We start from the raw sequence: 538237 nt of genomic DNA on the forward strand, positions 1-538237 counted from the left end.
TTGGTGGCCTGAGAGTGCGCCTACCAACTCTTGCTGGTAGCTGCTCTGACTATTTTGCCTAAAATACTGAATTAACTTTAGGAAAACCAAATAAATAATCACAGCTACACGTCCAAATCATTGTGGTTTATCTATGTGGGTTTTGGGGTTTTTTCACACTTAATAATAAAAATAATGTACAGTTGTCTTTATTCTTTACTGGACCCAAACAGAATGGAAACACAAATAATAAGGTGCTTTGAATGTTCTTTCTTTTTTCTTGTTGTTGTTGTCGGGGTTTTTTGTTTGCTTTTTTGGTTGCTCTGTTTTAAGACTTGCTAGTTACTAAGTGTGTTGTGAAAAGTGATATTAACAAACAACAAATAGCACTTTTCACAGCAGTTTTACTCAGCCCCAGTAAGCCTGGGGACAAATTAAGCCCTGGATAGGGAAGGGGATACAGAGGCAGAGGGGCCCAGGGGTGAAGGGGCACTGGGAGAGGCAGTGGGGGCCACGGGTGATGGGGGAGGGGGAGCTCGGGGCCAGAGCTCGCTACCGCACAGCCAGAGAACAGACCCCAAAGCCCCACGCCAGGGGACAGGGCCTGGGGATAAAGCCCAAAGCTCCATGGCTAGAGCCTGCCACTCGCCACCCCAGGGCTGACATCCGACCCCTCCGCCCCCCGGGCAGGTGGGGAACTCACTGGCTGCCTGCTCCTCCAGCTTGTGCGTCTCCAGAGCGGGGCAGGGCCTAACCACTGCTGGTGGCCCCTGGGGAAGGGCTGCTGGTCCCCTCCCCAAAATCACCACCCAGGAGACTGCGGCTGCAAGAAAAGCCCCAGTGGTTGCATTTGAGAAATGCTGGTCTAAGCGCACACTCTTGCATGCTGTATCCTCCATTTCTCTGTCAGCCACATGACCACTGAGAGCATTTCAGGGAAGGGATTTTTTGGTGGTGGGTTTAAGAAGCAGCGCACTGGAGAGAGCTCAGAGATGCCAAGAGCCACGTGCGGCTGAACCTCTGAGCAGCCTGTTGGTAGGAATACACACTGAGCCTCAGTGCCACGCAGCCGGGCCTGGTGACGGCGAAGCACTAGCGGGAGGGTCAGCTTCACTGCTGCAGGCATCAGTGAAGTCACACGAACAGGACCCAGTGGACCGGGGTGGAATACTAAAGGGGGGGGTCACACAGAAAGTCGACTAGCTGCTCTAACGACTCCTGCCATGTGAGCTGAGCTAGGACTGTGCCACCAAATGCAGACAAAAAGAAAAGGAGGACTTGTGGCACCTTAGAGACCAACAAATTTATTTTAGCATAAGCTTTCGTGAGCTACAACCTGGGTCCTGAAGTGGATTCATCCCCTCCATAGAATAGACAGGCACCAGGGGCCTGGATCCACCCCTCCCCACAGTGCAGCCATGCACCTGGGTCAAGATCTGAATTCACCCCTCCACACAATGCAGCCACACACCTGGTGCTGATCCATCCCTCTCCACAGTGCAGCCACGTACTAAATCTGGATTCCATGTGCCACCCGCGCCACGCTAAGTGCAGACACGCACCAGCTCCAGAGCCATCCCTCCCCAAACGGCCCACACATACACCAGAGTCAAACTTGCCCAGAGGCATTCAGCTCTGGCAAAGCTGCCATAAGCCCATCTGGAAGGCTAATGATTAGCCCTAGTGTATCATGCCACGCTGCAATCCCTGTGGTACAAGTGTTCCCAGAGGATAGCACACGCTCACACATCCTCTTTCCCCACTCTCTCCCTCCCTTACCTTCATGAGGCGTCTCTATGCCCCGGGGGGCTGCCTACCTCTGCCTCCAGTTTCACCACCAGTGGTGTTTAACCATTGTGACCCTGTGGGTGGAGTGCTCCAAGCTCCAGGGATGGTGAATGAGCAGTGACAGAGCTGAGATGCTTGGCAAAGGCACCCCAATAGGCTGGGAGCCCCAGATGAAGGAAAGGAGCCTGAAGTGTTTACTGCAGAAATGTGGCTGTATTCTCAGCTTCTCCCAGCAAGAGGCGCTGTGTGGGTGGTGGTCGCTCTTAGCACGTGTGATGAAAGTATAGTGCAGAGCCCAGGCAGGACGAGTGGCACTGCTCCAACTACAGAGTCTTTGCCAAGCGAAAACTGTTGTATTGCACCTTTGTGTATGAGCTGCAGACATGCAGGAGGCAGGCAGCCCTCCTGGGGCGAGAACATAATTAAAATGCTAATGAACCTGACTCGCAGAAAGGCTGTTCACACTGAGTGTACCTTTTTGAAATGGAAACAAAAAGTGCTAACTGTAAACAGGGACTAAAGGCCCCTTTCAAAAGGCTCCTGTGCCCAGGGATGGGCCCTTCGAGAGCGTGTGCAGCAGTGGAAATGCTGCCATGTATCAAGCGTGCCATTGCGGCTCCACACACTGATGAGAGTTCTGACGAGCCACGGACAAAGGAGAAGCAGCTGGGTAAAGCAAGAGAGTGCGCTTGCCAGGTAGCAAGCCAGTGGGGCCTGCTTTACAGAGGCATGAGTTTGTGGTTAAGGGAATGGACTGGGACTCAGGCGATCCGACCTCTGCCACCAACTCCCTCTATGGCCTTGGGCACATCACTGCATCTCAGTCCTCCATATGTCAAGGAATAATGAGCCTTCCAGTCTCCCAGCCTTCTCCTGTCATGTCTGTTTAGATCGTGAGCACTTTGGGGCAGGGAGTGCCGCTAGGTGTAGGAATCTATCATGCAAGGGCCCCTCACCTCAGGTAGGGCCTTGGGGCAGCATGTATAGTAAAAGGGTACAGTTCACTTACCCGCACCTTTTAATGCCTGTAATTGAAGTATGAGTTGTATTGTAGCTGCCCCACTCACGGGTGCAAATGGCTGGGGGGGTGAATGTGCCGCTTGCACCTGCCGAAAGCGAGGCAGGCTGTCAATGCTTTTTAAAACTTATGCCCAAGGTGCTCCCAGTCTGGGCCAGGCAGTGGAGCACAAAGACAGAGCTGTAGGCCGGAGTAGCTGAGGAAAGGATGATTGGTGACACAGCCGGGGGCCAGGAGCAGCGATGCATGCACCAACTGCACCATAACTGCATGGTGTTCAGTGAGCACACCGTGCTTGATACCTTTGCAACAGCGCTGCTTTATTCTGTGTCTGGTGCCACCTGGCTGGGTGCAACCAGCACCCCACTGAGGCTCTCTGGCTGGGATGCTCAGTCCCTAATATCCCATGCCTGGTTTACAGCTCTGGCTGTCTCTAACTGCTGGGATTTAGGGTATGTCTGCATTGCGGTCGGGTGTGACCACAGCACGTGTAGACATACCCACGCTAGCTTTGACTTAGCTACCGCCAATAACAATAGCAGTGAAACTGTGGCAGTGGGGTGGGGGGGGAGGGGGCTATACATTCCTGCCACATCCCTGGGTATGTACTCATCTGACTGGCCCACACAGCGACATTGCGGTTGTCATTTGTGCTAGCTTTAATCGCATTGAATCAAAGCTAGCTTGGGTCTTTCTACATATACGCCAATCTCACTGCCGATTGCAAGTCAAGCATCCCACAGGTTCCCTGGCCAGCCTGGGACAGAAGACAATGTGAATGTTGGAGAAGGAAGGGGAAACAGGCCCAGGGCATAAAGTAGCGGCAAAGAGAGGCTGCAGGCCCAGTCCAGGGGAATCTGTGCTAGCATAAAGTGATGTCCTCATGCTAGGTTCTAGTCATAACTGTGGTGGTCATATGAGCAAAGCCCTCACCCTTCCCAGCTTTCTCCCTCCACATATCTGTTTCTCCACCTCACTGTCCCCTTTCACCTCTGCTGATCTACTGCTTTCAACTGGAGTGCCTGCCCGGGAATGCTAGCCATGAGGCGCAGAGTCACCGTGGAGCTTTTTGTCATGTTTAGTCTTTAATTAATTGCCAACTGGCGCTGACACACCAAGGGAGAAGGGATCCCAAGAAATCAACGGCAGCAACTTCTGAGCTTTTTAAGGGCCACGTGGACTTAAGCTTCCTCGTACTGTCCTCTACGCCGGCACAGCCGTTCCCTTGAGAGGCCAGCATTGGTTCGCAGGAGGGGTGAGGTTGTGGGCAGGTTCAGTTGCTGGTCCAAACTAATTCATTTGACAGCTGATTGATTGATTAAGTATGAATAAAACTAGCCACCAAAAGGAGCCCTTTGCTCCACCCCTGAATTGTTTGCAAGCCATCCTCACCTTCCCAAATTAGCATCCCTTTGTGCTAGCTATTATATATACACAGAGAATGAGAGACACTCCCTGCCCCTAAGAGTTTATAATCTAAATAGACACTGGATGGGAGTGAAAACAGAGGACTACAGAAATTAAACAACTTGCTGAAGACCCAGCTAATCCATGACATGGCAGAGCCTAGAAACCATAATTCTTAACACAGCAGTTAGTGCCTTATCCACTAGACCACATCACTCTCCAAGAATCTGTCTATACTACAAAGAAAACCCTGTGGCAACAAGTCTTGCCACTGGGGGGTCAATTGACTCAGGCTCATGGGCAAAAAATTGCAGTGTAGCTGTTTGGTCTTGGGCTGGAGCCTGGCCTCTGAAACCTAGCAAGGGTCTCAGACCTGGGGTTCAAGCCTAAACCCAACCATCTACACTGCTAGTTTTAGTCCCACACGCATCAGTTGACCCTGGCTCTGGACCTCAGAGCCTTGGGTTTTTCTTTGCAGCACAGACAGACCCTGAAGGGCTCTGTACCCATTGAATGGGTGGCACAAACAATTTGCTGCCTATGACCTGTTCATTTCAACAAGGCCCTCTTAGCAATTGGATCTCGCTTTATAGTGTTGCCTTTGTCAATAGTTTTAAAAGGGGCAATAAATGACAACTGGCCCTTTAACAGTACGTAACAGCCATGAAGTGCATGTGTTGTAGAGGGTTATTGAGTTGGCTTGCTCTTTGGGGTGGGGAACCATCGTTTAGTTCTGTGGGGGTCCTGGGCCATGACTGGGACTCCAATTTGCATTACACAGATAAATAAATACTTGTGGATGGGGATAGTCATACCACGGATAGCCAAGCCCCTAAGACCCTTAAGGTCAACCCCCTCCCCCCCCCACCTGTGTGTGTCTTCATCAATACCCAGCAATCAGGACTCTCTGGGTATATTCCAGGCTAAGAGGGTCCCTCACAGTCTGCCTAGTGCAGCCTGTTGATTTACCCAGGTAGAGTATCTGCCCCAAAAGCATAAAGAATTTGCTTGGTCTCAACTTATACCCATGAAGACGTCAGCATAACAGCAGCACGAGTGGAGTGACCCAGGCTGGAATAGTGGAGGTGCTGGATAGCAGCAGGGCAGGCTGGGGTGGGAGGAGCGGATGCATTAGTGCAGGGACTCAGGGTTGGACAAGTAGGACATGCTTCAGTTGAACACCGATAAAACCATAACTGTGGTTGATCTGGCTCATCTGTGTGTATTGTTGACATAGGTGTTACACTTATAAGAATGTGTTTAGTCTTTAGACTTTATTGAATGCTTCTGAACTGCTGAATTCATTAAGCTCATTTATAGCAGTTATATCTCACCGTGTAAGGTAATATTTGAGCAGTTGTATGATGAGCCTCTGTGACTGTAAATCACCAGGCGGCGGGAGACATTAACTTGTGTGAAGTGCTGGTCTCCAACAGAAGGTGTTACATCCTGCCCAATGGGAAAGGTTCATTGACACCAGACGGATTATCATGGGATGTTAAAGAGGACAAAAGACCTTTGTGGTTCTTCCCTCCCTCAATGAAGAGGCATCATACAAATGGATTCCTTCCGTCAGCTGAGTTTGCTGTTCAGAGCACAAGGGAGGAGGGGGATAAAAACTCCTAACAAGAAGGAACTGGGTCTCTGTGGTGCTTGAACTCGGGGCGGGGGGCAGGTTTACAAGGCATAAGCAGGAGATCCCCAGTGCTCAGCCTGGGTTAGTCCTAAAGCCCCATTAGAAGCTTCTATAAATAGCAAGGTTTTTTTTTTTAACTTAAGAGTGTAACTCATTTGTGTGGCTATGTTTACCTGCTGTAACCTTGTAAATTACTCTCATTTCCTTTTCCTACTTAACAAATCTTTAGATAGTTTAGTAAATCGGCTACAGATGTTGTCTTTGGTGTGAGATCTAAGGAGCAACTGACCTGAGGTAAGTGACTTGTCTTTTGGGACTGGGTTGTAACCTTAATATTGCAGTGATTCTTGATGTAAGGGATCAGCTACCACAAAGGCGGGCTCACGTGGATGGTGAGCTGGATCGGAGTGCTCCATGGGGACTGTGTGACTCCATGTTAAAGCTGTTACAGTGCCCGAGGAGTTTAGACTTGATAATCGTATAGAACTCAGAGCCAACTGGGGGGTTGTGCCTGGCTTCCTAACAGTCTGCCCTGAGGTTGAGCCTCACGTTCTTGGGTCACTGCAGGCAGCTTTACAAGCTCAGAGTGATTTTTCCCTAAATCTGGTGTTTAGAATCTTGCCTTTCATTGCTAACCAGCCACCACTGACTGAGCCATGTCAGACACATCAAGCGCTTCCTTCATCTCTCCTGGCACCATTTCCCTGTGCACCTTCCTGCCCACGGGGCTCCAGCAGAAAAGGCCATTTAGGGAGGCCTGCAGGCACCTTGCTGAGGAATATACCCTGCTCATCTTTCAGAACTCACTCCTTCCATGAAGTGAACAGTCATTCACACAAGCTTATTAAAAAACTGAAAAGATCACCACTCAAAACCATAAATTGAACGATGGGAAGTAAATAGGTGCTAGGTACTGAAGCAAATGAGACCTGGAGGGATACAAGAAATTGGCCAAGAATATAGATGCAAAAATGAAAGCCAAAGATCTTCAAAGAACTTTACTTAAGACTTTGAACAAAAAGAATGGGGAAAAGAAGTGTACACAGTGGTGAAACCATGGGACAGAAGTTCCAAAGATATGGAGGAAGTGAGGTTAATCAAAGATGAAACTGATATGGTGTTGACTGATGACCATCACATAGAGGATTGATGGAAAAGGTATTCTGAATGACCTTAAATGAAGAAAACTCAAGAAGGAATGCAACATCAAAATGATTGGGGGAGGGATAGCTCAGTGGTTTGAGCATTGGCCTGCTAAACCCATGCTTCAATCCTTGAGGGGGCCATTTAGGGATCTGGGGCAAAAATTGGGGATTGGTACTGCTTTGAGCAGGGGGTTGGACTAGATGATCTCCTGAGGTCCCTTCCAACCCTGATATTCTATGATTCTATGATTAGGAGCAGTTTTAACCCCAGTGCTGGGGCTAAGTTGACAGCCTTGCAGACCGGAGGCCTTGTCTGGCTACAGAGCAGGCAGCATCAGGGCAAGCTGCTCCCACTCCGCTTTACCAGCACGCCTCATCCCTGCTCTGAGGGAATCTCACATGGAGGGAGAGGACAGGAACGGCTCTAGCCATTTTGCTGCAGCGGCCGAGCCAGGAAACCCCCAAACAGTCAATCACAGCGCAGAGAAAAAATAAAAAAGCCCCAGGATGTGACAGCTGCTGGAAGTGGGTACCCCAGGTGACCACGCTGCTTGTTCGCCCCTAGAATTGGCCCTGTGAGAGGTTTCAGAGTAGCAGCCGTGTTAGTCTGTATTCGCAAAAAGAAAAGGAGTACTTGTGGCACCTTAGAGACTAACAAATTTATTAGAGCATAAGCTTTCGTGAGCTACAGCTCACTTCATCGGATGCAGAGAGGGTGGCTCTGTCTCCATGGCCCAGCCTATCCTTGGCCTCTACTGCGTCTGCCAACCAGGGGGCCTCTCAGCATCCATTGGGATGAGAGAGGAATCCGGCGCTTTGTATTTCAATGGAGCCTCTTCAACTGCAGCCCGTTCAATCCACTAGTGCAGTCAAGGCCCACACCTCACCTCACTCATTTCCAGGCCAAAAGGGACCCTCATGAGCATCTAGTCGGACTTCCTGCAAAACACAGGCCAGGGACCCTTCCCCCAAAATTCCTGGAGCGATAAGGGCTGGTTGAACTAGAGCACATCTTTCAGAAAGCGAGCCAGGGTGGGAGCAGCAAAAGCCCAAGTGTCTCAGGGTACGTCGGGAGGTGTAAATTCCAGCTCGAGGAGCCATACCTACACTAGCTCTGATCTGTGTGGCAACACAAGCAGCCACTTGGGTACACCCCTGGTGTCACAGACAGGTATGTATTCGGGGGAGCTAGCTCCTCCCACACCACCATGGTGACACTATTTTTAGCTCTCTAGCTTGCTCAGAGCTAGTGTGGGTATGTCTCAGTGAGCTGGGAACCACATCCCAGCTCAAACTGTAGCAGTGCCCTCAAAAGCCATTGAAATTTATGCTTCTAAATCACTTGGTTACATTTAAAAATCTCACCTGTGACCTTGAATTTCACGCCTTCACATACTGGAGAATCCACCGTATCCTAGGCACTCTGTACGGCTTTTCAGTTTTAATGGAGAAACACCAATAAAATACCCCAGGACAAAAATATCTAAGAGCTTGTCATGCAGACTACAGGGATGTGATTTCTAGAGCTCACAAACGTGTGGTGCATTAATTAATCCACGTGTCCCTCTATTGGTGGTGGGTACTAAAGGTTCCCTATGCCATTTTAACATAGTGTGTTACTATGTTAAAGTACACAAGGGAACATTACAAAGTGACCATTCATTACAGTACATACTGCTGTAATGAGCAATGTATAGAATATACAAGGACAAAGTCTTGCATCCTCCCAGATTTTTGGACATCTTCATAAATCTCAAAGTTATCAACATCCCATGAAATTAACAAACCCTGAAGAACAAAAGCCCTATTAATAAACCTCCCTTAAAAATGTGCACCTTATTTCTAGCCTGAATGAATCTCATTTTCAGCTTCCAGCCACTGGATCTTGTTCTGCTTTTGTCTGGTAGATTAAAGAGCCGTTTGATAGTAGAAACCTTTTCCCCACACAGGTACTCATCGATTGTGATCAAGTCACCTCTTTGCCTTCTTTTTGATAAGCTGAAGAGCCTCCCTTGAGCCAGCCAGCAACATGTACCAATAAAAAGACAAATGCGGAGTGCAAAACCATGGTCTTTTATTAGAAAGTTCCTTGTATAAAAATGATCATGCTCTATACTTTTCATCGAATAATTAATAAACATCCAGGCACTGAACTTAGGGGGTTTTTTTGTTGGTTTTTTTTTTGATTGGTCAGTACATAAAGCAGACATAATTCAATCCATATGGTCATCACATACATCAATTGTACCACCTATAGAAATCAGCACTTTGAACACAGTCTAGATTTTATTTTAATTTTTGTTGTTTATTTTTTTTTAAATCTTTAATTTTTTTTTGCAACATATAGAACTTGGAGAAAAAGAGAGAGAGAAAGTGAAAAGAGGCAGAGGAAGAAGAGAACAAAAGAAAAATAGAAAATGAACAAAATAAAAAGAGAGAGAAAGTGAACGAGTCTTCACAACCACAAAGGATCTCACAAATTGTGGAAAAGGGAAAAGGTATCTGCATTTTTTTTTTATTTTTCCAAGATACAGGAAAAAATCCCCCAAAGATTTATTAAAGTCTGTCACCTCTGCCCCACTGTACGTGCACCCTGGTCGGTTGTTCCTCTTCCTCCTCCCGAGAGGCATGAGTTTTGATGTTGGTTGGTTGGTTGGTTGGTTTTTTTTGCCAACGTTAATGGCCATCTTCCCAAGCAGCATCCTCCACCAGCCCAGCCAGTAGAATTAGGCACCCACAATGCCGTCTTCCAATCGAATCCAACTTCCCCACCCCCTGACTTCCTGCGATGAGCAATGCAATTCAACTCTCCAGCTTCTCCTCCTCCTCCCCAGCAACTCCTCCCGGGGTGGTTATGATCAGCTGGAGTTAAATTGCATGATTGCTATAGCTGACGTAAGTCTGTTTGGTAGCCAGAGCTGGAAGGAGAGAGAAACCACATATGTATCATTAATGAAGCCTTCCCATACCGTGACCTTGAACAGACCTTTATGCCACTACAGCTTGGGTGGGCATATGAGATAAGGCTCAGTCTCTGCAGTGGTGCTGGAACCATTTTTATAGTGGGGGTGCTGAAGGCAGAAACCATGTATTTGGGTTGTAATTGCTAGTTCAAGCCGGGGGTGTGGTAGCACCCCTAGTTCCAGCACCTATGAGTCTCTGAAGACTGCCAGGCAGAGATACATCCTGCTGCATCCAGGGTCAATTCTGAAGCTCCTTGCAAAGGCAGTGAGCCACGGCCTAGATTGCAGAAGTGCTCAGCTCCCGCTGGACCCAAGGAGAGTCTCAGACATTCAGCACCTCCGCAAAGCAGGCTGTGAGACCCCAGTTCTACAAGGCCCAAGATGCAGGGGGAAGACCTCCCTCTACCTGCCCCACACAGGATGCAGAGGGTGGAGTCTCAGAGGTGCCAAAGGTGGGGAGAGAATAAGCCGAGCATCCAGAACAGGTGCCTGTGTTTGTGGAGGGAGTTCAGGGAAGAGTGGAGGGAGGTTTCATGGGAAACAGGACGAGGGGGGATCCAGTGATATACTCTAGCCAGTGACAAAGAGGGAGATCATAGAATCATAGAATATCAGGGTTGGAAGGGACCTCAGGAGGTCATCTAGTCCAACTCCCTGTTCAAAACAGGACCAATCCCCAACTAAATCATCCCAGCTGACTCCCATGTCCTGACTCCCTGGGGGATCTCAAGCCACAGAGCTCCCAGCCACCAGGAGGCAGCTGGTATTTAACCCTTGTGACACTGGACTGTGAGCAGCAAACATCATTCTAGCCCTGGTGGGGCCCACAGAACCGGAGACAGTCTTCCTGCAGCCGGTGGTTTGGAAGCCTCACCTGAACAAACCCTGACTACTGATAATTGGGGCATCTCTGGGTGTTTGGGTCTGGCTAGACTAGGGAAACGTGCACTGGCTGCAGTTGTGGCAATGAGGTTACACCTGTGCAAACCCCTAACGCAGGCACATTGCACCCATGCAACACAGGGCTTGCAACACGTACAACTTGCCACCCCCTCACATCAAGCTGTAAGTGGCACCCGCGGCAGTTCCGCCTTGCGCTGCGGCAGCTCATCCGCACAGGTGTAGAAAACAACAAACCCAGGAGAGCGAGTGCCTTAGGCGAATGGCCTGCGTTTCATGAGAGTGGAGCTTGAACGGCGACTGAAGTCAGCGGGCTGGCTTCTCAGCTCCCCCTGCTTCTTGCATAGTCAGGTACAGCAGTGTAATGTGCAAGCAAACTCTACCCTTGGAGCATTCCCAACCCTCTAGACATGGGTGCAAGAGGAAGGGCGGCAGAGAATCAGGCTCAATAGGAACAGCACCTCTGACAATGAGCCGCTTGGTCTCCAAGTGCTGATCCATGACAAAAGTTCAGGAATCAAACTCCTTCAGCAAACACCACTCTCTTAGTTTTAGGCCAAGCCCCAAGACAAGGGGGTTTTAAAAGGAGTCCAGACTGGCAGCTTTAGCCAAACATTTAAAGAAGCCATGCATCCAAATACCATTTAACCCGTAGGATCCTGATATTAACAGGCTAAAGTGAGTACGGTGCTTTGAAAAATGGATATTATTATTTCTTATTTATATTACCCTCATGCCTAGGAGCCCCACTCACTGCCCAGGACCCCATGGTGCTAGGGGCTGGACAAACACAGAATGAAAAGTAGCACCGCCTATGTATGAATACCATCAAAAGCCCTGCAAAGTGTGAAGTCAGATTATTAATATTACCAGCCAGAGCAGAAAGTTCATCTCAGATTTAGGCTCTTATGAGAACTGAAGCTGGAGCAGACCCACTACAAAAGCCAATATACTGCTCATTGTGAGCCCTGCTGGGCAGAATAAGGCAGGAGCGGGCTGTACCCAGCTCCTCACTCTCTTGTGTGGGCCACTGGCATTGCCAAAGATCATGTGGAGGTGGGGCATGAAAACAGCTGCTTCTCCCACTCCTGGGCACGTGCGCGGGGAGTGAGTGGGCAGCAGTGGGCAAAACTTTGGCTCCATCGTATCCCTCCCCTCCCCAACCACACCAGCAAGTGCAGCAGAGCTGGACCCGAGAGTCGGGCCCACGCTTTGGGGACAATCCCTCAGGTAGCCTGAATAGAAGTGAGCGAAGGCAGAGTCAGAAGTCAGCGAGCAGCTACACTTGGAGAATCGGGCTCATCCTGAGCAATTCACCTCTCCCCTGCCGTGGGTAACAAGCGTTAAACTGTGAGCGATTTCCAAAGAAAAGGCAAATGATTTCCCAGGTTGGTCTCAGGGCGCCATAGTTTGCATGAGTCGCAGGTAATTAAAGAGACATTTCCCAATGGGAACCTGCTTCTTTTATGGTAACAGATTAACCTCATGGGGACAGAGAAAGCCCCCGGTCACCCCCCACCATCCCCACATCCCTGCTGTATTGGCCCCTTTGAAGTTCCAGTGTGAACACATGGGCCTGATTCTCAGTTACCCTAAGGAGCTTTAATACTGCTTGAATAGGAAAAATTGGATCCCTAAGAAGCCCCCCCCCACACACACACACCTTGGACTCAGCTCCAGCTGGTATAGAGATGGTGTAAGGACTCTACCCCAGCCCTGCTCCCAGCTCCCAGCATTGGGGATGGATCAGGGGCATGGCCAGAATCCCCCGCAGTATGGCTGTTCTCCACTTCTCAGGGCCCAGAGGCTGCTGTAATTTACACCAGGAGCTGGGCACGGCTCCACATGGCCCCAGAATATGGGGAGCACAAAGGTGGCTTAAAATCACCTTTGCTTTCCCCTCTCTCCACTTCAAAAGCAGGAATGGGGTAGCCAAGAAGCAAGGCCTGTAACTCTATGGGATCATCTCTGGGGCCGAGCAAAGCTCGGGGGGCGGTTTTGGTTTCTGCAATACTCTGAAAATTGGGATTTGGTCTTGAAAGAACCAAACTCCATGGGCTTTGACCCCAGGGTCCATCTTCACTGAACCCCCTTCAGGTATCAGGGTGTGGAGTTCAGGGGTTTCTCTCAAGGTCTGGAGCATTGAGACTAGAGAAAGGGCTGGATCAAAGCTTTAGAACTGAACTTTTGGGAAGTTTCCAGGTGCGTCTGGATCCAAATTTTGCAGACAGCACCCAGATCTGTATTGCAAATGGGCCCAGGTCCGAGCTCCCCGCTCGAACCCATCGGGAAAGCAGGCCTCTGCAGGGTGGCAGGGTGTGTGACCCAGCTGAGGGATGTGCGACTCGCTTGTTGAGCTGCCCTGCTAGCAGAGTAAGAGCCCTGCCTAAAGATTTTGAGTCAGTTTTGCTGTCTCGTGGTGGCAGATGAAGCCTGTAACGCCACAAAAACTGGGACCTTTTGGATTTAGATATGGATTCTGGACACCCAGGTTGCTGCTGTTAGTTGTACCAAGGCAGTGCAGAGAGGCCAAGTCCCCTTGGTGCTAAGCCCCGTTCAATGTGATGGTCCCTGCCCCAAAGTGCTAACAATCTCTGTTAGTTCAGCAGTGTTTGGATCTAGGGTTTTGATTGGGACAATTCTGGAGACGGAGGGCCTTGTTTTCCTCTGACTGACACTGGGGTAAATCAGGAATAATGCCACTTCAATCAGTAATGTTGCCCTGTTGTTAAACTGGTGTAAGCGAGAGCAGCACCAGGCCCACAAGCATGGTCGAGATCCATAACTCGGAACTGTGGTTTTGGTTCTGATCCATCTCCAATACACGGGGGATGGCACCAAAACCTGGACTTCCAAACTTGGAAGGAGTTTGGCTCTGACTATTTCAACTCTGGGCCAGATCCTCAGCAGGTGTAAACCAACAGAGTTGCATTGATTCGGACAGAGTGATGTTGATTTATTTACCCCAGCCAGGGATCTGGTCCTTTCTCAAACCCCTTCCTTTAAAAGCTAAGGATGTAGGTGGCACTGTAAACAGATCCCTTTGTGCAACAAATTGGAGGCTATTTATTTGTCCTATAAATGATATGAGAGAGAGAGAGAGAGGATGGAGTGTGTGTCCTGCTCTGTATTTCAAGAGGGATTCTAATTAGAAGAGGGTCTGTGGAAAAGTTCTCCTCTCCAGTGAGATTACTTTCATATGAATATGCCCCGGTACGAGCCCTCAATTACGGCTTTAAGGGGAAATATCTCCAGCTGGAGGAAGCTGGAGCTGACCCTTCCTTTGAAGAAGATCAGAGCTAGTGGACCAGCCTCCCCCTCCCTTGTCAGTTTCAAAAGCCTGAGCATCAGCCTCCCTGCATCCCTCTGATCTGTTTCAAAGCTCCGGCAGAGGTGGGGCCGGCGCAGTAAGGGACAGAGCCAAGACTGGGAGCCTGAAGCCGGAGCCGTAACACTGAGGGGGGTATGGCAGTGCTGGAATTGGTCAGGTGGAAGGAGGGGAAGGGTACAAGCGCAGAGGGAGAGCAGGAAGCTTGTATCAACCCACACCGCTCAGATTCGGTGCTCGGCTCCCAGGTCTCAGGACAACCAACCTAAAGGAGGGTAAAGTCAAGGTGCAGATCCCCACTCGCTCAGTCACCAGGATCACCTTCATTTCAGGCTCCAGCTAGCACATGCATGGGTGCCAGCACATGGCCTCATTTCCCTAGATGGCTCGTCTACAGGGATTCAACCCGGGACCGCTACATAAAAACAAACAAACAAAAAACCCCAACGATCTGACTGCTGTCTGAGCTAAAGGGCCAGGTCTATCAGAATGATGATCTTAGCACATTCATAAACCTTTCACGTGGGCTGGCCACGAGCGGGGAACAAAGACGTGCTTGGCCAGTGCCTTAGATCTCCAAATCGAGATGCGCCCTGTGCTGCTCAGCAACCCTAACCCACGAGCAGCCAACCTGTGGCCCAGTGAACATATGCAGCCCTCAGGAGGCCTACAGTGTGCCTCACAGCTGCCTCCCCAGCTAACTCTGGGGATGGTTCAAAGCATGAGCTGCTGCTGCTGGTTCCCACTCGCTTGCCACAAACACAAGTAAATATTAGGGGCCTGCACATTTACAACTGATTAAAAATGTATATATGTAAATGTCTATGCAAATCTGGTGCAGCCCTCCGGCTCCTTGGATGTTGCCATCATAATCCTCAGTGAATGGGTGCAACCATTCATAAACAAAGAGGGGAGAAGACAGAGACACCATGGGAAAATTCATGAGCGCTCCAGCCCATAAAACACCAGAGAGGAGCAAATCCTCCTTGCCTCCCACCCACAGCCCCACCGGGCAGTGTTCGAGTCTCTGGGAGGCAAAGCTTGTCACGGAAGGCACCAGGTCAGGAGAGGATGGTCACAGACTACGGGTTCCATTTTCAGGACCTATCTTAAACAGCCCTCCCACCCCCCAACCTTTTTGGTTCTTGCCATTTTGTAGGTGCAGTTTAGGTCATTTAGATGCATAGATTAGACAAGACCAAAGAGAGGGAGAAATTCCTAGACTACTAAAGACAGACAGGCAGATACCTTGATACCAGAAGACACCTAGGTGTTATAGACAGACAGAAGCACCTCCTTTCCAGGTCTAGATAGGCTCGTGGTCATCCCAATTGCATGAACAGAGCAGATTATGCTCTGTGCCCACATATTGTAAATGCCCACAAAATAAAGAGACTGTTTTTAAAAACCCAACCTTAAATCTTCCTTATTTATCCACAGTGATTTCCCATGACTTCCCCCCACCTTGTACATGGTTAAGGCTGGGCTGATATCACTGCCAACTGGTTGGCAGCTTTACGGTGTCTGAGATAGGGGATGGCAATTAATCCCCGAGGGGGCGTCCATCCAGTCCTCGCTCCCTCTCTCTCTCTCAGCCTTCCCAGGATTCCCTCACCCTTTCCCGCCGCAGCTCCAGCAGATTGTGGCAGTCAGAGACTTATTTATTTATTTCTCCCCCACCCCTCCACCCGGTGCCGATGCGTCCTTGACAAATGAACCTTATTGAAGATTTCAGACGCTGTTATCCTCAGATAACAATTAGATGGGCCATAAGAAATTGGAGCTGACAGTGCTATTTGTTAGCTGCAATGTTTTCATAGCCAATCTGCTTGCAATCAAGCCCTGTAAATTATTTATTCTGTTGTTTATTTAAAGATACGTGACCTGCCAGTGACAGAATGAAAAACAGCCCTTCCCGTGGTTGACAACTCCACAGTCACTCCCGTCCCTCAAATTAATAATGCAATCAGCTTCCTGAGACTGTCCCCGACACGCCGCGGTGCCAGCTTTCTATTCAGGCTGAGCACCCACATTGCAAATGCAAGACACATTGGAGCCAGAGATACTGCAGAACGGAGCGTTGCCTCTCACTGCTGTGTGCTTCCACCAGCTGGCTGATAGATACAGCTGGCAGGGGCTCCCATTGCCCACCACCTCAAACATTGGATGGAAAGTGAACCGGGTCAGTTCCTAGCTCCTGTGTAATCCTGTCGCTTCATCTCTCTGTGCCTCAGTTCCCCCTCTGTAAAATGGGGTAATAATTCTGTCTGGTCTATTTAGACTGTCAGCTCTTTAGGGTAGGGACTGTCTCTTACTATGGGTCTGTGGAGGGTACAATGGGGCCCTGCTTTTGGTTGGTTTCCATAATGCAATCCCCCCCCACCATAAAATAGATCATCGCATTTTGGGGGTGGAAGACCTGAGACGAAGTAGGGCCTAGGAGTGAAAGCAGACACTGGGAGTCCAGAATTTTGGATGCTATTCCTACTTCTGCTACTGATGCACTGTATAGCCTGGGAGACCACAACCTCCCAGTGCCTCTGTTAAATGGGTACCTGACCACCTAACACAGTGGGGTGTTGGGAGGGTTATTTTACAAAGTGATTGCATGGAGCCTTGAAATCCTTGACTTAAAGATGCTATACCAGTGCTAAGTATTGTTATTGCTCTGGCAATAGCATCTCTGAAAGGGGTAAGTCAGGGCAACCCAATGGAAAAGCAACATCTTAGGAGCAAATGTTGAATAGTGGGACATAGTCCAGGGACTCTGGGACCCAAACTGATATAGTTCAGAGGATCCAGACTGGGGTGAGCCAAGATATTAGTGTAACACACAGAGGAGCTATTAGAGGGACACATGATCACACACACTTTGCACATCCTCCTGTTGCTGGTGCAGGCTGAGAACTAAAGGACAGACAGCTTCTGGAGTCAGGTATCGTGGTAATGCATAGCTCCTGCTACCCCGGGATCTCCTAGTGCTTTGTACAGGCAAGGACGCAGAGAGAGGCACAAAAGTCAAAGGAACCCTGTAGTGGGTGATGAGTCACAAACCAGCTAAATGGACTTTGGAGGGAGTCAAAGGGGGACAGGGGAAAGAACAAAGAAGTCCATTGAAAGGCGTTCCGATACCTCAGTGATGAGAGGGGTACAGAACGACACACAGAATAGAACAGAACAGAAAAGAACGGCCCTTACTGCAACAAAACAAATTTTGTCTGTCGGACTTCGGTGGCTGCAGGGGAGGCAGCACAAAGGAAGGGTCAGAGGGGTCTGAGCACAAGGGGAACTTGGGACCAATCTAAAACCACTGAAGGGGAAGTCACAGGAACAACTCTGCCATCAGTTAGCACTAATTAAGGCATCCTGGCCAAGCCTCCTCTCAGACTCTAACCTGGAAGGGGCATGGGCAGAAGCCATGGAGAAAAGAAGGTACAGATAATGAAACCCAAAGGGGGGCAAAGATTGTTGATATATCTGTTTAAAGCACATGAAGGGGGGGCTAGGTAGATAGATATTGCAGGTATGACAGACACATTACATCAGAAGTACAGAGAAGAGATGATTAGATAGATAGATAGATAGATAGATAGATAGATAGATAGATAGATAGATAGATAGATAGATAGATAGATAGAAGTAATGATAAATAGGGAGAGAGGGAGGGTGAAATGAAAAACAAACCATGAAATTGCATGGAAAAATATTTACAGTTTCTATCCTGGTTATGTTGCAACCCACAAATTTCACCTCTCACGAAATGTTAGCGAAATGGCAGATTTCTCACCCAAACACAGGAGGATTCCATTCCCTGGCTGTTTTGCTATGAAAACTTTGCCCCAGTGGAATGTCACATTTTGAAATTCTATCCATTTCACAGTTTTTGACTCTTTCTTGCTCACAAAAGTTCTTGTTTTTGCAAATTCAAGCCAAAAAGGCGCAGATTTGGCTTGGCTGCGTTCTCCAATCCTCCTGAGCCAGACTGTTAACCTTTTCCTCCCACTGGAGGAGCAGTTCCTCACCCATGCAGTCCCACTGAAGTCAAAGCAAAACCCTTTGTCCCAACCTGCCCCACTGTGAATAGCCCACACAGTCAGACAGCAAAATCAGCACTAGTGATCAGCCATGCTATCGGTCAACAAAATCTCAGCCCTCTTGGAGTGCCTCCGTGCTAAGTGCCCTACATTATAATGTTCATAATGTTTATAACGGCTCCTTTGGTGAGCTGTCATTACCAGCTTTCCCCGTGTATCTGTAGTATCAGAACAGATTTATAAAAAGAAAAGGAGTACTTGTGGCACCTTAGAGACTAACAAATTTATTAGAGCATAAGCTTTCGTGAGCTACAGCTCACTTCATCGGATGCATTTGGATGCATCCGATGAAGTGAGCTGTAGCTCACGAAAGCTTATGCTCTAATAAATTTGTTAGTCTCTAAGGTGCCACAAGTACTCCTTTTCTTTTTGCGAATACAGACTAACACGGCTGCTACTCTGAAACAACAGATTTATAGTGCCTCTTACAAAGCAAGAGCATTAGTAGGTTTCTAACTTATTTTTGGCTGACAATGATCTTTACGGGATAAAGACACAAGAGGGGCCCACTGGAGGGCTGGGAAGCGCCAGGAGCAGAGTGGAGCATGTGAGATTAGACGTGGGGGAGGCCCTGTCTTTCTGAGCATGGTTGTTACGGTGCAAGTGTGGGGCTTTTGGGGGTCATAACCGACCCGGGCTCCCTGCAGGCCCATATGCCATTTGACAGCTTTGCCTGCAAGTCTGAGGCAAGGTGACAGGCACCTACAGCAATCTGCTCTATCTCTTGCCAGGAATGACAGGGAACCCCCAGAAATGCTCCAGGCCTGCTCTTGGCATCACAACATGGAATGAGAGCATCCATTATTTACAATAAGGGAGACACAAGCAACTCTGTGGTCTGACAGGACACAACCAAGCCGGCTTGAGGGTTAGTATTATGCTGCCCATGACTGGATGGATTTTGGCAGTCCTCCTTGAATGGTGTACGAGTTGGCGGTTGTCTCGGCCTCTGTTGTCTGGGGTTTAAAGAAGCTACAAGGGTTATCATGGGTTCTTCTTTGCCTTATAAATTAGAGAGCTAATTTTGGAGGCAAAGGTGGTGAATTCTAGTCTCCATACCACACTGTGTGTGGCTCAGTGGACAATAGCAGGGTGTGAGTATATGAGGCCATGGATCACGCCAAGGAAGCAACGCTGGCAATAAAGACACAGCTGTTGTCCGCCTCACTGCACCGTCCAACATTAACCACAAAACCCGAGTATTATGACAGCCGTGCAAACAGAAGCAGGGAGAGGTTATGTGGTTTGTGCAGGATCACAGAGGGAATCGGTGCCAAAACTGGGATTACAATTCCAGCTTGCCGAGCTTCCAGGCCTGTGCTCAGACTTCACCTCTACCATATGACCATGGTTATGAGCAGCTAGCCCGCAGGGGCATGCACAACACAGCAATACAAGAGAGGGCCTGATTCTGCCCTCCCCTGCACTCCCCTGTACCGCTTACACCTCTGCCGAGTGTAAAATCTCTACGGAATCAGAATACCGCTGTGCCTTGCAGCTGGGGTAGCATTTTACACACTTTGCACTCATGGAAATGGCAACCTGAGGTGCAACAGAGGGAAGGAGCAGGTCCAGGAGTCTTCCCGCAGGAAGCCCTGGCTTTCAGTAGCATCAAGCGCACACACAACCCACTCCAATCTCCCACTGAAGTCCATGAAACCTGCAATGATAGAGCGCTTCTGGCAATCAGCCCCTGCACCGGGATTAGCCTCGGTTTGTTATTCTTCAGAGCGCTCTTGGGATCCCATCCCAGGGGAGAACAGAGGGAGGGTTGCTATGGAAAGAAACTCATACCGATTTTTTTTTGTCTACTTTCCATGTATTTGTTGGGTTTGGTCATACATGCTGCATGCACATTGAACCTACAGGGAGCCTAAATGGGAACACAGAAACTTTATTGTTCATTACTTGTATTGCGGTCCCCCTAGGTGCCCCAGCCCTGGAGCAGGACCCCATTGTGCTCGGAGCTGTACAAACACAGTGCAAAACAACAGCCCATACCCCAAAGATGGACACTTTATGACAAGAGACAACAGGTGAATACACACAGACTGGGGCATCTAAGGAAACACCAAGACAGTACCGATCAGCATAACAAGCTGTGGTCCCACGGCTGCCTAACTGTGTTTACTATGCTGCACAATCATACCAATAGAGGAAGACAACTGGCCAATCGTTTTTAAACGATATTGGAGGTGGGTCAGAACTAAATCCCCGGATCCAAACTCCCCTGAAATTTGGGAAGCGTAAAACCCAGATCATCTTTGCAGCCTGGCCCCATTCACTAATATTAATAAATGACTAATAAAAATGACTAGATTATTAATGTATTTATACTACAGCAGTAGCCAGAAGCCCTGATTAGGATAGAAACCTCATGTGCTGTGCGTCTTATGATGGGGGCCATATCTCATGATCCTTAACATGTTTGTCCTCACAACACCCCTGTGAGGTAAAGACATGCTATTTTATAGGCAGGGAAATGAGGCATAGAAATGCTAAATGACTAACCCAAAGTCACAAAAGAAAATCTGTGGCAGAGAAAGGAATTGAACCCAGGTGTCCTACGCTAGATCCCTAACCACTGGTCAACCTCTCTCTCTTCTGACTATTGTATTTTAGGGAAAGAAGAGAAAGAGAGAGAGAACACAACAGAAAGGAAGGCTATTCATTGTGCATTTGTACAGCACCTTGCACAATGGGACTCAGCTTGGTTGTAGTTTTTCGGTGGTATCATGATACACAGGTTAAATAACACCAGTACGAATAATGCAAACCTATGTGAAATCTACAACCTATGATTTGCCTGGGGGGATTCACACAGGTAACAAACCAAACACCATTCTTAGCTCAGATGAATTGTCGATTTGCTAAAGGGCCAGTGACAAGTCCCAAGCTTGAGATTTAAGAGAGTTTAAGGAAAACAAATCAGTTCCCAACGTGACAGTCTTGGTATTTCATCTGCTACAATGTCATCCTCCATGCTCTACTTTTTTAAGTCAATTTTTACCAGGGGCTTGCAACCTTTCCAGACTACTGAACCCCTTGCAGGAGTCTGATTTGTCTTGAGTACCCCCAAGTTTCACCTCACTTAAAAACTACTTGCTTACAAAACCAGACATAAAAATACAAGAATCACAGCACAATATTACTGAAAAATTGCTGACTGTCTCATTTTTACCATATAAAATAAATCAATTGGAATGTAAATATTGCACTTACATTTCAGTGTATAGCATAAGAGCAGTATAAACAAGTCATTGTCTGTAGGATATTGTAGTTTGTACTGACTTCATGAGTGCTTTTTATGTAGCCTGTTGTAAAGTAGGCAAATATCTAGATGAGTTGATGTACCCCCGGAAGACCTCTGCTTAGCCCCAGGGATACACATACCCCTGGTTGAGAACCACTGATTTGTACAACCTATCCAGCAGGGCTCCGGCACAAAGCCCACCGGGAGATATTTAAAATTGAAAATGCTGGATTCACAGCCCTGGAGATTGGAGTCCTCTGTCCACAGCATAGCTGCAGTGCTAGCTTCCCCTTCACTGTACCACCAAAGAGCCTCACCCCGACCCGCAGGGACCCCCTCTGAAGGGGAGCTCATGCCATGGCCTGCTCAGACTCAGAGACTTTAAGGCCAGAAGGGACCATCGTGATCATCTAGTCCTTGGAGACTGGCAACAAAAGGAGCCCGCAAGTTTCAATTTATGGTTGTGGCTTTTGTGATGGGAGGGGACAACGATCCCACCTGGGAACCAGCGGCATAATCTGGATGATCTAACACATTTTATCCACCTTGAGTGTCCATGAGTCTGTGGCTCGGTGAGTTAAAATGCACTGGGTCTGGAGTTCATGGCCCGGGCACCATGTGACTATCCACCCTCCCAAACCTCAGTAGCTCACCACAGGTTACTTGTATCTCTGTGGGGGGTTTAGGCGAAGGCAGGCTCCAAAAGGGCTCCCTAAGGCATTCAGAAAAATCAGTGAAAGCTGTTAAGCCCCAGTACGCAAACATGGGAAATACAAATGCAGATTCGAAAACCCAGACAGAGCCCTTTGGGACAGGTCAGCTAGATGACTCTTCGACCAGAGCAACAGGCAGGGGCACTGATTGATTGCTTAACAAGCAGCTTCTCCCAGCTCCAAGGGCAGGAGAGGGAGGAGGGATGAGAGAAGCCATTCAAAAATTAAAACCAATCCATATGCCCTCGCAAATTAAAAACCAGCCAAGGCATTTTCAGTTATGAGGCTATAATTAGAGAGCAGCCCAAATCAAGTCCCTGCACCTGGCTTCTGGGGATGGTTAGACCCGGATCTGAAATTTGTACCCCATCTCTAGCTACTGAGGCCATTGCCTTGGGGTTCTGGGGATGATGGAATCCACTAAAGCATGGCTCTTTTATCTCTTGATCCCGCTTCCCCCACCCCCTGAAGCCGGTGGGCATCTTTCCAGGGATTTTCAATGGGAGCTGCACTGGGCCCATAATTCCAGACATTAGAACTCCTCAGTGTCTTGACACATGGATTTCACAGCTGCCTGGTAAAGGGCCCCCATCTCCTCTTGTTAAAGCCAATGGCATGATGCCCCTCGACTTCCGTGGAAGCAGGACGGGGCTTATATGCAGTATTGTGCCAGATGAAGTTCACCCCTTGTGCCGAAGAGCCACCCGAACCCAACACAGCACTTTCTCTCATTCTGAGGGCTGGAGTGAAGCCTAGTCGCTGTGCTGACCCCTCTGCCCAGGGCTGGATGTCACACACAATGTGCTTTACAAAGGAACGAGCTCATCCTTTTCGCTGAGTCGAATGGAGCAGCCATAGTCACCCACTGGCAACCCACGCACCACCAAGGAGCCTTGGCCCAGTTTCCTTGACAGCGGGGAAGGTTGGCCATGCAGGTGAGGGGATGTTACCTTGCGTTTCAAGATTTTCACACAGTTCTGATTTGGCTTCTCCGTTGGGTCGGAAACCTCCCTTCTGAGTGAATTTGTTGGACATGGTGGCAGCCGTCACCACCGCCTTGAGGCTGCGTTTGCGCTTGGGGACGTTCTGCTCTGGATGGAAGAGGATGATATACACCTTGGGCATGTACAGCATGCCCAGCGAGACGGAGGCGCTGAGGCTCACCGAGATGGTCAGTGTCATGGTCTGGATGTACATCTGGAAGACACAAGGTAACGCACTCAGGCCTGCGAACCCCTTTCCAGACACGTTAATCCCCCCTTCCCTCTGCAACTTCCTCTACATAGAGAAACATCCAACTAGGGACAAAGACAACCGAGAGGAGAGGGGGGAATGTGGATAAAAAGATGATGGAACAATCAGTCGGGGTTGGAAATGAGGATGGATGGAGCAGGTGGAGATCTGGAATAAGGCTAAATGGAGAGAAATAGGCAAATGGAAGATCAAATGAGCAAACAAACAATGGGATGGATACAAGCATTAAAAATGGCTGTTTTGATGGGTGGGTGATGGATGGAACATAGGGCTACAGAGGAAGTGGGGTGTACAGATGGGGGAATAAAGGGTAAGGATGAGACAGAGAAGGGTTTCTGCTTTCTAAAGTAAGGATCTTGCATTTTGGTGGATCTGTTTTCCATAACCGCCTCTTACAGGGCCGAGATTAGTCTTCAGGCTAAGGCCAGGCTCAGGTCTCAAGTGCCCCAGTGTAAACCTGGAGTAACTTAAGTGACCTCAGCATAAACATATAAAATACAGGAAGCAGCCGTGTAAGGTTCCCACCCCCCATCCATATGATCACCCCAACGTGCCTTAATGCTCTGGCAGGACTGCAGGTGAGCTTGCACAGAAGTGACAATGCTGAGGTGAAAAGCACCCTTACCCAAATTGAGCCCTCCAGCTCTTCTCCAGAGCAGGATGCAAGACATTTCAGCTTCCACTCCGCATGCCTGTGTTGTGTTATTCATTGGAGCTTCTGGAAGGCGGTGGGGTGGGGAAAGAGCTGTTGGGTTTAACTTAGAGATGGGATCAATCCATCCAATCGAAATGGGCATCTCCAGAGCTTTGCTGGAATGAGGGTGTGTTATGTTGTGCCCCAGTTTATCAGTGTATTAGCAGTGCTGGGGTGGGATCAGTACCTCTGTCACTTTACCACGGGAGTCAGCAATGTGGACTCTGGGGGAGGCTGGGGCGGGGGGGGGTGTGTTGCTGGCGTGCAAATGGTTTCATTGCCCTGGGAATGTGATTGCATCAACAGGTTAGCATCCCCAGGGCTTGGTTCATCACTTCAGAGGAGTGGGGATAGGGGTAGGGAGATCAGATCGAAATAGTTCAGCTATGAGAAGGAAACCGAGAGGGGAGGGGGGATACTTGAGCATCAAATGGAAGTCAGGACTGAAATCATTATGGGATAGTTTGGGTGAGAGAAGATAGATAGGTAAAGATATTTAATGTGTGCATTGAAACACAGAAGAACATCATTTTGTCTGCCATTGCAGGGGCCTCAGGCACTGGTGCACCTCAGTCCCTCTTCTCTGCCTGTGGCACAGAACAGTCTAGTCTCCTGGGGGCTGTCATTGGTTGGTCTAGTTTCCGTTGTTGGGTTTAAGGTGCAGGTGCTGAGGGATCTTGCTGGCCTGTGATGTACATGACATCAGACTGGATGATTTGGTGGCCCCTTCTGACCTTAAACTCTGTGACTCTATTTGGCCTCATCTCAGGGTCAGCATGTAGGAAAACAACGCATCGCTTTGCACACTACTGATGAAGGCCTGGTCGGGTAGCTACTGCAGGGCTCTGGGCGTCAGGACTCCAGGGTTCTATTCCCATTTTCGCCACTGACAGGCTGTGTGATTGCAGGCAAGCCACTTCCACTCGCTGTACCTCCGTTTCCCTCATCTGAAAAATGAGGCTTCTGATCCTGGAACTTCCCCATTCCTCTCAGCCACTTTGTGCTTGTCAGATGCATTCAAGTAGCATAATGCATCGCTGGGCAGAAACCACCGACAGCCTTCCCCGTACAGTGTCAGTACAGACATGGCAAGCCAATTTGTCAAGACACCAGCGGCAAACACAAAGTTTAGAAAGCCCTAGAATCACTCGAGAGAGAAGCAGAGAGACGCCCACACCCTCTACTACACACATCCCCTCTCGGAACAAGACTCAAACCTACATATGTGTGTACCAATGGCAACAGATGGGGGCTCAGATACCCCTGCGAAGGACATGGTATGGAAACCTGACTACAAAAACACATGCAGGCCCCTCCAGCACCCACACACTCCCTTCTCCTGTGCATACGGATGCGGCCCTGTCTTCTTTCAACAGGTAATTCTCATTCACTAGCTTGCTCCCTGAGCCGTTGGAATGTTAGTCACATATTACACACTGACGTAGCCTTTCTGCAGTCAAAACTAATTTCACGCTCACTGTCCAGGACTAACGGTGACAGATGTTTTGCAAAATGAAAGCCCATTAATCTGACTGTAGAATAATCCATTTTTCTATCGAAAGGGCTTGGCAGGCACCTCGCAAGCTGGAGATGTGTCAATCAGATGGCGTCAAGAGGGGGAGCACCCACGTCTGGCCCTATCACAGCCAGAGGGCAGGGCCAGGCAACCCCCTGGCTCCCCAGTTATATGTCCCTCCTCCCTGCTCAGCCCCCTCTTTGGCATCATTTTCCACTTGCATCTCCCTGCCCCCGACCACAAGTTCTGGATTTCAGGCTGGCTCCAGATTTGTTCCTGGCTGTGAACTCCAGTTGCTAACAAGGATTCAAACAAGGTTCAAGACAGTTTCTGAACTTCATCCTCTGGCTCAGCTGTGGCATGGTGTCTGCTTTATACATTTCTCATGTGGATTTTAGCTCCAGCAATAGGCGTGAGGATTGACAGCATTTAGACAGTGCAGTCCTGGCTGATGGCTCACGGATTAGGGCACTACCCTGGACTCAGGAGACCCAACTGCAGTTCTCTGCCCTGCCATAGATTTCCTGTGAAACCTATGGCAACTCAGGATGTGACTCGCAAAGGTATTTAGGCACCTAACAATTAATGGGAGTTAGGTGCCTAAATACCTTTGCAAATCCCACCCTTAGCCTGTCTGGGACTGTTGTAGGGCTCTAGGAGTCAGGACTCCTGGGTTCTATTCCCATTTCTGCCACTGACAGGCTGTGTGATTATGGGCAAGTCATCTCCCCAGTCTCTTTGTGCCTCAGTTTCTCCAGCTGTAGAACAGGGATAATAGCACTTCCTATCTCATGGGGTGTGGAGAGGAGAAATACACTAAAAATTGTGAGATGCACAAATACGACAGTAAAGGGGCTGTATAAGCATCTGAGAGAGAGAGATTACCAGTGGCACTAGCTCACCTGCACTGATCTTTGACACTGTGTTTCAAACTGAGCTGGAGTGAGCCACATATATGGAACAGAAGGGAGTTTGGTGTCCATGGCTCATTCACTCCTCAGCTCTTCTGACACTGCCAGCGTGCTGGTGGGATTTGCAAGTGAGCCTGGCTGTTAGGACATGCAAATTCCATACAAGAGGACCAAGAATTCCAAAATTCCCCAGGCTGTTAGAGCACCGCCTGGCAGGCCACTTTGGAAAAACCACCAGGTAGGAAAAATTCTGCTTCTCTCTCATAATTTCCCTGCCTCTCTTCTCCTCTTTTGGCTACTAAAGACAATTTTGCATGAAAAAGCATCTTCCATTTATCTGCTCCCAAGGCAGGTTAGCAGACTGGATAGGCCAAGACTGACTCTCGCCCCTGGTAAGTAGAAAACCAATACCCCAGCATGCCCTGGGGGCTACCATGCAGATTGGGGGCTGCCATTTTCCAGTATGATTTAAAACCAAGATCTTGACCACTCCGGGTCATTACAGGTCCCACGGTACTTTTCATAGCAGGACAGGCATTAACCCTGTGTGTTGCCTGAATACTAGTTTATACTGGTGCTTACATTCTGCCTCCTGCAGTTTCAACTGGACACCACAATAAACAATCACACCTTGAAGAACTCATCTCAAATAGGGGCCATCAGACGGCCACCAGCTCGCTCCATTTCTGATCACTGCTGTCCTAGGCTAACGTTGAACTGGTGACCAGATCCGGAGCGGGACTTGTTACAGGGATGGAATAATGTAGCGGGAGGGGGAGCAAAAGCATCAGATAATCATATGGGTCAAAATTTTCACAAGTGGACCATAATTGTGGCTGTCTCAACAGCCCAAACTGAGACACCTCAGGTCTGATTTTTGGAGGTGCTGAGACTCCCCTGGCTGCACTTTTCCTAAGGTTCCTGCTTTTTAGGCCTGCTCAGCCCACATCCTAGATCTTGCTGGCCAGACAGTCACTGACACTCCTTGTAGAGCCTCCCCTAGAATCCAGGTATCCTGACTGCCAGGCGCCTGCTCTTGCTATCAGTCTCCAATCCCTGTGTGCAAAAGCAGTTCATCTGATTGCAAATGAAAGCCCTGCCATTCTAGCAATGTAGCCTGAGTGAGCCTCACACCTGCTGAGCAACGTTACCCCACTGTGGGGGTCAGCAGAAGGGATGCACACCCACAGCAGGCTCCAGCTACCCAACAAGGTTTGCGGAGGTCTGGACAGACGTGGAGCAGTGGAGATCAGCAGCTTTCATGAATGCTCCTCTCGGCTCTCTCATCCATAATTCCCCCTTCGCGCGTGATGGATGCCTTTCAAAGAGGATTCAGATCAGCAGTGATTCATTTTTGCTTCCAAATCCTAAGACCCCAGGTCTCCTGGGGCTGGAGTGCTGCAAACCTGCCACTCCATATTGTTGCTGCAAACAGACAGCTGCGGCAGTGACTGGGTTTTGTTCCCCCCCATTTTCTCTCCAGACTCAGACCCGGCACAAGCATCGTGGTGGAGGCAGAAATGCAGCAATTACCATGTTTCCTGCCTAGGCCTATAGATCAACTGCCACCTGAATTTTTGACTCTTGGTTTTAAGTGCAGATAGATGGCACTGGAGGTTAGAATCACTCAGGCAGCCTAAGTGCAAGCTTTCCACAACCAGTTCTTTTGGTGCACCTCATTCTTCGTCTGCAGCACCCTGTTACCAGAGTCCTGGGCTCCCACACAGTTCTACCAATGCCCCTCAATCCTGACCAGCACTATCCCCTGATATCCTGGCCCTCATTTTAACACATACAGTTCTGCCAATGCACCTCACCATCGACAAACAGTTCCCCTGCCCCCCTAATCCTGAGCAGAGCCTGCCTGTCATGTCTTTGAACAGTACGCTGGTTTTTGCAGACTAATGTCCACTGATGGAGACCCAGCAGACTCATTCTGTTTGTGGCCCAAAATACAGTTCATGGACCAAAATTTCTGCTCTGAGTTACCCAGGTTTTGAGCCAGAGGCTATCAAGTCACCCTGGATGTACATCAGTTTAAGTGAGGTAAGAACCTGGCTTCAAATCATCAAGCACCCAGAAAGGTAAGCAGGTTGGAACTAGATAGCATCCGGAAAGATGTTCCACATATCTAACTCAGCAGTACACGCTGGATCCCAAGTCCAGTGAGGCAAATGGAAAGACTCCAATTAATTTCAACTGGCTTGGGGTCAGGTCAGTGCACTAAAGGACAGGCCTGCTAAGGCAACGAAGTATGTTGGCTAAGGAAGAAAAAACAGATCACAGCCAGCATACAGGCTGGAGCAGGAAGTGAGACACTATACAAGACCTAAGCCCTGCACTCAAAGTAACAAGGAGTGTGACTGATTTCCAGATGCTCTGAAAGACTTTCCCAGTGACTGATGAATCCCCGTGAGCTCTGGTGATGCATATAATCCAACACCCTCTGAATGTCCCCACAGACACACACACACACACACACACACACACACTGCAAACAACAACAAAAAAGGGTTAGTACAGATTGCTACGTGTGTCATGTACAAAAGGGGACTCATGTTGAGATGACTGGAGCATTATCGCGCGTGTCAGGCGACGTTGGGCTGTTAGCAGCAATTAATACAATAGGCAAGGGAAGGGGAAAACAAAAAGTTATTTGGATTCACTAACCATGAGGGACTCCAGAGGAAACAACGGCTTAATGATTTCACTGCCAGCCAGGAGCTGGGCAGTTGAACCAGGCTGGCAGCCTTAAAGGGACGCTTTCAAGACAGACATCATGGGCCATATCCCCACCTGCTGTACATGGATGTAGCTCCATTGCAGGGAAAGGGTCAGATTGATTCCCCCCAGCTGGTTTAAACTGATTTAATTCCATTGTAGCCCTGGGCCCTGATCCCCAGCTGGTATCAATCAATGTATGTTAGCTGCTGGTCTGACTCTATGGGCCACTTTCTGCTCACACTTACCCCACTGCAAATCCAGACTCATTCCCTTAAAGTCAAGGGGCCTGATTCTCCTCTCACACCAGTGTAACTCCACCCACTCCAATTTCGCTTACACCAGCAAAAGCAAGAGCAGACTCAATAGATTTATAGCAGTGTAACGGAGAGCAAATTTTGCCCACTGGGACCAAATTTGTGCTTGGTGACACTTCCCATTGAGCTCAGAGATTCATTTGGCCCTGTATTGCTAATAACTCCTTAGCCGACCCAGATGAAAGGGTTTTAAAGCTCTAACTAAAGAATCCCTTATGTTCTTGGAATACTGTTTGCATCCCACTGGTCAAATACATTTGCATTCAGAATCCTTAGGCCAAATCCTCAACTCGTATAAATCAGTGTAGCTCCGCTGACCTTTTTCTCTGTTGACTTGGGGTGGCCAAGATGGGGCATGCTGTTCAAGGAGAGTGTATGCAATTATGGGATTGTCAGTATTATTTTGTCTCCTACGCCATACATCTCCTAACATTCTGTTTGCTTTTTTGAGCACCACTGTGCCTTGAGCAGAGGTTGTCATTGTGCGGGCCACAACGATGCCCTGGTCTTTTTCCTGAGTGGTTACAGTTGCATTTACGACTCAGCCAAGTGCGGGACTAGTTCAAACTATTCCCTCTAGCACACATCACCTTGCATTTGTCTCCTCTGGATTTCATCTACTAGCCTGCTGGCTGTTCACATAGCTTTGTAAGAGCCCTCTGAAGCTCCCCACAGTCCTCTCTAGCCTTGATCAACATCAATAACTTTGTCTCCTCTTCCTGTTTGCCTCCGTTTCCAGATCAGTGATAAATATATTTAACAACACTGGACCTAGCATGGAACCTTGAGGCACCTTGCTGGTAACCTTCTGCCATACTGGAAATTGACCACTGATTGCTATCTTTTGTTCCCTGTCTCTTGGCCTGTTTCTATTCTGTGACCGTACTTTGCTTCCCACTCCGTGACAACTTAGCTTCCTTAATAGCCTCTTGGGAGGAACTTTGTCCGAGGCTTTTAAAAAGTTACATCTTCCAATTCTCCCTTATCCACTGTTTGGACGACACACTCAAAGAACTCAGACCCCTCTCTGGCGTAGGGCCTTCTAGATCATGACTGGCCCCCTTGAGTCACGTGTTGAAGCAAATAGGCAGCCAGTGCAGAGATCAGGGCACTGGTGTCTTGTGCTCAGAGTGACTCAGCCCACGTAGATGGGCTGTTGTGGTTGCTACATTGAGCCAGCTGGCCTGGACTCTTTTCAAGTGCAACCTGAAAGACTGCGCATTGAGTTGATACAGCCTGGTCCTTTCAAAGGACTGAAACACTGCAGTGAGGTCAGCCAAGTCACAGCCTGCAGATGAGCCCCAGATGAAACAATCACACTACAGGCCAGTCCCAGAGGATCCAAGAGCAGCCCTGAACCCAGGAGGACACCAAGGCTGCAAAGCCTCTGAGCGACTTACCAACAGCAGGTTTCAGAGTAGCAGCCGTGTTAGTCTGTATTCGCAAAAAAGAAAAGGAGTACTTGTGGCACCTTAGAGACTAACAAATGTATTTGAGCATAAGCTTTCATGAGCTACAGCATGCATCCGATGAAGTGAGCTGTAGCTCACGAAAGCTTATGCTCAAATAAATTTGTTAGTCTCTAAGGTGCCACAAGTACTCCTTTTCTTTTTTACCAAGAGCAGGGGTTCTCATCCCAACGAACTGAACCGGTGCCAGGGGGTCATGACCACCATGCCCCTCCCACATTGTTAAATGGAGCATGACCCTGGCTAGATGGGGAGTGGGGTGTGTCCCTGTATGGAAACAGTGGAGAACCATTGCTCTAGAGAAGCAATGTGTCTAGTGGTTAGAGCAGGAGACCTGGGTTCTGTTCCCAACTGTGCAGCCCGGCTCTGCACCTCAGTTTCCCCACCTGTACAATGGGGATAAGATGCTGACCTACCTCCCAAGGGAGCATGAAACTGGATTAATTAAAGGTTGCGAAGCGCTTTGAAAGTGTCTTGTTACTCCTTTCTCCCACACCCCACAGTACTGTGCTGAGCGCGGGAGAGCCATGCCCTGACAGCAGGAAGGGCACTGAGCCAATCATATGAAGCTCCGTGAAGAAGTAAACGATGCTGCTAAGCAATGGAGAAGCCTCGAATAAGGCTGCTTTGCACTTACTCACCAGTCGCACTTTCCATCCCAGAATCTCACGTTATTCTGCAAAGTTAGATCAGGCGGAGAAACTAGCTACCCTTGGGTTAAGTGCCCCAGGCCACAGAGGGAGTCCATGGGAGAGCTGGAAATGGCACCCCAGCTATATCTACCACCCATATATTTGTGTGGTGACATTGTGGTTCAGAGCCATCTTACCTAGTGGCCTGAGATCTTTTGATGTGCCTGCCTACATCATCCTCTATGTATCCAAAAAGTTCTGGCTGCACCCAATAAGGGCAGGAGAGCAAAGAAGCTTTGTGTGGATTCTCTGATCCCATCCCAGACCATGATGTAGTTTAGCGCAGCCTCAGGGATACTCTATTACATCAGGGCCCTCCCAAGGGTCATTAATGCAGCCAGGGATCATTGGATCACAAATTTCAGAGTAGCAGCCGTGTTAGTCTGTATTCGCAAAAAGAAAAGGAGTACTTGTGGCACCTTAGAGACTAACAAATTTATTAGAGCATAAGCTTTCGTGAATGCATCCGATGAAGTGAGCTGTAGCTCACGAAAGCTTATGCTCTAATAAATTTGTTAGTCTCTAAGGTGCCACAAGTACTCCTTTTCTTTTTGGATCACAAAGGCACCCCAGCCATGCCCCTTCCTTCTGGCCACTGCTCCTGGGCCAGAGCCTGGGAAGGGGGCAGCCAAGCCAGTAAAGCAGGAATGGCACCAAGAGGCCACACAGCAACCCAGCCACTGGGAACATTCAAACAGCCATGTCCCCTATTTTCGCCTGGCATCAGTTCAGCCCTGATCTCCCTCCCCTGTGCTCTCTTCACTCAGTCCAAGCCCCCTGTCTGGCTGCTGCCCCATCCCATTCTGACCTGCTCCCTTGCCAGCCCCCGGGTCTTTCTCCAGATTGCACTCCCCTTCGCAACCCCATCTGCCCTACCATCTCCCACCTTCCGCAAACCATCCTTTTCCAGGGGGCTGGAAGCTATGAGCCTCCTAAACCTTTACACACAAAGAACATTAGAAACAAACAGCAACAAAACGATGTTGCCTCCAAGCCATGAGCACCAGCCTCCTGAGAGCTTGAGCTAAAGCCACTGACTTCAATAGGAGTCTTTCCATTGGCTCCAACGGAATCTAGATCCAAACCTAAGTGACTGCATAATCCCTCTGCACTCTTCTTGGTCACGGAGTCATAGATTTTAAGCCTAGAAGAAAGCATGGTGTCTGACCACCTGCAGAACACAAGTCTCATCGCTTCCCTGAATTAATTCCTGCTTCAGGCCCAATAGCAGTGGTTATACAAAAATAGTCTTTTAGGAAAAACCTCCCATCTGGATTTTAAAAACTTTCAGTGATGGAGAATTCACCACAACCCCTGGTAAGTTATGCCAATGGCTAATTACCCTCCCTGCTAAAAAATTCCACCTTATCTCAGTCTGAATTTGCCTAGCTTCTGCTTCTAGCCATTGGATCAGCTTCCATAGTTCCCATTGCCCGGCCAACCGCACAGCGCCCATCTCGGGTGCTGCTAATCCACTGCCTGTCACCAGCACTCAATTCACTTTAAAAACCCACAGAGTAGTCAGATGGCCTCAGACCTAGTGTAAATGGGTGCAACACGTGGGAGGTCAAATGGGAACACAGGCATGGTAGGAGGTTGAGCAAGGGGAGCTAATAAGTGGAACAAATAGATAAATTTCCACTGGTTGCTTTTAAATTGATACCCATCCACTAAATCCTTTGTATCATTACCCCTCCATACCCATCCCCCAGACGTTCTATCTTGGGGCTCTGGTGATATGGACAAGCCACCCGAGAGTCCCTTTCATGATTCATTTCACCAAGAGCCATTGCTAAACAAACAAGTGACCAGGTTTTATCCTCTTCTCTCCATCTGTGAAAGCAAATGTGATAAACAGAGAAATTTACAGTGATTCTGCTCTTCAGCTTCTGCCTTATCGGAACAGGAAATTGTCTCATTCTTTAGATCCTCTGTTATTGCTATTTCTGTAATCCGCCAGCATCTGCAGGGATAAGAGGCTCCTTTGAGAAAGGGCTTGGGGACTTGTTATAACAATATTACACCTCCATCCAAAGTTGTAGACACGGGGGGGAGGGGGGAAATAAAATTGAGATCTCATCTGACTCCTTCAGTAGAAAACAATGAGCCAGCCTTGCTCACATAACTCCGATGGGACTTGAGCACAGATGCTTTGAGGAAGCGTCTAGGGTTTAATCTCAGCTACTGGCAGAAAAAAACTGTGTGTGCCTGCGCACACACCCATCTGCCCACACACCATTAAGCCATTTTAAGGGGGCATCCTTAGACCTGGGGGGCGCTATATTATTTATCTTGTGGTAGCACCTTAAGGTCCCATTAAGATCAGGGCTCCACTGGGCAAGGCGCTGTTCGTATACCCCCACTAAGAGACGGTCCCGTACCCCAATGAGTTTACAGTCAGAACACATGAAGGATTATCATCTCCAGAGGCACATGCATGCTAAGTGATGTGCCCAAGGTCACACAGGGAATCCGTGGCAGAGCTAAGAACTGAACCCCTGTCTCCCAGGCCAGCACTGTAACCTCAAAGGCATGGATGAAGTAAGCTGTAGCTCATGAAAGCTTATGCTCAAATAAATTTCTTAGTCTCTAAGATGCCACAAATACTCCTATCATTTCTCTCAGCTTCCTCCTCTAATAGTAGTAGACTCTAGTTCCACCATCTATACCTGCAACAGAAGGCCCAAGGTTGAAACAGCATTCTCAATAAGCCTCGGTTTAGCGGGCAGAACAGCAGAGACCTAGATCCACAGACAGATGGGCAGAGGGCTCAGGTGTAATACCACCTGTGTGGAGCAACTGCTGCTATGTACGAGTGCTGGGTGTAGCTGGTGAACCCAAAGGGTCACACAGCCAAGCGGGACAGAGCAGAGACCTGTGAGGTGCAGGTGCCAGGTTCACGTGCTGTTAGACAGATGCAAAGATAAGAAGGAAAGAACTGTGTTTAAACACAAGCTCCCATGGAGAAGAACTTGCCGGCCATCACTGCGAACTTGAACAGAACTCCACGACTCGGAGGGGCAGGCAAAAAAGCTTCATTCACATTTTTTGCCCAGTCGGGTCCAGGAGCATGCAGAAGACTGATCTATGTGAGCTACCCCAGCTGCAGAGCAAAAAGATGCAGGGCCCGGTTTGGGTGTAACGGTGGAGAAAGCGGAGATCCGGGGACAGGGGCGAGAGGCAACTCAGACCCCTCGGATGTTTGGAAATGCTCAGGGAAGTGCAGGTGCAGCATCCGAAATTGCTTTATCTGAGGAAGCAAAGGGAATATCGGCCCCTGCTGGGGTTTAGATGTGAAATTAAAGTGGGGGGAGAGGGACTGTCAAAGAGATGCCAATTTTGACCATCTTCTGATTGGGATTGTTGAACGGAAACTAAGGGAGTTAGGCACTCTGTCTTCCTTCCTCTCCGGTGGAAATATCAACTTTGCCCCCCTCCCAGCCCTTTATGGCAGCTTGGCATACCGCAGCTATAGAAAATCCATACCAAGCAGATGCGTTCCAGAGCCAACCGTCCCCAGCAGGGGAGCGCACGCACAAAGGGAACTGTTCTCTTATAGGTCAGTGGATGCAGAGGGAGTGGGGACACGTTGACGAGAAGCTGCGACTGTGTTGCCCCCAAAGGGAGCTCGGAACAGCGCGATGCTAGCCTCTAATCAGCTTGTTAGCAGCTTGAGCGCTGGGGAGCCCGGCACAGTACGAGCCCCTAAAGGGAGGCAAGCCTTATCGTTGAATTGCTACTTGACAGCCAGCTTTTGGCAGCACTAAATTATCCCATGACAAGCAGCAGTGAGGAGGTGAGCAACCTTGCGCATAATCTACAATCATTATCATTTCCATCTTTATTAACCACAGTGTGCCGAGCACATTACGGAAGCTTTAAGGGAGCTTTTGTTTTGCAATAATTCCTTAAGAAACCTACTTTCTTGTTAGTATCTCCCCTGCCAGCTCATCAAAATGGAAATGTTGCTCTAGGCCCCATTTATTTTCTTTAATTCACCTTCCCACTTTTAACCAGAGCAGCTGGACTTGGTAGCAAATCTCACCTCTGGTACCTGGTGCTGGAAGGTTTAAATTGCATGGCGGGGTCTGGGTTCATCTGCACGCTCTGGTGCCCTGGCAGGTGCCATCTCCCCAGGAGGGATGTTTAACCACATGCAACAGAGAAAAGGATCTCCGTTTAAAAGCTCATGGCAGGTTTCAAAACGACTGCAGGGAGCTCTCACAATGTAACAGGTTCTAATGTCCGAGCCTTCAAGAAGCCACTACTGAGTACAAGGTGCCACTGTGACTCCCTGCACAAGTGCTACCCCATCCTGGTAGCTGGGGTGGAGGCAGACAGGAGGGCATGTTCTGGCAGTTCCCTGAGAGCAGGCTCTGGATCAAGGGAGATTCCTCCGCCAGCCCACTCTGGTGCAGCAATCCCCCACCAGCAACCGCCAGAAAGTGCCTGCAGAAGCCTCTTCAGTGTGGGGGTGGACCTAGCACATCATGGCACGTGCAACATCTTCAGAAGAGCACACGGCGCTGGGAGAGCAGAGGACAGAGAAGGGAGTGGAGGAGGTGGACCCTGAGGTAAGAATCAGTGAGGGTGACAGCAATGTGATGGGAGGAGCAGGCCTGAATCTATTACCTACCGCACCCTGCCCACCACCTCCAGCTCACCACCCTGGGAAGGGCCTTGAGATACAATCGGGTATAAGAGGCACCGAGAAAAGACCAAGCCTGATTAAGCTTTCCACTCCTGCAAGAGAGAATCTAAGCTGGCAGCCAGGAGGGAAGAAAGTGAGATGGGGAAGGGCTCATCGGTCACAGATTTCAGTGGGATGACAGCGTAGAGGTTCATTGCCACAGACCACAAGCTGGGGCAGGGAGCGTCTGTGGTGGTAACTTTGAAACTGGACTTCTTTTCTGGCTGGGAGAGAGAATTTGGTCATCTCCATTGACAGATATTTTCTTTATCAAATTCAGGACTCTCATTCTCACTTCATTACAAAGGGAGGTTTCTTTAGAGCTAACTTTACGATGAGAAAGTTGATACCATCAATAGAGAAATACAGAGATGCCATAGACAGATAGATATTATACAGAAACCATCCATAGAAGCTGTAGACAGATGTCCAGATAGACAGACACCATCATAGACAAAAACCTTAGACACACAGATACTATAATACACACACACACACACACCAATAGATAGATAGATAGATAGATAGATAGATAGATAGATAGATAGTGAGACACCTAGAATAGCCAGACAGATGCCATTGACAGATGCCATAGAGACACCACCAATAGATGCTGCAGTCAGACAGACAGGCACCTAGATAGCTAGACAGACAAATAATTACAATCTCAATCACAATTTTTCATTTTTGATAGCATTTCTCACCCACACTGCTGATACAGTGACACTGCTAGAGGATAATAGGCACCCAAAGTCATAGACACAGCTATTGAAAATGTGACACTCCTCTACAGAGAAGAATTCTAGGCTTTGAGTATCACGAAGGGTAGAACGAACGCTGATCAGTGCCTCCTTTTAGATATCCCTCCCACCACACATAGTACTGCTCAATGACATTAATAACCATTGGTTATTGCAGTACATCATAGTGCTGGAGTTAAAGATGAGTAACCAGGCTTAGATCGTCTCCCCAAGATGAACGGAGCAGAATATCGGAAGCAACACACACTTTCATAACGAACAATACTGTTCGTTAACCACGCTCCTTTGAGAATATGATTCCCAACACTGGTCTGTCTGTATTACAGCTGAGGATCCGGCCCAACTTGCTTCTATCTACACTGACTGCATAGTTACCTTTAACATCATATTAGTCAGCAGGACTCCTTGGGGTCATGGCCTGACACTACTTAATTTGCTACTGAAGACAAGGCCCAGAAGTGATGGTGCCTGGAGCAAGAGGGTTATGTTTTCCACTCGCCCTGTTCTCCACTACAAGATGAGCTCTCTCCCCCACCACAGCCAAGTGGAGGAATGTGTCACAGGAGCTTGCGTTGCCAAAACACGCAGGTGTTAATTAAAATCACAGCAACCCCATAATGGAGTGAGAAGCGGCAGAGTCAAGGGGCTGTTTTTCCTCTTCTTCTTTGTCTCTCTCCCCAGACCTCTTGGGCTGGTAATGCCGAGAGTGTCACCGTTACGCAACTTCTCCATTTTTCAGTGAGTTCACTGCTGTGCAAAGGCACCCGACTGGCAACCTGGGAGACCTCTGTTTATACACAGTGCGTGGGCGGTGGCATGGCAAGCTTCCCGGGCACACACTGTGCCTTGAAACTATCCAGGGGGGTGCTTATTGCATGGAAATTGGGGTGGGGAGAGGGGAGGAGAGAGGATGAATGGAAGCAGAAGAGGGCAAGGCAGAGAGGAGCTAGATCCAGGTTCTGCTCCCAGCCATACCACTGTCTCCTGGCGTGACCTCGGCCAAGTCACTTAGGGTATGGCTCCGCTTCCAGCTGGAGACGTCAATCCCTGCCTGAGGAGAAGCGCTAGCTCCGATCGAGCTAGCCTGCTAAAAATAGAGGGATAGCCACGGTGGGGTGAGCAGCAGGAGGGGCTAGCCACCCCAAGCAGGATATCATCCAAGAGGCTGACGTGTATTTGGGGTAGCTCACCCCTCCTGCTCCTGTTTCTAGCACAGCAGCTCCCTCAGAGTGAGCGCGGGTGTGTCTCCTCAAGCCGGAAGGGACACCTCCAGCTCCCGGTGTAGATGCACCCTAAATCTCTCGCTGCCTCAGTTCCCCATCTGTACAACCAGGAGAACGGTCCTTCTTTGGTCTGTCTTGTCCATTTAGATTGTCAGCTTTTACGGAGAGACAGTCCCTGCCCTGGGGGTATGTACAGCACCTGGCACAATGGGGCTAGGCACCCCCAGAACACAAACAAGTCACTCCAGTTAGATAGCAGGAAAGAGGAGCTAAGGGTCTCATTCTCATCTCCCATTTGAAGAGAGTAAGGGGAGACCAGGGTCTGTGGGTCCATCCATTCCTTGACCTGTCTGTTGAGGCTGCCAGTCACAAGCTACTGAATGTGGAAACTTGGCCTTTAGACACTGGGTTGAGACCTGACTCCTGGGTGGCTATTTGCCCTTGTGCTGGAGGGTTACAAGATCCTTGGGCGTGGGAGGTGGCATGTTTCCAATGCCCCATGCTTCGTATTAGGAGGACATAGCTCACCCCCGGGCTGAGCTTAAGCACAGAAATACCAGCCAAACAGGATGGTATTTACCTACCGCTGGCTGGGAATCTCCCCAGGATTCCTAGCAGAACCACCAGCCATTAGCTGTGTTTCCAGAAACAAGGTTACTCTTGGGCTCAGGCAATGGTGGGCAGCCAGAACACATGTAGCAGCAGGACACCTGGCCCCCTTACAGCTTCTGCTCAGAGACTCAGCATCCTGACAATGGCAGCAGTCAGGACCAGCGGCACTTCCCATTTCTCAGCACCAGGGACCTTAACAATAGTCAGGGAGATGCTGAGTCACCCCTACCCCCGAGAGGCACACTCGGGAGCTGAGGATGCTCAGTGCCACGCAGGATCTGGCCTTTAATCTGTAGCTTAAGCAGGAGTGGAGGGAGGATGAGTGAAGTAACGGTGTAAGCCACTGGCAAGTGTCTCCCTTGGTGCCCAATCCTCAGAGGATAGGAGTATGCTACAGCCGCAGGGAGGGAGCTTTAGCTCAAGCTGTAGCAAATCGTCCTTTTAGCTCTGGAAGTCCACAGCTCAATCCCAAGTGTGTTGGCCAAGATGGCGGGCATCACACGTGTGGGGGCTCATCCAGCCAGAGAGGGGGACCTATAACACACGTTCACCAGTGGGTTATATAATCAGACTAGCACCAAGAAATAGGAGGTGCTGCTTGTCCATCTGGAGGGCATATACAGGTTGGGTGAAGGGGGCCTTTGCATCTGGTTTTGGTCAGTGTTAGGGCACTGGGGTATATTAAGGGCACTGCCAATAACTGTGGGGGTGAGGGCACAGCCATGAACCATCAGGAAGATCTCCCACCCATGCCCACTTGGTCTGCACATGCAGGAATGGTGCCAACAGCAGCCAGACTCCAGATGTGCTGGGATGCTCAGACTGGGGAGAGGGTTGTGATACCCATCGACTGTGGGAGCAGGAATCTTCAGGTGCTAGGGAGAACCATGCACGGCTATCTCACTCGCCCAGGCTCTGTCTCCGCCAGACTCCCTTCATCCTGGGCCACAGTCCTGTGTGTGACAACTTCAGCCAGCACTGCCCAATAGGATCCACACTGCCTGCCTTTCAACACAGCCCCATCTGACAGGGAGGAGATGGGGAGGAGTGCAGAAAGAGAGAGAGAGAATGAGAAATATTGGGGAAGAGAAAGTAATAAAGAGACACACACAGGGAGAAAAGTGAAATAAGAGCACAAGAAAGATGGTGTGAAAGACAGAAGGGGGCAGGAGGAAAGGAAGACAGAGCAAGAGGAAGAACCAGCAAAGGCAGTGAGTTCACTCTAGTCTGGCAGGTCTCCAGTGGGAGGGGGAGCTCCCTTACCCACTGAGATCCAGAAGGCTCACAGGGGGAAACCATCACCCCTCGCTCTGGACATGTTGCTCCCCGCACCTTGCATTCTTATCCTGTTAAGATAAGAGCAAAGCAGGGGAGATGGGGCATGAACCAAACCCACAGGCTCCCCCCAACCTGCCCGTCCCTCTTACCTTTTCTGCCGACTGTGACGTCCCGAAAAATATGGGGATGAAGGCTAACCAGACGATGCAGGTAGTGTACATGGTGAACCCGATGGGTTTGGCTTCATTAAAGGTCTCCGGAACCCCGCGGGTCTTAATGGCGTACACAGTGCACGTCACCATGAGGAGCATGCTGTACCCGAGCAAACAGATGAGGGACAGGTCAGAAATGTCACATTTGAGGATACCCCGGGCAAAGAGGGGGTCCGTAGTCCGCTGGTCCTCAAAATCAATGGTGGAGTGAGAGGGGTCCACGATGAACCAGACGCAGACGCCCATCAGCTGCAGGGAGATGAGGCTGAAGGTGATGACCAGCTGGGAGGCGGGGCTGATGAAGCGTGGGGCGCTGACTGACTTCTTGCCCTGCTCAAAGATGCGGTAGATGCGGTTGGTCTTGGTGAGCAGGGCCGCGTAGCTGATGCTCATACCCAGCCCCAGGAAGATACGCCGCAGCGAGCAGGTGCCCATACTGGGCTCGGCGATCATCAGGAAGGTGGTGGCGTAGCAGAGGAAGATGCCTGTCAGCAGCACATAGCTGAGCTCCCGCCCCGAGGCCTTGACAATGGGCGTGTCGTTGTAGCGCACAAACGTCACCACCACAAAGAGGGTTGCGATGATGCCCATGAGGGCAATGAAAACGGGCACCACGGCCCAGGGCGAGCTCCACTCCAGCTTGACGATGGGGATGGGGACGCAGCTGGTGTGGTTCTCGTCGGGGCGCTCGTTAAAGCGGCACATCTTGCAGTGGAACTCGTCCAGCTGGTACTGGTAGCCGTCGCAGCGCTCGCAGTGCCAGCAGCATGGGATGCCCTTCACCAGCTTCTTCCTCTCACCTGGCTTGCACGGCTTGCTGCAGATGGAGCTGGGGAGCTGGTGGGCCGCACCGGGCCAGTGCATGCGCTCTATCTGTAGAAAGAGAGAGGAGAGGCCTCGCTGATCAACAAGAAACTCAGTTCTTTGAGTGCACAAGGGGCAGGTAACAGACCCGCTGTGAACACAGTGTGGACAAGTGTTAGGTGAGCTTGCCTCAGGCAGCCCGAATGATGCATCTCACTCCTGACCTGCCATCTCCTTGGCTATTCTATCCATGGGCTCTCCAAGAGCTTTGCAGCACCCCCGGCTATTCCGGTCCTAAATTCCTTCCCCCCAGCTCTACCATTACTCCCCATTGCCCCCCTGCTATTCCGCCCTTTCCCCCCATCCTCAGAGCCCCCACACACACTGCAGCTCTACAACACACGTGTTTCCTGACCTGCACTCCCTCCTATGCTTCACCCTGTTCTTCCTTCACCTTTTCTTACACACAGACTTGTTTTATGAGGGGGACAAGTATGAGCAGGGGCATGAAGCTGAATCCCCCAAACTCATGTCACTGGTAGCCTAAGGGCTTGTCTACTTGGGGAGTTTAAACTGGATTAAGTCAAGTTAAAATCGAGTTAATCCACTCTATCATTTGTGTACCTGCAATGCCGCTGCAAACTACTTTGGCAGTCTCCCAACAGCTACCCCACACTGCTTTGTGCATGACCTTTACTGATCTCCCCTGCTCGGGGGTCAAGTTGACCAGATGTTCCCTCCCCACTGTATATGATGTGTGACAGGGTCAGGCCAAATGGCTATAGGAGAGTAATAGAAGGCAGATATATTAGCCCCAGGCTAAGTAGGTCCCTTTTCCCTGGGTAAGGTAACAGGGAAGGTTCCAGAACAATCAGGAACCTTCTGGAGACAATTAAGTTAGGCTGATTAGAACACCTGCAGCCAATCAAAAAGCTGCTAGAATCAATTAAGGCAGGCTAATCAGGGCACCTGGGTTTTAAAAAGGAGCTCACTTCAGTTTGTGGTGTGCGTGTGAGGAGCTGGGAGCAAGAGGCACTAGGAGCTGAGAGTGAGAACGCGGACTGTTGGAGGACTGAGGAGTACAAGCGTTATCAGACACCAGGAGGAAGGTCCTATGGTGAGGATAAAGAAGGTGTTGGGAGGAGGCCATGGGGAGGTAGCCCAGGGAGTTGTAGCTGTTGCACAGCTGTTCCCGGAGGCTCTCTAGACAGCTGCATTCCACAGGGCCCTGGGCTGGAAGCCGGAGTAGAGGGCGGGCCTGGGTTCCTCCCAACTACTGGTCAGACACAGGAGGAGTCGACCTGGACTGTGAATTCAGAAAAACAGCCAAGCTGAGGGCTGCCGTGAAGCTCCAAGGCGAGTAAATCCGCCAATAAGCACAAGACCCACCAAGGTAAAGCAGGAACTTTGTCACAGATGCTACATTTTGTCCATTAGCTCCTGGATTCAAATAAACTACAAACAGCTGTGATAATACCCAAGAAGCCCTATAGCACGCCTCGAGCGGCCACGTGGAGCCATGCAAAAGTGCTGGATCCCATCGGCAGCTGGGGAGAAGCTCCGATGCTGGAAGCGCTCATGCCAGCCACTGCCATAAAGACCTTTTTTGTGGACATTGCTGGGCAGATGACCGGAATGCCAAACCGCGCTAGGTGAAGAGCAAACAGCCCAGGAGAACATATGTTAAAACAAGAGATGACAGGAAAAGGTCCAGCGGGAAACATGTAACTGGTCCATTTTTTGAGGCGCTGGACAAGACTTTGCAGAATTACATGACCACCCAACCCAGGCAGATAGTGGACCCTCCTGCCCACTAACATCACCTGTCCCCCTCCAAGGATAACCAGCAAGACTCATCGGAGGATGAGCTCAAGGAGGACAATGAAGAAATTTCCCAGGAATGCCAGGATCTCTTCGGGACCAAGTACACCTTGATGCAAGCCATGTGGAAGACAAGCCCCATTTCTGCCTTGCAGCAATCAACCCCAATTCCCAGGCAGTGCAGCCAGACTGGAACTGAGGAGGCTGATCCTACGGAGGGAACCTCAGCATGTACATTTTTATTATTATAATTTTTTAAATAATGAAATATTTAAATGTTAATGTATTATGATGATGCCATCCTACCATGCTAGCTTCTGTTCTAGGCTCCCCATGGCCACCGTCATTGTAGACGGTTGTGAGCAAGAAGCCTTTCTGAAGCTGAGGTCCCCGCCTCCCTCCAATCGATCCATGTTTTCTGTTTGGACCCCTGGCTCCCCTTTCCAAAATGGTGGCTCTGCTGGCCAAGCTATCAGCCTCCATCTCATGCTAAAGCCCCAACTATTGACCATTTTCAGACCCACATTTTAGGGGGCACTTGCCCATACCTACTTTCTTTTCCCCTTCCCTCAGTTGTCCTGCCCGGCAAACACCTTCCCTCCCCCTCACACCTTGTTTGCCAGTTCACAATGGTGGCTGGCAACATGGCACAGCTGCAGCCTCTACCCCATTGCCACCTGTGGCAGATTTGCATAATGCCTATGCCTAGGGATGTTGTGGAATCTCCATCACTGGAGATTTTTAAGACCAGATTAGACAAACACCTGTCAGGGATGGTCTAGATAATAGTCCAGCCATGAGTGCAGGGGACTGGACTAGATGATCTCTCAAGGTCCCTTCCAGTCCTATGATTCTATAATGGAAACACCCCTTTATGTAACAGGAGATTGTGGTTACAGCAAAAGAAGTTTTTACGTGAGATAGACATGAGCATTGTATGCCTGTAAAGCTACAGAGAGTACAGCTTGCCACTGAGGTAGAAATGCCCTGTAACGTGCATTCTTACAGTGAAACAGCTTTGCTGTGGGGATAGAAAAGCTTTTCATGGCTTTTCACAGGCTTACATTCAGAAAGATCGGGAACATTGAATGCTTCAGGCAATCATTGTGAAAGCCTATCTATTTTCCTCTGCACTTTCACCCAATCTGCAGGGGCGATAAAGCAAAATTTAAGGCTGGAAAAATTCTCAGTTTTTGTCTAGACATTATGAGGATCGGCAGCACAGCCATTCCCCAGGATAATTCCCGACTCCTGTCCACTCCTGCAGCACTTCCAGGGGACCATCTCGGGGAATAACTTCCCAGCATCTCTCATTGGTTGGCCCTTCATCTTCTTAAATAAAGACATTCTCTGCCTTTTAGGCCCGGTCTACGCTACAAAACTTAGGTCGGCAGAAGTCGCCCTAAGTTGACCTAATAACGTATGCGTCTACACTACCAGGTCCCTTCCACCAACCTAAGTCGCCTGTAACATTGACTTCTGTATTCCACATCTGCAAGAGGCATAGCACTTAATTCAATGTTGATGGGTCAACAGAGAGGCAGTGTAGATGCGGCGCCAGTCACCTGCCTCAGCAAGTCACCCAGAGTCAGCACAGCCTAAAAGGGAGGTATCCAGCTTGCCCCCATGTTCACCCAGCTAATCCCTCTGATGCCACATAAGCACCTCTGAGGCAAAACCAACCCGGGAACATAATTCCCAACCGCAACCCCATTAAATCCCCCTTCCCCAGGTGCCAAGATACAATGGCAAAGCCGAACAGACAAAAATACCAATGCACACATCATTTACCATCTCCGAGGTTCCCCCAAGCCTCAGAAGAATCGCAATGGGTAAAGCCAGAAATAGATACAAACCCCCCACACAAACACTGTCACAGCCTCTCTTAAATACAAACAATAACCACTTGTGATTTATTTACTACTCCCACATCCCCGGCACCTGCCCTGGCCAAGCCCCCAAGGACAGGGACCATCAATGGCTAAGCGTCTGACCAACATCAGGGGAGGGGAAACTCCTGATGAAAAGTTCACGGACATCACTGGAAAGCCCCCAAACTGCTGGACACAGCAGAGAGATGAGGGCAGTATCTGAGGATGGAGAGGGAAGTAGACAAGGACATCTCCAAGGAGATCACTGCAGTGGCCAAGGAGAGTGTGGCAGTTGCCAGGGAAAGCATCGTCATGGCCAAAGACCGTATAGAAAGACAGAGGGAAATGGAGAGGCAACTCCTGGAAGTGATACAAAGCTAAAATGCCCAGCTGCCGCATGGATTACTATTTGGGCAGTAGGCAGTAAAGTCCTGCAAACCGGCACCCCAGCCACATTATGCAGCCCCTGGGCAATATAGGCCACTGGCAACAACAACAACTCATCCCACCATGCCACCAAATTGTGCTCCCAGAGAGGCCATTCTCTTCACAGACCGTAGCCCAGGACATTCACAACCATGGCAACTGGGACCCCAGCTCTTCTGAGCCCTCTATCGCCCCTGGTAACATCAAGCCTTGGCACTCCACTCCAGAAGCCCGTAAACCAGAAGAAGCAGAGCCAAGGGGTATACTCATCTATGGCTTTAAGTCCCCCCGCCACCCCTTGCATTATGCCCCGTTCTTGCTGCTCTGTTTCGTGGCTAGTTTAATGAAATGGTTCCTTGTCGCTACAGAATAGACTGCTTTTTAATGTGTCATTTAATAATTAAAAGCCATTGGTTTATTATCATTTCAGTTCAAGGTTCATTTCTCTTTGTTACATATAGATTGTTTAATCATGAAAACATTTTTCACGAGGTGCTGACTGTTCCTTTTCCACAGAAAGTCCTTCAGTTTGCACTAATTCATAAGGTTTCACACCACCAGGCAGGCAAAGACACAAGATACAATAGGGACTGCCACAGCATTGCATTCCCACGACTCATAAACCCGGAACTGCTCAAAAAACTTCCAACTCTCCCTCCCCCCGGGTTAACAGCTGGATGTACAGCTGCATGACTTCAGGCCTGAGACTCAGAAGAAGAGCAACCTGACAACATTGCCCCGGCTGCTTGTATTTTGTATTGTACACCTGTTGGCTACTGCAGAATACAATGTGTTGCTATACACTTTGAAATGTTTGTTTTTAAATGCTGTTTCCAAACTAGTCCACCAACAGCACCATCTTCCTTTCGAACAGCCAAACGCACACACTATTGCCATTCACTGAGACAGTAGTGAAACAGCTCTTTCCTTCTGTCCAAGCAGCCTGCAAACGGCTTCATTAGCCAGGGAAGCAGAGGATGAACTGGAGGAAATGTCCACGCCGTTAATGTCTGTAGTGTTCCTGGGGACAACCAGCCCTTTCTCCATTAAGGTCAGTTAAGCTGAGTTCCAAAATCTCCTCGCATTGTGATCCCTTGCAGAACATCCTGCGTTTATGTCCGCAAATCTACCACGGTGGACAACCAGCCTGCAGAGCACCATGGAGAAATACCCCTTTGTGTTTATGAATTCTGAACCCTGAGTGGGGGTAGAGCAAATAATAGGCACCTGGGTCCCATCAGTTGCCTCAATACAGTTTGGGAACCTATGTGCACAAAGCCATCAATCAACTCCTGACCATACCAAGCTTCAGAACCCGGTGCTACAATCTCTCTTCCATGGCTTCACACACCTGCATGACAATAACCCCAATGGTCAATCTCCCTGCACCCTACTGGTGCGCTATGGACCGATTGCATTTGTGGGTGGCCAGCTTCCAGATGCCAGTGGTGACCCATTTCTCCATGGATATGGGGCACCACATGTTGGTATGCTGCTACTGCAGCTCCCGGGGTTAGTTCAGCACATATCTCAAAAAAGGTTGCCTTCTCCATCCTGAAATTCTCTCGCAACTTCCTGTTAGCTCAGAACAAACTTTCCCCACCAATCCCACACCCAAAAGTGTCGCAGCATGCTGTGAAGCTGCTCCAGGAATCAGTCCAGTACTATCACTTGCTTGGGGTCTTCCTCGGTTTCTTCATTCTCGCCCCGGTTCCACCAGCACTGAAAACCCTCCTGCTGTTGGAGGAGCTGCTACTGTGATATCAACTGGTCGCTGGTTCAGTGGGCCAAGTCCAAAGCCAAATTCATCCGGCTTTGAGTGCTGAAATACCCCTCAAGTGGCCACTGCATATTCAAGGTTGCCAGCACAGTGGCGTGGAGAATTGTTGGGTCCACGCTGGCTGGCAGAACTTCAAAAATGGCGCTAGCCCCCCCCAAAAGAAAGTACGGGGTGGAGACAGATGAATCATGGGATTTTTTTTTTAATGTGAATTCACCTGGCTGCTGCACTGCATCCCAATATTCACAGTGCGAAAAATCCCAGAATGCATACTGCTCAGCAGTGAAGCAAAGCACCATGGGACAGCCTCCGAGAAAGTCATGCCCTGAGTCTGCAGCAAACCGCCTCCATAGGTACACAATGACATGCACTGATAGAGGGCACACCATCCCATGTGCACGCTGCTTGCATATTGCATATGAACTGACGCGCATCAAAAAGCTGCAGATGAAATCCCCCAAATAGACAAACTGTAAGATAGATAGAACTCCAGGTCCCCAGATTGGCAATGCTAGTGCACTCGTCTCCTAGCACGCCGCTCTCTGCTCACCATTACAGAAAACTGTGCAAGAGGGGGAGCTCTGAGGTCCAAATTATCTCAGCCGTCACAGAGGGCAAATGGGCTCACATGGGCATAATCACTGAAAAACGCAGGCTCTAGGCAGTTAATTGTTCCCTCAAGATGGGTCGAGCATCTTTTATTCTGAGTGGGCAGCTTGAGAGGGTCAGAACTCAATACTTCCTACCCTTATAGTCAGTAGGCGTAGTTTGACTTCTGTATTTGGAGGGGCAGCTGCAGTCAGACCAATGGGGCTGCATGCGGGGGCGGGGGCAAATTCCATGCCTGCTGGAGGTTTGCAGTTTGGGGACAATGCCCACCTGCCCCCGTCCCCAAACTACACCCATGGACTATCCATGTTATCCACTTAGCTTACGTCTATACTTCAAGCTCGGCGTGTGATCCACAACTCAAGGAGACATACCCGCGCTAGCTCTGATTGAGACAACATACTAAAAATAAAGTGTAGCTGCAGCAATACAAGCAGCGGGAGGTTCTAGCCTCCCCAGGTACGATCCCATCTGCAACTATAGGGATGTACTCAGTGCGGCTAGCCCCTCTTGCTGTGGCTACAGTCTATTTTTAGCGTGCTAGCTCAATCAGAGCTCGCGCAGGTCTGTCTCCTTGAGCTAGGAATCACACCCCAGACTGAAGTATAGGCAATGCCCTACGACACCTCTTGGGGCATGGATAAGAAGAAAGAGCACTGCAGTTCAGAAGACAAGACTACACACCAGAGCAAAATAGCCCCTCAGCAGAGCCGGTCAGGAATTTTTTTTGACAAAACATTTTTCCATCAGAAAATACTGATTCGCCAAGGCTGAAACTCTTCATGGGGAAGAGTCAGTTTCAATGAATTTCCTGTTTCGAAAAGAGTTGGGGGAAAAAGTTGATGTGAAATTGTTGAAATGTCTGTTTAAGACGTTCTTGAAACCAAAAAGAGTTCCATTTTCCCATTTGAAATGACTTCTCCTTTGAAATTTTAAACTCGTTAAGTTAATTTAAAGAAAAAATAAAAAGGCAAAATCGAATCAGAATGTTTCCACTGACCCAATCCAGGTTTGTTTGTTTTTTAATTTTCACTTCATGAAAATTTTCAGGATTTTGACTTTTTGTCCAAATGTGCAAATGAGATTTTTTTTGAAATTTCAACAACATTCTCAAGGGACAGGAAAACGTTCTGCTGCCCAGATCTCCCCTTAATATTGCCAGAGCTACTAGCATTTAAAAAACAGGGGGAAAGATTAAATTGTTGCCTGAAAACCTATTCTTGGCTTCGATGATACAATAATCTACATATTCTATGAATATACCGCCATCCACCCCATGATGCCAAAGCACACAAATAACTTTACAGACCATACAGGGACCATTTCAGCAGGCACTGAATTGCAGCCACCTCTGGGGTGAAAGGCGGCAAAGACTACAGGCTGAGAATCATTGGTTTCATTAGTCCCCATTCAAAGACCCAACACAGACCAAGCTGTGAGCCACAGGGGGAGAACGAGCCCCAAGGCTCAGAACAAGGCAAGGGGAAAAATAAATTGTTTGGCCTACGTTACAAAATTGTGGCAACTTTTTCTTTGAAAAGCTCTTGCACCCCCCTGCTTTCAAGGAGGGACTTGCAATTAGACAGGGGAATGGTCTATGTGTCAGTGATGTGCCTTTTACCATCCGTGTGAAAATCAGCCTGATTTGGGCCAAATTATAAACCCTTGGGGGAAAAAATAAGAGTGGAAAAAGTAGCATGGGACCATGTAAGGAAACACAATATCACGATGCAGACACATAAGGAGGGTTGAATTAATGTAGCACAAGCAACTTCAGCTCTGGCATTTCCTACCTTTTGACTGCTTGATTTTGCAAACTTAATAATGTTCTTTTTATATAGGGTTGGTTTGTTTATTGCGGGGTCTGATATATCTTAACGGTGTATCAAGCACAAGCTGGGAACAATTCGGCACAATTAGTGGAATTGGTTGGTGTGTCTAATTTCGGAATTCCCAGTCCCTTTAAGCCAGCTGCCATGTCACCTCTCTTCGACTAGTACAAAACAATGCTCCCTAATGGAAGCTCTAGGGAAGCAGGGATAAAGCTGTTGCCCAGTCTCTTTGCTGGGACCATCTCCACTGACTCCACAGCCAAATGCAAAACCAGTCCAAGGTCTTACTTTTAAGTGCAGGTGATCGGTCCAGTGCCCAATGACTTTGTACTCAGCAGTGGAGTTTTTGATCTGGTATTGGTAGATGTCATAACGGCCAGGTGCATCTCCGTTCTCGTTAAACGTCACCGGAGTCCCAGCAATGCCTACAAGACAGGAAAGTTTTAACGTCAGAGCGTAAAGCAACATCTGCTCCAGTGCTGTGCAGTGTGGCTGACCCATCTAGCGCAGTGTCCAATTCAACTCCTGCTAAAGTCAATGGGATCTTTGCTATAAACTTCAGCGGAGTCCTTAGATCAGAGGTGCTCAAACTATTGTCTGCAGACCACTGCTCCATTCAGGTGGTCCACAGATGGTTCCCTCTAAGGTGTGTGCCTGTGCAGTCACACCCAAGAGAATGAAGGGCTAACTACCTAATTAGTGGAGCCACACAGGCGTGGCTCTGCTAATTAGGTGCCTGGACCCTGGAGAAGACACACCATGTACGGTGAGTTGGTGGTCTTGGGGGGAATAGAGGGTAGGTGGGAGGGGGCAGTGAGGGGAGAAGAGGGGTTGGGGGGAATTTGGGACGTACAGGGCTGCGGCTGCCAGGGAGAAATGGCCCTCCTTCCCCGCCTCAGCAAAGTGGCTGCCGCAGTGGGTGAGAGACCCCCTGCTTCCCAGCCCCAGCTTGGGGGCTGCTGCAGTGGGGGAGAAAGGGCACATCCATCGCATTAGAAAGGTAAGACTACGGATATTAAAATATGAGTTGTGTGCTTTTATTTGTAGAACAAAAAAACTTTATTTATTATTTAGGTTTTTTTATATATAGTGCTTTTATTCAAAGCACTGTACAATAGTTAGCTAACAGTACAAACAACATTTGGAAAGATCATTAAGTGGTCCGCCGAGACCCTCCGCAATTTTCAAGTGGTCCGTGGAAAAAAAAGTTTGAGAATCACTGCCTTAGATTATTTTTTTCTTCCATGGTCTCTTCACAGTGTCATGCATTCTGGTGACATTTGATAAATACAATTAAAAAAATAAACCAGTCTTGCAAACCTGCCAGGACAATTTACCAGCCTGTAGAGACAAAGGACAAACAGATACTTAGCTATTTGGTGACCATTAATTCAATAGTGAGACAATAATACATTTGCCTTCTAAACAAAGAGCACACCTGTCCCAATTTTTATTATTAACATTTGGCTAGAAGTGCCTGGTTTGATAAATATGTGTAAACAGAAGTTTCACTCCATTTAATAAAATCACAGAAACAACACACCCTAGGAAGTATAAAGGGGCTCCCTCTTCAAATTGCCAACATCCTTTTAAACAGAGAGATTTGATGATTATATTACTGAAGAAGGTTTCCCTAAACAAAAGCTCACTGTTGTACTGATGAGAGTAGAATTGTAGAAATGCAGGGCTGGAAGGGACCTCGAGAAGTCATCGAGTCCAGAACAAGTAAACCTAGAGCCTCCCTGACAGGGGTTTATCCAACCTGTTTTTAAAAACCTCCAATGACAGGGATTCCACCACCTTCTTTGGAAGCCTGTTCCAGAGCTTAACTACCCTGATAGTAAGTGTTTTCCTAATATCTAACCTAAGCCTCCCTTGCTGCAGAATAAGCCCATTACTGCTTGTCTTACCTTCAGTGGCCCTGGAGAACAATTGATCACCATCCTCTTTGTAACAGTCATTAGCATATTTGAAGACTTATCAGATTCCCCCCCCCCCCGCCTCCGTCTTCTTTTTTCAAAATTAACCACACCCAGGTTTTTTTTTTGAACCTTTCCTCACAGGTCAGGTTTTCTAAATCTTGTAGCATTTTTGTTGTTCTCCTCTGGACTCGCTCCCATTTCTCCACATCTCTCTTAAAGCGCGGTACCTGGAGCTGGACACAGCACTCCAGCGGTGGCCTCATCCAAGCCAAGTAGAAAGGAACAGTGACCTCCCATGTCTTACTTCTGACACTGATCGTTTCATCTCTGATATTTACCCACAAGGATTTGTAAACTTGTTTAAATGTCCAAAATAAACAAACAGATAAAAAAACAAATCCACTTGCACATGCAGATGAAGATCATGAAAAAACAAAAACGCATGGAGTCAGATCCTCAACTGGTATATGTCAGTGCAGCTCCTTTCAGCAACTGGCCTCCTCACCTGGCCAGTGGGTGATTAGAATTTGGCAAGGCTGAAATTAATTAATAAATATCACATCATCAGTGCCTAGCTATTGCAGGGAGGGGATTGTTAGAAATTCCTTGGGCCTGATATGGAAGGCTGTTGGCCTGGCAATGGCAGAACCATTTGGACAGACTCTGGGGCTGGTATCCCCCAGCCGCGCACCTTGTGCAGTCACTCTTAGGCGCTAACTCAGCAAGGCATTTAAACAACATGCGTAAGTCCATCCGTCTTCAGCAAAGCATGGCGCATCACTATTAGGAAGTGCTGAAGACTCATGGCCTCACAGCCTGCATGGTCTCACACCATCTCCAGATGTCTGGAAGTCTCTTTCCTAAAGCACTGAATAATAAATCCATATACAGTGTCAGGGTATTGTGACGCTATATCATTCATTCAGCAGGAGTGGTGATCTCCTCTCAACATTCAGCTATGGAGCTTGGCAAGGAAAAACAACAGCAAAGCATCTCTCGCATTTAGATACAGGCTGAGCGAAAAGGAACTTCATGAAATGGAGGGGTTGGAAGCAGTGGCTACAAGCAGGCTTAGTCAAGACAGATGCTGTGCATAATTTTTCTGCACAGTTCTGCTGGTTGACCTCAATCTTGACCCACAGCCTCCCTCGCTATTCCAGCCACAGGCTTCCCTCTGCAAGCACTTAATCCTGACCTGCCGTTCTCCTGCTACTCCAGTTCTGGACCTCACACAGTTCTGCCAACTATATCTGAAGAGACACAGATAGTGCGGGCAACTGACCGACCCATCCCTACCCCTGCTCCCTGAACACCTCCTGCTATCTGATTCCTGAGGTTGGGGCTCTACTCAACACAGGCTGCCAGGCAGGCACCATGCTTTGTGATGCAGGCCGACAAGGAGCAGAGATTAGTCATTAGGCTCCTGTAACTCAAGGCAGCCTTTGGATCCAGGCCCCTGGGGCTGCACTAACCCACTGCACTACTGAGCCCTTCAGATAAAGAAGCAGGGTTTGATTCAGACTTGAACTGCACAAGGGGATCTCCATTGGGGTCAGTGGCCAACAGAGCGAGGCAGAGGAGCGGGGGAAGAAATATGATGGCTTGCTTTACTGACGGTCATGTTGGCAGCCCACTCCACACTGGGCATGCCGGTCAGGGCGGACACCCTCCATTTGCAAATGGCAACTCAGCTGCCGGTCCCTCCCCTCCCCACAGCTCATTATGCTTGAAGTACAGACAGAGTGATTGGCTTTGACATTTCCTGCCACTCATGTGCAGCGGGAATTGCCCGAGCTTGGCACTCAGGGACGTAGCCCGGGAGGGAGAGTGGGTGGGACCCGGGATGCAATACAAACACTTCAAAACAGTGGCAGCCAATGCTCAATCTCGGATCCACACCAGCTGCTTGCAGCACAGAAACATTTCCTGCAGCACAAAGGGGATGGCTGCTGGAAGTGGGAGTTTTGCTGCCTGTGGCTTTGCCACATTTAAAAAAAAAATTACTTTAAAGTAAAATCAAACGAACGGTGCAAATAAATATGAACACAAGAAGAGAACAGAAAATCAGGCAAGAGGGGAAGAAGGAAAAATAAATAAGGAAGACAGATTGCAGAGGAGATTGCAGGGGAGAGATAAATAGAAGTAATAAGAAGAAAGGGACAGAAAATGTTAATTAAAGAGATATAGTACAGGGAAGAGATGAGTTTCCAGAGGAGATCTGAAGGAAGACAAAGCTGTAGCAGAATGAAGCAGACAAGGAGCTCATTTCAACAAAGGGGGAGAGGAAAGAGAGAAGGAATGGAAGTAGAACAAGGAATAGAAGCTAACAAAGGAAGGGTGGTGCTGTGTTAAGGCTTGAAGCTAGCACTGTAAAGGATCCAGGTTCAATTCCTGCTGCTGACTCCCTGTGTGACCTTGGAAAAAAAAAAACACCAGAGTTTTCAGGAAGGGTCAGTTCCTATTTCGCTCCTTAGATAAGTGGCCAGTGATGGGATTTTTGAAAGCTCCTATGTGACTCAGAGCACAAGTTTCATTGACTTCCTGGGTGCTCCTATGTCACTCTGGTGTTCTTTAAAATTCCTAGCTTTAATTTTCAGAAGCACTCAGCAGCTTGGGTGCTGAGCTCTTTTGAAAATCTGCTTCTTAATCACTCTGTGCCTCAGCTCCTTTTCTATAACATGGGAACAATAATAAAACCATGGAGCCTATTTAGATTGCAGGCTCTCCAGGGCAGGAACTATCTCTCACTATGTGTATGTGTTTCTCAGCTGGGGCTTCTAGTTCCTGCCATAATATACATAATAAATAGAAAGTCCAGGTCGGGAGCAGAAGAGACCTGGTTCCACTTTCATTCACAGCCCTGTAGATCTAGAGTAAACTCCAGTGACTTTAGCAGAGTGCTTCTCTAGTCACTGAGAGCATAATTGGTCCCTGTTCCTCTCTTACCGCCCCCAATTCCCCCACCATGTTGAAGGCCAGGTGGCCTGACCCCCTGCAGACAGACAGACCTGAGAAGTTGACGTTGCGGATGTACTTGAGCAGCTCCACGCCGTCCACCGGGTCCATTCTGGGGCAAAGGCCGACCTTGCCGGGACACAGGCTCTTGTGCATCTTGTGCAGGGCATGACCCATGGCGTACACGGCGTCAATGACGAACTGCACCTTCCCCTCCTGCTCATACGAGGAGTCCTGGCCGATCCGCTCGCGGTCTGCAAACACACAATGCGGGGCCATAGCAGCACCAGTTCACTGGTCGCTCCCCTCAGCCAATCCCACCGAAGCCACCACACTTCCCACACACTGGGATTGGTGGAGCCGGGAGCTGCCAATGGCCTCCCCCATTTCCTAGAGTTGTTACTGCAAGGAAAAACTGAACTCGGGTCCGAGGGAGTTTCCCCAGAGTCAGCATATGTTCTCTAGTCCCTGTGGTACCAAGTATCTGGGATGGGGATGGTACTACTGTACCTGGGAGCGCGCTACAGACATTTATTGCTGCTAGAAGAAGCTGGCCATTCTGCCTTACACCATTCCTGATACAGCCATGCTTGCGGGGTCTAGTAATGTAGAAAGGCTCTGATTTTAAGGGTGGCTCCCATTAAGTTCAGTCAGAGGTGCAGATGCTCAGTTGTTCTGAAAACCAGGCCAAATAATAAACGGTCAGGAAGGATGGCCTTGCGGTTCAAAGCAGTGGGCAGTGGACTCATGCAATCTACTCCCAGCTCTGCCTCTGACCTGCTGTGACACCTTAGACCAGTCACCAGGGGCCTGCTTTTTTCTGAGCAGATGATGTCTTGCAAATCCCATGACAGCGACTGTAGCTGGAGCTGTGGGTTCCCCACATCTCTGAGAATCTGCCCTTTTAATCTTTCTCTGCGCCCCAATTCCACAACTGCAAAACAGTCATTTCTTTGTCTGCCTTGTTTATTTTGACCATAAGCTCAAAGGAGCCTCATCAAACCAGGCATATGTAGAGCACCTAGCACAACTGTTACAAATAATAGATAAGTCCTATCTAAATTCCTAGCTACAACCATTACTCTGATTTGAATACTCCCAAATACTGAGGTATATGTAATCCTGATCTGAAGTTTATACTCTGAGCACATCTCCAACACTAACATATATTTCTCTGGCCGTAACTGTGAGCTGCTAGACATCGATTGTGCAGAAATTCCCCTAGGATGCATAGCAGCATCATTTAATCACTTATAGTTGTGTCGCACTTCCATCTTAAACACTGATCTCTACTCTAAACCCCATAAAATTCTTCAGCTAGTTAGAACTCATCTTTCCCAGCCAGGAAGTTTATGGTACATAAACTTTACATGGTAAACAGCATCAGGGTGAAAATATAGTCCAAGCAAGCCACAATCTCTTCATGCAAATTGAATGAGGCTGCAGTGGACAGTTCTGAAGCTGCGGCAAACTATAGCCAGTATCCAAAGCCCGAAGTCAGGTACCCATGGCTGGAGTGGAAAGATGTCATCGCACTGCACTGCAAGCACTGCATCAGAGAGATACCTCCTCCAGCTCTGCCAAACTTCCCAGTACTGCGATAAACATTTCCAGGAAGTCCCACCTTCTGGAGGCAAGACATCCAGGAGCATTAGAATAAGCTGGCAGAGCCTCTGCAAGCCATTAAAAGTGCAGAGCTTGTCACAGTTCCTTCCTAGTCAGTGTGATCACCATTATACAGGAGCCCTGAAATACTTAACTGGGAGGCAAGTAATGTGTTGCCCAGAACTTATTTGGTACAACTAGACACGGTTGGAAAATGTCAATGAAAAATCAAAAACTGAAACGCTTCAGTTCAAAACCAAAATATTTCAGTTCTGAAATGCCACCGTGGTGCCTAATGGGAGTTGTAGTTCAGGTGCCTCATGTGCCTCTATAGGCCGGGCTCCCTGTTGGACTACATCTCCCATGATGCATAATGAACCACCCTCCCCCCCCATGAATGGAGGTGATGCTACAGTGCATCCTGGGAGATGAAGTCCAATGGGAGAACCTGGCTTATAAGGCAACTGAACTTCAACTTCCAGGAGGCACCACGGCGATATTTCAGAATCAAATTATTTTCATTTTCAGCCAAAACCCACTTCTGTTTCCAGGTGTTCTCTTTTTAGACAAAAAACTGAAATATCCCAGAGAAGACAGATGCAGTTCATGTAAAATTCCATTTTGTTGAAATCCCAATTTTCTGTCAAAAACCAGTTTAGATCGAAAATTTCTGCCCAGCCCCTGAGCAGAAGACTTGATTCCTGATTGCCCATGGAGAGTCACAGCACTCTCACTTCACGATGGGAAGATGCTGCCTGTACGCATCTCCCTGGGGAGCTCAGGACTGTGGCTAGCTGCTAAATTCAGACCCCGTCCTGATCTTCTCCTCCACTTCAACCCTGGGCCTGGCCTATGGACTGTTTTATTTCCACCACACTAGAGCTGTCTGCAATTGGCACTGGGCCACACGGCACATATTCTCTGGCATCTCTGAGTTCACATATCCCAGTCACAGCTTGAGCTACAGCTTATGCAAATATTATTCATCCTCTAGCATGCTGCGCTCATCAATCTCACCATCAGCTGTGACAGTATCAGTCTCTCGGGAGCTATCCGCAGTGTCAAGGGATGGTCTGTACAACATCCATCACTAGCCACGCATCCTCTACCATGCTCTCCCCATCTCCCTCCCCACCCCCCTTGAACTCTCCCTCCCATCCTGCTCCCCCACCCACCCTCTTCGCTCCCCCAGGCGCTGACCCACAGATTGATTCCTCACCTCTCTAGCCAGCTCTAGATGGTGGAATCATTCAAGTGTGCGGTAATTACCAGCGACAGCTGCCTGCCTCTCCCTGTCATAACCGCTCCTAATGGGACTTGAAACATGTTAATCATTTAGCGAAAGACACCGATTAATGTAACATGCTGTTAATTAGAGCTAAGAAAGAGTCCCCCGTGGTATGGCGCTGCGACAGTGGGTGTCCGATAGGGGTTTTCCCACTACTCCGGCATCACAGCCAATAACAGAACCCTCCAGATGCCCAGCTGAGTGCCACCTAGCGCAGGGGGCTAAAGTCATGGGAGCTCGGCAAAGCAGATGAGGGCTTTCACACAGTGCAAGGATAGGGATTTGTGAAGTGAGGGCATGTGGGGAACCAGCTGAGGGGCCATTCAGCTACCAGGCGTGGTAGGAATGGTACTAGGGAGACACTGTGTGGGGACAGCAGGGGGGGTGAATTTTGGGGGTGTGGTGCCCTGGATTATACATGTCAGCAGTTCCTTCCAGGGTGGCTGATTCCAGGCCGGGCCTTAGGGAGACCCTGTGTGGTAACTCCAGGCAGCACAGGCTGGGAGCTAGAGAGCCAGAGAGAACCACAGGGTCTGTCCGAGTCCAGCCGCCTGAGTCAAGAATCCCCTTTATATTCACTACGTCTCTTCTCTACCGCTGGAGGGCTCTAGGAATTAGGCTATATGTGGCAGTCCCTGCACGAGGGAAAAATGTCCCCAGGCCACTCAGTACCCAACCCAGCGAGGTGCATGCCTCAGGAGATTGCAGCGGTAGATTAAGATTTGCAGCCAAGGTTCAGAAGCCTCCAGTGCCTTGAGATGTGCTTCTGTCACCCCCCAAGCCATGGTGTAGCTGCGGGTGATGAAGGGTCTCTGCTTCTCCCCATTTCTGAGCAGCACTGGCAGCAAGTTCCCAGCTCCTCCACAGCACCCAAAGGGGCAGCATGCTGTGGTGAGGGAGAAGCTGCAAAGCACTAGGAAGAATCCATCCTGCACTACCTACTGGATTTCCCACTCCGCTCTGTCTTCCCCACCCACCCAATTGTGCGAGGAACCAGGCCAAAAGCCCCCAAGATGTGCCAGGGGGGAGCCCCAGTGATTCTAGCCACAGCTAAGCCACAGGGCAATGCGAGGTTTGATCTCCCCTCAGGCAGGCCTGGACGGGAGTCCCCTAGAGAGGCAATGGCTAAAAGCCTCCAGGTTTGGTTATACAACCCCAAGCCTAGAGATGCTTCATGAGAAGTCATGACCCTTTTGGGTAGGAGCAGGCCTGAGCAGAGAAGTGACTCTCCGGGTTTGATCAGGTGGGGGAATCTATGGTTACAGGTCAGGCCTATATCTCTTTTCAAGCAGGGCTGGTTTGGAATCAAGTTTCTGCAGCATTCACATGGCTCGTTCAGAGTCCCTGGGGGGAAAACGCACCCAAAATTGGAAGTCATCGGCTCTTCTGAACCTGTAACGCAAAGAAAATTCAGGGCAGGCCCCAGAGGGATGGGAACTGAAGTGAAACGTCCCCTCTGCCCTTGCAAAGCAAAACTGACGAGGCACTGGGTTCAAAGCCAGGCCATCCAGCTGGTTCTGTGAGCCGCCACTTCGCTGCCAGGCTTTGAGCACATCAAAGCCCTGGGAGGAAGGGAACATGAAGAGCGTAAGCAGCACAAAGGCTCCTGCAGGTGGCTATGTCCCCCCAGGCAGAGAGCCCCAGAAGAGCCGAGGAGAAAAGGAACACTGAGAAAGGAACCCTGCTTGTTTAGTCTGCAGAAGAAGAGAGTAGTTGGGGGTGGGATTTGATAGCAGCCTTCAACTACCCAAAGAGGATGGAGCTCAGCTGTTCTCAGTAGTAGCAAAGGACAGAACAAAGACCAATGGTCTCAAGTTGCAGTGGGGGAGCTCTAGGTTGGATATTAGGAAACACTATTTCACTAGGAGGGTGGCGAAGCACTGGAATGGGTTACCTAGGGAGGTGGTGGAATCTCGATCCTTAAAAACCTCTATAGGCCCAGCTTGACAAAGCCCAGGCTGGGATGATTTAGTTTGGGTTGGCCCTGCGTTGAGCAGGGGGTGGGACTAGATGACCTCCTGAGGTCCCTTCCAACCCTGATCTTCTATGAAATGTGAGCCTCCCTGTGCAGAGTTGGAAGTCGGTGCAGCATATGATTAAAAGGCACCTGTCCCATGCCGAGACCGGCTGGCACTGGTCCTCGCCATGGTTCAGGCCATGATGCTCTCACCTCCCGTCTGTTCTCCCTGCCTCCCTCTTGGCACGTCTGAGGCGAGTGGAGACAGCACAGCGTGTCTGATGGCCAAGCCACACCTGAGCTGCAGCCAGGACATAAGGCGACGGTTTGGTCGTCTGAGGAGGATGAGACAAAGATAACACAGAGAGAGATAAGGGAGATTCTGTCTTACAACTGGGAGCAGTGTTGACATGTGTACCCTGCAAGTGCTCTCCCAGTCCCTTCCAGCAGGGGCACCGCATGCGCTCCCCAAGTAGACTGTGTTTGTGCTGGGTGTGCCCCCTGCCCAGGCTGGGTGGGGACTCGGGCTGGAGGAACAGGAGAGAGCAATAAGAAGGAGAAGCTGCGGAAGAGAGAAGGAGATGGAGACTCAATCTCAGGCTCGCACAATCGCCCAGTGGCCCGTTCATCAGCTGGATTTGAACCTGGGACATATCACCAAAGGACAGGCCTGGGTCACTTGAGCTAGAGGAGTAGCTTTGTTAGCTGGTAAGAGAAGTAGGCTGTTGTCCTCTGTGTGACCAGCCACCAGAGGGAAAGGCACAGTGTGGAAGCATGCTCCTCTTGCTTGGAACCAGAATCCCCTCTGTGCAGCTGAGCCAAGGCCATCTTTGCAACAAAGCCCAAATCAGCTGTGCTTTAACTTTTCGGCTACCAAAGTTCTGATCACAAATGAAACAAAGGGGCCAGTCCTCAGCCACTTTCCCAGTGAGCTTGAACTCCTCTCTTTCTGCCCTAGACTATTCCCCTTCCCCACAAGCACGTCTCTCTCTAGGACATCATGCACTGCACTGGATGCCACCAGCCTCACTGCCTGTGGCGGCTGGCCAGCCAGGACCATTTGCTACAGGATGCTGCGATTCTAGGTCTTCTGACTGCTCAGAGCCTCCCACACATGACTGTTGGGAGAAAAGCCAGCAGCAGGGGAGCTGCATTTGGTTACTTGCAGCTGCCTACGGGACTCCTCGCACCACTTCAGACAGTGCGGACAATGGAGGACACCAGGGTACTGTACCTGCAGGCTGACCCACATAGAATCACAGAAATGTAGGACTACATGCTTTCTGAGTAGCTAGACCTTGTGGCACACAGCATAACTCATGGTTCTCATGGGAGGTCTCCTTGAGGGCTGAGGCCTCAATGCATCCTGTTTAGGTCCTAGGGTTGTCCTAGGGATGGCCTCCCTTTATTCACACCCTTCCTCCCTCATCTCTCCCACCCTGCGATACCCCTCCCCCATCATTGTTCCTGAACCATCTACACTCTCTACGTTTCCCACTTCTCTGGAGCCAGGGCAGAGGTTTCTGTTCTGCTTTTCTCTGTACATAAATAGCCACCATAATACCTCCAATATCTGTGATGCTCCATTGAGATTAAAGGGCCAGAAGCCAGGAAGAGCAGAAGTGAGAGAGAGCATGGGGTGCACGTCCCTGGGGGTAACATACAGCATCACTTCAGCCACCCACAATAGCATCTGCCTGCCTGGGCAAGCAGAAGGGAAGAGAGAGTCATAAGAGTGATGTGAGCCAGTGTCCCTCTTTTTCGTGCCTCTCTCTCCACCTTCACCTCGGAATGAGAGCATGGACGCATTCAGCAACCCGCATGCCGGGCGAACCAAGCACTGAAACAAATGGATAGCGAATGGACCAATGAGAAAAGATTGCATCAAGGAGGCAAACTTATGGCCCATTCTTTGAAGTTATCCATATGCTCATGGAGTACATGGAGATTACTCATATGAAACCCATCAAGTTATCCTTTCTTCCACACTATTGACAAGGGCGATTAATCTTCTCCCTCAGCATAGGGCCCTTCCATGCATTCATCTCTCAGCAGGCAGACAAGCCACTCTATCTTGCCAAGATAGTTACCCATTTTAAAAAAGGGTATAATAGACTTTACTCCAAAGGTAAGCACCAGGGGTTGCTCCTCCAGCGCCTGGCTATGTGGGGCTGCTATCTTCCAGACATGCATGTTACGCCACCACAGAACACCAAGCATGTCATATGCGCATTGTCCATCTGTAGAATGGGGATAAGAATTCAGCCTCGACTTTTTAGATGACAAACTCTTGTGTGCAAGGACTATGTGAGTACGGTGCCTAGGACAATGAAGTCCTGATCTGAACAGGGGCCTTGTGCACTCGTGAAAGGCTCTGGATCCTGTTACAAATCACCCATGATGTTCACTTTCCTGGCACTAACTGGCCCACTGGTTGGCAGCCTAAGCACAGAGCACAAGGACTGAATTCCTTCTTATCACTAAAAGGGCTCCCTCAAGTCAAGATTGAGCTACATTAGCCAAGTTGCTCTCCTGCTGCTTCCATTGCACCTTGTGCTGTAGATAGGTGGACGTCTCTGGGACTGTCAACCCAGCACCTTTCATCAGGAGTAAAATGTTTTCCAAAAGGAAATGAGGTTATGCAGGGAGAGGAAAATGCAGATCAACGAACAGAGTTTTGCAATGCCATGTTCCAGACAAGAGTACAATAATTCTCTCTGAAGCTCTCAGTAGATTAGGATGGCGAAGCCAATATGATCCTGCTGATTATAATAGCAGGGTCGTGCATCGTTCCACCGGTCTGATAATTAATTTTCAAGTTTGCGATGCGTCTAGCTGGGCACCTGTCCAAGAGCAGACGTAGCTATATTCTCAAGTGAGGCATGAGAAAGGATTAGCAGCAATTCTGATCACATCCCCGGAACTGGCTTTCTGCTGGAGTTAATCAAAATCACTCCTCATACTTCTCTTGAGAACTGAAGTGATGGTGCTCCAGACCACTGGTGGCTTCTGTACCACAACCTCTCCTGGCGTGAGCGTCGCCACGGAAAATAATGAATGGTCACAGGCCAATAGGGAGGCATCCACACACTCTGGTCTCTGCTTCTCCTTCAGATGATCCTGTAGGAAATTGGGCAGGAGCAAGGGTTGTGGGGAGCTGACATCAATTCCAATCCTGGCCTCTCCCAGCAGGAGGTGCTGTATGGAACGGGTCAGGCATACTGGACATGGAGGAGCTCAAAGCTACTCCAGTCCTGGCTTCTCCCAGCCAGAGGCCTCTTTTTCCCCTGGCGGAGAGTTTCCCTGCGCAGGGAGAGCTCTTCACTGACTGGGCCACGTAGCGCAAAGTAGCCTTAGCGGAGCAGGGAGTCCTGCCCTGGCTTTCAGCACTGGTACAGAAAGCAGAATTGGGACTCAGTTTCCCCTTCCTTTCCTGGCTTCCTATGTGCACTAGCAATTCAGCAGGGCACCACAGTAGCTGGTAGCAGTGAGCCAATTTCCTAGTGGGAGTCCAGCTTTAGCCTGAATTTCCAGAGCTGCTGAGCCCCTGCCACTCCCACTGACTTCAGGCAAAGTCGCAGGTGTTCAGCACCTGTGCAACCCAGACTCCAGGTACATCAAGTCCCACACCTAAAACAATGGAGGCATGAGCAGCCACTTTAGAAACCAACTTGCCCACAGTGACAAACCTAGTGCTGAAGCCCAGATCCCCAGCCAGGGCTCTCTCTACTCCCTCCAAGCCAGCCCCATCCGCCTTCTCCACTTAAGCAACAGGTGCACAGGACAAATCCTCACATATGTTCGCCTGACTGATACATGCTGTGGAGGGGAAAAAACAACATCATGCTATCAGCAGGAGACCAGGGAGGAACAAAAACAAAGGCGAAAGAACATGAAGAAGCTCAGCCCCCAAAAATCCCCCCTCCATCCACATTAATATTCAGCATGCATCCATCAGTAGCCTGATCTGAGCCACTTCACAGCTGCGTGGAGGATCCCCAGCCCAGTTTCAAGGCAGCATTAACATTCAACCTTGCAAAAGTAAGGTCATTAATTAGCTCTCTAGTAAAACATAGCCAGTGGCCTCTGGGAAAACCCTTCTGGCCTGGAGGTGTCTGCTTAGTTGGGGTTCCGAAAACACCCCCTGCCACACATCCTCCTGTCCCCCCTCAAGATTCCCATTACTACCCTTCTTCTGGTCCCCAGCGAGCCCTGCTCCAACCCTCTGCAGGTCTCATTACAACAGCGCCCCCCACACCACCTCCTTCTGTACTGATGAGCCTGTGAATTATTCAGAGGCACCAGCAGGCAAGGAGCCTCTTTGGCCAGTCTGCACGGGCCACACTGCGTGGTAGAGTGAGAGAGGAGTGCCGGGAGCCACTGCCAGTTCAAAGCCAGAGCATCTGTAGCTTCTGCTTCTATGGGAGATGTGGGTCTGTGGGAGACGGGTCCTGGCTAGACCCTGGCGAGATGAGAGAGGAGTCTTGGCTAGCGAGGAAAAGGGTCCCAACTAGATGGGAGAAGAGCACTGGCCTGGTCCCAGCTAGATCCTAGCCAGACTGGAAAGGAATCCCAGTTTGTGAACGGCTGAGAACCACTGCCTTAGGCGTTCCAAGTGAGCGTAGGCTGTGGGGTGGGTCACAGGGGGACTATATGACAGATGCAGGATTTCTCTTGCCCTTTAGGGGAGTGGGGGTGTTGCTGGAATGAGAGTGGTGAGAGGCGGGAGGCGACCACAGGAATCGGCGGTTATGCAGAGCAATAAGGGCACTCATCTCCCGTTGCTATTAGAGGAGGTAAATTCACCAATACATCACAGTGATAACACCACACACACAGTGTGAAGACATTCTAATTGTGTCCTGGGGCACAATAAGCCAGACAAGAAGAGGCAGGAGTGACAATTGGGGGAACCAAGTCACAGAGGATTCACACCCATCAAAGCGCAGCAGCTACCGTTACTACGGAGACCGCAGCCTTTGTTTGCAGGTTGTAAACTGTAATTGAAACGAATTTTCAAGGTTGAGATAATCAGAAGCCCCTAAAAAAAAAGGAAAAGGAAAGGAAAAGGGGGGGAAAAAAGAAAAAAAGAGAGAAAGGGAAAGACAAGAGGAAAAGAATTTCATTTCAAAAAGCTGTTCCAATGGACAAAGAAGACTACAAACAGCAGGGGGTTGCCATACCTCGGGGGGGTCCGGAGCGGGGGGGTGTCATCAGTGTATTTTAACACAGCAACATTTGCTCTTCATGTATCCAATTAGGAAACTTCTCCCCAACTCCTCTCTGTCTGCCTCAGCTGAACATACATTTCCAGTCCATACGATGCTCTGATAGTGGAAGGCCCGTCTCCCATTGCACATACCCTGTTTAATGCTTCCCAAGGATGCCTGCCAACACACCAGGGGCCGAATTCTCTACTGGGCAGTTTTTTCAAGGGTTTGGCCATCACAGGCAGGACTACCTTTTCCAAATAGCTCCGCAACTCGCACTGGGACACGGATGGGCAGATATTCTCCAGAGCTCAGTGCCCAATGTGCAAGGCTGGTAGACCAGATGCCAGCTTTTGCCAAGGTCCTTAGGCCTCAAGTGAACACTCTCAAGAGCATAGCTGGAAACCAGTCTGATTCACCTGTGCATGAGCATTGCTAAAATGGATCGTAACAATGTTTAGTGTTTAGACTTCTGCTTGTAAGTTGCTGCACGTGTTAATTTACTTATAATATCTGAAACCCATGCTACAAGGTAATACTTAAGCATCTGTTCTGTAACTGTAAAACCAGTCCAGAAAGAAACATCACTGAGTGCAAAATACTGGTTTGCACCCATGAGGAGGGGTTTTCTCTAGCCCATCAGGAAGGCCTATTGAATCCATTGTAAGCCAAGGACTTCGCTGATTGCTCCCAGCACACCCAGGAAGAGGGGGACAAGCCAAAGCGCTTGTCCCATGAGCCTGGACCCTAGAGAGATGGGGATAAATGTCCCTGTCCAGAAGGAATTAGGGTCTTTTTATGCCATTTGAATTCTAAGGGGCAAAGATTCCTAAATCTAAGCAAGAGATACCCGGGATTAACCTGGGTTAGCCCTGGAGGATTTATAGCCCTGGCATATTTCAGCGGGTCTCTCACTATCTGAAACCCAAGATTGCAACACATTTGTGTGTGTATGGTTACTGTTTTAATCTTGTAAATCACTCTTCTTAGTTACTAAATCCTTAGTTAGTTTACTATAGGATTGGCTACAATCGTTGTCTTTGATGAGAGATCTAAGGTGCAAATCAACCTGGGGTAAATGACTAGCTCTTTGGGACTGTGAGCAACCTGAATATTTTGTGATCTTTGGTGTAAAGTGACCATATATCCAAGAGTCGAGCTTGCCTTGGTGGCAAGATAGATCAGCGTACCCAAGGGCACTGTCTGTGACCCCATGTTAAGACTGCAATAGTGCCTGAGAAGTTTACATGTGTTACTTGGTTGGTGAAATTTAAGTATAGAACCCACAACCAGTTTGGGGTTTGTGGCCTGCTTCCTAACAGTCTGCCCTGAAGCTGGTATTCTCTCTCATGAGACACTCCAGACAACATGACACAGGGCTCTCCTGGAAATCTGCACACTTATTTTGGTGCCTAACTGGGAGCTGAGCTCTCTTGAAAATCTGGCCCTAAGCATAATGAACTTTTGGGTTCATTGGAGCCATAAGATTCTCACTCTATTGGTTCAGATTGGGAGGGGATTTTTTTTTTTTGCAAGGGAATGAATATGACTGTGGATGGAGTCTTTTCTGGCCATGGTGATTATAGTTGAAGTAGCTTGCTGACATTCTGACTGTTGTGGCTTGTTATTATGTTTTGACCAGCAGCCCGTTTCCCCGGCTAACCCCTGCCCCGAGACAGATGATGACAGAAATGTCATTTTCGGCAGCTTGACTGCTGAGACAGACTGGAAAGCTCCTTCTCATATGAACCAGTGTGGCCAAAATCTAATTATTTTAATAGCAGGCAGAAGTTCAGTCTAATGATCTGAGTGCAAGGCTAAGAATCAGGACTCCTGGGTTCTATTCCCAGCTCTGCCACTCATCGCAAAACCTTGGCCAAGTCACTTTTACAGTTATAATTTGTTTCTATTACCATAGTGCATAGAAACCCCAGTCACGGCCCAGGACCCAGTTGTACTAGGTGCTGTCCAAACACAGAACAAAAAGACAGCCCCTGCCCCAAAGAGCTTACAAATCTCTGTGCCTCAGTTTCCCTATTCATAAAATGGGTAGAATACAGGGATGTTGCGAGGCTTCATTCATGAATAGCTGTACATTGCTTTCATTTCCTCAGAAAGAAGGGGATAGAGAAGAAGCAAAATGTTATTTAGTATGACTGAGGATCTGCCATGACTTAGATCCCAATTCAGGAAAATATTTCTGTTTGGGAACATGCTTATATGCAAAGTATATGCTTTCCTACATTGGGGACTTATTCCCCAAGCAAGAGCAATGAAGTTGGGGTAGATCTGGATTCTGTGGGCCAGATCCCCAGCTGATGTATATCAGCATCAATCTACTGAAGTCAACAGAGCTACCTGATTTCCATTAGCTGAGAACCTGGCCCTAGAGCTATAGGATTTTGATGCAAGAGCAATTGAAACACAGCAGTCTGGAGAGAGTTTCACTGGGAGATTGAGGGTTTGCTCAAACCTAAGGGAAAACCCAGGGGCATGAACCCCACACAGAACAACTCCAAAGGAAACATTTTCACAACCCTGGGAAGCAAGACCAACCAGCTCCAGGCATCCAGATTATTTATTGCCAGCTGTAAAGCGCTATTATTACCCTTCTCTGTTTATCTGGTAAACAATCCTTCTGGAGACAATTTATGTGCAGAGGGATTCAGATAATTTAAAGACGATCCCTAGGATATCTGTCCTGGCTCAGGATTTCAGCTGCCTCTGTTAATACTGTGCCCTTAAAATATCACAATGCTACATTATTATTAAGATTAAGAGATCAGCAGCTTGTGGCAACTGACAATGCAACCAGTGGGTCACTTCCTGGTGCTGGGGAATTCCCAGAGCCAATATCGCTGATGTGTTCCTTAAAGTCATGCCCATGTTTTGCATTTCATGAAGGCACAGACACTATGCAAATATCAGCGTATGCAGACAACACAAGCACCGCTAAGGGGAAGAGACAACAGGAAGGAGAGATGGCAAGATGGAGGAAGGAAAGAAGGGAAATAGAAAGGATGCAGGGTATAGGGGAAACAGATAGCCCTGCACCACAATTTGTTTCCTTTTCCTTTTGTGTTTTGTCATTAACAAAGCCTATAAACTCTTCGGGGCAAGGTTTGTCTTCTTAAAGCTTGATGCCACTCTATCACCATGCTTCATGTTCGGCATGCTGGGTGAGAACAGGTGAGGATTCCATGTCTATTAAACCAAACCAGAACTGTATTTCTATTTCCAGAGCTACTCCACTTGCAGCTTAACATTTCCAGCCATGTGCACACAGACTGACTTCATAAGAACATAAGAACGGCCATACTGGGTCAGACCAAGGATCCATCTAGCCCAGTATCCTGTCTTCCGACTGTGGCCAGAGGGAATGAACAGAACAGGTAATCATCAAGTGATCCATCCCCTGTCGCTCATTCCCAGCTTCTGGCAAACAGAGGCTAGGGACACCATTCCTGCCAATCCTGGCTAATAGCCATTGATGGACCTGTCCTCCATGAATTTATCTGGTTCTTTTTTTACCCCTGTTATGGTTTTGGCCTTCACTACATCCTCTGGCAAGGAGTTCCACAGGTTGACTGTGTGTTGTGTGAAGAAATACTTCCTTTTATTTGTTTTAAAACCTGCTGCCTATTAATTTCATTTGGTGACCTCTAGTTCTTGTGTTATGAGAAGTAGTAAACAACACTTCCTTATCTACTTTCTCTACACCAGTCATGATATTATGGACCTCAATCATATCCCCCCTTATATCTCCTCAGACTTCCCGCTGCCTCAACCAAACTCTTCCCCCCTGAAACCCATGTTCCTCTGCTTCCAGGTCCCCCGCAGGCTACAACACAGCACTTGCCACAAAAGGACCTAGATCCCTGCATGGGACCTGTAGGTGCTACTGGAATACAAATAAATAAAAAGGAAAAAGGTCCAGCCAGTGTGTGAGTGGGGGGATTTTCTTAAATGGTTCCATGCACATGCCCCAGATGCAGGGACCTGGTTTCGTAAAGCCTTGCACCATGTGTGGTCATTTCTATCTTTCTGGTTTCCACAGGTGTGAATGACAACATGTGGCACGAGACAAGGAGTCAAATGCAGCATCTACTCTGGTGGCGCTAATGCAGCCCGGCCAAGCATCTTTGACAGGAAATAAGGATACACGGTTCCTTCTGCAGCCCTTGTCAGGGACGTGCCACATCCCCAAGTGTGATATGGGGCTGCACATCTGATTTAACACCATAAACACATCATTGTTCATGGTACCTGGGGAAAGAGACATCACAGCCCTGTCAGGTCCCAGGCCGGGGAGGGGAGCAAGGGGAATTTACTACTGGGAGGGGTGGGGGATGGCCATGGCTTTCCTCCCCAGGAGGCATGATGCAAGCACCGGGCACTGGAACAGCAGCTGTGCAGAGCCATGGAGATTCATTACCTTGGACATGTCCACAAAGGGCTTGATCCTAGGGGATACTAAGTACCCTCTGTCCTCACTGAAGCCAAAAGGAGGTGCAAGGGGCTCAGCATGGCTCAGCTCCATTGTTCGTGGCCACATCAGGGGATCTCTCCCCATTTCCTTTCCCTTCATTGGGTTTCACTCTTTGGAAACCTACTCGGAGAAGCCGATTTACAGTCTCAGGGCCCAGAACCCCTTTCCCACTTGATGGCACAGCCCCAAAACCTGCTATTTGTTTATCTCCCAGATGCATTAAGGACCAGAACACTTGGCCCGGTGGATGCTGGTTCTGAGCTCTTCTGAAGACCCAGACCCACAGGGTGTAGGACCAAAGGTGAACACTTGGCTTTCACGCATCCCATAGGACAGCCAGCAGCGCACATCTCAGGACTTGCCCTCCTGACATCACACCTCCATCTCGCTAGCATGGGGACATCTCACACATGGGGCATGGTCCAAGTGAAGCCACACCGGCGTTGTATCCACCAGGAGATGTCAATAGTGGCATTGCTATCAGTGGGACATGCAAAGCCTGGGATAGAACCAGGAATCCTGAGTCCCAGCCCCCTGCTCATTCCTAAACAACACTCCCTGCCAAAGCCTGGAATAGACCATAGTACACGTGGCTCCCTGCTGCCTGCTCCCCGAGCCAGGAATAGACACCAGGTGTCCTGATGTCTAGTCCGACACCCTAAACAGTGCCTCTTACATTGCAACTTTCACCAGATGAAGACGCTGTGCAATATTCCTGCCATTTTTAGAACAAGCCCAAACACACAGTGCCTGGAGGAGAGCACTTCTGGTGTTTGAGATGATTCTTGCAAACCACCTTGATACACTCGTAATGCACAGACACAGATGATGCAGGCATCCTGTTCAGACCCAGAGAGCTGAAGGCAGATTCTGTGGTGCAGGCAAAAATGACCAGATGAAAAATAGCTCAGTAGCTGTTCCAGAGAGTGGACCCATGAGTCGGGTGAGGCTAGCTCGGTTTCATCTCATCTCATTTCACACTTGGCATCTTTTACATGCCCCTGCTGCCTTTGCAGAGACGTCAAAGCCTGGGCCTCCCTCGGTTCCTGCCTCCTAGGAGGGGAAAGAGATGTCTGTCTTACCAGCTGCAGCCAGGCTGATAGGGGGGAATCACCCTTCCGGATGCAGACAGAGCAAAACAAAGGTTATTTTGGTCAACTGGGTGCAAACAACACGTTTCTCAATTGAGCCAATTGTCAGGTCACACATCTAGGAACAAAAACGGTAGGCCATTCTCACAAGATGGGGGACTCTCTCCTGGGAAGCTGAGACTCTGAAAAAGACTTGGGGATAATCAGCTGAACATGAGCTCCCTGTGTGATGCTGTGGCTAAAAGGGTTAATGTGATCCTGGGATGCATAAACTGGCGCATCTTCAGTAGGAGTACAGAGATTATTTTACCTCTGCATTTGGTACTGGTGTGACCACTGCTGGGATAGCGCATCCAGTTCGGATGTCCACAGTTCAAGAATGATGCTGAAAAACTGGAGACGGCTCAGAGAAGAGCCACAAGACTGATTAAAGGATTAGCAAACCTGCCTTACAGTGCTAGACTCAAAGAGCTCAATCTGTTTATTTTAACAAAGAGAAGGTTAAGGGGTGACTTCATCGCATTGTCTAAGTACCTATGTGGGGAACAAATAGTATAATGGACTCTTCAGATCTAGCAGAGAAAGATCTAACCTGACCCAACCACTGGAAACTGAAGCGAGACAAATTCAGAGTGAAGAAATGTGCACATTTTTAACAGGGAGGTTTAATTAACCATTGGAGCAATGTACCAACGGTTGTGGTGGATCCATCATCAGTGGAGATTTTAAAATCAAGACTGGATGTTTTTCTAAAAGATCTGCTCTAGCTCAAACAGAAATTCATTCAGGGGACTCCTATGGCCTGTGCTATACAGAAGGTCAAAGTAGGTGATCGCAGTGGTTCTTTCTGGCCTATCATCCAGGAATTTAGGAAACCAGACCCTTGGCATAAGAGGCAGGACGGAGGTTGGGAGCAGGCCGAGCCGGGGCATTGCAGGTTGTTCTGTAGCACCCCCTACAGCTTGCTCAGCCAAAGCGTGAATGAGTTCAGAAAGGGGACAGGGCGACTGGCCTGAGAAAGGACAGGAACGGAAGGAATACGTGGTATTTCAGGGAGTCTCCGAGAGGCATATAAAGAAACTCCTACACAGGAAAAATAAAGAAAAGCTACTGGTAACTCAGGGTTCTTCAGTAATTATTACTACTCTAGGAATTATGGTAGCTCCTGCATGCCTCCACTGAGATCTGGGCCATACTGTGCTGAGCATTGTACAGACCCTGCATCAAAGGCCTGACAATGCAAGCAGCCGAGACACAGGTTGGGAGAAAAGGCACATTGTTACCTCCACTTTACAGACAGGGAACTGAGGCAGAGAGAGAGATTAAGGGGCAGATTTTCCAAAGCCCCCCGGCTCTCCTGAAAAATCCAGCCCCAAGGTCATCCATGAAGTCTGCGGCCGAGCCAGAATTGAAACACAGATCTCCCCGTCCTGTGTCTTAGCCTTGAGACCATCCTTCCTCTTGTAAGCATGCTCCCTTCCCCATGTGAGCCATTCACTGTGCACGCGTATCATCCTGGGCTACGACGGGGTGAAATACAACCAAACTGGAAACCTCCACAACTGTGAATCTGTGTAAGTTGATCTGATCACATGGATGGAGAGGGGCAAAATACCAGTGAGATTTCATGGGTATCCACTCCAAAACAGGAGCCTCTTCAAGGGAAATGGGCCCAGTTAAAAAACTGTCAGGATTTAATTGAGATGAAGATCCATTTGCACCTTGAAACAGGCAGAAATTCTAACCTTGGTGCACTTTGGTGCAACACCATCCGCCTTGCTGACCTCCCCCCCCAAAAAAAACTAACGTCCCTGAATCATAAAACAGCTGTGGGCAAAACCACGCATTTTCCAAAATTTCACATCCCCTCCCCCGCACCTCAATCAACATTTTCAGCACCACCCAGCACAGACCGCCCTGTGCAGGGTGGGCTGGTAGAGACAGACTCACTCCCTGCCCTGCTGGGTTCCCCTGTGGCATGGCACTCCAAGAGTTAAGATAGTTTCCCTTTGGGACTCAAGGTGAGCTTGCAGATGTCCTGAAATCTCTCCTTGTCTCAGTCCGAGAGCCCAGCTGTTATCTGTCTTCCCCCAGCACCAGGCAAGCAGTAAATCTCTCCAATCCTTCAGTAAACATGTCACTTCCTTGAGCCTCCAACCGTCACCTCAACGGCAGGGCTGTCAACAAGACAGATTCCCTATTTGCCTTGTTTACTGCTTTCATCCCTAGCTGGCCAGGGCTACAAATGCAGATGGTCACATGAGAAGGGGAGGTCAGGGTGGTGGTTGAGTGCCAGAGTCCTTTGTGGTCAGGGACAGGAAGGGACCCAGGCTGGGATGCACACCACTGGTTGGAACAGCCCAGCTCCAAAAGACGATGGGGCCCAATTCTCCCCTCACGCCTGTGTCACTTTCACACTGGAGTCACTCCTGCTTTACAGCAGTGCAAGGCAGAGGAGAATCCCTGCAAACGCACACCTTGCCTCCTAGAGGTGCAAGGAGCGCCCTTGGCTTCCATTCTGCTGGGGCTTCCTGGGCCCTTCAAGAGCCCCGTCCTCATAGCACAGTGGGGAGAGCAGGCTCATACCGAACAAGCACCAGATGCATTTGGACTCCCCTGTAATGCCCATGGGCCTGCAGTCCATACCAGGGCAGCACACAATCAGATACTGATATCTAGACTAGGCTTCAGACTGCCCATGGGCAGGGGCCATGTCTGCCTCTATTCTGCACCGTGCTGACACATTCCCCCTGCCAGCCATGTTTCCCTGGCTCTGTCTGCAGCAGAGGAAACTGAAGCACGGAAAGTAACATTTTCTAAAGTGTTTAAGTGACTTAGGAACGTCTATCCCAGTGCATGCTGGGCTCCAAGCAGTCAGGCACTAGCCTGGCACGGAACGGTCCCAAGTTCAGCTCCCTTCTCTGCCACAGACTACTTCCAAGTGTGACCTTGGGCCAATCATTTCGCTTCCTTGTGCCTCAGTTTTCTATCTGTGCCCCGGGGATAGCAGCCCTGCTCTGTTTTACAGGGGTGTCAGAAGGATAAACACATTAAAGACTGTGAGATGCTCAGATAGGAAGGTGACGGAGTCAGATAAGTATCTTAGAAATCTACCCTTCCTTTAGCCCCCAACAGCCAAACATGATCAATTGGGCAAAGGGCTCTTGAGTCCTCCTCCACAAACCCATGGGCCGTAGGCCAGGGCCAGACCAGCAAGAGGGTGCTTTCCCTCTAGCCAGCAAGCAGAGGAAGTGGCAAAGCACAGGCAGGGAAGACATGCCTCTCTCTGTGACTTTCCTGTGATGTGCCCACACACAAACACGGATGCAAAATGACGGATTCCCTGGTGCTCGCCACCTTTTGCCTCCAGCACCAATCAAAATATTTCACTACATAAAACTATTTAGACTCATGGGGAAATGCAGTGAAACGTTGTTGTTAGAGGGGGGAAAAAAGAAACCCCGGAGATGCTGGCTGCCATGAAAATGATACTGAGTCCTGGAGCCAGGGGCACAGAAAGTGACTGGAGCCCTTTATCTCCAGTCTGTCACCCCGACTCATGCTTCTTCTCAGACGCCCCATTGCAGCCGCATTCACAGTGGTTCAGAGTACTTGCTAGGGGGCAGGGAGCTAGACTGCGTGTGCTACCTGAATGCCAGAATCTGCAGCAAGCAAAGTGGCCCCCAGCATGGGGCCAGATACTCAGTAGGTGTGAATCAGTGCGGTTCCCTCACCACTGCCGGTTTATGCCAGCTGTGGATCTGGCCCGAGAGGAAGCATTAATGCTAACCCAGCGCAGGGCCATCTTAGGCGTGCGGCTGGAATCAGTTTGAGGGTACATTGGAGAGAGGGTGAGATCATTGCTTGGGGCCACAGAGCGTAGGCGGACAAGGTGGCTGTGATTCTCAGTGGCCCCCAGGCTCCTTCACACACACCCTGGCAGTGTGAAGGGCACTTGGAGGGAGCGTAAATGTAATTTATACCAGATGTAAGGCCCCTTTGTGCTGCCGGAGCAGCATAAAGGAGCCTTGGTGTAAATGGGAATCAGACTCTTGCAGCACTGTAAGTCAGAGAGAGAGGGATGGGGAAAGGCAGGACCAGCAGACACATAGCGAGTGGGTTCATACTCAGCTGTTGTAAAGGGATGAACCCTGTGGCGCTATACCAGTTGACACCAGCAGGGAAAGCGGCCAGCCAGCTCTCAGGAGAGGTGAGTGCTGATGAAGTTCCCTTACCCCAGCCCTGCAGAGAATGTTTGCCCACCTGCTGCGGGCACGTGTCTCCGCCCAGACCCACCTGTAGGCAGGAGTACAGGCTCCGTGCTCCATTCAGCCCTTGTTCTCTCTACCGAGGCTGCTGTCGAGCTAGACAGATAGTGCCAGTTGTGAGGGCGGCTTTTAGCTCTGGCCCTGCAGCGATGGGCACGTAGTAAATGCACGTACTCAGATAAACCACAGTACTGCCCTTCATCCAGCAGCGTCTGTGCTGAGAGCTCCCAGCTCGTTTCACCAAACAGCTTACGGAAGCATCACTAAACCAAATTCCAGCCTGGGGGTGGGGGGTGAAGTGTTTCCTGCCCTATCTCCAGTCCCCTTTGCAACGTGCATGAACATGAACATGCTGCCAGAATGTGAATGGTCGACACGGTGCTATCGATCAAGGCACGACCTCATTGGGCAAGTCATACAGGAAATTAGCTGCTTACACCAAAGGACTACAGGCAATCACAGCCATTCACAGGCAGAAGGAGGGGTCACCCAGTCACCGGTTGCAGCTTGGGCTCTCAAGCCTTATATGGGTTTCAGAGCCCAAGCCACAACATCCATACTGCTAATGTTAGCACTCTAGCGCAAGCCCCACTACCACAACTCGGTATACCGCCCTGTCAAGACGCAGTGTAGACATGGCTTCGCTGAGTCTGGGGTTGAACTTGAGCAGCTAACCCAAGTTAAATACTGAGTTGCTGTGACTTCACTCCTGTTTTAACTTCAGTGTTAGCCAATGTGGGTTAAGTATGTGCCTTTTATTTGCAGGGCGGACACACACTGAATGGTGGTGGATCTGTGCTCCCAGAAAACAGCGCTAAGCACTTCATTGGCTCTAGGTGGAAGAGGCAGAGGGGACACGGGGATGATGAGAAAAACAGTGCACAGCAGAGAGAGATGGAATGAGAATGAAGGCACGCACATTTCAGAGGGTGTGAGGGGGTATGCAAACAAGTGCATGTGCAAACATCTGAGTGTGTGTGCATTAAAGCATGGCTGGGTGTGCACTCACATACATGCAGATGAGTGTGATTTGTACAGTGGTTACAGCAGATCTGTATGTGGCACATAGAGGCTACAGCATATGGAGGACACCATGAGCGCCATGTGTAGGTGCATATGAGCGTGAGACTATGCTCACAGTCACGCCCAGTGCACCGCCGAGCTGACAGTTTTCGAAAGAGCCCCATGTCTGTCTGATCTGGGTTGCTCGCCTGGACAGTTTTCAATGCATGGTCTACTTGAAAGACACGATGCAACTCACGCTGTGGCTTTCCCAGCTGCGCGTAAAGCATTAAACACTGAACAGGAGCAGAGGGGGCTGGGAGAGATTCCTGGCTGTCAGCTCCCATTTCAGAGGAGAATCAAAGGCAGCTCCACACCAATAGGGAGCAGAACCATGCAGATCTGAGAGACTGGAAGAGGAAACCAAAAGGAAACATTTTTAAAGCCGCTCCAAGTAGTATGAATGTCTTGAATATTTTCTCTCATCATCTCGCGGGCTGGAGGCACATTTCCATGGTGCTGCCTGCCTACCCGGCACAACTCTCTAATCTGTCTGAATGCATTTTTTAAATAAACCATTTTAAACGTGTTTTCTCAAGGTAATAACGAAGAAGACACCAACGACTCAGAGAGGATCTGTGCAGATGAGTCTGGCTGATGCTGCAGTGGTGTAACAGAAACTTACGAGCAAACAAGAGGAAGAATTAGTGCAAAGGGAAATTAATGCCTAAGGGAAGGGCTGTTTGGGGGGAAGGGGACCTTGAGGAGAGAGCAGAAAGGCTCCCAAGGAAGGAGAGGGGATCTGGAAAAGGAGCTCTAGGGATGTGATTAGTTAAGTGCAATCTATGCTATTTTACTGCTCATGGGAGATGCAGGATTCCACAGCTTCCCCATCCAGCAGACAACATATCCCAGTCCCGTCATGCCACAACCCCTGCTATTCCTGTCCTGAGCCCCCACTGCCCTGCCAACATACCTCAGTCCTGACCAGCAGCCCTCCCTGCTATTCCAGCCTCACACCTTCCACCCTCCTCTGCCAATGCACATGGCTTACAACCCATATAATACATGCCTGCTTCTCCAGTGTCTACCTCCCAGACAGTCCTCCCCATGTACCCTAATCCTGACGGCAGTACCTCCTCACTAGCCACATCCTTCGTTCCAGCCCAGCTCTGCTAGTGCACCCTAAACTTGATCTACAACACCCCTGCTATTCCAGCCCTGGGCTCCCCATACAGCTCTGCCAATGCACCTCAGTCCCCACCTACAGCACCCCCGGATATTGAAACACTAGACCCCCCCCACACACCCCTCTGCCACATCACCTCTTTCCAACCCTATCCTTCTGATCGTCTCTGTAGGGTAGAGATCGTGAGAAGCTGAGCCCAACTGCACTAGTAAGGGTGCAGTTCATGATATGCACAAATGCCCACAGAGTTGTATGGGTCATAGGATGGCAATCTAGGCCCTGTTGCATGAGCCCCATTTGACCCCAGATGTCCAGGGCTGTCTCATCTCCTCTTACCCAGCAGAGTGACCCATGAACACCAATGATAAACCCCACTGGGCTTCTTCCTGCTGCTCCTGTTATCTTAGCAGGCTGCTCCCATGTAGTTTCACCTTCCCTCCCTCCTGGGACACCACAGCGCCCCTTGTTACCCGGTCACAAAGGGCCCCCTTCTCCCCTTCCTTCCGGCGCTGGCCTTATGGGGCTTTGCTCCAAACCCCTCCCGCTCCCACCCCGCCTCTTACTTGTGCATTTCTTGATGTTGGTGCCCTTCTTCAGCGCATGCCGACTCAGCTTGCAGTGGAAGTTGTCCTCCCAGAACTCAGCAAACCAGATGTTCCGCCGGTTATTGTCCAGGGTCCGGCTGGAGAAGTATCGGTCGAAACCTGCCAAGGGAACAGGAGAGGGAAGCGTGAGATCCTAGAGCCAGCTGGAACAGGCACAGCTGGGTCTGAAACAGGCTGGAGAGGGAAGAGGCAAATGGGTGAAGGGACCATTCCAGGCAACAACAAAGATCCAGTGGGCAGAAAGTGACAGAGTGGCTAGGGAGAGGTGTCATTGCAGGCTACAGTGGGAGATGAAAGCCCTCAGCAGCCCCTCCCATCTCTGCATTCTGCAAATCTGGACCCAAGGGTTGCGTGCACTGGGGTAATATTTAGGCCATTTGGCCAACTTGTAGCTTAGAATGAGGGAAAGGAACTGGGACCAGCTGGGACGGGCTCTGGGAAGGGAGGATTCTGGGCCGGTTGATATGAAATGGACTTTGGAGGCTTTGCCATGTTTTACACCAGCCAAGGATCTGGCCCTCTTGAGTATAATCCTGAGAGGAGAAGACCTGGACTTGGATATTTCACAGAATCACAGAAATCCCGTCTGTAAGGGACCTCAGGAGGTCATCTAGCCCATCACCCTGAGCTGAGGCTGGGCCAAGTAAACCTAGACCACCCCGACAGGTGTTTGTCCAACCTGTTCTTAAAACCCCCCAATGACAGGGATTCCACAACCTCCCTACGTCACCTGTTCCGGTGTTGAACTATCCTTAGACTTCAAAAGGTTTTCCTAATATCTACCTTCAATCTCCCTTGCTGCAAACTGAGCCCATTGCTTCTTGTTCTACCCTGAGCGGACATGGAGAACAGTTGCTCACCTTCCTCTTTACAACAACCTTTTACTTAGAAGGCCTGTTATCAGGCCCCTCCTCAGCTTTCTCTTCGCTAGACTAAACTTGCCCCTGGTCTTTCCTCCTATGTCACGTTTTCTAAACCTCTTACTTTTGTTGCTCTCCTCTGGACTCTCTCCAATTTGACTACAGTTTCTTCAAGTGTGGTGTCCAAAACTGGACACAGTACTCTAGCTGAGACCTCACCAGTGCTGAGCAGAGAAAAATGATTACCTCACATGTCTTCCCTATGCCACTCCTGTTAACTGACCCCAGAATGACATTTGCTGTAGCATCACATGGCTGACTCAGTCATTTAGTTCTTCACTGCAGCCCACAGACGTTTTTCTGCAGTACTGCTGTCAAGCCATTTATTCCCCCTTTTGTATCTGGGGATTTGAATTTTTTTTCCTTCCTAATTGTACTACTTTGCACTTGTCTGTCTTGAATTTCATCTCGTTGATTTTAGACCCATCCTCCAATTTACCAAGACCATTGTGAAGTCTAATCCCTGTCCTCCACAGTGCTTGCAACCCCTCCCAGTTTGTGTCATCCGCAAATTTAATAAGCGGACTCTTCATTCCCTCATCCAAGTCATTAAGGAAACTGAATGGTATTAGACACAAGACAGACCCCTATGGGACCCCATTAGATAGATTCTCCCAGTTTGACAGCAAACCATTGATAACTATTCTTTGAATTTGATCTTTCAACCAGTTGTGCACCCACCTTATGGTAATTTCATCTAGAACATATTTCCCTCATTTGCTTATAAATGCAACAGCATATATAACCCACAACACTTCATACATCCCCAGTGGGCAAGATAAGGTTACTGCGAGCAGCTTGACACAAAGTCTTCCAGAAAACAAAAAAAACAAAAAAACCCCAGGAGTGTACTGGCCCAGTACATGCAATTGTGTCTCCTTGAACAGCTGCAGTGACTCTGCAGCTTATTATCTCACAATTAAGTTTATTTCCCCCACACTCCAATCCCAAACCTGGCCCTTTTATGCAACTGCAGCTCTTGGAATGGATTCTGGGTACAACCACATGGGAGAAAAACCTGTACTAGACCCTCTGCCCTTCCCCGGAATGGGCCATGAGAATAGCATCTGCCAAGGCCCCATCCACCAATGGGAGCCATTGGTATTAATACATAGGGTCAGATTCTGATGTCCCCTTATGCAGGCCCAGAGAGAATTGTTGAGGTCCCACGGCTTATGGGGGAAGGATTCCAGGAGCCTGCAAAGGGAATGCAACCCCATACCATGCCCCCACAGAGCCCATGGCAGGAGGACTACCTCCACTGAGGATCCCGAGGGGATGTGGGAGGCAGGAGAGAGGTAAGGGAGGACCTGGGGCAGAAGTCAACCCCTCCATGGATCAGCTAGAGGGCTGCTGTTCTGTTTCTTCTCCCCTCCCAGCCCCACAACCTGGTGGCTTACACTGTGCATTAAAATGGTTTCCCCCAATGCATGGGATGCTGGGGACAGAATGTAGGTAGACGCTCAGTCGGCTTTTGTTACAGTCCCTTGCAAGAGGCAAGAGCCAAGATAAAGGAGGGTTGAGAGAAAGCCCAGAAGAGGCTGGGAACAGCAGGTAATTAGGCAAGGCAGTGGTGGAACAGAATTCAATGCAACGAGGTGCAAGGCACGGCATGCTGGAAGGAACAATGTGAACCATCGCTACACAGTGATGGGGTCTGAATTACCTGTAACCTCTCAGGGAAAAAAAAATCCAGGTGCCATTGTGGAGGGGTCTGCTCTCTGCTTTGAAAAGCCAGCAAGAAGCATTCAAGGCACCAAGAACAACACGGGAAAGATGAAGGCATTATAGAAACGGACAGTACCATTCTCCCACTAAATGCCATGGGGCAACTCCCCAGCGGGTGCAAACTGGCACAGCTCTCACCATCAGCAGAGCTACACCGATTTACACCGGTCGAAGATCCGTTCAGTCATGTAGTTAGTTGTGCTGACTTTCTCTCAAAGGAGAGGGCAAGGATGATTAAAGGCATCCGAGTGGGAGAGCGCAAAGGGCGTCTGAAGCGGGAAAGAGGAAAAATATGACAAAAGACAAGCACGATGGACGGGCTGAAAATAACGCAGCGCACAGAGAAGGCTAATCAGGCTCCTGTTTCGCTGATTTCCCCAAGGGCCCCGTGACAGATGTTTCAAGTGCTCAGCACCAGCAGCTGGGGCAGATGTTGGACAGAGCTTGGCACACTCTCTGCTCGGTGGAAAAGCTGGTCCGGATGGTGGGTTCTGCACATGTCGAAGTTTGCTGGCCCTGCTGTCCATTCTCACATGCCCAGATCTGCATGCTCAGATCTCACAAAGGCAGAGCAGTGTCAGTGTCGCCATTTTACAGACGGGATAAATGAGGCACCGTAAGGAGACGCAATTGGCCCATGGTCACACGGCGAGTTGACAGCAGCAATAGAACCCAGGTCTTCTAATTCCCAGCCCTCAACCTTACCCACCACCCCTGGCAGCCTCCTATTTGTCACGCCGGAGTACGTCTCCACAGCTGCTGGGAGGGCACTTCTCAGCGCAGGCAGACATACACACATAATATGGCCACGGCAGCACAACTCAAGTAGCCACCTGAGCACAACCCCAGTGATACGAGTCCGGTCCTGGCTCTCTGCCTCCCTTTTCCCTTCCCTTTTCACCTGCCTTTGAAACATGAGGTCCAGGGAAAGGCACTGTCTTAGAATCATAGACTATCAGGGTTGGAAGGGACCTCAGGAGGTCATCTAGTCCAACCCCCTGCTCAAAGCAGGACCAATCCCCAACTAAATCATCCCAGCCAGGGCTTTGTCAAGCCTGACCTTAAAAATTGGTTAGTCTCTAAGGTACCACAAGTACTCCTTTTCTTTTTGCAAATATAGACTAACACGGCTGCTACTCTGAAACCTAAGGAATCTTGTCACCGCAGTGCCCATGTGACTCCCCCAATGTCAGTGGGAGTCGTTTCGTTTGTGCAGAGAGACAGATACTGATCCTTGGACCACACGTCAAAATGCAGGTCCCTGGGGTAGCATCTGCCCCCAGGTTCCGATTCAAAGATGCCACAAAGCATACGCAGGTATGGACACTGAGGGCCCCTGCTGTGCCCCTGGCCCTTTCACCCCATTGCTCTGCAGCCACTGCCGCAAAGGGCAGAGACCATCAGTGTCCTGCCCCCAAACCTCGGGGAGCAGCTGTCAGAAGCTTTCAGCACATCAATGCACTTGGCGGTTCAGTCTCTAGACGGGTTAGTGATTGACGGTGGGGAGCGTAATGTGCCCTGACAAGCTCTGTGTCTTGCAGGCATTGTGCTGACCAGGGAACAAACAAGGGAAAGGAAATTGGGGTCTTCAATGTAATGGGGAGCCGCTGCCCATGGGAGAGGCAAAGGGGCCCATGGGGGATACAACGCAGGACCTAGTAACCACATGGCTTTATATAATATCGATACCTGGGTTAGGGGTACTCAGCAGATCCCAAACTCAGATCCAGACCTAGGGTTTCCCAAAGTTCAGGAGAGCGTTGGGAGCCAAGGCTTTGGTTCAGATCATTATAAAGGTGGAGCCAGCCACAAGGCACCCAGCCAGATCTGGCTGGGACTGGGAGCTTCAGGATCTTTGGATCAAGAGCTGAAGAGCCACAGAATAATTATACTTTAAAACAGTTACGCTGTGATGGCAGCAGGATACACACTGGCCAAGTCAGGAGCTCTTCACACTCACATACACACCCCAGCTGCTGCATCTTCCACCCCACCCATCTCTGCCCCTCTCGTGGCAGCTCCTGGAAGGGGAAATCCCAGCCATTCCACCCTTATGCCACGCAGCAGATGCAGGGAGCGCAACTCCCAGCACTTCCCGCAGCGCTAACAAGTTTGCGCAACATCCTGTATGCTCCCCAACAACAAGTGCTCTGCTCAAGTCTTGAGCATAACGAGTGGGGCATGGCTCAGCCCCCAGAGCTCTGAGGGTGGCACGGGAGGCTCCAGCCACGTGTGACTGACGTCAAGTATCACTGATGGATCCGCTGAGTAGGATATCGCCCTTTGCTTCATGTTCTAAGTTACTCGGTCATGTTGCAGAGTGCTATTAAACAGCTGCCCTCTTCCACTGCAGAGGTGGCTGCATTTCAATGTTGGGCAGTCATTCCTGTGAGATTATGTTGTCCTTCCACAGCACCTTCTATCCATGTATCTCACAGCACTTTCCAAACACTCCTTAACTAGTTCTCCGACCCGCCCGAAGAGGCAGGCATTAACATCTCTGTTTTACCAGGGGGGCGAGGAACTGAAGAAAAGGGAAATAAACTGATTTACCCAAGGTCACACAGCCAGACAGTGGGAGAGCTGTGAATAGAACCCAGGAGGCCCCCCTGTGCTCTAACCACTGGAGCATGATGCTGTTCAAAAGGCCAGATCCACAGTGCTGCTGGCAAGGGGGCAAGGGCCCAGCTGAGGGTCTGGCCCACAATCTGCAAAGTTCATAGGGGTCTTTATGCCGCCGGGGTTCTTGCTGCTATCACAGTGCTGTGTGACGGTGCCCAGACTGTCACACAGGAGCTTCTCATTGTCATTCTCCACGATGGCAGAGGATGTATAGAACCTGGGAAAGCTGCTGACTTTGCAAGCAGTGCCTTGGCAGGGTCCTGGTCTACTTTACCACCTCTGACAGCGGCTGAGCAAACACCTTGGCCAAAGAATTGGGACTGCACCAGGAAGGGGGAAAGGGCCTCAGCCTCAGCTCTGAGCAGGGCAGAGCCGGAGTGGAGCCATATCCCCCATCTCTAGGGAGCTAACGAGAGGGGGTGGCCCCTTTAAGGCTGAGCTGGCTGGGCATGAAAGATGGGGGTGCTTCAAGCTTCCCAAGTGTGAATGCTTTCCTGGATGGGGAGCCTGGCGTTAGGGTAACGGATCTGCTAATAGTGCAGCTCTCACCCTGTGCGGAGATGCCCTCAGCTAATGTTCAGCGGCCACCCACCCAGAGCAAACGAATGATGATACTTTATTGAATAATTCACTGCAATAGTCCTGATAATGCCTTCATTTGCCAGCCTTTCATCCACTTCGCTTGGGATCCATCACTCACCGTAAAGCTTCAGAATAATTACTGGGCTCTTCAAGAGGAATTCTCTAAGCCGAGCATGTGTGAGAGAGGGAGGCAGAGGCTCTCTGCATTCTGGAGAGGCACAGAAATCCATTTCCAGCTCTTCCTCCTCCCCTAGGGAGTCTGCCTCGCACCCCTACCAACAGGGCATGGAAATCCAGTTCCAGGGTACTTCCTCCCGCTGCCCAGGGCTACACCTAGATTTCTTCCCAGGCGGGAACTTGCCTTATTCTCCTCGCTATTCAAAGGTCATTGCATGATCAAGGGAGCCTTCCATTTTTGGGCGCTCCTGCAGATGCACCAAGGTTTGTGTATCCATGTGGAATGGATTCTGGACTTGCCTCTGCTTGGTGCAATTGCAAAGGGGAAAGGAGAGATGCAATGGTATAACCAGGTGAGTCGCAAGGCAGAGGGGACAGGCAGCTGGGCAGAGGGAATGGGGTGGCACAGCACAGTAGAGTGGACAGGGAAGGTACGGATGAGCCGTACTTCAGAGAAGCAGTAGGGCTCAAAATGGAAAAAAATAAAGTGACGGTATTCACCCAAATCCCACCTACTCTCTTAGCTCTGCCCACCAGCCTACCCTGAGACACAGCCAGGAGGAGCTGCAGACTCCAGTCCCACGTACCTTTGACAGACACACGCTTGGGCAGGATGGTGACAGATCCCTCGGCCACCTCCTCTAGGTGGAGCACAGGGGAGATTTTGGAGCCCCAGCTGTCTGAGCCCATCCAGATGAAGTGCCCGGTCTGGTTGGCCCTCTTCGCCGCCTCCAGCACCCTCCTGTGCAGAGAAAAGCCAAAGAGCAGGTTCTGAGCTTGTAGCCTTTGCACCCAGGTCAGTGTGGGAGAGAGAAAGCAGGGGCACGATCGAGCACCTGAACCACTCTAAGGAATGTTTTCTAAGCCTATAATCATTCTCGTGGCTCTTCTCTGAACTCTCTCCAATTTATCCACATCCTTCTTGAATTGTGGGTACCAGAACCCGCCATAGTGTTCCAGCAGCCATCGCACCAGTGCCAAATATAGAAGTAAAATAACCTCTACTCCTACCTGAGATTCCCCTGTTTATGCATCCCAGGATCACATTTGCTCTTTTGGCCACAGCGTCAAACTGGGAGCTCATGTTCAGTTGCATATCCACCGCAACCTCCAAACCTTTACAGAGTCACCGCTTCCCAGGAGAGAGTTCCCCCATCCTGTAAATGTGCCCTACATGCTTTGTTCCTAGATGTACACATTTATAGTTAGCCATATTAAGACACACATTGTCTGCTTGCCCCAAGAGGCTCAGATCGCTCTGAATCAATGACCTGTCCTCTTTATGAGGAAGCAAAGAAGACCCTGTCAATATGGCTGTTGATTAAAAAGTGATTAAGGGAACACAGGTACTTGGCAAAATAAACATCCCTATATAAATGAGCAGGTCGGGAAGATGAGTATCCCAGGGCCCTGAGGCCGTTACTTCTGGAAAGTCCCAGGAAACGGAGGAAGCAGTGGAGGATGGGGGATTGTGTGTCAGGAATCAGGGTCTGCAGCAGAGCTAGTCTCCAGGCTGCCTCATTAATACAGCTGGTCTGCAGCAGGCTGCCGGATTAGTCACAAAACCCGACTGGCTGCAGAGGTCAGCAAGCTGGCTCATAAGCCAGCAGCAGCAGCTCGCTGGCTTCTCAACACTCATGCTGCTTACCACTGCACCTGCTGTCATGTTACCTGGTTCCTGCTGCTCCCGCCTTGCCTCTGTCCTGCCCTTACCTTGAACCCTCATTGCCTGCTACCCTGCTCGCTCCAGTTCCTGCCCTGATTTGACCCTTGGCTCTGACTCCTGACTATGGCCTCTGGCTCCATCCCCTGGTACCCAGTTTCTACCTCCAGGTTTTCCCAGTGGCTTTGGCTCCCGACAACTGACTACAGCACTGACCCAAACACGAGGCCTGCTTCCCACTCCCTCCACAAGGCTAGATGGACCTCACCCTGGTCAGCTGATATTACGGTACCAGTCTTCAAGGGGAAAAACAGAAAGCCTGGCAATTACTGTGGTGTGAGTCTAACTTCATCCCCTACAAAATGATGGGACAAATATTTATTAAAAAATTTAAGTCACAAGAGGAGGGGAGAGCCGTGGTCAATATTTTAAGAAAATTCTGCTCTCATTCTGCACCCCCATCTGAGAGCAGAATTTGATTCTATGGGCCAGATCCTGAGCTGCTGTCAATCAGAGCAGTCCCACTGACTTCACCGGAGCTGTGTCAAGGATTTGTCTAGGCACAAGTGTGTACTGGTTTGTTAAGCCGCTGCAGACCTCTAATTTTGTGTTAGGAGTGGCTGATTTTAGTTTAGCTGAAACCTGTTCCTCATCAGTTTAACATCACTCCTTCAGTGACACGGGGGGAAACTTGCCAGTAGACCGAGCCTTACGCTCTATCATACAAACCTGTTTAAACCAAAATGAGAGCATCCACACAGCCTTTGGCACTGGTTAACGAGATCAGTTCAAACCAGCGCAGCGCGGCATAAAGGCAGGCCCTGATTTACACCAGCAGAGGGTCTGACTTTCTGCCTTTCACACCAGGCAAACTGGATCCATTTGGGTCAATGGCATGACAAGAAAAGTGAAGAGAGGGTGTACAGCAGATGCAATGCAGTTGGGCTTGATACAGATGTGTCTCCTTGATTCTTTTAAATGGGGCTCTGTTCTTCCACTCTCTTCCTTGCTATCTCCATCCCCTTTCCTATCACACACACACTGTCTGTCCCCCTTCCTGCCATTTACCCCTACCCGTCTCCAGCCCTTTCCTGCCTGCCTTTACAGCTGCTGGGCACAAGTGCTGCCCAGGGAAAGAGGTGAAATCTCCACTTCCTTTCTGACTAGACCCAGTCCTGCCCTGCCACGTGCTATCCCTTTGCACAGACACAAAGGGAGCAATGACATGCTACCCAGTTAGAACGGTCCCCACCCTGCCCAGGATGGAAAAGACTGTGCCAGCAGCAGGCCAGGGGAGAAGGACACCCCTGGTATTTAAGCAGGGAAGCGCTGCAGGCAAGAGCGTTATTAAATATTTCAGAGCGTTAGGCAATCAGTGGACAATTCACTGAATAATTTACCCTGCCCTGTCCTTCCATTGGCGTCTACCCTGTAATTCTAACCCAGACTGCAGTGCAGGCATGTTTATGGCCGGTGGGCAGGAAGGCAGGAGGGATGGGGTGCAAGTGAAAGAAAGAAAGAGGGAGGGTGGATAGAGCAAGTGAGGGGCAAGAAAAGGGGAGAGCCAGGAGGAGGAGAGACTATGCTGAGCCTGAAAGTGGGGAGGATGCCAGAGGGAGACGACCCTGACCCACAGAGCATGGGGCTGGGGTTCATGCCCATCTCTAATGAAGAGAGATGTCAGTAGGCCATAGCAATGGGTAAAGCGAGCAGGTGAATTGGGGCACTGCAGTGAATATTGCAGCCAGGGACAGGGAAATGTACAGAGGCCCCAGCTGAGCATGCAGCCAGCCAAGTCCCCGACTCCACCACACAGCTGCAGCTTCATTGCACCCTCCCGAGGGAGCTGCGCAGAGAGACTGGCTCTCCAGCCCTATTTGCATACTTACTGAAGGTAATTGAATTCCCCCTTTAATTACTGAACATTAGGGAAAATCAGGTTACACAGCAGCAGGCTGGAAAGGCTCCAGCGCAGAGGAGGGGGTTTCATGCATGCAGGGAGGCAACTCGGATCAGCCTCGTGAGCCGCTGGAGTGAGAGAAATGTTCCTACCGGCAACCACTGAACTGGGCACTGCCAGGTGATCAAGTGCCACTCAGGTAGCCAGCCACTGCCAAACTGCTGGTGATCCTTGCCACCCAGCACCACCCCTCTCTCCCCAACCTTGATCCTCAGCTAGTGCAAACTGGCATCTTTCCACTGAAATTGACGCATGCCAGCGAAGGATCTGATCCACGGACTTCAACGAATGGTGCCGACTTACACCTGCTGGGGGTATTTCTTTGAAATGTTCTGCGCCATGATTTTTATTGCATGGCGCTCAGGTACATTGTAAGCTTTGGGGCAGGGCCCGCATTCCTCCAGATGTTTGTACAGACCCTGAATCTCTGGCCTGGTCTCACTGATTTCGGCCTCCCAGGCCCTGAAACGCGACCTCCTTATTCTCTCCAACTCCCTTGAGGGCTTGATCCTGAGAGACACTGAATACCTTTGCCTTCCAGCGATGTCAGGAGCACTCAGCATCGAGCTGTCTCGGTCTATCTAAGCTCTTATAACAGGGCCCATCAACCTCAGCAACACCTCTGTCCTCTCCTATTCCCCTTACTTGTCTCATCATCTGCCCCTCTCCCTCTTTTCCCTGCCCTTCCTCCCCCATTAGCCTCTATCTGCAGCGTTGCACAGGTAACTAGGGGGGCCCTAATCCAGAGCTCACTGATGAGACTGACTTCATCGCCTTTTGGATTGAGCCCTAGGTGCACTGTTGGGAAGAGAGTTTAGGCACCCCCCACCCCCAGTTGTTTCTCATTAAGCATAAAGGCAGATTTATGACTCACACATCCTATGTCATGGATTTAATTACTTGCTACCCGAGTCCAGATGGCATTATTATATTTGTTTTAAAAGCCACACTCCACTGAGCCGCAGGGATGCCGAACATCTGTGACCAACACTAGCTGTGTTGCCACTTCCCTTGCTCCAAGCGCTGGCTCCCCCCCAGTGCGGTGACAAGCACAACGATCACCCAAGCTGGATGGGAGGGTCAGCAAGTGGCACAATCCCAGCCCAACCACGGGACTCAGACCAAGCTGATTGCCATGTTTGGGGTCGGGAGGGAGTTTTCCTCCAGGGCAGATTGGAGAGGCCCTGGAGGTTTTTTTGCCTTCCTCTGTAGCATGGGGCATGGTTGACTGGAGGGAGGCTTCTCTGCTCCTTGAAGTTTTGAACCATGATTTGAGGACTTCAGTAGCTCAGACATGGGTGAGGTTTTTCATAGGAGTGGGTGGGTGACATTCTGTGGCCTGCGCTGTGCAGGAGGTCGGACTAGATGATCAGAGTGGTCCCTTCTGACCTTAGTATCTATGAATCTAAGTGGCTTTGGGAGGGAGTTGGGGGCAGCTGATGCACACTGGTCTGGCTGTGGATTTACTTCTGTTGGTTCTTTCCACTTGGGGTATAGGACCAGCTCCTAAGCAGGTGTAAATTGGTGTCATTCTGTTGAAACCAATGAATGGAGCTACACCAAATGACACCTGGCCCTTAAATGGTTTCCACCATAGTTTTTATTCCAGGTCACTAAATTAAACTTTAAGCTCTTCGGTGCAAGGACTGTGTCCTGTGTCTAGCACCTACCACAACGGGGCTCCGCTCCCGATTGGGGGCCTGGCATGCGACCACAATCCTAATGAAAGGTGATTAGTTTGGTCTGTTTTTGAATTACCCTAGTACCTATGAACCCTAGTGAAGAACCAAGACCACCTTGTGCTAGGCACTGCACAGCTTTCTGACAGACACATTACAAAAGGGTTAAACACCCATGCTTCGGCTAACTCCTCAACTGGTGAACGTGGTTGCAGCTCCATTAATGTCAATTACATCAGCAGAGCAGGTGGCCCATAAAGAATAAGCGAGCTGGTGTTGCATGCATCTCTACTGACCGGTAGGCAAGGGGCCAGTCCCCGATCCCATTTACACTGCTGTATATCTGGAGCAATCCCACTGATGTCAGTGTTATTCCTCTGGTGTAACAGTGCTGCATCTGGCCAGCAGTGGGTATCAGGCTGCTGCCGCACAGAAAAAAACAAAAAAAAACCAAAACAAAAAAAACCATTTTCCAGGTGTGTACGCGTGTCAGTGAGTGCTAATGGGATGTAATTCCCCCTTTACACACACCCCTCGCCTGGGTAAACGTTTACAAACCCCTGTTTAATGGTGCTTGCCATTTACACAGCAAGGTAAATCCCAGATTCCTCAGCGCATAAGCAAGCGAGTGTAAATGTCAGGTTTTCAGACATTTCTATTAAGGAGGGAAAAGAAACTTGGATCGTTTGCATAGCTGATGTAAACTGCGTTAAAATCTCAGTTTACCCACATTTACATAATGTTTGCTGATTAATAAATTAGACACTTACAAATATCAGGTGTAAATCAATGTGAGTCATTAGGCTCCGTAAACAATGCAAGCCACCATATGTCACCTTGATTTCTCTGCAGCCTGTAGCCCTGCAGCTCCCCACTGCACGCAGGGATGGAGTATCTTCTTAAGGGACTCAAGTGGGGCTCCCAGAAGCTGAGGACCCCAAAACTAGCAGCCCCTTCTGGAAACCTGGGTCTAAATGACTTGCCCGAGGTCACACAGAGTCAGTGGCAAAGTCAGGAACAGAATCCTAGAGTCCTGACTCCGGATTGCTTCTCTAACCATTAGCCCCCACTCTCCTCATTATAATTATGTATCCTATGTACCAAATACCACCAGCGCGTGATGTGGCCTGTAAAACAGGCTACCGGGTCCAAGGAGTGCTAAGGAACTGTAGGATACACTGGGGGGGTGGACAGCATCAGGAGATACCAATACACAGAGAACCTTGTGTTCCCCCTCCTCGCTTCATGTGGCTTGCCCCCCACACCATCCCTAGGCTAGCCCATTATCCACTCACCTGATATCGTCCTCGTTGGCAAAGATGATGACAGCCCGAGCATGGGAGGTCTCCAGGAGACGGCGAATGATCTTATCAAACTCTCCCGCCTTGGGCTCCCGAGGTATCTTCACTGACTGGGCCACGCACACTCCCCCTGCGGGCGGACAAGACACGGCACATTTAGACATGCCTTCGAACCGGCCGGCCCTACGCAAGCTCCCTTTGGGGGTGTCATAAAAATAAAGGGAAGGGTAAACACCTTTAAAATCCCTTCTGGCCAGAGGAAAAACCCTTTCACCTGTAAAGGGTTAAGAAGCTAGGATAACCTCGCTGGCACCTGAGCAAAATGACCAATGAGGAGACAAGATACTTTCAAAAGCTGGAGGGGGGGAGAAACAAAGGGTCTGTCTGTCTGTATGATGCTTTTGCCAGGGACAGAACAGGAATGGAGTCTTAGAATTTAGTAAGTAATCTAGCTAGAGATGCGTTAGATTATGATTTCTTTAAATAGCTGAGAAAATAAGCTGTGCTGAATAGAATGGATATTCCTGTCTGTGTCTTTTTGTAACTTAAGGTTTTGCCTAGAGGGATTCTCTATGTTTTGAATCTAATTACCCTGCAAGGTATTTACCATCCTGATTTTACAGAGGTGATTCTTTTTACCTTTTCTTCTATTAAAATTCTTCTTGTAAGAAACTGAATGCTTTTTTCACTGTTCTTAAGATCCAAGGGTTTGGGTCTGTGGTCACCTATGTAAATTGGTAAGGATTTTTATCAAACCTTCCCCAGGAAGGGAGGTGCAAGGTTTTGGTGAGGATTTGGGTGGGAAAGACGTTTCCAAACAACTCTTTCCCAGTAACCAGTTAAACATTTGGTGGTGGCAGCGAAAGTTCAAGGGCAAAGGGTAAAATAGTTTGTACCATGGGGAAGTTTTAACCTAAGCTGGTAAAAGTAAGCTTAGGAGGTTTTCATGCAGGTCCCCACATCTGTACCCTAGAGTTCAGAGTGGAGAAGGAACCTTGACAGGGGGGAGACCTAATTGCTGGGGGGCGGGAAGAAGGGCTCACTCTTGGGTCCCACATGCTTGAGATCTACACATCTCTGGAAGCGGCTCGACCCTGGAAATGGGCAAACCTCAGCACCCCCTGCTGCTGATGGCAGCACACACGGCCAGTGCAGGACTGGAGCATATGGGATTTGCATTGCAATTGCCTGTGTGAAATGCCGGTTATTTATAACCCAAGGAAACCAGCAAAAGACCAGTGTGAGGACATTTAACATGGATAGGGGAAGCAATTGCCAACATGCTCTGTATTACAGCAGCACCTAGAGGCTCCAGTCAGGATCGGAGCCCCATTTTGCCGGGCGTTGCACAAACACATAGCGAGAAACTGGCCCAGCCTGTAGGAATCTAGGGTTACATGGGACCTACATACATTATGGTTGTAAGGAAGTTTGGATGTTAGCATGAAAAACAGGGTCCCAGCATGAGATCAAAGAAAATAAAATCCTGAGAAAGAAGAATTGTTGAGTTAACTTTGCAGTGACCTGGGGAATACCAGCGTTATCATTTTTAGGGCTGGGGCGGAAGTAACAGAAACAGAGAGCATGGTTAACTGGGAACCTGCTTCCTAAAACTCCCTCATCTAGCTTTGGTTAAGGGCCAATAACCAGTAGTAATATCACTTGTTTATTATAGTGTATACAAAGCAAGGTTTTTTAGGGGCTCTTTAGCAGAGCTTTGCCTCACCGTCTGGAGTCACGCCATGATGCAAGTTGTCTCCCGGGCCTGAACCTATTGTAATTATGTTGGCCAGCGCTTATAAGTGTGTTGTTGCTAGGGCATAGAAAGCCGTATATGCCTGTATTGATATTTTGGATGTAACCAGCACCAAGTGGCCTTTAAGACTAACAAAGGAATGCATGTGTGGAAACTGAGTCACGGTAATGATTCATAAACTCCTTAGGATAGTTATTTCCAACACTGCCCCAAAAAGCTCACAGCCTAAGTAGACCAGGCAGATGGCAATGGGAGAAGGGCAGTACGGCCACCCCCGTGTTATGGACCAGGAACTGAAGACGTGGAGAGATGAAGTGATTTGTCCCAGCGAGCCAGTGGCAGCACCAAAAACTGAGCTCAGATCTCTTCTCCTACCCTGTGTCTGTTTGGTGTATAAACTGTAAGATCATTGGGGCAGGGACCATCCTTTACTCTGTGGGTGTGTGCACACAGCACCGCCACCTAGCACAACAGGGCCATGATCCACATGGGGCCTCTGGATGTGACTGGAATAAACAACAATCATCACAGTGCCATTGTGAGCGTTTGAGCCCTTCCTCAGCCAGAAGTACTGGTGACTTCCACAGGGCTCTCTTTCTCTCCCCTCCTTCGGCACCAGGGGCTGACACCTGTTGACTCTAATGGGTCCCTAGTGCTCTGAATATATTTGCTCAGTGCGTTCTTCCCTCCTACGGTGCATGCCCGGGAAGAGACAAATATCTTCCCATTATTTCCACTGCCGCAGATTGTTTTTTCACACATCACTTTGATTTGTATCATCCTCCCTTTGTCGTGTTACTCCCTCCGATCAGCCGTCTCGAGAGCTAAGCTCTACCATCCACCTACTCCTTTTATTATCTGTCATTTCAAGCCATAACTGCTCTCTCCCCTCCTAGTCTCAATTCTTCAGCAGTTCCCCTGTCTCCAGCGTCTCCTCCAAGACTTCCTCTGCATTCACCCTTTCCATAATCTCAGATCTCAAAGGAGCATCCCCTCCTTGCTTTGCCACTCTTCATTCCTGCTTCCCAAACAGCTTTCAGCGAAGTTCATCATTTCGCATTCTCCTTTTTGAGTCCCTGCCCGGCTTCTTGCAAGTGTGTGTGTGTAAACACACCTTCTTGATTTCAGACCTATTGCCTGAGGCTTGGCCCCTTAGGGTTCGAGCTCCCTGTCCTCCCAGAAATAGGCATCACCAGTTTAGCCCCTACTCTGGTTAGTGATGGAGCAGAGATGTACTGTTCTAGTTACATAATGGCTCTGGAATACTATGGCAATGGGGCCATTAGAAATACATATAATGTATGTACAATTATGATATATTTGTATTATGGTAGCACCTAGGAGCCCCAGTCATCGATCAGTACCCTACTGTGCAAGGTGCTGTACAAACACAGAACGAAAAGCTTACAATCTAAATCATAGGGCCAAATTTATCTCAGGAGCAACCCCATTGAATTTTAAGAGAGATGGGGTTGGCTTATAATCCGCAGTTATGTCAGGTAGGCTAATAAGGGCTTTCCATCATCATGCTCCAGGCCCCTATTTAGGTCAGGAAGAAATTGAACAAAAGAGCTCAGCGCCAAATGCACCAAAATAAGCGGGGCAGTTTTCCAGCAGGGCTCAGCTCATGGGCTGCTGAGCTCTTTGAAAAAGATGGCCTTGATTGTGGGTGCAGAATAGCCAGCCCTTAGGAACACTGGGTGAAATTCACCCCAGCATGAGGCCCATGTACCAAGTCCTAGGAGTTTAAATGGTGCAAGGCCTCAGGCTGGTGCCTCCATCCAGGGGTGCATTTCACACCTTGCAAGGGTTTCATGTATTCCCTTGAAGCATCTGGCCACATTCGCTGTAATAGACAGGTGACAGGACCAGATGGTTCTCTGACCTATTCTGTGATAGCAGTTCTTCCACTTGTCCCTGGACTAGAGTGACCGCTCGATCACAAAGATGGGGACTCTGCAATCCTACTCACCAAGCCAGCTGCTGAGCATTTGAAATAGCAGCTAATTAAAACTTAAAAAAATAAGAGAGCGAGAGAGTGAAAAGAAAATTGGATGAGTAACCATGCTTCTGTCTGCTGGGCTTTAACCCTGAACGCCTGCCAGCCCTGGCCCCACCAAAAGCCAACAGCTCCTCACTGCAACTTTTTGGCAGGCACCAGTAAAAAAAAAAAAATGGAGAAAAGAGATGGGAAGAAAATTAAACATTCCAGGACCTTCTGGATATAATTGATGGTCTCAATTTGCATAGCAGTAAATGACACGGCTGATGCCTCGCCTGCTGCTGAAGGATCCCCGCTTAAGCAAAGGTCAGAGTAATTAGCACACAACTGCCATTGCAGAGAGATTTCCCAGAACTCCTGTCATCCAGAGAGGACAGTCCCCTCCTCCAGTGGTGGCCGTGCAGCAGGGGAATGACAGCAAGGGAACAGCAGAAGGCACGGGGATGCAAAGAAATTCTTAAACCGGAGCAGTCATCCAGCTGGCTGGGGAGCTCCCAGAGCCAGATCATCAGCAGGCAGAAGTCAGCGCAGCTCCACTGATGAGCAGCTTGCCCCCTGGCTCAAACCTGCAGCCTTACGCATGAGATTGGGTTATAAGTGTTATTTGTAGAGCCTAGGAGCTCCAAGTAGGGACTAGGGTTGGTGGGGTCTTAGGGACCATGGCTATTACGTCAGTATCAGAGCAAATAATAAAACCCAGTTCTTATCTAGCACTTTTCATCAGTAAATCTCATAGCTCATTCCAAAGGTGGCCAGTAGCATTATCCCTCTTTTACAGATGGGGAAACTGAGGCACAGAGCAGTGAAGTGACTTGCCCAAGGTCACCCAGCAGGCCAGTGGCAGAGCCAGGAATAGACCCCAGGTTTCCTGAGACCCAGTCCAGTGCTCTATTGACTAGGCACACTGCCTCCTATACCATTATACACTCCTACAGCACCCGTCATCTGAGGATCCTAAAGCACTTTACAGTTGGGTGACATTCACGCCAGTACCGCTGGCCTGTGCACCCCTTTGGTCCCACTGGAGGCATTAAGTAGCCTTTAAGCAGTGCTGACACCTTGTGCTGGTCCTCTGCAGGAGGCAAACGCCACATTAACCCCACTCCCACAAGGTAGGCAAGGCTTATGATCTCCCTTTTACTGATGGGGAAACAGAGTCACGGGAAGGAGATGCAAGCAGTCCATGGTCCCACACTGAACCAGGGACAAAGGCAGGAATAAGCCCATCCTTGCACTAGATCGGAGAGCCCTCCAAAGACAGACCAAGGGAAGGCAGGGGACACCGGGGGGAAAGGCAGATGATTCCAGAGCTGTTTTATTAAGCTGATCAGATTGTCCCTTTTTCCCCCCTTGGGGACAGAAGGGGCTCTGATCTCATTGACAGCACAAGGAGAACAATCAGACCAGTCAATATCATCACATGGATCCAACATGGCATCACCCCTAACATGCCCTGTTGCGCTAGGCGCTGTACATGAGTGGTAAGAGACTCCTCCATGCCTCTTCACCAGCTCTTCCCTCTCCTCCCTCCCTTTTCTCCATCTGTTGCCACCTTGGGCTGATCCAGATCCAACGATCTGCCATTGAGAGCCTTTCCGTTATCTCCTGTGGGTGCTGGATCAGACTCTTTGGTTAGCGCATGGAGACGGGGTCATCTCGCCTCTCCTTAATTCTGCCTCTTCTAGCCTCAGTGTCTCTCTCTATGTATCTCTTTCCCCCTCTCCCTTCTCACCCTACCCCTGGCTAGGCCTCCTCCATTCAGAGAAAAAGCCATTTGCAAGGTGCTCATTTGCTTGCTGGCTGTAATTGCCGAGCAAAGGAGAGAAATGGCATCTCCCTGACAAGAGGAGCCCCTGGAGGTGAAAGGTTAATGGAGAGCAGCTCATGAATAACCATGAGCACAAAGCCATGCATAGGCCTTTCATAAGGTCCAGGAGGCAACATCCCATAGGCACTGAATGCAGGGGTCTTTCTTGTGGTGGATTCATGGCTGCCCCCACCTTATGCCATGGAGCTAGCTCAGGTATTCCTAAGGTGTCTCTCCCTTGGGTTTCCAAGCATCATGTCTTGCTACTGAAACCACATCCTGGCTCTTCCTAGCACAGCACAAGATCCACCCCTAGGTCTTCACGTTGTGTGCAGCGCTGCAAATGCCCCCGGGGTCCAGCCAAACAGACACACATCCCTGTTTATGACTGAGATAAGGCTGAGTTGTGCATATGAAAGACAGACTGACAACAGGCCCCTGTGCACCTGTCCGAGTGTGTGATCTTGCTGTGCACAGATCGCTCTCCGTGCGTGTCTCTGTCCACAGCTGGGTCTCTAGATTTGTCTCAATCTGTCTCCTAGTGCACAGCATGATCTGTGCATGCGTGTGCACTGATGGAAGAGGAATAAGCCCCATTAGAACATGTGGCACGGACGTGTAGCAGGATGAGATCTGGGTGTGTCAGCGAGTCCCCAGGGTAGGCAGGAATGGGTAGCCTGGCTCAATCAGGAATCCCTCAGAAGCCCCTAGGTAACTGTTAAATCCCGACCCCCTGCATGTTATTGGCCACAGAGCCATGGTAACCCGAAGGCTCCCCAACAAGGAGTCATAATTAATTATTGATCTCTGCACTTTTCCATAACTCACTACTCCACAGAGAGCTTTCTCCCTTCCCTTCACAGCAGGTTGCTTCTAGGGACCAGAGCTGGTCGGGCATCTTTCCACAGAACGGTTTTCTGCTAAAAAATTCTGATCTGTCAAACCCAGAACTTTCTGTGGGAAAGGATCAGTTCGGACAGACGTCCTATTTCCAAAACAAAATTGGGAACAAAAAAGTGTTTTAGAATTGTCAAAAGGGGTTAAAATGTAAACGTTTGGGTTTCCAGTTCAAAATTTAAGTTAATTTATAGTTAAAAAAAAAAAGTTTATGACAGTTTGACAGCGATACAAAATGTTCCAGAATTATCTAAATGAAACAATTCTGTCGACCCAAACCCAATTTTTGTGTTTTCCGGTTTTCAGTTTGCAAAAATTTTCAAGGTTTTGACTTTTCATCCTGAAAAAGGATTTTATTTCTTTAATTTTTTTTTTTTTTGAAATCCCAGAATGATTTTGTGGGATGTGAAAACAATTTCCTGCCCACCTTTGCCAGGCACCACATTGACTGTGCCTGGCAGCGTGAGTGGCAGGAATCCACCAGCTGCTTCTGTCATCCCTGTTTCAGAGTAGCAGCCGTGTTAGTCTGTATTCGCAAAAAGAAAAGGAGTACTTGTGGCACCTTAGAGACTAACAAATAAATTTGTTAGTCTCTAAGGTGCCACAAGTACTCCTTTTCTTTTTGTCATCCCTGTGTCCCTCAGCCTCACGCCCCCTGGAAAAGAGACACAGATCCGAGGGCCAGGAGAGGACTTGGCTGCACAGTCAGTCTGACTTAGTGTCAGTCTCGTGGGTGCAGCAGAAAGGGACAAATCCCACCCTCATTCCGTTCCTTCCATTACTCAGCTCAAGTGCACGGTGCTGCCCAATACAAAGCCATCTCCCTCTCCCCTGGGAATCCAGTAGATCAGTGGTTCTCAAACTGTGGGTCGGGACCCCAAAGTGGGTTGCGACCCCATTTTAATGTGGTTGCCAGGGCTGGCTTAGATTTGCTGGGGACCAGAGCCAAAACCCAAGCCAGAGGGCTTCAGCCTTGGGCGGCGGGTCTAAGGTTACGGGCAGAAGCCCTTGGTCTTCGGCTTTGGCCCCCCAGCCTGGGACAGTGGGGCTTGGGCTTTGCCCTCCCCCCACCCGGGATGGCAGGGCTCAGGCAGGCTCAGGCTTCAGTCCCCCTTCCTGGGGTCCTGTAGTAATTTTTGTTTCCAGAAGGGGGTCACGGTGCAATGAAGTTTGAGAACCGCTGCAGTAGATGTTGGACTGGGATTTGCTCCATCACCTTGGGAATGGCCTATGGCGGGCATGGTCTGAGAAACTCTGATGCCACCTCAGGTTATCACCGGCGCCCAGAATCCAGGAAGCTGCCTTGGCGTCTTGCAGGAAGAGCATCGCTGACAATCAGGCCCAGCAAGGTCTGAGCGTGTTAGCTTGGCTAGTCAGAAAGCTAGTCGCTGCGTGGCAACAAGTGAGTGACTGCTAGTCCCAGGTGACCCCCCAAAGGTTTGTACCATTCACATTCAGAGACACCCACTCCTGCCATTCAGAGGTCTGAGATATTTTCAAACTCTCGGTAATGATCCCCAGCTGGAGCTCAGGGACGCAAGACTCAGCTCCTTGTATTTTCTCCAGCCTGGCTCAGCAAGCCCCAGCCAGGAGATGTCAGAGAACAGGAGGTTGGTTTAGGAGCCGTTCGAGTCCCAACACCTGCTGTCTGTCACCAGGCTCTAAGCCTGGAACTTCTGAGCACCCCTTTGAATAACACACAGAGCATGGCAAGTCATGCCACATCCTCTTACATTTAGTTTGATTCAGGCTAACAGGCAGGGAAGCTTTCAACTACACAATATCTATGATTCTCTCCTACTGTCAGTTTCCTACACAAAGCTGGGGAGCAAACAAGCTAGGGACGCATCAGTGTATGCAGAGCTTCGTCTGGCTTTCCTCTCCTAATGGGAATTCCTGTTTGCTACAGGATCACAGGCCGGCAGATGCTACAGAGAGCAGAGAGTCATCCACTCCAAACCCAGCCTGAGATCCTCCAGCAACGCCCCTACTGAGGAGCCTTGAAAGATAAGAGAAATTGAGGCACAGTGCCACACAGCCACTCCTGGCCATGAGGGGGTATGCAGCAGGGGGCCAGCCCCGTTGCATGCAAACACACACATTTGCACACACACACACACAGAGGTATACAACAGCTAACATACCATTGTGTGTGTGTGCACCCACATGCAGGTGTACAAACCCACTCCAAATTCTGGTTGAACAGTGACAAAAAATGTATCTTTGCAAATATTCTACTCAGAAACTGTGGAATTTGCTGAATATGACAAGCTCCTGTTCAACACAACCACACTCACATAGATACATCTGCACATGCTCATGCCAAAAAAAAAAAAAGGCACGTGTACTGCACATGCTGTCCTCCTGAATATTTTTGGAAAGCGAGTTGGTGAAATAGCATTCCATGTACATACACACACCCCCTTCAAGAAAGATATGGGAGGGGAATTTTTGGCATGGAATTCAAAACTGACACCCCCTTGCTGAAGTCTGATCTCATTTATTGGATTGTAAACTCTTTGAAACAAGGACCGTCTCTTTGGGTCTCTGTTTGTACAGCCCCTAGCACAATGGGCTCCGGCTCCAGGACTGGGGCTAGTAGCCGCTACTGCAATACACATAATAAATAATCACAGTTTATACCGGTGTTTTACTGCTATAATTCCATAGTTTTCAATGAGGTTATTCTGGATTTACAGCGCCATGAGAACAGACCAAAAAACACAACCCTGCCCAACCATCAAATCATGCGCCCTTCCCAGCCCAAATTCCAACAGCGATCACACCCCACAGCTGGCACTAGGGCAGAAACAGGAGGATTCCACCTGCAGCTGGGGGTGGGTGATGGAAAGAGGCAGGATATATTATCTCCTTTCACAAATAACGGGATTTGCATGCTCAGAAAGGGAACAAGTTTGCAGGGACAAATCTACAAGGGTTTTACTAGCAGACACACAGATGATGCAAGCTTTCTCTGTACCCCCACCCCATATAGCCCATCCAGTATATTAGACACCTGTGGAATACAGGAGAGATGCATTCAATTGGACCAGAATCATAGCACAAAAGACCTGTCTAATATCAATTAGTCTTCAGAGCACCTAGAAGCACTAGTAGACATCAGGGCCACATTGTGCTCGGTGCTGTACAAACACATAATGAAAGATAGTTCCTGCCCCGAAGTGTTTACAATCTAGCTGGACAAGACAGACAAAGTGTATTATTAGCTTCATTTTACAAATGGGAGCACCGAAGCCCAGAGAGATTAAGTGACTTGTCCAAGGTCCCATAGGGTGTTGGTGGCAGAGCCAGGAGCTGAAGCCAGGTCTCTATACTCTAAGGGTACAGTACGTCTATACTGGAGACACAGGTGTCATTTCCAACTCAGGTAGATGTGCATATGCTAGCTTTAAATGAGCGAGTGTGTTACAAATAGAGTATGGCCACAGCAACCGTGTACATAGAATCATAGAATATCAGGGTTGGGACCTCAGGAGGTCATCTAGCCCAACCCCCTGCTCAAAGCAGGACCAGCACCAACTAAATCATCCCAGCCAGGGCTTTGTCAAGCCTGACCTTAAAAACCTCAAAGGAAGGAGATTCTACCACCTCCCTAGGTAACCCATTCCAGTGTTTCACCACCCTCCTAGTGAAGAAGTTTTTTCCTAATATCCAACCTAAATCTCCCCCACTGCAACTTGAGACCATTACTCCTTGTTCTGTCATCTGCTACCACTGAGAACAGTCTAGATCCATCCTCTTTGGAACCCCCTTTCAGGTAGTTGAAAGCAGCCATCAAATCCCCCCTCATTCTTCTCTTCCACAGACTAAATAATCCCAGTTCCCTCAGCCTCTCCTCATAAATCATGTGCTCCAGCCCCCTAATCATTTTTGGCACCTTAGAGACTAACAAATTTATTAGAGCATAAGCTTTCGTGAGTTACAGTTCACTTTCCACCAAATGCATCCGATGAAGTGAGCTGTAGCTCACGAAAGCTTATGCTCTAATAAACTTGTTAGTCTCTAAGGTGCCACAAGTACTCCTTTTCTTTTTGCGAATACAGACTAACACGGCTGCTACTCTGAAACTAATCATTTTTGTCGCCCTTCGCTGGACTCTTTCCAATTTTTCCACATCCTTCCTGTAGTGTGGGGCCCAAAAACATAGCAACATAGCAAGGATTTCTGTTGGGACTGTATTTGGGCAGTTAGCCTAAGCCTCCACCTTTGCCATTATGGTACACGCCTATTTCTAGCACCCTAGCTCCATCAAAGCTAGCATGAGTATGTCTGCCTGAGCTGGAAATTATACCTCCTGCTCCAGTAACCCTAAGGCCAGCGTCTGAACCACAAGCCTCTCCTTCCTGTCTGCTCAGCAGAGTTGATACACTTCAAATATAGCCAAGTACAGGCTATTTTTATGGGAGGAAACTGGGCCAATTTTATGATTGTTTCCCATATGGGGAGGCAGATGGATGGAGAGGAGGAAGTTGGATAAACAGATCCAGGACAGGCAGACAGACCAGCAAAACCAGAGACACAGAGCCCAGCAGTGTCAACAGATACTGGATGATCCGCCCCACAATGAGTTATCGGGCTGGCTAGCCCGCCAGGCATGGTGCCGAGCCTCCGGGCAGGCTGGGACTAACACTTGCTTACGCATCAGAGACACCAGTTCTTTAAGGAGCCCCCGCAGCTTAATTATTGTTTCCATGGCAATTAAGAGAGAAAATCCAACATAGACTCTATGTTTGCAAACTGCTCCCTTTCATAAAGTCCTGGCGCACACGTGCAATCACACTTGGATGTACACACACACTTGTGTTTGCACACTTACACCAACACACACGATCACACTTGGATGTACACACACTTGTATTACACTTGTATATGCTCACACATATACATGCACACATTCATAAGTCCACGTTCCCAAAGTCACTAGTCTACCCACACAAGTGCTGCCATATACATACACAACGCAACCTGCACACCAGCTTGTGCACTCAGGGTGCAGAGGCAAGCCCAGGGCTCTGAAATGCAGGCTGTCACAGGATGTCCTGGAGACCCATACCCTTCCCCAATTGCAGAGAGTGTCCATAGGCAGCCCACACATTTTAGGTCTCCCACCTTCATTGGGTCTGGGCGGGGCTGTGTTGGAGCCCATCACCCCAGTTTGCTTGTGGTGGGGAGCTGCATTCCTGAGTGATCAGCACCTACTCCACCCCAACACCCAGGGATTGAGCATCACCCTACCTCTGTCCCCACAAGGAGTTGAGAGTCTGAGTCCACGTATCAGGGCATGTCGGCAGGGAAACGCTGTCACCTTCTATCTGATCACCCAATGCAAAAACCTGAGCACCTGCCAGATGAGAGTATCAGACAAGGCAGCATGTGCTAACCCCACACAAGCAGCATCAGCTCCATCCCACAAGCCCTGTGGGTCGCAGCCTGGCAAGAGACCAGCCTCTCTCTCCTGCACGACATCAGCAACCTAAGGGACTTCTTCTCATCTTCACTGGCATGTTACTCCGTTGACTTCTAACTCCTTGCTGTCGTCCCCAGCTGTCACACACGCTAACTGGCTTAAGCTCTGATTCCACCATGGCTAGTGCTGTGCTGATCACACTCTTTACTGCGGAGCTTGGCAGAGATTCAAGGAATAGGGTGAGATTTTCCCCCCTCCATTACACTCCTCCCTCTGTGGAGCCCAGCCAGGGACTCCCAGGCTCAGCATCAGAGTGGCTCCGTCTAGCACATCGCCCTCTCACTCACAGAAAATGGTGGGTTCAAGTCCCGCTGCTACTAAATTAGGAAAGAAAAAAAGTAATTAAATTGGCAGGTTTTAAAAAAAAATACAAGACTAGAGAATGCAGCATGTGTTTTGCTCTCGATTCTGCAGTGCAGGGTCCCAAGGGCAGGCAAGGCAAGTGTCCAAAATAACAGCCTTTGCATCAGATCAGGCATGATTTTTACCTGCTCCAAACACCCTGTGTGTATCAGTTTCACCCACCCACTGTCTGTCCTCACCAGAGCGCTGCAAGGACAGCGGGAGTGAGCATCAGCCGAGGGAGCCCTAATGAGGAGGCATCTGGCCTGATCGGGAGCTCCTTTGGAAAAGAGCGGCTGGCCTCCATATGTCCTACATTACATCAGAGACCAGCAGTGCGGGGGACAGCAACTGCACAAACAGGGTGAATCAGGGGGGCACCTATTATCACGTGCAAGTCGAGCCTGCTGAAGGGGTGGAGTGGGAATGCGAACTGCCGCAACTGGCATAACAGGGCGCGTGGGGAGGTACCGAACAGTTTACTGAGGCCTTGAGAGCTGAGGGAGAGAAAGCCATCTGAGACAGACACAGTGCGAGAGGTGGGTGTGGCTGAGTGGGTGAAAGAAGCAGAGTGAGTAACACGGCTGAGCGCTGAAAACAACGCAGCAAAATAATGAGGGGAAGCAGCAGTGACCAAAGGGAATTAGGCCAATGACGCTGGCGGCCTTGGGGGGAGGGAAGTTTCATGCAGAGCCAATTAAAGCCGGGGAGGGGATGGATTTTGGAGCTGGCTGATCTGTTTAATGACGGACATATATTGTGCAGGGTTGGCGGCGAGTGGTCTAACAGAATCAGTCATCCATCCCGTGCCTTCTTTACTTGATCAGAAGCACTCTGGGGCAGGGACTGTCTTTCTGGGTTTGTCTTCACTGCACAGTTAGCCTGGGTCATTGGCACTGGGCTCTGAACAACCAGGTGCTGTTTGTTCTCTATGCTGAGATGCTCTAGGATTCCTTCCCAGCCAACTGTATCAATTGCAGGAGAACTTGTCTGATCTGCAGGGGAGTTGTGGGAAGGCACTGGAGGACTTTCAGCCCTGGAGCGATTTCCCTACATCCTCACTGCAAAGTGGGCAGGTTCCAGAATCATTTAAAGTGCAACCCAGGCTCTCGCCTGCCTCCCCAGCTGGGTCAGATAGCCCAGGTTTAAAACACCTCCACACCCCAGCCAGGGGGCTCTCTGTGTGGACAGTAGGGGGACCAAGGGTAAAAGCCGGGTAAAGAGCCTAGGTTGACTCTGCATTGAAGATATATCCTTCTGTGTTTGTACAGCACCTAGCACCCTGGGGTGCTGGTCCATGACTGGGGCTCCTAGGTGCTACCACAACACAACTAAACAATAAATAATAATGTCTCCCCAGTCCAGGCTAGACACAGGGGGCTCCTGTGCAGTGATATAGGAGCATAAACTGGGAGCTAGAGAGAACCACAGAGTCTGTCTGTGTTCAGCAGCTGCAGTAAAGAATCCCCTTTATATTCACTACAGCCAAGTCCAGTCTGGACCATGAAGGATACCAACAGGGGGTGCTCTACCAAGGCCCAGCAATCCCAGTGAGCCATGGTGAGATGAGAGCAAGCAGAGGGGTGCTTCCCGAGGGAGCCCAAAGCTGAGATCTACAGGAGACTGCCTACATGCCTAGGCAGGTTCACGTGAAAGGAGAAGACATCAATGGAGGAAGCAACGATTTAGGAATACAAGGCCACAGGTGAGGAGCCTGAATGACGTAATAAGCAGTAGTCAGAGAAGACCAGCTGCCTCGCTATTGTGGAGCGTTTCGTAGACATCGCAGCCCGAGAGAATTGTCAGCAGGACCATGTGTTGGCTTTGTGGTTTTATAGGGAGCAAAGACCCAAACAAGGCTATCGGCAAGTCAGGTTTGCCAGAGAGAGAAGGGCCCCAAGAGAGACTGTGCGAGGCCGGGTTAGCTATGGGGGTGAAGTGTTTCTTCATATATTTCAGCGGCCGTAGACCCATTAGTAAATAAGAAGGGAGACTAAATCAATGGTGATTCTGAAACGGTTGAGATGCTGAGGAGCTACATTAAATCAGCCTAACACAACAAAACGGGACATGGACAATTAGGGGGTAAGGAAGTCCTTGTCAATGGGGCAGTTGATAGGAAGCAGGTGAAGAAATACAGGGGGAAACTGAATATATACACAGCAGCTGCTCTGAGTGATGCACCTTGCAAGGCCTTAGGAAAATTAACTAATGTGCCATTGGCTGCATGGGGCAGCAGAGGAGAGGGTGGGAAAGCTAGAGTAGTACCAATCTTTAATAAACAGGGGAAAGCCTGAGCCTGTCCATTACTATCTAGTTAATCTAATGCCAACTCTTAGCGAAAGGGAGCAGTAAAATGTTCAGAGAGAAAATAACTGATCAGGATAAAGAGGAGACGGTATCCAATGAAAAGTACACAGGAGGGGCTTGCTAAAAGCAGCTCATACCAGAGAGTCGATAAGCTTTCAAAACACAGTCTGAATAACAGAATTAGGGCCTGATCCTCCAAGCATTTAAGCATTTGAGTAACTTTACTCAATAGAGAAGCCCCATTGAATACATAGAGATTGCCGAGTTGGGTCAGACCAGCTGTCTATATAATCTGGTATCCAGTCCCCAACAGTGGCAAATACCAGTTGCTTCGCAGGAAGCTGTAAGAAACCCTGCACAGACAGCTATGGTATAACCTGTCCCCAGGGGAAAAAAATTCTTCCTGTACCCTATTAATTAGAGGTTTTTTTGTGCCCTGAAACAGTAGGATTTATAGCCCTTCTGGAACTCTTCATTTATTTTCTGTGGTGACTCAGGATGTCCTTGTTATGCATATAAATGTTCCATCCTTTAAAAAAAAAAAAAACCTGTTACATTCTTGGCCCATATGATGCCTTGTGGCAAGGAGTTCCATGGGCCAACTTTGCATTGTGGGAAAGATTACCCTTGCTCCCCTTAAAATGAGCTTCCTTTCAGTTTCACTGAAGGCAGCATTGCCAACCCTAAGCATGCCAAAATCATGAGTCAGGCCCCCCAAAATCGTGAGACTGGTTTAAAAATCGTGAGCTCTTCAAATAATAAATGTGGGTTTCTGTTTGTTTTGTCTTCTGGGTTTTGAGACAACATTTTAAAGTTTTTCTCTGCAACTACAAGAGCTAGAAACTTTTTTTATATATAAACATGACAGCTGAGATTCTCTTATAATTGCATGACTCCAGGAGCTGGTGTTTTAACAAAAACACCAGATACTGCAAAGCTTGCAATACAAATGCAAGAGCTGGCAATGCTGTACATGTCCCCTTGTTTCATTGTGAAAAAGGATGAATATAAGCTCCTGATTTAACATTTCTACCACTGGTTATTTAATATGCCTTTATCATGTCTCCTCTAAGCTCAACTGTCCCTACCTTATCAGCCTGCCTCCATATGGCACTATCCACATGAGGCAAGATACGCACATGCTAAGTGGCTGCAGGAGCTAAGCCTTAATGGGTAAAAGACATAATGTTTTCAGATTTTTAATAAAGTTTCATTATAGATCTTCACATAATTTTACTTGGAAATTTAATTCGAAATTGACTGGGTTACAAGTACCACTGCACAGGCTAGAAATTAGTTGCAGGAATGTAAACACTTTAATGCTAGGCGGCACTGTGGTGAGCAGAGAGAGATGTCCCGTGGGGCAAATGCAAGAGACAGGTGCTACGGCTGGTTTTATTTAACTTCTTTATTAATGACCTGGAAAAAGAGGCAAACAGTGGGCTAATCAAGTTTGCAGATGAGATTAAACTGAGAGGTGTTGCAAGGCCCAGTGAGGACAGATGAGCAAAGGGACCTAGGGAGTTAGCTGTATTGGCAGGACACAACTGGAAATAAAATGCAAGCTTCTCAGTCTTGGAGAAATGCGAACAAATAGAAAAATAATCCATGGATTCACAGATTTTTATGGCGAGAAGGGACCATGAGATCATCTTGTCTGATTCTCCTGTATAACACCAGCCAGAGTTTCACTCCTGTAGCTATTTCAAATCAGAAGAACGGGCTCAAACAGTTGTAATGCCCCCGGTGACCTACGGATGAGAGCACTCAGCAAACTGGATGGGAATTTGCAATGCTGTACAGCTGGGAAACACCCAAGGGGCTAAAGATCACATTCCGGTCTTTGGGATGCTTATGCAAACCCTGATCCTGGGGAGGTGCCTCTCAATAGTGAAGGAACGAACTAGAAAGTGATGGGTAAATGGGGTGGGGCTGGACGTCCCATTTGGAAGCGACTTGATTCTCCGCCTGCAGCGTTGCCATTCACTCTATACACCTGGCACTGATTAGAACAGTAGATGGCACTGTGCCCACCCATCCCTTCAACCAGCACAATCCCTATAAATAAGGGGCAAGAATGGATCCCTTTTCCCAGGCTCCCCTTTCCATGGGAGCAATGTAAAGAGGCGACTGCAAGGGCCAGAATCTGTCTCCATCCATACCTATAATTACATGGAGACAAAAAGAAAAGGAGTACCAGTGGCACCTTAGAGACTAACAAATTTATTAGAGCATAAGCTTTCGTGAGCTACAGCTCAGCTCTAATAAATTTGTTAGTCTCTAAGGTGCCACCGGTACTCCTTTTCTTTTTGCGAATACAGACTAACACGGCTGCTACTCTGAAATACATGGAGACAGACTCTGGTCCCCGCAATAGCTCCTTTACACAGCTCCTGTGGTACAAACGGGCCAGAAAGAATGCCTGCGGAATTGCCCCAGTGCAGGAATGGGGTGGGGTCACATATCTGGCCCTACCCTACTTCTCCCCACAGCCCCCAGGGTAGGACCATACCAGGACTTGGCCAAGGGGGGCAGAGCAGGGACAGAAGGAGTATCAGTCCATGCTCTGGTCCAGCCCAGAGACAGCCATAAGTTAGAGCAGCCCATGAGGCTGCTCTAGCTTACTCTAGGCACTGGATCAGGCAGAACTAGGGAAGTGACCTGGGATATACCTGCTGGCAGCTGCAACACAGATATGAGAGAGAGATGCCCAGGACTCTCTCTGCCCCAAACACTGGCAGCACTCAGATGCCCTGGGTATCTGCTGGCTGTACCAGTACTTGCTGTACAAAGGCAAAGGGCAAGTGAGAACAGAGAAGGGAGCTCATCTCTCTCCTTTCTCCCCACGATAGCCTCCATGAAGCTTTGCAGCCCACCTGCTCTAGTAAACCCAGTCCTAAATCTGCATGAAGAATTGCAGTGAGATACACACCCCTCCAAGTTACCCAACTCCCAGGGGTCAGTGGGCAAACTGGTGCACCTCTCCACTGCACAGCAGCCAGCATGCAGGAGTGGTATCTTAGACCAGGAAATGTGACCACTTGTGTCATTTGGCCACAAATTGTAACATGACAGTGGAGGGAGGTGGAATATAGGAGGGTGACAGGCCAGGTGGGTTGTTTTCAGAGACTGTTTGCAAAGCGTCTCTGTCTAGATTATTAAAGTCTGCACCACGTCCATTGCTGGCAGCAGAGCTCACTCAGAACAAAAAAGCAAGAAGAGCAGCCAGTGTCCAGCGAAGAGGCTGGCAGAGGCAGCCCCCCAATCTATTGCCTGTGTAGACGGAACCACTGTAGGTGTGTCTCAGAGCAGCCACAGCCATCAGCATGTTCTCTCCTGTTTTCCCCACTCATTTCCAGAGCTGCCCAGAAAACTTGCTTGTAGACACCATTCCGGTGCTATGTTTACTTGCCATTATATCATTTGACCAGCAGATGTCCCCGTGTGCTGCAGAGAGTTCCAGGCAGCGTGAGGCCCCTGGTAAACACAAGACAAAGCTGGCACTCGAACTATGTGCAAGCCTGTTTCTGGCTCTGCAATTACAGCGGTTTTCTTTAACAAAACACTTCTTCCGTAAGCAGGGCTGAGTCCTCACATCACAACAATCCCCAGGGAGCTTCCTAATGTGGGAAGGTGCTGATTAGTGGTTACTAGCTCTCTTCAGCACGTTATCTCTGGGTATGACTGTAGCCCAAGGTGATCCTCTTTGGACTTTGAAGCAAAGATGGTTATTCAGAAGCATGTGATGTATATCTGCTGTTTGGATCCCATTTGCCATAAGCGCACGCACACGCACACACACACACACACACAAACACACTCTCACTCCATCATGAGCCTGTAACCAAAACAGAGCCTGAAGTAATTCAACTTCACAACCCCACATGTAAGTTTGGTGTGGAACCTGAGGCAGAGAGAGATGAAATGACTCATACACAGCACTGGTTGGATTCGAACCCAGGTCTCCCGACATTCAGTTCTGCGCCTTAAGCATTTGGCCCCTCAACACGGTGAGCAATGCACAGCTCTACTAGCATGGAGAGAATCCCAGCTGGCACAAAGCCAGCTGCACAATACATTACTCCAGCTCCCTCAGAGAAGAAGTGTTGTCAGGAGTGAGCAGGGCAGGAGCTAGCCCGCTCCCATTCAGACACACGGGACTCCGTGCCACCAAAACTACGGGCCTGATCCACGGTCATGCTAAGGCCCTTTTACACCACTGTGCTGTGAGAGCACAAAGAGTGGTAATGGCCCCCTGAGAAGAGCCCCTGCACTGGGGCTTCCCTGTTTGGGATAAAGGCTCTAACAAGTGGCTCTGCTCCCAGCCCCACCAGCAGAGGCATAGCCAGACTGCAGCGCATTTCCGCTGCCCATATAGGGTCACAGGCCGCAAGAGGTGAAGCAGCCCTGAGGCTGCTCTAACTTATCCTGGGAGATGAGCAGGCCCCTGCGCCACCCTAGAATACGAGCAGGACAAAAGTGGCTTCAAGCCATTCCCCCAGGCCCTCCATTTAAAGAGAAACAACACACTTCCTCCAGCTGGGTGGGCAGCAGGTGGAGAGACGGGGTCTGCTCACTCCCACATCTCAGCGCCACTGTTTGAGGCAGGAGGTCATCAAATAAAACCAGCCACAATTTTCCACTCGGATGATCTGCCCATTTGGATTCTCTCTCCCCTCCTGGGAACTTGAGCAAAGCAGCAACTGCCCTAAAGCTGAACCGCTGCAAGGCATCAGGAAGAGAAGGAGGCTGCAGCACCTTGCAGTGCCATCTAAATATAGCTGCTGCTGCTGGATCAGCTCCCAATTCTCAAGCAAAACTAACACAGAGGCTGTAATGGGGCCAGGAGTGGGAAACTGTCAGGCATCTGTCTGCTGCGATCCCCTCCCAGAGAGGAAAGACTCTTTCTGTTAAAGAGATGCTGCTGTTACCAGGGAAAGGACTGAAATTCCTCTCCAAGAGGGCCAGGCACCACCCACTCCCTCCTCACAGCTTCATTACCATGCAATAAACTAGCCAGAATGCGTGCCCCACTGCCCTCTGCTGGGAGGAACTGGATCTGCTCAACTGCATCCCATAGGCCCTGCAGTGCTAATACCCAGCAGAGATTCTCCTTTGGCATATGCATCAGGGGATTGCCTTTTCAAAGCGTGAGCTCACACCCTCCTAGAGTCAGAGTTTACAGCCAGAAAGGACCACCAGATCATCTCATCTAACCTCCTGTGTAACACAGGCCACTAACAGCACCCACCAAAACACATCAACTGGAATTCGACCAAAGCGTTACAGTCCTCAGGAGCTAAACTATTACATGCCACAGGCAGAGAACAGGAACAAGCAAGGTACAGGGAAGTGATTAAATGAGATATACCCAGCGATTCTAGCAATTGACCCATGCCCCATACTGCAGAGGAAGGTGAACCCCCCATCCCACCCTGGTCACTGCCAATCTAATCAGTTCTGACCCCTGCTGTTATAGTCTGGTGACAGCCATGAAATATTAGGTGGCACTGGAGGGGCCCCATTTCTACTCCTTTCATTCCCTGGGCTGGTGGAAGGGGAGAGTAGAACCTGCTCAGTTACTGGGAGGAGGAGAAGTTTGCATTAAAAGATCCACAAGTCAAATCCACAATTGCTGTCTGCCCTGGGAGCAGGGGGCAAAGGAACCCAGGCATGCAAGAACGGCGCTGGGCCCAGAGGGCTATAAAGAAAGAGATTCCAGACACGTGGATGGACTCAGGACCCAGAACCGCATTTGGAGGAGGAGAGCGGATATTCCAGGGACTAGCATCCCGTCATGGCATTCAGCAGGATGAAGGGGTAGGACATTTTTGCTTATGTCGGCTGGCCTCTGACTGCAAATGACCCCAGTGACCTTTGCCATCTGAAGGCAGCTCCCTTTAGCCTCCCTGTAACAGGCCGCTAGGCCTCGGGACTCATGCATCCCAGAGTGGCTGCCACGACCCTTTCCAACCGGGAGCCATGGCTGCAGGTCACAAGCTTGCCCCTAGTCATGTGCCCTACAAGAAGCCCCATTGAAGGCATCCTGCCTCTTAAGCTGGGGGTCAGATAAGAGAGAGCCAGGCTCACCGATGGGGGCCTCTCCCCAGAAGCCAGGAAGGGCTATCCAAAGGGGAAAGACAGACCTCCCGCTTCGTAGCTGTGGAAAGCAGGAAAGGTCTGTTCCTAGGGGGCCTTTTGTTATTTTTTGAGCCTTTTTCTCTTCTGACGCTTAGTAAACCCTCCTTGAGGCAAGTGCCACGGACCTATACTTGAGTGTGTGGCAGCCCGTGCCGGCACATTTGTCCACCCGTTTACACTCAACGTACAAAATAGCTGCCTTAAGTCCCCAAAGTCCCCTTCAGCCTCCCAGCTGCAGTGAAATACACAACACACAGCCTGTCTAACTAACCAGTGGCATTGTCCAGGGACAGCGTTGCTGATTCCAGTGCATGGCAATCTGGTACACGCCACACATACAGTGCCCTACGTCTGAGCATCACAGAACATCCAGGCAAGGCAACGCTGTTTGTGCAAAAACTACTGACTAGCTAGTGAGTCTGGCATTGTGAGCTGAAAGGGTTAAAGGGACACATTTCCTTCTAGCTTCCCAGAGCCAGGAAATGTTCCAGAAGGGCTAGAAGCTATTGACTAGCTCAGTGGTGGAACAGAGAATTAGTATTAGAGAAATCTCTGAGTCTCCACCTTAGCTTCAGAGGAGGGATTTTCACGAAGTAGCACTTCACACCTAGATATGCTCAATAAACCAGGGCTGGGCTGCCATGCAGCACCTGCTCAGGGGTGGGGAGAAAGATGGGGCCATAGTGGTCATGCTGAGATGGGCAGGGCTCAGAAGCCGAAAGAAGCCCAAGACATGACATTCATATGCGGAACTGGGGGGGGATGCAGGTGTGGCTTTGGCTCAGTTTGCTGGAAGGTCAGAGGCCATTGGCAGCACCTGGAACTGTATTCCCAGGTTTTGCAGATGGTCTTGAACCTGGGCTTTATCTACATTTTTTGAGTCTGCAAAACTGGGGCATAGAAATCACACTGAAGCAGGCTGACAACAGGATTCCCAGTCATTCCCACTGGCTCGATCACAGGGACTGCCTTTCTGGGGGCATTTCTACATGTCTGGATCCAGGAAGCACTGAGGCATGCGGCAAAGATGAAAAACAAGAGGGAAGCTTAAGTTGGGGGATCCGTCCAGGCAGAGGGAGTCGTCATGCGTTGCTGGGCCCTCAGCAAGGGCTGGGTTTTGTTTAGGTTTGGAGTTTGAGTCTATTCTTGTTTCATTTAGCAATGAACCCAAACCAATCCCCCAGATGTAAGTCCCCACCCTCCCAATATTGGGGTTGTTTGAAATCTCACCTACCTGACCCCAATTTGGCAAATGGAGCCTATCTTTGTAATGGTCCAAACCAACACACACCCCAACGTCACACTTTGGAACATGCAAAATCAGGCCCCAGATTTTGAAAACGATGCCTATTTCATAAGGTGCTGAACCCATCCCTCCTCCTCCAAGTTCTGCACACCAGCACCCCTCACCACTGCCTCCCCCTTCCCCGAAATATGGAGCATTCCAACTCCAGCTTCACATTTTGGTGTGCGCAAATCAGGCGCCAGGTTCTGAAAACAGTCCTTCTTTTTATAAAGAGCGACCCCACCCCCGGAGTTCTGACCACCAACCCCCACTTCATCCTGACCTTCAGACCGGTCCAACTTCACACCCCAGCTTTGCAGCTCTAGCCAGTCTCTAATTTTATCCAAGCTCATGTGTGCCCATCCCTTAGCTGCCTCCAAAACTCTCAGTGCGGGAGTGCCGGGGGCTTCCGGCTTGTATTGTTCCAGAGTGAGTCATTCCTCTCCAGAACAGAAGCAGCTGATCTTCTAAAGACACCAGGATAGTGTCACAGAATAAAAAGTTTCAGAGTATCAGCCGTGTTAGTCTGTATTCGCAAAAAGAAAAGGAGTACTTGTGGCACCTTAGAGACTAACAAATTTATGCATGCATGCATCCGATGAAGTGAGCTGTAGCTCACGAAAGCTTATGCTCTAATAAATTTGTTAGTCTCTAAGGTGCCACAAGTACTCCTTTTCTTTTTACAGAATAAAAAGGACTCTCAATTTTCCTATCCCTCTCTCAAGGACCACTCGACCAGCAGCTGCGGGAACATTCTCCCGGTTGCAGAAGCTTCTCTCTTTCTTTCGCTGACATTGGTTTACAGAAGTACACAACTACCAGCTTCAGAATAACTCATGTTCCGCTCCTGTTCTTGGCTACCCTGGATAAATTGTGTATGTAGATGAGGTGAGCAACTTGAGTACCCATCTAGGTCCTCATCCGGCCCCATCCTCAGTGTATTTGAGCTCTTCACAGTCATCACATACCTCTGTGAGGCAGGGCAGGGCTATTACCTCATTGTACAGATGGGGAAGTAAAGCAGAAAGACTAAGTGACTCACCAAAGATTGCTGATTCCGTGACTCCAATTCCACACAACTAACAGCATGGGGGAAGCCTGTTGAAAGGGCAAAGCCTGCAGCAGGGGAAATCAGTATACACATTGGATACTTTGACTATATACTCTGGATTTCCATTGGCCAGCAAGCACTGGAGTCCACAGGGGAGCTGTCAGTGCAAAGATCAAGGGAGCAGCCCCAGGATGAAAGTCACTCACGTCATTTTGATAAATGCCACAGTGGAAAAAGCTAGCGCCAATATCAAACATTACTGCCCTGTAGGATTGCACTGGGTGAAGAATGGTCACATTTTCTCAATGGAAATTACACACTCACCAGCTGTCTGTAGGAATCAATGTGCTACACCTCCACACTTGCAAGAAAAAGGAATCAAAATAAATGGATAAATCATGCCGCCTTCCTATTCAGGAGGGAGCAGGACTCCTGCTTTGGGAAAGGGAAAGGTCCCAGGAAGGGAAGCTGGTCCAGAGAGCTGGCATCCAGCCGTGTCCAACTCCACCCGTGTCCCAGAGTGCACTGGGTGACTTAACCTGCATCTCCCTCCCCAGCCACAACCACCACCACATTCACAGCAAGCTGCTGCCAGACACCCATGTACCTGCAGCTAAGCGCTGACAGGGAGTGTGGTATAGACAGAGCCGAGGGGGGAGTGGACAAGTGGGGCTGCATGGGGGTGGGGGGCATGCTGTGCAGAGAGAACTGGAGAGGAGGGGCGCACAGGTGGGTGAAGTGGCAGATGGGGTGTCATGGAAGGAGCAGAGGGAAAGGTTACGGGTTCAGGCCATGGGGGGCATTGTGCAGACACAGTCAGAGGCTATGGAGGTAGAACTGGGGCAGGCGGGGCGCACAGCGAGAATAGCTGAGTGGGGGAAGTCACGCAGAGGCGAGGGCAGGAGATACCAAGGTGACAGGTACTGAGGGAGGGATGGATGGATGGAGCAGGTGGAGTCAGTGGTGGTGGGGAGGGCGGGGGGTAGTTGGGCAATCCTCAAAGCAGAACAAAACCACAGAATATTTCATCTTTGCAAACCCGTTTACCTAGAGCAGCCGAGGTTAATGCCTGCATTATTCATGGCCTCTCGGCGCCACACCAGGAAGGGAAATTGCTGAGTGATGTTCCTAATAACTTAGCACAGAACCCATTTAGTCAAAACACTTCTATAGAGAGAGAGAGAAATAGAGGAGGAGGAGGAGGGACCCATCTCACACCTGTCCTTTTCTTTCTCTTCCCCTTATTGAAAATCAAAGGGGCGAGTGGGATTCAAATCCTCCTTTCTTCACAAGGCAAAGACCCGCCCTAGCTGTTCCTCTCACTTTGCTGCTTTGGGGATTTGCAGGGGGCTGGGAGAGGGGGGTCAACGTCTTCTTGGGGAGAGGTGCCAGGTTGTCAGCCCTGATTGTGCTCTGGTTACACCGTAGCGTGCCCAGCCACAGAGCACTCTGCCCTGGAGGGATCCCCCGCTAGGGCTGAGAGGGGGAGCTCAGGCCCCACGGCCAGCCAAACTTGGGCTTCTCTGCTGGCACCGGGGCTAACTGAAGTGGTGGCCAACACCCAGGCCCAGCAAGCTCAATTTATAGAGCCCGCTCCACAGAGGGCCAAAAATTCCACAGTGATCTAGGCCAAGGTTTTTCAAGAGCGACGAGGGGTTTAGGGGGCCCAGCTTGGCACATCTCAAAGGGGCCTGATTTTCACCAGCCCCTCTGGAAATCAGGGCACTTCAAGGCATCTCCAACCAGGCATCAAAAATCATTAGACACCTTTGAAAATTTTAGCCCTGGGGGGCTAGATTTGAACTGGCAGCAACACTCCCCCAGCATCCTCAGCGATTTGAAGGGTATTCCACACAGGCTTCCCTACACAGAAGTGAACAAGGCCAGGCTGAAATTGACCTGTTACGAGGTCGATCTACAGCGATGTAGAACCTGTTGAAGAATATGAGTAATAGCAACTCGGGGCTGAGTGCCCCTTCCCCCCCGCCCGGTTCACATACACAGGAGTTAAACTGCTTTCCTACAGAGCATCCTTCTGCTCTTCCTGCCATAGAGGTGGGACACACAAGGTCAGGGTGAGAGAGATTCCAGCATGAGACCTTTCAGCTCAAACTTCAACACTTCCACCTCCAGGGTCCTGCTTTCTAGCCCCACCTCTAAATTTCCCTGCTGGGTGGTTAAGTCGCCACATCTCACTCTCCAGGAGGTGACAATTCCCAGAACACTTTTTCCTCTCCAGGACTGTGTGCTTATCCCACGCTCCCACAATTCCAGGGAGAGGAGTAGAGGAGGGGACACTGATAAGAGGAGAACTTCAAAGGGTGAGGGATTTTGTTCAGTGAAGCACCCAAAGCTAATCATGCTGGAGACAGGACTCAGACTCCGAGTTTAGATCCAGGCTTTCCCAATGTTTGGTGGATTCTCGGATCTAGGCTCATACCTGAGGCTAGAATCCAGAAGGGGATTTGAAGCAGGGACTTCTAGCTCCCTGAACTAGTATGCTATCACCAAGCCCCCCTACAGCAGTGTTTTGCTTCCTGAGCAGGTTTGGAGCACTCACTGTAAGAGAAAGGCTCAGGACGCCATTGGGGGTCAAGGCTGAGCTCATAGCAGGCCAACCACGAAGTTCGGCTCCAGAGCAACAATTTCCCCAAGTTTGGAGGCATTTGAATGCGGGGTTCAGGTTCTGACTCCTCTCTTGTCTGTATGCCTCTAGGAGGAGGACAGGGGACTGGCTAGAGGGACCCACATTGCCCTGGAGCCGGAGGAAAAGGCGGAGACTTTGTGGACAGAGAAGCTGCTGGTGCTAGCGGTGGATGAAATATTCAGGAGCTCACATCCTGAGAAGTGGAAACTGACAAGCAAAATGAAATGCTGGAAATGTAATTACCAGAGGAGGCCAAGCATGTCTCCCTGCCGGCCGGCTGCAGGCAAGTCCTTTATCTAGCTCATGAAATGACTTGCTTAACAAGTGGACATCAGCTAATAAAGTTATTTTCCTCCCTTCTTTGCCCCCTGGTCTAAAAGCAAACTGCCCTTGGGTGAAAAGGAAGCCAGATCCCCACACCTGTCCATGCACACAGACCCAGGTGGGCATCTGTCCCTCCGAGAGCTCACCTGCGTCAAGAACTAGATGAAAAAGAGCTTCAGTACGGGGAGCCATGTTCGGCAGAGATGCAGGTAGCATGTAATAGCCACAGATTCTTGCAGCTGTTGCATGCAAGTGGCTCCAGGTGACTGGAATTGTTTGTATGTAGCATCGGCTGCAGAAACCAAGCCCCCAGGCATCAGTTGGGCAGAAAATAGGTGCAAGTGGCAAAGGCAGTGCAGCTGGCACCAGTGGTGCAGGGGGTCGTGCAAAATCGGTACAGCTGGTGCCAAGACAGAAATCCAGTTCAGCCCCATATAAGCAGCAGCCACTCCAGCTGAAATCAAAGGCAGTTGTGCCTATTAACATCAGGGTCCCAATTAGGCCCCAGCGGTGTTTGTAAGTGAGGTGTTGCTTTAGCTGGCACCACCCGTTAGTCATTGCTCCTGTCCCACTCCGCCCCTTGGCCTGTAAGCAGCAATCGCTTGGAATAGGGATAGCTACACTTATTAGCCACCTATACCCATTAACTCCCTCTGTCTGGCCAGTTTACACCATCATTTATGGAGTATCTCCGCTGAACTGGAGCCAGAGGAGAAGAGGAGAAGGCAGAGCCTGTGTAGACAGAGAAGCCGCTGGTGCTAGCAGAGGCTTCCACAGGAGCAACATCTGCTTACTCCAGGATGCTTTTGATCAAAATATCCATTTGATCAAAACATGTTAGATTAATTGTCAGCTCTTTGGGGGGGAGGGGGCATCTTTTTGTTGTGTTTGTACAGCACCTAGCACAATGGAGCCCTGATCAGTAGCCACCCACATGGAATTTGGATGGAGGAACACAGGTTGCAGGAGGGAAGAGTTTGATAGAAGTAGGAGGAAGTCAGTCTGTGTGCACATGGCTAGAATGCACACTGTAAATACCTCTCTTAATAAAAAGAGAATTTAGTTTTACAAGCAGGGAGTCCTCTCATGTGACTACCCAGCACATGGTACAGGAAACAGGAGCCCAGTCATGGACCAGAACTGCTACTGTTATACAAATAATAACTATTACTGCTATTCCAGCCTGCCCCAGGCCTCGAGCCTGGAGAAAATGAATGGCATAGCTGGGCACGGTAGAGCAATACACTTCTTAAAAAACTGCAATAAAAAATGATGATCTCGGAAATGATCCAACTCAAATACAATCACCCTTAATTTCACAGCTATTGTGTTCTTTGCAAATCCAGGTACCAGTGCCCTGGGATGTGGATGGCTCCAATTAAGAACTGCAGCAATGCAATATACCTGGGCATGGAGCCTTCAGAGCTTAGGAAACTCCAGGTAGTACAGAACACTGCTGCAGTGTCTCCTCCACAACACTGAGACCCGTCTTCCACTGCTTCCATAGACCTTACATTCACGTTGCTTAGTGCACGACTAGATCGCGCTCAGATACTATGGTGACGAGCACCGCATAAGAACATATAGAGCATGGAATTTTCAATAGGAGGGAGTGCGAGTCCTGATATCAATGGGAGCAGCACACTTAGAAGGGCTAAAAAAACGAAAACAAAAAAATCATCTGGGTGCCCAAATGCCAACGCTAGCGCTCCAAGGACCCCTCTTGTGTTTAGGAGCTGGAGATAATGAACTCTGGGAGCCTGGCACTAATACTCCCGCACGTGAATCCAGCAGAAGCTGGGGGTGTGGATCCTGACAGTAGTTCAATGGTGTGCAGGTTTTAGATGCCAGGGGAAGAACCCAGGCACAAGTGTGCTGGCAAATGAATTCTACTGTGCTTAGTGGCTGGGGCTGTCAACCCTCGCACGAGCGCACCAGTGTGTGACACTTCCCTGCACCTGGAGGCTGGGGCCGTCAACCCTTGCACGAGGGTGCCAAAGTGACACACCTTCCCGGCACTGAGAGTCTCCCAGCTCAGTGTGCGGAGGTGTAGAAATCTCTGAGGCTTGTCTGTGCTTGGGAAGACGGCTCCTGTAATCTTCTCCCCCAGCCATTAAGATGGGGCTCTCTGCTGTGCCACTAAAGACTCTGCGAGCCAGGGCTCCAGGGATTCTCCTCATTAAAGTAGGGTTAATGTGTGTTGTCAAACACAGGTCAGGGTTTAATTTGCAGCATTATGGGCTCTGTGGGAGCCTCCGCTGCTTGGAGAAGTTCACCACTGAAGTGCCCTCTTGATTGCAGGTAGATAATAAGCTTTTGCTGTCTCTAACAGACACCATCAATCAGGGACAGGTTTGTCCAGGCTCCCTGCTGCAAGGAGCCCCACAGAAGGCTGTGCAATCAAACAGCCTGGGGAAGCCACCATGCCAGGGGGGCATGGGAGGTAGAGTGCAGAAGTTCAATTGGATTGGTACCAGGGGGCTGGCAAGGGAGCATACCTTAAAGCCTGCACTAAGCTTCCACTGCAGGAAAAGGACCCAGGGCACCAGCCATTTGTTTCTGTCCCCCATAGCTGTGCCTAGCAGGGGGCAATTTAGCTTTTCCGATTGGCTGAGCATAGCCAGGCTGTGGCAGCACTTTGTGAGAGATTTCCCGATCTTCAGAGCGGCTATGATAGGCAATTTGGGGGTGGGGGTAGGGGGTGCATGCACATGTGCGTGTGTGTACGCAAGCAATTTTGGGAGGCAGGGAGGGGGCACTGGAGTGGCTTGGCAGGTGAGCCCACCTGATCCTGTACTGCTGGCACATCTGGGTTGGAACATAACAGCACACAGCAAACCTCCTGCACATCTTAGGGCATGAAATCAAGAACCAGCCTGGATTTTTTTGCCCAGGCCATTAGCCTAGAATGGTTATGCTCTTGTTTTTCTGTGTGCTGCACCTTTAAAGACACCACGTCCTCTGCCGTCTGCAGAGGCAGGAGGGCACTGTACACTGACCACCATGCAGACAGTCTCAGAACAGCATGCGCAGCCTCGTGTGGACTTTGCTTTTGTTCTTTCTTGATTCACAGTTTTTCAGGCTAGAAGGAAAGTCAGGCAGGTGGAAGGTTTCATTTGCTCTTTGAGCATGGAGCAAGGTAACGGGGTTAATCACTCCCTGCTCTGGGAAAATGCCCCCTGGGATCAAAAGCAAATTTCTTTCAATCAGGGCAGGACAGCCAGTGCCAGGAATGCTTGCATCATCTCCGAGCTGCAGATGGTACATGTGTGGGCCTGATTGCAGACAGCTGAACCTGGGAGACGGAGTTAAGGAATAAAGGTACCCAGACCAACAGGATGGATGCACCTCGGCAATCCTCAGGATGGTCAGCTGCAGACCAAATTCAACCCACTGCCTGCAAACCCTGACTGCATAAACCCATGGGTCTGTGTGTTATACAACTCCCTCCATGTCTGATCCACAGTGGGTCCAAATGTGTTACAGCCCGCAACCGCAGCAGCTGGCTCTTTAGCGCCAGCTATGCAGGCCCATGCTCATCTCTCTGGAGATCCTCAGCTCAACCCCAGCATGCTGGCTAAACCGGTGCCCGGGACATTTATTCCTGCGAACGCCCTGGGAGAAACTCATCTAACCCCTGGGAGAAAGGGGGTGCATCGCCTATTGCTCTCTGGTGCCCCTGCTGATGCAGCTAGGGGAGGCAGTCAAGGTGGCTGTTCCCAGCCCTCCTTGGCCAGGGAAGGTAGCACTGGGATTGAGGACAAATGGGAGCGGGGGGATTCTCCAGAGACATTTCCCCAAATATGCATGGGAGGAAATTCAGCCAGGAAGTGATACAGAGGGGACGGTGTAGCTAGGTGTGTTATTTACAGTCCTGGCCAGTGGTCTGTTGCGTCACTCTGAGTGCTAGGGCCCAGCAGTGGGCCCGCAGGCCGGAGCTGTCAGTGGGAACATCCGGCTTCTCCCGTGGCAGCATCACATCACATTAATCAGGTAGTGCAAATCAACCGGGAGCTAATACTGTGGATTTAATCTCCTTTCCCCAGCACCTGTGCTCCGTACCTGTCTCGGGCTCCCTCCCACTCCACTCCCAGCACCTCCTTCCCTCGCTTCCTAAATGGGTCCATTTAAATTAGATTTTTGATGCCCGGAGTCTTTTAATTGGCAAGTCGAGGCTTGCGCTTCCCTGCCCCGGGATTCATCACTCATGTCACTTCAAAGCCTCCAGGAACCAGCTCATTAGAGAAGACGTCACTGGCGACAAATCCTGCTGCCCTTATGCCATCCAGGCTCCTGCTGGAGTCAGCAGGAGTTTGCCTGAGAGCAAGAACTGCAGGACGGGGCCGGCTCTGGAATTGCAGCTGCACAAAGAGAACTTGGGGCCCGGGAAGGGAGGCTACTACAGTGTTATTCACACTGGGATTCCAGCTGCAGGTCACAGGGCACCAACGTAAACCATGACGAGGTTAGGGCTTTGCACCAGTGCAGCAGGGCCTATGGCAGAAATCCTGGCCTAGACAAAGCCTGTATTGGAGTCTCCTCCTCCCTAACCTCACCCAGGCAGGATTGGCTCTCACAGCAGCCATGGGAAGTTGAAACAGGGTGACAGGAAACCCTGAGGGAGGCTGGGATGCTCAGAAAAGACACCAGAATCTCAGGTGTCCTTGCTGAACAAGCCAGACCTCAGGGGACCTGCACTGCTCAGCTGGAGATGTCAGGCGAACCAAGCTTGAAGTTCACACAGCTTCCTTGCTGCCAGACCAGAAACAGCATCACAAGGGCTGTTCTCCTGACTCTAGCTCCCCACCTGCACCCTCCTGGAAATCCAGAGCCTGTCCAGGCTCCAGAGGAGCCCTGCGGGCTAGAAACCAACTAAGCTAATCACTAGCCCTCAACTCAGTCTTCTGGGAGCTACTCTCCGTCCCCACCCATGTTCCTCCTGTAGACAAATCAGCAATGCCCTTTGCTAACCACTTAAGTTCTCTCACGTTATTCCTACAGAGTTAGCGGGGGGGGGGGGGGGGAGCTGAGTGCTGAGTCTCACTGCCAGCCTTACAGAAGGATGCAGTCCCACTGAATGCAGTGGGCTTACTCACCCCGGTGAATCAGACACAAACATGGCTCACAGAATCAAGCCCTTCATCTTTCTTCGTTATTGAGTTTTGCAGGAGTGAAGACAAAGGCCAGACTGTGAATAGCCCCAGTGCCCACACAGCCTCCCACTCCTTCCATGGCTCATGAAAGAGCTGATCATGATAGCCGTCCCCGTGAGCAAGGACTGCACCATCCAGGGAACAAATCGCCCCAAAGGGTGAGAGAATTGGGGAGGGGAGCAGCGGAGGCCATCACCCTACCCCGCTTTACCATGCCAACCTGCAAAGTAGCACCAGCTCGCTGCCGAATGGATGGCACAGCCCATGTGCATTGCCCCTGTGTGCAGTGTCTCCTGGATGCCATCTCTCCCGGTGCTCCCCAAGGGGCAGAGGAACTCCACAACACCCCCCGCAGGGCTGTGTGACAACTACACAATCCAGCTCCAGGTAAGGACTTCAGGACAGGGCCCCGTTTTCTCGCGCTGGAGGAGAGCTGGACACAGCCGCAGGTGGCTGGGAAGAGCTCTGCAACAGATCAGGCCAGTGATGGTCACGAAGGGAGAACCCAGAGGTGGCAGCTTCTGCTACTGCCTGGTGAATGTGCTTGCTCTGTCCCGCTCAGCACAGAGCAGGAGACAAACCAAACAGACAATCAGTCAGCTGCCCAAGCCCTTTGTTAAGCCCTGCTCTAATCCCTCCTTTCTCCTCTCCAAGCCCTCATGAGAGTGATACCTGGATTGGTGCTGCAGCAGTCTCCCAATGCCTGCTGCTGCAAAGCCGCCCTGCCGGCCAGCTCACTTCCCCGCAACACCAGTCGGACGAGCATCCAAGGCTAGAGATGGCAGAATCGGAGCTGGTGGTGCGATGGGCAGGCCACAAGGTCTTTCAGCAAGCGCAGACAGGCCACGTCTAGGCTACAAAATCACACCAACTTCCTTACGTCAGCACACAGCCACCGCAGTTATCAAATAGCTTGTGCTCACTTGGCTCCTTGTGTGGGTGGGGCATGTCCTCACCAGGAACACTTATATTGACTGCATTGTCAGCATGGGGCAGTGTGGGGCAGCTCCCGAAAGCCAGCAACGGTCAACATAAGCAACTCAGTGTCTCCACTGATACTGCGTCAACCTAATTACGTCCACCATGAATCTACGCCAGTCGAGGGAGTGGGGGATGTAGGGTGCTGTAGAGAGGAATTTACTTCGGCAGGAGCCAAATTTAAGTGAAGACGCTTCCACAATTAGTTCGACGCAAGGCAGCTCAAGTCGACTTAGCCCTGTAGCATAGACACGCCACAGGCTAGCCCATAGCGTTCGCTGGGGAGACAGCACTTTGGCTCGGCTTACCACACTCAAGTTATTCCACTCGTGCTAGCCTAGCTAGAGTGAGGCCTGCTCTTTCCTGAACACTGACATCGGCATCCCTCCACTGTCTCTCAGCAGCCATGTCGACCCAGCTACTGCCTCTCGAGGAAGTGGTTCTCCTGCCGCTGTAGTGAGCATCCACATTCAAGAGCTGCAGCTGACCCTCTACAATATAGACATACCCTGAGAGGGAAGAGAGTAACCATCCTGTAAAACAAGCTGGAGTGATTGCATTTGCAGAGGGTAATCGGATTGGTCCAGTTGGGGATTGGTCCTGAGGTCCCTTCTAATGCTGATATTCTATGATTCTATGATCAGATTAGCAGCTGATGAGTTGTGGTAACTTGAGCTGCTGTATCCCTACTGAATTACTGGCTCGGCAACAATCAAAGTCCATGACCAATTAGCTTAGCTAGCTTAAGCCTAAAGCACCACTTAACTCACGCTAGAGACTTTTGTGTGTGGACGGGGTTAGGGGCAAAACTCAAGTTATTGCTGGAGCTAATGCAGTGAAGACACACCCGAACATACTGCAACCCACTCTCAGAACACAATGGCTGCTGGATTCTGCACCCAGGGATCATCCTTAGAAATGCACAGGACATAGAAAACCAAAAGCATCATAGGATCAGAGCTGCAGGCACAATACAGGCAGTGTCCACATATGCTTGTCTACAAATGGTTCCACATTTTGTGACACACCAGAGCTTGTGCATCCCACTCATTCTCCAAATTGAAACAAATGGAGACGACCTGAAATCCCGGCTCCTTTGGCCCCCCGACAAGACCCTTTCCAGGGGTAAGCACTGCACGAGTGTGGGTCGCTTGCAGGGATTTTCCAAGAGGCTGCCCACTTAGCAGGTCTGCATAGACGATCCAGGAAACAGGATCTGCAAACATCTGCAAGCCTGGACTTTTGAGGGTGGGTCTGGCTGCTTGGCAGATCTCCAGCTCTATGCCACCAGGGTTACCAGCAACCCAACCTCATGCTCATTGCTCATATTCTGCAAAAAGGTGGTCTTTAAAGCTGTATAGCTATGCACCCCATACTGCCGAGAGGGAGTAGCACTAACTTATCAGTCAGCCCAGTGAGTCCCATGGGAGGAGTGGGGTAGTCAGCATCCCAAAGAAAGGAAGTGTGTTCTCACCATGTGTTGGCTAACAGGCAGTAACATCTCAGTGAGGACAAGGGAGTTGTAGTGTTAATATGCATTAGTAGGCCCAGGTAAACCCTATTCCTCCCACCCCCCAGGCTTTACTTTGACCTGCTGACATGTGAGGAAACTACACACTGCCTTGTCTTCACTATTACCACCGGCCAGCTAACACATGGTAAGATACCACCTTTCTTCCTAATGTGGACACACCTTAAGGGGGACACAATCAACCCTTAAATGTCTCTCTCCCAATCTAGCTCCAGAAGGTATGTCTATATTGTACACTAAACCCCGGCTCTAACTCAGGTTTGAGCCCAAACCCCGCTTCCGTCCACACATACATCCATCGGACGTGGGTCAGCCAGCAGTCAGGACACAGGTCCTGGGACCCTGCTAGGAGGTGGGTCAGAGCCGAACTCCCATTGAGACTCAGAGCCCATCCCCCTCCTTTTGCAGGATGGAGGAAGGTGAAGCTGCCGACGTGAGTCAGAAGGTCTGCCTAGTGCAGGATGGACATCTTAGCACGGCTGAGACCCCCAGATCTAGCAATTGTAAACCCAGGTATACAATGCAATGTGGATGCTTGGAAACAATAAGTCCACAAGCCCGGGTCCCACAGACCCAGGTTTACAACACAGTGCAGACATACCCAGAGTGACTTCCATCAGTGCCTTTTTGCAACACAGGTTCAGTAGGGCAAGAGAGTGACAGAACTGGGGCAATAAGGCTAAATATTAGGTAGCTCAGCATGGCTATAGTGCACCCACGTGCCTCTCCCTCCTGCCCTCCCTCTCATCACTGGTTACAGACAGATCGCTGGCATCTTATGCCTCCCTCTCTCTGCAACTCATTGAACTGCTGCTCTTTTAGTGTTTTGAAATCTCATCAGAGGTTATGTATCTGGGCAATTTCGCCTGCTTTTCAACTGCCTGCGTCGCTCGGCTAAATCAGTGATTAATGAATTTGCAAATAATAAAAAGGAGGGGACTGAAATGTAAAACCTCTCAGCAGAAAGCCTGGGGATGGAAGGTGGCATGCGGCTCAAAGGCTAACCTGAGTTTAACACGCCAGCCTGGCAAGATGGGACTCACGTGGGAAATTCAGATTTTACACAGATAATACCATAGTTTTTGATTTGAGAGGAAAGATGGTCTTGTGTCTAAGCACTACCCAGGAGCCCTGAATTCAATCCCTGCTTCTGTCTTAGTCCCTTCAAGGCAATTTCACCAGATCCATCGACCCTCATCTGATATGTCCCCCTCACCCTGCTCCACTCCAGTCTCGTCAACCCCACAAGTTCAAAAAAATCACAGGTCCAGGCCACTCTCAGTTGTTCCCTAGGTAGTACCAGAACAACAAGAACCTTCCCTGCCTGTAAAACTTGGATAATGCTGCTTTCTTCCTCCCTGCCTTTGTCTCCTTGTTAGTTTCAGTTGTAAGTTCTCTGTGGCAGGAGCAGTGTTTAGGGGACCTTTTGTGTGACGCCTGGCTCAGTGGGTCCTACTCTTGCTTGGAGCTTCTGTGTGCTACCATAACACAATGTAAAATGGAAGTGATCCATCTGAATTTCCAAAAGCCTCTGAGAAGGGTCGGAGACCGACAAGATGGGTCACAGTTGGTAGCAGCCACATCTTCCCACCTGCGGCTCTTCCAGTGCACCTCAAGCTTATTCATTCTCTGTGCTCTGGTATTAACGACACAGAGCCAATTAGTGCCAGCTGGGTGGGGGTTTCTGTGATGGGGGGCACCAGTCTACTAGTAACCAGGCTGAGACCTGCCAACCCATGTCACCTAGACACCCAAAAACCATCCTATGCTAAGGATCTATTTCTTTCTTCCCATGTCTGTTTAGGGACGCACAAGCTAGTGTGACCATCACTCTCGCATGATGCATTTATTTGGGGGGGATTTATGCAAGTTGTATATTTTAGATCTAAAGATAGGTCAAAAAAATTCAATTCAATCCCCAGCTGAAATGGTAAAACATTCAGATTCAAAGTCCGCAGATCCTTCTTCAATTCTTTTTTTGGATCTGGGTCAGAACCAAAACCCAAAGAGGATCTATTTCCTGGCTCTAATGTGTCTGAACACTCCACAGGACAGCTTAGATTTGGATTGCTAGTTCTTCAGAGCCCGGACTATTACTCTCTGATTGTACACTAGCTATCGAAAGGGTCCCTATTCTTGGTGGGCCAATAAATACTACCATAGGTTAATGCATCTGGATTTGAAGCCAAACACTCCCCTGGATTCCTCCAAACTAAGGCCAATGCACCAGCTTCAGCCAGCTCTAGTGGTACCTCCTTGACCCTCATCGTTTTCTACCTCTAACATAAGAAAGAATTATTTTAAGGCATGATACTAAGCAGCTGAGTTAATGGGAAAGATCTATGCCATTTAAAGCACCGGACCTACACACTGGCGGTGATTTGCAGATCTCTGCCAGTGAGACTGATAACTTCCCTTATCAGAGACCTACTACAACCAGGGAACGAGGATGATGAAGGAGCACGGAGTTGTACTGAAACCACTGTGCCACTCCCACCACCTAGCCCCGTCCATCAGAGGATCTCAAAGCACTTAACACACTTTAATACATTAAACCTCACAACTCAGAGGGAAGGTCTATTACCCCTGAGCTAGAGTTGGGTGGAATGTTTCTGACACAATGAAATTTCACTGAAACTAGAGCATTTTAGCTTCACTGCAGACTTTATCCAAATTTTTTTTGGGTCTTGGGGAGGGGAGAGAGTCCCCTCTTTCACACACCCTGTTAGGTGGATAGTTGGGACCCTGCCCTGGGATGTGGAACGCCCAGGTTCAAGTCCCTGCTCTGACTGAATCAGAGTGATCTAGGAAGGAAAACTCTGCTTGGAATCAGGCCAAATATGGCCTTGAAGCTAGGTCTCCCACATCCTTGGCCGATGCCGAATTACCCCTCTACCCACCAGCTGGGGACACGCCACCTCTTACTGAAACAGACGCAATTCCGTCTTCCCAAAAGCATCCAAAAGGCTCAGTTTCATTCCCATATGGAATGGAAAGAGCTTTCAAACCCTCGGAAGTTGCTGCGGAACAGAATTGCCATCCTCAGGTCAGCTCCACCCTGTGCTACAGATGGGGAAACTGAGGCACAGAGGGATAAGTGAATTGCCCAACAACTCACAGAGAGCCAGTGGTACTGTCCTGACCATTCCCTTCCCCAATCTGACTACAACTATCCAACCCCAGTGATTCTCATGTGTCTCTGTGACAGGCGGCAAAGTCAGCGTTTTACTAAAACTGCCCTGGTTTTATAACTGTTCAGTACGCTTCATTTTCTTGAACGGGCTGCTCTACATCTTCGGGCCTATTTCTGTCTGAATGGTGTTTAAAACAGTCTTTTAAAAGCTGATTACATGCGAGTACAAAGCAAGTGTCCTTCAGGAGAGAGAGGCATTAGGAAGAACTTAGCAAGACAAGGGATGTTTGCGAACTAACCTAGGAGATCTTTGAGCAAGTTTGGCTTAGGATGGAACTTGGAAATGGCTTTAGTGAATGACAAGTGTCCACCTAATCCACCCAGTAGAGATTCCCCTCTCTTGATAGACCACAGGACAAGCAGCAGTCTGTCAAGCGAGGCCCAGGGCTGGACAGGATGCAGAAGGAATTTCAGTCCACGATTGACGTGCACTGGCAGGACCACGTGCAGGGGCCCAGAATTGCATTAATAGGGGGGCAGAGTTGCAGGTCCCGATTCAGGCGCACCGGCTGAGCAGTGCAGGATAAGCTCACACAGCAACAGCCTCCCTTGCCTGGCAGAGCTATTTTCACAAGCAGCCAAAGGGGTGGGGGGGAAATTAAGTATGAAGGAAAGAGTACCACTCCAACTCTACGGCTGGCCTCCAGATATCCACCCAAGAGGAAGGGTGGCCTGGTAGCTATGACACCAGTGTGGGGCTCAGAGATGGGGTTTAATTCTTATCACTTTAATTCTTATCGTGTGACCTCGGTCTCGCTCTGTGCCTCAGTTTATCTTCTGTAAAATGGGGATTAAAAACCTCCCCTTTTTCCTATCTTCACTTTGTTTTTAAGCTCTTAGGGGCAGTCTTGCCTCTCACTGGGTGTCTGTACAGCACCAAGCACAGTGGGGTGCCGACCTTGATCGGGGACCATTTTTGCTCCTGTAATAAAAATATTTTGTAATATTAGTTACCAGCTCTGGTCAAACCAGGCAAGTGCACGTCCCCCAATTGCTCTAACCAGGTGACACAGTGAAACCTTGACTCTGCTAGCCTGAGTAAAACAACGTATTTCACACAGGTCCCCATCTCAAGGCCACTTACGTACTCCCACTCCCTTTCTCGCTCCCCCCCCCCAACCTCCGAATCTCGACTAGAGACCAGACAGCTCCAGAGAGTAGAGCAAGGTCATTTATAATAGAAACGAATGAATTAGTCAGGCACAGAAAAGTGCTGGAGAGAGGTAGGAGCTGCTGTAATATCTATTAAATGAGATATACCAGGGTCCTAAAAAGCCACACACCAGGGGTCCTACCACACTTTAAATACAGTAATAACAATAACAATCAGAATAGCAAAGAAGTCTGTATACTGTACCTGAACATATACACCTTCCTAGGGTAATGACCGGATACCATTATTCTGTGTCTACACATGGCCAAGATTTGCTAAACTGACTAGTGATGTGGAAAGCTGGTGTGACACCACCAAGCTGGCGTGGCTTTGGGCTAGCTGGTGCCTCAGTTTCCCCTCCCTCTGGTTGGATCTCCCAACCTTCCAGCCTGGTTTGGTTGCTCCTGGGGCTTGGCCCTATGACTAAGTTGTTCAAGTCCATCCCTTCTGGGGTTGCTAAGTCCAAAACAAAATACAAAAACCATCTTCCACCCCAGCCTCAAGCTGGGCACAGCCCCTCCAGCCTGAGGGTGTCTGTCTGTCTGTCTCCCTCCTCAAGCTCCAACACTCTTCAGCCCCCATCCCCTGGGGTTCGCTCTCACCCCTCAGCCCCTCCTGGACTCCCCTGAGTCTCTTCCTGCTCTTTCCTTGGTCTCTTAGAAGCTGTGGAGCCAGAAAGCTAATTCCCCCCTCCCCACTCCTACTCCCACCCTGTTTAGCCACCTGACCTGCCTGTTTTGGTGACTTTGCTCATTTTCTCCCTATTGCTTCTTGCTCTGGTCCTACTGATGGAGAGGAAGATGGGTGCCAGGCTGCCTCACTCTCTAGTCCTACTGACTGAGATGGGGCCAGCTTGCAAGCCAGCCAAGTCCCTGCTCTACTCGGCTCATGCTGATGGACAGCACCGCACCTGGTGTCCTTGAACGTGTGACTTTCCTAAGCACCTCCAAAAACCAGGGCTAAATGAGCTGCATTGAGGCAGAGTCAGCTCCCCCCACCCACTGGGCCATAAATCACCCAGCTGGCACCTGTAAGATAAAGCATCTTGTGCAAAGAATGCTCAGCAGAGGCTCCGTTCCACCAGCCACACTCGGCAAACATAATCTTCCTCTTCCAGCCGAGCAACCTTTGCTGAGTGCCCTTCTCCGAGTGAGCACGCTGGCTCCACTGCCCCTCAGCATAACCTTTACCTGCCAGCACGCTCTGGCCTGGCTTTTGAGAGACCACAAAGAGAAGCGGCACACCCCTTTCTCAGCCAGAAAGAAAGGAGCTGACAGCTTGGCATATCCTGCCAGCCTCTCTGTTGGACAGCACCTTTGTGGTTACAGAGCCTGAGCAAGAAGCACTGCCCTGCTTGCCAGCTCCAGGAATGGGGCAGGGAGTGGGAGGGTGAAACAGGTGCTGACAGAGGAACTTCTGCCCTGACTGAAGTTTACTCTGCAAACAGGGCCTCTGAGCCTCAGAGCAAAGAGCCAGGGAAAGCCCTGGTTAGGTCAAAGCTAGCTCAGATATGCCTATGTGTGCAGCGTACCCATTGTGAGAGGGATAGATGACACCAGGGGGCAAGGGAAGAGGACAGTTTCTCCCTGAGATGGTGAACTGAAGGCTCACAGCCCCTCCAGAACCGAGACAGGAGGACAGCTGCCTCTGAACACAACAGTGGGGTAATTAACGAGAGATTTTTCTGCTGTGAAAGATCAAGGGATTCAAGCCCTTTACCAGTATCTTTCATCCACACATCTCCAAGCACACTATCACTGTCATTCATTGAGCTTAATAAACCCCAACTCCTTGAATGAAAAAAGGATTACCTTATTTTACAGGTAGGGACAGTGAGCCCAAGAAATACATGGGGCCAGGTTTTCAAGTGCTCAGCCCCCACAACTGGGCCCAGATTTTCACTAGAGCTCAGCTCCCATGTAGGAACCTAAACAAGGGCCAGATTTCCAGGAGTGCACAGCATCAGTAGCTCCCAACAGAGCAAGGAAATGGTTAATGGAACCCAGGAGTCCTGATGTCTGATTGCCCCCTCTAGTCACACTGGACAATGCTCCCTACAGTCAGGGCTGCATGGAGCAGATTGTTGGCAGGGTCACCATTCAGACATACTGCCAAGCGTGAGGGTCCTCAGACAAACAGCACCAGAAGTGTAGGGAATATTCTCCCTGAATGAATGCGATTTCTGGAAGGCCACGTAACATCCTGCAAAGGACTAGGACTTTGGAACCACTGGAGTAGCACCCACCCCCACGAAGCATCTATCCAAGGCCCAGTCCATACTGGGCTAGCCCACTGGAACCATGTAAGTAATACTGGGTCATCCCCCACCAGCGCAGATCCACTGGATAAAGCAGTTAGGTCTTTGTGTTAATGCTAGAGCCAAATCTGCAGGCTCATATTCGGGCAAGGTCTCATTGAAGTCAATGGGAGTAAAAAGAGACAGTGATGGGAGGCGCAGCTGCTCAAAGCTCCTTGGTTGCAAAGGGACTCATTCCAAGTCCACTGAAGTCCATGGGAGTCTTTCCCTGGACATCAATGGGCTTTGGATCAAGACCAAAGTGAATAAGGATATTTGCCCACTGACTCTACCATATTAACAGGCTGAGGGTGATCAATATGCAGCACCTTCCCTCTCTCTAGAAGCTCCCACGTGGGCATATTAAGGTAATTTCCTATCAGCCTGTTATACAAGCCAAGGGGAAGTCTCCTTTTTGCACAGAGCCATTAACAGGATCAAGCAGGCGCCGCATTCTGGCAAGAGCTGGCACTAATTTATGGGCAAGGCAGCAGCACGACAGAGGCCACGGGACAAACACCGGGGAGGTTAAGATGCTCCCCAGGCCTCGTATATCTCGCTAAGCATTTCACCCAGGGCGCTCTGCCATGGCAGTGTTGGGAGTGGGAGAGATGGAGGGAGCAGCAAACCCCAGGCCATGCTGGCAATGAGCGAGGGGGCACAGTACAAACCCCAGATGGTGTTCTTCCAGGCCCTAAAATTGGGACATCCCTAAGGTGGGATATTAAATTCTCTAATTGACCTGGTAAGCTCCCAACTCGGTTCAAGTCCCACAAGTGACTGAGATGGCCCCCATTGCACAGCACATAGGTTGCCTAGCCTCCAAGGGACAGATTTATGGGCCCAATCCTTGACCCCCTTGCCCACCTGAGAATGTGAACCAAAGCCCGATGAAATCAGCAGGAGCCTTTCCATCAGGGTGTGGGTCAGGCCCTGGCAACAGTGTAATAACAGCTCTGTCCAAGGTGCTGAATTCAGCTGGACAGCAGCAGCTACTGCAGTAAACGGTCTTCCAGCGAGACTCAATAATTGAGTGCTGGCTGCACAAGAACAGCAATCTTTGAGAGGAAAGGGAGCCAACTTCTCCCCACAAACCATGCAATACTGCGAACGCTACCCTTCTTTTGCCATCGGGCTGTAGGCTGTGCACTCCAATTCCTACCTTCTTTGCTGGTGGGCCAGAAAAAGTTGTGCCGAGAAAAGGAGAGCACCATGTGCGCGCCTTTAGGGAGCTACCAGGGGGCAGGTGATTGCTTCTCTTCTCCATTCATCCTATGTGCCTGATCTATAATCGCAATTAGTTGTATTAGCCTTGTGCCAGGGTTACAGGAGGCAGTTTACCAAGGTCAAGTGCATGGAGGTTTTGTTTTATTTTAATCTCAACAAGATTTATCTGCCAAAGCAAACCTCCGTACGCCTGTGATTAGATAGGTAGAGATTTCACAGCTGTGCACTGCAAAAACAAAAACACACAACTTGAAGCCAACTTGAGAATGAATGAATTCCTGAGTTACCATCAAGGCAATGAACTACTGCGAGCTGGTGTGAAATCCAACGGAGTGTAATTAAAACACAAAGGAAAGTTGGGGGGGGGTATTTGTTTTTCTGCTACCCACCTTCTGGTTTTGTAATGCCACCCATCACCATGGTAGCTGAACAGCTCTCCTTAAGTGCATTCCCTGAACAATGTTGCAACAAATTCCTTATGCAAGGAAAATAGGTTGGTGTTAATAAAAGTAGAGGCAATAGTGTTGTCTAATGGATAAGACACTGGGTTGTGAGCCATGTGAACTGGTTACTTGACCTTGAGCAAAGTCACTCACTGCTGTGTGCCTTGTTTTCCCCATCAGTTACATGATCATTCCCGCACATTCACTTTCCACCAAGCATTCATGCTGTAAAGAGCCAGATTGCACAAGGCAATTTTAGGGAACAAATACCACAGGGCTGTGAATATGGTGAAAGTGAGTTCATCTGAAAATCCAAATGAGTATGCATGGGAAGTATGTTTCCAGTATTTGCTCACTTTGGTAATTACACTCTGAAAAGAAAAGGAGTACTTGTGGCACCTTAGAGACTAACAAATTTATTAGAGCATAAGCTTTCGTGAGCTACAGCTCACATTTGGACTAATGCATCCGATGAAGTGAGCTGTATCTCACGAAAGCTTATGCGCTAATAAATTTGTTAGTCTCTAAGGTGCCACAAGTACTCCTTTTCTTTTTGCGAATACAGACTAACACGGCTGCTACTCTGAAACTCTGAAAAGAGACACTGAAAAAAAGAGTGGCATTGGATGGTTCTAAATCCATTCTCTTTCAGTGATTCCCATACCTAATTTGCTTAGTTTACGAGTCTGAAGATTATATTGCTAACTGCCAGTGCCACAAATTCAGCCTGTGATCTGAAAATCACTGTGTTCTTTTTGTCTTAGATGCCATTGTTGATTATCTACGGACGCATTTCCAATGAACCTCTCATTGGAATATCTAGGCGCAAGTTACAGAACTAGGAATTGCAGATCGAAGAGTCTTCATGTGGAAAAACAGAGAAACCTCCCATTCAGCTTGGACTGATTGTTGCTGTGATAAAGATCAAGATAAGGCAGCATGGTCTAGTGGGTAGGGCACTAGACTAGCACTCCTGAGACCAGGGTTCTCATCCCAGCTCCTGATAAGCTGAGCATCTTTGTTCAAGTCACTTCCCTTCTTCTTCATGTCTTTGTTTCCCCTCCCACCCTTTGTCTATTTAGACTGTAAGCTGTTTGGGACAGGTGCTGTCTCTTACTATGTGTATGTACCGTGTCTAGCACAATGGTGCCCTGATCTTGGTTGAGCTACCATAATACCAATAATAAGGAGGAGTCATTTTTATAGCATCACCTTTTCCAGTAATGACAATTTAAGTGCTCGATCTTTACATCAGATGGGCAACCATGTGTTAAAAAAAGAGCAAATGATCCTGCAACACCTTTGCATGCATTGTCACACTGGTTGTTTGTGGAAGTGACTGATTAGCAATCTCCCAATTTCCATGCACAATCATGGCAACTGCATGCACAAGTCTGACCTGCAACCCCACTCCTATCTCATTTATACCTGAAGATGTTATAGCTGCCAAAACCTCCATTTAATATTATCCAAACCTTCTTTACATTCTCACTAGCTGAGTCACTTCTTTTACATGACATGCCGAGACACTGAGCACAAGTAATGAACCCAGCTCAACTGGAAATAGACAGACATGAACGAATGCATCATAAATATATATCGGCCTCTTGAGGAAAAATATAGAAAACCCAGTGAAGGATAAAACAGGATGGAGGGAGAAAAATGACAATATGAAATTGATTCAGACAGATGACTAAAGAATCTTGCATTTGGCTCGAAATATTACTCTCTTCACAAAATAGAGAGCTGCACATTATGAAGCATTGCATAACATGTGTTGCACACCGGTTAAATTACATAAATATAAAGCTAATATTTCATCTCAATGTGTTTGGTGATGGAGTGAGAAGAGGCCAGAGAGCGTGCATGTTTGCATATCCTATGGCATTGCAAGCGGGCTTTGTCCTTTCCCTGCCCAGAGCGTTTGAAGCAGTGTCGACTATTCTGGGATCAAAGACAGACTCGGATATGACTAGAAGAGGGGGCTGGGAAGACGTCCCAACTTCTGGCTCTGCCCTTACACACTGCCTATAATAGGCCAGGGGAGGAGGCTGGATGCCTGGGCCATGGTGGCCCCGCCTGCGCTTGCCCTTCCCGTCCCTGCTCTGCCCCTTCCCCACGGCCCGCACCGCTGCCTGGTAAGTCCCTCCTGTCCTCCACTCCATCTCCCCCTTCCCGAGCTCCCCACATCCTTCCTCTCCTCCACCCCACCTCCCCGTGAGAGAGACACCCCGCCTGCCACATCCCTGCAGGTGGTGGGGGCCTTGTGGGAGAGGAGGGACATGGGGAGTGGGGGGGGTGCCAAGAGGGGCAGGGCATGAGGCAGAGCAGAGGTGGAGTGGGGGCAGGGCCATGGGCAGAAGAGGTCTAATGGGGAACTCGCCTCTCACAGGGGAAGCTACACCCACTGTCCATGGCTCTGCCATTAATTTCCTGGGCTCTGCTCCTGGCTCTGCCACTAATTTCCTATGCAGCCTTGGGCGGATACCTTCACACACCCTCGTGCCTTGTACCAGCCTGTAAAAATTAGAAATACTAGCTGCCTTTGTAAAGCACTCAGGATGCACTAGGATAAAGTGGTGGCTGTTAAAAGCTGCAAACAATACAGTCTGAAATGCACAACAACTTTACTGAACCCACAGACTTACAAACAAAACAAATTATCCTATACTTACACGGCAATAGATGATGCTCTTTCAATTCTCATCTATCCACACATATACCAATGCTGCTTTCTCAATATACGAAATAAACTGTACTACTGGCTGGTAACTATTGGTAAATATTGACTTTTTAATGGCCAGTCCTGGGTCAAAGTTTATCTTATCCTGGTCTTGCACCCATGGTCCATCTGGTCCAATGCCCTGTCTCTGACAGTGGCCAGTACCATCTGCATCAGAGGTGGGTGCAAAAAACCCTTCAGTGATGGGACAGTCTGCCCCCAGGGGAAGCTTCTGCTCAGCTCTTTAGTAGGTTTACACCCTGAGGCAGGAATGTACTTGCAACAGCATTAATATGAAACTTTGGTAAATACTGTAATGGAAGGTCAAGTTGATAATGCACCAGAAAGAAAACAGCTTGAATGCTTCCTGGTAACTACAACAATGAACATCACCACATTATGAAAATACAAATGTACTCCAAAGACTCAGGACAGGCATAAAGAATTGAAGCACAGCTGTGTTATGGAGGAGATGGCAGGCGTGCACACATGCAGAGGGAGTATAAAGGCACACCAAGAAATTTGGGACTTTAATTTTAAATATTTTGCTGAGAAAGATGCCAGGAAAAGGCAGCATTGCCTCCCTTCGATTATTCCAAGGAAAGCAGGCTGCCTGTTGACTGAGGCATAATATAGTGATCCAAGCTGATTTCAGGTAAACTTTGTGGCTTGACAAACTGCCCAAGTCTCATTCACACCACTCTGGCTGTGTAAAGGAGCTTTGAAACAGGAATAAATTACATGCCTCTTTATACTACCAGAGTGGTGTAAAGGGGCCTTAGAGTGAAGAAAAACCTGGCCCATATGTATATTTTTATATATTCTTTATTCACTTAAGCAGGCTTGACACCACTGTAACTCCACGGGCTTCAGTGGGACCACTCCATATTTACACCAGTGGAAGAGAAAGAAGAATCAGGCCCAACCTATTTTCTTTGTAGACGCTCAGCATGTTGAGCGCACATTGGGCTCTTGAAAATCTGCCGGACTCTGCCCCCACTGAAGTCAATGGGAGTTTCTGAATCATTGGTGTCCTGAGCTGGACCAACACGGAATCCTTTTGAAAATCCCACTCCTATCTCGACGGTCCGGGGGCCGGGTTTTTCAGAAGAGCTCAGCTTCCATTTACGCCCCGAAATAGGGGCCAGATTTTCAAGGGACACTTCTGGGCAGAGTGCCACATGCAGCTGTGGGGGTTGGGTCCTTCTGACAACATGTCCTCAATGAAAACGAAACAGACCTGCATCTTGGGGCTGATCACACATTCCTTGATGGCCCAAGCACTGACACCCCTTGATGCATATGTATCTTGTATACAGGCATTTTACTCCGCCAGTAGCTGTAGGCCAGATTGTAAACACTCCAGCAGCACTGCTTACTGAGTAACTGCTCACCATGGTGAGTGACCCAACCTGGCCCGTAGGGTATTGTTTTATTGCTCTGTAAATAAGTGTGTTCCAGTAATTACAGCAGGGTTCCTTCCGATCAAACAGTGACTAATTACACGGCAGTTATACTGTAATTACAGTGTAATTAGGCTCTCTCATAACCAAATTAACACTAATTCACATAACCAGAAAGTTAACTGTATAAACGAATTGTGGCACTCAGTCTTTGGTTAATGCATGTGTATCTAGACTCCGGGTACATTAATTTACACTGTAATTGCTAAATCAGATAGTTAACTGTCCAGTTACCTACAATTATCACAAATTCATTTGTCTTAAACCACAGCCACGCTCAATTTGGAGGATGGCTCTAAGTCATTATAATCATTGTATTGGGAAGCCAAAAGGGGAGTCAGGATTCCTGGGTTCTTATCCCGGTTGTGCCATTGGCTCACTTTGTGACTTTCAGCCAGACACTTTCCCTCTCCACCTCTCACTCCCCCAATGGGGAAGTGAGACTAATAGAAACAGCTTTGCCACTGGGCTGCTCAGGAAAGAGACTCTCGCTTCTGTGGCTCCCATCACATCATCTCCCAAAACAGCCCCTGTCGAGTCTACCCCACACCAACCCTCAACATCTGGCTGGATTCCCTGTTGAGTGCAAGGGCGGAACATCACTGACTGCAGTGGAGTGGCATCTGCTTATGCACCTATGGCGAAACTCCCCCTGATGCAGACATGGAGGCCTAGGCATCACTCTTATCCCAGGGCTCAGTGACACCGTCCCTCTGCACAAGCGTGAACTTCATCCCTCGTGCAGCTGGCTCACCAGGTCTAATCACTACGCGATTTCAGCTTATCACATGGGCACTCACATCAGACCGAACTTGTTGCTTAGTGGGAGCCAAGTCATTGTGGGGTCACGTGACCTGCTTGATCTCCGGAACAAAGCAAAGAACCAAAGGGAGGCAAATAATTTGGTCCCTTAAATATCCCCCTCATTACAGAGCCCTTCCATGGGGACAGCAATGAAAACGGACGACTTGCCATATTGGATCAGAGCCACGGTGCATCTAGCCCTTGGCATGTCCAGTATCCTGTCTCCAATGGTGGCCAGTAATAACTGCTTCAGAAGAAGGTAAAAGAAACCTTTCAGGAGTTATGCAGTTATGACCTGGATGCAGACCTGGGTTCCCTTAGCCCGTACCCTAGCCTCAGAAGCCCCTTGAAACCTGGCAGGCCTTTCCTCAGAGCCGTCCCCTTGCTGTGCTGAATTTGCGTTGGAGCAGACAGCACTCCTGGCAGTGCCAGCATGATGCAGCAAGGACAGGTGATGCTGAAAAGATTTATAGACGCCTCTTTGGCAGAGGATGAAGCTGATGGATGGAGAAGGCAGGTGAGGGGCTGAACACACAACCTCCAAGGTGAAGCAGAACTGTAACCTTGGGTTCCCCCTTCTTGGGGAGTCCATAGATAATTTAGTTCCTCAGCTAGTAAATGCCACATTAAGGGCCTGATCCAAAAGCGGTTGAAATTTATGGGAGTCTTTCCACTGACTTCAGATCAAGTCCTTAGGGAGGACCAAATTCAGGCCTCATAGTCTGATGCCATAACTCTCGAGGAGGAACTTCCAGAAGCATTTCCCTCTCCCTACCCCGCTCCAGCAGCCCCAGCTCCCACTGAGAACAATGCAGGGTCCTTGCAAGTGAATCTGTTGGAGCTACATTTAGCGTCAGTCCACCCTAAGTAGAGCTGCAGCTTGCCCCAGTGACACGCCAGTCCTCTCTCGACCCTAACAGGCAGAACAAGGCTCAGCTTCTGGAACTCTGCAGATTCTTGCATTAGTGTCTCCTTAAGGGAGAAAGAGCAATTACCCAGCACCACCTTGTGAAGTCTCTCCAAACAAAGTCCCCTGAGTATTCCAACTGATCCCACCAGTGTCTGCACTGAGTCAAGAAACCCACCTTTCCCAGGTGCTGAGCCCTTGCAACTCCCATTGAAATTCACCCCATAAGACCTTGAGAACCCTGTCAGAACCCAGCCCCAGAGAAGGGAGGGAACCACCAAGAGGAAACTGTAGCTCCCACAACTCAGGTCGGCAGGTAGAAAACAAACTACATTTTAACACAGCCGAACGCAAGGTCATACATGGAGGAACAAGGAATGCAAGCCACACTTCCAGCATGGGGGCGGGGGTGTATCCTGGAAAGCAAGGGTCAAAGTGGGCAAGCAACTCAACATGAGCTCCCGGGTAATGCTGCGGCAAAAAGGGCTAATGCGATCCTCGGACATGTAAACAGAGAAATGTCAAGCAGTAGCAAGGAAGCGATTTTAGCTCTGGATACGGCACTAGTGAGGCCAATACTGGAGTGCTGCATACAGTTCTGGTGTGCCCATTTTGAACAGGTTATTGACAAACTGGAGAGAGTGTGCAGAGAAAAGCCACAAAAACAACTGGAGGGCTAGAAACAAAAATATGCTTTACAGTGAGACTGAACAAGCTCAATCGGTTCAGTTTGTCAAAAAGGAGACTCAGTGACGACTTAGTTATCATGTATAAGTACATTCATGGGGAGAAAACAACAGGTACTAGAGGCTCTTTAACCTAGCAGAGAAAGGCACAAGAACCGATGGCTAGACATTAATGCCAGACAAATTCAAATTAGAAATAAAGCACTGATTTTTAACACTGATGGCGATTAATCATTGGAACGAATTACCAAGGGCGGTGGTGGATCTGCCATCTCTTGAAGTCTTCAGATCAAGATTGGAGCCTTGTCCGGGAGATATGCATTAGTCAAACATCCATCCTGGCTCAGTACAGGAGTAACCAGATGAAATTCTCTGCTCTGCATTATGCAGATCAGACTGGATGATCTAATGGTTCCTCCTTTCTGGCCTTAAAATCTGTCAATAACAAATACCACTCACTCAGGGTAAGTCTACACTGCAGTTAAACAGCCCCTTATCCGTAGCCTCATGAGCCCAAGCTGGCACAGGCCAGCCTGACGTGTCTAATTGCAGCATAGACATACCCTCAGACTCTGTTTTGGAGGCAGATCTCTAAGAAAGGGCTACCGCACTGGGGCAACATGCCTGAGCCACAGGACAGCAAAGCCACCCTGCGGGGACAGAATCCAGGTGCCATTTGCCTTTAAAATAAAGCCTTTGCATCAGGCACATGCATCAGGAACGGAAGCATCAGTCAGCGGCCACTAGTAGAGGCCGGATGCTGGACTTGAGGGATTAGCGCTCTGATGCAGTACTGCAAATCCAATATTCTTAACACCTCCTCTACCACTGCCCCCACCACCAGCATGACAGACTGTCTCGCTCCAGGGAAGGTACTCACACAGCACCAGGGGAATAGGGTCCCCCCCACCTGTACAAGACGGGCAGAAAAGAGCTCGTCTCTTGGATGGCAAATCTGTGCGAGAGAGAATGCAAAGCGACAACAAAAAACGATTACTTTCCCCTTTATTCCTCTCATTGTCAGGTGATTTGTGTTATCATTAGGGTTCAGATGGGGCTGCTGCTTAGCACTGACAAACCCCAGTCGGGTTAGCAGCTAAGCCTTTAACGGAGAGCAATAAAAACCCTTTTTCTACGCTAACACCGCACTCCCTGCCTCCCTCCCCCTTTCTCATGCACACCCAGCCTACATCCAGACAAGCAGTGATACATACACAAGCCCTGTCATTCATACACCTATGGATTCACAGATAATTTAGTCACTTGTTCTCACTGCTATGTGCCACATATTCCTGGACATTCATACACACGTTCAAAGTCTACAGAGATGCACCCAGACATACACACTCTCTATTACACACACACACACCCCTATGTGCACACCCACCCCTATGCACACACCCACAGGTTCATACCCCCCAGGTATATGCAGAAACGCTGACAATCAACACGTACACACAGTGCTAGATGAGGACACCTTTTCCCTGAGTAACACACATAGACCCGCTCACTTATGTACAGATGCAGGTGTATACACACAAAGTACATTCCCCCATACATCCACACAATCACAAGTACTTGTGCATCCAGGAACAGCCACATCTGCCTGCTCTGAAGCACACACGCACTCACGTAAGACTGCAGACATGCCAAAACATTCTGCTTTTCAAGTTAAAATCCTAAAGAGCAGCGATTCCCAGTTGAATCCCTAGATGGACATTTCTGCATACTAAAAGCGCAGCCGGTTCTCAGAGCCACTGGATTAATGCAGTTCCTATTTATAGGGCTCTGATTAGAAGCTCATCACCTAGAAGTTTTTATTCCCGTTATCCATTTATAAGGCCGTAACACAGTTTGACTTGCGCTAGATGGACCGGTGTCCCACAGATCTTGCCAGAACGTAATGTGCCATTCAGATACAGTTAAATTAGTAATAGGCAGCCGTCGGTGCATGGCAGGACTCTAACTGCCTCTGAAAACACTCTTTAGTTCTTGACTCTCCATGGATTATTATGCAGCAGATAGCCAAAGAAATGCAGAACAGGGATAGGCCAAGCCGAGCTCTCCCCACAGCCAGTCCTACATCAATTTCCTGTAGCATACTCCTGCTAAGAGAGGTTAGCTCCGAGCGAGCACCCCGCAGACAGCATTGCAGTGCCTTCTGTTGGGAGAGGCTGGAACTCCCCACGCCTGGGCAGCTCCTCCCACCGTTTCCTATGGTGCCTTCTGTTGGGAGGGGCTGGGTGCGGAGTAGCTGTGAGATGGCCTCCAGCCAGTGAACTTGCACCACTGTTACAGGAGTGCTCGGTATTTGCATGTATGTCAATAGTTAGTTAGTGGATAAGGTGCCATATCAGCTCTTAACAACAGCGCCTCCTACTGACAGAGGCTGGGACTGGAATAGCTGTCTGTTCTTCCCTTCCCCACCCCCTCTGATTGCTCCTGCAGATTTCCCTATAGAGTCTCCTTCTGGGAGAGGCTAAGACCTCATTTCCACCCCACCCCTAAAGAAGTGGGAGAGCTCCTGTCCCACTCCTTTCAGAGACTCCTGGTGGGGGACGCTAGCACTGGTGTGACTCAAAGCTCCCCCTCCAGGACTCCCATGTTATTCTCCACAGCAGCCCCTCTTGGGGAAGGCTGGAGCCGCAGCAGCTGCAAGCTCCCAGAATGCAGCCAGCGCTCTCCCCTCTACTGTCACTGGCGATAATCCTTTCTAAGCATCCAGTGGCACCCGTCAGCCGAATGCTTTTCACCCGTCAGTCAAATCCTTGCAAAGAGTTTTGCTGAGCACAGACTTTCAGGCTGTCCAAAGTCTATAGACAAGTTAAAGAACCTGCCCGCAGAGATAATTCCACTGAACTGGGAGAACCAAGCAACAGTGCCAACTTTATTTTCCGTTAAAACCTGGTAGTGTTTGTCTGAAGTCTTCTCTCCTGGAAAGTGCCCCGCCCGGTGACTGATCTGGAAAGGCTGGGAGGTTGGAATAGGCTTACTGGCTGGGCCATAGCAAAGCCCCAACTTATTCCAAGTCTCCTTACACACAGCAAATGAGTTTCTTAGCTGCTAACTTACTCAGAAAGAATGATGGGCAGCAGACACTACGGTCCAGAAACTTCTGTGGACGGACTCATAGATTCCAAGACCAGAAGGGACCATCCAGTGTGATCTCTTGCCCAGCAAAGGCCATAGAGCTGCCCCAAAAAGAGTTCCAACAGCAGATCTTTTAGAAAAACATCCAGTCTTGATTCTAAAGTCGCCACTGATGGAGAACAGAATCTAGATCTCTTGCTGGTGCCCAAAGGATGGACTGTGCTACCCCCTGGGAACGACATAAGCTCTTTGGGGCAGGGACTGTCTTTTTATTCTGTGATTGTACCGCACCCGGCACAATGCGGTTCTGCTCCATGACTGAGACTTCTAGGTGCTACCCAAGTACAAACTTTAATAATAACAGGAGTCACTGACTCTGTAGGGCATATTCTGTCTTGATTTACACCTTGTACAACCCAACTAACGTGGGAAAAGTCAGCAAATAATTTGGTCCTGTGTCTTGAGATAAAATGTGTTGTGATGTGTGCATGCCATCACCAACTTGAGAACAGTTGGGGTATCTCTGTTGGCAACTAAGCACCAGCAATCAGACTGGAAACAAGACATACAATTTGTTAGTCTCTAAGGTGCCACAAGTACTCCTTTTCTTTTTGTGAATATAGACTAACATGGCTGCTACTCTGAAACCATTTTTAAACTGTGAGAGTAATTAACCACTGGAACATGCTTTCTACCCTTGTTTTGTTTCAATTTCAGCCATGGGGGTTCCTCTCTTGAAAGGGGGAGCCGCTAATACCAGAACAGAGATGGCATCATTCTGCCAATGCCACAAGGAGGGGGAGAGGGGAATGTGCTTGTGCTGTCACGGCGAGTTCAAGATGGGGGCCTAGCATCCTAATCAGCCTGAGCCACAGGGAGCTTGTTTCAGTGTAAGAGGGAAGGGGGGGGGGAAATATTCCCCACTGCAACAGCTGGGTCGATGACCTTGCATCCCTGCATTGTCGTGGCTGTATATCTCAGGACACTGTCACAAGTCTGCAGCCCCGTGGACACGCAGGGAGTGAGGGCTCAGCTGTAGTGAATGTGAAGGCATGGTCCAATGAGGCTGCTGGGCACTGACAATCCCTGTGCTTCTCTCTGGCTTGCCAACTCCCAGACTGAGGCAGCCTCTGCTACTCCGGACTCCAACACCAGGTCTCCTCTGAGTCCTGGCCTGGATCACACAGTACCAGATGGGGATAAACGACAAAGGACTACATTGCTCTTGCAGACAATTTCTCCCTGAGCCCCTAACATTGCTCCTCAGTGTCCCAGCCCTCCACCCCCCATCTCACTGGCCTCCAGGAGCAATAGGCAGCGCAGCTCACACAAAGAGTCTTAATCAAGGCTTTTAAATTTATGTCCTGCCTGGTTCATCGTTGGTCCAGAATCATTTTTTTTTTAAATCCCCCAGCTTTAGCCACTCGTTGCCAGCCTGCAAAGGGATGATTTATACTTCAGGGAATGAATCAATACAATATGGGCCAAAGACATCTTTAATCTCACAGAAGGATTAGGCTGCAGAGGGGGACGTCAGCAGCAGCCCACAGCCGTTCCGTTCAGATTTCAATTTGGAGATCGGCGCCTCTCTTTCTTCTCTCCCTCTCCTGCCTTCCTTCTTTTCTTGTGCCGCAGCTAAAGAAGTTGGAAACATCAAACTTCATTTAGCAGGCGGGCCCCGCTGTAAGTGGCTGGCTATTTTGTCCGTGCTAGCGACACAGAAGGGTGCCCAGGTACCGGGGGCTGCCTGGGGAGAGACCCCGTTGGAAGGAGAGGTCAGAGTTAACAGGAGAGATGCAATGCTCCACTGGTGGGGGGAGATGCAGCCCCACACTCTGGGTCCGTTTGTCAGCTGTGAAAGTGCAAGGGGGCCACAAGGTATCCAGGCAACACTCCCCATGGGGAATATCCCCACTGGCACATGCCCCTTAGGAACCACCCTGGAGCCGGAGGGGTGTCAGGGCAGGAGGGGGAGGGGGTGGCTCGTCTTAGTCACTCCAATAGCTCACAGTGGCTAAGCAGCTGCAGACAGGTTAAGTCTGCCCCCAATGCAACTCTCACCTGTGCCAGGGGCTGCACCAGGGGAGGGGCATTGCCACCCCACTGGTCTCTGCACATTCCCAAGGATGACTTGAGGCCTATATACCTGCCTGGAGAAGAGATGCCCACAGCAGAAGCCAACAAATAAGGATTGAATTGCCCCATCACCCTGCAAGGCTGCAGAGCCCCCAAGCCAGGATCAGGGCCCCTGTGTAGTGGGGACAAGGACCAGGAACGATTGAATAGGAGATGAAATCCCCCTCTCTTCCCAGGAGAGTGGTTCCTCTCTCTGAGCCAGGGGACCTTTTGATACCGGAGCTAGGGTCTTCCTCCATCCTCGGAAAGGGTGACCCCTCCCCATTAGGGTGAGAGCCCTTGGAGGGGGAGAAGAGGAGTAAGGGAGAGGGCTTGTCTATCGCTTCATTCCCACCCCGCATTGCTTCTTCCTCCCCAGACTGCTAGAGTTCCCTTCGTCTCACAGGGCCTGCCCAGGTGGAGCCCAGACGTTGAGTCCCAGCCATCGGGGATGCCTCACAAACTGCCGTTCCCCCACAGACTGTTGCTGTGACCTTTAGCGGTGCAATTAAAAGTGCTTAGGTGAGCTTTATGGTGGGATTCTAGCTGCAGGGTGGTACCAATGTGGAGCACTTGGTCACTATGTGGTCCGCAGGAATAAGCAATTACAATACGGTTGATAGGCCGAAAGCACATATACAGAGGCATTAGCATGCATTAGGCTATTTGGGGATTTAGCACGGGGAAAGAGGAAGAGGTGGAAAGAGGGATAAATCCAGAGACCCTTGTTCAGGCGAAACTCCAAGTGGGCCCAACCCTGAGCAAGCAAAGACAGCAGGATCCGTCCCATTCCACATACATTTCCTCTCTCCAGCATAGGCCTCGTCTCGACTCGGGGTTCTAGTCGCTTTTCACGCTGATTATTCCCTTCGGTCTGACTCTTCACAGGCCCCATGCCAGACACTAGCATCTCTCGATTGTACCTGGGTCCTGCGCCGGACCCTAAGGCCCCCTACGGTGGATCATGACTGAGGTTGAATTGTATTAGCCTAACCACGTGGACAGAGCTTTATGTTATGCTACCACACAAGTCCCCCACAAGCTGCCCCCCCAATTCAAAAGCTGCCTAACCCCCAATGCCACAGACGGGCCTCAGGAAGCTGTAACAATCTGCCAACAGGCCGCAGTGGTCGCTGTTTCCCAGATGCCAACAGGAGCTTCCCAATTCTGCTGTGCCGGCAACACGATACGGGCCTGGGTGCAGGCTAATGTAGCACCTCCAATGGGCAGCTGTTACCACAGCAGACTAAGCCACAGCTGCTTCACAAAGTTTACACTTGCATTTGGGGACAAGTGCCCCTAGGATGATCCTTAAAGCACAAGAAGCTTCATAAAAACTAGCCCTTTCCCCTTCAGTCATCACCTCTGTCTTTGCTAGCTAGCCAGAGAGAGGCCATTCCTCACCTGCTTGATGTATTCAGCTGTATGGACAGATCAGTGACGGAGAGAGATTAGAGGTGGGCCTAGAACCCACGTCCTTCAGCTTCCAAACTGCAGATGTTGCCATCCAAGCTTAAGGACTAACTCAACCCCAGCTGTATCCAGATACATTCTACCCCTCACTTCCTTGCAGTTACCGACACCATGACCCATAATGCAGCTCACCCCAAGAGATCCAGCTGTATTTTGCTCCCAGACCCCATGGCCTGTATCTCGGCAGGAAGTTCACTCACCATCCTCTCTGGACTTCTGGATGAAGGCCTCCACCCCACTCTCGCCGTAGCTTCCCTCGGAGGCTAAGGTGGAGACGTAATTCCACTTGAGCTCCTTGACTATGTCCACCATGGCTTGGGCCTGGTAGGTGTCGGAGGGCACAACGCGGGAAAAGAAGTCATACCGACTGTTGTCGCTCAGGTCGGGGGCAGTGGAAGCGTAGCTTATCTGGGGTATCTGCAGGGGCAAGGAAAGAGAGGTCACTGAAATAAAGAGGAGCAAATTGCAGGAGCCTTAGACCACAAGCCATCTCACTGACATGACACGGGACGGCTTGAGGGAGGGCACACAAATCACACTGCAGGTGCAACAGTTGAAGAAGGCAAGACTGGGGTGTTGTGGATATATGAAGTACCGACGGATGAGCCTTGTTGACTCACATTCACAATCATTGTCTACCCTTGTGTTTTAAAACCCATTCCCACCCCTCAAGTCTTATTTTTTTAAACCGATTTTTCTCACTATTGGAATAAGTGCACCATCGGTCACCACTAGAGATAGAAACCAGGACTTAGATTCCCAACAATACTGCACCTTCCCAGGCACTAAGATATGTTCACCAACCCTTGGACTTCAAATAAGGGGGCTGGGAAGGAAGAAAACAAAGACTTTTGCTTGCATGCTACCAGGGGATACTCCAGTTCTCCCTCCAGCAGCAGTTCTTCAGCAATCCGATCTGGGCTTCTCCCAGTCACGGTACCGTGAGGACTCTTGGGTGCAAGCAACTCAATGCCAGCAGAACTCCAAAACTTTTTCCCAGCTCTCTACCAGTACCTGAGCAATACAGGGGGTGGAGCTGGGGAGTGGACAAGTGTTTTGTAGATGCATCCAGGTGCAATAAGATCATAACTGTGTTCTTGTACAGAAACTTTCCATCCACATCTGAAAGCGCTTCAGGGGAAATGATACAGGCCTGCCTTTATGTTTTACAGATGGAGAAACTGAGGCATAGACTGGAAGTGACTTGCCCAACGTCAAACAGCAGATTAAGAATAGAACCAGGAATGGCCCTAGCTGTTCTGCTGGCCTGGGTGGAGGAAAACATTTTCACACAGTCCACACCAGCAGCTAAGCAAAAATCAAAAACACACCCTGTGGATATTGGCACTCAGGGCATCCATTCTGCTCGCCTGCCCATTGAGCTGGCGCTGAATAGAACTCTGGTCTCCTTTGGCCCAGTCCAACTCCCTCTCCAATGGGCCACACATTGGCAATTGTTTTCAAGAACTCTTAGGGGAAGAGTGAGATCCCAGAGGACTAGAGAACGGCAAACAGTACCTATCTTTAAAAAGGGGAACAAAGAGGGCCCAGGGAATTATAGACCAGTGAGCCTAACTTCAATACTTGGAAAGATACTGGAACAAATTGTTAATCAATTTGTAAGAACCTGGAGGACAATAGGGTTATAAGGCATAGCCAGGATGGATTTCTCAAGAACAAATCATGCCAATGCAAGCTAATTTCCCTTTTTGACAGGATTATTGGCCTAATGGATGGGGGGGAAAGCAGTAGATGTGATACATCTTGATTTTTAGAAAGGCTGTTGATACAATCCCCCATGACATTCTCATAAGCAAAGTAGGGAAATGTGATCTAGATGAAATTACTATAAGGTGAGTGCACAAACTGCTTGAAAGACCATACTCAAAGAGTAGCTATTAATAGTTTACTGTCCAACTGGGAGGGCATATTCTGTCCTGGGTCCAGTACTATTCAGTATTTTTATAATGATGTGGCTAATGGAGTGGTGAGTACGCTCATAAAATTTGTGGATGATATCAGGCCAGGAGGAGTTACAAGCACTTTGGAGGACAGGATCAAAATTCAAAACAACCTTGACAAATTGGAAGAATTGGTCTGAATTCCACAAGATGAAATTCAGTAAAGACAGGTGCAAAGTACTTTGCTTGGGAAGGAAAAATCAAATGCATAACTACAGTACAGGGAATAATTGTCTAGGTGGCAAAAGGGATCTGGGGTGATAGAGGATCACAAACTGAATATAAATCAACAACGTGATGCTAACATCATTCTGGGGAGTATTAACAGGAGTGTTGTATGTGAGATACAGGAGGTAATTGTCCCACTCTACTCAGCACCGGTCAGGCTGGAGTACTGTGTCCAATTCTGGGTACCACACTTTGGGAAAGATGTGGAAAAACTGAAGAGTCCAGAGGAGAGCAACAAAACATGAGCAAAGGTTTAGAAAACCTGACCTGTGAGGAAAGGTTAAAAAAAAAAAGGGTATGTTTAGTCTTGAGAAAAGGAGATGGTGGGTTGACCTGATAATTTCCAATATGTAAAGGGCTGTTATAAAGAGGACAGTGATCAATTGTTCTCCATGTCCACTGAAGGCAAAACAAGAAGTTACGGGTTTAATCTGCAGCAAGGGAGATTTAGGTTAGCTATCAGGAAAAATAAACTTTATTATTAGAAGGATAACTAAACTCTGGAACAGGCTTCCAAGGGAGGTCGTGGAATCCCCATCATTGGAGGTTTTTAAGAACACATTGGACAAACACCTGTCAGGGATGGGCTAGGTTTGACTTGATCCTGCTTCAGCAAAGGGGGCTGGACATGGTGACCTCTTCAGGTCCTTTCCAGCCTGTCATTTCTATGATTCTATGCTTTCCAAATACAGCAGCCAGAGGCCAACAACGCAAGGAGAAAACAGAGTGAGGGAAGATGAAAAGACTGAGGGATCTTGGTTCCAAGTGTCACAACTTTTTGACACTCCAAGGGCTTTGATCCTTGCCAAAGACCTGAGCTCTGGAAAGCTCCTTGCACTGAGGAGCTTGGGAGAGGAAACAAAAAAGGACAGGAATATTTTTCTCCTCCTTGCTCCCCGATTAACAGAGTCGGTTTGATGACACATACAAAGAGCTGGGAGGGGGAAAAATAAAAAACACGGTTGCTCCTTTGTATTTTCTCCCACAAAAGTTCTTGGCTTTGCAACAAAGCCAAGCAGATGGGGAGACTTCAGAGTCTCCTCAAGAAGAAAAGAAACCAACCCTCTTCTCCTGAAAAATACAAGAGGAAAAAGAAGAGAACATAACAAATCTAGATCAATTCTAAACCCTTCTCCCAGGCCCTGCCGGAAAAGAGAGGAACTAAAGGGCTTGTGCGAGCCAGGTCTGATGCTGCCTAAACAGCCGGCAAAACGGTTCTGTGATGCTTTAGTTTTTCCCACTTTTTATCTCCTCTTTTCTCTCACCAGTTCCTCCTCCGCCCACGCTTTGAGCCTAATTATATCGATCTTCAAAGGGGACAGCCCTGAACTCCCAGAAGAGCATGGAGGGAAAACCAAAGAGCAACTGAGCTATCAACAAGTCTCTTTGATTGCCTTTGGAGTAGCATGGGAGCTCTGTGCCTGGCTGGCTGACAGAGAGAAGTTAACATCTCCCACATCCCCCTTCCCCTCCCCAGCTTTCTGTGTGAAGTATGCTCTACATTGGCCTGTCAGGCCACTTTGATCTCCTCTGTGTGCTCTCTGCATACACGAGAGTGTAAACATTCTTCGCCAGTCAAGCTTAGGACCATTTCTCAGCTGACAAGGATTGGAAGCAAAAGTGCAACCCCAGAGAGCAGACACCCAGCCTTAGTACAGTCTATATCACCACTAGCAGCCCAGGATGGCAAGAAAAGCCCCCAAAAGGCTCTTCCCGCTGACCTTGCCCACTCTCAGAGAAGGGGAGCAGCCAAAAAGGGACTGGGGTGGACTGATAACTTGGGGCAACTCAAGGGGGACAAGGATGGGAGGGAGGTCCAGCCATTTGACCCCTGGGAAAGAACTCCACCACAGAAACAATAACAGCAGCTCCCCATCAGGAGAGGGGAGGAACCACAAAGATTAACTAAATGGGGGCGGGGGCGGAGGACAACCAAGGAAAGGCCCGGGGAGGGGAGTGGAGGCAGCCTATTTGAATTCTGGAGAAGATGGGTGGAGTCCACCAGAACAAAAGGTCCGCCCCACTCAGTCAAAGGTGGAGGCACAGTACCCAGAAATCAGGGACAACCAATGGAAAAAGACAGGGATGGGGTGAAGGTAAGACATACCAAATAAGGCAACCGCCAAACAGAGAATCCCAGACAATGCCAAGAGGAACTCCGCATGCCAACCATGATAGCAAGACCCCATAGCCTTAAAGAGCCTCTCCAGGGTTTAGTTTTGGCACAGTCCACCATCCAAGCAAGCCTGGGGGAAGGAGGGGGCCCTGACTTCACCCTCTGCTAGGTGTAGATTCTGAAATTATCCCCAAACAAAGCAATAAATATGCCTTTAAAATTAATCAGAGCTGACTTGCATTGAATAGTGCATTAGAATGATTTATAATCTTGAGCTGCTTAGCACTTATATAGCACTTCAAAACGCTCTGCAGACATTAATTAATCTTAGTGATAGAAAAGGCCTATTAAATCAAGTCCATTCTCCCCTCACCAACCCGCTGTTCCCTTACAGAAGATGTATCCAACGTTCAATTGGTCTTGCTATCATGGTTGGCAGGCGGAGTTCCTCTTGGCATTGTCTGGGATTCTCTGTTTGGCGGTTGCCTTATTTGGTATGTCTTACCTTCACCCCATCCCTGTCTTTCTCAGCTACAGTTTTGTTGGCTTCAGGCTTATATTGCTACCGCGCCTTGTTTCCTAAAGCATTTTGCAAACAACGCGTACAGGAATCAATCCCGCCACCACTTAAATGCAGCCACCTCTGAGGTGGAACTCAACAGCTGTCTAACAGCACACAACAATACAGTGCAGCACTTGAGGGCAGGAAGTGAAGAAGAACAGAGGAGCTCAATTAAAACTTCAGGGGATTTTTTTTTAAAGACCTGGGGAAATGTAGTTACCCGAGTTGGAGTCTTGCCAGGATATGAGGGTATCACTCTTTTGTAGCCAAAAAAAAACTGAATTGCTCAGGAATCTTTAGTGAAAAGGATCAGGAGCTGGGTTTTGCATCTCATCTGAAAGATAGTCTGGCAGTACAGTGTACTCTAACACCAGCTAGAGCAATGGTTCAGAACAGATTGAGAGCTGGGGTCGCAAAGGAATGTTACCAAAACCCATCTTTCCCTTCTGGAAGCCAGGAGTCAAATCTGATTTGGGTTACCAAAACCATCAGCTTCGCAGCTACAGCCTAAACCTTTGTCCTCCATCCCATATAGTTTAAAATCAGGGAACAGCCCCAGAAGACTGCTAGAGGTTATAGCAATGCTGCAATCAGCACAGGCTACTTGGATATATACTGAATGCAGGCAAATTGGCACAGGCTGTGCTCACTCTGAAGGAGGCATAACACCTAGGTCAAGCAATCAGGTAGCCCACGCCTAAAAGTGGAGGCAGAGGGAGGGATAGGTCAGTCTGACCTGAGCCTGGGGAGCAGATTAGATGCCCAGAAGCTGCGTGCTAGGCTGTTCATAATGAAAGCTACAAGATCAAGCAATTGTAGCGTTGGCCCTGAGTTTGATTATACGCCCCCTCTAATTATGGGTACACATGAAGTGGATTGCTCCTGCATAACTAGTGGTGTAACCCAACGCTCTTTAGGGTGATCAGCCACAACCCGTTCTTGCCTGTGTGTTTCAAAAACAGGAATCTATAGGCCACCTTCCTGACAAGGCAACTGATAGGAGGTAGCCTGGCAGAGCTATAGGGAAGACTTGTACTAAGTGGGGCACTCAAATGCCCTGGAATCGAGAATCATATTGGTACATAGCATGGACCTCAAGGGCAACATAAACTTGTACAGAAGCAGGCACTCTTCCCTCCCAGAAATCAACGCACACAAGCCTACGATTTTCTTGTATTTACGTTGTCCTTGATAGATGAATAGAAATTACTTGTTGGCTGAGTCACCAACAAATGAAAACAAAGACCCAAGGCATCCACAGAGCCATTAGAAGGGAACAGCAGACACGGGTTGTGGTCTGTTAGAATAACAGAGCAAAGACTGCATGCTTTGGCTCAGGCAAAAGCTTCCCACTGAAGTCCTCCGGCAATGTACCCCCAGGACTGCCACAATGGGGTGTCTGCATCCCAGAGCTCAGGGGTTAAAAACCCAGCTGAGAGTCTCACTCCAGTGAACAGAGGGGAATGGCCAACCAAGTCAGAGGTTATCCTGCAAAGGAACACCCCAGCATCCTTCATTCTTGCCTTTGACCCAAAAGGGGCAGCAAACAAAGAAAGCTCTCACATAAAGAACCCCAGATGGCAAATCCCCATTTCTACCAAATCCCATAGTGGGTGTTCCCCTGACACACCGCATTCCCTGTGGCCACAGCCCTCTTTTCTCGTCTTCCTCCTCCTCTCTTTCTCACTCTAGTTGGCTCTTTTCCCCTTGCTGCATCTCTCAGATTCTCTTATTTATTTATTTGCTTTTCTCTTTCACTCTGCCCCTCCCCATTAAATGTAATGCCAGTGTTGTAAGCCCACGACTCCACCAGAATGTTAAAAGGCCCTTGTAAAGTGGTGGCTTCTGTTTTAACTACCTGGAGAGAGAGAAACTTTATCAGGGCACAAATAGGATTATTCTGTGTAACAATCTGCTTTCTGCTCCATTCCAAGATGCTGTGCTCTGCTTATTGGATATCTGTGACCAGAGAGTGTGTGTGTCTGTGTGAGACGCGTCATTGAAATTCTGCTCAGCCAATAAAGCGTTCATCTTGTAACTGGTTTTCAGTTGGTGGGGAGGGGGTTGTTTCCTGTCTCCATTTCTCCTTCCTTCCTTTCTCATGGAGACAGAGATGGTGGAAGTTGTACAGTCAAAAATGACACACAAAAAAGAGGCATTGCATGTTTTGCAAGAAGATGAGGGTGGGAAGGGATAAGAGAGAGAGAGAGACAGGAGGAGTGCTGGAGTAGGCTGTGTGTTTGTGTCCGGGCGTGCATGTGTGAATGTGCCCGCATGGGTGTGAGTTTGCATGTGTGCAGGAGTGAACGAGGAACGAATGGCTGTGAAGTTGATTTAGGGCATGTGACGAGTGCAAGTTTACATGTGGGTTAGCGTGCCTATGTGAGTTTGGATGAGTGTGTGCATCTGGATTAGAATGGGCCACAGACAAGTGTGTGCAGGTGCGTGCATCTGGATTAGAATATGCCACAGATGAGTGTGTCAGAGTGCGTGTGAGTGGTAGGGCTGTTCCGATGCAGAGGTTGGGTTGGTAATGTCAAAGTCCCTGCTGTCAGGTCACCCCCTAGAGCAGAGGAATTATGGAAAGACAATGCAAAATCCAATTTGCTGCCCATCTTTCTTCCAAGCATCAATCCACCAGGCCCACAGCTGCTTAATGGAGTGCAGCTCCCACCTTCTCAAGCTCATCATAAACTTCCCAGCTACACTGAGACCCTTGTTGAACTCTGCCTTTGTAAAATGGCCTCATTTTAACATCCCCTGACACTAGAGAGATTTACAGTTAGGGAGCGGGAACAAACCAAAGAAGGAGCTATGTGCTGGTACCCAGGACTACAGCTGCGCAAACAGATTAGTGGTTGGCAGGCAAGTCCCAAAAAATTGTGTGTGCGGAAGGAGGGGTCCTTTTGGGTTGCCCCAAAACCAAATTTTTTTAAAAAAAATCAGCAAATCGTATAGTTGGGGGGAAAAAATAAAAATGGTTTGGGCCCAAACCAAACTTTTTTTTTTATGGTTTTATATGAAATGGAAGGAAAAGTCAAGATCAAAAGCCATGCTGCAGCTGAAAAATCCAAACGGTCCCATTTTGATCATGTCAGAATGGAACATTTCAACTCCTCAGAATTTTTGTTGGTTTCTCCCTGAAGGAGCAATTCAGCGAAAACAGGACCAGGTGGCAAAACGCTTCAGTGTCACCAAATCTAAATTTTTTTGCCAAAAATATTTTCAGATGAAAAAGTTTCATCCGGCTCCACCAAGACCCAACATAATGCGTGTCAGCATCCCCAACCTGTAAGATATCTACCTGGCCCCCATCACCGGTCACATCAGAGCACCTCCCAATCTTCAGTGCATTTATCTCACGCTGCCTCTGTGAGACAGAGCAGTGCTATTATCCTCCATTTCTGAGAGAGACTAGGGGACTTTTGCTCAAGGTTAACACAGGAGTCCATGAGGAAGCAAGGAATTGAATTCAGGTCTTTCCATTGTAGGCTAGAGCTCTAACCACTCAACCATGCTTCCCCCGAAGGAGCTATCTCACCTGTAGACTTCAGTATGCCCTGGGCACTTAGTGGCCATGGGCTGCTCAGCCTCAGTACATTCACAGTGGGCCTATCCTATCTCACACATCTCCAGGGTCTCAGGATCCAGGTGAGTTTCTAAGCAGAGGAGTCTGGGCTCCCAGCCTTTCCCCTCCACGCCCTCCAGCACCTGCTTCCCAGCGGCAGCCTCTCCTTCCATGCATTAACTTGGAGCTCATTGCGCATTGTGCCTTGCTCCTGATCCCACGAGCAGGAGCCTGCACAAAACCCTGGGGCTCAGAGAGTCACACATCTCTGCTTTTGTCTCTTCAGATCGAAACCCCACCAGACGGAAACAAGAGCAGCCCTCTTCCCAAGGGAGAGGCTGCAGGAGCAGGGGCAATGAAACAAAAGAAAATGCCCTGGTTGAGCCTGCTCGGCTGCTTCCAGTGATCAGCCTCGGGCTTTGAGATTCATCCACTGACACAGGGCTGGGCTGGCTTCCCAAAGTGGGCTTGGGAAACAGCACGAGCAGAATTCACACCAGTCCATTCCAGACTCATCTCACCCAGGCCAGGACTTAAGGAGCTCCTGTGTAGTGAGGCAAGGCAGCCCAGGCTAGGAGCTAGAGAGAGCCTGAGTCGGTCTGTGTCCTGTAGCCTCAATAAACAATCCCCTTTATATTCATTACCGCGGAGACCTGTGTCTTCTCAGCTGCAAGTCATGTCATAGATGCATATATAGACATGGCCAGTACACCTGCACACACACGCAGTTCCCAAGGGAGAAATGGGTGCCTGCATCCCAAATGAATCACTGCTATGTACAGAGACACCGTGGCATCACTGGGGATTGAACCCTGGTTCTTCATGGGCAAGTCCCTACCATTGGAGTCAAAAGAGCGCCTTCCCTCACTGGGAATACATAGCAGGTTGTTATTGCCAGGCAAGATGACACAAACGGAACAAGTGTATTACACCCACGGACATCTACAGACATGCCAAATGCACACAAGGTACATACACAAGGTGGAAACCCAAATCCTCACACAGTTCCCATATGAAATATGGATGGGCAAAGAGAAAATCAATGGGTATACACCAAGATAGCCTTTGACCTCAACTCAGCTGGATTTAAACTTGACTTTGATCACAAACTTCAGTGACCTCAACCTAGCTTCTAAGGAGTCCCTTGTTCACACATCAAACTGAGCAGGATTTGCTACATACAGCTGATGTTCTCTATACGAGTGGCCCAGGACTGCAATAGCAGAGGGTGCTGCAGGTCAAGATTAAGTGCATTGGGAGAGTTGGGGGGCGGGGGTCCTCACTACTGGTATAGCAGAGGGTACTCAGGGCTACGATTAAAGTGTGTGGCAGGACTGCATAGGAGTTTGCAGAGCTATGCCTACTTTTAGGCAAAATGCCATGAGTCAAGTCCCTCTTTTGGCAAATTTGGTCTGCAGATTTTGTTTTAGCCTGTTACTAAACTGAGCGTAGGAAATACCTGTTGATCTGCAAGCTACAAACTGTAAGCTCTAGTTTAAATAACTGAACAAAGAAACCGAGGGACTTTTCCTCTATAACCTGCTTTGGATTCGGGGGGAGAACAGCGGAAATAAAATGCCAGTTCCCAAATTACAGTTTCATAACAATTCTTCTGCCTGGGTTTTTTTTCCCCTCCTTTTTGATCTCTTGTTCTACAATAGCCTAACTCCCAACATCAGCTATTTTCTCAGATGAAAGACAAAAGTGCTTTTAGATACATAAAAGCAACCGCATGCAGGGAATTCAAAGTTTTTAAAAGAAAAGAAACAAAGGGGAAAAGATAATTCTACTGCAAATAGAGGCAGCACCTCCTGAAACCCCAAAAAACCTGAAATACAGCAGCGTCTGAAATCCAGTCTCTCTCACTGCACGACCGAACACTGATCCTCCTGAACTACTATCAGCATCAGAAAGGGCTGACATCCCGTCCTCTCCCAGCTTCTCAGCAGCCGCACGATTCCCTATTCCCCCAGAAGCCAGAAGAGAGATGGGGGAAAACCCATTCCGTTCCCATTAAGAGCAGAGGATGCAATAAAGGAGGCCTTGCAAAGGTTTGACACCACCATCCTCCACTTATCTTTATTCAATAGAGATATTGATGAGCAGGTTCCATGAGGAGAATCCCTGATCACCTCCCCTCCCCATTCCCCACTCCTGACTGTCTAAGGACAGAGGTGTCAGGTAATCAGCAACTGACCCAACGCCATCCACTCCCAGGACCAGACACCCAGCTGGAGTGCGAGGAATTCCACTGAAGTAAATGGGGCAAATGTTCAGTAACACCAAGGCCCCTTTATGCTGGTAGCTGGGCATCTCCCTGGACGATATATTGCTGGCATAAGAGATCAACGGGGGCCCTCGATTCCAGCTCCTAGCATAGACAGCAGGTCAGGGTGAGAAGAGGGCATGGCTGGAGAGCAGTATTCTTCACTTGCCCTGCACAGCCATGCAAAGCAGAGTGACCCTAAGGCTGTACGCTGGCCATCCCCAAAAGATGGAGAGCACAAAGACCCCTTTTGCAGCCCTCCCCTCTGCCCATCCCAAGCACATGAGTGGAGCTGCTGAGAATCAGGCCTCACAGAGTTACACCAGCTCCCCTGTGTGATCAGTATATACTGAAGTCAACTGAGTTATTCTGGGAACAACTGAATGGAGAATCAGACACTCGTTATCTTAATCAGAACAGACCGAAGCTCAGTACAGAAGGCCCTTTGCCTTGGGAATCCCATCAGATTCACCTGCAGAGTTAGATAGCATATAGGGAACCCCGGGGACTGCAAGTCGTCTTTGGCGTGAAGTGGTGAGTAACATTTCCTATCAAAGGATCATTGTGAACTACCTTAAAAGCTGCCTCTCCCTCCTGACAATCAAAATGAAAAGGTGCTTTGATTTCTTATGTATTTCATTACGGCCAGTTTATGAGCTAATAGACCATTTTTATTTAATAACAGTGGAAGGCACCAATTTAACTGAATCAATTTCAGATGGAAGAAAATTAGACAAAGACAGCAATTTTCTGTTATCCCACCAGCTGAGGTTTGCAGGGATGGAATTCTTGAACTTAAACCATCAATTTGAGCCCCAGAACAATTAGCCAAAGCTGTAATAGCTGGGGAAAAAAAACAAAAAAAAAGAGTTTAAAGGGAAATTTCAGGACCAGATGTCATAGCAGCCAGAGGAAAGTCCCCCTGTAGAACAGGACCTGGAGTCACAGAGACCCTGAGGGCTGTCATCCTGATTATGAACAGTGATCAAGCAACCCATTTTATTTCCGTGATTCATTTGGAGGATTTTGTGGAGTCCTGATCTCGTCTGATCAATACTGTGATAGCAACTCCTAAAAAACCTAGCCAGAGAATCCCAAAGATGTCTTGTATCCTTAACAGAACCCCAAAATATTGTAATGATTAGTGTAGACAGCACCTCCACTGGTAGATGGTGCTATATCTTTATTTTAGTATTAAGCTGTTGTCTTGTATGCAAAACACAAAATTTCCAGTAAGTTCTTGGAATGTCCTGGCAACAACGTTTCATTCCAGAAAGTAGAGGAAGAAACCAAGGGTTTAGATTTGATTCTGACCAACAGGGTTGAATTGGTAGTGTAACTGAAGGCAGCAGGCAACTTCGGTGAAACTGATCATCAAATGATAGATTTCACAATTCTAAGGCAAGGAAAGAGTCAGAGCAACAGAAAAAGGACAGGTTTCAGACTAGCAGCCGTGTTAGTCTGTATTCGCAAAAAAGAAAAGGAGTACTTGTGGCACCTTAGAGACTAACAAATTTATTTGAGCATAAGCTTTCGTGAGCTACAGCTCACTTCATCGGATGCATTCGGTGGAAAAACAAATTTATTTGAGCATAAGCTTTCGTGAGCTACAGCTCACTTCATCGGATGCATTCGGTGGAAAATGGACAATGGACTTCAAAAAGCTGATTTTAACAAATGCAGAGAACTGGTAGGTCAGGTCCTATGGGAAGAAAATCAAAGGGAAAAAGGAGCTCAGGAGAGCTGGTTGTTTCTCAAGGAGCCAACACAACTGGAAAACTATCCCAACGCAAAGGAAAGACAACAGTAGTAAGAGGCCAATATGTCTCCATCAGGAGCTTTTTAATTACCCGAAACTCAAAAAGGAATCCTACAAACAGTGGAAATATGGACAGATTGCTAAGGAAGGGTACAAACGAATAACATAAACATGTAGGAACAAAATCAGAAAGATGAAGGCACAAATCCTAAGGCAAAATCAGAAAGGCTAAGGCAGAAACCCTAAGGCACAAAATGAATTACACCTAGCATTGGACATAAAAGACTGTAAGGAGTTATTTAAATACATTAAGAGCAAAAGAAAGACAAAGGAAAGCGTAGGTCCTCTTAGCAGGGAATGAGATAATAACTGATGACATGAAGAAAGCTGAGGTGTTTAATGCCTATTTTGATTCAGCCTTCACTAAAAAGGTTAATGGTGACCAGATACTCAACACAGTTAATATTAACAAGGGAGAAGGAACACAAGCCAAAATAGGGAAGAATGGGTTAAAGAATATTTGGATAAGTATTCAAGTCCATGAGGCCCGATTAAATTCATCCGAGGGTACTTAAGGGACTAGCTGAACCAATCTCAAAACTATTAGAAATTATCTTTGAGAGCTCCTGGTGGATGTGTGAGATCCCAGAAGATGGGAGAAGGGCAAACATAGTACCAATCTTTAAAAAGGGAAACAAAGTGGACCAAAGGAATTATGGACCAGTCAGCCTAACTTCTATCCTGGAAAGATACTGGAACAAATTATTAAAAAATCAATTTGTAAGCACCCAGATGATAATAGGATTAAAAGGAATATCTAGCATGGATTTGTCAAGAACAAATCATGCCAAACCAATCTATTTCCTTCTTTGACAGAGTTCCTGGCCTAGTGGATGCAGGGGGGAAGCAGTAGATGTGATACATCTTGATTTTAAGGAGGTTTTTGACACAGTCCCACGTGACATTTTCATAAGCAAACTAGGGAAATGTGGTCTAGATTAATGCACTGTAAGGTGGGTACACAACTGGTTGAAAGACTGTACTCAAAAAGAGCAGTTATCAATGGCTTGTTGTGCAACTGGGAGGATGTATCTAGTGGGGTCCAGCTAGGGTCCAGACCTATTGAACATTTTCATTAATGACTTGGATAATGGAGTAGAGAGTATACTTATAAAATCCGCAGATGACACCATGCTGGGAGGGGTTGCAGGCACTTTGGAGGACAGGAGTAGAATTCAAAACAACCTTGACAAATTGGAGAATAGGTCTGAATGCAACAAGATGATATTCAATAAACACACATACAAAATACTTCACTTAGGACGGAAAAAATCAAATGCACAAATTACAAAATGGAGAATAATTGGCTACGTGGCAGTCCTGCTGGAAAGGATCTGGGGTGATGGTGAATCATAAATGAATGAGAGTCAGCAATGTGATGCAGCTGTGAAAATGGCTAATATAATTCTGGGGTGTACTAACACAAGTGTTGTATGTAAGACATAGGCGGTAACTGTCCCACTCTACCCGGCACCGGAGAGGCCTCAGATGGAGTACAGTGGACAAATTGGAGAGAATTAAAAATGGTCAAAGGTTTAGAAAACCTGACCTATGGGAAAAGGTGGGGGGAAATGGCCATGTTTAGTCTTTAGAAAAGACTGAGTAGGGACCTGACAACAGTCGGCAAATACATTAAGGGCTGTTATAAAGAGGATGGTGATCAATCTATGTCCACTGAAAGTAGGACAAGAAGTAATTGACTTAATCTGCAGCCAAGGAGACTTAGGTTAAAATTAGGAAAATCTTTAACTGTAGGGGTAGCTAAGCCATGGAATAGGCTTCCAAGGGAGGTTGTGGAATCCCTGTCATTGGAGGGGTTTAAGAACAGGCTGGAAAAATACCTGTCAGGGGTGGTCTAGGTTTACCTGGTCCTGTGACAGTGCAGGGAGTTGAACTTGATGACTTCTCGTGGTCCCTTCCAGTCCTACATTTAATAGGCAGTGGGTTTAAAACAAATAAAAGGAAGTATTTCTTCACACAATGCACAGTCAACCTGCACCAGAGGATGTTGTAAAGGCCAAGACCATAACAGGGTTCAAAAAAGAATTAGATAAATTCACCGGTCCATCAATGGCTATTAGCCAGAATGGGCGGGAATGATGTCCCTCACCTCTGTTTGCCAGAAGCTGGGAATGAGTGACAGGGGATGGATCACTTGACGATTACCTGTTCTGTTCATTCCCTCTGGGGCACCTGGCACTGGCCACTCTTGGAAGACAGGATACTGGGCTAGATGGACCTTTGGTCTGACCCAGTAGGACCATTCTTAAGTTCTTATGTACATTTCTACGATTTTATGGTGTTGTGGCTCTGGCCTGAGTGTTAACAGAAAGTTGAGTCCTGCCTGCATGTGCTGGAGTTGATACTTGCTCACAGAATCGTGTGGATTTACTGGTTTCAGACTAGCAGCCGTGTTAGTCTGTATTCGCAAAAAAGAAAAGGAGTACTTGTGGCACCCTTAGAGACTAACAAATTTATTTGAGCATAAGCTTTCGTGAGCTACAGCTCACTTCAACGGATGCATTCAGTGGAAAATACAGTGGGGAGATTTATATACAAACACAGAGAACATGAAATAATGGGTTTTATCATACACACTGTAAGGAGAGTGATCACTTAAGATGAGCTATTACCAGCAGGAAGGAGTGGGGGAAGGAGGAAAACCTTTCATGGTGAAAAGCAAGGTAGGCCATTTCCAGCAGTTAACAAGAACATCTGAGGAACAGTGGGGGGTGGGGTGGGGGGAGAAATAACATGGGGAAATAGTTTTACTTTATGTAATGACTCATCCACTCCCAGTCTCTATTCAAGCCTAAGTTAATTGTATCCAGTTTGCAAATTAATTCCAATTCAGCAGTCTCTCTTTACAGTGTGTATGATAAAACCCATTGTTTCATGTTCTCTGTGTTTGTATATAAATCTCCCCACTGTATTTTCCACCGAATGCATCCGATGAAGTGAGCTATAGCTCACGAAAGCTTATGCTCAAATAAATTTGTTAGTCTCTAAGGTGCCACAAGTACTCCTTTTCTTTTTTGTGTGGATTTACTGTGACACTGCAAGTACTACAATATCTAGGCTGTTTAGCTGCACTACAATATCTAGGCTGTTTAGTAGCTAGGATCAGGAAGCTGCCAATAGCCCCAAAAGGCCAATGAACTAACTAACAGCATCTCTACTGCCCTGCTTATTCCAACCACCCATTCAGAAAGAGTCTTCCAGTGGCAACATGACAACAAATGCCTCTGCATTAATCTAGAGTCCTAGATCTCATGGGGTCAGTGCAGGAATCATTGGGTGAAGTTCTATGGCCTGTGTTATACAAGAGGTCAGACATCACCATAATGGTCCCTTCTGGTTTTAGACTCTAGAAATCTTAGCCAGGGAGACCTCAATGGTGTATGCAATGATGTGACTTGGGGGTTCTGTGCCCTGGCTATTCCCTGGATGCTACAAGGTCTGTAGAGACCTCAGGCAGCTGAGTCCAAGAGAGGACAGCTCTTAGGAGCTAGGGTGTCAAATGGCCCAGGAAGTCACTCCTTGCACAGGGCTGTGCACCAGTGCAGGGAAAAATAAGACCCCTTCTCTATCTCCTCCCCCTTCCTCAAAAAGGAATCTTCCCTTCTGTTCAATTAACTCTCTCCACCCCTCCTTCGTTACGACACGTCAGACTACAATTATCTTCGCCCCTCAGAAGCGAAGTGGGAGGTGGGAGTAGGATGTCTACCAGATATGGTTTTAGGAGCAGCTAATTCCTAAACATAATTATTAATTTCAGGCTTATCTTATGCTAACCTCTGGTTCACAGAGAAGATGGAATTGATTTAATTAGAATTTCCATCATCAAGCAATTTGGATCAGAGCTTTTAATTAGGGTAGCGTAATAAACCACAGGGGCTGTTGGAACAAGGGTTTCTAATTGATGCCTGCTGGCCTTTTTAATCAGCGCTGGGAGGTAAGGCAGTCTCCTCGCACAGCCCACTACCTCTACCAACTCCCCGCAGGATATGCCGGAGATCTGGGGTGGTAAATCTGGCCTTGTGAAGTGCGATGGGCCAAACTGCAGACCCTACCCTTTCAGGCCACCTTCAGGGAATCCCCATGCGCACGTCCCACCAGTAAGCGTTTCGCGATGGTTGTTCCAGTGGCCAGCAGAACCCTCTGAATAAGGGTAGCTGGGTCCCAAGCAGACCGCAGGTTGCAAACACATACGAGCTCTCTGTCAAGGGATATAGAATCACAGAATATCAGGGTTGGAAAGGACCTCAGGAAGTCATCTAGGCCAAGCCCCTGCTCAAAGCAGAACCAATCCCCAATTTTTGGCCCAGATCCCTAAATGGCCCCCCTCAAGAATTGAACTCACAACCCTGGGTTTAGCAGGTCAATGCTCAAACCACTGAGCTCTCCCTCCCCGCCTCCTAAGTATCTGAGCACCTTCAGATGGGGTCACCTTCAGATCCTGTGACCTGGGCAATGCTGTTGAAGAGCAGGTCAGTCCAGCCCGGTCAATGTTTTTCAGTATGATCACTGATCTTTGGGGGCCCAGCTTGGGACACCTTAGGGGGCCATTTTTCATAGGTGCTGAGCATCCGTGGCTTCATAGGGAGGTGTGGGTGCCCAGATCTTTCTGAAAATCAGTCCCCTCAGCTGTCTCAAGTTGAGCTTCCAAAAATCTAAAGGCACCCAAAAAAATCAGCGTGCAGTGAATATTTTGCCCCAGGTGGCCACTGGCCAGCGCCAGGCGCTTCCAAGAAAGGACCTCATTGCTTGATGCTGGAGCAAGGGCTGGAGGGGGAAGATTATTCCTGACCCCACATGGTAGCCAGCATCTGCCCGAGACTGATCTCCTCTGGGAACCCCCCCTCATGGGGATAGAAGCTCTGTGACTATGCATGGGGGAATCATTTTGCTCTCCCTGCCAGCATCGTTTCTAATGAACCTGATCCTGTAGTCACTGCTGATGGGCCCATGACTCCCAGCACTGGGTGTCTCCACCCTCCATGCCCTGGAACACCAGTTAAGCTGCAAGACCAGAGTAACCTCCACACCCCTTTGTGCCTCCCCCGCAAGGGGAACCTCCCAGTGCCCGGCCCACCTCAGGGAACTACTATGGGTGGCCAGAGAGAGTGTCCTGCAGAGCCAGGCAAGTGTTGTTTTCACTGAGTCACTCCCCCCAGCCCTCACTGCCATGCAGACATGCCCCAGAGCCACTGTCAGCACCCACAGTGCTCCAGGTAGGGTAGGATTCTCAGTAGCCCCCTTCCTGTGATCTCCTTTGGGATTAGCGAGACCACTGGGCCGAGAGATCTCTAGGGGCCATGGCAGCTGCTGGGCTGCATGCCAGGCCTAGGGACCACTTGCATGAAACACCTCCATCTCCCTCCAGCACGCTGGACCTGGGTATCCCCACCAGAGTCTCAACCAGAGAACAGGCTACGCAGCGGGTACAAACTTCCTGCAACTACCCCACCCCACACCTAGCTGGACCTACGGAACCTGGGCACGCCTCCATCGTCACAAAGCAGCCTGTTTGCTGGTGCCACCCTTCACAAACGCTCCCTTCCCAACCCACCCTCCTCGATTACTTCCGACACTTCACCTGCCAAAACAGGAGCATCCCCAAAGTAGGGAGCGGATCTTTCAATCTCCTCTCAGGAAGAGGTGCAGGTCCTGGTGTCTAGCCTGAGGAGGGGGAGGAGCAGTTAGTTATACGTCCTTACCCTCTGGGAAAAGGCAGGCTCGCCCATGACCTGAGGACAGGGCAGGCCATAAGAGCCCAGCAACAACGGTGTAAATCAAGAGCAACTCCATTGACTTCGGTAGAGTCACTCCAGCTGTGGATGGGGGGGAAAAGAGGTCAGAATCTGGTCTTCTAAACCTTGACAGGCCCTCGATCCACCCCCCTGCACGAGAAAAGCTGGAAACGCATATTAATGCCCACAGACCAACTGCTGCTGAGTTATTCCTGATTGACACCAGCATAATTGACAGCCAAGCCTGGCCCTGAATAAAGACAGAAATATGTTTTCTGCCAGGGAGCCCAGATGTTTTAAAGGATGGGCTTTTGAATGAATATAGGCCTGATCCTGCCATCCCTTACTCGATCAAGTAGCCTTTACTCACCTAGGTTAGTCCTGTTGACTTCAATAAGGCTGCTCTTGTGAGCAAGGACCACGCACAAGAGTCAGTGCTTGCAGGATTGGGGCTTAATTCCACACAAAAACACTTTATTCAATCCCTTCGCTAAAGCATTAGGAACCAGATTTATCCCTGGTGCAAATGCCAGTGAAATCAACGAAGTTACAGCAGGGATGATTCTGACCTCCCTATGTGTTTTCTTAGAAGTAAAAGAGATGGGGGGAGGGGGCAGAGGGGAAGGGAGATAAAGGGAAGAATAGATAGCTCAGACTCTACCACTGAATCGAAAGGGCTAACAAAAGGATCAGGGAGTTTTGATGCAAGCTCAGAGGAATTACTGAAGATAAGAGAAGCAGAGAGAGAGAGAGAGAGCGCATGGGAGAGAGAGGAAACAAGATTCTCAAATCAGCACTTGTCCTATTTCATAAGTGAAATGTAGATCAATAAATTACACTCACTTTTCGAGGTTTAACATGCTGACTCCATAACCTTGTCAAGCGTGATACATCAGCCAAGGAAAGGGGGATGCCAAGCCAGGAAAGGGAGCCAAGCCAGAGAAGAAACACATCGGCAGGGCATAAGGCAAGGTAGGAAGGAAGCTGTCGCCTCCTTCCACCCTTCCCATTCTCCAGGGGGAGAGTCAGGCATCTTAATCCCTTCTCTCTCTCCCTCTCTCGGGCCTGGAGAGAGCTGCAGGGTCTTTTGCTTATCTCCCCCTCTGGCTCTTCTAAGAAGTCTGTTCCTCCCCCCTTATCAGACTCCTTGCAGGTAAGCAAAGGGAAATTGCTAACCTCTAGGCCTGGCTCCCGCACCAAGATCCAGGGAGGTGGTGGGGAAAGAACCCCCATTCATCACATCAGCCACCCTGTGCAAAAGGAGATACCCGGGGTCTGATCTGCAATAAAGCTGAGCGTTCTGCAGCTCCACAGACTTCAGCCCTCAGTGCCTCTGAAAGAAGCAGGCCCCCGAAGCTACTGTGGTACTTTTGAAGGCAATTAGGGAGTTTGGAGTGCAGTTGGAGCAGCACAAGATCAATTCCCAGCTGTGCCACTGACTGCCTGTGTGACCTTGGGCAAGTCAATCAGTCCTTCCATGCCTCAGTTCCCCAGCTGCACAATGGAGAAGGCTCTGTCCTGCCTCACAGGGGGCTTGCGAGGATAAATAGGTTAAAGATAGTAAGATCCCAGATACTGTGGTAATGTGGAAGCTGTATAAGTATCATAGATAATTAATTGACCTAGCTCTACCCAGCAGTGAAAAGCAGCCACCTCTGGAATGGACCGTGGCAGCTGTATAACACATACACTGTATGGGGAGGAAGCACCGAAGTGTCCTATATCCCATGACTCTATCCCACTGTAATTAGATGTGCCTTTGGGCTAATTCATTAACAAATACAGGGTTTTTAACCGGTTGTGGGTAAATCCAACCCCGGAGCTCCTTGCTGAGAGGGTGGACAAATAGATGTGCAAGCAACAACAACAAAAAAATCTTTTCTACACAGTTGATTGATCCAATTCTTTTAAATATGCCCCAGAAACTGCTGCTTTTGTTATCTTCCTCCATTTCAGTGAAACTTCGAGGGCCAGATTCTCAGCCCATGTAAAGCGACGCATTTCCAGTGCCGATTTGCACCAGCTGGGGCTCTGGCCCTGACCGTCTGCACTGCATCATTGAATTATATGGGACCTATTAAAGAAACAAACAATTGTAGCCATTGCAAGATCTCTCGAGCCACCAGCACACCTGCTGCAGGGCATGGGGCCATCTGCTAGCCCTGGCTTACGCTCACTGTGTCGACCGTGAAACTGCACATCAGTAGGTTTCTGATGCGAACATAAAATCTGTGCCAATGAAGCAAACCTTTCTTTACAGACGGAGATAGCTGCTGCCCTCAGGCTGCTCGGAACACGTGACTTTCCCAACAGCGGTAGCACCTGTAGCCTAGGACGAACACCTGAAGTTTCCATCGTCTGTCTATGGAGTATTTACATCTTCCTGCAAAGTATCAGCTACTAGCCCCGATTGAAGGCAGGCTTCGTGCAACAATAGGCGACCTGACCCAGCAGCTCATCATTCCTCTGTTCAGCCCTCCAGAAGGTGGAAGGGGAAATAAATGCCAGGGACGGGGGGGGGGGGTTCCTGATTAATGAGAAGCCAAGATAAATTCTCTCCAGCCCTTGTGCATTATGTTGGTGCTTGCCCGCTGCACAGCTGGGGAAGAGAGAGCTGGAGAGGCTGGAGTATGCTCAAGGCCAGGACTATATCTCATCTCATCTCTTGGTGCAAAAAGCAAATGAAGTGAGGTGATCAACTGGCAGGAACATGGCAGATCCACCAAGCTCCAAGCGAGGTATAGATCAAGAAGGATGCAGGGAAAACAGGACCAAAACTCCATCCACACACACATCCCCTTCAAGTCTCCAGTCTCTCGGGGGCTCTCAGCACATGTGCCGATTGCTTTGCCTTCCAGTGAGGCCTGTCAATTTCCCCATCAGTCATCAGACACCTGGTTTTAATGTATGGAGACCGGCTTTTGCTGTGGTGCAATCAATAATTAAGATCTAAGGTAATTGGATATTGCAGCCGGCCTCTTATTTCAATTAAGATCTAAAGTAATTGGATATTGCAGCCGCCTCTTATTTCGTCGATAATGCTGTACATACTCTGGAGCTCTCCCTTCCTTGGAAAAGACTCTGACTTCTCTTCTGCTTTGTATCTGCCTTCATGCCCTTTTCCCATTTTCAAGATGCCTCCATTTTCTTTCTGGCTTAAATTCCAGCACCTCAATACAGCGGCTATTGGAGCTATATAAATATGGGAGATTCGACAGCTACTCTCTGCCCACTGCCACCTCACCCTTGAAAGAGCAGTGACCAAAAGAGCTCTGGGGGACTGGTGCTGTTGTCCCTTCCAGGTGGCCACAGAAATTCAGTTCCCTTCCTTCCTTCTGCCTTTCCATGGGGCTGTATGCAGAAATCCAGAGCCAGAGCTATAGAGGTGAAGAATTCCTCAGCTCTCTCTTTAGAAGCAAGACATGGACTGGACATGCCCACCTGGAATGGGCTCTGGTTACAGCACACAGGAGCAAAAGACCTGGAAATGGATTTTTGTTTCTCTCTGTGTGCAGACGTTGGTAGGGGAAGGGATTGCAATTGAACCCAAACCCGCCTGGGAGCCCAACCGGAGAGGAGAAGATGAGCTTGACAGACCCAAGAAGCAAAGCAACTTTGTGTAGTGTTTCCTGAACAATGCCGCTCCAATGCAAAGCAAAGTAAATTAAACCAGGAGTCTGACATGGAGTCAATGAAGCTAAAAGATGGGAGCCCAGCTAAGCTGTGAGGGATGTAAGCATCACCCGTGTATCTAGAGCATACATTTTCCAAACAAGCATGAAGGGAGGAGGCATAACCCAATGTCCTGAGCATAGGACTGGCAGCCAGGAGCTCCTAAGATGTCATCCCAGCTCCAACAACAAATCCTGCTGCTGTTGCCTTGGGAGTGTTGCTTCGTGTCATTTAGATTGTCAGCTCTTTGGGGTAGGAGCCATCTTTTTGTTCATCAAATCATAGGACTGGAATGCACCTTGATAGGTCATCTAGTCCAGTCCCCTGCACTCATGGCAGGACTAAGTATTATTTAGACCATCCCTGAAAGATGTTTGTCTAACCTGCTCTTAAGGATTCAATTGCACACCCTTCCCCTCCCAACGTCTGCACCCAGTAACGGAGATTCCACAACCTCCCTAGGCAATTTATTCCAGTGCTTAATTACCCTGACAGTCAGGAATGTTTCCTGATGTCCAATCTAAACCACTCTTGCTGCAATTTAAGCCCATTGCTTCTTGTCCTATCCTCAGAGGTTAAGGAGAACAATTTCTCTCCCTCTTCCTTGTAACAACCTTTTATGTACTTGAAAACAGTTATGTCCCCTCTCCATCTTCTCTTCTCCAGACTAAACAAACCCCATTATTTCAATCTTTCCTCATAGGTCATGTTTTCTAGACCTTTAATCATTTTTGTTTCTGTTCTCTGGACTTTCTCCAATTTGTCCACATCCTTCCTGAAATGTGGTGCCCAGAACTGGACACAATACTCCATTTGAGGCCTAATCAGTGTGGAGTAGAGCGGAAGAATTACTTCTCGTGTCTTGCTTACAACACTCTTGCTAATACATCCCAGAATAATGTTCACATTTTTTTTTTTGCAACAGGGTTACACTGTTCACTCATATTTAGGTTGTGATCCACAAGGACTCGTTCTCTGTCCATACAGTACCTAATACAATGGGTTCTGGGCCATGAAAGAGACCCTAGATGCTACCATTATACAAATAATAGTAATTCCCCCTGCCTCAGAGACCCATAATCTCCCCGCAGGAGGAGGTGTGAGGAAGTTCTGACTGCATAGCACCCTCCTTCAACAACACAACACACACACGCAAATATTTAAAACCAAAACACCCCTCCCATGATTTTCCCATCAAGGAGCAAAAGGAGAGAGAGACACATCTGACAGATATTAGTCACAGCGCTTAATGCACGACTGGAGAGGGCTGAGATACTAGGCAGTGATGAAGGCGGGATAAGAACGTGAACAGAACACAATCAATAGGATGATTCACAGAACCTAGCACAGGGAGGTGAGCCAGAGGGGGGGGGGTTATCCCCGGGCGGGGGGGGTGGATGCTCCCAGCATCTCCCTGCCCCAGGTTCTCTATTACGTATTTGTATTGCCATAGTGCCTCGAAGCCCAGGGGCATAACAGGGCAGAAGGGAAGGGGTATAATGGCAGACCCCCTTCCCTGCTGATAAGACAGAGGAGCAACTGGAACAAATTTGGGTGGTGCTGCAACCCCTACCTTTGCAATCCTTCCAGCACCCATGGACACAGGGCACTCCCAGCCCCTGGGGAGCAGCAGGCCAGGAACCCCCAGGTCCCAGGAGAATGGGAGGATAGGATGTGGGCTTTTGGTGCTTCCTGGAGAAGGAAAGATGCTGTTCCCAGAACTGCCTGGCATCTGCTGGGGGTTTGCTCTGCAACCTGACAGCCTCTTTGGGTAAGAGCTCAGGGCTGGGTGAGAAGACCACGGAGCTGGGTGTGGGGCAATGTGGGGGGAAAGAACAGAGACAGGTGTGGGGCAGTAGGAGGGGAGCAGGAGTGGAGCTAGATGCAGGGGAAGAACATGGGTCTGGGTGGAGAGACAGTGTGAAAGAGCTTTGCTGGGCATGGGGGAGGGGCAGGGCAAGAGGTCAGTGTGGGAGCATTCTGGGCCCCCACCTTAGGAACATTCTGGTTGTGCCCCTGAAAAAGCCCCAGTCCTGGCCCAGGATCCCATTGTGCCAGGCGCTGTACAAACACCGCAGAAAAATGGCCCTTGCCCCCAAGAGACAACAAGTGGGGACAGACAGACGGGGGAGCACAAGGAAACAATGAGACAATATTGGCCGGCAGGATGGGCCAGGGTCGCAGCACCCTAGTCAATTCCATGCTTTTTGTAGGCGGTGGGGCAAAGGAGAGTTTCAAGAAGGGGGCTGAAGGAGGGAAGATCTCTCTACTATGGAAAGGAGCTTTAATTCCAACCATAGGACCCAGGGTAGCCACTGAATCCTCCATGCCCACTCCTCTCCAGATTTCAGATTGCTTTGGTTTCCCACTGGCGGAGCCTTCCACCTTCGGCTGCTGGGACCCTGGTGCTTGTGCTGACACGGACCTGGTGCTGCAAAGTGCTTTCAAGATGAAATGCACCGCGGAAGCACTAAGTCCCGCTGTGCAAATGAGGGTCCATTTAAATGACTAACGGAGAAAGGGACAAGCCAGTCATAAAAGTACCCTCCCACCACACTAGGAGGGGAAGCTGTGTTAGAAATCCAGCCAGGTAAAAGGAACAGCTTCGAACAAAGGGATGAATTTCCCATGCATCAAACTAATCCATATTTCATGTGTGTGCTGAAAGGAATCCCCATTAGAAGGGATGGCAGATCTATTAACCTTCCCGGCAGTACCGGCTAGGATTGTTTTATGGCCAGTTCTAACATATGCAGCTATTCGAGCCAAGCTAAGGGCCATCGCTTCCATTGATTCAGGATGTACCTGCAGGGGGCAGGCAGTCATTTCTGGGCACCTCCATAATAATCGGCAAGGCACGTTCTGGAGCAAGGGAAGGTCTTCTGCTGACACATCAGCTATCGGGCAAGGTATCAAACTAGATAAACTGATGGCTGGGCAAATCCTACTGGCCAGATTCTCAGTGCCACCTGGTCTCTGCTGAAAGGAGTAGCCACAAAGGAACAGGCTGTGGCTTATTCCTGATTCTGGAGCAGATGCTATGCTGGCTTCAGCATAGGTTAGAGCAGTCTCAGGGCTGCTTTAAACTACACCAGCTGGCTATGGCCCCCGAGGCCATTTCACCAGCCATGGTCACTCGCGAGCCCCATATGAGAGATCACGCAGAAGCTGTCAGACCCATTGCACTGGCAGAGTGGCACAAAGGGATGACATAGCAGATATGGAACCAGTGTAGCCGGATGGCTCTGTTCCACAGAAGCAGGACACCTGGTCACCCAGCAGCAACGGCGGCGGTAGACACGTGGCCCGTGCTCTGGAGCGGTGCGTCAAGCAGGCTGCCATCTGCTTTGTTTCCCTGCTAATCAGGCCCTTATTCTTCTTTGTCTGATTATGCGCCCCAAGTTCTCAAGTTGTGGGGAGGAGAATGGAAGGCTTCCCACAAAGGGAACGGGGGCTTTCTGGAGCCATGCAGGTGGATTTTGTTTGTCACTAACTGGTTGGGAGGAAGAAGGGGAAAACAAAAGCAAGACGAAAGTTGCAAGGAAAGAGGTTTGGTGGGGCTGCGTGCGGAGGCCGGCTCGCTTGAGCAGCCCCGGGGGTGGGGGAGGAATGCAGCTGCTATTTGTTTTAATAATCCCAGTGAAGCACAGGGAAATTCACAACTGCGAAGAGAGCTGGAGATTAATCAGTTTTCCCTGCACGATTTCCACCTTCCCATCTTAATGAAGGTTACTTATCCACTAAGTGAGAACACACAGCTTGACTGAGGTTATTCCTCCCTCCCTTGTTCTCAGGGAGGCTAAACGTCTGGCTGCATTCTCTCTCTATACAGAAACTGAAGGGAGGCAGGATGGGGGTTTATTAAAATGGTGCCTCGGAGCGTGTTCGGGGGGGGAGGGCGGGCAGGCAGCTGGCTCCCGCGGTTTGCACTCAGCGCACAAGACCCACCGAAAACAGGCAAGGACACTCCGTTGCCGGCCCCTCCAGGCCCCTGCAGCAGAGCAAGATTGCAAGCCTGGAGGGAGGCGAGGGGCTGCCGGCACATACCCACATCCAGAGGCAGGCAAGCAGTAGGAGGAGGGACTATGTACAGGAGTAGACCCTGCTACACCCGTTTATTAGCGCTGCTCTAGGGATTATGGTGGGGCAGGTCTCTGGCCTGTGTTACAGAGGAGGTCTGACTAGATGATCACACTGGTCTCTTTGGGCCTTGGAATCTAGGCATTGGGGTGCACTTCTTCCTGACCCCTGTGCATTGGCACATGTGGAAGCACCCCCTTCCTACGTACATGCAAAGCAAGAGACCATCTAGCCTGGAAGCACTGCTAGTCAGAGCCCCTCCCTGCTGGAGTGCCCACAGGGACTAGCCTAGGAACGCTGACTTGGAGACCTTCCAGCTACTCCCCTCGCAGCCTCGTCCAGAAGGACACTGCAGGGAACAGGGTGGGGGCACAGGTGCTAGCAAGCTCCCAGATATGCCAATCCCAGCCTTTGCCAGCAGAAGTCACTATAAAGGCAGAGGAAGGCATTCACAGCTACTCCCCCAACTGGGTGCACCACGAACAGCTCAAGTATGACCCATATAGGACAGCTGTTGGCCACCACGGAGAACAAAGCTGCTTTTGTCTCATGCAGTTTTTCCTAGTAGCAAAGTGGAAGGTGCTGGTTACAGGGAACCTTCTGTCACTCCACTCCTAACTCCTCCATGTATGATGAACCAGAGTCCGTCTACATCAGGGGTAGGGAACCTATGGCACGCGTGCCAAAGGCAGCACGCAAGCTGATTTTCAGTGGCACTCACACTACCCAGGTCCTGGCCACCGGTCCAAGGGGCTCTGCATTTTTATTTAATTTTAAATGAAGCTTCTTAAACATTTTAAAAACCTTATTTACTTTACATACAATAGTTTAGTTATATATTGTAGACTTATAGAAAGAGACCTTCTAAAAATGTTAAAATGTATTACTGGCACGCAAAACCTTACATTAGAGTGAATAAATGAAGACTCGGGACACCGCTTCTGAAAGGTTGCCGACCCCTGGTCTACATCCTACCCAAAGCTCGGCCTCTGGCCCCAACTATTATTACTTATTTGTGTTACAGCAGCACCAGCGGAGGTCAGGACCACATCACGCTAGGCGCTGTAAGTGCACATAATGAGACACAGCCCTTCCAGAGTTTGCACTCCAAACAGACACATCAGACAAAAGTTGGGAGGGGAAACTGAGGCACGAAGAGGGGACGTGCCGAATCAGAGAGAGAATGCAGGGCTCCTGGGTCTGCGGCCAGTGTCCTAGCCACCAGACCATGCTGCACCTCAGACTAGCCTTTTACCCCTGAACAAAATCTTCCAGCAAAAGTGTGCACATACCCCCATGAATGCAGGCAGCTGGCAAATCCTCCTTTAGCTGAATTATTTATTCCATACATTGTTAGCATGCTAAAGATAGCGGCTCCCTCTAGGCTTCAATTAAAACATCAAGAGCATCTATTTGTCTAACATGTCTTCCTAAGACACACGTTCTCCCCGCGCAAGAGCATCCTGGACATCAAGGGATGTGTGCCCATTTCCAGTCTGGCTGACAGCCTGTCTGCTTGTCTCTGTGCCTCACGGCAATGGCAGGGGCAGGAATGCAAGCTATTTCAGAACAGTGGACAGCACCTCCTAAGCTGGGGGTTCTTTGAAACAACCGGCACTGTTCCAGTTCAGAGCTGGGCGACATTCACAGCGGTGGACACCAGAGGAAAATGGGAATCGGTCTTGCCTTCCTGCCTTTTGCAGACAGCAGCATATTACAGCTTGAATAATAAAAATTAGAGGAGGAAAGCTACAAACCTGCACTAGAGAGTGAGGCCATTGCTTGGCCTTGATCCACGTCATGCAGCAAAAGGACAGTCGCCCTCCCAGCTAAGTATCCTCAAAGGTTATGCTTGAGCACAGGTATGCAAGGGCAAGCACTGGGCATCATGGCTCCCCTGACAGGGAGCAGGCCCAAACCCCTTGCACACCTGCTCCCATAAAAGCACAAGGGAGAGGGGTCTGTGTTATGTATATTACAGGTTTCAGAGTAGCAGCCGTGTTAGTTTGTATTCGCAAAAAAGAAAAGGAGTACTTGTGGCGCCTTAGAGACTAACAAATTTATTTGAGCATAAGCTTTCGTGAGCTACAGCTCAAAGCTTATGCTCAAATAAATATGTATATTACAGTAGCACCAAGAGGCCTCCACTGAGATCGGGGCCCCATTATGCAAGGTGCTGTCCATATCCACAATAAGATGTTCCCTTTTCTGAACCACTTACAGATGCAATACACAAAACGGAATCGTTATCTCCCTTTTGCAGATAGATGACTGAAGCACACAGACGAACGACCAGAGAGACAAAGATATTTAGGTGCCTAAAGACATAGATAGGCACCTAGTGGGATTTTACCAAAGTCCCAAAGCGGGTTAGGCGCCTAACTCCCATTGACTTAAATAGGGGCAAGGTGCCCCACTTGAAAAATCCACCTAACCAGCTGTGGCCGTGCTGCAGGTCTTTTATTGCAGTGTAGGTGTTCGCTTAGGCACGGTCACATAGCAAATCAGTAGAACAGCTAGGAGCAGAACCTAGGTCATCTTAGTACGAGTCTAGTGCCTGACCCACAAGATCACCCTTCCTCCCCTCGGGTCTGGCTGAGGAGACCCAGGCAGAGCGTGGTTCATTGTCCCAACAAGGAGCTTAGTGTGTTCCCATCTGAGGCCTCACCCCTGCTGGGACACAGAGGCCTGGCATACAGGCAGCACTGCTCTCATTAAAGCAGGATCAGTGGCCCCTGCTCCCCATCCAGACTTTTTAGCCCAGTGCCACTATGAACCATGGCAGCCCTGTTTGCAAATAGCAGCACTCCCACTGCTGCCTCTCTCCCCCACCCCCAACCATATCCCTGCCCCATTTGCACATACCAGTGGCAGCAGCCAGAGACCACAGCACTGCTCCTGACTTTCTAGATTTTTCCCATGTGTGGCGGAAGGGCACGTATGCAACCGGAACCTTCCGCTAAGAGTGTTTTCAGCATGGGAATTTCCTTGTTTTACAGCGTCACAGTTGGGATTGGGATAGTGTGGTGAGGTGGGGGCATTTGAGGGTGTCAAGCAAGACAACTTGGGGGAAGGAGTGGTTTTGATAAGGGAGATGAGCATGGAAGATCGCGAGAGCTGGCTGGAGGGGGAGCATGCTTTGAGGAAGCGACAGTGAGCAAGCAACAGATGAGACAGGAGACTGCAAGCTCTCTAATCCTATGAAATTTTCTTGCATACCAAACCACCAGGGCTGATCAAACCAGCATGCAGAAGAGGCTCCACATCTGAAAGCTGTTCTGCTGATGTACAGCTTTAATTAGTCCATAGCATCTAATAAAGGGCACTTTATTTATTCATATAGAAACAAAATGACAAAACACACTCTGAACAGCAGCTAAAAACCGCTCATCAAATATTGAAAGTGCTGGCGGGATGCGTAGAAATGGTAGTTGCTCCTGCAAGCTAGACCTAGTGACGATGCCTCCCACCTGTCCTCCGCTTTTAAGTGAAAGGCAAGACCGACTTACCAGTTAGGCAGCTCTGAATTAGCAGAGTGCCAGGAAAGCCTTGGGCTCATGGTTTATGAATGATGAACAATGGCAGGGAAAGTCTCTCTCATCTGGGTTGGTATAGCACCTAGCACAAAAGGATCCAGGTCCACGACTCAGGTTCCTACCCACTATGGTAATACAAACACCTATGGCAGAGCTGTGGGCCCCCTGGCCTAGCAGAACTGGGATTGCTGCAGATCAGGAATGAAATGCATCAGAAGAGCTCATGGGCCTCCCAGAACTGGGACAGCAGAGAGGTTTGTATTTCATGAGTCTGGTGCATTAGCCAAGCATGAGAGGACCTGGGACTGGAATAGTGAAGGTGACAGGCAGGGGAGAGGGGCTCAGAACCAGAACGCGGGTGGAACTAGCTCATAAAGGAGGTGAACTAACAGAGCTGTGTGAAAACAGCCTGCACCGAGCTTGGCTGAGTCTCCCATTCTGATAAGATCTAAAATGCACCCCCAAACATTTAAAAATAGCAATTAGAAACCAAGGACCAGAATTCTCCTGTGCATTTGGGCTGCTTCCTGCAGTGCCACTGGGAGAAAGCAGCTGCAAAGCCAACCCAACCAGACCTCCCCGTGGTCTAGAGCTGGTGTTGCGGTTCCTACCTCCCTACCCCTTCCTTGTGATCTGTTCAAGAGGCCTGGCCATAGGAAACAGGGTGTTTTCCAGGTTTCCTTGTATTGCAGCAATCCCCAGCTGTCTGAATCACCACTTGGGGAAGTTACATGAGGAAAGTAGCTTGGCTCATAGCTGATCCAGGATCTGGGGAGTGCAAAGATGGCTCGGATGAGGATCTGGATCGAACATCTGTAAGGGAAATTCCTTGGTGCTGTTGCTAGATTAGCTTGCTATGGCATCTCTCTTCCTTCTGGGATTTTATAGCTGCATCAATGCAAACCCCACACACATACAGACAAAGCTGCCATTTGCACCTGTGCAATTTTTCCCCATTCCTGGCACTGATTGGAAGGGGGCAAATTCCCAACACAGCTCAAGAATTGGCTGATAAACCCTGGCTCCAAGAATCCCTCCTGTCTGGTTGAGAATTCCCAAATCACAAAACATCGGAGGGTGGGAGAAAGGAAGGGAATCCAGTTTTCTTGAAATTAGCTTGTTGTACTTTGTAATTGATTTTGTATCTGTGTCACTTACCAGGCTGCCTGACAACCATCTCAGAAAGGCATTTAAGCCATTTAAAATAATCAAAGTACTCATAAGCCACTTAACATTTCCCAACACTTCGCACTTCCTACAAAATCCCCCGGCCATACCTGGCCGTAACTAGGAAACATGCTGAAAGGGAAGGGTTGAATGGACTCTCAGGCCTTATCCTTTGACAGGTCGTATTTGTTAGAGGAGACGGTTATTGCATTTTTCATGTCCCTGTTTCCACTTGGATTCCTCTGTTCTTCAGGCTGTGGCTCTGTTATTCTTATTTGTATTGCAGAAGAGTCTAGGCGCTCCAGTCATGCACCAGGGCCCCTCTGTGCTAGGTGCAGTACAAACACATGGCTCTTGCTCCAAAGAGCTTCCAGTCTGAGACAACAGACTACAGATGGATACAGCAAGGCAAGGGAGTACAAGCAGACAGTAGTGGGCAGCATGCGAGGCAGTGGTCTCTACACACCAGCAGCCTAACCAAAGTCAAGCTTTCTGTAGGTGTCATGGCAAGGGAGCATTTTAACATTTCCATTGCCCTCACAGCATCCTCTCCAAGCCCCCTGGATACATCTCACATTCAGTAATTACCGGCTGCTGTTCCTCCATCTTCACAAATCCTACCCGACTCTGCATCCCTTTTTCACTACGGGCTGGATCCTCTACCTCGAGATAGCCCCTTTGCACTGCTTCAGTGGCAAAACATGGGCCATAACTTGGACACATCTCCACAGACAAGGATTTTCTCTAATAAAAGTGTAGCGGGGGGGAAGGCACGCCAGCTTGCACAGGAGCCAGACCCCATCCTCTTCCCCCATAGTGCATAGCAGGCACAGAGGAGGAGCGCAAAGGGGCATGGCCAGAGATGACTGTGCTCCAGCATTCCCCAGCCCGTGCACAATCCCTTAAGAGCCATTACCAGCTAGAGTACTTTAGAGCAGCCTCAAGGCTGCACTAATGGACCCTGGGACCAGTACAGAACCAGCCCCAACCCCATCACTAATTTGTGCAAGGAGAGCCACTGAGCTCAAGGCAAGTAAGCACTGTTCAACGTGAGTGACGGTTGCTGAATTAGCCACAGACATTAGCAATGGGAAAGAGCTATCTCCTTGTGAGTGCAGGATCGTTCCCTGCAGTCTGTTCTCCAGGCCGACTATAAAAGACCATCCCTTAGGAGACCATTCCATTGCCTAATAGATCAGGCTGCTGCTCAGCATCATTAGCAGCCCAAATGTTTCCTAAAAGCTCTGAGTGTCTCCTGTGTTTCCTGCTGCTTGTGTCAGAGAATCAGTCACTCTCAGGAAAGCTGAGTTGATGGCAGGTGCATTTTAGGGTGGGGGGGAATTTTCGCCCATTTAATTGCTTTGGGGGAGGCTGATTAAGTGGTGCATGGATCTGATACAGGAGATAGCCCGGATGCCCTCCATTGGCCAAAGGAGCAGGAGAGGGTGGGAGGGATAACAAAATGTAACCAGGACAATGGAGGTTTAATCCTGTGAGTCTTCCTATAAAATACAGGGGACACATCCCCAGCCGGTGTAAACCAGCATTAACCTCCGTTCCATTTAATGCAGCAAGGCCAATTCACACCAACAAAGGCTCTGGCTCCAAGGACAGAGAGGCCTCTTTCTTTTCAGCTTCCCATTCTCGTTGCCCTTCCCTACTGGGCCAAGTAGGGCCCCGATCCTGCAGCACATGGCGCACCTTCAGTCACAGCTGTCCTCGATGTAGGCATCGGGAGGCACTCAGTGCGTCACAAGATTGGGCCTTTGCAGTGCCAAATTCCCCATTTAGAGACAATTCTGTTTCCAGGCCCAGTGACTGGTGCATTTCTCTGTGCTCCTTCTCAGCTCCGGACTTCACACAGGGGGCAGTTCGGATGCAGACAGCTGTCTGGGGGCCCCCCATCGCGAATATACACATACATGGATGTCAATGGGAGTTCTGCCTGTGTGAGGACTACAGGATTCCACCCGTACGGTTCAGACAGAACTTGGGGCAGTGGTGTGTTTTAATGAAGCTGCATAGGTAGTTTGGGTATGGGAAGAAGGGAGAAGCTGCTGAGGGGTAAGTGCTGTAAATTTGCACTGTCGATTGCACAGCGCGCCTGACAACACTACCCCATGTGTGTTCACTGTAAGCTTGGTGGGGCTCCTTCCTCCAGTAAGAAAAAACCCACAAGGTTCATGTTTCAGGCTGCGGCCACGAAAGGCAGCCATGTGCCTCATACTAGCCAGGATTCCGAATAGAATCCAGTTCCAAATGCAAGGGGTTTTCAGTCACAAATTTTCAACTCCCCAAAACCTAAAGTGTTTCAAGGTTTGTTTTTTCAACTAAAACCACCCAAAAATATTTGCTGAAATCATCCATTTCCAGGGGGATTTTCCATGTTGATGAATATGCCCATATGCTCAGGGTTTAGCTGGGGTCGGGAAGGAATTTTCTTCCAGGGCAGATTGGCAGAGGCCTTGGAGGTTTTTCACCTTCCTCTGTAGCACGGGGCACGGGTCACTTGCTGGAGGATTCTCTGCTTCTTGAAGTCCTTAAACCATGATTTGAGGACTTCAATAGCTCAGACATAGGTGAGGTTTTTCGCAGGAGTGGGTGGGTGAGATTCTGTGGCCTGCGTTGTGCAGGAGGTCGAACTAGATGATCATAATAGTCCCTTCTGACCTTAGTATCTATGAAACAAGCTATTTTTTCATGAAAAAAATTTCCAATGAAACATTGACCAGCATAACCATTGATGTAAATCAGGGGTAGGTGAAGGCAATGGAGTGAAATCTGAATCAGGCCCCATAAGGACTCATTATTATTCTACGTGAGTTCAGAGCAGATTTGGATCTCAAGCTATGCCCCCTGCCCCACTGAGCAGAAATAGGGAAACCCTTTTGAAATAGGGAATTATACAGACAAAGGGCCAAAATCCTGACATCCTTCAAGGAGGTTCTACTCCAACCTTACTCATTCAGGCTCCTATTGGCTTCAGCGGGAATTTTGCTTGCGCTAGAATGGAGTAAATCTTGAGTAATAGGTGAGCTGGGATCTGACCCAAGGAAAGAAGAACAGAGCAGTGATTGATTTTGGGACAGAGACATTACCACGTAGGGCCATCTCTGTTCTTTGGTTCTGTTGCGGGGAAGGGGCAAACCTCACAGTTTTGATGCAAGAGCAGGGGTGGGCTGGGAGTTGTATTTTCATAGAGTGGAACAACATACAGCAGGACAGATGGGCCTAAAGGAAAAACGTGACTAGAGTAACCTTCAGAGGGTGTTAGCTCTGCCATCAGAGGAGCTTGCAACAGTACCTCTAAATGAAATAAGGAAGGAGGAGATGAAAGACAACAAGGCCACGCATTAAAATGCCAATGTAATCCAGTTCCTCAGAAGTGAATGCAGCCGCATCTGATGCAAACTGGCTGCAGAGGACAGGTGCTTTCCTTCAAATCAAAGGGGGTGTGCACGCACTCACCTAGCCCTGAATCAAGGGGGCAATTCTGCCTGGAATCCGTAGGCTCTTCTGTTTGGTTTCCAGAGCAGCATGCTTAGAAGATGACATCTGGACACATGAGAGAGTGTCAAACATCCCACAACACGTCAAGAACAGGCATGGTTTGGGGCGAACCTCATTTGAGAGAAGGCTTGGCCCCTTCTCCTTGCTGCCAACCTCCATAAAATGCCAGCCAAGTGGGCTGAGTACTATCTAAAGACAGCCTCTCATAAGGGCCCACAGACACTGTGGTGATGAGTTTGGCAGACACATCTAAGTAGAGTAAGTTCTACACCGATGGACTGGAACAGGGTCCAAGGTACAAGAGTGGCCTTTTGAGACAAAGTGATAACAGAGGAAGCATTCTAACAGAGCACAATACGACAGTGAGATATTGGATCCACGTGCAATGGGAACAGTACTGGGTATGTCTCCCCTGCAGCGACTGCAGCTCGCACGAGAGCTAGCTCACCTTTGTCTAGCTAGCTAGCAGTGACGCCACAGCAGGCTTCACTGTGAGCTCTCCTAGCCCTAGGCCACTGGGGAATTACATGAGTGGCTAGTCTGTGCTGAAGCATCGCTGTTCTGGTACCTGATCTAGGTCGATTCAAGCTGGTTGGGTTATGCGTACGCAGGCTGCACGCACATGTCTCCAGTTGCTACGTAGACATACCCTCAGTGATGCTGTGATGGGTGAGGTGTAATGATCTCAACAGAAGCACCCCTAAGTTGGATCTGAACTGTCTAGACTGCTTAGGCAGACAGAAGTGGGACAAAGATCTCCCAGTCAGAGACTCTTACTGATGCTTTCTTGCAATGAGTTAGGTTAGTCCAGGCAGTGCAGAGCAGGAAGGGAATTAAACTCTCACAGCTAGACCAGTTATTTTACCCCAACTGGTTCCCCCATCCCCAGCTAGAACAGGGATATAAGATCCATCAAACCTGGGATCCTGCTTCCAGTGGCGGCCAGTGCCTGCTCCTTGAGAAGATGGTGATCCGCTGCCATAATGCATCTGACTGAATGTATCCAATCCGGACCTACCAGAGAGGGATGCCTTCCTGACTTCTCCACGTCAGAGACTATCAGGGGCACACAGAAATTATGACTTTGCAAGCACAGGTCTGGGAAGCAGGACTTCTGGGTTCTTTTCCTCTCTGCACAGCCTCTCCGCGTGATTTGGTGCAGGTCGCCAACCGCTCCGTGCTCATGGAAGCAGTCCCAGTGAAGTCAGCAATTAAGAGCTGCAGGCCCTTTGACGGAAGGTTTATCCTGGGGTCCCCATCTGCTCAATGGGGACATTGACACTAACCTGCCTCTCGAGGACGGGGGCTTGGAGGTTTGACTCATTCGTGTTTGCAATGGCTTAGATAGAAAGTGAGGGTTCAAGAGAGACACAGACAGCTGAGCTCAGAGCCTATCCTTTCAGGGTACGTCTACACTGCCATACAACCCCCACGGCACCGAATCTCAGATCGTAGGTCAGCTGACTCGGGCTCCCAGGGATCAGGCTGCGAGGCTAAAAATTACAGTGCAGATGTTTGGGCTCAGGCTCCAGCCTGAGCCCTCAAACTAACCACCCTCACAGGGTCCCGGAGCCTGGGTTCCAGCCCAAGCCTGAACATCTACATGTCAATTTTATAGCCCAGCAGCCCAAGCTGGGTCAGCTGACCTGGGCCAGCCACAGCCATGCCGTGGACATATTCTGAGTGCAAAGAACCTGCTCCTGTTACAACCTTGTGTGGAGGCATTTACCCTTCTCAGCCTGCCTCAGAGGGGGCCCTTATGGAGAAAGCCCATCTTGGGCCTCGCCGCAATTACCTCCAACAGCTTTGGCTCAGCCCCGAAAGCAGCAGCAAGCGTAATCACAAACAATTTAATTCTGATGAAATACCACTGCAGCAGCAACCACATCTGGTGCGACATATGCCCTGGAGCCAAACAAACAATGCCTAGACCCAATGCTAAGCCCCACCTGTCACTCACATGCACTCTTCCTTTCCCGGAATGCAAACCGTACTTAACGGGTCACCCAGAGATTGCCTTCAGGCCTCGAGGAAACATGGTGCTGCAGCCAAATTTCCGAGATCAATAAAGATTCCTTAGGTACCGTGCATACAAAACAAGAGGCCGGCCTGCTTAGCGAGCATATCCAAGCTAAGCTACCACACCTGTCCATCAGCCATGGGGGGACAGGGGTACTGGCTGTCAGAGAAGGGGAGAATTCAGCAAGGGTTTAAAATTAGTTCAGGTGGGGAGTTCTGTTCCGCATCCCACCCTTGCTGGCTATGATCAAAGCGGATACCTGGAGGAAGAGAAGCCTCCATGAGATGGCAGAGCATGGAAGGAACAGCTGACATCCTGCTCACGTTCTCTTGGGGGCCCCAATCCAGCAAAGTGCATGCTTAAGCTTAAGCGTTCAGATTCCACTGCAAATAAAACACTTGTTTTTAATTAAGCCACCACAAAAGACTCTCCCCGGAACAAAAGGAGGAAGTTGCCTCCTTAAGATCTCGCTTTTAGCTGTACAATAATTAGGCTTTGTTTATTGGTTTTACCGCTCCATTTAAAAGCTTTTCTTTTCTCTCTCTATTTTCCTCCCTCACGTTTCCTTTTCCCGTTTTATTTTCAATCACTTTCTTCTTACACAAAATTCTTGCATCTGCATAAACAACCCCTTTACCACCACAAGCTGCTCACATGTCCTGACTGATTGAGCTGACTTTAGCTCCAGCCCTCAGGGCTCCTTTACCAGCAACTCTCTCTGCAGGATGCTCTCCAGCACAAGGAACACTTGTCCGATCTTTGCGTGGTCTGAGCGTTAAAAATTCCCCAGGCTCCAAGATCATGGGTGATGGGAGGGTGATTAGAATCACACAAAAATTCGATGGGGAGACCTCCCGCAAAATTCAGCGTCATTTCACTGCCCGGAAATGTTAGTTTTCTGCTCAGGCCTCAGTCACGCAATCTGATCCTCATGGGAGGACCCTGGTTCTGTCCCATCGACTCTAGATACAGGGGGCTTGCCTGCCCCCTATAGTCTCTCCCCCACTGTAAACCCCTACATTTTAAGTGTAAGCTACTATGAAACTTCAAACTACAAGGCACATCAAGTCCCCGTGCCTGTGGCTCACTTTATTGTCAGCTAACAAGATGCCAAATAAACTCAGATACCAGAGACTAACCACCTAAGGCTTTCCCAGCTGGGAGGGGAGAGGACACACTCTCCCTCTATTATAGCCCTTGCTGGCTATTATGGAGAGATCCCCCGACCCCTTACCCCGGTGTATCAATTCTGCACAGAATTTGAAGAGAGAAGCACAGGTCGTAGAAGAAATGAGTTTGGAGAAGATACAGGGGAAGTCAGTCTGTGTGCACATGGCTAGAATGCTGTTGCAACTGCAGCATCTCCGTAAACAATTCTCTTAAAGAGACAGTTTCATTTTACAAACATGGAGTCCTCCCACGTTATTTTCCACCATACAATAAATGAAACACCAGAGTTTCTCTGAGCCTTGGGCCTCTCCTGGCTGCTGCCCCTGCCTAAGAAGCAGGAAGCCTTACATTTGGCTTCCTGTAGGTCACATGCCTATTCCTCCTCATATGCTGAGACTACAGCCCTGTTTTAGACAGCCATAACAGGCACACTGGGACACATGCATGCACTGCAAGGCCCAATGCTACACAGATTCAACACCCCCTCCCCCCCACACACAGTCTGCATGGCGTAGGAGTTTGGGGCAGGCAGAAGGAGAAGACGTCACCCAACTGGAATCTGGGTCTCTCCATGGACTGGAGCCCATGACTTTGCAAGGGACCAGATTTATTTGATGCAACCCTGCTCCCAGAAGAAGAGTGGCTACTAACAATGGTCATCGTCTAGGTCAGATCACAGCCCAATGCCAATAGAAGCTGGTCACCACAGAGGGACCGGGCGCGAGCAACACTGTTTGTACTGGAAAGTGCCCGGTTCTTTCCAATGCACTGAAGATCAGAAAAGAAACCACACAAGCCCCCTCAGCCATGAAGCAGGGCAATGTGGGATAGCAGCAGGAAAACCAGGTACACGAGCTGTGCTACTGCATTCAGGACCACTTTCTATTTTGTTGCTAAAAGGACAGAGATGGATACTGAGACTGAGTTTGAGTTGATACTGAGCCCTAAGAATACCCCAGTGCATGTAGCACGGTTGCTATCCAATTGGGGAGATTGTGTACACGGACAGGGAGAAAGGGCTCTTCCACAATCGTGCTAGAGGAAACAAAGGCTACTTAAGCACCCAATTTAAACTCAAGGAAAAAGATCAGAGAGATTTTCCCACACGATGCATGATCAACCTGTGGGACTCATTGCCACAAGATAATGGGGGGGGCAAAAACCTACCAGCATACAAAGACTGGATGTTTACATGGATCATGAGAATATCCAGAGTTCTAACAGTGACAGATGAAAAACAACCAAGAGCTTGGTGAGCAATCGAAACCTACCAGTTAGACCTTGAGCAGGTTAACAGCGAAACAGGCTCCAATTATTGGGGGTCAGGAAGAAACTTCCACTGGGAGCAGGTTATCCCACCTCTGGCTCCTCCAGGGGAGCTCTTGCTCCTTTCCCTGAGGCAGCTTTTTGCTGGCTACAGTTGGAGACAGGGTACTAAACTAAGTGGTCTGCTCCAGTGTGGCAATTCCTGTGTTCCTCTAGCACAGGTAAAGCAATAGATTAATTCCTGCAAGGTGTGTCAAAGCCATATTTTAGGCCTTGTCTACATAAAAAAAAAAGGGATGTAAATTTAAACTTATACAGTTATACCAGTATAAGCTCCTATTTGGAGGCTCTTATTCCAGTATAAAAATGCCTGCCTTTGGTGTAGCAGATGCGGATTGGAAAAGGGGTTATGCTAAACAGAAAAAAATCCACTGAGACCAGAATAAGGGTCCACACAGGGGTTCACATGGGTATCACTACATCAGTAGAACCATTAAAACTTTCCTGTGTAGCCAAGGCACACCGAGACCTAGGTTCAATTCCCTGCTCTGTCACAGACCCCCCCACCCCATCCCGTGTGACCCTGGGCAAGTCACTTAGTGCCTCTCTGCCTCAGTTCCCCATTTGTACAATGGAGTAATAGCCCTGCCCTGCCCAGGGCAGTTGTGAGGATAAATACATAAAAGATTGTGAGGGGCTTAGATTACACTATGGTGGCAGAGGCCAGATAAGCACCTAAGACAGACTGAATCCTAGACAGGTGTTGTGCATCCTCCTTCCTGCCACTTTTACATGGCTCTTTGCATAAAAATAAAAATGGACTGAGGTTAAAATAATAAAAATTAAAGAACATTTCTCCTCTCTCCTCCACCTGTCTCTCATTCTTGCCTCTTCTCTCCCTCCCTCCCCATTCCTCTCTGAAGCGAATGCATTCAATCTTTTTTGTCTCAGCAAATGGCTTTTTAAGTTTTCTCCCATTCCCTCCAATTTATATTATTTTAATTATTGAATAACCCTCTCGCTCGTCGTCTGGAACATTAACGCGTTTTTAAAAGGGACCCAGGAAAAATCAAACTCCATCAGTGATCTGTTTTGCTGTCTCAGCTAACAGTCTCCAGCTCTTCCAAGAGAGCACAACACTCATTGCAGCTTGTGGGGCAAAGGGATGAAGAAGAGAGGGACAAAAAAAAAAATCTTGGAGAGAAGACAGTGAATTCCAAGATATGGGAAAGGAAATAGATGCCATGAACCAGAGCTGGGAACCTGCACTCTGGGCGAACAGTTTGCTCTTGGTCCACGTTTTCTGCTTGTAGATATTCCACTGCAGCTGCTTCTGCATTTACATTATATTTACATTTATCTATGCACATCCCTATATCTCTGCCAGTTGCTGCTAAGGGGGATCTTGTTCAAACACACTTTCTAGCCCAGGGACATTACCATGTATAAATAAGTGCTCAGCAAGAAAGAAAGTAATTAAAGAGTCCCTGGAATTCTACTGAGATTACATGGAGGTGGGGACAAAAATCAGAACAGAACTGTCTGCATTAGAGACAGCCCCGTTCACCCAGAAGGATCAGAGTTTCAAGACTCTTCATTGTTCTTTGTATTACAGTGGCATCTAGGATTCCAGAACACCATGACTGTCCACCCCACTTTTGTAAGAGACAGACCCTTTCTGAAATGCTTTACAATCTAAATGGCACAAGACAAATAATATTAATAAGGCTTAGTTCTTATCTAACATTTTCATCCATAGATCTCAAAGTGCTTTATAGTATCCTTACCCCATTTTACATATGGGACACTGAGGCACAGGGAAATGACATGATTTGCCCAAAGTCACACAGAAGGCCAGGGGTAGAGCTAGCAATAGAACCCAGGTCTCCTGGATCCCAGCCCAGTGCTTTATCTGCTAGGCCTCCTCCTGATTTTACACATGGGGAAAGTGAGGCACAGAAAAGTCACATGGCTACTCAGTGTCACACAAAGGCTTCACAGGGGAACCAGGCATAGAACCCAGAGGTTCCTATGGTAATGCCACATCCTATACACCAACCAACAGGACAGCCACACAAATGGCTAGACCAAATGGCTAACAAATACTACTCCTGGGGGAATTCTGTGCCACTGCACATGCGCAGAATTCATGTCAGGCACAGAGTTTCCCCACCCCCCTCAGAAAATACACTGAGCCAAGAAATGCTGCAGTTCTGCCTTTCACCCCCAGAGGCCAGAACAGCCCACAGCCAGCTGCATTCATCACAGCACCCTGCCCATGGAGCCAGGTTTCGACAGACAGAGTGGGGCACCTGGGGGTCACAGACCCAAGAGCTAGTGGGGTGATAGCATTGAGCCAGGGGCTGAATGGGAGGTGGGCTGCAGGGCCACATGGGGACAGGGCCAGATGTGTCTGACTCAATGGGAGAGGCTTGGGGTCAGCCAACATCTGTATGGGGGAGGCTCCCCAACTCCCTTATGATCCAACTCTCCCCAAAAATCCTGTTCCATACTCTCCCACCCACACCCAACAACCCTCCAGGTTCACTCCCAGGCTCCATACCTCTCCCTCAGCTCCTCCGTTATCCTGACTCCCCCAAGCCTTTGAACTGTTTCTGAGGGGTGCAGAAAATACATTTCTATATTGTAGTTTAAATGAATTACTCAAAGTTCTGTATTAATATGCCTAGTAAGGAATCTATTTATCAAAAAACATTTACCTCAAACATTTGTGGTTTGTTTGTTTTTTTCTTTCTTTCTTTCTTTCTTTCTTTTTTTTTTTTTTTTTTGGTCTGCATTGTTACAGACATATTTGCTGACAGGTATTTTGAAAGAAATGACCAAAATTATTGAAAACTGGCATGATTATATTGTGCTATTTTGACAAATAAAACATGCAGAATTTTAAAATATTGTGCGCAGAATTGTTTATTTTTTTGGCACAGAATTCCCCCAGGAGTAAAATACTAAGCCTGGCAATAAGATAACACACACTAGGTGAGAGAGAAGGTAGTCAGATCAGCTACTAATAATCCTCTAAGAGGTTGAACTAGGAAGGGTAGGATACTTAGAGACCTAAAGTAAATAATAATTTTCAACAAGGGGTATTGATCCATAGGAACTTATTAGCTAATCCATACCTTGCCCTTCAGAGGGACAAAGCTAGACCAAAGTAGAACCAAAATACCATTTTTGACCTTTCTCATCCAACTCCCACAAGGCATGCTGCACCTGCGGATGGACTTCGGAGCCACAAGCTTTTAGCTCATAACAGCAACAGAGAGGTGCCAAGAAACATCAGTCCATCATGTGGCTATTCAAGCTTTGCATACATTTCTCACAATACTCTCACATGCTACAAATCCCAGGAGCAACAGGACACAGTGAATCCCCTTCATCTTCACAATGGTGTCCTTACCATGACTCTGTAACAGATAGCTGCTTTCATCTCCCAGTGATAAACAGTTCAAGCTATGGCAATCATTCTGCTCCTCAGGAATTAAGGGAAAATATGATCTCAAGATTTGGGTATATAATCCATAGCCCATTATCCAATCATCTGCAATAACTGGTGTCATGATGATATACATTAAAATGCCTCAGTGTGCTATCTGTTTGCAGGCAGATGAGTTGAGAGCATCCGTCTATAGATGACAACTGCATGGAGGGAGTCTCAAACTTATCTGACTGCTGCCATCGCAACCATGAAAGATGGGAAGGGCTTATCAGCCCACAGAACGGGAGAGCAAACAGAGCCCTGGCAGAATTGTTTTCCACCGCTTGTAGTCTCCACAGTTAGCTCGAGAGAAAGGATCACCTTGGAGTTAGGGCTCTGCATTCAAACTTGGGAGATCTGGGTTCAAATCCCACCTCTGCCACAGACTGCCCAGGTGACTTTGGTCAAGTCACTTTATCTCTCTGAGCCTCATTTCCCCATCTGTAAAATGGGGATGATAATCCTTCCTTTCTCTCACCCTTGGCTCATCTTGTCTGTTCAGAAAGTGAGCTGTTTGGGGGACAATGTCTATACACAGGGCCTTTACAGGTAGGTCTATATTGCAATCTGAGGTGCAATAGTGCCTCAGGTAGACGTACCCCAGCTAGCAGGGCTAAAAATAGCAGTGTAGACAAAGCAGCAAGACAATAGCAGTGTAGACAAAGCAGCTTCAGTGCGGGCTAGCAAAGCGGGTATGCACGCAGAATCCCTGCAAGGCTTGTACAGCCCACGCCACTGTGGCTGCACCACTATTCTTAGCCAGGCTAGCATTAGCCGGTGTCTGTTGACCCATGGTGCAATTACACCCCCAACTGCAGCACAGATGTACTCCGAGGGGCTTCGGTCATACCAATAATGACACAGGCTGTAAAGTCAAACATTCCCACGGTAGAAATGCCAGCGTTTAGGCTGCCCTTGCAACCTTCAATCTGTGCCCTTCTGCACATGCATTACAATACAGTCTATACAGCCGGTCTGTGTAGCCATGGGCTCTCTCTCCCCCATGCCCATCTTTTACAGCCCATCTTTATTTACCCAGCAAGCTCTGCTGGGCTGGTCCTGTCCTTTACTTAGGCCTGGTCTACACTGGGGGAGGGGAGGATTGATCTAAGTTACACAACTTCAGCTACGTGAACAACAGAGCTGAAGTCGACGTACTTAGATCTACTTACCGCAGCGTCCTTATGTGGTAGGTCGACTGCTGATGCTCCCCCATTAATTCTGCCTGCACTTCTCACTCCGGTGGAGTACCGGAGTCGACGGGAGAGCACTCGGCAGTCGATTTAGCGCATCTTCACTAGACGTGATAAATCGACCCCTGCTGGATCGATCCCTCCGGATGTAGGTGTGGACATGCCCAATTATGCAGCAACTATCACAGTGGGACACAATCCCATAATGCCATCATAGGAACAGTAGAACGCATCTCACCATTTGGAAGAGTTTCCGACATGCTTGTTCTCTCCTAGGAGGGGTTATAGACTTTACCAAGTCCCTCCATCTGCTGAGCAGCCACCATAAGAATTCAGTGGAACAGTATTTTATTAAAAACCCTGCCAATGACCTCCATGGAATCCGTGCATGACTAAGGGCTGTGTGATGAACAGCTCAACTGGCCATTAAAACACTCTGACAACACTGCAAAAAGGACTCCTGCAAGTGACTCCTAGGTTGATTTCTGTTGTGCAATTTGTTCATCTTAGTAAACCAGTCTCCAGATGAGATCTGAGCTCCTGAAAAGGTTACCTGGGTTGGAATTTAGCCACTGGTGCTAACAGACCTGCTTTTATGAAATGCGCCCCGGGTTTGTTGGCTTTTGTTGTTTTATTTTAGAAGAACTCATGTGGTCAGGACCTCAGTTTTATGTCTCACCCCTAAGAAGGCATCTCTGGCAGCGCGGGGCACTAGCTCATTACCGACCCTGAGAGGAAAAGCATAGCCTGCTAAATCAAGTCCCCTTCTTGTGCCACCCTGGGTTTCCCTTGGAGGTCTCCCATCCACATGCACACCAGGCTCCAGCCTGCTAGTTCAGGAGAGCTGCCAAGTTCATCACCCTAGGCAGTAGGAATGCAACCAAGCAGCAGCATGGCAAGGAGAGTAGAATATGAGTGAGGGGAGGAATTTGCAGGTTGTCCCGACAGCATAGTGGTATCACCAAACAGCGGGGTTTCCAGACGAGGTACCGACTTTTCTCACTTCACTGTACAGTGCAACAAAACTCCCCCACCCCACCCCCAGGAAATTCACAGCTGTTACTAGGCTGACCCTGTGGTCACTTTGTAGTAGGTCTCTGATCACCCTCACTCCCCACTCTTACAAGCACACACCCCTGCAATTTGAGCTAAAGGAGAATCTCCATTAGCAACACCGGGCTTCACCATGCTCACAGCACCCCTAGCAGGTGCAGAAGTGCTGTCATCCCCCATTTATAAATCATTAGGAATTTGGCCATAACTCTTTCAAAACTTGCCACGGGACCTTTAACGACCTGAGAGATCAGGACCTCAGTTTCAGACCTACTCTGGGAGCTGGCACTGCATGGAATCCTGCTGGACTATGGGGAACTGATCAGTGCCATCCACTGAACCCCCAACTCCATTTCCTATGGTGTGCCCATTCTTTCCCTTGGGTTCCTCATCCCCCACCTGTTCAGCTTGGGAGATCACCCCCCAGGGCAACAGAGCAGTGTTTGTATTTTGAAACTGGCCCTTCAAATCCATTTCATCAGTTTCCTTCTCTCTCATACCTACTGGCAGCATGTCCTCCCAGACACCGAGCTCTGATTAGGCTCCCAAAGTATCTGAAGACCAGTTGTCTCAATAATGAAGCCGCAAGGCCACGAGGCACCAGGGAGTGCTCACTCAGAGGGACACCAAACACGCTTAGCACATTCCACCTGTAACCCCACAGGACTTTGCTCAGCCAATTGTCCACATGCCGCAGAGAAAGGAGACGCTGCACGCCTGTTAAGCAGGCAGGAGGGGTGGGATTCAGATACTCATTCTGGGTGGAGAGGGAGGGACCACAGGACCAGATCAGCATGGGACCACAAGGTAAACATATTTTACCCTGATATAGCACCTTCTATCAGGGAGCGGGAACCCTGCTCTGCAAAAACCAGTGAGTTAATTTTGCTGCCTGGAGGTTATTAGCAACCTGGTGTGTGTGGGCACTGCCCTCTAGTGGAGGAAATAAGAACTGATCACCTGTGTGTCACAGGCCCAACACCACCTGTGATTCGCTTGTAGCTCAAGCACAAGGAGCTTTGGAACGGAGAGGCTCAGAGCTCTACCCCAGACCAAGGGTGCTGGTACTAGGGGTGCAGCAGCACCCCCTGACTTGACGTGGTTTCCATCATATCCAGGGTTTACAGTTTGCTTCCATGGTTCTCAGCACCCACACTATACAAACTGTTCCAGTACCACTGCCCCAGATGGTAGAAGAGGCAAATGTCTGTAACATATATGGGCCCCCAGCTAATCAGCATCTCAGAATCTTTACTGTATTGATCCTCACCTGCGATGCCCAGCAGTGCTATTAACCCCATGGTACAGATGGGGAACCAAGGCAGAGAGACACTAAGTGTTTTGCCCAAGGTCATGTAGGAAGTCTGGGAGAGCTGGGCATTGAACCCTAGTCTCCCAAGGCCCAGGCTAGCACCCCAACCAGTAGGCCAGCCTTTGAGTGTCATTATTGCCAATTTTACTGACCCAGGAATTTGCAACTCAGAAGTGACAGGACTCGCCCAAGCTCACACAGTGAATCAGTGGCGGAGCTGGAAATAGAACCCAGGAGCCCTCATGTCTCCATCACAAGGTCATCCCTTCTGCCTCTAAAACGGTCAGCGAAACGTGAACCAGGTAAGCCGCCCCCGCAAGGCGAAGGAACTCGCCCCATGCATGGGGCACTGATCTCCCTCCTCCTGCAGGTGAGGAATGCCTTTCACACGGCCAATCTCCCGTTCCCTTCACCCACACCAGCCGCATGCATATTTCTCTCATCTGCAAAGAGCCCTACAATAATCCCTCCCCATGCCCTCTGCAGAGCATCCAATTGCATTAAAATCAGGGACACATCAGGAGAGAACAAAGGGGTGGGTGGGGGAGCCATTTAACTAAAGGTATCATCATTGCGGGGGCGAGGGGGGAGAAAAGGGCAGAACCAGAATCCCCTGGAGAGGTGGGGGATTCTTTGGACACCCGCAGAGAGTTCACACTCCCCTCCCGCCCACCTTCTTTGCTTCCCCTGCCTGGGAGGGAGCAGTTAGTACAGTTCATTATTGTTAAAATGCCTGCAATACTTTGCTCTGAACGGTCGCTGGTGGGTTAGTTTAGCCGCTACCATCAGTCACCCCATATGCTCCTTTCCCCGGCCACAAAGGGGGGTGGAGGGAAGGCGGGAGGGATTCCAGGCAAGGCAGGGGATGGGACATTACCTTAAACAAGCGCAGAATGTTGGCCACCATGATGGAGACGGAGCTGCCCGAGGCACCAATCACCCCCACCACGCGCTCCGGCTTGGTGATGATGGGGGGCCCACCATTAACACACCGCACCTCAGTGCTGTCCTTCTCGATCAAGGCCTGGACAAAGGTCAGCGACTGCTCCAAGGCGTGGGTGTCCCGGGAGCAGGTGTCCAGGATGCGAGCGCCCAGGGTGATGTTCGGGAGCAGGTCAGGGTCATTGTTGATGCGATCCAGGGCAAAGAGCATGGCCTCCAGCCGGTGAATGCCCTTCTCTTTCTTCAGCTCACCACAGGCCTTGCCCTCGGTGCCCCGGCCATGCACAGGGAAGAGGCCTCCCAAGGTGATGTCCCCGTCGAGGCGGATGGAGTTCATGTGTGGATGCCCCTGACCCCTTGGTTTAGCCGAGCCGGCTGGGTTCCACCAGCAGCTGCAAACACTCAGAAGTAGGCAGAAGGAGAGCTGCTCCATGCAAAAAGATCCCCAGCTCTTCCCAGGCATCGCCAATAACACGCCGAAACCCTGCCCCGACACGCAGCCTAGAGAGCCATGCGGCACTGAGCCCCCTTTGTCTCCCGGCCTCCGCAGCCCAGCTCCACCTTGAAGTCTTACCAGGGAGGGAGTGTGGGGGGTAGCTTCTCAGAGAGCCAAGGAAGAGGCAGCGTCAAGGCCGGCTGCAGCCTTTCCGAGGGGACGCAGCATGGTTTCCGTCTCCCCTCTCGATCACTTTCCCATCAGCAGCTCTGGTCTGCTCCAGCATCCATCTTGCAGCAGGCAGCCAAGCACAGGAGATTCCTAGGTTGGGCTGGTTTTTACAAAGTCCTTTGCCCGGCCCTTTGGAGGATTCCAGCTGAGCAGCCAGAGGAAGGCTCTGGGCTTTGCATAACTTTCCGTTAAGGAGAAGAGGGTGAAGAAATAAACCAACCAAAACCCTCTGTTCCTGTCTCCACAATCCTTGAAAGGGATAAAAAGAGAGAGAGAGAGAGAGAATTAAATCATGGCATAAAGAGGACATCAGATATTCAGATCTTTCACCAGGGAGCTCAACAGAATGACCCTGTGGTTCTCTCTAACTCCCAGCCTGTGCTGCCCAGTGTCACCGCGCTGGGTCTCTCCCTAAATTCTGAGCTAGGCTCATCAGCCACAGAAGAGATGCTGACTGCTCTGGGAGGGGTTTGTCTACACCCAAGGATCTCAAAGCGTTAATTAAGCCTCACGCCTGACTTTGTTAGGACAACATTATTCTCCTCCTTTTACACATGGAGAAACTGAGGCACAGAGAGGAGCGGCAACTAGACTAGTTACACAGCGCTAGCGGCAGATGGGCGCAAGCCACGTTTCCTCACACCCCAGCCTCATGCTTTAACCTCTAGGAAATGCATCCTCACTGCTGTCAGGCCTGAGGGTGCATGCATTACACCAATGTTAACTGGAGTTCTCTGGGCTGGAGAATTACAGGGCCAGGCCCCGTTTGCTAACAGGCACCATGTCAGCTACAGGAGCTAATAATCTGCTGAGCTGGGACAATGCATCCCTCCTTCCACCCATTGGGATGGCATTTGCCCTCAGTCTATTCTTTTGGGCACTCACCAGCTCTCCAGAGCCAGCTGTTTTCCTCTAGTCTGTTCCCTCCCCTGCTCAAAGTTACTCGGATCAAGAGGAAGCATTGTATGCTGGCAGTGGTAGTCCTTGCGGACTGGGCTTCTGTGGTCACAGACGCCTCATAGTAAATCTGATCGTCAGGCCCCACTTTGGATGCTGCTGCTTATTGAAAGGCTCTAAAGAAGAGCAAGGAAGCAGAAGAAAAGGAACAGGATTGGTGTATGGTACAACCCTGACCTCAGAGAGAGACATCTATCTGCGAAGAAAGCCCCTCAAGAGTACCCAGAAGTCACCTACTACAGGACAGGCCCAACAAAGAAAACAACAGAACGCCACTAGCCATCACCTTCAGCCCCCAACTAAAACCTCTCCAACGCATCATCAAGGATCTACAACCTATCCTGAAGGACGAGCCATCGCTCTCTCAGATCTTGGGAGATAGACCAGTCCTTGCTTACAGACAGCCCCCCAATCTGAAGCAAATACTCACCAGCAACCACACACCACACAACAGAACCACTAACCCAGGAACCTATCCTTGCAACAAAGCCCGTTGCCAACTCTGTCCACATATCTATTCAGGGGATACCATCATAGGGCCTAATCACATCAGCCACACTATCAGAGGCTCGTTCACCTGCGCATCTACCAATGTGATATATGCCATCATGTGCCAGCAATGCCCCTCTGCCATGTACATTGGCCAAACTGGACAGTCTCTACGTAAAAGAATGAATGGACACAAATCAGACGTCAAGAATTATAACATTCAAAAACCAGTTGGAGAACACTTCAATCTCTCTGGTCACTCGATCACAGACCTAAGAGTGGCTATACTTCAACAAAAAAGCTTCAAAAACAGACTCCAACGAGAGACTGCTGAATTGGAATTAATTTGCAAACTGGATACAATTAACTTAGGCTTGAATAGAGACTGGGAATGGATGAGTCATTACACAAAGTAAAACTATTTCCCCATGGTATTTCTCCCCCCCACCCCACTCCCCACTGTTCCTCTGATATTCTTGTTAACTGCTGGAATTAGCCTACCTGCTTGTCACCATGGAAGGTTTTCCTCCTTTCCCCCCCCCTGCTGTGGGTGATGGCTTATCTTAAGTGATCACTCTCCTTACAGTGTGTATGATAAACCCATTGTTTCATGTTCTCTGTGTGTGTGTATATAAATCTCTCCTCTGTTTTTTCCACCAAATGCATCCGATGAAGTGAGCTGTAGCTCACGAAAGCTTATGCTCTAATAAATTTGTTAGTCTCTAAGGTGCCACAAGTACTCCTTTTCCTCCAGGAGAAGTTGTTAGTCACAGCTGAACACAAATCCTAGGGCACAACCTTCTGTTCCCTCCTTCCTAGAGCAACTCAATGCAAGTGTGCGAGCAGCTCCCTCCACCGTGTCACCCATCTCCCCCAGCTTCAGCAGAGATACAGGGTCCTGGGGGGAGGCAGCGCTGCCTACAGGGGAACAAATGTGGACATTCCTCAATCATGGAGCTGAGAGACTGATAAGAGCCAAGCAGAATGCAGCCAGGATCCAATCGGCACTCACGCCCCTGACCTGAGGCTCGGTCTGCAGTTCCAATCCTGCAACACTTCCCCGCTCCACAGGAGATCTACTCAATCTCCTCCTTTCTAATCACAGCTGGTAAACAGCAAGGGAGAGAAAAATCTTCCAAGTACTTTTTTTTTTTTAAATAAAGTCACCCAAAATTGCATGGCCTGAATTATTGGTTTATATTCAGCCAGCCTTGCAGCATTCCTGGTGGTACCATCCTGAGCTCCCACACACACACACACTGCCAAAGAACCTCCAGGCTGACCGGCCTTAATCAGAGCTGGGCGAATAGAGCGAAAGAATTCGATCGCCCCGATCCACGGGGATTCACGCCCTCCCTTGTGTTTGCCAGTGCGCCAACACCGGGGCAAGCAAGGGTCTAGTCTCGAGAACTTCCGCAGAAAGCGAGAGCATCAGCGGAAACATTTGCTCACTGGGAGGTGAAATTCAATCCTGGGGCCAGCCCTTGTGTAGAGGGTGAATTCCACCCAGTGGAAATATTCTCACTGCTATATTTTATTTAGATTTCTATTGCTACTAATCCCAAAAGAGGCAGCTATGTAATGCTCTACAGAAGACTGTCTCCTGCGGGCGACTGCACCAGGCATAGGGCTGCTTCGTTGTTCTGTGGGAGGGTTTTATCCTGCTGCCTATCGCCATAGTATCCAAGCGACTTCACCGTAAAATCAATAGCAATAGCAAAGTCCCTAGCAGACTCCATGGAGTCTCTGGCTCTTCTCCATTTGCAGGGTAAAAACTTGGCTTAGGGCAGGGTTTGAGGTTTAGAAAAAAAATTTAATTAATGATTTTATTAATTTCTTTCTTTTTGGCTGGTGCCATTTAAGAGATGTCATTGCAGGGAGTGTCATTCTTATCTTTACAACTGTTGGACCAGATCCTAATCAGATCCTACGCACACAACCCATTTGAGGGGATAAGGGTTCGTAAAGCAGCAACAACACACATACAGACGTGGACATGTCTTGCAAAGGGACGCAGCCTCTGAAATTTCTTCTAGCGATGGCTGCTGCACCTCTGTTCCAGAAAGCCCTCTTTCTCCATCCCAGAAAAATTCACCCCTTTATGCTCTAGATGCATTCCACCAACACATCCGGCACAAATCCAAAGAGGGGAGGCAAGGGGCACTCAGTATATCCATGATGGATGCACACAGTCAGGTGCTCAGCTGGTATGAATCCATGTAGCTCTGTTGATTTCAGTGGGGCAATGCTCCTGTACACCAGCCCTGAGACTCACACCTCGATCTGATCTGCCTAGGCTAGTTCTTCATTGCATCCCGCACCCTGGTACCTGATGCCAGCCTGAGTGTTTCAGAAAATCTGGCTCTATGTAACTCATCATGGCCTCCCTTCTACACTGCCCCACCACACAAGAACAGGGGGTCATACAGTGACACATGGATGGTGGGTAACTTGCATAAACGCAATCTAGCTAGACAGTCCATCTCCATGATTCTGTCACACACAGGATTCATAAAAAATTATTACAGAGCAACTGTCCATCTGCCACAGCAACAGCTGGAGCTATTCAAGAACTGAGGCTGGGGCAATCCAATCTCAGACTTCAGGGAACCAACTGGAAGTGTAGGGATTTTGTGGGAGCATTGCTTATTCTATCCCATAGCATTGCCTCTTCCCAGCATTCAAAAATCATTCATCAGGCTTACAAACCCCATGGGATTTTAAAATAGAATATGTCTGAGGTTTTTATTGGCCTTTTGAGCCTTTAGACTTCATGTTTTCGAGCTTTTCTCCACAACCCACAAGGGCTAGAAACTTTTTTTTTTTAAATGTAAACTAAGATTGTCATGCAAGAACGATTCCAGGAGCTAAAATTTCAAGGGGGGGGGGAACCCCACCAAAAAATGGCCAATGTGCAACACTGCTTCAAACATCCCCATGTATCTCCTGATACAATTGGCCAGGTGCATTCTGAAGAGCGTTGAACTTCCTTGAAACCGTAAGGTATTGGGGATGTCTAGAGCCAAGTATTGACAAAGGACTGTCAATACTTGGCTGGCCTTAGCTACGAGCTAATTTCATTGTGGCCTTTAACTCCTTTGTGAGGCTTTGGAGGCTAAAGCTGCCAGGACCGATCTGCCTGCAACTGAGCAGAGCATCTGGACTGCAAGAAACTTCCAGCAAGAACTGGTTGCTCCCAAAAGGGTGTGAGCATTTGGGTCAGTTCTCTAGGGGTGGAGGCCTGGACTTTGGAGATGGAGTTGCTGCAAGCTTTGCTCAAGGGAGGACTGCAGAATTTGACTCCCATTATTATATCTGCTCACAGATCTATAGGCCCAGAGTCAGTCCCAAGAGGAGGGAGGAGATAGGAGAAAATGAAATATTACATTCCAGCACCAAAAAAAGAGTCTGCAAAAGAAACATCAAAGTGGAATCATTTTAGCATTAACAATTGATCCCCCTGAGGAGACGTAATTAAAGAGCAGCTCAGTTCTGGAGAGCGGCCCATTGAAAATAGCACTCTGGGGTTCCCGATTTATTGTCTCGGCAACTCCAGATTAGATTTGTTCAGCCCCACAAACTCTACCTGGGCTCCGAGAGTCAAACGGTGCTTTGTGGTACCTGCACCATCACCAAGGATGCAGTCCCCCGCCTGGATTGTATCCTCAGCACAATGTACAAAGAGGACCCTCTGGGTGCTGACATTGGCCCTCCAGTGGGGAAGGGAGGGCTCATTTTCCTGCACAGCACTGCCCCTCATCCCTACCCCTCAGGCGCTGCAGACCCCTAAGGCCCTGCATGGCTCAGAGGTCTGCACAGAGAGAGGAGGATAGAGACAATAAGTCGCGGGGAAGGGTGGACAGGGTTGCAGGGGACACACCGTCCCCAGGCCTAGGGCTGTTTTATCTGTTCCATAGAGCCAACCCCCAGCCCCCAAGGGGAGCCATGTGGCTAAGGAGTTGCAGTGGGGGTGCTTGTGGACCAAAGTCTACTGTGGAGGCACAGGGCCTCAAGGTAGAGGGCACTGGCCTTCCACAGATCCCTTGGGATTCCCCAGGTTTGGCTTCATGGCCTTTTCCTCCAGGGGGAGGGGGTGTGTGAAAATGAGTCCTCCCCCCCTCTCGATGCCCATATGGGACAGCCTCAGAGTCCACTTCTCCCATGGACTCCTGCCCCCATTGGTCTTTACCTCATGAGGGGATGCAATCACCCAGGCGTTTTAAGTAGAGGGGATTGGGAAGGGAAGCACAGCTGCCCCTCCCATGCTATAAAACAGGGGAGCCCACCCCCCCATCCCTGGCTTGGGTACAGCAGGGCTTCCACACAGCTCCCCACCCACCAATATGCCAGGTGTGGCCCGAGAGTCCCCCACCACCCCATCCCCATCCACTGCCAGGGCTGGGCAGTGCCTGCTAGTCAGGACACTGCTAGCACTTGCACTGAAGATGCATGAGCCAGGCCAGAACCCGGCTCCCTCTCCCCCAGCCATGCTGACTCTGCAGGACGAACAGGGAGCAGGAAAGTCCCCATTTCCACATCTGCACCGGGCTGGTTATTGGTTACATGTGTCCACAGCTACCATCTTTCTCCCCTGATTCAGTGACTTAGCAGGAAACGAGCTAAGTCTTTTGCCCTTGATGCAAAGAGAGGAACCACATGGGCATGGCAGCATCCAAATCCCCTTGTTTACTGACTATACACAACACATCAGGCCTCGCCCCACCTACACATGGGAAGCCCCCAGAAGAGCAACGCATAGAAGGCAGCGAGCACCAGTAGAGGGTTCACAAGCTATTTAAAGGGATGCTCCTCAATTCCTGAACACTGCACTAACCAGTACGATGCAGGTTGTACAGTGAGGTAAACCATCCAGCTCACTCGAGCAAAGCTGGAGGGTTCCCTCTGTGTTTACACTGAGGTGCTTGAGAATAAAGCAGAAACTGGCCCATTGGGCTCAATGGAGTGGATCCTGCTCGGCTCATTGATCTAAGCAGCAATGCTGATGCTGACACTTCCCTTAGCACAGTGTCCATTTGTGTGGACCTGGTGGTTTCACACCTCACCACATACCTTTCTTCCATTGCCTCCCAACCCCCGTCTGGTCCCTGCTCAGGTCTTCAAGTGACTCTGACCTGGGCTGCACTTAGCTGCTGTTAAGTGATGCCGAAGCAATACGGCATTACCTCCCCACCCTGCTGCGTGAGCATGCCAGGAACCGCTCCTTTCTCCATCAGTCGCGATCCAGACTCCAGCTCCTCTCCTTCTCCCGGATCAGGTCTTCTTTAACACTTAGCTCAGGGTGGCATCCATGTGTGGGAGATCGCAGGGGATGAGGAGAAGGGATCCCTCATTTTCTCCACCATTTCCCAAATCAGACTCCCTCCCAGAGGGACCTCATTGCACCCCACCCTCCTTCCAGCTGCTGCGGACTCACATGGCCCCTTTGGTAATATGATGTGATCCCTTGCACGGGACCCATGCTCCTGTCAGACCAATTGCTCACCAACAGCTGCAAGACAAAATGGCGCCCTCATCCTGACCCTCCCTGCCTGATTCCCACACTGCCTCACAGCAGAAAGGCCAGCTCTGCCCGTGCCCGGCGTGACCTCAGTAGGGCTGGACCCTGGTCCTGCTAGGGTGCTTCACTTCCTCCCGGGGCTGCAGACACTAAGTGCCCTGTAGGATTGAACCCCCAGCAAGCATGAGATTCCCCATAAGGGCTCCCATGAGACCACCAGCTCAGCCCATCAAAAGGGGCAAGAGAGGACAGCTGGTCTTGTGGCCTGGCATGCAGAAAGACCTGGGTTCAGTTCCTGTCTCTGACACAGATTCTCTCTGTGACCAGGGGCAAGTCACTTCTTCTCTCTGGGCCTCAGCTCCTTCTCTTTAAAGTGGGGCTAATAACACTGTTTTCCTCCCACTCTCTGTCTGCTCTATTTAGCCTTTGGGGCAGGGACTCTCTTTCACTCTGTGTACATGCAGCCTCCAGCACAAAGAGGCCTCTAGAAGCTACTGGAATACAAACAACAGAGACAGTGCTACCCTACCACAGTCAGCTTCGCCCGCAACTCCAGGGGAATCATCTTTCTGGGTCATACAAACCCCACTTCCTCTGTCTCCATCCAGCCAACTCAACACTTCTCCAATTAATTTCCATGCTAACTGCATGTAGAGGGAAATTTGTATCTGTACTCTCAAATTTCCCCTGTAAAGTGACTCTGAGCTGGCAAATGGGCATGAGATGTGGAGTGTGAAATTATCTAGGATGCTGGTCTCTGTCAGCATCTTTTTCATGAAAGCACAATTCACTGAGACTCCCTGAACACACATACATCCCTTACCATAGCTTAGATTTCCCACGGGCTAGACTCATTCCTTCATGCCTGAACCACGCACATCAAAATATTGCACCAACCTCCGATTACACGCTCCCTTCCCAAGTCCCATGGCCGTTCATCATTTCTCACCCGCACCAGTCTAACGGGAGCCCAGATCTCAGTGCTTTCTGCTCCATTGCCGTTTTCTGTGAGAAGATGTAGGCGCTGCCCTGCTTATAGCACTCGTAAACAGAGAGCTGTTCATATCCCTGGGTAAGCAAGCTGACCCACAATACTCCAGCAGCAGTCACTAGCACTTATGCTTTCACAACAACATCTTGCAGTGTAACAGTACAGTGGTCCACATGGGCTGATGGTGCAGGGAGAGCCGGCTAGTTATCACATGGTGCTGCCACTGCAGGTCTTCAAGCTCCTCACTGGACGAGCAGGAAATAAGGAGAGGCTACCCAAGCGGTCCATATTTGGGAACACCATTCCACGGGGAGGGGAGGAACCAGGAGCTGCCCTGCAGGGCCTGTGTGAAGCAGGGGGTTTTCTGGGGGTAAGAATTCAGCTGCAGAGACCACAGGTGGGTGGGGCCTCCATTTTGGTTGGCAGGGGTGGGACTGTGGGGACCATCGGAACAACAGGCTGTGGCTACTGGGCTACATAATGTTTGAAGACAGGAATAATTTAACTGCTCAGAAGCATTCATAGCTTGGAATGTAAAGACCACCACAAGAGCCACTAAGGGGACTGAAGCTGCCAGAGGGAGAGGAGGGTCCCGGGGAGCAAAGGGAGATGATAGGGCATCTAGGTAGAACTTGCAGTGGGAAGGAGGAGCAGGGGACCAGATAGCAGAGAAACAGGAAAAACAGGGGAGTGGGAGGAAGGTGTCCACAAGACTGGCTTGCTGTGAAGAATTAGTCCAGCCTTGGAAAACAAGTTTGAGAACCCCCTGCCACATCACCTTTCATCCCAAAGCACTTTACAAGCCTATTATCTGTCTACACACCCCAGCATAGCAAGGCAGCCACCTCTCGGGCATACCAAGCAACTTAGAACAGAAAGCGATGAACAAGGATTCATTTTAAGGAGGCAGAATGGGAAGTTACCAGAATCAGATCAAAGCACTAGCCCCAAAGGCCCGCACTCTTAAGGACCATGGGCTCTTTAATGGCCACAAATGATCAGGAGATCCACCTTACGTCTCCTGCGAAAGATGAGCCCTGTGGTACAGAGCAGTGCCCTTCACCACCATGCTCGGGCATTGACTCAGAGGGAAGAGCACCCACACAAAGATAAAATGCACCTAACGGTTAGCGTTTAAACCGATTCCATTGCTAGAACCTAGGGAAGGTGCATCCCTTCTGCTAAAGCCTTCTCTGGGCATTCACATTCCACTGTTCCTCACCCTGCCAGCTGGGCTGTGATGCCTCGCAAGAGTGCTCCAGCAGTTTACACATGCAAATGGTATCCCCTGTGAGAGATCTCCCCCAAGCCAGTCCCTCTTTCCCCATTACCTGCATTGAAAGCTGGGCAGCAACAGAAGCCCCGGCTCATTCCCATCTCCCCACCCCCCCCAGGTTTGGCACACGGCGGGGAGGGAAGGCTGTGGCATAATTGCATGTTCTGACTTTCCCCATTGGTTCTCATAGCCCCCGGGGATCTCAAAGCCTGACACACAAATGGATCACTCTAGGGGCTCGCAGCTGAGCCAGGCCCAACAGTAGCAGCTGGGTTTCACCTGGGGTGATCTGGGGGCTCTCAAAAGGATCCCTGGCTGCAAGAAACTCCTCCCATTATAAAGCTATTTCCTGCTTTCTTTTTAAGCACTCTTCCATCCTCAACCAGAGGCTGCCCTCTTTCCCCCCCACTCAGTTCATTTATGTCCTTGTTTAAGTCCAGCTCACTCAAAGTGTACTGAATGTGAGCCCCATCTAGAGAAGGCAACAGCGTCTGGGACTTAACGCAGGGGACTGGGAGACAGAACTCACCCCCGCTCGGACACTGACTCAACATGTGATCTTGGGCAAGTTGCTTCACCTCTGTGCCTCAGTTTCCCCACTTGCGTGGTGGAGATAATGCTTGACCTAGCTGAGGTTTGTCGTGGGTAGCCACTGCAAGGGCCCCAAAGCAATGGGCCAAAGAGCACGTCATATACTTAGCATATTATAACAGGAGGAGGTCATTGGTCTTGTGGCTAACACAACAGTCTGGGAGCCAGGAGTGCTACGTTCTGTTTTGATTCTGCCCGACTTACTGTGTAGCCTAGGGCAAGTCACATGATCTCTTCAGTTGTGAGTCTCAAAACCCACTAGGGGGTTTATTGCCCTCCTTATCTCATTGATATCCAGGCATCCATGGGCCTCAAACATCAATCGATTTGTCTCCACAACCCTTCCGGCCCAGTGGCTGGAGCACTGGACAGGGACTCAGGAGCCTGAGTCCTAGTCCCCACTCAGCTACTGGGTGACTTTGGGCAAGTCATTTTGCCTCTCTGCTTTGAGAAGCTCCACCTTTGTGCCTCAGTTTCCTCATCTGGAAAATGGGGCCAATGATTCTCACCCACCTTTACAAAACCTCTGAGATACGGGGACGAGAGACGCTGGCTATTCTCAGGATGGTGCATTATTAATGAAAACCACAGAAAAACAGAGAGGTGGAGCAGGCAAATACATTCCCTGAGCGGGAAGCTCTTGACTATTTAGCACAAGGAAACAGTTTCATTTAATCATGTTTTAAACACAGAACTTGGTATCTGAGCTAGATGCGTCGGGCCAGATCCCCAGCTGATGTAAATGGGCACTGCTCTGCTGAAGTCACCAAAGGACCTCTCATTTACACCACCTGAGGATCCGGCTGATCTGTGGCTTTCCCGGATGGGAGGGACCCTGCCTGAACTAACCCCAATAAGTTACATATGTCTCCGCCTGTCAAAGCCTCTCTGAAGGCCAATTTCCAAAGCATTTCTGACAGCTGGGGCTTTTAAGCAATCAGAATTACCCAGAGCCAAGCTGTTTGCTTCAAAAGTGAAGGAGCATCTGAGCTTTGCTGCATGAAAGCTTCTGATTCCCAGGCTGCCTCCGCTGTATTTTCAAAGTAAATTCCCAGCCAGAAAGCCCTGGATCTCACGCGCTGGGAAGACGTGCTTACCCCATCGTAATAGTGCCTCATGGTCCTAGGCAACAGAGGCTTGGCTCAAAGATGCAAGTATGGAGAACCCAGTGATCCAAAACCCTGGACCAGAAGTCCTGGACACCCAGGACAAGGGGTTTGTGAGTTTCAACCCTCAACAAAGTTCTGCAATGATGGGACCGGGCAGCACAAGCCAGTGGAGTCATGGGAGTCAGGTTCTTCTTCCCATCTTCCACTGACTTGCTGCTGAACTCCGAGAAAATCCCTTAGGGCCTGATTGTCTCAAGTGCTGAGCACTTAAATGTAAATACCTTCCTGGGGAGAAAATACCAGGTACTAAAGGGCTCTTTCAGTAAAACCTAACAAGAAAAAGTGTCTGGAAGGTTAAAGCCATACAAATTCAAATTAAGAAAGAAGGCACATAGTGAAAGGTGACCAGGACAGTTAGCACAGGAAGTGGTTGATTCTCTCCAGATGTCTTCAAATCCAGGCTGGTTGCCTTTCTGGAAGGTACACTTTAGGCACACACAAGCTCTTAGGCTCATTGCATGGGTAACTGGACACCAGTGCTCACTACACTTTAAAAAAAAAAAATCAGGCCATTAGCCTCTCTCTGCTTCAGTCTCCCCACCTTTAAACCTGGCTAGTGATACTTTCACTATCAGCTTTCAGATCCATGAATGGAATGTGCCATATAATCTCATTACTGTCCTATACCCGCATCACCTCATTGACTGGCCGAAGAGGAATGATGGCCTTGTATAATGAGGGTTGACCTAAATCTTCGTCACAAAAGAAACCCAAGCCAAAGATTAATTTACAACAAAGCAATCAATTGTTTCGATTGACAGAGCTACCCCAGCCAGGCCTGAACTTCAGAAAGGCCTTGTCAATAGGACCGGATTTAATTAAGCAGCAATAGTAGCAGTTCTCACAGGGATGAAGTCTGAAGTGGTGTTTCTCCCAATGAGGCATCCACCCTATTGCTGCATTAGGCAGAGTGAGCTCCCAGTTCTTTGTCGGGACTTGTGGGCAGTCTTTGATGTTACAAGAGTGCTCTGGGTGTGAATAGATGTCACTAGTAAGTTGCCAGCAGATGGTTCTCCAGAACATGTAGCGTAGCTATGGGTTCTGCAGGACCAATAAAACTTCTCGTTGCACGCTGCAAGTGGATTCCTTTGTGTAGCTCTTTACATCAGCTCGGGACAGTTTGCACCAGTGCACATGGGGGATAAACGCTACCCTTATGTTCTGGTAGCACTTTACACTCCCCCTGCGGCGATGCAAATAACAAGGCAGGGTCCAGGAAAATGGAGAATCAGGCCCCAAAACTATCACCAGTAGAAATGGCCATAGGCCCAAACGCTGGACCTAGACACTCCCAACCTTTAGGGAAGCTTAGCGTTCAGAGCCAATCACTGAGGAGCAGACCCGTTTCTCCTCACTCCTGAGCTAAAGGAGAGCGGCTAGCGATCTATTCCATGACTGCGGGAAACCATAGATGGTGAGACTAGACAACACAATCAGGGCTCCAGGGAGCACCACGGGGTCTGTCTGTGTCCAGCAGCCTAAAATAATTGCTTTTATTGCCAAGTCCTATCTCCCCTGCCACAAAGGACTGTACAACCAGTGGCTACTTGGCCAAGCTGACTGAGCTTGGGATCCACGTCTAGGTAATACACTCGATTCACCCTGGATCCATAATATTTTTGAGACAGGTGAACAAAGTTAGTTTTCCCTTCATCACTGGTTGTAAAAGGGTAGTTGAGATTCTGTGCCTGGACCGGTATGTTGTCCTTGCACTCTTGCAATGCTGAGCTAGATAAATATTCATTGTTTGATCTGAATAATAAATCTTGCATGGGTACATAACTCCTGGAAAGCTACAGAATAAAGCGTTTTTATGCACATGCCTAAGCTAAGCATGCAACACTGATTGATTATTTGTATTCTGGTCGTGCCTAGAAACCTTAATCCAGAAGAGGACCTAAATATATTGAAAAGGAGTACTTGTGGCACCTTAGAAACTAACAAATTTATTAGAGCATAAGCTTTCGTGAGCTACAGCTCACTTCATCGGATGCATCCGATAAACGCATCCGATGAAGTGAGCTATAGCTCACGAAAGCTTATGCTCTAATAAATTTGTTAGTCTCTAAGGTGCCACAAGTACTCCTTTTCTTTTTGTGAATACAGACTAACACGGCTGCTACTCTGAAACCTGTAAATATATTGAGTGTTTAGAACCCAGATATCCTGAGTCCCAGCCCACTACCTTAACTGCTAAGCTGTCTTTGCTCTGTACATTTAAGTAGCTTGCCCAAACCCACCTGTGTTACAGATTGGTTAATTACACAGGTAACTATCCCTGCACACATACGCACAAAGACCTGGTTCTCGCATTCAAACCCACATTTTGATGCACAAATGCAACCGTTGTAGGTTCATCAGAACTTTGCAGGCCTGTTTAGGGACCTGTAGTTAAGGGGGGCAGCCTTCCTTATACATTCTGTGAATATACAGGAACCACATCTTCCCCCACCAAAATGCAGCCACTTCTGGAGTGAATAAGGAGCTTGATCTTGGCATTGAACCAAATGTAACAACTTTTTGTTCTATTAGTTAACATACTAACAAGTGTGGGTTTGGTTTTAACACTAGGGATGCGCAAGCTAGAACACGCTTAAGTGCTAAGGGCCTTGACACTGAGGAGCGAGGGACCCACATATGCAACATTCTCTGCCCCAGGAAGCAGGAATACTCTCTGCTTGGTGAAGCAGGTGCAGAGTCCTCCTCCCCCGGTGAAACCCAGACACTCAGAAGAGACAGGGTGGTGATCTAGGAAGAAGAGATTCCCCCCAGACTCCCACCAATCATCTTGTATGCCACTTGCCCTTGCTAAGCATGGGCAGGGCCCACAATACAGGGGGCAGGGGAGGGGAGGGATGTGCCCAGGATCCCTGAAATCCCTTATCTAATGATCTCTAAAGCATCCCCATGTGGCTCGCCCTTTGATTAAAGACCCATTCGGCAGCCAACCATTCTGTGGGTTTCCTTCTGAGTGACCCAAAGCCCGTCTCATTGGTTCAGACTGCAAATGCAACAAGCCAGAACATTTCTGCACAGTGCAAGGAGGGCTGGGCAGGGCGAGACACTCTGCTCAGCTGGTCCCAGCTTCTGTGACATCAGCCACAAAACCACGAGGGAAATATCCCAGCCCTGGAATGAGGCCCAACAGCAAAGGTCAGCAGAGCCTGGAGCACCCAGAAAGCTGCTTCCCTTTTAAAATAAAATAGTTTCCCTCCTGTTCTCTCTCTCTCTTTTTCATGTAACTTTTGATCATATGAGCTGAATGAGCTGAAGGTAAAAATATCACAGCAAGTAACAAAGAGGTGCAAATAATGAGAGGACAAGAGCTCCCCTGAATCCCCCTCCTGCTCTCAAGTGAGATGCTACAAGGAGCCAGAGAGGATCCAAGGAGTGTGATGGAAATGGGGCAAAAAGAAAAGGAGTACTTGTGGCACCTTAGAGACTAACAAATTTATTTGAGCATAAGCTTTCGTGAGCTACAGCTCACTTCATCGGATGCATTCAGTGGAAGTGAGCTGTAGCTCACGAAAGCTTATGCTCAAATAAATTTGTTAGTCTCTAAGGTGCCACAAGTACTCCTTTTCTTTTTGCGAATACAGACTAACACGGCTGCTACTCTGAAACCTGTCATTATGCAAGGAAATGGGGCAGGAGAGGAGTGATTCCCACCCCTCCCCGCAAGACACACACACACACACACACCCTGACCCCTCTCCTCTTGCGCCAAAAAGAGGATACAATCTTGAGTCTGAAAAGGCAAAACTGGAAAGTGACTTTCCGCCCCTACCCCCAGCTCTAAAATGACCAATGTGCTTCAGAGCCCTAGCTGATTTCCTCTGTTCAGAGTCTGCAAAGGGTCCAGATTACCAGGCTGTTACCCGCGGCTCTCCCCATCCATTCCCCTGGATTCCTGCAGTTCTGGGAAACTGAATGAGGATGAAAGCAGCACTGGGTGGGAGGATGGGGAGAGAGGACTTGGAAAGTCTAACATACTCAGTGGATGAATAATTCAGCTGCTAACAGCTTTACTGGGGACTCTTCCCCTGGAGCTAGGCTATTCTTTTATATAACTGTATCTTACATCTAGATGGCAACTTGCATCCCAAAGCACTTAAACAAGAATCACACCCCCACTGAAATGCACCCACCTCTGGGCGGGGGGCGGCAGTTGCACAGCACGTAGCACGCTAATGGGGATGTGGGAGAGCAGGTATTTTGGATAGGGATAGAGAGGCAAACCCCCGCTCTCACCAAAAGTGCCACTGGATGCAGACGCATGGCAGAGCTGCAAATGCCCAAAACCCCATGCAGACCGAACCTCGCCTCTGAAAGCTGGCACAGAGTCATTTGGATACCAAAGCCGGCAATTCCACTGAGTCAGGGGGCCAGATCCTCAGCTGGTGCAAGTCAGCTTAGCTCCATAGGTATTTCACTCCTGCTGCAAAGCACTCAGCTATCTCCTGCATACAGCAAGGCCTAAATATCTGGACTCGGGGGTGAGTCTGAGCTGCAGAATTAAGATGGGGGGGAATCCTAGTTCAAAGGCATTGGGATATTGCAGCAGCGGCTCTAGCCCTGGGGCACCCATCCCACCCAGAAGCATAAGAAAAGAAAATCAGAGTTAAATAAACAGATCCCCCATCTTTGTGCTCTGCACCTACCCCAGCGCTTGCCAAAATGATACAGGAGCAGCTGTTCAAGGGTGATTCTGCTCATTCCACCAGGGGATCCATACAGGCAGCTGTATGTGACAGCCCATGAGTCACTGTACAGGACTGAGCGGCTAAAGCAAAAGCTCCCCTTCCTGTTCACCATTTCAAAATACAGCATCGGTGTTTGTCCAGCGCCTAGCACAACGGAGCCCTGATTTGTTTGAAGCCTATAGGAACAACGGCCATGTTAGTGTTACATCCGCAGATCTAGAATATTGTTTGTCCCCCATCTCAGGTTTTCGGTTACAAAAAAAAACAAAAAACACCACAGAGCTGAAAACACACAGAAAGTGTGTGATGGTGTATTTCCCCTTCTCTGTTTCCACTCAGCTCAGCTGCAGCTGAGCTATTTGGACAGCGAGAGAGCCTGGGATTTATTCACGGAAGCCAGAGGAAAGCAAAGCACAACTCCAGCCTCTCCACACCAGAGGAGCGCTTGATCAGCACATAATGAGCCCATCTTGATGGATCGTTCTATTTCAAATGAGACATTCGCCCCCCACTCCCGGCTCCAAAGGCTGGATCTGAAATCTGACAAAAGGCACAATAACTAATCAGATGATGTGTGCATTTCCAGGTTCCTTGGCTGTAAATACCCAGCTCTGGTTATCGCTCAGCCATAGTCAAACCCACTTAACGAACATCAGGAATTTCACAAGTGGATATTAATGCTGCTGGCCAGTTCTGGTCTGCCTGCTCCATCTATCCTGCTCGGAAAGAACTGCCAAGTCCACTTACCCCGCACTGAGCACCCCCCTCCTAGGCTGGCTTTCTGTAACTCGATTATCAATGGAAGCATTCGGAGAGCGGCTCAGCTTAATGTTATTGAGCCGTTAATTAGCATTTGTTGGTGTCAGCTCCTTGCCTGGGAAGCAGAGGAAAAGTGCCATGTGGGAATGGTACCTTAGGCTGGATCTATGCTAGGGAGGGTTGGACCCTTCATTCCCAACGGGTGCAGCTCCACTGGTACAGGCTGTAGTGTGGGCAGGATTTAGGATTTTAACACGTGGTCATCTAACCTGAGGCCACCTGAGTCCTGTCAACACCACAGTCTCCCTAACAGATACCACCATAGGGGTGGTCTTTGAGATCTGACACGTCCGACTGCAAAAATACCCAGCGTTTATAGTGCTTCTCAGCAGTACTTGCATTGGTTGTGCCTGTTCCTTGAGAGCACAACATGTGCCAGGAACCACGCTGCAGTTCTTGGGCACAGCAGTGGGCGAATGGCACTTGGCTGGGAGATGGCATTATCCCATGAGGGGAGATGGAAGCACCGGGTTATGGAGTTTTTAACATCTCTCTTTCAATGTTTGGCAAAACGGCCCACTTTAGTGTCTCCAGCGCACAGTTGGGTGGCACTTCCTGAGGACAATGCCATAAATGATGAGTTGGAAAAGTGCTTGGGATACTTGGGCCATAGGACAGCAAGAGGTGGGGGGGCAGGGCAGAAGCAGCAGCGTCTAGTGCGCGGAGCACACCGCTAGGAATACGCTAACCCTGGCTTTAGCTTTGCCCATGACTCACTGTAGGAACTTAGACAACTCCCAGCCCTTCTCTGCCTCAGTTTCCCCAAATGAAGAGAAAAATACTAACCCACGTCACAGCAATGTAGCTAGGGTTTGTGTGTCCAACCCAATGAGGTTCTGAGCACCCTCAAGCTGAGGGACTGAGTCCATCTTTACACAGTTCTTTGCAGCAGAGCCCCGTTTACATGCTAAGGGTCAGATCCTCAGCTGTCATAAACAGCTATAACCACCTTGACTCCAATGGATCTCTGGTAATTTCCACCAGCTGAGGACCTGGCCCTAACTGTCCATTATTCTATATAGCCCTGCCATCCTGCCTGCATCTTGTCCTCTATAGCGCACCTAGGCTGTCACTGGCGTCATCCCGATGTATTCAGACCCATTTTTACGTGGCATCATTTCTCACTCAGCTTGATTGCAATGGCCTTGAACACAGGATGCTTTAAATAAACCACTGTGTTGCATTAAGTGCTGGTGGTTTACAGCTGTCGCTCTAGAGGGTTCATACTTCCCAGCCTGATTCGTAGGCCCCTTATGTGACTGACTTCCCTGTTTGCATCTGACTGGCCAGCTCCTCTAGAGAGGTCTCTGCCAGCTGCTTACAATCAATGGTTTCCGTAGCAGGCGTGTTGTCTGATAGCTGGAGGACCAGGAGCTGGGACTCACTCAGAGCCAGTGACTCACTCAGGCCCATCACTTAAGGTCTGTCTGCACCAGAAGCAGAGGTGTGGCTGCAGCCCACAGACATATCCAGGCTAGCTTGAGTAACAATAACATGAAGCCATGGCAGCCCGGGCTGTACAACGCACCTAGGGCCCTGGGTATGTACCCTAGGCTAGCTCATGCTGCCTCAACTGCTCTTGTTGCTGGAGCTGGCTAGACCACAGCTAGCTTGGGCATGTCTCCACGTGGTGCAATCACACATCTGAATGCAGCACAGACAGGACAACAGCCTCTGTGTTCCCCACCCCTCCACACACACACCTGTTACACAGGAATATCATACTAAACCCAGGGCCACCCAATAGTTCACAGCTGTCACCATGCCACCCCTGTGCCTGTGGCCACTGGGAACTTCACAATGACAGTGAGGGTAGAACCCAGACCTTCCTGCTCCAAAAGCCCTGCCCTCTGTGACGGAGAATCTCCATTAGCTGTTCACCATACAGGACCTATGTCACACAGTTCCATCCAATACAGGGCAGTGGTGCTTACGTACATTAACCAGTCCATTATAGCCCTCACCTACCTCCCAGGAGTGATAGGCGATCTCTCTTTAGTCATCTGTAAAATAGGATACCCGTCCCTCTTAACACACCACTACCTCTCATGAAGCACTTGGAGATCCCCAGCTGAAAGCTGCCATCTCGGTACAGAGTATTATTGCATTGTCCCTGCTGGATTCAAGGGGGCTCCCATCTGACTCCAACATCACTGACAAATGGTGCAGTTGTAGCCCACTCACTGCAGTGCTCTGTCACGCTCTAGCGGAGGCCAGGGCTGCAGATACAGAGCCTGCTACAGCCCTGGCTAGCAGAGTCGGGTCTTTTGGCTAAGGCAATAGAGGCTCCTGCTTTTCAGACCAGAGCTCCTGGGTTCAATTCCTTCTGCCAGTGAGATCCACCCAGAGACATGGTGTTATTCAATCAAGTTAATCTGGCCCTACAATGCTCAGTGCTCACTGAAATCAATTGATGGTGTGGCCACTCAGCATCTGTGGCCAACAGGGATTGATTTCCAGGGTCCTCAGGGCCATGTTTTTAAGGATTCAGCATCCGTAAGAGCTCTCCTCCCATTTAGGCACCTAAAGAAAGACCAGATTTCAAAGACAGTTTAGCCACTCAGAAGCTGACGTCGTGACACCGACAGCCGGATTTTCACAAGACCTCAGCACCCAGCATCCTAAACTCTTGTGAAAAATCTGACCACTCATGTTGGTGCTGGGCTCTTTTGAAAACTTTGCTCCACCTGCATAATCTTTTCCATAAAGGGCAGTGAGACGTGGACTGGGTGAGCGGCTCTGTCCTGGCTGCTGTGTGGTTGTTTCCCTCGTGGATAGCTTTATCTGGTGACAGGGACAAAGAGGGAACAATGTTAACAGATCTGCACCTTCCATTTGCTCAGCTTTCCGTAGTCACAATGTGCTATGCAAACCCACCAGAGTATCAATAAGTCAGACACAGGTGATGGGAATTACGGCAGATCTTGGGCAGCGAGGCTTCCAATGCAAGGGAGTGGCCAATGCTTTGCACTTAGACAGTAGCTGTGGCTTGTCCCAGCTACGTCAGATTCAAAGATGAGGTCACAAGATGATGAGATCCACTCCCAATGCAGCACAAGCACTTCAGAGCCAGGGGAAACAGTCAGGCCACAGTATCCTCGCGCTTAAGCAATGGAGCTAGACATCAACTTGCCAGGCCAAATTCCACCTTCAGTTTAGATTGAGTACACTCCTTACAGGGCAACTTCAAGGGCACTTTCATCCAAGCTCTCAAAGCCCAAAGGCACTTTGAAGTCAACAAGGGTGCAGACGTGCAATTTGAGCAGAATTTGGCTTTCTCACTGTATCCTACAGACAGACTCAGGGCACATTCTCACTCCCATGTTGCTGCTGGAAAATATTCTAACTTCTGCAACAGAGGCTGACTTCATGCCAAACACCCCGCGAGCTGGCTATAGGGGTCTCCATTAAAGTGGGGTTCTGCTCTGAAAAGCAGCTATGTTACAAATGTCTTCCTCCCTGCAGGACTAACAAACATCAGCAGTTACTTTCTTTTTCCTCCTGTTTAGCCAGCTGAGCCAACGCAGCTCTGGGAGAGGGAAGCAGATTCCGCTCCGGCTCATGCAGCACTACCAAAATTGTGGGCAGAGTTTGCATTGCCGAACCAAGTTCTACCCTGCGTTGGAGCTGTCTAGACAGGCCCATGGAATCATTTGTAAAGGGACCGCTTAGGGTAGCAAAATTAAGTCTATTCAAGACTGCAGGCTGGGAGCTTGCTGCTTTATTTAAACTGCATCACAACAAAGCAGGGGGAACTAAATCAGGAAGTAAGGGAATGGTGGAACATAGCTCTCCCCTAAAATACTCCGGGTATCTCAGTTAACCCTATCATGACCACTTGGCTACAGAATCTGTTACCAATGATAATTCTGCATGAGTAATAAAAGATACCACTTCTCCCCCATCCCCACTCCCAGCTTGAATCCCAGATTTTAGGGTGAATTTTCAGGGCTGGCAATTAGGGGGAAATGTCTTTTTAGCCATCAACTCAGCAAATGTGGCATGAAGGTGTACACTTGAAGCTTGTAGTGCCTTGTCTGCAGAGGTTTCGGTCAAACTGTTCTTGAAGGAACCAATCTGCTCCCAACAAAGGTTTTTCCATGCGATTTCAAGCAGACTGTACTGCCTGTCCCCACGGGCCACCACTAACAGTTAAACTTCAATTCCAGAGCCTTTATTGCCAGCCCTGATGTATCAAGCAGAAGACACCTGGCAGGGTTATTCAGACCTCAGCTGGAGATGGCAGTTCCAGCAGCAAGAGGCCATCCACTTTTGACTTGTAAAGAGAGCCAATTTGGTCTGGCAATTGTTGAGGGAATGTTATGCTACAGAGACTGCACTGGCACAGATATGTTGGCATAGACAACAAATATCGCACCCCCACACTGTCCGACTTCACGGAGCAGAAGCCACATTGCAACTACTGTGCTACCAAAAAGTCTCTGGGATACCAACCACAGAGCTCCCAGTAGAGGCAGTGAGAATTATGGGGCCAGATCCTGGTTTCTTCTAAGTCAGTGGAAGTTCGGCTGTGAATGGGAGCAGAATTGAGCCCCTTTGAAAAGCTTGGGCAAGTTCCTCACCTGATGGAAATTAATATTAACTTCAATAGAGACATGTCAATGTACAGCAGCTGGCCCTTAAGATGTAAAAAGTAACACCCATACTGAAGCCACATTGTTTGCCTGATGTCATAAATATAAAGGGAAGAGTAAACACCTTTAAAATCCCTCCTGGCCAGAGGAAAATCCCTTTCACCTGTAAAGGGTTAAGAAGATAGGATAACCTCGCTGACACCTGATCAAAATGACCAATGAGGAGACAAGATACTTTCAAAGCTGGAGGGTGGGGGGAGAAACAAAGGCTCTCTCTGTCTGTGTGATGCTTTTGCCGGGAACAGAAAAGGAAGGGAGTCTTAGAACTTAGTAAGTAATCTAGTTAGATATGTGTTAGATTCTGTTTTGTTTAAATGGCTGAGAAAATAAACTGTGCTGAATAGAATGGATATTCCTGTTTTTGTGTCTTTTTGTAACTTAAGGTTTTGCCTAGTGGGATTCTCTATGTTTTGAATCTGACTACCCTGTAAGGTATTTACCATCCTGATTTTACAGAGGTGATTCTTTTACTTTTTTTCTTCAATTAAAATTCTTCTTTTAAGAACCTGATTGCTTTTTCATTGTTCTTAAGATCCAAGGGTTTGGGTCTGTGGTCACCTATGCAAATTGGTGAGGATTTTTATCAAGCCTTCCCCAGGAAATGGGGTGTAGGGTTTGGGGAGAATTTTTTGGGGAAAGATGTTTCCAAGCGGGTTCTTTCCCTGTTATATATTTGTTAGACGCTTGGTGGTGGCAGCAATAAAGTCCAAGCGCAAAAGGTAAAATAGTTTGTACCTTGGGGAAGTTTTAACCTAAGCTGGTAAAAATAAGCTTAGGGGGTTTTCATGCAGGTTCCCACATCTGTACCTTTGAGTTCAGAGTGGGGAAGGAACCTTGACACCTGACAAGTGAAATGGGCACAAACACAGCCTTCAAATTAGAGGGGTAGAAATTCAGCGAGGGACCAGAAGTGGTTAGAGGTCCTCATTGCAGAACAGTTAAGCTAAATTCTTCCACAACACCATAAACCAAATGGCCCTCCTAGTGCTTTCAAGAATTGGATCATACCCAAAGGGAAAACAGGAGCAACTGTGTGATTGCAGAAGACAGAGATCACAGGATTTCACAACACCAGGGCAGTTCTTTGCATGCTACTTACCAGCTCTAGGAGGGGACAAACTTACTCTGAATGCTGCAACCACATTGATTTCTGTGCACTTACATCCATGTGATTGGGAGCAGAATTTGGGCTGGGGTTCCCAAACGGTTATGATTTAGGTCACCATAACAGCTCTGCAATACAAAGTTGAGTTTATTGGAGCTGTATTGTAACACCGTCACATCACACGGATGTGTCCCCCACCCCGTGATTTCAGAGGGATGTAGAGGCATTCATTCAGCTTCACCAGCCTGTGCAAGGTAGGAAGGAAAATATCACACCCAAATTACAGATGAGTAAACTGAGGAACAGAGAGATTGAAAATTATTTGCCCAACTCAATGGCTATTAGCCAGAATGGACAGGGATGGTGTTCCTAGCCCCTGTTTGCCAGAAGCTGGGAATGAGCGACAGGAAATGGATCACTTGATGATTCCCTGTTCTGTTCATTCCCTCTGGGGCTCCTGGCACTGGCCCCTGTCGGAAGACAGGATAGTGGGCTAGATGGACCATTGGTCTGACCCAGTATGGCTGTTCTTATGTAACTTCACCCACCAAAGTCACCTGTTGAGCTGGAAATAGAACCTAGGAGTTCTGCCTCCTAGTCTCCTGCTCTAACCACTAATCCAAACCTTTACAGAGCTGGAGAGCAGAACCTAGAACTCCTGCCTCCCAGGCAGGGACACCATTTCAGAAAAATTTGGGGCAGCAGGGACTGGGGGGGCAAAGCTGTGTCAGCATATAGAAAATGTTATGTTAATATGTTATCTCCTGTGACATCGGGGGAGGCAAAAAGTGGAGCATATACACCTGTCAGAAGTCTGAGGAAGTGCCAGACTAAAGGTCTGGGGAGACAACTGCCCCCCTTGACACATAGGAAATTATGCCCCTGCTCCCAGTCCCCCACTTTAACCCCTAAACCACAGTTCATCCTCCCTACTGGAAAGGGGCGCTGCCAATGAAATGATCAAAATCCACTAATCCTAAATAGCATGGACTCCCCAGTGCGAAAGCTCAACAAGGAGAGATCCTCCCTTTGTTCCGTTGCTGCAAGTGTTGTGAGTTTAAACCAGCATCAAGACCCTTTTCTCCACCTGCTAATTCTTTGGAGAGCGAGGGCCATCTTATCAAAGCATAATATTCCAATTACCTTGCACTAGTTTTTCCCCACTTGAGAGGCTATTATGGGGGACTTTGCTTTGGCTGTAGATTTTGCTGCCAAGCCTGTGTTAAGTTTAGCAGAAGTGGGGCAGGGCAAGAAGTAGTCAAGAAATGGCTTAAACAAAGTGGAAACCTAAAGAATTCAGGTTTAGTAGCCCAGTATTTGTTTGCCTAAGCTAAAAAAGTAGCCCCAGGGCTATGAGTGAGTTCTTAGTAGAAAAACACAGACCCTGTACTTAAACAACAACAAAATTAATTAAAATATGGCCCCAATTCAATGATGTCTGGATTAACTAGCATGGCCTGTACCATGAGCTCTTACGTAATGGTGACCCAATTAAAAAGAGCTAATATCTACCTCCATTGGATGTGGTCCAGCTAATGGCCACATCTTCTGCATGCTCATTTTTTAAAAGGAAAGCAGAGTGCTACTAAGTAGAAATCTCTGAACCATACTGTTCATAATAAAGTTCATAAATAATAAACAACATTCCAAAGGAAAGTAGCAGCCTTCATTTAGGTCCTTATAAAACTATTCTCCCCCCCCCACACACGTGGGGCCTGACCCAAAGCCCGTTGAAGTCAATAGAAAGATCAGGCCATCTGAATATATGTAACTGCAGGCAAGTTCTCCCTCTCTTGTTCTTTGTAAAACAGAGCCAGTTTTAATCCCTTGCTTTCACGGATTGTATCGCACTAAAAAGGAACATCGAGGAGGACTGGGAGAACATATCAGCCAGAGATCAGAGGATTTCACAGAGCGACAGGCAGAAAAGCAAAGCAGGGTTTCTGATTTGAACCAGCTGATTGTACTAATAAACAATCCCAAGCGATGCATGGGAGTTGGAAGAAGTCGGTCTTCATTTCTGCATGTACAAATGCAATGAAACCTTTACATTAATTTTTGATAACCACTCGCTAACTGGGGCAGCTCAGGCCTAGAATGACAGAACTGCCCAACTTTCACCTCATCAGAAATCATCAGCCACAAACAGGGGCCCAAGATCTTGCTACATGCACAGGCACATCGCCCCCACCCCATGTGCAAGTCCCAGGATATCACTGTATTATTAACTGACTTCCCCCCTTCCACACACCCCTTTTCTAACCAGCCATCTCTGGCAAGGCAGTTTCAGTGGAGCATATCCTGATGTCCCCAGAGAGGCTTCTTGCTAGGCCGTGATGTGTAATGCATGTGCTTGTAAAGTCCTTACATTTCAGAGAGGTGACACCCTTATTGCTACAACGGGGACAAAGGGGGAAAGAGACTGACCGAGCCAAGCAGCAACAGCAAGATTAAGAGGCCATCTGAAAATTAGCGGAAGAATACTCAGGGTGGGAGAAGAGGAGAGGGGTATTTTATGGTGGTTTACGATTAGGTGAAGCTGTTTTCAGCACATTGATTTTCTTCCACCTCCTTCAAATATTCAGGAGATCGAAAGACAATCAGGCAAGCAACGCAAAAGTTGAAAAGCACATTTTTCCCCCTGGTATTTTGTGACAATATTTCTGGGCCTCGGCTGACGGAGGAACTGTCAGCCAATAGCCCCATGCACTTTCCAGTCTGATATTGACAAGAGGCCACGCAGGGCTTAATTTGCGGCAGGGCTTGCCAGGGCTGAGCCCCAGCACTTCTGGGCTTGCTGTATCAGTTACCAAAGTAAAAAAATTGCTTGAGCCCTGGCATCTTGTTCATTACAAATTAAGCACTGAGGCCATGGAAAGCAGTCAGGGAAAGGGATTGGGACTGCAAGGATCATTATGGGGGGGGGGGGGGTATGGATTTTGTTTTGAGTGTAAACTTCTATTTCACTTCCCTCTCTGCTTTTTGTATCTCTAGATCTAACACCAGAATATCTGAGCCTCTCACAATCATTTATCCTGACAGCAGCCTGTGAGGTAGGGAAGGCTATTATCCCTATTTTACAGATGGGAAATTGAGGCACAGAGAGACTTGGCCAAGGGCACATGAAGCAGGAAATTGAAGCTGGGTCTACAAAGTCCAAGGCTAGCACGCTAACCATGGAGCCAACCCTTCCTCCCTTAGAGCATGTTATGAAGCAGGAAAGCTGCCCAAACTGATGGGAGCCGGGGAGAACCTGCCTTCAGAAGCAGCTTGTGCTGGCCATTGTGGGAGACAGTGTCTGACCTGGTATGACCTACATTCCTCTGATTTACCCCTCACTCCCTTCAGAGAGCTTCCACCCCAGGACCAAACTCACTGGCGAAATGGCTCCAATATCTGAATGAAGGAGAAGAGTGATGTATTCCTGGCAGAAGAAAAGGAGCACTGCATCTTGGAGCATGTTGTTTTGGAACTGCAGCTGGGATTGAGGTGGGGGGTCCCCTCCTCACCCTGTCCCCTTCAGTCCTGAGCTGCACTGCAAGGCAGGGGTGAGCCTTTTCCTGGGCCAATGCCTTCTCTCCCAGAGCAGCAGGAACTTCCACAAGGAAGGAGCCCTCGACTCAGGCTCTCCCTGGTAGTTGAAGGAAACAAGATGCTGTAGGAGGAATGGAGAAGTGAGTTGAGCTCTTGATCTAACTGCTAGTATTTCCTTGAGCTCCTGGAGGCATTTAACGGATTGGACGGTCTCTCCTCACCCACAGGCTGTGCCTAGGGCAACCAGCCAGTGCATGGGACCTCCTCCACTTCTCTCCTCCAACCCAGCCTTGTATTGTTCCCTCTTCAAACCCAGAGACAAAGGTCAGCCAGCAACAAGGATGACTCATCCCTGAGCCTCCTAAGTGCAGACACAAGCAAAATGATGGTGGTGGTTTTTGGAGACAAAAGTGCTCTGCTAGGGATGAGCTGAGCACAGCAAACTTATGACATTTAAAATACATTATAATAGAAAAGTGGGGGGTGAGGGGGAGAGACCAGGTACCAATCTTTGGGCTGTCAGGTACCAATCAGATTTTCTTTTGAAAAGAAATCCCAGCTCTGTTGTTACAACAGCTCTGACTAGAGAGAGAGCCACAGCCCCGGAAAGAAACACACACAGGGATGCGTTTGTACCCAGGATACAGGCAAGGCGCGGATCACCAGCACCTCTGGCTTATTGGAAATGTAAAGGCTGTTGGGAAGCTAGGCTCATGCCCCTGCTCTTTACAGGCAACCGAGATAACACCTGGCCTTCTCATACTCCATTTACAACCGAGATTTCCCACTGGCCGAACAGGGGCAGCTGCTATTTCCTCTACTATGGCAACACGCCCCTTGCCCTTCTGTTGTGGGTGGAAGCCCGGAGGGCTCGAGCCCAGGGCAGCAATGCCAAGCGGATGCCAGGGACGAGACAGCCTGACCAGTAACTACACATGCCTGGATCTATTGGACCGGTCCACACTGAGAGTCACAGTCCGCGGCTCTCGCATTTGCAATATCTTCCCCAGCCTCCCTTCGTATTCACTCCTGCAGAAAGCACTGGGAAACGCGTCCCTTCCCCTAACCGCTGTGATAGGATCCCAGCTTCCGCTAGACGGACATGAGTTAGCCGGGGGACTGAGCGTGCAAGACAAGAAGCAAGCAAGCGGGGGAGAGGGGGCGAGGGGGTGTTAGCGGTTAGCAAAAGCCAGACTGATTTCCAGTCCTGGAGCCACGCTCTAGGGAAGGTGGCGGGGCTAATTACCAGGCAGGATTAGCCAACCAGACCTGCAAGGCGCGGGGGGGCGGGGGGGAGAGAAACAGTCCACAGCACGACTGAGGGCGCTGCGGATGCAAACTACTAACGATGCAAATTAGTTGAGGAAAGAGTGAAATTGAAACAGCCAAGCAGCCTCGGAAAGCACATTGAATCCGGCTCACCCCGCCAGCGTCCAGTCCGGTTTCAATCCTCTCCTCCTTAGTTCCTTTCATTTGTTTCCCCTGGCTGCCCAGGCAAGCATCTTTCTCCACGTTAGGCTCGATTTAATCCTTGTTTAAAGTCTTTCTGCTGCACCTTAGATTGGCGCAGTCTGCCTCCCCATCCCCTTAAAAATGTTATCGGGGTTCAAACAATACCTCAATATTGATACAGATGCCACATTAAAATAACAAGGGGGAGAAGGAACAGAATCCAGCCTGCTGCGGAAGATACATCTTGACTTAAGGTCTTTCGTGTCTGTTCTTTTGCTGCATCTCTCTCTGCCCCTGTGGTATTGGGGTGCTGTTATATTTATGGCAGGAGAGGGAAGGGTTCCCCCTCACCACCACCCCCGTCCCGTCCCCTTCCTGTTCAAACCTTCAATCCCAAGGATGCGTTGCAATCCATCAGCAGGACTCTTCATCGCCAAGCCAATGTGCTGATGGCTTCATTAGCATGTCCTCGAACAAGCAAAGCCCCCAGTTCAGAGGTAAACCGTCTTCCCACTCCTGCCCCCCCCATCGAAATAGTAATAAGGATCGGATAGCTGAATGGGACCTAGCTCTCCCCCCATACACACACCTTGTTAATTGCAGCCCTGCAGGTCAGATGCTTTCCAGAGGGGGCATTTTTGGTCTCGAAGAGAAGGCGACCTGTCCTCGGGATTGCTTCTTAAAAGCCACTTTTGGCTCATGGCGAGAAGCCCCGTCCGGCCTGACTGAAAACCCCACCCCACAAGAAACGCACCGACGGGGATCAAGGGGTGTGGGGGGAAGGGGGGGGAGAAATTGAAGAACTTACCCCTCCGCACCCAGGCAAAGTTGGGCGAAATCCGAATCCTCTCGGCGCTTTCCAAGCCCCTGGCTTCCCGGAGCTGCCTCGCAAGGAGCTGTCCACGGATCCTAAGGTGCTGAAGCCTCTGGCTGCCTTCCCACCCTCCCCTTGCCTTTTGCCCAGCGGCTCAACCGATGGCAGTTTTCACCCGTCTCCTTCCCCGAGCCTTACAGCACCCAGGGCAGCCCGGAGAGCAGTGGCTAATTTCTTTGGCTTGTTTTCCCTGGGCACGGCCAGTTCCCCGCTCCGGCAATAGTAATCTCTGAGCCCTTCTCCGGGGCTGCAACGGAGACCCGGCTTCCTCCACTCTACGCCTTGATAGCAAGGAATAATGCAGGCTCGGTCCTGGTTTTGTGGGGGTGCCAGACCCCCCCTACACACACCCCCCCTTGGACAAGCCGGCGTAGGTACACACGGCTCACCCGGAGGAGCTGCCCATTTGCATGGCGCTGAAAGAGATTCCCAAGCCAGGCCAGCCAGATGGGGAGTTGGATGCGGGGTGGGTGGGAGGGGGCTCTGTTATCGACCCCAGATCTTGCTGAAAGAAAGCTGTATTCCAGGGGCAATGAGGTGAACCCGCTTCCGCCAGCGCGCGTCATCCAATTGCTTTATTAATTTAAAAGAAACCTTTTAAATTTGACGCATAAGGAGGCGGAATTGCCGCTGGGGGGGGGAGAAAAGGGGAGCTTCTGGCTGGCGTCGGGGGGGAAAGGAGAATCCTGGCTGTCCGTCAGCGGTTGATTTAAAACCTCAAAAAGTCCTCCAGGAAGAACGAGAGAGATCAGCTGCGAGGGAACGGTCCGTGCATCCTCCCGCCCCCCAGCACCGCAAAAAAAAAAAAGAGAGAGAGAGAGAGAGATGTAGATGTGCCAGAGGAAGGGAGCTGCAGTCAGGCTAAACTAAATTCAGTCGGATAACATCTGCTGAGCAGCATACATAGCAGCCAGCGAGAGCGAGCGAGCCTTGGAAGTTTTGCAGTGGGAGCTACGGTGAAGCCCAAGGCTCTGATTGCAGCCAGCCTTTTAAAGCACTAGTGCACCTTGGCGGTGGGGAGCGAGAGGATCGTGTGTGCAAATGCACTTCACAGCCACCCTACACCCATCCATAAAGCCCGACGCACACCCCCTCCACGCACAAACCCTGACACGTCTCACACCGAACGGCCCCTCGGCATCTCTGTCAACCCACCCACCGGAAAGCGAAGGCAGGGATTCCATCAGAAACCCTCCTTCCCCTCCGCCCATCCCCACTCGGGCCCCTTTTCAGATAGGGCCGTCAAAACAATGCACCCCTCCCTGCCAGGTCTACAACTTGAGGCTAGTTGGCCATGCTAGGACTCCCTGCTTAGAACGAACCTCCCACCCCCCATTCTCTAAGCTCCAGGAAGGATGGGATTGAGAGACAACCTCGTCCCTTAACATTTCTAGGACATCTTTTCACCCCTTAAATACAAGAAACGTCTGGTTAAAATCAAGACATGTTGCTGTCTCTAAGGAGGTTGGGTACCTGGCAGTATGTGTTTGATAGACAGATCATTTAAGCAGCAGCAAGTGCCTGTGGACAACAACTAATTTTCCGTGAGTATTTTTACAGTAAGTGGTTACAGTGGTTACAACGCTCAGACTTCTTGGGGTCTAGTCATGCCTCTGCCACGGTTCAAAATGAAGAGTGTTAAGAAAGTCCCTCCCCGTGCCTCAATTTCCCCACCTGTAAAATGGGGATAATTGTATCGACTACCACTCAGGAGTGCGGCAAAACTTAAGCAATCACTCTTTACAGAGAGCACTTTGAGATCCTCAAATGAAAGGCATTATAGGAGGACACTCTTTAGGGCAAGGAGTGTGTATGTGTGTGTGTGTAAATCTCTCTCTCTCTCTCACACACACGTGGGTTCTGATCTCTGGGTCTGGGTCCCCCAGGCACTCCAGCAGTATAAATAAATAATATTTTTGTTTCCTGCACATGGTCAGCATCGCATGTGGATTGAATAATGTCTTGTTTTGCTAATAAACCAACTCATTGGCAGACTCTAGTGGCTCTGAAGAAGTCCTTGCGGTCTATCAATTCATTAATGGGGGGGGGACAGGAAAGAGGCCCCTAGTAATAACCATTGACAGAGCAACTGCTTTAATCCATCATGGTAATGACCGGTCGCTAATCGATCACTAGAGGGCTTCTGAAATGTGCCTTTCACTCCATAGCATGGTGCTCAGAGACAACTGAAAGCAGTAACTGGAGTGTGTACCAAAGTATCTCTTTAAGCCACCTAAAGCAAAAGGAGTTAAGAACACAATAGAAACCATGGGCTAGATGCTCAGTTAGTGTGACTGCTCCATTGACAGCTGTTTACCCCAGTGAGGATGTGGCCCTGCATTGGGAGTCACTAATTTGATTGGCTTCACCCTTTAAAGAGTGAAAATAAATACAAACCAACTCTTAAAATAAAGGCTTAGAGCTTGGTTTTCACCTACAAAGGTAATCAGGACTTTCTGAAGTGTGCTTCTCAGGCCTGCCTGAAATAATATATCTAGGTATATAGCAGGGAGCTTGAGCACATATCAAGATATCTTATGCTCCAATGTAGGGTTAAATAAGATCCTTCATAAATAATACCACCACCACCACCAAGCTCTTATATAACCATTTTTCATCTATAGATCTCAAAACATCAAAGGAGATCAGTATCATTACCCCCATTTCATAGGTGTGGAAACTGAGGTATGGAGTGGAGACACGGACTTGCCCAAGGTCACCCAGCAGCAGAACCGAGGTCTCCGTGGCCCTGTGCAGTGCTCCAGCCATTACCTATTGTTACAGAGCTGGATTTTCAAGACTTCAGAGTCTGATATTTGAATGCTCAGAGGCTGGACTTCCCAAAGAGCTCAGAGCCCTTTGAGGAACTGAAAGAGCACCCAGCAGCTCCCAGTAACACACTATCAGCAAGTTGCAACAGAGCCTAGCACCCAAACCCATGTGTTCTTCTGAAAATAGCCCCTATTCCTAATGAAGCCAATGGCCACATTCTAATTGACTTGGATGCCTGCAGGATCATGTTCCTAGCTTCAGCCCTGCAGCTTATTTTGTTAAAATGATCTCATTTATAGAGAGCTATGGTAGTTGGAATTTTTATTGCTGTTCTAGTCTGGAAGGAGAAGGCCTGAAATCAAATCAATCCCCAAAGCCTCCCAAAACGTTCAACCTGTAAAGTGTGTGCAAGTAAGAGGAGATTCAGACCCTTTAGGCCAACTCTCATTCATTTACACCAGTGTAAATCCAGAGTAACTCTACTGAAGGCAGTGAAGTTACTCCAAATCTACACTGGCATACTTGGATCAGAATCTGGCCCTTTAGGGGTTGTTGTTGGGCTTTTTTGTTTTGTTTTTTTAAGAATTGAACATCTCATGATGGAAAGTATAGTGGGCCATTTCAATGTTATTCTGAGATGGGGAGGGGGGAAAAGAACCTAAAGAGAATAAAATATCTCCAGACATTTTAAATAGCATATAAATTACTGCTCCCAGAAACAGCCTTGTTCACCTGAATACATCCTGCAGTCACTATGCTCCAACATGCCTGGTCCCAGAGGCCACAAGGAGCCACTCTTACTTTGCTCCTCTCAACAATGGCCAGGCTTCTACTTCTACAAATCCCATTGATTTCTAACAGCTGCAGGATCAAACCTCTCAGCCTGAGCGCTATTGGAATCTAGGGCACTCTCTCCAAAGGCAGGGAGACTGCATGGGACCATAGTCCCACCTCACAGCCTGCCCAGTATAGGCTGCACCCTGCCCCTTCTGCAATGGGCGTGGAGAGGTCAGGCTCCCATAGGGCTGATGGCGAGAAGTCTGGTCTGAATGGCCCCCTCCCACCTGCAGCAGCTTAAGGACATAATATAGTCCTTGGGGCTCCTCTGAACCCAACCACTCCCATGAGAAGACCCTCACTTGGAAAGATCTGCATCAGGAGGGGCTACTTAAAACAACCATCATCCCAGTGCAAGGCATTTGGTGGGGGTCAGCGACTGACTGTGGGGATGGGATGATCCTAGAGACACAAGCAAGCCATTCAGCACCCTGCACCAAGATCTTTATCGCTGTCAGAGGAGCTTCCCTAGAAGACAATGAAAGCCTGGGACGTCAGCCAATCAGGCTGTGGGAATTGCCTCACTCATCTGAGAAGAATACAGAACATTTGCTCCCAACAGTGTCTCTGTTGAGAAGGGAATGTCACCACATGAGCAGCTTAGTCATGACTGCAAGGAACACAGAGAAACAGCCCTCTCCTCCCCCGACCCTTACAAATCCAGAATATGGGGTGCTCTGAGCCAAGCCCCAGCCAGAGCTGGGTGGAATGGCAAGTTTACGGCTGGATTGGGACATTAGGCAGCCCTGAGCAATGGGACGGTTACAAAAAGGGAGCTAAGAGGCTAAGGAAATGACGGAATAAGCTGTACTCCCCACCCTCAGAAATATCTATAGGAAGTGCTGAGACTCTCACCCAGTTTCTCCAGTTTTCTCCTTATCCTTGGGGGATTAAGCTCAAGATATTCTGGCCAAGACTCCATCCACTCCCCATCCCCGTTCCATGAGGGCAGGAATCAGGAATAGAGCCCCGCTGACTCCCGCATGCCTGGAATCAAGGTTGTGGCAGCCCAAAGTAGACGTTTTACTTCCTCCAGGTGAAAGTCCAACTCCCATTGCAAAAGCTGCCACCAGAGCTTGCAAATCACTCATTAATGTGATTTTGGAGGCCCACCTGCCGGAGGCAAAGATCCTGGCCCTCCACTGCAGGAAATGGTGACAGTTCTTGTTTAAAAACATTCAAGTGACGACTGTCCCTTCCCATCAGTTTAAATAAGCGGCTACTAGAAAACACCACTGATTTTAAAGTAGATTGACAGCCCTGGAGGGCTGTAATTCTCTGCAAAATGGGTATGCCCAGACAGCCCTACTTTCCCCCATGCCAGTGACTCGATACCCTGTCCTGGAGGGGCTTTATCTTTGTGTATTTATTAACATGAGCTTTTCTATAATGCTGATCATACTATCAGATCAGCTCACAAGCAAGCATGGCTTTAACCTCACGTCAACCCTACCAGACAAGGAAGGAGGAGCTATTCTAAAGGTCAGTGAGTTATTCACTGTCTGTTCCCATTCAGTCACTGGCATCTTGGCTGGAAGCTGCCAACAGGGACCAGGTCTGGTGGTGGTTTTCACAACACCAACCCGGGACTGGATGGAGTCCCAGCAAACTCAGTTCCCACAAGCCAGTGAACAGCCAGCGATGGCACAAGTGTCAGTTTTCCTTGGTGGCAAGTAAATTCACAATGATGAGCAAGAGGTGAAAAGTCTCCATATCCCATTGCAAATCCTTTGGTTGTGGTCCCTGTGTAATAAGGACAGTTGAATAGAGGAAAACAAACTAAAGATCTTTGGTTTGAAAGAGGACAATGTCTTCATTAGACATACATGCGCGTGCACTCAACCATAAGATAAGGGTTAGATTAGGGCAAGAATCCCTGAGTAAAGACTAGATCATGTTTGTTCCATCTGACCTTAATCTGCGAATCTGCTCAGCTGGTGACACATTCTTCTCCCCCAGTTACCATATGGTGAAGAGTTCCTAGCTGACTGTTGGCTCTAACACTGCTTGGGGACTCAGTAGGAACAATACAAATACCCTGAGTAAGTTCATGCTTGGGATAATGAACATGCCTAGATACTAGAGTGGTGGACCAATTGGTCCAGCCCCAATCTGAGACCATAGACAAGGGGCAGCTGGAATCAGTGGAGGGAATGGAAAGCTTGGAGTCAGAGACCTGGATTCTATGCCTGGCTGTCAACCTTGGGCCAGGCCTCAAGTGATTGGCCCAACTCCCATTCAAGTCTTTCCAGAGGGATTTGGGTAAAGCTCTTAGTTTCTCTGCGCCTCATTCAGTCTGGGAAAACAGCACTTACATGCTTGACCCAAGTGCTTTGAGAGCTACAGATACAGGCACATGGTAAGAGGAAAGTAAATTTCATCTTTTCTCTAGTAGGCTAAAGCAAGATAAGCCAATATCATAGTCAAACATAGCATCATGACCACAAACAGGTTTAAGGAACAGTTTTCACCACAAATAGCATCATGCAACCAACCCTATCTACTGCATGGGCAGTGGAGAACCACCTTCCTCTTAAGCATCACATACCACCCACTGCCAGAAGCAGATCGTTGGAAGCGATGTACCATTGGATACAGTGGGACAAATAGTTTCTTCCTACATTTAATTCCACAGGCAACTGTGACAGAAAAAGAACCAATTCCAAAGCAAGGGATTGTGGTGGAAGCTTTAAGTTTTCTCCTCTCCTTTCCCACTGTGCTTGTCTCTCGGTCATCCTCCCTCCCACTCCAAAAATCCCAAACAGCGGATTTCATTCATTCTGCACCCATGCCATACTTTTCAAAAGGGGCCACTGATTTTGGCTCCTCACCTTGAATCACAGAGGTGCTAAGCCACCGTCACTCCAACTGAAGTCAGAGCTTCAAGTGCCCAACCAAAAAAACCTCAGGCCACAGGGGCCTCAAACTAGGGACCCAGAAAGATTGTTACTCAGATTTATGCAACCACATTTTCCAACGCATCCTATGACACCATCACTTCCTGATTTTCTCCAAGACTCACAAACAGCACATCCCCCTTCAAAACAGCTGGGACTTCTCCTCTTTCTATGCACTCTCTGACGGCCTGGAGTCAACCATCCTCAACATGGGTGTCACAAGCAAAATGTCAAAATACAATTAACATTCAAAAACTTGGTTCATCCCAACTCCCAGTATACGTTGTGTCATTCAGTGGCATAATATCTCCCGGCAGAAGCAGAGAGGCCTAAATGTGACAGACGGGGGGGGGGGGGGAAGCATGTTTAATTCTGAGTGCGGTGGTCGCAGGGAAAAGACAAGATTCTACTGCAATAAAATAAAGGTATATGTGTTTCATGAGGATTGAGTGAAGCACAGTCTGAGTGGGGATGTTTTTAAGATAATATTTTTCCTTCATCGCAGACTGCTCATCTTCAAAGCTGTTGGGAGCACACAGGAAGTGTTTATCAAATAATGCAAAAATGATTGCTGAATGGGGCTGCGGAGATCCGATTCTTCAGACAGCTGATCATATTAAAAAGAAAAAAAAAAGGATAAAATATTCAAAGTGAATTCAGTCCCATCAGCAAATGGCTTGCCGTACGCAGTATGAAATACAATATTCATCATCCACAAAGATCGATACGGCTTCATCATAGTCAAATGACAGGAATTCAAAACAGATCAACTGCTGGCCCATCTTGGGAGGCAGGGCACTAAGCCACTAGAGAACAACCTCCCCTGTGGTGGGGTTTGCAATCCAGGGGATAGCTTGTGTAAATGGGAATAGCGCCACACACCCTGCTGGTTTTCACCTGCTTGGGAGCTGGCCCTGTAGGGTCTTGGCTCTGCCATACTTACTCGCAGTGGGAGTCATTCACTCCTGTGCAAATGGCAAACACCAGGCCTATGCAACATGTAAACCGGAGGGACCCAAGTGCCAGCCTTCTGAAAAGGTTGGGAAATTCCACTGGCTCCTTACTCCGCCAGTAGTCCAACTGACTGCAAATGGGGCTAATCCCAGAGGAAGGTACCACTCCCAGCAAGCGGCAATGGCCATAAAGTGCCCATCTTCACTGATCTCTGCATGGATGTACACCTGCAGCCAATGCAAAGCCCCATTGACGAGGCCCAGGTGCTACTTAATCCTTCATTCCAGTGGGGCTTGGCACAAGGATCCACCCACAGCGAGCATAGTGCAGGATTAGGGCCTGTATAAACGTATCGCCTTCACCGAAGCCTTAGATCAGCAAAGCGCAGGGACCATTGGCACCAACTCCTACCCAATTTAAAAAAAAATCGGTACGTACAAATATTATCCAGCCTCAAAGTGCCTGGCTCCTTTCCAGCCCCGAAGGTCATTTCGTCCACTGGCTCATATAATTTCAGGATAAGCATGCAGAGGTGCCATCTGCAAATTTTCTTTAATAAAAGGAAACCACATCATATGGCCTGGTCTCTTCTCCTCTGTTCTGCAGAAATAGTTCAATGATTTATGCCAAAGCCATCACCTCATATCCCTCTTTATGTGTCAGTCAAAAAAAGTCTGAAACGCACAAACACTGGCTTTTTCCTATGGGTTCCCTTTTAATTGTGTTTGACTGGATTTGGTACATAGCAAATTCCCTGCTGGTAAGAAGAATAGGGGAGGGGGCTAGGAGGGGAGACAAATCTAATTCAAACCAAAATATTAATAGAACTATAACTAGGCATAATATCCACACAATTAAAATCATAAAGGGTCCTGGCAAGAACATGCGTGCACATATATGTTTCAGGACGGAGGGGGCATTGCTTTTTAAAGAGCATCCCCCTTGTGAGGAAATAGAAGAAAGACTAGAAATCTTCTCGCTCGAGTTGCCACAAGATCAGACAGAGGAACGAGGCATTTTGTTGTTCAGTTCAAGGCTCTTGTTCTGTGCCAGTGACTCAGTGGAAGTCAAAGAGCCAATTTCTAAAAGGGGGGGAAAAAAGAAGTGAAGACAAAAAGATAAACACAATGCCATTTTTGTTCAGCTGTTTATTAGAGAAGAGTGCGCTAGATGCTCAGCTGGAGCAAAGCAGGGAAGCTACATTAAACAAAGAGCTGGACCCATTAAAAAAAAAAGTTTATGCTAAAAATCTTGGGTGAGAGACTCAGCTCAGTTTTGTGTCGCAGCTCTGTCAGCTTCAATACAGTTACGCCATTTGATGTCTAAGGACCAGATATTCAGCCAGCGTAAATCAGCATCTCTTCATTTGAGCCCATGGGCCCGATCCCCAACTGGTGTAAACCATCGTTGGTCAATGGAGTCAACAGAGCTACATAGAAATTCTCCAGCCTAACATCCGGTCCAGCACTTTGAAATCAAATCAGCCACTTGCAAAATCCAGCATTTCTAAGTTTTGCAATGAAAGCCTAGATTTAAGTTACCAAGGGATGTGGGGGTGGGGTGGGCAGGAGGGAGAACAGATCTGCCAAAACATTAAATAGATATAAAAAAAATAAACAGGCAAAAAAAAATCAGTTTCCAATTTTTTTCTGCGAGAAAAAAAAAACTCCTACACACAAACAGTACATGAATGTGGGTAACAGATATGGATATTTCAGTGAATAAGATGGCTCTCTTATTGGATCAACATTCACACATCTAGCCCATGCTTCCCCAGAACAGAAAGAATAACATGATGCTGCATGTCAGACCATTTTTCGATAGATAGAGATAAAAAAACCTCGTATGTGCCTCATGACTCAACTAGATCTCTATGGAAAGAGTTGCATTTTAAGCATCTGGGAATCATGTGAAGGAATCAGTAATGAAAAGAGGGATGTCTGTTCTTTGTCTGACACCTCCTCCTCTGGAGTCAGCGATAATCACTGAAGAAAGCAGTGTCAACTATCTGCCAGGTTTCCGGGGGGGGGGGGGCTGTGCAGAGAGCTCTTGGGAGTCCTTCTCCCCCACGCCCGCATTACTTTGCAAAGGCTGGGATGCTACCCAGACTCTTTGGTGCGTGCAGAGCAGGGAATTCTTTTGTGGACTGAGGCGCCGTCTAGTGCTCAGATGCATCCTGTTTGTTTGGCTGGATTAGTTGAGTTTGCATCCAGGCTGCAGCAGGGCCAGTCTGAGCGCCTCCCTGCGCACAGATGCCTGCTGAAATCCACAGCTTCCAGGTGCAGGCAAAAGTTTGCTCCCATCACATGAAAAGTGCATGGAAGAGGTGAAAAAAGAATGAGGACAATAGACTGCAAATGCAACAGCATCTGTGCATGGAATGATACAACATCCCTACACCGAATCATGCACTCACATTACACACAGGTATGTGTGTGTACACACACTCATGCAAGCGTGCAGACCTACAGATGTTTGCACACCCACACAACCTGTGTGCTGTAGAAGAGGAGCCTGGTCTATGACAAGGGGCCTAGATGCTACATTAATACAAATAATAAATAACTTGTGGGCAAGTTCACAAATACACCTGATCATTGTAAAGTTTTATTGAAAGAGTCCCCTAGCACAGTGCTTCTCAAGCTATCTGATGTGGGGGATCGGTAAATTTTTTTTTTCCAATGTGCGCGCAGACCAGCAGCGGATGGCTTGCGGACCGGCACCGGTCTGCGGACCACCACTTTGAGTAGCACTGCCCTAGAACTTGTGTTTCAGGGGGTCCTGGACAGCAGAAGGAAGGAAAGAGAATGTGCCTGTCTTTAAGGATAAAGCTGTGTGTCCTTGAATGAAGATGGGAACATCCACAATCAATCAGGGAGCAGCGGTAACGGGTACCCTCCTGCAACTGGGGCTTGAGACTTGAATGACTCAAGCAGTTGGGCTTTAAACCTTCCCCTTGCCAAGCTCTCCCACTGGCAGGAATTGCTCTGGCGGACATTCAGCTTAAAATTTTCCCTTTGGTCATTGTCATCCTCTAAAACACGTACCCCCTTGCCACATTATGAAAAAAAAGGAGTGGAGAATCTATTCTGGAGTTTACTGCACCTTCACTATCTGTTTGAGCTGCTCTGCGAACCCAAGGCAGAATAAAGCAATAAGTTTCTTCTCTTCAGCAACACTTCCCCCTGAAGGCGGAACTCCTGTAAAGAGAAGCAAACTTGGCTAGCACATGCCTTGGATAAAACCAACTTCAGAGACTCATCCCAGAGAGGCACGTCTGACATCCTCACTTCTGCCCGCATCATTTTCATAGACCTAGTCCCAGAAACACTTGTCACTGAAGGATGACACTGAGGCCACTGCACCTTGTGAACTAGTGGATCTAGGATCACACCAAGAAAGATATGAGGAGTATTGGGTGGGAGCTTTGAGTGTTCCCCATATACAGGACTGGGACTTTTCTGGGAAGTTGCCAGGTAGTGGCGAGCCCAACAACAGGGAACAATGCCTAATTAAATTGTACAGCCAGATTTCTAACAACAAACTCAAGCATTCAGCCAACACACATTGTGTGGACACCGTGTAACAATCTTTATAAGAGTCCATCATCCTCAGCATTGACTGTTCAGCATTTATCACCTGTGCAATCTATAACATGCCAGATATTCCGTTATTAAAGAACCAGCGCAGCTGCTTCTAGCAATCGTTTCAGAAAGATGACTAATATGCTGGTAAGGAGGGTCTCTTGTCTTGAAGTGCAATCAAACTGTGTGTGGGGAGGGAGGGAGGGAGGGAGGGAGAGGGAATAAAAAAAGTTTGGTTTCTGGAGCTTGAGCAAATAGAATGACAGCCTTTAAATACCAGGCACCAAAGCCCAAAGATACCATTGCCTGTGATTTTCAAATGCTTAGAGTTGGCTATATGAACACACAGAACCACACCCATACCCACCACTGCAACTCCAAACGCTCAGCTGGGAGCTCAGAATGCTCACCCCAATTCCCTAGGAGTTCAGAGAGTCAGATCGGAGACCCGGGGAAATGCCCCTCCAATCTAGGATTAGTCCCTACGCTAAAAGCCTGACTCTCCCTTGCTCCATTCCCGCACCAGGGCCAGGCACACAGAGGAAGAGGCAAAGTTGGCTTTTTGAGGCACCTTTGCACTCCACATGTTCTGGCCCTGTCCACCACCATCACCCCCACTCCCCTTACGAGCAGCCTCTCAACCCATGTGCCATGAGAGGCAGAGAATTGCAACACTCTCTGGCTTTCTATCTATGCCCCCAATCCAGGGGGAGGCTGGGACCCTTTATGCCAGCTGGGGAAGATTCTCAAGGGCCCTTTTCACCCACTTTAAGGCCCCTTTGTGTGGCCAGAAAGGCATAAGAGGGGACTTTAGCTTAACTGACAATCAGCCCCTAGAGAGACAGTGAGTGAGGCAATACCTTCAGACGCTGGTCCATTAGAAGATATCACCTCGCCCACCTGATTGCTCTGATATCCCAGGACCAATATGGCTACAACACCACTGCATCAGCCCCTATATATTTTAATGCTTTTACCAGGTCACTTTTAAACATTCCAAGCCATGGGGCTGCCATCATGTCCCTTGGGGAGATCATTCCAGCCTTACAGCGCCCAGATACCACTTTAATGGGCAACCTCACAGAAACTTTGATACAGCTCACCACTAGGAGGCTTTCCCTGATATTCCACTTACGTTTCCCTTTGCTTAATTGCAACTTATTCTTCCTCGATTTACCCACTTGTTCTGCCCTGCCTACCCAACCCATCAGCCAGATTCCTAGTATCCCAGTTAGAGAGGAACAGGAAGTCACATCCTCAAAAGTTAGGAAAAAAGGTTGACATTTAATTCTCAAATCAGAACAAAACATCACATCTTGGAAAAAACCTGTGAACCCAAGAAACCCAAAGACAATTTGGATTGGGTCAAGCAAAACATTTCAATATGCTGGATTTCTGTTTAGAAGCTTTATTTATTTACTTTTTCAAAAAAATTAATATAGCTGAACTAAACTCTCAAACCCCAAAAAATCACTTCGTATTGAAATATTAAGCTTTTCATTTTCAAAATATCAAAACTGGACATTTCAAAATGGTTTTGAATCAGATTGGTGTAAACCAACTTGTCTTCACCAACCGTTTCAGTTTTGACAAATTGACATTTTCTGGTGGAAAAAGCTTTCCCTTAGAAAGTTCCCAACCTGCTCTAATCCTGGTATTATTTGGGCTGTCGGATCTTTAGGTGCAGGGCCATCTTTTGTTCTGTGTCCATACAGCTCTGAACACAACGGGCCCTGGGTCCATGACTAGGGCGCCCAGTCACTGTTGCAATTAATAAAGAACATTTAAGCACATTATATCACCTCTGTATCAATATGTTCAAAAGTCTCTTCCTCCACATTAACATTTTTTGCTACTACAATAGAACCTCAGAGTTACAAACACCTCGAGAATGGAGGTTGTTAGTTACTCTGAAATGGTCATAACTCTGAAAAAAATGTTTTGGTTGTTCTTTCAAAGTTTACAATTGAACACTGACTTAATACAGCTTTGAAACTTCACTATGTAGAAGAAAAATGCTGCTTTTAACCACCTTAATTTAAACGAAACAAGCACAGTTTCCTTACCTTGTCAAATCTTTAAAACTTTCTCTTTATATTTAATAGTTTAACACAGTACTGCACTGTATTTGCTTGCTTTTTTTTTTTTAATCTCTGCAGCTGCATGATTGCATACGTCTGGCTCCAGATGAGGTGTGTGGTTGACTGGTCAGTTCATAACTCCGGTGTTCGCAACTTTAAGGTTCTACTGAAGCCTTAGAGTCACTAAATTTGTCACAGGAATTGGTTTTTAAAAGCCTTTTTTTCCTCTGGAGGGCAGATGCTTACATGGTTCAAAACCAGTGACAGGGTTTGAAAGAAAGAGGCTATTTTGGGTAAGCGATTACTCCATTTTTTTGGTCAAACAACAAAGAAACAAGAAAAGCTGAAACAGTGTTAAGTCTCAGAGTAGCAGCCGTGTTAGTCTGTATTCGCAAAAAGAAAAGGAGTACTTGTGGCACCTTAGAGAGTAACAAATTAGTCTCTAAGGTGCCACAAGTACTCCTTTTCTTTTTGCGAATACAGACTAACACGGCTGCTACTCTGAAACCTGTCATTATGCAAGGCACTGAATTTAGCCGTATAGAGTGGAAATCTGTCAACTTCATGAAAAAACTCGCACAGATACAGACAGACATCATCTTCCTCTCCAAATGCAAACAGATGGACATCATACCGAAAGGACTGAAGGTAAAAAATCCATTACAATCTACATACCATACAGACTATGCTGACAGCTTGTGCCACACACTCTCAAAGAAACTGCGGAACCACCTGATCAACATCCTCTACAGCAAACAGGGAAAGATTAGTGTTAAGTCTGAAATACCTCCCATTGTGCACTCTTAGCACATTTTTGATAGGGCTCAGAAGAATGCATGGCCTAGTTCCGAAATTAGACACCAAAGGTGGAGAATTCATGGAACCTGTTCTATTAAAAAAGCCAGCTCTGCTTTGTCCGTACCTTGGAAGTCATTCGTGAATCCTGTGTAAGTTGTACATTTAGGGGCCCAACAAGGATATTTAAGAATAGCAAGGGGCCAGACCCCCAGCTGGGAGAAGCCAGCTCATCTCCACCAATGCCCATTTATGCTGATTCACACCCGCTGAGGATCTGGCCTGAGACTTTGCTGGTCTCTTCAGTGAAAAAAAAACAACACATCACCCGTTAGCCGGCAAAGGGGACCAGTTGCTGCTCTCAGCAGAAAGGCCAAATAACCAGAGATGCTATCCATGGTACCCAATGCACTTCTGGAAGGTGATCCAGTGATGGGTGCAGGATAAGAACTTGCATAGGGCTCAACCCTGCAAGGTACAGAGTACTCCTCCCCCATCCAGCAAAGGGTTTTACTTTAAGTACTTGAGTGGGTGCATTCTTGCAGGATCAAGACCTAAAACTGGAAGGACTGCGTGGGCCATGGAGACTCATCCAAAGAGTTTGCATTGAGGCACATCAGCAGGGAATCGAGCAGGGCAGGTTGTCCTGCTGGTACCTAGGTTGTCCCTGTTCAGTGAGCGAATAGTTCTCAGTCTCCAGGGCTGTCAGTCCAGAAACTTTCCCCAGCACTAAGTGTGCATAGATTTAGTAATGAAGTGTTTGAACAGCCAGCAGGAAATGCACAGCCAAGGGTGCAGGTCACCTGACTGCAGATCACCCAGCTGCACAACAGATCCATCCTTAACTCACACCTTTGGGGGTATTGGGGACCTCAAGGAGGAGGGTGAGCTAAGGGTGCCATCCCTGCCTGTGAGCTGCTTGGCCCTTGTCCGGCAGCCTCTCTCTGTACCAAATACATTTCTAGAGCTGCAGGATTTTGCTGGGAAATCTTAACATACACCCAAGCCACCAGCACATCACCTCTGCCTCATGATGAGACTGAACTGCTGAGGATGCAAGGGAGAACTGGGACTGGCTCTCTGGGGATCATCCTGAAATGGACTCTGGGGTGAAGCCTTGATGGGTGGAAAAGAGCCCTGTGTGGATTTTTGTTCCCACCTGAAGCAGTCTCCCCTCCTCTTTGCAAATGGGCAGACAGAGACAAGTCAAGTCACTGACTAAAGGACAAGCAGAGACCAAACTGTTAGGCGGACACAGGGAAATCCACGGGTTAGCCAGCAAAACCCTCTGCAGTAGATTGAGGAAGTTAGAGGGTGAAATTCACCCCCAGCAGAAAGGCCATGCAAGCAGCATCTGGCCCTGAGATCGCAAGCTCCTTGGGGGTGTGGAATCTTCACATCCCAAGCATACGTACAGCACCTTGCGGCCCGGATCCCCGATTAGAGCCTCTGGGTGCTACAACACTGCAAAGACCCATACACCACTTAAGATAGGACTTGAGTGGATTTCACCCATACAATGAATGAGACTCTCTTGGTGCAATCCGTGAATGGGTGAAACCCAGCAGCTGACCAATCTCAGAGAGAGACCAGTGCCTCTTTCCCTCCAAACCCTACATGCAAAACTAGAGGAGAGGAACCTTTGGTGATTTCTGCACTACACTAGACAGGGAAGAGTACAATCATTCTTCATACGCCTCTCAACCAGGAAAGGCAGACGGGGGAGCCTCATATGGAATTTGCAGGAAGGGGGGATTCTATTAGCGCCTGTCATGGTCCCTTTACAACACTAACGAATCGAGGCCACGGGATCAGAGAAGATTATGTTAAAACTTACACTAATTAACCATCACAGCCAGAGAGAGCTGGAGGAAGGCGAGCACATCTCGGCAGGAAAGCACACACTCAGCAATTAGAACAATTCCCAACTTCGCTGCGGATTACTCGGTCACATTCAAATGAGGGCAGAGGATCTCAGCCCAGAGCCATGCGGGAGGCTTTGCAAATACTTTAGAAGGGCCGTGTGCCCATTTACACAGGCTGGTGGAGAAGTAGGGGTCTGATCACCCCTTTGCTCACCAAGGATATCTGTGCTGGCATCAAGTGTGTGATTGATAGCCCTGAGGAGTGCAACTGTCTATGCTTCCCCCACACTTCCCTACCAGCATGCCCCAGCCCCGACAGTGGGACCACATCTGAGACAGAGGGGTTCAGTCTCTGTGTCCCATTCAGTCTTACTCAGACTTTAAGATCAGAAGGTATCATTATGATCATCTACTCTGACCTCCTGTACAACGCAGGCCACAGAATCTCATCTACCCACTCCTGTAATAAACCCCTAATCTATGTCTGAGCTATTGAAGTCCTCAAATCATGGTTTAAAGATGTCAAGGTGCAGAGAATCCTCCAGCAACTGACCCATGCCCCACGCTGCAGAGGAGAACAAAAAACCCCCAGGGCCTCTGCCAATCTGCCCTGGAGGAAAATTCCTTCCCAACCCCAAATATGGCGATCAGCTGAACCCTGCGCATGTGGGCAAGACTCACCAGCCAGACACCGAGGAAAGAATTCTCTGTAGTAACTCAGATCCCACCCCATCTAACATCCCAGGCCACTGGGCATATTTACCGCTAATAGTCAAAGATCAATTAATTGCCAATTGTCTTCTACTGAAAGGGCCAGCCACTGGAACCAGACCACAATGGGGACCCTTGTTACCAAGGCCTGGACTGACACATGTGCACCCAGCAGACAACAACCAAAAACAGCTTCCCATCACTCCTGAGCTGGGATCTGAACCACGGACCTAGAAATGAATGGCTCAGCAGATTGTGACTGAACCCTGGGGCTAACCTTACCCCTCTGCAATTGGCTTAAAAAGGGAGCAACCCCACACCCCTGCCCAGTCACCTCACATCCACAGCAGTGACACAGTGATGTCTTCCTCCATTATAGATCCCTCGCGGGATTCACGCACCTCACCAGAGGCACGAGCGTGAGGGGTGAAAGGTAATCAGATGATGCATGGAAGCCAGCAGCTGCTTGCATCTGAGCAGCTAACTAGAGACCAGGACCCCATGGGGCAAGGTGCTGTCCAGGCACATGGTAAGTGACTCGAAGAGCTTGTGATACAGACACACTAGACGAGGAAGCCTTTGGATCCCTGTGTAACAGGTGAGGAGCTGAGTCTCAGGGAATCTAAGTGGCTTGCCCAAGGTCACGCAGGAAACTGAATTTAAAAAAAAAATGAAATAAGCCAACGCTGAGTTTAGAAACATCCCTGTTCTCTTCTCCCTTTGGCTAGGGAGCTGGAGCAGCAGCCATGCTGTTACAGTAATAACATGAAGCCAATGAGTATCAAGCCCTGGAGGGATTTCTTCCAGTGCCCAAGTGACAGAGCTGGCTAATAAGCACAGAACGTTGGCCAGGCGAATATCAAGAGAGCTGCCATTTGTTTTAGGCTAAATATTGTGCAAAGCAAAACCCATTTTCATCTCAATTTAAAAGCAGGCCCAGGGCGATGACTGGAGGGGGCCGTTATTCCCTGCCTATTATTTTTAAAATGTCATCTCATGGACAAAGCTGCAGGAGACTCAAGTGGGAGCTTACAACTCCTACCTTATGCTTTAAAAGGGCTTCCACGCGGCATGCACCACACAGCCCAGTGCTGGCAGAATGACAGGGGGCTCGACACATGCTTTAAAGTGACACCTCTGCACGCAAGGGCAAAATTCACTCGTGCACGAGAATTACACCAGAGATAAATCCAGCCCATAAGATTTTATCCCACCCACGGAGTCTAATATACCTTCCAGGCCTAATGTAAGTGGGTGCAACTCCACTGTGCTTCCTTACACCAGGCCTGAGTTTAGCCCAGTCTCCATTTCCATTCCTGGTCTTGCAGATTACCAAGAAAGCGGTGCATAGAAGCAATCCGTTTTACAGCCTGAATTCTGGCCCACTAGAACATTAGTCTGTGTGCGCTGCCCTTATGCATCTGAGATACAGAGCAACAAGGGGAACCCTGGAGACCCCGTTTTAAGACACAATGTGTAACGAGCCATTGCTGGAGTGGTACAGTGATCACGGTTGTTAGTGTGGCTCAGACCTAGCTCCTTCAGCACTGCTAAAACTCCTTCAGATGCCTAAAAAAGGAACAGGCTTTTGTATCGGCAGGGAGCAGCTATTAGGAATGACCTGGCTACACAGAACAGGCAATGGCAGCACACATGGAAGGCATCTCAGGCATCCCCTCGAGGTTATCTTTTCACTGGGAAATTTGTTTCCAGCACGCCAGGCCCACTAGGTATCGTTTAAAGTTTTCCCCTCAGCAGCAGGAGGAAGGATGGGGACTGGGATTCAAGAGAAGTGGATTCCACTCTGGGCTACACCACAGATTGACCTTGGCCAAGTTGCTTCATCACACCGTGACTCAGTTTCCCCATCTGTAAAACAGGGCTAATGATCATCCCTTTGTCCATTCAGACTGTCAACTCTTCAGGGCACGGATTCGCATGTCTGAATAGTGCCTAGCAGATTCGAGCCAATATGGGAGCCCTAGGCACAAACTGTCATGCATCATAAAATAATCAGCAGGGCGATGAATTATCTTGGGTGGAGTGGAAGCTGGAGGCATGGAAGATCCACGAGAGAAAAGCAGCATCTTCAGCTGGATTTCTCCCGTGGGTGCTGCCCTGCAACCCTGCCTAGTATGCTGCACAGTGTTGGGTCTCTTTTTAAAAGAAAAGAAAAGAAAAGAAAAGAAAAGAAAAGAAAAGAAAAGAAAAGAAAAGAAAAGAAGCTTCCCCTTTCCCGCGGACGTGCAATACTCCAGAAACGCGCTCGTGTCCTCAAACTCTGGCTCGAAAGATTTCCGGAGAGAGAACAGACACATCATTAGGGTTTCCATTTGATGGGTGGGGGCTGTTTCCACCCGCAGCAATCATTCGGTAGCAGTTTAAAACAAAAAAACAAAAATGCAGCAGCAGCATTTGTAGTAAAATTAACTGTGACGGCCAGACAGCACATGCTCCCTCAGCTCCTGACAGGATGATTAGAGAAAAATCTTTACACATTAGCCAAAGCAAAACCTGTGAGGGGAAGAAAGGGGGAGTTAATCCACTCAGACTGCTGCACCTGGTCAGTCCAGTTTACAGAGGAGGTAGGTGTAGTGGGTAAGCTATTAGCCTCAAAGTCAGGAGGCCTGGTTCAATTCCCTGCCTTGTAAGAATCCCTGCATGCCCTCAGTCAAGTCACTTGACAGCCTTTTGAAAGCCTGGTCTTGGCCGGGGGGGGAGAGGGGGGGAAAGTGTGTGTTTTAACTCAGGTTCACTAAAACATGGTAGCCACTATGAGGTAAAAATCCTAGCAAAGCCCAGGTAGTGTGTAGTTTTCACATGAGTTAGCAGGCTGAGGGATAGATATGGGACCTAGGCTCCCCCTTGATCTTTAATGGGACCTGCTAACTTGGGTGAAAGCTACAGCCTGCCTAGTCTTCACCAGGCTTTCACCTCACACAAGCCAGCCCAAGGTCAGAACCCATTTTTTTTCCTGGTGAAGATGCACTCAGCCCCTGTGTATAGATGGGAACTGAGCCAGTGGGGACAACAGCCCTGCCCTGCCTCACAGGATGGTGCGAGGATAAATGAAGGTGCTTAGATACTATGGGGATGGTCTAGGTGCATTAGGTCCTACCTCAGCACAGAAGGCTGGATGTGATGCCCTCCTGAGGTCCCTTCCAGGCCTACCTTTCTATGGTGCTTTTTATATTCAACAGGTTATGACACTCTGGACTCCTCTTCCTCATGCCTCTGAGAGAAGATGGGGTCATTCAGCGTTCTGTCCACTAGCTGGTGGAGGTAACGCACGAGAGCAGCTCTTCTTTGGCTCAAAGGGCCTGCCTTCGAGTCCTCCTGACAAAGTTATACACTTGAGGATTGGAGTAACTGCTGGCTATGCTGGCTAGCTACCTGAACACTGCTGCAAGATGCACAGAAAATACCAGAGGACACTGGTATTGACTATTTCAGAAGCCCCTAGAGGCCACAACGGAGACCAGGGCCCACAGGGTTAGGGGCTATACAAACAGAGTGAGATGGGCCCTGAGTTTACAATTTAGCCTGCTTTTACAGACGGGGAACTGAGGCACAGAGTCTAAAGCCTGGTCTACACTTGGAACGTAATTCGACACAGCTGCAGCACTCAGGGGTGTGAAAAATTCACACACCCCACAGTGCTATAACTAAGCCAACCTAACTCCTGCTAGAGACGTAGGTAGGTCCACAGCAGAATGCTTCCAGTGACGTAGCAACTGGTGCTCAGGGAGTGGAGTTCTTACAGCGACAGGAAAACCCTTTCACTCATTGCAGACGGCATCTATGCTAAGAGGTTATGGCAGCATAGCTGTGGCACCGTAGGTATAGTCCCTGTAGCGTAGACAACCCTTAAAATGACTCACCCCAGGTCACCCAGGGAGTCTGACAGAGCCAGGAAACAAACCCAGGTCTCTCCGGTTCCATATCCAGTTCTTCAACCACAGAATCCCACCCCGCCCCCCACACCTAATCCTCGCCAGTGCTCCTGACAGGCACCAGTGATGAGAGAGAGGAGACAGCCCTGAGAAATAATAGCTTGTGTTCTTTTTGGAACTTTTTCATAATTCATACAACCATCTCCCAAAAGAAAAATCCTCTCAGGCATAAAATATTCATGTCCTAATACTTTGTAATGAAACAGCCTCCTCCTCTGGGCACACCCAAACCCTCAAGGCCAGCATGGATTTTCCTTCATTAAAGTAATTATGTTTCTTATTGATTCAGCGTTATGATGAAAAGGCTGCACTTTGGGAAGTAAAACAGCACAGCCCTTCTCTCTTTCTCTCTCTCGCATTCCTCAGTGCTCTAGAGCTGTTTGCCCAAAACCTGTCTTACTTTTAGGTCTGCTAACTTTATTCTTTACTGGGGCTGTAGAAACAGTGTCTCCAACCCCAAGCATTAAAAACAAAAACAAAAATCCATCGGGCCTCTCAAAAACCATGAGATTAGTTTAAAAGTCATGAGATTTTTAAAAAAATATTCTGCATTTTTCCTTTGCCTTCTGGTTTCTGAGCGATCAGGGGACACACGAGTCATGTCCAAGTGTCTCTAGCCCCTGTGGTTGCAGAGAAACTACCAGTTTTGGTAAATGAAAGCTGAGATTCTCCTAACATCACAGGACTCCAGAAGCTGAGGCTTTAAGACACACACTAAACGTCGCAAGATTTGGTAATGCCATGTTAACTAATGCAGTCCCAGGTGGCCACCAGTTGTAGGTTATTCTCTACTTCCCTTCCGAGTTCAGTTTGGAGACAATCCCATTCTCACCTTGGACCCAGCCATTGGGGATCCCTTTCTTCCCATGAACTGAGACAAAAAAGGGGCCCTTCACCAGTAAGTCAAGCCAGCCCCGCCCCCCCTCCATCCCCCCCTCCCACCACCAGGGACAGAATCTCTCTTCCAGTCTGGACTAACCTTCCCTCTCCCTCCCCGCCAATCATCCAGACTACCCCATTTCACTCAGGACAGACCAGTCCTTGGTTCTACATTCCAACCCCCGCCCCCACCACCACCAAATGCTGAGATCTGAAAGGCTCCCATGTTAATCCGCACCTCTCTTACCCCACTCACTCGCTCTGAGCATCCTGGCACCAGAAGGGTTAAACACAAGGAGAGGAACAAATGTATGGGAGGCTAAATAAGAAGCTGCTGGTTCCCTTGCCTTGTACTTGGTACCAAGTCAGGCCATCCATTTCCCTCCCGTACAGCACCGGCTCCCCACGGCTCCATTCCTTGCTCTCCTGTCCCAGCTCTGCAGCAGATGACAGTATGTGCCACCCACAGAGCCAGCTCCACCGTGGCGGGGTCCGAGCAGGCTCTGCGTCCCCCCCAGGCGGGCTCCACACACACACAAAAGCCATCCAGGAGAATGGTTAGGGTGCTGGTAGAGGGGAAGGGGGATGCCCCCCACTCTAGGAGTCCAAGCTCATTGCAGTCACGGGTCCAGCTGCACCTTGCGCCCGCTCAGGTGGTGTTTGGCCAATTCCATTGTGGCGGAAGAAACCAGCAGCAGCTGAAAGCTCCCCAGGGACAGCCCGTCATCATGGGAGCTAAGGAGCTAGAGAAGCAGCTTCCTCACTACCCCCTTCCCCGACCCCTCCCCATGAGCCCTCCAGGGACCTCCTGCAATGCCTCTCAGCACCTCCCCACCCAAAAAGTGCACCAGAACCCCACGCTTCAGTACCCCCACCCCACCAAACCACTATCAAACCCCACTCCATTACCCCCAGCAGCCTACAGCCCCCCCAACAATAGGCTCCCATGAACCCATTATCCCCCTCCCTCACCCCACTAGCCACCATAAACCCCCTGCTCCATGATCCCCCCAATAGCTGCCAAGAGCCCCCCATTACCTCCCAACAGCCCCTAAGGAACCCCTCTGCCCCCCCATGTACCAAAACCCTTCCCTATCTCTCTTCCAGCTGATGAAACCCTTCAGGCCACCCCATCAGCATTCCTCTACCAATGAGCGGCCTTGACCCACTGAGCCATCAAGCCCTCTAACCCCTAGACATGGACTACAGGCATCTGCCCAAGGTCTCATCCCCATTTGAGCCCCAACCCCGCCAAAAAATGCTCACCCATATTGGAGGGGCCACAATGCCCTCCTGCCGGCCCAGAGCTGCCCATAAGCTGCATTCCTGTCATCAGCTCCATCTCCATCCCTCTCTCACTCTTCAGCTCTCCCTTGGGCTCCCATCCGTCTGCCAAATGAGCCACTGGGTATTACTGACATGAATCCCAGGGACTGAAACGCTGCCAAGGAAACCTTCATCGATGGCAAAGGCAAAACCTCCCTTCAACCACTCCCGGCTCTGGAGCATTGTGGTCTTGTGGCTCCCCATCTGCAAGGATCCTGACCCTCCTATATCCATCTCCACCCCCCTTTCCGTGGCATCATGTTCCCAGCTGATCCCCCTCCCTGACCTTTCCCAGCCCATCTCTCCACCAGCCCCTTGGACTAGAGAGTTTCCCAAAGAGCTCTGCTCCTGTATAAGGCACCCAGAGAAGAGGTTGGGTTTTCAGAACGGCTCTGAGCATTGGGTGCTGAGCCCTTCTGAATATCTGGCCCCAACTGTGGGGGCGGAGCACACAACAGTCTGGTCTTTGTCCTCATATGTGAGCAGTTAACAGAGCTCCTGTCTGCTGTGTGTCAAGGATAGAGGTGATTTGGTTAGGGAATGGGGAGAGCAGACAGATGGGAGGATTCAGGGGGGCAGCTGCACCCCATTCCCTGCACACAGTCCTAGATTTAATTACACACAAAAAGCTACATGAAGATTGCAAAGCCAAACACTCCAAAGTCAGCAAGTGCCCGAATTAAGGTTGCATGTGCTTGTCCCTCTCCATCAATGTTGGAGACAGAAGATGTTTTGGTCCCCCACAGCTCGCTGTCTAGAATGGCAGCGAGTCCCAAACTTATCCCAGAGCACTTGATGATGCTGGCTACATGGGACCAGATCCTCAAGGGTATTTAGGCCTATGGGAATTTGGCATCTTGGAGGGTCTGAGCCATGGGACTGGTTCTCTTCATTTCCAGCTGTTGGGTTGCATTTGATGTAGCTGGGGAAACATTCAGGGCATCCCTAGGTTGCTTTTCCATGACAGCAGGGGCTAGAGTTGCCTTCAGGGATATTCTGTGATCACTAATGGTAGGGGAAGGGCCCACAAGACAATCACTATTAAAATGTGATCCTGCCCAATCTCATCTCCTTTTCAATGGCCCAAGCAAAGGCTCTTCTGCATTCAGAGTCAGGTCCTGTTGGGTGCTGAGCATCCAGAGCTCCAGCTGATAACAGGAGCTCAGCTCCCCAGCAATCAGACTAAAGGGGACTTAAACGGAGACATCCAAAGCAATGGACCACTTGATTATTTGAGAGTATAATTGCTTAGGTTTTGGAAGAGGAGTTACACCTTCTGCTCAAGGAAAGGTGGGCTTGTGGTTAAGACAGGAAATTTGGGCTCATTTCTGAGCTCTGCCAGATACTTCTGTTGTACCTCTGTGCCAGTCACTTACCCTACCTATGCCTCAATTTCCCATTTATAAAAAAGGAACAATCCTGTATTCCTCCCACCCCTTTCCGGGCTCTTGCTATTCAGACTGAGCGCTTTTGGGGGCAGAGCCTGTCCTTTACAACATGTTTGTGCAGCACCCAGCACCATCTCAGTTAAGGCCTCTAGGTGCTACCATAACACAAATAACTGGGTGAGACTCCCTTGCTTTGGATGGGACTAGGCTGGCTGCAGATCTCAGAGCAATACCCATTAAGGAAGACTATCTCAAATTAATCCTGCTTTTCCTCCATCTTAGGCCTTAAGTGCAGTCAATCAATGACTGCCACAGAAAAAAAAATCAAGTGGTTCAGCCAGGAGCGTTCGGATCCGGGCTTTCAGTCCATCCTATGATGAAGAGAAGAGCCATTCGCACTGTACAGACCATGTCATGCCAGCTCTGGTTGCGAAACTACCCCAAAGGGGAGGGCTTTCAGATCTAGAAGCAAAAGAGTGAGCGAGCTGCACTGGGACAGATCCCGGGACTCTGAGCAACATGAGAATCGGAGCGATGGAAATAGTTCAGAGCTGCATCCAGCCATCCTGGCCCACATGATTAATCCCGTTGATGCCAGGAGCAGGCACAGAGTTCTCCTCTCTTGGCATCGCTCCTGCCAGCAGCATTCTACCCTAGCCACCCCTGTCTCTTCCCTCCCAGCTCTTGCTCGTCTCCATGAGGAGAGGCAGGCACGCTGCCAAGTAGGGTGTATCCTTAAGGAACCTCTCCTTTCTTTCCTTGTCTGGACGGAAGCCAGCGCTCCCGACACCAAATACCTCCCCAGAGCAGCAGCACAGCCTGGGGCCGCATCCACGGAAAGAGTCAGGAAGGCTTTCGCTGCTTCCCTCCCCCAGCCAGGGAAAGAAAGAGGAAAACAGCAAGGCTGGGGCTGGGAAGTGCTTCAGGGCTGGGACCATTCCTGGGAAAGAGGGGCCTAGAGCCTAGGCACAGAATTACCACACTGCCCTGTACGGGCTCAGCTGGAGGGGGCACATCCATTTGTGCAGGTCAAGGGAGAAGAGAATAGACTTAATACAATAAGGGAGCTACGGTGCCTTTAAGGTACTCTGGGTGGAGTGGAGCGGATCTTCCCCATGGGGGAGTGCCAGGGGGCACTGTGTGGGAAGCAGCATGCATTCTCCTTCCCAGCCCACTACCTCTCTAAAGGGCTGGGCCGCCAACCCATCCCCTCCCAAGGAGATCATGGCAAAAGCCCTGTATGGACCTTGCGTTTGGAGGAGCACAGAGACCACAATGACCGGTGGCCTCTGCACTGGGGGGAGGAAGAGGTACTAGAGTGAGGGAGGGGTTTTCCAACCTCTCCTTCACACACAGCACGGATTCCAGCCTCCCACTGCAAATTCACTGCAAGCCATCAACGTTCAACATGCTGTGGATTTTTTTTTGTATCAAGTTGCAGGGAAGAGGAGGAATGCTCCAGCTAGATGTTTCCCTTTCTGCAAGCAGCTGTGAAATAGTTGAGTCATTTTTAAAAAGCAGCTGTCATCATTAGGCTCCAGAGTTACCACCCAGAACGGAGATTGTCTGTACTTCTCACAGCTGTTTCAGAACCTATGCAGACACAGCTTTCATGGGGGTGTAAATGAGGAGTAACTCCACTGAAGTCAATGAAGTCACACCACAGAAAATAAAACAAACAAACAAAAAATCACCAAGTTGGGCAGCGAATTCTGCCCAAGATGACAATACAGCAGTTTACAGTCAGTTCATGTTTTCAAATTTAGCTTAGGGATGAGGGTTAGAAACAGACACATGTACCCCAATGGCTTGTCTAACAGGATTTCTTGTGCCTTTAACTATATCAATTTGAGACAGATCTAGTTGAAGTGACAACCCCCAAGTGTGGGTGTATAACGATGCTTACACGGCTATAGGTTATTCCCATAATGTCAGGGAACAATACCAGCTTAAGACACCTTTATATCAATAAACCTGCATCTACGCTAGGTGTTGTACTGAGTGAGCTATTTTGGTTCAAGTCCCTTTGCTAACACCAGTACAAAAGACTATTTAAGATCAGGCCTACATGAAATAGATTCTGCAGTACTGTTCGGCTTGGTAGCTGCAGAACAATCGGCTGCTCACAGCCGGCTCTGAAGGATTAAATCTTCTGACTAAGGAGATAGTCCCCATTGTTTCACAAGCTGCAGTTCCATCCAGAATACAGGCAAGCACGGAGATATGTACAAAGAGGAAAAAAAGATATACCTGACTTTGCGATCAGAGAGCTACACTGTATCTATACAGCTTAAAAGTAAATCCTGTCTTGGAACACAGTTAAAATGACAGCATTAGTTTAATTACTCCCATCTTGTTCAGAGCGATATGAACGCTAAAAAAACATGGCCCAGATTTCATGGTTTTTCACACTATAAGCCAATTAAAAAACTGCCTCTGACAACAGGTCTGCTTTAATTACTCAAGCTTTGCCTTGAACTTGGAGAATCAGGAAATATGTGTGTAAACACACACACACACACACACCACCCCCAATCAACACCTTCCCCCCGCCCCGCCCCGTGATGGCAGTGCAAGACACTTGGATACAATGCTGACCTCCTTCAGTGGGTGGATTTCTAACACTAGTAGCAGCAAGAACTTTAACAAGCCCATGTAAAGAGACCCCAGTGCATGAGAAGCGGAGAAAGAATAAATCAGGTACATCACACAGCGAAGAGGCTCCTTGCCGAACCCCAGCGGTCAAGCAATAAGAGAGGGAGACGTCTCTGCACGATCATGTGAGATGGCGGCATAAAACCAGACAAAAAGCCACAGGAGACAGGTTAAAAAAAAAAACAAAAACAGATTGATGGATTACTTTTCACCAAACAATGAGAAATGATCTGGAGAAACTGATACACAATGTGATCCAGGATTAAGAGTCCACTTTGGATGGTGCTTAAAATGGGTTCACGTGGCTTCTGCTCCAGTTCTACCAGGGCCTTGGTTGTCCAGACTCATTGCACAGTAAAACAGAAGCCAGAATAGGGCCCAAGGCAAACACACAATTGAAATGTCAAAGCTCCAGGGTGTTTGGACCCAGGATTCTGGTGCAGCCTATTTATAAGGCTGGGACCAATTGCAAATTTCAGAGCCACCCCCAGGAAAAAAGAATAACTGAGGCTAGGGCACAGGACTGGGAGGCAAGAGAACAGAATTCTGGATCTGCTACAGACTCCCTCTGCCTTGGGTCAGTCACTTCACCGCTATGCCTCAATTCCTCTATCTGTAAAATGGGGTTAATAATCCTTACTCCTACCTATCAGTTTGGTCTATTTAGATTGGAAGCTGTTGGTGTCAACAACTGTCTTACTCTGCCTACAGAGTCACCAGGGCTTGGATTTTGATTAGGCATTACACTGCAACATGAACAACAGACCAGGGTTCCATGCCTAGACTTCCAAAGCTTGGATCTGGGGTTCTGACTAGAACAGATGGCTTCTAGAAAGACAGATTCCTTCCCCCTCTCCGCTGCCCCGAAACATCTGGAGGCGATATATCCCTTTGTTTTAAAAGAGGAAAATGAAGCTCTGCAATAGAGAGACTATGCCAGGCAGATGTTGCTTTTCGCAGCAGCAGGGATGGGAGAATGCCATGGGTTTTGATGGATACATTTGAATAAACACCAAGAAGCTCAGTGGCTTCACTATATCTTACGCAATCTCTCCGCACCTTGGGGATCAGACTGGGAATCTCGCCTGGGTTTGGGGAGGCTTCTGATTCTTCTTAGTCCCTGTTGAGCCAGAATTAACCTAAGAGGAGCCTGGTATCTTTCCACATCTGGACTGGGGCTTGGGATCTCACCATGCCAGGTGTCCACAGTACGACAGTGCCTGCCTCAAAGCGCTTCCAACTCCCATCTGCGCCCTGAGTTGGAAATGCCTCCCTGCAAATCCAGATCTTGCTTGCAATGCGTAGGAGTCAAAACGATGATATTCCCGATCTCCGAGGCGTGAAGCTATGCCCAGCCTCTCTGCAGATGTAATATCCATTTGTATCCTTTTGATCTTTAGGCAAGACTTGCATAAAGATCAATACTGATTAGAAAAGAAAGAAAGAGACCAGGATTTTTCTGACAGAACTGCCAGATGCAGCTGGGTCTCTCCACTTCTCACAAATACTTCTCACATCCCCAAATACAGGTGCTGCCCTCAGAACAGAGCTGCTGATGAGGCAGCAGAACAGATTCCAGCCAGCTCTCCCATAGCGCGCTCGCTCTGTGGGGCTGATGCAAGCCAAGGCTTGTTTGTGTCAGTCAAGTCAGTAGCTGTGGCCCTGCACAGCAAGAATGCCAGTGTCTGGGGGGGGATAGTGTAGGAACTGAACTTCCAGCACACCATGTTATGTCATGCCGCAAGCCAGACCAGACGACATTATACTGCAGTCATAAGATGATCTTGTTATAGCATATTTCCCCCCTGCTCACCAATATGACAAATGTGTCGATTCACACAGAGGAGCAGACAGGCATTTTTTTGCTCCTGGGTCAGATCCAGCTCTGGCGTTATGGACCAAATCTGAAGCCCGTTGGAGTCAATGGAAAGATTGAGCTTTGGATCAGTAAGGTCAGTCTCATCAATTTCAGCAAAGCTGCTGCTGTTGAAGCCAGGGGTCAATGTACATAGGCCAGCACCTCCAGAATCCCTGCAAAAGGGAGTGGTGGGTGGGCTTCTGGGAGTGCAGCAACCCCTCGAGCACCCCATAGTCTCTACCTGATGCTCCCCTTTGTGGGGGGGGAACCTCATGCAGGAGGAGTAAGGGCTGCAACAGTCCTACGGGCAGAAAGGGGCAGTGATGTACAGAGACGGGAAAAGAGTAAAAGCAGGGAGATAGGAACTGCAGTGTACACGCAATAGAGGCACAAGTCAGCGTCCTGGCAGGCTGGCTAGCACCAGGAGAGGCGAGGGGCACCAGTCATTAGCTAGGATCGCTTCAGGAACTCAACAAGGCCAGGCTAAGGAGGGCAGCTCATTTTGTTTTAAAAAAAAAAAAAAGCTGCAGGTCCGGCTCCACAATGGATTTGACTAGTCCAGCCCCTGCTCTCAGGTACCCGCAGAGCAGTATAATCAGAGGCAGTTCTGGTCCATGCACAGCCCCTGGCAGAACACATGATTCATCCTGCAATCCCTTGAGCACGATGGCGCGTGCTGGGAGGTGCACTGCACTTCATTAGTTTAATTTTATTTGCTTGGCAGGTGAGCAGGAGCGGAGAGAACAGAACTCAAGCTCTCCCCCCACCCACCTGCAATCCACGCAGCCAGTTTCACAGCGCAGGGAAAGGCAGAATGTACAACAGCAAGGCACAGAAGGGAAGGCCAGGATGGACTGGGGGCTTAGGAGATCTGCATTTAATTCCCAGCACTGCTGCCATTTCTCTGTGCCCTGGTTCCTTGTCTGTTCTCCCCGCTCTTATGTGTAAGGTCAGTGGGGCAGGGAGGGTGTCTTCCTATGCGTCTGTACAGTGCCCTACACAGTGGGGCCCTTGTCTTTGTTAGGCATCTCTAGACTCTTCTGTAAAAGAGAGAGAATCTCACGCAAGAGCCTGCTGTACTGGTGGCTGGGTGAATTGCATGGATGTGATCCTTCTTTCAGCCCCAGACACTGGCACCAGAGGCTGCTGCCTTAGAGGCAAAAGCCCTGAGCCATGCTCAGAGCAAGGCAGTTCTGGGGGAGTCTACACAATACACTGCAATAAAACCTTGCAGCGCCAAGTCTTTCCAAGCAACTTTCCAAGGAAGGGCCCCAAGGGCAGAGAAGTGTCCAGCCCTGCTGAGCTCAGTGGCCATTAGGAAGGCTGGGAAGAAGAGCCCTGCATTTGACAATAGCCTCCACAGCCAGATGAGCAGAGAGCGGACTAGGCAGGTCAGACGGGTTTCATGGTGGGAGGAGGCTGAAGGGCAGCCAAGGCTGGTGTTGGGGATGCCTGCGAATGGGCCAAGCTACAGGGTCGCTCTTTCCTCTGGGGTGGGTCCCCTTGGGTCTGCTCTCACCCTAGTGCAGGCCACTGAGGAACAGGCCAGGGCCTGCTGCCTCCGAGAACCAGGCTGGGAAACAGTCACATTAGGGGCCTGTAGCTGCAGGACCCCAATGGCCAGAGTCTGCCCAGGGAGCCTGCACCCGTCCCGAGCAATACGGCCCAAGCCGTGCCATGGGGACCGACAGGGAAGTTAGACGTGGGATGTAGCAGTAGCCAGCGGTGCGAGCAAACCATGGAATCTACTAGCTGGAAACACTCCCGATCATTCAATAGGAGCCGGTCACACCTCTTTTTGGAAGCGGACCTGAGACTGAAATAAGATACGGGGAGACTAGATTGCTAGCATGTCTGACGGCACAGGCAGATGCCAGAGGATGGGGGCTGGCAGGAGCCAGATGGACAGCCAGAGAGAGGGATAGGAGAGAGAATAGGAGACGCACAGGCACCAGGAGGGATGAGCCACAGCTGTGAGGCTGCTCCACACAGGCTCCAGCCATGGCACTGAGGCGTCAGCCACATGGCACTCCAGGGACTCGGAAGGGACCAAGCACTTCCTAGGCTGGTTAATTAACAGGAAGGCACTTACAGCCTAGCTCCAGCGGGCCACCATCTCACCTGCTGGACCGAGTCAGGCCTGATTTATTGCCTGGATGGGAGACCTGCAAGAAAAATCCAGCAGGCTGCTGCAAGCAGTGGTGCTGGCTCTTGAGCAAGTGGTTCTCTCCCCTGGAGTCGCAAAAGACTCCATGTCCCAGCCTGGCGAGGGGTCCACCCTGTGCTGCTGGAGGCGCAGCCACTCACGAAATGCAAGATCCCAACCACTTGGTTATTATGGACCCCAGGGCGCTCATTGGAACAATTGAGGGTATGAACCTTGCTCCAGGCCAAATTTCAGTTTGAGCACTTGCATCCATTTGAAACCGCAGCAGGAATGGAGCAAAGTTCTCACTTTGTAGCATGGTGTTGCTGTGCACTGTTTTACAGTGGCTGCGCCCCACCCTAGAGGTGGCTGCATTTCAGCAATCTGGCATTCCCTATATAGAGTCACTGATGCATTCCTTACTCACTGAAAGGCACTTTGCAAATGTACGCTGTTACTACACATAGACTACGCTAAACAAATCTTACACAGGAGCTCAGAGTTAGTGACAATCCTGAGCCTAGGTCAAAAGGAAGGATGGTCTTGTGGTTAAGTCACTGGGTTGGGACCCTCCATGAACCTGGGCTTCAATTTCCAGCTCTGCCACAGACTGCCTGTGTAGCCTTGGGGAAGTCACTCAATCTCTCTGCCTCAGATAATGTGTGTTTTTGCTGCATTGTCTACTCTTAGACCAAGTTCTAGGAGGTAACATCTGTCTCTCATGATGTGCATGTGGTAATGCAAACCATCTAGTACTCTAGGAGCTGTTGTGATACGAAAAATTATACCTGGGGCATTTAAGTCCTGTGTTTTGGTTCAACCTGTTGTAAAGCCAGGAACCTGCTACTAAGGAGCTCCAACCTGCAGAAAATTGGGCAGGGGGTGTTTGGGCCTAGACTTTAGTGCCCATCTCTAATAATTTAGGACAGGATGGCTCTCGAAGGGGAGGGGTCACTAAAGATTCACGAAACAGGTCTTTGAAGCTGCACACAAGACTGTTCCTTGAAACCAGGGCTTAGATCTATTTTAAGGATCATTTGACACCAAGAAGCCGCAGGCTGCCCTCAATCTCTGCCCGTAGCTCTCACTCCCTTGCTTTGAGAGGCTTTTTCCTTCCGCAGCCTGCTCGTTGTGCTTCGTGCAAAGATGAACGGCACAAAAAGGTTTGTGCTTCGTGCTGCAGGCAGGAGCTGGAATCTTGGCAGGTGAGACAGGTCCACACGGCTGGGCTGAAAGCCAGCAAAGGTGCAGGTCAGTGGGGACAAGAGCTGGGAGTGAGCCCACAACGTTAAGCTCCGGACCCAGACTTTCCTGAGACTCAGGGCTGCTTGGATCTGGGGTTTCACCTTCTCCCGGGATTCCAGAGATGATGGCAGAGTTTGAGAAGGGCCTCGGTGATTTATTCCTGTGATTCAGATTGGCTCCAGATTTCAAATACCCCCAAAATTCAGAAGTGCTCAGATCTGGGGGTCTCTCTCCATTCGAGCCAGCAGCGGAATTCCAACCCGGGTTCCAAATGCAAATATACACACAGTCTGAGGCTGTTCGGATTTGGGATTCCAGTTCAGGCCCACTGAAATCAGTGGAAGCAGGAAGGCTGGTCCAGTGGTTAGGATACTGCCCTGGAACTGCGGACACCTGGCGCAATTCCCAGCTCTGCCACAGACTTCCTGAGCGATCTTTGGCATGTCCCTTCGTCTCTCTACGCCCCAGCTCCCTATGTGTATGATGGGGCTATTAGCACTGCCCTACCTCCCGGGGGCGTTGTGAAGACAAGCATTATGAGGTCCCCGGATGTTACAGCGATGGAGCCCTGCAATAGATAGGTAGAACTCATTAACCCTTTGGATCTTTTTGTGCCTACAGTTCGTAGTGGTTCATTCCAATCGTCCCATCAGCCCGTGGTCCCCCTGTACTCCCAGAGCCCCCTCCCTCCACACTGCAAACACTGTCCTGATCGGGCTCCTTTGAAACAGAGCAAGAGTTGCTTAAAAAAAAACCCTCTTTCAATCAATCTACCCGCCCTTCACTCCAGCCCTCAAGTCCCAGCTTCACCTTCAGTTTCCTTGCAGTCCAAAGCCGATGTGAATGGGGAACCTCTGCATAGAGACCGCTTATGCATCTGTGATGCCTAGGAAAGATCAGCCACTCCTTCCACTCCCTGCACTAGCTGCTCCCAACTGCAGCAAAACCTGACTTATTGCTGGGGCAGTGGCAGCTCCCATGTGCAGCACAGATTGCAAGACGGCCCAGGACTGAACGAGGGAGGCAGCTACGACACTACAGCCAATGAGCTTGCACATAAAAACAACCAGCTCTGAAGTGTATAGATTAGAGCCTTTGCAGAGAGGAACCAGGCTTGACTTCCAAAGTGCCCTGAGAGGAAGGACCACCCCATGGTGAAGGCACTGACTAGAACTCAGGAGAGCTGAGCTCAATTCCCATCTCTGCCACCGACTCCCCGTTTGACCTTTGGCAAGTCACTTCCTCATTCAGGTCCCCACGTGGAGTACTCTTCAGTTTTCAGGGGCTGCCCGTGCATTGCCTAACACAATGGGACCTCTCCAAGCTACCATAACACTGATGATCAATCCGGGGGGGTGGAGGTGTTGGAAGGAGAGTCATGAAAAATTAAACATTTTGCCCAATAAAAATCAATCAATACAATAAACACCCTCCCCTCATCCCCCACAAGGAGGGACAGATCCGCATGACACTGCAGAGTTGAGACTTTAACTACTCATCTCACCCATGAATGACTATGCTTGAAAGCAGATGGTTTCATTTAGGGCTGGTATACATTCCCTGTGTCAATGGAGGTTTAACACTTCATCTCCTATGGAGGAAGCACTGTTGGGTTCTTAGGCTCATTCATCAGCAAGAAAGGCCCAGGTTTGTTTTCAAAACCCCTCATCTGCACCTCCCACCCCTGCTCAGCCATGCAGAGCCACCCTGCTCCATGCTGATTTCCTGTCTGTTCCTCCCCTGGCTTCACCAGCAACATACAAGTGAACAGTTGCTAAGCAAGTAATTAATCAGTTCGAGAGCCATCCAGGAAGGTAAATTACAATCTTGGAAACTCCCACTAAGCTGCTTGCATGATGGATGGTGGGAGACTGGAGTATGCAATAAACTGCAGCTTACGCAATAAGCTGGGGAAAACAGCACCAGGGTGGCCCATTGGCCTGCACACTCCACAGAGGAGTCCCTTCTTCCCCTGGCCCCATACTACATGCCTGCACCTGACACCGGTGCAATACATCCGCATGACACCCGTTATTAGCTGCATCACCCACAAACACCTGCACCGCCCAGACGAGAACTTGGCCCTTCCTTTCTGGCACCAGTCCCTATCTCTCGAACTGAAGGAGATCTCCATAGTGAACAGGAGCCGTCCCCAATCATATGTGTACAGCACACACAGAGACCCATTTCTGGCTTCCTCCAACCCCTGCATCAGCTTTATCACAGCAGATGGCGAACTCCCTAACTGCCCACCATAAGGACATGAATCTGGGTTCCCCTTCCTGCTCTCCTGCTCGTATAAAGAATCACTCTAGGACACGGAGACTCATACACTGGGGCAGAGATGCTCTCCCCATCCCAATGGGCTGGGTTGTAGGTGAACAGCCTGTGGTGATGGCTACTGGGGGGAAGGAGGGGAGTATGCAAAGTAGGGTAACCAGATGTCCCGATTTTATAGGGACAATCCCAATTTTGGGGTCTTTTTCTTATATAGGCACCTATTACCCGCCCCCGCCCCGATTTTTCACGCTTGCTGTCTGGTCACCCTAATGCAAAGGGACCACCCTCAATGACAGGATGGGGCTGGAGGAGGAGAGCCCACAACTTGACTTCACAAAGGGCCCTAAAAAGCTAGCATGAGCCCGAGCCCAGGGCAGGCTCCAAGTTGCCAAGACTGCAGTAAACACCAAAGTATCAAACGGACATTGGGGCTCACTAGAGTCAGAGCACATAGTTAATTCAGAGCACTGCACACCAAGGCTCAATGGAAATCGACAGGAAAGGTTCCCATCAGGATATAAGGAATCACAGTCCCACTTAAACAGCAAGTGCCAGTCATCCAAAACAACTTCAATTACAGCAAACAGGCTTGTCTTCCACACAGCTTGAGCTCCAGCTTTGCAGCTGGCATTTTTTTTTAAATCAGGCACTATATGCTGTCTGGAAGTTTATGCAGCACACAGAGACATCTAGCAGCTGAATCATATAACTACAGGTACATATGAATACACTTTCCCCTCTCAAACCCCATGGAAACCTGTGCTAAAATTTGACATGCACCCCTATTTTGATCAATGAAGCATCTTCCCCAAACCACTGGCCATTTGCCTGTTGTACCCTTTCTACAGGGCTTTGTTATATTTAAGTACCAACTCTCCTTCACCACCACCCCGCCCCTCAAAGACATAGCTAAAGAGTATCTGATGCATCTTTGAGCATCAAGACATAGACCCAAGTAGATAAATCTGGGTCAGGATGCTTTCCCCAAGCCATGCTGGGGTTGTTCAGAACCAAGGCTATGGGCCCATCTTTAGCTTAAGAATGGCTTTCCTGTGGAGTCATCACATGACATTTCCAATACTACCTCCCTGTTTCCTTGTGTTCCCAGTCTGTCTGCCTGTAGCCACTTGTGATCCCTTTTCTTAATCTTAGAGTGTAAGATCTTTAAGGCAGGGGCTGTCTTTGTTCAGTGTTTGTACTGCACCTAGCACAACGGGACCCTGACCCACGATTGAGGCTCTGAGGTGCTACCACAACACAAATAACGCTCCCATATCATTTCAAAATGAACCACCCCATGCTATGCCCTAGTGACACCAGATTCTATGGCTGTACCACACAACAGTAGCTACTGCAGTATTCTCCTGCTGTATTAACCTTCTGTTACCCAGAAGCAGCTTGGATCAGATACTAAAGATCACTCTCTTACCACGACGCCAAGGTGTCATACTAGCTTTCCACCACAGGACCATTAAAACACATCGTGCCTCAGTTTCCCTTCCTCACAAAATATGCTGTCCAGGACACCAGCCAACTACAACAGTTTTCATCCATTTGACTTCAAATTAAACCTCCCATGCAGAAAGTTACCCGTTGCCTCATGTTCATCTGATTTCTCTGCAGACTAAGGGATTCGGTCATTGCCAACCCTGCTCATTTCCCTGACTTTCATTAGGCTCAAGGGTTATCACCACACGGAGATGAACGCAAATGAGTGCCTTCCCCAGTTCAGAGGGAAAGGGAAGAGCTAATTTTCAGGAATAGCTGGGGTCTGAGTAGCAGCAAATTCACAGCAAAAGGGGCTGTTCTTTTGTTTAAGGGCCCTGAAAGCCGAGCTCTGGGGCGTAGATATCAAGCACTCCCTTTTCTCTCTTTGAACCCATCTCTTATGGGAGTTAGCTCTTAACTGTATAGGCAGAATCTCAAACACAACCCTGCTTACCTTGCACAAAGGGAAAACCTCTCCATTCATGTCTCCTGTTGACTTTCTGGCCCACAGAGAGCAGCCAAGCCCACCAGCTCTAAGCCACAGATACCTTACTCTGTACAGAAAGCAGGCCCTGCAAATTGGGAGTTTATGTAACTGTACCTCAAGAAGCTAAGCCTTCTGGGCTAAGTGATTCAGCTCTAAGGCTGTGGCTGAAACACTTCATTTGCGTGTGAGCTAGCAGCTGGCTGGTGTTACACCATGGGTTAGGCCTGGCTTGAGCATGGCTTTTGTCTTGGCATGACTGTATTGGTCATGGATGTGATTTTCTAGTGAGATATTAGTTCAGCACTTAGTATGGATGCCACTATACTGGTATAGCTGCCTCTCCTTCCTGTAGATGAATAAGCTATACCGGTGAGGGTCCCGTGGTTAGCACACTAGCCTAGACCATAGGAGCTTCTGGGTTCAACTTGTACTCTGCCACAAACACTCTGGATGACCCTGGGCAAGTCACTGAGGCCCAGATCCTGAAAGATATTTAAGCTCCTTGAAATCAATGGGCCTCAGAAGACTAAATACCTTTGAGGATCTGAGTCGTTCTGTGCCTCAGTTTCCCCTTTGTAACATGGGGCTACCCTGCCTCACAGGGGTGTTGTAAGGATAAATACATGAAAGATTGTGAGATGCTCAAATACTCCAGTGAGGGGGGCCATATAAATACTAAGATATCTAGACGCTCCTTATGCCAAGCTGTGGTCTTGCCTTGCATTTGAGTGCAAGACTCAACATGGCAAATTACATGTGGGGAAATTATCCAGGAGCCTGTATACTGGGAACAACAACGCGACCTCTCCTTGTCATTAATACATCCTCTGGGCTGGCGTTACCTGCTCTGCTGGCACTCCTGCTTCTCTTAGCTGGCACGGCTTCCACTCCTAAGTGACATTGACTACTTTTCTGGCCTCTGGCGCTGCTGTTTCTCCTGGCTGCTGGCATTGCCAGCTTGTCCCTCCTTCCTCCTGGTTCCCGGTTTCTGCCCGAGGCTGGCAGGAGGATTTGGAAGCACTTCGCATTTTCAGGCCCAAATTGTCACTAGGTACACATCCCTCCACCACAGAATCCATGAGGTTGCCCCATTGGTCAAGGACACAGCTTTTGAGTTGAGTTCATAGGGTAGCACAGTGTCTTGGGCACCATGATTCGCCAGTGTTGTTAGGTCACATTACCATACAATCTCACTCATAATAATACCTAGCGCCTGTGGAGGACTTTTCACCAGTAGGTCTCAAAGCACTTTACAAAGAAGGTCAGTATCACTATTTTACAGATAGGGAAACTGAGGCACAGGAAGCAATTTGCCTGGGCTAGTGGTGAAGCTGGGATTAGAACCCAAGTCCCCTGAGTCCCAGTCCACTGCTCAAACCACTAGGCCAAAAGAAAACATGATAAAAAGCAGCCATGCTATCTCATACAAGGGCTCCATTCTTCCCCTGTGAGCTCTGACTCCTATGAGAGATACTCATATCCGACCGGGTATGGTGGCAAACAAGGAAGTGCTAACTTCTCACCCTAGAGGAAGAACAAAATAGGACTAGATTTTCATGGGTTCATCCCCCCGCAGCTGGGGCCAGGTTTTCACAAGCACTCAGCTCCCAGTGTGTGACACCTAAATTAGCAACCAGCATGAACAGCTCTTCTGGGGTGGACATTTCCAATGCACTCAGCTTTGGCCCAAACTCCTAGCCATGGGGCCTAAATCGGAGCTGAGCTCTTCAGACAATCTGGCCCTCCGTGCGCCCAATTCCCCGCTGGCTCCTACCTTGTGCCGTCTCCGCAAGGTGGGCGTGTGAAGCACGCTACCCGATCAGAATTCGCTCTGCGTTCATTGTGCACAGGTGCAAATGATGCCACAAGAGCCCAGGCAGGGGAGAACTAGAGCCCCCGGGGGGCCAGCTCCTGCGGCACATAGAGTGAATGCTGCAAATGTCATGAGCACATAAAATGGATTGGCAAGAGCCAGTGGCGGGCCCTGCCCAGGAGAGCAGCTCTGAGGCCCAGATGACTCCTACACTGTAAAGCAAAAATCTTCCCAAGGGAACAGAGAGCACATATCCCACAAGGGAATGTAACCTTATTCCCTTGCATTCCACAAGCCAAATCGCTGTACATCCTCCCAAACAGCTAGGGCTGCCGTGCCCCATTTGCACATTAGATGGCAGCAGGAAACCACAGTCTGGTGGATGGACTGTATGGTTCATCTTTCCTGAGTCTGATTAATTGTTTGTATTACAGTAGCAGCTACAGGTCCCAGCCAAGATCACTGTGTCCCATCATGCTAGGAGCTGTACAGACACATAGTGAGAGACAATCCCTGTCCCAAAGAGCTTACAGACTAAATAGACAAAGAGTGGGAGGGGAAACAGAGTCAGAAAGAGGTGATACACTTGCCTCAGGTCAAGCGGGGAACAGAACCCAGGTCTTCTGAGTCCCGGGCCAGTGCACTATCCACTGGACCATATTGCCTCTCCCTGTTTTAAAAATATTATTTCATTTTGCCTTTTTATAGAGTGTACTTCATCTGAGGCTCTCGTTAAAAAGTTACGCCTCATAGCCCCTCTGGAGGCAGCTCAGTGTCATTACCCCCATTTTTTCAGATGGAGAAACTGAGGCCCGGAGAAGGGCAATAACTTTCTGAAGGTCTCATCACACAGCAAGTCAGTGGCACAGCTGGATGCGGGTAAAGTTAAAAACACAAAGCTCAGAAACCTCTGAATCCAAACTCAACCTGATTATTGTTGATGATTTGCTGCATGCTGGTAGCATGTAGAGTGCCATACAGAGCATAGGAACACAGGTTGCCAGACTGGATCAGCCCATGGGTTCTTCTAGAGCTAAACTCTTGCCATCAGTGATCTCATGTGGCAATGAGTTCCACAGGCTAACCATGCTGCATATAAAAAGTAGAGAATGGCACAGTCAGAGGAAGACTGAGCAACACAGAAAATTAGAATCAGCTCTTTAAAAGCCTGTGCATCCCCTAGGCTCTTTGCTTTTGTGTCAGTGCCTGCACTGCCAGTGCTAGTGGAAGTTCAATCCGCGCATGAGTTGGGTCAGTATTGGTATTCCCCTTTTGCTGGGTGTGGGGAGGGACAGACACAGAGGGATGAAGTGACTTGCCCGAGGAAACAGAGTGAGTCAGTCACAGATCCGGCATGGAACTTAAGGGCTCTTCTTCTCATTAACATTCCTCCGGACCACATTGTCCTTAGTCCTCTGCTTGAAGGCTCTTGACAAATTTACACACAGGCACGCACACGCAGACGCTCACGCACACGATATTTGGGATATAGCAAGGATGGCAAGTCAAGCACTTGCTTAAATATATTGGGCCAGACTCTCAGCTGGTATAAATTGGTGTTGCTCTTAGAGTGACCAGATGTCCCGATTTTATAGGGACAGTTCTGATTTTTCTTATATAGGCACCTATTACCCCCACCCCAATTTTTTACACTTGTTATCTGGTCACCCTATTTGCTCTATTGAAGTCCAAAGGCCTTGAAATCAATGGTGCTATGCGGATTTACACAGCTTGAAAGCAGCCCTGATCTTGTCATGCACTTATCCACCGGGCACGTGCTGCTATTGGCACAAAGCAATGCCATAATATCAGTAGCAATTAGATCAGGCTGAAAATTTTCCAAGGGAATGTTTTTCTGTCGGAAAATGCCACTTCATCAAACTCAGAACATTCCACAGCAACATGTCAATTTCAAGGCAATTTCATTTAGAACAAAAATCCAAATGGAGCATTTCAATCAATCCAAAATGTTCCGATTTGACCTTCTCAGAATGAATTGTTTCGAATTTTCATTTCAAAATGCCTTTTTATATCCAAGTTTATTGTATATTTTTTAATTTTATTTTTCTATTATGTTTATATTATACCAATCACAACACCAATTACCAATTAGAGAACAAATTACAAATGACCAGTGACAATGCAAATTACCAAACCAATTAGGTACCAAATACCAAACCAATTGCCAAATTATACAATCAAATAAAAAATCAAATCCAATGGAAAAATAATAAAAATAATATATTAATAGGTAAAAATTGAAACATTTCAACTGATCCAAAATGCATTTTATTGTAAATTTTATGTAGCAGAAACTTTTGAAAGTTCAACTTTTCATTCTGATCCAGAACTTTTTTATTTCCCCCCAAAATGCTGGTATTTCCCACGGCCACGGAAATTCCAAGTTTCGAACAGCTCTAGTTACAATGTTTGAATACTGCCACATGGAGTGGGAGTATTTTTTAAATTATCCCACATATCTATTTCTTTTTCTCCCTTCTGTCTCCATTTTGGCCTTTATATTATTAATTAAAGGTCAAATCTCTATCACCAGATCGGATGAAACCTGCTGAAAGCGACTCAAACAAATCCAAATGCATGGTGGAAGCTATGTTTTTTATCATATAATTCCTGAGTTTTCCATCATCTCAAACGGAGGTACTGTATTAAGGAGAAGTAACAGCACGGTAAATATTTGGGGGGGGGAGGGTGATGAACATTTTAGACATATAGCTGCAGCTTAAGGCTTATTAATTATTTGCAGTGTGGTAGCACTTAGGGGCCCCAGTCATGGATCAGAACTCCAGTATGCTAAGCATGGGCCTGTCTTTCTTTTATTTTCTCTTTAAAATAAATGTCAGTGAATTTGAGTGTGGGTGAAAAGCGCTGAAAGCTTGTAAGCCTTGATCTTACATGGGGTTTCTGGGTATTCCTGTAATAAAATAATAATACATCAGGTGTCAAGTTTACACCCCCTTAAGGGCAGAGCGATGTAAAGAGGCCCTGGTGTAAACCAAAATCGGGCCCTGAAGTCTTTTATTTGAAGTACAGCAGCAGAGTTAGCAATTACAGGGGAGTTCAGTCTCTTTGGCCATTCTGCTGCAGCTGCTGAAAAAGAGACCACGTAGCACCAATTGAAGGGTTTTCTGATGTAGAAACTTGTCCCGGTAGCAAATTGGACTGAAACCTTCACTTCCCCGACCCCAGCCCATTTCACACAGTGAGACTAGCCCCTCACTACTGATGTGGGCTGGACTCAGGTCAGCAGCCTAGAAGCAAGTAGTTCTGCAAGCCATCAGCCAGATGATGAGATGCTGGGTCCCTGATCTTAGCCCTTTTTTCGCTCCAGGGGCAGAAATAATGGTTAATCCTTTCGGAGGCAGGGGCGGGAGGAGCCTTGAAAGAGCTGTAACTCTGAGCAGGGTCTGCAGCAGGTTAGTTTATGTCATAGAGCATCCGTCATTCCCAGCAGATCAATGGTGCTTTGTACAATGTGCAAAAGGAGATGGACTCCTGGGTCAGACCACAGGCTTTGAAACACTGGGTCCAACTTGACTTCCTTTGACTTCAGTGTGGGCTCGTGCCAGGGCTAGTTTGTATCCGAGCAGGTGTGCAGCGCCTCAAGAGAGTCTGATTTAGGTAAAGCCACAGAATCAGCTGGCGCAGGGCCCCTATGCTGGGGGGGGGGAGAAGAAGGAAGGGTTGCACTGGTGCAGCAGATGTGTACTAGTGTAGTACCAGTGTAACTACATGAGTACAAATTTCTCCTGTACAGACAAGCAATAATAAACTCATTTAGTTGGGTGCTTGTTTTTACTTCCCGGTTCTCCGTCCCTGCCTCCTCCTTTCTCCGGTCTCGTTTTTCCCTTTGTTCCCACCTGTCTCTCCCTTCCACCTCTCCTCGCTCACTCCCTGGTGTAAATCAGTGTCACTCTGTTGGAGGGACACGGGCTGAGGATCTGGCCCCGGCATCCGTCTCCTTTTCTTTGTTCTTTTGCCTTCTCCATGCTGTAATAGCCGGGGGGGGGGAGGCAAATTCTCTGCGGGTGTAAATGGGCACAGCAGCTCCACTGACATCAGTGGAGGCTTCTTCTGTCTCTTTTAATCCCTTTGCTCCTTCTCTTCCCCTGGCATTATCCCCATCTCTCAGTCCGCCCGCTTCCTGCCTATCACCTGTAATTCTCCCCCCCACACACACACACCCCCGCCACCTCCATTCCCGCCTCGCCTCCCCTGAGTATTTGTTCTCCAGTCGCCTTCCTTCCAGTTTCCTGCAGGAGTCCCAGGCCAGTGGCTGGCCTCGTGTCTGAGTGCTGAGTCACCCCTCATGACCAAGGGGTGACTCACAAAAGGGAAGTCCCTCCACCAGGGTACTTTTCAAACCGGAGCTGAGTAAAAGGGAAAGTGTCAAGGAATTTGGCCTGGAAGAATGTTTTCTTGGCGCTGGGACAAGCTCTCTGTTTGCCTGAGTTATTCCCCTTTGCCACAGTGAACTTGTGCGACTAGCGGAGACCAAAAGCCCGGGGGCGGCAGGTTGGGACATTGACCCAAAACAGAGCAGCTGCAGGAATCCAGCTTGAAGTTGAGAATGCTTCACAGAAACACAAGCAGCCGCTCAAATATTCCACAAGCTTTTTTCTGTTGCTATTGCCAGCGGGCCTGATTCTTCACTGCTTTGCATCCTGGCATAATTTACACCTGGGCAAGGGTTTAAAAACAGTCCCACCACCATGAGTGGAGAATGCTTTTTACACCTACTTTGCACAGATAAAAACGACTGCCCATAATGCATGGCCAGGGAGAATCAGACGCAGAAGTGCCATCCGCTGATATTTTGATGGCAAGCTCCTTAAAGCAGGAACCTTGTTTCTTTGTTTACCTCTAAAGCATTAACGAATGTTAGGTGCTGGATAAATAAAAATGTTGCACAGCTCGCTGGAAACTGTAAAATCGAATTGCATATTTGAATCTGATGACAGATAATGTGCTGGCTAGCGTATGTGTGTGTGTTGCCCTCCACTGGGTGGAGTCAGAACTGCTCAGCTATGTATCATAGGCCTTATACTGCTAATGGAGATTCTCTGTCAGCACAAAGGGTAGAGGCCAGTGCTCTCAGAACAGGACCATCTGTGCAGTATCCCTGCTGCTGCGAAGTTCCCTGTGGCTGTGGCAAACAGCACAATGAGACAGATGATGTTGTAGCCGCTCGTGGATTTGCTACAATATTTTTCCTCTAGCTTAGTTTGGATGCTCCATTTGCAAGAGAACACCTCTGAGCCAAGCACTGAGTCCCCAATTAATTGTCCCTTTGCATTCCTCCTTAGCAGCATTCCCCAAGTTAATCATTTTCCTCTCTGGCCTTTTTACAACTCTTTGTTAGTATCCCTCGTGCCAGCTGGCTGGGGCTGGGGGAGGATTTGTTCAGTGGGAGGAGGCTGGCAGGTACATTCTTGTGTACAGTCTCCAAGCTCTGCCCTCCCACCCCCCATCCTCTTGCTGGAGCACTTTGCTCCCAGAGCAGATTCAGTCTCCCCCATGCTGCCTTTGTGACTCATGCTGTGGTTAACCCCATGAGGAACCAAGGGCTCAGGTTGACAGGCCAATCTCAGTATCAGGCTTGGATTCCAAGCTCCAGGAGTAGGAGGCCTTAATGCAACTTATCAGCTCACTAGCCTCCAAGCACATGGCAGCAGCCTCAGATACAGACTCCAGAGGGGGTGCTCATCTTCACCAAGCCAAAGGCGTGTGTGAACCTCACCACCCAACGTCCTTACTACCACTGCTTTGTCAGACAGGCCTGCTCCAGAACCACATGTGAGATAATGAACACGCAGGCACCAATATGCATGCACACCCCGCCCCCCCAACATACATGTGCACACACACCATGCCTCAACATACCGGTGCACACATCTCAAACTTTGGGGAAGTTCAGCTCCAGCTCCATCATTCGCATTTACCATGTGGAGCTGCAGGTTCATCGCTTCCACCAGCCTGTGCTTTGTGGCCAAGAAGGTTGCCCAACAAAGGCTTCATGTTAGCAGGAGATGAGAGTGAGTCTATCTCGGAGCAGGCTGAGGGATGGGAATATAAAGGTCATTCCATTTGTGGGAGGAGCTCGATATTTCAAAATTTGGTTTCATTCCTGTTTGGAACAAACCCCAAAATTTTCAAAATTCTCTGCAAATGGGAATGGAGCCCCGGCTCTTGGGCAGCGCACTCAGGAGGCTACTCCAGAGCCCCGGATTTGGAAGCCCTGGTGCCCCTTGCCCCAGGGCACTCTGAATGCCAGGGCTGACCCACAACTCTGCATCCAGAAGCCCTGGCATCTCTAGCAGCCCAGAGGCTGCCCCAGAGATGCACAGGCAAGCTGGCAGGTTTCTGTCGGAACTTCATCAAAATTGAACTGTCTCTGCAAACTGTTTCCATTTCAACAAACTGGAAAATTCCAATGACAAGTGGTTCATTAAAATGTTCCCAGTCAGCTCTACCTAAAAGCTAGAACTCTCTTTCTTCCTCTGACTGGAAACCACATTTTAACAGAGAGATAATCTCAGGGGTGCCTCCCATCCCATTCCCAATTGTGTAACATCATTGCGAACAATCCAGCAATTGCTTTGGATGGAATAGTGTAGTACTGCCTGTCCCAGGCATTCAATGATCATGAGTCAGGCCCCCAAAACCCGTGAGACCAAGATAAAAAACTCGGCTGAAAAACTAATAAAATCTGGGGTTCTTTTGAGTTTGCCTTCTAGTTTCTGAGCCTTCACAGGTCATGTTTTTCTCCACAACCACACAAGCTGGAAACCTTATGAAAGAAAAAAGGAAAGAAAGAGAGAAAAGGAAAGAAAAAGAGAAAAAAAGAATTTTTCATGTAATCCAGTGACTCCAGGAGTTTGAGCTTTAACAAAAACGCCACCTGTTGCAAGCATAGGTAACACTGTAGTAGCAGAAGAGTAGCTGTCTTTAATGGAATTTTGCAGCTGGAAGCAAAGGGGAGGGGCCAGCACCTTGTGACCAGTCAGCTCTCTGCAGACCACCACGTGCACCCTGGACCGCGGTTTGAGAAATACTGATGCAAAGTGATAAGGAGACAGCACCCAGAGGAAGCATTTCTGCAGCTCAGCTATGAGATCACAGCTATAAGATCACAGCTATACCAGTTTCTCTTATTAGTACTGGTAACAACAGGGTGGATAGAAATTGATTTTTAAAAACAATAAATAAAAATCAGATTTTTTAAATTTAAATAAAATACATTTTTCTTTTTAAAAATGCACCTCCTTAAAATTAAATTTGAAATTATGGCAACCTATGGGAAGGCCCAAATTTACTGTGTTCTATTAGAATGATCTAAATAAATAAATGCTGCATCCATGAGCACTCCTCAATATTTAACAAGTTTTTTAATTATATACAGAATCAGGGGAAAAACATCTTTAACTTTTGAGGTCAACTCAAGCTGATGAATTTGTCACCATAGCATGTGCTGTGTTAACTGTTTCTATGATTTTCAGTCTTCACAATGGAGCAAATGCTGGCATTTAGATTTATCCAAAAGTAAGTACTTTCAGTTTCTGGTGGACTGAAAAGCATTTGCCTTAATTACTCTGGCTTTCAGTTTAACTAGAGGATGCAGAGAGAAAACTTTCTTCATTTGGACTAGTTGAATGGAAAAAGCAGGAAAGCTTGTTTTCCTCTTCCAGTCTATGAATAAAAACCAGGTGGGAGAGGATGAGATCTACTAATTCTAAAAAGCTGAAGGACATAGAGCCAGGTTTTCAAAGGACTTTAGGCATCTAAAGCTATAGAGAGTCATCTAGAGCAATTTTCAGAAGCACATGAGAAGATTAGATTTCAGTAGAGTTAGGCACCTAACCCAGTTAGCCACTTTTGAAAATTGCACCAAGCATCTATCTGCATCTTTAAGCATCTAAATACCTTTGAAATTCTTGTCCTTGGGAACCAGAAGCAATCCGTCCATTCACCACCTGCAATTAATACTTCCTTTGTTTAATAAATAAGTTTTAAATTTAAAACATGTTTTGATAAACTTACTTTTTTCTCTTCACATATCCAGTACATGACAGGTAGTTTTATTTAACTAATTAAAAATAATATTGCACATTCCCACTGAATTCTCATTTCCATCCAAATGCCGCTTGGCACAAATCCCAAGTAAAAAACCATCATACAAAATGCATCATTCACCATTTTCTAACATCATAAAAGATAAAAATCTGTATACACATATGTTAAACTACATAAATGCTTAAATAAATGTATATAGATATAGTGTTTGCTCCTGCTTAACAAAAAGAAGTCCCAAATTTAGTCCAAAGTTAATTGCAAATCAACATATATCTAGATATACTTGGTCCTGTCTAAATGCAGGGGATTGGACTAAATGACCTCCCAAAGTCCCTTTCAGCCCGACATTTCTATGATTCTATGTTTTCGTGGTTATACCAACCAATCAGAATGAACACTTCCCTAGATAAATAAAAAGTGCAATGTAAAATGAGATTAAAATCAACTATTTAAACCAAGTGTTTCTGTCTGATGAGTTAAATCATGATTTAAATGGCTGATTTAAATCAATCCACCCTGACAAACAATGAGATTTATTTGAGCATAAGCTTTCGTGAGCTACATCCAATGAAGTGATCTGTAGCTCACAAAAGCTTATGCTCAAATAAATTTGTTAGTCTCTAAGGTGCCACAAATACTCCTTTTCCTTTTGCGAATACAGACTAACATGACTGCTACTCTGAAATGAGATTTATGAAGCATTTTCGTCTGAAAGTCTCATAACGCTTCATAGATTAGACATGCAGAAATCACTTAATATCTGAAATCCAGCTGCCTCTTGGATGGAAAAAATGCACAGGAGCAACTGAGCGGGAGAAAGGAGAAGTTGTGTTGTGGGCAGAAGGGTGTAGAGTGGGGAGGGACTTGGGGAAACAAAGGCTCAGGAGCGGGCAAGGTCCAGGGACAAAGACAGAGTGGGAGGGGGAAAAAGAGATGGTGTGGGTGGACCCAGGGTACAGAGTGGGCAGGGCACAGGGATTTTTAAAACTAACTGTCGCTTAGTTGCTCAGAGGAATATCAAGTGATACCTTCAGCAGGAACAGATTTCTTTGTTTTATTTAAAGAGATGGACCCCAGCTACACAATTTGGATCAGAACCTAGACTCAAACTTCCCCTAGCCTGCTGCATTTAGTATTTCAATCAAGCCCATTATGGGGATCCGAGCTCTGGGATGTTTCGATGCAAAATTTCAGATCAAACCAGACTCATCTCTCAACCTTTAACTTTTAAATCCTGGGCACATGGAGGACAGTGGCAGCTAAACTGTACAAGCTCAGCTGGGCCTTTTCCTAGCATCCCCCAGCCCCTGCCACCCACCCAGCCACCCACATGCTTCAGAAATGCTTCTTTCCTCCTCCTCCAGGAAAACCCCAGCTCAGCAGACTGGCAGGTGTTAAGAAGCAAAGTGCAGCTCCTGGATAAACAAGCATTGAAGCCAGCAACAGCTCCCAGCAGAATAGATACCCAGGAGCCTGGGGGTGGACGGTGGGGATTTTTATGAGTTAGTACCTAGCCTGTTTGTGCATGCATGGGAGGAGGAAGGGATAGACAAACACTCTAGTAGACGTGGCAGGGTAAATAGATTGTCTCCCACTGTCTCTGGATTCCCGCTGCCAACTCCCTTTTAGGCCTGGCAGTAAAATTCAGGCTCATCTTATGAGTCAGAAACGATTTCCAGCACCCCTGTCCCTTCCCACTGACCCCGTGCCCCATTGGTACAATTAGGGTCGGATTTGCAAGGCACCTCTTGCTCCCATTCAAGTCAACTGGAGTTGCAATTGTTCAACACTCCTGGAAAACCAGGCCCTTCAAGCCCTGGTGATTTAATCATGTGCATTATGGCACTGCCTAAGGGCCAACCAAGAATGGGGCCCCATTGTGCCAGGCACTGTGCAAACACAGAGTAGTAGACAGCCCCTGCCCCGAAGAGGGGTGAAACTAGGGTGCTACATCTTCTGGGCTTGAACGCAAGTCTGTTTCCCAAGGAGGCAAATCCATTGGACAGCCTCAGCGAGCCAAATTCTCCCACAGCATAACGCAGCATTGCCACCTCTTGGGATACTGTCATTACTCTTGTGCTATTTGGGGATTCTCTTAAAGCCCCCAGCTCCCAGAGTCATGTGATTGAGTAATATATATATTTTTAAAGTATATTCCTCACCCTTGTATTTTGGGGGGAAAGCCTGAAAACATGAATTATAAAGGTTCAGAAACCAGCAGGCACATAAAAAGAAACAACTTTTAAAACAAATCAAAAATACTCTTGATTTTGAAGCCAATCGGATGATTTTTAGGGAGGCCTGACTAGCTATTTTTGAACACTTAGCGGTGGCAATACTGTAACTGAGATTGAGGGGGTCACGCCAGCAGAGAACTTGGCCCAGCGATACCAAGCCAGAGTTCCAATGTCAGGGAAGGATTTTCAAATGCTGAGCAGCACCCAGAGTCAGAGTCAGATTTTCTGAAGAGCTCAGCAACCCATATGCTGAGCTCTTTTTCACAATTGGGTCTCCCATGAGGGTGCTGAGCCCTTAGGAAAATTCTGGCCAACCTGGGGAGGCTCAGACAACAATATAAATACATCCTGAGCAAGGCAGACTATGGGGTATAAAGCAGAAATGGGGTAACAGTCCCACCAGACTAAGCTTTTCCCAGAGCTCGGGTCCAGCACATCCCTACTGCAGAACAGCTGAGGGCTGGGAGATGGCTGGGGAAGTGACACAGAAGTATTTTGTAAGCAGACAGTACGTCTGTACATATAAAGTTCCCACATTCCTCTTGAATCAAATTCCCACCTGCAATGCCACCGTATGGGGCTTAGTTGCAACCATAGCTTATCCAAGAAGCAAGCAACCAGGGATAGCTGTGCCATCATCAGGGCTCCTCAGCAGGACCCAGGAGTAGCTTTAGCTGGTGGAAAGAGAACAGATATGGACGAAATAAGACTGTGTCTGTGCTGGCAAAATGGGACTCATAATTCCTCACCAGAGCAGCTCCACCTACGGGAGTGCTACTGTAGACAGGGCACAGGGGAGCCACCTAGCTCAGTGGTTAAAAGACGGAGCCTGTCTACACTACAGCCTCCACGACCGATAGAGTTGCATTGCCGAGGGATTGTGGGTCCCATTTCTACCTGTGTAGAAGCAACCTCAATGTTTGCAGAGGGAGGGATGGCCCAGGTGACTGGCAGCCACTCAGACATGTCTGTCTGTCTCTCGTGAGTCCCCCAATGACACAGCTATTTCTCGGAAAAACCCCAGCAATGACAACAGAAGAGTCATTCAGGGAGGGGGCTGGTGGGCTCTCCCAGCGTAGCTCTAAGGGCAAAGAATTTATAGTGCAGATGAGGTCTTTGATTGTTCCAAAGTCCTGGCCACAGATTTTGAAGGCATGTTCCCCAGGCTAGTCTCACTGGGACTAGCTTAGTAAGGGAAGAGCTGATGAACCATTCACAACTATCATAGGTACCACACTTATTAGGAGAGGGTGGGAGAATAGGCTGGCTATGGGAGGTGAGCTAGAGTGCGCTATAGGACCAGGGTGGGTACACCGTAGCAGGGAGGTGCATGCCTTGGCGTGCTCTCATTCAAATATTCATACTTATTTGCAAACAGCTCTTTCTGCATTTGAGGCCTAACCCCAGCTAGGAAATACACCTTCGACTGCAGTGCTGAAGTACCCTTCCCCCCACCTCTATCTTAACACCAGTCCAAGATGAGACTCCCACATGCTCCTCTGATACATCCCCCGTAGTCAGCACACAAAAGCTCACAGATAAACACATGACTCACCTGCCTGTCTGGATATCTAGGCTCCATCAGCAAGGACTCATCAGCTGTACTCTAATGCATCCGATGAAGTGAGCTGTAGCTCACGAAAGCTTATGCTCAAATAAATTTGTTAGTCTCTAATGTGCCACAAGTCCTCCTTTTCTTTTTACTCTAGCTTAGTGGCTCTCAGCCTTTCCAGATCACCATACCCCTTTCAGGAGTCTGATTTGTCTTGCATACCCCCAAGTTTCACCTCGCATAAAAACAACTTGCTTTACAAACTCAGACACAAAATACAAAAGTGTCACAGTCACAGCACGCTGTTACTGAAAAATTGCTGACTTTCTCATTTTTACCATATAATTATAAAACAAATAATTTGGATTATAAATATTGTACTTACATTTCAGTGTATAGTATATAGACCAGTATAAACAAGTCATTGTACGAAAGTTTCGTTTGTATTGACTTCGCTAGTTTTTACGTAGCCTGTTGTAAAACTAGGCCAATATCTAGATGAGTTGATGTCCCCCCTGGAAGACCTCAGCGTACCCTCAGGGGTATGTAGGTACCACTGGTTGAGAATCACTGTTCTATGTCAATTGCAAGCTAGCAGGCTTGGCACAGGAATCACTGGGAGAGGTTCTCTGCCCTATGTTGTGCAGCAGGTCCCTTCTGCCCTTAAGATTTATAAGCAGGACAAAACAACGATTCAAGTGATGCAACATAGGGCAGCAAAGAGCCGGACAACAATGCAGGGAGTACGGCGTTACTGTTATTTCCCTGAGTAGCCCTGACAACGCACTTGGAGCTGCACCAGACACAAAGATAAAAACAATCCTTGCCCCCAATGAACTTACATTCTGATAGAAGCAGTGAGCCCGATCCTACCCCTATGTTAAGGGAGCTACACACTGCTTTGCTGGCACAACACCAGTTCACTCACCCCCTGGGGAAGGGCACATCAGCAGGCAACCCTGCACCCCTGAAATCCCTATTGGCTGGAAGGCTCCTTTCTACAGCACTTTGAGATCCTTAGATGAAAGGTTCCATTTATTATATGACTCTCGTTTATATTGCAGCAGTGCCCAGAGACCTCGGCCAGGATTTCGTGCAGGCACTTAACCGTTAAGCATGTGCTGATGCATTTTGCTGGATTGAAGTTGTAGTGTCCATGAAGCCCAGACGAGGTGGTCATTTCCTGGAAGTGGCATAGGAGAGGTTGATTCAGGTACCTGTAATAGTTCTGACTGTGCCTCTAGGGTTTTCACAAGGTGACACTTGTGCACCCTCCAAAGTGATATTGACAAGTGACTATATTTTTCCACCGGTGCTAGCTTTCTGAATCAGCCTGGCAGCACCTGGTACATTCAATGACACTGTTACAGCAAGAGTGCCTTGTACATGGTAGCCTGGCTGAGATCCAATCTAATGCAAGGTCCATAATAAGGTTGTTCTACGTAGACAAAGAACAACATTATATGTGTCTCCATCGTAAACACCAGATTCACTGTGGTTGGCTGGACCCTCCACGTAAACATTAACAAACTTTGAACACATCCTGTGTGACCAATATTAGTCAGCCAAGCTTTTCCATGAACATTGGGACAGCAAACCAGCACGTACATTTCAATCATGTTTTCTCTTCCAGGGATGGACATTGTGAAGACACATCAAAGGTGTTAAGAAAGTCATGGATAAAGTGATTCATTAGTTCACGTCTGCGCTGTAGCTATGCTGATTTATACCAGTGAGAGCATCTGGCCTGGAGAACATTACCACCCAAGGAGCTCATTATTTATTATGGCTGAGAAAGCACATAGCTGAACCACAACAGCAGAGGAATGTCGTTTGAACGTAGTTTCTCAGTTAGTTAGTGACCTCGTGGAATGACGGCTACCCTGGGAAATCAGGAAAGCTGGGTTCTAATCATGACACTGACCTGGAAAATGACACTCTGTGCCTCAGTTTCCCCATGCCTCTAAAATGGAGACAATGATGCTGCCCCACCTTTGTGATTTATGGCTAAAAGCCACTTAAGTGCAACTTAAGTGCAAGTGCAACTTATTATTAAGAACATCAACACATTGGAGATAATGCTACTACTGGCCTCCCTTGTAAAGCACTGGGAGATCTAGGGATGAAAATAAGTGCATGAGAACTAGGTAGTATTAATTATTACTGTTATTATTATTATTGCATTCCTTTAAGGAAGACTGGTCTTGGGGTTAAGCCATTGGCCTAGCACTCAAGAAATCTGCGTCCAATTCCCATCTCTACTAAATACTCCCTGTACAAGCTGGGGAGAATCATTTCATCTCTCTGTGGCTCAGCACAGTTGGCCAGCTCTCAGCCTGGGCTCATCCATCATCTCTTGCCCATGGGTCCCCTCCATCACCTCTATTCCTGGGCAAGCTCACTGTTCCCTGCAGGACTTGAGTTCACTCTCCTTTCTGAGTCTAATTTCCTCCAGTCACCGGTGCTGTTCCTTGGACTAACAGACAGCAGACATCCAGATCCCCTCTCAGGGTCTGTCTGCCCTAAAACAAAAGGGTGAAGAGGAGGCGAGTCACTGCCTTGATCTGGCTAGAAGGTTCCCTACCAGTCTCTCTTCTTGGGCAAACCTCCCCCTAATCTGGGGCCTGCTTCACCCTTTTAAGCTTGTCTTCTTCAGCTGCAGCATGCTCTGCAGATACACCTAAGTGGGATGCTCACTTGGCTTGGTGTAGAATACTTGTAGAATATTTGGTCAGTCATTCTGCTGTGACAATAAGATTTTATATATTAAAAAAAAACAGTAAACAATGAATTCACATGACTGTGGCTCTTCTGGGCAATGTTGGTTGCTAATTTGGCTCTGAACCACTGAGGTCTGAGGAGAACTGCTCTAGGTGTTACTGTAATATACATCATAACAGCACCTTGCTCCTCAAAGAATTTAAAACCAAGATTCTTCAAAACCCAAAATTCTCAAACTCAGGGGCCTAAAGTCAGGCACCTATTTAAGCACCGAATAACAGATTTAGATGCATAACTTAAGGTGCCCACATTCAACGGTTTTGGCCATTGTCTATATAGATCACCTCACTCACTATCTAAACGCAACTTCCTCGGGAGTAAAACACAGCAGCTCTCTAACAGCACAAAGCTACAACAGCTTAGTGGGGACAGAGAGCAAAGGAGAACACTGTATCCAGACACAGCAGGGGAGATTTAACCAGGCTATCACGCTTAACTCCTGCAGAAAGTGCCAAAGGACCTGTACTCGCTAGAGCCGGAAAGAAAATTTCACACAAATTTGGAAGAAAAACAAAGGGAATTTTGTGAAAAAGTTTCGGAATTTTTGTTTCCCAGCCAATTCTGCGTTTTAACAGCGACAGCCAAGCAGCAGCATTGTAGCTCCTAGCTCCCTCGTGGGGCACTGACTCAGAGGGAATATCCAAGAAGGGACCTAGCCAAACCCGGCTGAGTTTGGAAGACCTACCAGGACTGAAGCCTACATTAGCATGGCTCTCTGCCTGCCATAATCAGCTGGACTCTCCTATTATTGCTTCATTGGCTTGGCATCCTTCCAGATGGCATCTCCCAACCAAGCAGAAATGGAATTCTACGGATTTTGCCATTTCTGAAAGAACATGGTGGTGGGTTCCATGCAGTGTTCCCACCCCTTGGACATGACATCTCCCCAACTCACAAGCACACGTGTTAGCTCTTCGCTGGGTATCTGCATTCTCCACCCTACACTTTCCCAGTGGCCGGTGGCGTGACAGTACATGGGAGGCAAGGGTCCCAGCTGTTCGCTTTCAAATATAGCATCCACTTTTGTTGGCCGTTTCCTTCATTTTTATCAATAATTAATTCCTCCTGATAGCAAAACTCGAAGCATTTCTGTAGCTGCATTTAGCACAAGTTGACGTGCCCAGAAGCGGGGTAGTGACGCTGCATTAAGTGTCACTCTTCAAGAGCTTCCCTTTTGATCCATTCTGTCATTTTACGTAATTCCCAAGACATTGTCTCATGACCATCCCCTCTCACATACCCTGCTGTAAATAAGCAGCACATCTGCTAAAGCCAGTGAAATTGCACTGCAGTAAAACCAGTGCGAGTGAGAGCAGAATCAGGCCCCCCGAACCAAAGTCTAAGCAGTTGCACCAGAGTAAATCCAGAGTAGTTTCATCGAAGTCAATGGCAGGCTTTTCTGAAAGAAACCCACGAATACCATGTCTTCCATCGTGAATATTCAGGAATTATTCCTTGGGGGAACAAGTCTGTCTAATGGTTAGCACAGTGAAAAATGAGTCCAGAGTACCTGGGTTCTTCTCCTGACTCTGTTGCAGATGTGTGGTTAAGGCAGTGGATCGAGAGTCAAGAAGTTTGGCTTCAACCCCCCCACAATTCTGAGTGACATTGGGCAAGTCACTGAGGGACAGATTCTGATACCCTTATTCTAGCAGAAGGATACTCAAGTAGTAAGGGCACTGTGCTGGAACTCAGGACACCTGGGTTCTATTCCTGACTCAGCTACTGGATGGCTGTGAGCAAGTCACTCAACCGCCCGATGCCTCAGTTTCCCCTTCTGTACAATGGGGATAACAATAGTGACCTCCTTTGTAAAGCACTTTAAGACCTACTGATTGAAAGTGCTCGATAAGAACTAGGTGTGATTGTGGCTCTGCCACTGGCCTGCAGGGTGACCTTGGGCAAGTCATTTCCCCCTCCCACTATTTGTCAGTCTTGTCTATATAGACAGTAAGCTCTCCGGAGCAGGGACTATCTCTCACTGTGTCTATGTACAGCACCTAGCATAAAGGGCCCTGATCAATGTGCCTCCATTTTCCTATTTGTAAAATGGGGATAATAATGCTTCCTTTGTCAGCCTTGTCTATTTACATTGTAAGCTCATGGGGGCCGGGCCTATCTCTAGCTATATGTTTACAAAGCTCTGAGCATAACTGGGCCCTGAGCTCTGTTAGGGCCTGCCAGTGTGACCATAAAAGCATAATAATGACCACAGGCATGTCCCTTCCCTTCCCTGTGCCTCAGTTTGTCCATCATCAAATGTGGCACCTTAGAGACTAACAAATTTATTTGAGCATAAGCTTTCGTGAGCTACAGCTCACTTCGTCGGATGCGTTTGGTGAAAAATACAGTGGGGAGATTTATATACACACACAGAGAACACGAAACAATGGGTTTTATCATACACACGGTAAGGAGAGTGATCACTTAAGATGAGCCATCACCAGCAGTGGGGGGGGAAAGGAGGAAAACCTTTCATGGTGACAAGCAAGGTAGGCCATTTCCAGCAGTTAACAAGAACATCTGAGGAACAGTGGGGGGTGGGGTGGGGTGGGGGGGAGAAATAACATGGGGAAATATTTTTCTTTGTGTAATGACTCATCCAGTACTCCCAGCTATCTTCGAGACACCACTGACTTCCTGAGGAAACTACAATCCATCGGTGATCTTCCTAAAAACACCATCCAGGCCACTATGGATGTAGAAGCCTCTACACCAACATTCCACACAAAGATGGACTACAAGCCGTCAGGAACAGTATCCCCGATAATGTCATGGTTAACCTGGTGGCTGAACTTTGTGACTTTGTCCTCACCCATAACTATTTCACATTTGGGGACAATGTATACCTTCAAATCAGCGGCACTGCAATGGGTACCCGCATGGCCCCACAGTATGCCAACATTTTTATGGCTGACTTAGAACAACGCTTCCTCAGCTCTCGTCCCCTAATGCCCCTACTCTACTTGCGCTACATTGATGACATCTTCATCATCTGGACCCATGGAAAAGAAGCCCTTGAGGAATTCCACCATGATTTCAACAATTTCCATCCCATCATCAACCTCAGCCTGGACCAGTCCACACAAGAGATCCACTTCCTGGACACTACGGTGCTAATACCCAATGGTCACATAAATACCACCCTATATCGGAAACCTACTGACCGCTATTCCTACCTACATGCATCTAGCTTTCATCCAGATCATAACACTCGATCCATTGTCTACAGCCAAGCTCTACGATATAACCACATTTGCTCCAACCCCTCAGACAGAGACAAACACCTACAAGATCTCTATCATGCATTTCTACAACTACAATACCCACCTGCTGAAGTGAAGAAACAGATTGACAGAGCCAGAAGAGTACCCAGAAGTCACCTACTACAGGACAGGCCCAACAAAGAAAATAACAGAACGCCACTAGCCGTCACCTTCAGCCCCCAACTAAAACCTCTCCAACGCATCATCAAGGATCTACAACCTATCCTGAAGGATGACCCATCACTCTCACAGATCTTGGGAGACAGGCCAGTCCTTGCTTACAGACAGCCCACCAACCTGAAGCAAATACTCACCAGCAAGCACACACCACCCAACAGAACCACTAACCCAGGAATCTATCCTTGCAACAAAGCCCGTTGCCAACTCTGTCCACATATCTATTCAGGGGACACCATCATAGGGCCTAATCACATCAGCCACACTATCAGAGGCTCGTTCACCTGCGCATCTACCAATGTGATATATGCCATCATGTGCCAGCAATGCCCCTCTGCCATGTACATTGGTCAAACTGGACAGTCTCTATGTAAAAGAATGAATGGACACAAATCAGACGTCAAGAATTATAACATTCAAAAACCAGTCGGAGAACACTTCAATCTCTCCGGTCACTCGATTACAGACCTGAGGGTGGCTATCCTTCAACAAAAAAACTTCAAAAACAGACTCCAACGAGAGACTGCTGAATTGGAATTAATTTGCAAACTGGATACAATTAATTTAGGCTTGAATAGAGACTAGGAGTGGATGAGTCACTACACAAAGTAAAACTATTTCCCCATGTTATTTCTCTCCCCCACCCCACCCCCCACTGTTCTTCAGATATTCTTGTTAACTGCTGGAAATGGCCTACCTTGCTTGTCACCATGAAAGGTTTTCCTCCTTCCCCCCCCCCCCCGCTGCTGGTGATGGCTCATCTTCTTAAGTGATCACTCTCCTTACAGTGTGTATGATAAAACCCATTGTTTCATGTTCTCTGTGTGTGTATATAAATCTCCCCACTGTATTTTCCACCAAATGCATCCAATGAAGTGAGCTGTAGCTCACGAAAGCTTATGCTCAAATAAATTTGTTAGTCTCTAAGGTGCCTCAAGTACTCCTTTTCTTTTTGCGAATACAGACTAACACGGCTGCTCCTCTGAAACCTGTCATCATCAAATGGAGAGAGTAATATTTACCTGCTTCACCAGAGGGCCAAGAGACTGAATTAAATGTTTGCACCTTGAGTTTGTCAGCTGAGCAGCTCTGGAGAAAAGCAAATGATTATTGTGTCAAGCTATAGCTTTCTGCTGCGCCCATTAATGACAGTTGTGTGCCATAAGCACAACAGTGTTTCATTGCCTCTGATAACTGGCCATCTGTGCCTTTGCCCATCACGTCAGCATGCCGTGGAGGAGGCGTCTCGTTTGTAATTGTTCTAACCATTCGGGCAAGCCTCCTCCACATGGGACGTGCAAGAGCCAATCGGGCGTTGGTGCCGGTGCAATAGGCAATGGCCAAACAGGGGCTGAGTTTTAGCATGAACGAGGAGTTAGGCTCTGAACTACAGTGGATGTTGCCTTAGGAGAGGAATACTGTGCAAAGCTGATGTGGCACCTGGCCTTTAAATGGCGTTAGAATGAAGGACAAATGTAATTAATTATTCTCTACTTGTTCCAGAATAATCACGGCCCCAGTGAGGGAAGAGGAACCTTTTGCTCAGTTTCCAGAGAAAGGATGGGCTTGTTGTTATGGCGCTGGACGGGTGCTCAAGAGAGATATGTTCAAATCGTGGCTCTGTCAGAGATGTCCTGCACAACCTCTGGATCATCTGTCCTTGTCTAATACCAGGGACTGGGGCCCCATTGGGCTAAGCTCTATACACACATATAATGAAAAGAGGAGCCCTGCCTCAAAGAGCTGGGTTGCCTCACAGTCCAATCTCTCTATATCCCACCTGTACAAGAGGATACCACCCCCTGCCACTGATTTCCTGGATGACCAGGGGCAAGTCACTTAATTGTTCTGTGCCTCAGTTTACCCATCTGTTAAATGGAGATGCGAATCGTAGAACTGCGGGGCTGGAAGGGACCTCAAGAGGTCATCTAGCCCTTCCCCCCCACACTAAGGCAGGATTAAGTATACCTACACCATCCCGGACAGTGTTTGTTCTTAAAAACCTCCAATGACAGGAATTCCACAACCATCCTAGGTAACCAGCTCCCGTCCTTAACTGTCCTTGTTAGCAGTAACACTTCTCTACCGCACAGAGGTGTTGTGAGCATACAATCATTAACGTTTGTGAGGTTCTCAGATAGTACAGGGATGGGGCCACATAAGAATCTAGCTAGACAGACTCACTACAGGAACGATAATCTCGATAAATGCCGCCTTCACTTGGATACAAACAACAACAACAGACTCCCAGCACCCCACTCCAATTGACAAGCAGGCTCATCATCAGAATAACTACCGTCTTTACTGGGGGGTTGAGCTTTTCATTCTGCAAACCACTTCACAGGAGAAAAACCTTCTCATGGACCTCCACCAGTCCACCACTTCTTGGTTCTCAAGACCACTCATTCTGCGGATCCACACGAAGGGTGGGACAGGTCACTGATGACCCATTGGCTACTGCTTCACAAGCACAGCCTTATAAAATCCAACTGCAAGGTTGGTTATGACAGTTGTATCCTGAACCGTCACATATGGGAAGGGTTTTTCTGAGCTACTGCAGACCCAAGGAGAATGACTATCAAAAGCCAGAGCCAAAAAAATGTCACCGGTTTCACACAACTGAAAAACTAATATATCAGCTCTTTGGAGTAAAGTACACAGGCTCTGAAAAGCACTTCCAAAACAGTCAGAGAAACAGATCCAGATGTATCACACCATCCATCAAGAGATGGCTTGAGTTCCTTCAGTTAATCCAGCTTTGAAAATGCAAGACAACCATCAGCCTGGAATGAGTCTCAAACTCAAGAATCCTCATCTAGGACTAACATGTTCCTTCTTCAGGCCAACCTTACCACCTCTCCATCGAAATCAATATGAGGTTTGGTCCTTCTTAGGCTTTTGAAAACCTCAGCAATAATTGTAGTGGTCGAATAATTACATTCATAGACTCATAGGGTGAAATCCTGGCCCCAGTAAAATCAACTGGAATTTTGCCATTGACATCAGCAGAGCCAGGACCCCCTCCATTGCAGTGAGGTAGTCATCTAGTCTGGCTTCTTGCATAGCACAGGTGTAGGGATTTCACCCAACAGAAAGAAATGTTCCTGGGCATTTTGGAAAGAGCTTTGGCCTAAATGTTCCAAAAATGACCAGTGATTCTGGGTGCCCATCCTGAGATGGCTGATTTTCCAGGGGGGTTGGATGCTCACCACTTTCTGAAAATCAGCCCCTTTTAAAGGTCTCTCAAGTTGGGCCTCCAAAATCACTAGTCACTTCTGACAAGTTAGGCCTTGAGTATTTTTTTCCCCAGGAGCCACAGCCAGGATGGGAGCTGATCTACTGAGAGGGATTCCTGCATGGCAGTCTCACCTTTCAGTCCCCAAGAGCATCGCCATCTAGCAGCTAGACAATTGCAGGTTTCTCTCAGACTATGGGGCCAGCCCCACTGGTGAAATCCAGACTGGGTCTGCATGGGACCTGAAACTCTCATCTTATTTTTTTGTTATGGCTTACAGTCTTGCTAATAATTAAATGCCAAAGGCTGCATGTATTTTCGATTGGCACGGTCTCTTACCCTAGCATGCGTACATGCAGCACTGAGCACCCTGGGACCCAGACCTCACTCAGGACACATAATATTGCTATGACTAACTGTGTCTTTGTCCCAGCACCAGCGGAAGGCTCTGACATTCATCCAGCAGGGCTGTGGGCACTGCATAGCTGCTGACCAGGGTTGCACGGGCTACTCCCCATCACTGCAGCATTCGCACAGAGGAGCAGCGAGCCTGTCTCCTCTCAGTTCTCAGCGCTCCCCCTGGTGGTAACCAGCCAGTGTGCAGCACCCGGGGCTGAAGAAGGCCCCAGCAGCTGGTGTCTGCCTCCGGGCCCTGTCAGCAGGGAGGTGGGTAAGGAGAGTGGCTCAGGTGTCCAAGGGGCTCAGTGGAGGGGAGAGACAAAGTCTCAGTGGAGGGTGAACAGAATCAGGGGGATGGGCTCATTGGGGGCAAGACGTTTAGGGGGAGGCACAATGGGGGGACAGGGTCGTGGGTGGGTGAGGGGCTTGGGGGGGTGCACAATGGGGGGATAGGCTCAGCGGGTGGGCAAGGGGCTTAGAGGGGGTGCACAACAGGGGGATGAGCTCAGTGGGTGGGCAAGGGGTTTAGAGGGGGTACAAAATGCAGGAACGGTCTTGATGGGGGGAAAGAGGCTTATAGTGGGGTGCACAATGGGGGAGAGGGACTCAGCATGGCAGAGGGTGGGATAGGTGGCTGCAGGGGGTAATGGGAGACAGGGATAGAATAGGTAAATTTCACCAGAATCCCCCCCACACACACAATCCCCAAGGTTCAAGGCTTTCACTCCCCACAAACCACCCCTCACCATCAGGCTGGCTCCCTCCTCCAGTTCCTCCTTCCCCGTACTCCCCAGGCTGCTCTAAGTTTCTATAGTTAATTGACAGGTTTCAGAGTAGCAGCCATGTTAGTCTGTATTCTCAAAAAGAAAAGGAGGACTTGTGGCACCTTAGAGACTAACAAATTTATTAGAGCATAAGCTTTTGTGAGCTACAGCTCACTTCATCAGACAGATCACCATAAGGCTTTTTGAATGCTGCATCTCATAGTTGATCTATGTGAATATGGTCTCCAGCATGAGCCAAGGTGGGGTCTGAACTCCTTTGCGATGATTAAAAGGAGGGGCATGCCAGTAAAAAACAAGAGAAAAAGGAGGATGACAGGGCTCTGAGTTAGGACTCCTGGGTTCTCTGTGGCTCTGGGGGCTCGTCTCATCACCTCTGTGTGCCTCAGTTTGTCCATCTATAACATGAGAACATCATTGCTCACCTAATTCCCAGGGCAGTTTGGTTTCATTAGTGTTTGGAAACTCCTCCAATAAAAGGCACCAAAGCAGAACCAAGTGTTGTTATTAATCTGGCTTATTGGCCTTGAGAATGAACCATCCACCAGATAACCAGTTCAGCCAGGAGCGCCCTGCCCAAATTGTTTCTGAAACGCTTGAGCACCCATTTCAAAGGGAAGCAGACAGTATTTTCACTTGTGTGAACACATGAAGAAAGAGGATGGAGACCGTGTTCCCAGAGGGTCTGGTTGAGCAGAGAGTCAAAGCCTCCTACTGGAGAGGTGTGGACGGAGCACCAGACTGGGAGCCAGGAACTGTAATTCACACTCTGCTACTGAATTTTTATGTGGCCTTGAACAAGTCACTTCACCTGTGTGCTCCAGGTTATCCACCTGTAAAATGGGCATAATCAGAATCTCCTATTTCACAATGCAGTTGTGAGGATTAATTATTGTTCCATAAGACTTTGAAGATGACAAACTCAATACTTATGTTCATGTCCTGTATTATTACATCCTCACTCCAGTATCGGCACACCAGCTCTTCCATCCCTCTCGATCACTAGCTGCTGCTTCCACCTGCTCTCTGTGTTGAGATCGACGGTTCTGCCCTCCCTGCTAAGGGTACTTCGTAAGGTTTCTCTTGGGCACCCTCATTTCCTCACACCAGTTTGTTTCCACTTGACAGTTTCACGTGGGAGTTTGTGTGCTGGCCTCAGGAGTATAAACCTCTGATAGTGTGGCCTAATCACATCAGCCACACTATCAGAGGCTCGTTCACTTGCGCATCTACCACTGTGATATATACCATCATGTGCCAGCAATGCCCCTCTGCCATGTACATTGGCCAAACTGGACAGTCTCTACGTAAATGAATAAATGGACACAAATCAGACGTCAAGAATTATAACATTCAAAAACCAGTGGGAGAACACTTCAATCTCTTTGGTCACTCGATTACAGACCTAAAAGTAGCAATTCTTCAACAAAAAAAACTTCAAAAACAGATTCCAACGAGAGACTGCTGAATTGGAATTAATTTGCAAACTGGATACAATTAACTTAGGCTTGAATAAAGACTGGGAGGGGATGTGTCATTACACAAAGTAAAACTATTTCCCCTTGTTTATTTCCCCCCCTACTATTCCTCACATGTTCTTGTCAACTGCTGGAAATGGCCCACCTTGATTATCACTACAAAAGGTCCCCCCCCCATCCCCTCACCCCGTGCTCTCCTGCTGGTAATAGCTCACCTTACCTGATCACTCTTGTTACAGTGTGTATGGTAACACCCATTGTTTCATGTTCTCTGTAGTATATAAAATCTCCCCACTTTATTTTCCACTGCATGCATCCGATGAAGTGGGCTGTAGCTCACAAAAGCTTACACTTTAATAAATGTGTTCGTCTCTAAGGTGCCACAAGACTCCTGCTCTTTATGCCCCAACTGTGTCCTTCTCATTGTGGTGGAGATGAGCTGTGGATTGGTGATTCCTCAGATCTCTTTGGTGGTGACAAAGTATCTCCATCCAATGCCCAGAATTTTTCACGGGCACTTATTCTCTCACACATCTAACTTTCTAGCTCACATTTTAATAGATCTCCAATAGTCACAGCCACGTGTTGGCACTGAGGTTACGTCTACGCTGAAAATTCTCAGTTTTCTCTCTTGGTACTATAGATCTGTGGTTTACATACATTGTATAGTTTAGTCAATGTCTCTCCCAGCCTTGGTGTCACTTCTTTTTTGAGGTCTCTGCTGGATAGTATGGTGCTGCCCAGGTAAACACTGTTCTACTTTATTGGTGCTTTTTCCTTCTAATATGATGTTACTGCTTGATGGGAATATCAAGGATGTGTGTTTTGGCTTAACTACATTTGAGTCCTGCATGGCCTGCAGTTTTTGCCAAGTCGTCTATGTAGCTTTTGGAGGGTGTAATATTAATAGCTGTCAATCAATATCAATCACAATGTATCAATAGCCCTCAACAGTGAAAAATCCCCTATGCAGCTTTGCAAATATCTGCCTTCATTACCAGGAAGGGGAGAATGGAGTTGTAGTCTTTCAAGTGATGTTCAAAAGGATCGCAACAATTCTGTCTCCCTAACTTCTCTCTGTCATTTCAACTGAATATGGTATATTCTTCATTTTTGTTTCGTGTTGCAGACCCAGAGCAGCTGCCACATTCCAACTCAGAGGTGGCTGCATTTTAATGATGGATGAATGATCCACTGTATATATCTATACAGTATATCCACTGGAATATACATGGCTAAGATTTTTAAAACAAACTAGCTTTTAGAAACTGCAGAACACCCGCTCCTCTGAAAACTAGGCTCTTTTAATGTCTCAGGCTGGGCACCCCAAATCATTAGTTAGTTTGGGAAACCTGTCATAAATGATAAAGAATTATAAAGAATTATAACATTCAAAAACCAGTTGGAGAACACTTCAATCTCTCTGGTCACTCGATCACAGACCTAAGAGTGGCTATACTTCAACAAAAAAGCTTCAAAAACAGACTCCAACGAGAGACTGCTGAATTGGAATTAATTTGCAAACTGGATACAATTAACTTAGGCTTGAATAGAGACTGGGAATGGATGAGTCATTACACAAAGTAAAACTATTTCCCCATGGTATTTCTCCCTCCCACCCCACCCCCCACTGTTCCTCTGATATTCTTGTTAACTGCTGGAATTAGCCTACCTGCTTGTCACCATGAAAGGTTTTCCTCCTTCCCCCCCTGCTGTTGGTGATGGCTTATCTTAAGTGATCACTCTCCTTACAGTGTGTATGATAAACCCATTGTTTCATGTTCTCTGTGTGTGTGTATATAAATCTCTCCTCTGTTTTTTCCACCAAATGCATCCGATGAAGTGAGCTGTAGCTCACGAAAGCTTATGCTCTAATAAATTTGTTAGTCTCTAAGGTGCCACAAGTACTCCTTTTCTTTTTGCAAATACAGACTAACACGGCTGCTACTCTGAAACCTGTCATAAATGATAGCCAGCTAGCTAACCTAGCTCTATAAACACACACACACAAATCCCCATTAGTGCTATATAAAAAATACAAAATTACTAGTCATAAATGAACAATAGCTTTGTCAGTTGCAATGGAAGGGGAGCTGCTCTGTAAAAGTTTAGGAATACTGGGAGTTGGCCAGGTTATTGGGAAGTTTACTGTAGAAAGGAAAACAATGATTCAAGGGAAGCCACCTCTACTCCCGGTAAACACTTTGGTGTTGTTAAGAGACAATACCCAAGATATTAGCTGTGAAGATTCGATCTCCTGCTTCTAGCCAAGTTGCAAAACTTGTTTTGCCACCCGGAGCCAGAGGTAATAACCAGAAGATGGGACTGTGGCTGGATAAAAAAGAACTCTCTTTCCCCGGGGGAGGCAGTTGTTGGGAAGCTGTTCAGACTCTCAGACACCTTTTGTGTGTCTGAAGAAGCTAGGCTTGCTTAGGTCACCATCACAGGACAGCAGGGCTTTAAGCGAGATAGACGTGCATGTAGACTGTGTGTTGCTTTAAAATCCTGTTTCTCCAAATGCTGCGTTCTGACTGTTGAAATTCAACAGTTGGTCGCCACCAGTCACAGGCTCCCGAGGGGAAGAACCACAGGTGCCAAACGCAGTCGGACCCGCTGGGTAAGCCCAGTCGATAGACTGGGTGCTGTAGGCCAAGGCCCGGTCTATGAGTGGGAGAACTGTGATATTCCACCCCAGGAGAGGTAATGGCACAAGGCCTGATAACTGAAGGTGTGACTCAGAAAGAAGGGGAAGGGGACAGAAGGGCAGCCAGCCCTGTCATCTTGACAGCAACAAACCCCACAAACCCTCTTATGTTGCATCTACCCAACAATTTTAGAGCAATCTCCCACTGTTGCACTAGCGTTGGTGCCATTTCACCAGCGAGATCAACAGTGGGGGGTGCTCGTATGCACAGGGCTAAGTCATTTTTACCACCATGCCCTGTCCGCTCAGAGCAGATCTAGACAATACAGTCGTATAAAACTGCCAGCATTCGGTCTACCGCTTCCACTGGCATTAGAACCAGTTAAGTTACACTGTTAATGCAGCAGTGGAAGGCCTCCTTAAAACGGTCCATTTAGACAGGGCCCCTGCCTCTCAGGTCTATCTCTCACTTTCACCTATCTTGGCACACCAGCCTTTTCCCCCTCTTCTGTTGGGGATAAATGGAATAGGAATATGATCAGGATGGCTCTGTATCTGTGCCCACATCCACTCATTAGCTACTCTGTTTGATACTAAAGTTGGATCAACGTATGGAACACTCACATAAAATGCATCATCCCCAGTTTCCGTTCCATTATGTAAGGCTACATGACACTGCCAGCTTTAAAGAGCGACTCTTGGGGTGGTGTGCTCAAAACTTCACCTACTTTAATAAACCGGGGGGGGGGCGGAAATCTGCTAGATTCTTAAAGCCAAGTTCTGCTCATTCACACCAAAGTAGCTCCATCAGAATGATTCCAGACTGGCACCAGTTTATCCAAGAATAGAATTTCCCCTTGAAGATTCTTTTGTTTTTAAAATTGTCAGTTTCAAAACATAGCTACTATTTTATAGGACCCACTGAAAAACAAAATTCTGGGCTTCCAGCTGTTGGCTGTGTAGTAGAAATTCCTTCCCGCGCAACCCTGAGCCAATCTGTAAAATGAGGATAGTAATCCTTCCTTTAAAAAAGAAAAGGAGGACTTGTGGCACCTTAGAGACGAACAAATTTATTTGAGTATCAGCTTTGGTGAGCTACAGCTCGCTTCATCCGATGAATGCTCACGAAAGCTGATGCTCAAATAATGTTGTTTGTCTCTAAGGTGCCAAGAGTCCTCCTGTTCTTTTTGTGGATACAGACTAGCACGGCTGCTACTCTGAAACCTGACCCTTCCTTTGTCGGTCTTGCCTATTTAGATTGTAAACTCTGTGGAGCAGTGACCATCTTCTACCATGGCAGCACACAGTGCTCAGCACAATGGGTCCCTGATCTCAGTTAGGGCCTCTGGATGCTGTAAGTGCAAATAATTAATAAACCATATTGTCCAGCAAAAACTCCTCCCACAGTCATGGTGCCTGATGCGGTACATGAACCAGAGTGCTTTGGCTGATGAGTCCCAGTGTCATCTGAAGCTATTTATGAAAGAATCCCATTATAATTTCACCTCTGCTATATAGTCAGGGACACAATCAGGTTAAAAATATTGCTTAACAAACAGTTCCTGACCTGCATTGGTAGGAGTACCTAGAAATTATTAGCACAAAGGAGGGTTTTTTTAAAAAATACCTTTAATAACGTATGCTGCTCAATTGCTTTCCGCCTTTCACTCAGCTGGGACGACAGGAAAGTGGGTCATTTTCATTTTTGTTTCTAGGCAGCTTCACTTTCTGGTTTTGCAATAGCCCAGGGCTGCAATTTAAGGGCTGGAAACTCTTGAGGTAAATGTTTTAAATCTACATTTGTAAACGTTGCTTTATGGAGGCAGGTTCTCCAAAGAGCTCATTTTTGTTATGCATCCGATGAAGTGAGCTGTAGCTCACAAAAGCTTATGCTCTAATAAATTTGTTAGTCTCTAAGATGCCACAAGTACTCCTTTTCTTTTTGCGAATACAGACTAACATGGCTGCTACTCTGAAACCTGTCATTTTTGTTATGATCAGGTTTTGTAAGCCCTTCTATTTTTCTTTATAAATATTACACCTACAGCCTATCAATGCAGTGTCTTTTTGGTTTTAGCTCAGAAAAGAGGAAAATTAGATGGCAAAAATAATAGTGAAAAAGATATTTTGGGCTATACAATGCATTGGCTTTTAAGCATTGATTCCAACAGAGAGTTCTGCTTAAAAACAGACAGCAAGATATGGTTTTTTTATTTTCAACTTTCCATGTGGGTGTTGTAAATATAGAGAATTTTTTAGCCTTGTGTTAAGTAGTTGACATTGTCGCGTATAATCTACAGGTCTCTTACCAAGCACCCTATGAATTCCTCCACGATCCTGTATTTTCCACAGGACATCATTATAATTAAAAACATATATTATAGTGCTGCGTGGTGCATTACTGAGCAGTCTCCATTTGATGAATTCATTGATGGACTGTAGAAGTAAGTAAAAAATCATCACACACACACACACACCCATCATAGTCACATTCCTAGATCTAAAGAGAGTGCCTGAAAGGACACATTTTTAAAAAAAAATCTCCAGTCAGAATGGCAGCACTTTAAACTCGCTTTGCACAGGTGTAAATAAGAATACAGATTGCAAAGCTCCAGAGAATCAGATCTATTGTGATTTTATTATTTACTCTTGCATAGCACCAGGTGTATTTCTTTTTTTCCTTTTTCTTTTTTTTTTTTAAAAAAAGTTCCTTCCCTGTGTTACTAAAGCTTTATATTATAAAAAAGTAGATTTAAAACAAAAAGCACATCAGGGGGCTTGCTTCTTGTCTCATCTGCACTGGTATAAATTGAGATAAACACTATAATATGGGCTTGATTCTTCTCTCAACTCAGTGTAAATCAGGAGTAACCCCACTGAATTCAGTCGAGTTACCTAGTGTAAAACTGGACTGAGAGGATAATCACCCCAATATTTACTTTTTTATCATTTGTCCCATTTGTTTAATTTTTTTCCTGCATTTTGCTAAACATTAAAAACAGACTAATCAGTTTCCCTTTCATGTTTAGTCTGTTTCACTTTCCAGCGGTCAGGAACAATATTATGTGTTTAAATTAGGAACATACAGGGGAATTTGCAAAGGATTTTTTAAATCAAAACCAAAAAGCCAGGATATGCTTGTTTTCATTACATATATGTATTTGTTTTCTTAAGGTCATGAAAAATATCCTATTCAAAAGATAATAGCAATTTACAATTTGGCATAACATGTTAATTTTGTATTGGGGAAAAAAAGCTTTTATTAAAAACATACAACCCAAATCAAAAAATGTCAGATGTCCGTGCCTAAAGTTAGGCGCCTAAATCTACATTCAGGCTTCTAAGGGTGAGTTTTTCAAAAGGGCCTAACGAACTGAGAAACGAACGTTACCGATGTTCAGTCTGACTTGTGATTGGAATTTTCAAAGGAGTCAGAGAGTTAAGTACCCAACTCCCATTTAATTGCAATGGGAGCTCAGTACCCAACTCCTTTAGGTTTCTTTAAAAACAACAACGCTGTGTTCCTACAGGGTTTATGCGCTTTTGAAAAGTACAACTAGTAGTTGTATTGCATTAGTTCCTAGGAGCCCTAGTCAGAGACCAGGACTCCAGTGTGCTAAGCACTGGCCAAAAATCCTGTCCCTCCTATAAGAGTGGCCTGATTTCCAGAGATACCGAGACTCTCAGCTCCCATCTAGATCCATAGCCCTGATCCTGAATTTTGCACTGGTGAACCTTTGTGGCTCATAGATTCATAGATACTCAGGTCAGAAGGGACCATTGCAGGCTCAGACCTCGTGAGCGCTACAGCTACTTAGCACATCTGAAAATCCAGCTACTTCGATTTATGTTCCTAAATCTTTATTTAGGAATTTAACTTTAAGCATGCAGATTTGAAAACTTTGGCTCTCAGAAATATCTCTGCCATTTCAAATGAACAAGACAACGAAACAATTTTAAACTAACTGCAGAATTTGAAAACCAAAGATGGAGGAAGAGCCTGGATAGGAAAATGACCCTCAGAAAAAGAGAAGCTGATTCTATTCATGTTCGTTATCCAAGCTGGGAGAAATTCAAAACAAACAAAGACCATAAAGAGGGACAAGTGAATTGGATTTTAAAAATTCTTTTTCACTTTTAATAGACTGATGCTATAATAACCTAGGTAAAGAAATGGGTGTTGTTTACAACAATAAGAAAAGGAGTACTTGTGGCACCTTAGAGACTAAAATTTATTTGAGCATAAGCTTTCGTCAGCTACAGCTCACTTCATCGGATGCATTCGGTGGAAAAATACAGTGGGGAGAATGCCTCTGTTGAAGTGAGCTGTAGCTCACGAAAGCTTATGCTCAAATAAATTTGTTAGTCTCTAAGGTGCCACAAGTACCCCTTTTCTTTTTGAGAATACAGACTAATACGGCTGCTGCTCTGAAACCTGTTTACAACAATGGTTCTGAAAAAAAGGGGGGGGGGCTGGTGGTCCGGGGCTGGTCACATGGCACTGCCTTTTCATTATTTCCAGCAGTTAAATCACATTAAAATAAGCTAAAAATACATTAACTACATTCCTACTTTCAGAGTAACAGCCGTGTTAGTCTGTATTTGCAAAAAAGAAAAAGTGGACTTGTGGCACCTTAGAGACTAACAAATTTATTTGAGCATAAGCTTTCGTGAGCTACAGCTCACTTCATCGGATGCATTCCAATGCTCAAGAAAGCTTATGCTCAAATAAATTTGTTAGTCTCTAAGGTGCCACAAGTACTCCTTTTCTTTTTTACATTCCTACTGTTACTTTTCCACATAAGCAATTGCTGTAGCTACTACAAAGATGTCATGCAATGGCGAACATGGGCCAGAGGTGGGCCTGAACAATCACAAATAAGAGGGAAGATGGCCACAAGACAATCTATGAATATGCAACCCATGCTGTGAAAAAGTTCCCTACATCACACTATATTGCCCTGATTCTTCGTTCACGTACACTGGTGCAAATCAGGAGTAACTGCACTCCACTGCAGTAAGAGAACATATTCACATCCCCATCCGGTTGACGCTGACTGTATCCCTTTCATAATTATTATTTCTATTACAGCAGAGCCTAGGACCACCAATCAAGGACCAGGTAACAAAATCAGGTCCTGCCCCAGCTTACGATCAAAGTGATTTTGTATATTTAAAAAAAAAGGCAATGTATTTTAAAAACGGGGGGGTTCAAAGCTACCTGCGAGCATCTCTCTAAAAAAATAATAAACAGCACCTCAATCTCAGAACCACGCTACTTTTCCCCCAGCAGGATGCCCAACTACTCAGGAATCATTTCTCCTTTAAACAAAAGAACAATGTGGGGGGTTTCTACCCTCTTAATATTTATATGTATAAATGACAGCTCTGAAAAATAGTTCTCTTCTTGTCTCCTCCATCTGACCAGGTTTGTTTTGTTAAGGGGAGGAGTGGGAGGCGGATCTTGCTGCTTTTTTTGCTTCTTGCTGGTTTTTTACTCTTACCCACTTTCCACCCACCTTCTAACATTGGCTTTAACCGCAGCAGCCCTTTTAAATCACCCTTCCCTTCCCCTTCTTTGCATCTTCCCCACCCACTGGTGATGGCGTAGCGTAGCCTCTGCTGGGCTCCACCCCTCCTCAACTGGAAGGGCTTAAAGCTCCCTTTAGCTTAGCCTGCCTGCCCTTATTTAATTTGGAGTGTGATTTTGCTATTTTTAGCAGCTGGATTCCCTCCAGTAAGGCTTGGAGGGGTGTTTTCTTGGTTTTTTTTTTTTGTCCCTTTCCTATTTCCCCCTCTCTGCCCCCCCTCCCCGTGCAAATGATTTTGACCCAGCTTCCTTCCTCTTGGAACAATTTTTTTTATTTATATAAATAAGAGCGCCCTGGCTGGTCTGTATATGTGTGTGAGTGAGTCTCTCCTTGCCTGCCTTCTTGTTTCAGATCCGCATTTGCAATCAGCAGCAGCCAGAAGGGGGGTTTTGGTTTAATTTGATCACAACACAGACACACAAGGAAAACACACACACACACACACACACCCCACACAGATCCGAGATCGGGAGCAATTGTGAGTGTCTGGCCTTTTTTTTTTTTTTTCTTTTTTTTTTTTTCCTCGTTTTGTTTTGGGTGGAGGCGGCGGGGGGGGGTGTTAGTAAGTTGGTGTTTTGTTTATTTTGATGATTATTTTGAAGTCGAATGGGCACTGCTGGGGGGGGGGGGAGGGCCAAAAAAAATCATTTGCAAATTGCAAATCATCATAATGATGAATCCTAGTGTTTACAATTTGCAGAGAGAAGCCAGCAAGGCATGCGGGATAAATATGCCCTTTGCTTTTAGTCTTACCGTGCCTTGCAAGAAGGGGAGTGGGGAGGGCTTCCCCTGGGTTTGGGGTGGGCAGAATCTGCAATGCTACCTTCTTGCTACCCCCCCTCCCCTTCTTTATTTTTTCATCATCATCATCATTAAAGCACCTGATGGGGAGGGGGAGGGGACGGCTATTTCTTCAGCAGGCTGGAAACCCCCCCCCCGAGACAGCCGCTGAGCGCCGGGGAAGGAGGAGGAACAGCAGCCGCGACAGGGGGGCGCCCTGGCCGGGAGCTGCGAGCTCGCAGCCGGCCCCGGGTCGCTGGCGGAGCTCGCTCCTGCCGGGCTCGGGTGATGGGCTCCTGTCCCCCCCCCGCGAGCTTTGCAAATACGCACACTCCGAGCCGGTTTCATTTTCAAATCGCGCGACAGCACTTTCCTGCACCGATTCCTTTTTTTGGGGGGGGGCACGGCATTTCTGCCAATAGCCAGGCAGAGCTGGGGGGGGGGTTGGTTTGCTTTTTTTCTTTCCCCCTTTATTTTGCAAAGAGCAGGTAGCGCATTGGGCTCGCAAGAAACCCCTCCTCCTCCTGGCCCTTTAAAGGGGCCGATTCCCAGAGCCATGGCTCCCTCTCCAACCAAGAAGAGCCTGTGGTAAATCCCCTGCTGTGTTTTGGGGTGCCGGGGGCGGGCGGTGGACGCTTTCCTTGGGATGTCCATTCCCTAAAGGGGTTGCTTGCCTGCTTGTGTTCTGGGGTGCTGGGCCGTAGGGGTGCAGTGTTCCCCACATGCTGTGGTGGGTTGAGCATAGGGCAAGGGGGTACTTTTTATTTCTGCAGGGCTGGGGCTCATTGATTTGCCCAGCGGGCCGGGGGGGGGGTTTGTTCAGTGGGAAATAACTTCCCCCTGCCTGCTCTCTAAGGTGTGTCTCTCTCCCTAGAGGTGCTTTTGTGGGGGGGGGAGGTCTCTACCAGGGGTGCAGGAACAATTTGTATAGTTGGGGTGCTGAGAGCTATTGAAGCAGGCTTCAATATGCATCCGATGAAGTGAGCTGTAGCTCACGAAAGCTTATGCTCTAATAAATTTGTTAGTCTCTAAGGTGCCACAAGTCCTCCTTTTCTTGAAGCAGGCTGTAAACCCTGTCTGATAGAATCCACTTCAGGCCACGGGGTGCAGCAGCAACACCCCCCGTTCCAGCCGCTATGGGCTCTACCTGACGCCCAGACTTCCCTTCCCGCTGGGGGGGTTTGGTTTCTTTATAGGTCCAGAGAGGAAGAGATCTGTTGGTCTTTCCTTCAGTCCCATTTAGGCGTGGTGATGGGGTGGGGGCCTTCCCCACTGTAAACTTTACAAGGTTTCTTTCCACTCCTTCCTCTTGAGGAGGGGTCTAGACCATACTCCTGAAATCAAGCCATTCTTGCTGAGGGTGGTTTTGATTATAACCTCTAGGACAGAGATCTTCAAAGGTCTTATCTCTGCCTGTGCCCCTTCACTCCCTGCCTTTATCATGCTTGTTTTAAAGCAGGGGTTCTCAAACTGGAGGTCATGAGCTGTCAGCCTCCACCCCAAAACCCTGCTTCACCTCCAGCATTTATAATAGTGTTAAATATTTAAAAAGTGTTTTTAATTTATACAGGCGGGGGGGTTGCACTCAGAGGCTTGCTGTGTGAAAGGGGTTAGCACTACAAAAGTTTGAGAACCCCTCTTGTAAAGGTTTCAGAGTAGCAGCCGTGTTAGTCCGTATTCGCAAAAAGAAAATGAGTACTTGAGGCACTTTAGAGACTAACAAATTTATTAGAGCATAAGCTTTCGTGAGCTACAGCTCACTTCATCGGATGCATCCTCTTGTAAAGGATAGCCGCTCTAATAGAGCGGGGGGGGGTCTTCAAAGCAGACCCTTGGAATGTTAGTCAAGTTAATAGGGAGGGAATTGCATGCACCTTTTGTCCTGAGCCCCTCCTGGGCTCATCAGTAAAACCAGTTTTTATTTATTTTATCCCCTTGCTGTTGGGACTGCCCTGCTCTGCCTTCTGGGTGGTGTCCCTGTGAGACTGCTCTGAGAGGACTTCTTGGGTGTGAAGAGACTGAGATCTAAGCAAGCGATTGTCCCCGTGGCTATTGCTTTTCTTTTGCTGTTAAACTGCGAGGTGGCGACTAGGGCTTGGATTGGCAGGGCTCCTGTCTGGTGCAAAGGAGCTGTGAAATCAGTCCCAGGTGTGGAGATTGGGGAGAGAAGCAAAGATTAAAGGTATGGAACAGCTTCCAAATGAGAGATTAATAAAACTTGGACTTGTCAGCTTAGAAAAGAGATGACTAAGGGGGCGGATATGATAGAGATCTATAAAATAATGACTGGTGCGGAGAAAGTAAATAAGGAAGTTTCAGAGTAGCAGCCATGTTAGTCTGTATTCGCAAAAAGAAAAGGAGTACTTGTGGCACCTTAGACAAACAAAATTTGAGCATAAGCTTTCGTGAACATGCATCTGATGAAGTGAGCTGTAGCTCACAAAAGCTTATGCTCAAATAAATTTGTTAGTCTCTAAGGTGCCACAAGTACTCCTTGTCTTTTTGTAAAGAAGCGTTTACTCCTTTTCATAACACGAAACAAGAACTAGGGGCCACCAAATGAAATTAATAGGCAGCAGGTTTAAAACAAAAGTAAGTATCTTTTCACACAATGCACCACAGGAGTCAACCTGTGGAACTCCTTGCCAGAGGATGTTGTGAAGGACAAGATTATAATAGGGTTCAAAACAGAACTAGATAAGTTCATGGAGGAAAAGGCCATCAGTGGCTATTAACCAGGATGGGCAGGGGACAGTGTCCTTAGCCTCCGTTTGCCAGAGACTGAGAGTGGGCAACAGGGGCTGGATCACCTGATGATTCCCTGTTCTGTTCCTTCCCTCTGGAGCACCTGGCATTGGCCATTGTCAGAAGACAGGATATGGGGCTAGATGGACCTTTGGTCTTACGAATGCCATGTCCCCTCCTCAGGTGCCTGCCAGTTATGTGTCTCTGCTATGCTTTAACTTCCTGCTCCCCTGGCTGCTGAGATTTAGGCCGGAGAGCAGGGAGACAACCATGTGACCTGACTAGATCCTCCCACACCACTGACATCTTCTCTTCATAAGCTTAAGGCCTGGTCTGCACCTAAAAACTTAGGTAGACCTATTTCACTCAGGGCTATGAAAACCTGTGTGCCCAGAACACTGTATGTAGTTAGGTTAATCTAACCCCTGCTGCGGGTGCGGACGTAGAGAGAAGGATTCGTCCCTCAACCTAGCTACTGCCTCTTGGGGAGGTGGATGAATTATGCGAATGGGGAAAACTCTTTCGTCGACACAGGCCACATCTATGCTATGTCACTACAGTGGCGTAGCTGAAGCATAGACCCTGTCTTAGACAGGGAAGAGACCTGTCCCATCCCAACACGGGTATAGGGCCATTTCCCAATGCAGCATAATCCTGTAGTGAGATTGCCTGTTAGGGCCCCTGCAAAAACTGGCTGGGGGCTCAGCCTAGAGGACCTGCAAATCTCTTCCTCACGGGTTCATGCAGCTCTTGAAGGGGTCCATTGGAGGGTAGGACCATCTACTGAGAGGTTTCAGAGTAGCAGCCGTGTTAGTCTGTATTCGCAAAAAGAAAAGGAGTACTTGTGGCACCTTAGACTAACAAATTTATTTGAGCATAAGCTTTCGTGAGCTACAGCTCACTTCATCGGATTTGTGTCTCTAAGCTACTTCCTGGCTCTCCTTCCCTCCATGGCAACACAGCTCCACCAAAAACCTTGCTCTGGGGTCAGAATGGGGACCAGGAACCCTGAGTTAGCACTGTGGGCTGTTTGCTACAGGGCTGAGCCCTGCCCCATGCAGCCCCTGAAGAGGCTGCATATGTTGTGGGTCCAGCGCTCCCCACGCCTGCATGCCCAGATTGTCCGAGATGGAAGGGGGTGCTCAGAGGATGCATCACATCTGACAAGAGTCCTGACTTCTTAACTGGATACCCAAGTAGCCAAGAATTTTACTTAAAAACATTGGGACCATATTTCTGAGGGAGAGAACCTTGTAGTGAGTAATACATAGGGGTGTTTACATGAGGCTGTGGCTTCTGACGTTTACTACTTGTGAGTCACTTCCACAACTGACCATGAGCCCATATGTACTGTTTTAAAAAGCTAGAAGGTCTGTGCATTCAGGATGCGTGCATGGGGTTCCTTGGGCTTTCATCCCACCATGCAATTTGTTTAGAAATCTGAACTTCCCAGCTTGGCCATTTCAGGCTGTAGCAGCGAAGCCCTGCTGAGGACGGCTACATGCCCATCACCAAGGACAATAACTGTTGGTGTGGAATTTGAGCAACCCACCCGTTACAGAGGGCAGTTGTCTGCAAAGGGGACCCTGTTCAATTGATATAGCTGGGAGGGTAGATGGGACTGACTGTTGCTTGACGTAGGCATGCAACAGTGTTGGAAAGAGCTTTGTCCTCTCTGAACACAACTTGCAAAGTCAATTGAATGGGATCCAGTTGCTGACAACCAATATCATTAAGCACCTGTTTTCCTAGGACATGGATTCTCCACTGGGGGGTTGTGCACAGGTTTCAGGAGGTTGCGATCACCCTCTTTCTTTATAGATGGGAGGAGGGTCCTTGAAACTTTGTTACTACGCTAAAGTATCCGGATTAATCTTTACCAAGGTGTTAGCTACCTCGAGTTGGATAGGAATCCATTAACTCTACATGGTCTAGTGTAGACTACGTTAAGGCTTCCCTTGTGATCAGCTGGGGATGAGTTTGCAAAGTGCTCTGCCACAGATTTATTTAGACAAACTACTTTAGATGCTGGTGTCACTTGTTTTAGTGAGCTCAAAGGCATTTTGCTGGGGGTGGGTTTTGTTTCCTGACTGCTGCTGATCCTTTTGGAATTGGACCCATTCTAGTCGCTGCTGACTTGGAGGGAGGGAAGTGTTAGACATTATTCTGAGCACTGGTGGCTAGTGGCTTAACTGCTAGAAAAATGGACTTTTTTTGAGTGTGGTTGGGGGCATACAGAGAATTTGGAGTTGCAGGGAGTCCCTGGTGCGTGCAATAAGTGTGCAGGGCACTGCACGGCTGGGGGAAGGGATAGCAGCGGCTGTGGAGGGCAGGGTGCAGGGGAACCCCAGCTCCACCCCCAATGCTGGGGGCAGCAACTGGAGGCAAAGAGCATGAGAACCGAGAAGAGCCTAGGCCTAAGCAGGGGAGCCAGCTGGGGCTGCCCAGGGCACTTCTTTCTGACTGGCTTTAACAATGGCCCCAAGGTGAACTTTGCACCACTTCTCCCTCCCACGCTCCACCACAGAGGATATAGTTTGGCTCCAATGCTGCAGGGAATTGATTCAGAATAAATATTTTGGGGCAGGGACGGTCTCTGTACAGCACCTAGCACCATGTCGGAACGTGCTCCCCCCTTCCATCCATTTCTCAGCCTGGCAGGATGTGAGCACGGCTAGTGCAGGATGCATTTTGCTCTGTATGCCTTAAGAGCTGCCTGTGACTTTGAGGGGGACAGTACAGAGCTGTGGAATAGCATCAGAAGAGCCAGGCACCCTAACTAGGCCAAGGTGTGGATCCTGCCCACATTTGGGGTGGGGTATTGTTGGGATCAGCATGAGATACAGCGGAGTTAAAGGTGGGTCTTGTAACAAATGCACTGGGCTGGGATTTAGAAGATTTGAACCCTGACTACTCATGTGCAACCCAGGGCAAGTTTCTTCCTCTCTCTACACCTCAGTTGCCCCTCTGCAGAGCAGGAGTAAATAATCCTTTGCTCGGTCTTGTTTTAGGCTGTAAGCAATTCAGGGCAGGGATGCTCTCTTACTATTTCACACGTACAACACCTAGGACAGGGGGGTCCTGAGTTCAGCAATACGAACAGAAGCATAAATGCACACTGGAGTATCTTCTCCAGCAACCTTAGGGAAGTGTTCCCAAGACAAGAAAAGGAAGCACTGCACAGAGCCTGAGTTAAAAACCTATCAGAAGAGGATCAGCCTGAAAGATAGAATTGGTACCTGGAAAAGCCCTTTGAGGTCCTACCTAGACCATCTCCCCATCAAGGCAGGATTATTCCCTGGTGGGGTAATCTGTGCAGCCTACTTTTAAGTGCCCTAAGCAATGGGGCTCCCACCGCTTTCCATTGGGAGACTATTCCACAGCCTTCATGCATCTTGCTCTTGAGGCTTTTCCCCGTAGTTCTGTCTGAGTGTGCATTTACACTTCTCTACCTGTGTAAATAACTAGAGGGTGCATGCAACGAAGGGTTGCTGGTTAGCACTAGGCATAGCAGGAGGAGACTGTATATAATTCACTCCCTCCTTCACGGAGCACTCCTGACATCCCTGCCGTTCCACCCCACCCTGACCTAAGCAGTGGGGTGTGTGGACAACTACCTGCAACAGAGAGGGCCCAGACTTTCAAAAGGGGCCTCTGATTTTGGGTACTTGCAGAGAGGTGGGCAAAGGGCGAGGCACAAAAACCTTCATGTTCTGAAGGAACCACCAAGATTCCTTGCTGTGCTGTTCCCCAAGAAACGTATTGCTGACAGATCCAACACAGGTTATTGTGGGGAAAGAAGGGCAAGAACTGGCGCAGGGGGCAGGGGAGTGCAAGATTCTGATGGGACATGGCAGATGCACTGACCAGTGACCCCCAGTTTGTAATTCTGACTGCTGGGTGGCTTTCCCTAGGACACCATAGACTATTAGGGTTGGAAGAGACTTCAGGAGGTCATCTAGTCCAGTCCCCTGCTCAGAGCAGGGCCAACACTAACTAAATCAACCATGCACATGACCCTTCCCTTCTTTGTGCCCCGATTTCTCCATCAGTATCATGGCGATGATTGTGGCCTATAGAACAGGGGTCATCTAGACATGTGTTCTGTACTTACCCTTTCCTCTTCTTTTCTTTTGTCCTCTGGAAGAAAGACGATGAGTGAATCTAGTGCAAAATCCAGCCAGCCCTTGGCTTCCAAACAGGAGGAGGACGTGTCTGAGAAGAGAGGGCGGGGACGACCCAGGAAGAAGCCGCAGGTATGGAGAATTGCTTTCTTCCATGTTCTTAGAGAGGTGCTCTACAAGGCATGCAGACGGGAGGTCTGTGGGGAGAAAAGGAAAAAAAAAAAAAAAGGCATCTCCATGACTGACTTGCCACCGGGGAGGCATCACCTATCTAGCATGCTCTGGTGGTTACATCCAAGGACTGGGAGTCAGGGCTCCTGGGTTCTCTCCTCAGCTCCACCACTGCCTTACAATGCGTGGCAGCTTTGGGCAAGTTTCTTAACTTGTGATCTGCAAAATGAGGCTACTCCCAACATCAGAGAGGGCTGAATAGATACTTATCGAGATTTCATCCCAAGATCTAGCATGGGGCAAAGAAATAGCTTCTATTGCCAGGTAAGATTAAATTCTGGCTTCCAAGCTGGGGCCAAATGGCCTTCTCTAGAAGGACTTAGGAGGCAAGGCAAGGCAAAAAGACAGCAGGAACTTTCAGTGAAGAGTAACATTTACCCTAGGGATGAACACAAGAAAACAAATGAGGCTCCAGAGAAGGTACTTACTGGAACTGGGAATCATGCCATACGTCCAATTTCTATACATGGGGGGGGGGGGGGCTCACCACCATGGAAATGAACACATGCATAACTTCTCTCCTGGATACAAACTTATAACCCCCGACTCTCTTTGCTACATGTGGACAGCAGAGACCCCCTGGAACTTATTATAGAGTAAGAGTTTGGCAGGATATGTTCTCTGCCAAAATTTCCTCCCTCTAAGCTGCTCTCCTCTGCACCAGTGGTGGTAGGTGTATAGTTTTTGAGTCATTTGGAGTTATATGAGCATAATGTTCTTCTCCTTGCTGTGCCCAAAGGGCCTCAGGAAACTCCAGCTAAGTAAAGACTATGGCAACAAGATGACCTTAGAGGCTTTAGCTACAGTAGGGAAACTTACCAAAAAAAAAATCCCACCTGTTCTACCTCTAGTTCAGCTGAACTGAGGGGAGTCATAATATAGACAAGACTTCTGCAGCTGAACCAAGTTTTATGATCATGGTAGTTAATGAAACCTGCTTTTTCAGCAGGTTTAACTAATGCTGATTAACTAATCAGTCCTGCTGAACCAGTGGGAATTTTGTTTGTAAGTTTCCTCTCATGTAAGGCCCAGGCACGAACTCTTTGATTTCTCTGCTCTCTGCCATGCAGCCAACATAATTAGTTAGCCAGCTAGTTATAACTCTTATGGCAGAACCTGAAACATGACTGGCTAAACCTGCAGGGAAGGGAGAATTCCCCTGCCCTTCATCTGGAACTGCAGCAAGTAACTAGCCACCAATAATCCCCTCAAACTTTAGGACCAGTTGGGTTCAGCTGAGGATGGTCTAGTGCCATGTGCAGATGAGGCTCTGGAAGAGTTTTGCTAAGCAGGCATGTTACTGGAGCAACCAAAGGGCATACGGCAAGTCAGTGGCAAAGCTAGGAAGGGAATCCAGGTGTCCCAATTCCCATTTACTGTTCTAACCCCTGGAGAGTGTCATTCCTCTGATCCCTTTATTGTTGCAGTATTACCTTAAGCATAAACCCAGGGAGCTGGGGAAACACAGGGAATTGTGAGCACATCTCATTTGGAAGCACAGAGTTTAACTCTGCTGTCAGCCATTGCAGTTTCTCCACATTGACACCAGCCTAACCAAGATCAGCAACTGGCCCATGGTATCAATCTTTTAACTGCCCTGAACCAGCTGATCCCAGCTCCTTCCTCTTCCGGCTGGTGGAATATCTCCCTCGCAGGGCTCGGATTGGTGGGGGGAGGCAGTCACTCGGTGGAGGTGGGGGCAGGGCTGCGGGTGTTGGATTACTGGTTCGCTAATAGCTGCAGCTATAAACGGAAAGTGCCTGGGTATTAGAAACTGTAGCGGTGACACCAGAATAATGCATAGTTCACAAGATTGTTTTTTGTACGAGTCTCCCAGGCGTTGAAATTTCAGGGTGCTCTTTCCTGGGCGAGGGGCTCTTGGGTTAACTGTTTTAATTTTTAAAGGGAGCTATCCCAGTGCCTGCTCCAGAAATCAGCCCCATGGCGTGCTCTCCGACGTCCCCAAATCTGGGAGGGAAAGCAGCCTCTTCTCGGCAGGTTCATGCCTTTCCTCCCCCCCTCACCGATGGCCCGTTCCATCGAAATCCAGGTAGCCCCCGTCTGCTCTGTCCCACGTCCCTCCTGTGCGCAGCCTGACAGGTGTGTTCTGTCCACAGCAGAGCGCGTCACCTGAAAGCAGAGCGAGTCGAAGTGCAGGCCCACTGTGGCCAGCTCTTCACTTCCAATTCCCACAGCCCTTGGAAACTACAGGTCCCAGCATGCATTGTTCCCCCTTGATCTGCCTCTGCTGCAATGCAAACACTAGCCAGGTGTTTTGGTTGGCATCTGTGTATTAAGATTGAGGGGGCGGGTGCAGTGCCGTGCTGTGGGCATTTCTGTAACAGAGGCCCAGTGGCATGCCTGCTCCTCCAATGCCGGGACTCCCATTTATTCTGTTTTGCTGGGATCCCTTCCTGCTCTTAAGTGCAGTGGGATCCCACTTGGATGGGCAAGTGGGCTGTGAACAGACTGCGCTTGCCCCAGCCCTGCCTCTCGGCGCTGGTCACTGCAGATCTGGGTGTCTGCTGACAAGTCCTGTCCTTTGTCTCCAGCAGGAACCCAGCGAGGCACCAACCCCCAAGAGACCACGTGGCAGACCAAAGGGGAGCAAAAACAAGGCCACTTCTAAAGGCAGGGTAGGTATGGGAGGCAGGGGAAACTACACGACCTTCCCCATCCACTGCTTCTTAATGGCCATTTAAGATTGAAGCGACTCCTTGGCATTTGGGCACTGGGAGCCTGGGGGTGTCTGGTCACAAGATGTCCCTCTCCCTTGGATTTCTTGGGGGCCAAAGTGTAGCATCCACAGGATTTCTGTTCTGGGAAGCAGGAGGTGACGGAACTTCCCGCACGCACACACACGCACATGCAGTGGGCTCAGTGGTAAGATTTCTACCCCAGCTGTGCAGACAAACAGGCTTTGGACCAGACAGATGGGCACCCAGAGTTTTGCAGGGAGGAATCTCCTGCCCCTCTGGAGAGTCCTAGATGGCCTTCCCCGTCACACGAAGCCGGTTGCATCCAACTGGGACAGCTGGTGACATTTGTTAGTCGGTGTCGGCATGAGCATTAGCTTCGTGTGCAGCATCGAGGCAGCTGGGGTTTGCATGGCTGAGGGTGGGCAGGGAAAGAAGGTCTCCCTGCTGCATGGGGCCCCAGGCCTTTCTCCAGGGAGGAAAGTGGGGGTGGAGCAGGGAAGTCTCTTACCATAGACTCTGGGCTGCGATCAGAGGGACGAGGGGAGGGCTCACACCCCATCTTCTGTTTAATGGCAGCCTTGAGCATCCCACCATTATTCTAGCCAGCTGCAAACGGTGGACGAGCCCCAAAGGAATTGTGTGGGGCAGAGGATAGAAGGAGGCTCATTTCTGAGCACATCCCTCCAGACCCAGACTCCACAGCCGCTTCCAGTCATGTGCTTGCTCCAGCCATTGCTGTGCACGCGCCCCCTGGATCTCGGCCCCGACAGGGAAGGAGTTCAAGAGGGGAGCAGTTCCAGAGGGATATTTTCCCCCAGTAAATGGGAAGGTTAAATTGGAAGGGGGAGGCGAGAGTTGGGATGCCTGGGTTCTATTCCTGCTGTGGGGGTCCTTGGACAAGTCACCTGTGTCTGTTTGCCCACCTGTAAGATGGGAATAAGGATACCCATCGCACAGGACTGGCGGGAGGTGGGTGGAGGGCTTTGAGATCCTTGCTTCATAGAAGGATCCAGTCTTATAGCTAGGGGGATGCGTAGGGAGGAATCTGTGGCAGCAGTGACCCAGAAGCAGCGTACTGGTTCTCCTGGGGTCACGTGTGTGTGTTAGTGAGGGGGATGAGGTTACCAGCTTCCTTCAGGCCCCCACCCGCCTCCCCAGGAAGTCTTGGAGGACAGAATGTATAAATGACAGAGTATGAGACATCGCTGTGCTTATCCGTGGGGGGAGGGATGGGGGAGAGATAGACAGAAGGTTCAGGGAATGTGGTATGTGTGTGTGTTTGTGTTTTAAAGCTGTTTTGAAAACACGCGACTCATATCCTGCAAATTTCTCTGAGTCATGGGGCTGGGGCCTGGCCGTCGCATGCAGGAAAATAACTCTGATGGGGGGGGTGGAGGGGGAATCTAGCTCCATGGGGCCATCTTTGTGTCCAGCAGCCCAAGGGCAGCCTGGGAACTGCCCCTCGTGTGATGAGTTTGACGGGTGACAAGGGGGAGAAGAGGAACGGTTGTCGTGACATCTGAGCTAGAAGATAATAGAAATCAAAGATGTCCAGGGAAGGAGGCGAGCGTGTGTTTCTTCAGTCCCCTCCGTGGATTTAAAAGTTCTCTCTGTGTTTAGAAAGCCGCAGTAACACCTGGGAGGAAACCTCGAGGCCGGCCCAAAAAATCGGTAAGTGGAACCTTCCTTTCCTAATCATTCTCCTCCGGGGCCCGATTCTGCCAGGTGCGGAGCCCCCCTCTGCTCCCAGTGAATTGAGAGCGTGCAGAGCCCCACAGAATCAGGCCCTTGTACAGATACAAGGTGGGGAAAGAGGCCTGCTTCTTGCAGGGAGGAAGCCAATCTCGGGTGAGATCGAGAGTAGTAGCATGAAATTCATCTGAGCCTCTTGTGTCCAGAGGATCACGGTGAAGCAGTCCAGGTATTCCACACTGTAGATGGATGGCTTCACTTCTGCACTGTAATAAGAGCTGGTCTCTGTTCTTGGGGGCTTTCCAGTTGGTGGGGGGCTAATGCATGTACTGACACTGGCTAGTCTGCATGGGTATCTGTGCTCGCCAACTGCTGCGCCCCATGCCATAGCCCCTGTACTGCTGATGGGAATCTCCTTTTGCACCAAAAACTGGGCCTGAGATCTGTCTCTTCTGTCATTGTGAATTTCCATGAGAACCATGCAGTTCGATGTGGTCCCACGCTTGTTCGACTACTTTGCAACCACAGTAGCACAACAGAGCGTGGAAGGGGCTGGGGTGCAAGGAGCTGCGTCTCTGGGCTGGACATTAGCAACACAGGCCATGCTCTAACCGAGCAGCGGGCATGTGGTTGTGTCTTGGTACTGGAAGGTCCTTGGGACTTCAGCTGTAATATAGCAGGGGGGATGCAACCAGATCTCGGGGCTGGAAGTTCCTAGGGCGGCAGCATAGAATTAGCAGACGGGTCGCAGTCCTGCATTCGTGCCAGATGTCCTTGGAAGCAGCACTGTGGTATACCTTAGGGGTGTGATGCAATGTACTGCGGGTCAAGGGGACAGAGTCACATCCTGGTGCCGGACGACGCCCAGGGGAGTACAGCGAGGGGACGGGTGTCTCACTGCCAGACGGTTCCGGGGGGGGGGGGGTAAACTGTAATATGGTAGGTAATAATCCACCTCTCCATGGTCCATGATGACTCTAAATGGCTGTAATTAGCTCAATGATCTATGCCTGCTCCCTGGAGTGACTAACAGGAAGTGGCTTGTTCTCTTCAGCTAGCTGGCACAGGCCTGCCCAAGGCTTTGTGGTGTGTTACCAGGGTGGCATTCCTGCAGAGTGAGTGTGCAGCAAATTCCCTCTGCCCCCATATGTTGCTCCTCTTTCTTCCCTTTCCCAGCCACTGAGGATCTCTGGCTGTAACAGACCCTCCCACAGTGCTTGGCAGTCTGAGCTTCCCCCAGCAGCGATAAGCTACTGCAGCAGCCCCACCCTTCCCCTGCTGTAAGCTGCTATCTGCTGCCCTAGGGAGCACTCTGCTGGCTTGGCAAGCTCTGCAGAACCATGGTTTTCTTGCTTCTCTCCGGGTTAAGGCAGCACTGCATGCCTCTTCCGCTGGGTCCCCTTGTACAGCCAGCTTGAATAGCCTGGCAATTTGGGGCACCCTGTAAAGAGTACTTGAATTCCTCCCACCTTCCCCTAACTGCCCCACGGGCTCCTCTGCATCCCCCCAGCCCCCTGAGGATTTCAGTCTTTGCGGTCTCCAGCCACCACCTCCAGTTTTCCCTTTCTTTGTACACCCCGTAAATTCCTCCCTGGTGTAACTCCATTCAAGCTAAGCATTACGCCACTGTCAGGGTCACATTGCATAGCAGACCCCCCACCCAACCACCCACCTCAGCCCTTGGCAGAAACATCCTGGCTAAATGTGTCATGCTCACCTGCTGCTGGTTGGCTGTAGTGACCCCACATCCAGAGAAGGGGAGGGAGCCTGGATAGTTGGTTTCCAATATCTTGCACCACTGCTGCTGCTTGCCACCAGATTTGGAGGAGTCTCCTAAATGCAGCTTTGAAGGGAGTTTGTCTGGAAACTCAAGATAAGGGATAACAACGTACGTGGTGCACAGTGCACTTGGCCACTCGCTCTTCAAGACTTAGGTTCAAATCCCAACTTGGATAACAAGAGGGGAAGACTTGTTCTAGGCCTGTCTGGTAGAAAAATGCCTGTCTTGCCAAATTCTGGAACCATCCCTGGCTAAATGAGGCCCGAGATGGGAACAGCAAGGGGTGGGCTTCAGATCTAGATTGAGGTGCATTCATAAAGCCACAAGGGACTGTTATGATCTAGTTTGACCTCCTGCACAATGCAGACTACACAAGTGTCCCCAGCATTCCTGTGTGGTGAAGGGAGGGAATTGGGGTGCTTTGCCATGGCAACAGCAGCTGGGGGCTGGTCTGGCACTGCAGGGGGTCTAGCGCAAAGCTGCATCGCTGAAACTTGCACAATCCCTGGCTCGCTAGTGTTCTAGAACAAACATAACAGCCACATTGGGTCAGACCAAAGGTCCACCTAGTCCAGGATCCTGTTTTCCAATGCCAGGTGCTTCAGGGAGAAGGAACAGAACAGGTAATTGTCAAGTGATCCACCAAGCTCACCTCCAGTTATTTTTAGGGTCTTTGGCTTTGCAGGCTCCCCTGGGGAGCTGTTACCTCTACACCCGAAATTCTCCAAGCGAAAGCAATGTCTAAATTGAAAACGACTCAGTCTGCAAACAGGTCCTTGGCTTTGCACAGCTGCAGGATTTTCTAGCCGGCTTCCTCACTCTCCAGGTGGGGCTGCCAAACCCCTTTTTCTATTTTGGGTTGCCCTGGCACGCTGGTTAACCACAGTCTGTTTCCCAGGAGTGGAGAAGGGTTAACCAGGACCCATCACTCCCTTCCTTCCTTCCTTCGCTAAGTGAGAAGGCCTGTGTCACTGGAAAACTTTGTATGGAATTGGCAGCTGCTTTCCATGCCGGCTTCAAGGGTTTGGTTTTTTTTATGAATGAAATGCGCGGAAGTGGAGGTTGCTGACTCAGGGCTGACTGTGAGGGTGACTCAGACTGGTTTGCGAGCGTGCATGTCTCTTTAAAGAGAGCCAGGCAGAAGAGTGCATTTCAAGGAATGCCTTAGCTCCCCGGCTCCGTTTCATGCCAGCGCTGGGGCACTCAGCCCAGGGGTTCCTGCCAGCAGTGCTGACGCGTGCTCCCTGCCGTGCAGGTTTGGGAGGTGGGGTGAACAAGGGAGGGTGCTGCTCTCCAAGTGGGCGAACAGAGGTCGATTGCGAAAGGGGAGGAAGAGCAGGGTTGGTCTTAACAGGCATGTTGAGATTCCAGCTGCTGCTGGGGTCCCCTCTTGTGGCCTCTGGGAAGCATTACATCTAGCCGCTGGATATGTTTTTTGTTGGGCTGTTCACGTCCATGGAAGTTATGAGTGTTGAGTATTTCTGCTATGGCCGAGGCTAAGACCTACTCAGGACCAGGGTGCCCACCACCATATTATTACCTGAGACTGGCCCTGCCAACACCAGCCAGCGCAGGTGCTTCTCCCTGAGGACGGTAACCAGAATTCATTACAGGGGCCCGTTGGAGGCACAGAAGTTGGGGTGTCTCCTTGGCAGAGGCACTATGGTCCAACGCTAAGAGCAGGGCACTGAGCGTCAGGATTCTTCCATGTTCGGTTCCAGCCATCGCCAATTATGCTGACGACCTTGGTTACGTGACTGTCTCTCTCTCGCTTTTTAATCTGGAGCTCTCAAAGATGGGCAAGTGCCCTTATCCCCATTTCCCAGGTACGGAAACCCGGCCAAAGAGACAGAGTGATTTCCCCAAAGTCACCATGGCAGTGCTGGGACTGGAGGTGCTTGGGAGCTTGATTTGAAGTTTAATCTTGTTAGGGCTCCACTCAAAGACCGTTGTGCGTGAATGTTTTAAACATACAGAGGAGTCAAGGGGCAGGTCTAAAGAGGGTTGTGTCTTTAATGGTGCAGCACTAGCCATGGCGTATGCTCCTACGCTGACCTGGAGCCAGGCTGGCCAGGTGCTACCTCACTCCTTCCTTCTCTTACAGCAGAAGGACGAAGAGGAAGTGAATGTTTCGCAGGAGTCATCCGAAGAGGAGCAGTGAAAACGCTTGAAGCCGGCACTACCTCATCGTTCAACTTACCAATTTCTCGTCAAGTTCTTGGACTGAGGAAGGAACAAAAACAAAACAAAACAAAAATCCTTGGGGTTTTTTTTTCCCCTTCTCCGCGCCCCCCACCCCCCGCACAACTTTCTCATACTCAAACAGCAGCAGCACTGGAGTTCAGATCAAACCGACGGAGCGGCCATCGCACTCGCTGACGGACGCTGTTAACTCAAAGGGGGAAAACGGGCTCTGTTGTTTCTCTTTCTTATTGGACAGGGTTAAAATTTAGCCTACTGGCTGATGTTGTTTCTTTTGTTCCTAGTGAAATTCACTGAGGGAAGGCTCCTGTAGAACAGTTGCTTTATTGTTTTGTGATTTTTTTTCCGCCCCCTAAACACACTTCATGGTAGGAAAAGGAGGAGAGGGGGCTGCTTATGGCTGTCTATATTTTAGTTTTCTTTTTAAACTAGTTGGGGACAGATCTATTAAACCCCCCACACACACACCCATTTTCCCTGCAGCATCTCTACTTTGCACAGGAGCTGCCCCAAAGCTGCAATTGATACGAGCTTCTCCCTGCAGCCCCGAGAGGGGAGCCAAGGTCTGTCGAGAGGAGTGGGGGGTGTTAGTCTGACAGGGCTGGCTGAGCACCGCTCCCTCCGCTCATCTCAAACTCCCTTGTCACGCACAGCCACAGAACTGTCTGAACTGCCATCTTTCCTTGGCTGATGTTCTGACCCACCCTCCTCAGCTGCTGGCCCTGCGGGGAAGATTTAAAGGTGGGGTCTGCGAGGCTGCCCTTCCTGCTCTCTCAATTAGGGGATCCAAGAGCATGAAGGAGGCTCCCTCTCATGTGCTGATCCAGCTCCGGCTGAGCTCCCCAAAGCTCTGTGCTGGCCTAGAGGAACCAGCACCTGTGTAGCTTTCCCCTTTGGGCCCAGCAGCAGAGCAGAGCTATGCATTAAAATCACTTTAGGGGATAAGGCAATAGTAGTGTGTCCATGGCTGGCTGCACGAGGGACTCTGAGCTGCAGCTATGTGTTAACGGTTTGTTTCAGTTCAGCCAAGGCATATTCTGTTGGCACTGAGGTGTGATCACACCCAGCACGCAGAGCCCTGCTGGGGGAATATGCCACAAGATAGGACTATAGAGACCTGAGTTCTATTCCAGACTCTGCCACAGGCCTGCTGGCTGATCCATGGCAAGTCACATCACCTGTGTGCCTCAGTTTTCCCCATCTGTAAAAGGGGGATAATGATACCAACTGCCTTTGTAAAGTGCTGGGAGAGCTACAGATGAAAAGTGCTAGGCAAGAGCTAAGTATTACCATTGCGTGCATTTTGAAGAACCCCGAGGCATGCCTACAGAGCATCCTGCTCGTGATAGAGCAGTCTCCTTGCAGTCAGAAGGGTGGCACAGCTGAAGCACAGAGCAGACATAAGGTACAGGGACCAGCTGGCAGTCCGATCCACCCCTGCCCCCACAGGTGACCAGTGCACAATCACAAGCCTGGAAGCAGGGCACAGCCAGATTTGTCTGCATTACTCCAGGGCAGAGATTAAAACTGACCTGCTGCCATCTTCAGAGAACTTTTAAGACTCAGTGCTCTAGAAGAATTGCCCTTTTAAGTTACAAAGTCCAGCCCTCCCTTGCTCTTCTATTACAGAAGCATTAATGCTTTTTGCATCCCTTCTTCCAACTTACAAAAGCAGACTTCCCTCTCGGCGGAAGACCGAGACCCTCCCGCAACACACAATAGATGTAACACTGCACTGTTGGCTGCCTTTTTGCTTCAGATTCCCCCTACACCGTGTGTAAGGCTCATAAGGCCGGCTACCCACAGTCATGCTGCAGCAGCCCTCTGATTGCAGGACTGTCAGATCAGCCCCAGAGGGGTGTCTGCCATTTAAAGAGGAATTCGCCTTTCACAGGCAGCATTGCTGATTCTTTCTCTTTCCCATCAGCTCTGTGGAGTTCTCCATCAGGAATAGCATTGTGGGCTTTTTAGCGACACTTGTACTTCCAGACCAGATTTCAGTGGATTTTTTTTTTTAAGGTTTATTTTTGTTGGTTTGTTTTTTCCCTCCTCCATTCACAACTACCTCTGGATAATTTAAGTTCCATTCTCTTAACCATAGATATGCTGCTGCTGTTACTGCTGCTGTACTGGTTACAACATTTATTATTCCAACATGGTCTTTCTGGTTTTTATTCCTCCCCTCGGGAACGATTCATTTACAGTAGGGAGCCAAAGTTGGGTGGATGGCGGGGAGATAATTTTAAAGCGTTAGGCTATTCTACTATAGAAAGGGACAAAGTTTTTCAAGGGGGTGTGGTGAAGACACCCCATCAACCCTCTCCCCCGGGCTTTCCAGCCGACGTTAGTAAAACGAGAGAAAATGGCAAAGCAGCAACCCACAACCTATTCCCCACCAGCCCTTAGCACTCGCCAGTGGGGAAAACACCCCTCCCTGTCCCTCTGCCCCACTGGGATTAGCACTCTACTGCCGTGGCCTGGAAACATTCCCCAGCTGCTCGAGATCACTGAACTAGAAATGTTACTCTCTAGAGAGAGAAGCAGCCCGGGTCGGGCACAGGACTGGGCCTGGCCTGAATAATGGCGGAGTCAGCCCCTGCCTCTGTTTCCCCACCTGCCTCTGGAGGGGATGATGTTCATGAGGTGACTCAGCAACGCGGAGCGCCTTAGCTCGCAGGAAGGCACCTCTGCTTGCAGCAGGCAAAGGACAGGCTGGGGTGAGATATTGTTTGCTCATTAATCCACACCAGGTACCAGGCCACTTACTCTTCTCATGTTCCATGCCTCAGGCTGGGGGATTAGACTCAGCAGGAAAGTAAACAGCTTGAGTGTCTGCCTCCAACGACCTACAGGCTGGGAGATCCCTTTGTCACACCACACTCCATCCCTTTAGCTACAACCACCTGCAGCGGAGCTGGAGGTTATTACTATGGGGAAGACCAAAGGGGTGAAAGCAGTTTTGGGGTTTACACAGTTTTTACTGGGTGTTCAAGTCACCTGTCCAGCAAGGCGGCGGGGGGGACACCATGTGAGCGTAAGCCACGGCCGGAAAAAGCAGGCAGGTGGCTGACAGTTGATAAAAAGTGGAGGTTTTTTGGCCCATTGTTAAAGACCCTTTGGTTTCCTATTTGCAGTTACTTGAATAAAACATTTTATGAATGTTTCCAGCCTCCCTGTCTCTCCCACCTGGTGTGTTGGTTTTAGAGCCGCGGCCAGCCCCTGCCACAGAACCACCAACCCTCGCCCTGGCAGGCAGGCCTCTGCCTTTCAATCTACATACAGACACAGCACACAACACAGGGCTGCTGGTGGACACTCGCTTTCCACTGAGACCTCAGAGAACTCAGGTGAGCAGAACAGCACCGGACGCAAGGTCCCTCTTCTATCCTGGAGCCACAAGGGGGGCAGGAGCATAGACATATATGACAGGTGATAGCAGCAGCTCCTACTCTTTGCAACAATGATTCACTTCTGAGCTAAATAGCTCCCCTATATCCCCAGCACCTAGGGGTATTCCTTACAGATCTCTCCTCAGGGCAGGAAGAACATCTGACACACACACCCCTACCCACCTGTTGGCTGAGGCAACAATGGTGCAAGCATATTAGGATTTCTAGCAGCAAATGGATCCTCTGTATAGTTTTTGGTTAAGGCTGCAGGGCACGTACAGCTCCACACAGCATGTTCCATGCACTGACCTTGGGATTCCAGAAATACACCCGATGGAAGTAGTAGGACCTTTAAGTCAAAGTCGATTTGAAGGCGGTTTGTCCCAAGGTAAAAGAAAAAAAAGCCAACTCGGCCCAACCAACTGAATGCCCAGGTTAGAAACCCAGACGCTGCCAGGTAAAGGCTGCCCTTCTCAAAGAAAACCACACCCAGCATCTAGATTTTCACTCGTGCCCATCCACACAGCATGAGCACCTCAGCGAGTAAAGAACTGCAAGCCTGCACGCACAGAGCTGCAAAGAAAGTTAGAAACTTGCTGCCCACTACAAGTTTCATTTGGTTAATGGCCACAAATGGTGTATGCACATCACAGCTGCTTAGCTTGTGGGCTGCTGTCCACATTGCGCTTTGGGTGACCATGACGCACACGCTCACGTTGCACATTCCCTATTAAACTGCGTTTGCGACGTTACCGTTCCCCACTCTTCCATGATCGCTCCGATCCTGCCAGGGGCTGAAGGCTCCTCCTGGGTGCTCAGCACTTTCACAGGATTGAGCGCTACAATTCCCTATGGCACCCCAGTTGCTTTCATGTCTCCAGACAGGCCTCGCAGGCACTAATCGCAACAGAGAGTGCCCATGAAAACAGCAAAGGTTACTGTAGGGACAAGGCAGCAGATTCACAGATACCTATCTAACGGAACAAACTTCGAGGCCAGGTTTCAAACAAGATGGTGAGGAGGCATCTAAAGGGTCAGAGTTAAGGTGATATAGGCACCTTATTTGAGGAGTGTGCAGCCCTAACTCTGCATTTTCTGGGTTTCGAACCAGGACTTTTGAGCGGAGCCCGGAGCTGGAGTGCGGAGCAGCTCCAGAGCAGTGGAGCTGCAGGTTTTTGCCTGGAGCTGGAGCAGAGCCGGAGCACAGCTCCAAAGTCCTGTTTCTAACATTTGAGGGATTTTTAAAATTGACATTCTGGAATGGTTACCATGCATTTGAATTACTAATGTATATCTGTAACTTCAGCATCATTGTAACCACGATTGGTTTTAGCTGCCGAGGGCTATACCATGTAGATCTCTATTTTTTTCCAAGCTCCCTGTCACCCAGTTTGAAGGAGGCAAACAAAACAGCCCTTTTACCCCAGGATCTCCCAGTGCAGAAGAAAAATCTCTCACTGGGTCACAGCCACATGCAACCTGCTTGCATGAAGCACTCAGCATTAGCACCCATCTCTACTGCATTCAGGGCAGGGATAGGAGAGTGTCAGGAGAATCCTGGAAATAAAGGATTCTCTAAAGAGCAAGCAGACAGGAGCGAGCCAAGGACCAGCCTTCCCCCACACACACTCCGTGCCACAGTCTGGAGAGATCAGTGGACCTGATTTCAAGACAAGTGGTGGTGGGGTTTCTGTTCTGCTCAGAGGACACAGTACCTCTTCAGTCAGGATGTCCCAGGCCCAGCTCTACAGTTGACAAAGGGTTAACACAACATAAGCTGCACTTCGCACGGGTTTTGACTGCTCTAAGCGGAAAGACAGGAACTGCAGATTACAAAAAAAATAAAATAATAATAATAATAATAATAATAATGAGATCTTACCAGAGACACTCATGTTCACGGTGCCTTTTTATTTACAAAATATAAAGATGAGCTACTATTGAATACAAAAATCACCCACATAGAAAGATCCACCTTGCTGAACTATTACAGAGTTCGGTTGTTTTACTATCCAGTAGCTTTTGTGCCAGGAAGACTTCTCCTCCTTGGCAAATACATAAGGCCTCGTGTCTGAATGCAAAGACAGACAGTTTTGCTCTACTAAACACATCCTGTTTTTACTGCGTAAGCAAACTGGACCCATCCCTGCCCTGGGGGGACTGGAATCAAAGGACTGCTTCAAATCAAATCAAATAGCTCGCTGTCAGCTATTTCAAGATCGCAGCAAAGGCTCCATTAAACTAGGTATTAAGATCCCCAACTGCACAGTTCAACAACAGTTCCCATACAGAGAGCGCAAGAGATGCAATCAATCAGATTTGTGATGGGACTGCCCCCACGCAAAGTAACACGCCCAGCATGTGCATAAATAGATAGGCAGCATGGCAGGAGGTTTGTTCTCTGTGCCGTCAGGAGATGCATCTGCAATACCAGAGCTGCGTTGGTTTTAAATGGCTTATACTGAATGGGAGGCTGCGATAACCTAGGTTTATTGGGGTTGAGTCTTTGAGCCACCCAGCGACGGAGTTTCATCAACTCACTCTCAGGATCGACAGCCTCTCTTCTGGGCCGCGTGAAAAGGCTCAGAGGGTTTTATTTCCGCAACCAAGAGGGGGAAAGAGCTGCTCCTGGTCAAAACGTGCAAACCCAAGATTCAGCCCATGTCTTCAGTGCTTCGCCGGCAGGAACGCTCAGGGGCAGCAGGAGCATGGTCTGACAGCGCTCGGAAGCTAAAGCCGGCAGGGACTACGCCCACCTGCCCCAGAATGGGGAGAGGCAAGTGGAAGTAGAGCGAAATGGAGGATGGAGCTTTAACAATTAACTCCATGTGGGAGAACTTGACGTTAGCACAGAAATCGAGAAGAAGGGAGAAGGGTGGAGGTGGTTAGTACATCGCCTGGGCACTGCTCTCCGAGCTGCGTTACGCTTTCATGTCCATGAGCGGAGTCCGATGGGGCTGGTATCCACCCCAGCCTCGCATCACCTGCAACAAACAATACATACTTATTTGCCTTCAAAGTGTCAGGCGTTCTCCCCCTCGTGGGCACAAAAGCAAGGTCAGGGTTAACCTCTCGGTCAGATAAGGAAACCAAGGCACAGAGATTAAGCGATTTGCCAGAGGCGTGGAAGGCGTCAGGATTAGAACTCAGGAATTCCCAAGATCCACTGAAGCGGTGAAAACAAACAAACGCAGTCTGTATCATGAGGGGCTGGTTTTCCTTCCCCCCCTCCACGTGTCATGACCTGAAAATGAGCTGATGCGCTGGAAATCCCATGCATCAGTCCCCAGCTGGGTGCTATCTGGCTAGGACATAGCGGCAAACAGCATTCCTCAACGGCATGTAATAACAGGCAGTTCTTGAGATGCTGGAGAAGCCAGATCAGCTGGAGTGGTCAGTTTCTCTCATGGAACATGCCTTAAAGTTCAGTTGAAGCCCAGTATCACAGCCACAGTGTCTGCCCAAACCAGTTATTTTCATAAATGAGTTTCCACCACCCTGTAAAACCTACACAATCCTGCAGACCCAAGCCTTCGGTTTGTGCACCAAACAGGCAGAACGTGGGCAAGCGCAGGGAAAATGTCCCCAGCACCTTCCCCTGGCCAAAGGATTCAGTGTCTCAGAGCCAGTCAAATCATGGCCTCTGCTGAGTCTGCTTGCAAAAGGGGCCCCAAATTAGCACCACTTACAGTACAAGTTTGCGTAGCATGTACACTAGCCCGCTTGGAATGGAACTGAATCTAAACCACTTCGTTTCACCGGGGGGGGGGGGCACCGTAGTGCCACCAGAGAGTAAATGCACAGCTTGCTGCTGATCCAGGCAGGATTTGAATCAGCAATCTAGCTCAGAAAAGATGCTATGGGCTGGTTTACATTATGAAGTTAGGTCAATCTAGATACATTACTCAGAAGTGTGAGCATAGTAAGGCGACCTAAACCCCAGTGTAGAATTCTCCCGTCAACCTAGTGCTGCATACACCGGGAGATAGATCGGCTTAAGCACATCACCCAGCGCATGGATTTGTCACACCCCTTAGCAACGTAGCTGGCTTGACAATGTTTTAGTGTAGACCTGGCCTTACTAAGAAGGCCTAGTAGAAACAGGCAAGGATTGAACCCTTTTGATCTAAATTTCCTTCTAGTTCTGATCTAGTGCATTATGCTCATGCCTAGGACAGCTGCCTGAACAAGATCATGCAGCTTTGTTGGTGATCACTTCAGCGCTAACACATCCCCAGCAATCAGCCACGCCACACTCAGCCTGAGTCACTGACCTAATTTCCACACGGCCAACGTTGTTTATCTCCAGCGCCTGGCCTCTTCTCAACTCCCTGTCCATTACACCCTTTACATTAGAGCTTGAGGCCCCACATTTGGGTTTTGTGAAAACCGGTTCTTGTTTTATAAATTCAATATAATTAAGTTAAAAATTCCCCTGCTGTATTTGCAGCCCAAACACTGCAGCCTTGGGCTAGCACGTGAGAACTACAATGGGAAACTGACCTGTTTTCATCATCCAAGTGCAATGAAATGCAAAGCAATATAAATGATGGAAAGTCAGATCTGGACTTTTGTACAGTTTTAGTAATCTACAGTATTATTAATTCATTTATTTTAAGATGTGATTTTTAACAGTATATGCCCACTTTATTCTGGAGAGCTTTACATTAAATAGTTATAGATTCAGAATATTCTACATATTTCAAGTGCATAATAAAATAATAAATAAAATAATACTACTACTAAATGCTTAATTCTTATATACGGCTTTTAAACCATAGATCTCAAAGCACATTACAAAGCCTGATATTATCCCCATTTCACAGATAGGGAAACAGTCAGAGAGAAGCGAAGGACACCCAGCCAGGTCAGTTACAGAGCTGAGAACAGAACTCAGCTTTCCTGATCCACAATTCAATGCCTTATTCCCTCAACTGTGCAGCCTCCTTTCACCCAGGGGTCACTGTCACTACAGGCATATTTTAAAGGACAGACTGATCAATCTGAGAAAGGGGGAAATCTTGTACAAATTTTTACTGATCCTGGTTAAGGATTAAGGTAAGAAGGGACCATTATGATCATCTAGTCTGACCTCCTGCACAATGCAGGCCACAGAATCTCCCCCACCCACTCCTGCGATAAACCTCTCATCTATGTCTGAACTATTGAAGTCCTCAAATCGTGGTTTAAAGACTTCAAGGAGCAGAGAATCCTCCAGCAAGTGACCTGTGCCCCATGCTATAGAGGAAGGCGAAAAACCTCCAGAGCCTCTTCGAATCTGCCCTGGAGGAAAATTCCTTCCCAACCCCAAATATGGCGACCAGCTAAACCCTGAGCATATGGGCAAGATTTACCAGCCAGATACCCTGGAAAGAATTCTCTGTAATAACTCGGATCCCATCCCATCCAACATCCCATCACAGGCCATTGGGCCTATTTACCATGAATATTTAAAAGATCAATTAATTGCCAAAATCATGTCATCCCATCATACCATCTCCTCCATAAACTTATCGAGTTTAATCTTAAAGCCAGATAGGTCTTTTGCCCCCACTGCCTCCTTGGAAGGCTATTCCAAAACTTCACTCCTCTGATGGTTAGAAACCTTCGTCTAATTTCAAATCTAAACTCCCCGATGACCAGTTTATATCCATTTGTTCTTGTGTCCACATTGGTGCTGAGCTTCAAATAATTCCGCTCCCTCTCCGGTATTTATCCCTCTGATATATTTATAGAGAGCAATCATATCTCCCCTCAACCTTCTTTTGGTTAGGCTAAACAAGCCAAGCTCCTCGAGTCTCCTTTCATAAGACAGGTTTTCCATTCCTCGGATCATCCTAGCAGCCCTTCTCTGTACCTGCTCCAGTTTGAATTCATCCTTCTTAAACATGGGAGACCAGAACTGCACACAGTATTATGAAGTATTATATATCAAAGCTCTAGTTACAGCAGATGAAGGAGTTTTCAAAACCACATTTTTGAGAGGCAAGTGGGTATTTCTTCGTATTTTTTTCTGAAGCCAGATTTTTAAAAATATACCTCCATTTCTATTCAATGGTTTCTGTTGAGTAACAGCAATGATATTTAAAGGAACACAATCAACGTGAATTTCTCTCTTTTTTTTAAATGGACCAAGTGCAAAAAAAATCCTGTTTCTGACAGAGCCCCTTTAAAAAGAATATCTTGTTAAAATCCTTTGAAAAGCAAATGACAAGGTTTTTCTGCTCTCGTTAGAGTTTAGGGTTCTTTTCAGCAGAGGAAATACCAATGCTGCAAACACAAAGATAACTTTATACCCGGGAATAGACCCAATGAGTTACATGGTAAAATGTTTGCAAGGTCGGGGCCTGACAATACTGAGGAAATCCTTTGAACTGACTACACAGAAAGAGCTGCCAGAGAAAGGCCAATTCATTTCATATATTCATAGGTTCCTAGGCAAAGAGAGGCCATTGTGATTATCACCTCCTGTGTAACACAGGCCAGAGAACTTCCCCAGAATAATTCCTAAAGCAGATCTTGTAGGAAAACATTCTGTCTCCTTTGAAAAATGATCAGTGCTGGAGAATCCCCCACGACCCTTGGGAAATTGTTCCAATGGTTAATTACTCTCACTGTTAAATTTTAACACCTTACTCTGAATTTGTCTAGCTTCAATTTCCAGCCCTTGGATCATGTTAAACCTTTATCTGCTAAAACGAAGAGCTCGTTGTTAAATATTTGTTCCTCCTGTAGACACTTATAGACTGTGATCAAGTCAGTCATTCCTTGACCTTCTCTTTGTTTAGCTAAATAGACTGAGCTTCTTGAGTCTATCTATGACTATAAGGCAGGTTTTCTGATCCATTGATCATTCTCATGGCTCCTATCTGAAGCCTCTCCAATTTATCAACATCCTTCTTGAATTGTGGGCACCGGAGCTGGACACAGGATTCCAGCAGCAGTCACACCAGTGCCAAATGCAGAGGTAAAATAAGCTCTCTACTCCTACTCAAAATCCCCGTTTCTGCATCCCAAGACGTATTAAACCTTTTGGCCACAGCGTCACATCGGGAGCTCATGTCAAGCTGATTCTCGACCACAACCCCCAACTTTTCTGCTAACACTCTGGTGATAGGGATCTCTGCTGTTACCATTAACAATACTAGATACAAAGTTTCCAGACCAAAAATGTGGTTTGCCAAGTTGACGGTGACCCTTTTCAACTTAGCATTTTACAACAGCCCTTAGGACTTAACCACCAGGAGCAAGCTCACTGGGAGACTACACAGAAGCTTGAGACACCCTGTATTTACAGACCAACAGTGGCACCGAAAGGTTGTTACTCACCCGCATAACTAGTCACTCAAACACTGATCCTGGTCCTGTGCTCAGACCCCATCCCCCGTGTCTCTTGTACAAGACTGCTGAATGCACAGTGCTTTCCTGGACAGATCTATAGCAGGCGATTTAGGATGAGGAACATAACCGAGCATCCAGACTGCTCCTGCCAAAGAGCCTCCTCACGTTCCTCTCCGGCAATCCTCCTGACTCACAAGCACGTTACCCCAAAAGCAAACGTGACCGACACCTGGCTCCAAGTGGCAACACACCCGCTTATGCCGCCCGCCCGCTCGCTCACAGCCGCCCTCGCGCGTGGGCTCTGGACCCGAGCAGCTCACCTTGGTGTCGTCTGGATCCCCCAGCAGCTCCTGTTCAGCCTCATGCAGGTCCTCTGCGGGGTCGTAGCTGTACATCGGTAACAAGTGGTGACGTAACCTGTCAAACCTGACACGGGCAGAGACAGGGGACTGCGAGGCTGCTCTGGGAACCCGCAGCTCCGCCATGGACCAAAGACTGATGCTGACAATAGGGTCACACGGCCAACAGAGGACGTGGGACAGTCACGGGGGCTGAGATTTCCAGAGCTGCTTAGGGGATGTAGACACCTTCCTTGCCTTAATTTGAATGTCTAAACGGCTTTGAAAATCTTACCCCAGGTCTAGAGCCCATGGGCCAAAGCCAGCACTCCTTCCTCATTCAAAGCAACCAGCTAGCTGTTACCTCGTGCTCCTCCCCCATCTCTTTGTTCAATCCACCCGCTGTCTCCTCTTACACTCGGGTCTAAGCTCCTCGGGGCAGCAGAGCGCCTAGCACACTGGGACCAAGCACGCTGAAGTTAATGGGAGTTTGGCCCGTGCAAGGACTGCAGCGTTTGAGCCCACAGCTTTTGCCCCCACAGGTCGCAGCCGCACACAAAGGATGTGGTGTCACTGAGCCAAGTATCCAAGTCAGGTGGAAGATACTCATTGCCACAGAAGGTGGACGTAGACAGAGGTTAATCTCACTGCACACCCTCCCTTCCCTTAGCACCATTCCTGATCTAGGGGGAGACCCTAAATCTAAAGGGACCAAGTGACTACAGCCAGTGAGTTCTCTCCCAGACACACAAAGGCCCCCGTGCTCCCCAGAGTGAGTCTGGATCTACTCTACTATCTCCAGATGCAGATGCCATACGACCACCACTCTTCTCCAGCCAAAGCAAACCCAGACTTCCCTTCCTAACACACCAGCAGCCCCAGACTTAGCCACTTACCTCCTCTTCTTCTGAATGTACATCATCTGCAGTGGGGGGAAAAAAAAGCATGTAGTGAACAGGAACACAGCCCATCGGTTGGCGTTATCACATTTAAAGTGAGTTTGGCCCAAATGAAAGGGCCTGGCCAGCCCTTGAGACCTCCATTTGGAGGGTGGCAGCATTGTCTTTCTCCCATACCATCCCCTGTCAATGGACCACAACTTTTGGCCGGAGGTCTCCAGGCACCTGAAGCCAGATTTTCAGGACAGCTCCGCACACTGGCGGCTGAGCTCTTTGGAGATGCTGGCACTAGGTGTTAGCGAGGAGTTGGCCACTCGGGAAGAGCCTGTTCCAAAGAAGCTCGGTCTCTCTAGTCCATTCCACTGCCAGCAAGCTGCCAGCATTGGCATCTGATTTGTGATCCGGACACATGTTCAGCAGGAAGCAGATAAATCCGCCCATTTCACAGACAGCTGCTGGGTGGCCTGCAAGCAGTACCCATCCCGCTGGCAGAGGCGAAAGGCTGTGTACCCCATCACCATAGGCCAGGAAGGACCATTAGAACCTTCTGCTCTGACCTCCTGCACAGGCCAGGCCAGAGAACCTCACCCAATAATTCCTGCATTAAGTTCATGCCTTGTGGTCAAGCTAGAACACACTTCCTTAAAAAAAAAAAAAAAATTCAAAAAAGCCCTCCAATCCCCTCACCCTATTTATAGTCTACAAGACACCACCCTGGGGATGGTCTTTGGCCCATCATTGCCCACTTACAATGAATCCTCCCTTCACATGCAACCCCACCCCAGGTCTCCCCTCCTCGATTCGAACAAAACTGTTTGGGGCAGGAGGGTCTCTCGGGTTTTGGTTTTAGATTTGAGCTCTTCGACTAAGCAAGCTGCCTGGGCCAGTCCAGCTCTAAGGAGCTGAGATGTAGTCAGGTGTTTGTGGAGGCCACTCGTGACTGAGAAAGAGAGTCGATGCACTTCCGTGTGTGTGTATTTAAATGCCCAGTGCCCTCCTAGCAAACAGCCAAAGATCAGAGACAAGAAGCCACCAGGCACTGTATCGACAGGGCAGATTCTGCCAGGCCAGCAGGGAACCACGCCCTCCCGGATCTCACACTCCCCAACTCTTTTGGGATGTCAGTGCTGGGGAAAGGCCTCACACGGCCACCCCTCAGGTGGACTGACATCCTCTAGTCACAAGCAGGGATGGCCCAGGCAGCAGCAACTTAAGCTCATCACACACCAGCATAGGTCAGCCCCAACCTGGAGAGAACATGTCTAGGGGCAAGAGGGGAGTGTGGTCTCCATGGGGCTCATTCAGCCCTTGGTCTCTGCCGGAGCTCCCAATGAGAGGGGATCGTTTCTATAGCGTGATCCACACTGGGACCAGCAGCCACCGAGGCCGTAACAACTTTTAGTCAATTCATGGATTTGAACCAGCGACCTAGAGGATCGCATCTGTACATCATGGGGGCAGGCTGAACTCTTCCAAACAAAAACAAGTCTCTTACCACCACCACAACGATGCCCACGACGGTGATGAAGAAGAAGGGCACCAGGACATACCCTACCAAGGAGTCGCTGGAGGTCCCGGCGGAGGTGGGAGTGGTCGCGTTACTCATTGCATCGGACGCAGCTGCTCGAGAGGAGACAGAGGGGTGGCTCCGATCTTCATCAGGAAGACAACCTCTTGGCTGACCCTCTCGGCCATAAACAAACAATCAAAACAAGAGCATAGATTTAAGATTCAAATCAGTTTCTCCCATTCAGCTGCCAAATTCCAGCCAGGGGGGAAGAATGTGAAGCCGCCAAATTGGTACCATGGCGTATAACACGAGTCATGAGTCAGTCACAGACTGACCATGACAGCCGATTTCCGCAGAGGAAACATATTCAAGCCTTTGGCATGTAGCGTAGCGGGTTGCTTCAGGCCCTACCCAATGCCCATTAGGGTCAAGGGAAGGAGTAGCAGGTAATGGATCGGATCCTTACCGTTTAAACCTATGAGCATGAGTAATGCACTCAGGAAAGGGATACTTTAAAAAGCTACCCATACTGTATAGGGAAACTGCACATTTAAAAACAAGCCTGCACTCGCTGAGCATCTGCTTTCCAATGCTTCGCTGTGCTCAGAGAACACGGCCCAGCCACAGAGCCCCAAGCACTCTGCATCAATAACTTCACCCCCATTTTGACAGATGGGGAAAAACGGAGGCACAAAAAAGGGGGAAGTGATTTGCCCAAGACAGAGTCGGCCCCGGTGCAAGCATGGGCCAGTCACCTCTCTCAGTTTCCTCATCAGTTAAAACGGGGATGATGCGCCTCCCTTCACCCTCCTAAGCCCCCAGGCATGAGGCAGACATCTTGGTAACGTTTGTGAGGTGCTGAGAGGAAAGGTGCCAGAGAAGGACACAGCCCTCTGCAGTGCTAGGTAATATCAGCCTGCAATCTGGGCAGGGATTGAAGCCCACACCCCTCGCCACCACCCTGTTGTGCCGCTGCATCTACTAGAGAGAGGGGATGGGCCTGTGCTTTAGGCACTGGCCTTTGGGACCTGAGTTCAGTTCCCTGTTATGCCACTGACTCCTGTATGACCTTGGGCACGTCACCCTCTTTGTGCCTCAGTTCCCCACCTATAAAAGACGAGGATGGTAATGCTTTGTTTCTCCGCCCCTTTATCTGTCTCACCTATTTAGGTCATGAGCACCATTCCTCACTACATGCACATACAGCTCCTAGCACACCAGGGCCCTGATCTCAGCTGGAACCCTAGGCATTAGCCTGACACCAATAACAGCTCTAGGCTCAAGGAAATGCCAACAGCCTCACTGCTCCCACAGAAACACCCAGATGAGGACATCATTTCAGAGACAGCTCACAGCCCCTAGCACAATGAGCCCTGGGTGCAGCAGTGGTAATACAAATAATAATTAACAATGCGTCATTTGCAGGCGGGGAGGAGGGGGAAAAACAGCTCAACTCTGTTTCGAATCTTTCCTCCGTGATGCCAGTGCAGAGACCTCCCCCAGCAGCTTAACCCATGAAAGAATCTCTGCCGTGGACAAGTATCTCAGAGCACGAGTTTGCAATACAAAGCACAGACAAAAACTCTCTTGAGATGGATAAAGACACATACCAAAATCGACAGCAAAGGCCAGACCTTGGCTTGGGAGCAGACCCCCAAGCATTCTGGAGTCAGGAGACACCCTGGAAGCCCTTATGCACCAAACAGCCATGAAGATGCATCTCAGAAGAGCACAATGGACTTTTATCTGCTACAGGGAATTGCCCAAAGAGCCACAGGGAGCAGCTTGACAGAGTCCTGTGCAGGACTCATCCCAGGCTCCACCATTGTTTATTGTTTGTATTACCGTCACACCTCGTGATGGCCCATGAGCCCATTGTGTTAGGTGTTATACAAAAAAAAATATAAACCAAAAAGGAAAAACCGTCTGCACCCCAAAAAGCTTCCAAATCCACAATCTGGTCTCTCCTCCTTTGAAGGAATGCTGGCAGCCAGTCGAGAGCCAGGTTTGGGGGAAAGAAGGCAGAATGGTCCTAAGAAATATTGTCGTGCTTGGATGCAAACATTCCCCACCAGCAGCCCAAATCCCACAGTACTAGGCCATGGCATCATTAATCCTGGTATCCATGATTTACTTACCCCTGCCCCAGTGTGGGGGGGGATGGAACAGGTGGCCTCTTGAGGTCCTTTCCATCCCTACATTTCTGTGGTACTGTATCCCCCAGACAGAGCACAGATGGCTTTCAAACCTTGAAGGCTTATTTCAGATTCAGGGGGGGAAAACCCAACAAAGAAAGAACAAATGTAAAGTCTGCACAAGAGACAGCACTCAGACTCGCCCTTAAAGCCCATCTGGAACGGACACCGTAGCAGATGGGCCTGGAGTCTCCTTGTACTCAAACACACACAAAAAAAAAAAATAGAATTGTAACATCTATCTTATGTATGCACCAGACTCATAGGAGTCAGCCTGCATTTCCCAAGCAGAAAAGAAATGCAATGAATAAGGCTCTAAAATCCTGAAACAGGTATCGGCCTTTTGATCCCCTATAGCAGGGAACTGCTGGTATGGAGCCCATTGCAGGATCAGGGCCTGCACGCATAGTGAGAAATGAATAGATGTTTAGAACTTAGTTATCTATAGGATTATTGGTACCGAGCTAGGGGGCTTCATCGTTTTTAACCTGGTGGCAGTGTCCCACTTTACCCGCCGTGTTCTCCATCCCCGTACACATAGCACCTGCTCCCAGGTCCCCCGTTGTTAGTGCATGCCCTGCTCACCACCAAAAACTCCACAGCGCTCGGGCAGCGTGTGCAATGGCTGCTGCTGGCAAGGCGTCACTCCCGAGGTGTGTTCATCACCCGCTCGGGGAGGCTTTGCAAAGCCCTACAGCTGGGTCCTGAGGAAGGAAAAGCACAGGCTCAAACTCAAGCCCTGCCAGAAAACCCTGTGGGCTAGTGGACACTCTCTGCAGCTTGCTGTGCTTTGCTTGCTACGCTTTCCCCTAACCCGCCCCCAGAGAGACTCCTGCTTTCCCCTAGTCTGGCCACCCTTCGCTTTCCAGTACCTCTCCTGCCAGCTTCCACTTTGTCTTTACCCCATTGCACCCCAACCCCTGCCCCCTCTCCCTTTGCTGCCTCCCTGAGCCCCCCTTTGCCCCACGCCCTCTCCCTTTGCTGCCACCCCCAGACCCTCCCTTTGCCCTGCTGTGTCCCCCCACCCTGCCCCCTCCCCCTTCATTGTCCCCCTCAACTCCCCTTTACCCCACCCCCCAGCTCCCCTTTGTCCTGCTGCAACCCCCCCTGCCCTGCCCCCTCTCCCTTTACTGCCCCCCGCAGCCCCCCTTTACCCCACTGCACCCACCTCCCTTTGCTGCCACCCCCAGACCCTCCCTTTGCCCTGCTGCATCCCCCCACCCTGCCCCCACTCCCTTTGCTGCCACCCCCAGACCTTCCCTCTGCCCTGCTGCGTCCCCCCCGCCCTTCCCCCTCTCCCTTTGCTGCCACCCCCACACCCTCCCTTTGCCCTGCTGTGTCCCCCCTCTCCCTTTGCTGCCCCCCCTCTACCCCACTGCACCCCGCCCTGCCCCCTCTCCCTTTGCTGCCACCCCCACACCCTCCCTTTGCCCTGCTATGTCCCCCCCTCCCTTTGCTGCCCCCCCTCTACCCCACTGCACCCCGCCCTGCCCCCTCTCCCTTTGCTGCCACCCCCACACCCTCCCTTTGCCCTGCTGTGTCCCCCCTCCCTTTGCTGCCCCCCTCTACCCCACTGCACCCCACCCTGCCCCCTCTCCCTTTGCTGCCACCCCCACACCCTCCCTTTGCCCTGCTATGTCCCCCCCTCCCTTTGCTGCCCCCCCTCTACCCCACTGCACCCTGCCCTGCCCCCTCTCCCTTTGCCCTGCTGTGTCCCCCCCTTTGCTGCCCCCCTCTACCCCACTGCACCCCGCCCTGCCCCCTCTCCCTTTGCTGCCACCCTCCAGCCCCCACCTTTGCATGCCACGAGCTCCGGGCAGCGCCAGCCCCTTACCTGCCGCCCGGCCCCGCGCACCCCCTCCTCGCCCCACCCATCCGGAAGGGCCCCGAGGCGCGTGACTGACAGCCGGCCGCGGCGGGGCGGGGCCTCGGCTGGGGCGGGGCCAGGCGGGGGCGGCTGCTGGTGCAGCGGGGAGGCGGCAGGGGGCAGCAGCTGCTCGCCTCCTTGGCCAGGGCGAGCCGGCCAGCGGGGTGGGGGTGGGAGCTAGGGGGCGGAGGGATCTGGGCAGGGAGGAGGAGGAGGAGGAGGGGAAGGGAAGAAGGCCCAGGAGGAGCTGTTGCCCCAGTAGCCCTGGGCGGGCTGGGAAGGGTTTGCAGTGGGGCAGCCCCGTCTCCCCCCCACCCGCTGGGAGGCGCTGTCAGGTTCACACCAGCTGCGGGAGGGGGGTCTTGCCGCGGGGAAAAGGGGCAGCATGTAGCTACAGCAGGGGACCAGGCAGTGTCTGCCCAGGGCCCTGGCAGCAGCCTGCTGGCCCCTCCACGGCAGGGGGCAGCGAGGGAGCCGTTCGGTGCACTGTGCCGTGCAGGCTTCTCTGGGGCAGGGCCCCTCCTTCCGTCAGGGCTGCTGCTGCCTCGTCCGGGTCTAAGGTCCCCCCCACCTCCGGATCAACTCAGTGCCACGGGGGCACAGTAGCCGCCCCAGGGCCACGGGCGTGCTGTAGGCACCGGTACTGACGTCAATGGGTCTTGCTGCCACACCCTTGCTTCAGCTCGGACACTGCTGCGGGTCCAGTGGTGCCCCACTGCCACCCATCCTGAGACTGCTCCATGGGAGGGATGAGGGGAGATGCCTTCCAGCTATCGCGTGGTGAGTTATCTGAGATACCTCCATGGCCCCGAGGAGGAGAAAACCAGGGATCTCCTGGGAGGAGCTGGACTTTCCTATTTGTGGGAAGGATGGGTAGAATCCAACAAAGACTTCAGGGCAGACATAATGGAGAAGCTTTAAATGTCCCTCAACTGCAGGTCTTCCACCCCATCCTCAGCCAACTGGCAAAGGCCATAGGGCACCCCCAGCCAGCTCTGAGGCCCCATCCTGTGTCCTAACAGATGGTCTCCAAGGCCCAGTGCCACAGACAGTCCAATAGTCCATGAGGTTCCATATCATGTCTCCAAGCCCCATAGCACATATCACCTCAGTGCTCTGTGCCCACCTCTAAGCCTCCTCACTACAGAAACTAGTCCTGCATCCTCAGATCCAGCTGCAACACAGTTGTGTCCAGCCCAATTAACACATGGTTTGGCCTTGCAGCATTCATGGTCCCTAAATTGTGGACCCTGTTAACACCTTGTTCAGTCCCTTCTGTACCCTGCTTTAACTACATCAGGTGACTATCGTGTCATTACCAGATCCTGTAACATGGGAGATGCTCACAGCACAGATCCAGGAGCCTTCAGTGGCCCAGAGCTAAGTCTGCTCTCCCTTCCTCCTGAGAGCTTGGGGGCAGAGGTGTCAAAAGCAAATTTGGGGATCATTTTTCAAGAAGCTGAATGCCCATAACTCCCGCTGAAGTTAATGCAGGTAGAGGGCTCTACACCCCTTTGCAAATCAGGCTAGTACAGAGCTCATGACAGCAAAGCCACAGGGGTGTCTTTCTCATACTAGCAATCAAGGAACGGCTGAGTTGAATCGAAGATGGTGGCTGAAGTCTTCAAACTTGGGTGCTTAAAATTATTCACCTATATCCTTATCTCAGCACATAAATAAGAGACCTGATTTCCAGAGGGACTAAGCACCCGCAGAGCCCCATGACTGCCACTGAGTTGTGGGGTGTTGGGCATCTCTGGAAATCAGGCCACTTATTTGGATGCCTCGATAGGGATGTAGGGACCTCACTTGAAACTCCCCCCCTCCCCAGCCACCATGTTGTGACTCTTCTCTTTGGATTCCCCACTAATTGGAATTCTGGCCCTGCCATTCAGACGGGGCTGGGTTGCAGTTCCCTTGGGAGAGGGAACTCTCTCTTGATTAAAGCAGCTTTCGAAGAGTCCACAGCAGTGGGAAGGAGGCTGGCTGGCTCTGGCAGACACCACATTGCGCTACACCTGGGCTTGCCAAGTCTTTCCAGTTGGAATCCCAGGACGTGCCAGTCTGACGTTCCCTGGGCATTCCCTGTCCCTGTGCGCCTGAGAGACCTGCATGCTGAGGAGAGGGCAGATCCTCCGACGTCCCCAGTATGTTATTGGCCTTATCCCCTTGGGAGATGTCTCCACTCTTCACATAGCACTGATTGGCTCCTGGCCAGATGCTTCAAAACCTACGTGTTCACGGCGCACAGAGCCAGCCTCTGGCAATCTGTAGTCAAGGCAATAGCTCTGGCAAGCGTAGGCAGGAGATGAAGAGCAACTGTGGAATGGGAGGAAACATAGTCTCAAGGTTAATGCACAGGAGAAGTGGGTTAAAGTCAGGGCACCTGGGTTCCACCTCCCCAGCTCTGCCAGTGAGTGCCTGTGTGACACGTCACCGCTGGGCCTCAGTTTCCCTATGTGTTAAATGGGGATGATACCTCCCTCGCTTTGGGGTGTCCAAGGTGGTTTGAGAGTTTGTCTCGGTCCTATCTACTCTGCAGAGCAAACTGAGTTTATCCATGTGGGAGGACTACTGTGTTATAGATTCTAGACAGAGATTAAAGTGTAGACAGGACCGTGTCAGTTGGTTATTCTGACCTTAACATGCATGTGAAGAAGGCAAACACAGCGCTAACAGGTCTGAATGGAAATGCCATGTGTCTTCTCAAGCAGATTCAAATGGAGGAGCATGCACCCACCACAGGCACGGCTTATGAGCTCAGACATCCACACAGGGCTGCATGCCACCTATGGGGAATTCAGCCTGAGGCTCAGGCTCCTTGAAAAGTCTGCATGCTCCATAACCTATGCACCCCGTGGTTTAAAAAGTGTCCAGACCAGCAGGGGTCTCTGTTCTTCTGAGCTCTTTTGATCCTCTCTCATTGGCCAGGCCAGACCATCAGCTGGAGTAAATCCACTCCCATGGAGCTCCACAGATTAATCCCAGCTGAGGCTCATGCTTTGTCAGACCTGATGTGCCTAAAGCACTGTGTGGATGGGACAATAACTGACATTTCAGTGCATGCATGGACCCAAAGTCAGTGTCAAACTTAAGATGGGGAAGTGGAAAATGCTGACACTCTGTTATGAAGAAGAAGGGTTTAAGAGTAAAAAGAGAATTATCTTTATACATGTAAACAGCAACAGCTAGGAAACGATTCTAAGAGGAACATATACCTAGTCTTGGAAGAATTTTATATTTATTTTCTTATCATTTCAACAGATACAATTAATATTTATTTTTTAGCATTTTCTTATCGATTTACATGTTCACAGTTGCATGAAATTCAGGGGGGGGCATAGCATTATGTATTTAATGACAGTAGGCATTGCGAGTCAAAGTTAAAGCTTTATAACCATTAAAGCACAAATTATCAACAGCACATGTCAACATATACCAAGTGAATATCCTCAAATCAATCCCTAATAAGTTCCTGAGCAGCGTTTTCCTTACTTTGCCTCGCTGTACCTTGTGATTACGGTGGATGGAAATATTGTTTCGTCAGTTTGTGTGCGTACAGTGACATCGACCTTTACCAACATGGATCAATAAAAACTAATCCTTCCAAACTTACATATAGCTATTTCAAATGCCACATCATTAGCCTGGGGAACTCACTGCTGCAGAGTATGAGGGAGGCAAATGGTTTAGGAGAATACAAAGAAAATAAAGCAGAAGGAGCCTGATTCTCCGTTGCCCTGCTGCCACTCAGATCGGCTAGTGCCTTTCAGTCACTTCCCACTAGCGTGAATGAATAGCACTAGAATAGCGATGGCATCTGCAGGCACCATAGCCAAACTGACCAGACTTTCTGTTCTCATGCTTCAAGGCATGAGCTGTTTTCCAGCTGGGGTCAGGGTTCCCTTTGGGATACAGTATATTGGACCCCTGGTCTGGTGCCTTGTGTTTATTTCCCCACCACCACCACCTTCCTTTGAAATATCTGGGAGATGCTGCTGCTAGAGACAGGAGAACAGACTGGACAAACTGTTGAGCTGCTCTGAACATTACTGGAAACTGACCCTGCAACACAAATGGCAGCCTGCATCAGCCATCACTCCCTCCCTCCAGCTGTCTTCGGGGTATGTTGCAGAGACTGGCTGCTTCTACCAGCAGCTGCCAAGTTTGCATGGTTCTTGCAAACTTGCTTTCCTTAACACGCACACATCTCTGCAACCTTCCCCCAGCTCCTGCAGGGTTACAGGGAAAATGGACAAGACTAGCTGGAGAAACCTCAGCTAGACCTCAGCTAGTTCCAATCTTGTCTGATTTCATAAGGCTGGGCCAAGGCTGCAGTCAGATGCCCTCCAGGGAAAGCTCAGGTGCTGCAAGAGGTGGTGTTGGCAGTTCAATAGATTGCACAATTCACCCCATCAGTATCTGACAGCAAATAATTCACAATGAATCATTTAATCAGAAACTTTGGCTATATGCCCTGGCCATGAGATTCTCAAATTCATTAGCTAACCACCATGATATGCAAATTTCTTCAGGGAATCAGACTTGGCCTGCCTATTGCTCACAAATGCCATGCAGCAGATATTCATAATTTGCACTGCATTGGGTAGTGATCATAATGACATGGGGCCTTGTTTCCTTCCTTGAGCAGATGATTTATGTAACTGACCACCACCACATAAACGGCAAATTTTACCAGTGAATCTACAATGCACCTTTGGCAAATATTCAAGTTTTATATCCGTCTTTTGTGAGCACTTTATTATTATTCATTGTGTTACCACCATAGAGCTTAGATCAGGGCCCATACTAAGAGAGACATATACTAAGACACATACAGACACATACTAAGAGAGACTCTCTGCCCCCAAAGCAAAGGGCAGGAGAAAGGAAGTATCACCCCTGTTTTAGATCCAGAGAGATAAAGTGACTTGCCCAAGGTCACCCAGAAAGTCCATGGCAGTATCAGTATCAAGAGTCTCCTGACTGCAGTGCCTTAAACACAAATCCAGATGGGTCATCTCCTTGCGCACATGCGAGTAAAGCTTAAGCACTGAAGAACATGAAAAGAAATCACAAAGGCGGACAAATGCCAATGTGGATTGGCATTCAAACAGAAACACGCAGAGAATATTTCCCCCCGATTCACGCAGCTCTAGCCCGTCTCCGGGGTCCCAGTGAATGTCATTAGGGAGCGCCGCGCTGTTACCAGGTGCCGCCTTTCAAAGGAGACATAAACCCAAGCTCCTGCTCTCCTGGGAGCATTCATAATGCAATCGCACTGTTTGCAAGAGCCGAAGCATCCTGACATCTCTTCTGCCTTTTTAAAATCCCCTGGCAGTTTCAGTGGCACTGGCATTCTCCACTTCCTACCCTATTCTACACTGTTGCTATGCTCTGTCAAACAGCCGCTGCCTTCCACACGAGTGGCTGCGCTGAAGTAGTGAATAAAACTATCTGTAGGGAGGAACTGTTATCTAGTGGACCTGGGAGGTGGAACTGGCTTGTTTTCCTGGCTCAGTGGTTCACTCCGTGATCTGGGGCAGGACATTGAAAACGAACCAACCTCTCTATGCCTCAGTTTCCCCCTGTAAAAGAAAATGGAACTGATACTCCCCCAGCTCCCGGGGTGGGGGGTCGAGCTTAGATAATGAACGCTGGGTGGGAAGTGCACCAGGTTGTTTCTATATAGCTGGCCTGGCAGAGCTTGGGTAGCCCTCTGCGCTGCACTGGGGAGATGCACAAACATGCCAGCCAATTATCTTCGCCGTCTCGCATGGGGCTGGGGGTGCCCAAGCCTGGATCCTCCCCGCAGCACCCAACCCCCACCTCGGCTGAGCTGGGGAGGAGGGCAAGCCTCTTTGCACACGTTCCCATCCTTCCTGCCAGCTGCTGCGTAATCCTCTTTGCGGGCGTGGAGGCACCAGATGGCACCACTAACTGGGTCAAACGAGAAATGGAGCCATAAAGCAAGAGGCGCGGGGGCGGCTGCTGTTGCAGCCGGTGGGGGCGGGGCCGCGGGAGCTGACAAGTCTCTCAGCATCCTGTCCTCGGAAAGCCCACAGCCATGCTGGGAGCCGCGCAGGTGGCTTTCGAGGGAAAGACGAGGAAGGAGAGCGTGAGGCAGAGAGAATCCAGCCCTCCCAAGAGCACACAGGCATTTCAAAGCGGGGTCTTTGCACAGGAATAGGTGGGCACTGGGGAGAGTGGACAAGCACCCCGCACATGCCAGTGAGGAATAACTGAGCTGGCCTGGCGGAGAATCACTGGCACCCTGCGATGAGGATAGGTGCCAGGCAGCAGCCCTGCTACAGCAAGCCCCTGGCTGCAGTGGGAGAAGGGGGGTGGTTGGGCTTGGGGGTGCGGGTAGGAATTTGCTGCACTAGAGCCTCGGCCTAGAACCGAAAGGCCCAGGTTGCGGGAAGGCTCTGGGAGAATCCAGGGAATGCGCCAGCGGGGGCTGCAGATATCAGCGCACCCAGCGCGACAATCCGTCTCCGCTCAACGGATGCTGTAAGAAATTCTGCCCTCGGCCACGCCCGCCTGCCTAGGCTATTGATAGGGATTTCTATGGCATGCGGCCACTGAGCAGCTAGCAAACGTTAGCACGCTGGGCTTGCCCACACCCTGGCAGGGAGTCCAGTATCACCTCCATTTTATAGATGCGGAAACTGAGGCATGGAGGGTCAGGTCAACCTTTTCAGAACGGGCCACTGATTTCGGGTGCCCCACTAGCCTTCTGCAGCCCTCTCCCCCACAGCCATCCTGCATGAGTCAAGGTGGCCCGAAGAGCTCCTCCCCCTTTGCAGAATGTCTATGGTGGAGCCAGGAAGCGGACCCAGACATCCTGACTCAGAGTCCCTTTCAGGGGGGCTGTATGGGGGTAGCAGGGCAGAATTTCCCCTCCTGTTATGCCTAGGGAGCTGTAGTCTGTGTGTGAATAGAGCCATCTCGATTGCTGTGAGAGTGGTGCATGCATAACCCGTGGCCTTAGGTATGAGTTCTACCCTGTGTGGGCCCCGTCCCATGCCGCAGGGCAGCGTGGCAGCCTAGACTCCTGGCTCCAAGATGAGGCCAGGGGTGAGGGGGTTGCATTTTATTTGAAATCCTCCACAGCTTGGAGATCACACAGTTAAAAACAGACAAACCAGCAGCAAACCAAATAAACCCCAGCGCCGGCCTTACTCCCGCTTGGATTTCCACATGGAAACCCTGGGGTGAGCCAGGGGACCATGCCAGGTCACATACAGAGCCCTGGCTGAGGGGCTTCTATGCGGTCCCAGGGAGCAAGACACTGGACTCAGCCTCCCCTCCCCTCCCCATTCTTCTACTCTTCCCAGAAGAGACTGGCTGGAACTCAGTCCCCGCATGAAAGCAGAGGGGTGCACCTGGGTTTAAGTGATTTGCCCAAGGTCATACAGGGAGTCTGTGGCAGAGCTGGGAACGGAGCCCAGCTCTCCTGGCTCCAGCCTCTGCCTTTCCCCATGGTACTAAGTGCACAGGCTTGAAGGACAGGATTTCCTCCTAAGTACCATTATTATTTATACCATGTTCGCACCCAGAATTTCCAGTCACGGAGCAGAACCCCATTGTGCTCGATGCTGTACAAACCACAAAGCAAAACGACCGTCCCCTGCCCTGAAGGATTTAGCGCCGCTGGGGCGCCGACATAAGATGAGGACTAGACCAACCTGCCTCCCTCAGAGAGGGAGAGCGTGATGACCATGGGCGGCCCCACATTCAAGTCTTTCAGCAGCTCCGCAGGAAGCAAATCCAGAATCTGGCGCTCCGAAAGAGGAAACAACAATAAACCAGGCCCCAGGCTGCTCCTGACATGCAGCACCTGCAAACACACGGCAGGCAATTCCAAAGGGCGTCTCATCCTCCCTGCACAGATTCAACTGAAACGCATCAGCTTCCAAGAACTGCGCTGGGCTAACGTATTTGCTCTCCCCTTCTCTCGCTGGCAGAACGATAAGCAGATGTGCCTGTTATCACACTTTCCTAGAAAAGCTTGTGAGAGGCTCTAATCCTCCTGCAGAGGCTCGGGGTTTGCAAGGGGAAAGACTAATAAAATCCCATGCTTGCTAGGCTTCGACACACACACACTCCCCACCCAAGCCCCACAAGGTTGTGAATCCACAGTAGCACCGGTTGTTTGTTTGTTTAAGAGGAAACAGGAGCATGTTTGTTGTTCCTAGCCCCAGTTGAGGAAGGCAGCAGGGTTTGAGGTAGGGACCATCTAAGCTACTGCTCCCAATATTTTTAATAGAATACCCAGCTGCAGAAACGCACAGCCGGTTACCCCAAATGCAGTCATTCTGCCCACACATCTGGGCCGAGAGGTTACTGACCAGGAAGTTCAGCCCTGTGCAGGGTACATGGGAACAGTCAACCAGGGCTTAAGGGGCATGTAGCCTTTGTGCTGGCCCTCTGCACAGGGGTGAATTACATCCTGCCTTGGGAATGTGGTAGATTCCACACACAGCATGAGTACTACATCCCTCCCACCGCCGCCCCCCACCACTCCCACGTGAATAGGAATCACGGCTCAGTTGTGTTTCTAAGCAGGGCTACAGAACTGTCAGGGTTCGAATGCAGGGCTTGTGGAGAAGGGGCTGACGGGATCTGTGGAACAGGGTGAGCCAGTCTCCTAAATCCCAAGGACATTGCACCATGTGGGGGAGAAGCCACCCACATCCTCCTTGTGGTAGGAACAGCTAAGGCCTTATGGGAGCAGGGAAGGTTTTCCCTGGATGCATCAGTATAAATCTGGTTGTGCCCTGTGGACAGACCAAGACGGTGCTGGAGGAGGAACTGCTTCTGGGAAGGGGAGCAGCAGTTGAGCCTGGTTTTACTTGGGCCTCGCGCAACTAGCAAAACACTGGAACAAAGAACCACATGCTGCTAGAGAAAGGAGTCTGCCCGTTTCCCTCACGCGTCTCCAGAGAAGCCAGCCAATCAATCTTGTCCTAGGTGAGCTTTAAAACCCCAGTGGAGCAATTGTTGGGGTGTAAAGAGCACCATAGAGCTGAGCTTCAGTTTTAGCCCCAGCTGCTTCCACCATAGACATACCTGGAGATCTTGTCCCCCCCTGGGGAAACCCCGGTCAAGATTTTCCCGTAGTGACCAGTGATTCTGAGTCCATGGCTGGAGACACCTTAAAAGGGGCCTGATTTCCAGGCAGCACCGAGCACAACCCTCTGTCAGGCCCCTTTATGGAGTCTCAATTTGGGCTGGAAAAAAACATCAGTCGCTTCTGGGAAAAAAAAAAATCAGGACTTGGTTATATTAAAGAAATACCATCAAACCCTAGCCAAACCAACCCACCCTTTCCCCCAACAGCCATAACGGAAGCCCTGTCCAAGGGACGTTCAATGAAGCAAACAGAAGTCAGTGCAAAGATGTAGCAATGGGAGAACAAACAATAGTACAATGAATTTTTATTACCGGCCCTAGCTAGGGACACCAGAGCCAGGCAGAGACTGAAAAAAAAAAAAAAAAACGCTTTCTGCCCCCGGCCTGCTTCAATCCCAGCTTCGGAGATCCTGCCTTTCGCTCAGCCCCTCACACTTGTACCTGACCCCGAAGCCACACGTTCTGCCGCACTCCAGTTGAGCAACACCAGGGGCCCTTCGGAGTCCATGAGTGCTGGCGCCAGAGCAGAGTGGGTTGTGGGGAGAGCACCATGTTTTGCCAGGGTAGGATGGAGAGGTGGGGGTCTCTCAGAGCACATATGGGTACTTCAGCAGGTAGTCCTTGAGCCTCCGAGGCAAGGGCAGGGCCGTGACCTGCCGGGTGCTCCTGTTGATAGTGAGCCTGCACAGGTGCTGCAAGGCCGGCACAGAAACATACAGGGGCTTGATCAGTTTCAGGTGGATGGCCGGATCCTTGGACAGGGACGTGATCTCCTGCTCTGACGGCCCCAGCCGCTCAGCTTGCTTCAGCGAGGCCAGGGAGTAGAACTGGACCAAGGCCATGGCGTCCTTGAAGCTCTGGAGCTTGGGCTTGGCCAGGACGGACGAGTCGAAGCCGAAGCGGCCGGCGCTGTAGCAGATCCGGATGTGGGTGGGACCGACAGAGGTTTTGACCGACAGGGTGAGCAGGTTGTCCGGGCTGGAACTGTCACGCACCAAGAAGGAGCCTTCCAGGGCAGGGCAGAGAACGCGCCTAGCCTCTGCTGCGGTGAGGGGACCCCAGTACCAACCTGCCCAAGAGAGAAAGCACCGTCACATGCAGGTCAGCCCTAGCGCTTCACCCCACAAAGCTGGCCCTGGGGGTCACAGAGAGGGGAAGAGTCAAGGTGGAAGGAGCATGCTGGCTGTCCCATGCAAGAAGTTTCCAGAGGAGCTGGAGGGACAAGGGAATAGAAGGGGCAGAGGTATAAGGCCAATGGGTAGGCAACTGGTGTGCTGTGACCGATGTTTTCATGCTGACCAGTATCGCCTCATTGCTTCCTCGTGTTCCCCCCAGCTGTTTGCTTTCTCCACCTGTTGGCTATAGTCTGAGAGCTCCTCAGGGCTCTGAGTGCCCCTGACCTCTAGGGCCGGGGCTACCACAGTTCAAACAACAGAGGCCCATTTCCCTGTCCCCGGTGCAGATTTCTCCAGCAGCAAAGGCAGCTCTAGGGGTATCCCCGCTGGTGCAAACTGACACATGGGGATTTAATGAGAGAAATGAGTTGCCAGATTGACATCCCCGGAGGCTGATGGCCCCTATTTAACCCAGGGTGAGGCCATGCTGCCCAGCTCGTGTTTTCTGACCCAGAGGAAAGCTTGTAAGGGTGAGAAGGGAATTCAGGTCTCCGTGACCCAGCCAGTTAGTGATCTGTCTGCTGCGGCTACTGACAAGTTGTGTGTGTGCAGTTCTCAGAGCATGACTGAGGTTGCATTAGAAGCCCTAGAGAAGTGCTGAGCACTTGCCCTCTGGAAATCAGACACATTTAAGGAGTCTCAAGACGGACACCCAAAAATCATTAGCTGCTTTGGCTTGTCTCCTGACCCTGAGATCCGGTTGGCTGGAAAGCAAAGGGCCAGAACCAAGGGAAGCTATTTCTAGGGATATCTAAGACTTGGCCTGGACAGAGCCCTGGAGAATAGTCTCTAGCGAACAGCCTTGGGCAGGAGAAGGGTGAGGCTAGAGGATCTAATAGCTTTGCCCATGTCTAGTGTCTGTGATAATAGGTTTCAGCTTCTTGGACATCCGTTCTCCCTTACCAGCTTGCTCCAGGTGGCTTATGGTGCAGTTGCTCTGGGATGAGTTCATGTCCTCATCATCCCTGGCCTCTTCCCAGCCATCCCGTTCAGAGCCATAAGGGTAAATGCTCAGAGCCGGCTTCTCCCTGCAGATCACAGCATTGGGGGACTTCATGGTCCAGTGTTCTGTTGGCCAAGAGGGCTCAGGGAGGGCATCTCAAGGTGTGATCAAGGGGAGGTCGCTCGGGGAAAGGAATGCTGCTGGAATCACTGGGGACATCTCATATGGCTTCTCTACACCTAAAAGGTAACGCAGAAGATTAAAGAAGGGAGAAACCAGCACTAGGAGACCCAACCTGTACAAAGCCATTCGCTCAGGAGCTTAGCATCACCAGAGACCGTCACTATTGACACTGCCAACTGCCGCAGGGCGTTCCTTACAAGACTGCTACGCTGGAGGCAGCAAATCCAACGACAGCAATGAAGAGCAAAAGACAACGGGAAGGGACAAGAGCTGACACGATGACTGCTGCAGCTTGATAAGAGAATGGGGTAGAGCTGGTCAAAACGGTCCAACTTTCAACCAAGGGTTTTTGGGCTCAAAATTTCAATATTCTAAATGTGGATTAAATCTGTGAATTTTTCTCCAGGGTTTTGACCAGCTCTAGATCGCGGGGCGGGATTTTGATATGTTTCAATTAAATTTCAGGACTTAGGGGGAGAAGAAAGTAAATAAAAATAAATAAATAACCCAACACAAAAAAACATGAAAGTTTATTTCTGTCCAATTCTATGTGTGTGAGGAAATACAGAAGCCGCTTCTGAGTTATATTGGGAAGAGTTCGTAACATGGAACCATCTCTTCAGGGGAAGCGGTGGAAACATCCGGGATTGGACAGAGCCCTGGAAACCATATCCTAGGCTGATGGAACCTGACAGGTTTTTATGTCTGTCTCCTAACATTTCAGGTAGACAAGACCAGATTAAGAATGAGATGGGCAGGATGAAAGCCACCAAGCCCTCTGTCACCATGCTGTTTGCCCTGTTTAAATGAAAGGTGGCAAAGGGATAGACCAGATGTTGCCACCCTCGCTGAGGTATCAGGTAACAAACCAGATTTCCCTGGGGGCGAGGAGGCTGGTGCCATTAATATGAATCAATAGCCGACTCCAACTTTTGATGCTCAAGGCTGCAGTGGGTTAAGCAATGGCCATGCTGGTTCACACCCTTGCTTTGTTAAGCATGTTTTGAGCTCCCTTGAGCCCAGGAGGAGCAAAGCCCTGATGAGGGGACCCTAGAAAGAGAGAGAAGCCCCTGGTTCTATCTCATCTAGTCATTAGGGGATACCTCCCCACCCTTTTATGGACAGATTAAGTGAGTTGCCCAAGGTCAGGCAGCAAGTCACTGTTGAAGCCAGGATTAGAACTCAAGAGTCCTGTCACCCAGTCTCTGCTCTAACTACTAGGCCACAATATCTCAAATACCAGCCAAGGCCACTTTGGCAAACACCAGACACTGAGAGATGGCACCATGCTGCCTAGCACCAAGCAGAATGGAGAGGAGCTTGGTTTAAAGAGACAGCAAACTCCTGAGTTTATCTGCTCTGCCCATGCAGAGCGCTCCATCAGCAAACTGATGGGTCTTAGTGTTTCAAACCTGACGACCTTTTAGGGCCCTGAATTTAAGCCCTGGAAGTGCCCCTGCAACAGCCCCCTACTGGTGGAGGTGACAGTCCCTGCCTTCAGGGAGGAGTTTATTTCTCCAAACTAAAATAATCCCATATAAATTAGTAGACCAACGAACCGGGTCCTGCCACCTGGCCCCTTTCCAGATGATCTGCAGGCTCTCACCTGATCCCCAGCCCCCGACCCATCACCAGAGAGGCAGATAATTCGTCACAAGGGGCTAAGCCCACCTCCCTTAACAGACAATCGCCCTCCCCTCAGGACAGAACCCAGCTCCCATGGGAAACCAATGGGAATGTGGTGCCTAACTCCCAGCTGTGCCTATGAAAGTCCCCCCCAGAGCAAACTGGGAAGCACAGACAAGGAGAAAGGATATGGTGCAAGGGCACACAGGTGCAGGGAAAGAGCCTGCATACAAGAGAATGCAAACAAGAGAGATGATGCTGGTGGATTTGTGCAGTCTGGCACCAGAGCCACCTGCAGTAGATACCTACCCGGGCTCTCTCCCCACTTCGAGTTGCTGCAGTGACTCCACCATGCATAGGTCACACAGTGCAGCCAATCCCCCCAGTGCTAGAGCATAAAACAAACACACTGTTTGGCTATTTAAATCCACCTCCCCCTGCACCTTGGCTCCAGCCTCTGTCCAACTGCTGCATTCAACTCCTCCGACAGCAGCTCTCACCTTGGATAACCTTCCAACAAGAGCAAGTCTCTGGGACGCTGGCTGCCACCCTGGCCAAAGTGATTAAAGCCTTCGCTTCCCCTCTGCCTGCCAGAGCTCCCCCTAGGACAAGTGAATTAATTCCCCTCTAACAGGACCAGCTCTAGGCATCAGCAAAGCAAGCACGTGCTCAGGGCGGCATTCTGCCCCCCCCCTTTCTTTTTTTTTTGCTTGGGTAGTTGCGCTCTCGGAGTTTGAGATGGCAAAAACCTAGAGCCGGCCCTGCCCTCTAAGCCAGGCACAAGTAGGGGTCAAGAGAGCTCGTTTGGCCAGGCAAGAGCATTTCAGGGGCAGACGGCTGCCAGGAGAGAGCTGCTCTGGAATCCTAATGAGGGTGGATTTATATCGGTCTATATGGAGAGGGATTTGCTGTCTGAGGAATGAACTGATGCTTGGTAAAAAGAAACAAATGTGGCAGAGATCTGACCTTGGAGGGCAGGGGGAGGATCAGGGGGGTGCAGAGCTGAGGCTCAACTTAGGCAGAGTCCCCCACTTCCCCATGCTGAGATCAAGGGCCAATTCCAACCCCCTTCACCACGGTGGGTTTGTGAGATTTGCCTGAAATTTTCAAACCTAGGGTATCTAAAATTAGCCTCCTAAATTCACCTAGCCCCACTCGGCCTGATTTGCTGAGCACCCCCATATTCCACTGAAGTCAACAGGAGCTGCAGGGGCTCGGCACCTCTGCTGCCCAGTACTCTTCCTCTCTCCCACACTGCTTTACCTATTCAGACATCAAGCTCTCTGGAGCAGGAACTGGTCTCTTATTATGTTTGTATAGCACCTTAGGTGCTACTAATCCAAATAGTGATTGTTTCTATTTAGGAGCTTAATGATGAGTTAAAGAGCTTTGCTTTCGGTACCCAGGACCGAAAACTTCAACCTCTATTCTGATCAGGATTATTTCCACCATCTGAATGCAAGGGTCTCTTCAGAGAGCTAACACCTACATGGATTGCATGAGGAAAAATGTAGCACAGCTCTAACATTTCTCCCCCCCACATGCACCATCTTCAAGCAGCTGTACTAACATCCACTCTTTAATCTACACAACGTCCCTGAAGTATTTCAGATGGGGAAACTGAGGCAAAGGGAGGGTCACTGATTTGCCCGAGGTCTCACAGAGATAGTCAGTAAGCTGGAAGGAAGAGAAGATTCAAGGACACCGTGGCCATGAGGTTTCTATCCCCCCCCCAAGCAGGACATTAGAGATAACAAGGTTAGAAGGCTTTTATCTAACAGCATGTTGCCTCTCTGGTGGGCATTTTAGAGCACCACAGTTCCAGGCTCTGGGTAAAGGGTGGAACAGTGTTGCCAGTAATTGACAAGGAGGAATTGTCAGAGCTTTGTACAAAACAAAATGGTGCAGGTGCCGATCAAGTGTATTCTCCCCAGGCTCTGCTAAAATAACTCCCCACTGCACTAAAGGCTCTGACCCTGCTGGTAAAACATTTCACCCTCCCTGGCTTGTCATTTACCACACTCTTTATTGTCTATAAAACCCACCATAGCTGGAAAAATAATCAGAACACTGAGTGTTGGATCTAGAACCCTCTCCCCAATGAGTGCTGGATCCAGAGGCTCGAGCACTTCTCTCTAATGGGCCCGATACAAACACCACCCAAATTTGGGACAGCCCAGATCTAAACTCCATGCCTTGAGTTCATCGCTGGTTTCTAGCCCCAGTATATCTGACCTTCAAACTGATCTGGGTCCTGCACCACTCCAGTCCTGATCCCCACCCACGTCTTTGGTGTCTCTTATGCAAGGTCCATTTTTGGCTTAAGCTACTCCTTAAAACACCAGCCTTTCAGTCCCTGACTGTAGTTTGATTGTTTGTGCAGCCACAAGAGCACTTTAAAAATAAAATGAGACAATGCTAAATAGAATTGGCAGAGTGTACACCACTGCCTTCTAACTATTCAGTTGCATGCCATAGCCTCTATAGTGTTAACAGCCAGTGGAGATTCTCCTGCAGCTCATGTAGCGGGGTCTGAGCACAAGGATCTGAGGTCTGCCCCTGCTGTTCCCATGAATTTGTGTCACTGTAGGCATAGCGATAGCTGTGAAGTCCTTGGGGGCCCAGAGTTTCAGTCACACTGTTTTCAAATACATAAGGCAATCAGGATGCAAGGCAACACTGTATTGTTCTGAAGTCTTTACTGGTTGGAGTGGAAAACAACATCTGCTTGGAGGATGGCAGTGCATCCCACTTGCTGGGGCTTGAGGACTGGAATGTAAACACTTGAAACTCACCTTCTCTGGATCATCTCCAAAGGCTGTAAAAAAATGAAGTCATCTTGGGGAAAAAGAAAGAAAGAATAGAAGGAAGGAAGAAGGATGCCTTGGAAAGTCAGATTCCTCCCTCTCCAGCTGGAAAGTGATCTCCCCGGGATAATAAAACAACAACAGAGCTTGCTGCTTCATGACACTGACATGCCTGCATCCTAAAGGAGCACTGAAAAACCGCCAGGACATACATTGCAACATACTTGACAATCATCATCAAACATTAACAGCGAGCTACCGAGCCATGTCCCCAGCCAAATCCCTCCCCTCTCCCTGCATTTTCAAGTGGATATGGTCTCTTTCATTAGCCTGTCTTAAGGAAATGAACTCCCTGCAGGTGGAAGATGCCTGCAGCTGCAATGTCTTCTAGGCTTTTTTGTTTATTTATTTGAAATCACATCCACCCATTTCCATCACCCCCACGGCAGAGAAGTCGCTGCATTCGGGCATTTGGTCTACACTGGAAATAACATGGGATAGCCCTCATGAGGCCACACACGGCTTAGCTCAGCACAGGCCAAAGGACTGTCCTGCTTGACAGAGTCCACGGGCCACAGTGAACCAGGACAACACGTCCTCCTTCACACTGAGCATTTACAATCATGTTACTCAACACGTGTCCTGACACCACCTCGCTTCCCAGCAGAGAAGAGGCTGCGGGGCCCAGTTCATTAGCGGGTGAAAGCACGATTGACTTCAGTGGAGTCTCAGGGGCTGGCACCAAGCCTGAATATGTCTCTGTGACTCCGCTCCCTGCGTCATGGGCCAGCCTAGCCATGTGGGCACAGAATGGGCAATGGCCCACGACCAAGAACGAGAGTTTTTAGAAAGGAGACTCCTCTAGGGTGCTCTTTTGATTTAACCATTGGGAACAGGCTTGCTACATTTCCTCCAAACATTTGTCTCCCTCTCTTACTATAGTCTGTTTTAAGGAGCTTGTGGTCATTTCTCCCTGCGAACCATCACCCTATCCTATGGTTTAAAGCTCTCCCCAGCTCTAAGCCTGCTGCCCCTTCTGTTCACAGGTTCCCTGTTATCATCTCTCCATGGCTCCCCAAACCTAAGTCTCTCTGATAGGCAGTTTTACAATCACTGAGAAGACACGTGTGACTATTCCCACTAGGATAAAGGTGATGGATGCTCATGGCACAGGGCATAAGCCGATTGATTGAGGGAGGTCAGGAACTCCACTTATGAGTATAGCGCCTGGAACAACTGATTACATGCATCAGTTTGCCTTCATGTGAAGCATCAAAGATGGGCTTACCAGTACTGATGCGCCAGTGGTCTGATCTGGCATGGCAAAGCCTAGGGTGCTGAAAGTCGACAGTAACGGCCAAGGAGCACGAGAGAGGGTGAGAGCAAGATGCCTGTCAATCAAACCCTGAGGCTGAGGCTCCCCCTTGGCAGCTAGGCTGGGGAAGTCTGCAGTCAGCTGTGTCCCACTTTCCTCTCTACCAGTGAGGGGCACTAGAGACCTGGCACAGAGTTATTAAAACCAGCTCTCAGGGCAGGCTACACTGCACCTTGGTGGATTTCTTTGGTCACACTGGAGAAAAGAACTCGCAAGGGGAGGGGAGAACTTGCAGGCAACCGACCCACACTGGAATCATGACCCAGACCCCATCTTCTGGGCTCTTCCTGGGGGGGAAAGAGAACTGACCCCAGCCAGCGAGCCAGGACTCAGCAGAATGCCAAGGAACCAATCCCTCCCGCCCCCATGCCACCTCTCTGCTGTCCAATAGGCTAATGCTTTGAGCCAGGTTTGTGCTCGGGCCACCTCAAATGCCCAGAGCCAAAGAGAGGGACATGCACCCCTCTGCGCCCCGGCAGAAACAGCTTGGTCCTGAGGAGGACTGACTCCCTTACAGAGGCTCCCTAGCACCCTTAGTTTGCAGAGCACCCACACACGGGGGGCGCTGGAACCATTTGTACAGTGGGGGGGGGGGACTCAGAGCCATTGAACCAAACTGTCAACCCTGCATATGATGGAAACCACTTCAAGTCAGGGGGTGCAGCAGCACCCCTAGTTCCAGCCCCTCTGGCCACCCACAGAACCCACTGCCCACCCTCCCCAGGGCTGTGCTTAACTGGAATAATTGCTGCAGACTTTGCTATGGGGGTGGCAGTCAGGCAGAGTCAGCAGCCGCCTCTCTGCTGCTGACACCCACCCCTGTGATCTCGCTAATTCAGCCGCACACGCTCCTGCCCCCCACCCCCCGCACGGTGCTGCTGTTTTAGAGGAAGGGGAAGCTAAGTAGCTGGTGCTGGGGGGGGGAAGAGTTTGGTAATAAGTGATCAGTAATTCACTGCCCCTTGTGTGGGAACGCAAGGAGCGGGCATTAAAATCCCTGGAGCTGGCGGGGGGGGCGGAGGAGACTCTGCTCACAAAACAAAAGAAGAAGCTTTGCAAAAAAAGAGGGGTGGGGGCGGAATGCCCAGCTGCTGCGCTTCGTTTGCTGATCCCAGACACACAAACCCCCCCCCCCACAGCCTTTGTGCAAAAATCATCCCAAGGGAGGCGCGATCCACCCTGCGGGGGGGGGGGGAATCTCCCTGCAAGACCCCGCCTCGTCCTTTATCCAACCCCCAACCCGCCCAGGTGCAGCCCGGCGCGACACACCTGGCATCGCCTCCCCGCGCCCGGGGGGGCTGGCAGGGGCACGGAGTCGGGGGGGGGCGCTCGCCGGCAGGAGCGGTGGGTACCTGTCTCCCGGTCGCCGGGCCGGGGCGGAGTGAGCGCCTCCAGGTGTGACAATCCCAGCCGAGCAGCCCCGGGGAGCTCCGCTGCGGGGCTGGGGGGGGGGTCACCGGCTGCTGCGGGGAGACACGCGGGGGGGTCCCTCCCCTGCTTGCTCAGCTGGGGGAAGGAATCTGCAGCAACCCTCCCCCCCCCCGTGCTCAATGCACCAGGGGCCGCTGGCTGGCGCCCCCCCGCCCCAAGCACCGGGCAGGTATCGGTGCAAGTGGCACTGCACCGGGGGGGGGGCTCGCTGCAGCCTCTTCCCTGGGGGTGGGACTCCAGGCCCCGCCCCGCCAGCTCCGGACAGTGCCTGGCCGCGGAGGGGGCTCCTCCCCGGGGAGCTGGGGAAGGAGTTTCGTGCGGCCACATCCCTGCCCGCTGGAGCTGGGGGGCGCCCGGGTGGGGAAGGGGGGCCAAGCAGGGTCTAAAGGGAGCGGGGCCACACACACCACGAGACACGTGTATGACCCCTGGGGGAGCGACCGGGATCCGCCCACAGGCAGCCAGATCGCTGCAGCTCCCTGCCCGGAGCAATGAATGGGGCCGGAGACCCCCCCTCCGGCCTCCCCCAAGGCAGCACCAGGGACCCACCCGCTGGGCAGAGACGGGAGGGGGCCCCTTGGCAACCCAGAGAGGGCGGGCACTGCAGCGGGGGGGGGGGGCACGTCCAGCCCTGCTGCTGCATTGCAAGGAAGCTGCCGCAAGACACTGGGACTTGGGAGAAGAGGAAGGAAAACCTGACGGTAACAGTCTCCTGCCCCTTTACAGGCTGGTCCGCTCCTGGATAACAGCCTCCTGCTGCTGCCAACTCATGGAGTTCCAGCCTGGGTTCAATGCTAAAGGCCAAGGGGTTCAAATCCCACAGAGGCATGGGGGGGGGGGTTACATGAGCAGGATTTTGGGACAAGGGGCAGATCCTGCTCGGAGATCAGACATTAATAATGCCACCCCCCTAGACCCATTGTCCTGGCAAAGTCCTGTCCTAGGAAGATTCTTGATCACTAGGGTGATCCTGATATTAGGGGACTTTATCTTATACAGGCAACTGTACATGCACACACGCACACACATACACACACTCCAATTTTCCACACTTGCTTCTTGGTCACCCTATTGATCACATGGGACATTTAGCTTAAGAAATGCTTTGATCCCCTGCCCTACCCGTGAAACTGACCTACAGCGCATGCCCTGCCCCAGTCAGCAGGTTGCACACCCAGGGCTTGGGGAAGCTCCCGTCTTGGGCTCTCTCTCTCTCTCTCTCTTTACTTCGTCATCCAAATGTGGGGCCTATTGAAGTGGAGGGCAGTGGCATGAATAGAAACAGGCCCAATTTGTCCCCGAGGCAAGGTGAGGGCATGGCCCACCCAGACCCCTTCCAGAGGGAGAAAGAAGCTGGGATGCCCTATAAGAGAGGTGCTTGATCATCTCTAACCCCACCCTCGCCCCCACTCTGAGCCCTGCAACTCCAGCTCCACTTGGAATATCAGGCATGAACAGTCTCCCCTAGTGTTATCCCTTTACTCGGGCTGCAGGGCAGGGGGTTCCCAGCCACACACTGCATGGCACAGGGAGCCGCACCTTTCCTATATTTAAAAGTGTCATGAAAGACAGAAAGAAAAGGAGAACTTGTGGCACCTTAGAGAAGAACAAATTTATTTGAGCATAAGCTTTGGTGAGCTACAGCTCACTTCATCCGACGAAGTGAGCTGTAGCTCACGAAAGCTTACGCTCAAATAAATTTGTTAGTCTCTAAGGTGCCACAAGTTCTCCTTTGTTTTTGCAAATACAGACTAACATGGCTGCTACTCTGAAACATGAAAGACAGAGGGGACACAGCCGGCATTCCTGCCCCGCAAGCTCAGCCCTGCGTTTGATACCACGGCTGTCTCCCCTCCCAGGGCCAGGCCCAGTTGTGTGCACATTCCCAGCTAACATCACACTCATGAGCAAGGTAGAAATAGGTAAGTGCAGCCTCGCCAGGGACCAGGCTGCAGGGGTATCTTTGCAGGACACTTTGTGGGAAAGCTTCCCATGGGCTTTACCTCGTTGTCCCTGCCCCCGCTCCCCAGCCAATGGGCTACAGCAGAGATGATCTCACTCCTTACCCGCCCACCCCACACACTCATACCTAGCTATTCCCAGCATTGGGTTTGCTGCTAGACTTGTCCAGCAAATCCTAAGGCAGTCACAGATTGTGCCTGGGATCTAGGCAAACCCAAAGTTCCCATGACACCATGCCTGGGCCCAGAGTAAGGTTGAACTTCACCCCAGAATAAGAACCTGGATGGATGGACAGACAGTTCAGCGTAACCTAGAGTTTCCTTGTGCTCATTAGAGCCAAGAGCCAGCCAGAGCCTCCTGCTGCAGCTGTGTACCCCTGGACTAAGGCCTATTTTGAGGGCATCTAAAAGCCGTCTTTAGTTCATTCTCTAAAGCAGAGACTCTGCACTCACCTCCTCCCTCTCTCCCCATCTTGTTTGTTTCATCCCAGTGAATGAAGAGTTAATACGGCACAAAATCCAGCAAAAGGGGGGGGGGGGGGAAATCAGCTTCGAGCCCAGGGAAAGTGAATCATGAAGCATGTGCAGATCTGCATGGTGAGGTTAGCCGTGCCTGGAGCTGAACACAAGTTCTGCACCGATGGTAAGCCCTTTGCTTTGCTTCTTCCTACAATCTGCCTTCTTCAACAGCCCTGTCAGACGACCTATAGCCTTTGCTGAGATGCTTTGGCCTTCTCTAGCCCCTTGCCTCAGAGGATCTCATAGCACATGACACACATTCATTTAACTAAACACAACTCCCTGGTGAGACTGAGGGCTAAGTACCATTTGCCAAAGTGGGGGAAACTGAGGCACAGAGGAGTAAAAGCAACTTGCCTACAGTTAGTTGGTAAGTCACTGGCACCACCAGGACGAGAGCCCCAGAGTCCTTACTCCGAAGCCCAGGCTCTAACCACTAGACCACTTTCCTGCCTAAAGCTATAAAGCTGACTCCTGTCCCTGGGCTCTATCTACCATCCCTATTCATTTTTTGTAAGTCGCAATTTCAAAGCCCATCTCTGCCCCATCCATTGATTACCTCAGAGGTGACCTGGATTTGAAGGCAGCTCCTAGGAGAGGATGATGCAGTTGTCCTCAGGCAAGTTCTCCACCCATAACACTGAAAGATCAAAGCCACGCTGCTGAGATACAGTGGGGATTTCACACACGTGATTGCCATTATATGCATCACAGAGCACCCAGGGTCTCCAGTCATGACCAGGGTTGTGCTGTGCTGGAGTGACATAGGAATACACAGTCCCTGTTCCGAGGTGCTTAATACTGAAGATAGATGGGGGTATGGGTGCTCAGCATCTCCAAAAAAGATCCAACCCCGCGTCTCTACCATTGGGCACCCAGAAATGGTGACACCCAAAATTACCAGCCCCACTAGAGAATTTTGGGTGCAACTTGTGTGTGTCCCACATTGCTATCCCCTCTTAGGGGAAAAAAAAAGAGGGGGTGAGGGGGTTGATGGGACTGTGTGGCTTGGCTAATGTGCATTAGTGGGTGAAAGGCTCTGTAGCAACAAGGCCTGTTTAAGTCCCTAATTTTGCTGTTTGCTCCTCGCTAACCTAAGGTGTTCAAATCCGGAGAACAGTTGGCAATTTTCCACTTGCAGACTATTTGGCATAGGGGGGACCCTGCCCCGTGGGATATAAGGCAAAGGAGCCAGAGGCTCACATCCCCCTGAAAGTCACTGGAATTTGGGCACTTCACTCCCCTAGGCAGCTTGGAAAATCCCAGGCTAAATCTGTCTAAGGCATTAGCTGAAAGCTCCAGATATGGAATATTTATACATGATGTAACCTCCCATCAGACACTTTGCTGGTCTCTGCTTCCTGCATGAGAAATGCTGGGGAGAACAGAATAGGGAGGGAGTGGGTAGTTCCCCCTCCCCTTCCATGGCGCAGTTAAAAATAAACCAAGAATTTCTAGGAAATTTCCTTGGAGAGAGAAAGAGAGAGAGAGAGATGCACGCAGACCGGGCACCCTCTGGAGGTGAAGAGGGGTCTTGCAGCTACCTAAAAGAAACTGAGTCATTCTGGCTTATTATCCCCCCATGAAAGAGGCCTTTGAGCTTTTCCTGGAATCTGTTATTATATAAGAGCAGGCTTCAGGGTAGCCTGCAAGTGTGGTTGAAATAGGTTTCAGGCTGGATGTTGTCTGACCTAGGAAAATTAGGATCTGTATTTCACTACCAGTACAAGCAATGCCACAGAAAGGGCTTTGCTATTTTTACCACCTCACTCTGCAAAACCCTCTGCCTTAGGCTCTAGAGCATGTTCTCAACAAAGTAATAGAACTAACTCCCCTTTGCCTGGCGTGAAAGTGGAAGGATCCCAAGTTGCTTTGCAAGCCCCAGATGCAGCATGGTGGAGGACAGCACCTGGCCCTGTCCAATACCTTGGTGCTGAGGGCTGAAACCACTTACTCTTAAAGTGCCCACAGAAGCCTTAATATCGGCACAAGCCCTCCTGCTTTAAGGGCTCATTCCCACATGTGTCAACTCCCTGCAACTCAGTTTATCGATCAGAGAATGATGAAGGGTTGAGGCAGGCCTACTGGGATTTGAACCTGTGGCAACAGGGGGCCTAGGCATTGCCTGCCCAGCATTGCTGTACACTTGTGATGAATACATCTTGCAGTTCTGCGTAGGAAGGTTTTCTCTTCTGCGGCCCCAGTGTTTGGGAATGAAAACAGATCTCTGACCCTCGGAACAGTCGTTCCCATCTACCGCTGAAGGGCCATTTAGCACTCTGAGGCCAATCACACTAGGCCAAACCCCACACATAGCTAACTTAACTGAGAGCTGCAGGTACTCAGCCCCTCTTGGCCATTGGCCTTTCCCATGCAAGAATCGCTTACCTTCATCAGCGCCTGCATTCATCAAACCCACGGCTACAGCTTGTGAGAGTGAATAGCTGCCATGGGGTCAGAGAGCGTTTCCAGCTTCCAGGAAACAAACAGGGTTTGCACATGGCCTGAGACATGCTAGACCCTGACTGTAATGAGCCACAAAGGGGAGTGTTACAGGGTCGGTCTCTAGGGCACCCCAAGGGGCATGACAGGGCCCTAGCCTCACCCCAACTTTGGTTTTCAATATCTAGGAGGTCAGCAGCCCAAGTGAGGTGGTGGGAAACTCAGCCCTCTCTCTAGCTTAGCCTCTGGGCAGGCACCCTTTCTTGGGTTACCAACACAAATGGACCCAAGGACGTGGCAGAGAGCCTCAGGCAGGCTGGAGCCCAACTCAGCTCCCCCCGGGGAGTCTCTAGCAATAGCCCCAATGTGATGGTTCAGCACTGGGCCCTCCTTTTTCCTCCAAGGAAGCCCAGACCAGCAATAGTTGCTGGAGCAGCTCCTGACTTCCACAAAGCCCTCCCCAGGAGCTGAACTCTTCTCTCCTCCCAGGTCTGCTAGCATCTGAGCTGGGCTTCTCCCTTTCATGTCCTCCCTCCTCACCAGACTAAGGTGGTGGTGGGGCAAGGCTGCTTGAGCCCAGAGCGGTTCATTAGCCCTCACCTGGTTGGTGTGGCATTTGAACCCCCATCACAGTGTGTGACTTCCAGGAGGATGGGCCTTACCCAAGGAAGCCCTGCCTCTGGCCACTCAGTCCCAGCCAACTGCACAAAGGTAGAGGGAGAAGAATTCAAAAAAAGAATCAGGTAAGTTCCCGCAGAGCAGGTCTATCAATAGTTATTAGCTACTATTGGCCAGGATGCAACCCCATACTCTGGGTGCCCCTAAACCTCCAAATGCCAGAAGCTGGGACTGGACAACCAGGGACAGATCACTTGAAATTGCCCCATTCTGTTCGTTCCCTCTGGCACATCTGGCATTGGCCAATGTCAGGGACAGGATACTGGGTGACATGGACTCTTGATCTGACCCAGTATGGCCGTTCTTATGTCATGAGAGGCTGTCTCAGAGCTCATCTACAGGGTTTGTCTGGAAAGTTAAGACAAATCAACTAAAGATGTGAAGTTCTTGTGCGTACATTAAAGCATGTTAACCGAACTCTCATTCAGGAGTAAAGTGGCCTTAGTTACCAGCTAGTGGGCTTAGCTACAGCAAACTGAGGCTATTTTACCCTTGAATGAGAGTGCTTTAACTTCACTCCTTTAACTGATCTGTCTGAACTTTCCCGAGTGTCAGCTTCCAGGCCATTCAGGTGCTGACATATTACAGGGAAGTGGGGCCATACAAGAGCCTAGACACTCAGGAATTTTGAGGCTATTTAAAATTAAATGTGTCCAACCTAGTAATCCCTTGAAAGATGGGTAAAGGAATACAAGAACTGGTGATCCTGCACCATCCTAAACTAAAGGAATCAGGTACGTGTTTGGCTGCAGTGGGAGGGTCATGTGACTGCCTTTCAGCACATGCAGTTCAAGTTTTTTACTTTTGGCATTTAAAGCCTTGATTAATACAGGACCAGAAATTGCTTCCTGTCCCATGGAATAGCTTGGTAAGGGATGACGTCACTGGAATCTACCTCCTTTCCGTATTTCCCAGATGGTCTCAAACATGCTTCCAGGCAAGCCTGAATGCTGCATTCCTACTCGAGCCTCCAGGATCCAGCCTTGGGATGGGTAACTCTACTGTGGTAGGGCTTCTCCTACCTGCTTGCTCCTGTCTTCTGTCCAAATCACCCTCTTTATCAGCCTCTGGGCCAGCTTGAGCAGGTGTAAACTGACATAGCTCCACTGAAGCCAGTGAATGGAGCGACAGGGATTTACAGCAGTGGAGTATCTGGTCTACTGCCTTTAAAGTGACATCGTTTTGTTGGGCTCTGCAGCCATTAGGCATACGTGGATATAAAGTATTATAACAAGTGCCCTCCAGTTATACCTGCTAACTAGCTCACCGTGGGGGGAAGAGGAGAGAGTTTTGCTGTAATGTGCTAAAGGTGGATGTTTAGCCTTCCCTATGGCACATGTTCCCACTGCAATCTGCTAGAAGGGAGATAGTGCCTGTGCATCTGTAGTGGATAAAGACCGCCACACAAGGGCGGCGGCTAACTTTTCAAAAGGGCGAGAGATTGTATCCCCCACCTGTGCTGACTACAATCTGCAAAAGATATTAAATGGCCCCCAAAACTTCATTGGTGTAGAGTTAAAGGTCACCCAATAGTGCCTTGTGCCCCCAGACCATAGCCAAGAATAAAAGATATTAAGTCTTTAGAGGTGAAATATTAGTATTAATTACTATTTAACACAGGGCATACAGGCCCTAGGCCTGTAAGATATTCAGCTTAGCCACACGTCCTTAGGCCTGAAACAGGATGGCATGACTATTTGCCCAGAAGATAACCATGTAACAGTAAAGGGTAAAATTACAGTGGCAAGACAGGTACGATGCCCGGGGAGACACCAGGATGACCACACCACAGGTGGTTGTAGTGATGAGGTGGAGGAAGATAAGGACGGTCACTCCAGGGTCCTTCACCAGCGGATGTGCTTGATGCCAGTCAGAGCGCTCAATACTTTACACTATCTGGTACTGTATCCGTGCCTGTGGGATTGTGCATGTTAATAAAGGGACATGATAAATTGACATTGTTTCTCATCAGTGACTAGAGTCTCTTATTCTAATGATACTGATAATATTCCTGATGCGGTAGCTCACAGTAGACCCAACCTTTACTGACCTCGGCTGTCTAAGACATTAATTAATATGGAATTAATTCAATCACCAATTCATCAATAAAGCTACAAGATCCCAGTTCACACAGGAGATATAGAGGGCTCCCTCCCTCCCCCCCAAAAAAAACCCCATTAGAGCCCCTTGTACAGTAGTTGTACTACTCCGGGCACATTTCCCAAAAGTCTAAAACCCCCTTGAGAGAAGTGGATAGTGCAACATGCCTACAGATAAAAAGAAAAGGAGTACTTGTGGCACCTTAAAGACTAACAAATTTATTAGAGCATAAGCTTTCGTGAGCTACAGCTCACTTCAGCGGATGCATTTGGTGGAAAAAAAAAAACACGGCTGCTACTCTGAAACATGCCTACAGATGATACTCAAATTCCTGCCAAGGAAAGGGTTTGAACTTGCATTGCAGAGATCAGTTCAATAGCCACAGGCTGCCTCTTGAGCCAATAAGCTGCTGTGAGAATGGACTAGCTGCAACCCCTTGTTTCAACAGAGCTCAAATCTCACTGCACATGCACATTTCATTCTGTTTGACGCTAGCTACTTTCCTAACCTCACTCTAAATAATTTATCTGGTATAATTCCTCCCTCTCCAAGCAACAACCAGTGCCATGCACTGGCTGAGAGAAATCCCAAGCAACTCAAGAGTTTGGGGAGGATCCGAACCATAGTTTGAGCCCAGGGGTAGGCAAAAGAAAGAATTTTAGATTTTGTAAGATGTTGGATTTGTAGGGGGGTTGATCTAGAGAAGACCTTGCTTAAATGACCTGAATTTTGGACCACTATCAAGCACCCCATCGAGGCACAGCAAATGTCAAGACCACCTGAGTTCACAGGCAGATTTTAGAGCGCACAGAAGAGTCCATCTTTAAACAAAGCGATGATCAAGCTTCATTATATACATTATGCATTACACGCGCACACACAAACTGCTACACACAAGCATGAATCCCCGGCTTACTGCCAGTTGATATTTGGAAAGCATGGTGACCCATACAACCCCATGCAATATCTCTGAAGGCCATATGGTTGTCTACGAATGGTTTCCATATCACTGTGGGCCCAGGACTGCGTGTAGCACCAGGGGCAGAGATAGCATAGCTCGGCCAGGAACTAAGACCAGCGGAAGGTGATGAAGGGGACTCAGTCAGCTTGTAAACCCCTCCAGAGAGATATCACCCCCTGAGGAGGCTTCCATATACTGGTTCAAACTGGCTTTTCCAGAGACTGATAGACAAAAGAAAGGGCTTTGGATATAAAAAGGCTGGGTTTAAACTGGTTCAGGACCTTCCTTGTGATCCAGCAAACAGACAGGGCCTTCTGTTCACAGGCAGCCCCCCAAGCCTTGTGGAAGGGCTGCAAAGTCTTTAGCCTACTAGGGCATTAAGACTAAGGGGTGACTCCTGGTATGTTTAGTGTGTGTTTAAATCTATTATGTCTTCTCTGTAAATATTTTACCTTAAGAATAAATGTGCTTGCTTAGAAGGAACTGGGTGGTAACTACAGCTGGCAATATACTGTGCAAGGCCCCTGGAGAGAAAGCAACCACCCAGGCTGGGCTTTAGGCAGCCTGGTTTGCTGGGGATATCACAGCAGAAGGCAGGGAGGTGGGCGGCCTTAAAGCCCTCAGGCAGAAGGGAGTAGGATAAGGGTCCCTGCCCAGAGACATATAATGGCTTAAGACCTGAGGGGGGATACAGGTGCACTTACCCTGAACCTGTGACAAGTGTTTGCAGAGATCCTTTGCTAAAAGGCAATAAGTGCAAAGTTAAATTACAACCTGGTTACTGATGTGCCATCATGCGGTTAGCGTTTGGGATATTAGACAGGCAGGCAGGCAGAGCAGGGTTTTTCTTCTATCTGCTCTCCAGGTATAGCTACAATCTGAAATGGGGAACCTGACATTAAATGTAATGCCTGAACTTTAGGAAAGCAGGGCCACCTGAGAGATGGCAGCTATACTCCTCCCTTCTTCCCATGCCTAGCATTAGAGGGATACCGTTACATGTGGAGCATGCAGTCACATTGACACTCATGCTCTTGTCTCTAAGCCAATTCTTCAAGCCTTTCATGTTTTTTCTCTTTCCCTTCAGGATCTAAATGACCATCTCCATAAAGCTTTTTGCCATCCTCGTGCTGGTTGCAGCATCATCAAATGGCACAAAGATTAAAAATTAATTAGTGCAATAGCACCGGATAAAGGTAACCAACGTTGCCAGGCATGAAGTACTACTACAAGTGGTGCAATGGTTATTTTTACCCAGCCACATACAGTACTTGGCACACGTCAGTGAAATAGATCTCTGCTGTAATATGTATAACCCCCACTTAAGACTGTTTTGTCACCAGAAAATTGACATTGTTCAGCTGGGGTTCCCTTTTCCCCGAAAGGTTGCTTTGAAATCATCTCTAAATCTTCAGCGTGAGCTTTAAATTCTATTAACTCTCAGCTTTGGTGAAGTCTGTGGATAAGAAGCTTTAACATCACCGGTTAGAGAAGGTAGAGGATTACCCACACCCCCAAACACTGCATTAGGGTAAGGGAAGGAAAACGACTGGCAACACCGATACTCCTATTTGGAGTATCTGAGGCAGCTTTCTGTTTTAGAGGAAGATGGCACTTGGATCAGCAAGCAACTTCTTTTCTGGAAAAGGTGATTCGTTTCTTTACAGTGGGGCACGAAGCCAAGTAGGCTCAGGCTGTGCGATCTTATAAGTTAAGCAGGCTCAGGTATCCGATGAAGTGAGTGTAGCTCACGAAAGCTTATGCTCTAAAAAATTTGTTAGTCTCTAAGGTGCCACAAGTCCTCCTGTTCTTTTTGAGTATACAGAGAGAATCTCTAGTGATAGCGTAGTGGAGTGCAAAGATTTGTACTAATAATTCAGTAGCTGGCACTCTTCCTTCGGGGTCAATAGGGACCCAATGGCATGGTGTGATTTTGTCAGGAGGCACTGGGTTGCTGGAGTTCCTATATTTCAGATGAGGCCTAAATAAAATTGAGGTCTTAACCACTTCTGATGATAGATTATTCTAGATTGAAGTTGGTCCCAAAGATATTACCTCACCTACCTTGTCTCTATTATAGATTATTTTTAAAAAAAGTGTCACAATCTGGGATGGGGAGTTTGGCCCCATGGTCCTAAGTCAGTTCCAGTTTGAGTAATGCAGTCTGCAGTCTGGACTGCTCAAGGTAGTCTTTGCTTTCTGCCACACTGTAGGGTTGCTTTTCACTATTAAACTGCCACATGCACAATGCGAGAAGATTGCAGTTCTGCAGTAGATGAAGTCAAACCACGCTATTGCTTCTTTCACATGACTGCTCCTTTACCTCAGCCCGATTCGCTGATGCTTAGTGTTCAGTTCCAGGTAGTGGAAAAGGTGCAAGTGTAAAGAGTCTTATGGGCATTACAATGTACCAGTGACATTTTGCTTTTTAAAATTAAGCTTGCAAGCATGGGATTTATTTTGTTACTTGACAAAAATCACTGCAGCAGAAAAAATAGAAACATTTTTCAAGTGTTTACTTTGGGCAGTTATTAGCAAGCTACTTCACTATTTTGCTGATGTTTGGTGGCACTTCATGTGCCACTCTAGAAGGAGCTCATATCCATGCTCTTCCCACCCAAACATTTGCAAAAGGATGTTCTGCACCATGCTTCGCAGTGAGGTCCTGGTCCATGACAGGGCTGGGGGGCTAGGTCCTACTGCAGTACAAACACAAACCACCACCAAATCTGACACCAAAGACGCAAGAGCACAAGCATCTGCATAGAGAGAAAAGGGAGGAGGGAGGAGCTTGGCATGTGGTGGTGTTGCTCTTAAGTACACCCAAATGATTCTAAACACAAGCAAAGGAGCAGAGGGACACTTCAATTTTAGAATATACCATTCAGAAAAGGCCTTTAGTTAGGGCTTGTCTTCATGGGGAAGTTGACTGGAACAGCTTTTGAAGAATAGCTTCCCACGTAGACACTTCTTCCATTACAAAAGTGCCTTTTTCCAGTTTAGCATAATCCACTACCAAAGTTTGATGAAGCTACATCATAAAAAAAGCACTCTTACTGGAAAAAAATGTGTCTACATGGGGAGCCATTCTGCAATAGCTATTGTGCTTTAAATTCACACCCTACCTTATTTTGGAATAGCTTCTCCATGTAGACAAGTCCTTAGTCAAGGTGAAGGCCTTCTAGATAGCAGTGTCCCTTAAATTTAGCATCCTTCTCCTGACTGTCGACTTACCTGGCAGATTCACAGAGGCAACTTCAAGCATGTTTTTCTTTTTCATCCTTCCATAATGTGTTTAAAGTTCACAGTGTCTGGGAACAACGTTAGGAAGAAGAAACACCACACAGTAAGCAAGCACAGTTGTGCGTGAAATACTGGTGCGTTTTATTGGATGGCACTAAATTACAACCTACACTCTTGTCAAAACTTGAGTTCACCAGTTTTTAAAAGACAGCGGTTCTCCTCCTCCCCCCACTCAAATTGAGAGAGATCTTTTAAAAAGAGAAAGGAACGGCACTCTCAGATGCAAGGGGCCAGATCATCAACTGATGTAAGCCAAGCTACCTGCCTGGACTGCTTTACATCAGTTCAGGATCTTGCTCAACTCGTACATGGATTTCTTTAAAAAGTGAATTTAGTAATGGTACCACAGCTGAACCTAGAGCAAACCCCTCCACGCCTTGTCTCTGGAAACAGTGAAGGATGAAAGTTCAAAATTATCCTATCTATTACTACTACTACTATCAGCTATCTACTGAACCTGCCCAGACTCGAGCAAGAACAAAAAGGTGTGTGTCTGAATTACTGACTGGCTTAAACGAAGATCTGGCCCTCAAAGAAAAAACACGTTTTCCATTCAACAAATTATACTTCGAACAAAACAAGAGAAGTCACAAATGAGAGAAACCAAGGCAAGGGATGAATAAAACAGGGACCTCTGCTGAAATACAAGATTTCTGAAGTGTCCTCCCACTCCTCTTATTTTTAAAGAGCCATTTTGATTTCAGAGAAGATTACAAAAAGCAGTGTCAAGCTTTTTCCACCCTACACGATGTGCTCCTAACCCATTGCTTTGTGTGTTTTTTTGATCTTTGGGTAAACTTAAGGGAGTTCGATGCCCAAATCCCATTGAAATTCACTGAACTGGGTACTTAACTCCCTTCAGTTCCTTTGAAAATACCAGCCTTAGTTTCAATTCTGACAAACTGGCTTGCTTAGAGGAGGGAAAACTGATTAAACTAATCTGACAATTCCATTTGAAAACTGAATTACTCGTCAGCAGTAACACAACAGCCAACATTGATTTTTCCAGTCAAGGACACCCATTTCTAGTATTAGCAGGAAAACCTGGGGGCTTACAATGTATCGGGCATTACCAATCACACAAACCATTATAGTTCTTGTATGCTGGCCTCCCAGTACATTCCAAGTGACTTAATGTATCCACTACGTGCAGCTCCCAGAAAGACAGCTTCTCTTGGCAATTTCAGTTTGTTTTGCCAACTGCAGAAATACCCAGCAGAAGAGGTAAAATGTCAGTCAGTACCTGAACTGACCTCACAAAGTCCTGTCCTTGGTCAAAAGGATAAGTTCAAATGTCCCATCTCAGGTAGGGCCACACAGAAACAAAAGTGAATAAATGTAACTAATGTTTGTAGAGTTATAGTGACCCAAACAGTTTGGTCTTGGAGGTATCGGCATTAGGTAAGGAATGACAGCAAATAGTGCTCATCAGATTTATTGAAGTCAAATTTTTCTGTTTTACTTTAAAGGATCCCTCGTTGCTGGTTTTTATACCTATTCAGAGAGAATTTTGATCAGATCTGGGATTCTGTACTCCATGCTGGGGTACACATTTTAGATTTTGCTGACGTGTTTTTGTGACAAGACCGGGCCGAGAATGCAAGGTGGAGCGCCTATCGAGTTTTGGCTTTTTACAAAAGCTAATATCCATTATGACACACAGAAAGCTTAGTAAATGCACGTGGAGTCTGGATAGCAGAGGAAATACCATCATGTCCAAAGTACAGCTCCAAAACTCTCTTTCCCAGGAGACTATCAGCTAAAGTCACAAAAAGGTGGTCTTTTCACACAAGTGAAAAAAACATGCTAACAGATGCACTTAATCCAGTTAAAGTGTTCCCTCTCAGACCATCTACTCCTCTTCCTTGATTAGGTTAAGGTATAATGACACTATAGCCAACATATCAGCATATATTTATATATTACCTTCCATCAGAGGATCTGAAAGCTCTCTACAAAGGTGGATGAGTTTTTAAGCCCATTTTACAGGGGGGCAAGTGTGGGCATAGGGAGGTGAAATGAGTTGTGTCAAGTCAAAGCGAGTCCTTGGCAAAGAGTACAAGCTAGGTCTCCTGAATCCCAAATCTTCTGTTGTAACCACTAGATGATACTGTCTAATTAGCAGGAGGGGCCAGCTGAGTTGTGAGGGGGAAATGACTCTCATATTATCTGCAAGAGGATTGCAGAAAGTGGTTAATGTAAATAGCTTTATGCAGAAATGTTGTTTAAAACACAAAGCCTGCCCCAAAGTTTATTTCAGTGTGAAAGTCCTTCTAAAAGTGCATCGGCACCCCAACAACAGACCTGTAGCACCAAGTCTCAGAGCCTGGGTCAATTGACTCAGGCTGCAGGGCTAAAACCTGCAATGTCAACATTCCAGCTCAGGCTGGAGCTCGGGCTCTAACACGCAGTGAGCAGGTAGGATCTCTGAGCCCAGGCTCGACCCCAACCTAGATCAACATTGCTATTTTTAGCCCCACAGCCCAAGCCCGGCAAGCCCAAGCCAACTGACATGCTCAGACTCTGTGCTGTGGGGTTTTCTTTGTAGAGCAGACATCAGATGACAGAAGGCAGTACACAAACTAAAGGACTAGATTGTCCTTCCTCTGTCATGCTATTGTCACTCATCTGTTCTAACTTCCTCTCTTTAATTGACACATGGTGTGTGCAAGGGGCTGTAACTTGCTCAGCACTTTAGTCCTAATTTAGCTCTCCAGCTCCTGAAATGCAACATTTACTTCCTCTTCTAATCCAAACAAAGGAGCCCTGCAGAAAAGAACATTTCCATCTCTTTCAAAGTATGTGCTAGATATGAATGTGATTTTAAAGTTACTAATGACAGCAATCACTGAGGCTCACATCCCCTGTATGGAGAGTAAACCTAAACAGATCCATCTCATGAAAATAACTACTTCCTTAAGCCCTATTTGAATTAGGAAATTGATTTGGGGATCTCATTAAATCCGTGCTGAAAACATTTACCTGCTATTGCACTTTTCAGCACAGTCACAGAAAGTTTGACTGAGATGAGGGGAAAAAGAGGCCAATCATGCTTTCTGTAATGGCAATGGGAACAGTTTAACCTTGTATACATTAGCCTACATATGCTGTTTTCAGCACCACCAGCTGCTATCAGTTTTCAGCAGGTCAGTTTCATGGTGTAGATGGGGCCAGAGACACCAACAGACCCCAAGCAATCATCTCTCCTCAGTCACTTGCCACAGCACTGGTTTTAATTACCAGCCATGACTTTCACTCAAGGAAAAGTGAAACACACAAACATAGCACTTGCAAAACTATAGATCATCCGCTTCCTTCTGAGCAAGAGATGGTCGTTGCGAACAGAACAATGCATTTGCGGCTTTAAAAGAAGGAACTTATGAGACATGTATGTTAGTGCAAGACATGGGATAAGGTCATGTTCTTTAATAATGAAGGACACTAAAAGCTCTTCTGTTTAAGCTCTGCCCAGCATGTATCAAAACATATCTGACTTTGCAATTTTAGAGCAATCTCAAAGCACTTCACAAATGGTGAACAAATATCCTTATATTTTTTTTTGCAAAAGGGGAAACTTAGGAAGAGAGCGGTTGAGTGACTTGCCCAAAGTCAACTTAGAGAGTCAGTGGCACAGTTGGAAATAGAATCCAAACCGCTTGGCACTCCAGACCCAAGCTTTAATGACTAAACACTACCCCCAGTGTTGCATGATTTAAAAGATGACGTCAGGATAAACAGGGGAATCCCAAGAGCTTTGGCGCGCTCGCTCTCTCTCAGGTGAAGTTTGGTTTTCAGTTTGTGCAAGCGTTTGCCTGATCAGGAGAAACACTAGTAAGGTAACGTAACATTCCTCCATAGAGCAATTGAAGCTGACCAGCTCTCATTGTATTTTAGCCGATTTCCCTCTTTTCCCCTAGTCTAATGATCCCATCTCCTACTTCCAATGGCAACAGTCCTCACTGAGGACTGGCCACAATCCTCCCGAGGCAGGTCATCTTGGAGCACATTCCCACACTAGCCTCTGCTGATCTAGAAGCGAAAGAGCTTGAACTTCAATCCCCACCATAGCAGCACATTGCACTACTTCAGCATTGGCCCCGGCATGGCAATTTCGTTTTGCAACACAGTCGCCGCAAAGGGGACACCCAAACTCAGTATCTGCCTCTCCAGCACCCATATTACAATTACAGTCATAACCAACTTCAGACTGAGGAACCAATTCCTCCTCGTAAAAAAGAAAGCAAATCCCAAAGTGCCCATTTTGACAGAAGCAAAAGAGCAGTGGATGCAAACACAAGTGTCCATCTGGCTATAAAATATACCACCTTCAAGCTGCAAAGAGAACTACGTGGACCTCATTCAGGACTTTCCTCAAATAAAAACCACAGATCCATCTATCCAATAGTTTCACATAATGCAAGAGCATACCTAGACCAACCTCTCTAGGCAAGAAGTGGCATATTAGAAGTGTTTTCAATCAAGAACTTATGCATGGTCTGCCAATGTTTTATTTCTCAGATCTGCATCTAATATAGTTAGAGATTTTAAAAAAAAACACCCAAAAACATCAACTCCCATGACTAAGGTTTTACTTTTTCATCCGTTCCAAACACTAGTGTTAAAAGAGCTTATTGAGTCACCAATATCCCTTTGCTAGATTCAACATTTCTATCCCCACTCATTAGGTTTAAATTAATCGGTCAACACAATTCATCACTAATATTAACCCATTACTTCAACGCTATCTAGCAGGATAGATCTTCAACAGCTCCAGATACCTTCCTTTTACAGGAGACGATCACAGACTTATGCCAACTATGGTGTCTAATTTCAAGAGAAAAATCTTCTACAGCTTCACCTGGGGATTTTACAGTTGTGAAGTTGTGCTGAGGTTGAGTATTTTATCTAAAATAAGACTCCAATCTTAATTATGAGAGCGTAGTCCCATCATTGCAACTCATCAATAAAGACATGGGGGGGGGGGGAAAGAGATCAGGTCCTCAGCATTCACATCTTTCAGGATCCCAAGCCCTACACACACACACACACGAATTGTCACACTATCAATCCCACTCAGTCTTATTAATTTAATCCAATTAAGGTGTTTTGAATTCTTTAAAGTTTTACACTCCAGTTTTTACTTTACAAAGTATATTTTAATCAAGGTTTTGTCACACAAGACACTTAGAGATGCACATGCCATACACTCATATTTCCTAAGTTCCTCCAACACTGAAGAAAGGAGCAAGGGTACCATGGTCTCGGAGGCAGTATTTCGGGCTTCAGTTTCTAGATGGTATGTAATGTGACAAGAACAGGAATAAAACGGTTTTTCCAGTGATTATAGGAAGTAGTTCCTCTGTACAAAGCTGCCATAAAGCAAGATGAAAAAAGCATGAACTCCCACCTCATCCCCATGCTGTGTAAAATATTGGATTTTGCACATCTCAGTAAGCCATGGGTCTAAAATCAAAAAATGAATAAATCCATCTTTGTGGGGAGATCAGAAGATACCTAGCTTTACTCTTGGCAACTCCACCTGCCAGTTTGCAGGATCATCAGCCCAAAAAAAAAAAAATCCCTTAATTCTCCTCTTCGAGTCTCCAAGTAAAACGTACTACCTGCTGGGGCTTGAGAATACGAAGATCTTCAGTTTCATCTTAACATGTCTTCCAAAGGTACTTATAAGTATGTACAATAATTTATGTAGGGCATGTCTAATCCAAACACAGATCATTTTAACAATTTAAAATCCCCCACAAAAAAACAGGAACAAAAGAGGAGAGAAAAATCTACACCAGAGGCTCAGAGTACACTTTTTAATCTGGCAGGTAGATTCCCCTTCCCCTCCAAGTTTTACTCTTTAGAAGAACTAATGTATTGGGTAACTGATTTTCCAGCAACTCAACCATTTTTATTCTATTATCCTGAAGTACAAATACCTGCTGGTTTCAAGTAGACAATCACAGCAGTCAAATCAGACTAAAGCTTGCACCTGGGAAAATACTGCCTGAAGGAAAGCATCAGTATTCTGGCATTGCTAGGGGTAAACTGTTCTAACATCTGAGTTCCAAGTCTAATTATTCAGAAGGATATCTATACCCTTCTCTCAAAGACACTTTGCCCGCCCGACACTGTCACACAGGAGACCCAAATGTAGACATGCTTGCTCCTCAAGCCAGCAACAGCCCAGTCTGTTGTATAGCTCACGGACAGAGCCCCAAACTATGAAGCTCGCACAGTCCATCCGAAACCTCTCATGGGCATGGGGACTTCAGCATCCCCATCAAGCAGAGAGTCATACTGAAAAGGCAATACTCAGAACTAAAGTCTCAGCTGAAAACCCTTTTATGTTCAGATTCCAGGAGGCAAGACTTCCTAATAAAGTCTGTCCTGGTGAGATGAGGGAAACCATTCACACAGAAGATACAGAAAGGCCTGAGCACAGAGTACTACCCGTTCAGTGGAAAGCTGGTCTATAGCTTACCACTAGTTTTTCCCCATGACCGAAGAACAGTGTGGCTTGAGGACATTTCTGTGTGACAGATGGCCAAAACCAAGTGAGCAGGGAGAGCGTGGCTGCATTTTTCTTTTTAAAATCAGTTACTCTCCCAGTAAAACATTTAGGGTTTTTACCATCAGCAGTAACTCCGTAGTCATTGCCACCCATGATTTCCTTTAATTTTGACTAGTGTGGGAGTGCTAACTTCCCATGTGCTTCAGTGATTGATTTTCAGAAGGCTTTTAAAACAGGCTAAGTGGCAGATGTGGGAAACCATTTACACTTTTACCCTGGTTAAAAAAAACCAAACCAAAACCAAACCAAACCCAAAACACAGAGGTAACTGTTTTCTCCAGGGATCACATTCTAAATCTGCCGTGTCAGGCTTGAAATAACCAGAACGCTACCGAGATGACATATTGCAGTGGCACTCACCACTGTGGTTGGCAAATTTATTTCAGAAGTAAAAATGGCCAAGGACAATACATTTTTGGGAATGGAGATGGGGCGGGGGGGAGACAAGATGAGAGATTGCTAGCCATAGCGGCATATAGATTAATAGGGAAAAAATAAAATTACGGCTAAGAATGTAAGAAACTTAGATATACAGAGAAGAAGTGGGGAGAATAATGAGAGACTGCCCTGTATGTAAAACAAAAACCGGGGGGGGGGGGGGGGGGGAGGGGGGGGGGGGAAATCAAGCTAATCACTTTATACAAGGATGATGCAGTTTTGTTTACTGCTAAGATGGACTTTTCTCTTTTTAAAAAGCCCGAATATAAGTTAATTAACTCAAGGTTAAAGCAAAAAAAAGATTTACAATTAAACTAGTTCCAAAGACTCCAAGGTAATGTATTTATTTTACTCACACAGACTTTCTAAATGGTGATACTAAAGCACAAAAATGCCACAAAAAAAATCACTGTTCCACTGTACCAAAACAGGGGTTGAGAAATAATTCCAAGAGCCTGAAACATACTTCCTCCTTCTAAGAGGAGGGCTATTCTCTATTCAAGCCTCTTCTACGCTGTTGCTAACACTACTTCAGCTCTGCCAGGGTTAGTTACATTTGGCACCATAAATGCAAGGACCCTCTGGCTGCCACGTCAGTTAAAACTGCTCTGAGCAAGGTTAAGTGACATGGAGCCAGCTTTTCAAAAGATTGTTAGGTGCCTAAAGATGGAGATAGGCTCCCAGGGGGATTTTTGACAATCTGGCCCATGTGCTTAAAATGCAGGTGGGCAGCCTGCAGCCCATCTAGACTATGGCTCCCAACTTGGCTAACTTTGGTGGAGTTGCATCAGCATGTGTGACAGTGGAAAATGTTTGCCAAGTTTCCCTAATGTAGACAAGCCCTATGTCTCCATGCCCATGCATCACCATCGCCCTCCAACCCTGAGCCCTGCTGTAGGATGCAAAAGGAAAACCATTATTTCAAGATCTCAATATCCAGCAACTTCTCCTCCCCTGTAAGCAGTCTTGCCTCCCAGCACCTCAGTGAGTATCTCCTCCTTATATATGCACGGAATAATGGTTCAGCTGGCAAAACATTGGGAAAAATGATCAGGTGAGTGAATTTACTCTACTATCAAGGTCTGCACTGAATTCCAGGCCTCTGATTTAGAATCCTGGGTTCAGGGGTGATGAAGAAAACCTAATACTCACACACAATAACGAAGCCCTGGTGTCTATGAGAGGTGGAAAATTCTGACCCGAAGCAAACACATCGAAACCTTCATAGTTGTGGCTGGAGCTTTGTAGCTCCAGACTTCCCAGACTGTAACAACCTCAAAAGATTTCTAAAACCAAATCTAGAAATTTCTCCCCTATTCTGGTTTGAGGGCACCCAAGATCATATTGGCTAATATCCAATGCCAATCAAGAAGGAACTACACTGCAGGACATGTCTGCACCAGGCGGTTAAACCAGCATCTGTCCTGGTTAAGTGAAGGTCTGAGACACATCCTAGCTCTAGATTTAGAGTGAGTCAATACAGAACACTGTTTTGTGGGCTAACAATTTCCACCCTTGCTAGCATGTTCAGAAACACTGGTCTTAGCAATGCCGGAAGTCCTAATCTAGTTCGGAAGCCATTTTGTGCACTGGGTCAGTCAGACTCGCTCTGGAGTGGTTTAACTGACAGCATGCTGACAACAGCTGCCAGAGCCCCCATCTTAAAATCCTAATGTGTTTGCATATGAAAGGTAGCTCAATTGTGAGTCCCAAATCAATTTAGTGTCATTTTGGATAAGATTACTTACATGGATATACCACACGGCTATACGATTGTTACAGAAGAACCTGAGATATTGGGGAGATGTGAATTCTATGTGGTGTTAAGGGGGAAAAGATTTATGTAAGTCAGGAACAAGGCTTGTTTTAAGTACACGGCTTTTGAATAAAGACTACTTCCACCCCAGGAGCTCAATCTTCTATTTCCAGTTAATAAGGCATAACACCAGCCACTCAACATAATTGCATTAATAGCATCAATTCATGCCACATTAAAATACTTTCTTGGCACAATTTATTTTTCTGACCCAAACAAAGAAGCCACTAGCAAGTCATTAACAATATTCTACCCTAAAGTGTCAGTTTAACAGCCCTATAAAAACATTTTTAGATTTAAGGAAACAAAAATGTGCATGCTATTGATATTAAAACTGCAGTTACTCTTTCAGGAGTACCAGCTGCTTTCTTGCAAAGCATTTGTAATGTATTAATCTATACAGTGAAGGACAAAAACTCAATTGAAGGCAGTAGATGGCTGTGTTAGGCCTGCTAATGGCTCGGAAAGAGCAGATTCTTTTACTTTCTTGTCCATTTCTGGATATATTTTTCAAGCCCTTTTCAAAGTTATGTTCAGGCTGATCAACAAAGACTAAGAAGGGACTGTACATTTGTTTCTAAGTTGAAGTGAACAGAACTGGTGTAATTTAGGCTGAATTCCAGATGCTCAGTTTCAAACTACTTGAATAATGCCTCTCGGGCTTTTCTTATGTGCTTTTTCATGTTGGTGATCACTGGCACTGCTTTTGGCCTTGCTGTCCCATACGGATTAAAGTAAGGAGAACAAGTAAAGGAACAGAATGGGATCTCAAACTGAACAGCCTCTTGCCAAAGTAGTGAAAATACCAATTCCCATTTACCTCAGCTCCAGGGATACTTCTATCAGAATTTTATATTATAAGTGCTTAATGGGAAGAAAGAATGCTCTTGAAGAGTATTTATTAGAATAATTTCTGTTAAATATAAGGAAGAGTACTGCAGATTTAATTTCACATCTTGGCTATGCTCTGAGAAAGGAGAAGTTACCAAATGCAGCAACTAGCTCCTGTCCCAAGCCAGGGATTAACTAATGCCCCTCCCAACCCTTTCCCTACCCTCCCACCCTCCAGCCCCAACCCTTTCCATTTTATTTCCCAACTAGACAACACTGTTGGCAAATCAAGACAGCATGAAACTTACATCAATAAAAAACAAAACAAACAAAAAGAACCATGAAGTGTGCCAATGCATCACGGCAACTATCCTATTAAATGATGTACTTCTCCACACTAGCATTTCTGCTTGGGAGCCAGCTGTACCTTTGTCACAGAGGATGATAAGTTTTTAACATTCTGAGTATGCTCTGTGGTGCAATTATAAGTGCTGCAACGCCTCATACAAGAGAGATTCAACATCTGAATTTTTTCCCCCAAGACTTCTTTTCAGGGACGCCCCGCACGGATTTGTGCAATGACACTCAATAAGTACAATCCGATGCTTTAGCACAAATTACAATAGCCAGTTGAGCACAGTGTAAGGCATGTGGACAAGAAGAGACACCAGCAAGATGGGAAAAAATTCCAAAACAGAAGGGCAGCATTGGTGCTTGAAGCTCCAGTTGGTTAGATCTTAACCCCACTTTGAATCCCTGATTTCTACCATTGAGGCCAAAATTCAGTTTCTATCGAAGTTTCTGAGACTGTTTGCTTTTGGCTGGGCAGTAAAGACCAATTTCTTGCATTTAATTCTAATATAAAACCAGAAATGTTGGCTGAATCTGTAGAAGGAACTGAGCACCAGGGATGTCTGAAGGTGATCAAAACTTCACTCTGATCTTAAAATGTCACTGCCCTAAATTTCAGGGGTTTATGGAGGAGAAAACTGGCCCAGCCACTAGCATGGTCACAAAAAGTTTCGTATTAAAAAAACAAGGCAAACTGACTAATTATGAAACCCTCTTTTCACAAGAAGCCCAGGTTTTAAAAAATTCCCGCAAAATTAAAAAGTTAGATTCCTCCATCTAAAAAAAATAGTTTATACATATGCGCTGAAAGTGACCATCACAGGTCTGAACAGCACCTTACAGTACAGACTAAGACTTAAAGAATTGATCTCACACTTGCAGTCCAATTAAAAAAAAAAGAAAAATGTCTGGCTATGGCTGGGATGACACATACGGGAACACTTCAGAACACAAGGCAGAGGCGAAACAAGCAGCGTCGCTCTCCAGGCCAGAGTAGCGGTGTAAAGGGAAAGGGGCACTTCATGCACAAAATGTATTTTACAAAATACATATCCAAAAAAGCAAAACACCCCACCTTGCACTAAACTGCAACACTCTTAACACTTGCTTTGCCACAGGCTGTTGCCCATGCCTTGTTCAACAGAGGAGGCATGTGAAAGGGGGTGGGAGAGGGAGGAGGAGAGAAATCCACGTTTCAGTCTATTTTCCAAAAATCTCTCTTTTATAGGGACGTCTTCAGTCATCTGATGTCAGAGACGGAGGTCTCATTAGAGTCAGTGTATGAAGTGGTCATGACAGGAGTGCCGTTGTTTGCCAAACAGCCTTGTTTCAAGGAATCAAAGTATGAGGCCTGCACTGGTTTGTGGGACTGCAGAACTTCTTTAGCATCTTCTATCTTAAACCATTCCCTTTTCCTTCCTGTGGGTAGAGGAATAAATTAGTAAATGCAATAAGAGAGCTAAAGATAGACATTTATCCCTTCTGTGAAGTTTTTACTGTTGACTAGCATTCTGTCCACGTCAACTGTGATTAAAGTGGAATAATGAAGTGGGCTTGTAGCCCAATGCCAATTCAAAAATCCCAAGAGACTTCTCTGATTAGTCTTTTGATCTCAAAGCGACTGAAGGATCCCCCTAGCCAAGTGTAACACAGATGGCTCCAACGTTCCACAAAAGATGTATCATTAGGGTAGTAAATCCACCATCCAATTGGTGGTGGTTTTGGATTGAGATTTTTTTAAAATGTTATTTCCATGATTTCTGAGTGGGACTGAAAAATATAACACCACCACCGATTTTAAGGGAATTCATAACAAATTTTGAACTCTATCATCCAACAATTTTCTCTTTTTAAATGATATGCTCCTGACAAGGAGGAAATGATGGCACTCTCCGGAACCTGGCTTAGCATGCGGAAGTGCTTTTTCCCCCCAAGGCATCTCAGTCTTCTTGTACAGCATTTGTCTCTTTGTACTGAGACCTCTTCTGATGAGAGCCTGAAAGATGAGCCCAATTATACATGGGCTTTTAAGAGTGTTGACAAACATCCTGCAGGAATTATACTGACAAACTCATTTTCATTTGGGGATCTGATAAGGATTTAAATGCACAGCTTTTAGGAGTGAGTGGTCAAACAAAAGTGCAAGAATTAGATAAAACATGAGTCTCTATATAAACCTACTGAGACGACTCTTAAAGGACCAGGGAAGGAAGAAGGAATCAACAACATGATCACATTTTTGCTTTCAAAAGAATTCAACTATTCTAACAATCACTTACAGTAGAGGGCGGGGAGTTGGCATGCTTCTGTACGAGAGGGAGGACATACACCAGTAATGCTAACAAGCATGAAGGTCTTACCAATATTGACAGAATCTTCCCAGTCTTCCAACACTTCTGTGACAATAAGTACATAAACATATGTTCTGTGTTTCCTGTCCCGATTCTGAAAGGCAAAATGGACAGGATTATGGCAGAGCAGTCAAGACAACAACACCTAAATAAAATCCTAAACCATTTTTTTTGGGGGGGAGATGAGAGACATGACCTTAAAGCAGCACCGAGAAGGTAGGATAGTGCAAGCCTTCCTTTAAGGAGTGACCTTATTTAGTCTACAGAACTACAATCAGTGGTCTCCCATTTCAAGATCAAGGAAGTTGTTCAGAAAGGGTTAGTGTATAAAATCAAGGGAATACAATAAGTGGCATTAGAATGAAATAGCATACAATAGTCCACACACAATAAATAGGCCCAACACTATTCCATGAAGTCTTGCTCTTCACTGCTGGTGAATGGCGTTATTTAATAAGAGATCTGATTTTTAATTGCTGCTGATCACCAGCCATTCCAACTGAAGTAGAAACTAAGCACTCAGCATCTCCGGGGGGGGGGGGGGGGGGGGGGAAGGAGAAAAATCAGGCCACACAAGGTGGTGCTTTTTCTCCAAATCTGGTTGTCTAGTTTGGCCAAAATGCATACCGCTGCAAGCTTAGAAAGAAGCTTCACTAAAATGACATTTCTGCAGCAAGACTTCACAACCTGAACAGATATTTCAATAAACTTACCTCAAAAATTCCTACTAATCTTCCTAACGTCCCTTTCACTCCAGCCTAGAGAAAGTACAAACAGAAGAAGGCAGTTTAATGTTTTTAACTACAGCTCAGCTCATTTCCTTATTTCCAGTGTGACAGCAAGGTTTGTAAAAACAGGAAGCAAATGTTGCAAGCAGTCAATTCACATGAAAAAAGCATAATCACCAGAGGGATGATGTAACTGTAGCACGAGCCCCAAAAGCCTGGGATCCATCTTCAAGAGAAAAATCAATTTGACACCCACATATCGAGATACCCTCAATGTTCAAACAGCTCTTATATGGGGAATTGAACAGAATGACATGCTCAGCACAGTTTGAGCCCAGATAAAACTTGCTTAAAATAAAGGGAAAAAGGGCTGAAGCTCTCTAAGATCAGCTGGCTTCGGTTTCAAAGCTGAAAATAAGTTTGTGTGTCAGATGCAAAAAGCAGTCTACAGCAACATCACCTATTCTACAGAAAGCTTTTATTTCCTTGCATCTGAGCTGAAGAAAATGTGGGTTGGGATTTCAATTGTTTTACTTTGGTCTACTTGGGTTCAAAGGCTGAGTCCACACTAGAAAACTTTAGAGTGAGAAACCTCAGGTAAAGTCGATTGAATCCTATCTACAGTACAGCTTCAATCAAATATACTGGTGGTGAATTACAAGATATGAAGTTTGCGATTCAGAATAGGACCAAATACATCCTTAAGGGCTTCTTAGGCAAAATGTTTGTTTTACCCTTTCCTTTACTCATATTGTTGGGAATGCAAATCTGTGGACTTGCTTCTCTGCTATCTTATAACTACCATAGACGTGTGGATAATCAAATTTATAGATTAAAAAAATCGCACATGTATTTAAATTGGATTTTTTATTTAAATTAAGTATAATTTTAAATACATGTATTTAAATTAAATTTAAAATATCAACCTATTATATGGCCTAACCTTACAATATCTATTACAATAAATTAGCACAAACTTTTAAAAAAATCACAATTAATCACAAGATTAAAATAGTTGCAATTAATCACAGTTTTATTCGTACTGTTAAACAATAGAATACCCATTTAAATTATAAATATTTTGGATGTTTTTCTAAATTTTCAAATATACAGAAGTACTGTAGTGCAATCCCTACCATGAAAGTGAAATTTACAAATGATTTACAAATTATTATTTTTATTTTGTTTCTGAGTTTCTGAGTGCAGTTATGTACAAAAATGTAAAACTTTAGAGCCCACAAGTCAAAGCATGAAGGGACACATGAATGTTTATGTGCCAGATGTGCTAAATACCTTGTAACCACAGCTTTCAAGAACACAGGATTAGTTAGGGTAGTTTAAAATTTAGAGTTCTCCATTACTGTTTCTAACCATCCTACCCTACCCTACCCTTCATTTAGCAATTAATTTTGCTAACAATGAAGGTTACAGCAGATGAAAATTTGTTAGTCTCTAAGGTGCCACAAATACTCCTTTTCTTTTAGCAGATGAAAAGTACATTTTAAGTTACCACTGATGTTTGCCACCTGCAGATTCAAATCAGTTCTTATAAACACATGGGGTCCTTACAGCTTCAGTTCAACAGCCTGGAAATCTTCATAGTGACACCCAATATTTAAAGTCTGAGTGCTTGTATTTCTGTATATTGGTGAATAAGGCATTTACATACCACAATGTTAACTGTGATAAGCTAATTATAATTCAAGGTTAATTGTACTACAATGGAACTGGAGACGTGCGAAATTCAAATGCATCTGTGCAGACAGCAGATTTTCTAATTCTTCATATGCTCTATTCTTACATGTAAAACTGGTGTTGGAATTCACATCAAATATTTAATTAGCTGATGCAAATTAAAGATAAAACAGCCTCTCATGAACTGATGAATTCAAATAGTGAGGGAAAAAAGTGAAAGTGGCCGCATAACGTTATTATATTTAAATGTAGAACTGTGTAGAAACCAGAGTTGCTTTTCAGAAATGTGAAATTTCCTACAGGAAAGGTTTTCATTCTGGATCTGAACAAAACGTCAGAAATGCATTTTCCTATGGAACAGAAACAATTGAAAAAAGTTCATTTCAGGAGACCTGAAATGGAATTTCCCCAACATCTCCAGCCAGTTCCCTTGCACCCTAGGGCACCCGCCCATCAGGTTGGCAGCCCAGAGAGCTGGGTAGCCAGCCATTAGGGAAGACTCACAACCAGGTGGACAGCCCAGGGAACTAGGTGGAGAGATAGCCAGCCGAGGTCCTGGAATCCTGGGGAACCTGTCAGGTGGGCTGCCAAAGTTCCTGCAGGCCCAAGGAGCCATGAATCCGTAGCAGCCCATGAGGTGGGCTGCAAAGGAGGGTCTACCTGCTCAGCCAATCCCTATATGTAGGAGGCAGATGCAGCTGTCCCAAGAATGTCTAGGGATCAATTCTCATCAGAAAGGAGCTCCTACTAGTGCCCCCATAACACAACAATCCAATTATTGCCCTTCAAAAATTTCTAAAATCAAGCGATGAGGTGAATTCATTTAAGGCTTACACAATAGTCCTGAGTTCCAGGCAACTGATACTCTGATAAGCCATCACTATGGACCACAGCCTCTGCCAAATTAGTGTTCCAAACTGGGCACCTCAGCTTCCCAAGTCCAGTAACAGATTATGTCCATCATATGACAGGCCCCCAGGCTAGCATTTTAGCACCACACAAAGTAGTTCTGTGATCATAAAACTGAGATTTAATATTTTCTGTAATTCTGTGTAAGTATTATACCTTGCACAATTATAATTGATATATTGGAATCTGATTTGCAGACTATCTAAACAAATACAGCTAAGTAGCATTTAATGATTACATTCACTGAATTAAGACGTTATAATCAGCTGCTGCAGTGATCATATAGTCCTGTACCAGGTAACTACATGCAATAGGAAAGGAGTACTTGTGGCACCTTAGAGACTAACAAGTTTATTGGAGCATAAGCTTTCGTGAGCTACAGCTCACGAAAGCTTATGCTCCAATAAATTTGTTAGTCTCTAAGGTGCCACAAGTCCTCCTTTTCTTTTTGCGAATACAGACTAACAAGGCTGCTACTCTGAAACCTGTCTACATGCAATAGATCACTCTTCTGAAGTTCATTTAGAAACGAGTCTTCATCATGTCAGCATTTGATAGATTGAGGGCAGAGGTGGAATCTGAAATCACTAGAAATACAATTGCGTGCTGCAGTGGTCAGCTGTTCCTGTAACCCTGCTCCTTTTGGCACTTTTGATGTTTGTTGAGCAGCATTCAAGCAGGCAGGTACTTCACTCAAAGCAACTCAACCCTGCTAGGCTGCCACAGTTTGAATTACAGTCTCATTCAGCAGCAATACATGTGAGCAAGCGAACACCGGCTGAGTAAGAGGGGATTATCTCAGCCAGCCCAAACCAGTTTCTTCACTGAAAATGGAGCCCATTCCAAGGCTTCCTTTCAACCACTGAGCTGTCATGGAAAGAAAGCAGCTTCTCCAAGGCTCTCAGCTGCCAGAGAAAGGGACGGCCAATGCAGACTTATTTTAGGATTTGAAAGGTGAAGCCATGGATCTGCTCAATGAACCTTTGACTTCAATATCAAATAGCTTAATTATTAATAGTGATTTCTTCATAAAGCAGGGCTGTGTCCCCAAGTAGAACATTTTTCACTAGCCTTGTTAAACTTCACCATTTGTCTTTTGCCAGCATCATATTTTGCTGTATTCTTGATTAGTAGCAGCTCAAAGTTCAGTGTGCCATGTTACAGCTTGGGAACAAGAAAACTGAGTAGTTTCTCCTCAATTTCAAAGACGTGAGCAGATGAAAAATGCTACCATCATAAAAAACAAAACAAAAAGACACCCCAACAAAAATAGACTTCAGAAGAACTAGTGGGCTTTGGGAAGAGAGGTTCTTTTTAAAACATAACCATTTTATTCTTTCCATGGTATACAAGCAAATAATTGCTCTGAAAGACGCCTGGGTGCTGCCAAGGATTTTCACAAGCACAATTAACCCCACCGGCATTTGAAACCGAATGCCATGGGCCTAGTTACACAAAGAAGGTGAACAAAGTACAAAGTTCAATACCCTGCCCCACAATCCTCCTCACTACACAACTGGGGGAGGAAGATAATCTCGGCTCTAACCTTATCTGACTTTCAGCACAAAGCATAATATGAGGGGAAGCAGGTGTGGACATTTTTGAGAAAAAAAAACTCTCAAGCATTCTTCAAATACTTGCAATATTTTAGTTGATTTTTAAGTACTTCAGAGGTACATGAACCCACTTCTTTTACAGGAATTAAATAGGGTACCAATTGTGTGGTTAGTTAATTTTAAAAAAAATGGCAGTTACTTCCTAATACAGATTTTTTTGGAAGAGTTAAATAGGAAAAACATTTTGATATTAGGAGGCTTAGAGTTTACACAGCAGGTGGTATACATAAGGATTTTTAATTCTGATATGTAGATTTTGAGGACATCTGAATAGATACACAGAACACAGGAACTGCTGTATTAGACCAGACCAGGGGACCACTTAGTTCAGCATCTTGTCTGACAGCAGCCATTTCCAGACGCTTCAGAGGACAATGCAAGAAATTCTATAGTTGACAGATATGAAATAAACTGCCTATGGGGGAAGTTTCCTCCAAACTCTCATCAGTTAGCTGGTGACTTATGCTCTGTAGCATGATGATTTATAACCCTTACAAAAACATTTTAAGTGTTATTTTATGCAACTGTGGACCCCCTTGCTATCTATATGAACATCTAATCCTTCCCAAACCCCTGAACAGCTCTTGGCTTCGGCTAATCTGTGGAACTCACTGTTAGAAATCATGTGTGTTATGTAAAATAATCTTTTATCAGTTTTCAATGTGTTGCCTTTTAATTTAATTGAATGTACCTCATTCTTCTCACTGAAGAAGAGTCTACAGGAGTGCTCAATTTACTTTCTCTATATAATTCTGTATACCTGTCACCTCTTCTTCTAGAGCAGTCCCATATGAGAGAGAGCTAAATGATAAGAAGTCTTTATATGCCTCTAATTATTTTCATGGCCAGTCTCTGGATATCCACACAGGATTTAAAAAACAAAACAAAATCTGTTTATTGGGCCAAAACACTATTTTAATTTATTCCCCAATAAATGGGCCTCAATGATTTGAAAGGTACCATTAAAAACTTCTATACTAACTCATGGACAATTCTGTAAGGACAGGTCTTTTCTGAAGCTGTTTTTTTAAGAAACTGCATTTTATTAACTATGCAATGTAAAATTCAACCTAAAACAATATAGCTTTATTTTAACTTCTTTCAGTTGAAGGTCTCAGATAAAAGGCAGTGCTTCTTTTGAACAAGAGAGCCTTTTTTAAACAACTGTACTACCTTTCTTCTCATTTCCTATTTTCTTCCACTGTCTGTAACTTTGGCATCATGCATGACCCTGCCCCTTTCTTCTCCTCCTCCCACAACTATCTTGTCTTCAAACCTATTGTTTCTGCAAACATCGTCTTAACACCACACCTTTGTTTTCTCCCACCTAACACTAACACAACATTATTTCTTTATTTTAAAAAAACAGGATACCTGCATTATATTTGGGGTGTGTACAGGAAAAGCACCAGCAACCATTTGAAAAGACATTTGAAATTCTAGTAACAGTAGCCAGGAACTGTATCAATCTATTAGATACAAAACAAACAGGACACAAAAGACTACTGAAAGTTAAGGCAGGACCAGGAACGGAAAAGATTGTCTCTTCACAGCAAGAAACGAGATGGGACAGTCAAACTTAAATCATTGTATAGCTTTTGGGGGACCTATGAGACATACCATGCCCATATTACGAAAGAAATTTTATGTATTTTTCACAGTTAGATGAAGGAAAAAGATTAGACATACATCTGTAAGTTTCTTAAATAGATACCAAGACCCCCAATCAATCAATCTTAATTCTATTTGTGATGAGAATATTCTGTCTTGCGCCCAACATATCCTGTAGTGTTCAGTTTAGAAGTAATACACTTATAGAACTGTAGTCAGTCCTCTATTACACATGAGCTTTGCACTTGGCTTTAAATGATTTTTACCCTTAAGGATATGAAGATAGAAAAGTACAGTAACAGACTCTGTCAATAACAATGCAAGCACTATTAGTACCTGTAAATAAATTGCCGGGATACTGAAAAATGAACCAACAGGCTGAAAATATTTATCACCACATGCAGATTATTTTGGCAGCAGGGGAAGGGAAGGGAAGGAAAGGAAAAACAAGAATGGAAAAGAAGAAGAAAACAGAACCAACTACCAACCACAGAGTGATTCCAGGTGTTCTATTCTTGTTGGGAACATACCTCTTCGCAGACTTCCCGCACAGCAGCCACGCTGGGCTCCTCCTCAGGCTCCATGCCACCTCCTGGGACAATCCATCTATCTGGATGGCGACTACTGCTCACCAAGAGCACCTGCCAATGAAAAGGGTTATATTTCAATGCAAAACAGAGTGCAACTGATATGCATACTCTCATGGCAGTATGCTTTTGTGGGACTTGGCTTAAAAAAAAAATGCAAGTTCTCATATATGACCCCTAAGACTGGTCAAATTGGGGTTCTGAAAAATATTCTGCTTCTTCCTTCTGACGCCCAGCCTTCCCTAACCCCGTCCTATTTAGACAGTTGCACATACTTATTTTGTAAGCTACTTGAAGTTCTCCAAAATATTCCAACCACTACTACCCTGGAACAGGGATACTCAATCTTGAAAAGACAAAATAAATGGAGGCCGAGCACCACAAAATTAAGGTTAGCAATTTGACTTGGCATCACAAAGCTGCATCATTGCAAGTCAATGTCATCACATACTGTTTAAACTTCAAGACACGTCACAATACAGTATCATATAGTCAAGACACTTTACCACTACTTTGCTCCTGTCCATACCTACATTACATGAAATGGGATTTTTTTTTTTTTAAAGTTGGTTGGCCACAGAATTAAGGTAACTTGCCCTTGTAAACTGCTAATTTTGATAGTTTAATGGAAAGATTTTCAAACTGGGTGCCCAACTTCCCTTTTGCCTTTGAAAAGTTTCCCCCTGAATGTACATTCTATGCAGTACTGCACTAAAAGAACAAACACATTAGGCAAATAATTGCACACCTTTTATTTAAAATTAAATGTGTATCCCAACTCTTATACCCCTTTCTGGCTGCTGAAAAGAAGAGATGTTTCTCATCCATCACTCTTCTTCTGACCTGTGGGACTGATGGGAAGGGATCCTAGCTAATCCTGTCCATTCTCTCCCTGCTGCCTTGTGCATCAGGCACCATAGGAAGGAGTCCTGTGATCAGCACTCAGTTTCCTCTGCCTCAGATAAGGCAGAATATAAAAAAAAATCACCAATTAGATCTGTGAAACGCAATATCTGAAATATCAGAGTTTCATCAGCATAGAAAGAGTAAACAAAAACCATGTTCCTATTTCAACAGAGTTGAGTTTGTGAACTAGCAAAATAGGTTTGAACATATCTGAGTAGGAGCAATTCAAGTTTTGCCCTAAATATGTATTTTTGGGGTGGTTCTTTGGAGCACCTTTTACTCTAATGTTCTGCTATGAAATATAATGTGGTTTTATTTGTTTGCTTATCCTCTCCCATAAACAAATGCTAACTGTTAATCCCAGCTGGCTGAAAGTTCCCCCAAGGAATACCTGGACATTGTGTTTACTCAATCCAGCTGTGATTCATCCACAAGGAGAAAGACAAGCAAAAACAAAACCTGTGATGTTTTCCCAATTTTCTACGTGACATTTATTCACTCATTCTACTCAGAGCCATCATGTTACTTCTCTCTATTTCACAGGCACAATTACCAAAGTAGCTCTGAACTAATGCAACCATTCCACAAACTTTCTGACATACCAGTCCAATTAGGTTACAGGCCAACTGTAACAGTTTCACTCAAACATTTCAGAGCTAAGCTGCAGAAAAGTCTAAGCCTATGCCTTACTGTGTAAATGCTGATTTATAAATATTTAGTAAGAATTGAAAGATTAGAGCAAATTAGTATGAGAAATTCTACATGCATATGACTGTACATATGGCATTCAAAAGTCACATTTGTGTGGAAAGCAAACTTAAGATTTACAGCATTCCCTCCACTTTTTACTTTTGACAGTTTATATAGTCTTGTCTAACAACTGATCAATTTGCAAAATAATGTTTTTTCTGTTAGCTAGAAAGCTTACTCACAAGTTGCACTAATATTACACAAAAAACTATGTTAAAAGAACATTAAGGTTGCAAAATCAAGCACTCCAAAGTTCAGAAATGCCAGAATTAAAGTTGCCTGTGAGATCTTAACTCAGCCCTCTTGTGTGTTTGCACTGTTAAACAATCTTTAAATATGTGATCATGTACCATTTTTTCCATAGGACCCCTTGCCTCGTTTCAGTGCACACTTATCAAGCAGTCAGTCAATATTTTCAGAAGCTCCCTGATCTCAGTTCCAGTAACCTGACCCAGACCCAGCACCACCCACAGCAACCCAGAGCTGCAATTACAGGTAAAATCCTGCTCAGCCCCAAACTGGAATGTGCCCAGTGCAGACAGAATCTTTCTGGAATTTAGCTGCTAAAATCTAAAGCCTATACTGAGCATGAGCAAACTGCAGTTTTTAAAAAGCTTATAAAACTTAGCCAAATTCAAGCAGATTTTCACAGGGATGGCAAAAGGAACACCCTTGGCACGCAAACCACCAGCCCCCCCCTGTGAAATTTGTAGTCACTACTGCAAAGCATGGGGCAACAGAGTGTCTAAGAAATGGTCACCACAATTTAACAAGGGCAAAACATTTTCCCCTAGCCTTGTTCTCAGAAACAGCTAAACTATTCTGGCTGAATTTTCTAAAATACTTCAGCATGAGGCAGACACCCAGAATGGAAAATTTCAGCCCAAACAGTTAAGACAAAAGTTATAAGCAACTGAAAACAGGGTCACAATGAGAAGCATCGGGCAATCTTAGTAATAGTTGGTGAAAGCAGACCCACCTATAATAAATATGGTGAGCCCATTTTTTGAATTTGTTCAAATAGTGAACACAAAGATATTGAGGTGTCAATACCAAGAAAATACACATCAATTATTGGGAGTGGAGCACATCCACCCTGACTGAATTGGCCTTGCTAACACTGGTTCTTCACTTGTAAGGTAACTCCCTTCTCTTTATGTGTCAGTATATTTATGCCTGCTTCTGTAATTTTCACTCCATGCATCTGAAGACTTGGGGTTTTTTTAACCCATGAAAGCTTATGCCCAAATAAATCTGCTAGTCTTTAAGGCGCTACCGGACTCGTTGTTTTTGTGGATACACACTAACAAGGCTACCCCTCTGATACTTGAAAGATACTCGCAAAAAGAAAAGGAGTACTTGTGGCACCTTAGACACTAAAATTTATTAGAGCATAAGCTTTCGTGAGCTACAGCTCACTTCATCGGATGCATTGCGAATACAGACTAACACGGCTGCTACTCTGAAACTTGAAAGATACTGTGATCTTACTAGATCTCACACTGTTATTCTAGAGGGTGCTGGCAGCAACAGCTATAGTTAAGGCTGCCTAACCCTCTTCATTGTTATAAACTGGGGAGAAAGATGTCATTTTGTCCACTTTAAGAATTCTTACGTCCATATTGTTGGAAATCTCAGTCAAGGGAGGGGTTTGCCAGAGTGTCAAAGATATGCCTTCTGCCATCCCCATGAGTATCTGTCCAAATTTGGCCCAGTTATAAACTTCTGACAATCTCAATACGCACATGCTCAGTAGAGGATCATTAAGAGTCTGGCATGTAAATTCTCTGAAAATTCCATATATACACTGCTCCATTCCCACACAGCCCCTACTTTCCAGCCAGACCACACAGGCACCATCCCCACACTGCAACTGAACATGCTGTATTATGCGGTTGCAGGTTCTGAACCCATGAGTCTACCTGCAATTGCTCCTCTGGGAGCTCAGGGGATGCCATGGCATCAGGCAATCAATGGAGATGATTCCAATGCCCCCACCTACAGGTACCCAGGCAGCATGAACAAGGAGATAGGGCAAGGGTACAATAGCTGAGGCGGGGCAGAAGGGTCTGGAACCCCTCCAAAACCTAGAACTGAGCTCAAGATTCCTAAGTGCTGACCTCTGAAGAACCACCATCTGTGAACCTCACTGGCAAAATGTGAGCTCACTGGGTTCTTTTTTCTGCAGAACACACCTTTCAACTAGTGCAATAAATGAGGCAGGAGTTCTATAGACAACCCTATGCAACCCTGATTCAGTCCCATCCCTCCTATGTACTGAATGAGACAGGTCCTGTAAGAAAAACAAATGTGTTAATGTAATTAAGGACTACCATAATGCATACAGGGGTTCAGTTAAGGTTGAATGGGCAGCCTAAATTTCAGCATTTTGAGTGCTTAATTTTGCAACCTTAATTTAAAAAAGAGCCTTAAAAAAAAAATTCAATATATTTAGATTGTGGAAACAATCAGCATATTAGGCACTCTCCAAAAGGCAACACAGCCCTTCCCCCAAAAATCACTTGATCCATTTAAATCACCAGCAACAAACCACAATTGTTACATACAGAATGCTAGCTTCAGATGTGCACAGCGTTTTCAATATTAATGACCCTATGACTCTATTCATAATAGAGAAGACTGGGATTCCACTACAATTGTCAGCAACTCCATACACAACCACCTCTGATTATAAACTGATATTGGGCCATTATGTAAAAATGCCACCTGTACTAAGGAGCCCATGTCATCTTGTCATCACAGCGTCTTCTTCTATTACATTGCTAGACTGGTACACTATACTGGTTTATCACCAGTATTCCATATAAAGGAGCCTGGATTAAAGATTCCTAACTTCAGGTCAGCCAGTAGTACTGGGGGCAAAAGTGAGACAAATACAATGCTGTCCCCTCCTCCATTTCAAAGAGAAAGTTGTCATGATTTACCCAAAATTTAAGAGAAGCAATGGCAAGAAAGAAGGGAATATCTATTTTCTAGTCAAGGTAAAATATACCTGTCTGCAGTAGCTACTAATTTCAATTTGTAGAGCCATCTCCAAAACAAAACCTGAGGCAGACCCCTGGAATATCAACAGAGCATACCCACTTGTGATCAATTTGCAGTTGTGCGGAAATTCAAATAAAAAGACTTTATCTGCTAATAAATCACAGTACTAAAGCTTTTTAAAAAAGAGTCCGACAGTGCAGAACAAGGTAGTGCCCTAATTAACACCCAACTCCTAATGTTGACCTTTTAGATGTGAACAACAATTTTACAGCACTTAAGTTAGCTTCACTCTTTAATGTTACTCAGAAGACCCTCAGTAACGGAACAGTTGGACAACCCTCAGCGAGAAGCAAAGTCCTGTCATTCTCACACTCTAGCATAGCTTGAACGCATACTTGAAAGAAAGAGGAAATACCCGCATAGCAGGAGGAGGAAACATGCTCTACAGGGGGATGATTTTTGATACTTTAAACAGGATATTGCCACTAATCAGCTCTTACCAGACAAAAACCTAGACCAAAGTGAAGTTGTGACATTGTTGTGTTCTTCGAAAGCAAACAGGATGTACACAGGGAAATTCATACATCTAAAAAGTTGAACTCCCCAGTAAAAGCATGCAGCTCAAAGGTCTCAAGTAAACTGGATAGTATGATCCAAGACTGCATGTAAACAGAGAAATAAAGACAACTTTAATGTTTTACAGTCTGCTGGTAACCAGTTTAAAAAAAAAATCACAACTACTGTAAAGTAACATTTTTCTGTAAACCATTAAGAAATACTTGGGAGGAAGGATAGGAATGCCACTTACAACCCAAGATTGAAACTTGAAAAATCCACCTCTGAGTGGAAAGCTTTGCCAGACAAAGTGTAGAAGACTAAAACATCAATTTCTACAGAATTCAGTTTTTAAACAATTATGTTTCTAGTCATTCTAGTATGAGGATAAGCTTCAAACCATGTACTGCATATATTTAATTATTTGCTAGTGTAAATAGGACCCAAATGTGCAGGTGAAAAATGTTTTTCATGTGAAAGATGCAGGTGCAGCGATGGAGATTCTGTCCTTTCCCTTGCCCCACCTTCACATGGTTTTAAAATGTACAAACTTGTGCAAAGCTCTAAAGGGAATATTTATACTTTAAAACTGGTGTCCCTGAACAACGGCTTCACAAATGCGTTAGTACAAGTCTCTTCCCCATCCCAAACAGCAGCGCTGAAAAGCCTCTGGCATCTTCCCAGAACCCACTATTTTTGTGTTAACTCTCCTGGCCTGTAGAGAAAGCAATGGTAAAAAATTTCTCAACATTATTTCTGTGCTAGAGAAGTTTCTGGCCCACTCAGCTGAAGCGCAATCTCTCATCTACTAGCCCATACTCATTTTTGGCTTGCTGTGGCCTTCATTCTCTACTTCTAAGACCAAGGTTAAGAAAATTTAACTCCTGGCCCTTCTGCCACTGGTCAAAATGTCAACTCAAGTCCAATACATATTTCAAGTAACATGATGTAGTTTTTACAGCATTTCTTCTTTCTGCAAAAATAAAAAATTAAATGCACCTGATAGTACAACGCACTGCCAAGAGGCCAACAGTTATTATCCACCTTATCTTTCAGAATACACAGCTTTTATGTTTGAGATAGTAAAAGCTATAGCCTCAGTTTTATAGTGAAGTTAACAAGGGGGTAGGGAAGCTTGTAGATTAGACCCACAGAGCAGCCAACTAGCACTTCTTTTCTATTGCCCAGACAACCCTGCAGGGAAGGGGGCCTCATGTGGCTTTAGGAGAAAGCCTGGCCGTCTTTCCATTCACTGTCAAAAAGCAGCTGTAATTAAAACAAAATCCCTCCTCTGTTCCCCCATCCCTATTCTCTAACACAGTCCTTTAAAAACCATAAGCATTTCAAGTAGAGTTACTAAAATATGGAGAAAAAAGAACGAGGACTATTTGTGGCACCTTAGAAACTAACAAATGTATTTGAGCATAAGCTTTCGTGGGCTAAAACCCACTTAATCGGATGCATGCAGTGGAAAATACAAGAGGAAGACACACACAACCATGAAAAACGGGTGTTGCCATACCCACTACAACAAGAGTGATCAGTTAAGGTGAGCTATCATCAGCAAGAGAAAAAAAAACCTTATGGAGATTTGCTAGCAAACACCTGTATTACAAGAAATAAACGCAGAATTCTATAAAGAACTAAGGCTTCTCCCAGCTTGATTTATCAAAACCAATAGGGATTACAAAGAAAATGCCTGGCACTGATATTCCTATAACTCTTCCTTCCATCACCCGCACCCTCGCTTCCTGGCAGTATTCCTTTTCTGCAGTGAGATCATGGGGGTGGGGAACAGTACTTCTTGCAAGCAATCTGGCTAAACAGTAGGGTTGCTGTAGAAAGGTCTCTCGACTATGCAGCAGACCCAAACGTAGCACACAATTGACACACCAAAATGAAGATTTGTCCTTTACAGAACCATAGAAAATAAAAACACAGCTGAAGAATTAACCAGATAGCAATGGCAGCCTGGTATTTAATATGTAGCTTTACTGGTAAGAAAGATGTGAAAGAAGAAGTCATCAAGCTTAACCAATCTCATGACAAATCAAAGGGCTCCATTAGTAGCTATGTATGTACTTGCACCACTTAAACACTGCTTAACATTCGGACGTTTGTATTTCTTAAGAAAATACCACAATTTTATTTTTAAAAATGTTATTTTTAAATTTTTCCCCTCCTCCAAGAAATTTGAAAGTAAGAGCTCTATCCCTACTCATTTTTGTTATTTTCTATTTTTACCACAGATTCTAATGCAATTAAAATTAACAATTTTGAAACAAACTCTGACATTAGCACAGTTCTGGGAATAAGATTGGTTAATGATCTGCTGATGCAGAGGCAGGAGAAAGAAAGCAGGAACACAAACACATTATAGGTTTCAGAGTAGCAGCCGTGTTAGTCTGTATTTGCAAAAAGAAAAGGAGTACTTGTGGTACCTTAGAGACTAAAATTTATTTGAGCATAAGCTTTCGTGAGCTACAGCTCACTTCATTGGATGCATTCAGTGGAAAAATACAGTATCACCTCACTCTCCCTCTCAAAAAACCCTACTACCCCAATGGCTACAGTTTTTTTCTCTAATTTGTTATTAATCAAACAGGCATATACGGGGATTATTACAAGAATCAAAAGGTGAGTAAGGAAGAAATGGAGGCTACAACTGGTCATACTGAAAGGTCAACTGTCAGGCTGAAAGGAAGTTCCCACTGGAGTTCCTCAAGGATCAGTCTAGGGACCAATCTTATTCAACATTTTCATTAAATTGCCTTGACACAAAAAGTGGGAGCGTACTAACAAAATCTGCAGATGACACAAAGTTGAGAGGTATTGCCAATATGGAGGAGGACTGGAATATCGTACAAGAAGATTTGGAAAACCTTGAAAACTAGAGTAATAGAAATGGGATGAAACTTAATAGTTCCAAATGCAAGATCATGCACTTAGGGACTGACAACAAGAATTCTTGCTATAAGCTGGGGACGTATCAGTTAGAAGCAACCGAGGAGGAGAAAGTTCAGGGCATATCAGCCGATCACAGGATGACTAACAGCTGCTAATGTGATATGGCTGTGAAAAAAGCCTATGCAATCCTAGGATGCATCGAGCAAGATATTTCCAGTAGAGATAGGGAGATGTTATTACCATTAGACAAGGCACTGATGAGATCTTATCTGCAATACCGTGTGCAATTCTGGTCTCCCATGTTTAAAAAAAAAAAAAAAACTCAAACTGGAACAGGTTCAGATAAGGGCTACTAGGATGATCAGACAAATGGAGAACCTACCTTAGGTGAGGAGCCTGGCTTGTTTAGCCTAACAAAATGAAGGCTGAGGGGAGATATGATTGCTCTCTATAAATATATCAGAGGGATAAACACCAGGGAGTGAGAAGAGTTATTTAAGTTAATGGTCAAGGTTGGCATAAGAACAAATGGATACAAATTGGGCATCTACAAGTCTCTAACCATCAGAGGACTGAAGTTCTGGATCAGCCTTTTAAGGGGAGTCGTGGGGGTAAAAATCCTAATTGGCTGCAAGACTGAGTTTGATAAATTTATAGAGTGGATGGTATGATGAGATTACCTACAATGGCATATGGCCCATCTGTGATTGCTATAAGCAAATATCTCAGAGGGCTGAAGATGGGAGAGTAGAGGGGGAGGGATCTGAGTTACTACAGACAGTGCTTTCCCAGGTGGATAGCAGGTGGGTCTTGCCACATGCTCAAAGTCTAAATGATTGCCGTATTTGGAGTTGAGAAGGAATTTTCCCCTAGGTCAGATTGGCAGAGCCTTAGGCAGTTTTCACCTTCCTCAGCAGCAGGGGGCACAAGTCACTTTCTGGTTTGAATTAGAGTAAATGGTGAACTCTCTGTAACATGAAGTCTTTAAATCAAGATTTGAGGACATCAGTATCTTAACCAGAGGTTATGGGCCTATTACAGGAGTGGGTAGATGAGGTACCATGGGCTGCAATGTGCAGGAGATTAAACTACATGATCACAATGATCCCGTCTGGCCTTAAAGTCTATGAGTTATTTTCTAAACAAAACAAACCCACTCACCCATTGGCCAGGAAAGGCAGGCCAAATGTTCGATCTAAACTACTTGACAACATCCTAATAGACTTAATCATTACCTTCCTCAGAAATACATAAACAAATGGCAAAAATATCCTGGTACCATCACGTCATGGTGTCCTACATAATCAAAGCATAAGCAGTTTCCATTTATGCACTGAGATTCCCACATTAAAGAGGGAAAATCTAGCCTTCTACTATCTGTGATTAACTCCCTATTACAGTCAGTGCAATTTAAAGATGTAGTCTACATTAATCTAATCTATATCAACTACATAAATACTTGTATGGATGGATAGGGTTTCTATGGCCCAGTATATAAACTGTGTTTCTAATTTTATGAATATTCTAAACCTAAATGAAAAAAACAGACAAAACTTGGTTGGGCTTATGTTAACGTGTCTTTCATTGTCTTTACAAGTCTTTCCAAAAAGAAAAGGAGGACTTGTGGCACCTTAGAGACTAACAAATTTATTTGAGCATAAGCTTTCGTGAGCTACAGCTCACTTCATCACGTCTTTGTAATATCAAAATGGATAACCAATAAACTGTCACATTCAGAAGCAGTTTTATTACATTATACAGCAAACTGACTTTGATACTGCAAACCTTTTAAAAAGTGCACCGTTGGCACCATTTTAGAAGATGGGCCAGTTTTAGAACAGATAACATATTACATATGCACACAGAGAAACAGTACTTGATCAGTCTGTTTTCTGTACCATCTAGCACAGTGGTCCCCAAACAGTGAAGTGGACCCTCTTAGGGGGGCATGGAGGAACATTCGGGGGGGGAGCCCAGCAGAGCCTGGGCCAGTCCCAATGTGGGGCAAGAGGTGCCATCCAGCCCCACTCTGCCCTCAGCTGTTCCAGTCCCGCTCCCAGCTGCAGCTCCACTCCCAGCCCAACCCCCCAGCTCACGGCCCCTTGCTCCCAACAGTGACAGGGGGGGGGTGCACGAGGTAAAAAGTTTGAAGACCACTGATCAAGCAAGTGGATTTTGTAGCATTATTTTCCAACTATCATTTTCAACTATCAACTCTTAATCTGGCCTTAATGTTGAATTTGTTTAAAAATACATCATTCTAAGTCCTTTGTGTTATTTTCAGTCCATTTTTCAGTCCACCTTAAAAAAAAATCAGACCTTCACAAGAACTGTTCTATTCTGCTCATGAGAATTATCTTATGTCTATGCCTATTATGCATCCAGAATGTTCCTGAAGTGCTTTACAAATTTTATTAAGTGAACATAAGGATCATATAATACATACACACATGAATGGTCATTTTGCCCATCAGACAAGCATGGCCACCTTTGGTCAAATGGTTAACCCAGTGCACAATAATTTAGTGCAAGAAGACAACAAACAACATCCATTTTTCAACTATAGTATAATACATTGAAATAGGAAGAATATAATTATCAAAGTTTGCATTTGATCAGCCTGGGGCAGCTAATGCCTTCACCTGCCAAGCTTGTAATCCAGTAATACACTATCACTAGATGTCTTACTCCACTATCTCTCGTTACACTGGTGGTTTCTGTTATTCAGATTTTTTTCAAAATAATCCTGTGAGAAAGTATTATACTTTACAAAAAAAACAACCAGGCAGAGAAGTGAAGTGAGCTCCATACCACACTGCAAGCCAGTGGCAAAAGGTGGAAACAGAAGTCCCGACTCCCCAGATTCCTATTCTAACCACAGCATGTTCTAGAAGCAATAGTCATGAAGTACTAGCATCAGACAAAAGTACCTTTTGGAAACGTCCTAAAATTCACCAAGTATTTCAGTATACCTCAACAGTGTGATGAAAATTTATTCCCATTGTTGCATTATATTTAAAAATACTCAAGTATATTAGACATCTACAAAATGAAGAGGAAGTTTACTTCAAAAAAAGTATATAATAGCTATGCAGCCATTACACATGCTAGTTTTACTAGCAAAGTTCATTAGTGTTTCTGCAACTGAGACGAGGTGAGATTTTCACCAAGTTCAGCTAAAAATAGAATAGAATGTTTAAAAAAATACACAGAGTCTCTAAAATTTGCCTGAAAGCAGTGACAAAGACAGGGCACTGTTTCTCAGAAATACAGCAAAAATTGAAGAGAAGATGAATTGTTCAGTTCTTTCAATTGCAGTATTGTCTCTGTTTGTATAGGGACTCGTACAATGTATCTTATATCTTGCTTGGAGCCTCTGGGGCTACAGCAAAAACAATCCAAAATAATTTCTTCCTCCACGTACCCCCATGTACAGTTTCTTCCAGTTCCTCTACCTCCCTTATGTACCGCAATGAACCTTGGCTCCATCACTGGTGAAACATATTTCAGTGGTTCCTTAGAGGGTACCTTTAAAAGAGAGCAACCACCTTCTCAGCCAGGCATTTTGTATCAGGCTTAAGCATTGTGGCTGTTAATCTTTCCTCACTATTCTTGCTAGTAAGACATTCGTAAGGAGACGGTCACTTACTAGAACCTCTTGCCAGGGGCACATCCTGTAGACAGTCCTTATGGTTCCTTTTGGAGAAGGCCTTGCAGGAATCACAGCTCATGGCAAAGTGCCCTTCTCTGAAGCATAAAAAAGGTACTTATGCAAATCCAAAGAAGGGAAAGTAGCAAGACAAACATCTTAGGCAAGGTCCAAGCCAACTCAAAACCAGAAAAAATTCAACCAAACAAGTGAAAATTATTAAATTAAACTAAAATTAAAGCATGTACAATACTCAAATTACAGTTACTTAACGTACTACTTACAACTTCCCTATGCAAAACTAACATGACTGAAAAGGAGAGGCTGGTTTCCATGACTACTTTGGCAGGCAAAAACAGGGGAATTGAGAGATGTTAAAGAGGTGAAGGATCAATCCTCAGTTTATACATTGTAGCTATTGAGGAAGTTCCAGGCACCTCTCAACTACAGCTCAAAACAAAAAACTCACTGTTCACTGCTTAGTCACGGCTAAGCATGTGACTTCTACAGTGTGGCTTCATGGAGACAACTTTATGAAGGATAACTGGGAATTATCAGCTTGGAGATTTAGTTAAAGCTATGCGAGTAGATAGTAACCAAAAGATATTTTAGTGATGCACTTTCCAGACATTCAGGAAAAGCCAGTCCTTGCCCTGTGGCGCTCACAGTCTGAGGACAGACAGGCAAGTAGACATACTTGATAAGACATGACAGAGGGAGGGCAGACAAGATATTAAGCAGCAGGATTTATCATTACCAAACTCATGAACTGCACTCAAAAGCTAATTCAGTTCCACTCCACATTGGCTACCTCCACTATTTCTACTAGAACTTGCCACAAAATGTAAAGTCTTGAGATCAGTTCGGTGTTTCTCAATGACCGGTCCATGGACCAGCACCAGTCCCTGAGATTACCCTGACACAGTTTAGGAAGGCAGTAAGCCAGTCTCTGGGATCAAAAAGGTTGAGAAACAATGAGTTATATAAATAGCTGTTACCATCTGAACCCCCAACCATTTCAAATCATTTCACATTTTATCACTATTTATCAGTACATAGATTTCAAGGAACAGCTATGCTTCCTGTAGTCTCAGGATGGATCTATTTAAAATCAAAGTGATTTAAATCGCCAAGTTTAATCTGGTTTTGCATTTGTACTTTTTAGTTTCCTAAAGAAAGTTAGTTCTCATTGGTTGATAACCATTAAAACATGTTAATCTGTAACTAAATATTGCCTTTACACTAAGAGCTAGTCTACATTACTCGCTGGATCGACTGGCAGCGATCGATCCCGCAGGAATCGATTTGTCGTATCTGGTCTAGCTGCAATAAATTGACCGAGCGCTCTCCTGTCGACTCCGACTCCGGTACTCCAGGGCGAGAGGGGAAGGTGGAATTGACAGGAGAGCGTCAGCCGTCGACTTACCGCAGTGAAGACACCACAGTAGGTAGATCTAAGTACATCAACTTCAGCTACGTTATTCACGTAGCTGAAGTTGTGTAACTTAGATCGACACCACCCCCATAGTGTAGACCAGGCCTAAATCTGCTGTTGATTTTTGGTAACACATTTAAGCATTAAATAATTTAATTTACATTCATTGTCTTAATTTTTACATATTGTATTGTGCTAGAAATGGTGAATGATGCATTTCTTGTTTACTAGATGATAAATTTTTTACTTGTGATTTGTATCAAGCTCTAGTTAGATAGAAATTCAAATTCAATTAAAAATACACAAAAACTACATTTCAAAATATTTTAAAATTAGTTAAATAAAGCTACCTTACATGTGCTGGATAAATAAGAAGAAAGTTTTAAATGGAGAACATGTTTTGATAAACTAACTGTTGAATGAAGAAAATAAAGTATCATCTATAGTCAGTGAATTGAACTCTTTCTGGTCATGAAGTCCTTCTAGATCTCATCCTCTCAAACCTAGTTTTATGTATAGACTGGAAGAGGAAACAAGCTCTTCTGTTTTTTCAATGCCCACTGGTTTCTTAACTCTTTACTAACTTTTTTTTTTCCAAACAGAAATTGTGAAGTCTATACTGCACAGAGATATGCGCCTATATGTGCAAGAAGAAACATGAGCCAACTCATTAGGAATCAGAAAATAAACCAAGCACCAGTCATTTCTTTTGTAACTGTGCCTACATAGGAGTCTCTTATCCCACAGAATTCTGCAACTTCACATAATATTCTCAAAACAGATTCAGAATGCATTATTCTCTGCAACTCAAAGACAATTAAAAAGGGCCAAACTATATTATAAATACGTACAGAATTTTAAGAGTTTACAGGACACCTACTAGCCTGAGGATTAAACCTGCCAACCAGGGTGAGAAAGACCTGCAATTTAAAGAAATACAAGTTTTGTCCATTTACTATATACTGTATTTAGTTGTAACATTACAATTTTCTATTCAATAAAGTTTAAAATGTTGTTGTTGTTTTTCTTGGGGTTTTCATACCGTTCTTTCCCTTCCTGGCTTCACTTCCACTTTCTTCCCTATATTCAATTATGGTTCATCCCTCCCTACATTGCTTTCAGTGTCTATTTCATCTTTACTTCCTCTCCATACATTCTGGACCCTATGTTTTCCGTCTTCCACAAGTTCTCTGTCAATCTCTTACTTTACACATATCCCACCAATTTTACCCCTCCTCTTTTTCTCCCACACAATCATATTCGCACCCCACCAGCATTTCCGCAGATTCAAAGAGACAACGTTGCATCACTTCACACACAGTTCAATTTAGGAAGGTAATCTTACAACCACATAGTCTAGAAACCACTTCTTTTTTTAGATGAAAGCTTATATTTTCTTGGAAACTTACTACATGCCATGGGGAAGTGGATTTTAAGCTTAGATATAGTGCAGATGCAATACTGTATTAGCAAAACATGGTAGTTTTTTTTTTTTTTTTTTTTTTGCTTTCACAGAAACCTTTTATGTAGTTGAAGGAAATATAAACAATAGTCAAGTTAAGCCTTTAGAGCAATGATTCTCAGACTGTGGAAAGCTGGCTGATCACATGATGCTGGCTTTCCTTATTTCCAGCTATTGAATAACATTAAAGATAGCTGAACATCTATTAAATACTTTCTAATATTATCCTTCCATGTAAGCAATTGCTGTAAGGATACCACAGGGATGTTATGTGATCATCAGTAAGCAGGGAGATGTTCATATGTACCTCTTAAAACACATCTCACCTTGTTAAGTTTGAGAACCTCTGTGTTAGAGTGCTTACCTGGTATTCTCTTTAGGAATGCTCTCTAAAGACTGGATATACTTTCATAGTTTTCCTCCTCATTCAATAGTAAACCGGAGAGCAGTAATACCCTGCTTTTTGCAAAACAAACATTTCCTCCAAAATTCCCTCAATAATGAGCAACCTGTCTTCTGTTAGATGTCAAGCTGTAGCCACTCTAAGCCAAGGCCTTAAAAAACCCATTAGAACTGAACATTTCTAACTGGTATTTTTATTAAAATATAGCACAAAATTCCAGTAAGTGGTTTTTCATTCTACCGAAGTGAATTTGTGAAATTTTCTGGACCTCTGCCTCAAATACTTATTGAAAAAAAAGTCTATACAAAAAAATGTTCTGTTTTTTTTTTTAAATACAACCAGTAGCAAAATTTGTAAAACCTATAAGATATCACGGGTGCCAAAATACAGTATTTCAAAGTTCTAGATTGGGTTATAAACTAAATTCAGGATTATATTGCTTCCTTTAAACAGTTATTTAAATTTCTAAACTAGTCTCTTCTCTCACACAGGCAGCAATCACAAGAATTTACTCCCCCTAGTTTTTTCATCCTTTTCAGACTACTTTTATGCTAACTATTGCTAGAAGGCTCTCTGAAAGCTGTTCAAAAATCTCTTTGAAATAGCCATGTTGCTTTGGGGGGGGGGGGAGAGGGAGGGGGCATGCCAGACTTTCCTTTAAGGGGATCTATTGTTTCACAAAGAATACCAATACAATAAAAGGTTTTCAGTGCTCTGAGCCAATTTAAGAAGTTTATTCTTTATTTCTACTTCAGGTTTTCTTTTTAAATTAATTATTCCTTCACTAATTCTAGAGTAATTTTTGTAGCAGAAATGTGTTTTTATCTAAAATTTGGGTATGGAAAACAGAATATGTGGAGGAAGAATGTATTCAATTTCTAACACAATCTCATTTAAGTTGTCTGTCCCAACACTAACTTTTCAGTAATAGATCTTTTCAAAAGAAGATAACTAGTCTGTATACAATTTATTTAAAAATGGTTTGTTTCTAGAGAGGCCACTTAAAGTAGTACATTAGGGATGTGAGATTCTGTTTCATCTATCCATTAGACTAGGAGTTCTCACCCTTTACGAAAATACCTTACAGCGGTGTTTTTCCACCCTCATGCCCTCCCCGCAACATACACACTTGGAGCCCCTCACCACCCCTTACAATAGTGAGAAGGATACCGTCTGGTATGTGGGATTACAAAGCCACTCAAATTTGGCCCATCTGTCCCTCCATCATGACAGGCAGGCACAGGTGCGCACAGAGATATCCTCAAAGCAGAGGTATGGTGAGGTTGCAAGGTAGGACAGAACAGGTGTGGGGGGAGCAGGACCTAAACTCTTGTTTTGTAACTGACTAGATGTCAAGTTGGCAGCAAACCGGTGGCAGCTCATTCAACAAGGGCTGGATACCCAACCTCACTTCTCCAATCCCCAGGGTGGGGTGGGAAGGGCCTGTCCCCTGGGCCCTAGAACTGGTCCCAGCTCAGAGACCCCTATAGGCTCTATGGAGGGTTGGCACTGCCAGGGCTCCTCTGGCCCGTTTGCCAGCCCCCAATCATACAGCAAGGCAGCCAAGGAAAGCAAAGTCCTCAAGGTTGTGCAGGATCTATTGCTGCACCACCTGCCAGAAGTGTAACTGCACCTGGGTAAAGTGTGAGGCCAGCAGGACCAAGTGCAAGCAGCAGCAATTGGCATGGAGCTGGTGCAGTGAGACCACCAAGGAGCCCTGCTGTGACCCACATTGGTTCTCAGCGCTGTTGTCCTCCTCATACATTTCCATAACTCCCTCCCACCCCCCTAGTCTTGACAGGGGGCCAATCAGGTCAAATTTGAGTGGTATTACAACCTCACTTGCCAGGTTGCAATACCATTTGCTCAAATTTGCCCTGGCTGCCCCACTGTTGGTGATGGGGTGGGAGGGCTGGGCGAAATGTCAATGAATGGCATTACTGAAACCTTGTTGTGCCCCTCCACCCCAAGTTGAGAACATCCTTGCTAACTGATTTTACTGTTGTGATCTCACACTCTTCCTGTATATTAATAGTGGTTGGAATTAAATCCATAAGAGGACGGACATTGAGAATACAAATTCTCATTTCTCCAGAGCCCCACACACTTCATTCTGTAACACAACTATGACAAGAAACAATCAGGCATGGTTCAGTGGCCAGTCCTGAACTCTTAATTTTTTTTGTTTTTGAAAGCCGAAGTCAGAACTTTGCTAGACCTTATCTGTACAGTGAAGTTGCACCAGTTCAACTTAAATGGGGTTTTCAACCTCTTACTTTGGCGTAAGAGTAGCTTCTTTCAGTTTAACCTAAGTTGATTCCTCATCAACTTAAACTACACTGAAAGAAGCCTGGTTTTAAACCAAAACAGTAAGAATGTCCACACAACCATTAGCATCAATTTACTAAACCAGTTTTTAAAATAAATAATCAAACCTTAAATCAAGTCAGTTCAACTTTCTCAAGTTGTCAAACCCTTAAAGTACAGTGGTACTTGTGTAATCAAGATCAAAACAGCTGTGAACAGATCAGTAATAGGAAAGAAGTTCCATCTCTGGTAGTATTCCAAATTCAACTGTAGTATGTTCAAACTGACAACCTGTCACTAGATGATCTCCTGAGGTCCCTTCCAACCCTGATATTCTATGATTCTATGAAAATCTGATATTTGTCAATGGCAAGCATATGATCTATGTTTGCATGTTTAGTCATACTACAATACCGACATTACAATGAAAATGTATCTAAACACACCTGTCTAGAAATGCTTATGAAAAAGTTACCACATACTGTATGCCTAATCAATTGTGTAAAACTGCTCCAGAAGTGTTATTTTCTTAATTAGACCCAGCATCATTGCGCCACAAAGCAAGCTCTGAAACCACAAGGCTATATTTTTCCTTATACTTATTTTAAAATTGCAAAATAGTTTCACAGAAATTAGTAAGACAGACCATTTTTTTTTTTTGTCTAGACAAGTTTTTACATGCAAGTTTTAAATTACTGGTTCTCAAACTTTTGTACTAGTGACCCCCTTCACATAGCAAGCCTCTGAGTGCAACCCCCGTTATAAATTAAAAACACTTTTTTAAAATAAATTTAACACCATTATAAATGCTGGAGGCAAAGCGGGGTTTGGAATGGAGGCTGACAGCTTATGACCCCCCCCCACGTAACAACCTCGCAACCCCCTGAGGGGTCCCGACCCCCAGTTTGAGAACCCGTTTTAAATCCTTCAGACCATTTATAACGGAAATGCTGACACTCTTCACAATGACAGTACAACTATAATAAAGGCTTCTTCGCCACATTAAATAATAACCAAATGGCATGCTAATTAACTTTCCAGTGAACTGTCTGCGTTCCCTTCAGATTTCCTCTAGCTACAACTATGATAATCAGGAGAACAAAGACTTTGGTACAGCCACCAAGGAACCAGTAAAACAGATCAAGTCAATATGATTCCAGTACACTCACATAGGAGTATCTCTTGGTTTGTTTTAAATATTGTACCCCAAATAAGAAGTTTTTGGGTTTTTTTAAGTGTTGAAAATCACATTTCTGTGCAAATTTGCTCCCTTTAGCCTTACAGACACAAGCGTCCTCTACAATATAATTGTTCTCAGGCAAACCAGTTTACCTTTAATTCCCACTTCCTCCCAAGCCTCTCTAGACAGTGGTTTCTGGCAATGCACCAGTCCCTTTTATCCCAGTTTCTTTTTATAAATGCAGGGTTATGTTTCCTTTCCCATCTCATGTGATGTGCTGGACTGAAGCTCTGCCACTGTGGTTAGTGCAGCCCACTGCCAAATCCTATCCCATACCATGCCAAGCCAAGCCAAGCCAAACCATAAGAGATCATTTCACCCTTTACTGTTTTAAACCTTTCATTCTGCATCTTTCTTTGATTTGCAGAGAAATCATGTTCACACCATCATTCAAAATTTTATCTTGCATTTTCTTAAATACGCTTTGCAAAATTTTTCTGTTACATTCAATTCATCAAATGCAACAAACACTTTCAGAAGTCTAGATTTTGCGCAAGGAGAAAAAAGAAAAGTATGCTCTGTGTTGGCTTTATCTTTTCAGTTGTCCTTACTCTCAGAATCCTCCATCTCTCTGTTCTCAACCAAAATCTATTGTACCTTCCCACACCTCCAGTTTGCAAGATTGCAGAAGAGAGAGCTAGCTATTTGACTGGCAAAATTAAAACCCTGTACGCTTCTCAAGCTATACGGATAAAAGTGTTTACTCTTTATAGCCAACCCTGTCAAGGACCTAATATCTTGGCTCCTCACTCTCCGGGAACCCGCAATTCTTACCTTCCAAAAGAAGCACTACTCCCCCCCCCCCACCAAAACGTCTCACTCACAATTCCTTTCAGAGTAGCAGCCGTGTTAGTCTATATTCACAAAAAGAAAAGGAGGACTTGTGGCACCTTACAGACTAACAAATTTATTAGAGCATAAGCTTTCGTGAGCTATGCATCCGATGAAGTGAGCTGTAGCTCACGAAAGCTTATGCTCTAATAAATTTGTTAGTCTCTAAGGTGCCACAAGTCCTCCTTTTCTTTTCACAATTCCTTGTATCCTACCCACTGGAGCTTCTGACACTTTTTAAGGTGTCTCAGCCTCTGCTCCTGTGGAACCCACTCTGTTTGCACAGACTTAACATTCAGCCATCCCCGATCCCGCTGGTAACAGCACCCCACGGCCTCTTCGTCCCACAACCCAGACAGCCCCTCCCCTGCGGCTCCCTCATTCCCCGACCAGGCCTGCTCCCAAGCGCACACCTCGCCCCGATGCACTACAGGACCACCTCCTTCTCCCAGGCCTCCCCCATTGCCGCCCCCCACCCACTCTTAACCCAGGCCAGCCCCTCCCCCATTCCACTTTCTCCCCATCCCCCCGCCTACTTCCGACCGCCCCCCATCTGGCCCCTCTCACCCCCCCCCCCAACACCGCTCACCTCCTCCTCGCTCTCGTTGCGGAAGCACAGGCAGGCCGCCCGCTTCTTGTACCCGTCCCCGTCGTAGGTGCGAGTCTGGTTGGACTTGAGCTTCATCATCCTCCGTTCTGGGGAAGGGGGGGGACCAGCGCGGGGGGCTGAGAGGAGGGAGGGGCGGGGCTCTAAAGGGGGGCAGGCCCAGGCGGGGGAGGAGGCCACCGAGGATGGGGCGCTGCGGGGGGGGGGGAGGAGAGGGAGCAAGGCCTGGGCTCCACGAGGCCCAGTGGGGAATAAGAGGGGGGCGGCGGCCCTGAGGGGGGAGGGGAGGGGGACCCGCCGGTCTCCAGCCGCGGGGACTGAAGGGACCCGCCGCCCAGGAGAGTCTCTCACAGGCCGGGAGCCTCCGCTACACGCTGCCGCCTTTCGCCCGCCTCAGCCCCCGCGCCAGCCCCGCCGCCGCCGCCGCCAGCTCCCCGGCCGCTGCCAACGACGCCATCTTGGGGCACGCTACGCCACCGGCGTACAGGCAGCGGGCGGGGGCGGCGGCGGCAACGGCCGCTGCGCAGCCGGCGTGAAGCCTCGCCCCCGCTTCCGGGCCCAGCACGAGCTCTGCGCTAGGGCACGCGGGGGTAGCTGCACGCCCGGAAGAGGGCTGGCCTTACGCAGTTTGCGGCCACGCGGGGGGTCGGCCGTGCGCCGCTTACGCCCGCTGTGCAGGTAGGAAGGGCAAGCAAACGCTGGCCGCTTGGCGGAACGTTTTGCCCAGGGCTGGCTTTACGCAAAACACCTGGTTTACCCAGAAAGAATCCCTGTCTTGGAGAGAGCGCTACGCTCGTAGCGTAGCGCTGCGATAGTTCCATTGTAGCAGCCCTGAGCGCTTGGGATGGGAGGGACAAAGGTGGCTTCAGCCAGCTGGGGGGGGGGGGGGGGGAGGAACACCTGGGGGGCGTAACACCCTCCTCCTGGCTGCTAGGTAGAGGCAGTGCTAGTCCATTGGGGGCCCGAACGAGGATTATCCCCCCCAACAGCAAATAGGGGGGCCCCTGCCCACTTGCTTAATCTGCTTATGCCCAGCCCTGACTCTGCTACTAGGTGGCTGCTGTTTGCTTGGGAAATTAAGAGAAGGGAGGCAGCTAGTGGCTAGGCCCCTGGGCCTGGTTTGTTGGGGTGTATGAATAAAAAGGGGGGGGGGAGGAAGAAGAACGGGCCCTGGCTCCTAGGCCAAGAAAGGCGTCCACGCCCAGTAACTCAAGAGGCAGCTGGGTTCCTGGTAGGTGCATTGCTGCTTTCCACCTAGGAGCTCTAAAGACCAGACCTTAATGAATTACAGGTGGAGCATAGGCGAGCCACTATACAGTGGGGTTGGTTGCATCTGTAGTTATTTATAGCACACTAATCACCACTGAAACACGTGCCTCCTACCTGCAGCTCCCAGAAAGGCTTCCCTGGCAACATCTGCATTAGGTGCCCTGTGAAACTGCAACTTACGGGGGGTGGTTAAGTCCTAAGTACTAGGATTAATTTATGGTAGGAAAATGCCCCCATCTTAAAGACCAAATCCCAATTTTGGGACTGCCCCACCAGCTGCCCTTCTTTAGGACAAAACATCTCACAAAGCCCAGCATGAAGCACATGACAGCTGGGCAGGGACAAAAGTAGTCTTAGTGAAGGAGAGCTAGTAACAGAACAAAGTTCCCGATCTTAGGAGAATCCAGAGACCAACCACCTTGGAAAGCTGAAAAAACTTCCCTCTGAAAAAAACAAACAAACCCCAAACCTTTCCAGCATGAGAATGACTCAGAAGACTAGGTGGGTGAGATAATATCTTGGGACCCACAGCCTACAACTACACTGCATAGCTCAGAGCATGGACACACCCATTTAGCAAATTAACCCCTACTTACAAAACAAATATGGGAGGGGGAAGAGAAAAGGAGGAATTAAATCTGAAAAGTTCCCAAGACTCCATGAAGTCCACTAAGGATTTTGATATTGATTTGACATAGAAAACAGCTGGCTACTATGTGAATGGGTGGCAGCATGAATCCCAAAAATAGATCATGGACAGGAGGTGCAGCTAAATGTATGCTGAATGTGGTTTGAGTACAAGGACAAAACATTTCAGTAACATTGGTTAAAAGACAGGCAATTTTTCTGCTGTAGAGAACATCTCTCTCACTACTTCAGTAATAACTGAACTACACTTGAGTGGAAGTAAAGGGGTTTAAGCTAGCAGGGCCCCTGCTTTAAGCAAGTGGGTCCTGCTAGCAAGATACTTTCAGCAAAAAGTCCTTCTCTCTGGTCTGGCTGATGCTTTTGCTCAACGCCTATTGCAAAGCAGGAGTTTGACATCTTTCAGGGCAGATTACAAGGCTCATCTGTTTATTGAGAGTGGAGGAGGAGGGGTGGGGAAAAACAGCACTAGTATAGCTAGTTTTTAAGAATTATTAGCATTACTAAAATATTTTGGTATGTATTTTTGTAATTTGTTTTTCCATCGGCAAAGCCTAGGCTAGGTTTAACAGAAAGAGTGCTTTATTTCTGAACAGGTTGTTTTCTATCTAATTCATTTGTATGTCCTTTGTCTATAAAGCTAAATTGGTGCAGTTCACTGTTTGCATGGTGTTATGATTTCTCACAATTCTGTCAATTGCTTTATAAACATGAAACACTCAGTTAAAAATACAAAAGGTGTTAATTTTCATAAGCAGTTAACACCTTATTGCATTTTTACTGGAATAGGGCCTAGGGCTGCTACAACAGTTCATAAAAGATTTATATAAATCAGGACCCCATTGTGGTAGGTGCTAACTATAAAGAGTTCTTGTCCCACAATATTTACAATCTTAGAAAAAGATAAACATTTACACTTTTCTGAGGGTGGGATCCCCTCATTTGAAAGCTTCCCTAGCTAACTTTATCAGCATGAGTTGATAGTGTACAGGAAGCTAGCACAGACAGCAGAAGATAGGGTTGATGTGTTCTCATGAGCTGTTTTACTTAGACAACAGAATGCTGGAGCACAAGTTAGAATTTCCTATTGTCTTTAAGTCCTTGTGTATTGCATTTCTGTAGTCTAGACAGAAAGTGACAAAGGTGTGTATGAGTAGGGGCAGGTCATGGTCTGTTAGGATAGGATGAAGGCTCCCAGCCACCAGGAGAGGATAGAACAGGGGTAGGCAACCTATGGCACGTGAGCTGATATTCAGTAGCGCTCACCATATAACTGCAACAATAGTTTAGTTATTATAGACTTATAGAAAGACCTAAAAATGTTAAAAAAAATATTACTGGCACATGAAACCTTACATTAGAGTGAATAAATGAAGACGAGGCACACCACTTCTGAAAGGTTGCTGACCCATGATGGAAAGTGTTACTTGTGCCCCTTGAGAGTTTAGGGTCCCTGAGAAACCTAGAAGCCTTCTACTAACCTCCAATTGACCGATTGTAGGTATTTGCCTGTAACTGCAACAGCAGGTTTGTCATAGTACAGAAAAATTACACAGTACAGGAAAGCTCCAGGTGGATTGGTGGCTCAGGGCTGGAGAGAGGTCCCCAAGGAGAGATTTTGGAGGGGTGGAGGGGTTGAACAAACCACCTGCACAGCAGCAGCTCCTATACCCCTACTCCCTCAAGTTTAACTATGCCCCTCCTCCATCATGACAACTTGTACTAAGTTTTGTGACGTGTTGAGTTGTTTTAAAATGTCATGATAAATCAATGTCCCCATTAGAGCTGGAGGAGGCTGAAGTATTACAGCCCCCTTGCAGAGAGCTTTCCTATGCCCACCCCACCCTACTCTTACTCAGATGCAGCTCGAGCCAGCTCCATCAATAAACCTCTCATCCAAACACTAGATGGAAATCTCAATTATTAGTCTGCTGAGCTCCTCCAAAGTCCCAAGGTGGAATTTTTATGACTATCACTATCAGGAGAAAGACTGATAGGAAGATTAGTGACACAGCACCAGGAAGTTCATTTTAACTGTCAGAGTGTTGACTCACTTTTCTAGTGCTTGTACTTCAAGGTCAGCCATCACTAGATCATTCTGCTTGTTATCAGTATTGTTTTAGTATTTTTAGTATTCGTATTTAGTGGTTTTGTTTTAGTGAGATATTCACAAGCATTGGGATTTTGTACATGGGGAAATCTCAAAGTGACACTGCTGAGGGCTTAGATTAGAACAGTAGTTCTCAAACTGGGTCACGACCCTGTTATATCAGGGGTGCTAGGACCAGCGTTAAGACTTGCTGTGGTATGGTGCTATGCCCTCAGCCTCACTTAAGGTCACGTAGCAATTTTTTTTTTTTTTTTTTGTCAGCAGGGGGTTACAGTGCAATGAAGGTTGAGAACCACTGGATTAGGAGAATCCCTTGAAATAGGTTCAAGTGCAATTAAGTCTGTCACATGCAGCTAATGAAACAAGACCAAAGCTAGCTCTGAAAAGACAAAATGGTGCATCTCTGATTAGCTGCAGCCCAGACTAATGCTCAGGTTACCATTTGTGAAGTTACATTCCGGACATCAGCATCTCACAAGTAGTGGTACATTTAAATGAATCAGAGAACACATTATGTGAATAGGCCAGAAAAAATTTATCAGAGTCAGTTAAATAAGCATATGCATATAGCTAGCTAGTCTACAGTTACAGAGACTGGAGGTATCACAAAATAAGATGGGCATAACAGAGTTGATAAGATTCAGCAGCTGTTGACAGACTACCCCTTTGGACGGTACATGGCATGATTTTAATATACACTAAAACAGGCAGACAATAACTATGCCCGTTACTGACTTAGAAGAGAAAACAAGCAGGACAATCATGTTAAACTATAGTAGTTACATAGCATCAGTAATCAATCCAGAAATATTAACCCATTGTTATTTATTATGTAACACCACGATTGGCTAGAAACAAGGAAAGATCAAATGCAACTATAATGACTGGAAATGTTTATCTAGGCGATAAAGTGTATCATTGGATCCAGGGGTTAGGGAATCTGTACTTTAGCCGTAATTTAATAGAAGTAACTTGGCTACATTGTGGTCTACAGACTTCAGTTAATGCAGCTGAAACTCTTGATTTAAAAAAAAAAAAAAATTGATATGGCTGCATTTGAATCAACTTTCCACAGGTAAAAATGACCACCTGCTATGACACTGATATACTCTGTAGTTTTAGAAAATTCACTTTGCTCTATCTCATTTCACCCCCATCTCTAAAAATACCTTCTTCACTGTGGTGTTTGTGGTGATTAATTTCTTAGCATCTAACTTCTGCAGTATTAAATTATAATACATTGTCAAAGCCATTCAGGTTAGTATTCTATTACAGGTTTCAGAGTAGCAGCCGTGTTAGTCTGTATTCACAAAAAGGAAAAGGAGTACTTGTGGCACCTTAGAGACTAACAAATTTATTTGAGCATAAGCTTTCATGAGCTACAGCTCACTTCATCGGATGCATTTGGTGGAAAAAAAACACATTACAGTATGTGACTATAACATAAATTTGCATTAGGATGACATCTACTGATGTTACCGAGTATTGCATGCAGGCCTAGCTCCAACTATCCAACAATCAATTTATCCAAATCATCAGACTCAATCTAGAAAGTAGTAGATGCAAGTCTTTTCAAGGAAACTCTTGAAATGTTCTTGAGCTAAGACAGGTAAACTCTGCTAAAATACAGGAACTTGGGTTTCTGCCCCACTCCCCATTGTTCAATTGTGTGTATGAGCATAACATAGCCACACTTTACAATTGTTTGATTTACCTGCTCATGAATTTGTTGATGGCTCCAGTTGGTTAATCAGGTCCTTGATTTGCTCAGCACCTGAAAAACTTGCCCTTCATAACTGTGGTGTTTGCATCACAAAATTATGCAGCACATTGGAAGTTAGTTTACTTCCCCAATATTCTAAACACAAGGAATACTGTAGTTATTGTGGGGTCATTCATATCTGCTTTAATAAAAGCCTCTACCCGAGAAAGATTTTTCAGTTTGCAGCACAAGACTGTCACAGAATCCAGACCTCTTTCTACAGAATCTAGTTTATACTCACCAGAGTACACAAAGATAGCCAGGCAGCCAATTCAGATCATAAACTAAAAACAAACATGAAATAATTAAGGGAACAGATCCTGTGTGCATAAGCAAAATTGCCTTGGAGAAATGGTTGCTTGTCCCTTATATCTGGCACAAAACTAGGACAATGCAATTTTTTGCTAAGCAACATCAGAGGCCAGAGACCATCCTGTTTTACAGTAAATGATTACCTACACACTAGGATCTGAAACAGTAAAGAGTGCATGGACTTTGAAAACTTTGTACTTTAAAATATGGGATATCCATAGCTGCTCCCTATTGTCCTGATGGAGAATTTCCCACAAGTATTGCAAACCATGCCAAACTGGCGCAGAGTGCTTGCCACTGGGGCAAGAGAGTATCAATAATCATGAAGGGCTGGATCCTCTAACCTTTTTAATGCAGTTACTTCAGTCTCATACCACATGAATCTTCCTAGACTCAGTGCATTTTAGCTGCTTCAACTTCACATTACCCATAATGCAAGATCAAGTTCTATAGGTGAGCCAAACCTTCAAGTTGCCTTATTAAAAGGGAGGCCCCATATTACCAGAAACCTACTATGGGTGCCCACTTACTGAAAGCATAAAGGGTACCAGTGGTACTTCCAAGCTGCCATGGAACCCAAAAGCCCATGTTCTCCTTCAGAAAAAACCATCAACCTCACTACCAAATCCTGCAGCAGCAATCACCTCTCCTATCACTGCTGCGAAGTCAGACTGATTTCCTAGGACCTAGTCTACTCCCCATAACCACTTTCTAATCAGGTTTCAGAGTGGTAGCCGTGTTAGTCTGTATCAGATTTCTAATCACGATTATTTTCAACTGTTGTAGCAGGAGCCAGAAGGCTTAGTGGTATAAATTGCTTTGTTTTTCTCTCTGATGTTAGCTTCCACACATTCAAATGATACAAGGAAGCAAGCACAATGAGATTTTCACCTATTTTATTATACACAAAAACATGACCAGAGGATTCTACTGAGGAGGCTGACCACGTCCACGACCGAATCCACCTCTCTGCAAAACAAACAAAAAACCAAAACACACAGCATTAGAAGTTGGGCCACATCAGCAATTGAAAGTAGCACATACCTACCAAACCAAATATTAAGTACATCCTAAATGCACTGAATCATTGTTTCCCCTGATGTGCAATTCTGTACTGAATCATAAGGAGAACCATTCATTTTGCCTGCCTTTACTGATCAAGTTCAGCAAATGAAGACTTAAGGACCAATATCTGAAGTTAGTTACCATGTGTACTGAGAGCAAGGTGGAACTCTTGCTTGTCAAAATACAGCTCCTGGCTTTATAATCTACGGTGTGGGCCAAACCCTGCTGACCCAAAATATGACAGCCTAGGAATTCAACCCACCTGTCAGTTTTGTGCAGTGGTTTTCAACATGCAGCCCATGCAACATCCTCAGGGCTGTTCAGTTAGTGTATATACTGTGTGGATGCGGCCCACAATGGTAAATAGGTTGAGAAACACTGATGTATTACTTCCAAGCTAGTCTGCTCAAACTAATGCTCTATTAAAGTGTGAAGCAACCCCTTTCATCAGGAGCTCTCACAGTGCTTCACAAATATTAAGCCTCCATCTCAATTCCGATATGAAGTAAGGGATCTAGAGCTTGACGTGCCAATAAAATTTAGCAGCACCTCAAATGAGAGGCATTATGTGCCTACACCTTCAAATTTAGACAGACGGGGAGGATTACGTATCGAGTTGAAAACAGAAGGAAAATTTGGAATTTGTCATGCTAATTATAACTTGAGTAATGTGACCAGATCACCGAGGCTACTGCTTGTCTAAAAAGGGTGCCGTAGAAGAATCAATCTCAGATGATCATGGTAATTTTCTTTCACCTGAAAGATTAGACAGATACACTGGGGGCTTTCTACCCAGTACTGATCAAATTATCAATATCACCTAGGAAGACTTTCAAGGAACACATGCTGCCTAACCAAGTAATTATCTCAAACAATGCTGTTTAGCATGTGATGCCCAATATGAGAGTTGTCTAGGTGGTGTAACTGCAGGCTCAAAAGGAGCTCCATCTATAGGTAGTGCCCTACACCGTTCCAACAGCAACTGCCAGCTGTTTAAGGGGGTGAATAAATGATGAATGCATTGTGAAGATACACCATCTCTTCCAGGGACAGCTTTAGTTAAAGCTTTCTTAAAGCATTAACAGAGAACAAAAAAACCCATCTCTCAAATGCAGATACTTACAAACTGGAATTCAGTAGCTGCTCCAGCACCAGCCTCAGCCTTTTTGTCAGCACCAACTGGGAAGAAAGAAAGAGCTATTCTAGAAAACTACAAAGCAGAGAGAATCCATTGCCTGGGCTTTGACGACAAACTCTTATTTAGAATATAATGTCTTTAGCAGTATCAAATATTTAAACTCTTGGGATGTGCACACCATAAGCTACAGAACTTCCACAATGCCATCATTTTTTTATTGCAATTGCAAATTATGGCAATTAGGCAATAGGAAACATTACGCCACATGGGAGAAAATGCACCAACCCAGCTTGACATGCAAGCGTAACTGCAGTGCAGTGGAAGCGTATTGATAAACGGACCCTAGAATCAGCAGGGAAGTGGAGGCTTGAGACCTCAGACATTCATTACAGAAGTTAGCATGTTGTATATCTAAACACTGAAGACATTTCTATAGAAGAAATGTGAACTGCACAAATGACAAGCTCAGTTTGATTAACTCATACTTGCACTAGATAGGACACTTACGTGGAGCGGTACTGCGTCTGTAGGTATCTCTGTCAGCCTCTCCCCGAGTAAGACGAGCAGGGCGTTCACCTTCCAGACCTGCAAGTCAGAACAGCCTTGTCAATCCATGGAATCCAATCTAAAGAGGCCTCGATTATGCTACAAGTGTGATGGTGTGAGGAGGCTTTGATACAGGATCAAAGGGACATATGCGCTCAGGCCTTATCGGGCCACAAATGCGTGCAACTAAATTTTAAATGCAATTCTCTATTGTGGCCATACTACTAGACAGTCTTATAGATCAGTGTCTCTCAACCTTTCTAGACTACTGTATCCCTTTCAGGAGCCTGAAGCATCTTGCATACCCCAAATTTCACCTCCCTTATAAACGACGTGCTTACAAAATCAGACAAAAATACTTCCTCATTTTTACAATTAAAAAATAAAACTGAAATATAAATATTGTACTTACACTTCAGTGTATAGTATATAGAGCAATATAAATAGGTCATTGTCTATGTGAAATGTTAGTTTGTACTGACTTTGCTGGTGCTTTTTATGTAGTCTGTTGTAAAACTAGGCAAATTATCTAGATAAGTTGATGTAACCCCTGGAAGACCTTTGCGTACCCCTGGTTGAGAACCACTGTTAAAGACCACATCAATAACGTTTGAACAATACAAATCTAAATATGTCGCTGCTTGCGGGGACCCACCCAAGGTGAGCTCCACCCAGATCCAACATCCCACACCTCCCCCCCACACCCCAATCCCCTCCCACACCCAAACTCCCTCCCAGAGCCCACACCCTGCACTCCAAACCCTTAGTGGCTGTTCCTCTGCCTAAGAGCAGCAGGGACATGTTGCTCTTCCAGGGAGCCACTCAAGAGCCAGGTAGGGAGCCTGCCAGCCCCACGCCAACCAGACTATAGACTGGACTTTCAATGAAGATCAGAAATGCTGGTTTAATAGAGCTTTCCCATTGGTAAAGTGCCAGATAACACAGCTTTTACTGTATTTGCTTGCCAAGTTTCTGACCAATGCAAATACAGCTAAATTACTACCAATCCTGAATTTACAACACACTTTCAACTACATTGTGCTGCTAGCCAGGCCAACCTGCAAAACTAGCTTCAAATAAGGGCTAAAAATTGAAGGTTATGATATAAAGAACTCATCAAGGTTGTGTATTTATTATGCCTGACGTATGCACACTTTTACCCAAAATCCCAACTGTACAGAATTCTATCCCCAGCCCCAAATACTTGATTAAAGCGTGGGCAACAAAAGTATCTTTCGTCTTAAAAATGGGATAAATTAGTACGCCTAAGAAAAGGTGATCTAAAGTAAAAAAAGAAATTAAGCTAAATAAAAGGTGGGCAGATGCTTCCAGGGAAGGAAGCAAGAGGCAGAGCTCAAATAGAAGCCTGATGGACTTACCACCCTTTTAAACTTCGGGAAAACCCTACTGTAAGTCCTTAAAGACGAAGGTCTCCAATACCAGTGGCTCTCAATCTTTCCAGATTACTGGAGTCTGATTTGTCTTGCGTACCCCCATGTTTCACCTCACTTAAAAATTACTTGCTTACAAAATCAGACAAAAATACAAGAGTGCCATAGCACACTATCACTGAAAAATTGCTTACTTGCTCATTTTTAACCCTATAATTATGAAATAGATCAACTGGAATATAAATATTGTATGGTATATAGAGCAGTATAAACAAGTCACCGTCTGTAAGAAATTTTAGTTTGTACTGACTTTGCTAGTGCTTTTTATGAAGCCTGTTGTAAAACTAGGCAAATATCTAGATGAGTTAATGTACTTTCTAGAAGACCTCTGTGTACCCCTGGTTGAGAACTACTGTCCTACACCACCAGGCACCAATGCTTTACTGTTCTGCCAGTAAAATCCTGAGTAAGGGCTGGTGGTTGGATGGTTCACCACAGAATGACATGCAGTTTCAAACATGTTGAGAAATGCACAGCTCCCTGATTGATCCTTTCTGGAGGAAGAAAATTGCCTACCTATTAGAATTCATTGAAAACTAGTGCTCACGTTTAGGTGAAGGGAAAAGTCACAGTTTTCAAAATGCTTCTACCACAGGGAGGTATCATAGTGATACCATAGGGCACAGCATCTGAACCGGCCTTCTGCTACATCCACGTCTCACTTCTCTGAGCAAAGAGGGCTATGCTTTGGGTAGTTATGTTCTCTAGGAAGCCATGGGCACTATGGCACTGAATCCTGGCCTCTCTCTACCCTGAAGCTTGCAATCAAACACTATGACACACCTAACGTGGTTACAAACAATTAAGAGACTGTGGTATCAAATACACAACAGTACTCTAGAGCACAATTAGCACACTTTAAAATACCATTTGCCTTGAACTGAGAAAGCATGTTATATCCTAGGGGTTCTCAAACTGGAAGTCAGGACCCTTATTACATGGGAGGTTGCGAGCTGTCAGTCTCCACTCCAAACCCCGCTTTGCATCCAGCATTTATAATGGTGTTATAAATGTAAAAAATGGTTTTTTTAATTTATAAGGGGAGGGTCGCACTCAGGCTTGCTGTGTGAAAGGGGTCACCAGTACAGAAGTTGGAGAACCACTGTTATAACCACACTAGCTATTACAACTGGACAATAGGTATAGCTCTATCAGTGTTGTAGTTAACACAATTTAAGTTGTGAAGTGGATAGGGCTTAACACTTCTGCACTATACACACTGAAGTAAATATGGCAATAGCCAATTTACCTTCACTAGAGGAACTCTAGAGCAAAAATTTTAACCTGCAAGTTTCATACATACTTCTGTAAATCACAGCATCTCACAGGAAGGACGAGACACAAAACTTAGGACCTTAGGCTATGTCTCCATTACACAGCTTTTAGTGCCACAGCCGTGCCTCTAAAAGTCGCACAGCATAGATGTGGTTGTTAGTTCTCCTGACAACTCGCTGTTCACACTGGCACTTGTTGCAGCAAAACTTTTGTCTTTTGGGGGCAGGGGGCGTTAAACACCTCTGAAAGACAAAAGTTTTGTCGTTCAATTGCCAGTGTTAGACATAGCCATAGAGACACGGCAATAAGTGGAATTAAACATACACATTTAAACCCTGTCAATATTGGTCAAGGCATCTTCCAAGCAAGAATTTAAACTGTTTGCTCAAAAGACGCTACAGTTTCTCTGGCTAACATAGAAAGGTCTTAAAGTGTTACAGGTACAAGCCCACACACATTTTGGCTGAGCATGTGGCTCAGCAGTAGTTGAGAGCTACAATGCAACTTAAAATCAGTGAGGCACTTTACACACTGTACTGGAAAGAACATTCTCCCAGCTCAAGAATAAATCTGTACCTCTAAGTGGTAGGGATGAGGGTATTCCTGCTTGAGGGCAGATTACACTTACTGTGCACGAGTGGCAGACACCCTCCCTCCCCATGCAAAAGTCCAACTTTTTCCCACCTCAAGGGAGAGCCAAAATTTTGAGTCACTGCAGCAGACCTTGCAATATCAAGTTTTGCAGTAGTTTTTCCTCCTCCATTTAGTATCTATTCTTGAGTTTATGGCCACACCCAGATACCAAGTTGGGCCTTCAGAAGTTCAGCTGAGTTTGCAGCAACAAGTCAAGGTACATCATCAAACTGAAAAATAGTCAACTTAAAATAAAAATGTATTTCAGGAAATACACCTGCCCCCTGTTCCCTGGTAACTTGTCATTGTAAAAGCCCACTTTTCTATATTTTAAATGTTTCTTCTCGTTGCTGTGTGACAAATGAACAGAGGAAACTGACTAGACAGAGAAAATAGCAACGAAGTCAGAGTGCTTCCAAATGCATAAAGGAAACTAGTCAAAGAAAGATAAATTATTCACTTGCAGTTTTTGTAATTTTCAGTGTTACAAACACCTAAAGCATATTCAAGAGCATAAACTGAGGGGGATGTCAGAGTTTAAGGCCAGTAAAGGCTACTAGATCATCTAGTCAAACCTCCTGTTGATGGCCTGTGATATATACCACCCAGCACCCACACACTAACCCAACAACCAAAATCAGACTCAAGTGTCCTTTAATCTTTAAAGTGCACAGTGGCAGAGATGTGTGCTGTTTGGTCACAACCGTCTAAGACTAACTTATGCTTTATCTTTACTATAGCACCTTTTTGCCACAGAGAACCCCAAACATTTTTGCAAGCCATTCATACAGCTCCAATGAAACACTGCTACCTAGGAAGGTGAGGTGGCAGGCCATAAGCAAGTGTGCAGCACGTTGCTTAACGGGTGAAATTTTAAATCAACCCCAGTTTTGTTCTTCATGTGCTATATTAGCCATCCTAAAATAAGCCTCTTGGAAGTACATGAATTGACTAGATTTCAGTGGTCTGTAGGAACCATTAATATATTTTGTATTTATGTACTGTCTTTGAAAATACACATTTACTCTATACACACTGATTGCTCCTCTCTATCTAAAATATTCATTTTGCAAGTACATCCCTATCTAGAAGGATACTTTTAGCTGTGAAACAAGAATCAAAGTGATACTAAACAGCATACCCAAATATGCAATGTGAATTTGTTGGGAAAGTCATAAAAGCTACAAGACAAGTTTTGCACATTGCCTGAAACTCAGATGCACTGAGTTTTAGGGTTTGCAATGAAATAGACAAGGCCAGAAGGGACTTTGGTGATCATCTAGTCTGACTTTCTGTTTAACACAGGCCATAAGACTTCCTTGAGTTAATTCCTGCTTGAACTAGAGCAGCATTTTTTTTTGTTTGTTTTTTAAAGAAAAAACATGCTGTCTGGATTTAAAAGTTACTACTGATGAAGAATCCAACAGGACAACTCTTGGTAAGTTGTTCCAATGTAAGTTACTCTCACTGTTAAAAAGTTGCATCTTACTTTAGTGTGATGTGGTCTAGTTTCAACCTCCAACCATTAGATTTTGGGTCATCTTGACCTGTCTGCCAAACTCAGTCAAATTTCTGTTCCCCATCTAAGTACTTCTAAACTAGTCAAGTCACTCTGTAATAACCTTTGTTAAGATAAACAGACTGAGTTCCTTGAATCTTTCACCGTAAGGCAAGTTTTCTAATCTTATTCTTGTGGCTCCTCTCTGAACCCTCTCAAATGTTTCAACTTGCTTTTTAATCTGTGGATCCCAGAACTGGACACAATATCAAGTACCAGTCACACCAGTATCAAATGCAGAGGTAACAGAACCTCCCTACTCAACTTTTTCCTTTATATAGCCAAAGATCGCATTTGCCCTTTTAGCCATAGCACTGGAAGCTCACATTCAGCTGATTATCCACCATGCCCACGCAGCCCAGCAACCTCAACTTTAATTTATACCGTTCTTCCCCACACCCCGTATCACCCATCCAAGAATCCCATGGTAGTTGCTTTTATTAACTAGTGCTCACCTTTGGGCCGCGGTCTGCCAGTCTCAGGGCGGCTACGGCGCAAGGTGGCAGGCACAATCTCAGGGGGCAGATGAAGATAATCACGCAAATACTGGATACCCTCGTTGGTCAGATACCAATAAAAGTGCCTCCAAGCAAACTGCTCCTTCACGTAGCCACGTGATTTCAGTGACTAAGGAGAGAAATTCTGGTTACGCTTTTTGCAGTTGCAGGTGGATTACTACATGAGCACTTGATTGTGACCATCTAACATCTTTAAATACTACCAGCCAGACCAGTGGTAGTTTACTGAGGATGGGTGGAGGACTGACGACTAGACATTCAGTAGCTCAGAAGTACATGTGAACGGACAGAAAAATGCAGTATCTTCAACATACTAACTATTCACATTCCATGAGACTAATAATTCAAGGGTCATTATTCAAAACTGAACTAAAAATGATGCTAAAATCATAGATTCAGAGACAGGATTATGAATCTTGTGCTACACAATACAAAAGCTTTCTACACAGTTTGTGTATGGCTGATTAAGTTAATATGAAAAAACTAGTAATCTGGAAAAAAGGCAAATTCCATGGGAGCTGCTGTTTCTCTCTCCTTAAACAAAGAGAAGTAATGCCAAGATTAGTCAGGTGGTGCTCAATCCACCAGCTTCATGAGGTCCCAAAACACAAAAAAAGCTGTTTTTTACAGCCCAGTGTAGACCCATAAATTAATTTGTCACACCTGCATGGCTTTCATGACATGGAGGTTGGGTACATTCTTGTCTGCCAGCTCTGGGTGTTTAGGCATGTGAACATCTTTCTTGGCCACCATCACTCCCTCCTTAAAAAGGAGTTCGTAGATGGCAATCCGGTTCTTCTTGGGCATCAACATCTGGACAGAGAAATCAATAGTTAGTAGACTAGCAGTAATACATTAGTGTGTTGCTAGATCTAATAACTGGATCTATATTTTATTTTAAGCCACCCGATTCCATGCTGGACCTGCAGTGACTCACTGAGCAAAGCACCACCACCTTTAGCCATGTTAGAAATTATGGGAATCCTTACTACCTTAACTGGGAAGATGTATACAAGCTAGCTACAAGCTAGAAGATCACATAGCTCAGCTGCTCAGAAGCCCATGTTATGATCCACTACGAACAGCAAGCAGAGTAACCTTTTTGATAAGTTGTTTTTGTAGCATAGATGGACCGTAAAACAGCATCACTGCAAGTATGCATTTAGCTGTCTCCACAGACTATTTATATTGCATTTAATTCAATGTTCCCAACAATAAAAGCTACAGACAATTCCTTCTCACACTGAAGCCAGCCAAGGGAAGCAGGGAGGAGAGTAGTCTTCATTTTAATTCTTAACAGTAGCAATTTTAAACTGTACTTTGCAACCATACTTAGGAAAACATCTGCTACAGTCCTCATCAGGTAGTGCAGAAGGCAACAGCAAGACCAAGAGACAGCAACATGCGTGCAGTGGAATGACGCTTAGTAATGTTTGTACAATAGGCATCCTACATGTTAGACACCTAACAGAACTCCCAATCGCAATGTCTATAATCCACACTATCTAGTTATGTGGATAACTTTCAAAGATTAGGAACCCCTTGATGCTTCACTTCCAAACAGATAGATGGGGGAAGAAAATCCATAAAGTGTGTGTTATGTGGATAGCACCCAATACTTAATGAGTACTTTAACTGTGAAATGCCTGATACTTAAGGCTTTAAACGTACAGAACTAGAGCATCACAATGAACAGCATCAACATACTGTGCCAAAGGCCTGCTGAAATAAAAAGGCACTTAAAAACCAAACTGAAAAGGTATTTTCCTATGGTAGTCGCACCCTTAAGGTGGCCCAGAAAACAGTAACTGACCACCACTGTGCACAGTGACCCAAAAAACCAAACCAACCATTTTGGCTTGGGTTACTTCTTTCTGATTTAAGATTTGCACAGCTGCAAAACCAAAGCTTGTAAGTGGTAACTCTTTTTAGGAAAGGAAGCACCCAACAGTAAACATCGTATGTTCACAGAACATCCATATAAAGAGGAAGCAGGTCCCACACACATGGGGGCCATGAAGAACCCATCACTAAGCCCCAGCAGGAAAACAGCTCTTCTGCACTTTGGTACGGAGCAGCTCGTGGTGGTGCTCAACCTGCTACCCAGTCTCAATCGAAGACTAGAGTCAAACTAGTTCTTTCCATCCCCGCTCTGCAGTACAAAGAAAGCAGAACCCTCTTCCATACCAGCAGGATTAGAGGTGCCGCCACTGCCTCAGTTTACAAAGGGGTAGAAAATGGAAACCGGATTTCCCAGTTTAGCCCTGACTAACCCACCCCATCCCCTCTATCCCCCACATATGGGCCGTACCAAGAGTGCGGCATAGCAGCTTCTCCCACCCTCCCAAACAGCAGCCCAGCCTCCGCATACACAATCAGCCTTCCAGGCCCCAGGCTCTTCCCCCACCGCCTTCTGAGGCCCAACGTCCACCCCTAGGCCGCAAATCCCCCCCCCCAATTTGCGGCCTAGCTCCCCCCACCGCCCAGGGCCCCTCCTAGGAAATATCCCCGTGGGCGTGTGGCGCAGGGTGCCCGCCCGCCGCCGAGAGCCAAGCCGGAGCCCCCGGCCGCAGGATGGCGGCGATATGAGGGAGATGAAACGGCTGGAGCCCGGACTTACCGTGGCGCTAGCAGTAAGCCCGAGAGCTAGAAAGGAAAGAGCATGCGCAGGGCGGCCTCTTCCGGCCGGACACGCAGGACCCCACGCAGCTGCGGCACAAGCGACTAATCGAGTGCCGGAAAGAAATCGCGTTAGGACCCCTCTCCCGGAGCAAAGCACGTGGGTGACCGTGCAAGCGCCTGAGTGGAAATGCAACTTATGTACTTGCAGCCAGTTTTTTGGGGCGGGGGGCTTAAGTGGCTTTTGATGTTGGGTGCTTCTTTTTTTTTTTTTTTAATGTGCCTAGTTTAAGAGAACAAGGTCCTGATTTCCAGAGCGGCTGCTCCATTGAAGTCAAGGAGAATTCAGCCCCTCTGACAGTCTGGCCAAGTCTGTGCGTCACGCTGGGCACCCAAATCTAGAGACCCATTAGGCCATATTGAATGAATAACGACATCGGTCCCCCCCAGGAAAATGACCCGCCCTGCTACTCTCAGATCCCGTCCATGGTAGCAAAGCACTGTCATCTGGGGCATTGGAGCCAGACAAGTCATCTCCTGCCCCTAATCCTGCGGCTGGACCCCTGCACCCACGAAGCCCCATTTGAAACAAGTGGAGCTCCTTGCAGACACAGAGTAGCCCATCCTTGCTTATCCAGTTGCAGGATCATGGTCAGTGTTAACACGGTTGCCAGCTCTCTTCTTTGTAACTGGCCTAAGTCAGACCCCTCTCTGATCCTCTGGTCGAGTCAGAAATTCCTGAGATTTCGGGTATGTCTATGGCGCTATGGGGACTATAGCAGCATAGCTATGTTGCTGGAGCTATGCTGGCATAATACCGCAGGACAGATGCAGCCTATGCCAATGAAAAGGGGTTTTCTATCAGTGTGTGAATGTCATCTCCCCAAGCAGCAGTAGCTAGGTCAATGGAAGCAGTCTTCTACCAACCTAGCTGCATCTACACTGCGGGTTAGGTAAAGCTATGTTGGACAGAGGTGTGGATTGACCGATATAGCTATGTTGACCTAAATTTTAAGTATAGACCAGGCCTTAGGAGGCAAGTCTGAGGCCCTGAGAAATCCCGGTGAAGGGTATGTCCACTACAGGAGCACAACTACGACGCTGCAATTGTGCTGCTGTAGCACCATAGTGTAGATGCGTCCTACATTGGCGGAAGGGGTTTTTCCACCTCTCCAGGAGATGGTAGCTAGATTGTTGACAGAATTCTTCCATTGGACTAGCTGCACCTACACAAGGGGCTAGTTCAACCTAATGACAGTGCTCAGGATGCAAAACTTTTCACAGCCCAGAGCAATGTAGCTATGTTGATCTAATTTTTAAGTGTAGACCAGGCCTGAATTTCAAGCCAAGCTATCCTTCAACAAAAAAACTTCAAAAACAGACTCCAACGAGAGACTGCTGAATTGGAATTAATTTGCAAACTGGATACAATTAACTTAGGCTTGAATAGAGACTGGGAATGGATGAGTCATTACACAAAGTAAAACTATTTCCCCATGGTATTTCTCCCCCCCACCCCACCCCACCCCACACTGTTCCTCAGATGTTCTTGTTAACTGCTGGAAATGGCCTACCTTGCTTGTCACCATGAAAGGTTTTCCTCCTTTCCCCCCCTGCTGCTGGTGATGGCTCATCTTAAGTGATCACTCTCCTTACAGTGTGTATGATAAAACCCATTGTTTCATGTTCTCTGTGTGTGTATATAAATCTCCCCACTGTATTTTCCACCAAATGCATCCGATGCAGTGAGCTGTAGCTCACGAAAGCTTATGCTCAAATAAATTTGTTAGTCTCTAAGGTGCCACAAGTACTCCTTTTCTTTCTTCACAGAGTACAGTCTCTGGCCTTGATTCTGCAGCATGCTCTTTGTGGGCTGCCTGCATGGAGCTCCTGACAAGATCAGGGCCTGTGTGGTGAGTAACTAATAAACCAAACTCCAAGCCAATAACTTGGGTGCAAAAATAAATAAATACACAGCCCACCACTATTAAATTAATTTTGAAGTTTCACAGGTCCACTGGTTTCAACATGGAGCCTTGCACAGAGGGGCTTGTAGTCTCCATAGGCTGCGTCACTGCATGGAAGATGAGGACAGATGCAATCAGATTCTTTTTTGGCTACTTATGTCTGTCAGATTGTCTCTCATGTGCTCCTGGCCCGTTACTTCTCTGCGGTCCCTCACTTGGGAAAAATTGGGAGCCACCACTGAAATTGAATCATGAGAGGAACAGAAATAAATAAATAAAGCCATCAAGCTGACCCTGCATTGCCTCAGCACATCAAAGCAGCTGCTGCCTCCCAAGGAGGCTGCCCTTTCCAGCTGGCTGAAGAAGCTGCAAGAGAGTTTACACTCTGCAACACAATAAAGGTCACATCATCTTTAATACAGAAAGGCTGGGGTGAATGTAGTTCATGTTCCCATGTGAAAGAGAACACAACACATTATCTGAGACATGCAGCCCCAGGGAACTCATCCTTCTCTTTAGAGCCTCAAAATAATACCCGACACGCCAGTGCGAGTATCGGACTTTTGGTGGGAGGTGTACGCAGCTGTCAGGTAAGAGCAGTGTAACAGCCAGTTGCAATCATAATATGGATTGATTGATTCGATCAGCAATCCCAAAATGACTGTGTATATTATACCAGACCCATTTTCTCCCTAAAATCCTTCCCTAGCATATGGGTCAAGTATTTATTTAACTGTTAATATTGGGCCAAATTCACCTTTCAACAGTCATAGGATCTTCCCTGCAGACTTTGAAAAAGCAACAGAGTTGGCTTGGCCTGCCAGTTCCATTTAAATAACCAATCTTTTTGGTAATAAAACAATACTTTTGTTTATAAACCATCCCCTGCTCCAAAACACTCAGGATTTTACACCAGAAATACAGCCATTACAATTATGCATAATTAGTCCATGCCCAAAGTGTTTTCCAGCCAGACAAATTCAGCATGGTCCCTGTCCTGAAGAGCTTACAGTCCAAGGCACCAGTCTTGAATGCTGTTCAGCATGAGCAGTCTCTTAGCCCAGTGGGGAGCCCCTTCTAAAGACAAAGGGGCTCCATAGGGATGCAGGGATCTTCACACATGGACAGCTTCCAGGTTAGTAGCTAATTCTAAACATCATGTAACCAGTGAGACAGGAAGGGAGAAAGATTACACACACACACACAAGTTTTTGCACTCATCACAATGATATTGCTTTAAACCCACTTTTACTTCTTTGGGTTCATTGCATTAAATCCCACCCTTTTGTACCTCTAATTGGAGCCCCCCTCAGCCTCTCTTCCTGCATCCTCTCTTCAACTCCCTTCCCTCTGCAGACATTCAATAAGCTAATGGCTAACAATCTCTGCAGAAGTGCGGGGTCTCCCTTCTGAAAGTTTTCTGGAGCAATGGTTCTGTCCAGCCAATAGCACTAGAGGGCACTGCAGTTATCAGAATGAAGGGCTGCTGCACTCACTGCGGTGTATAGGGAGGGTTCTTCACAAGGTGTCCATTCCTCTCCCCACAATTTGCCCTGCTCTTGTTTCATCCAGCAAAAACAGTTGCTTTCAGTAAGCTCAGCCCAGCAGTCCCCCTCTCTAACCAGCTGATTCCTCATGGTTTTTGCATCTGGTTATTTAACAGTCCCTCCAGGATGAGCAAGAGGAAGCAGGCGCATGTTGTTTACCAGTGACGATCAGGATCAGCCTCTCCCTTTAAGCACGCATCTCCCCACTTCAGGCACAAGCCCAGTAAATGAAAACTTGCACATTTCTGGGACCACCTTCCCTCTAACCTCAGTAATTTCAAGGACAGGAGCCGTTTCGTGGGTCCTATGCAGATCCCAAGGCCATCCTTAGATGCTGAATCTCCCTTTCCTTCCCCTATAGCATGTTGGTGCATCTTCATGAGCGCTGAGGCCTATCTCTCAGATAGATTGGCTAGGAGGACCAGCTCTCATTGGGAGCTGGCTGCTCCTTGTGCTAGCAGAGATGCTACATAGAGTGGATGCTCATTTGCTTGTAATGAGTTTTTCCCTGGGAACTAAGACCTCAGATTCCACTCTCAGCATTCACTGACATACACATTCAAGCCACGCTTAACTATGTTACAGCACAACTTGGGTCAGCCTTAGCATTTATCAATTATTAACTGCTATTGTCATCATCTCTTATGGACTGCCATCCAGCTCTGATGTGTCTGTTAATTTACCATGCGTCCTCGTGATTCATGCTCTGTACTTCCCCATGGGATGGCAGCTGGGTTCAATTCCGCATCCTAGTCACCTGCCCGCCAGGGTGGAAGCAGTGCATGTTCCATCCTGTCACAGAGCAGAAGGGCCTCGCCTGGTTCAACAACATCCTCAGTAACGCAGACTAAGCAGAGATTGCTGGAGCGTTAAGAGCAGGATCCAAAGTCCACTGAAGTGAGTGCGAATCTTTCTATTGATGTCCGGTGGGTTGGATCAGGCCATACAGGTGCTTTTAATCTATCTGCAGTTGGAAGGATTGTATCTATGCCTCAGGGCCTCGAGTCGACAAGCATGGACAATGGTATTTTTTTAAATGACTTACATTTTTGCATGTCTAACCAAAAGACAATACTGTGTGCCCCCCCTCACCCCCCTGCAGATATTGCGAGAGTAGTGCTAGCTGTGCTGGCGTCAGGCAACATAATAGTGTACAAAAGAAGGCCATACATAGAAGGCAGCTATTCCAGGACTGAGGGTTTGGAGAATTGTGGTTCGTTAATGAACTGTGCATATGACTGCCCTCTACGAGTTCGAATCAGAACTGCTCAACTGTGTGCCATAGGACCAATACTGTTTACTAGTGGAGATTCTCCTTTAGCATAAGTGGCAGAAGCCTGTGCTGTTTTGTTGTTTTTGAGCAGGAGGATCAAATTTGTGTCTCTGTGACGTTCTGAGTGGCCACTGTGCATATCTTAGTGATGAATGACATTCCCACTGTAGATTGCTGTGTAACATACACAATAGGGTTGATCGTGTATACCTTATCCTTCATATTACTTTGCCATTGTGTCTGATTCTATCCTGTTCATTGAAACTCATGGAGCCATTATAGTTCTATATATTATACATCGATCATGGGCCCTGTTTACAAGGGTGGGGTACAACCAATTCCAACAGATTCAATGTGCTAATTCTGGGGCAGGGAGGATGGCATGTAGTTATGCTGGCTTAGTACCAGAAGAGCTGGGTTCTGTTCCCAACTCTGTAATTCTGTGCAGCCTTGGGAAGCCACTACAACTCACTGTACTCCAGTGGGGATAATAAACTGAGCACCTTCACAAGGGGTCTGCTTACCCAATGTGTGCAGGGTGCAGAGAGCTGAACTTCCTCCAAATGTGGAAGTGTCCAGCCCTGGGATTTTGGTTTGAGCCCATCGCTATTATAATGATTAAGACTATTATTCTACATTTCTTTATGAATTTGTCAAAACAAAAATGCAAATTCAAAATAAAGGAAACAACTTCTGCTGGATCTGTTGGTTTTGTCCATCTGTCTGCATTCTCTTTGCCGGTCTGCCTATCCTGCCCCCCCTGGTTAGTGACCAGGTGTAACGATGCTGGTTCTGGTGGGACCCAACTGAGAGTGCCAGTTCAGGACAAATTGCTTAAAGCAGAGTTACAGCCCAAGGCTGGGGTTTTTCCACCTCTAAGGCAAACCAAACCAGCCAAACAGAGAAGACTTTGGTTTTACCCCACTGGCTAACCACAAGTCACACAAGCAATTCCCTTAGACGCTCCAGTTTTCCAGTGTCACCACCAGTGCCGCTCGTTATGGGACGAATGGTTATGAAAACCAATACCCCATGAAAAAAAAAAAGGTTCTCTCGATCCCACAGGACCAAGCCCCAGACCCAGGTCAATATACAAGTTAGATCTTACCCACAAATCACGCTGTTGCCAGTCCTTTAGAATTTAAAATCTAAAGGTTTATTCATAAAAGGAAAGAGATATAGATGAGAGCTAGAATTGGTTAAATTGGAATCAATTACATACAGTAATGGGAAAGTGCTTGTTTCAGGCTTGTAGCAGTGATAGAATAAACTGCTGGTTCAAATCAAGTCTCTGGAGTACATCTACAGCTGGGATGGGTCATCAGTCCTTTGTGTAGAGCTTCCACTTGTAGCAAAATCCCTCCAGAGGTATGAAGCAGGACTGAAGACAAGATGGAGGAGTTGCAGCAGCTTTTTATTGTCTCTTGCCATATGGTCTCTGCTTTCTTTGTCCCAAAGACAAGCTGTCCATCATATGGCATGGAAAAACCTCAAGAGTTCTGTCCATAGGCAGGACCCTGCATGCCTTGCTGAGTCACAAGGTGTATCTGCCTTCTCTCAATGGGTCAATTGTATAGCTGATGGTCCTTAATGGGCCATCAAGCAGGCTAGGCAGAGCTGACACCAACTTGTCTGGGGTGTCACCCAGAAGCATAGCATAAATTTGAACTACAGATAGTATAGAGCCAATACTTATAATTTTAAATACAAAAATGACACATGCACACAGATAGCATAATCCTAACCAGCAAACCATAACCTTGTCTTAGACACCTTATTTGACCCCTTTATACAAGATTTGTTGCCACTACAGGACCTTGGTTGCAACAATGATTTATACGGTCCCAGTTCATATCAATAACATCACACCAGGGCAGAGTTTCCAAAAGCACTCAACATAGACCTAACTCTGCTGGCATGGGAGCAGACTTAGGCCAGGGCTGAGCCCCTTTGAAAAGGCTTTGATCAGCTTGATTTTTCCAGATGGCCATCTTGGTTGTCAGGGCACAATCCTGACTCTTTTGAGCAAATACTTGCAACCTTTCCCTCATTTTCTAGGAGTCTTTCTTTTCAAAGCAGGATGGACTAGTAACTAGCGCCCTAAACTAGCATTCTAGAATCCAGGGTTCTACTCCCTGCTCTGCTACTAACCTTTTGGGCAAGTCACTTCCCTGCTCTATGACTCACTTTTTCCATCTGTTAAATGGGGTTAATGATAATGATGTCCTTTGTAAAGCACTTTGAGCTCTTTCAATTATCCTGCTGGGCCATGCAGACAAATGAAAGAGGAACAAGGATTTAGCCCTTATTATTGCTCCCAGCCCTGGTGCCCGAAATGAAACAAATCAGAAATAGACCAATTCAGGGACAAAAGCTGTGCTGGATGCAGAAAATGTGAAATGTTAAGGTCCCTCTCCACACAGTATCACAGGGTCTGCGCTCAAAGCAGAAAGAACAACCCTCACAGTTTGTCCTCCCCCGCAGCAAAATGAAATGGGACTTGGTTTGATGGAGCTTTTAAATCTTTTATAGAGTAAGGAAATACAAGCAGTCTCATGGGGCTTCATCAAGGTCCTAGTGCCAGCCTACTGTTTTTTTAACTGGAGAGTTAATGTGCTCATGGCTAGCTGACTGACATACATTTAGATAGATAGCATTTCCAATCCAGAGAGATTGAGGGACTTGATAAATTATGAGCCAAATCCTGCTGGCTTTTCTCGTGTAGGCAGTCTATCTACAACAACAGATAGTGTTACGGCACAGGGGCTGCATCCTACAAAAGGATGAGCCCTCTGGTCCTGACCCAGCAGTGCTTAACATGAAGTACGTGAATAGCCCCACTCTCAAGGCCCTTGCAGGACCGAAACCTAAAACTCTCACAGATGGAAGCCCTCAGGTTAGAACTTTCCTCCCTTACTTCTGTCGGTTACCGTCAGGTGCTACGTTAGTTTAGGCCTTGATCCTGCAATCACGCGGTTCTCCGGGCACACATGGAGCAGCATTGACTTCATGTGGGTAGGCCCTTAAGATCACACAGAATCCTATTTGAGTCAGAGAGGCTCCACATAGGCACAGGGTGTCTATTTGTATGGATAAAATTACAGGATTAAATTGTAAATCCTTCTGAGCAGAGGCTGGGTTTATTTTAATCTCTATAGACAGCCATGCATAGTTATGGCACTACGACCATGTGCTCCCACCATTCATAAACAACATTTTAAATACTATAAAAATCAATAGCTGTATTCACAAAAAGAACAGGAGTACTTGTGGAACCTTAGAGACTAACAAACTTATTTGAGCATAAGCTTTCGTGAGCTACAGCTCACTTCATCGGATGCGTATCTGTATTGACACACTGGGAGTCTGAACCTGTTGCTCCAGGGAGGGGATGGCCCTCCAAACCCAGTACAAATCTAACCGCTGGAAGTGAGAAAAGAGTAGGGTTGTTTCATGTTCCCAAATGCAGTAGATTCAGTGAAGAGAAGACACAGATTTTGGTGCTGTGATGAAAATGGAATCCAGGGTAGACTCTGCGGGGGATTTTTAGATTAAAATGGTTTGTAAAATCCCTCCAACAGATTCTTTTAATCAGGTCAGTGCAAAATGATGTGTCTCAAAGAGTTTATTGTTTGAAGCCACATTTTTATGCAGCTTTCTGGGTGGGAGATCCCCTTCTGTCCACTCAGAGTCTGCAGCACTCCCCAGAGCCAGCCATTCAAATGGCTCAAGATGGGACAATGGGCATTGTAGCTGTACGGGCTACATCCCCGTTTATGCCTGCAGTACTGCCTGCCTCGCAACACTGTCACACAAACCCTCCTCCTTGTGTTGTGTGGGAAGGGCACCGTGCCTTTCACGCTCTGTCTCGGCGGGTGTTTAACAACCTAGGTGCTTTTTTCACTGTGGGGGCAGATTTCCTTGGCACCCTCATAGGGATCGCAGTCCTTGTGGCAGAGCAGTGCAGTGATCCATGCCCTCCTACCCACAGTCCCCCTGCAGACAGATGTAGGGGTCTGGTATTGTAGGAAATGTGGATGAAATTCTAAAGGCCAGTTAATACTGAGAAGGCGATGGATGCTGCCCACAAAACCCTTTACACGCCAGCCTGACTTACAATACCAAGCAACACGGGGTGAGATTTTCCAAAGCTCTCGGTGTTGGCCTAATTCCGCCACTGTTTTTGCAGTCAAGGATGAACTCTCCCATTGCTGCCAGTGGGAGTTGAGTTAGGCTAGTGTGGGACACTTGAAACCCCGCCACCATCACCTGACCCTGGGTATCCAGAGGGGATGCATGTTAGCACACAGGAGAATAAGAGGAGAGACAGAGAGCCCAATAATATCAATGATTTACACCAGTTCAGCACTGTCTATGTGAGGGTCTCAAAGCACTTTACTAGTGTTAATGAGCTCAGCCTCACAACCTCCATGAGAGATGGAAAAGTACCGTCCCTATTTTACAGATAAGAGAAACTGAGGCAGAGAGAGGGGAAGTGACTTGACCAGTGTCACCGAAGACGTCTGTGGCAGAGCTGGGCATAGAACTTCAGATTCGTAGACTGGACTGCAGATGCCACCGACAGCCTCAACTCAGAGCCAACTCCGCGTTCTCTTCCTTTATCTCCTCTCCCTCCTGCTCTTTCCCTATATTTGCATCCTCAGCAGAACATAATTAGGGTATATGTAGATGTGCTCAGGTTTTTTTATTGGGCATGATTGAATCTTCTTTTTCCTCCTGCATTTTAATACAGCTAAATGCAAAGTTAAGCATCAGGGAACAAGGAATGCAGGCCACTCTTACAGAACAGACTACTGGATCTTGGAAAGCAGTGCCTCTGAAAAGGATCTAGGGGTCACAGTAGACAAGCAATTGAACATGCACTCCCAGCGCAACGCTGGGGCAGAAGGAGCTAATATGATCTTTGAGTGTACAAACAGGTAAGTGAATAGGAGAAGAGTGATGATTTTACCTCTGTATACAGCATTGGTGAGACCGATACTGGATGCTGTGTCCAGTCCTAGTGCCCATATTTCTTAAAGCAGGTTGAACAGTTGGAGAGGGTGCAGAACAAAGGCCACAAAAATGATGGAAAGGCTGGAGAAAATGCCTGACAGCGAGCGATTTAGCCAGCTCAGTCTGTTTAGCTTGTCAAAAAGAAGATTGAGAGGTGACTTGATTAGAGTGTATAAGTACCTTCCTGCGGAGAAAATAGAAGGCACTAAAGGGCTCTCTACTCTAACCGAGGAAGGCAGAACAAGAACCGACGGCTGGAAGCTGAAGCCAGACACATTCAGACTGGGAATAAGACATGCATTTTTAACAGTGCGGGCGATGAACCACGGGAACAAACTACCAAGGGAAGGGGTGGATTCTCCATCTCTTGATGCCTTCGTATTGAGACTGGAAGCCTTTCTGGAAGAGCTGCTGCAGCCAAGCACAAGTTACTGGTCTCAATACAGGGATAAATGGGTGGAATTTAATGGTCTGAACTGTGCAGGAGGTCAGACTAGATGATCTAACTGTTCCCTCTGGCCTTAAACTCTATGAATCCTCCTCTTCTGCTACACTTCCCCTCTCCCTTTCCAGTTCTGCTGGTGAACGAGTGTCCCTCTACCTCCCTGCCAGGCAAGAGGGGAGTGCTCCAGGCTGGAAACAACCAACTGAAACACCATTCACTCCAAGACTCCTTCCTTGGGAGACTCTTTACTCCTGCCTTTCTGCTTCTCCTCCTTCATCAGAGGAAGACCTGCCGGCCACCACACTGGGAAGAGCCATTGCGGTGGGTGGGTCGATAACACTGTTGTGAATTCTCAGGTTGCACCTGCACTGCAGTCCTGCTCAGAAGCGGATTTACCTTGAAACAAAGCGTGTGGTGGCACAGGGCCCCCAACAACAGGGGGCCCCCAAATGCAGGACAAATATCTGACAACCTGCCCAAGTCCCAGCCGGCAGTGCAGCAGGGCTCAGGCAGGCAAGCTGCCTGCATACCATGGCCAGTGGCCCCACGCCGCTCCTAGAAGCAGCCAACTGCTGGCACGTCTCTGCACGCCCCTGGCGGGGATGGGGATGTCTCCGCGCACTGCCCCCGCCCTGAGTGCCGACTCTGCAGCTCCCATTGGCCAGGAACTGCAGCCAATGGGAGCCGTGGAGGTAGCGCCTTTAGGCAATGACATGTGGAGACCCCTTATCCCCCCTGCCCCCCCCCGCCAGGAGCCACTGCTGGAGGGGTGTGTGTGCCGGGAGCTTTGGGAGTCGCGCTGCCCGACGTAAGCACCGCCCCCCTGCACCCCTTCCGCACCCCAACCCCCTGCCCCAGCCCAGAGCCTGCACCCAAACTTCCTCCCAGAGCCTGCACCTTTCACCCCCTCCCACATGAGAGATAAGAGAGAATGTTCTTTTTCATGGCTGGGTCCCAAGTGTGGGGGCCCCAAAAATGAAGCTGCGCACAGGGTCCCAGTAACTCTAAATCCTCCCCTGGTCCTGCTGCATCCTGGGGACTTTCCTCTGCCGTTCAGTAGGGGAGACAGCCGATCCTCCCAGATTCCTGGGGGAAACGGGGCAGCAGGAGAGAAGTGGAAGGAGCTGGGAGTGACTAACAGCGCGGTTGTCCGGTAGAGTTCCTTGGCTATGGTTTAATATCCAATCCCCTTACGGTGCTGAGAGTTTCTGCCCCTAGCATTTGCTTATTTTGGCTCATGGTTGTACACATATGTGCCACAAGACTGACAGAACCTCGTTGCTTTCAGCATAGACCAATAAGGATCAAACTCCAAGGATCAGCATGAGGTAGGTGAGGAAAAAAAAAAGCATGCATTACTCACTGCGACTACAGCAAGATGGGCGTCTGCTGTCAGGCATGCAGGTTATAAATGCGTGCAATGGGAAGGCCTTCTCCTGCAGCGTAGCCATGCGTCCCCTGTCAGCAATTTGGGGCACGTTTCATGCAGGGCTGGGCCCGCTCAGAGGGGAGACCTAGAAGGAGAACACCGGTGCTGCAGAAAGCTGCACTGCCAATTAAGCTCTGACATTCAAGTCAGAACCTGCCCCTGCCCCAGCGTAGCATTAGGGGGGGCCAGTGTTTCTATCCTTGAAGATGAGATGCAAAACCAGGGCCCTGACTGCTTGCCAGGCCCATGGGTCTTATCCCAGGGGCTAGCTCATACGTCCCGATGAGATGCAGTTGGTCACCACCAATTCCTGTGGAGCCAACCCTGCTGCAGCCGTTGGTCCCCACGCCTCGCCCACTGCGTCTGTGCCACACTCAGCTCCAGCCCTCCAGCCTGGCCCATCCAGGTGCAGTATCACTCCCCATCCCGCACCCACTGAGCATGCCTGGTGGTGGGACTGAACATACCCAAGAGTGGGCGAAGCAGCTGCTCTCCCTGGCTCTGCCCCTACCAATGGTCCGCACCGGGCGCAATATGTGTCCGGCTGCAAGCAGCGCTGAATGCAGGAAATGTTCTACTTCAACCAGGACAGGAGGCCAAAGCAGAACAGGCCCGTGAAACCAGGAACTGCAGAGTTGCCAACACTGAATTTCAAAAATAAGGGACTGTTTTCTTAGCACCCCCACACCACCCCTCCTCCTGATATTCATCATTATCATCATCATCATTTTGGAATCTCCTGGAGGAACAGAGTCACCAACACTGAGGTGCTCAAACAGGCCAGCACACCCAGCATGCAAACACTCCTCAAACAGCGACACCGTCGCTGGCTAGGGCATGTGTGCCAAATGAATGATGGGCACATCCCAAAGGACATCCTCTACGGCGATTTGGCATCTGCAAAAAGACCCAAAGGACGCCCAGCATTGCGTTTCAAGGATGTGTGCAAGTGAGACCTCAAAGAAATGGATATGGATGTGGACAAATGGGAAGATCACACTCAAGAGTGCAGCCTTTGGAAACAAGAGCTTAACAAAGGTCTCTGGGGTTAAGCGAGGATGCTGTCCAGCTTCGCAGAGGAGAAAAGAGCTTGCAAAAGGCAGAGCCCAAAGGGTCAAAACACCACCTTTAAATGTGACAGATGCGGCAGAGGTTGTCTCTCTCGAGCGGGTCTCTTCAGCCATATTTGCGGATGCCATAAAACCAACTGAGTAAATTCTTTACCTCTCAGGGGCACATACCCATGGTCTCTCGAGGCTGAAGGATGCCTACTACAACATCATTTATAATAACGCAAAGCAGTACTCACCTACTTCGCTAGGGGTATTTCTGCTGCTTTTTGCAGCACTCAGCAACTCCCAATCTTCTTGTACAGAGATGAAAAAATAAGGGACATCTCTTGTAATAAGGGCTTGTCGGCAACCCAAGGTGAGAGGTGTGGGAGCTCATCACATAGCAAACTTCATCTCCCCTTAGTCTGCTGGTTACACTACAGAACTTCATGGGTGTTGTTTTATAACAGACACGCATGGGATTTGGGGTTTTTTTGAGTACAGACGCCGGCTCAGCTTCTGCTCTTGGCTACTGCGGTGTATTGAAAACCATATCCAAATTACAAGCTGCCACTTTACGTTTCAGGGTTTTTCCTGCTCCTGGCTAGGGGGCTCTGTGGGGAAGAGTGCAATCTGGGCCAAGCAGCAGCCTGTTTGCAGGCATAAATTTGTTAGTCTCTAAGGTGCCACAAGTACTACTTTTCTGTTTGCAGACAGACAGCTTTGAATAAGGTGGGATGAGTTGTTCCTCTCTGGCTTTCTCTCTGTGTTTTATCCTTCCGAATGGTAAGAAATAAAGTGGTGTTATGTTGCAAACTTCCAGCAAGAGTATTTATATTTTTCTCTAACTTACCTGTTTGTATGATGTGAACATAGCAGTTATCTCGGTATAAAACCGTAGCAATGCCACTGACTTCACTGGATTTACATCAGGGAGAGAACAGAATTCGCACTACAAACTTTAAGAGCCATTTTGTAGGCTTTACTTTGTATTCTCCAAACACAGCGACACCCATCTTCCTCTTAGAGTAATGCAGGCCAACAGGCCTCTCCTGTACTAGGGAGAATTATAATCAAAACTACCGCTAGAGGGGATGAAAAATACTATTGTCCAGATTCTCCTCTCACAGCGGGTTTACACCTGTGGAGCAGTTGCTTGCAACCACCACCAGCAGAATAATTTCATCATGTTTAGTGTAGTTGTAGCTATGGCAATCCCAGGATATTAGAGAAACTAGGTGCGTGACATAATATCTTTTATTGGACCAACTCCTGTTGGTGAGAGAGACAGCTATCGAGCACACAGAGCTCTGAAGAAGAAGAGCTCCATGTGGCTCGAAAGCTCGTCTCTCTCACCAACAGAAGTTGGGCTAATAAAAGATATTATCTCACCCACCTTGTCTTCCTGATATTTAGACACCTATAGGAAATGCCCATTTACATATACAATCACCCAGTTTGTGCACATATCACGGGTGGCTGAAGCCTGGCGGTTCACTGCCCTGCACAAAGCACAGTTATTTATACATATGCAAAGGGGGTGTAAAACGCTGCTCTGGCACTTTGGTAGCTTTTCACACCCTCTTTGAACTGGTGTAGAGGGCCCTCACAAGAGGCAAGGCCACAGAGGCAGGCCCTGCACATGCAGGTGTAGGCATGTATGCATTTTTGGATGTTGACCTTGGTGCTGTGCATTTAAAAACCTGGCCCCCAGAATGTAACACTGCACCTAGTTGCATAGTAGTTGATTTCACAGGGTGAACAGCAAGATTTATTTCCCTTCCTGGTCAATACTGAGTTCACCTAAGTATTATTTACTGCTTGGGCCAATAAATATTGCATTTCCCCTCACCCGAAGACAATGGGACACATTGTGCACTCAGTCAGCTAACACAACCCCATTGATTTCCCTGGGCTGCGTCGGAGCAAGTGAGAGCAGAATTTGGCCTAGCCCCCGCTTATTGTCCATTACGTTTGATTCATGGTCCAGAATTCCTGACCCCCAAACAACTGACATTGATGCAAGGGAGATAATGCCAGTTCCGGGTGTGACAGAGCAAGGTCTGACCCCAGAGGATGAAGGGAGGATGAGAGCTGCTCTCTGGCTCTGTATCCACCACCTCTACAAAGCAGAGTAGCACTAAGGGGGAACAGGGTCGATTTACACTGTATATATTACAGTAGCCCCAGGAACAGAGAAATCTATGTAAGCAAGGGAGAAAACTGTGCATGGCTTGGAAAGCAGCGTAGTGGGGCTAAGAGGGCCAGCCTTAAGGATGAGGAATGACAGCAAATGTTTGCAGACAGACAGCTTTGAATAAGGTGGGATGAGTTGATCCTCTCTGGCTTTCTCTCTGTGTTTTATCCTTCCGAATGGTAAGAAATAAAAAGTGGTGTTATGTTGCAAACTTCCAGCAAGAGTATTTATATTTTTCTCTAACTTACCTGTTTGTATGATGTGAACATAGCAGTTATCTCGGTATAAAACCGTAGCAATGCCACTGACTTCACTGGATTTACATCAGGGAGAGAACAGAATTCGCACTACAAACTTTAAGAGCCATTTTGTAGGCTTTACTTTCTATTCTCCAAACACAGCGACACCCATCTTCCTCTTAAGTATTCAGATGTTTGGGGTCCCAAGTTCTAGACCAGCAGAATGAGTGGAATTGGGGTGAGGAGGGGGTGGAAGGGGTGGCCACGTTCCACCCATTCTCCCTCTGCCTGCACAGACGGGACTGGAGAAAGGCTTCCTCTGGTCTGGGAGCTGAGCATCTGACCATGGGAAGGGAGCGAGAGATGGGGGGCGATGAGGGTGGGAGAGGGAGCAGGGTGGGGTAATGAGGAATCAGGGAACGGGAAGGGAAAGGCGAGACAGTGATGGGGAAGGAGAGTGTGAGCGAGGAAATGCAGGGAGGGCGATGGGGAAAGAAGGAAAGTAAAAGTATGTGAGGACAAAGAGCGAGGGAAAAGGGAGCAGCAGGAAGGAGAGAGAAAGTGAGGGAGAGAGATAGTGAAAGGGAACTGTATGTGACAGGGCGAGAAGGGAGGGGGGGGGGACCGTCCCACCCAGGAAAGGCAGAGCGCGGCTGGAAGCTTATTCACTGCCTTTTCTGCAGTCCTGTTTTCACCTTGTGCTGCCGGGCAAGTCATCATGCACGGCCCAGGCGGGGATTGGCTGGCTAAAAATGCCTCTCTAATCTCCGTGCTGATCTCTACCCCCCTCCTCCCCATCTGCTGTGACCTTCCTGCCAATGTGCAAAGCACGAGAAGGACCCAGTAGGCGTCCCTGGCAGCTGGATCCTATATTGCGGGGGAGGCAGCCAGCCTGCAGGGCCTTCTGCCTGACAGGTGCTGGGACCTCGCCTTTCCACCAGCCTCCCATGGTCCCCGCTGTCACTCCTCAAAGGTACGTCATGGGCTGCGCTCTGATCCCTTGTGGGCAGCGGGATAGGACCAGGGTTTGGGGCTGGCAGGTCAGGCTTTTTAACCGGTGACTACACTGTCATGCCACGCTAATCTTGGCTGGGATGAGGGGCCAGGATTGGCGGGGTGTGTGTGGCTCACACATTCCTCCAGGCGACCTGCTCTGCGGCTCGCCCTAGCAAACGCCTGGGAAGGGAGAGAGGAGGCGAAAGGAGGCCTGTAACTTTCCACTGGGATGGGCTGGTGTCAGGTGCCTGCGGAGAGCCATTACAGGGGTCAGGTCCTGCTTCTAATCATGGGGCAGCTGGCATTTCATTCCTGTCCACGCAGGTGAGTGCAGGAGTAAGACACATGGGGGGCAGATCCACTTGTTGTGGATTCTTCTACTTCTTCTACACACACCTGTGCATCAGGGGATTTCCTGCTCTGTTGTCTGAAATTGCTTGGGGCTGTTCAGCTCAGAGGCCATTTACCTTACCTCCTTTGTGGCCTCCCAGAGTCTTTGCTGTCCTGAAAATGCTCTAAGGACCCCAGGCTCAGATAGATATGGAACACTGTAACACTTCAATAAAGAGGCCAAAGACAGAAAATGACAATGAGGGATGTGTTGTCATAGGGGCTACATCTATAAGACACTTGCAGGACTTCAGCAGGAGCTGTATGCCCTCAGCACCTGGCAGCATCAGGCCTGTAATGATTGTAGAAGGAGTAAAGAGCGTATTACGTATGTAGTATGTAATATTCACCACGGACAGTATTATATAGTGTGTGGTCAGAACACTGGACTGTATATTATGCACCATGAATCACACATGGAGCCTGTAAAATGTTACCTACTGTTAAATTCTGGAAGGTGCTGGTTAGAAAACCCCACACACCAACCTCAGGGACTCAAGGATGGGATGGGACTGTCCCTATTATGGCTTCCCCTGCAGAGACCCCTCTGCACATCCCCACCGTGACAAGAGCAGAAGGGCAGAACATGGGATCACGGGGAAGGATCTGCATGTTTATGTGACTATGCCCCTGATCCATCAACAGCCCATGCACACAGCCCTTGCACAGATTATTCCGGGGGAAGGGGCTGTTGCTGGCTGGGATACAGGCGCACCCAGATGCTGATCTTGCAGCAGACACATGCACTTGTTATGGGGCCGTTTTGCATAGGACCTTTGGTCCATAGTACTGCATGGGTGGCATCCAACCCCCCCTTTTTGGATGGCTGTGATTAGGGTTTGCGCTCTCCCTTCTCCTGGGAGCTATCTCAGAGGCGAAAAGCTGGCCCCGTTTTGTGATCAGCTGTTCTGCAGTTAGGAAGTAGGCACCCCTGAGCATTCCAAAATCTGGTGCTCTCACTCTCAGGTTGCTGCCAATTTACATTCCCAGCCATTTCTGATGAGGTCACACAGAACATAGGAAACAGACTAGAAACAAAAACGTGAAACTGAACAGGCTGGGGTCCCTGTCACAGCTCAGTGAAGCATACAGGAAACAAACAGTACTGATGGTGACGAGTATATAGATTTTTAAAGTTCCTTCAGTTTGCGTTAGGCCTTGTTGGCATCTGTTCTGCACTTGTTTTGCATGCCTGCTTCATGCCAGATGGGTTCAAGCTACACTACTTTGCCACTTACACCCTGGTGTAAATTATACACCTGGGGCTTAATCCTCAGTTGTGCCACCTTTCTGCATCCCAGGATTCTGGGGCTGCCAGAGGCTAAACCGGCCCTTAATATACATTAGTGAAGCCCCACGGCTGCACTAAATTCCGCTAGCTTTAAGAGCCCATTCCACCGCTCAGCATTGCCACAATCCAGCCCTGCTTGCATTCGTTTGATGCTCTGTCCCTTCCCTGGCCTGCCCCCTATGTGGATTGGAGGAAGTAGATTGCATGAAGCTGGAGCCGCACAGAGGGGATTCAACCTGAACTGAGGCTCTGGCACTAGGTATAAGAGACCATTGAATTGGGCCCCTGATTTCTGAATCAGACAAAAAGTCCCATACTAAGGCTTTTGGGAGCCTAAAATTAGCCCCTCCCAAAATCTGGATTTGGACTGGTAATTTGAAGCATTTGAGACTCTAAATGAAGAATTTAGGCACCTTTCTCTGCAGCCTGAGTTTGAGACCTGGACCCAGTGAGTTGAACTGTGCTCTCTCTTTCACGAGTGCAAACCACCAGTAACCCCTCTGGAGTCACTGGGGTTACACTGGAGGAAGAATAGGCATGAGATGGGAGTCAGGTTCAGTGTCTCTGATCACTTACGGATGGTGCAGCAGTGCTTATTTTGGGCCAGGGCTTGCCAGAGCTGAGCCCTGCCACCTCTAGGGTTGGCAGGTCAGAGCCCCGGCACCTCTGGGCTTGCTGTATGCGTTATGAATGTAAAAAAATTGCTTGAGCCCTGGCACCTCTTTCATCACAAATTAAGCACTGCAGTTAAGTGAGCAGAATTGAAATATCCGGGGCAGAACAGCTCTGCTGAGGCAAACAACTGGAAGACATTAAACAATCCAGTAGACTAGGAAATTCCCCAGCAGTGCCGGCAGTAGAGGGAGATGACACAAAAGAGATCAGCAGAAAATCTCCATCACTCCTCACCCTAGGCAGCTGCAGCAGGTATGATCATCCCAGGCTCCCGTGTCAGGCTGTCTTTGGCTGGCTGGTCTCCCTAGACTGGCTTTGGTATTCGATCTCCATTTCCTGTGTCAGAAAACCCCATCCCTTGACAATTGTTGTCGAGAGACTCTACGACCTAGATGTGCCAGCTGAATGCCAGTGCAGGCTCTGGCTGTAATCTGAACTGGCTTCTCCAGTGACACATTAGGCTCCGTTTCCAGGCTGCAGCCTGGATCAGAGACTCCAGGGTGCATTATTGCCTGCTGCTTAATATCCATGGGCTCTCACTGGGCCTGTATCACATATCCCAGCTCTGTGCCGCTGACTCATGCTTGACACACACAGGCTGCAAGTGCAGGTAGTATTAGCAGCTGTCCTCTGTGGCAGGTGTAACCAAGGGGAGCCATTATCACTTGCTCTCCCTTCACACCGATACCGCCACAGCGTTTGATCTGGGATATCTGTGTGGAGCTGGAGCCAGTAGAGGAGTGATCAGGGTCTCTCCGTGCACACACAGCAGGTGTGCGGTGTGAGGAGAGCTCTCTGTGCCACTGCGCTGGGGGCTCGCTGGCCAGTGGCAGTGCTGCTAGGCCTTTACGTTCTCCGAGTCACTGGCCACACGGTGCTACCCAATCACCTGCTCTGTCCTGTTTGTAAGAGGCTGGCAGTGATCGCCTGCAATACCCTTCCCAGGTAACATGCCTATTGGGAAAGGGCTAAGCAGGTTCTACTGACTCACTATTGCGGGTGGTTACCTCAGTGGATACAAGGGAGGTGGGTGTGGCTCTCTGACGAGAGAGCAGGATCTAGGGTGTGGGCTGAGCCATCCTAATGGAGGAGCCCTGGGAGCAGGCAGGCTTGGGGAGAAGGTCTGGACTGATCTTGATATTCTATTACTCTTACTTTCTTCACGAATAAAGCCAAAGCCCAGGCAGGGGGTGAGTTTGTACTTGACGCGGGTTGGGAAAGGCACCTGCACACACTCCTTTAGCTACTTTGCTTCACGAATGCATGTCACTTCCACCTATTCATGGCAAAGATTATCCATGTGCTCTGTTATTGATGCTACCGCTGCAGCTATAGAAATGTGATAGCTCTCAAACAGAGAGATGCTGGTGGCATCTGAGGCCGCTACGTGGACTGGCCTTTGGAGTTATGACTTTACCGAGTCATCCTGGTTGAAATGCACAGCCTCTCTATATCTGGTACTTACCTGGCCCCATCACTGGCATATCTGCGCACCTCCCAGCCTTTAGTATAATTATGTTCCTAACCCCTGCAAGCGGAGCAGGGCTATTGTCTGCATAGTACAGATCGGGAACTGAGGCACAGAGACTGAATGACTTGCCCAAGGTCACACAGGGGGCCTATAAACTGGGTCTCCCCAAACCTAGGCAATTGCCCTAACCCCTGGGCCGTGCTTCCTTCACTTGCACTCCAGGCAAATGGGCTTTGTGCAGGGAAATTCAGTGGAGCTGGGCAGAGACAGGCAGGATGCAGTGTAGTCTGAAATAGCAGCCATTCCCCATTTACATTGCCTTCATCTGAGTTTCCAGGCACTGGATCCATCTAAGTGTAGCTTCAGTGAACACAGCCCTCTGGGAAAGCCGATTCAGGCCCCAACTCCCTGCTGCCCGAGGAGATGGCTTGCTGAGGCAGCGCCATGGCTGGGAACTGGAAAAGGGAGCAAGAAGAGACCTCAGAGGCAGATTAAAGCAACAAGATCATCAGCTCAGCCATAGCAGCTGCCTGGTGAAATGGTGCTGACCATCTTGGTGGGCTGGGACCTTCCTGTCCCTTATCTGAGCTGTCGCCTCCAGTTGACAGGTGCCTGTCACACCGAGTCAGGCCAGCCCACCTGATCTTTTTCATGTGCCTTGTTTCCTGGAGGACTGGTGATTAATAGGTGGCTAGTGCTGATAAAAGCTGCCCAGGGAGGCAGGATAGACTTAATAGTAAAAGCATTGTGAAATGCAGGCCAGGTGGTTGCTGTGAATTGTGGGAAACTATCAGTTAGCTTCGTGTGTGAGAGAGAAAGAATGAGTGAGTAACAGAAGAAGAGAGAAAGGTGGGGGAGAGCAGCAGAGGGATAAAGAGAATGAGAAAGACACAGAGAAGATGTCTACACTAAGAGCCTGGAATTGCACCAGGTCTGAATTTAGCCCTAGGTGGAAACCACTGCTGAGGCATTGATGGCCTTAAGTGGCTGGTTCCTGAACCTCTCCAGCTCATTCCCTCACAGAATCATTCTGGCACATCCCTGCACCATGCACCTGCCAGCCATGGCTGTTCCCCGTGCATTTTCAGACTCCTGAAGAACCTCTCCCACAGCACCTGGTGTTGCTTCGGAGCAGTTTTTCTCAAGGGCCAGTCTGGGGACTGGCGCCGGTCCCTGAGATCTCCCTGACTCCGTTTAGGAAGGCAGCAGGCTGGTCCCTTGTATCAAAAAAGGTTGAGAAACACTTGCTTAGCACAAGGGATCAGATGTAGTTTCCAGGTGGAAGGCAAGGCATTGTAGGATGGAGCTGGGAAAACTGGCTGAGCCAGGGCAACTGGAATGCATCTAGCTCCATGTGCACACTAGGAAGAAAACTTTGCAGACAGCACTGTCTGCGCCAGATCTAATCTTAAGTCTTTGTCCCAAGTGTTGCAATCAGCAAATACAACTGCCATTTGTGAAATGCCTAGGACGGCTGTTGTGTGCCAATACAAGGGTCAGGCACGGAGATCAAGGCGCTCCAGTGGTTTGGTGCTGTGCCTCTTTAAATAACACAGACAGGTCCGGAAGAAGAAAGAAATGCTCAATTTTCACTCCAAGAAGCAGGACCCTTGCATGCTTAGCATCTTGGAGCAGAGTTTTCAGCCAGCAGTGCTCTCCGAAAGCCCTAAGGGCATCTGGGTGTGAGAGGAATCACTAACCAATTCTCCGGCAGTATAGGCTACCTTTAGGTTTCTCCTATGTGTGGAAAGGGGCTAGTGAACCATGCTAGCTGGGAAAGGCATGACATATTCAGCACAGTGCCCAACCATGCCATGGACACAGATCTGGGAGCAACCGAGCGAGGTTCTCTGCTTCTCAGAACGGTGAGCGGTGCAGCACCCCCCTGTATGTCTCAGTGAATAGAGCCATCTTTCAGCAGCTTTGCAGGATGCTAAGTGCTCCTTTGCCACGCTGTAAGGTCAGGTGCGAGCGATGCAGGCAGAGCTGGGAATTGGCTTGTCCCAGCCTGGAAGGAAACGCTTTCCCAACCAACCCGGCGACCTGCATTGCCACACAGCAGACAACCAGGGCTTGGCGTGTGCAAATTTAAGGCCTTCTTCCTGCCCCATTCAAGCCAATGGAAGCTTTGCTGAGAGCAGGATGAAGCACTTAGGAATGGGCCAGATTAGCAGCCCTGAAGATCAGAGTCCCCTGGTCACAGAGCTGATAGAGCACAGGCAGGTGGCTGGACAGATTCCTCTATGCTGACTCCACCACTCACCTGTTAGCACTGTGCTGTCCGCGCTGGGTATTGACTGGGCCTCACACTTCACTTGCAATAGATATGCGGCTTAGAGCAGCCAAGCAGCTTGGTGGCCAGCGTGCTGCTGGCACTGCATAAATCATGCATCATAAATAGCAACCTGCCCCATGCACCAGGGGAGCGGTGGGACACAGAGAGGCATGGAGAGGTCTCGTGGTTACAGTTGCCGAGGAACCACCTCCTCCTCTTGCTTAATATCCAGAGACCGGCAGGGACCCGACATGGGAGAGAGGGTAGAGAAGAACAAGCTGAAAACCAGACCTGTGATTCCCATACTCAACGGGGGAGTTCTTCAAACTGGAATGCACTGCCCGCTGTGCGTGTTCCTTTCCTTCGTGAAAATAAATCGAAGCTCTGGATCAGCTGTAGCAGTCAAGCCCAGCATGCGATTGCTTGGTGGCCTGTGGGAAATAAGTTCAGGGAGTCTCTGTCCAGCTCTGAGTGGGACAAAAGTTCCCATGGCTAAACAAGTCTCTGCCTTCGGGACTGACTGACCTCTTTGTTGGCAGTCCCAGCAGACAGATCAAGGAAGGGGATTGACCTGCCCTCTAGCGTTGGTCCTTTCAGATCAGGGGTGAGGCCCATTGCCCTGAAATAAGCTCATTAAGCCTGACCTGCAAGCATAGGCGTAGTTTGATTTCTATATTTGGGGGGGGAGGGAGGCAGCAACAGCCAGGCCAATGCGGCCACATGTGAGGGGGGGTGTGTGCAAATTCCATGTCTGCCCGAGGCTTCCATTTCCCCACAACTATGCCCATGCCTGCAAGCATCCCCAGCTCGGCATTCCCAGCTCTGGGCCTTTGTACCTGATTTTCAGAAGTACCTAACTCCACTGGGCATCAAGAGGAGCTGTGGGCGCCCCATGCTGCCTCTGAGAACCATGCCTAAAGTGCCTCACGTTGGACACTCAAAACCAGCACTCAAAATCAGGGGCCACTTTCAGAAATGTTTAGCCTTAGTCCTCTGGGGAAAGCCTGTAATAACACAAGAGGCACTGGAACAAATCTTGCTTCCTAACATCACTAACATGAGGGGCCTGGATTTTGGCCCAGGCATTTGTCCGAGAGTCCCTTTGGAACAAAGGTTTCAGAGTAGCAGCCGTGTTAGTCTGTATTCGCAAAAAGAAAAGGAGTACTTGTGGCACCTTAGAGACTAACAAATTTATTAGAGCATAAGCTTTCGTGAGCTACAGCTCACTTCATCGGATGCATCCGATGAAGTGAGCTGTAGCTCACGAAAGCTTATGCTCTAATAAATTTGTTAGTCTCTAAGGTGCCACAAGTACTCCTTTTCTTTTTGGAACAAAGGAGAAGCTGTATCCAGCTGTAAGGCCTTGTATACGCAGGGCCCATTGTCTCACTGATGGGCACTGCGAGGAACTGCACTGCACTGGCATTCTGCGCTTTGCAAGTATAAACGCTGCTGGAGCGTGATGGAGTTCATTTTATTCCCGTCAGCCACTATGACACACAGGCCGTGGGATGCCAGGGCCGGATGGTTTGTGGTACTGGGGAGATAATGTTTACAGTCTCGCTCCAGACTGAGACTTCCAAACTCATTGCACGTGTGAGCTAACCCGGGCTTTCACAGCTGAAATGTTAGCACTGTGCCTCAGCACTCCTCTGCCTCCCAACACGCAGGGATATTTGCCTTCCTTGAGTTTTCTCCCCACCTCGCTTCTGCCAGTGGCAGCGGGGCCTTAGTTCACAGGGAACTTCAAGCTGGAAAGTCCGACTGCAGCCATGTTGGCAGCATTTTTTGCAAAGTGAGGCTGGTACCTATTGGTTTGTGGGAGGGCAGGACCGTGGCGCTATAAGACAGGCATTGGCGAATCTGCCAGCCCCTTTCCTCTTTGGCTCGGTACTGACCTAGGTCAGCCTGGTGCTCGGAGCTGCTTTTGGACAGCACATAAAACGGTGTCGTGACTGCCCATGATCATTAACAATCCCGTGGCGCTTTCTGCAGGAGTACGAGTGCTAATCCCAGCATGCCACTCAAATGCCAGTTCAGGCCCTCCCACTCTGCTTCCCGTAATGGACAGCATGATCTCACTGCATGTGCTAAACTGGTGATCTGTATTGCTATATGTGGTTAAAAAGCCTCTGCATCTGACCCCAGAGGTGGCTGCATTTCGTAGGGGAATGAAGTGCCTTCTATATCCCTTACTTGTTTCACAAGGGAGTTATGAGACTAAACTGCTAAGTGCTTAGAGATCCTTGGAAGAGAGATGCTATAAAATGTACTAAAAACTTTCTTTATAATCTCAACTCAACAGCAAAGTATCCTGCCCATCCTCATACATAGGACAGACACCACTATCTTCCCCCACCCTGTGTGCCTGTTGCTCAATTGCCATATATGGGCCAGGAGGGGAGGTGGAAGTTATTAATTATGATTTATTTGTATTGTGGTACTGCCTAGGAGTCTCAGTCATGGACCAGGACCCCATTGTGCTAGGCGCTGTACAAAAAGACAGTCCCTCGCCCCAAGAGCATCCTATCTGAGTATTATACAGCATGGGTAAAGGGAGAGAGTTTATGTTTGTGTGGAAATGGGAGTGGGCAGGCTGGGGCAGCAGTGCAGTCTAGTGAATAGTGCATAAACCCAGAAGTCAGGAAACCCAGCTCTGGCCCTGCTACACTGTCTGGTGCCTGGTGAGTTCCTTTACCTCAGTGCCTATATTTCTCCTTCTATGCTTGCTGATCTACAACTTGAAAGCACCCATAGAAGTGCTACGTATTATTACTGAGGGCACAATTAAGTTTGACAGGGCAAGAATGACAGCCTGTTATAGAAAGCAGATAGGAGATGGGGTAAGAGGGCAGAGTTAAGGTTAACTGAGAATGCCCTGCTGCTTCTGTGATTAATTTCTCTGTGCTAATTTTGCTTTCAAAGGATTAAAAAAAAAAAACTTTTGCTGGAAATAAACACATGCAAACTTCAAATGGGAGTCAGGCCCCTAACCTGCTTTGGCCACGAGGTACCAACTTGCATCTTTAGGTGCTAAATACCTTTGTCAACCTGACCCCTTAAGAAGCAAGCAGTTTGCAAACCAAGGGCTCAGTTTACCACTGCCCTGCGCCTTAGGCAATCATTTTCACCACTGCAAAGTGTGTGCAAAATGCAGCCATTCTGGTGGACATCACTGCACAAGGCCCAGGCCAACAGAACCTGAGCCTAGGGCCCCCCACAGCGGGAATCGGTAGCAGAGCTGAGATCTTGGGCAATAAGGGAGTTTCTTTTCCAGCCCTCACAAACACAGAGCATTCCACAGAGCATTGTGCAGCCAGCCAGTTTGCCAGAAAAATCAAGTCCTTTATGTCCCAGGCTGTGCCCCTTCCCCGGAAGGAGCTCTGGAGGATGCCTTTAGGGCTGGTTATTAGCAAACAAAAGGCAGATTGTTTTGGTGGGAGCCAGGCTTCTGCCAGCACCTGCGCAGCTCCGGAGCCCTTCACAATGGCTCGCTTTCTGAGTAATCGCTGCAGAGGGCCCAATTATCCTCTGTTCCTAATTAGAGATGCAAATAGCCCTGCGTTTGCATTTTTGCTGCAAGAGGGAGAGGGCTCTTGGGATTGGCAGCTGGCTGGCTGTGCATATCCTTGGCCGGAAGATGAAGGGGGTTCGGGGAGAAGGGCAGCAATGTCCCAGAATAACCCAAGGGGCCTGAGAGTCACCCACAGCGTGGTCTGCCCCTGACCTCCTGGGTGCAGTACGGAGCTTGCGCAGCCTTCGCCCCTGGATTTATGGCAAGCCCTGGGCTGTATTCTCTTGTCTCCTGCCTGCAGGATCAAATGGGAGCCAGAGCTGAGGGTAGCAGAGATGGGAAAAGAGTCAGCCCAGATCATCTGTCGCTGATGTCCAGATCATGCATCTCTTAGACGTTCTAGGATGGCACATTTGAAGAATAAATCAGACGGGTGTTAGAGAGACCACACAAGGTTCATTATTTGGTGTCCTCATCGCTCCTTCCCTTCTTCCTTCCCTGATCCATGCACCCAGACAGCCAGCAGAGCCTGACCACCGATGTTAAGCTGGGGGCTGCCTTACAGATCAGAGCCTGCCACTGGGCTGGCGTTCCCTGTGGGCCACGGGTCTCAGAAGCTGGAGTATGAACTTCCCCCTCCCCTTCCCCCTCCTATCCTGTCTTCTTGGGAAGCTGACCCAGTGACTGGGCTAACGAAGAAATTGTGCGTGAGTCACTGTTGGCAAACAAACTAAACCGTCCCCACCCCTCTGGTGCCTGAATTCCACCTTCATTAAGTAGGTTCCATTATGCAGCAGCCCCTGCCCCAGCCAGCCATATGGTTGTAACTTGAGCACTTCTAGGAGCAGCTAGTTTTGCCTGAGCTTTTGCAAGTTGCCAAAGCTCTGGCAATATGGCAGTGCTGGACCCGTGCCTGTGTGGATGCCAGGATTTACTCATACAATTCAACAGATGCAGTGAAGGCGTCCCATACAGTTCTTTGCTGTCTGTCTTGAGCTGCAGCGCCCGTGCAAGGCTAGTTCCAGAATCCCCTCCCCAACAGATCTGCCAACGCACCTCACTCCTGCCCTGCAGCAGCCCCTCCTAAGCCAGTCTCGGGCCCTACCACAAGCATGTGCCAAGGGTTGTAGACTGGGAAGGCATCCTCTGGGAGAAGAGAACTGGGCCACAGCAATACCCAGGAGAGGAAAGCCTGCTCTGAGAAGGCTCATCACCCAACCCTAAGTTCTCCTCCTGCTTCCTGACGAGGTGACAGACTTCGGCTGCCAACCCTCGGCCCTCCTCACCACAGAAGGTTAAATCCATGAAGCCGGAGTCACCCAACAGCAAGGTGCAGTCTCCCAAGCCAGAGGCTGTGGAACGAAGTGGCGGCTGTATGGCCAAATGGCAGCGAGGTGCACAGCCCTAGGTCTGACAGTTCCAAGTGGAGACATGGAGAGCGAATACGAAGAGTATAGCACAGGGAGGTGGATTGAGGATCCAATCAGTGAGGAGAAAGCTCCTAGCAAACCCTGCGTGGCCTGAGCAGTGACATTCTCCAGGAAAGTGACAGTATACAAGTAGCCCCTTCTGCCCAGCACTGCTCTTTGTCTTGTATCTTCATCTCAGATCTTCTGGCTCTGCTGATCCAAGGGAGCATTTGCCGGCCTTAGCAACCCACCTATGGGAAAGGGAACTCCATTCTACTTTGCCTCCTGTCTCGAACGGGCCAATAACGTCTCATTTCAGAATCTCCATGGCTGGTGACGGCGGGAGAGGCAAATAGTATTTTACATTTCTAAAGCACCTTTCATCCTGAAAGATCCTCCAACACTTGATATATGCTATATGCCTAGTGCTGCTGAAATGCAACCACCTCTGGGGAGGAGAGTAGCAGTTGGAGGAAAGTGCAAGTCAAGGACATTGGCTTGTACGCATTTGGTGTTGAGTGAATGACAACCTGAGTGTCTCAGCTGAAATAAGGAGGCTGGGAAACAGTAGGGCCAGCTGAAGGGTGCTGAAGACAGAGAGGGCCACTCATTAGGAAGTCAAATGTGCTCTTAGGAAGAAAGATAAGACTGCGATTGAGAAAGGAGCCACACAGGACCCGGTTTATGTTCTTAGGGCAACTTTGAACTTAAAGCTCCTGAACAACAAAACAACCATGGCCATCTGAACAGCTTCATTATTGCAGGTTCTATTGCTCAGCCTAAAACGCCAGCCTCTTACTGGCTTTAATTTCCTGTGTACCTCCCGTTAGCCAGGCTGGAACATGAGAGAGAGGCATTAAAGCAGCTTTAGAGCAGAGGGGACATTGTCCCAGCTCCTGTCTCCAGCAGAACATCTTCCCTCCATGGGTCTCAGCCCGTCTCGCCAGGATTCACCCTGCCACTAGGATTAGCCCCTATGGCCCAATCCCAGCCTGGTGTACTGGCTCCTTGTTTGGAAGATGGATTCTGTAGGCTTCTGGCTGAGTTTCCTTGCTTCTCTTTTGTGCCTTTCAGCCCCTCTGTGAGCCTCTCTCCTTTGGCTGGTGAAGTGGGATGGCATGACATCCCTGGATGCCTCTGCTCATCCACAGAGCAGGTTCAACATGGACAGCAGCAGGGCAAGCTTCCCCAGCGACACCCCCTGCTTGTGTGCTGGCCTGAAGAAACCATCTCTAGAGCTCATCACCATCATCTCAGAGACTGGCTAGAGGACCGGATGTGATGATCGGGGCACCCGTGCATTAGGATCAGGACTCAGAACCACCAACCTCATTTCACACAGGCTACCAAGCAGCGATCAGATGGTCATAAAAATTTCCTCAATACCAGCTTGATCTGGATTCACACTTGCAATTTAAAGAGACAAAATTTTCTCTAGCCTATTACCAATCCCCTGAGCTATGCAGGCCCCTTTTCACCTGCCAGGGCCTGGGGAAGACGAACCAGTGTCGCTTCCTCTGGCACATGTACCAGGTTATTCACAGGAGGGGCTGTTGTTTCCTGCATTCATTAGCATGCCTTAACGCAGATAAGTGACATCAGTGATGAGGCTGCATCAGGTTCTCCAAAACGATGGCTCCGGTTTGGATCTCCCTCAGCAGCGCTTTAAAGGCATCTGATGGGTCTTTATATCTGCAGCAAACACAGGGCTGCCCACTGAATAAGGCTCCTCCTGCAGCCTGGCTGCTGATTCCCATGCAGTAGGTGATATGATCCCTATTTACAATCTACACTGTAACAGGAACCATGTTGGATCTGCTTGGAGAAAACAAGAGCGAGCATGCACTACAGGGAGTGGAGGGTGCTAAGGGAGTGCCAGGAATGCTGCCCCTGGGGCGTTGGCTCTCCTGAGAACAGAATTCATGCTAGGTGGTCCATGCGGCCATTCTGATGGGATGTAATGCTGGGATCTAATAGTTCTGCTAGATGCAAACCCCAGTGGCACAGAACCCATTCCTGTCTTTCCTAGGTGCTTTGGAGGGAGGGCACAATGGAGATTGAAGGTAAAGAGAGAAACACATGGAGAAACAAGCACGTTGAGGATCCTCAGCCATAGGGCTCTGGGGTTCCCCAGTGACTGTATATTAAACTTCTCTAGGCCGGGGAGTGAAAAATCCCTGCAGAACAATTCAGGAAAGAAAGGAACATGGTTTTCTTTGGCACCCGTTCCAGTAATCTAAAGAAATGCAACCCCAATGCACTCAGCACCCAGTCTCCAGACAGGATTGGAGACGGGCCCTCAACTCAGACACCACTGCACTTTGGGGAAGCTTGGATCCATGCCCAACTCTGTTTAAAGCGGATTTTATTTATTGAGGGAGGCTCCCTCTCCAAATATTGCCACTGGCCCTTTCGCTCCAACCTGGGTAGCCCCAAAGGAAGGAACAGGCAGAGGGGATGTCACCTGCTGACAGTGAGGATGCACCAGTTGATGCTCCATTTCCACTCGTCTGGCTTCCCACATGGAAGACTTTAAGATGGAATCCCTACCCCTGGAGAGAGTTTATCCCTCTCTGCTCCCTTCCCGGCAAGATCTGATTAGAACTGCAAGCCAGACACAGAAGCAGGCAGATTGTCACTGAGCAAGCTCTCCAGCGAGAAGAGAGTTCTGGCCTACCAGCATTAAACAAAGAGCCCAGATGCCTGTTCAGACCTATTGCCAGGTGCCTAGCACATGTGCACTTGGGATTTCCAGCACCGATTGTGAATAGGGCAATGCCTACACTGTCCCTGGAGAACGTGCGTCTGGGATAAAACTAACCTGATGTTGCAGTGCCTTCAAACCGCAGAAGCCGTACACTAGGGCTTAACGCTAACAGCCACGGTCAGGCAGCGTTGGGGTGCTTGGAGTCCCAGACCTCCCAAAATGCGGATGAACACAGCAGGGTTTCTAAATTGTCTCACTTGTGTGAGGTCCAAGCTTCCCCCTTTTTAAGGCCAATCACATATATATTTAGCAATGCTGATGCACCATGAGGATCATGAAATAGAGTGATGACCAGGGGTCAGACGAGGCACTGGATCAGTTCACTGTGCTTTCTCCATGGAGCCATTTGTTAAAATGCCTTCGGTCACAGGTGAAAGGCATTTGGTGGGTCTCAGCCTAGCCCTCCATGAGCCTTTGGCTAGATCACAAGAACTACGATGCCCTCTGGGATAACGGGGCAAAGCTGGCAGTCTCTGGGCAGAATAGGCCCATGGCTGGAATAGCAGAGGATGCTGAGAGTCAGCATTAAGGTGGCATGTGTAGGGCTGTGCGGGCCCAGGACAGGTACAGCAGATCAGGACAGACGTTGAGCAGGGAGGCCAGAACTAGAATGTCGGGGGGAGCCCGGGTCATGAATAATGTACACAGGCAGAGCTCCCTGTCTGTCCAGATGTTCCAGGAGGTGCATTGGTAGAGCTGCATAAAGGGAAATGTGCAGAGTGCCTGGCAATACCCGGCGATCCATTCATCCCTTCCTTACCAGGGCTGGAACATTCATCTGATTAGTGCAGCCCAATAAAGCCGAACAGGTCAGGACTCGTCATTCCATTCCCCTCCGTTTGTTGCTGTGATTGCCTGAGTGCATGTTTCATTTGTAACGACTGTTGCACACACGCAAGCCAACGTGAGGGTGAAGGTGGCTCATGGGGGTGCAGGGGGAGCACGGTCATACAGACACCCGCATCAGTGCAGGCCCGAAGGCTGTGCATTTTCCCCCTGCTCCTGTGAGCGCGAACGTCACACAGGCGTGGGCTGGTGTGAGCAGGAGGGTCACACGCGTGTGCACACCCGCCACGGTGAGGGTCTCCGCAGCGCTCGTGACAAGTGCCCAAGGCCGCGGCGGTGGGCACGGCGCATGGCACCTGTGCCCGGGGCGGGGGGGGGGCAAGGGGGGGTGGAGGTACTGAGCATTACCCAGTTGCCATGGAAACCAGCAGCAGGAGGAGGTGGGCGGCTGCGGGAGGAGGCAGGGAGCGCGCGCCTCGCCCGCAGTCCTGGCGCGACTTGCTCCATTGCGAGCTCCGCCGGCGGACGCAGGAGCCTCGCGCCCGGCCCCTCCCCCCGGCCTTGCACCTTTCAGCAGGGGGCGGCTGCTCTGTGCACGGGCGGGGACGCCCCAGGTAAGCGCCTGGCCGCCGGCTGGGAAATGCACCGCCCCCCCCCTGCGCGCCGGGCTGCTGGCCAGGGGTGCAAAGGTCCCTGGGGTGCTCGCTGCAGGCGGGACTCGGGGAGGGGGGGGGGAGCTGTCCAGCTGTCCCCGTGCAGGCAGGACCCGCTGTGCTGCAGCTGGGCACCTTTCTCCTCCCCCCCCCCCCAACTGGAGATTGGAAGCGGGCAAGAGTTGGGCTTTCGCCTGCAGCGACCTCCCGGCGTGGGTGGTAGTTTTGCAAAAGGGACGCTGCAGCTCCGTCCCCCGCCCGCTCCCTACGGCTGGACAGAGCCGCGCGTCCGGTTCCCACCGGCCAGTTTCTACCCGCATCCCAGGAGCGGCGGCCAGGCTGCGGTTCATGCATCGCGGGGGAAGGAAATCTGCTAAGGTCAGGTCCGTCCGCCCCCCCCCCCCCGCTCAGCTTCCCGAAAGCGGGTTGCCGGGGAAGGGATGGGGGAAAGCGGGTCCTCAGAGGAGATGGAGCAGCTTGCAGCCCTGGGGAGGGGGGATCTGGTCTGGCACCTGGTAGGAAGATGCTCGGAGGGCTCCTGGTTTCTTTCCCTGAGGGTGGGTGGTGCAGTGGCTGCTAATCCTGATTATAATGATAAATATTTTGCTCCGATCCTGATCTCTCTACTCGGGCTGTCTCTGCACTATCTTCTGTAGAAGACACATCCCTTCTTCATTTCCGCACACCCTCCCAGACACCCCCCCCCGGCAGTTACCCCCATCCCTTACAGCTCTTCCTGCACCCTGCCTTCCCTTTAACCATGCCCCTCAATCCGCTCTGAACCCATGGCAGCCAGCAGCCTCTGGCCAAGGAAGGTCTGGTAGGAGCCCTCTCGGGGCTGGTCGTCACCCCTCAAGCAGCCAGCAGGGGTTGCCGGTGAGTAGTGAGGTCTCCTGCCAGGGCAGAGCGGGCTGGCTCTGCCAACAGCACTTCCCAGCCCTTGCCAGGCTGGCCCAGGGAGCAAGAGGCCACATCTGGGAAGGGGAGCTGGTGTGAAGCCCAGAGGGCAGGACACAGGGTTACCCAGAAGGCCCTGGGTGTTCAGCCTGCTGCACTGAAGCTAACAGATGGAAGGTCCCCATTACAGTGACCGTGTTCATTCCTGCGCCACTCAGAGAAGGGAAAGCCCTGGGATGGACTAATCGGACCGGGGGCCTGTCCTGACTGCGGCATCCTACAGAGGAGGGAATAGGCCAGGTGTTTACAGAGGGGGATCTCCGGGCTCCAATTCACAGGTCTGGAAGGGCGGTGAGAGCAAGCTGGGATCCTCTCAAGCTGCTTCTCGCCCTGCCACTGACTCGCTGTGTGACCCTGGGCCAGTCATGTCACTGCTCAGTGCCTCAGTTTCCCCATCGATAAAACAGAGATACTTTCCTCTGTCACAGGAGTTTGTGAGGATTAACCAAACCCTGGCCCCTGAACCTGCCCCTCCTTCTCCATCTCTGCTAGCAAAGTTACCATCATCCCTGCTCCTTCAAACTCACAGCACCCTTCACCTTTCCCCCCCTTCCCCTCCCACACTAGCACCATCAGCACCAGATTCCTACACAAAAGCCCATCCTGCCCAGGCTTTGTCAAACAAAACCCTAGTCCAAGCCCTGATCCATCTTTCACCTCCACTACTGCAGCCTCCTGCCTGCCCTGGCTTCCCAACCCCAGCCCATCTGGAAGGCAGATTCCAGACAACTTCCAGCCACATCTCAAATCCTTACGCTGCTTTCCCCTCACCATGGTCCTTGTCCTCACCTGCAAAGCCCAACAGAATACATCCCCTTCTCACTCCCTGACCTCGTCTCCTTTGACTCCCCAACCTGGTCTCCTTCGACTCCCCATTCGATCCTTTCACTCTACAGAAAAGCAGCTAAATTAACCACCCCCTCAGTATTCTCCTTCCACCCACCTCAGCACCATCTTCCATCTGTCCCCCTGCTCCTGGGCACCCACCTCCTCTTCCTGACCTGATCTGCTGTGCCTCCAATCTCTCTTTGAAATAGTGGGCCTGATTCCCCTCACCCTTACGCTGGTGTAAATGAGGAGTGAGGCCACAGGTCTCCACTGGGGGCAGCGAGAGCAGAGTCAGGCACACTTTCCTGGTGGGGACACCAAACCCTCTGAGTCTGTGTGCATGAAGAAAGGTAAAAAGAGAATCTCCATGCTGTGATAATGTGGCCTAGTGGATAAAGCATTGGACAGGGCTTCAGGAGACCTGCGCTCTATCCCTTGGTCAGCCACTAACCTGCTGGGTGACCTTGAGCAAGTCCCATCCCTGTACCTCAGTTTCCCTATCTGGAAAATGGGGAAACTGATACTTTGTAAAGTGCTTTGAGATTTACTAATGAAAAAAGTGCAGTACAAGAGCTAGGTATTATTATTATACCTCCAGACCCACCACAGTGTTGCCAACTCTCAATTTTATCACAAGTTTCATGGTATTTGGTGATTGATTTAAAACCCCCAGCTGCTGGAGTCATGATTTCTTGAAACTCTTAGCTTATTTTTAAATGAAAAGTACGTGTTTAGCCCTCCTGGTTGCTGAGAAAAGCTTGAAAACATGATCCTTAAAATCTCAGAAACCAGAAGACAAATAACCAGAAACCACATATTTGTTTTCCTAAATCTTGTGATTTTTAAGTTGGTCTCATTTTTGGGGGGCCTGACTCATGTTTGGGTTTGGAAATTACTTCATTTCTCTACAGCCCTCATCCCTAGTGTCTATGCGTATCTCTGGTGCATCTCATCATCACTTAGACTGTAAGTTCCTCTGGACAGAGACCTTGTCTTTCTTTGATCTGTGAAGTGCCATGCACATTTATGGAAAGATTGCAAAGAGCTCTGAGATCCCTGGAAGAAAGCGATAGTAGGTCTCCTGTGTTCTCAACAATAATGCTTAACCCTGGGGAGAGCAAGGAGAAGATGGATCTTCTTTTAGAGTGTGCAAAAAGTAAAAACGTTTTGTGGCCTCCAGGAGTTTAAAAAAATGCTTGTTGTTACCATGCTGAGTTTGTGGCATTGCTTCCAGTGATGCAGAGTGTGGTGTGGGTGTATGTAAATGCATACACACTAGATTTAATGTCACAGTCTTCCCACCTGGGACTAAGGTACATGGATCTCTAAAGGCGGTTCATGGAAACAGCTGGAAATCTCTTTAGAGAGTGCTCTAGCTTAAGGAATTCTCTGTGCCTCACAAACCCTGCCATCATGAAAGTGTTTACCTGGGCTAGGGACACAATGAAGTTCCCATGGTGAAGACATGGTCCTTGGTGCAATACTAGTGGTCCTATCAGACCGCCGTGGGTCCATTTAACTGACACACCTGGATTGGGCATGTTAGTTTGTTCTGAAGATGTACCGGATGTAGTTGTCCCAGCACCATTGGTATTAATTAGCCTCTTTGTCAGCAGTTTCAGCAGATTGCTCCTGGTGATCTTAGAGGTGACCCCTTTCAAGTCAAAGTGCATTGGCAAGGCCGCACTGGGGAAGCGTGCCCTGATGCTGCCCATGCTGCACCTGGTTCTGTGATGGGAGAACTCCACCCTCCAGGCTTTCACCGGCATAAAAAGGAAAACCACACCAAAGAAACCAGCTGCAATCTGGCCACTGAAATTCACTTAGGGTGATAGGGGAGAAGGGATGCTCTGGGATGCTCGTGAATTAATCCTATTAACAGAAAAGCTGCACTTCAAGCCCCTTCCTTGCTGGTCTATGTTGATCACTCCGGTGGTTATAACTCTGCCCCCCCCCCAGGTTTTTCATTTAGCTAATCAAACCAAGAGCCCTGGCCTGGAGAACAAAGCCCAACCTTTGCCAAGTCTCCCACATGCAGTGCCTTGTAAATCAGGCTTGTTTTCACTTCACTTTGCTGACATCTGCATAGCTTCCAAGGGACACATGGTGTAAGTCAGCCTAGCTCCATTGACTTCTGTGGAACGATGGTGATTTGCACCACCCCAGAATATGGCCCTATGTATTTTCACTATGTGAACTCTCTTCAGAGAAATGCATGGTACTTAAGTGGATTTCCACACCCTGCTTCTTCCCCGCCCTGCCCCTAACATTGGGACAGTTTTCACTGGTGTGCACATATAGTAATAACAGGGCCAAATCCTGCCTTTATTGAAGATAGGGGACGTTTTTCCATTAACTCCAAAAGGAGCAGGTTGGGTCCCAGGGATACAACTGTGAACAGGGCCCTTTCCCAACCTGCTCCAAAGCAAATCCTTCATGGTGCATAGCGTCCAAACTCACCTCCTTCCTAGGCTTTGGCTTAATTAGCAGTTAGACGGAAAAGCTCTGCTCAGACCTTCACCCAGGCTTGGTTGCTTCTCTCTTGAGGTTACTCAGACCACATCCTAGGTCCCCTCTCTCAGAGACCCCCTTCTACCTGCCTTACATACAAGTGGCATATAGAGCCACCTGCCTCTGTGTCAGCCGAGCCCACTAAATCTTTTCCCAACACGATCAACGCCTGCTAAAAGGATGGGATGACTCAGCCAGCTTGTTATAAACCCCTTTGTATTTATAGAGCATGCTTCACCGGAAGGATCCCCAGGGACCTGGGCAACTGCAATCCCAACCCTGAAATTGTTGTACGCACAGAATTCCCATAGACTTAGAGACGATCAGCTGCAGGAATGACCATACACGTAGAAATCTGTCACCCACCTCTGGGGTGGGGCACAGCAGCTGTTTAACAGGACACAGCAACACCACACAACAGTGCATAGGGAGGGCCCAAGAATGATCTGCCTATTTGAAACTGGAGGGAGAATGTAAATCACTGAACACACTGGAAGGGGACCAGGATGCCAGGTTAACCCTGCTCTTGAAAATGGCATAGAGACAAGGGGCCAGGACTTGTTTTTGGGACACCTCCGGCAGTTCAGTATCCTCTAGGACCTTGTGGAGCCCTGGGTTCAGAATGAACTCCGAGCAGCACAGCATCATGCTGGGGCGGGGGCTTACTACTGACTCCATGCACAGGGTACTGTGTGCTGTTTCTACCCCACATTGAAGCCAATGGCTCTCTGCTCAGCCTGGCAGCTTCAGAGCAGGCTCTGAGCACTAGAAGCAGATGGCCAGAGGTGGGGGAGGGAGAATGGGACAGTGGGGTTGACTTATCCTTTAACTCCCAGCCTCCATCTTCCTCTTTCCCTGTTTTATTCTCCGCTGCCCTCTTGGGCTCTCTCCCCCGCCCATTGCTCGTGCCATTTCACTGCTCAGATTTATGTTTCATCTTGTGGAAGTCACTAGACATAGGGCCATTTAGCTCATTTGCCAGCTGTCAGCCAGCATGACGGAACCACTGACACATAGCTCTTCCCTGGCTTCGTGAACCCGGGCGGGGAGTTCTGAGAAAGGCAGAGATGCTGGCATGGGCAGTCTCCCACCACGAGAGTCTTTGGGGAGACTAGAATGGGCAGTGCATCTCCTTGCTCCAAAGGACCTGCATCACAGCCCATTGCTTTCATTAGGCTGTGGATAATGCCGTAAGACTGAAGAGTCCCACACTGAAATATGAAAATGGAGGGCCAAAGCCAGTGCTGAGCAAACCTCCTGTGGGTTTAGATGAGCCCCTAACTGTTCCTGATCCAGGGTCCACAGCCCTCAGTGGCCTTGGGCTCCAGGCCAGCTGATACACAGCACCAGTATGTGGGGAGCCAAACAGACAGGGTGGCCACGGTAAGTGAGGAAGGGAACAGGGCTATAATTCCAACCTACCTGTTTTACCAGGCAGGTCACTCAGAGTAAAGCAGCTGTGAACCACAGTGATACTCCTCCCAAGGGAAGGGTGCTAAGAGCTGGAGCTAGAGGGTTCCAGTAGCCAGTGGAACAGGGATGAGGGGAAAGCCCAGCAGGAATCCCAGAACCCAGAGGAGCCCTGGACAGCAAGCCAAGAGATGGATGTACGGGCACAGCCTAACGTATAGGAATACTGGATGGCCAACTCTGGCATGACTCGGTGCTCCCTAGGGCATGAGCCCAGGGCTGATGGCTACAAGCCCTGCTCCCAGCAGATGCCTCTGCACTGGTTGTCAGTATCTCCCCTTCTCAGAGTAGCAGCCGTGTTAGTCTGTATTCGCAAAAAGAACAGGAGGACTTGTGGCACTTTATAGACGAACACATTTATTTGAGCATAAGCTTTTGTGAGCTATAGCTCAGCTGTAGCTCACAAAAGCTTATCCTCTTCTCAGGTTTGGCATTGCCTCTCTGTGCCATAGTCAGGGCAGGTTCCAGCTCAGGCCTCTACATTTGTGCCTTCCCTCCGCTCCTGACTTGACAGGGTGATTGGACCCAGGTGCTTGATGGGAATCTCCAGGGTCTGCCACATTGCGTCAAGAAGTCCCACGAGAACCAGGAAGTGCAGCAGCAGGGAGCAGGGGAAATAGCAAGGACTGACCCAACCTTTCCCACCCTTAGGTGAGTCAGTTTGAATTTTAGGCAGAGAATGCAGCCGCTGCTACTTCAGTCTGAATCAGCCCATCCCTAGTCAAAATCCTTCACTGTTGAGCACCTTCTGGGTGCCTACAAACCCTGCCACCACCCTTGTTAGTATCATTATCTCACCCACGGATGCCTTTCCATCTGTCGACGCAGAGCGACAAGAAACGCAGGCGTGCACACCCACGGGGTTGAGGTTAACCCATGTTGTATGTTTGCACTTGCACAACGTGAGTTGGAAGTGGGTCTTATTCATGAATACGCCTGCTGTTTTCTTTCTGAGACAGCCTGTATTTAAACAGGATAAAAATCATGTTTAGAGCCACAGGGTACAGTTTTCCAGAGTGCCATAGTGACTTTCACCCTGCCCTGTGTTACCAAGAACCCCTTTGAGTGTTCAAGGAGGCCAATGGACTTTTTAACCAGTTGTGCTGTTTGCCTGTTTTCTGCGCCTTGCTCAGCTGAACTATTAAACTCAGCTGATCAGTTTCACCTTTGTTGCTAGTCAACTTCACTTTCTTTCGGTATTGTTTGTATTACAGTAGCATCTAGAGGCCACACAATTGAGATCAGGACCTCATCGCACTAGGCTCTGTACATACACATCGTGAGACAGTCCCTGACTGAAGAGTTTCTAGTCTAAGTGGACAAAACAGACAGAGGGTGGGAGAAAGGAAATATTAGCCCCATTTTAAAGATGGGGAACAGGCACAAAGATTTAGGGCCAGATTTCCACTTGCTTAGCACCCAGCATACTCCACTCTTTTGAAAGTCCAGCCCCAAATAACTTGCCCACGGAGGCTGTGGCAGAGCTAGGAATTGAACCTAGATCTCCTGAGTCCCAATCCAGTGTTTTAACCACCAAGCTCATCCTTCCTCTCTGCCGCTAACCCAATGCCATAGTGTTCGTACGTATATGTACACCCAGTTTTCAGTTAAAGTAATTCAAATGTTTCTATGTAATATTAAAGCCCAACAAAACAGTACCATTTTACAAAGCCTAAATCCAAGAGAAACTATCTGGCAAGGACCATTTTTCACTTGTTCCTTAAGACAATTGTTTGTTTCTAATTTCCAAAGCTCTTAATGATGATCCTGCTGGGAACCACCAAGTAACTAAAAGGCAACAGCATGGAGCAAATTAGCATTTCTTCTTGAGTTCATATATTTAACCAACAAATGAAGTATTTGGATCCCATATAGCCAAGTCGCAGGCACTGGGGTCATCACCACATTTTGTCTGTGTGCTGTTTTGAGTTTAACCAGTGGGTAAAATTAAAGGGTTTATTTAAGTTTTCAACAAGGAAGCCTCATTAGCAGAGGTTCGCTGTGGTCTCTGTTATGTGTTTATGTGCAATTATACATGGAAGCCACTAGATGTCACCATGTGCTGGCTAGAATGCCCCATGGAGTGCAGATCCTAGTAAACACCACAGACTGAGCTGGAGCTCAAGCTGTGTGGAAGCCTGTTCATGTCTGTTGCAGTTTTCTCTAATAAACACCATCTATTTAAGGAGATCTACTTCTCCATATATCATGACTGTGTGGAGGTCTTGCTAGTGATCCACAGAATTAAATATTGTGAGGACCAAACAAGCGGGGGCTGGGGTGATGGGAAGGGAAAGTAGGATACTGGCACAGGGGACTGTAATGCACTAGTTGTGTATATAAATGCATGATGTTGGTATCTAATGACTGGGTGGACCACATGGTACCATCTAAGAGATCTCAGATGGTATAGGCTTGTGTTTTTGGAGCAGAAGGACCAGGTTCTACTCCTGTGTCCATGTGTAGTTGTGGTTTATAAAGCTGTTTGTTACAGAGGGTGTCAGTGACTGGGACATAGGCAGTCATGCCTAAGGTTTAGAGTCAGAAGTCCAGCCTTAGAGTCAAGGGTCTTAACCAGAGTCAGATGCCAGAGCCAAAGTCAGGAATCAGAGCCAACGGTCAGGACCACGTTACCTGGAGCGAAGCAAGGTTGAACTGGCACGTCCAGGAGCTATCACAGCCATGAGCAGATAGATGCTTTAAGCAATGAGGGCACTGCTGCTAGGCTAATGCTTAAGAGATGCATCTGATGAAGTGAGCTGTAGCTCACGAAAGCTTATGCTCAAATAAATTTGTTAGTCTCTAAGGTGCCACAAGTCCTCCTTTTCTTTTTGCGGATATAGACTAACATGGCTGCTACTCTGAAACCTGCTTAAGAGATGGTCTGTTGACTCTTCCAACCAATCAGGTGGTTTAGCCAATCAGACAGCCTACTACTGGCCAGCTGAGTTCGTTAGCGCCTGGCTGTGCTGCTGATGTTGAATCCTGACAGTGGTCCTTACCACTACTTAGCTGGGGAACCACGTCACACTCACTCTCCCTTGCTTGCCCCCCAGTTACAAGGGTCAGATGTTCCTCCATGTCCCTACTCTTGGGTCACAAGTTACTGCTTCCCATTCTGCCTTTCCCAATTTAATAGTCACATAATCAGGTAGAACTATAGATGAGCCTGAGCTAAATCCTGTGTCTATTTGTCGTCTCTTGTTTTATATTTAGATTGTAAGCTCTGTGGGGATGTCCTTTTGTTCTGTGTTTGGACAGCGCCTAGCACAGTGGGGTCCTGGGCCGTGACTGGGGCTCCGGGGCGCTACTGGACATAATAAATAATAGTAATAATCCCAACACCGAATGTTGGGGTGCTTATAATTGCTTGTGATTTGATGGGAGCAGTTGGGGTCAGCGCCCCGCTGCTGGGCTGTTGCTGCCTATCCCGCCCTGCAGCACTGACTGATCTGTGCACATCTATCCTCCCTTGCTCGGTGATATCTGCAGAGTTTATGGGCCGAGCCCATCTCTAGTGGGAACTCAAGAACTATCCATCTGTTCTTACCTCCCAGACAATGCCAGAGAAAAGCATAAGCTCCCCAGAGTGCCTGGAGAGGGTGAGAGTTTCTTCCTGACCCTTGTCAGTGATCATCTTGTGCCCTGAAGCATGAGGACGGGAGTGGGGAAGGGCTCAGGTCCAGATCCCATTGCATTAGAACCCCCATATGCAGGTTGAAGGGTGTCTGTGCCTTTGGTGCCTTCTCCCCAGGCAGAAAGCTTGGCCCCATGCTCTGCCTCAATCTGCAGGAACATGCTGCTGCCCCACTCCATCCAGGCTCATGGCTCCTCCCTGCAGAGCAGGGGCAAAGTATTTTCCTTGCAGGAGGCCGCGTTGAGACTTTTTTCTATGAGCCAGTCGGAGGCTGGTGCTACCCCATTCCACTCAGGCTAGTGCCTCCTGCATTTCCTCCCTTCCAGCCAGGAAGCTGGGCCCAGTAGCATAGGCTTGATCTGCATTATTGCCCCTGCTCTGCATGCGTTCCCCCTTCATTGGGGCGGTGCGGGGGCAAGGCCCATGGCACAGTCTCTTATGTACTGTTCTGGCTGGTAGAGCGCTCTGCAGGAGGAGGGTCTTCACTTTGCCCTTGGGAGGCTCTGCAGCCCCTTCAGCCCAGCGTGTGCCAGAAGGTTAATAGCGGTTGAATTTCACTGATTTGGGAGCGGAAGTCTCAGCAGAATTGGCTGGCGGTTTCTGCCAATCTCAGCTGAGGATGCTGTGAGAGCATCAGAAGCAAGATCTGATTGTTCCTTCAGACACCCAAGACAGGCAGAGAGGTGGCACCTGTAAACTAGGGGAGATGCCCCACCATTTGCCTCCCAGGGGTTTATTTATCCCTGGTTCTGGCCCACCCCACCCAGCCTGTTACACAGGAAATGGAGCTGGAAGAGCTATCCGTCCCATAGTTAATCGATGGGGGTCAGTAGCCTTCACCCGGGGATCTGCGTGTGGGCTGTTAATACCCCAAACACCTCCTCATGCCCTTCCCTTTCCCCACTAGCTCTGGGTACCTCATCCCTGGCTTGCCAACCCCCTGGCCAGGGAGGAACCCCATTTTCCAGTGTGGATCCTGCCCCCATAACATGAACTCCGTCCCACCGCAGCAGGATCGCCCATAGACTGCTGGGGACCCATCACACCAAGTGCTTCTTCCGCCAGAAACTGGAGAGGACCCAGAATTCCCTCACCCTCTGCAGCAGACACAGGGATCTCAAGCAGGCATCTCCCCAGCTACCCCCAAGGCTGGTTCTCTGCTAACCGAGGTGGGGAGTCTTTGCTTCCCGGCACAGCTAATACAACCCACCCCTGGGAGCTCCCGGCTCATCCCCCCCCACAGGGACGAGTCATTCCGTGTGCGATACAGACAACACAAGGGCTCTGCAGGCAGGGCACATCATCACCTGGGTGGTGCCAGCCTTGCGAACATCCCCCCCCGGAGCACAGCTGTGCCCGCAGGCAGGAGAGAGGCTTAGGCAGAGGGCTGCCTCTTTCAATCAGTCCCCTGCCCCATTCATTTGCTTTTAAAGCCTCTCACCGACGCTGCTGAACGCCCTCCATCCCCGACTCTCAGCCACCCCGTCACATGCAGAAGACGCAGCACCAGATCCTTCCAGCTAAACCGCACTCCCTCTCTTCAGCGATAGCGCTGGCAACCTGACATTTGCACACGCACACAGACACACACACCCCGAGCCTGTACTGCAGCTGTGTCTCAACAGCAACACATTATAATCACAGTGCTGATGGCAACCTGTTAAGGAAGACAGGGTAAATGACAGGCTCAATAATGACCCAGCAGCGAATGCTAAATCACAGACCCAATGGCGAATGCATGGTCCTCACAGGCCCTGATGGCAAACCGGTAACGAACATGCTGTGATCACAAACTCAACAGCAAACATGCTTCAGTCACAGCCCCACTAGCAAACAAGCTGGGCCCAGACCTGGTAGCGAACACGCTATGATCTCACACCCAGTGGGTACATTTAACTAGTGATCAAGCAGGGGATTAAAAGGCTTGAAGAGCTTAGAAACCTGCCAGTCCCCATAAGCAACAGCTCTGCCCTGCCCCCCTCTGCAAGGCATTAAAAATCGTGCACGGTGTCTACGTTTCTGCTTCCAATCCAGGGACCCAAGCAATAACCATCCTCCATCCGTGCAGCCCTCTTCTCCTTTCTTTCCTCATTTCCCTATGGGGTACACGGCCCACGGGTGAGACAGACTCATTCTTCCAGAGGTTGGTTCCTCCTTGGAGCCTCAAGGGCCATGCTGGGCCACTGCAGGGGTTTTTGTAATGAGCTTTTCTCTCACCCTAAGACAAGGTGAGGGAGTCACCCCTGCCCTGCTGCCTCCTTGCAGCAGTACAGCAGGGAGGCCCAGGCTTTCCTGTGCCCCAGCTTCTGGAGCCAGGCAGGAAAACCCGACTTCCCGCCTTCTGTCCCGATCAGTTGGCCTCCCCAGAAATTACCCTGCTTGGCAAATCAAGGCTAAGCTCCCTCTCCCGTCTTCCTGTTCCGTTTGGAGGCTGGAGGAACACGTGTCGTGGAGTCGGAGGGGGTGGCAGGCAGGGCCTGGGGGCAAGCCACAAGGTGTGCAAAGGTGGTTGGCGCTGGATAGGCAGGGAAGGACTGGATGGGCCTCTGCACTGGTTATTTCATGTAGGGCCCCGCGAACCTTGGAGGCAACCTGGCCCCAAAGGTTTGGAGAAGACTTGGGAGAGCAGCCTGGCTGAATCTCTGCCCCATAGAGGGTTGCACAGGGCTGGGCAGTATCACAACCACTCACAGGCCCAATGCACTAACACCTGCTTTCCCCCAGGGCTGGGTGAGAGTGGATTTGTAGGCCCAGAGGGGGCTGGGGCTTGAGGGGCACCATGGCACTGAGCTCTGTACAGCCCCCCCATCCCAATCTCCTCAACCCCCAGTGAACTCTTTCCAGCACAAAGTCCCCCTCCAAAGCTGGTGTGAGCTTTGCCTCTCTAATACATGGCCCTGAGGGGTCTGCCCTGGGGCCATACCCCCTCCTCCTGGCCTGGCTGAGTGGGGTCATAAAGGGGCCTGATGCAGAGTGGCTGGGGTGCAGGCAGGACTCTGCTACTATGAGCTGCGGGGACGCTAATCTCACACAGAGATTCTGCCCCAATTCCCTAAACTGATGATTCGATTAAAGAATTGGCAGCGCGGGCAGAGCCAAGAGGAGAGAAAAATTGCAGCTCCCCCATGAGAGCCGGGAGCAGATCCTGCTCCCACATACACCAGTGCGAACCCCCACTAACCCTTTTGCTGTCCATGCAATCACTCCAGGTGTGCCCGGTGTCGCTGACAGCTGGACATGGTTAGTGGTCACCACCCCCTTTGTGTTTGTGAATTTTGATATGTTCCAGTTGAGACTTGTGCTGAGAGGTTAGGGTATGGGGCTGGTTATGGTCCAGACTCCTGGGTTCTTTTCCTGGCTCTGGTGGCTTGTGTAAGGAACAGACACCAGGATAACTGGGGTCTCTTCCTGTTTCAAGGAAGGGAAGTGGTGAGAGCAGGGGCCTGTTAGTCAGGATCCTGGGACCTGTTTCTAGCTCTGCAACCTTCAGTTTCCCGCTTTGTAAAATGGGAAGGATCCTTCCCTGTTCCCCGACCTCGCTAGGCAACCGTTTGCAAAGTAATTGGAGAGCCTTCCCCTCTACAAAGCAGCAACCTCCCGGGGCGGGGCAGGGCAGGGCTGGACTGGACTGGCTCCCCCCAGGGCTCGGCAACAGGACTTCTAGGGCCCAACAAGGGGACAAGCACCCTGAACTGGCAACATTTACTCCAGCTCCTTGTCTGGCCCAGGGAGCATGGGGCTTGCAATCAGTCCCACCCTGGGCAGCGCGTGGGCTTGATCCTTGTCTGTATCATTCACAGCTGCTCTCTCTGGCAGTTCAAGGTGGATTTCCCTAGCCACAGAGCCAGAGGCTACTCCCACTCCTCTCCGCTTGCTTTCCTCTGCTCCAGTTCCCTTCAGAGGGTCGCTGTTGCTCCCCCATGCCTGGGTGGGACGGGGTGGCCAGTACTGGAGGCCGTGACTGCTCCTTCCCCAGACACTGGGAGGGGAGTCCCACAAAGGGGAGAGCTCAGAGCTGACTGGGGGGAGGGATAGCTCAGTGGTTTGAGCATTGGCTTGCTAAACCCAGGGTTGTGAGTTCAATCCTTGAGGGGGCCATTTAGGGATTTGGGGCAAAAATTGGGGATTGGTCCTGCTTTGAGCAGGGGGTTGGACTAGATGATCTCCTGAGGTCCCTTCCAACCCTGATATTCTATGATTCTATGATTCTATGACTGTGAGCACTGGGCTTTGTGGTTCTCAGTGAGGATGGTCCAGGGACAGCCGGAGGGCCCAGCTCATCTGCCTCCTTTGCACTTCAGTGGGAGTTGAGGCCACGTAGCACCTCACAGGATCAGGCCCTCCACAGGGACGGCAGTGGCATGAAATGCTGCCTTCCACCCTGGCACCAGCTCCAGTCCGTTGTGGGGGAACCCCGACGCACCATCTCCTGCAGTGCCCACCGCTGTTTCTGAGAGCAGGGCTGATTTCCACGTGCCTGGTGAGAGGGAGTCAGGACAGCTAGGTGAAACCACTTTGCAGAAGGGGCAGTTTCTTTAGAGTTGACAACCCCATCCCACGCACTGCAGCCAGCACTTGTAAAATGCTGGCAGCAGCTGTGGTGTGGGGATGCAAAGCGCTGTACGGGCAATGCAAGCTCAGAGGGGGACAAGCAATAGCTGTCACATCCCCTTGTGGCCACGGTTGTGCTTCTGGCCATGGGACCCCAGGATAGAGCAGACAGACAACCTGTCCGCAGGGAAACACCCCCAGCAAAGAACCTTCAGTTGCAGGGGGCATTCCAGGCTGTGTGTGGGGTGGAGGGACCTATCTGGGTGGGAAGGGATATGACCGGTGAATCCTGCACCTGGTTGCTGCAGGGTCCTGGGGCAGCTGAATGCAATTGCACAAGGAGAGGAAGCTGGTGTGTCCACGCTACACATTCGCGTACACACCAGGTCAGGGCTCAGGCAGGCCCCGGCAGCCGCAGGATCCGGGGGAGGGAGGGAGGGGGGAGCAATCCATCTTTTCCCTCCCTCCATCCTCACACCAGGCTTTGCACCAGCAAAGGGATGCATTGCACGCAGAGCACTCCAGTGCTATGTCTGCATGGAGCTGCTCTCTTGTGAGTGAAGTTGAACTCACAAGAGTGAGTGAACGCGCCAGGCCTGCTCACACATGCCCCAGCTTCCTTGTGTTGGGGAGCTGCCCCTTGAGATCTCTGAGGGGGAGGGAGGGGCTGTATCCAAGCATGTGAGCTGTGGTACCCATGCACGGCCCGTGGCAAGCTGGGTGCTACGGTGCCTGGCTAAGCACAGGGCTCAGAGTGTTTGTGCCAACACATGCCCCCCGCAAAACGCACACACACAGGAGCCCCCCCAGACAAGCGGGAGGTGCTCCCACCAGGCTTGGGCAAAGCCCCTTGCACCAAGCCTCTCCCCTCCCCACACTGGCAGTGAGCACTGCGGCAGCGGGAATGCCAGCACCCCTCGAGCGATGTCTGCCACGGCACGACTGGACAGTGCTGGGGCCGTGTTCCCCTCCAGGCTGCCCTGGCAAACAAAACAGCCTGCAAAATCACATCCGCCGCAGAAACATAGGCCATTGGTTTGAATCAAGGCAGCTCTGCTTGATCCCCCGTGTCATCTGAGGATGAATAATTCATAGAGCTCGGAAACGGAGAAGCCTTGCAGAGCTGCCATCTCTCACTGCCACTCGGAGACAAGCGCTGCTCCCTCTCCTAGAAGGCCAGGCTCCTTATAGATTCCCGCTTCAATATGCAGCCCTCTTTCTGACACCAAACCTTCACACAGATCCCAGGTCTACTACAGCCTCCCATTGCGCCCTGGGCAATCTCTCTGAGCCTCAGCTCCCCATCTGTAAAATGGGGGTGACAACTTTTCTTGTCTCTTTAGACAGTAAATTCTTCAGTCTCTCACTATGTGTATGTACAGCACCTAACACAATGGAGCCCTGATCTCGGCTGGGACCTCTAGATGCTACCATAATATGCATAATGGCAATAGCAACTGCAGCATCGGGCCCTGGGATGCGGCTCTGGGAGAAGGTACATGCACCAAGGAGGACAGGATAGAGAATAGAGAAATAAAGGCAGGAAATATGGTGAGGTTCAACTTGGAAAACGCAAGAACTAGTCCACGTGGGGCAATAAAGGGAAGCAGTAGTGCCCGAGGGCCCCGGTCAGGATCAGGGTCCCATTGTGCCGGGCGCTGTACAGACACAGAAAGGAGACGAAAAAGGAGGGAGAAGCCTGTAAGTGGAGATGCTGAAGGAGACATAAGGGTGATAGTGGACAGTGTATTAGACATGATCTTGTAATGCAAGATGGACTCTTTGGGAGCTGCATGTGCAGAGGCATCATGCCAGGGGACAGAAGGTACCAAAGTAGCTCCTTGGAATATGTCTCTGATGGGGCTGCCCCTGTAATGGTGTGTTCAGTTATCAAGCTGCAGTACCAGCCATGATGAAAGTGAGTTCAGAGAAGAACAACCAATGGGTGGTGGTGGTGGGGAATCATGATGAGCAGAGATGAAGGACTAGGTCCTCAACTGATGTAAATCGATATAATAGCTCTGTTAAAGTCAGTGGAGTTTTGCTGGTTCACACCAGCCAAGGATCTGTCCCTGTCCCTGTGAAGCTAAATGAGCCAAATTCATCTCTGGTGCAGCTCTACTGGGTTTACAGCAGACATGGATTTGACTCAATACGTACAGCTTGGCTAATGGAGAAACATAACCGTCTATAGGAAATGGGTCAACGGTGGGAAGGGGAGAAGTTTAGGATTAAAGGGAGCGTCACTAGGACTCGCAGGATGGAATGAAGAGAAGGGAAAAATTAGGCTAGATCTTAGAAGAGAAAGACTAGGAACATCTATGAGAATGTGGTCTGGTCTTCCGGGATGGGGCGGAGGGGACTCCATTGCTAGGGACACACACATAAGTGGGTCAGAGAACTGGGTATGGGTTTGTTCTGCGTTTGTACAGGACCTTATTCCATGGGATCATGGACCATGACTGGGGCTCCTAGGTGCTACCCCAGAACAAATCATTATAATAATCACCTAGTCATTTCCTCCCATCTCTGACTTGTATGAGCTGTGGGCTGGTCTGGGTCCTGGTGCCGGTTCCCTCCCCTACCAGTCTCCTCTGATAACCCTTGCTGTAGGAAAGCCGGATCTATTCCCACTGAAGGCAATGAAGACTCAGATCAGATACCTCAGCTAAGGCTGCTTGTGGCTAATTCATATGGGATGCTATTGCAGTATCTGTCCATGTCTTTCTGAAGATATGCCTACACAGCACACTTCTTTCAGCAGTGTATAGACAGGTAGCCCCCCATCCTGGCTATAAATAGCTGTGTTGGTGGCGAGGCACGGCTTAGTTGAGTAACGACATGCCTGAAGCCTGTGGGTATGTACCCAGGTGTATACCCTATATGGCTCATTACTTACCCGAGCCGTGCCTCCCCATCCATTTAGCCTTGTAGGGTCCTGCTGCCTCCTGGCTACTGGAGCCTTTACCCGCTGCGTCTCCTCACCAGAGCCTTTCACTGACACGTGTAGCTACACACCGCAGCGTGGACAAAGCCAGCTTTCCCCTGCAGCGTGTAGCTATACATGCCCTGCAGTGTAGACGTAGCTTGACTCTCCGTCTCCTGGTTCCTTCCCATCTCTCCTTGTACATTTCCCTTCTCCCTCTCTGTGTTTCCTCACTCTTTTGTTTCTTCACTCCTTCCTTCTGGCAAAGGGGCTAATGTTGAGTGGAGCAGGCAGGGATGTAGTCACACGATTCCCCTGGCCGCCCTCACTTCCTCCTCTTCTTCTCCTGCACTGCTGCTTCTCTCTCTCCCTCCCTCCTTCTCACTTGCAGATGAATCATGTTACCATAAAGATTGCACCCAGCAGCCAGCACACAGCAAATTGGTGCCGACTGGGGCACTGTACCGCAGTGGGGAAACTCGGGCACCTAATATGCGGATGCTAAGGAGAATAGCACATCAAATTAACAGGTCCTCCTGCTTTCCTTCCTGAAGAAAATAACGCAGAGGAGAACAAAAGGAGCAGGGAGAGAATGAACCAGGAATGTACTCAGCCTGCATTGCAATGGCAAAACCCCCATTAACTTCAGGGGGGGCTTGGCCAGAGATCCATTGTAGAGCAAAGTTTATGGTAGCTCAGGTCAGCTCAGGCCTTAGTCAGCCTGTGCCACAGAGGCAAAAAGGAAGGTAGCAAGACCCAGTGGTTAGTGCACTAGCCCGCGGCCCAGGCTTCCTTGCTGTGGCACAGATTCCCTATATGACCTTGGGCACATCTATAGAGGTATGTGGGTGCCTAAAGATGCAGACTGGTGCCTCGTGGGATTTTCAATGCGCCTACACAGGTTAGGCATCTAACTCCCATTGATTTCAAAGCCCTTTTGAAATCCTTGCTTGGGCCCGACCTGCAACTTTAGGTACCTAGATATCTTTAAAACTCGGGCCCTTAGTTTCTCTGGGCCTGAGTTCTCCACCTGTAAAATGGGAGTAAGAATTCTGCTTTGTCTGTCTAAGCTGTAAGCTCGGAGGAGCAGGAGCTGTCTCTTCCTAGGTGTTTGTACAGCACTTAGCACGATGGGGCATGGGCTCAGTGGGGGCCTCTCAGTGCTACCATAACATAAATATGATGGACCAGATAACAGCTCCCATAGCTCATGTCTGCTTGTAAGCAGACAGAGCTGTTGCTGTATTTGTAACGACCTGGTGCTGGGGAAAGAAGTTGCATCGGCAGCTCTAGTGCTGGACACTCCCTCCGCACAGCAGGGGCCGCTTGGACAGGAGTAGGATAAGCTTCACCTACAACGTGCTTCCCCCAGCGCTGGGAAGAGCACAGCTAGGTGCAACGGGAGCCCAGGCTCTGCCTGTGGCTTCTCGGTGCGAAGGGCACAGATTCTCCAGTGCAAAGGGAGTGGTACCGCGTCAGACTGGCAGCACTGAACCACCCCTGTGCACCAGTGTAAATGACTGCACATGGGGCAGGGCAATGGAAGGTCAGGCCCCTGGGATGCAATTGATGCCAACTTTGCTAGTGTTTTGGGGGAACATGTGCTCCAGTTGACTCAGAAATAGGCTGACAACCAACAAGCAGAGCTGCATGACTGGGGCATTGCTCAGGACTTCCTCCAGTATCTCAATGGCACCTTAGCTGGCATGGCTGGGGCTGCCACAGCCTCCCAGGGACCACTGATTTGAGCAGAGGGCAAGAGGGAACGGGGAGAGACAAAGAGAAGCAGCAGTAGCAGCAGAAGGTACTCACCATTCCACTCACCACTGGAGAATGCACAAGGAAGCAAGCTGCTCTCTTGCTGAGGACTGAGGACACCGGGTGGAGGAGGGATAGAGAAGCCTGAGACTGAAGAGACACCCGGCCAGAGTTGCCTTTCCTTCTCACCTCAGAAGAGGGACAGCCGCGGTAACTCAGGGAGAGCCCAGACTCCGGGCTAAAGAGAAAGAGAAGCAAGACGCTTTTATGACAGCTCAGCACTGAAATGCATTTCAAAGGAAAACAAGGCTGGTTTACAGCATGCATGTGCGTACGTGTATTCACATACAAGGGAATAGATGGCCATGTTAACGGCAATAGAATTCAGAGATAAAAATCCAGGACCCACTGTGCTACACAAGACGAGAGAGAGTCGCAGCCAGGAGCTAGTTATTACATCAGGCCTCTTTGTGCCTGACTCTCAGAGCCTTTTGCCTGGTCTGGGTCTCCTTGCAGAGATCAGTTGCTAACAAAGCCAATTCAGCCAGTGGGTTTCTAAAATGACACCCTCCCCTGCCTGCTGTTTGCTGGCTCAGCAACATGGCATAGGGCAGTCAGAGGGAGATAACCGGGTCCTTGACTGCCAGCTCCTGTGGATAACGCTTGGCCACGAACATGGCATTTCTTCCCACCCTGCCTCCTTGCTGGGCAGGGCTGGAATAGCAAGCAGGGCTGCAGGTCAGGCTTGAGGTGCATTGGCAGAGCTGTGGGGAGCCCAAGGATATCCCTCCAGTACAAAGGTTTGATGGGCAAAAGCTCTTCTGACAGCCATCCTGGTCACATGGCACTGCTCCTGGTACCTGTTCTGAGGCTCCTCCAAGCCATGTTTTAGAGCTAGGCATCCCAGGGAAGGCTACATCTCCAGTCTCCCCATGGCAGCACTGGCCAGTTTGCAAGCAGCGTCAGCAGTGTTGGCTTGGTCCCCGTGGGTTCTGAGGCACTGCGGATACTTGGCAGCTAAAGGAAGTGCACCACGGGCAGTTGTTAGAATGCAGGCTGCAGATTAACATGGACACCCCGGGCCTGCCAATGAGTCAATGCAGTCCGCTCTGGCAACTTGCACTGTGTTCTGTAGTGAGGCGTGGCTGGCAGCTGCTAAGGAGAGGCCCTGGACTGGACTGGACTGGCGAGGGCCACAATTGCCAACTTTCACGTGGTAAATAAGCACCTCGATTTTCACAATAAGCCAAAAATCAAGCTAATCCCATTTCAAAACAAAGCCAAAACAAGCCACTTCCTAAGAACCCCAGTATTCTATGTGTCTAGATCCCCCCGGCGTGCAATCTGGGACTGTGGTGGGCCAGCTGTGCAACCCTGACTCTCTCCCCCCCTTGTCCCTGCTTGCTGGGAGCCAATCAAAAAAAAGAAGCAACAAGCTACAAGCCAAAACTAGCCAACAAGCAACTCACAAGCCTATTAAGCCAAAAACAAGGCCAATTTCTGCATTTTTTTCCCCTGGGTTTGGCATGTCGGGTGAGGGGTTGCTGGAAGTCAGGATTGAGGTGCATTGGCAGAGTTGTGGGAGGGGGGCAGGACTAGAGTAGTGAGGGGTGCTGCAGTTTGGGACCGAGGTGTTTAGCAGACTTGTATGTGCAAAGGCTCAAGACTGGGATAGCAGCAAGCATTACAGGTCAGGAGCGAGCATCTGCAGAGCAATTAGTGGCCCCGGGAGTGAAAAAGCAGTGGATGCTCCAGGTCCAGATTGTGATGCAGTACAGCAGCATGGTCTAAAGGCCAAGGATCAAAACAGCAGAGGCTGCAGCAGGGCACGATCACGGTGCACAGGCAGAGCTGCCAGGACTGGAATCGCAGAGGGATGGCAGGGCAGGAGGGAATTGGAGGGGACTCACAGAGCCGCGTGTGCAGAGCCCAGGACTGGGAGGAGGGGGCTGCAGGTCAGGACTGGTTCCAGTCACATAACTGAGGCAATGAAAAGTTACCCTCCTGCCATTTTCATTCCCATAGCCCATTGCAAGATCATCACTGGACTGCTGGATTCCCAAGTTCTCCTCCCCTTTCCATCCATCCGACGCAGTACAGCAAGCAACAGTGGTGGCGTCAGGCTCTGAAAGCAGCTCTTCCGCCCAGGCCTGTCTTTATAACAGGGACACGTTCAAACAGCCTCGGTGGTGGCACAAAGCCAGGTGGCAACACCTTTGAGAATAAATTAACATGGATTAAAAAAAAACCCTGCATGCCATGGAAACCTGTTTAACAAATATCCTCATTACACGCGACACGTGTCTGCACGCGACAGGTCAGCCGCTGCCTTCATGGGACTCCTGGCTGCTGTTCTACAAACTATGGCCATTGTCCCAGGATTGCAAGGTGCTGTATGCCCTGGGCAAGTCACATCCCCGCTCTGTGCCTCAGTTTCCCCAGGTGTAAAATGGGGGTAATGATACTGACCTTCCTGTGTAAAGCGCATGGATACATTCCTGAATAAGAGCTAAGTACAGTATCATTATCACAGCTTTCCACCATAGCCTCTCATCAACAACAGCCCTCCATATTCATCTCAGGAAGGAATTAGGCCTGAGCAGCTAAGGTTGGGTAGGATCTGGATCGGCCATTCCCAACGCTCAGGGGTATTTCCAGCCAGGCTCATCTATAATACAAGAATCACTTCATTCACTCTTACTAAAAAGAGGGGAGGGATTGTCTTCCAGATAAAGCCCAGCTCTAGGAGTGAAGAGACCTTGTATTGCTGGCTGTGCCACTGACCCTCTGCATGACGCTTCCCCAGACTGTGTCTCAGTTTTCCCATCTGTAAAATGGGGATAAGGACACCTTCTTCATAGGATATTGAGGGGAACTAAGAGGCTGAATTAGGAAGAGCTTGGATGGAAAATGCTATAGAGGTACAAACAGTTCAATTTCACAACCCTGCGGTACTCTATGTAATAGTTCACCTTGCTCTGGATACTAACCACATTATTGCTATGACCCAGGGTTTGAACTAAAATCCTGTAGTGACACAACGAATCACTAGCGTTTTGGACTGTAGGTGCAGAGTGATGCAGCATTTTGTAGCCACTTCTGGGGGGAAGAACAGCAGCACACCGCAACACTCAAGTGTTTCGGACAGGACGTGAAGAATGGGGAGATATCTGGACAGCACCTGGCACATTGCAGGTGTTACTGTAATACAGACAATAATTAATCATAAAAGAATACTGTCTCCAGGGGGAGTTTAAGGAAACAGACTATAGCTACTTGTCCATGAGGCAGGGTGGCCAGAACACCAGAGTTAACCCACCCCTATATTTCTTGAACAGGTTCTCTTTTAAAAAGAAGCTCAGTAGGGATCTATGTCGATTGCAGAGAATTGCATGTCTCTTGCATTCATTTCACTTCATTACCCGATAGGTAACCCTAAACACAACTGCAGTGAAGTTGTAAACACACCTGCACTATAAGCCAGTGGGTTAACTTGCCAGCTCCTGCCCAGAGAACACTCTCCACCCACAGGATTCCAGTCCCTTTCCTTCAGGGCTTTGGTTTCAGTTCTTCAAAAGAAATCTACTTAACACAAGTCCAACAGATCAGTCATGTCCTTTCCTTCTCCCTGACCCCAGGTCTTCTGGCATGCTTGCGTCACCTGACAGTGCAGGCATACTTCTGGCTGGGTTTGCACTGGTACCTTGCTCTCACTCCCCCCTAGCACTGGGTTACAATGTGCCCGGGTCTAAACCACGGGGATACCACCATTCTTCCCTCCCTGGCACTGCTAACTACTGCAGCATGGCAAAGGCAGGATTTCACGAGGGTCTCAGCGTTCCTGCATTCACCCCTTTGACACAGAGCATTCTGTGTGGCTGACAGAGAGAAACTTGACTCCCAGGCAGAGGTGTCACTAAAGCCGTTTTGTTTTCTCCCCTTGATGTGTTTTAACCCCAGTGCAATATGTGTAAAATTGGCTTGATAACGCTCAACCCTTTTCTGCTGCTCATCTTGTTGCCTTGCTAATCTCTTAGGATCTGCGGGAACTTGATAAGGGAGTGAGGGTTCTGCATGGGGCTGGAAGTGCAGGCTGGGTGTGGGGCGAGGGAGAAGATGTGTGTGTGGGCAGGGGAGGTTTAGCACAAAAAACAACAGACAGCAACATGCACAACAGCCAGCAGGGAATGTGTGTGTGTGCATAGCACCACAACAAAACTGACAGCAAGATACAATAATATATTCAGCAGCAGACAGCAATGTGTGTGTGTAGCCCCACAACAAAACAATTGACAACAATAGTGTGTGTGCGCGTGTGTGCATAGCACCACAACAAAACAACAGACTAATATACACAACAAAGTGTATGTGTGTGTGTCTGTCTATAAAGCCCTACAATAAAACAGCTGACAGCAGTGAACAGTAACACACGGCAGCAAACGTCGGAGTATTTGTGTGTCTGTAGACAACAGTGTTGATCTGAGTGCATACACTTGTGAGTAGAATGTACATTTGTGCGAATGTGTATTTCAATGTATATTTGGGAACGTGAGCATGCAGTGTGTGTTCGTGTGTATGCATGTATGTGCGTACCTTGCAGTGACATGATGTTTGGTTTTGTGGGGGTGTATTTGCACAACTGAGTGTGTTACTGAGAGTGTGGTGCTCTGGTGTTATGCAGATATTGCTCTGTCTGCATGTTTGTGTGCATGTGTCTCTCTTTGTTGTTGTATGTGTTGTGCATGTGCGTGTTGCTCTCTATGTTTATGTGTGCATTGCTCTGTGTATTGCTGTCCACTGCTATGCGTGTTGCTGTTTGTTACAGGGTATATCTGTGTGTTGTGTGTGCTTTGGTGTATGCTATATGTTGCTGTGTGCTTTGTGTTACATTGTGTATGTGCATACACACATACATCCCTCGGACTGCATGTGAAGGACAGAGTCGTGCATTTATTTATAGCCAACCCTAAAAACAGAGCAGGATTGGTGGGTTCCTTGGTTATATCACTAAATCCCTTCAAGGCTCTGTTAGTTCCATTGCACTGAGCCCTACAACTCCGCCTCTTAAGATTATCTTAGGCGCTCGCTCCAGTGACCCTTTCAGCACAGAGGGCTGTGGCTAGCAATGGTCCCCACTGCTGCATCATCCAGGGGAAAAGCCCCCTCAGCTCCTGTTCCCAAGCCGCTGTCTCTCTCACAGGACAACCAGGCTATAGCACTGAACCCTGCACAGTGAGATAGGCCCTGGTCACTGCTGGGCTGGATTGCTGTAGAGCTCACATGGGGTTGCACCTTGCGAGCACTCCAGCCTCCCCTAGTGCCCAGTGTGGCAGCCTGTGCGTTATGGCACCAGAAGCCACACTGGCTGCCTGTTCCCTTCCAGCTGCTCATTTACACTCCTAAAGCCCTAAAAGGTGTGGTTCATGGGTTCCTCAGAGACCCCTTTCTCTGCCGGGCATTCAGGGTAATGTCCCAATGGTTTAATCGCAAGGGGCCAGAGGAGAGGGCATATTTGGGGAGGGCTCCTTGGCTGGAGAATTTACTTTAGGCTTCAGTTTGCCAGAATCTGAGTCTGCGGGACTCCAGGTCAAGTTACAAGGCCTGTTTGTTCCCGCTGGCTTTTCTGGAGGAGGGATGAGAAGCTGGAGGTGGGGAGGGTAGGAAAGAGCCTGGAGTCACTGGAGGAATTTGTTACTGGATTCGCACGCTTGATCTGAAACATCGCTGACATTTTTTTTTACACTGTATGTGGCTAGAAGACTGGATGGATGCACATAAAATAGCACAGAATGTAGCCCTTTTCCATCCCTCGATCTCAAAGCACTGCACAATGGAGAATCCAGATCATGGTCTTCATTTTATAGACGGGGAATCCAAAGCATAGAGAGGGGAAGCGATTTATCCAAGGTCAGCCAGTGAGCAGTGATGAAAGTAGAATGCAGCTCACCCCACTAGCCCCAAGAGTCCCCTGCTCTCCCCACTAGAGCACACTCCCTCCTAGAGACCTGGGAGAGGAACCTGGAATCTTGAGTAACAATCCTATTGGGTTTCAGGCTCAGCCTTTGCCAGAGCCAAACTAACAGCCAGAGACATTCATCTGATAAATTCTGTTGCATATCCTGTAAATACCTGTGGTAGGGTTTCCAGCCTTCTCAGAGAGCTTCCCATGCCAAAGTGCTGCAGACAATCCAGGAGCAAGATGACTCGCTGTTAGTAATTAACTCCGCTGAGACACTTCGCCTGCCCCTGAGGCTAGCTTTGGGAGGTGAGGGGTTACAGTCACCTGGAGAAGATAATCCACCAGCTAATTGGGAAGGTCAGCATGCTAAGAACAAACTAACAAGAGTTGATGCTGCATCCACAAACAGCAGGGCTTTCCAGTCAGTGCTGCCAGGGGGAGGCTTTGGTGAGACAAGACCGTGAGCTCCCTGACTAGTTTGGAGAGAGTGCAGGAAAAACAACTGCCTACTGTCAAGCAGCAAAATTTGGGTCCAGATCTGTCCCTTCAATCCCCAGAGTTCTGGGGCTTTGCTTTGGCCCTCTAGAAAACTGGGATCTGGGTCCAGATTTCAAACCGCAGGTGTCTCAGACCCAGGGTTGGGTTCAGCCCCAGTTCCGATGCTTTCATTATAGTTGCTGAGGTTTTCAGGGGATTCGATTAAAAAAGTTTCCTAAAAAACTGTTTGCCTGAGAAGCAAAAGATCCTGGAATCTTCTCTAAGGCTGCATCTCCGGCCAGGGAGAGCCCTGAAGGCGCTGCGTGCCTCACCTTCTCCATCCTCTCTAGCTTAGACCTGTAAAGGCTAGTTGTCCTCCTCTGTGCTGTATAAACTGTATCAACACTATTTTAGAGGGAGCTCGCTGCCACTCCACTCCCAGTTTCTCCCAGCAGGAGGCATCATAGAGAACAGGTACAAAAGAGCTGACCATAGCCAAGTTCGCAGCCTCTCCAGTTCCACCTTCCACTTGGAAGCACCTGGTGCAGATGAGTGTTCTGCTGGGCACCAGCTTGGCATTCCCTGGCCAGAGTTGCCTCTCTGCCTCATTCTGATGCCAGCTCTTCCCTCCTTTAGCAAAGCGGCAAAGGGTTAGGTGGTTTGCCAGCTCACATAACTCTCTGGGGATGCCGTTTTTCAGAAGATCAGAGGGGATTAGGTTGAAATATCAGGAGGAGAATTTCCTGTTGCTTGGCATCCCCTGTCCCCCACCCTCCCCAACAACCACCGCAACCCAGCCTCCTATCCCCCTCCCCTCATGTGCCACTCAGTCCAGCAGGGATGTGCAGCAGGGCATGAAGAAATCTGGGTAAGGGGATGATTCTTCTGCTAAGCGGTCCATGGGTTATTTCCTCCTCGTTGCCCGGAGCCTTGCGTGGGCTATTCATAATTCATTCGGGATCTGCGACGGGGACGTCTTTCCAGATAATAAACCTTTGGAATGGAGCAGGGCTCCTCTTTGGGATAGAGATTCAAATAAGGTGCAGAGGGTGGCATGGAGTGGTTATAATGGATGGAGGGGACGCACATAACCTAGTGCTGCTGGTATCTGAATGTACTGGAGGACAGAGGGAGCTGTTAGGCGGTCAGTATTATCCCACCCCTGCTGAGAGATGAAGAAGCCTCCAGCCACTTCCAAAACCTCTCTTGCTGGATGTTATTCTCCCTCTGTTTTAATGCAGCCAGGATCTGAATGCAGAAGGGAAGGGTGGCGCAGCTGGGACCAGGGGAGACCAGGCTCCCGAGGCACCTCATCCCAGCCCATCCTTCTGCAGTGGTTTCTAGTACAAACACCTCCCATTTTAGAAGATACTGACTTTAATAACATTGCTCGACCACTCACGTGACCCAAGACTGTGACAGCAGCTGCAAGATGCCAAGCTGCCCAGCTCTTGCTCTCTGCATGTGATAGACTTACACGCAGGGCTGCAAAGGGGCTGAACTGGCCCTGAACTGGTCCCAAGGTCAGGGCAGGGTCTTGCTTCTGGACCAGTGTCAGAGAAGCCAAAGAATGGATGGACATATAGATTCCTCTCCCATGCCAGGAGAGGAGCCTTTTAATATAGGAGTGTGGTCTAAAAGGGCCTGTCTCTATGGCTGTATGATGAAGCTAGCCTAGTGCACATCCCTAGTGTACATGAGCTGCACCAGTGTAATATGGAACTTGTACCAGTCCGACTTACTTGCGGTTTATTTTAGTCCAGTATGTAAAGGGTTATTTACTTCACACTATACACACACGAGGACTATGCTAGACTCTCTGGGAGCTCCTGCATTCCCATGGTTTTCAAAGACTTGGGAACTTGCAAAATAGGTCACATTGTTGCAACCAGTGTTCTAGCCTTCTAGTCTAATTAAATTTGAGTATGGCTGACTCTGAAGCTAGAGATGTGGAAAAAAATGGTTTTTCTGACCTGTTCAGAGGAGAGAGCTGGCTGCTGAGCCAGTCAAGCAGCTGTTTTGATCTCTGTCAGTCCATGCATGTCTTGTCTTTGCTTTAATAAACACGGAGTGGTTTTGGGGTACAAAATCCAAGTGAGCGCTTTTCGATTCTTCAGTACACGGCTGCTGGGTTCAGGGCTGTCCTAGGAAAAGATGGTGTAGTAAAGATGAGTATTTTTAGGATCATGAATTCAGCATTCCAAAGCTCATTGTTGGCCCTGGCTGAATTGGGGACTTACAGCCTACCTGGCAAAACTCCCTTTTCTTTTTCAACTGGATGCAGTGCTTTTCATTCCCCCTCCCCGCAAACCCAAACTTTTCTGCAGGGTTGCTCTAGTCTGTTAAGTGGCTGTTACATTCTCACCCTGCCCCCCGGAAATGGCCACTTTTTATGTACAGAACAGCCTCCCTGACTGATCTGTAGGGGCATTATTCTCTTCTCTTTCAAATCCCTCTAAGCCTTGATACCTGTGAGAAACCAGCCAATTAATGATGGCTGGCAGGGCAGGCAGGATTAGCTGGCACTGTCTTTCTTCATTTATTTCTTAAATTTACAAATGTATTCTTAAAAATTGGTCTCTGTTTGATTTGGTCCTTCTCCCCCATCCTTCATATGTCACTTGGCTTCTCAGATTGTAAACTCTTTGGGGCAGGGTCCATAACTTTGCTTTGTGTAAAGCATCGAGTACATCTAGGCAGTGTGGCCTAGAGGATATAGCATTGGACTAGGACTTGGATTCTATTCCTGGCTGTCTGCGTGACCTTAGGCAAGTCACTTTCCCACTCTGTGCCTCAGTTTGCCCATCTGTAAAATGGGGTAATGCTCATGACCACCTTTGTAAAGCGCTTTGAGATCTACTGACAAAAAGTGCCATATAGGAGCTGAGTATTATTACAACAGGAACACGACCTCAGTGGGGTTTCTGTGGGTTACTGTAATCTAATTATTGCATGATGATAATTTCACTTGTGGGCAAAATGGGTGGTATGGGGTGTGGTTTGGAAAAGCGGAGTTGGGCTTTTCCCTCTAAACTCTTTTTTTTTTTTTAATGGAAAAATGGATATTTACTCCAATTTTTTTGTATGTGTGGAAAAGTTGAGTTTCACTAGAAATTTTCAGGAAAAAAAACCTGAACATTTTTACCCAAGATCAAATATTTTACTGCGTTGGTTTATTTATTTACTTTTTTAAAAGGTGGAGATCAATTTTCTGTTGTTGTTTTTTTAAACTGGGAAATTTTCAGCGGGAGCGCCCTGTACTGGGCTTTGGCAACACCTGGCAGCAGCTGGCAGGGCTAGGCTCTGAATGATGCATTCTCCTCCCGCTGAACCCTGTCCTTCCTCCAACCAGTGCACGAGGTCTGGTGCTTCCCGGAGAGCGGCTGAGCGTGCGCATTAAACCCTGAGGAGCGGGAACCATGTCGGGCTCCTACGATGAGTCTGCAGTGGCTGCGGAGGAAATAACCGACAGCTTCTGGGAAGTGAGTTCCCCCACCGAGGCCCCCGGAGAGACATTGAGCAAGCAGGGAGGAGCAACAGATTGTACCTGTTGCCTCCCCCTGGTGCCTGGGTGGGCTCTGCTGGTGGAATAGTCAGGTGCTCCCACAGCCCTGGAGGGTGGCGTCTCTGCTCACTAGGGTTTGCTCTGCACTTTTTTCTGAGCAAACTCACCGCTAGAGGACGCCATCGACCTCCTCAAGCAGCCACGTTTTCAAATCGAGGTGGCAAAACCGTACCAACGGGAAGCTGCCGCTGCTGGCTGGGCCCAGCAGAGACCCTCATCCGCCCCGCCTGACCACCCCTGCAAGAGGCTGAGCTCCCCGGGATCGTCAGAGCCAGGGACAACCCCCGGCGGCTTGACATCTCGCTGGAAGCCGGTCTCCTGCCCCAGGTGGCGCGAGTTGTCGTGGAGCATCGAGTGCCAGCTGCAGTCGCTCCGCTCGCAGGGCCTGAGCAGCAGAAGCACTGCGTGTGTTCCCGGTTCAGCATCCAGCTTGGCCGCCGAGGGGGCACGGGGGAGTGAGTTATGGAGACAATGCGGTGTTCTCTCTTTCTTTCTTTTGAAAGTGATCCTCTGAAACGCAGCCTGGCAGGGCACGGGCCTCTCCTCTCTAGAGAGCAGCGTTTCAGTCCCGTCGCAAGTCACGCGTGACGGGAAATCACCTGGTTTTGGCCTAATCCCATCCAACCACAGCGCGAGACAACAGCGGGAGGAAGGGGGAGGGCTACTGGGAAGCAACGTGAATTAAAATAGACCAGCTTCAGTCTCCAACCTCTCACCCGCCCACCCCGCCACTCCTCTCCTGAGCCAGTCTAGCACCACTCACTCCAGAAATGGCTGATTTCACCCCCAGCCCTCTCCACCCACCTCCCCGGTTCAATTCGGCCTGGTGCCGGCACTCACCGTTCCCTCCTGTCTCCAGAGCGGGCTTCGCTTGGCCACAGCCAGCTGCTGTTCCCAGCCAGCTGTCCATCTCTCCGGCAGGTGGGGAACTACAAGCGGACAGTGAAGCGGATTGACGACGGGCACCGGCTCTGCAATGACCTGATGAACTGCGTCCACGAGCGGGCCAAGATCGAAAAGGCCTACGCCCAGCAGCTGACTGACTGGTCCAAGAGGTGGAGGCAGCTGATCGAGAAAGGTATCGTGGCTCTGCCTCTGTCCCCAGCCCTTCATGGTGTGGGGGCACTGCAGCATTCATCCCACCAGGGAGAAACCCCAGAATGGGTCCTTGGGAACAGAGCTCATACATTTCCCCCTGCAAATTCTTTAGATCTATATTTTGATGTCCTCTAATAACTAGAACAAGTTGCCTGGTGGTGCATGCCCCACTGCCCTTTTCTGGATGGAATCAGAACTGCTTGATTGTGTGGCATAGGTCCCGCACTGCTAATAGAGATTCTCCTCCAGCTCATGCAGCAGGGACCTGGTTTTTTTGGAGCTGGAGGATCTCAATTCTCTTCCCGCCCCCTGTTGCTGTGAAGTCCCACCAGGTAACAGCTATGGGCTTCATGCCTGGCCCCAAATTAGCATCCAATTCAGCAGGCTGTTCAGATTCAAAGAATCAACTTGTTTGGTTTTAACCCCATCAGTCTCCCAGTCAGAAATATGCCAGTCAGGGGTTTTTCAACCCTCACAAGGGGCAGCAGCATGGCCTATGGGTTAGAACCAGGGACAAGGAAACAGGACTCCTGGGTTCCATTCCTGACTCGACCCCTGGACTTGCTGCACTTCCTTGAACAAATCACCAGCCCTCCACCTGCTCTGTGCCTCAGTTTCCCCAGCCACGAAATGGGCACTTTGCGGGACTCACGGGCAGGAGTCACTAGAGAAGGGCTGGGCATTGTTATGACATCGATTGCTTACCTCAGCCCCGTCCCACAGGCCCGCAGTATGGCAGCTTGGAGAGGGCGTGGGGAGCCGTGATGACGGAGGCGGACAAGGTGAGCGAGCTGCATCAGGACGTGAAGAACAGCTTGCTGAATGAGGATTTTGAGAAGGTGAAGAACTGGCAGAAGGACGCGTACCACAAGCAGATCATGGGAGGCTTCAAGGAGGCCAAGGAGGCAGACGATGGCTTCCGGAAAGCACAGAAACCCTGGGCCAAGAAAATGAAGGAGGTAGGAAGCAGGACAGGGTGGAGCAGGACTGCTGGTGGAGAGGTGAACCACTGAGAGCCTGATGAGGTTAGGGAGGAAAGAGCCCACCTTCTGCACCCACAGGGCTGCTGGGATGGGGGCCAGGTGCCCAAGCCGCTCTCACAGGCACCAGAGCATGTGGCGGGGCGGGGGAGAAGGTGCAGCTGTATGGCCAGAGGTATTGGTTGTACCTTGGGAGCAGTTAGGACGAAGATGCCTGTTGTTACCACAGAGGCACCAGTCACAGCTTGCAGGGGTGTGGGGCGCATAGTGTCCAGAGGATCCCCATCTCTGGTGGGGCACCAGGACTGGTACCTGTTGTTCCATTGGGAGAACCAGTCATTCCTCAAGAGGGGGTGGACAGGTGCCTGTTTTGCCCGTGGAGTTCCCCATTCAACACCTCTTGAACTGTTCCTGAGAAGCTGGCCAAGTTCCCCAGGGCTGAACATAGGAGGCAGGAACAGGATCAGGGGACCATCTTTTTGTTCGGTGTCTGTGCAGCACCTAGCACAGGGGGGTCCCGGCCCAGGACTGGGGCTCCTAGGTGCTACTGCAGTACACACAATAATAATTAGTCCCTGCCCGTTCTTCAGCCACCGACCTCAGAGGAACTCAGTTCTGAACACACCATTGCACTTGGGTGAAGGTAGAATGAGACAAAACCATGCCCAAATCTCCATTCGCAGGGATGGGCGGAGACAGCACAAAGGCAGGGTGGAAGCCCAATTAGAGCACAGAGATGTTTAGGGGAAGGGATAAGGGTTACGGGTAGAACATCTGCAAACCTCTGCCCTGGGTTCCTTCCCTCCCCCACCCCACCTCCTGTCAACAGGTGGAGACGGCCAAGAAAGCTTATCACCTGGCGTGCAAAGAGGAGAAGCTGGCCATGACCCGGGAAGCCAACAGCAAGGCAGAGCAGTCCATCACTGCAGACCAGCAGAAGAAGCTCCAGGACAAGGTGGAAAAGTGCAAGCAAGATGTGCAAAAGGTGCGAGCTGCTGCCCTTGAGGGAAGGGGGAGGGGGCCAGAAACACCGCACAGCTCCCTACGGGTCCATGGTGACTCATGCTGGCAGAGCAACTTGCCTTGCTGCCAGGGCTCTGTGGATACGTAGTTCCAGTCTCCAGGGCAGCCAGGACACATTGCACTGGCACTTAAAACCAGGAGAGATGGGAGAACCCGCCTGGAATCCCCCTCTCTGTCTCCTCCAGGAAGAGGCCTTACCAGGTTATCAGAGGCTACTGGCCTTTCTTGTCCTTGAAAGAGGGGCTCTGGTAATACAGCTGCTTCTGCCATCTCCCCTTCCACAAAGCATTTCAGCCCCTGAGCCAACCCCAAACAACTGTAGTCTGGGTGCAGCTGGTGGGGCTGCAGGTGCAGCAGAAGCAACAGTTAGGGGAGAGAAGGCCCGCTCCCCTGCTGGCATAAAGCAGCATCACTCCAATGGAGTCAGACCCCCACCCCGTGTAAATTAGCATCTCTCCAGGAGAGTCAGGTCCCCAGCTAGTATAAATCACAGCTCCATTGAGTTTAGGCTTTGCCGATTTGTCCCAGCTGAAGGTCTAGATTCCCTGCCCTCACAAACATGAAGATGGGTTCATCACAAGCTGGACATGGGGTGGGGAGAGGCTCTTCCAGGGCCCAGGCAAGGCGCTCTGGGGGCCTGGGCTTTAACCTTGGCCCCGGGTTGTGCCCGCAGACCCAAGAGAAGTACGAGAAGGTGCTGGAGGAGCTGAACAAGTGCACCCCGCAGTACATGGAGAGCATGGAGCAGGTGTTTGAGCAGTGCCAGCAGTTCGAGGAGAAGAGGCTCATTTTCCTGAAGGAGGTGCTGTTGGACATCAAGCGGCACCTGAACCTGGCTGAGAGCAGCAGGTAACCACATCCACGGGGTGGTAAGGAGAGCAAGAGCAGCAGCATATAGGAACTAGAGGGGTCTCCAGTGACTTGACTGGCCGGGATGCCATGAACCAGGCCCCAGAGGATGCTGGATGAGGCTCCCAAAGGCCAGTCAGACCCAGTCACTCTAAGGGCAGATGGAGGGCACAGGGCTGGAAGCAGTGACTCCGGCCGCATCTAGGGATATCCCTGGATCAATGGCCGGGCCGGGCGGATTTGTGCAGTGGCCTGGCTCCCTCCTGTGGCCAGCAGGAGGAATGCCAGTTCCGAGTTCTCTTGGGAGTCCCACTTGTCCCGTAGTTCCGATCCGTCCTCCCATAACCGCCCCCGACTGCTGCCTTCTCTGCCAGTAAGTGTCCGCAGTCCTTCCCCGGCTCAGCTCAAAGGAGCTTCCGTCATCCGTGAGCGCAAGGGGTGCCCGGGGCTCCTCACTTCTGCTTTGCTTGTGACCTCCCTCAGCTACACCACCATCTACCGCGAGCTGGAGCAAACCATCCGCATGGCGGACACGCAGGAGGACCTCAGGTGGTTCCGCGGCACCAGCGGCCCGGGGATGCCTATGAACTGGCCCCAGTTTGAGGTGAGGCTCCCGCCTGCCCCGTTCTAGCTGCCATAAATGGGGAGGGGGTAGGGAGGGGTTTGCACTGGGCATGGGGAGGGGACCGTGGCGGGCAGGTGGGTGAAGAGAGCCTGGCAAGCGCACAGGGGCACATGTTGCTTTGTGTCTCCAGGAGTGGAGCCTGGACATCACGCACACGATAACAAGGCGAGAGAAGATTAAGAAGAACGAAGGGGTGACCCTGACCAACGCCACTGCAGTGAGCGAGTCAGCAGCAGTGGCCGGGGACCGCGGCAGGTGACAGCGCCCAAGCTGCGAGAGGGGGCCCTCCGATTTCCAGTCCACAGGGAGGGATGGGGAGGGCTGCAGAGACACAGTGGAGATGGGGGAGAGGGGGAAGCAGGGAACATACATCTGTTATTCTTTGTTTAGAAGCTCTCTCATGCAATTTATTTCCACGGTGGGCGGTTTCCGGGGGATACGCCACAATACAGCCCAGGGGACGCAGCCGCGTCTCTGGGCGGGCAGGTCCAGGGGGATACGCCGCAATACAGCCCAGGGTCTTTGGTGCCTGTCCTGTAACTTCTGGCTCTGGGACAGCGATCTGAGTGCCAGTGTGACTTCGCCCCTTGTCAGGTAAAATCCAGCTGTTGAGGCCCCAGCTCTCTCTGTGTCTGGGGAAGGCCCTGGCAGCTTACATTCCCTCTTCTGCTGGGACCCACACACTCCTGCCCCGTGTCCGGGCCTCCCTCCCGCCCTCTCTTCACAGCACTTTCTATCTGCTTTGCGTTCCCAGCGTGAGCAGCTACGAGCGCAGCCAGCCCTACACTACTGAGTGGTCGGACGACGAGGGCGGCAACTCCCTCAGCGCCAGCGAGGCCAACGGTGGCACCAACCCCTTTGAGGAGGAGCCGGCGGGGAAAGGAATGCGTGTGCGGGCTCTATATGACTACGATGGGCAGGAGCAGGATGAGCTGAGCTTCAAAGCAGGTATGGCACAGGGCATGCCCGGCAGCTGGCGCTAGCACCCTGGCACAGCAGAGGTTAGGGCAGTAGGACTGTGATGTGGGGAGCTGGGGGTAGGAAGCTGGCCCTTTTAAGAGACTTCTGCCCAGCCGGGGGTCTGGGCTATATAAGAGGGTTTTTGTTGTTTTGTGAAAGTTTGAGTTAACTCAATGGCGCCATGTCTGAATTATCCAAGCCCCCCAGTGTTTACCTTGAACAAAGAGGGCAGGGGGGAAGTTTTTGGCTCCTCACACACTTGTATAACACAAACAAGGCATGGCCGGTTTGGCTCCAACTTTGCAGAAATCCCTCCCTCATGGCCAGTGCCTGGAACACGTCCATCCAGTGGGAGTCACTTTGGGAATGGTATGAGTTAACTAGGGTAGTACAGAACGGAAGTTGGGACAACACACACATCCATAGAATCCACTTTTTCAATCTCTATTACATGTCCCCTTGCGGTAGCTGGATAAGTACCTTCCACTGCTATCAGCCAGTGGAGTTACTCCTTCAGCTCAAGTGGTAGAGTGCCAGACTGGAAATTCAAGGTTCAGGGCCCTCTAACCATCCATGGCGTGTGCATTGAGGGTAAGAGGGCCACAGACGGCGGACTGGCAGTGAATTCTTTATTTCTGCTTTTTGCCTCAGGCGACGAATTAACCAAATTAGGTGAAGAAGATGAACAAGGATGGTGCAAAGGGCGTCTAGACAATGGGCAACTCGGCCTTTACCCAGCCAACTATGTGGAGTCTATCTAACCTCGTGGTGTTCTCGTCTTTGCTGTCAGAAAATAAACAAACCCTCCGTCGTTGTCATTTCTCTGCATCAGCCAACCAGCCATCTTGCCGTCTGGTCATTCACTCTGCACCATTAGAGATTCAAGCATATTTTCCAACCAAGCTTTTATTTTTTTAAGAGCCGTCTCTGAAGAGTATTTTGCCTACTGGCTTTTCTTCCTCTTCTTCTTTTAAGATAATGTGAAGTGAAAGGTCGACGTTGTCCATCATTTTTTTTTTTCAAAGCAAAAAGCCAATACCTCAAGATTTTAAACCCCAACCAGTGAGAACATTTCCAGGGCTTCTGATTGGTTGGGTTTTAAGGCTATTGTAATCATAAGCCGCCTTCCCATTGGCTAGAACTGTTCTGAAACGCACGGTGCATCAACTGCTGGGACCGGTCAAATTTGCCCTATTTGAACATAACCAAATTAAAATGGGAGGAATGGAATTTATTCCCTTTTATTTATGTACAGATTTTTATACTTACCCTCCCTATTCATTGTCTCTCCAGTTTCTCCATCCTTGGGGGAGGAAGGGGGGAGGGAATCTCCCTACCTATCCCTTGCCCTCTCCCATTCATCCTAAACCACATCCATGGACCGTACATCTCCCATCCATCTCCCATCCTGAGTCTTGGAGTTGGGCAAGGATTAGGGCTTACTGATGTCTTGCAAGGAGGAATGGTTGCCTGTAAATTAAAGGAAGATTCCTCATCCCAGTGAAAGCTTTGGGGACGTCCCCCCCCCCGTTTTTTTTTTTCTTTTAAGAGTATGGTCTTCCCCTCTTCCTCCTCCAATCAGACATCACCATCGTGTGGTCACTGGTATCCTATTGTCATCCTGGACTCAGCAAAGGCTTCCTTCCACTGCTCTTCAGTGACATTGCATCACTTCCTTAGTCCAGTTCCCAGCAAGGCTGTACAAGTTCTCCGGTCTGAGAGAGGAATGCCTCTGCGTCTGGCAGAACCTGGGCATGCTGGAGCACCCGTGGACCCTGAACCACAATGCAGACTCCTGCTCCCTCTTCAGGGGATGTTTGGTACACTGCTGTGATATGGAGAGCAGTGTAGGCCTGTGAAAGCTAATGGAGGCCTGCACTCTGGGAGGGAGCGAACCAGGCCTTGAAATGCATCATCTCTTCTATTAGATTCTTTGGAGATTTGCACTGCTGCTTCACCGCTGTTGGAAACCTCTTCGTAACAGTGACAGGAGCTGGGGTGATACAGGTGCCAGGCTGGGATGAATCTTAGGCCTGGATCAAGACCTCCTTCCTAGGAAAGGAATCTCACCAGGGACCATCAGAGAGACTGTTTTTCTGACACTGAACTAAGGTGGGACCACGCTTCACTGTCCCATTCTTTGCACTGGAATGTGGGAGTGCATTATATATTATATAAATTATATTTATTCCAACCCGATGTGGATGGGTGCAGGAGATTCCCTTTATATGAGCAGGCTCTCTCCCCCAGCCACCTGATGGATGGTGCAGGGGGCGTGGAGGGGAGTCGCCTGGTGCGTAGCGTGGGAGAGGGCCCCTCCTTTAGGTGGTGGCAACAAGGCTAAGAAGAACTCATCTGGATAGCTTTGCGCACCTGGTATGGGCTCCGGACACAGCTTCCAAGAGGAGAGACCCTGGAACTGGATTGGTGCGTATGGAATGGATTCCAAGCCTGGAGCCCAACCATTGTAAGGGTGGGGATAGGTGCTGAAGCTGCAACACAGAGGAAAGGCAGCTATAAAGCAAGCTGCTCTGTCCCTTCCCTAATGAGAATAGGTGTCCTCCAGTCCCATTCATAGCCCTGAGTCCTGTTGTGAGCTCCCTGGAGGGACTGTGAATAGGATTCCCCAGCAGCTGCTCTGCACCTTCCTCGTGAAAGGCATTTTCACCCCATAGGCCATGCTGATCACACATGACCTGTCCCCTGACTTCCAAGCCAAGCCTGCACTTCTGTTTGCCAGCAGTCTAGCTGTGGGTGCTCCAGCATGCAGTTCACCCCTGTGCAACTCCATTGACCTCCATGAACTTAAGCGGGGGTGGATTGGACCCTGAGACTTTCCTGAGCCATGATAATAGCAATGGGGTGTTCTGCATCAGTTGGAAACATGGCAGAACCAGGCACTCGGCCCCGAGAGAAGGAAGTAAAGCATGTAGGGCCCAATTCCAATCTCAGTTTCACTGGTGTAAGTCTGGACTAACTCTGCCAGAGTCCCAGAGGTTTTACTCTGGATTTAGATCAGCATCAGGCCTAAAGGCAGTGGTTTAGGAACCAAAGAGTAAATGTCAAATAGAAGAGAACGTCAAAGCAAAATCTGTCTGGAGTGAAACAACCAGGGTCTCCTCGCTGAGAATAAAAGAGGATGGGGAGGGATTGGTGTTTACTCTGAGCCATGGAGGAAAGGGGTCATTACATTGCTGTAGCTCTTGCAGAAGGAGCTAAGCTTGCCACGCCCAGCCCTCCTAGCGCTAACCATGCCTGGGGAATGCCTGTGGCTTTTTCCATCAGTGGCAGGTGGAAAGTCCCCACAAGGGCACAAAGGTGGCATCCCAGGGCTATGAAAGAACAATCCCTTAGTCAAACACTACATGGAGCTGCGGTATCTCAGTTTTTTAACCCCCCACAAGCCAGGATTGCAAAGTGAGGACCGTGGGAGAAAGGGACACTTGCTTTTGCTTCTGCTTCAATCAGATCGGGGATGTGAATCCTGGCTGGCATCCCATAGCAAATAGAACATCTTTCTTAGAACATCTTCCTTGGAAGGTTTTGCTAGAGACAAGCAGGCAGGAGCTGTTCAAAGGGTCAAGTGTCCCCTGGAACAAAGGGATGGCCATTCCTCAGTCGCTTTGGCCTGAAGACTGAGATAACACTGACGGCCGTAGTCTGTGGGAGAGGTCACCAGAAGACTAAACCACCACACAGCTACTCATGTTGTCATCACTATCTGTTGCACTAGACACGCTCCTGAGCCTATAACCCTACTTCCAAACAATGCAGGTCTGAGCTCCATCTGTATTGATTATTTCATAGCCCTGGGATACTGTGTAAGTGGGACCATCCAGAAAGCCTGCGCTGGAAGGAGCAGCTTTCCTGATCAAAATGGGAGTGTGTTGCTCAGTTGGCTCACAACATAACCCAACCCAAAACCTTCCCAGGAGACAAGCTGGCAAAAGCAAGCCTAGTTGTCAAAGCCGTTTCCTCCTGTTGGCAATGAAGTTGAGTCACTTCTCATCCAACCACATATTTCCTTTCCTAATCCCTGGGTGAGCCTCAGGCTGGTTTCATCAATGCCGAATGCAAAGACGAGCCGTTCAGGAGATTGCTAGCCAGAATTTAGCAAGACACATCATCTCCCCAGCCTCCCGCATACTCAGGACAAAAAGATATTGACTGGTAGATGTTTGTGCTAGAGACTTATATGACAACTGCCATGGGGCAGGTCTTGAGAAGCCTCTTCCTGCCCCGAGTGTAAGTGAATGGAGTTAAACACTCCATTGGTATTCAGCCTCTACCTGGCTACTGTTCATCCTGGCCCTGCCCCTTGTGACGTAGCTTCCTTTGCTTGTTTGTGCAGGATTTTTTTTCCAAGCAGAGAGTGGGAAAGCTCAGCATGAAAATAACCCATTGTGAGCCCTTGGCAGATGGTTTTCTCCATTGAGCTTCAATGGCTTCTTCCAGCAGACATCTCAGCTGGGCTCACCCTGACCTTCTGGCCATTTGTCCTACAACGTGGGCAACTGGACTTGAACCACTGAACCAGCTGGATGCCTCCATTGCCCTTACCTGGCAAGAGCAGCCCTTCATGAGTCACAGCTGATCCGTGGCTCACCCTGCCCGCCCCATTTCCAGCAGGCTCCACCTCCTCTCAGCATCTGGCTACAGTGCTCCTCAAGCAGCCTCCACCGGGGCAGCTTGTGTCTTGGAGATGCAGAAAAACTACAGAGAACACTTTATATAGCTGACTCAAATTCCATATGGCCCATGGGAGCATATGGGTAACAGGTTATTTCCCATTCCTCACCCCCACCCCTTGAGCAGTTCAGGAGAAAAGGGCCCCCCTGATTTTTCCACAGGAAGCCGCAAATCATTGCTTATTTATCCCCCATCATCTTCAAATTCATCAGCCACCTCCCCTCCACGCCCTCCTCTTCACTCTGTTTAGTTCATGAATTATTGACTCCAGTGACCAAGAGTTCTTCCTGCCCGAATAAATGTGCTGCATATGGGATAACATAGACAAGACCTCTCCGACCTTCAGCTCTGTTTCTTCCATTAGTTAACAACAACAAAAGTCAAGGAAATGCTGTCGTCTCAGCACTGCACCTGTTTTTTGTACATTGATTGTGCAATTTAAAAAAGATCTATTGAAATATATATATTATATTGTGATTGTATTACTGTGGATACGACAAAAACAACAAAAAGAGTAACTAAGCTATGTAATTGTTATATGGCTTTTAAACCTCCTTTGATTCTTGTGCTCCAGTACCTCTCGGTGTAGATGTAACCGTCACCTTTACCAGATGAGCATTACTTTTGGGTTTGGTTTGTAGCAGGCACTGGGTGTAGGGAGTAAGAGCAGGGATATTTCTCAATCGCCAGCATGGTGGGGGAAGGAGGGCATTTGGTGCTGTGCCTTCCCCCCCCACATCCTGCACAGGAAGTTCGATGCCTTCCTCTCCCCCATGCCTTCCACCTCCACCCATTGCACGTTGAATTATCGCTGCACCTGAAGGAGGCATAACAGCAGCTGGGCAGGCACTGGTGTGTTCCTCCAGAGAAGCTCGAGAACCAGGGGGTCTGGTTTTCAGAAGCCTTGAGTGCTTGCTGACTTCATCTGGAGTTGTGGGGGCTCAGTCCCTCTGACCACCAGGACCTGAGTGTTCTGAAAACACATCCCTACAAGGTGCTGAGAAGCTGAGCCTGTTGCAGGAGCAGGCCGGAGCTTTGGAAACAGGTGGAAAAGGCCCTTTGCAGCAAAGACCAACTCTGTTATTGCTCCTCGTAGGAGATGAGCCAGGACCTCCGCCATGAAGCCTTTGTTAATGGGGAGGAGGGAGTGGATCAAATCCCTGATGCTGCCTCGAGGGCTTTGCTTCCAAGTCAGATCCAAAGCCAGATGTGGGGGAGGGGGTCTAAAGTTTTGCTGTCAGGACGAAGCCAAGATCCTTGCAAGATTTTGAGTCTCTCCAGATCGAGTTGAGGGGGAGGGGTGTTTGCTTCCCGCTGAGGCTGCGGTCATGCAGCACTGGATTTTAGTATTGTCCAACCCGAGGCCCAAATTCCAATTGAAACCCAAGCCTGAAAGGGCAGGGGAAACCCAATCCTCATAACCACCCCCTTGGCCCATCTCACCTCCTGCTGTTCAGTTCCAGGAACGTTTGGCAGGGCCTTTTCCGCACTGCAGCTCCCGGTCCGGGGAACTTTGAGTTTGGAATGGCAGGAGAGGGACACTCAGGCTTTATTTTGTTTTTGCCAAGCTTAGAACAACTCTAACGCAGTGACTCCAGGGCCTTGGTCCAGCTGGGACAGAAGAAATAGCCCTTACATCAAGTGGGTGAAAGTTTTCACTGTAGGTAAAGAGATGGGAGTTGGCCATGTCCTTCATGGAAGGCATTGGAACTTCCCTCTGCTTTAGGGCGACGGGGATGGGAAACATGGAACTGAGTGTAAGGTGCAAAGGAGAAATCTCTTTTGTTGCTCCAGTGAAGTCAGCAGAGCCACATCCAAGAGGAATTTGGCCCATTCTCTTTAGAAAGACACGTGACCTGTCTCCTAAGCCAGCCAGCCTTGGCCAGCACAGCCAGCAATAACCAGAGATGGACACTTCTTCTCTCAGTAAAGATCCTTTGAAGGAGAGTTTCCCCTGATGCCAAGACTCCCTAAGGAGCAAGCAAGATCCAACCCAAACACTAGGGTAAATCACAACGTAAGAGTGCAGTCCTGCGAGATCCTGAGCACTCTGAATTCAGACCAGGCTTACCTGGAGTTTGGAGGCGCCTCTGCAGGAGTGGTCCCTACATTATTCAATAGCTTCCCGGAGTAGGTTGTAACCTAATAGGACTGAGCTGAGTCACTTTTAGGACAGGCTTCATGCACAGTTTAAGAATATTTAATCCGCCACATGGAGCAAGTCCTCTACTTCCTCCCCTTGACTGCTCCACTGAATGGTGTTAGCTCCTAAATCCATTGCCTTCTCAGTGGACAGTCTCCAGTCATCCAATCCATCACAGAGGCTCGGAAAGAGTTTTGCAGTGGGCAAATAAACCACTCCCAGGAGAATAATTCTATATTTAGATGGAGGGTTGTGGGATGGGCAGAGCACGCAGGGCAAAGCCTTTGTCCTGGCAAAAGAATGTCGCAAGCACTCCACCCTCCGCCTTTCCCCACAGGACCGAACCACCTCCAGAAAATAGCGGGGTTAAGAGAAGGCAAACCTGACCTATGAGGCTTTAAAATTGGAGGCTGCCCTTTTATGGCCGGCGGGAGCTTCAAGGACTCATATGGAAGGGCACAGAGTTTCCAGTGGTTGAGATAACGCCACTGTCTGTCTTTCTAGCTCTATACAGATCTCTCGGGGAGAGGACAGAAATGGGGGCATGGCCTTTGCTTAACGTTTCCCATTAGAGCCCTGGGGGTTTAGGGGGGCAATCTTGAGACTGTAATTAACAGTGTTACTGTGAGCAAAGCTACGCTAGGAGAAGGAGAGTGTGTATCCAGCACGCAAGGCTGCCTCTTCCATAAAGGAAAAAAAACAGGATAATACTTTAAAAATACAGTAATAAAGAAAAAGGATTTTTTATTCATGCACCGTGTGTTTTGCCTTGTTGTTGGGGGGTGTTAAGCACCACTGGGTCACCTCTTTAGGCAGTGTCTTTACCAGCTCCCTTAAAGGTACAGTAGTCCAGGGGGACAGGAGGTCTGATTGTGCAAAAGCAGCACCTAGGCGTGAGTGCACATTTTCACACAGCCTCATGCAAGAACGTGCCTCTTCTCTAGCAATAAGGGAAAGGGATGGGGGAAAGCCTAGGAGAATCTAGGGACCAAACTGGCATGTGATTATGGGTTCCCAACTTGAGACACCACCAAAGGTTGCAGGGCTGGGGTGACAGAGATGGCAGAAGGGCAGCTTTGTTTGCCTTTGACATTACGTTGCTATAGCAAAAATCAAGGTGGACAGCAGCAGCTGCTCCCTACACTTAGAGTTTGTTACTACTGCCCCGCAGCCTTCATACATACTCGCTCTTGGACCGTGCATGTTCCCTGCACACATATAGGGACGCGCACATACGTTCTCATACACAGAGGCAAGGAAACACTTACTTTGCACATATCCGCATACACCCTTTCCACTGCAAACTGAAAAAAAACAACAACCCCAAAACAGACGAGATCATTGTTCATTGTAATAGAGTGGAGGTTACTGGACCGATCCTCGGCTGGGGAGGGGTCTATTAGCCACTTGATTCACATCAATTTTCCCCCTCTTCATTACACACACAAATAATCACATGGCACAAATTTCACTGTTTTTCAGAAGACACAAAGCTGTCTTCCCTCCCCCCCCCACCCCCCGCAAGGCATCAGAACTTCAAGGCAATGAGATACAACATATGCTGGGAATCTAAGCACTTGAGCTCCTACTCTGACATGTAAACAATACAAAATGATCAGAAGGAAATACAAAGGCAGCAGCCAACACAGGCAGCTCTTTTAAGTTAAAAAAACAAAAACAAAATAAAACATGTATGTATATTTTTCTTTAAACTCTTACAAAGGATTTGACAGATAGCCTTGTCTCCCTTCTAAATGCTTCATTTGAACCTGGACCACAACATCTCATCAGCCAAAACCAAAAGAAAACAAATGAAAAAATTATAATATAAAAGATCAACATTACCAGGTAACCTGGCCTGTTATGAAATGTACAGTTTAAACAATCCTCTACCCTCTGTCCAAATTCTATTGTACTATAATCTTGTCATCTTCTGTTGATTTGTTTCCCTGTGGGAGTAAACTGCAGAAGTGTAAAAAAAAAAGAAAAAGAAAAAAGAAAAATCCCTTTAAAAACAGGTACAAGAATAAGGCAGCCAAGAAAGCCCTGTGCAGTGCTGGTGGGAAATGAGTGGACTGGGTCTCTGTCTAGTTCTTAGCAGACAGATGTCCATACGCCACATGAACAGCCATCACAACTGGTTCGTAGTTGGCAGTCTGAGCAGAAAGATTAAAGACTGACTGAGGCAGAGAGATCACATACAGGCTGAGCCAAAGTGCTGGCTATTTTGGGGGTGGAGGTTGTAATCCAAATCTTGATCTGAATTTTGCAAATGGCTCCATTCTTTATAATGCGCTGAATCAAAAAGCCCAGATTCAAACACCTTGGGGACTTTGAAATCTGGATCCAAAGTCTGCAGCCTTGAGCCCATATTGGATGGAGAATGACTTCCTTAGTCAACGCTAGAAGGGGGACTGCCAGATCAGGACTGAAGCTGGAAGTATGGTGGTAGGAAAGTTTGCCTTGTTGATACCCAGGCTATACTGTCAGTCTTCAGGATGTCTGCCCCAGCCCCTTTCAACACCAGTGAATTCCCTTAATCACCGGCCAAATTAAGGAGGCAGAATACAGCCTTAGTATAAAAACAAGCTGAACCTCTGGTCACCAAAAGCCAACCCAGTTGTCGTGCTGCCCACTCTACCCACCTTTGATTACTCTGTGCTCTGGGAGCAGTCTGGGTCTTTCTCCGGTCTTTGCTTGCCCAGGGTAGGCAGCAGATTTCTCACAAACAGGCTGGTGGTGTTACTAGGAAACTAATCGGCACAACTGGGGCATAAACGCCACAAGTCGTAGGGAGGAAGGGAACCCTGTTCAGTGGCCTTTATTTTGCCCCCAGTGGGACAGCACAGAAGGGATGCAAGATACACTGGTCCCACTCTGTTTGCAATCTACTCTTGTTTAGGAGATTGGCCAATGAGCAACCTGTCCAGCAGGCAAAGCAACATACTACACAGCCTGCTGACTCCATGCTTCTCAGAAGAGCTTTTTGGTGTTACCCTGCTGCTCAGCCAGATGGCCTTCTCATGCATCCAAGTGCCAGGGTGTCCCAGCTTTGGGTCAGCGTGAGCCCTGGCAGAAGGCTGCTGTGTATGATCCTATTGTCTTTCCTTTCAAATGAGCCTTTCTCACATCCTGCACATGGGTGACTTTGTCCTTTCACACACAATGACCGAAAATGGTCACTGCAGCCATTCAAGTGTACACCATAAACTGGCTAGTTCAATCATTTCAGATCCAAGTCGGGGGTCAGGGGTTTGGCCCAGTTAGGCAATCCCCAAGTTACAGCCCACCTCGTGATCAGCCATGTTTGTCTTTGGTTTACAGCTGGTGCTGCTTTTGCCAAAGGCAACGGGAGATGAACTGGAGTAGGTAGTAGCAGAACTTGACCCAAAACAACATTTGGGCCAGATTGTGATCTCATTTACACCAATGTAAATCCAGAATAACAGGGCTGAAGCTCAGAGAGTTAGTCCCGATTTATACCGGCCTAAGTAAATTCAGAATCTAGTTCTGAAGTATGAAAATGGTGCTAAAGAATAAGGCACCCAGAAAAAGGGAAGCAGCCCACTGCATGTCTCAGGGGGTCAGTTGGACACGATGAACTTGGCTGAGCGATTTTCCAGTGTAACGGGGCAAGGCCAGATGGCTATGGAAGGGTAGTAGGAGATAGATATATTAGCTCCAGGCTAAACAAATCCCTGGTACCAGGTTAAGTGAAATGGCAGCTGCTCCAGGTCAATTAAGACACCTGGGGCCAATTAAGAACTTTCCAGAAGGCAGGGAGAAGGCTAGGTTGATTGGGACACCTGAAGCCAATCAGGGTCTGGCTGAAACTAGTTAAAAGCCTCCCAGTCAGTCAGGTGGGTGGGCATGTCAGGAGCTGTGGGAGGAAGTTGTGCTGTTGGAGAGGCTGAGCAGTACACACCATATCAGGCACAAGGAAGGAGGCCCTGAGGTAAGGGTGAACGGGAGCTTGAGGAAGTGAGGGCTGCTGTGGGGGAAGTAGCCTAGGGAATTGTACAGGTCATATTTCTAAAAGGTCAGCTACCATAGCTGATACTATTAGGGTCCCTGGGCTGGAGCCCGGAGTAGAGGGTGGGCCCGGGCTCCCCCCTCCCACCTTTGCCCCCTGTTTAAGCACTGAGACTGGGAGACAACAGAGACTGTGCAAGGAAGGATAACTTCTCCTCACCTCCCTCGCTGGCTTATGATGAAAATGGCTCAGTAGAATGTGACCCTTGTCTCTAGAGAAAGAAGGGTTACGTGGAGGGTCACAGTGAGCCTCTAAGGCTAGCGAAATCCTCCAGGAAACGTGGGACCCACGGAGGCAAGGACAGAGCTTTGTCACACCAGATATAGCAAGGCACGTGCTTCAGAACTGCTTTTCCGTAAGGAAGAGAAGCAAGACGGTTGAGAGGTTCTTGGACACTCCAGCCAGTTATGCAGCTGCTACCCAGCATCACACGCTACTGACGATTCCACTGCTTCCTACTGCCGACCCACCTCCAAACGAGCCCATGAGGGAGGAGAATGCCTCAGCTGCAGCATCTCCAGCCAAAAACCCTCAGTTCTTCTGGCAGTCATCTACACCAGAGCATTGCTGCTCTCTGCCAGCTCGCAGAGTCCTTCCACATTGGGTATCCCTACACCACCACACAAGGCTGGGGAGTGTTGCCTAGTTGATCATATGCATACAGCAAGGGGTGGGGGGAGATTGACCAGCTACTTTTCTAGCTCAGAGAAGGATAGAAGATCACCCCTTTAAAGAACAGATTTCAGTTAGAGTATTAGTGAGGGAGTTGTCCCATTAAAGAAAGGCTCTGGCCTGGCTGACGGGGGTGGGGGATTACCTCTCCTCCCTGCCCAGAGAACGGCTTCAGACCAGGAAAAAGCAAGACCAGTAGAATTGCCATGACAATATCCTTGGGATATTTCAGGACAACTCAAGCTCCCCACCAGGAAGGGAAAAGCATTGACAAAGGGAGACTGAATCTGATTATCACTAGATGTTGTGCAGTATATGTGTGGGGTGGGTCTCTTATCAGTCTTCAGGGCACACAACCATCTCTAATTGATGGGATCAGGAATAAACTTCTCCTGCGGGCAAGTTACCCATCACTGCAGGGACACCTGCACTTTTCACTAAAGCAGGGGTGGCCAGCCAGTGTCAGAAACAAGGACCAGTGGTCTGATGCAGTATGACAACTCCTATGTTCCCACAGCGGGGACTTGTGGGCAGGACTCCTGGGTTCTTCCCCCCGCTGCTTTGCTGCGTGACCTCCAGCATGTCATAAATCTCTGCTAAGTGGCATCTGGCCTAGTGGTGCCTCTCAGACAGCCAAAGACTTGAAAAGCTGTGTGGGGAAATTTAACCTCATCCACAACAGTCAGACGTAACTTCTATTGGTTCGACGTTACTTGCAGGCAGCATCCCCTCAGCCCCTGCACCCCACCCAATTGTTATGCCCCCCTCTCACACACTTGATTCCCTCACACCGCAGCTTTAGAGGGAGAAGGGGGCTTTCTACACAAACTCATTGGCCCCAGAATTAAATGTATACACTCTATTTCACAGGCAGTCCATTGCTAGGCGGAGGTTCTTCCCCCCAACACACACGCTTTGTAGCCTGGGGGAGGTTGGAAGCTCTGAAGTTCATCCGGGAAGTTTGATGCATTTCCAGCCTCTTGCACAATCCTAGACTTCAGCTTTATTATCAAAGGTGGATCTCTTTTTGGAAGTGGGTGGGAGGTGCTGTGGTTACAGGGATCCCACCAGGAGGTCAGTCCGTTCCCCTGCTCCTGCCCCCTTCTCAGACGGGGTGTACAAACTGGTAGACCAGGCGCTGGGAGATGTCAGGTTTCCGGATGATCCCTTTCTTGTAATACTGCCGGATGGAGCGGCTCAGCTTGTCATAGTTCATGGCGGGCCGGTTCTTCCGGATTCCCCATAAACGAGCCACCTGGGCAGAGTCCTCGATCTTGAATATGCCTGAGAGAGGAACATGCAGAGAAAAGGGAGGCAATAATATAGGATGAGGACCCAGGGTCACTGAGAGACCGTATAATCTAGTGGGCAAAGCACAGGACTCGGGAAATTTGGGTTCTAGTCCCAGGTCTGACACAGCTCCACTGGGTGGACGCTGACAAGTGACTCCCACTCTCCGTTTGGCCGTTTCCCCTCTCACCCTTCATCTGCCTTGTAAAGTCTTTGGGGCAGGGACTCTGTGGGCACGTCTAAAACAGGCAGCGGCAGTGAACCTCTGAGCCCAGCTCAGCAAACTCAGGCTCACGGGGTTCATGCTAAGAACAGCTGGGAAGACGTTCAGCACTGGGCTTGGGGCAGGGGGCGTAAGCATCAGAGCCTAGGCTGCAACATCTATATAGCTACACATCTACAGCAGGGTGAGCCCCATGAGCGTACACCTGTCGACCCGAGCTCAGAGGCTTGCTGCCATGCGCTGGATAGACACAGCCGCAACGTGCAGAGCCTAGCACGCTCAGGCTTTGATCTAAGCGCTACAGAAATCTAGGATCAGGAGCCCAGTTTCACCAGGAAGGAAGTTTAGGGAATGGAAAATAGAGCTTTGGTTCCCACAAACCCACTGAGGGATGGAGTTTGGGAAAGATAATGGGAGACTCAGATTTGTGTCTATGGCAATGGGTACCTTAGTCATACAGACAGGGAGACACGCAAGCATACCGTCTGATTCTGATCTTGCTCACACCAGTGTAAACTGGGAGTCACTGGGCTTGATTTTCTAGGTGCAAAGAGAAGAGCAGGGCAGAAAATCTGGCCCTGTGGATTGGCAGAATGATGACAGCAGAAGCTGGCCCAGAGAGCTCTGTGATGGAGGACCTGCCTGGGTGAATATTTGTGCTATGAGACTCGACACTGTGGGAACTGGGGGGGACGGGGGTTGTGCCGCAGATACAAAAAGTGGCTTTGAGTTCCCCAGGAGGAGTCAGTGGCACCCACCTTTCTCCTTATTGAGCCAGCGAATGAACCGCCCATAGTGATGAGGCTTCAGCAAAAGCTCTTTGAGGAACTGCCAGAGATGGATGGGCTGCCCTGAGCAGGAGGAGTCCACCTCGCTATCCGTCCAGCTCTCGTCACCCACTGTGGCAGAAAGGAAGCACATGCCAGCTGTTAGTCAGTCGCTATCAGCAGAGGCGCAAGTGGCTCTGGAGACTGGCAACAGAGGGAGTCTTTCCCCATCAGCTTGCCCAGGTCATCGCGACTCATCAGTGGCCAGAAATTGCTGCCATCTGATGAGAGGAAGGGTGGTTCAGTGGGCAGGGCAATAGCCTGCAACTTGGGAATCTGAGGCTGAGTTCCCTACTCTGCCACAGACTCCCTGTGTGACCCTGGGCAAGTCACTTAGCCTTTCTGTGCCTCAGTTCCCCAGCTGTAACCTGGGGATAATAGCAGAGAAATTATCTGCCCTGCCTCCCAGAAGTGTTGTAAAGACTGAGTTTGTCAGACCTTTGGGGCAGGGACCATCTTTTTGTTCTGTATTTGTACAGCACCGAGCACAGCGAGGTGCTGATCCATGGCTGGGACTCCTGAGTGCTACAGTAATATTACATTAATAATAAATACACACCAGATTGTGAGGCACTCCAATATCAGGGATATGTAAGTATCTGGGATAGATCTGATAGTCATGTCCCCATTGGGCTTGTTATTAACCAGACTAATTTTTGACTAATTAACCAGGCTGTTATTGACTAATAAATAGTGTATTATAATTACCACTCTGAGAATTAATTATGATTAACATATTGGTCCTGATTAAGAGAGAAGCAACCCCTGAAATAACTGGGGACCCAGTCACTGAATCGTAAGAGGGAAACAGGTTCATTGACCCTCCTGCTACACCCCCAGCTTCCCTCCTACCCAGTGATGAGCTGCCAGAAGCTGAAGATCCGGTTCCTTCAATCACTGCAGGTCTTCGGCGGCACTTCGGCGGCAGGTTCTTCACTCGCTCCAGGTCTTTGGCGGCACTGAAGGGCCCACAGCTGAAATGCCACCGAAGGTGTGCAGTGCCGCCGGGTGAGTACAAATTCACAGGGGGAGCCGAGAGCTCAGGTGGGACAGGCAGGACAGGAGTTTGCCCACCCCTTTAACAACCGGTTCTCAACCAGCTGAAAAATTTAACAACCGGTTCGCGCGAACTGGCTCCAGCTCACCACTGCTCCTACCCCTCCTCACTTCCTGTCCTTGTCAAAGTTGGGAACTCACCACAGTATCGCACTTCTCCGGGTGTAGCCTTCTCCTTCATCCAGGCAGCTGGAAGAGAAGCACAGTCAGTGTCAGAGGGGGCGCAAGCGTCACGCGAGGGGAACAGAATCCACCCGCTACAAAGCTCACCATTCCCATGGGTAACACAGGGGAGATACACGAATGTCCCGAGGAAGCACGAATGAGTTCCGGCCAACTGGCCCCCAAGCTTTTCAGTTAAGGAAACTTTGCCACATTCATCCCACCTCCTCCAACTCCGCCTGCGTGTACCTGATTTCCAGATGTCCAGGTGAGCATGCAGCACGTCCCCACACACCAGGGAGCGCTGACGGAACTGCTCCTCTGACATGGCACACAGATCCTTTCCAGACAGGTCCTGGAAAGATTTCCCAATCTGGGGCAGTCGGTACTGGTGCTCGGTCCATAAGATCCACTTCTGGACGTTTCCTGGACTCCAGTCCACCGGATCTGTGGAAGAGAAACAAAACGCCCTAGTCCTGGTGAGTGGGGCCAGGGGACACTTCCCCTCCAGAGAACACTCAGCAAGGGTTACAACAACAACAGGGAACACAGCACCCCTCCCATGCTAAAAGAGAGGGGAGCTGTCTCAGCGTGGAGGAGCAGTACTCCCTGCCCATTCCCCCTCCTCCACGGCTGGGGCAAGGAAATTACCCCTCCAGTTTCAATCTACTTCAACCACTGGAAACGTGGATCTTTGATCCTTTCCTGGGTTCCCTGCCTCCTCCTTTGCCCATCCTCCTGGGAACCAGGTCCCCGGTCCCCTTCCTGCCAGGGGAATGCCCCACCTGCAGAAAGTCCCTGCCTTTACTGGGAGAGTATTCAACCCCAGTCAACAGATTTCAAAACCACAGGTCATAAGGGTGCGGGGCAGGGGAAGGGAGCATCAGAAGCACCCTTCACCTACAGCACAGGGGAGCCTCCCCAGTGCAGGCCCAGCCCAGCTGTAAGGAGCAAGTCTCTGCACCCAGCCCAGCGAGCGCACTTTCCAGTGAACAATCCAGTCAGGAGAATAAGACGGACCCGCATGCCCACGATGGAAGCAACAGCAGCATGACCTGTCTGAAGGGCTGGTTCTCCTAAAGGGGCATATTTGTCCTCCGCGTGTCAAATCACTTTGTTCCCCATCGCCACTGTTTGTGAAACAGTGACACCCTCTGGAAGAGCACCTGGCTAAGGGGTGCCCAGCAGGGCTGTGCACCCAGCCAGTGGCTACTGCATGCACACATGTAATAAGACAAATCAGCTTCCCACACGCCGCAAGATACAAGGTTTCAAAGGATGGAAATCAGCATAGCCACGCTGACTGCCAAAGGGACCAGTGGAAGAGCCGGTCCAATGTTCTTAATGCCTCAATGCAGTGGCTTCATAGATGCTTAAGAAACTCCACAGGATACAAAATATTTTAAATGCAGCGAGAAACCAGCCAGAGTTCTGCGGTGGTTCTGAGCTTCAAAGCCCAGAGAGTTTGGATCTGGGACTCCGGTTCAGGCCCTGATCCAGCATTAGAGGTAGAAACCCTGCAAGTTATTTTAGATGCCCCTCCCACAAAATATGAGGGATCCTCAAAGGGTGTAAATTCACACAGCTCCATTGATTTACACCAGCTAAGGAGCTGGCCAAAGTTCGTCATGCCAAAGGAACTCATCCTAGTAAACCAAATATACCTGCCCCCAGCTGGAGACTTTGCCACCTTTGCTCTCTGTCCCAGTGCACCTTGCAGAGTCCTTTACAATCAGTGCAAGGCAGGGGTTAAAATGCACAGTGTAGTTTTAATTATCTAGCTGGGACTCTCTATTTCTGGCTCCAGCCATTTCTCCTACAGGCCTCGGATCCCAAACCCTACCACTGACTGCACTGTCTGCTCCGGAGCTGGGACAACGAGGTGCTGTTTGCAGGGTCCCGAGCTCACTGCTAGGTTTGGCTCTTCAGAGAGGATGTGCAAGGTGCACTTTTGCACCATTGGAGCGAGAAGGCCACACTTTGACCCTGCTCCTGCTCCCACTGAATTCAGTGAGAAAATGCCCTTTGACTCGGACAGGAGCCAACTCAGGCTCCTTTGAAGATCAGATTGCTCATTCTGGTTCATACTAAATCCCATCATGACTGGTGTCAGATGGCTGCAACCCCGCGGTAGGCTGCTTGTAACTCAAAAGGTACTTCCACAGATATCTCATGCCATTGCATTTAAACACGTGCGCCAGATGATTTTAGAGAGAGGTACGAACCACAATGCAACGTTTGGCTCCAGATGCTCAACCCCCACGCCATAAATCAAGGGTATTTGCATGGGGGGGGGTTGTTCCCTTCCCACTGCGCCACTATTCCCTGGCATGACTTTTTTTTCCCCCATGGTGCATGTGGCACTTTAAAGTTTCACTATCACACCCCTGCAGCCCAATCCTGCTCCCTCTTGGTGTCACTGGCAGTTTTACCATTGATGTCAATGAAAAGCAGCCCCACCCCCACTCCCCAGAAGAATCACCTGAGAGGACAGTTCCACCACCAGCTCTCCCAAGTTCCCAAGTGGAAAATTAGCCAGGAAGAAAGAAGGAAACCCATCCGGCTGCTTCCTTCTTCACCTGCCGTCCACTTGCTTAACACACGTGACTTCAAAGACACTTTTCTCTCCTGGGGAAGAGATTTCCCCTGCAACTCAGTGAAATATATTTCACATTGTCATATACATGGGAGATGGGGAAAACCTTCTAGTCCCTATAAATCCAGCTGCCCCAGCCCCTGGGGAGACCAGAATGTTCTGCTTGTGGGAAGCATCTAGAAGACTGATTTAGGAAATATGAGGCCATGTCTACACTCTTGCTACTACAGCAGCTGGGCTATGGGGCTGCAGCACTGCAGTGTAGACACTTCCTATATCAACAGAAGGGGGGTTTCTGTTGATGTAGGTAATCCACCTTTCCAGTGGTCATCGGAAGAATCCTACACTGGGGGTTAAGTCGACCCAACTACAGTGCTCAGGGTGTGAAATTTTTACAGCCTTGAGCAATGCAGCTAAACTGACCTAAGTTTTAGGTGCAGACTGGGCCTCAGACTCTTCCACCCCCTGCCCTCACCTGTCTGAAAACGTTTGGCACTGCTGGGATCCAGATGTGCCAGATGCTGTCCTCTCAGGGCCTCGCGCACACCCCACTCACTCTATTGCAACCCAGCAGAACGGTTTGATTATTTAAATTCCTTTCAAATAAAAGGATCTGAACAGCAAAAAGGCTGTTTTTGCTTGGGCGAGTGTTGTGCCGGGGAAGTCCACAGAGGCCAGTGGGGGTGTCTTTCCTTCAGCATCCCCGGCCCCTGGAAACGTGACTCAGCCCTGTCCTGGAGGAATCCTCGCGAGGGGTGAGGAAGGAGCCTGGACCTCCATGGCCCAGTCAGTCTTTGACCTCTCTGCTGAGAGTGCCAACAAAGAGGACAATTAAGACCTGACCCAAAGCTCATTGAGGACAACAGAAAAACTCCCAGTGCCTTCAAAGGGCTTTGGGTCCAGCTGTTGATGCCGGCTGCGCTGTGGATACCAGTGTACACAGCACATCCCAGTGCTCTCTGGTAACTGTGGAGGGCCAGGAACTCTAGAGTCACTCCATGGACATCCTGGACCAAGAGCCACCGATGCCTTTCACCCACTGCCGAGCTGAATCCGAACCAGCAAGCGAGAGGTGACAAGCTCCACAGCTCAGTCTGGAGCCCCCTGAGCCTCTGTTCTCCCCACAACAAGGCACTGAGCTCTCCCTGGCCCCCTATTTCCCCACCCCATACACACACACGCAGCACAAAAATGGAGAGACAGAAGGGGGCACCCACCTGCTGCAATGTTGAGGAGCTTGCAAGCCGTCTCGATGTCCTTTAGCACTTCGCCCACCACCATGCTCTGCACCTGCTCCAGCGAGTGCTCCTCCAAGTGGAGGCTCTCCTGGTAATCCATGTCAGGGCTCAGCCCCAAGCCCTGGCTGTCAATGATGGGACACTGCTCTGGCTCCTTCTGCCCTTCGCCCCTGCCCCCTTGGCCGCTGCCCTGAGGAGTCTCCCCCAGACCCTTGGGCACCCAGCTGGTGTCCTCTGAGTAGAGCATATCAAAGTAGTGGAGGTAGAAAGTGGGCAGGGTCTGCTCGGGTGTGGCCGGGGGGCTGGGGCTGTCCAGGGAGCTCCAGCTCCGGGTATCGGGCTCTTGTGCGGCCGGGGGCTTCTCTAGGCTGGTCAGCAGAAGGGCATCCTGCAGGGCGATCCGGCCATGAGGCAGAGCGGTCAGCCCCTGGCCTGCGCTGCCCATCACTCTGCCTGGGTGCGTCTCCAAGTCTGTCAGCCACCAAAGGGTGGAGAGAGAAACAAACCAACAAGCACTAGTCAGAAAGGGCTGGGGCTTGATAATAATTCCTGCCTTTCTGCCCAGTGGTCAGGCACAAAGGGGGAAAGCTAAGCCTGTTAGTGGGAAAGAAGCCTCCAAAGAGCCACTCGACGCCCGAAGAGACCCCCAGATGAAAACAGGTTAAATAGCTCTTCGCGGGCCTGGGTGACTCCTTCACTTCTGGGTCATTTGGCAATCAGGGGGTAGAAGGGGAGTGGGGAAAAGCCAATCTGCCTGGAACGACCAGATTCCAAACGTGAAGGAGAGTCACCCTGACCAGGGTGGTAACTTTCTGGAGGTGGTAGGAAGGAAACTGGTGCAGGGTAAATAAACCCCTTCCCGCAGTTGGCTGGGGGTGGGTGAGCTGAAGCTTGTTTGAGACAATGAAGTCATCAGCCTTGCGTGGGGAACTGCGCATTCCTTGGGAAGAAAGGGACGCACAACCAGAGACGGGAGTATGCCTGAGGAATCTGGCTTCTGAGCACCCTGACTTGGATTGGGAGAGCATCTCTGGCAAGAACCTGAGCACAGTGGTCACAGCCATTCAGTGCAGGGCAGGAGAGATGCTGCTTGTGGCAGGGTTAGACAGAGCCCTGCATTTCAGGCAGAACATTCCCCCTCACCGCATCTGCTCCAGGCTGGGCCTCCGAGCATCTATCAGTTAAAATAACTGAGACAAGGCCCATCCGAGTGGGGCAGGGACCACCTTTTTGTTCTGTTTGTACAGCGCCTAGCGCAGTGGGGTCTTGGTCTGGGACTAGGAGTCAAAGGCACTGCAATAATACAAATCAACAAGCATCATCATAAATAAATAAATAATAAAAAATTACCCTAGTGTAAGCAAAGGAGCAGCCCTTTACACAGGCTTCACGTCCCCCACACACCCAGGGCACATCTATACTAAGCGAGGGCTGCTGGACTCCACGAAACAGTTGGTTCTCTCTTGACTTTGCTATGGCTCAGAGCCTCGTAAAGCCCCTCACATGGCTGCTGGGTAGATTTGAAGCATTGCAAGGGATTCCAAATCCTGGCTTGCTGCAATATCTTTTCACCTAGGGCCAGGTTTACAAGGGGGTTTAGGCACCCAACAGCTAGGCATCTATTGAGATTTATATAAAAGCACCTAAGCAGGTTCAGCACAGAAATCTCATTTGATGTCACTGGGAATTAGCCATGTAACCCGCTTAGGTCTTTTTCACTAGGTGCCTAGCTGCATTTTAGGTGCCTAAACCCCTTTGTAAGCCTGGTCCCTATCGTAGACAGGGACTGAGAGTGATGTCCTGAAGGACACTGCTCTCCCCATGGGGATTCTCTCACAAGATCTAGGCCTCAGTGAATCCATTACTATTGCACCCAACGGCAGCTCACACTATTACAAAGCCATCATCATGAGATCTCCCTTCACTAGGGGCTTGATCCAAAACCCACTGATGCCAACAGTAGTTCAGACCCTAAATGGGTGAGGCACTGGTATTTCTGGCATCACAGATCCCACAGGGATGAGCATGTTATAAAATCCCTACACAGAATGGCTGGAAATTAGACTGAGTCCCAGTTATAAGGCAGACATCCTATTGCTCATGTCACTTCCATGAAGAGACCCCTCTGATTTTAGAATCCCTGGCACCGTCTCCATCAGACTGGAAACAAGGCATAAAAATTTTTTTACTGTGAGAGTAATTCACCCCGGAACAATTTACCAAGGGCCGTCGGGGTGGATTTTCCATTGCCGACCATTTTTAAATCAAGAATGACTATTTTTCTAACAGATCTGCTCTGAGAATTATTGTGGGGCAGTTCTCTGGTCTGTTATACATGTGATCAGCTAGATGATCACATTGGTCCCTTCTGGCCATGGAATCTATGAATCAGATGACAGGGCGCACGGCAGCTGATGGCTCCTGGCCGCGAACCCCTTCAATCCCCATTTTTGCACTTGTTCTTTTCTTTCCAGAACACGTTTAAAAGCCCATTTCCATCTGTCTCCAGTATGCAGGAAGCCCTGGACTCTGCAGAGAAGAGGATGAGCCTGCTGAATTTCCATGGCAACCGTGGGAAATGTCTCCATCGAAAGAGAAAGCCTGATAGTTCCCCGAGAGGAGTCCTGAGGCTTTAAAGAAAAGAGCCCTCTGAAATGAGTGTGCCATTAAAAGGGCACCGTCCGGGTCAATTGTATAGCTGTTTGCACAGCCTGTGCCTTTCTTTGTATGGGGATTTTCCACCAATCCCCCTCCCCCCAAACAAATGATTCACTGCTCTTTTTCTCAAAATACAGCAACCCAGTGCTGGTAAGGGACCCTACAATAACAAAGCAGCATACACAGCCGGGAATCTCTAATCAATCCTACCATAATAAACCAGACCATCCAGCTCAACACACGAGTGATCCCACAAAAACAAAACAGTGCACACAGATCACAGACTGTAAGCTCTTTGGGGGCAGGGACCATCTTTTTGTTTTGTGTTTGTACAGCGCCTAGCACACTGGGGCCATGACTGTCACTCCTCTAATACAAATAATGAATAGTAATAACAGCACACACAAGTGACCCTACAATAACAAACCAGAGTGTGTACTTGTGGGCCATTGCTCCAAAGAGACCCTACAAAAACAAATCAGTCCACGCAACAGGCCAGCACAGAAGCGACCCTGCAATAAATAAACCAACGTACAACGGAGGATGGGAAAACATCGGTGGGTAAGCAGATTTCAGTGCAATGTTTCCCAGTGGGTATTATTAAAAAAAAAAAAAAAGCATCAAGAAAGAAATAGCAATGAAGGTACTTCATTGGGTCCCTTTAACACGAAGGATGAAACAGTGAATCCCCTGAGTTTATTCAAGCCCTTCTAGCCAAATAAACATATCCTTTGTGTAGGAGAGATGTTATTTACCGAAGTGTTCTGTACGGTGTGTTACTATCTTTGTACATTTTTCAATGTGCCAAGAAAATTTCGTTTCCATTCTGCTGCTTCTAGGTCCGCTCCCTGCAGTCAGTGATGGTTGGTAAATAAGGGATAATTAAATGTCATTAATAGCCGCAAGCTAGACTCCCATTAACCACAGATTTGCCAGTGGAAGGGGGTGGGTGGTAGGAAGTAGGAGACATCTGGAAGATTTACATTGTTACAGTTAAACTCATCCTTCAGACAAAGCCAGGAACAAAGTCTGCAACGATTTTAACAGCAGCAATGCTTAACACTTCCCCAGGGCCTTGCATCTCCAGTGTGCTTCACAAAGGTTCCCCAATTATCCCCGGGAGGGAAGTTTTATTATCCTTGGGCCAGGGCCTCCACTACTGTAAATCACCATATCTCCATTAAAGTCCTGGCCCCCTGCAATGAATATAGGGAAACTGAGGCAAAAGGAGATTAAAGGCTTGCTCAAGACCATGCAAAATAAGTGGCAGAGTTGTGGTTAGACCACAGGAGGTCCTGGCACCAAATCCTGTGCGCTGACCACTACACCATCCCACTGCTCCTTTCTGGCCCAAAGAATCCCAAAAGGCCAACATTTCCCAAGGGCTTTATGCAGCACATAATTGAAAGCCCACTTTTTGAAAACAAACCTCTCCCTACACCTTGTGCAAGGGAGGCATTCCACAGCGAGGGCCAGATTTCCCAAAGACTCAGCACTCAAGGGGACCCCAGCCTGCTGGGCTCTCCTGAAAAATCTGGCTCCAAACTCTTCAGTGCTTTTATGCCAAAAAAAGAAAACGTATATAGCCTGGCCCGCTCGCAAGCAACCCTACGATAACAAGTCAGTGTGTCGATCCCACTGCTCACAAGAAACCCAGTGCATGCAACTCTAGCCTTCACGAGTAACGGTGCAACCACCATGCTACTCTAACAGCTACCATCAAACCTTTGAAGGCAGTAACTACTTTTGCACACGGGTCTCAGATGCTGCATTGTAACAGTGCTGAACCAATTAACAAGCAGGAAGAGGCTGACTATATGAAGAGCTTCTGCACCTGTGCATACCATATAAACACATTCAGGTTTGTGAGGTGCTCAGGTATTACGGTCATGGGGCCTGGGTAAGTCCCTGGGACATATAGATAAATAGATCTACACACACACGTGCGCCATGCAAATACCCCCACACGCATATATTTGCACAACGCAATCACATACCCACACAGAGTTAGATTGCCCTGGCTCATGGATGGGCAATGGAGCTATGCTGATTTACATCAGGTGGGGATCTGGCCCCACAGACTTTAATAATTAATAGCCCTGAGGAATACAGAAATACTAGGCTGCCCTTAAGTGGCGAATTTTGTTCAGATAGGAGACTTTTAAAAACATGTCGGAATGTTACAGTGGCCCCGGAAGCAGGCTTGCCCTTTCCGATCAGGCACCCAATAAGATGCTAACCCCCCTCTGCCCAGCAAATATTGCATTTTCTCTGATGCTCCGGAGGCCAGAACTGGGGAGTCCCTAACTGGGGGGGGCTCCCAAGAGGCAGCAGGTTTCCCTGAGAGATGCTGCACAGTTCCAAACCTCTGGTTTATTTGTTCTGGATTAGATTAAGACTTTAAGAGATCAGCCTTAAATCCAGCCCCATGCTGCTCCCTGCACAAAAGGGAAGCTGGTAACAGCTTGCAAGGCCCTAGCCCTGAGAAAGCCCTTTGCAACCCTGAGATGGTGTGCTGCTCCTTGGAAGTGGGATTAGATCCTGGCCCCACCTTCCCCACAAGCAGAGGACTAAAGAAAGAAAGAAAATGCATGCATTTATGTCCCTGGGCTCTAGAACAATGGCAGACCAGACCCCCGTGGCCTGTTTGTCTCTTGGGACCTTCCCTTGGATCTCTGTCTTCCCCTTCCTAATTCCAACCCTCTCCTTCCAAGTTCCCTCCTGGCCCTAAGCAAAACAGCATTTGGAGCACTTGGTGCCTGCAACAACTTCCATCCACACACAGCAGGTGTCCCAGACACCTTGCAAGCCTGGGTTGCCACAACCAGGGCAAAGTCTATCCCTCGGGTCTGGCTAAACTGGTTGCAGTCTTCAGCCATTCTCGCTCCTCCGTGTACACAAAGCATTTGCAGCTGCAACAGCTCAGCCATACCTCCCCGTTCTAACCCATAACGCAGTTTTACTTACTACCCCCAAAGTCGCTGGGGCCGGATCCCAAGCTGGCATCACCTGGGGTAGCTCCATTGAAGTCCATGGCATGATGCCGATTGACACCAGCAGAGGATCTGGCCAACTGACCCCAGTAACGGTGCTGGGTACTACAAGAAAGGAGATCGGGAGTGCTAGGAGGGACACGTACCTACATCTGTGTTTGTGAGGGAGGTGGGGTGAACCCTGGTCTCTAAACCATTATAAAGTCCCCGACACACATCTCTGATGCAAGAGCTAATACAGAAACGCACACCTGATTAGTGCCCAGTAGTCATGGTATTCATGCTAGCAGCCGCACAGACAGACTGGGGCAAAACCAGCACAGCTGGTGCCAAATGGAGGCTCTAGGGCCCAAGGGGCATTGCCAAGTTTGGGGACAGAGGACAAAGAAGGAAGGTGAAACTTCTAACTAGTCATCCCTGCCCTTTCCTTCCACCCCACCCCACCCCAGCACCCCTGGCTGGGAAATTGTAGGCCAGAGCCCCTGGGAAACAGAACCTGGCCAGGAGCAGAACCTCTGGGCTGTGGGAGAGAAAAGCCTGAGTAATCATCTGACGAAATGTGCTGTACTCTAAGGGTGGGGACCTTTGTTTGATTTTCTCTGGCTTTGGCACACAGGAGGCTGCTGCTGAGGCCTTTATGGGCTAGGTGGGGAAGTATTTACTCTGAGAAGCCGCTTGGAGCAAGAGAGAGACTGCTGTCGAAACAACAGGAGGAGGGACCAAATGCAACTTTCCTCTCGCACGTCCGCTCTTCAGCAGCATCTAACCAAGATGTCAAACCGTAGCCCTGCTTCCAAGGCCAGGATGTCACACCAAGGCTGGGTTTGCACATCAGGGCTCCTCAGTCAACTTGTATATATGGATACAAGAGTGAAGAACCCCCCCGCAACTGGAATACATCCGCAAAGAACCTTCGGGGTCAATGACAGATGCCCAGTTAGTATACAATGGAGACAATGCTAATATAGTCTATAAAACTGTGTCAAGTTATGGCCCATGTCTGAAAACTGGGCCCAGAAGTTTTAGTTTCTAAGGCCATGAGCTCTTTCCTTGGTTTGTCTGCTTTCCTTTCATCTCACATCCCCTCTGTCCCTTACTGCCTACCCCGCCTTGCATTTATTTTCTCTTTTCTCCGCCCTCACTTGTATTATCCCTTTCCCCTTCCTCCAGCCTCACACATCTCTTTAGCCTCGGAGACCTCAACCCCTGTTTAATGCTAGAAGTTAGCTCTGCAGCTAATGGGTCTTTTTTTCCTCCATCCCTCTAATTTCTTCCAGCCGAGCAGCTGCAGAGACACCATTCAAACTCAGGGCATGAGCAAACAGTTGTTAATCACAAAAAGGGTGTGATTCTTTCTACTTCCCTGTCCTCTGCCCCAGCACCTTGGAGAGATCTTTAGACCTGTGCCAAATCTGTCCCCCGCACTGGTGTCAAAGGCAATGCTGGGATTTGGCCCAGAGTTCACGCAGCAAGACAATATGGAAGGGAACCCAAAGGTCACTGCACTCCCTAGATAAATTCCAGTGCAGATTCTAACAAACTTGGAGAGACCAGAATCCACCCAGGACCACCACTCTCAGCTACCTCCTCTCTATCTCCGGTAATTATCTGGCTCCCATAACTGTCATATCTGAGTGCCTCACAGCACAGTTAGCTTGCTGAGCTAAAAGAGGTGTATGGTCGCCCTTGCAAGGCACGGATTAGCTGCCGGAGCACAACCCCTCCTGAAACCAGCAGCATATAGCCATCACTCTGCTGTCATTCCCCATGCTAACACAGCTACTTATACTCTCAGTAGCTCAATGAGAAGTAGCGCTAGTATGCTGGGGGAGAGATAGCTCAGTGGTTTGAGCATTGGCCTGCTAAATCCAGGGCTGTGATTTCAATCCTTGAGGGGGCCATTTAGGGATCTGGGGCAAAAATTGGGGATTGATCCTGCTTTGAGCAAGGGGTTGGACTAGATGACCTCCTGAGGTCCCTTCCAACCCTGATATTCTATGATTCTATGCGGGGGTTTGCCTCCTGAGCCGGGCGTGTACAGAGGAGGGCTCTGCCAAAACTGGGGAGCTGGTAGATATGTTTGGGGAAAGGGAGCTGAGCCCTGCTCTGGCCTAGTCCCCTGCCATCTATGTGTAGCAGAATCCACATGGGATCTGAGGGCAGATTCATGCCCTGGGTTGCTGGGCTGGGCAGCCATTTTCCAAGTGGACAAGCCCTGTGACAACAAATGAGCATCAGGGCTCGGTGGATTAGGCAGCTGTAATAAAAGTTTTTAAAAAAGAATCTCAGCTGGGATCATTCCTTTGACCCAGTGGTTCCAGAACGTTAATTACAAAGGTCACCATGACCCCATCAGGGAGCATTGGTATGTAGCACTCAAATATTTCTTTGTGTTAACTCTCTCTTTTCTATTTCCTTTTCCTCTTCTTCCTCCCCTCTTTCCCTTAAGGTTATACTCTCTAGTCTCTAGCAGAAGAACTTTGCCACGGCTGATTCAAGTATCCAGGCAAGAAAGGAAACAATTAAGGCATTAACTCTTACAACCTTTAAAAACAAACAACTGTCACCAAGCTACAAAAATCCCTCAAGGCCTGAGGGTTTCTGAGTTTGAGCTGCCGCCCTGACAACAATTTTTGTTTTTTTTCTCAAGCACAGAAAGCTTGAAGCGCATGAAAAGTCCTAACATGCCACTGTAGCACTTTAGGCAGGCATAGCCTCAGTTGCATTTAATGATCCCTTTTACTACCCTAAACAATTCCCCTGACTCACTGGTATTTCCTTCCTTTATTACCCGCAGACAGTTATGTTCCACCTCAGCTGTTTGGCAAACTCTACAAGAGCTGGGGGAGATCAGAAGTGTCACTGTACAAAAAATATCAGTGTACAAATTGCATCAAGGGGCTCCTGACTTGCTTCTCAGTATCTCCAGACTAACTGGGCTCCGTTTACAAGTAGAAAGGTCCTGGGCCAGATCTCCAGCTAGTATAAACCAGCATAGTTCTATTGGCTACAGGGAGCTACACGGATCTGCATCTGTCCCATTGTTTGCAACAGCCAGCCCTTGGATCTGAGAATCAAGCTGGGGTATTTCCTTCTCATGCATCACAATCAGGCAGGAAGGGTCTGCAGGTCAAATTCTGCTTTCTCTGACATCAGTACATGTCCCTTGCCGTCACTGGGTGTGCACAGGAATGCCAATTAACTCTGATATTGGAATTTTGCAAACAGGGCTGGTGAAGATGCACGAGACGTTGCAGCTTGCTCCAGCTTGCTCACTCTTCATTGTGCCAGCGTGGCAGGGCTGACAGGTGTATAATATGGTAAAGTAGGTTCATCAACTCTGGCTCTAAATACATACTAGGAGCTGATCTGATGGGAAAGAAGGGGCCATTTTTCCACAGTCATTTGACAAACAGAATCACACCTTAAAGTGTGAAATAGATTTTAAATGGTGTTAAAAGAAAAACCTGCAAGCTGTTTATCATTCTGATTTCATCAGCCTAGCCATGTGCAGGTGAGTTCCAGCCTGTACCCTCATTCTCCTATGATATGCCCATGTAATTCCCATTAACTCTAAATGTGATGCATGCATTTGGTAGGAAGATCGATCCCACATAACTGCATGCGGCTTAAAACACAGTCCTCCATTTTTTCCAAGCCACTGGGGAAAAAATTCAGTAGAATGCTCTTGCAACAAAAAGCGTTCCTCTTCCCACCCACCCCCACCACCTTCATCCCACCCTCCATCAGTATGGAGGGAGTGGAAGGTCTCTGCCAGCAGAGAAAAGCTGTAGCAGGACAGAGAATAAGAGATTCCCCCTTCTCCTTGACTTCATTGGCAGTTTTGCCTGAATAAGGACTTTGGGATGGGGTGGGGTCTTTTTACCTTTCCATAACACCTTCCAACTAAGAAGCTCACCGTATAAAAGCATTAATGGATAGCTGACTAGAGAGAGAATGAGGCAGAGGTGGGACTTTCCAGTTGACGAGATACCACTGGAAATGTCAGTGCACTAAGATTCTAGATGCAAAGTTTGGCTTTGCTAGCCGAGGAGCAGAGACTGTTCCTAAACAGAATCCTACAGCAGGGACTAATACTGTGCAAAATGTTTGCAAAGAAAAAGATCCAAAGCAGGTGAAACTCATCTGGTTTGGAGGCTACAAACACCAGACTTACTCACAAGGCTCAGAGAGCTTTGCTGAGGCTCATACATCCCTGGGGCTACTAATCAGAGCCACGCAAGCATAGCTGCTTCAAAGAAGGGCACCAGCCAATTGCAGGGTGGGAGGCAACAAAGACAAAGAAAACTCGTGTGATTTTTGCATGTAATGCTCAGGCTGGCTTTGAGACACCAGCAATACTCCACTTCTTGTTCAGCTGGCTGGAAACCTACAAGAAATGAACACTTCACTCTCGCTCACTCAACTCTCCCACTCAAATAGGGAATGGCACCCCCATTCGGCAGGGGGACTTGCATTGTGACACCGCTCATGCCAAATCGTTTCCAAACGTTTTGTCTGATCACTTTTGGAAGCGTCTGCTGAATGAGCCAATGGAGTTTTAGCATTCACTTTAACAAAAGCTGGCCTCTGGTTCTCAGAGATATGCCCAAACCTCAGCTCTTATCTTTTGGGGGAAATTTGGATCTGAACGGTGCACTGCAGGGCCAACTCCATGCAGAACATCAATACACATAAGACCTAGGGGAGGTAGTGTGATCTAGTGGACAGAGCACTAGATTGGGACTCAGCAGACCTGGGTTCTATTCACAGCTCAGCCACTTGGGCAACTCACTTCACTCCCGGGCTTCTGTTTCTCCATCTGTGAAGTGGGGAGAATGGTCTGGACCTCCTTTGTAAAGTGCTTTGAGATCTCTGCATGACTAAGAGGTAGATATTATTTGTATTATAATGATCCTCCTCCAATGAGTCAATGAGATCTTTGCTATTGACTTCAACAGACTTGGGATCAAGCCCTCTGAAAGCAAAGAACAAACCTACCTTAAACAATGAGCTCATTAATTAAAATTAAATCCGCAGCGAAACAGGTTGGGTTAGGGCAAGCTCAGATAGCACTCCCAACTGTTGTCGACTGCATGCAAACAGGCAGAAGTGTTAAAGAGGGGACCAGCAGGCCTGGGGGCATGTGGGATTGTAGGAAACCTCAACAATCTTTGGGGTTTCACAAAACTTGTCTCAGTTTCCCTAGGCTCTCTCTCGCCCTCACTGAAGCTGGCTCCAGAAATCGGGGAGTGTTCCAAAGCCAGGTTCCAGTTCTGTGTCTCTGGCCCTCCTGTAGCAGGAAGTTTGAGACGTCTCAGACAATGAAAGAGGAGAGACCCACAGACTGGAGAAGAATCTGACACCTTTTAGCAGCCCATGTAGGACTAAGGGAGCCAAAGTAGTCTTTAACTCTAATCCAGTGGCCATAAATGCTTTTAGAGGAGCAGGTATATGCCACCATCAGGCAACCCAAAGTGGATAAAATCAGATGGAGCCTGAACCTTTGACCAAACTACATTTCTTCCTCCCTCGCCCACCCCTTATCCCTATGCTGGCTCTGTATTTTGGGTTCCAGTCAGGAACATAAGCTGATCCCCTGAAAAATCACGAGGAAGAAAGGCTGTTTCCTCTGCCTTTTGAGCCTCACCAAGAGGGAAGATCCCCAGAAATCTCACAAGGGAGCCCGTTCTTCCTAGTTTTCCAGCCCAATCCTGCAGACCCGGTGGGTACAAAGAAGCTTCAGATTAAAATAGGATAGGAGCGTGTTAATAGGCAGCTCCTATGAGGGTTTTTTTTGTTTTTAACCTAGGATGAGACTTTGGAAAGGAATTCAGCAAACACATCACAACGGCTAAAAATAATATTTAACAACTGGTGGCACCTTTCACCTATGGATCTCAAAGCACTTGGCAAAAGTTATTATGCCCATTTTGCAGAAGGGGAAACGGAGGCATGGAGCATTTAAGTGACTCGCCCAAAGTCATACACGGTGTGAATGCCAAAGTCAGGAACCCAGGAGTCCGGCTTCTCGGCCTGATAGTTTAAACAGAAGACAACACTGCCTCCCATTAAAAAAAAACAAAACAATTGTATATGAAAAAAATCTTACTAGCTCTTTCTTTCTCTCTGTGCCCAAAGGGAGCTGGACAAAGTTATGAGCCCCCCTAGTGTGGCCCATTGGAGATCCATCCTAGCTTCCTGTATCCTCCGCACTGACCCGGTGGCTCAACTGTGGAGGGCACCCAGCCCTTCATCCTCAGAGGGCTAAAGGGAGATGGAGGAATAACTGCCTGAGGGAGGCAGGCCAGTGAGAGCACGAGGTAGGTAACTGTATAAATGAGGGGGATGCCTCAAGGCATCAGGCTCCAAAGAACATTAGCTGCATTGCTTTGCATAGTCAGAATGCAGTTGATGGGGCAGCTGGGGCTTTCTCTCCTTGTGCCAAGTTTCTGGTGCTGCCTGGGAAGGGCCACATGATAAAGGCAGGTCCCGGGGAATGTTTTCTCTTGTACCCAGAGGCTAATGGTCCAATTTATGACCCTGTTGCAGTAGGGAGCGAGGAAACAGCCCTGCCAGCAGCGGGATTCCAAGCCCTATTCTCCAGTTGATCCCCTCCATGAGCTGTTCCTATAGGGTAGAAGAGAGGCAGGGCTGGGACCCCATAGCCCCATTAAGGCACAGCCCTTCATTGGCGCCAGTGCAGGGCTGCAGCAGGGGGAGCACCGAGAGGCACCGAGGCTCTCCGATTGAGCACACGTACTACACTGTGCACTTCCCACAGCAGCCAGCTTGCTCTGTGGAGCCATGCAGAGGAGGCAGTGCAGCTCTCTGCCGCCTCCGGAGGGCGCTAGGAGGGAGTGGTCCCTGCACTCCAGAGAGCCCACCATGCCCACTCCCCTGCACAGGGAGGAGGAGGAGAAGGAGGACTCTTTGCACCCTCTCCATCTGGTGCACCCTCTCTCTGGCAAGGCACCCATCTCCCTTAGCCCTGGAGCCAACTAATACAGCTTGCAGTGCCTACGTACTGCCCATGCCTCAGCCACCTTGGGGGGCATTGGGGGGAGAGATTAGGAGGCCTAGCAGGTGCCTGCTGCAACAACCTGGCCCTATGGGTGTGTAATGTCACCCTCCAGTGGCTGGGCTGATCGAGGGCCTGTCACTAATCCCTAGCTCAGATGGGACCTGCTGCAGCTCAAGAGGCTGAAGGACCAGGGTTTTAGCCCCAGCGCCCTGAGAATTAGTGTGCCCCAGTGGGGATGTAAGGGTTCATGAAGGTCTGACAGAGCTCCTCTTACCCCTCCCCCTCCCGCACCCTCACCCTGGTGTGGGGAGACAGTTTGAGGTCACGTCCATGGAGCGGAGCATTTGGCAGGAGGGCTGGCAGAGGGAGCCTAGGATTGCCAACAGGCCTGAATTATAAGGGACATCCCTTATTTAAATAAAAAAAAAAATCACCTGTCCCTTACTAAATCAGGTCGGGATGCCTTTTATCCCAGGCCACTCAAGTGGCACTTACCCCATGGCTGCAATATGGGATCAAAGGCATCCCAGGCCAATTTAGCATGCGACGGGGAGGCAGCTGGTGTTGTGACCTGGCGCACAGGGTCGCGATGCCACTCAAAGTTGGCCCAGTGCCCCCACCCCCGCCCCCACCAGGCTCGTCCTGGATTTTTGACAGACAACATTGGCAACGCCGGAGGACCCAGTTTTGAGACTCTCTGCATATCACATAGGCCAATGCCCCAACTCTCTGAGCCTACACCATGCTGTGAGCCCAAGGGATCTGGCAGGCCGCAGAGATCTCAACAATCCCCAATTGCAGGGGTGGATTTGTGGGTGTCGCCATTGGTAACTGGTTCAGCAGCCCCCAAGGCTGGCCTTACGCCCAGCTGTAAGCATCCCAGGGGGAAGAAATCCGAGGGGCTGAGCTGCTTGGCTCTGCCTGCTTCTCCCATGCATGCCCTCCCCAGCTGGGACCAGCTGGTCATAGAAGCAAGAGTGTCTTACCTGGGAGCAGTGATGCATGGCCTCTGAAGCCCAGAGACTCAGGTCAGCTAAGGACCAAGAGGGGCAGAAGGTTTTGCAAAACTCGCCTGCAACTCTTGAGTCTGCAAACCGTGGTCTGGAAAGATTTGCAAATGAGCACCCTGGGGAAGACTCAAGTTTCTTCCCATTGTGCAAGTTCTCCCCATGTCCATGCTCACCTCCCAAAGCTCACCTGTTAAATTATCCCTCCCCACTCCCCTGGGCCCCCCATACCTCTCAGCAGGAGTTCTCCATAGACCCAGTGGCTGACTCAGCTGTGCTCTCGACAGCAGCCTTTGCTCTTCAAAACTGCTGCAACGACAGCCAGCCTTCGCTCTCCCTAGCCTCAGGCCTCAGCTCTGGTCCCGTAGTGGCTATGCCACCTCCACAGGCGGCTTCACTACAGTGCCCCTAGTGGGCAGGGTCCTCAGGTGCATCGGCAATCACTCCCCTGCTGTCTGTGGAAGGTCCTACTTGGATCCAGGGTTTGGGTTCAGCTGCTCAGTATGGATTCAATGCCGCCTCCAAGTCTGGGTTTGTTTGGAACTGGAGTCTTTGCTTGGGCCCATCCCTGCTCTCCAGCTTCCCCAGTCTACACAGCTCCCTCCTGCCACCCGGAAAGAGAACCCCACGTCTTCCAGAGCCTCCATCCTCATCCCAGATAAACCCTCTCTCCCAAATAAGGATGACAAGTAGCCAAAGCTCCCGTGTGGGAGAATCAGCTGGAGACCCCTTCACATTTTACCTCACACTGGCTCCCACGAATCTGAGGGCCAGGAAAGCTCAGCCAGGCCAGATCACCGTTCCCAATGGAGTACAATAATCCCTGCTTTATCCTGCTGCTCCTTACCCACTAACTTTGAGGTTGTCTCAGTCCCTTTCTTCCCACCTTGTGCTGGACACATGCCCTCCAGACCGTTGTCTGACAAGGAGTTACTAGGATACCACTGCCTCTGACATCCCAAGGAGATGGGCACTCTAGAAATACTACGGGTTACCTCAGATTCACTGGAATCGGCCTGAGGACAGAGTCACCTTCATCTGATTGTGAATGGGGAGTACCTGGGAATGAAGGTTGTCAAAGTCCAGCAGGTTGGGTGCGAAAGGATTACCAGCCTATTTGCTCTGCCAGCCAGACATCTGGTGGCGAGAAGGAAATGAGATGGTTTTATTGGGGGCCATGAGATTAACTCTGAAAGTGGATTCTAGGTGTTCCCGTAACCAAACAGGGCTAAGGGAGAAGGGGCCCCAGTAAACCAACCCAGGCCACCCTTATGGAAGGCAGCTCACAGCCAAGGTTTTCACAAGTGATTAGTGATTCCAGGAGCCTCCATTTTTGGGTGCTTATCTTGAAAACCTTGAAGGGGCCTGGGTGTCAGAGGGTTCAGCACAGTCTGTAAAAATCTATCCGTCTCTCCCACACACGTGGACAAACTCCCTCTCTTTGAGGCTGCTTGAGGGAGGACCCGGGGCAGAATTTGGCCCGTGATGTTCAGAGCAAGGACTCAGAAGCTCTTCGTTTGAGAGCTGTCCCTGGTTCTGGATCCAGGGGGGGTTCTGAGCAGGCTGAATTGAGAACAGGGGTGCAAGGCCTAGCTTTTTGCTCTGGGATGGAATGAGCTGGATACAGGATCAAACAGCATCCCCTACCCTCAGGGCTGTGGGGTCACCTCCCAGAGAGCACAATACTCTCCTGGACATGGCAAGAGCCCGGACTGTAGACAGGCCAGGGGAACTGATTTCAGCAGTGAAGTACGGTTGGTGATCTGTACGTCTTGTCTAGGTTTCCTCCACTTCAGGGGGGCAGGGAGGATGGAAATCTCAGGATACAGAATCCAGTCTGGTTCCCTCCCATTCTCTCCTTTTCCTAAGGAACAGTCACATGCCCCAGAAGCTTTGGTGTCAATGCGCCGGATTGATCTCTGGTGCCAACTCCACTGACTGCCAGGGAGGAACATGGCCTGTTAAGGATGGCAGGGAAATATGTCTGGGTGCTGTTGCAGTTAGGACTTTGAAGAAAGATTTAGCCTCTCTCTTCTGTCCTTCCATCTCTCATTGGACCTTGCTGACAACCTTCCTCCCGGGCAATTCTCTTCCTAGCTGACTTTTCTACAAGTTATCGTTGGGGTATTAAAAAGACAGCACAGATCAGCTTTCCTCCCCCACCCCCTCCAACGACAGCAAATACATAGATCCCCACTCATTTACCTGCACCCGATGCAGAGACTCTTGGGTGCCGTCTTTGATGTTCACACAGATCTCTGCGGCCCAGGTCAAGCCGCCCTCTCCACCTGCCATCTCTCCATTCCCACTGAGAGGTGAACAGCAGAGATGGAAGGGAAGTGGCTAGCTGACCATTTTAATTAAGCACCAACCTGTGTGTGTGTCCCAGGGGAGCGGTGGAGCTTGGTGTTCCCCATCAAAATCTGGAGAGCCCCTATTTATATCAACACATGCCTCCTCCTGCAAGTCGCTTGCCCCGCAGAGACGCCTGCCCATGAGAAAGCTGGTATTGTAAGGGATTTGGCATCAGAGGTGTCATTTGTGTTTCACTAACCGAGCATAACCATAAAAATCAGACGCAGAGCCAATTTGCCTTTGGCACTGAAAAACATGAAGGGCAGCCCTGAGACATGGACGGTCTGGTTAAAAGGGTTAACAGCATCCACTGTCCTTTTACAAATACACCCCCAGCCCTTTGCATGCCCAGCTTAGCTAAGCCAGTCACTGAAACCTGGTGATCTGTATACTAACAATTGTCATTATTTATACTGCACGGTATCTAACAGTACTTAACCTTTCTATGGACCATCTACCTGAAGTTCTCCAGGGGCACTTATTTAATCAATGCACTAATTATATCAATTAAGCCCTCACGTACTCCCAGACACAAGCGTTATTTTCTAAATTTCATAGCTGGGTAAACTGAGGCACAGTTTTTTTAAGTCAGCGGTCGTATAGCAACGCAGCTAGATACAGAACCCAGGAGTCCTGACCCCCAGTCCCTCATCTCAAGCTCTAGCAGGGGATTTTCAAAGGCACCAGTGAGAGTTAGGTGCCAACTCCCATCGACTTTCAGAAGGAGTTGGGTACCTAATTCCCATTTGTGCCTTTGGATATTTGCCCCCTAGGATTGTAGGAGTCATCTACTGGATCAGTATCTTTTCCCGAGGAGTGGCTGATCCCAGCTGCTTCAGAGGAAGGTGCAAGAAATCCTGAAGTAGGAAGTTTTGGGATAACCTGGAAATATCTCAGAATCATCCCAGATATTTCACCAGGTCATTCAAAACAAGGGGAAGAAAAAGCCAGGTGACCACGTCACAGAATCAGCCAGCTGACCTCAGATGACACAGGACAGGAGACGAGAGAAAAAGGGCTGGATCAGAGCGGAGATGGAACAAACCTAGGAGATCTTAGGGTCCAGGGTGTACCCCCCACCACCATGGAGGGTAAGTCAGGCATAACACTGAAGTGAGACTATCTTAGGCGGACTTACCGGTTAGGTGTGCAGAGATGTGCAGGTTCTCAGCTGTAGCATCGATCCAGAAAGAAAGTTAGAAAAGTTCTCCCCCTTCCCTTCAGAGTCTCAGGCAGGCATGGGGAGGGGACAGAGGCACGGACTGGGGGTGCAGGGACTTGGCTCGTGGGGAGTGCTGGGTAGGGGGGTGGGACAAGAGCCCTACCCCTGCGTCACTCACCCGGACACTGTTTGCAGGAGGCCGAGTGTGCCGAGAAGCATCAGCCCTCTGAGAAGTGCCACCAGAAGAGTCTGCCACGGGATGGGGGAGGCGTGGGAAAGAAGTGGTGGGCTATGGAGAAATGCACTCAGCTAAAGGCATCTGTCTCTCGATATGTACCCCGCCGCTGAGCGCTACAATGCAAAGTGTTCCGCAAATGCCTCCTTTGCCCATTATATCTAATTCCTTCCTTATTTACCTGAACAAACAAGCAGTGTGCTTACCTCAGCTGGAGGTGTTTGAATATCCCAGCCCAGGGTTAACCCTTTAGGGGGATCATTCTTCATGCACATGCCCTTGCTGGGACTCAGAGACAGGAATCTTTCCCCATCCACCCTCCCCACAACACCACTGCCTTGCCCATCTAACCTTAACCCCTTCAGAACCGCTACCGGTACGATGGACCATTGCTGCCAGCACTGTTCAAGAGGGGGAGACCCAGGGTCCTTGTAGACTGGCGTGGAAGGGGGATAAGAAGGTTCCTTGCTATGTACCCCCAGATGAAGTGGGTGGCTTGGAAGGGTCCCAATGCTCCACTGGTGCCATGGGGTCAGTGCTGCCCAGCTGGCTGAGATGGAGCCCCTTCTCCTGACTCCATTGGAACCTCTAACCCGAAAAGTCTTCTCTAGTTCTGTTGCACCCTTTGGCGCAGAACCATCTCCTCCTATTCTGTTGGCTCCTCTTCACATAGATCCACTCCCCTTCCGATCTCACGGGACCAATTCTTTCTCTGGAACATGAGCTACAAATTGCGATAAATCTATCCCTGCACAATAGATGCTGAGGGGCCTAAGCTGAATGGCAAGAAATTCAGAATTAAGGCTGCTCCAGCCACCTCTTAATCAACTCAAGTATCCCCAGCATTACAGAGCCCCACTCCGGTGTGTGACGTGACCGAGACCACCACTAAGGGGTAAATGCACTTATACGTGGCATGTCTATCGTACCTTCCCTCCTTAGCTCTTCACCCACTGGAATGCTGCTGCATATGGGACAGAATATGGCAGATGATTGACAGGATAGGGCCAGAGAGTGAAGACGAATACTGGGCCGAGTCTCCCACACCAGGGCAAGTCCAAAGCAACTCCGTGGAAGCCAGAGGACTCAAGCCAAGAGGTGAGAGGTAGCTCAGGCCCACTGCACCCAGCTGAAACCACACAGAAAAATTAGCTTGGCAGGATGTACGTAGCTATACCGCAATTCAGCCCGGACACCAGGGGCAGAGTAAGTCACGCAACAGATGTCTGGATTGGCATCGGCCCATCTATTGCACTTACCAGCGGCATCCCACATCCTTCTCAGGATCATGAGGGCAGAAGACTTATCCCTCTGCTCCCTCTGACCCTGCTTTCCAAGCATGGCTTCATCTTTGCTTCTTCAGGCTGATACAAGTCCCATCCTTAGGAACTGTCCAGCCAGCCAGCGCGGAGGTTCTGCAAATGATAAGCACTGCAGCGCACACATGCTGATAGGCTCACAGATGTTTGTTTACATCCTTGAAGTTCCACGCACACTCCCCCTCATCCCATTCACAAGAAGTGCTCACCTCGTGGGCCGTCACATCAAACAAAGGTGTGCATGGCACACTCCAGGCTAGCACATACAAGGACAACCAGTGTACCCAGACACAGAGACATACGAGAGCCGTACAGACACTTACAGCTGCTACACACAGACACAATTACAACTACATGTGTAAACAGGTCCACGTGTGGAAAAGCTCAGGCCACATATCAAGGGCCATATACAGACAAAGCCTTACATACACTTACAAGCAAGCATAGACTTATACCTGGATACACACAAGCAAGCAAGTCCATATGTAACCATCCCCAGGGTTCCGTATATACACACAGGATCACATATTCATGCACATGCAAAGGTCATACACAGCACATTCATATGCACAAGGAGAGATGCATAAGGACACAAACAGACGTCCATAGAATATATAAATATGCAGATCCATATAAAGTACAGATTGGTGTGTATGTGAGAACAATGACACAAATCCAAATCTATATAAGAACAGGCCCATATGTGCAAACACAGAGGTTTGTATACAAACAAGTGCAAGTATGTACTTGTGTACACACACACACACACACACACACACACACACACACGTGTGTAGATACAGACCAACATCCAGGGAAATAAAAGCAAGTCCAGATGTAGCATCAACATGTGTGGTTCCTATACACAGAGGTGAATCCTTCTGGACATACACATGTATGTGTGCACACAGACACACCTATACACGTCTGTGCATGCTGAGCACATTTTCCATCCCACAAACCACTTTAGACATCCCTCCCTGCACCCGCTCCCCACAACCACCACCATTCTTCTGGAGGAAGCAAATATTCTCAAGACCTTAACAAGGCAATTGCTCTAGGCCCATCATCAACAGATAACGCTTCCCAAAAGAAAAGGGCTATCCCCTTGGATCCCCTCCCCTTTCAAGCTCTCAGAAGAGTTTATCTGCCTGAGGGTTAAACCAGCCTGAACAGCCAGGGCTGGCATAGCAGGGGCTGAGGCTTGGCTGCCCTGCAGTGCTGGGGCCACCACTTCCTACAGTTGCAGTTAGCAGGCGCTCCCACTAAGACAGCCACATTCCAAGGTGCTCTCGCCCCTTTAATCAACCTTTTCCTTCCCAGCAGCAATCCCATCTTGCCCCATTCATCTAGTCCCCTAGCTTCCCTTCTGAGCTCTATTTTTCTTTCCTCTGCCTTTTCCTTTGTTTCTTGTCTCCTTTCACCTTATGCACTCACTTTGCATGGGGATAAAAGGTGGCAAGGTGGGAGACAGTGGAGAATCAGGCCCACTGTGCCTTTAAGAACATGTTGCCCAAGCTGGCAATCCAAACCCAACTTCCTATAGACTAGAGAGATGTGTAGATGTTCTTTAGCCCCTGTGTAGAGCAAATCTCTGATCACCACAGAAAACAGCCAGCATCAAACAAATGTTTCTTTGTTATCACAGAAGGAACTGTACAAACTCGTCACTGCTTTTTGGAACACGTTAAAGTGCCACTTAGCAGCCCGGGACGCATGCACCAGACTCACTCCCCCAGCAACAACTCAGGCTGCGGTTGACCCATGGGTCCCGGAGGGCAAAGGTCCTCATTTTCTCCATCAGGCCTGTGCCAATGGAAATGGCTTTTAAAACCCACAACCCAGATAAGCACACAATCAAAAAGCTGTTTTGCTAGTAAAAATAAAGGAAGGCTGTGCATTAAAGTGCCACAAGCAAGCGGCAACAGCGTTGGCACATGGGCCCCATGCACATTCCCACGCTATCGCCAACTCAGTGGGCTCAGCCTCCCTTTTGAAATGCATCAATGTTATCTTATCGAGGGGAGAACATTTCCCCTAGATTACAGCTTTGGCTGCTGCAGGAGAGCTTTCTTTGTTCGTTTCCATGAGCGCTTTGTCATTAGAGTCCGGCCCGTAACACGTGGCAGGCAGCATGGGCTGCTGGTTGTGTACCCGCACTGGGAACAAGCTCCCTGGGACAGCTGCAACTATACGGCTAGCGGTTCCCCCTTGGGCAGAAGTATCCTGCATGCCCTCGGCTCGCCCCGGCCCGCCCACATGGGCGCCCTTGTAATCGGCAGCAGATGTTTGTTAAGTAGATTTTGTGGGTGAGCTATGCACATATTCCACATCTCCCTAGGGTTTCAGTCTAGCCTACAGCTGATTCAATGATCACATCTAAGGTACTTAGCGGGTCCCCAGTTATGGTAGTACAGAGCATCTTGCAACATGCCATGTACTCAACATACTGGTGGATGTAGGAAAGAGCCTCATTTTACAGATGAGGAACCGAAGCAGAGAGAGACAGCAACATGCCCAAGATCACACAGGAAGTCTGGGAGAGCAGGGAATTGAACCTAGGTTTCCCAATTCCAGGCTAGCACCTTGACCCCAGGCCATCCTCCTGTATGGTGATACAGACACCTGCCCACTAAGAAGTTAGGCTGAGAATCATCAGCTCACTTCACACAGGCCACCAAGCAACCTTTAGATGTCAACAAGCAGAGACAGGCCAAGTCACATGCTGGTCTAATATCCAGGGATGTAGACTCAAGCTGTCAGAGAGAGACATGCCACCTGCAAAATTTGGGGTCAGAGTCCATGCGTCTCCATAAAAGCATCAGGGATGTTTGGTTCTGGGTTTTGGGAATGGATCCTTCTCTAGTGGAAACTTTCATTCACTACCCACTTGGACTGGGTGCTGACCACACTGAAAAGGTCCATGGCCCATTAGCCATCCTGTCCCCAGGATATTTCTATTTGGATATGAACCTTTTCCCCACCTGGCCCTGTTTCTCCTTCCTGACCCCCCACCTCCACCCTGGAACTTCCATAATCTGGTGGTTGGGATGCCATGAAATTAACTGTGCCAGGACCAACCCAGCATTCATTTACAACTTCACTGCAGGACGCATTAGGGCTTTGAACCAGGAAGCAACCACAGTTGAAACACTAGCACCATCTTTGATCACTCACGAACACAGAGTAACTAGGTCAATCGAGGGGGGAACCCCAGGTGCACACATGGATTTCATCAGCATGGGTTGCAAAGGGTCTGACCCTAAGAGATGCTCAGCAGTTGCAGCTCCAGTGGGATCTGAGCACCTCAATGTCAGAGCCAAATTTCTCTTGGTTGCTCATGGAGTTTCTCGCCTTCCGGGATACTAAGGAATAACGGGCCTTCTAGTATCAATGGCAAGACCCTCACTGACTGCAACGAGCTTTGGATCAGATCCCAGCTCTGAACTCCTCCTTTCTCCCCATCTCCTAAGCCAATGGCATGGCTCTGTCCAACCAGCCATATGAAACGGGAGGATTATGCAGTCCTTCCCGGGGACTATCCTATTCCAAAGGAAGTGGAACAGCTTCATGGGGAAAGACAGAGAGCCGCATCCTACAATAGCCTAGCTGTCAGGGCACTCACATGGTGGGGTTGGGAAGGGGAGAACTTGGATTACAGTCCCTTTCCAGAGTTGGAATTCAAACCTGGGTCTCCCATCTGAGTGCCCTAATCCCTGGGTTAAAGCAGGGAGTGGTACTAGCAGTTTTGGGGAGACTGTCTAGCTGGAGAAAGCAAACGAAACATTTCTGGAGACTCTAACTGGTCTGTTTCAACATTTCCAACACAGTCCTATCTCTTTGTTGGTTTCAACCAACCCAGTTTGTCAAAATAGATGTGAATTTGCAAATGGTTTCAGTCGACCCAAACCTGCATCTTTTGGAGGCAACAGCTTCATACGAAAAACGTGGCCCAGCTCAACACACGGCTACTTCAGTCCTTGCATGCTTTCAGCAGGGCGCAGAGCTCACAGCTATTCCCGCTGCACCCTCTCCAAGCGGTGATAACTTTATCATAGTTTATGAACAAAAACACAGGTGTGTCTCAAATGTGGAAACTTAAGATAGGGCATAAAATAAACACACAAACACACCAGCCGACATAAATTGCTGCTGACATTCTCCATTTCTCTGTTTCTTGATTATTTAGTTATTGTGGTAAAGCCAACACACACAGAGTGGGGAGGTTTAGAGAGCTGTTTGCCTGAGGAGGGCAACCAATTTACCTTCTTTACTATGAGAGTACATGTGACTATAGGACAGTGCAAAAACAATTCCCCTGATTTGCCTAAACCATTATGCAGAATTTTCTCAGGAACTGTGATGTTGATGACCAGAACTTTGACACACACACCCCAGAGACAGCGAGAGAGAGACAAACATCCACAGATAAACAATTTACTGCTCTTTCCCTACCCAACGTCACCTTGTTTTGTGAATCCCAAAAAGATGAAGGCTCAGAGGGGAAGGAAATTCAGGACCACCAAATATCGGCAACTTCCATTAGCCTCCAGGACAGCCTAGGATGTCTGGAATTTAGCCTCTACAGGGATAGAGTGGATCACAGTCCTTGCAAAAGACATGGTGGCCTTTTCATACATACAAGAGATTCACGAGTCAACACGGCCACCTCATTGCGGATACAGCTCTTCTAATCTTCTCAGCAGATAGTGGTCCTCGGCCTAGGAGGAGCAAGTAATACTGGGAGAGCAACGTGATCCATTGGACACCACTAGCTCATATCTCAGGGATAAAGCCAAAATGCAGGTGTAACACACTGGCGAGTGTGTATCCGGCTATGTATCTGTTACAGCCTCAACTATAGTGCCTTCACTCTTGAGCTCAAGGCGTAGCAGTTCAAACTTGTAGCTCTGGAAGTCCTCGGTTCACTCTACAGGCCAAGATGGTGGCCGTCACAACCAGGACAGGAAAGGACCGTTGCACTCCAAATCAGCCAGTCCTCCTGCTGAGGAGACCGATTGGGCCCAAGTGGGACAAGGGGGTCCTGACTGAGGTGACTGTCGAGATCAGCAGAGGCAGATTCTAGCCTCATTCTGATGTGCCCTGTTTCCCCGAGGGAACCATCCCTTCTGCAGACCCTGATGACCTAGGAGAGGAACAGGGAATGCTCTCCGTTTCTGCGTGTGAAAGTACACAGCACAAACACTCACTACACTAAATGTGCAGGGTCAGGCTATGGTTCCAGGGTTTAAAATTGTTCAGTTCCGTGGCAGTTTAATTAATCCCAGGGGGCTGTTTACCTCCTCTTTGTGCCTGAAGGGGAACGGTAGCAAAAACATTTAGGGAGTATCAAGGCAGGAACTCCTTTGGGAGCCAGCCAACCTGCTGCAGCTTCACCGTGAGGCAGGGCAATACTGAATCGACACTAGCAATAGACCTGGCCTGCAAGGATCAAGATGCAAATCCCGCCCAACTTGGACCCCAGAGCTTTGGTTTGGGCTCATCTCCAATTTGCGCTCCACAAACTGGAACCAGTCCAGCCTCCAAAAAGTAGCAGCCAGGGATGGGGGGAGGATCCCAGCCCCTGAATGGCTCCCCCCGTGAGGAACGGCTGGTTTTTTGGAGCTACTGCCATTGAAGAGGTTTCCCTTATTTTCACAAAACTGAAGGAATTTCAGTGCTCTTGACAGGGAAGGGAAATTGCAATGCACAGCGCAAGCCAGGCATAGTGGCGGCAGGTGCCAGACGTGCTCCTTCAGTGCCATGCCAACCCCTCTGCTATTGCTGAGCTGGGCACTCGGACTGCTCCGCCAGAAGCACCGTTGGACAGACACAGGATCGATCGTCCCAGATTAGACCATTGGTCCTTGAAGTCCAGCTCCTGCCAGGTTCCTTCGTTGCACTTGCTCTCAGCACAGCTTCAGAGAGGGGTCTATTCTTTATTCCCCAGGCTGTCTCTAATGCTCTTACTGGGCTCGTTTGCAATGACTATCATAGATCTATATAGCTGTTCCAAGCGCACTGCTCATTCTAGCATAAGTTGCGGCTCCCAAGAGCTATTTTCTTAACATTGCACCCCAGGTGCATTTCCATCCTTTGGCTGTACCACAGAAACGGCACATGATCTACACTCAGCACAAGTCAGCTCATGTGCTACACACTAAAGTCACTCCAGCCTCACACACACTGCATCTTAAGGTCATGTTAGCATCCCATGGCCCACCCATGCTACGCACTAAGGTCACACACACACACACACACACACTCTAATTACATGCCTGCTCTCCATTTGCTGTCGTCTAAGGTCACGTAATGGAAGCCTCATACTCAACGCACGATCTCCAGAAACTGCAGATCCAATGCACACGGAAAGGCCTATGAATTTCATGTAAGAAACATGCTGGGGCAGTAACCAGCCTTTCAGCAGGAGGGAGGGGACTAATAGAAAGATTTGTGGGGAGGGAGCTCTTGTTTTTGCAGCTTGTGCAAGCTGAATTGGCTACTCTTTACTATCACCATTGGTGGGACTCCCTGTCTTACCACCTTTACACCAGGACCAACACCAGAGCAGCCAGCCTGCCTCAGCCACCAGAGAAGAGAAGAGTCTGGTCATTCCAAGCAATCAACCAGTTTGAGACTACTGAGCAAATGGGATGGAGTTGGAAGCAGCCTACGCAGAACCATTGCTTGCTGCATCCCAAATCCCATTCATCCTGGCCTTTCAGGGACTCTCTCAGTGTAAAGATCACGCTTTGGTCTGAAAATGTTTTCCCTGCTCCTGCTAATCACCAACACTGGAGATTTCAATTAGCGAAAGAGATTAGAGAAAACACAATTGCCCTGCTTTGCCAGCTGTTGGCTTTGTGAACTTGGCAGCACTTTGGAGAGAGTTGCCCTCTCTGCTTCCCCTGTTTATTTGGGGCAAGAAAAATACATAAAAGCCCCAGAACAGGCAAAAGGATTCAGGGGCAGGGTCTGAAACTGCCATTAACTCTGTTTGGAAATTGACTACAAGCTGACTGGATCCCTTTCCTGAAGCCATCTGAGACACAAAGGAAGCAATGAAGAGCAGCAATACGCAGAGCCGTCTTCCTGTGACAGGCTTGGTTTAATTCAGCCACCACATCTGGGCTCTGCTGGGGCAGGGACCCTCTTTTTGTTCTGTGTTTGTAGGGCACCTAGCACCATGAGGTCCCGGGTCATGACTCAGGCTCCTAGGTGCTATGGAAACACAACTGATAAACAATAAGTATACTAGTAGCTCAGAGCAATTTTTATTGGCGGAGCCTGACCCCATTTCCATGCATGGTGCTCTCCAGAGAGTATTGCACTCACTCTAAGCACAGCATCAAATTGGGTCTCAGTTCTTTATTCCCCAGCCTGTCCCACATGCTCTAACTCCCCATTGGCCCAACTCTGCTCTCATTGGAGTCAACGGGAGTTGAGCTAGGCCAGCTCTTTTGACAATCCCACCCTACAAGTTTATAGTGAGACACGGTTACTCCCCTCCCATCCATTCCTGGGAAGGAATTCATGAAGATTACATCATGAGAGTCCCAGTCCTGCCGGACACCGAGCCATGTGAGAGGTCACAGGATGGGCTAATGGTTAGGACACTCATTGAGGACTTGGGAGCCCCAGGTTCAATTTGCTTCTCTGCCTTAGACTCTTTGGGCAAGTCATGCAGCCCCATCCATAAAACGAGGAGAAGAGCACGGGTATTGTGAGGATAAATACATTAAAAAGAGTGAGCTGCTCGGATGCTATGGTGATGGAGGAGACAGAGAGACATAGATTGGCTAAGAGTCTTCAGCCAAGCCCATGTACACGCGGAATGGTGGCCAAACTTACTGGCCCTCCAAACCGCATATGACAATCTTCAGGAGTTTGAGAGCCGAGGTACACCTGCTGGGGTCCAGAGCTTCTGCCTCGCGAGAAGTGTCTGACAGGGCTTGGGGCTTCAGCCCTACTCCTGTTGAAGCTCCGAGCCCCAGAAGGTGAGACTCCCCTCCCTCCTGGGCAGAAGCCCCAACCACACCATATAAATGCTGGTTTGCCTACACTTTGGCCTGTCCAGACCTCTTAGATTTCCCTCCCGTGATCCGGTTTCGCTGATCCAGAGCCTCGATAGAACCAGCTCCCTGGGCTGCAAAGCTGGCTGAATGAGAAAGCCCAGCCTTTCGCAACCCTAGTGCGGTCACAACTGCTATTCAAAACAGCTCTGGTTACACATGCAAAACAGTGAAATTAAAAGAGTAGCTTGCAACACCAGAGCCACAAAGGCTGATTTTTTAAACTTTTCCTGGTCCCTTTTGTGAATGCAGTGGCTCCAATTCAGGTACGCTTGTCACACCTTAACTCCTAGTGCGTGGCTCAGGAGCATGACAGAGTTAGGAAAGTGACATGAATCAGGCCAGAGGAATCTCTCTGGGCTTCTCTCTGGTTTCATTACTAGACTAAGAGATAAGCAGCCATGTAACATACGGATGTAATAAAAACACTTAGGGGTACTGATGTCATTGGATAAACCACAGACATCAACCTCAAGGGATCCTACACCAGAACCCAATGGAATTGCCCAATGCTCCAATGCTGCTAGATTTCTTCATTTTATCTGTTGTGTAGCCCTGGGTGTGAAGTAGAATGACGCCTAAGTGAAAGGAGTCCGGGTGAAGGTCAGTCCTGGTCCCTCCAGACACAGCATCCCATCATATAACCCACCACTGCAACTGGCACTAATGGGTCCCATCATTAACAGCCTCAACAAAAAAGGCCAAAGTCTGAAAGGGCCGCGGGATGGAAAATTAGCTCTGCTTTTCCCCTGCACAATGTCCCTCCAGATCCCGTGGGAGGCACATTTAGCCAGGTAGCTCATGGCAATGCTAAGCAGGCACAGGCAGTGCTGGGAGAACCACAGGGTCTGTCCAAGTACAGCAGCCTCCTTAGAGAATCCCCTTTGCATTCACTACAGCCACAGCAAGTCTTTTCCTACCATGCACGACCCACTGGCCTGTCTCTTTAAGCCCTAAAATTCCAGGAGTAAAGCAGCTGGGGAAGCAAGGAAACACTCCCAAGCTGAGTACGCCCCGGCTAGGAGGGGCAGCCGAGCGCTTCTGCAAGGAGACCAACTCTGTCACCTTAGAAACAAGGTAATTCCATGAGTGAGCTGCTGGTATTTGTCTTGGAAGCTGCTCACACACCCCTTCGCTGTGCTGCGTGTAATCTGCAGTCTACGTTTGCTTATACTTGTCCACTTCCTCCCAGTGCACTGATGGGGGTTATTTCAGGCTCTCTTACGTTATTGTAGGCTAATGCATACTTAGAAGGTCAGAACCCCTAGCGCGCTCTGGCATCTCTTGAAAGCAGGTTCTTGAAATCACCTGGAGACTTGCTTTGGGATAAAATGCAGGAGCACAGGAATTGCCTGACCAACCAGATCTGACCCAAGGTCCAACAAGCCCAGAATCCTGGCTCCACCAGGACTTCAGAAGAAGGTTCAAGAAAGGCTGCAGGAGGCAGCTCTGGGCTATTCTGACGCCAAAGTTTCTTCCTAACCCCGTTCCATTACAGACTGGTTTATGCCTTCCCTTGCCCCTCTGTCAATCCTCAGTCACTGACGTATCCAACGAGCAGGCAGCTCTAAAGCATTAAGCCCCTTGAAGTAGATTAACAATTGCTAAGCTATCACCTGCAGCAATGAGAGGGGGATGCAGTGCCCAAGGTAAAGTTTTAAGCAGGTTCACTTACCCAAGTTTGCAAACTGCTGGTGGGTTGATTATGTCCCCGTGGGCACAGGGGGCAGAGAGCTCATACCAGTCTCCAGCACTACCTCCCGCTCCCCCCACTGTAGAAATTATTTGAACTCCCATCTTGTTACCATGGCAGAGCTGTGCCAGTAAGTACACTGACCAGCGACCATCCTGATATTTCACGTCTGGATGTCCGCACAACTCTGCTGATTCAGGCTTGATCCACAGCTCAGCCCTGACATACAATCACACCTATGCACAGGGTTCATCAGTGCATTCCAGTCCTTACTGGGAGCACCCCAGGGCAGGAGTCTCAGACAGCTGTGCCCAAGCACCTCAATCCTGCCTTGATGCGCCCGAGTCCCCTCTTAAGCAGCCTGCCAGTCATATCCAGACCATGGGGTGATTAGGGATGGTAATACGCCACCCCACAAACACATTTGCATCTATATCCCAAGCCAAGATTTAAACCAAGGCTGGTCATGGTGAAAGGCCAGTGAGTGACCTAACCTCATCTGCTTACTGGGGACCCTAACAGGGCAGACTTTGCTCCTGTCTTTTTGCACCCCAGAAACCTACGCAGACTCCCACCAGCTGGGTATCCAGACCATAGCGTTCATTTATGGTCTCACCTCCGACACCTTGACAGCCCTGTACAGCATGCATTTGCAGTGTCCCCTGTGCTTCCAGCCTCTTCCCTTATTTGAGCTCTCTGAGACGGGGCTTAAGTAGCCCTGTTCCTCTCATTTTAACTTCCTTGAGCTGATGGGTTCTTTAGCTCACCCAGCCGCCCCTTTCCCCTCCGTCATCTGATTAAATAATTAACTTCAGCTACCCCAATCAGCTTCCTCCAGGGGACCTAACTGATGTCTGAGTAATCAGAGTGCAGGCGCCCTGTGAATGCCCTGCAATCTGCCCACAGGAACCTTACTGCATGGTTCCGCTTTGTGCAAGGCACCGCATTTATGTCATGTCTCAGACCCTGCTCTCATTTATAAAAGGGAAAGGAAAGGAAAGGAAAGGAAAAAGGTTTTCTCATTGCCAGCCCTGCAAGCTCCGCCTGGCATCCGACCGGGGGCCCTTTCCGATACATCAGTCATCACTAGTAATACAGATTCTGCAGGCAAGGATTGCCCTCAGTGCAGCCCCCAGTGCTCACATTAGATCCGTTGCTATTCCTGTAGCCTTCAGTGAGGGTTGCAGAGGTAGTGGAGGTCCTGGCAGCAGGGGCTGCACCACTAGCCCTACAATTAGAACCTGACCAGCCAGCCTGCAGATGATGCATCTGCTGAACTAGAACTCAGCTCCCTCTCCCAGAGCTGGATTGAGTCTGCAGCCTTAACAGAAGTGAAGCCTGAGTGTTTCACACTCAAACAAGCGGCCATGGCTACAAATACACTCCAGGACCTGAGTTCACAGGCTCTTCTCTGAGGATCCCTGCTCTTTAAGGAAGGGGACATACAGCACGCTCACGCCGCAGCTCCTCCAAGTTGCAAGGTGTTTACATTTCTTAGTGCTACACTGCCCGGCATTACCCACGGGAATTTGAGGCTGGGAAGAGATTGCCAGCTGTATACATAACCACCTTGATCCCATGGCAGCTTCGTAACGCCTGCCAACCACATGCAAACGACGAAACAACAGCACAGGGGCCGTTCATTCAACTCGCTGCCCAGGGGGGTTGCTTTTAAGAAGATTGAGCTATTTATTTTAAGCAGTTTAAGCTGTTTTGTCCCATGGGCAAATGAAGCAGATAAGAGTCCATAGCTCTTCGTACAAGCTGGCACTGAGAGTCCCCATTCCTCCATGGACCCCACTACTGGGATACATACTGATCCTACCACTGAAGTACAGAATGGCCAACCCCCATCCCAGTGAGATGCTTGAAATTGCTATCAGGCAGCTGCCTACAGCTGTTTGCTGGGGCGGGGGGCGGCCCCTATCCCCATTGTCAAAGGGAAATAGAAACCACTCCCCATCCCCTCCTAACTCCAAAGCACTGTCCATGCGAGAGGCAGCTCAGAGATTCTCTCACTGGCAGATACTGTCTGGAGCTTCTTGCCCAACCCCCTGCTCCCCCTTTCGGGGAGATTTAGGGCCTTTCCTGTCCTGGGGATTTGCCTCAATTACTTCCATGGGTGGCGTTGCACGGCTGCTATTCCCCATGTTTCACGCCAGGGCAGCATCCAGGAGTGAGCTCCACCAGCTCAAACCACCACTTCGCCTGACTGCACCAGGGCTTTACACAACCACACAGAGAATTGAACAGGCCTTAGGTGGTCTAAGCAGCCCCCTTAGCAACAGGACTCGGGGAGCCAGGGGAGAGCTGTTGTCCCTTCTCCTGAAGTCCCCCACAAATATTGAGGTGTGTAGTCAAAACGACATAGGAATGGGAGCATAGGTGCTGGAAGTAGGGGTGGTGCCACACCTCCTGGCTTGAAGTGGTTTCCATTATATGCAGGGTTTACAGTTTGGTTCAGGGCCACCGATGGGGGGGCAAAGCGGGCAATTGTTCAGGGCCCTGGGCAATCTAAAAGGGCCCAGGAGCCCCCATCTGGAAGCCCCAAGCCATTTTAAATTGCCCAAGCGGGCTGCAGGGCTCCTAGGCCCAAGTGACTGCTCTAGGCCCCAAGGGCCGGCACGATTGTCCAGCATGGTCGGTCCTGGAAGTGGAGGATTTGTCACTTCTGTCCCTACCCCCACCCCCACCCCCCCCGTCAGGGACAGCCCTGGGGCCCAGAATTGCTGCCAGCGGCCTGGTTTGGTTCAATGGCTCTCAGGACCCCCACTATACAAATCATTCCCACACCCCTGAATGGGAGTGTTGACTACTGATCGGAGCTAGGGAAAGGAAGTCAGGACACCTAGGTACTGTTTTGCCACTGACTCACTGCGTGACCTTGGACAGGTCACTTCCCTTCTCTAATCCCATATTTTACAGACAAGGTACAGACCACCCCTATCGTGAGGGGGGGTGTGCACGCATCAGTTAATGAACATAAAGCGCCATGAGATCCTCAGATCAAAGGTGTTATAGCAGGGCAAAGTCTTTTAATAGATATACATGCACCCAGGACCCCATGAGCAGCCAAGCTTGTACATCAGTCAACATCATCTCTGCTTTGTTGCAATGTTGTAAATGTCACGTATTCAATCACTCTTTCCTTCGCAGGCTGGTAAGTCACTGAGCACAAGGCTCTGTAACCTGAGGAGAGCTGGCACGGTTGCTGCAATGATCGAAACACAAGATCGAATTATGCTTCCAAACTGGCATGGCCAGCAGGAAGCAGAGGCCAGGCCTGTGTGTTTTGTCTGAGCTACTTCTTGTACCATCCTCACCTCCCTCCAAGTTAGCCGGGCCTTCCCAGCGTCTGATGGACTCTGCCATCCCTGGAAGCAAGAACAGGTATCTTTAATAGCAACAGCATAGCTAGGTGTGGGCTGAGATGTGCTGATCTGATGGGTCGTTGCCAGCTACACTTCGGGAGATGTGCTGAGCACCATTGTCCCAGGTCATTAACCACCAACAGAGCAGCAGCTAAGGAGAAAAACAGCATCTGCGTTGCCTTAGTCATAAACTGAGAAGATCTGAAAAGGAAACTGTATACTAAGAGGAAACAGGCCCTAGATCAGCTGTTTGAGAACCCTTGTTCAGTTGCAAGGAAGGGATTGGTCACAAAGCTCTTTCGGGGGAGAAACAGCTTTAGTAATTGCCTGGCTCGCTGGCAGGGAATAGCCAGATCCTGATTTTCAATGGGGATATTTGCAAAAGGAAAAAGTGCATGCAAAAATCATTTAAAAAAAAAACTGTCCCAGCAGCAGCTTGTATGAAATAGACCAGTGGTTCTCAAACTTTTATATTGATGACCCCTTTCACATAGCAAGCCTCTGAGTGCAACCCCTCCCTTATAAATTAAAAAACACTATTATAAATGCCAGAGTTAAAGCAGGTCTTGGGGGTGGAAGCTAATTAGCAGAGCTAGAAGGTTACATACCCTCTATACACAAGAGGAAGCAGGAATGCAAAAGGAAGATAACTCTCAGTATGGACTAAATAGTAAGGTGCAAGAGGTTACCTCAGCAAGACAGGAATCCTTCATCTCATGGAAATCCAGCCTACAAACTAGAGATTAAACATCAGAGGGAAGTGGGGAGGGTTAAGACAGAAACACAAAAAAAGAAATGCAAACTCCACCTCCAAGGGCTTTATGTTTCTGCTAATGTACTGGTATTTAAACAGTCCAGCATTAGACTTCAGAATACACTCTGGGCATTCCCAGCACTTCAATGGCATCCAAGTATCTTGGATCCAACCCAGCAACAAACAAAATGGTAGGGAGAGAAAAACGAAAGGGCAGCACATTTAAAACCATACAACACTTATTTATATAATGTGCGATTAACCCATGGAACTCTCTGCCACTAGATATATCAACAAAGCCAGAAGCATGGTGTGATTAGTTGGAAAATGATTTACGTGACTATCTGATCTAAAGCAGGGACCAGTTGAGTCACATTAAATTTGTCCTCTGTCCAATTCTACCGAGCTTTAGCCAGTCACAGCTCTGGAATCAGGATGACTTGACTGAGATGGGAATCACTCCCCTTTATTACTTCCATTTGTCCTTCTGCCCCATCTCCCAGATGCTGCCATAAAGGTGTTTATGGGAGTTTATGCCGGTGCCAGAAGCAAACAGAGCAGTCATAGCTGGCAGCCATATGCGGGGCCCACCCTGGGGGGTTGGCACGGGCTCACAGACGTAGCCTGCTGTGTAGGAAGACAGGTGCACAGGACTTCCCTCACCTTCCAACTCCTTCATTTTCAGTATTGAAGCGAGTTGTTGGTGCTCCTGAGTGCGCAGAATCAGTAGCACCTGCTAGCGCCGAGCACAGCATGAGCGAAGCTGCCTTCCCCATCTGCTGCTGCCCAGGAGTGCGAGGGTGGGGCTGGAGATTATGTAAACAGTACTCAGGCTCCACCTACAGTTCCCAGCTCCACCCCTACCATGGGCTGGAGTTGCTGTATGGTTCTGCTCAAACGATCAGCAATGAAAGACTAAATGTAATGCCAATATTGAATGTGTCATCCTGTTTCAGAGTGACTGCTAGAAATTCCCAAGAATTTGGTTTCAGCTAAACTAGAACTGGAAAATAGACCCTTCCTGGCTCCTCGAATCCTAAAAACAAACCCAGAAGGGGACAGTTTAGATACAAAAGATCCTGTATCTTGGCAGAGGGTGAGACTAAATGATCCTTAAGGTCCCTTCTAACCCTACTTCACTCCACAGTCCCTTCTAAAATTTTAGTGTGAGTCAGGGGAGCAGTAAGGTTCTGGTTTGGGTCCATCTCTAATCCGGGATCTGAAGTTCTAGTCACTCCACTAATAGACACCTATGCCACGCTATTCGTGCGCCTTCCGTGCTTGCTTTGGAAATGTGCACATTCTCTCTGGGTTTGCCCCCCAAATCGAAGTGCAAGTGCTACAATTCCCAAGTGTAGTTTGGGGACCTTGAACTTTGCAGGCTTTCCACCCAACAGCAGCAATCAGGGGTGATTAGAACTCAACTGGAGAGGAGATGTTAGATTAGACCAGATTGGATTGGTAGATCAGAAAAAACAAGTGGGACTGCATGGACTAGGTTGGATGGTATTACTGTTTATTATTTGTATTGCAGTGGTAGTATTTGTATTGGACTTAAAATGTCCGCAGTCATGGATCAGGGCCCCACTGTTCAAACACAAAACAGAAACAGTCTCTGCCCCAGAGAGCTATGGATTAGATTGTACTGGCCAGGGACAATAGATGTAGTTTGGACTAGACTGAGATGAGTGTTTAGGTTGGCTTTGATGGAGATAGTAGATTAAGTTATACAGGACTGGGATAACGGGTTGGATGGATGGATGGATTAGGTTAGACTGCATGAAGATAGCAGATTAGATTACACCGGTCACAGGCCACGTCTACACTACAGACCTATATCAGTCTAATTACATCACTCAGGGGTGTGAAAAATCCCCACCCCTCACTGACATAGTTAGACTGACATAACCTTGGTGTAGACAGTGCTACGTTGACAGAAGAGTGTCTCCCATTGACATAGCTACCACCTCTTGGGGACAGGAGAGGCGCATCTTCATTTAAGCGCTGCAGCTGCGCCAATGCAGCGTTTTAAGTGTAAACCTACCCGTAGACACAAAAACTAACAGCAATTTTTTTTAAGTACATCAGAAGCAGGAAGCCTGCCCAGTGGGGGTGCTGAAAGCCAGCCCCCTTACCCCTCCGCCCCCCCCACAGCTGGGGCTGGGAGCAGGGCCGTGTCTCTGGGAGAGGGGAACCTGGACGGGGAAAGGGAGACAAGGCTGGGACCGGCAGCTGGGACTCGGGCACGGGGCCAGCAGCGGAGCCCCACGTAAAACCTGAGGAGGCTGCAGCACCCCTCCAGCCCCTAGTTCCAGTGCCTATGAGCCTGCTCAGCTGGACAACAGGGGTGCTAACGCAGCACTCAGTGAAGACAAAGTCATTGCAGAGAAGCAAATAAATTCTTTGCATCAGTCTTCACTGAAGAGGATGTGAGGGAGATTCCTATACCTCAGCCATTTTTTTTTTAGGGGACAAATCTGAGGAACTGTCACAGGTTGAGGTGTCAAAGGCCGTTATGGAACAAACTGATCAATTAAATAGTAATAAGTCACCAAGACGACATGGTATTCACTCAAGATTTCTGAAATAGCAGAACTATGGTATGTAACCTATAGCTTAAATCAGCCTCCACACCAGATGACTGGAGAATAGCTAATGTACACCGATTTTTCAAAAAGGGCTCCAGAGTTGATCCTAGCAATTACAGGCCAGAAAGCCTAACTTCAGTGGCAGGCAAATTAGTTGAAACTATAGTAAAGAACAGAATGATCAGACACAGAGAGAATTCTAATAGATTAGTGAGGCATGATTTCCCTTTACAAAAGCAGTGTTGATTCTTCCCCAATATACCATGTTCATCTGAGGGTATCAACAAGAGGTGGACCTTGTACTTGGACTTTCAGGAAATCGTTGACAAGGTCCCTCACCAAGGAATCTGTACTGGAACCTGTGCTGTTCAATATATTCATAAATGCTCTGGAAAAGAGGTAAACAGTGAGGTGGCAAAGGTTGCCAATGATACAAAATTACTCAAGTTTCAGAGTAGCAGCCGTGTTAGTCTGTATTCGCAAAAAGAAAAGGAGTACTTGTGGCACCTTAGAGACTAACAAATTTGTTTGAGCATAAGCTTTCGTGAGCTACAGCTCACAAGATAGTGAAGTCCAAAGCTGACTGTGAAGAGCTACAAAGGGAGGTCACTGAACTGGGTGACTGAGCAACAAAATGGCAGATGAAAATCATTGTTGATAAATGCAAAGTTATGCACATTGGAAAACATAATCCCAGCAGCAGTCAAAAAAGCTAACAATTTTAGGAATAATTAGGAAAGGGGTAGATAAGAACACAGAAAATATCGTAATTCTACTATTTAGATCCATTGTTGATTCACACCTTGAATACCGTGTGCAATTCTGATGGCCCCATCTCAAAAAAGATAGATTGGAATTGGAAAAAGTACAGAGAAAGTCAACAAAAATGATGAGCCTCAGAGTCTCCCATAAGAACGGCCAGACTGGGTCAGACCAACGGTCCATCCAGCCCAGTGTCCTGTCTTCCGACAGTGGCCAGTGCCAGGTGCCCCAGAGGGAATGAACAGAACAGGCAATCATCAAGTGATCCACCCTGTCACCCATTCCCAGCTTCTGGCAAATAGAGGCTAGGGACACCATCCCTGCCCATCCTGGCTAATAGCCACTGATGGACCTGTCCTCAAGGAAATTATCTAGTTCTTTTTTGAACTCTTTTTAGCCCCATAGCCCAAGCCCCACACGCCAGAATCAGCTAACATGGGCCAGCCGCAGGCGTTTAGTTGCCGTGTAGACATTCCCTCCCTGCCTGCAGCAGGAGGCAATCCTGTCGGGGATTAGTGAAGCAAGGAGGAACATAAATACCATTACATGCTAGTTCCTCCCTTCCAAGGTAACCACAGCGCTGACACACATGCTCTTTTCAGTGGGGCGAGACGCTGGGTGGGGCTCCCTGCAGGCGACAGGTCCTGATGAGAGACGAATGGATGCGTGGCTGGGAGGAAGGGGCCAGGCAATGGAGGTGCTGGGATGGCCCTGCCTCGCACGTTCGGGCACCCCCAGCATGCCAGCAGATTATGTCCCTGAGGGAAATGATGCTGCACTGGCTGAAGGAAGAGAGCGGCCTGACATCACTCGGTGACTGGTGTCTGACAAGGGTGCCCAGAGAGATGAGCCCAGGGCCAGCAGATCCTACAGGAGAGCAGGGCCCCCCATCTCGGCCCTCACTCCCAGCATCCCGCCCCCACACTGGGTCTTCTTCCATGCAGCCACCTGTGCGTGGGGAAGGGGGCGGTTCTGGGAGAAGGGGGATTTCCAACCTCAAGTTAAAGAGGAAGAGCCCAGTAAGGGGTTCCCCCCAATCCATGGCGATGACTGAGAAGGCAGCAGGGGGAGAAGGGGACACGGGAAGAGAGCGAGAGCACGCTACCTGGGTAGGCTAGGAGCATGCGCCATTGGATAGAAGGTTTGCTTCCCCGGGGGTAGCACAAGCTCTTAATTACGGGTATTGTGGGAGCACCGAGGAGCCCCAATCACAGTCCAGGACCCCAGCGTGCTAGGCATCATGCAGATGCAGACCAAGAAGATGGTTCCTGCCCCAAAGCATGGACAATCTGAGGCTTCAGCCTCCCACCCACCTTCGGAGGACACTGCCGGTGTTTTAACAAGAGCACCCCCCAGCACACACTTATGCCCATTTTAGTCTGTGACCCAGGAGAGCAGGAGGGGAGGGGGGCCACTGGCACTAGGGCAAAGCAGCAGTGGCGGCAGGTCCCCCGGGGGGGCCATCAAGCACTGCTGAGGTTAGGGGTGCGGAACAGACTCCAGTTAGGCTGGAGCGACAGAGGCCCTGGGGTTACAGATGAGGCCGGTCGCAACAGATTCGTACCTAACAGTCACATCAACAGATCACCTGACTGCGCACACACATTGCAGCCTTTCCGCGGCTTGTTGCAGCTTGTTCCAATCCTGCAGCCCCAGGACAGGAAGGATAAAGCCCAGCAGCCCCCAGTGCAAGACCTTCCTTGCTCCGGCCCCAACCTGCCCTGCCTTAGCCAGTCTCTCCTTGGTGCATTTCAGGAGTGTCCTCTCTCCCCTCCAGGCTCTCTCAGGCCACTGGCCTGCCCTTTCCTTGCTCTCCCCTCCTTTGTCTGCTGTTGCCTCGTTCAGGCTGTTTTGTCTGTCACTCTCAGCACTGCCAGTTCAAATCCTTAATGACACAGAACAAAGTGGAAAGATCTCAGCCTGTACCAACCCAAACGGCCCAGCTGGCAAGCACAGTCCAGGGCACAAAATCCACCTGTATGTTTGTTGTTCTGTGGTTAATGCCCTGAGCCTGTTCTTCCTCTGAGTTCGGTAAATTACTGCTTTTGTTTCTTGGGATTAAGCCTTGGAAGTCACTCTGTGCAGCCCATCCGTGATGGGGCTGGCATCGCTGCCAGCAATGGGCATCTCAGGGCAGAGTGGGTGTGACCTGCCTCAAGTGGTGGGGTGAGGACAAACGGTGCTTGTTGCCTTTGTTTTCGTTAATTGCTGAAGTTCAGTGCTCAGAAGAGACAGACCGACCCCACGTGTCAGAAATGAAGCTTTGGCAGAAGTTTCCCAGCACAGCTCTGCCCAGGCCCCTCAAATCCATCCTACAGCACCCACTGCAGTTCCAGTCATGGCCCCCCCGCCAAGTCTATTAATCCCCTCGGATCGTGACCTCCTGCCCCCCGATATTCCAGTCCTGAACCCCCATCTTCCCAAGCTTTCCCAATTGCACTCAGTTGTGAGTCTAGCACCCCCTGCTGTTCCAGACCCGGATTCCCATGTAGTTCTGCCAGTGCATCCTCCATCCCATGCTGCCCCACCTCCGGGCTATTCTCTCGGAAGCAGAAGCTGCTAGTGGTATCCTGAATGTCATGCTAATGTGCCCCCAGCAGTTATGCTCAGCTAGATTAGACCTAGTGCAGTGCACTGAAATGAGCACATCTCTGTTATGAAAATCCGCACCACATACCCCATCGGCCCAATTAACCCCTTCCTTCCTGCTCTCCTAGCAAACCAACCCATCAGGGTTGCCATTCACCTTTGCACACCCAGGCGCTCACAGTGGGTGCAATCATCCCCCCGTCACCAGGCCCATGTCTTGCTGTGGCAGAGAGTCCAGCGTTCGGTAGAAGAGGAAGCCCCAATGCAGAGAACCGCACAAGGAAGATTCAACAGCGTCATCCTCAGACAGGATGTGCAGTGCCTTAAATGGCCGCCTGCTGGAGGATGCCTACCCTGCCTGCCACTTGACAGGCTGGAGAGAGGCCTCAGCTGTCCAGGGCTATCACCTGACCATCTGGCAGGGGCACTACACCCCCTTTGCAAAGGGATAGTTGGATCAGCCTCAAGGATAGCATGAGCCAATGGTGCCCCAGCCCGCAAGCCCCTTCCCAGTTAGCCTGGGAAAGGCAGGGTGGTCCCAACCACTGTTCCCTCTAAGCTGTGGGTGTGCGCGTGCACACGCAGATCCTAAACTCCACGCACACGGCGAAACACTGCACGCATAAAAATTTGCGCAGAAGAAATGTTTTGCACACACGGCCTGTCAAAAATTAGAGGGAACATTGGTCCCAACCCCGCCACGCTGGGAGACGCCCAGTGATATCAACACAATTAGCCCACGTCCATGGTAATGTCAATCGATTTTGAGCCTGCTGCACCCAACCTGCCTCCGGTAAAAACGGCAGCGTGGGGCTGTAATCCCCTTTGTTCTCCTGCCGTGGCACATTAGCTCCATTGGGAGGGTCATTTCTGGGACAGGTCAACTGTGCTCAAGCCCTCCCCGCCCCTCACTCTCCGCCAGCCACAATAGATCAAGCCACTGCCAGTTGTTCCCAGGCATACACAGCCAGCCAGGTGAAACCAGCAGTGACAAAGTGCCAAAAGAAGGGATGTTGTCTTTTCACACAGTGCCCAGCATGTATCCAGGCTGCAACACAGCCTGACTCATTGGCCGCTTTGGTTCCCACACTAGCTGCCACGAAGAAATGCAAATTCTTTTGTGCATGCAAATGATCCTTGGGCATAACGGCCTCAAGGAGCAGTGCTCCCTGGCCAGCATCGTGGGAGGCGGGTGGTGAGCCCTCTTCCTGAAAATGCCTCGCAGGCTTGAAAGTAAGCAGTACCTGCGGCTGCAAGGACCTGAAGTCCAGAGGAGATGCCAGGACAATGCAGTGCCACAAGAGAACGGGATGGATCTTGATTTGGGTTCTTGGGGGTGATGCTGGTCTGGGTTCTGCAGTATCCCTGACCACCACTGTCCACATAATAGATTTTGGCAGTTTTGACCCATCGCAAAACTGGGGTGATTTGTATTTTGCCAGAGCTCCTTGTGGCGGTTTCCAGAGCAGGTTAGGTTGGTTCAGATCACGGTCCCCTCTTACTCCAAAAGATGGAGCCTGGAAGGCTGGAATGCAGGAGGGAGAGTTAGATAATGAGTCCTGGGTTGGATTCATCTCTCATTGTCCCCTTTGGGGAGATCTGGATGGTCATTAAGTTCAGAAGTTAGAAAGAACAACATCCACCAGGTCTATCCAAACCAGGGCTCCATTAAATCTGGTCTCCTGCTTCTGGCAGCAACTAGCCCCGGTACATCAGGGAAGGTGAGGATATCCATAACAAACCTGGGTAATTGTTTAACGCTACACATAGGAGTTAGAAATGCTGCCTGATCCATGGCAATCAGCTCATGCCCTGAAGCATGAGAATTGATTAGCCCTATCTTGAAGTCTTGGAGCCTGAAGCTCCCTTTTACTGGGTGACTGCCACTGCATAATACTGAAATCATGTTGGGGTGGGGCGGGGGAGGGGGAAGGATACCCCATTCCTTCAGAACTAATGGATGCAAAAAGTTAAAGGGTTGTTACAAGCCCTCAACTTATCCAGTCCCTTTTACACTCAGCCACTGTATTTGACTCTGACTCCTGAGGCAGAGGGTTCCAAAGGTCAGTCTCATGCTGTGGGAAGAAGCATTTCAGATTTTACTTGCCCTTGGACAGTTAGGATAAGCAACCACCTATAACCTCACTTCAGCGAGTAACATTAGTCTGTCAGAAGAGACGGAGCTGGGGACCCCTTTGTGGTCACTGAAGATGCCATGGGCATTTTAAGGCAAGGTTTGAAGAGTTCATGCCCCGGTCCTCAATTCCAAGCAGACAGGGTCTCCCTCTTGCAATTACTCTTTGTGGTTTAGCCTGGGTATAAATCCACCTCTACTTCTCCCTGCTCTTAAAAATATTACTGTACACTTTTTAACCCACACCCCTCCTGGGTGTGCGATTCCGTCCCCTCTAGTGGCACCGAGACCTCAGAGAGAGAATGTGTCTGCTCTACAGCCTTACCGTACCGGTAAGGGACACATTTTACTTTCACCCCTGAGCAGGCCTGAAACAAATACCCTCTGCCCCCGAGAACAGAGGGGTCCTGACACAGAGGAGCTCCCTGCGGGCAGGCATCAGGGAGGGAGGTCATGCCAGCTCGGCAGCATCCTTCCCTCCCCCCCTCACCACAGAGCCCATCCCTGCATGCTAGTTTGTACCATCATCCCTGCCTAAGAGATGAACTACCACTGGGTCCTCTCAAATGCTGCTCAAGGGGGACTGAACCAAGGGCAGCCTGGCTCCTTTAACAGGGGCAGACCACACCCTTTCCATCAGAAATAAAGTGCAGCCAATTATCCTGTTGCAACAACCTGCAGCAAGATTCCCCTCTGCACACCTACCAGCACTCACAGCAGGTGCTGAGGGGGTTGGGAATTTGGGGGAGGGGAGGTTGGACAAGAACCCTCTAGCCTCTATAATCCAAGGCCCGAAGACAAACAAGGAAAGACCAAGGCAGAGGTGATACGGGCTGAGGGCTGACTCAGATGTGAGTCATGGAGCAGCTAAGGAAACGTGTCATTCCAAACGAACAACGAACTGGGCTCAGAGACACCCTCCCCCACCCCTCACGGCTGTGCCCAAGACACAGGTAACTTTGTATTCTGAGCGCAGAGCCAGACTCAGCAGCACCTGTTACCCTGCGGGTATAACGTTCTCCCTAGGGGCAGCGGGCACAGAGAGGAATTAACCCATGCTGTAGCCAGAGGGCCCTCGGACACCCCAGAGAACGCCCCAGGCATACACTGTACCACTCAGTTCAGAAGCCCATAGAGTGCAGCAGGTGGGCTGGCCCTACATGGCCAGCGGT

General features: G+C 48.7%; 8 protein-coding genes and 2 long non-coding RNA genes across 41 annotated transcripts; 3 read left to right on the top strand and 7 right to left on the bottom strand.

Annotated features, from left to right (window-relative positions):
• Positions 1-9030: 9030 nt before the first annotated feature.
• Positions 9031-256983, bottom strand: GRM4 (glutamate metabotropic receptor 4). Of its 6 annotated transcripts, none has more exons than XM_043500559.1 (11): positions 256873-256983; positions 191840-192820; positions 145415-145631; positions 89925-90060; positions 83915-84069; positions 77257-77397; positions 54648-54848; positions 50006-50142; positions 40512-41447; positions 23175-23421; positions 9031-9891 (listed from the first exon to the last, which is right to left on the bottom strand). In XM_043500559.1, the coding sequence occupies exons 2-11, from the start codon at positions 192365-192367 to the stop codon at positions 9842-9844; spliced, it is 2748 nt and encodes a 915-aa protein (XP_043356494.1). In that variant the 5' UTR covers positions 192368-192820; positions 256873-256983; the 3' UTR covers positions 9031-9841. The 6 variants fall into 6 exon arrangements, with proteins under 6 accessions (XP_043356494.1, XP_038236224.1, XP_043356497.1 ...); XM_038380296.2 differs by lacking the exon at positions 256873-256983 and adding an exon at positions 220639-221802; XM_043500562.1 differs by lacking the exon at positions 23175-23421 and having other exon boundaries at positions 256873-256981.
• On the top strand, positions 143454-172988 carry LOC122457141. The gene is made up of 3 exons (XR_006276507.1): positions 143454-143465; positions 158011-158132; positions 172979-172988. It is a non-coding gene; the product is annotated as an uncharacterized LOC122457141 (long non-coding RNA).
• Positions 256984-260891: 3908 nt separating the features above from the next.
• LOC119846404 lies at positions 260892-305157 on the bottom strand. 2 transcript variants are annotated; one of them, XR_006276509.1, is made up of 5 exons: positions 302039-302892; positions 300790-300961; positions 298591-298797; positions 266660-266709; positions 260892-265526 (listed from the first exon to the last, which is right to left on the bottom strand). It is a non-coding gene; the product is annotated as an uncharacterized LOC119846404 (long non-coding RNA). The 2 variants fall into 2 exon arrangements; XR_005289863.1 differs by lacking the exons at positions 300790-300961; positions 302039-302892 and adding an exon at positions 304940-305157.
• HMGA1 (high mobility group AT-hook 1) lies at positions 290946-310367 on the top strand. Of its 9 annotated transcripts, none has more exons than XM_038380041.2 (5): positions 290946-291429; positions 298624-298732; positions 301384-301467; positions 303151-303201; positions 307107-310367. In XM_038380041.2, the coding sequence occupies exons 2-5, from the start codon at positions 298631-298633 to the stop codon at positions 307161-307163; spliced, it is 294 nt and encodes a 97-aa protein (XP_038235969.1). In that variant the 5' UTR covers positions 290946-291429; positions 298624-298630; the 3' UTR covers positions 307164-310367. The 9 variants fall into 9 exon arrangements, with proteins under 9 accessions (XP_038235969.1, XP_038235973.1, XP_038235970.1 ...); XM_038380045.2 differs by having other exon boundaries at positions 291160-291429; positions 301387-301467; XM_038380042.2 differs by lacking the exon at positions 290946-291429 and adding an exon at positions 291825-292319.
• A 2117-nt stretch (positions 310368-312484) lies between these two features.
• SMIM29 (small integral membrane protein 29) lies at positions 312485-324820 on the bottom strand. 14 transcript variants are annotated; one of them, XM_043500569.1, is made up of 7 exons: positions 324711-324775; positions 323462-323573; positions 322614-322664; positions 320667-320855; positions 319169-319194; positions 318255-318360; positions 312485-313577 (listed from the first exon to the last, which is right to left on the bottom strand). In XM_043500569.1, exons 4-7 carry the CDS (start codon positions 320775-320777, stop codon positions 313515-313517), a joined length of 306 nt encoding a protein of 101 aa, XP_043356504.1. In that variant the 5' UTR covers positions 320778-320855; positions 322614-322664; positions 323462-323573; positions 324711-324775; the 3' UTR covers positions 312485-313514. The 14 variants fall into 14 exon arrangements, with proteins under 14 accessions (XP_043356504.1, XP_043356508.1, XP_043356507.1 ...); XM_043500573.1 differs by having other exon boundaries at positions 322614-322713; positions 324711-324772; XM_043500572.1 differs by having other exon boundaries at positions 322614-322713; positions 323462-323580; positions 324711-324745.
• A 9349-nt stretch (positions 324821-334169) lies between these two features.
• LOC119846203 (suppressor of cytokine signaling 2-like) lies at positions 334170-343646 on the bottom strand. 2 transcript variants are annotated; one of them, XM_038379512.2, is made up of 3 exons: positions 343343-343646; positions 335960-336238; positions 334170-334950 (listed from the first exon to the last, which is right to left on the bottom strand). In XM_038379512.2, the coding sequence occupies exons 2-3, from the start codon at positions 336111-336113 to the stop codon at positions 334469-334471; spliced, it is 636 nt and encodes a 211-aa protein (XP_038235440.1). In that variant the 5' UTR covers positions 336114-336238; positions 343343-343646; the 3' UTR covers positions 334170-334468. The 2 variants fall into 2 exon arrangements, with proteins under 2 accessions (XP_038235440.1, XP_038235441.1); XM_038379513.2 differs by having other exon boundaries at positions 343260-343614.
• A 20660-nt stretch (positions 343647-364306) lies between these two features.
• NUDT3 (nudix hydrolase 3) lies at positions 364307-395431 on the bottom strand. 3 transcript variants are annotated; one of them, XM_038380351.2, is made up of 7 exons: positions 388955-388993; positions 387426-387617; positions 386669-386766; positions 374839-374949; positions 368463-368507; positions 367759-367843; positions 364307-366817 (listed from the first exon to the last, which is right to left on the bottom strand). In XM_038380351.2, the coding sequence occupies exons 3-7, from the start codon at positions 386690-386692 to the stop codon at positions 366639-366641; spliced, it is 444 nt and encodes a 147-aa protein (XP_038236279.1). In that variant the 5' UTR covers positions 386693-386766; positions 387426-387617; positions 388955-388993; the 3' UTR covers positions 364307-366638. The 3 variants fall into 3 exon arrangements, with proteins under 3 accessions (XP_038236279.1, XP_038236277.1, XP_038236278.1); XM_038380349.2 differs by lacking the exons at positions 386669-386766; positions 387426-387617; positions 388955-388993 and adding an exon at positions 394936-395431; XM_038380350.2 differs by lacking the exons at positions 386669-386766; positions 387426-387617; positions 388955-388993 and adding an exon at positions 380058-380108.
• Positions 395432-401930: 6499 nt separating this feature from the next.
• RPS10 (ribosomal protein S10) lies at positions 401931-412020 on the bottom strand. Its single transcript, XM_038380352.2, has 6 exons — positions 411856-412020; positions 409899-410048; positions 409173-409344; positions 403762-403839; positions 403240-403295; positions 401931-402020 (listed from the first exon to the last, which is right to left on the bottom strand). Exons 2-6 carry the CDS (start codon positions 410046-410048, stop codon positions 401979-401981), a joined length of 498 nt encoding a protein of 165 aa, XP_038236280.1. The 5' UTR covers positions 411856-412020; the 3' UTR covers positions 401931-401978.
• A 15818-nt stretch (positions 412021-427838) lies between these two features.
• Positions 427839-482477, top strand: PACSIN1 (protein kinase C and casein kinase substrate in neurons 1). 2 transcript variants are annotated; one of them, XM_043500383.1, is made up of 10 exons: positions 427839-427992; positions 471673-471802; positions 472807-472963; positions 473707-473942; positions 474793-474948; positions 475660-475835; positions 476319-476439; positions 476591-476715; positions 477215-477408; positions 478072-482477. In XM_043500383.1, the coding sequence occupies exons 2-10, from the start codon at positions 471740-471742 to the stop codon at positions 478179-478181; spliced, it is 1338 nt and encodes a 445-aa protein (XP_043356318.1). In that variant the 5' UTR covers positions 427839-427992; positions 471673-471739; the 3' UTR covers positions 478182-482477. The 2 variants fall into 2 exon arrangements, with proteins under 2 accessions (XP_043356318.1, XP_038236176.1); XM_038380248.2 differs by lacking the exon at positions 427839-427992 and adding an exon at positions 442995-443207.
• A 6046-nt stretch (positions 482478-488523) lies between these two features.
• Positions 488524-496816, bottom strand: SPDEF (SAM pointed domain containing ETS transcription factor). The gene is made up of 5 exons (XM_038379453.2): positions 496329-496816; positions 492765-492962; positions 492495-492542; positions 491229-491369; positions 488524-490241 (listed from the first exon to the last, which is right to left on the bottom strand). The coding sequence occupies exons 1-5, from the start codon at positions 496792-496794 to the stop codon at positions 490063-490065; spliced, it is 1032 nt and encodes a 343-aa protein (XP_038235381.1). The 5' UTR covers positions 496795-496816; the 3' UTR covers positions 488524-490062.
• Between the last annotated feature and the right edge of the window lie 41421 nt (positions 496817-538237).

This window comes from Dermochelys coriacea, chromosome 21 (genome assembly GCF_009764565.3).
Source record: "Dermochelys coriacea isolate rDerCor1 chromosome 21, rDerCor1.pri.v4, whole genome shotgun sequence".
NCBI classification, from domain to species: Eukaryota; Metazoa; Chordata; order Testudines; family Dermochelyidae; genus Dermochelys; species Dermochelys coriacea.

Coding starts and splice junctions, on each gene's coding strand:
- GRM4 (XM_043500559.1), bottom strand. CDS start 192,367: ATGCCTGGGAAGAGCTGGGGATCTTTTTGCATGGAGCAGCTCTCCTTC. Junction 145,632..191,839: donor ACATTCTGCGCTTGTTTAAG/GTAATGTCCCAT, acceptor TTGCCCCTGCAG/ATACCCCAGATAAGCTACGC. Junction 84,070..89,924: donor GCCAACGAGGACGATATCAG/GTGAGTGGATAA, acceptor TTCTCTGCACAG/GAGGGTGCTGGAGGCGGCGA.
- HMGA1 (XM_038380041.2), top strand. CDS start 298,631: ATGAGTGAATCTAGTGCAAAATCCAGCCAGCCCTTGGCTTCCAAACAG. Junction 298,733..301,383: donor GACCCAGGAAGAAGCCGCAG/GTATGGAGAATT, acceptor CTTTGTCTCCAG/CAGGAACCCAGCGAGGCACC. Junction 303,202..307,106: donor GAGGCCGGCCCAAAAAATCG/GTAAGTGGAACC, acceptor CTTCTCTTACAG/CAGAAGGACGAAGAGGAAGT.
- SMIM29 (XM_043500565.1), bottom strand. CDS start 320,777: ATGAGTAACGCGACCACTCCCACCTCCGCCGGGACCTCCAGCGACTCC. Junction 319,195..320,666: donor TGGGCATCGTTGTGGTGGTG/GTAAGAGACTTG, acceptor CCCCCACTGCAG/ATGATGTACATTCAGAAGAA. Junction 318,531..319,168: donor TACATTCAGAAGAAGAGGAG/GTAAGTGGCTAA, acceptor ATTCAAATTAAG/GCAAGGAAGGTGTCTACATC.
- LOC119846203 (XM_038379512.2), bottom strand. CDS start 336,113: ATGAAGTCCCCCAATGCTGTGATCTGCAGGGAGAAGCCGGCTCTGAGC. Junction 334,951..335,959: donor AAGCCACCTGGAGCAAGCTG/GTAAGGGAGAAC, acceptor TCTCTTGGGCAG/GTTGGTACTGGGGTCCCCTC.
- NUDT3 (XM_038380349.2), bottom strand. CDS start 395,034: ATGATGAAGCTCAAGTCCAACCAGACTCGCACCTACGACGGGGACGGG. Junction 368,508..374,838: donor TGCGGGAAGTCTGCGAAGAG/GTATGTTCCCAA, acceptor TACTTTCTCTAG/GCTGGAGTGAAAGGGACGTT. Junction 367,844..368,462: donor GATTAGTAGGAATTTTTGAG/GTAAGTTTATTG, acceptor TTTGCCTTTCAG/AATCGGGACAGGAAACACAG.
- RPS10 (XM_038380352.2), bottom strand. CDS start 410,048: ATGTTGATGCCCAAGAAGAACCGGATTGCCATCTACGAACTCCTTTTT. Junction 403,296..403,761: donor CAGACGCAGTACCGCTCCAC/GTAAGTGTCCTA, acceptor CTTTCTTCCCAG/TTGGTGCTGACAAAAAGGCT. Junction 402,021..403,239: donor CAGCTACTGAATTCCAGTTT/GTAAGTATCTGC, acceptor TTTGTTTTGCAG/AGAGGTGGATTCGGTCGTGG.
- PACSIN1 (XM_043500383.1), top strand. CDS start 471,740: ATGTCGGGCTCCTACGATGAGTCTGCAGTGGCTGCGGAGGAAATAACC. Junction 473,943..474,792: donor GGGCCAAGAAAATGAAGGAG/GTAGGAAGCAGG, acceptor TCCTGTCAACAG/GTGGAGACGGCCAAGAAAGC. Junction 475,836..476,318: donor AACCTGGCTGAGAGCAGCAG/GTAACCACATCC, acceptor GACCTCCCTCAG/CTACACCACCATCTACCGCG.
- SPDEF (XM_038379453.2), bottom strand. CDS start 496,794: ATGGGCAGCGCAGGCCAGGGGCTGACCGCTCTGCCTCATGGCCGGATC. Junction 492,963..496,328: donor GCTCCTCAACATTGCAGCAG/GTGGGTGCCCCC, acceptor TCTCTTCCACAG/ATCCGGTGGACTGGAGTCCA. Junction 491,370..492,494: donor CGGAGAAGTGCGATACTGTG/GTGAGTTCCCAA, acceptor TTTCTGCCACAG/TGGGTGACGAGAGCTGGACG.